Below are 576,716 nucleotides of genomic sequence, written 5' to 3'. Positions count from 1 at the left end.
GAATGCCAGACAGCTATTAAAGAATAGAATTTGATAAACAATGGTCCAGTGTTCACTTGTTAACAGGATGAATATTCCAAAATTCATTTACTTAGTTTAAATATACATATACATACAAGTACTTGCACTGTAGAAGTGTGATAATATTTGGGAAAAAATTATACACAAATTTTTACCTCACCAACAATGACGAGATTTTAAAAGACAGAACATTTAACACTTCACCATTAAAATAGTGCACAACATTATGATTAATTTAGTAAAATGAATTGCCGACACGCAATGCAAGTCAGCATTGGATGGATAACTTCCAATAACTGGAAACATCATCACCAGTATGCAAAATCAGAAAATCTTCAGGCCAGATATGCAATCACCTACATTTATGATGAAGTATCACTGCCATCCCCACATTCAAGTCAGCCACACTGAGACCTCTATGACTAGAGCACACATAGGAGCAATCTAAGAGCATCGTGCCTGACACAGTACCACTTTTAAGAAGAATTTTCAAAGTCCCCTTTCAAGCCTGTTTCTCAGCACTGAATGCTCTCTTCTAGCTACAGGTTCCAAAGCGGAAAGAGGTAGAAAAGGCAGGGTCCATACACAATCTTTAGCTACTTCTATAAATACTACATTGTAACAGTAAAAAATTTTAAGACACAAAGAAAGGGAAATGTTCAAAACAAAGTGGTAAAGTGCTTATACAAGAATGAGAACAATAAATAATAATAATAATATGATCTTAACTCTCACATGATAAGGCTATAATTACTCAAACTGCAAGAAAATTATTTTGGTACATTAAGAATTTGAGCACTCTTCCTCATCCTTTTCACTGTCAGTACTTTTTCTAGTTTTTTACTTTCTTTTACTGGCACATTTGTACTAAGAGAAATCATCCATATCTATTTTAAGACAAATTTGATGTTACTGTTTAAGTTTCTAAGTGAAGTACCAAAAGCTAACATTTGTAAAAAAAATTAATTTTACCACACTTGGGCTAAACTGGGTTTATACAAAAAACAAACAAACAAACAAAATCAACAACAAAAAAAGTAAGCAAGAAGAGTAGTGGTACAAAGCATTCTGGGAATCCTAACAAGACAAAAGCTGCCTCTGTAATTGGAAAGCACCAGCCCTACAATCCTTCAAGGTGACACGTTGTAGAGGCAAAGGGGAAGCACCATATCTGTGGCAGGTGCAGAATGTTTAATCTCGTGTTAAAAGGCCACCATTCCCAGCACATGGCAATTGGGCTAACAGGATTGACACTGGGGAACTCGCTCAGCAAGTACACCAACCTCTGAATGGTGGGGGTTTCTTCCAGCAGCTGCCTGAATGTCAATCAGTTGAAGGGGAATGTTACAGGGGTCACAGTTTGGGGCTGGTTCTCTATGCCTGACATTTCTATCCCTTAGAAAGACAATGAGAGAGACACAAAGCCCAAGCATTACCATAGTCCCATTCAGTGGTACAACAAAATTGAGCGGAGTGGGAAAGGCCTCCAGACACAAAATGATCAACAGAACAACTCAACCTACTCTCCTCAAGGAAAGAACGAGGAAAGTGCCACAGCACTGAGCAGTCCAAGCCTATGGGGACAGTGACAGCTTCACAAGGGAAGGTCAATTTCACACAAAGACATTATTTTTCAGTTGAGCACCAGAGTTTAGTACAGCTTATTTCTAAGTAAAACTGAACATCCACATTTGCCCTTGTGAGCAATGTCCTTTCAATGTGAAAAGCCCAGATTTAAAAAATTCTAATAGGAAATTGCAAGTCACGGGAACAGTGGTAGAACATTATAAATTAAGAGATTCATAATTTGGTTATAAAAATAATTAATATGATTAGAATATCTATTAACCTGTAAATCCATGAGACAGAGGCTAATCTAGGAGATAAACTCTAATACCCAGGGAATAAGTTTCTGACAAAACCATAGCTAGAGCAGCCTTACCACACAGGTCGACAGTCTTCACCATTGTACAGCAGGCAAGTTAAAAACAGTGAAATTTTGCCAAGAAATAAAATATGCAAGATATCACCATTTAGATGGGGAACTTGGTTTAATTAAGCTAAATAGAGCAAAATGACTTGAAATCTACCTTTGGCTTTGATACTTCTTCAGTGTCAAAAAATTGCTTAACTTACTTTGCCTCTATATTTTACCTTCAAGAAAGGATTTGTAATGTTTACTAAAATACGTTTAGATACAAAAAGGATGAAGCATCATGCATGGTACATGTTAGCATAAACCCCACAGTTAATAAAGGCTAACTACATATAGTTTAACTCTGCATGAAAAAACTAAGTACAAACTGACATCACAAGTTTAATAACCTACAGAGACAGGCAATCAGGGTCTAAAAAGAACGAGGATATACTCAAGAGAAACTGAACACAGTCTGGCAACATGGTTTGTCAGGAGTTGGAATTCCACTAAAAACTCCAGCCCTTCTCTTAAAGGAAGACAGATAACCATGCAGGTCAGTGCCACTAGAGAATATTCATCACTAGGTCCTCATGCATAAACAAGATGCAAAACAACAAAACTGCGCATTCACCTGAAAGAACTGAGTCTTGAGGTCCAAATCTCCTTGAAAAAAATGAATATAGCATATACTTGTGAACAACAGTTTATTTCTGTAACTATGCTTATAGGTTTTGTTCAATGCTGTCCCTCTCTTTGCATTAGAAAAGGGGACTGAAAACTCATGGAACACCAACGGGTTTTTAGCCAGTTTGGAAGCTCAGTTAAGCAAAAATGTTCATAAACCAAACACAAGAGATGCTAGAGTGTGAACATTTTGTGGGAACATTTCTCACAGAAACTAAAATTGGATTTCTTAACCTTTTAATCTAAATCAGAACAAATAGCTTACAAATCAAATAGGGGAAAGAAAAATCTCTTTCGTTTCTACATAGTTCATTGACACTAACACAAATAGCAAATTCTGCCTGAACAAACATGTGAGAAAAAAACCCAGAGCTGTTCAGTTGCTGCAAAATTATCCCTCTGAAAGATTTCTGCCTGTGCAATGGCAAACAAACCTTTAAAGGTCTGTGTGCATGGCTCAAGTGACATGCTAGAAAAGCAGTATCTTCTCAGGGTTTGAAAGGTGGAGATTATTGCTTGGTTGCATGGTCACATGCTTTTTTCAGGAAGGAATATTTTCCTAGTCTTTCAAGAAACGTAAGGAAAGTAGAGGTTTGCATACCCCCACAAGTCAGGGCTATGTACTTTGAAGGTCAAAAAAATTTCCTCAAAACTTTCAGTATTTTCTATTAGTATCCACCGTATATAAACTAATGCTGTTTTATACACAAATGAAGTTGTTAGAAGGTGTTTTTTTTATCTGTGACATAGGAGGAGACAGATCAAAGAGTTAAAATAAAACCTTGAAGTGATGGAAATAAAAATAAGTCTCATATTACATATATTTGGTGCACTACACATTTACAAGAACATATACAAGTTCCACCTGTGTACTCCTGTAGTCTTAGCCACACACTACTTAGAGACATGGTTAAAAACAAAGAGGGGAAAAAACCTAGTTATACTGTAATGACTCTCATTTGTGAATACTATAAATGTTACTCAGAACTGCTATATTAGTTATTATTAATACCTATAATTCCCAAAGTACTAGTAGGAATTTTCAAGGAGTAACTTAAAATGATGCAAGTCAAACAGTATGCAATGCAAAAGTAAGCACTATAAATGCATACCTTCCTAGTGCATGAAGTGAATAGTCTGATATGAAAGAAAGTAGGACTAGATTCTTCCTTTGCACAGTTCATTTTTTACAACTGATCTTCAGTTTGCTCAAATACATAACATCACCATAGTCTATTCATTTCCCTGTAAAAGCATATTTCTCAAAAATAAGATATTATGTCTCTAAGAAAAAGTAAATCTTCTTTAGCTAAGCACCAGGCAATGGAAAAAAAAAATTAAGAATCACTCATAAGGAATGATATCAAAGCATGAAAAAATGAATGGCTACAAACTAAAGCAAATCTACATCCAGAAACTGTGCATATAAAAATATACTGAGGAAACCAGAACTTCAGTCCTTCGGTAGCTTTTGCATACTATTGCTGTTTCCCTTACACTCTTTCACAAAATTGGCCACAGCAAATCTTCAAGCCATTTCAGAGCTACCCTATTTCACCAAAATGGCACATAGTCAACGGCAAACAGACTGTTCCACTTTCACTGCTGGCCCATTTCAGTATCCCCTGAATGTTTACAGCTACCTAGACAAAAAGATGGATGTTGTTCTTTGGGAATGGAAAGCTGTTTCACAGTTTAACCCAAAGAAACTCAAAAAAGTATATTACTTCTAAACAATCCTGTCTCTTTTTAAGATTAATATCCCATGACACATAACCTTCCACTGGAAATATTCTTTTTTTCAGATTCTGCATAACAAAAAATGTATTTTCATAATGGAATCTAGAAATTTCAGCTTCTGCTTTAATATGTGTAGAAGAAATAAACCAGACCTTTTCAGATATCATTAGTATTCAGTGTTCTTTTCCATGAGACAGAGCAAACTGTGTAACACTACAGATGGGTGAACTACAGATTCTTGAGAGAAAAATGAAAAAAAAAAACCCCAAAACAACCCCACAACAAAAAAAAGTGCATGTTTTCCTATTAACACCCACAGTTTTTGTTTAACTAAATTGGTATATTGAAAATATTATCAACATTGAGACACTGGCCAGGGTGTCAGGAGAAAGGAGTATAATTTTGGGGATTGGCACAGATTTTTCAAATAGCTGGTGTAAGAGGAATAAATTCCCTGCACCTGTTACTGCACCTCAGTGACCACTACATGTGAAATGTGTTTAATTCCTTTTTTCTTCCCTCTGAGAGTTTCTCAGAAGTGGGGCTATGCACAAGCACTGCAATGAGCAAAGTGAATTGTCCCACCTTTGCTGTAATCTCCCTAAAAATGTTAACATCATTCAGGAAAATAATTAAAACAATGTATTTGAAATAAGAATCTGATTCAGTTTCAGATTTGCTGTCATTATATCAAAACGGTCTAAGCACAGTCATTCTTCAGAGCCAGTCAGAAAGACAGACTCTAGCCAAAGAACATTTCTCTTTCATCTCAACATTTTAAAAGATTTTTCTGCAGTCAAAAATTTAAAAATCTAAACAGCCCTGCCAAAAGTTGAAGTATTTTGATTAAGAAACACTGACCACGGAAAGAGCAGGTTATCTCTTCATGGCACCATCCTAACAACAGTAGACTTTTGTCTTTACAGACTATGACCCCTGCTAGTTTCAACATCTACAGTTTGGATGCCATCCATAAAAGACAGTACCAAGCACAGCAAAGGCTTTCTAAATGTAATCCCTTGCTGGGTCTGCAGGCGTCTTAAGAGTCTGTCTGTTCATGTCACCCAGCCAACTGGCCATAGCTCTCTTAGCTCCCGTTTTGTCTCTCCAGAGCTCTGCCTTTCTTCCTGCTCCTTCCAATAGGCAATGCCAGCCACTGGGCAGCAACACCCAAAGTCACCTGAGAAGGCAGCACTGCTCTCAATGCTGATTATTTTGGTCAATCAAGGACCACACTTCTTAACTCTATTTCTGTCTGCATTGACAGGTTACAACTGCATCTGGACAGGTTGCATTAAATTCCCCCTGAAATGTAAGGATTTCTTGTTTTCCCCCACTGACCTTTCCCTAGGCTCTGCTGTTCTATGACCCTTCATTTCCTCTTTCTTCTGGTTTTATAGTGCTATTACCTGATAAAGTGAGTTCCTATCTTTTCCATCTACAAGGGATAGAAGCCATGCCCATTCATGTGTTCTCTCATGAGTGAAAAATATACTCTTTAGTTTCAAACTTCTTAAACTTGCCCTTCATTTGACAACCTAATTTTTATAACCTCTGGAGAAGCAACTTTATTCACAAACTGATTCTTTATGTCTCTTTGTATCTCACAATTGCTACAAGGTATTACATGAGGCTGTCTGCTTTCCTACTAACCTTTATGACAATGTCCTCACCATCCTTCTCTGCGAGTTCCCATTCAGCACACTGCATGTGATAGCTGGTGAAGTTTGTAAATCCCATTATTCTTGAGAGGTTCAGAGCCATGTACTGCCTTGCCATTAGCACACCACAATCAATTAATGTAACAGCTTTAACTGCCCCTCAAACAAGAGACTTCCTTTTTTTAAAGTTCTTTACTTAGAAGTAATTCTTATGTATCTTTTGGTTTTACAGAATTATTACCTATTCCTAATGAGTTCTTTACTTAGGAAGTCATTCACTAAGTCATTTCCAGAGGAAAAAACAGCAATGTACAACAAGGTACTGCAAATTAAATCACAATGCAAGTCCATATGTATGACATTTGAAGTACTATTATCTTTGAGAAATAGTCAATACATCTCCTTTTTACTATCTAATAAATTACCAGGTTAAAAGAAAACAGTAACATGAAACAGGACTTTTTCAGTGCTGTAAAACATAATCAGCATTTCCAAAGAATGAAATGCATGTGCAGCTTCCAAACACAGAAGACATAAGAAATTAACTATGATTTTACCTGGATGCACCACATCTTATATTAACGTTTATAAAATTGAAAAGTTACAATCAACCAGATAATTAAGATGCACTTACGTTTATCTACGCGCGCATGTATACACCTGCATATTTATACACACACAGAGGCACTTCAGAAAGCAACAGTTTTAAATTGAAAAACACAAACTAGAAAGAAAAAGGCTAAAAAAGAAACTACAAATGTAAAATGATCACACAATGAAAATATTAGCGCGAGAAGTAGAAATAAGGTAAAAAATACTGTTGGTTACATTTTCAATTAACCTCTCAAAGAGAAAAAAAAAGTACTTGACACATGTTATAATTTGTTAATTTCAATCACCCACATTTTCAAAATCTTATTGGATGAAACTGGCAAGAAGTCAAAGTAGCAAATACTTATTTTGATTGTCTTACAGATGATTTCATATTGGAGTTCTTGTCAAATCCTAAATAAACTCTCCAAAAAACCAAATTGATACATATAAGTAGAAGTGAGGGCTAGAAGTGAGCCCTTCATTTTCACCACAAAAACACTGAAGTATTTCTTATTTATCTGAGATGGAAGGTATTTATTTGAATAGCTCAGTCAATTGCACATACTTTTTATCTAAAGCTCCCACTACTCTCCTGTCCTGAAATGTTCCACACCTGTATGAAACTACATTTAGAAAAATAAATGAAATGTACAGAAAATCTTACAGGACAACATAGGTAGAGAAGGTCAACACATGGTATGGGATGAGGGGGGATTAATCTGAATCAAAAATAGCTGGATAGTGTTATTTTAAGATCTGTTTCAAAATGAGGCAAAACGAAATACTGATCTAACATGGTGAATATAAATACTATGAATAAAATATGAAAAATGCCAATATTAATAAAAAAACTATATTAATGACACTCTTTTGACACTGCTTATATAATCAAAGCCAGTAAATATTTGCTTCAATGTGAGGTCTTAATTAATAAATGTTATTTTAATCAGCTGTTAGAAATAACTTTTCAGTATTTGACAATAACAACATTGTATTATTAGAATGGAACTCAGAATCACTTTTTTTTATCATCAGATGGTATCAGTTGAATATCAGCACTCAGACAGTCCCAAATTCAGTATAAATATCACTGTTCACGAACCAGGGCTGTCAAGTCTGGAAAATACTGTATCTGATCTCAATCATGCGTGATGTGGAAGGTGCATATTCCACATGAGTAGTTTCTGTACTTCATGGAAAAGCCTCCTGTTATCAGCATTCAGGAACTCATTCCAGAAGACTCAATCACATTACTCCTAACGCTGGAGGAACAGTTGGGATTCAAAACACAGGCTCAGGTACCAAGGGTCAGCAGAAATTCAATCACCTGTGCACTGAAGCACCATGAACATTTTCTGCTGATACTTTTCAAATGATTTTTAGGGTAAAAAGAACCTTTACTTATTAGCTAAGTATATCTGTTCTCAAGGAAAGCTTAAAACTGCAGTCTCTTTTCAAATCTATGACAAACTTCTGGGAAGAAAACTTTACAATAAATGATAATATTCAATACCGTTACATTTCTTTGGCTTAGGCATTCAGAAGCAAAAAACAGGCTAAGACCACGGCACTATTAAGTGCAACTCTGTCTTTCACAGCTAAAAGAACAATTAAAATTAATTACTACCAAAAAAACCCCAAAACAACACACACACACACAAAAACCAAAAACAAAACCAACAACAACAAAAAAAACACACAAAAAAACTACGTTGTTTTACTTCATGTACCAGCAATTATTTACACCCAAGCCTAATTATCTGTTCTATCCTCCAAAGCAATCTGAAGTCTCACTGCCTTTGCCACAGCAGAGGTGGAGGCTGCATGCAGTACACAATAAAACAGGTTAAGCTATCACTTCCAATCTCTCCTTTTCCTAAGAGGATTAGCACTGCAATATGCTACAACAAGCGTCTCTTAGAACGCTTCCATCAGCGCTGCCTCCGTACAATCCTAAACATCCACTGGACTGACTGTGTGACCAACACATCTGTCCTTGAACAGGCAGCAGTCACGAGCACTGTGGCCATGCTGCTGAGAACACAGCTGCACTGGGCAGGGCACGTCTCCAGGATGCAGGACTACCGCCTCCCTAAGATTGTGCTCTATGGGGAACTTGCCACTGGCTGCCTCAAGAGAGCAGCCCCGAAGAGGAGATCCAAGGACTGCCTGGAACAATCCCTCAGCCTTGGCCATATTGATCACCACCATTGGTCTACCCTGGCCTCCAATCGGGAGGCCTGGAGACACACCATCTATAACGCTGCTGCAGCTTTTGAGAACACACACAGGATCACTCTCGAGGAGAAAAGACAACACAGAAAGAATCGCGTCTCGTCTGTATCACCTGGGGAGTCTTTCTGCTGTGCCTTCTGCAACCGGACTTGTCTATCTCGCATTGGCCTTTTTAGCCATCAGCGCGCTTGTAGCAAGCGTGGGTAGAGCCCTTCTCAAATCTTCATTTGCAAAGCCTAGCCATGAATGAATGAATGATGAATGCTACAACAAATGGTTGTGAATAAGCAAGTCGGTACACCTGGCCTTCCCCAAAAATAATCATCCAGCTGAATAGCCTCAAAACAGGTTTACTCCTTAAATGTCGCTGAGATGAAAGGGAACTAAATTCACAAGGCCAAAATTATAAACAAAACTTACATAAAAATCCCCTATACTTTCATATGCTTAAAAATTCTCAGTAATTTTCAGGTTTGAAAAGGTTAAATCAACATAAGGTATTAACACCATTCCATTTTTTTTCTCTAAAGAAATCACTGAAAATTGAAAAATTCCATTTTCCTAATGACATATTTCACCATATTATGCATAAACTGACTGTTTAATTCTATGCAAAAACATACATTTTTTAAAATGTAAATTCTGTGCAACTCAACTCTTCTGAAGAGGGAGCACAAAGTGAATTGTCTGGGATGGGTGATAATAAGAAAAGCAATACCATTTATTAATTTTGCGTAAGTTATCTACCACCCTACAGATTCCTTGAAGGAGAAGAACACGTCTGAATTTCACCACAGAGTGCCACAGGCACGAAGTGAGAGAAACTAAACAAGCACATCCTGAAGGGAGAGAAAATGCCTGCAGCAGCAAATGACCTACTACATACCTCACTCTCAGGTTTTTTTGATGTTATAATTTGTTAATTTCAATCACCCACAGTTTCAATTTGTTCTAACAGAATTATTAAACTTTTAAAAGTTTTTGATCAAAAGGAACATATATCATTCTAAAGATCTATGTATTTTCAAAAGGTTACCATCCTGAGCAAATCTGCATAACGAAGTCTTTGTCATATCCCTTTTCTTATTACCTGAAGCATCAATGTGCATTATTAGAACACTACTAAACTACTTAATGACGAAGCATATCAATTTTTCATTTGAATTCCTATGGATTAAAGTTAATATTTTCCAGCTCAATACACAGTAAGCAAAGCATAATTTCATTCAAATATGCATTTCATGGTATGAATAAGGAAGTGTTTATCTCCCCATTGAATTGTTAAGTAATTTAAGTACTGATTCATTTGAAAAATCAACAGGGTATTGGCAATTTAGTGTAATACTGAACACATACATATTCCATACCTATATTGACATACATGTAATACTGATTCTATGACATGTATTTTAAAGAATACAATTTACAAATTACCATGCATTAAGATTAGTTAGGCAATAATTTAACCATTGGTACATATGATAAATAAGACAAAGGCCAGTTTTAATATTTTTAAATAGGCATTAAATATTTTTAAATTATAGTGATTAAATTTCTTTAAAGAATATAAAAACCAGGCATGCATATTTTTCATTCCTGAATTAATGTGCTCCTGAATGAATAGAACAAAGGTGCTGGCCACTGAAGCCTTTCATAAGCGAAATTAAGCTAATGACTTAAGATGAATATGTCAACCAATAACAACAGGTCATTCTGTACTATATGAAAGCATTTTCATAAGTAATTATTATTCCTCTTAAAATGGCATTTCAAAAAGTTCAAGTGCACAGTGCTGTTGCATGTCCCCACAAGGGCAACAGAGCTTGGGAAGGGTCTGGAGCACAAATCTTATGAGCAACTAAGGGAGGTGGGGTTGTTTAGCCTGGAGAGAAAGGAGGCTCAGGGGACATCACGTCAATTTCTACAACTACCTGAAAGGAGGCTGTAGTCAGCTTGAGGGTCAGCCTCTTCTCCCAGGCAACAAGTGATCAGATGAGAGTAAATGGCCTCAAGTTGTGCCAGGGACAGCTTAGACTGGATATAGAGAAAAATGTCTTCATGGGAAGGGTTGTCAAAGCCTGGCACAGGCTGCCCAGGACAGCAGCGGCATCACCATCCCTGGAGGCATTTAAAGATATGGAGATGTGGCACTTAGGAACATGGTACAGCAGTGAACTTGGCAGTGCTGGGTTAACAGTTGGATTCAACGATCTTAAAGGTCTTTTCCAACCTTAATGATTCTGTGATTTGACTTGGCTTGGTGCCACTCCCAAAAATATGTATTCACACATTCATTGACGAGATCACCAAAACAGAAAATGTTGCCGGAAAGAACCATGAAAGGTATTTTAAAACCTTTATTCCATGATCACAAAAATGCACTTATATGCAAAATTTCTTATACATGAAAATAAAACCCAGCAAAGTTTCCATCCTGTGAAGGCACTCTGCATTGTTTGAGCTCAGGTACTACCTTACCACAACTTTACTGGATGATGCCACATTGAAATAACAGATACAATTCCTTTAGAAAATTAGCCAAATTAAAATGTTTTTCGTAGGTACTGTACTCAGAGATAAATAACCACAAAGCTATGACACTTCCACAGATCTGAATTCTCTGAATAATAACAATGCAGGATTACAACTTTCTTTTCTTCTAAAAAAGATTCTTGTAGAACGGCCTGTATAGAGCAAAATCCAAGCTACAAATATTTGTATTTCCAACGACAATCATGCTAGTATGTATTTACCCATTGATCTTACAAATAATACCCATATCACAAATTTAAAATAAACAATAAACTGAAGATACATAACACAACAGCAAAAGGCCCATTACAATTTCTGAGCAATTAAAAAGTCACAGTTCCACAGCCAACTTGCTGATCCACAAAATTTCACACAGAAATAGTAGTTAGGTTGCTGGACCTGAGACTACTGCATACTTTCTTGCTACAGTCTGGTAACTGTATGCAGTTATGCAGAATGCTCCTGACCAAATAAACTCAGCTATGTCAGTCATATGTGCTGGTTTAAAAGTAAACTGGTGGGAGAAATGAACCTAACTCAAGAGAGATGATAAGTCAAAGTTACAATTTACTGAAAGATTACAGTAAATACAATGATACAGAAAAGGATTGGTTTTAACCCCCCACAAACACAGATGTATAACCTAGCACCCTGGAACAAGATCAGAATAATATTTGTTAGCCCCTGTGCTGAGCACCATGATATACTGAATGTTCACATAACTCTTCAGACCTAAATTTTAAAATTTCTTAATGTATACTACCATTTAACCTTATTTAGTAAGGTTCAGTTGCAAGTGTTTTCTGTTAGCTAAAATCATTATTTGCAAAATAAATCTTTTTTAGGAAACAAGAAAGCTAGTAAATCTAAAGTTATATTTTTATGTTGAATTTAATCTCTATTCTTACAATTACTGAACTACACGGACAATAAGATCACAAAATTAAAGCACTGTCTTAAGTAAATGACATTACTTTTGAAGTAGATTGATTTTGTAATACTGCACACATTTAAACAAAAGCTAATAGTTTAAAAAACAAAAGGGAGGGAAATACAATAGAAATGTAAACCTGACCTATCTACAATATTTTCTTTTCAAACCTAGGCTACTCGAGTATCTTCAACTAATTATTCTATTTTATTGATGGTATTTTTCCCAAGAGAAGTTATTTAAAAAGTTTAACCCCTGAGCAAGTCATGGTTTCTCCTGCCTTTGAAAGTGTCAAGTGCATTGATTATAACTGCAGGAAGTGTTACCTTCTACCCAGAGAATCTCACCCTGCACAATCTTAAACACTGTCTCTCTCCCAAAATGGCTTTGATTCAGCAATTCAGACCGCTTCAGCTGATATTAAAGGCAGAAGCACCACAGAAAAGGGATCAGCAGTTAAAACGAAATACAAAGAGGAAAAAGCCCAGATCTTGGATATAGTACCACAAAGCTTGAGAGAAAAGCAGATTTGAAAAAGACATCAGAGTGACTAAAAAAAGAACAACATGACAGAAATTAAATAAGATTTTTATGTTCTCCTTCTATGCATTTAAACTCATCTCAACCTCTATTGAAATTCCGATCATACCCAAACCCCAAGGCTTTTGACATACTTTCAAAAATCCACACCCCTTCTTACTCTTTTTTAAGTCTCAAGAGTCTCTGTTGGGTATCCAACAAGTTGAAGGGGGGGGAAAGGGTGGTGGTGGTTGAAAGGGAGAATATCAATATACATATGATAAAAAGGCTATTTAAACTCATATTAAATTTTTTTCTTAAAATGACGGTGACTATTTTAAATATTCACTGTGCGTTCGTAACCCCATATTTAGCCAATTAAAAACTGCTGAAATAGTTTGGGAGGGAGAAAAAAGTTATTTTCCAGCCACATTTATTCAAATACCTGTATTTCGAACAGTGATTTTCTTAGGTCAGTGACAAAGTAAGAATAAACTAACACAAGGTGCTACAAGGCTCTAAAACATGACAGCCAGGAGAATAGAGGAAGACAAAGCAACTTGTAAGTATCTCTACATTATCAAATTATGTAGCACAGAAAACTGTAAGAATGTAATACACACAATTAATACAACAATGGTAACATATATCTTAGAAAGGATGCACTAATCCCAAAGGAATTTTCAGAACTGCATGTGGGTTTTTTTTCCAGTTCAGTCATGACAGGGCCAGAAGGTAATGATACATCTGCCATGATGCAACAAGCGAACCTGTCTTCTGTCAAGAGTTGAAATCATAAAGGAATAAGCTGTCGTTAGCAACCCTTCTCCAAACAGTAGAGCTGTCATCTCACTGTTTTCCTCTGCTGGCATGGGGGCTGGTGTGGGCTTTATACCCTGTCAGTTCAGTATTAGCCTAAGCTTTTAACCTTTTCTTGAATTTCTGACAATATTTTAACTCCCGCACATCTTATCACATATTGTTGTGTATTTTGTGATCAATTAATATTGCTGTCAACTACGTAAATTTTCCTTCTATCTGCTTGGTGATCAGTATGTGAAAAATTATCAATTCCTCAAAAAATGTTATTGAAGGAATTAAATATACTACTTTTTAAATTTTCTGTCCAGAGTATGGTGGATTTTAAGCCAATTATATGAGACAAATTATTTAATAATACACTGTGATTTGCGTTTATGTTTTTAGAAAGATCTCAAAAGGTCATCCAACCACCTATAACTTTTAGTATAATCAGCACAAAAGTAGGACAAGTTTTCTCTGCTAAGTAGGAATTTACAAGCAGTGTTAGTTCTACAGTCTAACAGAATGAATAAACCAAATACATATATCAGAATCAGAAAAGCAGTATTAGAAAATATACAATGTACAATAAAACAATATAGCAAATTACTGCCCATTTTAGTGAAAATGTAAGGTTCAGAAATATATTAGAATATCCAAATAATCTTATGATTGCTGTGGCACTGTAATTGACTACTAATAAATAAATGAGGTATTTTAACATCTTTCTGCAACAATATACTTACAAGACATAAAAGGTATATAAATAGTAGTATTCCATGGCAGAACAGTAATTGCAGTGAAATGTCAGCTGTTCTTTTTTTCCAGAAAGTGTCACTTACCCATCTTATTGAAACTATGCTAAGCATGTGTAAACTATAAGAGAGAACAAAGATGATGCTTGTCTAACAAGATATTCTATGATTAAAAGCGAGACTGAAAAGTTTTTTACCAAGAATTTTTGTTAGTGTAGTTTAAACAAAGCATAATTTCTGGGCAACAATATGTAAATATCCACTGTTGAAACTGACTGATTTTTACAAAATAGAAAGACAAAATACAGAATAGCATGTGTTACTGTACTAGATACTAACCATTAACACTCCAAAATCACACAAAAGTTATGGTGGGGAAATTTACTGCTGTTACACTGAATGACTTTGTTGTTTCATTCAACTGACTAACAAAACTAATGACATCCTACCGCATGCTGAGGAAAGTAATAACCCTCACCAACTCTTAGTAAATATTGCCAACCTGACAGTTTTGTACAAATGAATAATATTAAGTGCTTAAATCCAATATTATGATCAGAAATCTTTTTAAGAACAGAAATTGTAAAAAAAATTAAGATAAACACAACAGAAAACCGAAGCTGAAAATCGTATTTTATCAGTCATTAAAGAAATATTCCATGGTGAATATCCATCGCATGTAAATCTTTTGTTTGTTTGTTTGTTCAGGTAATGTCAGGTTTTCAGGTGCTACTGAATTCCTCCTGAAAAACCTGTCCAGGTTCTTTGAAGAACCTATTTGTCTGGTCTGTGTCAAATATTAAGTCTCCTTTAAATAATAATAAAAATATCAAAGACACCTTAACATTCTTAGAAGGTTTTTTAAATTTGATTTTTTAAAAAATCAAATAAGTGACAGTTGCTATGGTTGAATTTTTTTAGCAACCTTGGGACCACAGCTGTCTTAGGTAACAAATTTACTGTATTTACAAAGACACAGAAAACATCCAACAATTTCTTTTTACTTGTGCAGTAAGTTGATGTCTTCTTTATTCCCTAGAGGAGAAGTATCAGTGATAAAAGTACTCCACAATTCTTCACAATGTCCAAACCAAGATAATCTGGGCCCCTGTTTCCCCAAGGAACTACTTTCCTCCATAAGTTCATCAACTTATCCTTCTCCAACATAGGGAACATGGGAACCCTTCAACTGCTACTGTGAAACTAGGAACATAAACCCTTAATTCTCGACTTCCCAAGTTAATGCCCTCATCACTGAATTGAAGAATTTACCTCTGTCTCACCGTCTTCTCCTGGTGCTGCTTCAGTTATTGGATGTTTGACTAAATAATAAGTGATCTAATAAGAGCCTGATTGTACTGACAGCAGACAAACCACTTAGGTAAAATATAAAAGAGACAGACTAAAATTACTCTTCTAATCTACACTTTATTTATTTGTTTATTTCATTTACTTTTTAAATAAAAAAAAAGAAGTGGAATGTTTTCAGTGCAGAATTCTCATATCAGTGGAATATTCCCTCATTCCAGGAGGAGGAACTTGAAGTGCAGTCTCTTGTGTGTGAGACTAGTGCCTCTGTCAAAAATCAGTATTTTCCACTGCAGAAAGTTTCAGCAATTATAGGAAATTGCCAGCTTTTTAGCTTCAAAACACCTTTATAATAAGCATTTATTTTATTTTAATCAAGCTTTTGTTACAGTTTTACTGCTTTATTATCAGATTTGTCTTTTTCGTACTTGTTTTTCTAAAACAGGTTTTGTCCTACAGCATTTTAATGTATTTATACAGATCTGTTTCTCACACTGTATACACTTTTCTCCCTCCCCCATTTCCTACAATCTGTTCTCTGTCTAGTCACTTATTTGTTCTCTTCTTTCATATTTCAACATCTCTTCCACACTACCAAGTTTGAATACTCAGATTAACACAATAATGTTACCTCTTCACATAAACGGTTGTCAACTTCTCCCAAAACTTCTTACACAAAAGATCAAATCTACACAACAGAACTTGACGTAACACATGGAAGCAGAAGCATTACCCACAGGAAACACACAGATTAAAATCAGAAACACATTTCTAGCTACTTGAATTCTCACCAGGATATTTCTCTTTGAATCTTTTCTTTACAATGTTTAACATCCCCAAAATAATAGAAGCATGATAAATTTTAAGCCTGTACATTCCATACTCTATACAACCTCTAAGAGAAAAGCAAGATTTCTTAACTCTTTTCCTCAAAAGTTGTATCATAGAGAAATAGTTTCTACTCTTTCCTTAACTTCATGCTTAGAAGTATCAGTTCATCCTGCTCAATCCACTGCTCACTGATTACTTCAGCTGTTACATCTCTGTTTTCAGTTTTTCCAAGAAATGAACTGAAACGAGAAGCAAGAGAAAAGCAGCAGAGAAAATGGTATGGGTTTGGCCTTCTTAAAGTTTTTTTTTTTTTTCTCCATTTGGTTTCATTTTAAGAAAAGCAGATATTTCTGAACTAGTTACTGCACATGAGACATTTAAACAGTATTTCTGTAATTTTTAATTTTTAAACTAAAACCTAGTCTTCAGCAGATGTTTTAAGGTGCCTACAAAGCCTGCATGTATTTAAAATTCACAACAGATCAGCTGAATTTTCAAATCCTAGATACCATTATCCACTTGAAATTCACAGAAGTCTATTAAAAAAAAAATCCCATGTTCTCTTGTTATCAGCAGTGTAATCTTATGCTTTGATAAGGTCTGCTGGTTTCATTCAAGGATGAGACCTCTTCTTAGAAGAAACACAGGAAGATCAAGGAAAATAATTCCTTACTTCAAACTGGCTATGTTGCATGAAGAGTTACCACAGTTTTTATTCAGGCCATTTATCGTCTAGGCTAGCTAATTTCATTTCATCAGAGGAAGATATCAGCATGTATCTATTTGTATTCTCTTTTTAGTCATAACCTAATGATTCTAAATACCCTCAGTGGGATCCAACTTTCATATAATATTGTCTTATCTAGTCAGAAATACAACCAATTCCCACTACAGTGATTACAAGATACAAAAAGAATAGTAATGCACTTAATGATGTAATTGATCAAAACACAATTGAATACAATCTAATCTTCATTTTGCATGAAAAAAAATCATTGCAAATAATATATGTTCTAAACATGTAGTACATTTACCAGAATTTTAAGATGCACAAAAAGAGAAGAGTGTGTTTTACAACAGCTGGAATTACTGAACTAAAGAAAGCTACTAATTTAAAAACTGTATTAAGAGAAAACTCAAAGATAAGAACATAAAGTTGGATGCCCCAATGTGATCTAGTGATTACATTTTTTTAAAAATACTTTTTCATCAAATATTTGGGGGTTTTCCCAGTGTATTTTTTTAAGAAGCATTCAAAATGCAGAAATAAATAATCTAGTTTTAAGTATAATAATGATTTGAGAGAACAGAAGTCTGGTATCTGTCACACTGGCACAATCACTGCACAAAATAAATAAAAATAAAAAAACAGCAAAAGGAAGTATAACTCTGCTCTACTAGAAATACCCTTAAAAATTAGCTGTTAATTTAAGCTTAGGAGCCTAGTTTTAAATACTCAGTCTCTCGTGTTACCAAGACAGCAGAAATCTCTAGGAAAGAACAAAAATGCAAGTATGTAAGCACTGCTACAAAAATTTAAGTAGCTATAGCTACTTAGGTTTTTTGAGAAAGGTTTTGGAACCTGCACTAGAGGTCCTATACTGGACCTACCATACACTTATACTGTTCTTAGTAATCTTAAACTACTTTTTGTTCTGTCTCTGAGTATTGATTTAAAATTAATAAAAAACTTTATGTTAGAAGAAGGTAAGTCTCACTCCACAAGCATACATTTCTTTTTCACATGAAGTGTACTCTGGTACTTTGATAATGGGTAATACAAACAAAAAATAACTTATATTTATTATATAAAATATACTTATATAAAATATATAAAACAACTAATATTTTATATGTTTTCTTCCTTACCATCATTGGAAAAAATAGAAAAAAAAGAAGAAAGCCATTTCCTAGACTTTAAAGACAACTGCAAAAAATTGAAACTTCATTCAGCAAATGTGAAACAATAACAGTGACAACACTGATATTTATAGCAGCACATTAGCTTAAATTGGTAAATATAATAGAAATAATGAGTCTTAAATAGGCTCTTTATAGGCAGTTTTATTTAGGTAGGAGGGGTAAGTGATTAATTACACCTACAAAGTCCCAATGTTAAAAACATAGATTGTCCATTGCCTCTCAAACAGATGTAAATGTAACAAAATAGTGCCCATAAAATGTAAATGTTTTCTACTGTCAAGTATTGATAAGTAGTATGAATCAGAATGAATCAGTATTTAGAACAAAACTGAAAAAGACTGCCTCTAATAAATTCAGTACAAGCCTAGCAAAAAAACCTGCTGTTATCATGAAAGCTCATGTTATCATGAGATTACAACAGATGTTAAGTGAGAATATGTAGAAACTTAATGAATTATAAAGGAAAACACTTCATAACAAATTTCTGTAGTGCCTTCTATTGCATCTCATCAACTGCTAAGGGCTCTTGTCACGTTATCTGCCATATTAAACTATATGGCAGTGCCACCACTGTAAGAGAGAAATTTGGTTCCACTAGAAAACACTTCCAATAAAAGCAAACAAGAATTGCCATCAAAAATAAAATGATCAGATATTAAAATATGAAACACTGATTAAAAACTCGAAACATCACAGATTTACTGTTCTTCATATACAGTACGCAGACATATCCATAAGCACACATAACCTTTACACATACATTCACTTCTACTTACCCCAATAGCTCTCTTTATATACGGTATCTGTGTGCCACTGTCCAGATCTTCATTAATTATAAGTCTCCTAGCCCACTGACCGGCTCTGACAACACCATTACCATGAATTAGGACCAGGAGCTTGTCAGGATTTATTAGTGCATCTTCACTCATAAAGATAAAGCTCTTTGGTTCACTCTCAGTTGCATCAACCTGCAATTACAGACAACATACACTTTAATCCATTAACAAAAAATCTTTAAAAAAACATCTGCAGTTATAAAGTTATCTACCACATCGATATAAAAACATTCACAGTTTAACAACTCGCATTTGAATGCATGTTATAAGGACTAATGTCTGCCAAGTATTAAATAAAAATAAAGTAAAAGCTAGTATTTGTGCAATGTAACTTTGAAACATAAAAACATACTGCATTTTAGAAGAGTAATCCAAGAGAAATTTAAAACAGAAAAGGGGTAAAAAGCGTGCTTTAGCTTTGAAACATCAGTTGTGTACAGAAATTTACTGGAAGGATAGGAAGTCCATAAACGAACAGTTGGGAGGGGAAGGGATCAAGGAATTTCTCACCTCCAATATGCCTGAAGCAACAATGAAATTCTTACATAATAATAATAAAAAAAAAAAATCCCAGAGAGTTCCAAATCAGCCACCTCAATATATATACCAAATTAGCCACGTAGGAACCAGTATTGTAAATCTGTCTATTACAAATCTAATAGGATAGGCCTAATAAAATATAGAAACCCAATTTGGATCTAAATAATAGCTTCATTAAAAGTCCTGCACCTGGGTCAATACTTAGCTACTTTGCCATAGAAACAGACCAACAATCAGCTTCAAAATTCAGTAAATCATAACCTAATACCACATTTTGTCCATAAGAGAGTAAAGCAACACCTTTTGTTCAATAAATACTGAAGTTTTTACACTTGGTTTAGCAAGTCTCAAGACAAAAGGACTGTGTTGGTGTGAACACCACAAGGGCAAAAAAAATCTCATGTCTACTCATTCTTCCCTTTCTACATGGAGAAGGAAGAACAAAACAGGCAAATCTCTGAATCCTACTGTATTTCACACCCCTCCACCCCCACAGGCTAACTATACGGCTGCTAGGAACAGGCTCTGCAACAGTGAAGTAAGACAGATCAGGATATGACCCTCATGTTGAGAAAGAAGGAATGGCTAATTGGATTATGTTAATTTTTTCCCATACATGTGTACATAGTCATAACCACCCTTAACAGAGGAAAAAATATTTCTGCATGAATCTCCAGATTTTTTTTAATGCAAGTCCTACCAAATTTTTTTTAATGTAGTGAATGAGTCTTCTTGAACAAAAGGAATTCCCAAGTGGAAGAATGGTCATATCTCTCTTCAGTATCTGCCATACCACTGAAGATCTTATTCCTTGCTCAAAAATGAAGTAACATCTCATGTGCATCAGTTTGTACTTTCTGCACTGGGAAACAGACTCATCTTCTTTCACACTTTGTGTGAAAGTAGAAAATAAGGTAAAGAATACGTTCTGTTGAAAAAAATCTAGAATACCTAAGTACAGTAAGTGTTATACTTGGGGCTACAGTCAGATCATGCTGCTGCTTCTGAAACAGCAGTACTAATACCTTAGAAGGTAACACGGATTGAGAAGTCAACACGGTAAAAAGTCAACACTGGATCTCAGATAGTACTTGGCAAGGTGTAATTGACTTTTACACATAAACTCAATATTTGCAACATCATAATTATGAAAAACACTGTGAATTTGCATTTCAGACAAACGTATAACTAGGCTGTTTGTTTTAATGTTTATAAATAAATTCTTGTGTAGTATATAGAAAATACTAGCAACTCAGCAATCATATGCATGTGATTGCATATATAGATATATAGACATATATAGACAATAACTAGTTCACACTTCTGCAAATAAATTAATTTTTAACAGCTAAAAATATCTACTAAGCTCATAAAACAATAACTCTTCAACATTTTCCCCCAATTAATCACATGTGGAAACTTTTTGTCAAGCTAATTTATCTTCAAACAGTAATAATTTAGTAGATCCAGCTTTCACTAAAGAATGTACATAATGGTCACTTACTTTATTAACAAACCAACATAGAATACCACTTAAAGCTGGACATACTGAGACCGTGTAAAGTAATTTCTATTTTAATTTCTATTTATTAGCCACTTGCTCTTCTGGACCTACTCAAGAACACTGATTTCCAATTCTTTATTTAAATTCAAATTGAATAAATCCAATGAAATGTTTTTTAGTTTATTTTAACTATTTCATTCAATACTGTTATTCACATGTGAGAACAATATTCCAATAATCTGTAGCTGGGCATGTCAAATCGAAGTTATGCTGATAATTTACTGTTTAAAATGACTGCTTAATTTTCTTTTTCTTGGATTTTTTTCCCAGTGAACACCACCACCTTAAGGTTTACAAATGTAGTGTGAGCTCTCTATGTATATTATGACATTCTTAAAGTTTTCAAACACTGAATTTCTTTTTCCATATGACTTCTGTCTCAAATGAGTTATCACCTAATAAAGAAGTACCAGTCTAGAGACTATTTCAGAAGCATACTAGTTAGTATTTTGAAAAGCTGCTTTCAATATACAGAGTAAAATCAAACTACACTTGAAATCTGATCTTACTGACACCCATGATACCACATTGACATTGACTCAGTTTTTCAGTTCTTAGCCATTACCAACCAGAGATGTATGAGACATGATTAGGCTCTAGGAGTCTTTTATTTTGTATACTGGAATTTTTTAAGATTGAACATTAACAAGGAAAAAAAATCCCACTAATATTGTTCTTATTCCAGTTAAGAAACACAATAAAGATTATGAACCTAGAGCCTACAAAGAAGTGAAATACGTATAAACTGTAACTGGAGGAAAGAATATGGCAAATAAATGGAATAGAAACTGAAAAATATAAAAATAATATTGTGAGAATTGCGAGCAGCTGCTGGAGAAAACTGCTCATTTGTTTCACAAGATGAGAAAGTCTTCTGTTACATGTTTCTACATAAAGCTGGTTAACTCACTTACGTTACAGTCTTCACAATACTGAGAATCCTGATTTAGAATTTTTCAAAACTGTAAAACTGAGAACTGCTGATAAATGTTACAGGCAACTAATTAACACTTGCCCATTACCCACTAATTTTACAAACCCAAAATCACTGGAAATTTTATAGGCAAGTACTGACTTTACTTGGGTAACAAAATGGACAAAAGGAACATGCAGTGGAGATAACAGACCATTGTTTTTCAAAGAGAAATAGTTCTTAGCTGTCTAGTAGATGGACAGAACTACTAAATGAAGTTTTAGCTACTCAGGTGAAAGAAGGAAGCATAGAGAACTCAGAAGACTCTGCCAAGTGAGACCTTTCAGTGCCATTGTCAATAAAACACGTCCTGGTTTCAGCTATGACAGAGTTAATTTATTCTTAGTAGCTGTTACAGTACTGTGCTTTGGATTCAGAACTGAGACTGTTGTTGATAACACTGATGTTTTGTTTTTTACTAAGTCATCTTTACTCTAAGTCAAGGACTTCTTTTCTTGTCTCATGCTCTACCAAGGAGGAGGTTCTGAAAAGAAACTGGGAGGGAGAACAGCTGGGTCAAGTGACCCAAACTGCCCAGAGGGATATTCCACACCATATAAAGTCATGACCAGTATATAAATAGGGGGGGAGTTATCCAGAAGGGGAGCTGACCTGGGTTTGGGAAGTAGGGGGAGGTGTGTCAGAGGGTGGTGAGCAATGGTACTGTGCATCACTTGTTTTTTAATTTTTATTATCATTATTATAATTTACCATTATTAATGTATTTTACTTTTTTTTTTTTCAATTGTTAAACTGTTCTTACCTCAACCTACAAGTTTCACTTTGATTCTCCTCCCCATTCCACCATGATGGAAGGGAAAAAGGGAGGGTGAGAGAGGAGCTGGATGGGGCTTAATTTCTGGCTAGGCTTAAACCACAACAACATGTTAGTAATTATTTAAACTTTCATCTCAAGCTTTTCCAGAAGCCATTAGAGCTGCATTTAATTCAAAAGCACACTCTATTTGTCCTCAATAGCTAAAGAAGAGCAGAGATCAATGACTGAAGATCTCCCCATTAAAAAGATTATAAAGATTTCCCCATTAAAACTAGGGAAATACAAATACTTCATCTGGATAAAAAAACATGCAGTCTTCCTTGTATTCCTAACATAACCTTCAATGGAGCAAAACACCAAAAAATTTAAAAGTAGTAACTCAATGGTTTCTCTCTGAATATGCAACTCTTCATGAAAATTTTCAAGTCCAATGTTGAACGTTAACAGAAGTATAATATTTTACAGTAACAATAATGCAATATGCATCTCAGCCTCTCTGTGTAGGAAAAAACATTCAGAATTATGTTTTGTCAAAGATGCTGGCATAATAAAAAAAAAGGCAAGGTTTCCTGATTTGCCAAGTGGTCTTACTTTCATATCTGAACAGAATTTATTAATTTTTTGTATCCAAAACTGCAGGTGCCACCTGAGAGAGCAGAATAAAGACAGTAAGTTGGACTTTGTACACAAGGTTGAAATTTAGAAATATGAGAGAATGTGAAATGCTGTCATGCTAAATCTTTAAAGCATAGTGTTTCTACTCCCTATTAAAATCATACTGAAAAAAGTGCACTCCCTCTAAGAGAACAAGGTGGTTACAGAGTGATTCTTCCCTTGTTTTGACAACCAGTAACTCTGGAATCTTGTGAGCCAGAATTTATATAACTGGACAAGCACGTACAACAGTTCAAAGTATCTATCCCACCTTAGTATTGTCAAATGATTTTTTTTGAATGCATTATACCTTTTCCTTGGTAGTATTCAATGGCAATGAGTTCCTCAATATAAATGGGACATGCATGAAATAGTACTGTCTCTCTTTCTGCAGAAATCTCCTGCCTGATAATTTAAACTTGATGCCCCTTAGGTTCTCTATTATGAAAAAAGCAAAAACCCATTCTCTACACCTTCCATGATTTTATAGATTAGTCATCTTCTTTCCTCAGTCATCTATTTTCCAAGCTGAAGAATCTTTATTTATACCCTTTCTTTGTCTGAAAAGCATTTCATGCCTGTGAACATCCTTGCAACCCTCCTCTGTATTTTTCTTTCTAATTCTTCATATCCTTTTTGATACGGTGTCCAGATTCCATGCAGTGTTCAAGATGAGGGCCCACATAATGAGTGGAATGACTAGGTTTTTCTGTTTTGTTCTCGATACCTCATAATTCCTAACATTCCATTTACTTTGAGAGTTTTTGCCATTGACTGCCACTGAGCACTAACTGATGTGCTCAGAGAACTATTCACAATAACTCCAAGCTCTTTCCTGAGTTGTAATAGCTCATTTAGAGGCCACTGTTGTGTTTACAGAGTGAGTTATCTTCCCCATAATTTCATATTTACCAGAATTAGATCTCATGCCATTTAATCATGCAGTTATTTCGTATTATGAAATAATTTCCCAACTCATCACAATCAGCTTTAGTTTTAACTATTCCAAATAATTTTAGAAAAAAACCAGAAAGGTTTGTTAGCTTGTGTTAATTCCTCTCTTTTTTTCCCTTCTATTTACAACTATGTCAGGCCTTAACACCACTCCACCAGTAACAAATTAATTAATCTGTAAAATATGAACATTTTTTCCTCTTTTAACCAATTATTAACTCATAAGGGGACTCCCTGCATATATTCTTTTTAAGAGCATCTGTTAAGCTTGTTGAAAGTTCGCTGGAAATACATATACTCTTTTATTGACAAGATTTTTCTTCTTCATGTCACCTCCAACTCCAATAAATTTTTGTAGTTCTTTCAAAAAGAAACCTGTACTTGTTTTCCCCAATATATTATTATCATCATCATCATCATTATTATTATCTGATTTCAGCAGTAAGTTACATACATGTTGGTTGTTCTGCTGCTTTATATTTGACTTCTTATACAACCCTGGGCCAAAAAAACCCTCATTCTGGAATTTCATTATTATATGATATATTAATTTGTCCTAAGGTCTCCTCTACCAATACATCACATTTCAGACAGTTGCTCAGAACTCTTTAAAAAAATAAAAAAATAAATTTAAGTGTGGAAATGGGACACATAATATTGGAAATAATCATGTTGATTTTTCTAGTTTGAGCTGAGCTCTCATTCTACCTTCAGGTCATGAGTATTATGAGCTTATCAGCTCTCTTTTATCATTTGTCTTTACAACTGTAACAAGCTCCTCAAATTTGGTTTTTGGTGAGCTTACTGTGATTTTATATGTAACTTGCCAACACTTTTACACTCATCTATTTTCATCCTAAAAGCTGTCTTACTACTTCTATTAGTCTCCTTTATTAGTTTAAACTAGGGAATTATTTGTGAATTATTATTTGGGAATGTGTCAGATGGGACTTAAACCTAGCCTTTAAACAGTTTTAATTTTTCAGCTTCTATATACATTGTTTAATTTTTCTCATTTTTGTACAGGTCATCACAACCTCATTTTGACTGTGTTGAGGGCTCACTATGAATAACAGCCATTACTGAAAAGCGGTGCTCACACCTTGTGCTAATTTTTCCACAATGCTCAAAATTAGACACCCGAAATCTTACTTTGCTCCAAAATGCACTTATATTATGACACTTCACAGAAGTTGGAACTAATACATTTGAGAATAGCTTAAATGTACTACTGACAAGCTGCATCAATGTTTACACATAATTTATAAATATGAGTAAATTACAAATTGATTCAACAGTGGGAGCTAGACAGGGTCATTGCTCTCCCAAGAAACTCAGAGCCAGGAAGATGAGTCCCCACATGTGTGACAGAGGTAATGGAAGTATTGTAATACGTATTCCAAATTTCTTCATCTTCGTTTTCCCGAGCTAGTTGATCAGCCTTAGTACTGCATTACTTACATGCATATTCCTTATGTTCCTTTTTTAAAAATCAAGGAAAGTCCTATAGACACAAAATTTAGGCACTTTTAAGTTTATAAACTATAGCTTTCTGGTTTCACAGACAGAGTATGACATGGCTTGAGGAAGTCTTTTGATACATTACCTGTCTGGTACATGGAAGTAGCCCCTGGACCAAAACTTCCTCAACGACGACAAGCAGTTGTGCAAGGAAGCTGGCGACCATGACTACCACTGCACCAGGCAGACTGCCATGATGAACATAATGCTCTTGTCTCTCTACACAAAGAGATCCAAAGTGGGGAAATGGTTTCTCAGACAGTCTTAGGTCTTGGGACAGCCATGCAACTAGCAGGCTGGGAGTATAGAAGAGAGATGCTGCTTCCCCTTCAACTGCTCTGCAAATCTCTTAGCTCAGCTCCTTCTGCCATGACCAGAAGACACTGAAAAAGCCCTTCTGGGAAACCTTTAGTACTTTGGGCAGGTTATCAAAACATTCCCTAAACACTTAGGGAATGGAAATGGGAATGGTGAAATGTTACCAAACTGCTGAAGCAAGGACCTTTTCCTTCCTTCGCCTAAATGGGTTTTCCTTGACTGAATATGAAGGGCCGGCAGAGAACAACAGTAATACAAGAGCTTGTCAAGAGCATAAGAATCCTTTATGACGATGGAAAACCTACATAGCGTTGTCACACTACAGTCTCCCCTCTGCACTCTCCAGTATAGAATATAAAAATATCTGAACATCATAATATCGCTTCACATGTATTTACAAACACTGATATGCAGGGAACACTTCATGTCTTCAAGGGATTGATCAAATATTTTTATTAAAAAATATAATCACTTTATATTACATACTTATTACAAGTTATTGAAAAAGTGTGTTTTAAATAACAACTTTGAGTAGTTTACCGAAATGCAGTGCAAGTGTACTCCTCTGAAAAGACATGTTTGCTCTCTACATCCAGCTGTAGAGGTCTCAGAACATTCTCAAATACTTTTCAGAAAGCTTTCAAATACTTTTCAGAAAGCTTATGGCTCCCCCTATCAAAATGACAATTTGAAAATTCTGGTATCCAGTAAGGCAAGGAAGGCTCAGCTGGCGAAATCAAACACATGAGAAGTAAGGTGGAACTGCATCTCCAGATGCATGCACATGCAGAATGCAAAGGCAGTATCCTGAGACAATGCCCTGTACAGAGTCCTGGCACATCCTGTCTTTAACCGAATGTGGGGATTGCAGGCTATGCTGTGTACAGATCCAAACACACAAGGCCTTTGGAAAAATAAATTATACTTACTGGGAGGGTTACTTTCTTCAAATGGCATTCCTTCTGCAGTAGTTCATACACATATTTAGTAATGATCTGGAAGAAAAAAAAAGTGCCAACAGATACTAAATCACTTACAGTAATGACACATCCAAGGAGACAACTTAAAGGCCAGTTGGTTAAAGTTCTAAGCACTTGTATATGTTTTGCCACATTTCTGAATCCTTTATTATATAAGTAATTATAGAACTTGGAGCTTTAGACAAAAAAATTCTCTCTGTCCCTCAAAAAAGGCTGCTTGCCAGTACAATGGAATTGTAACTCTACCCGTGAGTCCATCATGGCTGTGTGAATAATTAGGTGCCTCAAAACTAAGGTTTATAACTAATTAATACCTACTCAGTAGTACAAGACAGGCTCTCTTTTGCAAAGAAATACTTTTAAAGCATATTTTTCCATAAGTGGACTCCTGAAACCCTCTCCCCTGCAGGTTCAGTTCATGAGTTACGTGGAGAGCAGATCTGTAGCCACCCTTGTAGCACAAGTTACCTTGCCATTTCTACGCACTGAACAGGGGAGGGAGGGGTCAAAGATTTCTAAACAGAAGGAAAACCCTGACTGATTCCCCACCACAGGAAAGTTTAAGCCTCTTGTCTCTATGTAGGAATAAAATTGAAATTTAACACCTGAAACATATGAAATCATTTCAAAGACCAATCACTTTAAAAAAACCAACCAACCAAACAAAAATCAACCTATTTGCAACAAACGACTTGCCGCCTCAAATATAACAAAGTTGTCCACAGTTCAGTGTATTGCCTAGAATCCAGGGAATTTTTTTTCTGTCTTTATATAGTCTAAGAAAAATGGAGTTGCAGATATAAGAACATCCCAACTATTATTTGGGAACTATAATTTGGGAATTAAAAACTGAGGAACAAGTTAAAGCACTTTGTCCATATGGGGCTGTAAAAATGGTTTGTAATTAACTGCCTGGATTTCACTGACTACAATAGTTTAAAAAAACAAAACCAAAAAACAAACGGCAAATGAAAGAAGAAAAAAACAGACTGATTGAGAGAGTCAAATGGTGCCTGCCTTCTCTTTAAAGTTTGGGAAACTGTATTTAAATTCCAGACAGGACAAGATCTAAGCCTCAAAATATTAATCCAAGAATATCTGGGTACAAACCCAAATGGTATTCTTTAGTCCAACCCCTCAAGGCCACCATTACATCCATCTGAACGCACAGTATATTAAGCACCAATAGAAACATCACTGTAGCAAAGCTCTTAAGTGATGGCATCTTAAAAATACACTATGAACTAAGCAAGTAGGAGCCAAGGTACCATAAACTTCAATTTTAATTTTCCAAGCCCACATTTACAAAAAAACCTTTCAATAAAGTCCAGAAGTTTTTATTATGTAAATGTGAGCAAACACAGTATGTAAACATTCGGAACACATTTGAACAAATCAGAGGTACTGATGAAAGCTAATTAAAAATGTTGGTATATGCCTTCACCTTCCTTTCTCTAAACTCCAAAATTGACTAGGATTATGTGAATTCTTTGCCACCCTGCTCAAATACGTTTATTGATAAAATTATGTTCAAAAAACTTTATGGTTTTAAAGAAAATCAGTCTTTCTGAACATTATTATCTAAAAGGAAACTGCATTTGGAGAAGGAATTTAGCTGTGAGCAATGAGTTGATTTAAGTCATGTTTATCCCCAAAGCAGTATGCTAGGATCATGCATACAGTGTAATTTTACCTTCAGGGGCAAATTTTTTATGGTTCACCAAAATCAACTTCAGTGTAACACCAACAAGTAAAGCAGTTAAGTTTCTGCAGTCTCAGATGCTGATGTTGTATGGACATTAAAATGAGTATAATGAAAATATGGCCTCAAACATAGAAATTTTATTTTTTACTCCTAATTCTGGCATCTACTAACTCTCTGAATCACTAAAAGAACGCTTGGAAGTGGAAAACGTTGCTATGGAGAAAACATATTTCAGACACCACTTGCCAAAATCTACCCTTTTTGCAGCTAAGTGTTTGTATCTATTTCTTCTATTCTCTCTGATCTATTTAGACTGGGTGTCTTCAGGGCATAAGTAAACCCTTACTCGTTTTTTTCCACCACCTGTCCCCTTGGGGCTGTGATCCCAACTGACTCTTTATGCACTACTCTAATATAATAAATAGTAATACCAGCCTTAAACATGTGACTGTTAAATCAGTACAGCACCCTGGTGTGGCAAAGACTTGACCTAATGAATACTTTTAGTAAAAGCAAACATGAAATAAGTAAGATACAGTAGGCTCAAATGTTAAGTGTGAGATTATAATCCTCAGGCAGCTCAGCACCTGGATGGCCTCCGTGGCCCAGAGAGATGTGAGGAAAAACTGCCATGAAAAAAAACCTCAAACAAAAAGATCCCTATGTTCAGGAGCTTAAAACAAGTGAGTCTTCTGATTTATGTTAGATATAACTAAGTAAATACAATTACCTTTTCAAAGTGCTACAGGACCAAATAAGTAATCTGCAAAGTTTAATAGCCATATGTGATCTTTCATATGGATCCTTCATATGGATCCAGAAAACAGCCTATTTTAATCACTGAGAAATTAAACTAAATTACTTGGACAGACAGCAAAAAGGATAGAGGAGACCACAGAAAGAAAAAAGCAGCACAGTTTCTTACAACAGAGCTGCAGTTTTACCCTTGCATTGCTAAATATTCTGCTCAATGGTGACAAGACTATAACGCTGCATGAAGACTGAAGAACAAAACTGAAACTCCAAGTGGAAGCCTAGTTCTGGTACACACAACTGCAGTGCACACTACACAGTGAGGTCCTGGCTTCATACAATGTGTGTTCTTTTAAGACTGTATTGTTCATATAGAGGACTTTCTTCAGGGTTGTTCTCAATTACCAAAAAGAATTGAAAAATTCTGTTAGCAGCACAATTTGTGAAATCTTTGCAATACAACATCCTGAAGCTATATGATCAAGAGATCAATAACTGCAGGGAAGTATGTGAAAAGAGAAATTAAAGACTGAGAGCCAGTGACACCAACATGTTTAAAGTTACAAAGATCACAAAGGTACTGAAGGCTAAACACGATTGCAAGTGGATACAAATGCCAAAGAGACTCTTTAATGCACAAAGTATTGGAATCTTTAAACAGAGAAAAGTCCAGAGAAGAGTGCTAAAAAAACACATATCCACAAAGCAAAAAGGCAATTCCAAAATAACTCAGCTTAAAAAAATATCCCTCCATTTTAAGTCTGTAAGAAACTGAAGGAAGCCTTGTACCATATATCACAAACATCAAGAACCAGCCTGGCACACATGAGGAAGAGTAATTGCAGCTGACCCACTGGTGAACTTTTTCATAACAGAGATAGTCAGTTACACAGACAACAGATCAGGACTTGATGACTTGATTCATAACACCTACATCTTAAACTTGATGACTTGATTCATAACACCTACATCCTAATCCACAGGAGCTGCTTCAGTATATACCACACCAAAACCCATGCTGGGACGCAGTGAAGTGCACTGAGCCTTGCACATCAAGTTCCCCTCCCCTGCTGTGCTTTACAACCCAAGTCCTCTGAATTCTCTTTTCCCCCCTTCAATGTGCTCCCACTTTCAAAACGAACCATGGATAACTCCACCCACCACCAGATTACATATACAAACAGCAAGCTGCCACAGAGGAAAAAAAAAAAAAAGAAAAAGTAAATTGCTCAAACTTGCAAAATGTTTTCTCAAGTAAATTGTCAGCTATAAACATATTGAACAAGGACATAAGCCTGTGTGATTTGTGGCCTTTCACTTCTAACCTGGCACCTATCAGGAGTCACTGGAAATCATTACCATGCAACAAACATTCATGGATCGACGACAGATGTGAGGAACCCTTAAGTCAGTGCAAACCTCAAAGTCTCTTTGAAGACAACCAAATGCCACATGTCCCTCTCTTCTCCCATATGTGCATCCCCCATGACCAAAATGCCAACAACCCTGTCAAACGGTTGGTGTATGGCTACCACATGACAAAGAATACAGCACATGTGACATGACAAAGGATAAAGTGCATGCAAGCAGTTGACATTACAACCACTCACATGATAGATGACGAATCACGAGCCCTTGGAGCAAAGGCCTAAATTGTCCACATCAATGTCTGCTCCTACACACTTGTGGCAGATTTTGGGGAAAAAAAGGAAATGGAGAAAACTACGGATTAAATGTATTCTTCTGGTGGACTAGATCCAATCACTCCTGCATCATCTTCCTCATTTACAGGTACTCAAAACACAAACAAAACTCCATCATCACCATTACTACTCTTACTACTACTTTTCCCGGCTCCAGGATTAAATATGAATGGAGATGGAACTATTCTCTTGAAGTTAAGAGAGGCTACTTCCCTTTATGAGCGAGATGTGCTGGCAATGATACACTCAGTGGATAGGAAACATTCTGCCTCCAAAGATCTCAGCTTGTGAAAAAACACTCCTTAAATACTTTATCAGATCAGTTTTCATTCATTTCTAAACACAACTCTCAAAGTATGTGAAAGTACAGAGAGTAAGAGAATCTACTGGCAATAATTTTCATTGCATGTTTTTGTTAAGTGGCCAGACACTTTACAGTAATATAGATAGTATATTTAAGTAGACTTTACCTAATAAAACATAGCTGAAATGGCATTTTCCTTCTTGATTGACTTCTTGGATTAAGTCATATCATAAAAACGGTTAGTACATTATTAATGTCATTAGCAGTTTATTATTCCTTCATTAACCTTATGAGTTAACTATATTTTAACCTCAGTTTAATCTCCTACATGAACATATATTACAGGGGAAAAAAAAAGAGAAAAAGAAAGGGAAAAAACTAGAATTGAAATTAATTAGCTCAGAATCCACTGTAGTCTGACTATATCTACCCTCTACAATAAGTCCCTCTGGCATAACTTGTCATATTTTGAGTTGAAGAGAAATGCAAGGTTTTTCATTTTTCTTTAGAGATGCAAAACCAAATCAACCTTAGGTTCACTTGTCCCATTCTGTGACAGCTTAACATTACTAGTTCACCTGAGAAATTCACACACAGATCAAAATCAACCTCATTTGCCTATACGTTCTTTTTTTTCGTAAAGTAGTATGTTTGACTTGACTTCAGAGTACAGCAAGAGATTCATGTCAGCTCCTCAGACCTCTAAAATTACTTCAACTATTAATTCAGACCTGACATAACAAGTTACAATCCCTTGAACCTAAGTTTCTCAAAAAATGGACCTTCCAAGGCAATAGATAGCATTTTCAAATTATTTATATTCAGCCTAAGAGATTAGGCTACTCAGCACTACTAATATTTCTAAGAACTTCAAGGTAGAGTGTACAGGTTGGGCGTTTTTAATCTTAAAAATAAACAAGCATAAAACACTAGTGATGTCATTACATGTAATGGATTTTTGTGTTTTATAAGATTTGTCTCCTCATTGCTAATATGCACTTCAATGAACAAAGAGAAAATAAGCACAAGAGGGAAACAATCCTTATAACATACAGTAGTCTACCGACAACATTTTCCTCTTTGCAGTGTAAGAGCAATAATGTTCAGTGAAACAAATGCAAAATGAATTCCAAATGGCTGCCCTGCAGCAAACCTCAAGTGGCGGGACTGGCTAGAGGCTTGCTACTCTGTGGCTGCCATAGCCTTGGTTGAATGAGCTTTATTTTGACCCTTAGGTGACAAACCTGCCAATATGTACCCATGAAAGATGCAAGAACTTTCTGACATACTGCTCTTGGACACAGACTTAGCTAAGAACTGAAACAAATCAAAAAAAACCCCCACCATCACCATTCTAGAACAAATAATCCTAAACGCTGAGTGAACTTTCTAAAGGCTCAATTCACTGCAAGGTTAAAAAAAAAAAAAAAGAAAAAAGGAGGGAGAGAGAGAAAAAAATAAAATATATGGCATTTTAAAAAAATTCACAAAAGACCTAACTTGGATTATACTGTGAACAACTCATTAAGATGGAATTGACATTATCTCTACAGGATTTCTTGTGTTTTCTACTGAAAGAAATTCAATTCAACCTTAATACACAGTTGTGATGTTTTGGATTTAGGGTTGACTGATCACAATTAGGTTCTTAAGATCATTTGACAGAATTAAATGATAGACAACAGGGATTTGTTATGAATGTAGCATATACTGTTGACATGATTTGACCCAACGTTTTGTTACATGGTCTTTGCTGACACCTGTTGGTTTATTTTTTGTTTTCCTTTTCTTTCCTTTTTAAGAAAAGCATCTCTAACTTTAGAAATCACTTGACAACTATGTGGCTTTAGAAATTGCTTAATTACAAAGTCCATCTTATGGAAATTCTTAATTGTTTTTAACTATACACACATATACATATATATGTATTAGTACTAAGCAGAAGAGTCAATCAAGCACCTTGCACTAGAAGCAATTAAACATCACGAGAAAGCATGACCTCCATCCCCAAGTTGAGATAAGAAACATGAGGATGAAAAGTTTGCAAAACAAAGGAAAGTAAAAAAAGCCCAAAAGATTAACAGTGGAACAAATTTAGGTGAGGCTTACAAATACATTTTAATATTCCAATTCAAGAACTATCATCCCTAAATTTCATAGTAGAGATGAGTTATGAAAAGGGATCTGGAAGTAAGAGCAGTAGCAGTTTTGATTATTCCGCTTATTGAGGAAAAAAATGTTGTTAGGTGGTGAGGTAGTGCTATTAGTTTTGAAAGGTTAAAAATCCATGTAAAACCTAACTGACATATTAGATTAACATAGTTAAAACACACCAACTTTCAGTCACATACAAAAAAGTCAGTGATGTGTCAAGCATCTAATTTTTCCACTCTGATCCTTCAGCAGAAATAACCAGATTAATATTCACAGATGGACTAAAGGTTTAATTTTATGTAAATTCCAGAGCAGAACTCAACATCTTCTTTATGTAGCAAGATGCCTTCACCCTTTTGCCACCGTGTTGCAGAAAACTAGTGGGTCCAAATAAACAGGATTTACTTAATTTTACCTGAAAAGGACCCTGGTGCTGACTAATAGCAACATTTCATTTTTTTCTTTTACTGGCACAATGTAGTTGATAACCTCCAAACACAAATTACAAAAATGTTTATAGTTTTTTTATAAAATAATACCTGCACCTCTTTTCACTTGGTCAAGTAAACCAAATAGATCATTAAGTGAGTTAATAGGTCATTAACTCACCGCACACTTAAGCAGCAAATGTGGAAGCCTTGCTTGTTTTGGGTGACTGACAAAAGCCAGCAGTTAACTTCCTGGAGAAATGGCTAGCTTGCTTCCTGCTTTTCCAGTCTACAGTTATGATACTTCATACTCTGAAAGAAACTTCCCCTTAAGGAGAGAAAAATCTGTCCTGAAGACACTGTCCCTTCCAGGGTTATCAAGCTGAAGTTAAACAAAACACCTTGGATACTGATGAACTTTTTTATTCTTCTTCCTCGTTGCTTCTCAAGAAAAGGTTTCCTTTTTCTATTCCACACGATTGAGACCACCTAACACAACCTTGTGTTCTGCTGGCAGGCAAACCCAAAGACCCTGCAAATGCTGGGAGAAGTTTTGGACCAAGAGTAAGATTGTTTCATATGTGGCAAGTAAGCTCTTGTATAAAATACAGGAAATCATTTAACCATTTTATTTAACAATGAAATAATTATTTAAAGTGTCATCATTAAATAAATTTTTGAAAGGCGAATTCATGTGGTTGTTTCTACTTTGTTTTTAAAACAATCTTATGAGAAAAGCATTCTTGGTAACAGGTTTATAAAATAAATTTCATAGCCTTCTACTTAGAGTACTGGAACAATGTGTAAGAATATTGTTAGTTGCTCAAGCATATTTATGCTGATCCTATGAAAAAATCACAGCAGATCCTTTCTTGCCATGAAACTATGACTGAAAAACTAATGTAACCAATCATGGAGCACACACATGTTCAAAGACAGTATATCAGTGCAGTAGTTCTCATTATGGTGTGTGGGCACAAACAGTAGGAGAAGAGCTAATAGTGAAGCTCTGTACACTAGAATTTACTGTATTTAAATGAATTTTACCTATATACTTTTTTGGGAAGGAATCACATTTTTCTCAGTCCAACGATACAGTCCCATTACACATACAATTACTTAACATGACAATGATTAACGAGGATCACAACAATTCATGATTATATGCAAACTTCAAATCACAGAATCAATTAGGTTGGAAAAGACCTTTGCCGTCATTGAGTTCAACCTGTGACCAAAAACCACCATGTCAACTAGACCATGGCACTAAGTGCTATGTCCAGTCTTTCCTCAAACACATCCAGGGACAGTAATTCCACCATCTCCCTGGGCAGCTCACTCCAATACCTAATCACCGTTTCAGTGAATAAATGATTCCTAATGTCTAACTTAAACTTCCCCCGGCACAGTTTAAGACACTGTCCTCTCATTCTGTCGCTAGCTGCCTGGGAGAAGAGGCCAAACTCCACCTCACTACAATCTCCTTTCAGGTAGTTAGAGAGCAATAAAGTCTCCTTGAGCCTCGTTCCCCAGGCTAAACAAAGCCAGCTCCCTCTGTCATTTCTCACAGGACATTCTGGCCCCTTCAACAGCTTCATTTACCTTCTCTGAACTGTCTCCAGTACTTCAATGTCTTTCCTGAATTGAAGGACTCAGAACTGGACACAGTACTCAAGGTGTGGCTTCACCAACATTGAGTACAGGGGAAGAATCACGGCCCTAGTCCTGATGGTCACAATATTTTTGATGCATGCCAGGATGCCACTGGCCTTCTTAGCCAATTGGGCACACTGCCGGCTCACATTCAGTTGACCAGCTTGCACCCCTAGGGTCTTTTCTGCTGGGCCACTTTCTAGCCAGTTTTCCCCCAGCCTGTAGCGCTGTTTGGTGTTACTGTGGCGAAAGTGCAGGACCCGGCACTTGGCCTTGTTGAACCTCCTACTACTGTCTCAGCCCATCTAACCAGCCTGTACAGGTCCCTCTGCCGAGCTCCCCTACTCTCCAGAAAATTGAGATTTCAACCCAAACTGGTATCATCCACAAATTTGCTAATGGTACACTCAATCCCCTCATCCAGGTCATCAGTAAAGATATTAAACAGGACTGGGCCCAACACTGATCCCTGGGGGACACCACTGGTGACCGTCTACCAGCTGGATGCAGCCCCGTTCACCAGCACTCTCTGGGCCCGGCCCTCCAGGCAGTTCTTAACCAAGCACAGAGTACATCTGGGCTGCAGCTTTTCCAGGAGTATGCTGTGGGAGATGGTGTCAAAGGCTTTGCTGAAGTCCAGGTAGACCACATCCACAGCTTCTCCCTCATCCACTAGGCAGGTCTTAAAAGGAGATCAGGCAGGATCTGCCTTTCCTAAACCCCTGCTGGCTGGGTCTGAACCATTGCCTGTCCTGTACGAGCCATGTGATCACATTCAAGATGATCTGCTCCATAACCCTGCCTGACACCAAGGTTAGGTTGACAGGACTGTAGTTCCCCAGATCCTCCTTCAGGCCCTTCTTGTGGATGGACATCACATTGTCCAACCTCCAGTCATTTGGGACCCCCCCAGTTAGCCAGGACTGATGATAAATGATGGAGAGTGTGTTGGCAAGTTCATCTGCCAACTCCCTTATCAGCTGAGGATGAATCCCATTTGGTCCCATAGACTTGTGAGCATCTAAGTTGCACACAGGTCACTAACTTCTTCCTCCTGAATTAAAGGGGGATTCATTATTCTCCCCATCCCTCTCTATCAGCTTAGGAGACCAGTTGTCCTGAGGATAACCAATCCTGAAGACTGAGGCAAAAAAGGAGTTAAAGTACGTCATCCTTTTCCTCATCTTTGGTGACTATATTTCCCCCTGCATTTGGTAAAGAATAGAGGTTTTCTTTGTCCCTCCTTTTTTATTATTTATAAAAACACTATTTATTATCCTTCACAAAAGTGGAAAGTTTAAGTTCTAACTGAGCTTCTGCCTCTCTAATTTTCTTTCTGCGTGACCTAATAATATCCTTAAACACTTCCTGAGTTGCCCACCCCTTTTTCCAAAGGTGACACACACTCTTTTTTTTCCCTGAGTTTCTACAAAAGCTCCCTGTTAAGCCAGGTGGGTCTTCTTCCCTGCCAGTTCATCTTTCAGCACACAGGGACAGCCTGCTCCTGCGCCTTCAAGATTTACTTCTTACAGTATGTCCAGCCTTTCTGGAAACCTTTGTTTTTAAGGGCTACTTCCTGTGGGATTGCCTGAATCAGTGTCCTGAATAGGCCAAAGTCAATCCTCCAGAAGTCCAGGGTAGAGGCTTTGTTGACCACTGGCCTGTTGCGACCCCCAGGTGCATCTCTAGACAGCCTGGAGTCATACCTTTCCCCAGTCAAACCCAGTTTAAAGTCTTCTCAATCAACCCTGCCAACGCTAAGGCTAGAATCCTTCTCCTCCTTTCAGACAGGTGAACCACATCTGCTGCCAGCAAGCTGGGTACTGTATAAACTGCCCCATGATCAAAAAAGCCAAAATTCTACTGATGACACTAGTCTTTTAGCTACTTAGTGATTACATGAGTTTTCACGTTCCTTTCACCATTCATCTCTGCTACAGAAGGAATCCGGACCACCACCTGTTCTCATGTCCCTTCAACCAGACAATCCAGTGCCCTGAAGTCTTTTTTTATTATCCTGGTACTTCTCTTCACAACCTCATTGCTGCCAACCTGGACAACCAGCAGTGGGTAGTAATCAGCAGGCCAAATTAGTCCAGGGAGTCTCCTGGTAATACCCCTTAGCCAGGCCCCAGGGAGGTAGCAGACTTCCCTGTGAGACGGGTGCAGCTCCCCTCAGAAGTGACTCATCCAATACAACTACCCTTCTTTTTTTAATAATACTAGAAGTTGTGATCTATCTGGTTGACTTTGTTGACTTGGAGGACCTCCCCAGAAAGACCTTCTCCACTGTCATCTGCCTCGAGATCCAGGGCCTCATACCTAAGGGCACCTGAAAAGGCAAGGGAGGCGATCCTTCTACCTCCTTGAACATGGGCCTGTTGCATCCTCCCTCACCCCTAGGTCCTCTCCTGCCTGATGGCAAGAGGGGTGGGGCTTCTTCAATTCTTGCTGAGCTTCCAAAAAGTCCGTGAAGTTATGGAAGGGCCCTAAGTCAGTGAAAGTCTATTCTGGTGCTCATTTATAATCTATGCGAACAAGACTGGTTAAAGTTGGTGTTTCTTAATTCCTCTACAGAAGTTTGCATGATGGGATCTTTTGTCCTTTTGGAGAGGTGGGATATGCAGAAAAATGGCCACATTTCATTAAATAGTTAAATACAGCAGCTGTCAATAATGAATATATCAAGTGTGAAATAAAGACAATTTCTACTGAACAAGACACCAATACATTGTCTGAAAAAGAAACTTCTTGTTTCTGCAATTTTTATATCATTTCATAGAAAAATGAAGTAGGCAATATTACCACCCAGATATAGATTAAAAAAAATTGGATATCAACAACAGTGCTCGAGCAGCATGCTTGTGTGCAATTTAAAATTATACTATAACTACTAGCCTGTAAAGTCCTGTGTTTGGTGAATGGTATTATAAAATAGAGAGACACATGAAAGACATTTCAAATCCATATCCATCATTTTTCAGAAAAAGTAAAGTGAACACAAATAACAGTCACGAGAATAAAACAAAAATGTGAGGATAGGAATCAAGACAGATTTTTGCCTACAAGCAACTTGTTCTATGACAAGAGAATTTGGTACAACGAGATGGAGAGAACCTGCATTGAGGATGGCCTGCCCTCCATCAAAGACATAACTGTATTTACTGCTCTATATGACATGCAGTGCTGTGATCACAAACTAACATGACATCTTTACCACCACTGTCAGTCAATAATCTGGGCAATGGACACAAAGGCCAACAGGTGCTCCCACTTTGCTCGGCTCAAGGCCTGATACACACAGAAGAGGCAGGAGACCAGCACATCACCACAATTTGGCAGCAAGAAGGTTGACAAATGGCAAGTTATCGCATTAACATCTATGGTTTGCCAATAACCTTGTTTTCCATGTTCCTTCTTTTCCATTTTGTTTTCCGCAAACTGAGTTGCAAACCTGGGCTACCTGTGGGTCAGTGTTCACAAGGTGATTCTATTTTGACTGAGTTCCTGCTTCACCACATACAACAGCAGGCCCTACCACATTCATGACCCAGGCTTGGGAAGATGCTCTTGTAGACTGCACCCAGGTGAAGTGGCACCTGAGAAGAAAAGCAGCTACTGCACTGGTAGTAGGACCTCCCAACAGCACCTGCAGCAACTCATGGGCAACAGCAAGGTAGCAGACAGCAACCTACAACTTGCCATGAGAATCCCATTTTTGTCCCCTAATTGATACCATAGACCATGCCTTGAGTTAACAAAACAGAAGCTTTGGATTTTTTAAATGCCAAAATGCCTCCAAGTGATACTGGGAACAACTACTGCTGCTCCTTTTCATAGTCAGCCAAATAATCTGGATTTTGCTAGGTTGAGAAGTGAACATTACGGTGTCTTCTGCCATTTGTGCTGCTGGCTAATGTGCCTTATTTTCCCAGCACAGTATTCTTAAAACTGTGAGTTGTAATGAAGAATCAAGAACATTTGCATTCCTGAATATTGCAAATTATCCCAAAGATATGTTCCTATGATCTAAGTTAGGCCTTTTTCCGTTACTGAATGTAGCCTGTCCAACAAAATCTTTATTAAAAGGTATTAAAAATGTGCATCAACCTTCACTTCCCACTTGTATTCACCTTATGATTTACTTAATTTCTGTTCATTTTACCCATATTATCTCTAGGGTTAAAGACTATTTTATGTCAGAAATTATTAGTAGGTCATTTAACACTGCAGCCAAATTAATTCTGCTTTCTCATCTATCTGGCAATATCCTCAATTGGTTTCCTGTGAAGGTGGAAAGGTAAACCCAAGAAAATTAAAAACACAAGATTATATTGAGTTTTACACCAAAGAGTCTTTCTAAAAGAGAATTGAAGAAAAATTTTTTTTGATTCTTAGGCAGACTATGAACTGAAATCAGATTTGTCTTACAGAACAATCAATGAGCACTATTTTATAGATTTACTTTGAAATTATCCAATCATACCATGCACTTGTATAAAGAAAATTTTGTTCCAGCGAGAAACATTAATGATGTATTTTATTAATTTACAGTTTTACTGCATTTTACTGATGTAGAACTGATAAAACCTGGAGCCATATACTTACAACTCAATATACATCTTTATAATCTTCACAAGCCGAATTCAACGTATTTGCTCTGAAAATAATTTGGATTTAATCTACCTAGAACCATACATATCTGGAAATATTTTTTGCATATTAGACATCATGTAGGGGTTTAACAGCAGGTCTGTTAGCTCCCTGGAAGAAGAGACTGACTTGGGAAACTTTCGAGTGTGGCCTCGAAGATAAGTAAGTTTTACACACACAGGTTAATTGGGGAGCAAAGGCAGACTATGAGTCCATAGATTTGGTATGTGAGAACCACAGCCTTGTCCCTGGGCATCTCCAGGTGTCTCACTATTGCTGCCAAGTGTACCAGTAACGATGAGCGGCCAATTAGGATGTTGTTGCTTGCTTGCTACTTGCTTGCTGCCTGCTTCCTGCTTTTTGAAAATGATATAAAAGGAGCTGGGATTTAATAAAGAAGAAGCCTTTTCTTACGTTGCCCTGAATCAGCCTTCTTGTGTGTTTTTTACTGGACCGTCACGATTTAACAGTGACAACATCACTGTGACCAAGAGCACTGGTTTTGCTGGTATTTGCAAGAACTTATCATTTGTCTCATTTTATGTTTAATCCTTGCCTAATTGTGGTAAAGTAGCATCCAGTGGTCTCTGACATTCCTAAACTACTTCAGTGAGAAGAGGTATGACACCATAAACTAAACAGCAGATCAAAATCCAAGGCAAACAAGAGCTCTGTTCCTGGTTGGCAGCTTTGGGTATACGCTTATGGTATCAAACAAGCCATTTCCTTGTCTATTATAAATTATTCTCAAGGCACACACCTTCTTAAAAATGAACTTTTGCTTAACACAACTCCTAAACAATGCTAAACTGCTAAACAATGCTAAACACAACTGCTAAACAATGAAGTTGAACAGGGGTATACATACCACAAGGTAATACCGTTTCAAGTGCATCCTGACATTTCTTGAAAAATCAGTTGGTGGAAGGCAACATGCATTCTGAAACTGAAACCTTCACAGAAACACAGAATATTCTGAGTTGGAAGGATCATCGAGTCCAACTCCTGGACCTGCACAGAACACCCCAAGGATCACACCATGTACCTGAGAGCATTGTCTAAATGCTTCTTGAATGCAGACAGGCTTAGTGATGTGACCACTTCCCTGGGGAGCCTGTTCCAATGCTCAACCACCCTCCAGGCAAAGAATCTTTTCCTGATATCCAACCTAAACCTTGCCTGATTCAGCTTGTCAATTCAGTCCTGTCATTGGTCACAAGAGCAAAGAGATCTGTACCTGCCCTTCTGCTTTCCCTTGTGAGGATGCTGAAGACTGCAATAAGGTCTCCCCTCAGGCTCCTCTTCTCCAGGCTGAACACACCAAGTGACCTCAGCCACTGCTCAAAAGGCTTCCCCTCTAGACCCTTCACCATCCTCATGGCCCTCCTTTGGATGCTCTCTAATAATTTTATGTCTTTTTTATATTGTGGTGCCCAAACCTGCCACAATATTCAAGGTGAGGCAATTCAGAGCAGAGCGGGACAATCTCCTCCCTCAACTGGCTGGGGATGCTTTGCCTGATGCTCCCCAGAACACAGCTCGCCCTCCTGGCTGCCGGGGCACTGTTGACTCAGATTCAACTGGCCATCAATCAGGACCCCCAGGTCCCCTTCCACAGTGATGCTCTCCAGTGTCTTGTTCTCCAGTCTGTAAACCCAACCAGCTTTGTCCCGTTGACCTTGAATTACAGAGGAAACTGGGAGCAGGAGGCAGGATCCATACTAACAGCAGCACCTGAAAGAACCAAGGCTTTGATTTTAAAGCCTTGGATATATACTTCTAATGAAACAAGTTCTCAATGAGGGATGAGTTTACTCTGATTTTTTAAAGATCTGTATTTTTGAATCTAAAGTATGTAGATCTTTACACATTCTTCCGGTAAAGGCATGGTACTAAGTAGCGGTGGGTTTGGTTTTCTAGCTGCTTTCTCTGGTGGGTTTACCCTCAGGTTAGAAACCACTTTTCTAATGGACACAGGTGTGGCACTTAGTGCCATAATCTAGTGACCACAGCACTAGTGGATCAAGCATTGGACTTGATGACCTCAGAGCCCTTTCCAACCCGGCTGATTCTATGATTCTACATACTGAAAGCTTGATAAGAAGACTAGTCCTACTCAAACTTACAAACTCCCTATAGAGTTTTAGAGATAGGTGTTGAGACATCCAGTTGTAATGTTTCCTTTGGTCAGAGCAGGAGCTCTCCCATAGTACAGCTAAGATTAAAAGCTGACAGAGTGCATCTGCCTTGGTCCCAAAGCTATTTGGTATCAACAATGGAAAGGAGAAGACAGCCACACATGAAGAGCTTGCAAGCTTTTCCCAGAGTCTAAATATCCTGAACGGGCACACATGTCGGCCAACACTCCACAGAGCAATTAATTTTTTTCGATTTAAGTATGTAGCAAGAGACTAAAGCACCTGTTCTTTCTTCTCTATGTCACATTTCTACTGTAACAGTTGTGACACTCAGGACAGTTTCTGAACAACTGGTTAACAGTACAATATGATTTGTAGTTCTCTTTCTGAAGTTTTCATACACAACTTTACAAAACTTCAGTGAATCATTATATCTGACCACTTTACAAAACTTGGAAACCAGCAAATTTACGCCTTCAGAAGTCAGGTTCTCAGTCATAGTATGAGCCTAGCTCCATCTACCATGGTCAGTTCTCTCACACCCCACAGAAGTAAGCTTCATCTAGGGTCTCTGGTTTACCAGGAAGCTCCACCACATGAATATGCAGATAGATCTGTAGCAATCATTCACATCTGGGATGTTCTTGCTTAAGACATTCTGCATGTTTTTAACCAACAGCCTGATGTAACTTTGAAGCTGCTGATGCTTAGAGCAAGGGAGTTGGTTTCAAAATCCCATGCAGCACCAAGGTCTTTCCTGGTCCTCAGCAGAGGAGTTTTTCTGCCCGATCAGCAAGTATGCTGGCAGTGCACAAGAAGCTGGGACGGAGCACAGTTTGGACAGTCGAATCCAACTGACTAAAACAACATTGACAGAATCACAGAACCATCAAGGTTGGAAGAGACCTTAAAGACTGAGTCCAACTGTCAACCTAGCACCACCATAATCACCCCTAAACCATATCCTCAAGTGCCACATCCAGATGCTTCTTGAACACCTCTGGACCCTGACTCCACCGCCTCCACGGGCAACTTACTCCAATGCTTAACCACTATTCCAGTGAAAAATATTTTTATAATATCTAATATAAACCTGCCCTGATGCAACTTACAGCCATTTCCTCTCATCCTCTCATTTGAGACACAGCAGAAGAGACCAACCCTCACTTGATTACAATCTCCTTTCAGAGAGCAGTGAGATCTCCCTTGAGCCTCCAGTTCCCCAGACTATAAGCAACCCCAGTTTCCTCAGCTGCTTCTAATAGGACATGTTTTCTAGACTCTTCACTAGCTTCATTGCCCTTCTTTGGACACAAGGCCAATATATATATTATAAGTATATTCTATGCCAGCAATAAAAGCTGAGCGAAGATGCAGGAAGGGGAGACACTTGGAGGTATCTTTTGACAAGGCATTTGTCTTCCAAAGTCACCATTATGTGGGATAGAGCCCTGCTTTCCTGCAGGTATATCTAACTGTCCTGAACTCTAATTTTTGACTGTTTGGGCAGACTGCATCTAAAGATGAACCAAGTAGGTTTCTCTATTCTTCACAAAATTTTCTCTTATAAAATACATCAATATATAAATGGAAAAAAAATTGTTCCTTTCCACATTAACAGGCTTAGCCACAAGGTAAATTCTTGTAGCCCTTTGTTGGGATAACAACAAGGAAGTGTTATACCCACACGGATACCTAAAACAGAAAAATATGGTCCTCAGCCATTTCTATAATAGTTTATGCCAGCATGAGCTTCATGAGTACAAGTGTGTTTCGAGTACAATGACCCACCTTGCCAGTATACTTTATGCATATGACATAGATTTGCTTCTGTCCTTCTGCACTTGATTAGAGTAGGTAACATGTGATATTTACTGTATTTATATTTTAGTCATGCATGTGACAGTTATCAGACATTCGGATGGTAGAACCCCCCAAAAGGTGCATTCACTACACTGACCGCTGTAATCCCCAATTTATCATCAAACGTAATGACAAATCACTGTAATACTGGAAAAGGATTCATGAGTTCTGCTGAGACTTGACCGTTTATTTAAATATTTTGGCCATTCACATCTTTTACATGTATTGAATTTGAAAGTAGCTGCTTTAACACAAATAGACAAAATTTGTCCACACAGGTATTTATTTATGGACAAACACATACTGAAGGAGCTCAGTTTGCACCTCTTGAGTGTTGGCTATGCTGGGTACATTATTTTCCAACGAAAAGTTTGACTTATGTGAAAAGCACATCCTTTTTGTAAAGGAAAAAAAAAAAAAAGAAAAGCCAAATCCCTCCCCTTCAATGAAAGACCTATGACATTTTAAGCGGAAGAAAAATACTAAGTGCAACTTTTACAACTATCATCATTGTGTCCTCACATCTTTGACACTTCATTCTGCCTCAACAAGAGCAATTCCTATCCTAGAGCTTCTATTTTTCTGACAGCTATTTTAGCATTCCTCCTCATCTCCCTTGCTACCTGCAGTTGCGTACAGGTTTTCACCTCGTACATGGAGCAACTTTGTTTTAGAACATGGAAGTAAAAAGCTTTGATATAAGTCAGCAGTAGCAGAAAACTACACTTAAAAAAATCTAATGTGAATTTTCAAAGTATAAAGCAAAGAAATATTAAAAAGCTGTTTCAACAAAAACTATAAAACCCCCCATATTTTGTTAAAAGTAGAAATCAGCTATATAACAATCAATCTCCTTTTATTTACTGACATAGAGGAAATTGAGTATTGAGCCCCAGATGATTAGACAGTAAGAATGCTCAGTACTTTCCAAGTATTTCCATTACAAAACTTCTTCTGGTTACCTGTCGTAATTTTTCTTCTTTTTCTTGAATCTTCTGTCTTCCCAGAATCATCATAAACTATGAGTAATTTATGTCCCTACCTTCAGATGGTGCAACCAAGTACAGTAACACTTCGTTTGTGCCTGGTGTATCAATATCATAGGAACGTAAAATATTTAGCTTCCACTTATATTTTCTTTTATTTTTCTAACCAACTTAACAGAAGTACATACAACATCCAAAAAGGTGTCTCGCCTAGAACCGTAGCTAACATGGAACAACCTGCCCCTTTTCTCATGTTTAGCATTTGCTTAAATATCAGCTTTAAGTTGTACCGTTCCTATCAGCGTGTGACGAAGGTACACGTCTAAAGCATGAAAACAGTGTTGCATCTAAAATCAACTTCAAGTTAAAAAACTTAACAAACCCACTTTCAAATATATTTCACACATTTATTTGTACTTTTATGTGAAACTCTCAAAAGAATTCTGACTGAGATAGTCAGGTTTTACCTTATAAAATTCACTTAGAGCCATATCTAGTGGAAAGGAGGACAGAAAATTAATTCATGAATCTAGAAGTTAAAAACATTTTTAAAAAACATTTTAAAAACATTTTACATACTTTTTCCATCCTATGTGTCAGATCTATAGTGAAATAAGAGAAAGTTACCATAATATCTACATAATTTATACTGCTGGAATGAAGGCAAAAACATATGCACACCTGCCTCCCACCCCAAGTTAATTTAGCAAAAAACCAAAAATTCTTTGTCTTTCTTCTCAAAGATCTTTGATATCTTATTACCAACAATATCCTTAGGGTATCAATCAAGAGAGGAAGTAAATGATCTGGCAGAGATACTGAAAAGAATTAGGAGGTGCAACTACCCAAAAAAGCACAAGAGGCAAATCTTGAAACCCTGAAGGCAAGGAACTGACACTACTTGTGGAGGAAGGAGCATGATGCTTTCCTGAATCTTTACCGACAGGACAGTGCATGAGTTAAGATAAATAATCTCAAAATCCTAAGTAGCCAACCCATCAAACTGATCTTCTTTCTTTAATAGTCATAAATGCATCTAACAGCTTTAGGCACACTAACTGGGTATTTCTGCTGTAGTGATCAACAGAAGATAACAGATACCAAAATTCAGTTGTCACTGAGTTAATGAATTGAGCAGCTGGAGCATCTTAAAGTAATTTTAGGTTGTTTGCACATACAGAAATACAATACTCTATTGATTTATAATTGAATTTGTTTCCTTTCAAATTATTCCTATAAAGGACTGACACAGCTGATACAGTTTTATTAAAAAATATCACTATTCTGCTAAATTTTAATAAAAGTATTCCCATAAACCTGAAATATATAGGTCTCTTGTTGAAAACACAGAAAATCCTTCTTAAATTCTTCTTCATGGAAAAGCTGAAAACCCTGTGAAAGAGAACAAACTCCTCTGAAGTTCTGCAACTGAGGTAAACTAAACTTATTTTAAAAGAGCTGGTTTATAAAAGGAGTAATCTATGTATCCGTTTTTCAAAAAACTCATGCTGAAATGGTAAGAAAATACTTTGCCTTTCATGGAAACTTTTAACATCACTGATGGAAACAAGATCTGAACATTCAGAAGACAAAGGCACACCAACTGGTTTCATTACATATACTGATTTGTATTCTGCCTAAGCACTACTTAAATATATCTTATTCTGGTCACCTAGTAAGCAAAAAAGGTTTTTTTTCATCACTCCTTTAATAAAAAAAAAAGTCGGCTATCTCCCATTTTATTTCCTTGCTGCAAACTCCGAGGATTTTGGAGTTCACTACTGTGTTCATTGTTTTAAATGGAAACAATTATTAAGTACAATGATAATTCAACTTTTTTTTCCTAAAAGAAAGGAATGGATACATAGAGGTAGATTAGTTCCACTTTCAATTTCAGCTACATGAAAATGGCTGGTACAAAAGTTTATTAAGAACTGAGTCTCAACTTCTGCATGTAAACCGAGCATGGCAAGAATGGTTCTAATTGAACTAAAGCTGCTGAAGGTTTTATTTTTTAAAAGCTCATGATTAACTCATTGAAACATTCCCCCTACTCCAATTTTTGTCTTCTTTTTAACAATTAGTACCATTCTTTGAATTGCAGCAACTTGCAACTGCTTTATAAACAACCATCTGCCTTATTGTATCTTCTCTGCTTTTCACTGTTTATCAATTTAAAAATGTAAACCACATTTATCAACACATTTATCAACAATGTAACAAATTCCCATCTGGGTTTATGAGATGCTCATCATTTCTTTCAAGAATTATGTTAACAATAATTATGAAACTATCTCTGAACCTTTCGAGTACTGTCACGCTACTGTGATGAACCAACCTACTGCCAATTGCTGCCTGCAAACTAGAAGAGTTCACTGAAGCACATCTGACATAATCATTCCAGTAAAAAGTCTTCACAAACACCAGATTTTGAAAGCCGATTAAGCATATGCAAATGAATATACTGCATGCAATAAAGATTCATATTTAAATTTCCTTAGGTACCATTAAATAGTCTTAAGTCCTCACTGTTTGTCCATCTACTTCACTCAGCAAAATGAAATGCAGAAAATAAACATACTGTTAAAAGTTGAAATCTTTCTAAAATTCTAAAGACAGTACACATATACATTTTTTTTTTGTGCTGCCTCCACTAGCGTTCTCTTTCTATTATCAAAGGCATTGGCTCAAAAATGAGAAAAGTAAAAGAACTAGAACTTTCTGGAAATCTACAACTTACAGCTTAGGAACTCCTATTAAAGACAAATTCAGTATCATACCCCATTTTCAGCTGCTTTTTCTATTTTGCTTAAAGTCTTGTGTGTCAGTTTAATATTCCACACTTACCTAACAAAAATTGAAAATAATCAAGCCAGTAAAAAAAATCCCTGTAACAAATAAGGGACAGATTCCTAAAGAATTGCATTTATGATTGAACTTGCTGTCCATAAAGTGGTAGGTGTCACTTAAGCTCTTTCTTCAACTGGTACACTCAAAAATCTCTATTCCACATTGATTCTTCTTTTTAATAAGAAATGAGATCACATCTTCATATATTTTAAAGATTCTGGCTAATATCTCTTCTGTGTACCTGTCTGTTGTGTCCAAATCCTGCAACTCTAAATATTTTTGTGACATTTACATCTTGGTAAAATCTTGCTAAAGCATAAAACCTTCTGCAACATTCATTAGTAGATGGATGCTCTGGTTCCAGCCAAGACAGGGTTAGTTTTTGCAGCAGCCAGGAGGGTGCATGGCTAGGACACAGAGGTTATTCTATACCACCTATCATCATTGTGGGGGCAAGGGGAAGAGTCTCTTCCAGGGAGAGGAGGTCTCTTCCAATTGGATGCTGTGGCTGCTGTGGGATTGGGTTGGGCTCTGAGGAGCATTCTGCATGTAAATCACTCTCTGTTTTGTACACTTGCGTTATCAATATTGTTGCTGTTACTGTTTGTTTTCTTATTGCTCTTATCAGTAAATTGTTCTTATCTCAAACAATGATTCTTACCCTTTGTGCCTGCAGTTCTCCTCCCCAGAACATCACAGGGGGGAGGGAAGGGGAAATGGAAGGGAGCAAAGGAATAGCACAGTGGGAGCAATAAATTGGGGAACACCATTCCTAAACCACAACACCCTTATTTTGACGCCTAGCGTCAGGTACAAATGACGTGCACAAATCTTTTATCTTGAGGTAAGAATTTGCTGTATTAGGTACAGAGCCACTGGTCACAATACTGCTTGATGTGTTCATGTAGATGTGGTACCTACCCCGATATATATTCATGTTTGTGCAGTATGTGCTGCTCATGATGATATTTTTCGGAGTAGAGAGAGGTATCAGGATAGCTTGTTGATTTCCTGTGTGGTATCAGTTTATGACATGGTAACATGAAGGGCAGTGAGGGTCATTTAGGCTGTGTATCAGTGTTGCTCTCCTGCCCCTACCTCAGGCACTATCTTTGGGAGTCCATTAATAACTATGCCCAGTCTGTGGTGGGAACAGGGGAATATTTTTCCCAGATTTTACCCAGCTTTTCATCCCCCTTTCCTCCTCAAGGTCTACTACAACAGCTTTTGAGAATTCTGAATTTCCCTTTGATGTTTAAGAATGCATGCTCTTGTTGCTAAGTTTGCCAGGTCTCCTCAGTGCGAACCACACCACGCTTAGAGTCAAGAAAGGTATTTTCTAGGATGATCTTCTAAATATTTGCCCTGAGGGTGGATAGTCATGAGTGGTATATAAGATGGGAGAAAATGCGCCAGCTTTTGAGGAAACTCTCTGCTCCAATGGTTTGGAAGTTCATGCCTGAACAACTATAGGACGCTGATAAAGTGACAGGATATTTGCAAGGAGAATGATATGGCAACTCCAGAGTGTTGGGCTCTGGCTACTCTTTACTAGATACAGTTAAATACTAGACAGCACCCTCAGTGAGAGGAGGAGGAGGAAAGCAGACGAACAGGCCAATAGGTGGCCACTCAAACTGCAGCTGAACCACAGGAACTGCTCAGTAGCAGTCGCCCCTGTACAGAAGAAGAAATCCAAGACCAAATCAGTTCACTTAGTGAGGGATGAAGACAAAGTAGGGCCCTCAAAACAGGAGGAAGAGGCAGGGCCAGAGATAATCGCCCAAACCCTGTCTCTGGGAGAACTGCAAAATATGTGAAAAGATTTCAGCCTCCAGTCCAGAGAGCCCTTGGTGACCTGGGCTGCTTCGATGCTGGGATAGTGCAGCCCACAATATGAAACTAGATGGTAGTGAAGCCAAACAACTGGGATCTCTGTCCCAGGACACAGGCACTGACAAGGGGATTGGGAAAAGGACAGAAACACTCAGTCTCCAGTCGTGTGAGGGAAAGGTACCTTTTCAAGGGTGACCTAGTAGTTTGCCCACACAGACAGAACACCATGGAGAAAGGTATCCAGTACCTGAGAGAACTAGCTGTGGTGAAGGTAACATGTAAGAATTCAAATAACAAGCAGTCAGTCCGCTGTAGATCTAAATGAGGTCCAGTCACTGTATGTAGAAATCATCTCATCCCCACTACAGGCCTGCACCTCACTTGCAAAAAGACTGTCTAAGGACGTCCTTTCTGGAAAGGGTGAGGCTCCAGAACACTTGCAATACATTGAGGACATCATCATGTGGGGCAACACAGCAGAGGAAGATTTTGAGAAACAGATTAAAACAATCCAAATCCTCCTGAAGGCTGGTTTTGCCATAAAGCAAAGCAAGGTCAAGGGACCTGCCCAGGAAATTCAGTTTTTAGGAGTAAAATGGCAAGATGGATGTTGTCAGATTCCAATGGATGTGGTCAACCAAAGAGCAGCTACATTCCAACCGACCAGCAAGAAGGACACTGGCTTTTCTAGGCATTGTATATATTTGGAGTATGAATATTCCAGATTACAGTCAGATTGTAAACCCTCTCTATCATGTGACATGGAAGAAGAGCTATTCTAAGTGGGATAGTTCCTGAACAACAACAAGCTTTTAAACAGATCAAAAGTTGTTCATGCAGTTGCTCATGGGTCAGTCAGGACAGGATAAGATGTGAAAAATGTGCTCTACACTGCAGCTGGGGAGAATGGTCCTTCCTGAAGCCTTTGGTAAAATTACCTAGGAGACTTTAGATGATCCCTGGGGTTCTGGAGGTGGGGATACAAAGGATCTGAGGCCTGTTATACTCCAACTGAAAAACAGATACTGGCATGAAGGGGTTCAAGCTGCTTCAGAAATGACTGGCAATGAAGCACAGCTCCTCCTGGCACCCCAACTGCCAGTGCTGGGCTGGAAGTCCCTTCCATACAACATGCCACTGATTCTCTGTGGAGTAAGTGGGTCATGCTGATCACACAGTAAGCTCAGACAGGAAACCTGAATTGTTCAGGGATCTTGGAAGTCACCATGAACTGGCCTGAGGATGAAAATTTTGGATTATCATCAGGAAAGGAGAAGGTGACATGTGCTGAGAAGGTCCCACCACATAATCAGCTACCAGAAAACAAAAAGTAAAATGATCTCTTTACTGATGGTTCCTGCCAATCATAGGGATACATCAAAAATGGAATTTGATGTATGGAGTACTACGAGGTAAGCTGCAGAGGGTACTGAGGGAGAAGGTAGATCAAGTCAGGTTGCAGAGCAGAAAGCCATCCAGATGGCTTCAGATATTGCTGAATGAGAGAAATGGGCAGTGCTCTACCTCTACACTGACTCATGAACAGTAGAAAATGCACCGGGAGGATGGCTGGACTGACAGAAAAAGACCAGGTTGCAGTGCAGAGGGAAACCCAGCTGGGCTGCTGAACTGTGACGAGACATCGCTGCCTGGGTAGAGATGTCTGTAAAAGTAACATCAGGTAGATGTATATGTACCCAAGAGTTGGGCTACTGAAGAACATCACAACAACAGAAAGGTGGATCGGGCTGCCAAGTTTAAAGTGTCTCAGGGCATCTGGACTGGCAAATTAAGGGTGAATTATTTCTTGCTCAGTGGGCCCAGGACACCTCAGCTCAACGGGAAAGAGATACAAGAGACAAAGGGGCTCATGATCGAGGGGAAGTCTCCCAGGTTATCCATGACTGTGAAATATGCACTGCAATCAAGTAGGACAAGCAGGTAAAGCCTCTGTGGAATGGTGGATGATGATCGAAATATAAATATGAGGAGGTCTGGCAGATTGATTACATCACACTCCTGCAAACCCGCCAAGCCAAGTACTGTGTGCTGGCAATGGGGGAAACAACCACTGGATGGCTGGAGATGTACCCTGTGCCTCACACCACTGCCCAGAACATCTTCTTGGGCCTTGGAAAGCAAGTCCTGTGGTGACATGACACCTGAGAAAGAACTGAGTTGGACAAAGGGACTCATTTCAAAGACAGCCTCATAGACACCTGGGCCAGAGAGCAATGGGATTGAGTGGGTACATCACATTCCTTACCATGCACCAGCCTCTGGGAAAATTTAATGCTACAATGGACTGTTAGGAAACATTTTGAAAGCCATGGGTGGGGAAACCTCCAAATATTGTAATCTACATTTAGCAAAGGCCATCTGCTTAGGTAACACTTGCTTGGAGGCTCTATCAGTCAAGCTGACCCTGCCCAATCAAAACTTCCACATACCGTGGAAGTTCATTAAGTCCCTGTGGTGCATAATGAGGGACCTGTTGGACACGACAGTCTGAATTAGTCCCACCTCAAGCAAAGGCAAACCCATCTGTGGAACTGCTTTTGCTCAAGGACCTGGGTGTACTTGGTAAGTAATGCAGAGGGACACTGAAACACATCGTGGGGGAATTTGATCTTTTGGTGAGAACAGTCTGTAATTTTGAATTCTATAATACTGGTTGCTGAATGACACTGTCACTGTATGCCATAACTACCATGTACAATGAAGATGGACTAATCCAGATTTACCAGCTGTAAACTCCCGATGCAGCCTGCAACCAGCCAACAGTACACCAGCTGCCCTGATGGATGGATTGAACCCATTTAGTTCTGGACTAAATGAACTCAGCAGACATCTTGGACATGACCATGGAAATGATGCCTATGCTTGTGTGTATTTCTACATATATGTGTACAGTTGGAAGGTGTAGGATTTTGCATAACAGAGAGGGTATAGAATAAGGGGTGTATAACGTTTTGGTTCAGGACAGAGTAATTTTTTTCTCAGTAGCTAGGAGGAGACAGGGCTATATACCACCTCACCTCATTTTCCTGGGAACAGGGAAAGTGCTTGCTTCCGGATCAGAGGAGCATGGCTGAGTCAAGCCATGCTCAAGCTCCACAGCAAGTACTTTCTGTGTGAATCACTCTCCCTCTTTCATACAGCTTTGTGTTGTGTTACTGTTTGTTTTATCTCACTGCTGTTTCCACTAAATTGTTCTTATCTCAACCCCTGATCTTTACATTTTTTGCCCCCAATTCTCCTGTCCATCTTGCCACAGGGGAAGGAGGAGAAGAGGGAAACAAGTGAGCAGTACATGGTTTGGAAAGTTTCAGTGGGAGCACATAAGTGGCAAGTATCATCACTAAATCCCAACCTGCCCCAAAATGGTACTATAAAAGGAGACCAACCAAAATAGCATTTAACCACTTTCAAAAGTAAGGATGGGGAGATACTTCAATTAGATGCTTTCACTTTACCTCTGAAACAGGAGTTAGGAAAAGCTTTTTAGCTTTTCAGTGAGAATTTTTGCTATCTCCATGAAATTTCACCTTTATTTGACTGTAATACAAGACACTGAAAAAATTCAATTCACACATGTACCTGTTAAGTATTTGGCATCTCATTCTCTGAACAGAACAACCTCTTCAATAGCCCAAGCAAACAGGCATTCCATGAAAACAAACGTCAGTGAATCTGCCTATACACTACAACATTATGAATTTATTTTGTCCACCCAGTAAGACAAATTCTTTTAGTCACTAAATAACTAAGAGCAAATACATTATAATAAGCCATGGTACACAAATATAATTTTGCTTAATCCATGGTATGCAGCATGGACTTTATTATATTAAAGTCTCACTAGCCAGAGAAAATCTGGAATGTTCAATGATAAACTGCAAAGAAACTGAAACTAGAGTGTAAGGATTTCAACTAATCATCTGCAAATTTTATTTGAAACTTGATCCTGCAGCCCTTATTCACAAGATCAGACCTATTGAGTTTATTCACATGAGCTTTGGCTGCAAGATTGGACCTTAAGTACTATCAGGTGCGCTTGTAGCCTATCATCAGATTTTGGGTTATTCATGCAAGAAGCTACCCTTTCAAATGCAGACTACTTAATGCTTCCTTCTTCATTAACTTACATGTCCTCTTCTGCTTCTCTATGCTTTCATTTGTGCTATGTAAATAGCCTCTCTCTCTCAGTCATCGAAACAAATAATGCTCTTTGCAACCAAGGAGGAAATTAGTAGCAGGTGAACGCTTATTTTTTAAATTATGTTGAGACCAAGCTGTTCTTTAACTTAAAGGAGATCTGGAAAAAAAAAATTGCCATTTTGCTACTTAGCCATCTTAATTATGGGTTGTCATTGTCATAATTCTACATACTTATCCCCCTCGCCCCCCTCAAATATTAAACTTGATGGTTAAACTACTTTATGATGAGCTGGACCTAACATTGTGCACATACTTTAAAGTAGTTTATTTAATGGGACTTCTCTGATGACATAAAATTAACTATATCTTATCATACATGAAACATGCAAGAAATTTCTAACTTAAGCGTTCTATTTCTTTGCTTTACATATGTGTTCTACATAAATACAAGGTATTGTGCTATGAGGTAACTGTAAAAAACAAGAACAATTCTTCTGCTACCTGCTTATAGACTTCTGCAGGTCAGATAGGCTACAATTACAAGAAGCGGCATAAACTTGAGCAGGATCACAGCAGAGACATTTATGTCATGGCCCACATTATAATCTATATATTTACAAATCCTCTTTGAATTTTGCAAGACATGGGTAGACAAGCAATCTGTCAGTGCAGGTAAAAGTCTCTTGATTAGTGATAGAGCTCAAAAATATTAATGCCAGTCTTAAATGGCCATCAATATCATCAATAAATTATAACAATATCTGCCTTCTGATGCTATGGATACTCTGGTACTATACGACTGTGGAAGAGGAAAGTCAACATACACTTTTTTGTAAAAAATTTCATTATCAGCACAACCTATGTGTATTTAAATGAAACCCCAGCAACAGATATTTTTTTTATAATTCCAGCTAATTTCAATGTAATGATCAGGCAGGGGCTGAAGCTGACTGTTGGTAATTTCAGTAGTTATGCTATCAACTGAAACTGCAGTACAAATAATAAGCACACGTATCCACTCAAAATGCAAGGAGGCATACATCATACGAGTCTAATTTGAAGCTTAACCTTGAATCCAAATCTCCATAACTTGAAGCTAGAAAAAAATTTAAAAATTCAGCCTTGAACTGGAATGGTATGTCTGCAACAACTGAACTGTTGTCACAAAATTGTTCTCAGTCATACTTCAAACTTGCCATGTAGATTAATCGGCAGTTTGAAGCAGCTGCAACACCATGTTCTATGCACTTCTGTTGCCATTTTAATTTTTAAAAAGCAAATGGAGAGGCTCTCCACAAAATTCAATGCTTCAATACCAATGACTGAACCAGAATAACAAAATTATGAACAGTTCACTAAATTGTCTATTAGCAACACATATCAAGAGGGTACAAAACAAACTGTGTGCCTGAAATAACCGATCAGTGAATAAAGAGATGTAAGCAGTAGAGATGTTGATGAACCATTTTAATTTTTGAAGAATCAATTTCCATACAGCCAGAAAAGTGGCAGAACATCACAGATAGTGTATTTACGACTTCTGACAGCAAAAAAAGCATGGAAACCAAATGGAATGCTCCAAGAAAGACAGAATTATGCTGGTAACATAAGGCCAGAAAGCACACTCACTTCTTAAAATCAGTAAAACACAGTAAAAGCAGCCCATAGTATATATATATACAGTAAAAAAAGTTTCATGGTGCAGAATGTGTATACCCTTTAAAAAATTAGAAAATCAGCATTCAATGACTGAGTTAACAATAGAAACACTGCATACATAAAACACTTTTGTCCAAATCTAGCTACTTCATCATCACACCATATGTCCAGCTACATAAATCTTGAGCCAAAAATGTACACAAAGAACTCCTAAAGCCAAAGGATGATGTTTCAAAGCAAAGGCCTAAGGCAAGATTTTGCTACATCACCTTACAAATCATATGAGTTGCTGCTTCTTAAGCTATCACAGTTTGCTAAACACATCTTTCCTCTAGACTACAAAATGGCTAATCAGAGGGTAATATAATTCTGTACTGTTCAACCGCTGCCTCACTGACCCATTAATCTATGGCACAAAAGAAAGTTTTAGATATGTGAATAAATGCCAAGGATCATTGTCCTCTGTGCTCTCAGACAACTGTGCCAGAAACAGACAATGGAGCATTTATAAATTTGTGGCTTGTTGGAACAACTGTGTAGTACCTAGAACCTAAAAGACAATGGACTGAAACACAAATGTGTTTCTTTTCTCCTAAAAACACAAAACAAACAACTTAAAACAATTCCCTCTATCAATACCTGACCTCAAGCCTTCCTACCAATATAAACAAAACAAATTTCCAAAGATTATTCAAACCTGCAAAATGCACAAGACAGATCACAGATGTAAGACACCCACTCGTGAACAAATATACCTACTGATTAACCAGAAGTCACAAAAAGTCCTTCATACTAATAAGTGTTGAAGCTGTGCACACACTATTCAGATACACAGAAACAGAAATTTGGTTAAGTTTCAAAAGTGTGTTTCCTAGTTTCACATAGGAAGGTGTGGCTGCAGAGAACAGACATGGAAACATGCTAATCTTTATAGCTGTGTCTTATCCAAATCACTTATTTGCAAAATGGGGGTATTTGAACAATGCAGATACACACAAAGGTCTGCAAACAAAAACCATGGAAGTGTGTTTCCTCTTGGAAGAAATGCGTAGACAAGGTAACAGACAATGCAACAGAACAATCCCTTCTTGGGAAAAATATACAAATTGAAAAGATGTGAGAAGCAGCTGCAGTAGCCCTGCCCAGTGTCTCCTTCCACAATCAAATGGGATTCTTGCCACAGCTCCTGCAGGAATGAGGAGGAGGTGGTGGTAAAAAGCAAGCCAGTCATTGGTAATAAAGTTCTGGCAGGACAAAACTGTGCTGAACAGCTGGGTAGCTCCAGCACATACAGCAGAGTGCCCAGGCTGACATACAAATAGAGAGGCTGAACGAGCAAGCACAGAGGACCAGATCTCCAGAGGGCTGAAACACCTCTCCTGTGAAGACAGGTTGTGAGAGCTGGGGTTTTTCATGCTGGAGAAGAGAAGACTGGGAAAACCCTAGAGCACCTTCAAGAGTAACGGGTTACAAGAGAACTGGAGAAGGACTTTCGACAAGAACATAGAGTAATAGGACAAGGGACAATAGCTTTAAACCAAAAGGGAGTAGGTTTAGAATAGATGTCAGAAAAAAAATTCTTGACTCTGAAGGAAGGGAGGCGCTGGGGATGCCCCATCCCTGAAAGTGTTCAAGGTCAGGTTGGACAAGGCTTTATGTAACCTGGTGTAATAGAAAGTGTCCCTGTCCATGGCAGGGAGTTGGAAGTACTGTAACAACCAGGTAATACAGGCATGCCAAAAATAATGTTTCACCATTGTTTCTGCATGTCAAAACTTCCTACCAAAAATTCCCTGTCAGCTTTCCTGCCAGAAGTCCTCATCAGAGTTTCTTGCTGGAGTTTTCCTGCCAAAAGATCCTTCTATTGTTTATGGTTATCAAAAATCTTCGAACATGTGAATAAGTCTATGTGCCAAGAAACCACATACAAGCTCCTTTGAACACTATAAAAGTTGAGGAAAAATTCTGGAAAATCAGGGAAAGGGAGAGAGAGAACGCATTACCCTAGCCAAGAATCTCTCACCTTTTCTCTGTCACCACATGCTGCCTGCCTGCCATTGGAGACTGAAACTCTGCTGGCCAGAGAAGAACTGACACCCATTGTGCCACATGTGTGAGGTACACCCTATCTTTCTATGCTTACTGAGGGCCGAAAGGTGCTGCTGATTGAGCATCGGGACCCTGCACAGCCTGGGACACAGTAAACATAAGCAGCAAAGCCACACATCCTGGCTGCATTTCAGAGAACTAAGCTGCTAAGACACCCCAAACGATTCTAGGATTCTACGAATAAGGCATTTTTCTTCCCAAGGCACCATTACACACGAACAAGCCTTGCTTTACTGGAGATGGCTAAATATCTGCCTATTGATGGAATGAAGTAAATTGATTTCTTATTTTGCTTATACACACAGCTTTTGCTTTACCTATTAAACTGTAACTGCTTCTGAATTTTTTCACTTTCACCCTTCGGATTCTCTCCCTCATCCCACAGTGCAGAGTGAGCAAGCAGCTGTGTGGGGCTGAACTGCCCACAGGGGTAAACTATGAAAACTAGAAAATCTAAAAGACAAAATGGTAAAACATGTATAGTCGAGTATATCTTTAAGTAGTCTGAATTACTGTAACAGAAAGAGTAAGTGGGAAATTAGTGCGTTTAATCCTTACTAAAACATTAGCACTAATGAAAGCAGACAAGCATGAGGCAAAGGCAGTTCTTGAGTGATGATTCCAGCAGAAATCAGAGGGTAATATTATATAGTCTAAGAAAAAGACCCTAGTTTGTGAACAGAACTCTGTACCTTCTTTCTCCAAAACCCACTCTGACATAAGCAGCATTATTCACTCAAGGTCAGTGTGCTGAGACTGTTCTTTCTGTAAGGTGGGGAGGTTGTGACAGTGCAAGAACGACGTAAGCACACAGTTCTGCATTCGCTGAGATTAGCTGCTTTTTTTAACAAGTCCATGCTCTTCTAAAGCAATACAAAAAGCCTGGCATTGAAACTGAATTACATTTCACATAGAAAAGTAACTATGGTCAGTTGCTTTTACACCTCCAAAAAGCCAGGAAATACTAGTAGCATCCAAATATGTAATACACCAACAAATATTTAATCAATTAATCATTAGGTATCTACTTAATCTATCTAGTGGCTCCTGGTACCTCCTAGCAACACGAGAAAATCAACAAATGCATTTATCTTCACCTACAAAGTCAAATGCCACTGTTTTGCTTTACCCTGAGGGGACTGAAGTTAAAGAAAATACTGCAATGTATAATATCCAATTTAAGTAATCTAGATGATATTCTATTCTGAAGATATACTGAAGCCAAGTAGTCTAAAACACATATTAAGCTATGTAACAAACAACAGAAATTACTGTTAAAGCATTAATATTGAATAATCCTGAAATACCTTCTGTTAAATGACTGAAGCCTCACTAAATCTTCATTACCATATATAAAAGAATCACTTCTAGAGGGGAAAAAAACCCAAGCCCACAGCATACATATGTATATACATATATATATATATATACACACACATACATACACACACCAATTACACACCTCTCCGAGAGCTTCATAGCGCTTTTGGTTCCATCTATGCAAATCTTCACGATAATTAAACACAAATGGCTCCCCAGTTTTTATGTGTCTTAATTGCCCTTCTGTAAAACAAACAAAATCATTACATTTAGAATATTTCTTCATTAAAAGTAGGACACATTTCATTGCTGAAAATTTTAAAAGAAGTCTACATCTAAAAATTGGGCTATTATGAATTTCTCCACATTTTTGGTTATAGGATTTTTGAAGGAAAACATTTGTAGCCTAAAAGCAAAATGCATTCCTCTTGTATGGTATATATTGCTAAATAAAGCTAAACAGAAATCATGACAGTGAAATTACACACAGGTATCAAATGCCAAACTGCTTTGCAAGAAATTTTTATGTCTCAACTGCTATGGATTAACAGTAAAATGTAAACATTAGCAGTTAATATTTGATCTCCAGTACTAATTAGGTGATCAAATTGTAGCTACAAATCCACCATTTCAAAACCAACTCTATTATGGAGAAATGTGAGTACAAAAGGGCTGGAAGCTCAAAGTAAAGGAAACATTTACTTTCAAGCTTAACAACTTCCAAAAGTAAACTGAAAAAAACATGTCCACAGTTAGGGTAAATATCTTAACTCCTAGGCATAGTGAAATCAAGTAAGAGTTTCTAGATTCAGGGTACTCTGAGATTACAACAGTAGAATGAAGCAGACTGCTTGATCAGAGCAAAACCCCGTGCTATTCTTACACTCCAATGTAACTTCCCATAACTGGCTTTTTTTATAGTCAAAAGTTAACAGTTCACACTAACAATGATGAAGACATGGACTGCGTTAAAAAAACAATAATAAAACGGCAACCATGAGGCAGCAAACTGAGGAAAACAGGTATCTTAGCAGTAATGTTTCAGCTTATCAGACAAAACACAGATTATGATCTAAGATCACCATAAAATTGCAGTTAATCAGAGAAATATAAAAAAACAGAAATAGGTACAAGTAAACTCCTTTAAAAGCTGAAATGTATATATGATGAAACCAAGGTTTCTCAGCAATGTTTCCTTCTGAACAGAAAACAGTTGCTTAGTTCACATCTTTTCAGAATGTTTACACTTTGATGTTTTCAGTAAAATATTTAAGATCTAATATCTATAATAGTTATGCTTATCTGCTGATCTAACTTTTTTCCCAGATCTGCCTTACCTCATGTACTAGACACCAAGTAAATATTTCTTCATAGCTGCCTGTCCCTGTGTCAGGTCCAGATATCCTTCTTCTCATATTTTCATCATAACTTTACAATCAGCTGTTCCTTCCCAGCTAGTTACTTTTCAAATATGCCATTCAATAGTACATGAATTGCCCTTCTCAGCAAGTAAAATGGAACAACTGTCTGGTATATTTTTTCTTTGGCTTTCTGGAACCTCGGTCTTCTTCAGATTTAAATAATCTGATAAAAATCTTCTGTACTTTTCCATCATAAAAAGAAGTGTGATTATGACATAAGAGTACACGACTGAATATTTGAATCAAACGTACAAAGGCAAAATGAAGACCTTTTTGCTTTGCTGACCTGTAGCATATGTAATAGGTTTTCCTCCATTCTATGGAAATCACTCAGGCTGTGAAGTTAGTGATGAAATATTCAGTAACATAATTCATTCCCCAAAATTCAAATTTCAGCTCTTTTTATCAACCACATATGAACCATTAATTCTGAAGTCAGTAAGGAAGACAGTAGACACTGTGCAGATCTAAAAATAAGGAGCTGAAAAGTGACAGAGCTGAACCCCTTCCATCAAAGAAAGAGCATCACTTTCATGACACTTTCAGTCTCTAAGTACCTTCCTGTGAAAGCCATCAGGGTATTAAAAAGCTAAGTGTTGCATAAATGACTATCACTTAAAGGAAAGCTCTTTTTTTTTTCTTTGAAAGTGGAAGATGTAAGGTAGATTTAGAAACTAAAGTTCCTCTGTTCACAGAACAGGCACTGCAAAGAAGTAGAATTGTAAACATTCCCACTTGTCCTACAGGTTTTAAACAATCTTGAAAGAGTCATTTCCCAGAGTCTGGTTTTAGTTTAGCTTTGGATTTTAAAATGCATACACTGGAAATTATAAATTTCCATTATATAATTCATTTAACATACAGATTGAGCTAGCTGGAAGTACTTGTAGTCATCACACACCTGGCTGCAACGGAAAATCATGACCCACACCAGAAGGGACTGTCTATTACACTGCTCATCTTTCCATCAATATAAATAGGTATTTTTCTATCGGTATTAATGAAACAGCCAGGACAAATTATTGTCTTAATAACAACTTCTTATGTATCCATAAAAATAAATAAAACATTTCTTAAATAAGTGACCATTCTTTAACTTTGCTTTCTAAATGCTGATGCTAAGTAAATTGCTTTCATAATTTTTGTATCAACACTTCTGTAACAGAAAACAGAAAGTTTAAGTAGGCACAGTACAAATCCACAATCCTGTATAAAATGAGGGATTTTTATGATAATTTTATGAAATAAAAATATAGTACTTAGCTAGATTTACAAGTCTATCAGCCCTAAAGTTTAAAATTTTACTCTTAACAAAAAAGTGTGAAATTCTAATAGGGACTTACTTATAAGGTATAATTCAAGTTCTGATAACCTCTCAACATTATTCTAAGTATAATCTTTACAAAGTATATATTACTTACTTTCATTAAAAATGTACTCAAATCCTTCCAGAGTATCAGGAAATTCAAGCGGTGGCTCATCTTTTTTCATCAGTTCATCCAAGTCTATTCTAGACAATAAATCTAAAAAAGAAAAAAGTTCATAATGCTTTTTTTATTTCACTACTAACACTGATAAAACGTGTTTGTTCAGATTTGTAGAAGGGTAGAAGAATATTCCAATATTACTAAACATAAGACATTGTTATGGGAAATCCTGTTCCAGATTCAGAAGCTGAACCTCCTTACAAGTATATGTCCTTATTTATTTATTTATTTACCTACCTATTTCTAATGTTGATCAAAAATGTTTAGAGACATAAAAGTCACCAAAGATATAGTGATTTGTTTCAATAATTCATTATCTCAATGTTAGAAGTCTCTGGTATGCATGATACATAAATTCAGAAAATCATATAACCACAAAATCGTACCTCATTTAAGTTTTACCCATGACTTATCTAGCTTCAATAACAAATCACTGATACAGTTCTATTTGCCTTCTTGAGGAGCTCAGATTATCTGACGTACACCATCTCATGGGCATTTACCAGCTGTGTGACCATACCAGTTCTTATCCCTTCCTCTGATACCCAAATAGACTGTTCTATCTGAATCCTTCTCTCAAACACCCTCCTTAAATAGCTCTCAAGGTAGAGAAGACTCCCATCCATGTTATTGCAAGCCACGACATAACACAGATCAGGACTGTATAACCTAGTACAGCCTGCAGTCACTAATGCAAGTACACAAAAGTAAGCATAATCTACATTCTTTACCCTAGAATTAATATAATAAATAATAATAATAATGGCCAGTCTTCGCGAGCGAAGATCCGGGGAAGGTCTTTCCACCTTCCAGCCTGCGCATTGGATTTTTTAGGTGACACACAGTGTGCGCGGAACTGAGCCCACCCTTTAATCCTAAGGTTCATCTGCCGGGGCCAAGCGAGCTTGGACGGTGGCAGTGAGGTCCTTAGGACGTAGGTGGGTTGCCTTTAAGGGCTAACGAGCCCCACCTGCCCGGGAGTGGCCCTGACCGGGAATCGAACCCGGGTCTCCGCGGTGATAGCGCGGCGCCTTTACCACTAGACCACCAGGGGCTCCTCCTAGAATTAAGGATTTTCATTTTACCAGAGGCAAGCATATTGGGACATCTTTTGCTCACATGTAGCTACCAAACTATTACTGCATGCACAAATAGTAGCGTACAATCATCCCTCCTCACTGCTTATCAGCCACACAGCCCAGTGCTACCCTTCTGACATATTTTCTGATTATTAGTCAAAAAATCATTACGAAACAATTCAGCAAGATTCCACCAAAATATAGTATCCTACTTCCTCATAGATGAATTTGAAGACCACACACGTTCTGTTCAGGAATGCTACACTGACTTTGAACCATTACTGTTTCATAAATCAAGCTACCATGTATTACCAAGGAAATACATTAAGTATTTTAAGTATACTGAGTTATTACCTTTACCATTCAAAGCTGTAGCTCAAGGAAAAGAAAACAGTTTGAAGAGGCTCATTTTCTTTAAGCTTGGTTTGGTATTAACTATGTTTCCACCCTTTCATTAATTAAAATAATTATTTTTATAGGTTAGCACCATTACTTTTACTTAGTCTTATTGCCCATAGGTTACCCACATTATCTACGCTTAATACTGATACCTTTAGCCCTTTGAAATTTCTATTGTTTAAAATGTTTGAAATGTACTGAAACAGTTCCTTGAAGTTCCTTGACCTTTTCTTTTTATAACTCTTCCAGTTCACCCGACAGTCATTCCTGTGTCCATATGACTGTCTCCAGTTCCTTCTTCTGAGAGTGATTTCAGTGGGCAAAGCTGGAGGACCAAAGGCCATCTGGTATATGGCCGCTGGAATCCAACATTTCTCAAAACAAGACTATTGTGTCTGAGCATCTCTGTGGTATCTAAGTGTCCACATAACACCAGATGTTGACCGGATGTTTTCTAAATCTGTCTTTCTCCACCATAGCTCACTTCTACATCACATCTGTTTAACAGCAAGTCCCATGAAATTCAAGTTATGTAAGCAATCATATGTTTGTTCTTGTGCATTGTCCTTTGAAGGTTTAGTGGGAATTGATTTGGTTCTCAACCAAATGATAGGAAAAAGAAAAGGACTTTGTCAAAGAAGTCTTTCACTGTATGTAAAAAAGGATGTAAAAAGCACGCCCTTTCTTCTTCTGTACTTCCACAATACCAAGGCCGCAAATAGTCTTTCTCTCCTCGATGAAGAGAATCCTGTCACACCACACCTCTAGAATTTAGTTTCACTGAAGTTTTCACGTCTTTTTACTGTGACTTATTTGGAAATGTGTTTCCACAGAAGTGTCACTTACTATATAATAAAATATCCATCTCCTAAGTAGCAAGCACAATAGTATATGAAAGCTTATGCAGTATGCACAGCTTGTCATGATTTACAGCTTCCATCACAGTCACTGAGGAAGACTGCACTTGGTCTGTCCTGCAACCACTGACACAGTCACTTTCTTCCTGTGCAACGTTTCAATTAGCTAAAGTGTTCTTACAACTTTGAGATTCTTTCAAGATCTGATCCACCACTCTCACTTAAGATCTTGGACCTTACAACTCAATTTGAGATAATTCGACAGAGCTGAAAATGGAGTGATCCACAGGAGACCTTCAACAGCCCAATGGGAAATCACAAGATCACGTCAATGATTCTAATCCTTAATGAAGATCAAATTAATGACAAGTATAAAATTGGAGTTTTACTTTTTCAAACATGAACTATAACTTCCTCAAAATATTCTAATTTGACATAATTAGTATAAAGGTTTTATAAAAGTACTACATAGGTTTTTATCAAACATTTCACAAAAACTCAGCCACTGAAGAAACATCATCTATCATCACACAGAATATAAATTTCTAATAATGCTTTAGCAAAAATCCAGGAAGTACACTGAAGTTGCAAACTATATTCTTCTTTCTCCTTTAAAAGACAATTTAGAGTCTGAATGTGTGATGCAAGCACTTTAAATCCAATGTTAGGTTAGCTTACTTGAAGGTCTTACCAACTCCATGGTACTTCCAAAATTGAAAACCAATATCTAAACTATCATTTTTGTAAGTTTTTTTCCCCTAAGTCACTTAGGACCATTTATTTTTAAAAATATAAAATACAAAAGGAAGTGTATAAAACCAATATGAAATCAATGTCCTGAAAACCTTTTCGTTGTTAATGTTCCAGTCCGAGAGACTTTTAAAAGCTGTAATATGATTGTATAACTATAAAACAAAAGCATCATACAAATTAAACGAAAACTCCCAAAACCTAAGAACACGAAAGCACCAGACAACTTTCTCAAAGGATATTTATGCAAATTAAAAAATTTAGTGGATACTGTATTCTGTTAACTCCTTACCAGAGATAATTATGTATCATCTTATGAAAATACTGATAATGGACACACCACTAGACAACAAGCATTAGCACAGCTGGACTAATAGTCTCTTCCAGTACTGTGATTCACAAGTTCTAATCCATACCAAATTATTTTCCTTTCCTCAATAACCATTTCTGAAATGTCAATACATGTAAAAAAAAGATTCATACCCTTTAATGCAGTGGTCTTCTCTTTTTCATCTGGGCCTCCTTGCTGGAGCTGAGCCATCACTACCCAAACTGTCAACAAATTTAAAATACTGACGTAAATACAGATTAATCTTCAAAGGACAATCTGAAAAAGAACAAGATTTGGATGTTAACAAATTTACTTCCTGCTCCTTTAACAGATCTCATCCTTTAATGTTCACACCACACAAAAAAACCCAGAATTTACTCTGAAAGCAAAGTTTGTCTGAGTATTATAAAACCCAGGTTTGGTCAAAGATTCAAGTTAACAAGAATGAACAATAACCTCTCCCTAATCCTAAAGGTACTTCTACCTAATCAATATGTCTTTCTTTGTGATTCTAATGTAGCATTAGTAAAGGATAAGCCTCTAGAGAAGCACAACACTTTTAAGTCCAAAGTAGAAGATGCAAGAAAAACCAAAACAATAATCAAAAGAACTTCACAATCTTTATCATCAATTAACTCCACTTTGTTGTTCTTACTGTACTATACAGTTTTGCTTTAGTAAAACTACATGAAGTGCACAGTTTTAAACCACTGTGATTTCCACAATATGGTATTGGTATTGAAAATCAGGATTGAAATGTATAGAGCTATAGAACAGAACAAACCTCAGTGTATTCGAGATGAGAATTTACATACAAAATCTGATTCTAAATTTCTCCTGTTGCACAAAGGGTAACCCAGACATTCAAATCCACAGTCTCTTTCATCTTGAAATGAACACCAAGGGAGTGAACTACCACATCACAATTACTGCTTTTTCCTTCTCAATAAAAAGACTTCTGAGCATGGAATTCTTTTTCCCTTCATCTTTTTTTTGGTTCTTTGTTTTATCTGTCAGTTTGTTTTATTCTTCTTCCTCATATTCCTTCTCATAGATGAGCTTGCATGAACTCTACCTCTGTAGCAATTTGCCAAAAAAAGAGTAACAGGATTCACCAACTCTGTTACTGGTTCCCTAATACCTGTAAGAAAGAACCCTAAAATGGTTTCTTTAAAGTAACAGCAGTTCATTGTAAGGACAGCAGAAAAACCCATAAATTTGGTATAATAAAGACTATTTTTCTACCATCTTTAAAGAAAAATCTATTACATAAAAACCTTTCTTGTAGATTAAGGAATAATATAGCAATTTAAGAGGGTGATATTTATTAACTAAGGAGAGGGTTTGAGGGGTTCTTTTGGTTTGTTTGTGGGGTTTTTTTACCTTAGGGGCCTAGGAAGTCCAATAATCAATTGATTTTACAAGTTAGAACTACGGTAGACTTTGACATTTCCGTTTGTAGAAGGTTGTTCAGACTAAGCTAATGGGAAATGGCAATACACTACTAAAACCTTTTTAAAACACAGATCTATGAGAAAAGCTCTGTTTAGATTGTGTACTTTGCAAATTATGATATAACTCAATATGATTTAGTTAAAATGTCCATCTTTTGGCTAAGGTTTAAATTATGTTAGCATTTGTAATAAAGGTAATCACAAAAATAACAGCAAAACCACTGAGATTTTATTGTACATTTTCTAACATATAATGTTGTAAATATAAATATTAAAATGACTCAGATGTTGATTCACACACGTGGATGGTATTAAACACTTTTCTCAGATGCTTCCCAACAATCCACTGACAAAAGATTACCAAACACAAAATCTTGTCCATCTTGTTTGTACATTTGTAGCACAAACCCCTGTAACGTTCCAGTAAATCATACAGAAAAGAAACTGATTGCAGTTAAAATTACTAGAAGTGCTAGAAAATGACACACAGGGTTTTCTGATAGCCTGGATTGTAGTTATTCCAGTCATAAAAATTGTGTGGCTCTCCCTTACACAACATTTGAAAATTCCTAATTTGGTGTATGTAACTTAACGCAGTTCACAAAATACATACAAGTGCTCAAAGATTTGATGTTACCCAAGGGAAGAAACATAAAATCTGAACAGAATTACCCTGGAAAATTAGACCCCATCACCTAATCAGATAAATCAACACAGAGACCAGGAATCCTTGGCATTCTTGTCTCCACCATGATACCCTTCTTCTTTTAATAGATGAAGACCCTGCCACTGAGCAGATAACTGAACAGGTTTAGTTGCCAAGCTAGAAGCACCAGAATCAGTAAATATGAATTTAGCTCTGAGAGAGAGAATTTACACTTCTTTTTGACAAAGTAAAAAACTGTTACAGCAGCCACTGGAGGGAAGACTTGGTATCATAATGAGGATGGAATTAGCATACAGTATGCTATGCATAGTTTCTGTGACCAAAGCATTTTTTTTTAATCCCTCACTGATATTTGTTTAAGTGACAAACAGAAGAAATTTGATGAGAGGGTTGGACTTTTATTCTTTGACGGAGAGGTGCCAAATCCTCTAGAGTCTGATGGTACAAAAACTAGTAGTGGGAAAATCATAAAGCTCTCTGAATGGCTGCATATAGCAAATGCAGGAACTGCAGTTTATTCTAGGCATCAATTTCTATCCCCCGTGATATTCAACTGCATATATTGACCATTCTGAGTAATTCCCAAATTCCATCATCAAGTTTCTTGTAATAAATAGTGACTTTAAATGTGTTACTCTGTACAATTACTTAGATAATTCTTTAAAAAACATTTTTCTGTGTCTTTTTTGCATTAGCTACATACAGCAAGCATACTTCTTAAAGCATAAATTACTATTTCACCTGAAGAAATACTTACACTAAATAAGTTCATGTATATTTATTTGTATGTATCTTGCTTACACAAAACATCTGATATATATTCTGTGCCTCTTTAACTCTATCCCCAGGAATATTTAAAATTATTTGACAGCAGAAATATTCTAGTTTCATGGTTTCACATGAGAGAACAAGGCTGCATTTTCATGATACCCTTATTTATGCAACTACAAAAGTGGTGGATTCAAAAATAAGCCCCTCTTCCCACCAACAACTAAACACAATACTTTTGCACGCATAAGGGAATATACACACATATTTCATATTCTTGTCTGTAAATTCTTAGTAGAAGTTTGGACCACAGAACTTTCGATGGCATAACAGGTCTATTTTTCAAATCCAACCAGACACCATATCATACACCGCACATATGGCACACATACACAGTTTTCAACACACTCCAATTATTCTTCATTGTACAAATGCAGACAGAAATGTGACAAAAAATGTAGTATATGATTTTCCTCTAACTTTGCAATACCTGAAATAGGGTCAATATTACAAATGTTCCAAATAAAGGCCATAAAAAACCGTAATGCTAACCCCACCACCAGTGCACCACAAAAAGAAAACACACAAGTATTTTCAAACAGCACAAGTCCTTCAAGCTTATCTGGATGCAATCTGAAGAGGTGTTATTAGAATCCTTCTTTGTATTGCACTACTTTATTAGAACACAGCTGAATTAGAGTCTTGCTCTTTGTAAAATGACAATCCAAGCAAGCTAGGAACAAGTATGGGTTAGATTAGTGCAATATGCCTGATGACTTAGACCCAGGTTTTCTTCAAAGAGATGTCCCTTCTCTGTATTGGTTCAACAGAGCAAAAAACCATAATTTAATCTTAGCAGTATTTTCTAATTAGATTTTATCTTTTCCTCCTTTTAGGGCACTACAGATGGCCCCAGTAACAACTGAGTCAATTAAGGTTTTCCCTCGCTTAAAAGACTGTATTTTCAAGTGCTTATAGGTTTGCCGAACTTCAGCTCTGAAAGCCAATTATTACCAGTCTGCTTTAGACTAAATTGTTTTGAAAAGGTTCAGCTAAAATGTCTGGCTCTTTTATAAAAAGATTCAGAGACAGTATCTTGTGCTCAATTCTGATGTTAATGAGCAGCTATAGCATTTCCATGTTGCAGAGATCAGAAATGCAGGATCAGACAGTCAGCTTAGCAGCGTGTGCCTCTTGCCATTACTCTTAAAGCCCACCCAGATCTGCTAAAGTTAAAATGTTTTTTCTCACACATTTAATATAAACTTACTAAGACTTATCAGAATTTCCAGAAAATTTACCTAATTGCCTAGACCATGCTCAGTACAGCTGCAAAAGGCAGAGGGAAGATGCATAGGAGGGGAGTAATAAAGGCTAGAAGAAGTGGCTGTAACCACTTACAATACATAGAAACTGGACACAATCCTAAAGTTCCCACATCTTATTAGATCTCTGCATTCTATCAAATGGTGGTGCAAGTGATGAAGTACATGACTGCAACTGACGCTCAAGGTTGATTTATTTACACAGCAACTACCTTCCAGTGTTATTTACCCCGTAGGTTCAAATAGCAGAGGAGTTATATGCATTAGCAATATGAACCACCAACTCAGTTATTTACACAAGGCAGAGTCAACACAATTCCACACAATGAAATCGTAATTGTTTCAGTTTAACTTCCTTGAAATGTTCGAAATGACCTTCATAAACATACTCATGTAAACATAAGCAAATAAAAATGTCGAAATAATAGGAAATAAGGCAGCACAACCTCACCACAGCCTCTGTGAAATTTAAAATACGACTATATATCAACCAAACACCAGGTTCAAAGTGGTCATCAAAAAGTCTTCTGCAGCAGCAACAGCTTTGAATATTCCTGCTGTTCTCCTCTAGGATAGAGTTAGTTTTCTTCATAGTAGCTTGTATGGGGCTAGGGTTTGGATTTGTGCTGAAAACAGCATCAATAACACTGTTGAACAGTGTTTACATAGCACCAAGGTTGCTTCTGTTTCACATACTGCCCTGCCAGCCAGCAGGCTGGGGAAGCACAAGAAGGTGGGAAGGAACACATCCAGGACAACTGAACCATATGACATCACACTCAGCAATAAAAACCTGGAGAAGAAGAAATGGGGGACATGCAAATTGGTGGTGTTTGTCTTCCCAAGTTGCCATTACACATGATGAAGCTGTGCTCTCATGGAGATGGCTGAATATCTGCAATTCCTTGTTTTCCTTTGCTCGTGTGCATAGCTTTTGCTTTTCTTATAAGACTATGTTTATCTCAACCCACAAGCTTTCTTACTTTTACCCTCTAGTTCTTTCCCCGATCCCACTGAGTGAGAAGAGTCAGATAAGTGGCTGGGGGAAAGACCTGGACTGCCTACTTTGGCTAATCCACAACAACACATAATACGATACTTTCTTAAATATGCAGAGTATCAGTCACTAGGTGTACAGAGGACCGAAGTTATCTAATGAATCAGGCCATGAACTCTGGCGACACAAAAAGACATCCTACAATGAAGGCAGTAGAATGTTGCCCAGAGAATTCTGTTCAGAGAAGGAATTTGCAGGTGAATATTACCCAACCCCTAAAAATAAAATGTTTTAAGATAACCTCTTTCTGTGTATTTCTCTTTTTCTGGGTATTTAGCTCAACTGATTTCCTGCAATGCTCAGAACTACGGACCACTGGACTCCTGTTTTAAGAACTCTGAAGAAATTCCCTAGCTTTCCCAATCTCAGCACCGAAGATGAATGTACACTGAAGAGTAAGACATTTATTTCAAGATGCCTTCACCTCTAAAAGGTCAAAAAGAATCCTTCATAAACAGAAGACATTAGGGAAAACACAAGGAATTAGTATTTATGGAGAACTAACACCCTGCAATTGAAGACTCAGGAAAAGCCCATGTAACATGTAATAGTGCTATATTCAGTGGACAATTTATTTTCCATTAGTGCATGATGTTATATCTCAGCTAACAAGGACAGAAGGAAATGTTGAAGCAATAAAATCATTCAGAAAACAGTTGTGTGAAATGCTCTTTAATTATAGAATCAGATTTTCCTGTCAGTGTACGTTACAAGGATAAGTCATGAGGACTTGGTACAATATTATTTCTTAACGTAAGTGAAATTTCCCTTAAATTTCATCCAAAAACTTGATTTGGATGAACTGAAGATGGTTGTAATAGACTGTTGGTTTTAATGGGATTTTGACTTGAAAGATGGAGTGGAGAAGACCTACTCTCACTAACCTCATCTCTGTACATATTAAGCAGTTACAGGACAAAGACAGAATTTTTACTCTTTTTATTAACGTCATCTTCTCTTAAGCAAATCCGTGAGTCAGTTGGGAGAGAAAAATGCCTCTAAACACAGAAAAACTCAAAGACTATTAAAAGAATCTTCTCTTAGGAGAGACACCAAAGTAATTTCCAGAGACTCACAAAAGAAGAGAGAGAGAGAGAGAGACACGAAAACTCTAGGGAAATGGTTACTGCTTAGGCTACCATCAAAAGCTGCTAAAAACCCCTCGACATATGCCTATGTGTCTAGTACTTCAAAATCCCTTTATTTCCCCTCTCCCCCTTTGCTTTTGAGTAACTGTGACTTTCAGAAGGACCGTTTGCCATTAATTGAAGACTCCTGGAAAGAACACATATAAATCAGCTGGAAAAGTCGTGAACCCAGCTCTGTAGCCCAGATCCTCACACACAGTGAGGTATTTCTGATTCTACTTCAGACTCCGTGCTGAGTAGGTGCACAAAAAGAGACTAAAGAAAGGTAAGAGGTATGCTTAGGTTTCTGCAACACACCTGTTTCCTCCAACACCTTCCAGAACGTGCACACGCAAATAAGTATCACCATCCCACCTGACTACTCCACATCTAATGCAGATAACTGCAGATGACACAAAAAAATACAAAACAGATGGGTACTATGCAGAACTGAATCACACACAACTGAAAACAGCATCCAGAGCTACTGAAGACATCAGTTCATCATCTAGATACCTTATTTCAGAATCAGACTAAAATACCCCGAATTCCCATAGCATACACACCTCTTCTTTGCAGTCATGTCTGCCTCACGAAACCCCCCTCCCAGCTCTGCCCACAGCTTTTCTTGGTGTAGAACACCTGCCTCCTCAATGTTTGTAATTCTTCATGGCTTTACTAATATAGTATCTCAAGTGGTTTTGCTCTCCCCTCTGCCTGAGAGGCAGAACCTGCTACCTGGCCAGCTGACCTAAGCACTGCTTCATTTCAGCTATCTGGCAAGCAAAGCAAATGGCCCTGTGAAACACATGTAGTCCACATGTGTTTGCTTCTGCATCATCATAAAGCAGTACAATATTATATTATATATATAAACAATGTGAATAATATACACACATTATTCATTTTAGCTCAGTATTTAAATAAACCTGATATTAGAATTCTGACTGCATCACACTAGCATTTTTAATTTTTTTTCCACATAAGTAGATACTTTCCTTTAGAAAACAATAAAAAGAACAAAGACAAAATAGTAACACAAGTAAATTTCATTTTCCTTACTGGTTCTGCTTTAAAAACTGAAAATACAATATTTATATAAAAATATAAGTGCCTGTCAGTAATTGTAATCACACTGCTTCACACAGTTTTGCTACTGCCAAATCTACAACCTTGCTATCTCTGCCCGTAGCCAACACTGCCCAGCAGCTCTAACCATAGCATCACAGAGCAGTCTGGGTTGGAAAAGAGCACTAGAAATTATTGCAAGAAATTATTGTCTCCAATCTCCCCTTGGACCCTATTTCATTAGGTTTTAATAGGGCCTTACGTCAGGTAAGCTACGGTGCTGCCAAGATGAGCCTTCAATATTTTGGTGAGGGAGATTCCACCATGCTTTTGAGGAACTTACTGCAGTGTTTAGTTCCTTTTTCTAATACTGAGATGAAGTTTCTTCTCTCACTGATAATGCATCCTTCTGAACAGAAAACAACCTCTTCACAGCTACCTTCTGGGTATTGGATGTTTAATGAAATTTCTCCAAGCCTTCTCTTCTTTGAGGTGCTGGAGCATGTCCAAAGGAAGGTAATGAAGGTGGTGAAGGGTCTGGAGCACAAGTCTTATTAGGATCAGCTGAGTGTGCAGCCTGAAGAAAAGAAGGCTTGGGGGGGATCTTACTGCCGTCTATAGCAAGGTGGGGTTTGCTCTTTTCTCCCAAATAACATGAGAAAATTACCTCAAGTTGCACAAAAGGAGGTTCAGACTGGATATTAGAAAAATTTCTTTACTGAAAGGGTTGTCAAGCATTGGAACAGGGTGCCCATGGCAGTGTTGGAATCACCATACCTGTAGGTATTTAAAGGATGTGTAGATGTGGCATTTAGGAACATGTATATGAACAGTTTATTGTAATTTAATTTTATTCATAAAACTTTCCATTAGAAACCCCTTATTTTACCCAAATTGTGACAGTCAGCTAGGCCATCTGTTATTGTTGGGATTGAATCACTCTCTAGTACTGACACATCATCAGCAATTTTCTCATTTTCTAGGACTTGCTTATCATTCCAAATATTATTTAAAATGAATAAAAAAAGGACTCCGCTTAAAGTATCTTTTATCATTTTTTGGGTGAGTATTTATAAAGAATCACTCTCAGAAATTATGATTAACTATTAAGGCTAAGGCACAGGAACGAGTGGATTCTTCAAACATCCTTCAGACTGTGATTAGATGCCCTCTAGGAGAGAACTTTGCTGCTAAAAACAACTTACTGACTTGAATATTGTGATAGCTAAGAAAGAGAAATAGCTACAACAGATAGATAAATGAACTGTAATTACAGGAAAAAGGTACACAATCCATTGAATTATTTCACCTTCACGTCACCTTATGATCAGATAGATGTCTAACCATGAAAACTCATGTAAACGATATACATATGTACTAGGGACTGTCTATCTTGAAATTCTTACTTTATGACAACCCCCACAGCAGCTGATCATATTGCTTCCCAAGAGAAAAATTAATACAAGAAAAGAAGGGATACATTATACAGTGTGCTGCATGGGAAAAATATGAACCAGCATCAGCCCCACTCAGTGTAACAGACTCCTGAAACATACCTTATAGGCAATATAAACATTTTCTCACAAAACTGACAATTTTCAACAAAATATGCACTGAATTAACACCATCTCTGAAGTATTATTGTGTATACAAGAATTATTTTTCTTTGTAATTAAATGAATGCTGTACTGAGCATTATATGGTCCCACAAGCAGTATAAACACAGGACAAAATGAATCTGCAAAGAAAAGTACTAAATCAACTACCAAAACCAGTTACAGCAAGCAAAAAAATGTTGCAAGCATCTACACAGTAATGTAGCCAGCCCTCCAATTCTTTACACTTTTAACCTACTCCCAGATAAAAGCAAAAGAAACATTTCAATTACAGCAGCTTAAAGATGTGAAATAATCTGAAGCAGCAAAAACCTTTTGTCCTAAATTCCTTGTGCTGGAGAAGGACAAAAAAGGAACAGAAGAAAAGTCTTAGATAAACCGAAACTTTCACACTGCCCATATTTTGTTACTAAATTCTACTGCACTAATGAAAAGGGTAAAGCAGATGGAAAGTAATTTTACAAAAAAACCAAAAACAAAACAAAAGAAACCCAACAACAACAAAGACACACACACACACAAAACACCACACAAAAAAACCCAACCAAACAGCAACAAAAATCCAAATCTTGTTAGTAAAAGATCAGCAATGCTAGCTAAAATATATACTTCCTTGACGTAATTGAAGTTTAGCAGATTTTGTACAAATTTGGAAGGTGGCACAAAAAATCTGACAAAGATCCAAAAAATAAAATAGTGGGAAAAGGGACAGGAGATAGAATACTGCCCTTGGAGACAACCAAAACTAAATGAACCCAAAACCTTAAACGGCATGAACTCAACATGGAAAGTTATTTGAAATTAGGGCTCGAGTGCTTTAAAACCAAGACAAGTATAGCAGAGAAATACCACTTTTAAAATTCTGGTAAAATATGTCTCAACCAGTCAGGTTGTTTAACTACTGTGGGAATAAGGTACAAACTAAATGGAAAGCAAATATCAAATTAAATTGATACCTGAAACTGCTCAGCCTCAAAATATTCCTTAATCTTGCAAGAATCAGCTGAAGCAAATACTTCCATTTCAATGAATATACCTTTTCTATCACTGTTTCTAAAACGCCACAAAATATAATTAATATTATTTCAAACTAATATAGCTTGGAAATGGAAAAATCCAAAATTTAGAACAAAGCAGGAAATATTTCCCAGACTACATATCTAATGTTGCTCTGAAGTTTAAAATGGGATCTGAAGAAACAAACAGTGAAGATTCTTTCAACTACATCCTGGGCTGCTTTAGGAAAAAGTACTGCCTGCAGATTGAGGGACATGATCCTTCTCTACTCTACACTGCTGAAACACATCTGAAATGCTGCACTAGTTCCAGACTCCCCTGTATGACACAGACACACTGGAGTGACACCAGCAAAGGGCTGCAAAGACATTTAAGGGCTTGAAGCATCTGATACCTAAGTAGAGGCTGAGAGAGCTGGGATTATTCATCATGGAGAAGACTCAGGGTGCAGTGGGAGGAGTCTTATCATTATATTAAATGCCTGAGGGAAGGAAAGACACTGAGCCAGTCTTCCCATTTCTGCCTACTAAGAAGTTAACATACAATGGGCACAAACCTGACATCTGAACATAAGGAGAAACTTCCTTGCTCCAAGGGAGGGTCAAACACTGGAACAGGCCCCAGAGAGGATTCAGTCTCTGTCCTTGGAGATACTCAAAACTTACTGAACATTGCCACAAATGTTCAGGTAATACTGAGCACTGGGTTTGGACTAGACTATTTCCAGAGGTCCCTGCCAATCTCAACCACCCCACCATTCAGTGAAGATAAACCAAAAGTACACAAGAAATGAATATGCAGAAAGTGCATGTGTATATATTTACACGTTAGTTACCTCCCACAATAGCAACGAACAGCTTGTAACATGAGATATGAGAAATCATTATGAGCTGTGTGTGGTTGAGCAAGAATTAAGAGCTCATGGTCTCATGGGTTTCAGGTTTGTGTTCTTAGGAATTCCCTTCTGATTCAATTTGCATGAAACAGCCAAAATTTATCATCATGAAACTGTCAAAACCATCAGGGCCACAGCCACGACAAATTAGTGAAGGCTGACAACACATGATATTACTCATTCTATTGACAACCATTCAAAATTTTAAGCATACTAAAACACCTTAAAGCTGGTTAAAATCACCCTGCAGATGAATAAAAACTTACGTAGTATGTTTCCATACATGATAGCATACACTTAATATGTGGGCCTTCCTTACCCAAAGACAATACTAAAACAATGCTCAATCAACACGTGTCAGAAAATATCCAAATTTAGACTGCACAAACTTATTTCAGCACTTGTGCATCAAACTCTAGTCTCATACAAAAAAAATGTGGAGAAAATAGAGAGGAAACAAGTCGCCTTACTCTCTCCTACTTCTCCAAGGTAGTATCATCTATATCTAAGTTTCTGTCCAGTATGGTCTTGGCTAAATTCTTTAAAAAAAAACCAAAACAAAACCAAAAAACCTATGATGAATACTCCACAACCTCCCTAAAGATAAATTCGCCTTACATGAAAAATTGACCCTTGAACCTTATTTAGTGTTCCAGTGGACATGTCAGAGGACTGTCAGACCTCCTGCCTTTTCCTCAGTTTTCCCCGGCTGGGGCCCAGCTGAAGGCAAGGAAGAGGAAGCCTCCCATATCAAAGTTCATGTTCTCATCTTTGTGCAAGGTGACTCATTAGCGCACAGTCTCCAGCAACTACAGAGAAACCACATCCCTCAGTATTACTGACAATTAAACAACCCTGATTGCCATTGTATGAGTATTTTGGCTGTAAACAGAAATCAAATCCAACATCAAACTACCCTTTCCAGAAGTTTTGCCACAGTACTTTACTTTCCATCACAATACAAAGTTTATGCCCTTTCACTCTGTAACATCTCTTCCCACACCTGGAGACTGTTTATTGGTCTGCTGTAGACTGAGAAAACTACTTTTTCCCTGTCCATATTGGCACATTTTCTTCCAGACTTCTGAACATTCTTCTGTTACTTTGCCCTGGGAAGATTCTCCCATGCGCTCAAACCATTTCTTACATGTAAAGCACAAAATAGATGAAGACCAAAAAAAGTAGAGTGGGATTATTATGTGACAGTTGAAATATGGCCCTTCCAACCATATATCCCAGGAGAATGACTATCCTTATTGCAACTGCACAGTGCTATTGACGCACATTCATGTTATGATTCACCTAAAAATTTCGGATTCTTTTTTCTACAATTATTGTTATTTTGTATTTACGTAGAAAATTATTTAATCTAAGCACAATCCTTTTCATTTTTTCTTCTAAATGGCATTATCCCTTTTACGTTATTTCTTTAGTTTTTCTAACCATTTTAAATTATAAATTTATTCTTCACAGAACATAATTCATTTCCCAGCCTGGTACTCCGTAAAATTAATAAATGTACTTTCTATGGCACTGGTATCATGACCTTAACAAAGCAAAGATGTGGTGAGTTGACCCTGGGCGGATGCCAGGTACCCACCACAACTACTGTATCACTCCCTTCCTGAATGGACAGAGGAGAGAAAATATAACTAAAGACTCAACACTAAAATACAGGGAGAAATCACTCAGCAATTACAGTTGGAGCAAAAGAGACTCAACTTCGGGAGATTAATTTAATATACTGCCAATCAGAGTAAGTCAGAGTAGGATATTTAGAAATAAAACAAAATCTTAAGACACCTTCCCCCCACCCTTCCCTTCTCCCCAGGTTCAACTTCTCTCCCAAATTTCCTGTCTACTCCTCCCAGGGGTCCAGGGGAATGGGGCCTGTGGTTAGTTCAAGACTCACTGTTTCTGCCACTCCTTTCTGCTCTGGGGGAGGACTCCTCACCTTCTTGTCCTAGCATGGGAGGACTCCCATGGGAGACAGTGCTTCACAAACTTCTCAAACACAGGTCCTTCCCACAGGCTGCAGTTCTTCATGAACTGCTCTAGCGTGGCTCCCTTCAATGGGATGCACTCCTTCACGAACAGACCGCTCCACTGTGGCTCCCCCACAGCGTCACAAGTCCTGCCAGCAAACCCGCTCCAGCACGGCCTTCTCTCTCCACAGGTGCTGCCAGAAGCCTCTTTCAGTGCAGGCTTCCCTTAGTATCACAGCGTCCTTTAGGCACTCTCCTGCTCCACTGCGAATCTCCGTGGGTTGTAAGGGTACAGCCTTGGCCAGCAGTAGGTCAACCTTGGAGCTGGTTGGCACTGGCTCTACTGGACATGTAGGAAGCTTCTGGCAGCTTCTCACAGAAGCCACACCTGCAGCGCCTCCACTATAAAAACCTTGACACACAAATCCAATATAGATGATACGGTCACATCTGGGTTTCTTCCACTGCACTTCTGCCTTTGTGAATGCATTGAATGAAGGTGCTCACTTAAGGAACAATTCAGTATTTTGTCTGACCTTCCTCCCTTGAGCTTTAAGTATGACTCCAATGTTTCTCCCAGCCTCAGTTCTCCTCCCCCATACTTTAGGGCCTCTCAATCATCTCTCCTATTTCCTTCACAAGCTTCCAGTTTCACTTGACCTCATTCGACCCTGAGGGCCATTCCATTCCCTCCCCAAGCTGTCCTCATTCATCCCTTCATTTCAAGAGCTTTCACAGAGATGCTGACAACTCAACTCATTGTCCCAAACCTCCTCTTGTCCACACTGCTCCAGTCCTCTGCTTTCATTCATCCTGCCATGATAGAACAATATAATAAAAACATAATAAAATTAAAAATAAAATAATAACAAAGCCCTTGAGCACATTCCTTAGACCACACTCCCTGTTGTCCACTGCCCCTGGTCACTCCAACCACAGTCGTGTGGTAGAACAAGCACAGTCAGCTGTTCTGTGGTGCTGGTAGGCATGTCCAAACAACAAAAAAAGCGCAGCACCTCTTGTACAGGTAGAATCACTTGAGATTCTTACATACTAAAACTGAAGTTGATACCTGACCCAAAGGTAGACTTTATGAACTATCTTGTTTCTTATCCAAAACACAGAGACACCGTATCACCATGTGTACAGGACAATACAGATCTATCCACACCTTTGGAGACCAAAACACCTGAAAAACGTGTTACCAGAACAAGCTGCTTCACAACTTGGCAAATTTTGAAAATATGCAACAGCAATTATTCCACAATTTCTGCAGGCTCCACTCCCACGTCTGACCAGCAAATTTTGGGTGGGAAGTATATCTACCACCATTTGACATAAAGTAAAACTTAAAATTTAGTTATCTCCTGTCCTATACTGCTATAGAATAGCAGATAAATGCACTTAAGAACAAGCAAAGAAAAAATACTATATTATCTACACCATGCTTCTTTTTTAGAAAGCTATACAGCTTTATCTGTGTAGGAATGGTGAACTTCCTTGTATTCCTGTTAGTAGCAATCTCTAAAGATCACGATTCTCTGGAATTTTCTGAACTTTGTTCTTAAAAATATTTTCTCTGGACATCACTGGGTAGGTAAAACCTCAGCTTCTCTAAAGGAATGCACTATTAGCTTTGAAAAATTCAGCGTCTGTCTCAAACAAACTAGGCAATAGTTTTATCTCTCATCACAAGAAAATGCAGGTATAAGTTGATATCCTTAAGGAACTGGACTTCCCATCTCAGCATATTTCTATTCCTCCCCTCCTCCTTCAACTAACAACCTCACATAGGTAACAATTCAAGCTTCTGGTTATTTTGGTGTAGTCCTCTCATAATTATTCCTTAGGGAGTTATCCTAATTTTTATGACTACTTAAACACTCACTAGAAAGAAAGACAAGGAAAATAGGACTAACAGAACAAAGAATGAAGAGAAAAAAATTTTAAAAAAATCTTTAATTACCCAAAGAATTATGTTGGGAAGATAATGAAGAAGAACTTACAGCTCTTCTGCAGGAATGTACATTCAACCTATTTGATATTAGTGAAGTTGGTGGGATGATTCACTTGAATGTAATGCTAGAATTCAAGAGCTATAACCTATTTAGAAATAGCAACAATGGAGAAACAATGGAGAACAAATGGCACTGTGTGCCAAAAATGTCACTGTCTGTTTCTGACTCACTGACAACAGAAAATCATGTCTTAATAAAGAAAGTACAAGTCAAGATACTAGCTGGGGTTTGCTACAGATACAAAATCTCACACAGCAAGGTGGTTAAGCATCTATTGCTTCTTTTTGGAAATAAAGGTTTCATTATCACAGTGGACAAAACACGAAGTGAAATAACCTGGAGCTTTCATGCTGCCATTATCAGAACGTGCTCAAAGTTTCTAAAAATTGAGGACAATTTCTTACACTGAGAAATGTTAAATCCAAGCCAAGGGAAAGCTATATTCGACTTCATCCAGATAGATAACAAGCACCCCACTGTTTCACAGAGAACTAACACAGAACAAATACCATTCCTGTCCCCAGGTCTTAGAATCAAAGCACATATTCCCAAATACATCTTTGCAAAACAACTTTAGCAGTCCCACCCCCTATCCATTCTGTCCCTTTAGCTAACAGAATTGTTTGTCACAATGCATGGCAAACCAGTTCAGAGAATCCTCAGTTAAACCAAAATGGGGACCTAATCTGAGTTAAAACTGCCTTCCTTTCTTTCTTTCTTTCCCCATTCCTTTTGTTTTTGTTTTGTGTGTGTGTTTGTTTTTTGTTAAGAGTATACTTTTAACTTATCAGTTCTCTATTTCATTCATTACCTGGTACAACCAAGGTGACAGAACAGTGACACATCTGCTGCCTGAAAACTTTTCAGCCTGATTTGTCAACATGGCCAAGAAAAAGCAAAGAAGGACTCAGTAAGTGATCACTGTGGTAGGAAATAGTTTATTTTTTCAAATTTCAAATTCTGCTATTCCAAAATACAAACATTTAAAATAAAGTCTCATGAAAGCTCAAAAAAAATTTTGATTTATTGATTAGCATATATCATACATCAAGTTTGCATTTATAGTAGCTTTGTTGATTTTGATGGCTGTGTTTGCTCTGAGATGTTTCTCCTTGGCTTGGAGATTGGCAGCTATGTTAATACATTGCTGTAGCACGGGAGTTATCAACATACAGACACACAACTCTCTTTTCATTCAGATTTTTTTTCACAAGATTAAATCATATGCTTCAGTGAGGAGATACTCTTTGAGTACAACGACCATTATTCAAGACAGATAAAGACTGGGTGTGTGAGCACACCTATTTATCCCTCATTTCACTAAATTTTAATAATGCCTTTATATAATGAGTCTTTCCCTACTGAGACTTCCTGTTAACATATATGTCCTTTGAAAATACTTCCAATTTTCTTTTTGATTGTGGCACCTGCTTTTATTTAAATGTAGTCACTTAATATCTTACTTTTTGAGATGGGATTGTAACAAACATGTTCTGCAAGAGGAATGACATGCCCATTTGTTGGAAAAAAACCTAGATGCTTCCAAGATTGGCTGTATATTGTGCCTAAGACAAGAAGGAAGAATGCAAAGCAAGAACACGATTTAGCATCTTCTTCATTTAAACAAGGAGACTGAGATTTGCATGTATTGTATGCTAATCATGCTGTGCAAAAATATGACAGCCACTCAAATGTGCATTTCAAGGTTTTGTAAAGCCTGGCTTGCAGAAACTTCAAAAGAAACTATAACCACTACATTATTTGTTGGGTTTGGTCTTCAACACAATATTCAAGACAACTTGAAGAGCACCTGGCACTCTGACAACATGATCAACTGGAATTACCTTGTTCGTCTTCTCAGACAAGCAGTTACTACTCCAAAAACCAAGACACAGAAGTAAAAACCAGCTCCAAAGTACAATAAACCATCTAACACTCTTCATGCACCTAAAACAAAACAAGAATGAGGTCCATTACACCTGTTCCCAAGCCAAAATATACTTCAGTTAAGGGGTGACAAGAAACCAGAGAACACATTTTTCCCACGTCCCACCAGGAGCTTTCATCACTTACCCTGCATAAAGGTGATATGGTGAAGAAAGCTCAATTGGCCAGCAGAGTTATGTACATTGCAGCTGAAATGTTCAGAGAATTCAAAATAAGCATCTTAAAATATTTAACTGCAAATATAAAATAGCAACTTTAAGAAGCTTGTAATTCAGACAAATACAGACTAGCTGTCTTGGGAAATCTTTCACAATTTCCAAAACTATCTTCCTATTAAATTTCACATTTCTTATCTACATCTTAGAGATGCCTAAGGGTGCTTAGGAGTAATCAAGAATATTTTCAATACAATCAAAAATATTTTTCAGTATATCCCTCTCAAAAAAAATATTTTAAACTTTGACTTGAAATTGATAGTAAACAGAAAACTTCCTTATTACCAACTGATAATAAACATTAAAAAATGCAAAAACTTGAACAATGGGCCTGACTTTAAATGCACATGCACCATGAAACAAACATTAACATTCATTAACATTAACATACTGGTGCTCAGGTATGAACCTGCTTCCAGTCAGCATGTGCAGTACAACTCACAATGTATAAAGCTAATTCTTCTTTTAACCATCATGTCTCTTTTTAGACATGCAATAAAGAAAATTTTCTTTCGTTTGCCTGCCCGAGTGTCCTCATTCAAGCTGGGTTAGAGTTAGTGTAGTTGGTAAAGTGCTGTGTTTTGGATTCAGAATGAGAACAATGTTGATAACACACTGATGGTTTGGCTGCTGTTAAACAGTGCTCACCCTAAACCCAGAGATTTTCTGTAGCTGACGATCTGCTAGCAAGGAGCTGCACAAAAAGGTGGAAGAGAGTATGGCCAGGAAAGCTGACTCAAACCAGCCTAAGGGACATTCTATACCACAGAACATCATGTCCAGCATATAAACTGGAGGAGCTACCCTGAAGAGGAGCCAATGATATAGAATCAGTCGGGTTGGAAAGGACCTCTGAGATCATCAAGTCCAACCCTTGATCCACTACCACTGTGGTTACTAGATCATGGCACTCAGTGCCACATCCAGTCTCATCTTAAAAACCTCCAGGGACAGAGAATCCATCACTTTCCTGCACAGCCCATTTCAATGCCTGATTACCCTCTCTGTAAAGAATGTCCTCCTAATACCTAACCTACTAAACCTCTCCTGGCAGAGCTTAAGACTATGCCCTCTTGTCTTACTGATAGTTGTCTGGGAGAAGAGATCAAAACCCACCTGGCTACAACCTCCTCTCAGGGAGTTGTAGAGATTGATGAGGTCTCTCCCCTCCTCTCCAGGTTAAACAACCCCAGCTCCCTCAGCCTCTCCTCATAGGACTTGTGCTCAAGTCCCTTCACCAGCCTGGTTGCTCTTCTCTGGACCTGCTCCAGCACCTCAATGTCCTTCCTAAATTGAGGGGCCCAGAACTGGACACAATACTCAAGGAGTGGCTACACCAGTGCTGAGTACAGGGGAAGGATCCCTTCCCTGCTCCTGCTGGCCACACTCTTCCTGATCCAGGCCAGGATGCCATTGACCTTCTTGGCCACCTGGGCACACTGCTGGCTCATGTTCAGCCTCCTGTCAATCCAAACTCCCAGGTCCCTTTCCGCTTGGCTGCTCTCCAGCCACTCTGTGCCCAGCCTGTAGCGCTGCAGGGGTTGTTGTGGCCAAAGTGCAGGAACTGACATTTGGTCTTGTTGAACTTCATCCTGTTGTAATCAGCCCAACTCTCCAGTCTGTCCAGGTCCCTCTACAGAGCCCTCCTGCCTTCCAGCTGATTGATGCTCCCCCCCCAACTTAGTGTCATGTGCAAATTTGCTAATGGTAGACTCAATACCCTCATCCAGATCATCAATATCAAAGATATTAAACAGAACTGGGCCCAGCACTGATCCCTGAGGGACACCACTGGTGACCGGCTGCCAGCTGGATGCAGCACCATTCACCAGCACCCTCTGGGCCCGGCCCTCCAGCCAGTTCTTAACCCAGCACAGAGTGCCCCTGTCCAAGCCATGGGCTTGAGTTTCATTTCTGTCTCTTCATTAAAATTATTATTATCACGAGTATTATTATATTTTGCTTTCTTTCAGTTATCAAATTGTTCTTACCTCAACCCACAAGTTGGACATCTTTTTTTCCGATTCACTCCCCATCCCACTGGGGCAAGGGCAAAGTGGAGGGGAATGAGCAATCAGGTGCATGGTACTTAGCTGCCAACTGGTGTTAAACCATGACACTGAGAATAAACTCTGTTTGCTGACAGAACAGTTTCCTAAATTAACTGCCACAACAAATATTATTCAGCTAATACTATGGTTGCTAAGACAATACTTATTTCACCTAAATATTAAAAATCAATACCTAGAATATTCAAATGTCTATACAGCAGACTTGGCACAGAATTGGTCCCCTTCAATTTCTGCTGGTCAACAGGAACCTGGCAATGTACAGAAGCTACAGTAGCAGAAACACCTAAAATTAGCCTGGTGAACTGTGCAGGGTTTGTCTTTTTCCTTTGGAAACACACTCAATAGAATACAAACTGCAGTACCAGAGAGGTTCCACCAAGCTGGAGGTAGATTCTCTCCAGGACAGTGTAACAGAAATAAAAGCAGTTACATAAAGACTTCACTAAACCACAGAGCAGGACACCACTCTCACCATCAGTATCATTACTAATTAACTCACAGCACAGACTGCTCAGGAAACTGGTAAACAGGCTTCACCACAGTCAGTTCAATACAAGGTGACTCAGATTTGCTGATGTTCATATGATACAACACTTTCAGCCCTTCTCCTAGATTCTCCACTAACCCACTCCAGTCCTAGATCATTTCTTACAGAACCATTTGGGTTTTGAGGGAGCTTAAAGTTCATCTAGTCCAATGCCCCTGCCATGGACAGCAACAACTTCCACTATACCAGTCTGCCCAAAACACCATCCAGCCTGGCCTTCCACTTACAGGGATGGAACACTCATAGCTTCTCTGACCAAACTCCTCTCATGTCTTGGCACCATCACTGTAAAAAAATTTCTTCCTAATATCTAATCTAAAGCTGCCTTCTTTCAGTTTAGAATCATTACTCTCTGTCCTATCAGTACTACTTTTGATGGCACTCATGCCAGCGAGTCTGTAGTTGGAGGGAAGTAACTTGTGGTCCCAGTCTAATTCCTAGAAACAGGCTATAAAACAAAAATCATTACCAAAATTGGTATTAAAAAGTATCTGATGGTGAGCTGAGCAGAAAGGCAAGGATGATACAAAAGTGAACACTCCGTCTTTTCACCTTCCAATAAAACTTAGTCACATTACAAGAACAGTGTAAGGAATGCTGTGAGTAGTTAAACATTAAGTTCTCAAAGTCCTCACTCCAGAGCCTTTCTTTCAAAAGCATTCCTTTCAACGCACATTCTAACTACAGCACATAACACATTGAAAAATGACCATGAAAAATAACAATTTTAAATTCATTAAATTGTACTTCAGGAATTCCACTCAGTGCAAATCTCTGAAACTGATCCACAGGCTAAGCAGATATATGCACAATCGGACTTATATAGAGAAAAAAATCCTTCTAAGGCACCAAAAAATTAATAGGGTAGCATTAAATTTTGTAAGAGGATGTTTTCATGTCCACTGTTAAGCAACTTGTTTCAGTAAGTGAGTGGAAAAAAAATTAAAAAAAAGATATCCATTCATTCTTTGTATGTATGCTTTACTTCAAAGAATTCCAGTAATCTATTGTAAATCTAAAAAACTCCTCAGTCACAACAGCACATTGTTCCCCAAAGGAACAGTGGGTCAAATTCAAAGTACCAGCAACAGAGTTGTATTCAGAACTTTTTCTATAGAGCCTGGAATGGGCAAAGCCTCCAAAGTCAGTGCTGAGTCTTCAGGGGAAAAAAAAAAAAAAAAGGTTGTGAACTTAAAAGGAGGCAGATTAAAAGGTAAATCCCCACTGAGTAATTATAAGGAGAAGCTCTCCCAAACGTTTGCTAACTAGAACATGAAAGGTAATTCAGTGAAGACCATGGTCAAGTCAACTTGCAGATTTAAATATAGCCATAATTGGCTACAATCACTGAGAAGGCCATCTCAAGAAAACAGACAAAATCCAGGCACTGGTGAGAAAACTCCAATAATTAAAGGTATCTCACTAAGGCAGAAAGCACGCTGAGTGTGTGCTGGGCTTCTGAAATGATGATGCCCTTGTCCGCCTCCAGCTGCTCTGTACTGTTGGTCTGCTGGAAGTTTTCATCTTATTCGTACGCCTACCCACATCTGCTAACCTATTTCAGACAAAAAGTCAGGTCATCTTGAACACAATAAATATTACATTTGTCTTAACCCACCATGTTTTGACAGAGGTGGCTGAGGAGTGCCCAGACTGATATCAAGGGTGGCAGGCATATCAGCTCTCCAGCAGACAGGTACGCAGTAAGTACTGGCAGTGGCTTCAGCCACACAAACAGCCATCACTTGGAGGCTCTATCTGGAGCTTCCCATCCGAAGATCAGTACTTTTGCAAGCAAAGAATCTTTTATCTTTTTTTTTTTTTTAAAGAAAGTTTAATATCTGAAACACTCAGAAGACCAAATCTGTTCAATTCCAAACCCAGAGGACCATATAAAGACATGATGTATTTAAACATCAGTAGCATTCTATGACACACCCCAAGCTGCTGAGTATCTCCAATCACTATGATTTTAGTTTTCCCTACATAGAGCTCTTTTATTTGTTCCTACATTTAACCAACATGCTGTCATAAGGCTGCTTTGTCACTGGTAGCAGTACATGCTGCCACTCTCTTTAACCCACAGTCTCAGTTAAGGATTCCAAGAAAATACTAGCAATTACTAAAAGAACACCACTTTTTTGCTGTACTACTGGTATTATGCTTCTTTGAAGGCAAATACTGTCAATACCCCACTATTTACTGTCACCAAATCACTGCACTGTTAAGATCAAAGATATCCAGTTGGCTTTATAATTGCTGTCGATATTATAATACTGCTTTTGCCAATTACGGCATTGTCCTGTGACCTACTCACTCAAGCTTACTGCCCTAGCAAAAACTTCATGCAGAAATAGTGTAAAGTGGAAGATACAATTCGTGAAGACTTGACAAGCTGGCTTGACAAGCTGTTTCTGAGCAGTTTGGGTCATGTAACACCACAGTTAAAAGTTAGCTACCTGGAAGAAAAGTGGTTCACTCTCTCTTAGAAAAAGGCAACAATTCTTTCAAAAGCAAAGTGAACCGGTTTCGAGAAGAAACTACAGAACAGCACATCCTGCTTTAGCACTACAGATTTTGAGTTATCTCATTTTGGTAAAAATGAGATAACTCAAATGTAAAAGTTTGAGTTATCTCATTTTTACCAAAAAACACGTAAAAGTAACAATCTAAAATGGAAAATTATTAGCCTATATCCGGGTAACTCAGAAATGACAAATATTTCATGCAACTTTTTAAGCTGTCAGGACAACTACAACAAACTTAAGTCCAAAAAAGAAGTTTTCAATCCCATCTGATTAGGAGAGCAAGATTTGAAATGAATTACTACTCAAGCCCAGATATATAAAGTCAGGAGTCAAGCAGTGACTTTTTCTGATTTATGACTGTACAGGAAGCTCGCGTTAGGAACCAGAGAAAACTGACAAGTCTTGTTTCACAAAAACAGCCGAAAGCACCAAAAAGTGCAGCAATGACTGTGACTATACAGTCCGAAGAACAAAAGCTTTAGACTCTTTGGAAAACTAGAAATGGTAACTGCTATTCCCTGTTTCTGGTCCATGCGACACCCGTGACACCGGGAAGCAGCTGAGAAGGTGCCAACACGTGGAGCTTCGGCGGGCAGAGTGCGGTGACGGTCGGGGCCGGTCCTGGGCGGTGACACTGCGGGCGTGCTGCCCCTGCACTGACACGGGCACACGGATACTCCTCACTCCCGGCTACTTACTGCTCGCACCCGCTCCCGCGGCGCTCCGGAGCCCGGCCTCAGGCAGCCGCCACCACCTCGCTCCGGCCCGGCCGCCGCTCCGGGCCTGACGCCGAGCACACCGGAGGCCCGCGGGCCCGGCGTCTCCATCCCGGGGCAGGGCTGCGAGGGGCGGCCGGGCGCTGCTGCCCCACCTCCCCCGCCACGGGGCCGCTGGCGGATGGCAGGCCGGGCGGCCGCCCCCTCCCTTCCTCCCTCCCTCCGCCCGTCCCGTCTCGTCCCGTCCCGTGGCCCCGCTCGTACCTGCGGGCCCCGCCCGTCCCTGGCCCGTCCCGGCGGGAGGGGCGCGCGCCCGCTCCGGGCCCAGCGCCGCGCGCGGCGCCGCCCGCCTCCTGCTGGCGCTACTTCCGGGGTCCGCGCGCGGTGACGTCTCGCCGCGGGCGCGGCGTGGGGAACCCCGGAAGCGGAGCGGTCCCTCCTGCCCCGGGCCGGGCCTCGCCCGCCGGGGCGCGCACAGCGCGGCTCTCCCGGCCAGTGTCACTTGGGCAGCTCTTGAATAAAGCCACCAGGCAAGCGCGAGCTCCGGCCCAATGCTGACACAGAGCGGGCGGGTTGCCGGGCATCAGGGCTCCGGGCCGTGATTGCTTCTCGGGTGCTGGTGGATCTCACGGGGAAAGTGGCGCTTCTACTCCGGGCTTTCCCTTTTGATCACTCAGGAATGTGGAAACAGAAAAGGCCTGCAATATAATTTTTCATGTCAGATGTTTCACTCTTCGGAAATACATAAGAACTGTGTTGCTCTGGCCCACAGTAAAACAACGACAAGCAGTGCCAACACCTTTGCGCTGTCGCAGAAAGAAGCACCTTGAGTTTCATTTCAGCCTTGCTCCCTTGAAGAGCCCTCCAGATTTCTCCTGTTTTGGTCTGCACAGGATGATTGTGAGATGTTCCTGTCCCAAGGATAACTGAAATATGCCACATACCGTGTGTGCAACTGAAATGTCTCATCCCCTCTTAGTTCCCAGTCGTGACTGATGGCCAAATGCAGTAAACTAGAGCCATGGGCAGGCCTACATGGGAGAAACATTTTTCATCAAGGTTGCTCTCAGCTGTTCTCTCCATTATGACACAAAGCAGCAACCAGGTATTTTTGCTCTCAATGGATTTCACAGAATAGTTTGGGTAGGAAGGGACCTTTAAAGGCCTGCAACAAGCAGGAACATCTTCAAACAAGATCAAGTTACTCAGCCACCCATTCAGCCTGACCTTCAATGTTTTCAGGGATGGGACATCTACCACCTCTGGGCAATTTGTTCAGTGTTTTCTGCAAAAGCTAAGGGAGGAATAAGTGAAATATTTTTATTCTTCAATGCGGAAGGTGAGAGAGTCTACAGTCTGTTTATATTTCAGAAGTTATGTTTGATTATTTTGAGCCTCTTGTATTGAGACTATTTTCCCTGTATTTCCCATGTTAGAAAAAAGTAGTGCTTAGATGTCTATCTTTTGATGAGACATTTGGGATGCCATACAACAAGCATACAACAGTGCTATGATTATGATCTAGCCTATCAGCTCTATTATCTGTAGCAGAGAAGTCAGGGTTAGGAATCATTTTATGAACATTTTTTGATACTGTATTGACATAAACAATCCTATCCTCTTATTTCAAGTTCATGCCATCTCTCTTTGCAAGTACTGTTAAATTTTAAAGTGAACCTGGTTGGGACTGACTCATGTTAAAAGCAGTCAGTGTTTTTTGTTGGGGTCTTAATTTGATTCACTATCATTCTCCATCTCTTGCAGTACCCACCAAACCCCACCACCCAAAAAAAACCCCAAACCAAACACCAAACAACAACAAAAATAAACCAGTAGAATGTAGGAGTCTGAAAAAGTTTCAGGGACAGCTTGTGTGAGCAGTACAGCTAAAGAGTACCGTGTCTGTGATCGTGATACAGCCCTTTGTAATTACAAGTCCAGAGAAGGATTCAAGGAGGGAAAGTTTATCAAAACTAGGGGTGAGGATATAGTGGTTTTGGAGGTGCTTGACCCACAGAGAATTACTGTCTATAGATTTGAAGCTCTTCATGTTACAAAGGTAGCAGTTTGAAAGGGGAAGTTCTAAGTCTGAGAACTGACCCCAAAATCCCAAATATCAGCAGTGAAGAGGAACCAGAGGTAGTGTGTGGTAAATAGCCTTTTGCTGGAAGCTAGGCTTTTATCTTCTGTTTGCATGTAGAACTGTGGAGTTCTGGTGTCTTTATAGACTTCTGTGATCTACAGTAATGCCAATAACAGGCTAATACTCCTAAAAATAGTAATATGCATGCTTGTTGAATGGCCAGGTTGGACAAGGCTTTAAGCAGCCTGGTCTAGGGGAAGGTTCCCTGCTCATGGCAGAGGGGTTGAAATGAGATCATCTTTAAGATGCCTTCCAACCCAAACCATGTTATGATTCTATGATTCTATTAATGTCCAGCAAAGTTATTGAATTCAGTTTTCAGAAATATGAAGTGTGAATAGTTTCATCTGAAATAGATGGAAACTGTCTTCACAAGGTGCTGAAGAATGTCAGGTAAATGGAGCTGCATTTCAAAAAATGTAGCAAAAAGAATGTGATATATGAAATAACAGTCCTCTGCAAAAAGAGTACATGGTCATGTAATTAAAACTGTCTTGGACTGCATGTTGTTAATGACTGCCAATGTGTCAGGGTCTGTAAGAGGCTACAAACCAAATGATAGGTGGATTCAGCATTTGTTACACTGTCCTTGAAATCTAGGTGGCTTCTGAGACTGTAAAGGAAGGGTAGGAATCTCCTAGTTTTAGGGAAATGAGGTAGGGTTTAGCATGAGGTGATTGCGACCAATTATGTATCCCATTTCCTCATTTTTGATGGCCTGTCTCTTTAAGCACAGGAGGCAGAACTGTTTTTTGCTTGCCTGAGTTGCAGAAGGGAATCAAAGATCACAGGCTGGAAAAGACCTCTGAGATCATTGAGTCCAACCTATGACACAACACCACCTTGTCAATTAGACCATGGTAATAAGTACCACATCCAGTCTTTTCTTAAACACCTTCAGTGACAGTCACTTCACTACCTCCCTGGGAAGCCCATTCCAATACTCAATCACTCTTTCTGTGTAGAACTTCTTCCTAATTCCGATCTAAAGCCCCCCTAGCACAGCATAAGACTGCACCCTCTCATCCTGTCACTAGTTGCGTAGGAGAAAAGTCTGACACTCACCTCCCTACACCCTTCTTTCAGGTAGTTCTAAAGAGTGATAAGGTCTCCCCTGAGCATCCTCTTCTCCAGGCTAAACAACCCCAGCTCCCTCAGCCATTGTTCATAGGGTGTGTGCTCCACATCCTTCAACAGCCTCATTGTGCTTTTTTGGACCCATTCTGGCACCTCAATGTCCTTCCTAAACTGAGGGGCCCAGAACTGGACACAGCACTCCAGGTGTGGCCTCACCAGCGCTGAGTACAGGGGAAGGATCACTTCCCTGCTCCTGCTGGCCACACTGTTCCTGATCCAGGCCAGGATGCCATTGGCCTTCTTGGCCACTTGGGCACACTGCTGGCTCATGTTCAGCCACTGTCAACCAGTACCACCACCACCCCCCGCCCCGGTCCCTTTCCGCCTGGGTGCTCTCCAGGCACTCAGTGCCCAGCCTGCAGCGCTGCAGGGGTTGTTGTGGCCGAGGTGCAGGACTAGAATGGATGGGCCCCCTTCCCGAAGCCGCAGGGCGGAAGTGCCGCCATTGCCGTGTGTCCGTGCCTCGGCAGGCGTGGCTGTGTCCCGGACTGCACCTTGTCCCGGGAGGCGGCAGGGACAGCCGCCACCGCCACCGCCGCCGCCACGGCAGGCAAGGCCCTGCCGGGGACCCCCAGCCTTAGCCGCTGTCAGGGGCAGGGGCGGCAGTCGCTGCTCGACCATCACTAGTCACTGCCACTGTGAGTGTCACTGCCTCTGCTGCTGCTGCCGACCAGGAGGGTGCAGGAGCCGCCCCAGCCGCAGCCATTTCAGGGGGTTCGCAATCGCCCCCCCCCGACTCCTACCTCACCCCCGCCCCCCGTTCCTCCCCCGCCACAAGCCGATTTGAAGTGTTTTTTATTGCTAAACACTTTTTGCCAGCCGCTGTCGTGGGTCGGCACCGTTACTATTCGCCCTTTGCTGCCCGAGCGAGAGCCTGTAATGTGGTACCGGTTTGCTGTTCTTAGGACAACCGTTCGCTACATTGTTTTTGTTTGGTATTGTCGTGACCACGTGGTCGGGGGGGGAGGGGGAGTGGAGAAGTTTCTCTGCCATTTTGTCTTTGTCCTAGGTAGGGGGGGACCAGGTAACACTTTTTGCCTTTTTTTTTTTGTTTAAACCGTTTTCCTCTGTATCTTTGCAGTTATGGCTATTTGCTTCAGTAAATTGTTAGTTTTAGTTTTATTTCTCCGTATTGCCCCTTCATTATTGGAGGAGTCGGAGGAAAAATCAAAAGGGAGTTCTAGTTCTCTGGTGGTTGTCCAAACCACCACAAGGAAATAGGACAAGTTTAAATTCGATAAAACATCCTTTTTGTATAAATTCTTCCTGTGTTTTGCATGTAATAGGAGAATAGTGTGGGTAACACACTGGTGTTTTAGTTATTGCTCAGTAGTGCTCACCCTAAGTCTGGGACTTTGGAGTTTCTTATGCTCTACCAGCAAGGAGGTGCACAAGAAACCAGGAGGGAGCTTGGCCAGGGCATAATTTTCTCGTATCAACAGACATCTATCATTTGTTCACCTGGTCTTGTTCCCTAAAGTCCTTTCTGTTACCATGCCTTTTTTAATTCCCAAAATATAAATACTAAAACAAAGACCAGAGACTGTGTTCCTTTCCCACAATTAGAAAATTGAATTTGAAAGAGAGTTTCAAACAGAAAAATTGTCAATTGCCAGTCATGTGAAATAGTGGCAACACTGCACTGAAATCAGCACGGAGGAAAAAAAAAATCAAACTCAGAAACAAGACCCAGACATTGTCAAGAAAGCCACTAAACTAGTAATACCTTGAAAGAAGGGTCGTGGGATGCACTGGAAAAGTAAGATAGGCTAGCAAGCCAACTGATGAAGGAGGCACTGACCTGGCTGAGGGTTCTGCCAGCATCTGTCTGCATCTTGGAGATGAGAATAGCTGAGGGTTGCAGTCTGTGTGACACAGCGTGCACTTTTCTGTGCTGTCAGTATTAAAATATTTTTTTGTAGTTTAAAGGAAAAAAATTAAAATTCAAATTATATCAAAGATGGGAGAAGTTGTTTTAAGACTTAATCATCATATCTAAAGAAAAGCACACCAAGGGCGCCAAATACTAGTTGTGGAAATGACAAGTGATCATGGTCTGTAGACAGTCCTTCTTACAGTAACAAATAGTGCTTTAACAAGGATTATTTCAAATGGCTGAAAAAAAGTCTCAGCAACTCAAAAAAATGAACAGAAGAGCTAAATGAAAATATTATGAATGAAACAGTTTTGAAACCCAAAATATGAGCTTCTGATGTGTAATACTACAGTTTAGTGGAAACAGGGAAAACGTTTTTAAGGTCATAAATATATGCAGGATAAACAGAAAAACAGGGAATTTGGTAATGGACACTAAGAAAACTAGGAATTATTTGAAACTTATGTGAGTTTAAGAGTCAAAGCATAAAAGGGAAAAAGCTGAAATATGCAGTATTTTTTATTCCCCTTCTGCAATGCACTTTATGGTGTGCACTTTCTTGTCCTAGATTTTATTTGTTTCAATTGATATTATTTATATTTTTTTGTCTTCTTAAAAACTACCTGAAGAACCTCAAGTGGCACAAAAACACTGAAACAGAAAGCAAGATAGAATGAAAAATTTGGAATGACAGAAGGTGTCTTGTCTTTCCTTTTTTTTTTTCTCTTACACCACCTGCTCACAATTAAAACTTTATTTCCTCCAGATGACACAGAAAAGGTAGGCAGGATCTTAAAAGCAGCTAGTAGATGATTGTAGCAAGTAGGATGTCTGAATTTAGCTGCTATCCTGCAATGCAACTTTCATAAACAATTGTTAAATCATCCTGTAGTTTCAGTACTGGTAGAACACCACGGTCCTTTGCTCAGAAGTACCGATGTTTCCGCTTTCAGCACCTGGCACTGTTAGTTATTAATTTCTTCAGTTCTCAGTCAGATTTCTGCTGGTAAAGGACACACTAACCCTGGAAACAGTTCACAACAGGGCTATTGGAGTGTACTGAAACTGGTCAGTTTTGGTTTCCATGGGTTGGATTTAAATTTGCAATAAATGTGGTCTGTTTATTCCACTTGACCTTTGCTCTGCATCCTAAAATTGAAGGATGGGATCCAGTTTAGGAATACTTTTCTGTGACAAAAGGATGCAAAGGGTATCAGGCTAGAGCAGAATCATATCAATCATATGAAAAACTGCATTGTCCTTTTGATGACCATCTTATATCACCTACTTCATGAAAATCACAAGATACTATTTAAAGCTTAGCAATGTGTTTGCACAATACAGGTCTCCCTACTTAGCAATTTCAACACAGCTCTTGTCAAACCCAGATCTGGAAAACAAATAAATTTGTTTTAGTCTTAATTTTGTTGTTGTTGTTGTTGTTAGTGACAGCTATTTCCAGAGATTAATTTTAAAAATCCCAAAAATGAAAGAAAGAACAACAAAAGGCATAGTTTTGTCATCAACCAGTTGCAACTACAATAGTAATCTTTAGGATGTGTGATTCTTGGGAAAAGCTATCCTCTGTCTTTTGGGACAAAAAAGTTAAGCCCAAAAGAAAAGAAAATGGGAAAAAAACCCAATCCTCTTTAGAATTTCCTTTGCAGTTTCTTTTCATTTGCTCTTTTGGCTTGACCCCAATGGAACAGGCTTTTTGTTTACCATTTATAGTAGATAAAATACAGAGAATGTATTTAATGAAAAATACAAATAGGTTAGCTTTCCTGACAAAGATGATGTATTAAATTTTGAGAAACGCTTTTCCTTAAATTAGATACTTTAAAAAAATAAGTGAAATACTGAAAACTCTTGAAAAAAACAACACTGTTTTTAAGTGCTCTTGCAGGGCTGAAAAACTTCTCTTTTGGCTTGAAAGCTTTTTCTTTCATTCAGAATTCTTATTTGGCTTGTTATTTACCCCCTGAATCTGTTTCTTATGTCTCATTCCTGTATAATTTATTTTGGTTCCTATTGTGCCAAAAGTACGATACACAAATATTCTCAAATTTGTCTTCACCAGTTTTTGCTGAAACTCGAACATACATAAATCTGTCGTGACATTCACTCTTATGCTTCATTGTATGTTCTCAAGAGTTCTTACAGTCTTTTATGTCTTTGTTTTTTCACTTACTGCTTTTGCATTTGTTGTAAAGATTAAATATATATGATCTATATTTCAATTTCCCACTCCTAATTCTTTGGTCCCGTATACAGTTGTTCAACAAATGCCAGACTGGTATGAAAAGTTTTGGTGGAATGAAACAAAAATTGAAAGCAACAGTACTGACAGAACTTCATAGTCCGTGTTCTGCTATTTACTCTGTAGATATATGGGTTTACAACATAAACCTTGCAAAGTTATTTCCCTGCTGTTACATGGGCAAAGAATTTAACTGTACTTTGAATTCTGAAATACTGCATCTTAATATATGATTACATGATTCATTTTTGCAAGAATGTACTTAGCATACCTACAGTTTTTCCATTCAAAACTATCAATCCCTCAACTCACAAATGATTTTTTAATAAATTATGCATGTTAGAGCAGATGACTATTCAGGGTATTATATAACTTTCAAAAAAAAACCCCTAAACAATTCGTACCTTTTCCTTTATGTAGTTAAGTGCACCTTTTGGTGAGATACCTGTGTGCTCATGCCAAAGTGTGGTGGAGGTACAGTCATTAATGATAAGGACCCTACATAGCTTTTGGAAATAAAGAACAGCCTGCTATGTTCTGGTTAATTATTTATCTGGAGAGGAGGCCAGATGATTAACATTACACATTTGCATTGCATTAAGACAACCACCTCTATCAGTCTGTTCATTTATAAAGTGGAAGGGCATATGTGAAATCAGAGAGCCTTAACTAGAATAGAAATTGTTGCTGTTTGAGGAGGCCTAATCCACTTGTCCCTGAAAAAATTCTTCATAGCACTTGTTCAGCCACCAATTTCCGGAATTTAATCCATCCCTGCAGGTAGGATTCCTGCCAGCATAATTTCCTTCCCAAAACCACATTACTTACCATAGAAAGTAATCTGTTTGCTAGTCATATGCCAGAATAAAACCCACTGGCCATTTCAACCTCTTACCTCCACAATGTTTGTTCCATTATCTAGAGGGGAAGCATAACCTTAATCTAGGGAATAAAATCCACTTAAGACATGTTTATTATATAGAATATATATATTTACATACCAATAAAGTGTCCTGTACATTAGCAAACAACTCCTTAAACATGATATTTCAGAGAGGATTTTACAGAGAGGTGAAAATCTAAGTGAAAAGAACTACTGCACTTCTTGAATGACAATCTTGCAAGTGGTTGGTTTCAATTTTACATTTATTGAATTCTTGGTTCTCTAAGACTCTGTATCAGGTTGGAGAAGGATTAGACAGTACTCGTGTTTGTAGGTTGTCAAAATAGATGTGCTATAGATTTCCAAGTGTAAATTAAAAGTTGAGAGAAATCAAAGAAAATAAAACCTGCGGCAAAATACATCAGTTTATGTAAAAAAACATAACTCGCAACATAGCTCCTACTGTGCCAGGTAACAAAGGTAACTTAAAACAGTGGAAGAACATAGATACTACACAATTCATGTGGAACATTAGGAGCGGAAGTGTTCAGATCCTAAACCTGAAATTATTGCCCATGTAGGACCTACACTGCTTTAAGTCCGTGTAATAGTTACTCTAGAAGAATAATTATTTTCCCATGTATAACTGAGTGGCAACAGTAACATTCTAAATTACAGCAAATATTAATAAAACAATAAGTTTGTCAAGGATGCCTGATAGGCATTCCTGAGGTGGAAAATATATCAGTCACCTGTCCCATGAAGAACTATTTGACCCTACTTCTTTATGGACACCAAATACTCAAAAGTTATCAGACTTTTTACATCAAAACAACAAATTGCAGGAAAAGAAGGATAAAATAATTGAATATCAGGCAATTACAAATTTACCAAAGTTGCTTATATAACCACATTACCATCCTCTAGCATATTACCATTACCTCCACCATTACCCATGAATTAAATTTGGGAAGAATATACATAACAGCGTCACAGTTATTGATTGTAAGGAACACTCATGGGTGCATTGCTAATTATTCTTCAGGCTTTTTAATGATTGTTTGTTTTACGGAATTAATTTTAATCACTGTATTAATTTATTGGTAGAACTGAGAAGATATTACTTTCCTAGAAGGTCATAAAAAGTTATGTGCTATAGCAGCAAAGCTCCACCATCAATGAAGTTTGAAACCTGAGTTTGTCAAGACATAGCATTCTCTTTGGCCTAGTAACTGGAAAAGATCAAACCCGTTGAATATGATCCCGATTATATGGTTCTTTGCCTCACTTCTAGATAGAGTATGGATGTGACTCAGGACAGCGCAGACACTTTGGCTGTTGTCTCTTGGAGCTTGGACCTATTTACTGCAGAAACTGTATAAAGGTGGTGGAGTCACCATCCCTGGAGGGATTGAAAATATGCCTTCCTCCTATTTAAGTAGTCTTAGTTATATCCATAATAGCAGCTGTGTGAAAATGTGCTGGTAACAGGAATAGCTGCTGCACAGGTTGCAGCCTTAGCAAGATCTTCTGAGGGTCCTTTATCAAGCAGAGAAAATAGTTCCATTTAACTTCCAGTTCAAGAAACAAACTGAAAAATTATAAATTATTTCTTTAGAGATAAAGAAATACTAACCACACCTTCTGTATAAAAAATATTGTCATGCTGATAGTTTTAACAAGTAAGAAAAATATTTAATATTCAGGAAAAAAATTAATATCAAACCATGATTATTTTGAAAAAAAAATTACTGTATTTATCAGAAATAGATATTATTTATAATTTTCTCAGTTCACTGCTAAGATAATCCTCTGAGCATTGCCTGTGAATAATTCTTTTAAATAAAAAGATGCTTCTCAAAACTTCCAGTTGCTCTGTATATACCTTTTAAGACATAACATACACTGGATGTTAAGTTAGGATCTGTGAGGGTAATAAAGCTGATGCATTTTTGATTGGGAATAATGGCCAAGTGTACTCATCCTGTAGCAACTCACAAAGGACTGCAGATTTATGGTCTATACCTGTCCCTTTTCATGTATTTTAGGTGATCTAATTAACAAGCACCAAACGGGAGAAAAGGTCCTTGAGCAACACCAACTGGAGACAAGCTGACTCCAGTTCCAAAGGGGTGGATGGAAGCCAGGAGTATTTGCTTAGCATGTGTCTAAAGTTGCATCATTTTCAGAGAGAGTTTTATACTTTTAAAACAATTCTTGGTTTGTCATTCGGGTTTATGTCTCCACAGTGTTGAGATACACAGTACTGAGATACAAAAAAACAAGGGTTTTGTGACATTGACATTTTCGTATATTGTTGCTCGCCTTACGCTTGTATGAACAATTGCTGCCTGGATGGGGTGACTAGACAATCACAGGGGAACACTCTTTAGTTTAAAACTCCTACTTTCTCCTACAGGAGATACATATTCCTGAGCTTTCTAGCCCTGTCAGTTATAACTAAGCCATTATGTTAATCATGTTGAATTCAGAAAAAAGATGCTACCCAAAATCTGTCAAGGTAATTGTTCTTCTTTATTCTCTGAGACAGGAATGCTTGGTGTCAAATAAACATTTTTTAAGTGTTCCACCATAACTTTCTCCTCATCTTCAAGATCCGCATCTTCTTTCATCTCCCACCTGAAATAAAAATAACTTTTTATTAATTTTGTATGTGTTTTAAACCAGTCTTTAGAATAACCAAATAAATACAGAACTTGTTATTATCAATTCACTGCCTTCCCTAACAGTGGGTTACACCAGCTGAGATTACTGAATCATTCAAAATACAACCCCCAGAAATCTTGCTACACAAACCTTGGCATGGCCACGAGGATATTGACACAAATTGTCAAAGCTACCACATAATCTTACTTGTATTTATTGCAATAGTGCTCTTTTTTTTTTCTGTTTTATATCACACACACACAGGTAGAGCAGGAGGCCTAGGAAGGAAAAAGCAGAAAAGCTAACACATGCTTTGGAAGTTAAACATATGCTCTCAATACTCTCTAAGTTTGCAATGATGTCCAACTAAATATTTAATGTGATTGTCATAATTCTCTGGCAGTGACGGTACCATATTACAAAATACCACAAAACTGGTAGGCTCTTTGTTTTTTAAACCATCAGGTATACATATCACAACCAGAAATAAATTACATCAGATTCTTCTTTCCCCATGTGAATACTCATTTCTAGTTTAGGATTGAGTCCTAATACCATTACAACTGAAAAAATGAAAGAATATGAAAATTTTTTTCTTTTCAGTAATTAAATATAGAACCTTAAAAGTAATGCAGTATTCCCTTAAAGAAAATCAGTATAATAAACTCAGAATTAGTGCTGATACATAGTGAACTAAACTTTGTAACACTCAAATTATGCCTACACAATGCTCAGTTATGTGGCTCCATCTCTTCTACAAGTTTTGTGGATATTTAAGAATTTGACATCCCTTTAATATTTATCTTTCTGTTCAAAGTAGACAATGAAGTGTAGCCTCACAGTGCTGACCAGCTGAAGACAAAAGATAAAGCATGAATACTAAATACATAAATCAGATTTTCAAGTATTAAATCCAGTAGGTTATAAATGAGCCATAAGATGCTGCTGAGAAGTAGGAGACATGGAGAGAAGCAGCAGAACAAAGACTGCTTTTAGGAAACTAATGTCAAAAGCAATACTTTAATCCTGTCCTCACACTTCTTAGGTCCTCATTCAGACTGCAAAAACCAGAACCTACACTATACAAGTTTGTAATGGTGAATAAATGAAATATAATACAAAATGGCAGGAAAACAGCATTCCTCATATTTGCAAGAGAAGAACAGTCATTATTGGCAATAGAGCACTTTGCACATTTTTTGTAACTATTTAAAATATTACTAAAGCCAGAAAGAGAATGAGTGCTCTGTAGTACAATCTCATTGTTTAAAAACAGCTGGGAAAAAATATGTTCAATGAACATGTATAAATTAGCATATATCCATCACACCTTTACCTTAAAAATTGAATGACAGCCCATATTACTGCCTGAAGTGAAGAAGTATCAGAACAAGCAAAGCACACTATGAATAAAATTGAAAGCAATTAATGCCTATCATCAGAGTTTTGCAATAAGTAACTTCCTATTACTCCAATCCTATCGTATTTAACCTTATGTGAATATTAACATTAGGTACAATTAATTTCTATCTGTTTCATTCTCCAGTTTATGATATATTTATAGAATGAATGAACCTTCAGTTCTTGAGCCAAAGTTCAGTTACTTTTGCAAGCATCCCCAGTGCTGCATAAAGGGTGATTAGTTTACCTTTTTCCTTTTGCTTATGTACCTTGTCTTCAAACCTAGGAAGAAGTTCTGCAAGCCTTAATTTGAATTTACGGTCCTCAGAGTCATTCAAACACCACTATACCAATAGAATTGATTAATTTTAATTTATTTGATTTGTTGCATATTTCTAAGTAGAGGAGCTATTTGCTTAGAAGGAGAATAACTGAAAATGCTAGATGGAAGAAATTCCAAACAGTTAATGCTGGAGGTACAACACAGAAATCTAGAAGTTTTGGCTAATGAAAGCTTAACAATAAATCAGCAGATTACTTTTAAAGATCGTGACTTTATACCTGTCATTACATTTAATTGAACCCTAAACATTAGTGGTGGTAAAAATCTTCAATGTCATTCAGTTTGGCCTTTCTTTAGTGTTAACTTTATAGCAAGTTATTCTAATATGTTACATTATCAATTTGTCCAAAAATAGTCTATTTTTAAAGCATTTAAGCAGGTCCAATGAGGATAAGACTGTCTTCTATGCATTTGCTTAACAGTATCCAGGAATTAAAGAACTATGAAATCAGCTTGACAAACACCTGGTCCCTCATAATTTAGAAACTTTTCGACTTTCATGCTTAAAGTCTGGGGACAGTATATTTTTTTAAAAGACTAGCAGCAAGGAAGAAGGCCACAACACACCTTTATTGTTCTAAACAGGATGAGAAATTAGCTGTTAGTTTTGTGTTTAAGTGGAAAAAGTCAACATTTACTAGTCAAAAATTTCCAAAATAGATGTTTTTACTAGCATATCAAAAATGTGTCACAATTGTTTTGGCAACAGTAATTGGCACAAATCCAACTAGCCAGTTCAAGTAATGTGAATATGAACAAAATTACCATCATGAATTACTTCCAAAATGCAAGATTCATCAGTTGAACAGCCAACCTGCAAACTTCTGCTGTTTCAAATCATTAGCTCATTTCAAAACATAGCTCTTAGAAAAAAAATCCAAATTCATAGGTGACATGTTTTATTTCAGTCTGGCTATATCTTGGAAGATTATAATAAAATCAGCATTTGCAAAAGATAATGGAGTTATTTGAACCTATCCATCCTATTTCTTAGATTTCACATAACCATAAAAAGATGAGTTCAAGTGTCCAGAAAACCCTACTTTCAGTATATTCTTCATATTTTAAAGAAAGCATATGTTAAGAAGAAAATGCCATCATCTTTGTAATCTTTAGGGTACCACCAAAAGTTTTCAATCCAATAATACTTGTGTACTTAGGAGAATTAAAAATTTTAAATGTTTTCAAAATATGCTGAAATATCAAATAATATAGATGACATACTGTGTGCACCTGATATGAATCTCTGAAACGCTTTGTTGTTCTTTTCTGTGTTGCCCGTGGCTAATCAAGGGGAGGCAGAGGGGTAAGTAGTATATTTTTTCAGACAGATACAGCAAAACACATCAGCACAGATAAATACAGCAATTACTGAAGTTTTCTGCTGGTCAGCTTAGACCTTAGATCACAAGGTCAAAGAGCATGACTAGCACTGGGAGGGCTTTTGTTTCTCCTCATAAATAAGAACCAAGAGAGGAAGAAGTCTTGACTGGCACATCCATAAGCTAACAAAAAAAAGTGCAAGAGGGAACTAACTATTCAGTGACCCAGGAAGATCCAGTGATCCCTGCTCAGGTTTCCTTAGCGATGTATCCATGTGCTATCCTTGCATATAAATGCCATCAAGTATCTGTTTATATAAATGGCTATCCAGGACTAGGTTTTGTGATACTTTTGTTTTCCACTTAATGAATTACAGGAAGTAAAGAAACAGTAAATACGTTTGCAGAGATGCAGAGGAAAATCTGTGCACCTGTTAAACATGCTGGACATTGCAGTAGAGCTGGACACATGGTGATACATTTGCTGCTTTGATTTTCTGTTGCAATTTTGCATATATTTTGTAAATTGTAGATATATTCCTATGAAGGCACTTTCTAACAGGGACTTCATATTACATTTAGGTGCTTGTTACAGATCAAGACTAAGTACATGCAGTTGATACCAAAGCAGCAGTATATGAAATAAAACATGAAGTAGTATGCAAATATAAATATATACCAAAAGTGACAGAGATTTTACCCGCAGCAGATTGCCACATTTGAAGAGGCTTTGCTATGAATTTTACATTAATAAATACTCTTTGATAGTTCCTAGGTTTTGTTTATAATAGCTGATTAGTTATAACAAATGTGTAAATATTAGATGGAAAATATGTAGAATGTTAAAAGCAAGAATAAACATGAACAAAATTTAAATGAAATGTAAGAATACTTTCAACATAGATGTATTTCCAACTTTGAAAAATGTCCTTATTTGTATCAGAGTAAAGAACCATGTCATTTTCTTATACAAGCCAATGGCTAAGAAGTGAACAATTTATAGAATGGGTCACACTAATATAAATTTATAGTGGCATTTTATGCATTGCTAACAATACTTATCTAGTATTTTGCTATCTACTGCATTTCTTAATGTCTTGGAAAATGTTACATCACATAATTCTACAGAAGGAATTAAAAAAAAAAAAAAGAACACAATGATACCACTGTTATTTCCTATGCAAAACCTAGTATCTCCTCATGCAGGGAACTGCTGGCAAATGTAGAAACATTAACTTTACAGTTGCCCTGAAGTAGCTGAAAATATGGGTCTCTATATTAAATAATAGCTATGCCTAATAATCATTATGTATCAAAAAAGAGAAATGAGCTAAAAAGATTACGTAATTGACATCTAATCTAAATCAGGCACAGACAGTGCCACTCAAGCATCCTAACATAGGTAAATATTCAGACTTCAAGCAGCACAAGCTTTTAAGCTTATCTTTTGTTAATGTAGTGGATTACAAATAGAAACAGTGAGTACAAGTAGAGAAGGTCTTTTTGTGCCAAATACCATGTAAGAAAGCAAGAGTGGAGAGGAAAAAAAAACAAACTAAAAAAGATGCTTAAAGTTAACTTACATTCCCTTTTTTGTTTGTGATATAAGAGTAATTCTGTGTGATCCACGTGAAAATATTTTCCACATATTTACCTTCAAATTTCTCCAACAAGCTGTTTTGCTGTAATTTTCAGACTTTTGTGTAAATGCATTTATTTACAAATAACACTATAAATGGAAGGAGGCAAAAGAAAGCAATAGTTTGCCCATAAACATCTAATTGATGCAATTTTGTGAAATTGATATGAAGCTCTTCTTATTGTTTAATAGGTGCAGATTTTCTGCAAGTGACTTAGCCTTATGATGTGCTGCCAGCTGTGGCAGATTCTCTTACATCATGTGCATGCAGCTGTGGAGCCCTCCCAGTTCAGTTGGTCCTCTGGTCCTTTTCTGTTTAAAGAGTATTTTTCATGTGCTAGTACTCCTGTAGCCTTTTAAACTTGAACAGATGTGAAATGATTAATTGTATTTTCTCCAAAAGGGATTTTCATAATTGTCCTTACACTTATTCTTTATAAAATATAATTATGATAGATGTTATTAGCAGTTTGCTGAAGATGATACTGACCATTTTTTTTTTGTCAGCTGTTGACAAAGAAAGAGGAAAGTGACAAAGCAGGCATGAAGCAGAGACAGGTGTTTTGGTGCTTTGTTTCGCTGTTTGCAATTTCCACACTACTTATAAGCCATCACCACATATCCTACTCTTATAGCTATGCAGGACCTTTACTGAATTCAATCACCTTTGGTTGAAACAACCATTTATCCCTTTGTACCTTATTATACTGGTGTATTCATACCTGACATGGAAAGTATGTGGCATTTTTTTATCATTCTTGAGATTTTGTATGATAAATCAACACATTGAAATTTAAATGTACATGTAATTGTTTATTTTGATCCAAAATAAAACTATACATTTAAATTTATTAGAATACTGCCAATAAATTCAGTAGTGTTGTCTACACTGAGCTGTAATGGGTAGAAAAATCATGAACTTAGTTAAAATATAAAGACTTGATACCAGCTCATGGAGCATTTTAATGAATCACCTTTTTACTTCCTGAGGTTTGTTAAGAGACACAGCTGTGGATTAAGCTTTTGCAGGCTGTGAAACAATTGTTTTATCAATCTCTAGTATGCTATACTTCACCACAAGATAAGGAATCTTAGCAGATGGTATCTTGTTTGCCATTTTTAAGTAATAGAATAATATAAATCTCTATAAGTTTCACTTCAATATTTCAGCTGTAAATACCCTTTTTGTAACAGGAGAAAACATAGATCATGAAATACATTTTACATCGATGTTACGCAGCCAGCTAAATCCAGTGACTGTTCATAATCCCAAGTCCTGAAAAGTCTTTTAGTTTCCATGTGGTTCAATGTTTTATTTTTCTAATGGTAGTATTAAATTAAAAGGGAAACCTCTGGATTGCATTTATTTAAAATAATTTATTTAGGACTGTTACTAATATTTAAATTCCTAAACATTAACCATTCAAAAAATAACTGCTTTGTTTCAGCCATTTTTGTAGTACTTTTCTCATATTTCTTAATATCTGTTTCATCCACATCCTAAACACATGCTCCCCTGGGGGACACAAAAAACCCAGGGAAGTGAACAGCCATTAAATACACAGAGGAACAATGCAATGTGTACACAGGTTTTGGTGGTGTTATTCATTCTGAAATCAGACCAACTGGGACAACATTTCTATGTCTATCTAACACAAAGTAGTTCACTTTTCTTTCTTCATTGAAAATAAACAATAGCCCCCTGTAGTGGAAAGTTATATTGCTTTCAGGCCAATCTGTGTGAAAATCAGTGTCCTCCATCATATTCAGAAATAAATGAAACCTGAAAATCTTAATACAGTTTTGCCAAATTCCTCTGATACATATATATAAACATCATGAAAAATGTCCTTCCAGAATCTTTCTGATCAATAAAATAAATTCATTTATTTCTAGAAGATACAAAGGAAGACACCATAAGAATTTTTGTTTATGGTTTTAATTATCTATACACCACAAGAATGGTAACAAGAAGAAAAAAATTGTAGGAAGTCACAGCTATAAGGGATCAACAGAGTTATGTTCCTACTTCCAAAGCACAAATGAAAAGAAGAGACAGTATTTCAAAGTACTGAAGAAAGCAGTACATGTAGAACATTGTAGAAAGTATGTCATGAGAAGAGAATAGAGCTCTGACTCACAGGTTAACCTGTCCCAGCTATGAAGTTAAGACATTAGAAGGATATTTAAGAAGTTTTGAACTGAAATAGAAATTTCACAAGTGTTGAAATAAAATGATGAAAGACTCTTTCCCAGGGCAAGAACACGCTATGAAGGATGTTGTTAAGGGCAGTGGAAGGCACACAGCAAAGATTTGAGAAGCTTTCCAGCTGAAATAAAAAAGGAAAGGTAGTATTTATCCACCACCCTATTACTGGTGTTTGCTAGCCCATATCTTTGATACATGGTGAATAAAGCCATGAGTTGCACTGGGAACATAGTGCAACAGGATGAAAAGTTTTTTGGTTTTTGTTATTTGGGTTTTTTTTAAATTTGACCTTTTCCATTCACATTTCTAACAGAGAAGAAAAATGGAAAGATCTATATCCTCAACATTTCAGTTGTTTTTTAAAAAATCATTAAGTCTCCACTTTTCAGCGCATTCTTACAACTCTTTTTCAACTGCGTATCTTTAACTATAGGACATTTGAGAGAACTGGGATCATACTGCCCCAGCTTTGCTGAAGCTGTCACCATTTTATTCTGAAGATACATATTCTGTTTGTTAAATTTCTGTGGGATCAGAATGTCTTTTTCATTTTATTTTCTTTTTTATACACAATGTTTTAGAAATAAATTATTTAAAGTTTTATTTAAAAACAATATTTCAATATGGTTTGGGGGGTTTGGGGTTTTAATTTCTCTTTTTTTTTTTTTTTTTTTTAGCCCAAACTGTTATTTTCAGCTTTTCAGGTAACCAGGTATAGAATCACAGAATCATAGGATGGTTTGGGTTGGAAGGGACCTTGAAGATCATCTTGTTCTAAGCCCTCTGCCATGGGCACTTTCCACTAAACCAGGCTGTTAAAAGCCCCATCCAGCCTGGCCTTGAAATACTTGTAAAGTACTTTATATTTAAAACAAAGCACTTTGGGTTTTTTGCTGTTTTTTTTTTAAATAAGTTTGATTAAAAGAAAACAAAACAATGAAACAACTCTAATAATAGCAATTTATTCAGCTTCAGTTTGCTGGACTTGTGCCTTACTCAGGCTTGGACCAAAACACATTCTCTCACTGCTTAGAATCTTAAGCAAAATTTATTCACCAAGGGTAATTTCTTATAATGACATTACAGAAATAACTGGGCTAGGATCACATGTGCTTATTACTTGCAGGTTGTATCATGTCCCCATTATTTTATTTCTTCTATAGACTATTCCCAATACTTCTAGTGGATGCATGAAGTTGCTTATCTGACTCTTGAAACTAAGAACACTGTGTGCTTGTGTAAATGCATAATAATATAATAATAATGGCCAGTCTTCGCGAGCGAAGATCCGGGGAAGGTCTTTACACCTTCCAGCCTGCGCATTGGATTTTTTTAGGTGAGACACAGTGTGCGCGGAACTGAGCCCACCCTTTAATCCTAAGGTTCATCTGCCGGGGCCAAGCGAGCTTGGACGGTGGCAGCGAGGTCCTTAGGACATAGGTGGGTTGCCTTTAAGGCTAACGAGCCCCACCTGCCCGGGAGTGGCCCTGACCGGGAATCGAACCCAGCGCCGTGCCCTTATATATGCATAGAGCCTACCTTTGTAAACATACACACTGGTATGCCTGCAAGTAACAGAGTAATGATAGAAGCATTCAAGAGGGCCAGTATTATGGAAGAATGGGATCAATAACACTACGTCTAAGCTAAGTGCTTGGAGGTAACTATTCAAAAGATTATATATTTTAAATAATTTAAAATAACTTGGGAATCATCACATGAAATGAATTCAATTATTTTGAGCATTGCTATAAATTTTCAAGAAAATCAAGAGGCCCAAGGAAGTATGTTATGATCACAGTGCTAGCAATATTTTCATTCAGCAAATGCATATGATTTACCTGCATATGATTACATGATAGAAATGCATCTAGTAAAATTATCTTGCTCTTCACATCATGTTCTGCTTGTTCCCTCTCTTTACCCCTCCCCTTTTTATTTCAATTTAAAAAGGCTTTCCGTAATGAATGCTGAAAACCCAATGTAAATACTTTAAAGGATCAAAATTTCAAATGTGGTTACTGTGGCATATGTGTGTTCTGTAAATACAAACACAAGATATATCTGCTGAGAAATTATATTTGATAATTTGACAGCTTTGTGCCTTAAGAGTATAAAAAATTCATATTTTGTCAACAAGAAACTTCTTCCATTTGGTAAGAAGGGGCTACTATGATAGCATAAAAATGATTAATGTTTTGAAACATAAGATTATTATGGCAGTGGCATAATCCCCTTCTTAATGCATTGAAATTTTAAAAAAATACTCTTTTTTTTTCTTTTAGAAGAATTCCACTCAGTTCATAACTTGCATTATAAAGCTAGGGGAGCCGGAAAGCTGACTTTTATTGGCAGGTTTTATTCAAATTTGAGCAAACAATGGGCTGCTAAAAAATCTTGTCGATTCATGTTCATAACAAAGGAAAACCACTGCGGTCTGGCCTGTAGCCAGAATATCCCAGTCGCCTGTGAGGACCAAAGGAAAAGTGAATTCAACAATCCCAGAAGTCTAGCAGCTTCCTATTCTGTTTTCAAAAGTTGGTACCTGGTTGTTTAACCTGGTCTCACTCTCCCTGAGGACTACCAGGAGCAGACTGAAAATGCAAGAACCAATTGGAGCAGAGATACCATCTGAAAGAAGAACAAAATAATCTGTAGATAAAAATTTACATGGCCCAACAAATCAATTTCAGACTAGCAAAGAGGTAAATGAAAAAACAGAGAGGGGATAAAGATACATGTACAGGATCTCTGTTCATAGTATGCCTCATTGTTAGTCATACAAGTCCTTCACTGCTGTATTGCAACTCTGTATGGAAAAGTTAATGTGAAATAAATAGAGAAAGAATTTGTTTATGCTTGGAACTGAGAAACTAGTAATTGAGGACTGAGAATACTGGAAATCAGTCATGCAGCCCAACATCTTGCAACCAAGGTAAAAGATAAAAGAAATTCCCTGATAGCACTCCTGAATAAATTGGCAAAGAGCTTTACTTTCTCTGCTTTGCTCAAATTCACTCTTTAAAATGTTACCTGAAAGAAGATAATAAACAAAGGCAAATTTCATCTGGTTTTGGCCCACTGCAAAGACTGATGGCTTTACAGAATAGCTTGCTGAGCTCTGGAATGTAAAACTGACCTTGAGAAAAGCATCTATAAAAAGTTAACTTCAAAAAGCCGTGCATTAAATAAATTTTTAAATCATGCTGATTAATTTACTCAACATGCATACACACCGAAAACTGCAAATAGTTTTTACTGTATTTCAAGATACACTATTAGAGTAGTTTCTAAATACGGGGGTTGATTAAGCAGAAATATGACATGACGAAATGTCTTAATATACCTATTATTTAATCTAATTTTTTTCTACTCCTTTTTGCTTTGGGAAGTTAAATACTACAGTGCAAATAATTTGTTTTTAAACTATGAGGCTCTAGTTTTCAAATTAACCCAGTAGAATAATTTAAATTGTAATATTTGCTTTACTAATGCAAGAAAGAATTGAGGAATTTTCTTCTACCTAGTGTAATTACAAAAAGAATTGGCCTATTACATTCCTTTTCGTTAATCTGTTAGTCTTGCAATAAGCAAAAGCTTGTGGTATAGGAAGAAAAAAACAGACACAGAAGCTGTGTGAACAAACTTACGTGATCTGAGCATAATCTATCTATTATCAATGTTTTGGATCCTCCAATGAAGATTTAGTCAAATGCTTAGCAGGCTAGTGAAACTAATATTTGGCAAATTATTTGCCCAGCTTATGTTTTGCAGGGTACATAAGCTAAGGATGGCATTATTCAAGAGATAAAGCAAAAAGACTACTACAAAGCTTGTTGTGTAAGATACACATGATGTCTGAAGTGGAAGTAACAAAGCAGGGAGGATATGGATGCAAAAAAAAGATGTAAGAAAACAGTAACACCATGAAAATACTTGGTAGATTCACCTGAACTGCACAGGTTTGTTGCTGCTAGAATCTAAACAGTATTTATTCTCGCTGGGAACTTCCTTGGGATTATGTGCATGTATATCTGCAACCAGGAAATTCACGAAGACATGTGTTCACAACTTTTACTGGCATAGAAAACACCAATTTCATGAACATTTTTTATGAATGCATACCTGTTCTTACATAATTTTCAAAAGCAAAACACACTTCAAAGCTAAAAATCAAGAAAATGCCTTCAGAAATTTTAACAGATTGGTCTTTGCCAACAGTCATGAACAAGTCCTACATTGTAGCTTTGGTCAGAGATGTGAGGAGAACAAGGGAATATGTACAGCACTCTGTCATGGTGCAATACAGTGATTCAGGGAGGATTTGATTAATTCCTTAAGACAGGAGAAAGAAAGTGTCACTGTAGGATGGCCTGTTCCAATGCCTGACCACCCTTTCAGTGAAGAAATTCCTCCTTATGTCCAACCTGAACTTACCCTGGTGCAACTTGAGGCTCTTTCCTCTTGTTCTGTCCCCAGCTGCCTTAGAGAAGAGAACCCTATCTTGCTACAACCTCCTTTCAGGTAGTTACAGAGAGCAATGGGGTCTCCCTTGAGCCTCCTTTTCTCCAGGCTAAACAGTTCCAGCTCCCTCAGCTGCTCCTCAGAGGACATACACTCCAGGCCCTTCCCCAGTTCCACTGCCCGTCTCTGGACTTGCTCTGGCACCTCAATGTCTTTCTTGAAGTGAAGGGCCCAGAACTGGACACAGGATTTGAGGTGCAGCCAGTGTTGAGTACATGGGGATGATCACTGTCCTGGTCCTGCCCATACTATTTTAATGCAGGCCAAGATGCCACTGGCCTTCTTGGTCACCTGCTCATACTGCTGGCTCATGTTCAGCCAGCTGTCAACCACCACACCCAGGTCCTCTTCTTCTGGGCTGCTTTCCAGCCACTCTTCCTCCAGCCTGTAGCACTGCAATGGGATTGATGGGATCCAAGTGCAGGAACCAGCACTTTGTCTTACTGAATCTCATACAGCTGACCTCGGCCCACTGATCCAACCTGAGCAGATGCCTCTACAGAGCCTTCCTATCCTCCAGCAGATCAACACTCTGCCCAATTTAGTGTTGTCTGCCAACTTACAGAGGGTAGACTTGATCCTCTCGTCCACACCATCACTAAAGATATTAAACAGGACTGGGCCCACAACTCAGCCTTGGGGAATCAATCCCACTAGCGACCAGCTGGCAACTGGATGCAGCACATTTGCCACCACTCTCTGGGCCTGGCCATCCAGCCAGTTTTTAATCCAGTGGAGAGTACACCTGTCCAAGCTGGGGGCTGACGGCTTCTCCAGCAGAATGTCACGGGAGACAGTGTCAAAGGCTTTACTGAAGTACAGGCAGACACATCCACAACCTTTCCCTCATTTACCAGGCAGGTCACCTGGTCATAAAAGGCGATCAGGTTGGTCAAGCAGGACCTGCCTTTCTTAAATCCATGCTGGCTGGACCTGATTCCTTGGTTGTCCTGTATGTGCTGCATGATGACACTCAAGATGAACTGTTCCATAACCTTGCCAGACACTGAGGTCAGGCTGACAGGACTGTAGTTCCACAGATCCTCCCACCACCTCTTCTTGGGGCCCCACTTCTCTGGGAGATCCCCAGTTAGCCAGGACAAATGATAAACGATGGAGAATGGCTTGGAGTCTACTCTCTGCAAGTCCAAAGTAGAGGTTTTGCTGACCATCCAAATACCACATAAGAAATTTTGGAAGATGCCCCCAAAAAACCCAGATGCAGGTGGAGCCTGCAGTATCTGGAAAATTACTGCTACTTAATGCCATTTTCAGCATTTGAAACAGGAATCTGTAGCCTATTAACTTCTTTGCAACTGCTTGCACATTTCAGAGAACATGCTGCTATGAAATAGCATTAGATCAGTGCTGTTCAGGACAGATCTGAGGTAGCAAAGAGATAAGAAATGTAAAAATTCATTGCCATATTTGAACTCCTGATAACGCACTTTGTATTTCTAAAGATCAGAAATCAGCATAAAGTTCAGTGCTTTTAGAAAAAGAATAATTCCTTCACAAACAGCTACCAAATAAATAAATAAATAAATAAATAAATAAGACCATGAAGCTACAGTTAGTGCAGTTTCTCACCTTTTTTTGAAATTCTATTTTTCTCTATATTTCTGCTCAAGGCAAACAGCATTCTTACTGTATAATTGTGGAGCACCATGTGCATTTTATTCTGGGATAAAAATATTAAAAGAATAAACTGTCAAAAATGTATAGAAATTGTTTTAATTGTTCAGAATTTTTAACAAGCATGACAGATTCAGAACTGACAAAGAGCCTTAGAATCATAAAACTACTGTATCTGCTGCAACTGGCACTTGCAATGTCTATTTCATCATAAACATCAGTTTTTCTGATTCAGAAGTATCTGAAACAGCCACAGATATGGCTGAAACCATGAAGATAGAACTGGGCACTGTGTAAAAGTACTATTTTTTTGTATACTTACACCATTTTTTAGTGACTGAGTCACTTCACAGGAAGAGATGAAGTACTTATAATGGGTACATAGAGATTCTTATGAGCATAAGAACCTTTGACAGATGGTAAAATCCCAGAAGATAAGGGGCTCAAGTACTAATAGCCGGATGGCTGTGGAGCCAACCAAGGATTGTTGGTCATAACATGCCATGAGAAAGAACAAGATATGGCTGGAGATGGGTCCATGCAAAGAGTCTTCATCTTGAAGGAATATATTAAATACAGGGAAATATAAGTAAATTGAAAAAATAAGTTATGCATTTATTTCAAAGATAAAGATATTTTTAAGAGTAAAAGCATTTTGCTTCACGAAACCAGATGAAATAAAAAAAAAAAAGAAGGCATGAGGATAAAAGGAACAAGACCTATGTGCGTAGAAAGTTGGATGAAACAAAAACATAAAAAGAGTAAAGGAGTTCCCAGGAAAGTTTACGAAGGTGTTAAGGCTGTTTAAAATATTGTTTTATCAATAATAAAAAACCCCCTCAAACATATGAAAGAAAATAAAGGATGAAATTATCAGTTTCTGATAATCTAATTTTAAGTATATTCATAGAAACTTTGTAGCAATGATATTAATCAGCACAGATTTATTTGTTTATGACAAAAGAAAATTATGTACTGCTTCTATATTAGTATTCTCAATATCCGTAAATGGTATTGCAGATCATAAAGCTGTTAAGCATGCAAAAATCAGTGTTTACTAGACAGACATATCAACTATGGAAATTATTAAACTCAACATTCTTTCACAAATGGACAACTAAGTCAAAGAGACCCACAATTAAAAAGGTTTGTGGAAAAATCATGTTAAATTTTTAAGTGTGCTTCAATGTAAAGAAAAAGCAAAAAAAAAACCACCAGAAAAAGTTGTAGGAACACAGCTAGAACTCTATTTGCTACTGCTAAGTTACACATCAGTGCATGGCAAAGTGGAATCGACACCTGCTGGAAAGTTGTGTAAAAATCTGAGGCTACTTGACTTTGTAATAAATTATGTTCAAAATAAGAGGTTAAATATTTAGAAGAAAAGTCTAATAAACATATTCTGTGACAGAAATTAAATAACTTAAGCCTTCCCATATGACAGTACACATGTAAGATATGAAGATGACAGTACATACATGCTATTATACAAGTATCTACTTGCAAAGCACGTAGATACACTTAAAAGGTGCACAGTGAATGACATAAAAGTAATTTAATAGAACAGAATAGATTTTCATATTCTTTTGCAAAAGGAGGAGGGAAATTTCTGAACCTAGCACTGCTGATACAAAAGAGGGTTTGTATTAACTGCTGGTGAATGCTGCAAGGTGGAAATACCTGCACAGATCCATACAAAGCTTGGAAGTATGACCTCAATTTGCTGAATGTAGGCCAGTATTTTAAGCAAGCATCATTATATTTTTACTCTTCTTTTATATTCTTTCCTGGGTAACATTTTGCTGATCGGGAATGGCTACCTCATGGCCAGCAATTTACATGCCAAATGAGATCAAATCAGAATTTGGGAATTGTTGACACATCCTGTGTTATAATCAAGTATTTTTTACCTGAAGCACTCATTCACTAAGCATGGGGAAAGGCGAACCTCCTGGAGCACTTCAGGAAAAGACATTTGACACTGGTCCTGAGAAACAATATTCTTGTTCACTGCTTTTTTTTAGGGTCATTGTACTAATATTAGTTTATCTATTTCATATTAAAGACTCAACTTACTATGAACGCAGTTTTCATTAAGAAAAAACTAATTTTTTTCTTTTTTTGGTGTGTTTAGCTAAAAGTAACAATTAATTAGGAGCCAATGTGTACTGCTTTGGAACAACTAAATGTAAGGCTCAGCATGGGACAGTTAATGGTCCTTCATGTAGGTTGTGTGATACAGCATACAATACAATGACAAGCCCATTATTTCCCTTTTAACTGCTATTTCTATAACATACTTATTTTCCTAAATTTGCTGAGCCTCTCTCTTTTTTTATGTTGTGGTAGTGAAGCAGATTGCTGATAGCGTAGTACCTAGTGCAACATGTCTTCTGCAGAAATTTTGCAGGTAATTTCCTCAAGCACAACAGAGACAACACATACAGGACAGAGCTAGTCTGTAATTTACTTCTGGATAACAAATCATCAATTTGTAACAAAATCAAAATAATTTTCATCTCCTGGATTGATTTTTAACTGTGCTATTACAATATTATCCAATACTACTAGTATCATGCATATTTAATTTTATTTCAGAGATAAAACATTTTCTGGAAGGAAGAGGAGGATAAACTGACACAAAATGAAACAATTCTTCATGTTAAAAATACCCAGCATGAAAACTCAGTTGCGAGGAAGGTAAATTAAAACGTATGCATTTATCCAATCATTTTAAATACCATAATTACACTGACTGCTCATCAAAAGACTTTTAAGACTCATTAAAATTATAAAACATTTCTCATTAAATATATATTTAAATGAAGATTCTGTAACGTATCTACATGGTACTTTAAATCATACAAAAAAAATTCTGGTGAAAAATCTAGCTGAAATTTAGGTAAGAATTACAGCTTAATGATGAGGGCACAGTGGTTGCCTTTTAGTTAAAATTGAATATTACTGTGATGTATCCATCTTTAACCAAACTTGCACGTCAAATAGTCAATCTTAATGAAATTGCATATACCAAGTATTATTTTAGTATATAGTTTTCTTCCAGAGGTGTTTAGGAAGAGATGGAGGTGACACTTAGTGCCATGGTCTAGTAACTGTGGTGGTAGTGGATCAAGGGTTGGACTTGATGATCTCAGAGGTCCTTTCCAACCCATCTGATTCTATGATTCTATGATTCTACAACTGCATATCATTGCTAACTAAATATAGATTTGTTAACTATTTTTTTCAGATTGTGGGTCTAGTTCTAGCAAACTAGGCAATATGAAGCTATGGAAGAGCTTTCTATGAGTAAAAAAGGAAGACATATCAAAGTTTAGCTTTTTCTCCATATGTTTTCCATGAACATGAGCAATTAAATCTATAGCTTTGTTTAAGGATGCAGAAATCCAATGTTGAAGTCCTTATTGGCACTTGGTGATACTCAAGAGTATGAAGACTCCCTCCTGTGATCTGATGAAACAAGGAAAAACCCGAGAAGAAAATATAAACAAGGAGAAGCTTCCTTGCTGTGTCTCACTTTCAGGAAGGTAAGGAAACACTACCTGCAGGACAGGTAAGGATATCCTTTCACAAAAAGAACCTTTTCAAAAGAGGCTGAAACTTATAGAGCTCCAGGGGTATAGGAATAAAGCACATAGATATGATGGTAAAAGAAGACGGACATGCCAACATGGAAAAGGAAGAAAGTTTGTAAGTAGGTAAGGGCAACACTACATTGTTATATGACAGTGGGATGAGGAAACATGTCTTTCTGTCTTTGACGTGCTCAGGAGATACTGTCAAAGGACTTCTAACTGCCTCCTTATAAGAGAATTGGCAATGCAGTTCTTCAGCTTTCTGTATGGAGATTTCCAGTGGCACAATAAATGCATGCATTTGGGTTTTTAATATATTCTTCTCAAAACAGCAACACAGAGAAATGTATCTCTATCTAACAGACTGCAAAAACAAGACACAGAAAGATTACTGTGGCCCAGAGTTCAGAGTCTTCTTAACTGGTGCACTCTGGTTTTCACTGAAGAAGCAAAGGACAAAACAATCCTTCAGCTCAGTTTTTCCCTTGTGCTCTACCTGTTCTCTCTGTTGTGCGTGATTTCATTAGAAATACAAAGACATTAAATTAATAAAGATCACTTTGGATAGTTTTACTAGTTTTAAAAGGGGTGACTAATGAGATGTTTCCTCTGGCTTCCCCATCCCTCCTGGTCATAGTGTCAGGTGAGCTTCTCTAAAACTTAAAAATACTTCAGTGAAGGAGAAGCTAGTGTGGCAAAGATTCATTTCCAGAACTCAATTTCGAAAGAAGAATTTTTAATAAGGAGTATCAGCACATGGTATTTTGAGAGGTCAGAAGTTTTCTGCAACTTTCATGGCTCTTGAGTGCCTGTATTCCAGCAGCAAGTGCTCTCCATGCAGCCTGAACTAAAGGAGGGATACCACCAAGCATATCTCATTAAATGGGCACTGTTAGCAGCTTCTGACATATCTGACAAAATAAGATAGCATACAAGGTAAATCTTGAACTATTTTGTAGGATTTTCACTCCATGTTGTTTGCCAACTATTTAATTGTCGATTTCACATGGGGCATTTGTTATTTTCCTATCCTCAATGATCCATGTTTGAAATTCACAGACTCATAGAATGGTTTGGGTTGGAAGGGACTTTAAAGATCATCTCATTGCAACCTCCCATCATGGGCAGGGACACCTGCCACTAGACTAGGTTGCTCAAAGCCCCAGCCATCAAACTGCTGCCCTTGACATTCATTTTTTAATCCTTTTCCCTCTCTTTCTCAACAGTCTTTTCTCCAAATGCTCAAGGAGCAGACAGGAAACAAGTTAGACCTGTCTCCCTCTATATAGACCTTCTCTGTGTCCTTCCAAACAGAAGGGTAAAAACTGTACAGTTTAGCACAAAAAGAGCTACCTATCTGAAGAAACAAAACTGAACTGCAGTTTTAGCAATCGCACTTGTAATAGACTACATAAATTCTAATATTCACAAAAATAACAAAACCTTTTTGAACACGACCAATGATTAATTAGAAAGTCTGTCTTACAGATTTTTCTCTCAGGTTTAGTAATCTTGTGGACCTTATCATTAAGGCCTAGTTAAGCTCAAACTGGTTGATAGGAACTGAAAAAGAGTGATGATCTTGGGTTTTACAAAGACAGTTATCCTGTCATGTTACCTTAGAGTACAAAACAATGCCAAATAAAAGTAAATTTCTCAAGTGCCGGTATAATTTATAAATTATTTATAAAAATTCATTATTATATTTCCACATTAGTACAACTTCCAGGAAGTATAGAGCTGCATACAGAGTACACTGTTTTCACACTATTTTTGGATTAGCTGCACTAAAAATCTGAAACAAAACCAGGAAATCTACAAAAACTATTACCTAATGTAAATAAAACACATATATTTTGTCATAATATGTCTGCATATTGAAAGATAATGTTACTTTTTTACCTTTCAACCACTGTATTTTCAGTGTGCTTCTAAGGATCACTGTGTGATACCATAAAGAAGTAGGTAAGGCATATGTCCCTTTAGAGGAAGCTCAACAAAATATAAAATTTACTGAGACAATTACTGCTTCTCACAGATTCCCTGGCACATTAAATGTTATATACTTGCCTCTGTATTGTACACAATATGATAATAAACCATCATAAAACTTAACTTTTTGTACACAAACCTCCTGATGTAATACACAGAGAAGTCAATATTACCTAAAAGACATAATAACTCTAGTTCTGCTCCCTTTGTTTTATATTTTCTCAAATAATTTATAATTTAACATGATTAGAAGACAAATACAATGTGTAGATAGTTACACTGTAACTTTAAATTTAATTTAAAATTGTTTTCATTGTTATTTTCTCAGACATGTAAATATGTGTGAATGAACATAACTGCAAAACTGTTCAAATGGCAGCTTATTTAGAATTTTTCTGCTGAATTTTAACAAGAAGGTGTAGCTGACCTCTTTGAATGAAGATTGTAGCAATACATCAGCTTTTAAAAATCATTTTGTTTTCCTCAGGCCACAGAAAAGAGAATTAAATAGCTTAAACAGATGGTATTATTTGGATTTTGAAATGCAAAGACATTGTAGGTCACAAGGTAACTGCTCTAGGATGTAGGCAACAGCATAGATAGCATGCTCTCCACAATGGATACATCTGGATCACAATGGCAAGAAGCCCAAAATTATCTGTTCTAATCTGTAGTACATAAATAATGGGCTTGAGACCATACCCAGTATTATTTTACATTTGGAATATTTTTTGTAAAAGATTGACTGGTAGCAGTATGAAGAAAAGCAGGAAAATTTTCTCCAGTTCATCTTAATAAAAAAGACACTCAATTGCGTTCAATAAAGATGAATTAAACAAAATAAGAAAGATTCTTAAAAAAATTGTAAGTGTATTTTCCGCAATGAGCACCTAAACTGTAGCTTAAAAAAGGGTGAGCATTCAAAGGTCAGTTAAGGGATGAAGATTTGCTAATCGAGAATTCGGAATTGTTAAGGGGAAATCATTGTGTAAATGATGCACTTGTTACTTGGGATATTTAAAAAAATGGATGGGGTTTTGTTTCTTCTAAAGGAAGGTCATTCAGGTGAATGTTATCTCTTACAATACAATCACAAAATACTTACTGTTTTTGTTAAAGCAGTGGTGCCAGCCTACAACACATCAGCCAACAAATACCACAGAAGTAGAGCACAGAGCGGATGCGAGGCTGGTCAAATGACTTGATCCATAACAAGGTATATGTGCCTCCCTGGCTCTTGCAACGTCTGAGACATACTGGATCGGAGTCAGGGCTCTCATCCACAACAAACCACATTAACTACCTGTTGTGGCTTAGGAATGGCATTCCCCATTTTATTGTTCCCACTGAAATACTCCAAACCAAACACCAGTTGCTCGCTTCCCTGTTCTCCTCCCCTTCCCACTGCAGTAGGACGGAGAGGAAAATTGGAGGCATTAAAGATAAAGATTACATGTTGAAATAAAAACAATTAAATGGAAGCTACAATGAAATAAGAAGATGAACAGTGACAGCAACAATATTAATAACATGGTGTACAAGAGAAGCGAATGATTCACACGTGAGTGCTCACCACACAGAACAGACACTACTCGACCACTCACTCTGCTGCGCTACCCAACCAGAAGGAGCCCCTTCCCTCCAACTCCTGAGCATGATTTGAGGTAGTATAGAATACTCTCTGTGTCCTAGCCATGCCCCCTCCTGGCTACTGCAAAAATGAACCCTGTCCTGGCTGGAAGCAGAATACTGCCCCAGCAGACAAAGTGTGAGTTGCTCATGGAATTGTGCTTCTTGGAGTGATGAGATTCTTACACTTTGCAGAAAAGGCTGAATCTGTGCAGGCTAAAGACTCAACAATAAGAAAACAAGGCAAAAGAAACTAAAATGAATTATTTCTTTAAATCTCAGTGTACTCAACTCTGCTTGGAATTTTAAGTGGATTGGATGAAAAAAGGATATATAAAACCATTACAAAAAAAGTAATTATTCTGTGTATCTGTTAAGACTGTACAGATCCATAATCTGCTGCAGAACTGGGCAATAGAACTGAGCCATGTCAAAGAATGAGACAAATATTACACAGATAGGTATTTTCAAATACATATAACTCAGCAATATAATTTTTCTACCTCCCTGTCTTTTTGGGGCACACAATAGAGATAAACCTCTTATTTCAATATTTTATCTACTAATGGATGACCTTATATCTAACTTATGACACACTTCAAAGCTTGTATTATTGCTTCACAAACATAAGGACAATATTTTAAAAATATTTAAAACAATATTTAAACCCCTTTAAATACTTAAAACATTTTAGAAAATATTTAGCTAACATACTTTGATGCATAGCTACTACCCTATTTAATTGGGACAGGCATTAAAACCAAATTTGAGTTCCCAGTTTTAGATGCCTTTAATACACTATGGCAGAATACCTGGCACCACACAGTCATTTCCTTTCTGAAGGAACCTCTCCCAGTGATTAATTTTACTGATGAATGCTCATGTATGAATGCTCATGTCTACTCCAAGTAATATGTCATATTCTCCACTTTCAGTAACATAATCTGCACCCTGCACAAACTCCATTCAAGAGCAGAAGAATTCAGCACAGCACCCAAGTTCTAGAATCCCATGTCGCTCTGCAGCAGCCTACCCCGTCGCACATTCCAACCCCAGTAGTAAGAAAGCAGAGATAATTCGTATAGCACCTCTGTTCATCGTACAGTTACAGTCCAGCATAACCCAAGCTCTTCACAGAGTGAGGGTGTAGTTATATGAAAATAAGGAGAAAGTACTGAACCTTGTAATTACAGCTTTCCTCTTCTGTTACTAGAAAATGCTCATGTGTCAGAGTAACAGCTTTGCAATACTCTGGACAGATGTATGCATCTGAGGATAACACATTTTTCTTACAAGTGTATCAAGGATATACCAAATATCTAATTGTATATTCAGGGGAGCATTTAACTTTAAAAGGTAATCAGATGAAGCTGAATTGGAAATTTATGGCTTCATATAGTAGAAATTTGTAAAACTTATACAATAGTTCTTACGTCTCTTGACATAACAAAACGTTAGATATTCTCTTCCCATTATAGTTTCTTAATACCTGCTATTGTCATCAGAAGCATAATAGAAAGACTTTACTGTGCATACATTATTTTCTTTTGATTAAACAGGTGCACTGGAATTTAAATCATTTTAAATCATAATTAAATGCCCCATTTTTTCATTGCCTTTTTTTTATAAACACATTTTCGCAATTAAATTCTGAAAGGAGACTTTTTTCCTCCTTCTTTTTTAAAGTTAGATTTCTAAACAATGAGAATAGACAGACTTATTCATTCTGGAAAGTTGGAAGACCTTACTCAGAGTGATCTGGTTGCATTGTTCCTAAAGGGAATGATTCTTCCACATTATCCTTAGTTTTACTTTACTCCTTCACAATACTTTTGAATTGCTTAAAGTTACTCATAACTTCTAGTCTTCTAGATCAAATAAGAATGAAAGTTCTAAAACAATGAGGTGAAATGACAACAGATTAATATCATACTAATTAATATTAACATTATAAGGAAAGGTTTTTTATGACAATAATGTGAGGAAAAAATCAGTAAAGCACAGCTAAACCTATTCGGGTAAGAAGTTGCTACAGTAGTTTAAAACTGTTTAATATGAAAACAACCAAACATCCTGTATATTTGGAATTCTAAATGTTCTTCTAGAAGGTCTGCATTCTGTGGTAAGATGCTCTAGAAGTCAAACCTTTTAGAAACATCCAGAAGGTAACACTAAAACATCAGCAGAAAGTATTATTCACATTTAAAGGATAGGCCAACACAACAGCAGTTTAACCACAAACAAAAGATGGGAGCACTCTCACATTTTGCATTAAGATAATACACATTGTCTCTAGAGTGAGTTAATGCAACTAACGCTCAGATACTGTGTTCATAAGGTTGCAGAGTTTAAACACTTGAACAGTCTCTGGCTCATTTTTTAGTGCTCTGACCTGTGCTATAAAAAGATAAGAAGTTAAAAATGTAATAGACACCACTGAAGAAGTACGTATCATAGTCTTATTGCAATTATTTCAATTAATGATAAATACCTTATATTTTTATCACAAAACTCATGATCCACCTCCACCAAGAAATAGTTTTGGCTTTAAGCTTTAGAGGAAGGCCATCATCTTAGCTTCTCTGACAGCAAGTGTTACTATTTTTGTATGCCTGACTGACTAGACATCACAAGTTTCATTCACCTGCCTTTGGGTAGAAGTCACTACTACCTTTTTCTAAAGCCCACTAGTTAGGCAAAAAATGAAAGCAAAGATTGAACTGGAAAAAACTGAATTACTTGTACTGGTAAAAAACCAAAACATCAGGAAGTTTTGTAGAACTGGCATGACAATTATAATAGGAATAAATACTCAAGCGAACTTTTGCTCCCATAACCAGCCTTCATCAACACATTATAGGCTAATAATGTACATAAGCAATATCATATGATGAATACATGCCAGTAAAATTAATTAGAAAGAAAGTAAAGCAGGTTATTTAGGCATGAAAAAATCACCTTGAGAATGGCATTTAGAGAGGCACTAAAAATCATCAATTCACTGTAACATTTAAGTCTTTTGTTGAAAATTTCAAGTTACAAAAGGTGCAAGCATGTGTTTATGCAATAAAAACCTAAATTATGAGTAAGCAGTTAAAAAAATTAAATTACAAGGATTTCTTCTTGCAGTATTCAGGTGCTTTTCAAATAAATGAGTCCTTGAAAAACAGTACACAATCTTAGACTATTCAACATATCTGTGTTTCCCTAAGTATGATTTTAAAAAGAAACTGCTAAACTATTCTTTTCAATTTAATCCCCTATACCTCAAACTGAAGACAGCTATGTTGCTTAGGTATATATCTCTTTACATGTAATACAAACATATGTTTGAAATTATGTTATATAACATTTACTTGTGAAAATACCTTAGGCAAGCAAGATCAACGTTTTTATGATTTGAAAAGGTATGTATAGTGTTCTCAGTAGTTCTGAGCAAAAGCTCAGATATTAAGACAAGACTTAATCACAAGTTTCTTTTAAAAGATAAAACTGCCTTCTTTAATTATTACACTGAGGAATTCATAATTCAACAATATAGTCCCACTAATTCTGTCTAGAAGAAATTTGCATGTTTGAAATTGGAGACATTTTAAAACACCACTGTTAAATCTTGACTGTAAGAGAAATTTCTTTTTTAGATTTATTTCAGCTTCTATCAGATGGCATTATTTTTTCAATAGTCACTAACTCCATATATCTCATTTGGAGCAGCTATGTCCAACCTATAATTATTTTCTTCCTAGTAGAGTAATTCATGGTTAATTATTTGAAATGATTCTTCTTCAAAATCAAAGCCATTTCTTGCCATGGCAATTTTAAAATGCATATTACAAAGGAAATATTCCTCAATGCAAATTTTTGCAATAAGGAGTGTCTATTTTGCCTTCTTAAAATAGAATTAAGATCTTTGTACAGAAGTAAGGACTCTGAGAACACCAAAATCATAGACAAAATTATTTGCTCCTGCATGAAAACATATATTCCATGCATACAGGGTCCTGCAGAGGATCCTGGAGCAACCAGGACAGAGTGTTTTTCTGTGCATAAGACAGCTCCAACAGCGGAAAGGAGTATCCTGAGACCTCAAAAGCACTGCAAGAACCCAGACTTTCTATAGTGTTATGTGAGATTTAATCAAATCCCATTTAACTATAGCTTTTCTTATTCATAGTTAGTGTAAAGTTAATTCTATGTAATACAGCCACACCTTACATGTTTCAGGCTCCAGAGAGACCTTACTGAGCACTAATGAAATACTGAAAGAGGACTTATAAGAATGATGGAGAGTTTTTACCACCCTCTATAGGAATAGGACAAGGAGTAATGGCTTCAAACTCAAAAAAATAGATTTAGATTAGATACTAGGAAGAAATTCTTCACTGTGAGGATGGTGAGGCGCTGGAACAAGTTGCCCAGAGAAGCTGTGGATGCCTCATCCCTGGAAGTGTTTAAGGCCAGGCTGGATGGGGCTCTGAAGAACCTTGTCTAGTGGAGGTGCCCCTTCCTATGGCAGGGGATTGGAACAAGATGAACCTTAACATTCCTTCCAATACAGGCTGTTCTATGAATCTGATTCTGTGCACTTTGAAGTGTTACTGGAATATCCGAATAGTTATTCACTGTCTTTATAAGGATTCTCTTCTGACCACTCTTAAGAATGAATTGGTGGATGCACTGGTGAGCACACTGAAATTATTCCTTCATTTGTCTGTCCCAGTTGGTGAATGCTGCTTGTCCTCCTCACTTGATGTGCAGTATGAATACTCCTGTTTTTCATGGCTAAGTCCACCAGATATATTTGATTAAAACTAGCCAAGAGCTTTGGGAGCTCTGTCCTGCAGGTTTTAGTAATTAAATTTTCGGCTCAAATTTTTTACTGTACCCCAGTGCATAGTCATATCTAAATTTACAAGGATTTCACCACTTATATCAAAAGATAAAATTAAGCACTGATTTAATAATCATGCTTTGAAAACCAATTCCATGCTACATTTCTGCAAATTATTTTTGGACTGCGTGTTGCAAATCAGTGTAATCTGCATGACTAAGGCTAAATTTGTTGAACAGAGTTTAAAAAATGGATACATGTAGCAGAAAATAAAAACTGCAAAACTGCATCATGTTGCATTTAGTAAAATAACTTTTCTAACTGATTTTTTTTCTCAGACTGAATGTTTTATCACCAGTTCCAAAATCCAGAAGCCACATGCTCTGAGGCCCTTTTTGTATTGCATTTCTGCTTGTTTTACATTTCATTTCAGCTACATTTCTCAAAGGAGACCAAATTAGTCATCAAGATCGAATATCCAATTTTCAGTAACATATGGAACAGCATTATTACATGAATATATTTCTACAGGAACTCAGTAATTTAGATAGAAAATAAGATTATTTTTATCTTTTCAGCTTTTCCTCTGTAAAGAGAACGCTACAGGAAAACTACTTGTAGTAACTTGTTAGTGCAGTGACAACTGAGTTCAAGGAGCCATGGCTTGGTTTTATGAAAATGTTAATGGTGTTTATAGTCTCAGTGACTAAATCTAATATAATTACATAAAACTCCACACTCACAAGCACATACAACAAACCAAAGTACTACATTAGCAAAAGATATGTAAGAAAAACAGTGTGTATTATTATCTAGTTAGAAAGCTCCTGAATTTTTACAATTTATTTAAGGCTGCACAATAAAGCACTGGGAAAAAGCAGTTCCACAGATTTTCAAGCAAAACAGTCAATTTCTTGTCCCAGAATTCAACTAAATCTGTGCTGGTTTTTTGTTTGTTTGTTTGTTTAACGTGCAAGTGAGTTATCTAGCATATAGAAATATTACTAAGTCCTATAAGAACCTGCTGCAAAACAGAGTTAACTGTATCTTTTTTTGATGGAGAAAACAGTCATATTAATACTCTTAGTGGCAAAAATACAGTTAATTTCATTTTGAGACACCAGACACACTGCAGGCACACCGTTTTAAACTTCACCTTGACCCAAGAAAATATTTCTTGGCCCATTTGAGAACCTACCCAAAAATAAGAGCAAAACATACAGAAAGCTACCAGAAATTACCATAATAATTACACTGGTAATGAGTATAAGGTTTTCCTCACAATGATGAAGCACAGATAAAAACAGGGTTTGTAAGTCCCATATCCTATCTTAGAAATATTTCTTCTTAATGGTGCACATACAAATGATGCATACACCTGCCTTCAAATCTGGCCCTAAATCCCTAGAAAAACTAGTATACCTTTAGAAGATGTTGCAGAGTAGCTATTTAGTATACCCAAGTAAGAGGACTTGCTAGTTTCTGCCACTTCCTTCTGTGAGTTGCAGAGCCTCATAGTTTTTTTCCAACCCCCAAAATGCTTGTCTTAGGCTTTTTTTAGTGAAAGATTGACAGTAACATAGCTTTTCCACAAAGATGGCCTTACATAAGCAGCATATTTTATATGAAGTTGTTTGACTTTTTGTTACTACAGATCAACTACTGTGGGAAAATAAAAATCACTTCTTTGTAGAGTTTGCTTTCATCTCATGGCCTAATTCTTATCTGTGTAGCATCTGAAATCCTTTCACTACTATGCTGTATATGTCATAGTTTCACATTTAGACTCCCTGAGTAACACCTGTGGCCCCCACCCAGCTGGCTGGACCCCTTCAGGAGCTCTAGAGTGGTCCAGCCTCTAGAAATGTCTATGATCCTTATTGGAATCACATACTATGATACTAAAATGAAGGAAATTACCTGTGTCACTGATGAATCAAAATAAAGCAAACCAGGTATTTCCAAGGACAAGACATTGAGAGAAAATCTCTCAGAACTGTTACTTTCAGATCTTATTAAATCCTGCCTGGAAAGAAAGCTCTGCAACCAAACACCTGGCCATGTTCAGTATCGCTGGAGACTAGGCAGTCCTTTTGATTAGTGGGCTAACAAAACCCAGGAATAAAAGAGTTGATTATTTTCTGGTACTCATCATGGCATCAGGTTGAAGTAGCATTTCTGTTTAACAAAATGTCCTTTTACTTGCACTGATCCACCCAAAGTTCTGTCCTAGCCAATCTTTCTCCAGTCCTGAAATCCTTTTATCCAACTGTAGCACATATGACCAGGATATCTTGCTTTACACTGGCCTCTCTTAAAGTTTTCAATCTTATCTTTCTGTTTAATATGCTTCTGCAACGTCCTAATTTTTGACTTTCATATTGCCACTGCAGTGGTGGTCTCCTTAGTGAAAGAAATATCAGCAGAATCATATGTTCAGAGCTGCGATGTATCATTATATGTGTTTAGTAATATCCACACTAAGTCAGTATCACAAGAGTGCTTTCAGCCCTGATTTGTGCTGCTAATTGTCAAGAGCACTGATGTTACAGGTTTGATAGTCAAAGGTGGTCAGGAAGATAACCCACATGATTTCTTGACCAGTCTTTCTTTGCTATCAGTTAATCATTACTTCTCACACTCTCTTTCACATCCACAGGTAGAAACATTATTCACAATTTTCAGCTACATGAAAATATCTCCCAAAAAATATTTTGTAAGGCTTAGACTAGTCATTTGAAAAGAGGCAAACTCACACTGATGAAATAGAATCACAGGATTGTTATGATTGGAAGAGATCTCTAAGATCATCAAGTCCAACTGCCACCCAGCTCCACTGTGTTCAGCACTAAACCATGTCTCCAAGTGCTACATCCCCATGCCTTTTGAACACTTTCAGGGATAATGATTCCACTGTTTCCCTGTGCGACATGTTCCATTGCTTTTATTCCATATTAGAGAGCTTGGTAAATGAGTTTATCAGCAAAATGGAAAAATCAAGGTGAAAGGTTTTGGTTTCAAACCAAAAAAAACCACAGATACCTGGAAGGGAGAAAGTTCAAATTTGTTCCTTGCAGAATATAACAAACCATACTTCATATTTAGAGATTGTTGACCACAAAGGCAGTTTAAAGACAGCTGGAGTTTAAAATTGGACCTTCAATATTTAAATATTAACATAACACAACACAGGCATATATATCACAAAACATATGTTTTATAAGTATACTGAATATTTTCTAGGACCTTCTAATTTAAGATTATATTGCTGGATATAAAATTTCAGTTCTTCTCAAACCACAACCACTTCATATTTGCTACAAAAATCCTGGATGGCATGTCCAAATTTTGCAACCAACCAAACATCATCACTAGATTTATATTTAAATCTAACAAATCAGTTGGCTGCTAGTAGTCAGGGTAGAAAGTTTCCACTAGAAAAGTTGACAAATAAGGAAATACACACTGACTTTGCAACACAGCAGCTCCCGGAAAATCACACATTTCAGTAACATGGTCTTAATCTACCTCATAGTCCATTGGCATGGGTAATCCCACTAGTCCTGAATTATTGCTTGTCTTTGCTTAGCTGAACAAACCCAGAAGCTGTGGTTCATCAAGTAAATTTACTCCACACTTCGTCTCCCTCTGACTTAGTCACAAAGGTGAAGGAAACATAGAGCCAAACCCATCTGTCTGTCTGCCATCCTAAGGCACATCCATGACTGCTGCATTCCTCAATGAGACCAATAACACCTCCCAGAACATCTGTAGGGTTTGGTAAGTATCTTTCAGTGCATCATGGGAAAAAATCACAGGCAATACTGTTAAGGAAAGGAATGTTGCAGCAGGAACTCTCTGCTCTATATAATACTAAATGGTTAATAATGCAACTGCTCACCTGATGGATCCAACGATTAATTGATACAATGATGAGTTTTGCTTATACAATAAAGTGGAATGGAAACGGTTCTCTTTGAAATGCAGCATTTTAAGCAAAAAAAAAAAATCCCAACAGATGAATGATAACATGAGTTTAGTTCTATGTAGGTACAAATGGTGGTCTCTTATGTATTTGAGATTTTGTCCAGTCATAAATCTAAAACAAAGCTTTACTTGATTCTGAAAGATGAATAGGAATCAATGAAATCTGCATAAAATTCTCAGTATCTTATTTTCACTGTCTGTGTACCCAAATTGATGGACTATGACTTTTAGTAATACTTGAAATCCTTGTATTATTCCATTGCAATTCCTACACCAGTAAAGTTAGATGGTACATAACCCATCTGGAAGAAAGAAATATATGAGTCTAAACAAAGATACCCTTCTGTTTTCACAGCACCTGGTAATGCCATACTGTGGTCATTAGGAGCAGAGAGGCTCTGCACTCTCCATTCAGAGTGGTTTTCAGGACCAGACTGGATAAAGCCCTGGTCTGACCCCACAATTAACCTCTAGAGCTCCCTTCCATCCTGAATTATTCCACCAGTCTATGAGCATTCCAAGTGCGTCATTAATTATTGATGGCTTATACTAAATATATAGTTTGCTATTTGACATTGCTTATTTTTCCTCTTCCCAGAAGTCTATATTTCACTCATTCTTGCCTTGATAAGTACTTTTACCAAACAGAAGGCGTGTCTTTCTATGTTAGCAACACTCATTGTCAAGTATTTGACAATGATCTTTAAATTTCTTCTATGCTAATTATCCCACATAATTCAGATCCCAGTTCCATGTGGTGGGTGTTGGAGATAATGGAATCACCACTAAAGGTTAAGACTATTTTCTCAGATAATTTGGCTTGCTCCTTTTGAAAGAAAGTTAATGCAGAACTAAAAATCGTTAGCGTTTCATAAGAAATATAAATAAGGAATAAATAATGTAATCTCAAAATTGAATTTTAGGCTAGCAATGAAGAAAAATATGTTCAATAGAGTGTTGTGTCCAAAAATTTATTGCTTTTTCATGTCATGGTCCATGTTCAACTATTGCTTACTGGAACAGATTATGTCCAGCAATAGGTAATTCTAGAGATTGTATTTTGCTGAATTCATACGTCAGTCACCTTTTAAATTTATCAAATAAAATAGATAACCAGTCAATTTACACCTTTAGTTTCTTTATTAAAAATAATGTGTATCTCTGAGGTGGTATCTACTGTAAGTTCAATTTTATATTTAAACAAAATTAAAGCATCAACAGGCTGTATTATAAGTCACTTTTCAAACACTATGGTATTTTAGCTATTTCAGCAATATTAGAATAAGGTTCTCAAATTTGTAAAGGTATGCTATTGTAACATGTATTTTGACCATTATGACCAAAAAGACTATTAGTGTTTCAAATGCAGTTCCAAATTCTGCAAAATTTTAGAAGGTTACTGCAATTTCTGTTTCTTACTGAAAATCACTCTGTATGAACTAATTTCACAATATTTGACATTTTGGTTTAGAGAAAGAAAACAAAGGAGGCAGACACAGCTCTCTTCCTTTTTATGAAAGGTAATAATATAGACACTGTTACAATTTCTATGACTTTCTAATCAACAGAATCAGTATACCTATTTCTTAAGAATATAACTTAAATTGCTCTTTATATTTACCACTGCGTAATTATTTCACTTTGCTAAGAATAAAGGTCATAAAAATCATCTTGAATCTTGAATTTCATGACTAACCTGCAAGTTGTAAAACCTTTAACTGTGTTCCATTTAATGCACTTAATAGATATAAAAGCTCAAAAGTGGTGATATGAAGGATAATTTATGCTTGCAATGCATTTTTGTCCAATTAATAGATTGCCTGTGTGTTGCACACTTTGCATGACAAAAGAGCAGAATATTAAACTGCCATTTATGAATGCATGAAAATGCACTTTGCAAATTAGAAGTGCCGAAACAGAAATTTTTCACCCTGTTTAGGAAATAAACAGTCCTTAACCAATTAAACTGCATTGTAATAATTCTATGATTTATTGCAAGTTGTTTAACTTTCAAAACTCAGCTAACCCATATTAAGGTCACAATCCATCATGTCTTGCTTGGAAAGTCAGCAAATAATGGCTGTTGTATTAGCTGCTTTTGATGACAGTATGAAAGAAGTATTAGCACTTGTCAACAAAACTGCTTACAACTTAACATTAGCATGCATGGGCTGCTGTACCTATTTATTATTCTGGCAGCTTCACACATATTGTTACAAGCTTATAAAACATTTTGTCGGGTGGAAACTGAATGTACACTGTTTGGTTTTCTGAGAGCCTGGCAGCATAAATGTCTGGGCTGACTTAGTTTAGTTTAAGTGTAAATAGAGACAAAATTCTTCAGCCTGCTCTCTTATTGATACTGAAAAGTACTGAATTATTCAGCATCCAACTCTTCTGTTTGTGTCTATCACAGTTATCAATTACCCATCAGTCTTCTTGTCAAAACAGAATGGATTAATCTGGCTGAAAACAAGACAAATAAGTGGATACTATAACAGGGGTGCAGGGTTGCCAAACTGTCACAGGAAAATCCAGGCAGTGCCATTTACCATCAAAAGTCAGATATCTGGCCTAACTGAGGAAATTATTTTCCTTTACGAGCAAAGAATGCACTTAGCTTAGTATAAGTAAAATAATTTGCCTATTTTGCCTACTAATGCATTATCAACAGTGATAATCACAGTGTTTTTCTACTTACTGCTCAGATGCCTTTACAGCCCAATTCTTTGTGCACAAGTTGATAATTGAATATGAATATACACAAAATATTTTTTTTATAAATTAAAAGAGAATTACTTGAATATGTGAACTTTTTAGTGTTAGTGTTAATTTGATCCATTGTACACATCAGTCTTTAAAAGATCAAGTTAATCTTCAAACAGTAAGCCTGTGGAATACACTCCTATTAAGTCTAGCCTTTCAATTTTCTCCCAAGCTTTAAACTTTGATATCTTGCTTGGCAAACTCTTTAGGTCCATCTATTACTCTTGAAAAAGTATGCAGATGCATGTGTTTTCATTTGCACTATTAAGATAAAATGTTAGTAATACAGCATCCGATTTGGAACAAAGGTTTGGCACCCAATGAGTCATGTCTGGAATTCCTAGCAGAGGTTTTTGGTTTGTTTGCCCATTCCCCCGCCCCCCCCCCCTGCTTTAATACTGTCAGAAAAGACTCTTCTAACCTATTTTAGTAATCATCATTCATGTCTGGAGCCTTGCAGTCATGGCAGCAGACAGCAAGAACTTTTTGTAAGCCAAATTTTTCTACTATATACTGCATTAAAAGCTTTTTATTTAATATATTTTACACTTATTTTGGAGACTTATCTGCTACCCAGTTTTAATTCTTACACAGACATGTATCTTTAAATATTATGTTCTGGGTTTTTAAATGCATGTTATAAGTTGCCAGAATTTCCCTGTATGTACATAATAATACTAAGAAAGCAGACTATTCATAAACTCTTGGGACAAAACTTGCACTGTTAAACAGTTTGACAGACAAAAAAATTTACATCCACACAATCCACACATTTCTACATCAATCACTGTAATTCCTTAAAAGTCAAAATACGGTGAAGACTACTGTAAGGTTAATAAATTTGCAAAAAAAAACACCAAACCAAACCAAAACCAAAACCAAAAAAAAAACCACAACCCAAACCAACAATAAAACCACCAATAAAACTCCATACAAATAAACAAAGCAAAACCAAACCACAAAACACCCCAAAAACCCAAAAAGCAACACCAAACAAACACAAACAAACACACAACAACAACAAACCTATAAAAAACCCCAACACAATAAACCCACAGAAATTAGCAAGGGTATGTGGTAATCATTTCTCCAACAGACTTGACCCACTGTGGATCTCTCTTGAGTATTCACTTAAAATACAATTAAAACCAATATATGACACATTATTTCAGTAAAGCAGTGAAATTTAGTTGTTATATGTTAATCTTCCAATTTTTTTTTTCATTTCTATTAAGCATGAACAGTACACAGCTGGCTCTTTTAATCACTAGATATTAAGCATAAGGATTTACTGACAGACATTTAACAGTCAAAAAAAGATTGCACTGGATCTGCTAGTTATTCAGACTGTATAATTCAGCACTGCTAGACATCTGCTCAGTTCTCTTGACTTTTAATAACTCTACGACTGTACTGTCAGAATTGATAAATAATATATGTATTCTAATATTTCTTGTTCTTCTTTCAGAGTTGTGCTCATTGTGATCTGTGAAATATTTTGTGAAATTAGTGTCTGGTCCACATCTGATTTAACTTTTAATCAGTTCCAATTGAAACAGTCTGAACAGATCTCAGTGCATCTTTTAGAAAAACCTAACCAGTTCCAAAAAGGAAACAATACAAACTTATCTGTTACTTAATTCTTGACAAAACTTCTGTTCTCTAGCAAATTAAGAAATTGTTTTTCTGCTGTAACTGGTATTATTATTATAAAAGATACAAAATAATTTAAATAGAAGAAATTGTTGCTTCATGTCAGAGGTTTTAAAAACTAGTGACAGAGATCAATCACTACAATGGAAAGAAAATTGCATCAGAAACACCGTTTCTCCACTTTGGATATGTCAGAGAATAATTTTCATTTTAATATAAGTTTCTCTGCCTTGATTTTAAGATCCAGTGTATTTATTTGTTTGCCCAAAAAGCTATTAATTACGGCTACTAGATCTATCTGAATCCTTGAAACGTGCCTAATTTTTTTCACACAGTGCCCACTGGACTTCCAGCAAAAAGAACACAAAAGTTTCGTTACCATCTGTCATATGAGAAAAAAAGGAGAACACTAATGCTGACATTATCAATCTATTGAAACACCAGCCAAGATTTAAAATTCTTTTAAGGCAAAATTGCACTAGTTGACATTGCTCCAATATCTTCCAAAGATTGTTTCCTATGGTAAACATCTTTCAATTCTAATCTCAATCCGTTTTTCCCCAAAGAAAGGCACATATCTGATGACTAAAAGGGTTAATTTTTTCTTTTAATATCTAATTATATGACGATTGCTGCTCATGAGGCATTATCTAGCTGTGAGGATGAGACAACAAAATGGCTGCATCTGTTTAGCTTTTATTCAGAAAAAATATTTTAAATAAAAGCAAGGGCTGAATGTCTGCCACTACCGTGCTTCTGCTATGGAAGCAGAAAATGCAGAATCAAGAGTTCCCTTCAGTGGCAGGGACTTGTGGACAACAAGGCTGTTGGAATTTCCTTTGAGACAGTCAATAAACATGGCCTTAGCATCTAAACTGAGGATGAAGAGACCTGACCTTCTCTCAATACCACCATGAAAGCATGCAAGCGGTAAATACGTATCAGAGCAGTTGATGGTATATTAACATGCAATAATGCACATCTCACTTGATGGTTTCTTCCATGGATTGTCAAAATGTAAGGTGAATTAAAGCACACTTCATACTAGCTACAAAAGTAAAATCTAGCTTATGTGTTATCAAGCAGCATTTGAGATCATCAAACTTTTTATACAGACATTGCAAAATCATATTTTGACAGTTTAAGTAAGATTATGCAAAAATAAAGAAGAGCATTTGTACTGTTTATCATGAGGTTTCAGAGGAATTTTCTGAGCATGAAAGACAAAACAAAACAGAAAACTGAGGTAATCCCAAAACTACCCACACAACTAAAAAGGCTAGAATGCTGCTAAAGGATATTTTGAGAACACTTAGGAACTATTTTTATCCCATTTTCAAAAACCAGGCAAAATGCAATTTTGGCAAATTGTATTGAAGTTTCAGTTAAGAGCTAGCATTTCCAAAGGATTAAATTAATTAAATAGTGGTTGTAATGTTAAAAAAAATTCTACAGTTATGATAACTCCCCAATATGAGAGATGTCACAGTTTATAGTCTTTATGCTATTGCTTGATATTATTGCTATTTTATTACAGACGTAGTGGGTTAAGAAAGTGTTGGATTTACTCAACTGCCCATCATACCCAGTCCTGTTACTAACCTGCTTGATTCAATATGGTAGAATCTGTCTTTAAAGCATTATGCCAAACAGAGTTAGTACCAACTAGTTGGCATTTGACAATATTTGTGGACTCACAAGGCCAGAACTTTAAAAAAAAATTTTAAGTACTTTACAGTTGTCTAATGTGTCACTTCAAGTGATGCATTTATATGCAATGACATGCATTTTCTGAGGAAAAAAAATCAGTAAGTTAAAGAAAACAGAAAATAAATTATTGTGGATTGGTACATTTCAATGGTGCTTTATTGAATGTAGTCTGTGTACTTCAGCCAAACCTTCAGACAGGTGATTTCCATTCTGAACCATCCATAAAAAGAGGACAAGGATGGAAATTCCCTAAGACGGCTTATTCTGATTTTCATCCCAAAACACTCATCTCACACTCTTCAAAGTTTGTATGGAAAGATAATCACAAGGGTGGTCTAAAGAACCCCTTCCCAGACATACAACCTGTTCTAAATGACAAAAACAAGATCCTGGCTAAGAAAATTACATTCATAATTGCAGTAATAATGATATACGTGAACTAAAATAACTTTTGAAAAATCAAACTGATAAACTGATCACAGCACTTTTATTTCAAGTCAAGGTATGGTTTAAGGAAATGGTGGTAAGGAAAATTTCTCCTTCAACCCATAACAATATCTACTCAAAGAATGAATCTTCTGCTGGGTATTGGAACTTTTGATTTCTTTTCATCAGGAGTCCACATGGCTATTAATAGTGTGGGTTGCACTGAGTCAGTCACAAGTCTCTGGAACCACATCTTTCTCAAACTCAATAGGAAGGTCTGCTTTCTCCTACTCATTCTTTTGACTTTAAATGTTTTATTTTGAGATGTTTTCTTGGCCAAGAGGGGAAACAAATACCAGTCTTTCTAATTAGCTCTAACTCTTTGAGACTGAGATAACATCACTTACAGAACACATGTATGGGTATTCAGTAGTACAAGATGTCTACTTTTGATAACATAGTTACTATGAGTAAACATTCCATTTACTCACAGAAACATTACAGAATTTTCTCAAAATGTCACAAAGAGCTGCTTAGAAAAATATCACTGAAATTAATAACAAGCTAAAAATTACAATCATTTATCAAAATGAAAAACACTGATAAAATTAACCATAATTAATGAGTAGAGCTGACATGGATCTTCGTATATTAATGGAAAATGTTGTTTAAGCAAAGCGAAGTCCTCTACAGAAAATGTTTTTTCACTGAAATTTCTTATTTTTAAAGCGAAGAACAGAACCAAAAAAAAGTCCAACCTATTTCTGTCCATAATTTTGATTAAATTGAACCTTCATCTTACATCAGCTCAGCAATAATGTAAACTTATTTGAACTGCTCCTACACCTTAGACGGACTGTGTATTTATTGAATGCCTCCTATCTCTCATGATTTCTTATGGGAAGATTTAATGCTGAATGTGAATCTTTGGGTTAGTGAGAAGGAGACTGAAATGCAGCTGAAATATAGCTAAAATGAACCAAACTAAATATTTCAATTTAATTCAAAATGGAACAGGAGCCATGCAAAGGTCAGCTCAGAGATGTTCCATACGAAATTGTGTTGAAAATGCTTCAAAATATTTGGGTTTAGAAAAACAAGTTTTATTTCTTATTGTTGATAAAAATTGTCTAAATATAGACTATCACAGATCAGAAAGATTAAGCAGGCACTTAAACAAATATATAAAAACTCAGATTTTTTTTGCCCTATGTGAACTAAACTTTTTTCTCAATAGCTCATAGGCTGATAAAAAGCAATCACATTGAATTTAGTAGTATTATTACATCTATGACTATTTATATATTAAAATTTTAAAGTAGAATTGAGCTTTTTATTTGCTTTATTTACACACCATTGAACAATTGTTTTTTCTTATCTTAAATTTGTTCTTATCAAGGAAAGGCTAGCAGGCAGCAGCTAAAACCTGTTAGTTAGATAAACTAGGGTAGGGTTATTCTGAGTTGAAGTAGTATCATGATAAATTAGTCATAGCTGAACTAGATTTCAAATAGATAGCCTAAGTATCATCAAACAGAGTTATATCATTCTGGTCTTAGCAAGAAAGAAAAAACCATTGTTAAGGAGAACCTCAACAAGGACAGCAACCCTGGTCACAGTCTGCTGCTAGTTTAAAATGGCTTAGAATATGGATGGTATGCAAAATATTTTGGGAGTAAAAAGTAAAATTAACAAATTACATGTATGAAATATATATGATAGTTTGCATAAAAAAACAAATGCTTTTCAGTTTTAGAGAGGAGAAGAAAACAGATAGCAAGAGGTATGGAGAGAGCACTGGAGGAACCAGCCACAGGCAACAGGCATGGTGCGAAGTTCTGCTCGGCAGGAACTTATTTTAGAAGTTGCAAGACAGGAGTTTCTTTTGCAAAATGTTTTTTGGAAACATTTTAAGAAGAAAAATTTAGAAGGTGGGCACATAAAACTAAATGTAGGATGTTGTCATCCCTTTCCACAAAATACTTTTCCCAGTCATTCCTATGTAGAGAATGGTGCAAGGCTACTTTTTATCTGCCCAGTTTGTCACTTCCTTAACAGTACCTATTAAAATGACAGTTCTGATAAAGAAACTTTCTCTACTTACTAACTTGCTTACTGGAAGCATTCTGTGGAAATTACCTTCAGGCTACTTATATGTTGTATGAAAATATATTTTATACCTTTTAGGAATTTGCTATCTTTCCATTTACCTTGTGTTCTTTTCTACAAGGAAAACAGAAGTACTGTGTATGACCTATACATTAGCTGCACACACATTTCAGTGTTTTCAGGTACAATATAAACTTTCTAACTTTGCACTACTCTTTCTGAGCTCTGCCCAGCCTGCCACATCCTTCATGAGAGGGGTATCCAACCACAGGAAATATCATTCAAAATGAGACAGCTTCTGTAATGATATTTCTGCATTATTCTCTAGTCTATTCTTTTTACATACTTCAATTTCTTTTCGACAGTAACCTCACTTTAAACAGAAAATTCCATTCTTCTTCTAAATTAATACTGCTAATACAGTAAGAATTAAGGAAAGTATATAAACGCTTCAAATTTTTCTCCTCCTTTACTCTGCACTTCATTTGGTACTGTTCCTACCATTCATTTAACTTGGTCATGATTCTTCTTTAGACTTGATTAACTTGGAAAAAAACCCAAAAAACCTTCCATAAGACTAGTTCCTCACAAACAAAACAAGACAAAAGCAAGCGCGTCAATATCAGGTTTAAAACTTATCATCCAAGATCTGAATAACAGGTTTATTTGAAGGTGTCAGCAAAACCATTTTGTGATCACTCAAAATGTTCTACAGTTGGAGATGCACAATATAGGAAACAGATGTTAATATCTAGTCTAGGAGTAAACTGCAATATTGAACCACTTCAGTAGTACATAACTCATACATAGGCACAACAGGACTAATCCTGCTCTTGTGATAGCATCACTGGAACTGGGCTGAGCCCACCATCAGTGCCAAATCATTAGAATAGCTGCTCAAACTTTAAGATATGATTTAGGCAACAATCCTGTTGAATTATCTCTTTCTCAGGTCCCCTGCTCAACAAGTAGCCCCCTCTACTGAACATGACAGAAAAGCCTGAAATCTCATTCTTAACTTAAAAACAAGACCCTCTTCTTTATTCCTAAAGGCAGTACAGTACAAACACACACACACACACACACACACACACACATATATATACTTAAAAAGCAACAGGATCTAGTGCCAAGACCACTTCATCTGCTGGGAATTGGCACTAGATATCTTTAAATACTTAATTTTAAAATAATGAAAAATCATACAGCTGGATATTTCCTGCCATTATTTCACACAGTATAATTCAAGTTATAATCTTCCTCACCATGCTAGAATTAACACTAATGTAGAATCTGATTCATAATTGTTGCTCTATATGAATTATGAAATGTAACTGATAAAAGAAAAATTGCAAGTTTTATTTGAGAACACACAATGCTCTTCGTAGTGTAATAATCTGCTTAAGTGTACTGTGAGATACGATGCACATCAGCTTTGACTAATTAAATAACACAAAATTAAAATAAGCATATAATGGCAGAAAAGGTAAGAGATGTGCTTTCCCACTGCCTCTACAAAGATAATTGTGTTTAATTGTGAATTAACTTATGAATCATTTCAAGACATAAAATCCTTTTCAATTCAAAAAGTACCAGTTTAAGAAAACATCTTCCCTTCAGTTCTTTCAAACTCTCATATTCTGACTGTTTCAATAGTTTATTTATACCAACTGAAAGCCCATGAGTTCCCAGGTCCATTTAATAACTGGAATTAACAAAATAAACATAAACACCAACTGCATGAAGAAAGTGAAGTATCAAATATGACATTCTATGTGAACTAAACAGGAATGTATTTGCAATTTAAAATATAACTCATCATAATGAAAATGTAAAGCAGTAGTTCTACTTTATTTGGTATGGCAGGCTAGGGATCCCTGTGAAGCTACATTGAAGCAAAGAGTAGATTAATAATTTAATTTGGTTCAGAACTGTGCAAGTGGGGCACTGCAAGCTATTATTCTCTAACCAGCTGCTGACCTTAATATGGATCAACCAATTAGACATCTCTATTTAATTGTTGGGTGACCCATCTAAAACTGACTAGGAATTTTTATTATAAACAAAACTCAGTGGCTTAAAAGTATCTCAGCTACACCCCTGGTGGAGACAGTGGGCTTGACAGAGGCACACAAAGGAGCACAGCAAATGGAAAAAATTGCTAGATCATTTTAGGCTGTGTTCTGTGAAATAACATCTTAATATAATGAACCTTGGTGAAGCAACCTATCCCTTGGCGAAGTAACAGCCCTCTCAGATAACCCCACACAAAGCAAATACCATTCATCTAAAGTTACATTTGCTCCTTGTTATCACAACTTATGCCACTTAATTCATTATTCAATGAATTCACTTTCTTGTTTATTAGATGCAAGGTAGTCACTCATCCCTAAAGGCCGTGTATGCAAAAGACTGCTTGTAATGCTGTCACTTCAAACCTCTCCAGGCTTTCACATTGCTTCAAGAATTAGGAATAAAGGAGCAAACAATTTAGATTTATTCATGATGATATTAAATCTGTATATGGTAAAGGAAAGGAAAGAAATGTTACACAGCTAACTTAAAATCTATTGATACAGATCAACAGAATATGTTATTCCCTGTATTTGTGAAAGCTGGCACATTGAATCCTGCAGTATAAAACCCCTTAGACTGTATCTTATGTCTTTAAAAGATCTGATTAAAAAATAAAAAGTAATTGTTTGTCACATTCCTCCCTCCGATTGAAAGGCATCTCAGTCTCTTTCTTCAAGTGCATTTGATATATTCAGTCCACCATCACTACAGAATCATCTACTCAAATGCATAATCCCTGTAGTGAACACACTAAAATCAGAAATCAAATGCCATAGGTATCAAAATCCCAAACACTTAAAATATCCTTTTGTTATATAATGGACTTTAAGATATATAGCAGTTCATTTTCATAACTTACAAATGTGTGTTCTCCAATGTTTTTAAATGTGAATTTTGCTAATTACATATTTAATAGATTTTAAGAGCACAAAATAAGAGCTTCAACTCTATTCACATTGCAGTCAATGAGATGTTTCAATTTTACTCTGTAACCTTATGCTGTTAGAATCATTAAAATGCAAATGAATTACTGAATTAAACAGACTTTCAGTACACTCTTAGCATAATTAATATTGTATAAAATTATCTGCGTAATTATACATACCAACATTTATATAAGGCATTGTAAAAAGTCACAAATTAGAAACTGGATGTAAAACTGGTAAGCACTGGAGAACAGGCTTCTACATATGAAAATGTAATTGGTATTTTACAGTTATTACTCTATGTGACTGCGATTAGACAGTACATTTCACATTTCAGTCATTGAATCATTTTAAAAATAATTATTTTTGTTACAGAATTGATCTAATGATGCACAGTAACACACTACTTACCAAAGTTCAGAGCAATTAATTTCCTGATACTAACTTTATTTTTAAAATTGTAATTAGTGACCTGTTAAACAGCTAAAACCAGAAGAAAAAAAAAAAACACCACAAAAAAGTTATTGCAGGTATACACCACAAGAAGTGATTGAACGACTCACAATAAAATAAGGTTTTAATTATACTAATTTACAGCAAAAGTAGCTACAATAAAAATTGCTTTTTAAGACACTATTTTATACTTTTTAAAATGTGATTTATACGGATTGTGCCTTTAAATAAATATGTAAGATTCTTAGTAATCCTGCTCTTATAATAGCAGTTACACTTTGACTATCACAGTTCAGGAATGAACTCATCTGAATAATTAACCTTTTACTCCTGCAATATGCAAGTACAAGATGTATGCCTTTCACTGAATTCAAGGCAAGTTGACTAAGGCAAGCATAGAAATTTTCATAAAATATAATGCAAAACCCAATTGTTTTCTCTATGTCACATAACAGTGTCAGTGGCTGGGTTGTGTGGAGATCTGTACTCACATTCATCTGATGTTCTAAAATAATTCTGAAAAATTAGTAGGGAATAATAATGAATGAAAACTTTTCTGTTAATATACTGAGAGTCCTAACTTCATCCTTTATTTGCGATGTTTGCATTTTTGCACGTGGGAGATTTTAAAAGTCACACAGTGATTTTTATAGTGCAACCGTATGCTAGATAAAGACATTTAAACTGTCAGTATAAACTGCTTCTGTTTTCATTTTGCATTTAATTTCAATGCCAGACTCAAGGCATAAATTTTTCATTACCTGCAATGCTATGAATAAAAGATTAAAAAAAGAACTGAGAAGAAATTCTAACACATGCAGTGCATGCAGCACATTGTGCAGACACAGTGTGCATAACTAGATGTTTAATTTCCACTACTTTTTCCTATGTAAGAAACACTATTATTTAGTTCATACATCATGCAGCTAATTTCCAGCATTTCAGCTCTGCAGAATTCAAATTTATCTAGCTCTGGACAATAATCCATTCCACACTCTCAAAATCTGAAGACGATACACATATTGGTAAATTCACGTGGTACTTTCTTAACATTAAATAGAGTATGTCTCTTGCCATCTAGTGTTGGTAAGTTAGGTAATATTAAAGTATTTCAACAGCATATATTTTTGCCTCACTTCCTGAACTAGCAAATGAGTAACTTTTTTTCTAGGTTCAAAGAAGTAAGAATTACTAAAAATTTCCAAGCTAATTTCAATTTCTCATTAAGCCTCACTTCATATTTTAAGCCGAAGGATGTTATCAATCCCATGAGGAGAAATCATGGGCTTACTCTGATAGAATTTTTTATTTAGCTCTTAAGAGTGTTTCCAGTAGCACTATACATCTTTAGTTTTACCATATTAACATTCAGAGGGCCTTGGATGAAATTCTCTTTATCTCTCTTCAATAGCCTCTGCTGGACAAAGAAAAGTTCTGTGGAATGCATCTTGTTTAGCACTAATAGTAATTTATCAGAAACTATCTCAGACTCCTAGTTTGAGTTCTGCCTAGCAGCAAGCTCTCAGGCACACGATGTATTCAGTCCAGTCTAAAGTAAAAATATTTTTTACTTTCACAGTATGTCTAACAACGTACATCTGTACAGTAATCTCCATACACTGAAACTAATTTAAGGGGGGAAAATGACACTGCACAATACTTAATTTTAGTACAATAGTGTGTCATTTTTTTCCTAAAAACATTGGAAAATAACTTCAAACTGTGGTTTGTAATGGTTTACCACCGAGAAGGACTGAAATATCTGTGCAAAGGCAGTATGGTACTACTCCAGTCCCTGGTCTTTTCAGTCTGGGATGAAAATTTTTAATTGGAAAAATATACTTAATGGAAGGTGGCTGGATTAATGTGATTGTGGCTGCCAGAACAGGTAGGGGTGTAGCATTTTACTAGTTGCTTCTTTGACTTGTAGCAAAGCAAGTCACCACAACTGATGAACTTCTAGAAGGATTGTGTATAAGTTGTCATAAACTATTTGTAATGCTTCTACTAAGAGTTCAAGCAGATAAAAGGAGGTAGAATGTGAAAAATGGACTATTTTCACATCTATTGCAAAGTTGTCCATTTGTAATGGACAGTGGTACGCTGCTGGAGCAGCATGACCACCAGCACCTGCACTCACTGTGCTCATTTGCACTCGCTCTCTACTTCCTCTAAACAAACAAAATTACTTTCAGCATTTCAAACTGTCAAGGTCCAAAAGCAAAATTATGTATTTATTTTTAATGGAGGAACACCAATGGCAGCAATGTACTTACTGCCAAATTGCCTGTCAATTCCTGGCATCAGTTCTGCAAGGTGATAAGTACTTTAGTGTTGATCCAGCACAGACCTTTACTTCACATCACACTGGATGAGAGGCCATTTCCTTCGAGGATCTGAGATCTCTTTTAAACAAATTTAAAAAATTATAGTCTGCAGTGACCTTACCACACAAGCAAAGGCCAAATGCGAAAATTTGGTCACTGGCAATAGCTGTTTGAGTTTGGAGAGTGCCATACGTTTTACCTGTTTTGATTTAATTTGTGATGATGACAAGATACACAGTTATGTGAAAATCTCATTATAACTCTGTCAAAGTGTATGTGTAACCTGGGCATCTGGGCATGGTAATTGTGAGCTTATATACAGCCATACATACAAATATATATATATACAGCATTGAAAAAAATGCAAACACAGAAGTGATGAACTTTAAAGATCCTTAGGAGTGTAGGTTTCAAGGAATTAAAGTGAGAGTGGAAACAAGAATAATGAAATAGCCAGTACAGAATATCTAAAACTAGGTCTTTACACCAATGTTTTAAATCAAGAGTGAAAATTAAAAATTAATTGGCCAATAGAAGTTAATGAGTTTTCCATGCTACATTCATAGAAAAAACAACTTCAACATACACTTTTGGACTGTAGGTTCATTCATAAATTCACAGAAAATAGTGCAATTCCAAAATGGGAGGGAGAAGATAAAGGCATTATGAAATGTTTAGGAAGAGGGATGTGAGCATTAGATTCAAGGTACTTTCTGTTTCTTGTAATTTTTTCCACCAACAAGACATTATTTTTCCCAAACCAAGACAGTGTGGTGTAATTTTTATAGCTGTATCTATGGATAAGTCACTACAGGTAGTGCTGCACAAGATGAGAGTGATGTAAAAGTTTGTCTTATTCTCTTTTTTGGCTGGGGAGATTATTTTAATGTTGCTTAAACTGTATTCAATTCTGGATTTTCTAAATATGGAATTGGGGAAGTTCAAAACTTTAGCCATCTTCTGAGTCATACTGTGTAAGGATTCATTTTAGATTTAGATATTACACATTTATCTGACTATAACTTTGGAATGATACTGAATTTTGGTGTGCATATAATTACGTTATCATTTAATTATAGCATAAGATCTTAATTCTAGAACTGCAAAACATAGAAAACTACAGAAAGCACTTTGCTGAATTTATGTTACCTTAGCTGGGTACTCACTTTAAAATATCTGTCTGTAATATCTGTCTTAAAGTTTCTAGGGCAATTGGGATGAATTTAGGAGCTAATTGGTAATTTCATTATGAAGTAAAGCCACACAACTTTGTGGCTTTTGCCATTTTGAAATGAATGTTTAGTCAGTTTCCTTTAGTTTATATTTCTTTTTATTATTTTATTTATTCTTGTCACAAGTTTAGGAGACTTCCAAGCTTTGAGTCTACTTGTAATTTCAGAAGAAAAATTTCATTTCTAAAGCTCCACCCTATCTCATTGTTAAGTTTTACTTAAAACCACTGTATAGTGATAGTTTATCATACATTTTAATATATAATACAAATTTAATTTGATAACATAAAAATGCAACATGAAGTGCTAAGAAGTTGATAAAAATCATTTTACAGTATTCTAAATCTGCTTACCTACCTACAACCCAAGGATTTTCTTCTTTTCATAATACACCATAATATGGTTACAAGTGCATTGAAATTCGTCTTGTTAGAATAGTAGTAATATATCCCACCAGGACTACTGCTCCTAGTAGCAATTTAAAATAATTATTGTGAGACTTGATGCTAGACATCAGGTTTGCAATAGAATTACAATGAGGGAAGTGTATTAGAGACAAAACATTGCTGGAAGAAAACTTCATAATGGTGCAATTTGGAACTAAGCCTCAATTTTACAGTAATAGATTCTCTTTATGATGGCACAAAGGAGTAAATGCACTTAGCAAATTTAAATCTATTATTAATCACACTTTGTGGATTGCAGTGCAGAAAGGAGAAAAGAAATTAGCTAAAAAGCTAGGTATATTTCTTATATAAAACAAGTTCTGCAATGAAGAAAACTTTACAAAAATCTCCTTGTTATAGCTCAGAAATACAGCAAGTCTTCATAACTGCAGATAATTAGAGAGGTTAAAAATCTTTCTGAAATAGTTTTGCGTGTCTTCATTTCAGGTTAGAGTTACTCAAGACGGTGTACTCTATGTCATCAAAACACTTTCACTTCTGGAAACAAAATATCCAAAAAGAATGTTGAATTAAATCTCATATTCACACTTCTTTTCTCTAGGCACTCTTCTTAAATGGAGGGAGGTTTGCACTATTGCTTTAATTATGTCACAGTTATAGGAAAATAAAAAAACTCATTTAAGTATGTATACACTGATTCCCCCTTTAACAGACCACTGTATGCTTTTAAAAAGATATTTCAAAGAAAATAACAGAAAGTGACTCAATATGGATTTTAAGAAGTTGTCACACAGCAGTGCAAAACAACATTCCTTGTGCCATGATTGTGAAAAACTCCAGTTTTTATAGCCTACATTGTAATTTTATGTCTAACATTAAAATAACACATAGATTTGGTGCCTCTTTTATTTAAGGAATCACATTAATAAAAACTGATATATCAATATATTAGATTGGCAGATGCAGAGTTGTCTGTGCTTTGGGTTTTCTCTTTTTTTTCCTATCACTGATCGTTTCAATAAACAGAAGTCTGGCATAGACAGTTCAGATGAAAATAAAACTTCTATTTCCAGCACAAACCACCAGCATATGAAAACAAATAGTTAATGTAAATGCATGTTTTAAACAATATATTACAAATTAATTGGACATTTATGTGATGGTTACTAAATAAACATGTAAATATCTCTTATCTTTGAGAGGAAGATTACATTTTATCTTGGCCGTTTAAACCGTGTCTAAAATTACTGACAGGCAGAGGTTAAAGATCTTCTGATCTTTAACTGTTCCAGTTCCATGCATGCCCCAGCCACCACCAGACAATACATGTATGCCCACACTGCAGTTTGCAAAGAGTAGAAAATTTCCAAACCTATTCTTAGATGAACAAACTTGGATACCAGAAGCCCTCTAAGCAGCACAAGCCCATGTGGGCTAATTTACTATGTTTCAGCAAAGAAAATTAGCCTGTGAGGAGCTCCAGACTGCTAAGGTTTTTGGTACCTAAAGTACCTCATGTATAATATCCCTGTACTATTTTTGCTATCTTGCAGTCTTGCAAGGCTGGAGGAATACACTCAGTGGGTCTGAGACAAAAATCAAGAAATGGTTCCATGTCAATGGCTTAATGTGAATGAACATGCATAACCCCATACATCATTTTCTTAGTGATGCTGCACATTTATGGAACCAGATGATGATAGTAAGGTCTGCAGAATATCACATGCTATAACATCAGAAACCAAAAGTTCAATCATTCAAAACAGTTTTCTAAAAGAGAAGAGCTGAAGACAAGCAAGCCTATTCTCTTTCTACTTCCTTCTGAAGAAGACATCACTTAAAGGAAAAATGGGACAGATGGAACTACCCAATCTTTATGTAACACCTAGAAGACATGGTATAGCATTACTTTCTTCAATAACTACTTGTCAAGACTCCAGATACTTCATTCTAACAAAGTGAAGAAGAGCAACTTTCATTTTTCTTAAAAATAAAATTCTAAACTAACAGGAAAATGTGACTCATGCACATTCACACAGTTAGAAGTAATCATACAAACAAAGGGAGGAAAAAACCTCCATACATTAACATTTTCTTTAGATAAATACAGGACTTTATGGGGTCTGACTCAGACTGTGAATGCTTTTTATTGTACTTACAACTTTTCAGAGCACAACTTAGTTTAAAACAAATTATACAGCCAAAACTTTGGGGGTGTGTTAGAACCTCTAAGTTGTATCTTCACTGTCTTCCTTTTTTATGCAAGCATGTCAATGTCAAATGATCATTTTCTTAACAGAACACTTCTCAAAAGTAACTGTTTAGTATTCCTAAAAAAACCCAAAACCAAAAATCAACAAAACACAAAACAAAACAAAAACAAACAAACAAAAACCAAACTGAAAGTTTCCTAAAACCTCACAAATGGCCTGAACTATACACACAAAATCTTCACAATAGTGAGATAACATGCATCTGATACAGCTTGCTCAATAAGACTCATAGTACTCTAAAAGTAAATAAAATGAGTTTCAGGTGTCTATTTTCAGTGATTCCATAAGAATACTGCTATTACCATATAATAATAATTCATTTTCTTTGACTGGTCAATATACAGTCATTAGTACAGTTTACAGCACAGGTGATGATAATGCATGTGTGTTTATTATAAAGCCATGCTTTAAGAAGGTCTGCATCTTGCAATAGTCTTTACATCATTAAAAAGTCTAGCCCCAAAGCACCCCTTTAAAATGCAGGGTTGACCACAGGTGAATCATGATATTTTCAAGTCAGCCTGAAGTCAAGGATTAAATCCATACTGTGTGTCATACTGACTGCATGAAGCATCCCTTCATCACAGACATCAGAGAATGGCATTTTTCCCAGACTTTGTCATCTCCTCTGAAACATGCTGCCTAGTGATCAGAGGACACCAAACTAAAATACTTGTTAGAGAGAAAACAAAAGCATGTCAATTTCTCAGAATAGTTTATAAATTACAGAATGCTATGCTAAAGAAAAGAAAAATAAAAAGAGAAACAAAAAATAAAATATACTGCAGTAACAGTTCTCAAAATTGATGAAAACAATTCTGATAGCATGCCATGCTTTTAAAGCCCAACAGCACAATCTTGAATAACACAACAGAAGAATGCTCCAATAGCGTTCACCTGATGGAACCTATTAAAACCTGGTTTATTCTTAGAAGACCATCTTACACAAGCTTAAGTGTACTGGTGCAATCATATTTAGGAGGTGGTTCTGAAATTCTATTTTCTCTCTTTTGAACTTGTATTATTTTCAAAACAAGTAAATAAAAATTATTTCTATTTATACAATAGCTACTCCAGAATAGGAGCAGTTGCTCTATGTTCTAGACTACACATGTGGTCATCCACAATAGCTAAAAGGAAAAATTTAGGTTAAATCTGATTTAATAATTTATGCAAACTTAGCAATTGTTGGTTTCACTTGAAACCTACAGTCTTAGTTGAATGACAGCACAAATTTCTTTTCCATAATTAAATAATCTCGGGGCAAGGCTAAATTATGTGAAGCAGAGAACCCCACAGAGCAATTTCTGCAGCAAATGTCAGCGGTATTAGACCCTATATCACTTAGACAAAGGGATATAATACATAGCAATTATTAGTTTCTAATTGGGCTAAGAGTAAGACATTTTTTGTCTCACGTTATCATAGTTTTCTGTTCTTAATGTGAAAGTGCATCTGTATATTTCCTGAAGCACCATGAACCAAGGTATAAGACAGGGCAAGGACATTCTGTCACACTGAGTAATGCTTTTATATATATATATATATATATATATAAAAATATATCTATAAACACATAAAATATTCCTATAAATACACATATGCATATACACATACAAATACACATACACACACATATATATATGGAAGTTGCAAGCATCAAAAACCACAGTATAATGACTGTTTAAACAAACTTCATATTTGCAAGGTTGCAATGAGAGTTTTGCTCCTAAATGAACAAGACTGAAGAATGGATCAATGAAGAATTACTGGCTACCTATTCAATATTAGCAGACAACTCTATTTCTTATAATTCAAAAATATGGACATTGCAAAATAAGTAATCCCAAACTTTGCAAGCCTGTAATAGAGTAATAGTTGTAAATGCTGATTATTTTACTATCGTGAATAGATGAATGAAAAGGTACACAATGACTCCAACTGGCAATCACTTTAAAACTTTAAAAGGAAAATCACTGAGTAGTTACCTTGAAGCTCAAGATCATAAGATAACTGACAGTAATAGATCAGTAAAACTTAAAAACAATAGACATTGCATGAATAAAACACCTGTAATTTAAAATTGAAAATATTCTACACAGGGCTATTGTGCTGTGGGTCTAAATGAACCACTCTCTTTATACACAGAAAGATGCTTCCCATAAAATCAGATTGTCTTTCAATATCTACCTTCAAAGAGGTAGAAACGCACATCACACTTGCTTTTGCTAAACACAGGCTCTTTGCCATGGTGGATCACTAGCCGCTACCCTTTGCACTGTTAAAAAAGTGTCTAAAATATTCCCATTATGTGTTCCTGCATCTCTTAAGCAATATAACTTGTACATAACAACACCCCTAAATATATCCACTGTATTCCTCCTACTCTCATCTTCAGTACTGTGATCTGCTTATTCTTCTTCAGCATCTTTCCCACCTCTGCTGCCATGATTATCTCACTCCTTCTACTACTGAATGCTCTTATCTGGTGTCTGTATCTGTAACCTCTTGTCTCTTCGTGTCTTCTACTTATTTCTTTCACAGTTGCACCTCTAATTTAGAACTTTATTACTCTTTATTACTTTAATACTCAGTATCATTCCTCTGTTCCTCCTCTCAGTCCTTTGCTCACTGCCTCAAAAAATCCCAACCCATCCCTATTTTGTTTTGTGTCTCTCCTCCATTTGCCCCTTTACTACATTCTCCCAAATGTCATCTTATTATCTTAATATTTAGGTTAAAAGTCTTTCTGATCCCTGTAAAAAATCACTGTTTTCAAACCCACCATTCTGTCCGCTGAGGGACTGCCCCAACATACCCTAAATGATACTTAGTATTTTGCTGTTTTTCATCCAGTTACCTGTTTCTGACATAAACCATTGAATAATCACAAAAAAAATCTTTCTTTTTCATGGCTGCAACTGAAAAAAAGCAGCGATTTTAATGCACAACTCACTGGAAGATGACATGAAGCGATGTGTCCACAGACTGCTTTCTTGCAGACAGGGATGAACCTTTTTCACTCCAATGGCCCCTTTCAAATTTGTGTGTTGCTTATTCTCTCAGCCCAAAAGGCCACTCTTTCAGCTTTGAGTCCAAAAAATTGTGTCTCCTTCCATCCAGCTACCTTTGTTTGATCCTTACTCATGCGCTATGAAGATGCATCTCAACATAATAATAGCACCAGTAGTACATTAATTCCTTGGCTAATCCCTTTCTTACCATGTTCATAAGAAGTCACATTTAACCTTTTTAATGCATTTTTAAATGCATTTTAAAACACAGTTATTTGTAAGGCATTTACTGAATTCCACTGAAAGTCTATTCTTGTCTTGTAAAGTGCCATGTACTCTGTAAATAAGCAATAAGATAGAAATAGGAACAGCAAAAGAAGTCAAACTTCAGGTGATTACAACTGAGAAGAGGAAAGAAATATTACAAGGCATGAATATTCAGAATACATCTACTTTTATGGTTACTACAGGTAAAGTGTTTTGGAGGGATACTAAGAATCCAGTTCAGCTAGGACCAAACACATTTGGCCTTGACTGCAGCTGTCTTCGAGAGTCAAATGGAAACAACTTCATACTGGAATGATGTTGCTGACTGCCTGACCAGAACTGGTGACGCTACCTGTGATATGCCAAGGGAGAGCAGACGCTGTGAGGATGCAGACACGGCTCATTATCTCACATGTGGATTGGAAAAATATCATTTTGTGACCTGGTATGACTACATTTATAGACTTTGTCAGTAACTGACTGATGGAGCACAGACTTTTTAGCAGTCTGTGAGAGACCTTTGCTTTGGTTTTGAGCAGAACAACAGACTTAATTCAAAATGTCAAAAATGCTCTTTGTAACAGCACCTACAGTGCACTGGATTTTAATTCTTCTTGGGCAGACCCCCAAAATACCACACAACTGTGCCTTCCCTCAAAAAACTGTACTCAATTTCAGCAAAACTGTAGCTCTCTACCTATGAAGATGGAAAACTTTATATACTGAAGAGAGGCAACATTAAATCCTTAGGGGCAGTGTAAAGACAAGAGGCATCTTTAGGAGGCAGAAAGCAAATTGTTATTTCAGGGAACAGATATGCCAAGAAGAACTCAAAGTAAAACAACAGGAGGGGAAAGAAAGTTACTAAAAGCAAGAAGGTAGCATTCTGAAAGTTGAAAGTAGTATCATAAACTGTGGCAAGTTAGCTATAAAACCACAGCAAGGCAGTCCAGAAGAGAGTTTGAGTAAAAACCTATGCTGGCATTAAAAGTTTACAACAGAATAATGTGTTTTCGAACATATCAGGGAATCTGTTTGAATGTTCAGCTGGCTAGGAGATCATTACTGTGCCAGTGTCACAAGCTTTTTGCTGGGTTTTATGGTGGTTTTTCTTTCTTCTTCTGAATAAGTTGTGGAAAACATGAGAAAGTTCCTACACTTGAAGCTTTCTTAATAAAGCTCTATTAAGAAAGGTCTCAGCAGAAAAATCTACATCAAAATGAATGTCAGTAGAAAACATTATGTGAGAAATAGAGAGGAAAAAAAGATGAATTGCAAATTGCCAGGACCAAACAATATCTGTGTTTCAAAGGAATGTAATAGCTGAACCACTAATTGTAGTGTGCAACCTACTACTTAAACCCACTTAATTAAGGACTGAAGAGTGGTAAATGTACCATCCATCTTTGAAATGTGTTCCAGGGAGTACCTGGAAACAGGTAAGCCTCAAGAGTGTACCAGGTCAGTTAGTGGATACTATAACAAAGAACAGAACTTGTAAACAGGTTGATAAATTGCTTATACCAGTAAGAGTCAGTCCACCTCTGCTAAAGGGAAGTAATTTGGGAAAAACTTATCAACAATTCAGTTTGTAAAGGAGATCTGCTCCACATAGTCTGCTCAGATTCTGACAAAGTCTTTCACCAAGGCCTTGGAAAGAAACTAAGCAGTCATGGTGGAAAAGAAGGGGTCATGACATGGATAAATCTGGATAAAGCACAGGAGTCAGCTAGCATGGTGCATGCCAGAGAAATTCCTCAAGGACCTGCACTGTTTAACTTTTTAATAAATGATGAGAAAAAGGTGACTCAAATGCAAAATGTCTGACAAAGTTTGCTGATCATACAACAATTGGTAAAGCCAAGAACTGATGATGCAAACTTCATGAAAGGCCTCATGAGTGACCTCTTGGGTGTTGTGATGGTAAGTGAAATTGAAAAAACAGATGTGAAGTTATGTACACAGGAATCTCAGTCCTATCTGTACTGGTAAAATGATGGGCTCTGAGCTCATTATTGCCAATCATACATGAAATCTTAAGGCATTAAAAAGTTCTAGGAAACGAAAGTTCAATGAGGAGCAGAAATGGAGAAAAAAAGAAAACCAAACCCAAAGCAAAACAAAAACCTAATCTTGGCATTTAAGGATTTGTATTTAGTAGGAAAATAAGAGTAACATACTAAGCAATGGATATAAATTCATGGCTTGTCCACACGTTGAATAATGCATTTCTTGTTTCACCATTCCTCCAGCTTAAGGAAAAAAATAATAATAATAATGGCCACTCTTCACGAGTGAAGATCCGGGGAAGGTCTTTACACCTTCCAGCCTGCGCATTGGATTTTTTAGGTGAGACACAGTGTGCGCGGAACTGAGCCCACCCTTTAATCCTAAGGTTCATCTGCCGGGGCCAAGCGAGCTTGGACGGTGGCAGCGAGGTCCTTAGGACGTAGGTGGGTTGCCTTTAAGGGCTAACGAGCTCCACCTGCCCGGGAGTGACCCTGACCGGGAATCGAACCCGGGTCTCGGCGGTGATAGCGCGGCGCCTTTACCACTAGACCACCAGGGGCTCCTAGGAAAAAAAAAAAAAAAGATATAATAAAACTGAACAAGGTACAAAAAAAAAAAAAAAAAAAGGTGGGATTAGCAAAGGCTGGGACATGGCAGAGCAGGATATAAAAGAAGTCCACAAAACCCAAAGCAGCATGGAATTAGAGACAAGGAACCCACTTTACACCACCTCTTCCAACTTAGGGGTTGGTGTGCTTCAGGCACAGAAAACAGCATCATATTACAACCAAAAAAATTGCTTCATGCAATGTTATGCATTGCAGGAGATGGTTAGAGTTTATGGGGATTCAGGCAGAGAATGGACAAGTTCATGTTCACGGAAGAGAAATCCTTCATTATCTATTAAATATAAGGACACTCCCTCTGTTTAAAGGAAGCGTGAGCCAAAAGTTGTTGGAAACTGAGTGAATATCCAGGAATATTTTGATATTTCAATTGGCTTTTGTAAAGCATCCTATACCTGAACATTTTTCATTGTAGTAATCAAGGACAAAGTTGAATAAACAGACTCAGTTTTTAAAAAGTTTGTTTCATTCAGTAAACTAGAAATGAGATACTTTATGTAGTCAGACTTCACAGTAGAAATGTATCACTGAAGTTTATTATGCAATATTCAGGATGGCATCTATGAAGGTCTTCATTGTGTTAATACATGGAGAGGTATTAGTATCATCTACTTTGTCTGCTTGAGGCATCTAATTGAGATTGAGTCACAATACCTAAAATTAGTGCTACATACATATAAAGGAGCAGAAGTGTTTCCAGATGGACCTAAATTAAACGCATGAAGACAAAATCCATAAATATTCCCTCCAGTGTTACTTCTACTTTACCTAGTATTTGCCAGATACAATCATGGTAACAGAGAAGAAAAAAGATTTGACTGCTTCCCACATATACACCTACTCAATTACTACTAAGAAAAAATCTTAGGATCAAGTATTGGCATTTTTTAATGCTTTATGTTGACATTTCCATTACAGATCTATCTCAAGGCTAAATGGATTCTGACAATGGCATTTTATGAGGAAAAATAAATTGCACTCCTGTAATGCTTTGAATTCCAATATATTTTCTCATAAGCGAACTAAATTATCAGAGTACTTAAAACATCAGCTTAAACAAAATCTTTACTTCAAAAATAAAAAAAAAATCCCCTCATTTTACATAGTCTTTTTCAATAATTTCACAAATAGAATAATCTACACCCTTCAAATTGTTCTAAGGCATATCAATGGCATTGTTTACATGGGAGGTAGTACATGAAATTACAGGAATGATGCTCTACTTGGCATCTCCCATAATTTCAGTGTAAAATACAGTGCAGCTTCTCCCACATAGCACCCTGATTAAACAAATTAACTATGGCACTGACTGCAAATGTACACACCAGAGTGTAAAAAATTAACAGATACAATGGCCAAGTCTGTATTTAATTTTAATTAAATTTCATTCTGTAGCGCAATTAATCCACAACTCCAAATGTCAGCAGGACTTAGGCAAATGGAATGACATCTGCTGCACTGCACACTGACTATAAAACCTTCACTGCATGCTAGAGCTCTGGAAATGTACCAGGACAAAAAAAAAAAAAAATCTCATTAAACATATATCAATTTATAGAAGTCTAATTTCAAAGAACATAGGAGAGGTATTTGATAGAAAACTTGAAAACTTGGGAAAATTTCTTTATTTCACAACTCTGCCTAACAATAATGCCTATCGAAAACTAAATACAGTGGTGTGCATTAGTAACAATATATTTAAAATGAGATTGTGCTATTTCTAAGTAATCTGTTAAGGGATAACTTGTGGCATACTGTGTAACTAAAAAAAAAATCACATTGTAAACACTCTACATTATTATTAATATAACTATGTATCTACATAGAAGTATTATCCAGAAGTTTCTGCTTATGCTTGAAAGCTGTAGGAAGACATTATTCTGTCACAGAGAAACTCATCCACACTTTTAACAGCATTAAGGTATTTCAGTGGTAATCTGACATCTAAATATGTTTACAGTGCCAGCCACATGACAGGTGGATAAGAAGAGGAGCTGAGGAATTTGAGGAAGGGGAATAAAAAGACACTAACAGTGAAAGTAAGTTTACAGATTTTCTGAGTCACATTGCCATACTGATATCTGTGTTACTCCTTAATTTCTTTAATCTTTTTTATTCTAAAAGAATGGTCCCATCTTAGCTGTTATTTTTTATTGACTTTTTTGACAAATGACAGACAAAGCAGGTACAGCTAAGGGAGCTGGGAATGAGGCCTGTGCATCTGAGATTAGGGATGCAGTTTCTGTAATAATGGTTGTGAGGTAGACAACTGATTTTTTAAATAAAATATTAATACCCATTTCAAATGGTTATTACCCTATTTAAAATACACAAACAAGGCAAACAACAAAACTGAAAGGAAAAGCCGGTATGCATTTCACAGTCCTTTTTGCACAAAAGTGTACTAAGATGTCTCAGTTTTCCAAATGCTGCCTGTAGCTTTGATCAAAAAGTATAAAATAATGTTGAACTGAAGGATAATGGATGCTCTGTCATAAAATCTTGATTTTCCAAATACTTGAGTCAGTCAGATACTGTGTTTACAGGACAGAGGCTGTCATTTATCTTTCAATTTAATGATCTTTATAATTATTTCCTTCCCATATTGGTAACCAAGTCACTGAACACACAAAAAGTGAAATAGAAGCTTCCATATTTTTCCAAATTACCACTGTAAGTTCTTCCAGCACTACTAACTGTGTTTTGTGCAGCTCTTGCATATTTTGGATGGTTGAAAAATTGTCAGTTGAATGAAGGAATATTTAAAATGATGTATTGAAAACTGAACTCCATTCTTCAAACACCTATTTTTTATTCAGGTGGATAGATTATATTTAATAAAAAGTATTTAATAAAAGTGCTTACTTATAATAAGAATAAAAATTAAACCAGAAGATACAGTTTCCAGGACTACATTTCTATCAAGGATAAAATTATTTCTATTCCTCCCCCACCCCCCTTAATTTGGAGCTTATTTTATGCCACATACATTCAAAATTGATTTTAAATTATATTTAAATTTCAATCATTAAACTAAGTAAATCTAAATATGATTATATTTAATTATGATTATCACAATTATATAATTAACTAAAGTATTGTTTAAAGTTCCTTAATTTATTTTTCCTTTCCTTTATCATTGCTTTCTCAAAGGGTGCTCTCATGTTTAGAGAAAGCATTTCACTGCACTGCACTATGCATAAATAAACATGTTCAGTTATTCAGCCTCCTCCATGACAGTCAGCACAGATTGCTGATTAGTACTACACACCAAGTACAACTTTCAGATGTGTGCCTAGTTGTTCTCTTAGTTATAAAGATTGTAAGCTCTCTGAATGATGGAAAAACCTGGATGATACCACCCACACTGATACAGCCATCAGCAGTCAAGAAGGAAGAACCTATTAAGGCTACAAGAACTGCAGTATCTATTCAAGTGAATACTCCCAGAGCTTCTACTTTTGGTATCCAAAAAGCTGCTCCACCACGTCCCCTGCTGTTGGTGTCACTGTAAAATTTCAGGTGAGGTAAGGGGCACACTTGGGTTCTTTATATGCCAAGATGAGGAAAATTAATTTTAATGCTAAAAGGATGGGAGTAGTGGTACAGATGGTCACTAAACATTTCCAGGTGCTCTACTGTACTGGAATCCTGTCATAAACACCACAAGTACAGAGAAGTTTCTTATATTCCATTGGTGCAAAAGGGGGATGGGGTACAGCATAAAGATAAGGTAGAGGAACAATAAAATACAAATGAAAACAAGATACTTCTCTGTAATAGCTGCAACAAATAAAATGGCTTGGGGGGTGAAAAGTGAAATAAAAATGTTTCTGGAAAGAAGTGTGGTAGGTTCATCATCATCATCATTATGATATACTGTGCTATCAAGGTCAAACCCTCGGAGTTTTCTGGGTTTACAGTATAATTCTGCTTCCTAGTTGACAGTTAATCAGAGATGATTTAATTTGTGAACAAATACCAATGCTTAATTGTTCTTTCTGTTTATCCATTGACTAGTATGTGTGGACAATGGAGCTCACTTAAAACTGGACAATAAAAACTATTTCAAAACTATTGAGCCCATTAAAAAAAACTTCAGAAAGGCTGGGATATATATATAAATAAATTCAAGCTTTAATAATTGTAATAATGAAAATGTAAAGATCTTTTCGGAACCATGCTGCTATTAAGTTTTATAATGTTGGAAGGTAATTATTAAAAGAAAGTCTTAGACCACACTTCTCTAGATTTGTTCATGTGAAAAACAACTGATCTGTAAAACAAAAGTAAAACAAATATATTTTTCAATTACTAATACTAACATATCTGGATTGCTTAAAAGCCACCACATCTACAGTCTAAAAACTACACACTGTTATTTGCCTTTTCTCCAGTTCCATCCTTACTAGTAGTAAAATTATTAATATAATTGTAGCATCTAAAATTTAGGAGGAAAGATACAAATCTTTACAGAATGTAAAAAACCAAAAAAGGTGTAAATCTAAGTAAATTTGGATTTTTGTTGTTTAGATATAATTTTCTTCAAAGTTCAAGGGAGAGAGGAGTGGTTTGGATTTTACTCTATGAGTCATGTTCTAACTCAACGAGCTGTGCATATTTCTAGAAAGACAATAGCACTTCTACTGATCTGCCTGCCATTGACTGTCAAGCTTCTGCCACTCTCAATGTGAAACTCACAAGGAATATCACAAACTGATGCGCAGACAGATAAAATAAACACCTAATTTCAGTTTCAAACTCACCATGTAGTTGCCATTATGCATTTTCTCAAACAAATTTTTACACTAAATGTACATAATAAAAAAAAAAAAAAGGAAAAATGATTTCAATGCACTATGTGAAAACTGGACTAGGCTATTCATAATAGGACAAAAATATACAACTCTCATTTTGACTCCTCAAGTCATCAACTCTTAACTCAGGATACTATTTTATTATAGTAAGACCTCTAAAAGGCAAAGACACTGGGAAAGGCAAAAAAAAAAAAAAAAAAAGGAAAAGGGAAAGTTTGAAAGGGTCTGTGCTCTGGAGACACTAAAGTTTATTGCTGTTTCAAGGCCAAACTTTACCCTTCATTTGTCAGATCTCCATATCTTGCAGACTCTACTAATTTTACTCTACTAATTTTACTCTTTTCTCCCCATCCAAAATTAATGTTTCTTTTTGATTTTCAAAAAGAACATCAGATTCAAGTGAATTTTCACAGTGGAATCATGTAAAGACATGCAGTTCTAAAGCAGCACATTTGGTCTTTGAATAACAGATAACCTTTACAACAGCTGTCCTTCTTCAAACATATACGTGTGTATTCATACACATGTAGTTTGAAGTCAGTAGAAAGGTATTCAGTCTAAAGATGCTAGTAAAATGAGACTGCAAAGCACACTCCTGCAATAAGATCATCATTCTGAAGGAAACTGAAACACCGACAGAACTCAGGGCACAGTGAACTGATGCCAAAAAAGGCTCCATATTCTGTTTGCCTCTATGACTTCTATGACTGTCTTAGCTTTCATTGCTACTGTCCACTTTCATCTTTCTGCTCTGATTTTAAGCAAGCTCCTTATCATTAAAAAAATCTGCTTAATTTTATAGCCTGGATGTGCACTGGAACAGAGTTACTTATTTTTACTCATGGTAGATCATTATGCAGTTTATCCCAATAACTGAATGTTAAGATGTTAAATGTTGTTGTGTCATAACTGTTTTACTCACAAGAAATTCTTATTCCCACCTAAGAGAGTGTAACAACATTAATGGAAATGGTATCTACAGACTATTAGGAGAAGTTAGTTATACAGAGCTCAGACTGAGGTAGAATTGCACATGTTTTGAGGACAAAGAACTTGCCAAAACCACTGTGACCCAAAATTTGCTATTAAAACTAAGCAGTCAGACCTGTCTTGTCCTCACATGGAATTTGTTGGGTTATGATGATGCTCTACATGCAGGAAATGGTCAGTATGCATCTGGCTAACAGACAAAGGGTTGTCTCCAGTACTAAGACACATACACTGGATTATTATGCCTTTTTTTTTACCTGTTTCTTCTGAATAGGTGTTAATAACACTTATTTTAAGCTTGAAACTGTTGGATAACTAAGTAGAGGAAGCACAAGAGATTGCACTCCTGTGCAACTTCTGTGCAATGTCATTGCACTTCTGTGTAACTAGAGTGACCTCAGAAGAAAATACTTTATATGGAACAGGGATCTTGCTTTACAGATGCCATCATTTGTCTTTACCCTAGTTGTGATAATAAAAAATTATTCTGTCTTCAGAGGTGAATTGTCTGAAGAATCTTTCAAACAAAACCAGATCCAAACAAAAGGCTGGATACAATTAAATGCAAATGTATGAGTTTTGTAATACAGTCCTTGAGTAGGGCATGCTAAGTAGCATTCACATGCTCTTTCATATTAGAAAGCAAGACCTGCTTAAAAACTTACTATGGTCTTCTTAGAACTACTTCAAATTCTTCCTATTGAGGATCAGCTATGTATCATACACCATCAATACCTCACTTCTTGCTGGGCAATAAATGAAAAGTAAAAAACTAATGTTTCTTGAAATACATTTTTTTAACTATACTAAAAGCAAAATATACAGAAATACAGACTCCCCAAGGGCTCTTTTAGAGATTTAGTTCTTTGTGGCATTGCAGATAAGGACATTATCAAAACAAATTCCCCTCAAAATTAATAAATAACCATAAAACTATAATCTTAGCCTATGAAGGTGAACCTTAAATTCAAGAACAAAAATTCATAAAAATTAGGCAAGGAAAAATTAGTTCTGTTATAATTGTATGCTCAATGTGACAAAGAATGTCTCAACTGTAAATAAGCAGGTTTTATTAAAACAATGAAGACTAAATAAATTTTAAAGTACTTTCAAACCTTGCTTATATTATTTGATAGTAGCACGAAAATAATACCATTAAACACCACATTTTCTAAAACACATTTAAATGTCTGAGGTATAAAAGTTATTCCACATTTATACCTTATTAGATGCTTCCTTTTCTCCATGACACTGTTCATCTGGCTTACGCTTCATGCTCAAGTCATGCAGATTGGAGCTGACTCTCAATTACACAAAGTCTTTCTCCAAAAATGACAGACCAAATACAGTAGAGATAAAATACATCAAGGTTTAAAATAGGTCCGTTCAGCCCCACTGCCACTTCATCATGAAGTGATATAATTCACTGATGCTTCTGCCCAGCCTAACATATGTTCTAGTCACAGCCTGCGTCACTCTTCATTTGTAATTATTTCCCTTTTTTTCCCCTCATCTTGTAATACTTTGCTTGGTTGAAGACAAATACTGAAAGGAAAAAGGAGTATTATCATATGATGACCTGTTCCAGGGTGTTAAGTCCCTGTCAAGGTTTGATTTTAACATGGGGTATTGATGACAGTAGATCAAATCAGGCATCATGTTCAGAATTAGACTATATTAATTACCACTTGAGTGCAGTATGCATGAAAGTGCTGTTTCACTGACTAAAAGGATTTGACGGAATAAAAATCCATTTCTCATCTGATTGCTTATGGATAAAGACATTTTTCTCTTTGCTGTGGATGTTTCTTTATTAAATATGATATTTATAAGATTGAAGAGACTTTCTCATTCAGCAACAGATACTAATATTTTTAAACAAAAATATTGTTTTGATGACATGATCTCATGCTTAACAATGTTTCAAAGTTTACTGCTTAGTCATTATATAGAAAAATATAAAATGTATATTCAAGATGTATATGTATGTAATATTATTTTAAAACACAAAGTTATGAAAAATTACTATTTTATGAAAAAATATTTTTATAATGGCATGTAAGTGAAAAATATCCTATCATTTCATTTTCACTTAGTAAGAAAGTGTATTTTTATGCTGAGAATTGATTCTTGTTTTTCATGTAACAAAAAACTGAAGTTTAAATCACTGAAAAAAACTGTCATTGTAACCTATTTGCACAGAAAAATTCTACTTTATAGCCCTTAATATGTAAACTATGACTTAGCTGCAGAACAACTGAAAGGAAATCTGAACTTTCAACTGAAAATATCCACAGAGATAGTTAAAACAGCAGAGGGTAATATAATTACTGTAAAAAAGTCTACCATTGTAATTTTTTAAAATTTATCATTTTCAATTACTACACAGAAATATGAGTTTCTCACTTTATGTTAGGTGTTAGATGTCTCATACATTTGCATTGATATAGTGAAGTGCCAGAAAACATCACCACATTAGGGCTATTGCACAGATGTTGCTCATGGTATACGAATTTTATGTAGCGTACCAGAGGTTCTTCCATGCACTTTTTACAATCCAGCTGTTCTAGGAAATGATGTTGGGACAAACAGAAGCTAAAAGAGTTGGACTTATTGGTGAACATTGTACTTACCTGCTACCACCAGCTATGGATATGTAACATAAGTAGAACTATGAATATTTTTATTAGTTATATTTAATTAGTCATACACCTTGTATCTGTCTACTGATCTTTCTATATCTCTATTTAGAGTTTTCCTTAGAAACTCTTAACAGAAGAGAATCATATCATGCTGTTAATTTGTAAACCCCATGCTATGCAATTAGAGATCTGAGGAAGTGGAAGAAACTAATTCTTAGATTAGTAGGTACCACTGAAGTATGGGTAGACCCACCAACTGACAGCATAATAAACACCTTGAAAGTAAACAACATACATTCCCAACATTTTAAATCTTGCTTAATCACAGTACTCAACTACAATCAGAGATCAGCTTTAGCTAGTTCTAAAGGATCATAAGGATTAAAAATTATAGACCATTGAAAGAAGTACACTAAATTATACCTTATCAGATGTTTCTATGAACAGTAAGTTGATGACTTTCAGTAAAAGGGTAAGTTAGAAGATGATGCTGATCATTAAGGTGGCATCAGAAAACACATTGATGAATCACAAAGATTTTCCCATCAGATAAGAGATAATATCTTGTACTGCCATAGCAGAAGGTGGAAGGTTTTTGCTTGTAATTTAGGTAAATTTTATGGACAATATTAAAACTTCAAACAAAAGACCCTGTGGGATCAACAGTTAGTGTTATTTTGTGTTTGGCAGGAAGGAGGAACCAGCCCATTTTACACTCTTCTCCTTTCTAGTACTTAATTCCTCTTCCCTTTCCAGGCCATGAATACCAGCATGCAGAAATTGTTTGCTTAATCTTCACTAATAATAATGGCCAGTCTTCGCGAGCGAAGATCCGGGGAAGGTCTTTCCACCTTCCAGCCTGCGCATTGGATTTTTTAGGTGAGACACAGTGTGCGCGGAACTGAGCCCACCCTTTAATCCTAAGGTTCATCTGCCGGGGCCAAGCGAGCTTGGACGGTGGCAGCGAGGTCCTTAGGACGTAGGTGGGTTGCCTTTAAGGGCTAACGAGCCCCACCTGCCCGGAATCTTCACTAGTGGTTTGTGATTAGTCCCTCTGTTCCCACAGTCCTTTCCTAGAAGCCCTGGTCCTCTTCACTCTTATTTCCTTGGCCTGAGGATCTCATTCTGCCTTGCCCTAAAGGACTTCTAGACTGTGACTGTACCTGAGCATGGCATATGTGTGATAACAGGTATAGCAAGGATAACTGTATCCAAGAATTTAAAAAAAATATTAGAGGTAAAAACTTAAATCTTGGTCTCTTTCAGAAGAACGCAAAAAAAAATGAAACATGTAAATGTTGAAGGCAATATTTTTGTAACTTCTGAATACCTGAAAGACAAAAAAGTCGAGATTGTTTTCCCTGCTGGAGGAGCATGACATGACAAGTAGCAGATTAGTATGATTACACTTGCTTTGATTTCTCCATTGCATACCCCTGACTAAAAATTTTATTGTCCCCTCCCTTCTCCTCCACTTACTTGGCCTGCATGCATACCAAATTGTTTGTCTTACAGTTCTTGCACATGAAAAGCCAACTCCTTGATCCTTGCTTTAGAACAGTATCCACATAAAAGTATGATGTGAATGAATGGCACTATTCACTAAAGTAAAAGGAAAGCTGGAGAGTGTGCTGTGCAAAATGGAGGTTGATTGACAACAGAATGCTGCATAGGTTATGCAAAATCAGGGAGGCTACAAAGTGGGAACAAATAAATGGGAGCTGCATGCTGAATGGGTGATTCACCAAAACTACACCCTGAAGTGAGGTGCTTGCAAATATCTTAAGAACAGCCTCAGTTAAACATCATTATGCCAATGATTAAGCTCCATCAAACTCTAGAAAACTACAGAGATTATTTTAATACTTTAAAGTGTTATTATTAGCATTATTTTTAAAAAACTTTTCCTTAAATACCATCTGCAATGTGCTACCTCAGAAAAACAGCCAATAGAGCTCCATGCTTATTGGGATGACTCAGTGATCAAATTAAATGACATTATCTTTGTTCTTTTTTTTACAGTGATATAAATAAAAAGCTTATGACTTGAGAACCACATCTTTTAGCTTGCAGCTGTCTTCTATGAATATTGGCTACATATCCATCTTTGTATGGATAATAGAGATATTGCTTCCTGACCAGAAGTAACACATTTTTATATCATGCATGGTGTAAAAGACACATGGTATTCCAACAGTTCTACAGAGGCTTGGTTTGGGGTAAGAAACAAAAGTAAACATCTGTCAAGGCTAAGAGAAAACCTACTCTGCTTAAAAATGCCAGACCCCTGCACCATTACAGTTGTAGAAATATTGGAGAAAAAAAAGAAACATCAAACCAGGAATAAACAAGACAGCTCACAATTCCTCCTCACAGGACCTACCCTGACATAGAAATAAATCTGCATATGATATGTAAACATATCAGAACTTCAGGGCTCACACAAGATCATGCACTTGAGATGTTAATAACCTAGATGGTATTAAATATACTGATGTCGTTATTAAAATTGCTATTAAATAAACAATATAAAACCAAAGGACTGCTTACCATATATATAATGAAAGGAAAAACATGCCACCACTGTCACACCTGCAGCACAGACCATAGGACACTTCTATTTGCAAGGAAAAGCATAGCAGAGAGAGTCCACAGAATCAAATTTTTTTCTGGTTTGTTCTCCTTGATTCAAAAGATATTGACGCTTGTGATCCAACATTTTACACTAAATGTAAACATTTGAAATTAATGAATCTATAACTGTGTAGAAAGGTTTGTGGGAGGGTCACCACAGACCAATTTAAGACACTGACTACCCCACTCAAAACAAAAACTGCTGTGTATACAGGTCTTTTGTCCACAGTACATTACACATTTCATGTGTTGTATGCAAGATAGAGAAGTGTTATGTTTTTATGAAATTCAGGTTCATGACATGTTGCTCTCTCATGCTAAAATTACACTTATTTAAAGCTGCTGATTTCTGTAGAGGCTGTTTGAACTTCTTATTATGATTCAAGACAGTCTCATCCATTCAAAAATATTTCTGCACTGTGCAGGCAGGTGCATAATGGCAGTTTGCAGGCAACTGTTCCTCTAATACTTCTGACTTGATTAGTATAGTCTAACAATATAAAACTTGACAAAAAATTAAATTATCTGAAACCTACTCCATAAGGCATTAGGACACCATTAATTACTTTACTGGCTAATGACAGGAAGGTGGGGATTATTCTTAAAACAAAATTGATTGGTAACATTATGCGTAGAAAAAGATTATTATTTCTGGACCTGACATACTTACGTCTGTAATGAAGAAGCAACATCACAAGTCTTAACAGAAACCTGGACAAGTATGAAGCCTACATTAGGAATGTTTCAAATTCCAAAACATAATCTGAGATTTTATGAAACATATGTGCTAACCATTTCACCATCCAAACCAAAATATTTGTCCTAATTTAAATTTCTATCACAAAATTATTTGCAAGTTGATACAATCACTCTAACTTTTCCTTAGGATTTTCTAACAAAAATACACTATTTTACTGCTTCACTGTTAAGACCTTCAAAGTTTCTTCAGTTAATGTGAAAAAAAATGGCTGAAACCACAACGATTCTTCAGTAAGTGTGAAGACACAACAACTGCATAGGAAAAGCAAGAAGAAAAATTGGTCTGGTTATTCAAGTACTTATTGCATGCCTTACAAACCTGGGAAATAACTGATCTCACACTGAGGTAACCAAGGTAAAATTGCTACGTCAAGATCAGGTTGAGACATCAGTTACTTTTACCTAAGCTATTCTTATGAAGGGTTTGAAAACAAATATACAAACAAAAACAGAGGGATTTCTAACATCCTCTATACAGTTCAAATACTTCCACACTTTGTTATTTACATGACAGCACGCATTCTACATATTCAAATTCTTAATATTAAATCATTGATCAAATCACATATACCTTTAGTTTATGCTAATAAGCTATCTGATTTTGCAAACAAACAGAAGTTTATGCATCTGCCTTCTTAGTTCCATTCCTGGCACCTTACAATTTAAACTAACTTCTGACTCAAAGCAAGCAGACAGATGAATCTACATAAAATGCTGATCAGGATTCAGAAAAGTCCAGTTCATCCAATCTTTTATAGAGATTATTGTCATATTAAAATAAAGGCCAAAGATTATTCTCCATGACAGGAAAATCAACTAGTGATTCAGGCTTGACCAGAAATCTCTGGTTCTAACACATTAATTTCCTTGCTAGGGATAAATAACATTAAGCACATAAACTAAGGAGCAAAAACCTACTGAACTCTTGTACACTGGCCTCAACCATTACCCTAATAGTCACTTTGTAAACACTCTGTATACTGTGGCATTTCATAAGCAGATTTTTTTTTTTACTGCTATTCTATATTGAAGAGAAATTGTGACAAATTTGTGCATAAACAGGAGAACGTTAAAGCAAGGATTTTCTCAAAGGCTACACCGAAACTTTATTATAGGCCAAGATTACTCTTTATCAGCCTACATTGCATCTGGGAAGGTCTACATCAAGGAGTTATTAGTAATTTTTTTTTAATCAATCCTGACAAGTTTCAACTTATACCAGGGCAAACTTTCATCCTTATGAGAAACTGTGATTCTGTTCTAAGTAAAAGAGCATTAAGAAAATTGAAATTGTGTATTCTCACTAACATTTGCACAGTTCTTTACGTTCCCTCCTCAGGTAGTATTGTGCTATTGTGCAACAAAACAGTTTCAGTCCAATATTTGCCTCTCTGACTAGTGTCTTTCTGCTTTACATCTGGTAATAAGTAATAATTGTAAGTACTAAATGGAATAATGAACATATTACTTCAGGGAAAAAAGCGTTCCTTTCTCTTTGAAAAATGAAGGAATGCCAGAATGAAAGTTCGGCAAAAATGTACTGGGAATATACTATTTCAAGTGAACTGTGACTCACCATTAATCTTCCCTTTTTCAAACAAACTCCTGAAAAGCTTACTGAAAAGCCAAAAGAAAGGGATCTAATGAATAATGTTACAGGCTCAGTGCAAATGGGACAGGCCAGTAGCACTGCCGTGTAATTTTCTCTACCTGTGGAGAGAGGTTGACATTCATATTAATTGTTGTATGTTTCCACAGAATTGGTGCTATTGTCATAATCCATAATTGACTATACTATTGACTATAAGTAATAGCTATCCTTCTTAAGAGAGATGCATGAATTTCCATTTAACTTACTAAAATAGAGTAAGTAATTTCTCAATGTGCCTCCTCCATTACCAGACAATATAGTAAGTCCCAGAACTTTCTATGTCTTCTCATTTCTGCATGCACCCACTGAATGCTTTGGGACAAATATCACAGCAGGAAGGATCAGTAGTATATTGATGATGCTGCAGTGCTACCTATCCTTCACCATCTACTTCTATGTCAATAAGACCTACCAGTCAACGGATGAAATCAGATCAGAAACAAAGAGAAAGCAATCTGCATGAAGGGAAATGAAAAGCCTGACAGATGTGCAGAGAAAAAGTATTCCAAAGGATTCACACTGAATGTACAGTTTCCTTTGCTTCAAGGGAGACATACATAATATTGGTCAAATCAATTCACAGATTAGAACTCTTGAATTTTTCCCTGATACTAAGTTTCATCCATTACCGATGCCTTCAGTTTCTTGTTGCTAAGAAACTTCTTCCAATTCTGGTGGACAATCATAAGATCACAGGAAAATTCAGGCTGGAAGGGACTTTAGGAGGTCTTTAGCTCAACCTCCTGCTTAAAGCAGGATCAGCCACGAGGTCAGACCAGGGTTATCCAAAAATGGCTGAATGAGTGATGTCCTAGCCTCATTACATCCACTTCTTGGCTAGGCTATATGCAGTAATTGGACACATTTTCATTCTAAAAACTGGCTAGTATAGTGCATTTTTTCCTTAACAAGATATGCATTCTTATCATTAGGGTTCTTAGCTGGTGTATTCTTAAATCTGAGCATCTCCATGGGCCACAGGGGTTTCCCCCAGAGTTTAAGTGATGTTCAAAGTCTGTTAAATATTAAAACTAAGTAATCCGCTTACCTAAAAGACTGACTAAAGCAAGACAGTAGTCCTCTGACCAAAAGAAATTCTCAAAAAGGGGAAAGAAGGCTTTCCTGCGGTTAATCTGAGACTGCAAAATGTCTTCCCACAGGAGCTACAGATCATCAGAAACCTCATCCCTCCAAGTATAAAGTTCTATTCTGTGATACCATATTGTTTAATTAATATGTATACTTATATTTATTTCTATATGTAACCAACAGTATCTATATCTACTGATACGTACATCTTGCTCCATAAATCTGCAGCATTTATAATCTTTTTAAACAAAAAATCCCAGGAACATTAATTTAGGTATTGTACTGAATACACATTTCCATTTGTAAAAGAGTGAGTGAAGAAGTATCCTTACTAGCTTCATAGACTAATACAGTACTAAAATGCTTTGTTTTGGGCTTCAAAGCCAATGCTCATCGTATAACTTGACTCTAACTTACAGATGAAAGCCTGCATTTATCAGGAAACAAAGATTTCATAACAAACTTAGAAATACCTTGGCAGAAACGAGGCAGATTTCCAAAGATAAGCATCAGATAATAAGAATATTTAAAAATAGCATAACTGAAACAGAAATGCTTACTTAAATACTAGCTTTGTCCAACACTAGAATCACTCAGAAAAAGAAAAAACTGTTACTGTGAGGAACCAAACTGCAGTGGCTTAACTTTTCTTTACATATTTCATTTCTGCAGTCATGTGTTCCAGATAAGGAGTAAAATAATTTGAAAAATTAATTTAATCCTCAAGTACTGACAACACATGTAGTATGAAACTGAGAGCCAAATTAACCCAAATGTTATCTGTACAACTGGTTTATTCACATATTGAATGAAACTATCAGTAAAACATCTTTGATGCAACTAGCTGTCAAACTCAATACTCAGTGAGGGTGAATTTTTGTTCATACTTAATTTTTTTTGTATTTTCATGTGTCTAATAATGATAGACTCTTGCAAAAATAACCACAGAGACTGGGTAATAAGTAAATTCACTTCCACTACTATTAAACATTTCTGTTATCTCCTTGTGAGTTTCTTCATTCAAGAAAACTTTAATTTATTTCAACATCCACAATTTATTACTAAAGATTCTCCTCACATATTAAATTCATTGAGTAGTACCATTCCATTGTAACAGACATATTGCCTACTCAAATAATTTTTACTTCCAATTATGACAATTAATCACAAAGGAAAGTTTAATTTAATTTGTGGATTATAAAGACTGAAAATAACACAAATATTTGCAAAGGGCTTTTCATATTAGCATGCAGGGAGAACTCAGAATAAATTAAATGGATTTGATGTCATCCATGGCTTTTTTTATGTGCTTTGTATCATAATAGGACAAGTAACATAAAAAACATGTAACACATTCCTTAAATTTTCATTTCTCCTTGTTATCATAAAGACCCAAAACTGATGTTGATCTAATTATGAGATTTTGATTATTTTCCAGGGATGCAATGATTCTTATTTATAAAGATATGATGAGCATCTCAGAAGTTTTGCAGGATAAGAGATCATACTGTCATAGGCTATAAAGATTCTGTATGCTTTTTCTGGAAATCTACAATGATTAAACTCTGAATTGTTTTCAAATACTATGATTACACCACTGGTTCTTCCACCTGTCTAATTTTTATCAATTGTTTATATCTGTTGTCTCTTCTGAGTGAGAATACAGATGGACTGTATGTCAGTTTATTTAACTTTTTACAGATTTCACTTTGATTTTAGGTTTGACATCACAGTGTTGCTAATAATGATGTTGTTTTAAAGAAATTATGGATTGAACATTTTACTACTGGATTATTTAAATTCATATATTTCTAGAGAACTCATGAATTCTCATTTTAAGGAAGCATTCCATTATGGAACTTTTGTGTGTGTTTAACTGAAAAAAAAAAAATCTCAACAGAACTCTTGGGAAGAAACAGTTTGAACTGTGAATACCTATGCTGGGTCACTACTTGGTTTTGCAAAGGAAATGGACTGGACTGCTTTAATTGGTAGCTAGAAAGCATGATGCTAGAATATTAAAAAAAGTCCTTGTTTGGGGAACTGGTGGGGAAAACTGCACTCTTGTTTCTCAGTTAATAAACAATTCTCCTTTTATCTTCCACCTCTTCGTTATCAGTTTGGGTAAAGCTACTGGAAAGGCATCTTCTACTAACTGATGATACTAATATTACACAATATTTACAGGCCTCTTTCAGAATTATGACTTCATTGTTCCAACAGAATAAATTCCTACTAAAATTTTACCTTGTTAGTATAGCTATGTTTACAGTAGCATATCAGCTAGCAATTGGGATCAATTTTATCCTTGTCTAAAAAAATCATATTTTACTGAAGACTAACTGAATTATGGTGACTTAGCAGAATGGAGAAAAAAAACAACAACATTTTCCTTATACTTCTTGCATACTGACAGTTAGAGGTTATGGATTACAAGTCTTAACTAAAGTCATTTTGTTGTATGCTTGAGGTCCCTGCTACAGCTCCAGGTTTCTTCTACTTTCTAGCTCCTAAGTGTGTTGACAGGGGCTAGGCACATTTTTTTCCTGAGTTACTTCAGACTATTCTGTCCCTGTCATTCTGTACAGCAGTAATGTTTTTTCCTCCTGGATACTGGTGGCTCCAGGATTCCAGGTGTGTATGTGAGACTTGAAGCTCACTTCTTTGGAAGGATTCAGATTTGCTATTCAGGAAAGTGGTTCAGTGAGCATTCCTAAAGTTACCTAGAAGATGTGAGGGACATGGTTTAGTGGTGGACTTGGCCATGCTGGTTTAAGGGTTGGGCACAATAATCTTAAATATCTTTTCTGACCTGAACAATTCTGTGATTCCATGACTCTTAATACATAACCTAGATCTTTAGAGTTTCACACTGCTACCCATAAGCAACAAGATTAAATAAGTAGTAAAATACTACTTTAACTTGTCAAAGAAAAGTGCTGTGATGAGACAACAAATTTCAAACATTTAAATAATTGTTTCAGAAACTGTAAGAAACAGGACAAAACAACAGAAATTGCACTTTGGCACGTGATGTAAGAAATACAGTTTGAAATACACAGTAGAGGGTAATGGATATCAGAAAGGTCTTTACTGTTACAGTAATTACCCAATATATGGGGAAATTCAGGTTCTGCAGTCCTCTTAGATTTTCAGGCAGCACAGTTTAAAGTAATGGCTTCAACTCTTGCAAATAAAGAGCAAATCAATATTTTAGGTCTACTTTGATCCCTTGGCATGTTTTTCTCCATATGGCCTTCAAAGTGATGATCCCATTTAGGATTCACCCAGTAGTAAGAGCACAGAAGTGGGATAGTCATCTCCTAGACACATCCCTTCATGCAGACTCTATTGCAAAGTGGAAGGATCATGTGGAGCAGCATGAAAAGTCTGGATGACAGGTACTAAGTAACTAAACATCTCTGCCTAGAAAGTCCACAGGATCCTGAGCTAGCATATGGTAGAAAAGGCAAAAGACTGATTTTATTGCAGAGTAATTTATAAGACAAACTTCGTTTGCACTAGAAGTTCTTTGTGGATCAGTGTTTTTTTCAAATTTGGATTGCAGTCCAGAGAGTACTAACTGTTGGTATTGATACAATGCTAGTTTTCTGTTGTTTCTGGGAAACAGGAGAAAAGATCTTTTAGAGGTTTGGATGTAAGAAAGGAACGGTGAATATTTTGTTAACCCTCCCAGAAACCCAGGACGAGTCTGTAGAGACTATAATCTGTTCTCTCTGAGACTTAAAAACCCTGGAGAGGAATGGTGCTACACAGCACTCATAGAAGCCACCACATTATAGGCATTGGGGGAGCTTCTAAATAGCTAGGATAGGAAAGAGCATCTAATTCTTTAAATGCATCCAATTAAATCTGATATTTTGGGGGAGGCAAGGCAACTTAGTGTCTCTGCTTTCTAACAAAGAAACCAGAAGTTAGATGATTAAATTTAAAAATCACAAGACTTTCCTGTAAAGTTTATTTACCAGTATTAACTAGCGATACATTTGCAAAATATCTTAAGTTATGACAAACATTTTTCCCTGAAAAATTAATTCTAGGTATCAAAAAGAACTTGGAGAACCTGTTCCTGAACATGAACAGGCCAGTAACCTTCAAAACCTGCATCATAATCTTGAACATCACAACAGTTAAATCACAATTAGCTTATTAGAAAATCTATCACAGCTTCTTCTGAGGTCACTGGAATGAGCTTTTGTTAGAGACAAGATACTGGTACCAAGAAGTCAAATTCTGATTAGTAAATCAGCTGCTATGTTGTATGGCCAGATAGGTTTCCCATCTTGTACAATATATTTACTTTCAGCTAACAGAAAAGTCAGATTGTAGAGGAACGTGACTACGTCTTAGCCCAAATTTGGGCGTCTCTCCTTCTAAAATGCCACATAATACTGAATATTTTCACAGAGTGTTATGGGATTACGTCAATTAGTATTTGTTAAGTGTTGTATCCCCTCGAATGGAACACACTGCTCAATGCTTTAGTAGGAAATATTTGTATTAGATTTGTTAGAAATGAGTAAGCTGGACTTCCAATAATTTTAGATTTTTCTCTGAGTGAGAAACCTGTCTCTCATATGACTGAAAAAGAGAATATTCTGACTTTTTTTTTTTTTTTTTTTTTAAACTTCTGTAGAATGTAGATTCTTAGCTTAAGACCTTGCCTTTCTGCAGCATGAAGAACATGCTGATTGCATCCTGATCTATCAGAAGGATTTCTGACCTGGAAAAGACTGAAAATATAAGGACAGACTTCATTTTAAACTTCTCATTTGAGATTCCTATGGCTACAGTACACAGATTTTCACAAGTCCTTTCAGCTCTGTTTTTAAGCTAATCAACAGTAAAACTTGCACTGCTGCTCATCAGCTGAATAGTACACTTAATTGTACCTATCTAAGGCCATAACAATTATTTTGATGGTAATTTAATACTTCTATACAGCTGTGGATGGGTCCTCAAGGTAATCTAGCAAAGTAATCACAATTTAGGTAGCTGTGCTAGAACCAGCTTCTAAATAAACTCTAAACTAACTTTACTGGAGAGTGGTAAAAGCAGTTGCCTGTAGCAGAGGTTGCAACACAGACTACAGAATCGTCACAAGACTTTATGCAAACACACACCCCAAAAAGTTTTTCCAAAGATCTATACATGTACTACCTGCTGCTTAAACCATTAAAGAGCTAACACAATGATCAATGTGTACCTGGTTTATTGCTTTTATTGCTGGAAGTATTTTTAAAAGCTGAGTATGCATATTAAAAGATACCCACACTGCTTACTTTTGTTGTTGTTGTTGTTGTTAGAAAAATATTTAAAAATTTGGAGTAGCAAGGGTGACCTCCAGTGTGCAATTAAGTTTTTGTCATAACATCTTACATATAACAACATATTTTCTCCTACTACTACAAATTTCAGTCATCCTACAGCAACTTTACTTCTTGTGCACAACACAGAAATTCAAAACACTGCTTTCTTCTTTGCACTGTGATTTTCTGAAAACATTCTGAGCTTCTCCAAATTATAGGGAACAGTATAAAAAATAAGCGGCTAAACAGAAAAACCAGAAAATTTGTTTCTTGCTTCTGTCCAAATGCAGATTATCACAGTCTAAATTTTTCTTCTAGAATAAGAGTAATAATTAATAATCAATGTATTACAGAAGTTTTTGTATTTTAAGAATACAAGAGCATTACAGACTAATAGTGCTACAATGTGTACCAACTACTTCAGCTCACAGTTCAACATACATGCACTTCATTGCAAACCTGAGCAAATCTGAAAATATTCAGAACTTCTAACAAGCCAAAACTTTATGAGAACTTATGAAAAATATATTTTCATGTCTCCTAGTAAGCTAACCATTTGGTACAGTGTCTAATAAACTCCACAAATACCTATACTGAGTACCACTTATTCAAGAAAAAAGTAAAGCTCATGTTCCAAAAGGTATATTCATTGTATTGATGAGTTAATGGATTTCTTTTGAATGATATCTTTGAATGTATTAATGGATATCTTTGAATGAAATCTTTATCAATAGTGTGTCTTTAAATGGAAATCTAACAGACATCACCATAATGAATTCAAAACTAAGAACATTATTACATTTTTATTTCCATTATCAGTACACATCTTACCTTTTGGTGATTAATTTTGAAATAGTTTTTCTAAGGAGCATTTTTAGATAACTGTAACCATACAAAAGATGTAATAATGAGGCTACTGTGTCAACATAAGTGTCATTAAGGGTGTGTCAGTGTTCCAATTATACGTGACTACTTTTGGAGGGTTATAATGTGAAAGTTAAAATTTGTTTCAGGCTGATTCCCAACCTATTGTGCAAGGTATTAGGCTAGATCTGTTTTTTTTTTCATATTAAATACCTCCATACATCACCAGGAGTATGTAAATACTTCATACCTCCGTACTGTAGAGCCTACACTTCACAATGTTTATAAAGTAGATTATTATAAAGTCAGAAACTGACTTTCTCTCTACTAGAAAGCAGTGTGTCATAAACTCACATGTAAACTCGGTAATAGCACAGAAACTGTCTCACACTAACATCAAATATGCACATTATCCACAGTGCATGCTAAATGCAAGATGGCTAGAGCACACAGCAAACTCCCTGGTTGCGTAAGGAGCTAGTGCACACTGGCTTTATTGCACATGAACATGTAAAAACCTTAGATCTCAGTAAGAGTAAATGGAACATTGATTCAATATATTGTATCAAGATCAGGATAGACTTAAACAACAGTATGTGAACAAACCTTTTCTTTCTTTCCAAGATCGGCAGATCTACTAGACTTTTCATTATGACATTATGAAGTCATAATTTAAATTTTTGTTCAAAGTAATGTTTTTCTGAGCCCAGTTAGAGCTAAAACATGTTAATGCAACTTAAGATGTCTCTAAAAGAGCATAGTTCATACCTGTTTCATATAATACCTATTTATAACAGGAACCATCATGTCTTTTGAGGCAAGGAACCTGCTTTTTATCTTTCACAAAACTAGGCTTTGAACTTGATGGAGTCTTAAACAGCAAAATAGTCAAAAAAATGCAAGTATTTGTATTTCTATTTTGGCCTGACATCTGAATATTATTTCTTAGATAATAGGGTTGAGAACCCAAGAAAACATGTTTTTCTAGTGTCTTTAAAAACTACAAATTGTTGTTTGGCCTTCAGTTTCTCAAAGTGTTTGGAACCAAAAAAAAAGCTATAAACCAAAGGCACAGGATCATAATATCCTATTATGAACTTAGATACTCGTTAATGTATTTTCATTTTACTAGTTTCTTTACTTTAATAGTGGTCGTACACATACATATGTTCTCAAGCTGAAAAAGAAAAGAACTGCATTCAATATGTCACATAATACTAAGATAATATATAATACAGAAATAATACAGAAATAATACGTAACACAGATAAAATCAAGGATTGGTTCAAGTCATGAATTGGGTTAAAGTAATAGTTATAAGATCAGGGAGTTTAATTACATTATAATTACAGCTACATTGGAAAATGCAGATTTCTTACTGGATTATAATTAACATATGCAAAAATTAATGAAAGTCATAAGGTTGCTCAAAAAATTTAGTTGGAGTAGTAGAAAAAAAATAGTCCTATCAACTTTAAATTATCACATTAAATGTAGCCATATTAAGTAATCATGTTACTGGTATACAAATACACACAGCAATTTTTGTGCATCCACTTTTCAGACACAAAATATTTTTTTTTCTGAAGTCAGTTTATGTCTACCCATTGACTTTAACACAAGGTTTTAGCAATCTGCAGTTTTTTGTAAGTGAAGACCTTCTCCCATCCTCTATCTGTGTATCAGGAGACCATTTTAATTCACTCACCAAGAAATTCTCAAAGGGGCTGATATATATGGTAACATAGGAGCCAATACTGCAGCTATCACTTTTCATACAGACTGGCTAGACCTTTACATTACTGCTGCCCCACATTTATTGTTCTTTCATTGCAGCTGTCAGCATTGCATGACAGCGTATTATGGAGTACATGGCTACAAAGTCAGTATCAATCAGGCCATGATCATGCAGATAAAAGTAGCAGACTATTGATAATAGACCTTAAATCAAATCTTCATGGTTTAAGTATGAGATTCTTAAAAGCAGTAGCCTTGTGGGACTTCCTACTTACTTCAATCTGCTATAAAACTAACTTACGTAACACCTAAAAACTTTATAGGAATGTGTAAATAGCAACACTAAAAATAAGTAACAAAGCTCTATTACTTTCTGCAAGTCAAGATGAGAATTAGCAGAGATTTTCTTTAACTGTCTTTTAAATTATGTATGGCAGAAATAGTACACAATACCTGCCATTACACTAATGCTCTTTTACTCTCTGCTGGAAACAGCAGTTTTGTTGTGCTTTGAAACTCACTCACTACAAAAGCACTTCAACTTGATATGGCCATTTAACAAGGAGAATTGGAGAATGTGTATAGTTTAGCAGCACTCTTCACCAAACTGAAAGCACCCTGTTAAAAACAAAAGCATCTAATTTGTCCTAGACATAAATAATAAAACAAAACACGAGTTGCATGCAAATTCAGTAACAAAATTCTAGGTGATAAACAAAATGAAGCTTAGCTTCTTGTTTAGTGTTCCTTAGTTATCACCATAATTGCTGCATGTCTGTCATCACCAGGAAAAGAAAAAAGTGTCTCTCTCAGCTGCTCCCCTGCTTGTTTTGTTCACTACATTCTTGTAAAGTGGGAGAAAATAAGTGTCATTTAATGAATAGTGCTATTCTTTGTCTGACAGCTTCGTATCTGTTAGGTGTAGGAGGCCTAGTACTTTCCTTTCTGGTAATGTTTTTGACAGTGTGCTAAATTCCTCCCCCAAAAGGCCAGTGTATATATTCTGCTAAAAGAGGCTTCATCTATCCTGAATGACTGCCCTCTTTTAACCCCCTTCAGCTTCTGTTCTTACATTAATTGAGCTGATCAGATTGAGCATATGAATTTGTCTTTGATGTATTCATATGTTTAGTTGACGCTGCTCGCGCTCCCATTGGCAATCGGGCAGAGCTCTCAGACAAATAGGGCCGTTTCCATAGTAACAAGCGATAGCTAGGGATCTCTTGAAAAATATTTTTATTTTAAAATTCAAACTGGAAAATTCTCACTGGATATGGTTCTCGGTTCTAAACGTGTCATATCTAATGATGGATGCAATTAGGAATCCCACCAGTGTTTTAAATAATAAATTAGGCTAATTTTCTAGGCCTTGTATGATGACATACAAATACTAAAAAGGAATCTCTCTTTTTTTATCCATGACAAAAGATTTACTAATGACTTTTGTTTTTAGGATTTCAAAACTAATTGAATGGCGAAATAGTGATAAAGCTGTCTATCTGCTGGAGATGAGAAGCCTAGAGATGAACTTTTTTTAAAAAATACTTCAAGCTGCTCCAGTATTTGGTTATTCCACCAAAAGCAGGTGAAGAAATCATTCTACAAATCCTATAGCAGTTGGTAAACCTCAAAGGGTGAAAAATGCCCATAGCCATTTTTAATTACTGAGCACGAAAAAAGGAGAGATGTTGAACATAAGTTTTCTAGGCCCTTACAATCTGAGAATGCCAGGATTTTAGCTCTAACTAAAATCTCATTTGAAATATGGGGAAACAAAAAAAAAATCCCAGTGGGGGAAAAAAAAAAAAAAAGAGAAAGAAAGGGAAAAAATGGGGGGTTGACGGTTAGACTGTGATGGATTGTAATTAAAATACATATTTTGTATTAATCTGTCTACTATTATTTTCCCTGGAAATTAGCTTCCTGACTTTGGCTTTTACAATTCTGCCTGTCAATGTGCAGTAATAGAGTTCCAGGGTTCTGCTTCAACATATAATTATACTACATTGAAATCCATTGATATTATCATCTTTTATGCTACTTCCAATTAGACATGTTCCATCTTGGGGGGTCAGTCCTTTTTATCTCAGTGTTCAGGAAAATTCAGTTAAATGTTAGAATCTGACAATTCCCTGAAAAACAGGATTATGTTCTAACACTTCACTTAAAATCTACAGTTGTCATAAAGGGAAGATAGTTTTTAAGGAGTCTAAGGGTTATAATCACATAGAACTAGTCACAATGTGGTGAAAAAAACTTAAAATCCTCTTGCACTATATTAATTCTGTGAGTCTTGTGTATGGATTTGCATTTTAAGATGCTGCTTATGAGAAAGAGAAAGAAGCAAAAAACCCATTTCCAGTATTTTCTGAATTGTCACTCTTCTCTCTGCTAATTTATAGGTAAGGAATTTTGTACATTTAAATTTAAGCGTGTACTACATTTTCAAATACAATTTTTACACTACTTTAAATGTTAAAAGAAAAAAACCCACCTTAGTCATACTTAGTCACACAAGAGCAAATTAGAGCCTTACTGAAATTTGATCATTGTCTTCATTAGACTCACACTTTCAGTCTAGCAATGTCTGTTATTAAGTCAAGGCAAAATAAAGTCCAAGGCCATTGTGAAAGTCCATTTAAGAGCAAAGCGTACTGCTTTAACAGTTTGTTGCCTTCTAATGGTGAGATTACAAAATTGGGCTCTGGATTTACTTCAGATAATGCACTTTCAGTTCTTAAGACAGATTTCTAATGTAGCTATTTTTTATTTTATTGCCTTAAAAAGAGACACAAATGACATGATAAATCATTTTGTTCAATTTAATAAAGTGGTGCCTGTGTTAGAAATTCCTAGCATTATACTTTCGAGCAGGGTCAATTTAATCTTTTTAACTTTTATACATAGGAATACCTAGTCTGGTGATAGTTTTCAACTATAGATTCTACATTTTTTATAAAGTAGGGGTTGCTGTATCTCAGCAAAAAAATGTTTTGCCCAAGATCGTGCAGTGTGAGGCAATAGCTGATGAGCTTGTGATCTTTCCAAGCATCACTTATCAGAGATAATCCAGTAAGACAACTAATTTTTGGTCAACGTAAACATTAATAATAGTTAATAAAATGGAAGAGGAAATGTAATTTTTTTATCATTAATACCGTTCATCAAATTGCAGGGTATAGTCACCTGACTGGATAACAATCAGAGCCAGCCTTGACGTTGACTATAGAAATGTGCAGACCCGTGTGTTAATGGGACTGGGGCACATATCCCACCAGGTAAACCCAAGGGGTCCACATTCCCCCAAGCCTTGTTGTGGTTAAGGAATGGTACTCCCCAATTCAGTGTCCCCACCCAGACTCTCCAAACCACACTGGTCTCCTGTTTTCGCCTTCTCATGTCTGTTTTGCCAGGATGGAGAGAAGAATTGGAGGCACATTAGGTAAAGATCACGGGTTTAGATAAGAACAATTTACTGGAAACAGCAATGAGATAACAAAACAAACAGTAACAGCAACAGTACTAATGATAGAGCGTACAAGAAAAGAAATTATTCACACTGAAAAAAACCCTTCTCGGTAATAGATAATAGCCACGTTTTCTCCACCAGAAGGAACCCCTGCAATGAAGTGAGGTGGTATAGAATAGCGCCTGTGTCCTAGCCATGCTGCCTCCCAGCTATTGCAAAAATTAACCAGGACATCATAGCATCAACTGTCCTTAACAATCTTAGTTTGAAATCAGGTAAATTTATCTTGTCATGTTAAAAAACAGTAACACTGCTAGCATATGAGATTGGATCTGAAAAGGCACACAAAGCCATAATTTATTTCATTAATACAGGACTGCATTTGTATTTTGTAAGTCTGAATCAGATACTCCTCAGTTAGAAGAAAATGCATCTCTCAGTAGGGGAAGAGATAACTTATAACAGTCAAAAAGAACTGCTCAAAAATAATAGTTATGCTAACTATTAACAGTAATAGTTTATTATAATCAAAACATATTTTAAATAGGATAGAAAATTAGGGATTGATTCTGTATCAATGAAATCAACGTGTATCCTACAAAAAATATGAGGATGCTAAATTAAATAAGGCTATTTAAAACCCAAAAACATTTGGTTTAATTTAGCAGATAGAGATATTTAAATCATAATAAAAGTCAAAATAAAGTCAGTATGTACACAACACAGCATCAGATGTTTTGAAAAAAATGTCAGGCACCAGATAGATGGAGAAATTTAGATTTATAGATAGTAAATGATTATGAGACATGTGGCGATGATTCTGTTTTCTGGATTTAATTTCTCAAGTTTTATATTGGTTCTGTTTTAAATCAGTTCCTTCTTGAACTTTCCAACCAAAAAAATCCATAACTATTAAAAATGGTAGAATATATTGATGTAACTATTCATTGTGAAATCCAACTACATAATTAAGATAAAAGCACTGCAATTTATTTATTTCCAAAATGATTTTTTGAAGATTAGAATGTGTTTTAAAAGCTGCTGTAACTTTTGCCTTAAACATGACCTTGTACTAACACTACATAGCCTATCCTATTTCCAGAAAAATCATCTAATCCAAAGATAAATGGCTTTAGTGAGAGGGACTTGGACTAGAGAAGGGGTGATAATCTTGTTACAATGGAATAAAAGATCCATTCACTATTAAAATGAATTTAAATCAATATTCAGTACTATAATCAAAACGAATTGAAAGAATTACCCTTCACAAGGAGTGATCAGTGGAGAACTTAAATCCATAACTTAATTTCACTTAAACAACTTTCCAGAATTCGCACAATTAGGAAAGAAATAAAATGACACTGAGTGCAGATTGCTGACAATACAGTCTGTTTAAGGCCCTTTTAAACAAAATAGATTTTAAAAAGTAAAAATTAAAGTTCATGGTTCCAATAAATATTGCAAGACCACAAAAGTACAGGAGATACCATACTTAGATGATGACTCCGTAAACTGCTAATCTGGGTAGAATACCAATAAGGATTTTTCAGGACACATTTACACTCAATTACTACATTTCAAAATAGGAAAAAGTACTCAGAAGTGTATTCCAACTCTTCTTAACCCACATTTAAACTTGGACATCACTGCTTATTCCAAGCATAGTTAAAATTTGTCGGAATGAAGAAATAAAAGTGATGGGCGGGCATCACAGAAAATTCTTGGAATTAAAAATATACTTTGTTGCATAGTATTTTCAGTTCAGTGCAAGTACACTTTCCCACAATATACATAAAAGTTACTTTACCTTTTTATGATAATCTTTATAATTTTCTTGGGGTAAAAAGTTGGTGTAAGCCAGTCAGTTAGCTCTAGATATATCTCTTAAATCATGACATAGGGTTAAACACACTGAAGTCACATGCCTGAACTCTAATCCAGAAAATATATCAACATAATTAAATACATATTTTAGGCTAACTATCTCTTACAGGATTTTGGAATTGTCTTCCTTAAGCCCTCAGCACAGGGGTCACTAAGTTTTTCCTTACTATTTCTTGAACTTTCATCCATTTTATGACGTACATTCATATAAATTACAATGTAATATTTTAAAATTTTAGCCTATAAATAGGTCAAGATGTCCTCAATATTTTAAAAATACACCATGTAGTAAATGAATGTTTTTATCTTTACATCAAACATTTAATTTCTTGAAAGTATTTAAAGACAATGGTAATTTTCATCCAAGTACACTATGCAATAACTTGTATAGTGTATAGGCACACTTTGCACTACAGCTGTAGAAGTAAAATTACTGAAACTATTATTGTCTTAATATTTAAGTAATACATTAAAATTTAATTTTCAGCACCTGGAAGAATCTGCTTGTATGCCAGCAATTGAGGTAGTCGGGCCTGGAGCTGCTATACATATGGGACTCAAAAACAACCTATCACAAGTAATTACTAAGAGCAGCTGTACTCACCACACTACTCATTTAAAAACCAGGTCAAAGTTGCCTCAATTCCATTTTCAGGGATTTCTGCAAATCAATTCTATGACTTTTATATTTTTTCCTTTTTTTTTTTTTTTTTTAATACGTTAAAATTATTTCAGTTGTTGATTAATCCTAGGGAAATATCAGAGAGTTTTAGCTTTCTTGATATTCCAGACATTAAACAGTTATAGGTTTTATGACAGATACTAAAAATGCAATGTTCATTTTCAATAAATCTTTCAAAATGTTAATAGGACTAAAACCAAATACTTTAATATGAAAATGCATTTGCTGATTTATAACATGCATGCATTACATGCATATGCACATGGTACTACAGTACAATTCAGCACACACAGAGAAAATACATATATATATATATATTTTTTAAGAACAAGGTACGTCATGTGGCTTGCACAGCTTTCTTTATTTTTAAGTTGGCAGTTTTCTCTTTTAAACGCATTTTCTAAATTATCTGCATTCAGACACACTTTCTTTTCAATGGATTTCCAGAAGTTGCTTTCTAGCAACCACTATCAACTTTATGATCATTTGTGAAGAAAAAGCCTATGTACCATCTTTTATATCTTATATATTTTCAAAATTTATTTAGAATAACATAATATGGGATCACATTTTTCACCACTTACATAGAATTCATAATGTTTGCACTGAATCTTAAAATAGAAGTTCAAAAAGATTCAGCTAGAAGTCTTTATTTTATAATTTTTAAATATTCTATCCTGCATTCCTATACATAGAAATAAAAAGACTCATAATGAAAACCATGTATTTTATAATGACATACATAGAAATAAAACACATTAAACTCCAGGGGGAGAGAACCAAGCATTTATACACTACTACCTTCAATCACTTGAATGCAAGTCATTCATACCACCACTATTGCTAACAAGGCATCCAATTTACAAAACAATGAATATTGAAATTACGTTTAAAAGGTACAAATGACTGTCCAAAGAATGACACTGAAAAATATTAAGTAACAGCTCTACCTCAAGATAAGCCTCACAATTAAAGAGTTTTAATGAAGAGAGCCTTCAAAGGCTAAATCAGGAGGCATTGATTAGATTGCCTCTAACTTTGTGTTTTGACACCTTCGTCTTTCATGGCATTATATTGTCTCTGTGCATCTTACAAAGAAAGCATTTTACTAAGCCCACACATGAACAGGAGACAGCAGTGCTTATAATAGAGACTGTCAAGGGTGTGAGCCAAAATGGGTCTCATTTGGATTTCAAGTGAAGAAAACTCCTAATGCATTTCATTACAATGTATGTGAACCTCTGAAAAGAAGGATGGATTGGTATTCTCATCCCTATTAATTTATTGAAATGGATTCAGTTTTTTCTTGTATATCAAGAGAGACCATGTGTTTCAAGTAAGGTAACAATATTACAGTGCCAAATAACCAAATATGCCATGATGCAGTATACTCTTCTGCAAGATAAAATGGATGCGGTTTTCTTGATAATTAGGATCTAAATCCAGGAATAAACCCTACAATAGCTTGGCAACAAATAAACATTCCTTGTTACTATCAGGTTTAAAGATATAATCAGAAAGCTACGCAACATAGGGATGGATTCCATCTTTCTTACCACTTCAGGTTTTTACCATTTGAAATTCCATACACTTAGTTCCCCCCACCAAACAGTCATTCAAGTATTTACTTTTTATTTCATTGAGAAATGGTGTGTGTGATTTAATTAGGATAACACCCACATAAGTCATATTTTACTAAAAGATACCATAACACGATGCAGCAAAGTAAAAAATTTCTGAAAAATTCTAGTACATTCCAGATCAACTGAGCTTTAGAAAGATGCCACAGCTACCACACAATCAATTATCTTAGTCATGGTAAAAAAAAGTATATAAATACTTATTTGTCTTTTTACCCCTTCAGCTTTGACAACAAAACCTATAAACTGCTATTTGAAAACTGTAAATACTGGTTTAATACAGAGAGCAGGGTACAAATTCCTTATCTATGCTAAATAATTTTACTAATATAACTATTAAAAATAAGACATATGTTCTCATTGGTTTTAACTCCATAAACCTTAGAAGGTTTATGGGGTTAAAATGATCGATTGAGCTCCAGCAGCAACCCTCAGTGAGTTCAAAGCTCATCTACTTTTTATGGAAATCTTACAACTTGCTAGTTAAATTAAAGGTTAAATATACATAAACTCTTAAAAAAGGCACAAAGTATTCCATATGTATGTAGCTCATAAGCAGGATACACAAACACACACATACATAAATCTGTTCATGTTTAAAAGCCCAGGACCTTAAGAAACCCTCTATTGTCATACAAAGACTTCAAAGGTAAAGAGTTTGATATCTATGGAATATTAAGCAACTATGCCTATTAAGTAAGGAATTGCCTTAAGTAAGTTCAGAACTCCACTGGCATCAAAATTATAAAAGAAAAATGTCATAAAAATCATAATCAGAAATAAAGATCTGCTTGCTTCCATACATCAGTTCTCAACAAGCATTTTATTTAAAGGAATAGCCCATTGAAGTTGGAGTTTAACTCAAGTTTATTTGAGGAAAGTTCAGGGCCTAAATTTAACTTGTTTAATAAAAATTTGGGAAATGCATATATGCATAACTATATCACTAATTCATCTTTTTATGCATAACATGTAAAAGCAAAAATGTATGTTAAGTATACATATATGCACTCAGTATAAATTAAATTGACATTTTGAACAATCTTCAACATTTGAATCAACACAATTTTTATACTTTTATGTTATGTTTATGTAGTGTAGCACATATGCCCAAGCAACAGAGAAATCAGCAAAAATCATACAAGACAAAATCAAATTCAATCTTAGCTATAAAGATGGCACATTTGCACATACAATGCAACACCTCATGGACACACATTTATTTTATTTTTTAAGAATAATCATAATTAAATTAGAATGATGCATGTTCTATATTTTCTCTTGACAGTTTCTCTACACTCAGGCAGAGCCCATTAAACACAAGCATACAGCAGCTTACTTGTTGAATAATGTATTTCAAGTACTTAAAATTACTAGGGATTTGACTAAGATCTGCACATGAATACATATTTTGGACCTAATTTTCTGCACTGGCATTTCTTCTGCTGAAAATAATTTAAATTCTACAATGAACTCAGTTAACATTAGGCTTTTCCAGGACATAACAAAGGTAATAACACTATCCTTTAAATATAAACTTTATGACATTATGAATAAAACTGACAAGTGTAAAATTTGATCTATAAACTAAGTGATATACTTATGTTAATTTACCTTTTAAAAGACATTATGTGTTGCTCATTTTTTTTGACAGGGCTTCCATTCATACTGAAGACATGTTGAAAAACGCTATATTTTCTCTCAATAAGGAAAATAGCTTTATCCACTATCATTCTCATTCTGTCTCAATAAAAAATCAATCATCAAATACTTGTTTCCAAGTTCAACTTGTTTTACTGCCAATTTATGCATGTTGTTCAACGCAGATCAAATTCTTTCAATTCTACTTGTTATTCTTGGTAATATTTTTAATGGTATTTGACATTTTAAAAGAACAAGCAGAAAATAAAACTATATCTATTATAATAATTTTACACTTAGAAGTTTGTGATCTCATGATATTCAGAACCTTAATTTTTTACAAGAAAAAAACCCACCAAAATTAATTCTGTCATGGGTTTGAAAGTAATAAAGATCTGATTGAGCCCACCAACTAAGGCAATTGCATTGGTTATCTAAACGGTAGCAATGACTATGTCAGATATGTGTCTATCTTTTCATCTTGGCCTATTCTTAAATGTAAAAATCAAATGATTGAAGGACATTTCACTGACCTGTTATGGCCTCTGCAACTCTCCAACACAATACTTCTGTTTCTCATATAAGTGCCACATTTTGGATAAAAAAACACTTCATCAATGATGCCTTTGCGACATCTGGCGGTCCTTATTATACATAAACTTTGGGTTTGTTTCTTTGTTGAGTGTTTTCAGTTGCTCTTCAGTACTTTTATTATATTAATTTTATTCTATTTATTTATTTATTTGCCAACCTACCAGTACATAAAACTTTAGTCCAAAAGGCTTCGATACTCCCTAGTAGGGGACAAAAGCGATCTAGTTTGCAAAAATACAAGGTCTACCATGAATCCATATGGAGCAAAAGGTCACAGATGTAGTGACATCATGACAATAAGACACTTTTGAGACAGAAGCTAATTTTGAATATAAAAAGGACGCTGCTCAAATTCTCCCATGCATTTAAAACTATGGAGAAGAATAAGCATGCAAAGACCCTGATGTAGATGCGTAACTAAGGAGAGTTAAAGTACACCCTTTAGTTTTCACAATTATAAGAATGCCACTGAGAATCTGACATGTCTGTTTCGGAAGATTTAAAATTATTATTTTTATGTCATTATCAGATGCTGAGAAAATGTCATTAAAGAAAAAAACACTCAGTTCATAAGGTGTGCACTCCCTGTAATAATTTAGCTCTTTTAAAATTAATTCAGTTACACCAAAGCTTTTTCTACATCTTTCAGTCTTATTATTTATCATTTCAATAAACTATGAAAAAAGTATTATAAGAAACAGAAAAATTATCTTTCTTTCTTCATCCTTCTTCCTAAGCTATTTCATCGCAGTAGGAAAAACTCATTCTAATTTCTTTATTACATTAACTGCAGGAATATTTGACATCAACTTTGTGAAACCACGACTTTGCCATTTTTTAGCCCAGCAGGAGGAACTAGTATGTTGTTTATACTATTTTTCACTTGTTCTAACAATTATCATTCCAAATCAATAGATGATATAATAACAAAAGATTAACTGCATATTGCTTGAGATATAAGGCTTCTCTTCTTTAAATTCTACTTTGCTGCATCATGCTAAATATTCACTTAAACATTTGATTGTTTTGAAATGCATAACACAGTATATTGTTTGGACATTGGTTTGTCCTCATATAGACAGATACTTACATGTGTTACTGACCTTCAAGAAATATTGCTAATAAATCATAACTGAAATAAGTTGAAAAAAAATCTCTCCAAACAGCTCTCGACACAGAATAGATTTAATGGAAAATTTAATGGTGTAGTTGACTATTGTCTTGTTTTACAGAACGAAAGATTTCTGCATCCTCCAAATACCTAGAAGGCCCCCATAACAGCTACCTTTCAAATTTTTATTAGAATTTCAATGTCATGTTATTTTTAATGTATTTACATGGACAAGATACAAACACTGTACTGTGGGGCAAGGACATCATTCTTTGCAGACCACAGATATGTAATCAAACATATGACAAACAGATTGCCAAAGAAACACTGCTATTTCTAAGTAGGCTTCTCCTTACACCCCAGAACTGCAAACATTCAATCTAGTCTAACATACTGAATTCATGTTATTGTACTGAATTCACACAGAGAAGTGCTTAGAATAAGGATATGAATAAGCAGATTCAGGATTATGTTTTAGGACAGGATAAAAATATTAATTTCCATGAGGGAAAATTCAGCATGTGACAGCACAAATAGATTAAAACGAGAAAACAAAATTTAAGAAAGTTAAGAAAACACATTAGAAAATGTCATGAATTGGTAGAAGAATTAAAAAATCATGGTATAAGGCACATAGTTTCTGCAAAGGAAACTCAGTCCTCACTGATCTAAATACCAGTAAGGAAACAACAAACTCACAGAACATACTTCTGAAAGTATTAGAGCAACTCCTTTATGTTGCTGTAAAGGAAACAAAAACATGGTCTTTTAAGACCTCAGACTGTTAACTTCTTACCAAAAATGTTCACCAATGGTGAATATACTATGAAAGCCTCATCACACAAACCTTCCACCTTTCCTGATGGAAAAGTAATAGAGCAAAGCAGTACCTTTCGCCAGATGAGCATCTCCAAATCTTTCTTGCTCAGGAAGTTATAGACTGAACAATAACTAAGAGCAGTTAGCATACAAACATTCTGGTTTGGGCATGATGGTGGAGAATGGTCTGTGAACCTAACTTCATATCTGAATGCATAGGTCCCTTTGATCTATGACAATTTTGTGTTGAAGTTTAGACAGACAGAGATCAATGATCTTTTTACAACACACAGAACTGTTCAGAGAACAACTCCGAGACATTTGTTAGGTTGTTTGGCAAAAATGAATAGAACTGTTCTCTATAAGACTAACACATTCAATTTGAGAGTATGTTTAATATTTCACTGTCTGATAGCAATTGTAATTACTTCTTTTTCTGGAAAGGTCTCATGTTTGGAATCCCATAAAATGCCATTCTGTCACTGCTACTTTTCAAGGCACACATGGAATTTTTTATGAGGTTATTAGAAAGATGACAGAGATGTTTGTTCTTGGCACTGGTTGTTTATATTTGAAACACATATGATCACATATCTTTTGCTTGCCTTTGCTTAATATAGGTCGATGCTTCAACTAATCTTGAGTAGAGTTAGGGCTGGATCTAAAAAAATGAGCCTGGCCTTAGCCTGAGTCATCTGTATGATTTATTCTGAACAGAGAGCTTCTGCTTGTTTCTCTGAGACCACATTCAAGAGCTGTGGTAAAAGGTGGCAAACAGATTTCAGTTGGGGAAACTTGTGTCTATAATATAAAACAACAAAAAATCACACTTGCAGCAAGCTTCAATTCACTTAATGAAAAGAGAATATGCTTATCAGATGTTCCCTGATAATCATCAAAGCCCATTGGTCTCTGGATGAGTTTAAGGTGCTTATTATGACCTAATAAAGGTAATAAACAACCTGGCCTGGCCTACTGGAGAACTATATTTCCCTCTGTGAGTTGCAATTGCATCAGTGCAGCACTGACACGTCAGAGAAGAATCACTTTCCCCACAAAAAAGGAAAAAAGAATAAAAAAAAAATATCAAGGACCATCTCCCAGATTAGACTGATTTCTGTATACATAAGGCAAACACAGCATCTGATTGGCAGCATGCAGAGTCAACAAGGTACCACAGACCTGCAATACCATAAAACCATATTAATGGAAAGTCAGCTCACATTTGAAATTGTGGCTTACTACTTTCGAAACAGAATGCCTATAAGGTCACTGTTACATATTTCTTCTCCAAATCCATGTATTTACAATTCAAACACCATTCATTTTTATTGCTAAAACTCTGAAACTATGGTATCAAAATTTCTTACTCAACAACCATTTCTCCACTGAACTATACAAGAGAATACCCAATTGTCTATGTATTCATTTTGAGACTAGTAAGTCCATTAGCTATTTCTATAGCATGATCTGACAGTGACTCCTATTTCACATGTGAAATAATAAATAATGCAGTGTTGAAAATAAGAGAGAAATTAAAGATAAATTTACTTTTAAAGAGCTACTGCTTCACATTTTTAATAAGAAAACCTTTTATTTTCTACATACCATTTACAGAGGTTTAACTATATATCACATAAATGCTCTCAGATTTTATCCAAATGTGCTGCTAAATTACCCATGTAATTATCCCAAGTGAAATCATTATACTTACTTTATTGATAATTTCATTAACACTTTTATGGGAAGAGTTTGGTGGTATTTAAATTCAGCTGTCACAGTCTTTATTAGTACAATTAAAGGGATCATTTATGTATTATTCTAGAGGGTGGGTCTTTTTGCAGAGGTGTTTAATTACTGAGTTAAAGCAACAACAGAAACTGAACAAGAAAAAAATATAGGCAATAATCTATGGTCAAACTTGAAACAAGAATAAAAATTCTCCCTGATCCTAATAGTGAAATCTATTTAAAATACAAATAACTGTTGATAAAGTGAAATTACAACAGTTCTTTCTAGGATCAGTGATACAACATGACAGTTGTATATGCCTCAAAAAAACCTCCAATAACAAGTAGTAGCACTACCCTGACTAAACGGATAAAATCGCTTCCAAATATATCTTAAAGATAGGTATATTCAAATATCTGCTTGCAGAGCTTTGCAAAGACAAAGCAGGTATCACTTTTCATATACCACTGTTATAAGACCTTATTACTGCAATAAATGCAGCACCATTGCTTCCTTCTCTTTCATGTGCATTACAGTGTTGCTGAGCCAGCAGGCATTGTAATTACATACAATTTGATTGACTTAAATTGAATAAGACCAAAATAACTTTGCAACTGGCAATCCAGACAGAAAAAGTGAAAATATGGATTGCAAATTAAAATTAATTTCTAGATATGAAGATCAAACCTGATACAGATGTTCTAAAGAGGGAAACATAAAATGAGACTATGGCTATTAAGAAATTTCTCACTCCAGTTGAAGGTGGGAGACTATTCTCATCTGCCTAAGATTTTAAAGAAGAATTTTTATTATATTGACCATCCATATTCAGAAAAATATGAGAATTAGGGAGACCAAGGAATTAGCAAATACAAAAATTCTAGGAAATTCACACTCTTTGCTCTTTGACAGAGCAAAATTAATTTTTATCTACAGGGAGTATATCAATTTAAGGATAATCTGGGGGAAAAAAATTAGTGGGAAGGTATAAGACCCCTGATTAGACTCTCCCTCATTCCAGGGGATCCACAGAGTTTAAGGGAGAATGATGTGGAAAAATTGTATGGAGATTTCATTTGGCTTCTTATTACGAGTTTCTCCCATCAGTGCAGGTGAAAAATTCAGTGCAGGTTGATTAAATAATAAAATCTTCTAAGTCATTTCACTTTAAACATTTTATGACTGTCTACATTGTAGCACAACAACATAATTGAATCTTTGATCCAGGTAATTTTTGTACTAAGGGAAAGTACTGGAAAATCATGAAAAAAATAGCCAGTCATTTATATGCAGAAAATCCTTGTATTAATTTTTTTCTGTCAAAGCTTCTGTGCACATTTTCTGTGCACAAAAATGTATAATATTGAAACTATTTACACTGATAATTGCAATCGAAACTGTGTGTCCATTCACGTGAATCTGTTAAGATATTAAAATGGACAAAAGGTGAAAACAGTATCTGCTTTTTCATTTCCTGAACTGAATAGTATTCCTTGGAAAACAAACAAACACTTTTTTTTTTAAAAGAAAGAAGTCAACAATGAAACTATGCAAGGGTTATGTTTTTCAACTAAAATGGAAACACAAAAGTTTCAGAATGTTTATAGATGTGCCTTGTTTAACAGTTTAGCATGTTGGATATGACTTTCACAGTCTGTTGGCAGTTTGCAGGAATCCATCACACCTGTGACTTGGCTGTTGATTAATGAGTCCTTCAATTCATGGCTACCATGTGAAGAAGGGCTGTGGCCTTTCTAAGCTTCACTGGTTTATTCGCCTTCAGCTGTAGTCCTACCAAAGTATCCTCCATAAAGAAAATCACACCTGGTTAAGGCTTGTGAAAACCTCAATATGTCATTTTCTAGACAAGTCAAAAAGCATGTAAAACTAGACAAAAGATGTATTCAAGCAACATGAATGCAGTTTTGTCATAACCTGTCAATCTAAAGACTAACATAAAAAAGCTTTCTTCAATGACATTTTACAGTGTCAACTGTTAGAATGACAATTCTGAATTTCCTTTTTGCTATATGAGGTAGGATGCATAATGGTTTCCTGCTCTTCACAAAGACTAAGTTTTGTTGTTAGACCCTAGAAAGAAGTTTACAGAGGGAAAAAAAAAAAAAAAAAAAACAAAAACAAACCAACAATCAAATGGTTTTCCTGGCTCAAATTATCAGTCAGCATCAGAAACCTCCAAATCACAGTGTCTAGGTAGATTTTAAACTTACTACTCACTTCATAATACTTTAAAGAACTAATGAGAAACTGACCAAATCTGCTGTATCTGCATCATGATTTTAAGACTTTGAAGGTCAGTTTCACCCTAACAACTGGACTCAGAGAAGAAGCAAAAAGATCTTTGGGACTTTTCTTTCTGAAGCAATCAGCAGTTGAATCAGGGTGAGCCTGGCAGGACAGAAGTAGTTCATTCAGGAAAGACATGTGAGAATCCAATAACTTTCAGAAAGATATAGTTCTGAGAGACAGAAGTTACAGCTGTGAAAGTCTGGGAGTTCTGGAGGGTCTGTAGCAACCACCCATCCTTAAGATTTGTTTTGTTGTGGCAACAGTAAATGTTTCAAATTCAGTTCTTCCCCACCTCATTCTAAGAAAACTAATGGGACTACCAGCTCCTAAGAAGAATGCAAGGTAATTCAAATTAACTACTCAATTAAGTGACACTAACCCTTCCTTGCCACTTCAGAATGTGCAAATCAACAGCTACCAGAGATCAGCTACATGGTAGCTTTGTATCTTAAATTTAGTCAAAAGAGCTAGGTTCTGCTCTTTGATTTGCTAAAGACTAATTTTGCATTGAAGAAGAAACCTCAAAGATGACTTGCATGACCAGACTTTCCATCTGTTTAACTTTAATATTAATATTTCCCTCTTTACCTTACAGGGGCTTAGCATATCTCACCTCATTACTGCTCGTAAAGAAATTGAGATCCCTGCATGGAAATTGAATTACTGTACATTATTTCAGCCCTTTGCTGAAAAATCCGTTATCTAAAAGAAGCACAAGGAAGAAACAACATGTAAATGGACAAACCAGACCTTTAGCTTGTTGCCTTGTGTCCTATAGCACCTTCCTTTGCAGGTGTAGCAAGAAAGACTATAGATGAGATGAGTAGCTAAGCCAGTGTGTACAGTTAGGGTAGTCAGTACTTTGAATGCACCAATACACATTTACACATTTAACAATTACATATTTGTATACAATTACAATCACTATATATATATACCTATTAAAAATGAAAAGTTGAATCATAAAGGTTCTGAAAGAGGAAAAAAAAAGAAAGATAAGAAAACAAACATGACTATCTCCAATTAAAATCCTTAGTGAGATCAGGACGTAAGACATGTGTGAAAGGAGGGCAAATTATTTGCAGATGAAAGGAAATATCTGCTTTAAGGAAAGTCAGTCAAGCAATAGGATGCCAATCAAAAGGTTAATTAGACAGTAACACAAAATATCAAAGTGCCAGATTTCCAAATAATAATTTGTGGTTGCAATATACAAAAATATCTAGTTATGAAGAAACAAACAAAATTTGAATGCTAACAATAAACACATGCATATGTTACTAACAGAACACATAATGCATACTTTGCAGTATTCTCATCACAGCTGTCCTGGTTCTGGCCAGGACATAGTTAATTCTTGGATACCCAAGAGGGGGCATGGTTGAAACATGGAGGTTTTTCTCTATCACCCTATAGTTAGTTTCCATGGATGGGGAAAGGGCTCTATTCTGGCATAATATGGTGGAGGGAGCAGTTGGGATTTTCTTCTGTCAGGGGGTTTCCACAGGAATTGTTCACCTCTTTCTTGTACCCTCTGTCATTAGTATTGCTGCTCTTACTGTTAGTTTTCTTATCTCACTACTGTTTCCAGTAAATTGTTCTTATCTTTACCTGAGATCTTTACCTTTCATGCCCCCAGTTCTCTCCATCCCACCACAGGGGGAGGGGAGGAGAGAGCGACCCAGAGCACTTGCTTTGTAGAGTCTCAGAGGGAGCCCTGCATTGGGGAGTACCATTGCCAAACCATGACCGCCTTATTTGGGGCACAAACACTTGATACAACAGAGGATCTGACCAGAGAGGGTTGGAAACAATTTTGATCTAAGCATTTTTTGTATTAGGCATGGAGCCATTGGTCACAATGTGGCTTGGTTGGTTCACGTGTGTGTGGTATCTAACACTGTGTATCTTCAAGTATATGCAATGCGTGCTCCTCATGGTGCTATTTTTAAGAGCTGGGAGAGGGATCAGAAATACTTTTTTGCTGTACTATGTGAAAGCAGTTTGCTTATGACATGATAACATAAAGGGCAAGGGGTGCCTTTTGTGATGTGTGTTCAGTATTGTTCTCCTGTCCTGGCTCTGGGTGCAACCTCTGGGAGACCATTAATAATCATACCCAGCCTGAGGTGGAGGATGATTTTCCCTAGCTTTTCATTCCCCTCTTCCTCCTCCAGGCCTCAACAGCTTCTGAGAATTTTGAATTTCCTTTGCATGCTAAGTTCAAATTTACAGAAAGTATTATCCAGTTCATATTTACAGAAAGTGAGCAACAAGTACCATGACCAGAATTAGACAGGCCCTGCCTTCAGCAGCAAAGGGGTAAATCGGATCTACTGGACTGTGTGGATACAGTGGCCTGGCACATCAGACCCACGAGAGTATAAAGCTTTAGTTGACACCATGTCCCCTGATGCCACCAAGATATGCAGCGGGCTAAATCCATCTCTATTTCTGGGGTGAGAGGGGTATCCCAACAACTGATTGCAGTGGAAGCTGAAATGAGCCTGACCATGAACAAATTGCAAAAACACCCCACTTCGTGGCCCAAAGGAAGTCACACCATCACCGAGTGCTGCTGTGCAGGGCATGGTGGGACTTCAGTAAGAACTGGACTCCAAGGCAGCAAAGTGGTACCACCGTCAACATTGCTGATGCATTTTTCTCCATTCCTTTAGCAGCAGTGTAGGCCACAGTTTGCCTTCACCTGGAGAGGTGTTCAGTACGCTGGAAATAACTGCCCCAGGACTGCAAACACAGACCCACCTAGATCGATCTGCCATAGATTGATCCAGACTGCACTGGAAAATGGTGAGGCTTCAGAACACTTGCAGCAAATTGAGGACATCATCGTGTGGGGCAACACAGCAGAGGAAGATTTTGAGAAAGCAGATAAAATAATCCAAATCCTCCTAAAGGCTGGTTTTGCCATAAAAGCAAAGTAAGGTTAAGGGACCTGCCCAGGAAATTCAGCAAGAAGGAAACACAGGCTTTCCTAGGCACTGTGGGTTTTGGAGGATGCATATTTGAGATTACAGTCAAATTGTAAACACTTCTGAATGTAAAAGATGTATTACCAATACTTCCTTTCTTTTTTTGGTTTTATTTTCACTTTTTCTAGAGGCCAGGTTTGAGCAATGAGAAAAGTATCAAATTAGCATGAAACCTTATTTAAGCAATTTTATATTTTCAATAAAAGAGAGGTGGTAACTGTATACTTTCTATCCTGTGCTGGCAAAGGCCTCATAATAAAGGAATTCCAAGTATCAAATTTAATATGAACTTATTAACTAATATTAATTTAATATTAACTAAGGTTAACTGGGATATTGCAATCCTTTTGTTTTTAGCAATTTGGTTGGAGATTGTCATTGGAGAGTATTGTTTTATTCATAGGATTCATCAACATGTCTGCAGGAAAGAGAGACTGCTAACAATCAGAAAAGCCTCAAGTGTACTGCATATGGGAAGCCTCACCTTTAGCCTCACTTACTTGTGAAATGCTATGACTGTATACATAATAGTGGCTCAAGTGGCAGTCAAACAGTATGTAATACTCATCCCTTTTACTTAGCGATCTACATTCTGCTACCAATGCTTCAAAAGTGCCAGGCAGGGAACTAAGCCTACTTCTGACAGATTCTTTTAGGTTAGAGTACAGTTTCATTAGCTACATCAGAAGAGGATAAGCAGACAAAAGATAATCCTTATGGTGACAGATGTGACATATACCTTGTTACTGACCAACTCGTTTATAGAAAAGGATCGCTGCTTATCCAGAAAGGTCGAAGTCAGATTTTCCTCAAAATCTCAATGGCTTTTTTTTGGTACTAGGGTCTATACCTGACTTTGTGATCAACCAAGAGATGTGAAATAATGGATTAATACCTTTCACCTGCTTCTTTTCATACAAGAACAATGAGATACTGCCTTTCATAGTCCCCCATGCATTTTAGAAAGCCTGTTCTCATATGCATTATAAGGGATCAATTATAATCTCACCAAGCAGGTGGTGATTACTGTAGTATTAATGGCATCCTAGTTCTTCATCAACCCATCATTAATAGTTGACTTGTAGTCGCAACAACAATATGAATTTCCAATATCCAGCAATTTGGATACAAAAGGTCTAGGAGCATCTGCAGTTTAGAAGAACAACTAACACATCCAAAAGTACACTAGACCTAATACTGACATCCTCTGCCATGCAGATAAGCTCTCTTCTTGGCATCATGTCAAGAACTGCTCTTCCACCATTTGTTTCTTCTACCAAAAAAAATTGTTAGAGAACTTCCTACCATTTAATACCCTGAGGGTTTTTTCACTCATTTCTCAGATTCAGGCTTTTGTAAAGTTGTATAAAAAGTCTTTCATAGACAACAAACACACACAGTTTGCTGGCGCTCTTTTCAATTTCAAAACCACATAATAAATTTTTCCATGTGTTGATACACTGGATTTTAAAAGAGCATTTTCTGGATATCTAGATAATCAACAATACAATTAATATAAACATTTCCTATAAATAGTTCACCATATGGCTACCACTCTCAACAGATGGTGTCTGTGTATTCACTAGAATATACAAGAGCCATGCAAATTTTGCCCTGCAATCATTCAGAATTCAAAACAAGAATTTTTTACTTAATTTCAGTTCTATTAAGTTTAATCAATGGTAAAACATATAGTTTTATCACCTAGTTCTAACGAGGGGACAAATGCCACAACTATATTAACAAATACATTTGCAAAATGCTATACCATGAAAAGGATTTCAAAACAGAGACATTAGATACAAGATTGTCTTAATCTTAGAGCAAAATCTTTCTGTAACAATAGTTTTTCCCTCCGTAAAAAGCCATTTGACTTTTAAACAGCCCACCAGTTCATCAGAGACTGCAGTCTGGACTATATTAAGAAAAAATCTGGAGTCCAAGGGATGTGAGAGTTTTTGTATACTTTGCAGCAAATTTTACTAGAAAGCACAGTTACATATTTTACCCAGTTTCAGTAGAAAATAAACTTATTAATTTTTTATAATTTCCTAAAGCCAATATATAAACAACTCCAGGTTTTCTACTTGCTTTCAGAAGCTGCTGGGCATTTCAGAATATCTATCAAAGGAACGCATGACTGAAACCTGACTAGACTCTATTTCAACCTAAAACTCTTTAAGGTCAATTCACTGTGTAAACACTTTCTGGAAAACTCTTCTTGAGCTACACTGGTATATTTGTTGAAAATCATATCCTACTTTTCAGTCTAAACATTTTTCATGGCATTTCTTATCCACTTGAACAAATTTTAATTTCTATAGTTTTTCTAACTTGGTACTGTTTCTTACTTGATGCACTTATGGTAAAAATAACACATTCCTTTCTCAGTTATTAAGTTGTTACATTTTCTGTTCTGAAGAACTTGTACCTGACTGTCGTTGGCTTTGCCAGTCATGAGTTCTCTGTCCCTATTTTCCTCAGAGTTCTCCTGTAGCAGGTTCCACATCATTCCAATCAAATCACTACTTATTTTCCTGTACTGGCACCAGCGCTCTGTGAAACTTGCCTAAGTGCAGCCACTGCTCTTCAGAACAGAAAATTACTGCAAAATTGGATAATGGTTTCACATGTTACAAAAATGCCTAATGTTTTTCTCATCATTATAGTTCAGTGGAATGTAGTTATTCTTTATAGTAAAGTATTCAGTGCATCTGAAAGTTCTCTAGAACTGCAGAAGGAAGGTGAAGGTCACATCTCAAAGCCCAGCAAAATAATAATATCTTATAATCATATACAAGTTGCTGAGATACTTCTTTTAAAAAAATGATCACAATTTAACTCATATATGAGTATAAAGGAGAGTACATAAACAAGAAGGGTAATGTATGGTACTGTGCTCTGGATTTGTGGCTCAGTGTAGACAACACACCAGCATTTTGCTTGTTGCTGAGTATGGCTGCACAGTACTAAGACCATTTCTTTGTCCCACTTTTCCCTACCAGCTTATGGGCTGGATGTGTGCAGGAGGGGCCACAGTTGATCCAAAATGACCAAGGGGATATTCCATGCCATACAAATGTGCTCAGCAATAAAAGCTGGGGAAAGGAGGAGGAATGGGGGATGTTTGGGGCTATGGCATTTCCCTAGCCCTGTAACCATTAAGTGTGTGGTGCCTGGCTTTCCAGGAAGTGGCTGGACACCTGTCTGTGCATGGGAAGCACTGAATGAATGAATTCCGTGTTTTGCTTTGCTTACATATGTTGTTCCACTTTATTAAAGTGTCTTTAGCTGAACCTAGGAGTTTTCTCACGTTGCTCTTCCAGTTCTCTCCCCATCCACACTAAAGGCAGAGCAAGCCACCAGCTATACAGACCTTGGCCAGGAACAACTCACCACAGTCACTAACATAATAATAGGCAGAGAGACAGTAGCCAGACAGTTAAAAAGAAGAGATCTCTAACTAAGAGTTGCAGAAACAGTTTCAACATGCTGATTTAGCCAGACAATAACAATTTTTACTTTATGAGCAGATCAATAATTAAAAGTTGAGATACAGGTGAATTAAATAATAATTGCTCTTCTCACTTTAATACATGTATTAGAGCTAAAGAACTCCCATTTGGTATTGAAATGTCTCAGAATGTATAGGTGAGTTCCAAGATCCAACAAAGCAGCATTTGTCTGTCTAAGTATCCAGGTTATTTTCTAAAATTTGGGGAAAACAAGTTCATAAGTTAGTTGAATATCAATAGACTTAATATTAAAAGATATTATTTCAAGTATAATTGAAAAGTATGTTTTAATTTTTATTCTTGCAGTTCAAATGACATATTTATGTTTGTAAAAAAAAAAATCAGAAAAGGAAAGGAATCCCTTATATTTCCCTTTTCTTCCTGTAAGGAAAAGTTTCTTACATATTCTAAAGGTCTTAATTGTGAATACGGATGAGCATTAAGTTTTCTATGTTACTCTTTACTGCTTCTAATAGTGTTCTATATTTTATAGCCTTGAAATAAAATAATATCATTAACCATTCAAATCTTTAATCTCAAAAATTTACCTGAACACTTTATTTCAAGGATTATAGGAATGTGTGGATTAGATTCACACAGTAGTGTGGAGCCAGTAATGAGTAGTAGACAACACTTTATTCCCTTTTTAACCAGTCCTAAAAACCTTTTACTTTTCCCTAACCACCAACCAATTAACTTGCTGCTCTGGGACAATGATCTCATAACCCCCTCTCACCTAACTCAGTCATTAACTAGGTTAGGGGAGCATTTCCCCTGTAACTTAGCCCCCTAAGCATTTTTATTTTTTTAATGCCAGAGTAGACCGTATTTATTTTATTTCATATGCAACTGACAGTATTTTCTCTTTAATATGAAAAGGAAATATATCTCTCCAGTATCACTGTGAACTGATAAAAATATTTTTGCCTGCACAGAAGTAACTAATCAGGGAAAGCTTTAGCATGTGCCAAAGAAAGGAAACTTTTAGCATATGACAAAGAAGGAGTAATTAAAATATTACGGCACTTCACTTTACAAACTTATGGTTCTGACACAGTTCAAGAACTGCCCTTGGTTTTGTTTAATTCATCTCAGGAGGCAAATAGTAGAAACAAAATGGGTCCATCATAAGTGGGAGGTCAAAATAATCACACACTCATTCAGTTTGAACCTTAACTCCTGAGCACAACATGGGTGAAATTTATGCAGTTCTAGGAAGGATCATAGAGCATCACCTAAAGATAGTGGTCACCTGAGTCTCACCGCAAAAGCTTCCTTGAGTAGTCACAAGATCAGCTAGAATTGTCCTAGTCAGCAGGAAAATACGTGCAGACATACATTAACTCTGCTAAAAATTGGGTCACATTAAGACAAGCTGTGTTGGAGATACTGGTCACTATGGCAGATACTGGATCAGCGATTCTACTTAATGATCACAATGGGTTTAAACAATCTGTTCATCTGTAAAGTAGAGTGGTTAAAATAATAAATCCATGAGCTAATCATTAATGGCTTGCATAATGTCACTTCTAGATGAGAATTTCCATATCATGCAGAAGGGCAATGAATGGAGACATTTTTGAATTAGAAAGGATGACAACAATTAGGGCACTTATTAAATAAAAAAAAAAAAGCAACAGTAGATGATATGACAAAAGCGTGAAATACAGAGAAGGACAGAGAAGGCATATACATGACTTCTTTCTAAACCCTATAAAGAAACCAAAAGAAAAAGAAAATATGTTTCAAGAGAACAGAGCAGATGAAATGTTCATATATAATGTGCCCTCCACAAATCACGGCAATCCTCTGCTCCATTTGGCTCATACAGATGACATCAACATGAAGAGAAGTTCAAGAACCAGTCTGATTCTAGGGTTTTTTATGACAATGTCACTTTTAATGAAGAAACAGCAATCAGGAGGAGAATCATCAAAGAAAAAAAATTAGTACTGAATTGTCTCTGCCATTTAACATAAAAATGAGACTACTGGGTACAGATCAAAAAGTCTGTGAAGTCTCACATTCTGCCTGGTAGTGGGTAACAGAGGACACTGAGAGGAGAACTGAATAGCAAATTTCTGCCAGCATGATTTTTTTGTGCAATTGCACTAAAGTTTTAGAAAGAACAATTTGTGTGGGGAAAAAAATTAAACTTAACAAAATTAAGAAAGAAGATTAGAAATAGATGGTACAAATCTTTTATATATGAAATGAAGGAAAAAGTAAATGTTTAAGCCTAACTGCTGCTGATAAATTGAAAAATTATATAAAAAAACTAAAACATTTTTGACATTCAAATTGACACACTTTTGAAATTGTCACTCTAGTTTCTAGGTAGAGAAACCATTTTAAAAGATGATAGGACCATGTTAGGTATCATCAGGAGGATTCAGAATTAAGAAGGGAATGTCTAGTTTGCAACATGAAAGTTCTCTAGTTTTTGTAAGTGGGAAATGTTTTAGAAGAAAACCCAGTTTTTCCCCCTAAAATTTTCTGAATTTAATAAGTTGCTGTTTCTGAATTTAACAAGTAGCAATTCTGCAATAAATATATCTGCCTAAAAAGAGGTTTAAAAAGTGATAAAATATTAAAATAATTTTCATTAATTAAAAACTATTAAGGAAACACTTTCTATTTCTAGCTACATTTGTCATGCCCCCAAATGAATTTAAGATAACTTGCAACTTGAGTAAACATCCCCTAAATTTTGTGCTGAAATGTCCCTGAGCAGAACAGATTTGCAAAAGTTACTAACTTCTTTTCAGCATTATTTAATATCAACACATACTCATATCTTCTGTCTCAGACAGGAAGAACGTATTAGATTCCTGAAAATAGGAATCAAAAACCATCTGAGTACAGATTAAATACACTAGAAAAAAGTAGCTACATTTTAATATTGCATATTTCAAAAGAAGTGCAAAATATATTTTACAAATTTCACCAGTAAAATCCCTGTGTATTGACTGCTATAAAGTCAAAAACATAACAGGAATGCATGATTATTTGCCAAAATCCCATTACCTGTGTGCCAGCAGCACCCTGAAGGTCATCTGATTCAATCTCAAGTAACCTGGCAGCAAGTTTGACCAATCCCGGTTCCATTCAGCACTGGTTGACTGTTGATACATAGAAAGAAGCTAGTTAGTTATTAATCAGCATTAATGTGATCAGTACATTAAAGCTCCAGCTGTGATATACTAACCAAGAAGGAGGGGGTGTCTAGAACAAGGACTTAGAAAGATAACATCAATCATGTCCACAGAAGAAGGTTTTTATTTCAGTAAGACAGCATTAGTGTATAAATCATTTAGGGATGTAGACATTATTTATAAAAAGATAAATCTTTTTTTTTTGATCTGTTATTCTTTCAACTATTAATGGAATTATGCCCAACCACTTTGTCTGAGAGCTGACTCTTTGTCCGAAAAGCAAAATAATTCACAACTCTTGCATTTTCTGCTGTCAGCGAAGAGTTTGTCATGGAAAACTCAGTATAGCTGGAATTCAAGATGTAACCTGTATCAAAATTATAGTGAAGGTTTAGTTGCTTATTGTTTTGTAAGGCACTCCAGTCACCAGATGGTTCTTATAAACAGCAGTACACCTACATAATATGAACAAATATAACTCCATATTGTTTATTTAATAATAAAAGCAATCTACAATAATAGTGGGCAGCCTAAAGGCCACACATAACATTCTTTTGTTTACAAAACAGGAAGTCCTGTTGAATAATATTACTTTTCACTGTCAGCAATAGTTAAGTAGTGACTAGAATTCAACATTCTTGGGAAGAAATAATTAAAAAATTACTGTCGTGATGTTGCAAATGATATTCCTAAACTGCAATTAACGGTAGCAAGAGGCTACGTTTCTTTTTATGGACTCTTGATGGTTTGGTCTTGAAATCAGCAGAGATTTGAGTTTCTCTGGACTAGCTCTGATAAGCTCCAATAAACAAAGCTGAAGGGAACTGAGGACTGGACATCCGGGATATTAAATTTATGGTCCTTCAAAGACATGTCAGAGTAACCAGAAGATACAGAGGAGATTAACAAAAGACATTACAGCCTGAAAGTTGGAGACTCTCTGTCTAAGGAAGAATGGTAAGAGGACCAAAGAATGCAGGCCAAATTAGCCAATAAAGGATAGAATACTAATTAAGTGAAGAGAATTGTGTAACTTAGAACCAAGGAACGTAATTTCTTTGTTTCCTAAAATGTATAAATGCGTGAAAAGTCTTGAAAGGGCAGATATGTAGCTGGAATGATTTGCTACATATCTCTGGCCAGAATAAAGTAATGTCTGGCTCACTAACACTTAAAAGGTAGTGTTAGTGAGTTTCATCTCTTCACGACAATTTTTCAAAAAAGTGAAAATAAACCTAAATAACGGTAAAGTACAACTTGAAGTGCATCTTTGCCTTCTTACAGAGAGCACTTGGATCTTCCGGGAGAGCAGAATCAGGGCAATCCTCCCTATTCCTTCCATTTATTACTTTCCTTCTCATTACTTTACTTCCTAACTCTCATCTTTGACACGCACTTTAAAGTAAAGTAGAAAAACAAAGGTGAAATACAAAGCACAAACAGAAAACAAGGGTACCTAAAGAAAGAACAAGAGAGTGTGAAAGTGGAAAGTGAATGAAGACGAAATGGTGAACATCTGATAAACAAGAAATAAGGGTAAAAGAGTCCACTAAGAGAACAGTACAAGAAGAAGAAGACAGGAGAAAACAGGACACTGTTCTACACTCTACACTGAATTAAACACAGACAAATAAACATGGGGGAAATACATCTGAAATCAAGAGGGATAAAAGGAGTACACCCTGTAGAAACGATCATGGAAACGACGACAAAAATTTATAAGTAAACCAGATATCAGTTTTGTGGAAAAAATAAAGGATAGTTTTTTAAAAAGTCACTTCAAGAAAGAAAAATAATTTCTTTGTAGCATTTGTTGATACTGTTGAGGAGTTGCATATCCTAACTTATCAGACAATAGAGGAGCAGCAGCACTGACAGAGATTAAGGTGTCAGGACAAATAAATAAAACCAAGAGCAACAAGTTACTAGAGCCAGATGGTGGTTATTCAAGATTTCTACAGAAATGTAAGAATGAAGTGGTTAAACTGTTAACAGAAATTACTCATTTCATAGAATCTGCTACTGAACTAGAGTTTTGGAAGGTAAGAAATTTACTTATTATTAACAAAAATGCTAGAGTTGATCTCAAAATAGTGGTTCAGTGGTCCTTGTTTCAGGAGCAGTAAAATTCATAGGAACTATGATAAATACCTTGCTAAATTTGACACAATTGGGACAATTTCACAAAACTTTAGAAGAAAGTTAAGGAAACTTTCCTTTATGACCATTCAGGGCCACTCTGGCAGTTACTCTACCACCACCAGAGACTTTGACAGCTGGGACCAAGATCACTTTGCAGTAGGCAAATTCAGTGAGTCAATGGGTTCCCCACTTGACCTCCCACACACCCCACGCTCACACAGTCAAAGTTTTCCATAGCTGTCTCAGACATCTGGCTCCTCAAAATAATTTTATCACAGTGCAAAACCAAAGTAACAGGTTGAGCTGGGTTCCTCCAAGGAGGGACTCTGAATAAAGGACTACACAGGATTTTATACTTTCACAGTCTAAGTGCTGGATAGCCCAGTGTATTCCAGCCAAATGGAATGGCTCTTGCTGTCTCTGGGTGTCCAGTCACCTGGCTGGTGCCACAGGTTCCCATGCCCTTTGTTATGCAAAGATACTGGGCCAGTTCATGACCTCTTGACTCGGGCTCCCACCATATCCCTTACCCAGATCTCAATCTGCAGCTCCCACTGCAGCTCTACACTGAGTTACCTCCACTAAATGTATTCCTCATCCAAAAAAGTCAACCACCCTGCTTTACAGTGATTTTGACATATACTAACAAACAATACATAGAATGTTTAGTAACAATTTTTGGAAAGCTTTTGAATTATTTTAAGAAACCATTTATTGAGGAAGCTGAGAGTATATCTACACTGCACAGTATAGACATGCTTCTATATAGTTATGTAATATATTTTATGCAATACATTTTACATATTATGATAGGCCGTATACATAGTGTAACATACATTCCCTGTTTAGAGCTGAAGCACTAGGCAGTATTGCCATGTCTATTCCAATTGGCCCTTCTAAGAGAAAAGTTTTAAAAAGCAATACATAATTAATTAATTGACAAAATATGTTGTGAAACTAGTGGCTTGTTCTGCTCTAGAATTTATAAAAGGATATAATGTAGACTGATGTATTAAAAACATATCTACTTACAAAAGACAAAGAAGATAAAAAGTAATCATGGATTATAAACTCCTGAGCTTCATGGCAGTTGCCAACCAGTAACAAATGAATTTAAGAATAAACACATCCTTTGAGAAGAATAATTGTTCCTTGCCTGTACTCTGGCATCTTCTGAAGGCACTGGTAACAGTCGTCACAGGAAATCAGATTCTCAGCTATACTGACCACTGCTATAAAAATGGGCATTCCTACAACACTAAATAAATCCACAATTTTATGGTAAAGAGAATTAAACTATGTAATAATATTATTAAGCTTGGGAGATAGAATTATAGAATAGAATCATAGAATGGTTGGGGCTGGAAGGGACCTAAAGATCATCTTGCTACAGTCCCCTACCATAGACAGGGATACCTTTCACTGGACCAGGCTCCATTCAGCATGGCCCTGAACACTTCCAGGATGGGACATCCACAACCTCTCTGAGCAACCTGTTCCAGTGTCTCATCACCCTGACAGTTAAGAATTTCCTCCTAACATCCTCCTAACTCTCTTTCAGTTTGAAGCCATTCCACCTTCTCCTGTCACTACGTGCCCTTGTAAAAAGTCTCTCTTCATCATCAGCCTTCTTGTAGGCTCCCTTCAGATACTGGAAGGTTGCAATTAGGTCATCCTGAAGCCTTCTCTATTCCAATTCTCTCAGCCTTTCTTTGTAGGAGAGGTGTTCCATCCCTCTAACAATTTTGGAGGTCCTCCTCTGGATTCGCTCCAAGGTCAGTGTCCTTACTATGCTGAGGACTCCAGAGCTGGATGCAACACTTCAGGTGGGATCTCACTAGAGGAGAGTAGAGGGGCAGAATTACCTCCATTGACCTGCTGGCCACACTTCTTTTGATGCAGCCCAGGATACAGTTGGCTTTCTACGTTGCATATGAGGAAGAAATTCTTTACTGTGTGAGTAACCACACACTGGAGCATATTGCCCAGAGAGGTTGTAGACTCTCCCTCAATGGAGATATTCAAGAACTGTCTGGATGCAATCCTGTGCAATGTGCTCTAGGATGACCCTGCTTGAGCAGGGAGGTGGGACCAGAAGACCCACCGTGGTCCCTTCCAACCTTACCCATTCTGCGTTTCATTCTGGTCCCTTCCAGCTCAAGCCTTTGTGCGATTCTATTGATTCTATGAGTCTATAAAGCATGTTTCTCTGGAGTGAGAAGCCTTGTGGAATTAGTATTCATCTTCTTTTTCAGGATATTAACACTTTTATTGGAACATGACAACAATTAAGCATTCATTAAACAAGTAAGAGAAAAAAGTATATTTTACCACAATATAACTGGTGAAATAGTCCAAAATAGTCAAAATTGGGAAAGATTACACCATGTATAAGCATACCTGTGCTGAAAAAAGCATGCCTTTCTACCACAGATCTGTAAAGTGAATTTCACTCCACTGTAATATCATCTCTTTTCAAATATTTGAATTGAGGGCCAGAATCAAAATGGCAGATGATGTATTAGGAACATATGAGAATTAACAGTATAAGATTTTTTAAGTGCTACCAGAAACTATATACCATTTTGTGTAATGAATTGGTCATGAGGTACTCCAGCAGAGATTTAGGCAAACAGATCTCTTTTCTGTTACATTGTCAGGAAACTAAATTCTACAAAGAAATTATAATTCTTTACATTACAACCATGTTTTAAGAAAAAATTGAGAAATTGATGCTTTCATGTTTTTGTGTTTTACTGTTTTGTAAAATCTTCGTATTTCTAAAACATCCTTTACTTAACTGACAATCCTGTGAGAGACTCATCAGGAAAATTCTAAATGTGCATGTGGAGTTTTGCCATGACTTTTCAAAGGACGAAGACTAACCCTGTGTACCATTGCACACATGTAATAAAATGTCATTGCTACTTATGGGCTTTCCTTCACTATACTGGACGCAGAAGGTATAAGTAAACGCAAATTGCTCCTTCATGCAATAATTCTGATAAAAGAAAAGAACAATAATGGCTTTTTGAAGATCACGCTATTGTAGAGGGTACCCTCATTAGATTCCCAAGCAATAATATTCCTTTGCACTTCACCACATGTAATTAATTCCATTTTCACAAATTCAGTATCTGTCATTATCATAATCATAAGACTGACAAGTAAAAATTATGCTATAACCAAGGTTTCAGATTTTCACAAACCTGATTGAATATTTTTGCACAAGATTGTCTGTACACCTGGAAAGGGTTGAAGACAGGTTGCTCTTCTCTGCCCTTCAGCATCAAAGGCAGGCATTGACTGGACGTAACACCATCTTCAGAAGAATTCTCACAAGACAGCTGCTCTTTCAAATACTCCTTTTGGAACAAAAAGCAACCACAGAACAGTATAGGCAATGTAGCTTTCTATGTGAAATTACCTTTCAAGTATAACTTTACAGTATGCTTGACGAAAGTTCCTTTTAATACAGTAGGGAACAGGCAATCTCTTACAAATAGAAACCTATTGAAGAGTATCACTATTTTATAGCAAACAAGAAATAACCTCCAAGAACATCCAACTGAAGCAAATCAGAATAATCTAAGCAGTTGTTTGGAAATTGTCATCAAATTCTGTGTATAAGTTCACACTTTATATATATATATATATGTTAGTTGAAGTGAACAACAAATGTTTTTTATTACTTTCTATTAAACTTTTTGGACAATATTCAATAGTTACTACATGACTGTGAATCAATTGTTTCATGAACATGTTTTAACCAGTTACTTAAACACAGGAAATAAATACTCTCCCACTTCACTACTCAAAGGTATTTTTAACTATTTAAGCATTCAAATACTAGAAGTAATTTATTATTTACATGGCAATTTTAGAAACTACAGTGTAACAGATGCACGATTATTTTGGAAACAATCTTTTCTGTTTTCTCTTCTTCGACTACTACGTAAATAAATCATCATTGCATGCCAATAAAGTGTTTTGATTAAATAGAACCATTTTATGAAGAGCTAGATAATGAAACATTTACACATCTATGTGCTGGAAGAACTACAGTGATTTAACAGTTTATTGTTATTAAAATGAAGTCCATAATGATAGGATTGCCATAACACTGAGCATATACTCCAGGTGAGTCTTCATTAAGATGGGAACAAATGCTCCTCTTCTTTGCAGTGCTACTGAGATGAAGGAACATGTAACTACCTGCCAAGGCACCCTATGCTCCTCAGTGGGTCTTTCTAAATGAAGAATTTCATCATTCTTTTACACTTATCATGCTGTGACCTGGCCTGAAAGGCACAAGTTCCTTTTATTACACTCAGACTGTTTCTGTCTTGTGTTGGCACTAGGATATGTTGTGAAACTAGCCAGAAAAAAAGAAAGGTTTCATTCAGATAAACAAGCCCCACAATTTCTAATATGAATACAATGGGGACCTAGGACTGGAAAAGCTCAAAGGCCAGAGAAAGAGAATTGCCTCTCTCTGCTGATTGCAGTCAAATTTCAGGACTTACCAAGACAATCACAAAATCGTCTTAGTGTATTTTAAACAAACAAAACCCCAAACAAACAAAAAACCCCAAACAAACAATAAAAGAAAAAAAAAAATCCCCTTTTTTTTGCCTAAAACACCACCACAAAACAGCTATGAAAACACACCCTAAATCTCTTACTTATATTTTTTTAAGCCTTTAAAAATATCTGAGTTTTCCCCATTTATTCACAACTTGATGCCATTAAAAAAGATTTTAGAGCCAAGGTGAAGGATGTTATTTAAAAGCTATTTCTAAAAATTCATCATCTTTTCATAAACATACTGGCTTCCACATACATATTTTCACAAAATCTGTAGACAGTACTAAAGCAACCCAGCCCTCCGGGTGTCACAGAGCCAGCAGAAGCAAATTGTGTCAGTTTTTCAGAGACGATACTGAAAATATCTGTCCATGCTTGCTAGGGTTCAAACAATTCAAGTGGTATATAGTTCACCTCCCACTACACGTTTTTTCTGTCTTTGGGATACTACAGATTTACGTTTTCAGGAAGAGACTTATTCAATAATGGTAAATATATTATTTTAAGATCTCCTTAGTATAGTACATATTGTATGCTCTGAAAGTGTCATATTTCAAAAATGCAAAAACATTAAATCATATCTGTAAACATGTGAACTAAAGCCTCACTGCACTGACTGGGCATGAAACAAAAAGGACAGAATGTTATTGAGCTTGACAGCTCAAAATAGTTTTCTTTTTGGCTGCCATTAGTAAAAAATGCTTTAAAAAATTATTATTATTTTTAATAAATACATGAAGGACTGTAGGCTGTTTTGAGTAGCATAGTATTTATTACAAATCATATAACATCATATCTCTATTTTAAAATACAGTTTTCAAGATTCCATATCCCTTTTTACCTGCTTTTCCAAGGATTATTATTAAGAAGACAATTTTCTCTCATCATTTTGTTCTCATACACAATTACTAAACAGTGGAGCATAAAGATCACTAAACTAATTTTGGAAACACAATCCCTTTACAGCTCAAGGAGTCTCTAAACAAAAGGGTGGACCTTTGAACAGATAATCAAGGCTGTTTCTTGGTAGTCAGACATATTAAACATAAATTAAGTTTTGAAAAATAATATTGAAAACTGCGTTATCATAATACCGTGTTAAGCATGAAAATGTTTTGTAATAGTTTCAAAGGCAATTCAAAGTAATACAGTTAAGTCTTTCTGCAAGTCACTCTGGTCAGGATCTCTTCCTTTTTTTTTTTTTTTCCCCAAAATACAGTTTTTTCCACTAAGAAGTGTTCTATAATTAACAAAGCTCTTGCTGCAGAAATTCAAGGAGAGACACCTGGGATGTGGAAAGTCAGGCTGAAGTCCCTCTTCCACCAAATTCTCTCAGCTTCTTACCTCCTATTAGAGCTGCTCCACTTTGTATAAATAACCGAATACTCACAGGAGTCGGATCTTGGATCAGGTCTCCAAAACCCAGTATGTGCATCCTATTCCTTCAACTAGAGTATGATTCTATTTTAGACCCTAAAAGTTACAGAATGCATTTTTACAGCAATTTCTACATGGTGAAACAACTCCAACAGGGGAAAAGTAAGGAGTTCCATGCTGGTAGCTAATGGTCTAGAGGTTTGGGGAGTTAGTTTGGATGTGGGAGACGCAGATTGAATTCCCCAGTCTAAACCAGGAAGAAAAAAGATCTGAGCCTGCATATCCTGTCTCTAGGTGACTGCCCTAACTACTGGACTATATACTATTTTTAGAGGTCTTGCTCATCATCTTTTCCTCACTCTGTTATACCTAAGAGTAATCCTGAATGTGCTCCAGGTGAAAAGGTTTTGTTTATTACAGTAATCATTTTCACTTCACTTCCCAAACCAGTTGTTTGAGATGAAATTTGAAAATATTCTGTACTGTATTAATGTTAGGCTGCCATGTCTACATACATGCTTACATTGCTTCTAATGCTTCCAGATGAAGATGCATAAAGATTGGTTTTAAGCCTATATTTAGGAACTAAACAGTTGATCTCAATTTTCAGCAGCACAGTGCCAGTACTAAGATGTTCTGTATGGCATTCATACAGACATAATTGTCTAATTGGGTTTTTATACTATCATTTATTTAAAAAAAGAAAAATCCTTGTCTCGCCTATATTTGCATTATTTTGCATTTTATTACAAACACTTTTGTACACCTGCAGTGGTCTTAACAGTACCTGCTTATGCATTCAAGGAATTCTAATTTTGTAATTAAAGCTAATAAACAGAACTTTCTTAATTAAGCTATGTAGATCTGTGTTATCATACAATTTAAGCAAACCTGTGTTTATTTCAGTGAATAAAATCAGAATATTTTTGGTAACTTGGGGCAATTTAGTACAGCCTTATAAATAACGAAATAATTCTTTTGTGCTGCTAAAATTCCATGTGCAGAAAACAAACATGAATTTCTTGACTGTGACTTCAAAAACACTTCAGCTGAACCGAGTTATCTAGATAAAGTAAGATTTCATGTGGATGCGTTTACTTCCTCAGCAGAGTTCGTTTGTTTTTTAAATTAAAAGACTTAATTTATTATATTTAATTTTACCTTTTGTAACAGTCAATTTTTTAACAATTGCTTCATTTTTTATTTTTTTTTAATTTTTCTTTTTTTTTTTACTGTGCTCAAACTCCTAAAATGTATCCGTGGTCTACAATACGAAACTGAAGGAAGTTTATGAGCCATACTACTGTGTAAGTACCTAAATAAAATCTATAGTGTTTCCTATAAAGTAATCTTCCCAGTAGAAATGCAGAAAAGTCTAAACTGAATGGATTCTATTACAATACAATACAGGATTTCATATTGACTTTAAGAACCATTATCACCTCCTTGACTAACCCTTAACTGCCAGCAGACGCTGCCCCAGGCCAGTACACACCTAATTGCTCAGTGAAAAGGCCATTTCCCTACCTCATTGAGCTGGATGATGTGATAAATTTGCCTCAGGTACTCGCTGCCACCTGGTTTGTGGCAGATATCCAGGACCATCATGTTTATTTTCTGCTCAGTGAATCCAAGTGCAATACCTCCTTCCTCTAACGTTGCACCTTCTACTGTGTTTGAGGCACTAGAATATTGAAAAGATACGAACAGTCCTAAGTTAAATTTCTAAAAATCAAAATACTAATACAAACCCAGTTAAAACTACACGTTTAGAAAAACTTAGATATATTTGGCTTGCAGAAATATTGCTGCACATATATCCAATACACATACACAGTACATGCTAAGTAACGTTATTCTAATTTTAATCACTTTAATTGGAAAAATGAACACATAAAACATTCTTTACCCTAAAGATATACAAGCAGCAAATATTTTTTAGTTTTCTTTTCCACTAGAGAAGTATCTTTGCTACTAGAAATGGCATTTGCATTCGATCTTTTGTGCATTTTTCTTTGCCTGTCGCTGCACATATTAAAGCCTAATTAACATGTCAGAAAGGTAGCCATTACCTTAAATATAGGTTGGAAGTTTTAAAGTGAAGTCTTTTTCTTCCCACTGGTATGTTGTTAACCATTTAAAAGGTACCTATTTGCCACTTGTTGAACTTTTTGCCCTATACTGGTCCTGATTTTTCTTGTATTTGTGTGAAACTGACACTAAATAAAATCTGAAGGTGACATGCCCAAATACCTTCAAAATCGTACATTCAAATCTCTGATCATTCCCAGACTGCGCTCTCTGCATAAAAGCATAAGATACCACCACAGGATTGTTATTGACCAAGTCTATGAAAGAAGAAGTATGAAAACTATTTTTCCTCAAATACTAGAACTGCAACACAGCTATTTGTTTGCACCTTGACACATAGGTGTCAAGAACTCGAAAGACCAACTGGAATATATTGTTCTTTCTATAGTCGTTATTAGAATAACTTAAAATATACCAAAGAATCATTTTGAATTAAAAAAAAAATTAGTATTTTACTGCTTTAGAAGTAAAACAAAACAAAAAAAAAAACCCAAATCCTGAAACACTGCAGTTGCAGTTTACTATTGAAAGTGTGCCATAATTACAAAGTCAGTTCTGCTGAAAGTTGCTGTTTGACCTGAAGGGTCTCTGAAATGCTGCACAGCTGCTGGGCATTAAAGCTGATATTGTTTCCACATGCAGTTTCAGAATGTCCTACAGAGCAAATAGTCTCAAAATACAAACTATAATTTTGTTCTTTGCTGAATGGAAGTAAGCAATACTCTGTTATTATGGTGTATTTTACAGAAAAGCTTAAAAGAAATTGATCTTTAAAATTAAAGCACACTTAAGGCTTTTATTTGATGCCATGTACAGATACAACCTGAATTTCATGCGACTGACATTGAAAAAGCTGACAAAGGAGTGTATCAGTGCTAGCACCCAAATTGTATCCTTTACTGCCCATCACTGTGCAGGTGAAGCAGATGATTGGATTCAGTCAGCACTATGATTAATGACTTCCTCTCTGGATTTGGGACTGCCTATCAATCATGTCATTAGGAAGAATGTGCCCTGAAAGAGGCAGATCTCAGCCAAGGAATAACTACATTCATCTTAATCTGTATATGCACCCAGCCAGCAAGGTCAGGGTCATCATGATGAAAAACAATAATCTTCAATTCAACAAATTACTTTGCAAAGACAGACATTTCTTCTCAGGACATGTGTTCCTCAGAATCTAACATGACTGTTTACAGCTTTGGTGCTACCATAAAATGAAGGTTATCTTAATAAATAGTAATGCTTTCAGGCAGTACACAAAACAGGACATGCGTGCAACTACCACTTTCTGAACCTTTTAACTAAGACTATTATTTTTGAAATTTTCTTAAAAATTAAGTTAAATTTGTACTCCACAATGGAAGAATCTATACAAATTTAGACTTTTTCTGTAAGTAGCATAACAATAACGTAAGATAAAATTAAGCAAGGATTTTCCTTATAAAAACCCAGTGCACTTTAAAGACGTTTCCACATCTGTGTAGGTGAATCTCAAATAAATTTTTAAAATTTATAGGTTTTGGTTTTTTTCACACACTGTATCTATTAGAAGTCTATAAGCATTTAAAAACACAAATGTATATACGCATGTGCATACACCCACCCCCAAAAATCCTTCAATTAAAAGGTTACAAAACACCAACTTAGATTTTCCAATATAGTCATTCTGTTCCAAAGAAATCACATGAACATCATAAGTCTGCCCTTGAAAGATTGTTTTTAGTTTAATGATTATGTGATCATTACTCACTTTAATTGACTATTTGAATTTCAGGTTCACTATGAAATAAGCATTCATAATAATATTTATCTATACATTGCATATCTCATCTTTTTATAAACTGGATCCTTTTTTTTCCCCAAATATTGACCAATAATATTTGAATAAAAAAATGGAAAAATAACAGTCATGTCAGATTACTATTGCAGAATTGCAACTGAACTTGGGGGACTAAATTTCATAACTGCATCGAATAACTACTCATTTAAAGAGCAGATAATGCATTCTTCATTATCTTAACCTTAAAATTAGCAGCCCTAGTCACAAACTAGTTCTCTCTTTGGTTGACACTGTACACATATAGAAAACATTTTCCCACGTTTATTTTCCACAGTGTGATACCTAATGTACAACACAACATTTCTGCAGTCTGTCAGAAAAGAAAATAAAGTAGTATATTAACTTAAAATTCTCAGCTTCGGAAGAAGTGCTATATATTAAAGTTCTAGTTTTTAAATGTTATCCACAATATTGTCTTATCCTTTGTATTTTTTAAGAACTACCTATTGTCTCAGTGACATTAGAAATTGTGTTATGGAACCTTTCTGTTAACTATCATTTTACACATTATCATTATGGGGTTTTTATTGTACAGTTCTTTCAGTCACTGGCATCTGGTTTCAATCTTAATTGCTGGATTAGAGCATGTAAATTAGAATTAAAGGGAAAAGTAAATATAACAAAGGTCAATGTCAATGAGCATTTGTGTGACACTGTTACTGGTTAGTGCAACTCAACTGACTACTCAGAGAAATAGGATACTGCCCTTTAAAGCACTGAATGAAAGCCTGCCATCACTGTATCTTTTGTTTGTAAGCATAACAAATCCAAAAGTTACTGTCAGGATAGCAGTGACCACAACCTTTAAGAATATTCACTGAGAAAAGCAGCAATCTTACTTTCAGTAGCTACAAATTAATTCAGTAAGTCATGTAACTGCAATAAATCTCATATTGGAATGCTGATGAATGGTATTTTTACAGAATGATACATGACTACAACATTAAAGCAGACTGGACTAGGAACACACTGACATGTACGCAACTCCTTGAAAAATCCCTGTAAGGATTAAAACCACTCAGACCTTAATGTCAACCCAGAAGGAAAGATCAGTATTTTCTCAGAAAGCCACAGCAGGGTATTCTCCTTGTTCTGTTTTGATATAAACTATTTGCCCTCAGGGCTTGATATGATTTTGAATGAAGTATGCTTACTTTTTTCCTCACAAATGAACACTGAAAGCTTTTCATAGTCACTCTTAATTTATTCATCATAGCAAAACTGAATTACAAATATATTTAGCACCTCTTCACATTCTGAAAGATACAAAACTGGTATCTTTCCATACAAGAATTGTCCAGATTTCTCGATCATCGTGAAAATATGAACTTTTGCAATACTATGAAAACTGTTCTGGTGAAATAACCATGGTTTACTGTTTCAACAATACGATTAAGTCACAAACACATGGTATAAAGACATCAATATTAAGAACTAATCTGCTTCATATAAGATCACTGCTCATCTTTTTTTTTTTTTTTTTAAATTAAACAATAGCCATAAATGTGCCAATAATCCAGTAAAATAAAGAGCAAACAGTATTTGTTAAGTCCTATGTTCTTACCAGTCTGTGCTCAATTTTCTTGCCTTCAGCAACTGGCTTTCAATCCAGTTTGGTCTTTGCTGTTCAATGTTTTGTATAATCTTCTGGGTCACTTGCTTAGGACCACTTTTCTGTTTTCCCATAATACTTTCTAAGCACACACGAACTAAACTGAGTTTTTCTTTGCTCCATCTGTCAAGTGTTGCACCTGTTAAAAGTTCTGCAGTATTTCCATCCTCAAATATCCGACATATAATTAGAATCAAGTTCCAGACGAGCAGACCAGCTTTCTTCAATTCAGCAAAGTTTCTTGACATTTTTCTCTCAGCCAGAAAAAAGAAGTACTTAATTGGGGGAGGCAAACATGCAATCACTGTAGGTAACTTGCTGATTACAATAGATACTGCCTGAGCTGCAAGCCTTGTGAAGCCTTAAAAATAGAAAAGATATGATTAACATTAACATTATAGTTCTATCACAGCATGCTTCTGAATGTTGTATGATAATTTCTAACTTTCTTTTGTACTGAAAATGGGTAAAAAGATTAAGTACTCAAGAGTGTAGCTTGACTTCTATTACAGTATCTGCACGTAAATCCCACAAAACCTAAACAATTACATGAATTACGAGCAGAGAACCTAGAAAGTTTAGAATTCAGACTGACTCTCTTTAACAATTAGTCTTGTTCTACAGACTCATTGTAGTATAAATGAGAAAGACAACACCCAGATATTCTGAATGGCAAAAAGTTGTCTTCAGAACTGTAATACTTTTGCAACTTCATGACTGGAACACTGCACTCAGTGTTATATCAGGATATTTCTTACACTTATAATCTTTTGTTTTCTATCAATCTTTCCTATGTTCAGACCTAAAAAACTTCAGTTTATCAGTTTTCAAATAAGCACATACACTAGACAGCACTACATTTTAAAGATTCCAGATATTAAAAGTAGCTATAGAAACAACTACAGAAAATATGCTGCTCAAAACCCAAGACAAATCCAAAATGAAAAAATACAGTAAAAGGTGACCCACAACATGGAGTTAAGTAAAAAAAAAAACCCACCAAAACAAAACCCAAACAATTCAAGAAAACCCCAACTCATTGCACCTGCATTATAAACATTTTTTAATTAAAAAAAACCCATATCAGTTCTTCATATCACACAGAAAAATTATTTTGTCTTTAAGCCTGAGTCTTATGTCTCAATTTGTATATCCATTCATGCTTAGCAATAACCTAAAATAGCCATACAAGTTGTAAACTAAAGTGAGAGTGCAGTGAAAAGAACATGTATGGAGAGAAGGAATGCACTGATGCCCTGGCTTGGCTACAATCTACATATTCAAAAAATCATGCTAGGATATACTACAGTGATGCTACAGTACTGAAAATAATCAGGTAATATTTTGGTGGCAATAATTTATGATTACATGTTTCCAGAAGTTAACCTTCTGAAATGACAGATGCTTTAGGCACTCAAGACTATAAAAATATACACCAGAAATCAGCTGTACATCTAATCACCTTCCAAATATCTCCTCTTCAGTATATTATTTCTTTTTTCACTAACTGTTTCAACAACCAAGCAGTAGCATATTCTATAAAAGTTTCAGTGCTTTTCTTAGTCAAACATAAATTGTTGTGTTCTGTAGTTGGGATGAATAACAATCCTGACTGAGAAGATGATAATGAAAAGGTAAACTGGTTACAGCCATTGAGACCCAAGCACAGACATTATTTTTACCCTGCCTTGAATCTCACCCTATTACTGCCAAATGCTAAAAACATGTTCAGTACTATTATTATCACTACTGCAATACTGATTATTTTCAAAACCTTGTTTGTGTGTGTATGGTGTAAGCCTCAAGAAAAATAACTGAATTTTAACACAAAGTACTAAAAAAAAAACCAACCACCACAGGATGTTTGGAAATTGTTTTGTTCATTGTCAAACTACAACACTCAAGAAATCTAACTGTCCAGTTCAAGCATTAAAGGGCTAAAAAGTTCTTATGACAAACTTATAAAACAGCATAAATTTCACCTACATTTCCCAGATTCTTTTCTCTTCATTTCCCGGGGAGTGTAATTCCATTCCTTTGGAACTGTTTTCAGTAAACTTTCAGGAACTATTTGCTTGTGCTGGTAAGTTCCATAGTTTTCTGTTGCCTCCCATGAATGCATCAAAGAAATAATCTGTTTCACTACACCCTTGACTGAATTAATCAAAGTCAACTTCAAGCATCTGATAACTTCCGGCTCTGACTCACCACAACTGGAAACTTCAGAAGAAATAATTATTAAATATTCAGTAAGTGTAGTCATTTGTGTAAATGTGTTTCAGAAAGAAGTGTTTCAGAATTCTTATGGAAAGAAAAATAACAACATCATGATTCATAATAAATTAGACCTTTTGGTGTATTACAAATTTAAGAAAAAAAAAAAGCAAAATAATATAGCCATCTTGCACCATCTAAACACAGTACCGACAAAAAGTATTTCAGTTTATTTCCTTCCTCCCCATTTCTCCATTGATAGGTTTAGAAAAATTCAATTTAAACTGATTAATGTCTTCCCTTTTCTATGGAAAACATTTAATTACTTGTTAGGCATCAATGAGGAGAACAGATATACCTTTTTTTTCCTACTTCCTTGTTTTGAAGTATTAATGAAGTTGCATTTATTAGATACCCAAACTGTTACACTAGAGTACTGCAAAAAAAGAAAAGGTATTTTGGAAACAAAAATACATACAAATAACAGTCATCAACAGAAACACAGCATGTCATCAGTGATTGCACGTTGAAAACAGACCATCCTAAATACAGCTATTGACATTACAAGTATCAATCTTCTCCACATTCTTAATATCATAGCAAACTGCAGTTTCTCCATTGCTATGGAGCTGCAGTTGTCAGGAACAGTGCTGCAGAGCATATGAGAGATGTGTTTTGACATGTTAAATCCTTTACTCTTACTTTTGTTTCTCTGTACTTTTTCCTGATCTAATCATGGCCTTTCCGGAAGCTCCCATGCAACATTTCTATTTTCCTTCAACTTACACCTCAAACTTCTATGTTTTGCAGTCCTGTTTTGCTCTGAGGAATACCTGAGTACTTTTACGACCATTGTTTTCTATTTTGTGATACTCATAATACTATTTCTCCTCTTGCATTTTCCCATTTTTTTCCTTTCTTTTCCTGTGAGCGTTCTTATTTCTAATGCATAATTTGCAATATCACCCTTCCAAATCTCACCTCTTTTTTCTGGTCGAATACTACTTTTCTTTAGGGACAGTTTTAGTTGCTCTAATTGTTAGGGCAGCTCTCTCTCTTCATTGAAAATCCAGATGCTCTCTGCCTGTTGACAACAGAGTCTATATGCCCACCAGAATATTTCTCCCTCAATGGGAGAAGGAGTGCTTCCTTCTCATTTTCTGCTCTCCTTCAATGCTGTCCTATTTTTAAATCATGGCAAAGGTCTGGAGTCCTTAAATGCACAGAGACAAAGAACCTTTACTGGTAGAGATCTACAGAAATGTTCTGCAGACAGCCTCCTGGTAAGACAGACACTTAAGGTAATCAGACTCCTGATTGACCACACTTCTCCTAAACCTGTGTGTTCTTCAAAATTTTCACCACTCCTAGCACAGCCTGATTGCATAGAACACTTCAATTACACTATAATTTTGAAATACCATCATTTTACCTGATTTATAAAGGTAAAAAAAAAAATATTCATTATATGTCTGAAAACCAATAGGGTTAAACATCAGATTTTAAGTGCTTATTAACAAATTAAATACCTGTCATACTGTACAAGCAATTCCACAAATGCTCTTTTTCCATGTAGGTCTCAAAAGCAATGCCAAGAGATTTGGGCGATAAAGTGCAGTAAGACAATACTGTGAAGATTGTTTCAATCAGAGTAGGCTCTTTGTTATTTATCTGTTCTTGTTCGAAGAGAGAACTTTGTTCATCACGATTCAATGCTTCATGTCCTTCAAAATAAACAAAAACATGGTTCCAATAATTTCCAAATAATTCAAGTTCTCAGTAATAGATAGCATTAATTAAAACAAACTGCAAACTAAATCTGAATAATGTTTTAAACAACAATAACATTACAGGTATTAAAATCTTGTCTTCCTCCGGATAATGACAGTTGACTGTCTTCCTGAATTATGTGTAGCCATTAAAAAAACTCTAAGGCATGTTTTCAAACTATGGAATATGCCTATTTAATTCAAATAAACTCAGTATATAATCAGAAATTATTTACTAAATATTAATCAGAATTAAACTGTACTACTACTACTCTAAAATCACAGTCCAAAAGCTATTACTGCTTAACTCCTCTTACTGGCATGTTGGTCATAGGAAACAACAGAACTCTATTGAGTTATATAACATTTTAAAAAAGCAGCAGCTGCATAGTCCTCCAAATGTGTTGGTTTTGTTTCTCTGAATAAAACAGTTTGGCAAAACAAAATCTCAGCCCTGCTAAGAGAGATTTTAAAGACAACTAGTGATATTCATAGAGTTGAGTGTAATGGCTTATAAAACATGTATTTTCTAATGTTTCTGATAATCACTACAAAGTAATCTCCTATCTGAAAGATAATTATGTGTTTAAAGCTCTTGGAGACAATGCGACTCAATGGCTTGGACTTGCGCTAATGTCACAGACCTCAGCTTCCTACATATTTGTGGAGTATCATTCGGATGTTAACAATCGTAACAAATGACAAAGACAGAACCCATTAAGTACTTTTAATTTAAGTTTCTAGTTTGCAAAACTGGAGGTTTCTGTAAAAATTATTTAAATGAAATACTTCAAAATGTCATTGCTTTCTGCCAGTCTGGCTGTCCTTACCTGTAGCAACCTGTGCAGGAGAAAGATAGGAGAGACTGAATTTCTAGACTGTGTTTTTTCTAGCATTCAAACAGCCTTCAAAATCTACCACAGTGGGGAATTGTTACTTTCCACCTATCTTCAAGTGAATGACTTGAGAACGTCATAAAATTGAAAAATCTCATTTTACTCTTCTTTGAATTCCTACAACCTAATTCACACATTATTGTAAAGCATTCAATTTGGATAGTGTGCAACCTCAATGGAAATAGCCCAGAGCATGTAGAAATCTAAAAAAGGGATCAGTGATTTCATAACCAATAAGCTATGGTTTGGTTTTTTGTTTTCTTTTTCTGTTTTCTTTTTTGTTTGTTTGCTTGCTTGTTTGTTTCCCAAGAGAGCAGACAGATCAGCAATAAGATTCTTTTAATCAGGTGGGTTTTTTCCCTATGAGTTGAATGAGCTGGCATGTACTGCTTCCAGTGCCTGATGCCTCTGAGTGAAGAAACAAATGGATTCCTCACAATTCACTCACAACCAGGTGGTGTAGTTTCAGTTAAATCGTAAGAATTTTCAGTGATGAATATTTCATACGACCAGGTAACTTGGAACACGGGAGACACCTCCCCATCCTAGCTGCCCCTGGTGTCTCGGAACCCACCAGAAAGTTGGGTCCATGCAGTGGAGCATCCTGGGAACTTGGGAGACAGGAGATAAAACCTATAGGAGATAACACCTACTTTGCCTCAGTATTCATCAGTAGGACAGATGGCCCTCAGGATAACTGGCCTTTGGAGCTGGTAGACAGGGACAGTAAGCCAAATAGTCCCCTGTATTCCAGGAGGAAATAGTCAGTGACTTACTTAGCCACCTGGATCCACACAAGTCTGTGGGACCAGATGGGATCAATCCTAGGGAGGATGAGGGAGCTGGCAGAAGAGCTTGCCAAGCCACTCTCCATCGTTTACCAACAGTCCTGGCTCTCTGGGGAGGTCCCAGACAATTGGAAGTTGGTGAATGTCACACCAATCTACAAAAAGGGCTGCAAGGAGGACCCGGGAAACTCCAGGCCTGTCAGCCTGACCTCAGTGCCTGGCAAGATTATGGAGCAGATCATCCTGAGTGCAATCACACAGCACCTACAGGATGGACAAGGGCTCAGACCCAGCCAGCACGGGTTTAGGAGGGGCAGGTCCTGTCTGACCAACCTGATCTCCTTTTATGATCAGGTGACCCGCCTGGTGGATGAGGGGAAGGCTGTGGATGTGTCTATCTGGACTTCAGCAAAGCCTTTGACACTGTCTCCCATAATATACTCCTGGAAAAGCTGCAGCCCAGGGCTTGGACAGGGGCACTCTGTGCTGGGTTAAGAACTGGCTGGAGGGCCGGGCCCAGAGAGTGCTGGTGAACGGGGCTGCATCCAGCTGGGGGCCGGTCACCAGTGGTGTCCCCCAAGGATCAGTGCTAGGCCCAGTTCTGTTTAATATCTTTATCGATGATTTAGATGAGGGAACTGAGTCCATGATTAGCAAATTTGCAGACGACACCAAGTTGGGAGGGAGTGTCGATCAGCTGGAAGGTAGGAGAGCTCTGCAGAGGGACCTGGATAGGCTCGAGAGTTGGGCTGATTCCAATGGGATGGGGTTCAACAAGGCCAAGTGCCGGGTCCTGCACTTTGGCCACAACAACCCCTGCAGCGCTACAGGCTGGGCACAGAGTGGCTGGAGAGCAGCCAGGCAGAAAGGGACCTGGGGGTGCTGATTGACAGGAGGCTGAACATGAGCCAGCAGTGTGCCCAGGTGGCCAAGAAGGCCAATGGCATCCTGGCCTGCATTAGGAACAGTGTGGCCAGCAGGACCAGGGAAGGGATCCTTCCCCTGTACTCAGCACTGGTGAGGCCACACCTGGAGTGCTGTGTCCAGTTCTGGGCCCCTCAGTTCAGGAAGGACATTGAGGGGCTGGAGCAAGTCCAGAGAAGAGCAACCAGGCTGTTGAAGGGACCTGAGCACAAGTGCTATGAGGAGAGGCTGAGGGAGATGTGGTTGTTTAGCCTGGAGAAGAGGAGGCTCAGGGGAGACCTCATCACTCTCTACAGCTCCCTGAGAGGAGGTTGTAGCCAGGTGGGTGTCGGTCTCTTCTCCCAGGCAACCAGCACTAGGACAAGAGGGAACATGCTTAAGCTCTGCCAGGGGAGTTTTAGGTTGGATATTAGAAAGAAGTTCTTTTCCGAGAGAGTGATCAGGCATTGGAATGGCCTGCCCAGAGAGGTGGTGGATTCACCGTCCCTGGAGGTTTTTAAGATGAGACTGGATGTGGCACTGGGTGCTGCCATGATCTAGTAATCACCGTGGGGTTGGATCAAGGGTTGGACTTGATGATCTCAGAGATCTCTTCCAACCCAGTTAATTCTATGATTCTATGAAAAGGGGTGCAGGGGCCAAAAATGCCTTCTCTTTGTACCTCGTTTTTGCCCACTAGAGCACAGCGGACTCAGAGTCTTTCCTGAGGGCCACCCTGCCTCAGCTGTGGCTGCTTTTTGCCTCAGGTCAGAGCTGGTTTTGCATCAGACCCGGGACACGTTGGCCCCAGCTGAGCCGTCCCAGTGTGCCAAGCCTCATACAGACTCGCTGCCGCCTCAGCAGCTATCTCCCCTCCAGGGAGTTGCCCCTGTCTCAGCTGCAGCTGTTTTGCTCTCTTGCCCACACAGAGCACTGCCGCCCTGCTTCCCAAGCCTGACTGGCCCCAGTGGGCCGCAGCACAACGCCGGATTAGCCCCAGCCCCACCACTGACACACACGTGGTTTGCTACACCACAGCCCACACCGCCACCTCAGCAGCACAGGACCTTCTTTGGGCAAAATATCCTTTCAGGTTTTGTTCTAACCTAGGGGGAAGGTAGATAGCCATATAATATTTTCTATTATTTTATTTGTTTGTTTGTTTTGTTTCTTTCCCTTTTTGGTAAAATTGTTATTTTCCCTTCTTCATTCAGACTCCTCCTAAGTTTTACCTTCTCTATATTGGGAGGGGGGAAACAAAGAAAAAAAACAAAGGGCTCATCTCATTAGAGGTCTAACCTCCTGAATAGATTGTCATTAAACCAAGACACCAGGGATATGTCTTCTAATATGAATATGACAAAGAAATAAGCAACAAAGCAGAAAAAGTTGTTCAAAAAAGAAAACCCAGATGTATTCAAACTGTGAGATGAAATTTGAATTGAACTGCAATTATATTACCATCAGTACTTATTTTTAAAATTAATTTAACTGAATTCTAGGGAGGAGGGCTAGCTGAGATTTTAAATATTATGTAAACTGTTTTTGTAGAACATGATGGGGAATTGCTGTGTTTAAAGGGGCTTATGACTTGAAATTAAGCCTAAATTTGTTCTATGACCATGCCATACAGAAAGTTTGAGTCACAATTTATTAATAAGTTTTCTAATCAACTTAGTGCTACTAAGAGATTTAGATAAAGGGAAATGAGTATAAAAGAATTCTGTAGAGGGTGTTATACATACATCTTGAATAACTATTGTATAATACAAGTCTTATGCTTTTAAGCAAAGATCTTCATTAATCCACTGGTAAACTATTCTGTGGCTAAACATAATGCAACCATTCACCAGATTTTCCTGTTCCACACTGAAGTAAAGGCTGCCCTTGTAAGAATAGCTGACCCTTGAAAGCTAAGGTTAAAATGAGTTTTCTGACTGATAAACAGACATGGATCATAGAATCACAGAATCATAGAATCCCTTGGGTTAGAAAGGATCTGTCGGTTGAAGACTTCAGCTGGCTGATCAGTATAGCTGGTTAAATATCATGAATAAGGAGTCTAGAGAAAGATATATAGAAATATATATTCTCTTGCCTTAGATTTTTTCTTTTACGTTTATTAGCTCACCTGTCATAACATTAAATATTCATCTTCATTTGAACTCCAAAGCATCCTCCTTGTTAATTATCACATAATCATACTTACTGCCCACTGATGGCATTTATCTTTTTTTCACTGACTACATTTGTATAGCCAAAGCTAGTCTGTGAAGGGAATCTAGAGCTCCTTTAGGTAGCTCAAAGGAGATGCTTCTTTATCATTTTATCAGGACTTAACATCCATATATATGTGGTATACATTTTTCTAGATAACTGCTAAATCTGTTCTTTGTTTTTTCCATATAGCATAATGTTCCATATGCACAGACAATATCAAAATTTTTTTTACTTCGTAAGAAATATATCTATTGCATAACAGCTATACCATTCACAGTGAATCACTCTTCCTATGACAAAATAATGGACTAAACCTCTTGGGATACTACCACCTATTTTAAAAACCTATCTTCAGAAAGGTGGAGTTACAAGTGCTATTTCTCCATATTTCTTTCTTAGTGTTAGAAATACCTCCCAGTAACTTGCTGACATTATCACTCATCCAGCGCTTACCTGCTACTACTTTGTCAAGAAAAGGTATGTGACTTGCAGCAGGGCTCTCCTATAGTCCAAGTAATAATTCCTATTCAAATTTTCAGAAACTCCATAAAATCTGTTTACTGTTTTCTTTAGCTTATCACTGGAAAGTCATCAAACAGCAAGATATTTGATTAAGGTTCCTTTTTTACCTATCTTCCAGCTAGAAGTACATCACTTCAGTAAACACTTCATTGGTTATGGAGGTACAGAATCCAGTAAGATTACTGGTCAGAGGGACATTTTAAGGAGATGCCACATTTAAAGTGATCTTCTAATCATTTGTTAGGCTACTGGGACACAGATTGCTATCATGAAGAGGCTAAGAAAGCTTTCAGATGAACTCATAAGTTTCTCACTGGATGATCCACAAATAGCTGGAGGAGAGACCTATCTCTCCACAAGCATATAAATTCCTGTAAGAGATTTACTTCTGCTCTTCTAATGAGGACAGGGTTGTGGATTAACACTGAAGTTTTGTGAAAAATCTGCAAGACTGTATTTCCCCAAAATAGTGTGTGGTTGAACCATAGGACTAGCACAGTTGCCAGTTTTTTCACTTGCCTGATAAACCATGACTCAAGATTATTAAATCCAGTAAGTCATTAGAAAAAAGTAGAAAACTAATGACCTACAAGTACTTGAAATAAAAATGTCAAATTGTTACAGATTTAGCCAATGCCAGAATTTTAATGGAGTTTGTGATTTATGCAAGGTATGTGCGTTTTCTTTTGTAATAACTCACTACTGTCACTAATAGTTCAGTTTGATTTCTAAGTGAGGTCAACTGGTAAAGTTACCACCTTTCACTATTCTTTTAGAGTAACTGACAAAAAAACCAATGCTATTTATGCATAAGTGTCTAAAATCTAATTAATTAAATTTTATTTAAATTTTATTAGTACTTACAATTTACCTTAAGATGGCACATCATGGCAGTTAGAGAACTGTTTCACAGAGGGCAAAGAATTAAAGTGGGGAAAAAAAATCTTTCACGTTTTCAAGTAATTCCTCTTTTCAGAAATTGATTAATAAAAGCACAGTCTCAGAAACCTCTATATTTTTAGTGTCTAGGGAATTGGCTGATAGTACACCACACAATGTTAGTTTTTCAGTAGAAATCCTATCTTCCCCAATTTGTTTATGTGTGCAAGGTAAATGATCTCTTCTTGAAGCAATTCACATTTCTTTGGGTTCAACTTCAGACTTGCAACTTTAAACTTACCACAGAATACTTGAAAACATTACTATCAGTTCTCATTTCAAAGTTTTAGTGGGACCAGAATGTCATTAATGTACAGACTACACAATACCCTCTTCTGTTAGTCTCACAAATACGTATTGTGCAAGACAAAAACATTAAATGAAACTGCCAGTGGTCTGGTCCTGTTGTGAAAGCAGTTTTCTTCCCGTTTATCTCCACATGCCAGCATTCACTTTAAAGTTGTGTGTAGAAAGTGAAATTAAATCTTTGTAACAACTGGAGTCTCATGTATTCATGGTGATGAATAGGGTTATTTATAAAACTAAAAAGGAATGCATTGCATTTACTATTGTTCATCATATCCTTGAGACTACCATCTCATCTTAAACAAAAGTATGTATGAGGCCCAAGGACTGACTGAAGGCCTTGATGATTGCTCAGCGATTTCTTCTATTCGTATGTGGCCAGGCATCTGTTGACTGATAAGGTCCCCTCTGGTAATAATCCTGTGTTGGGCCAACGTAATTCAACAAAGCTATTGCTTTTCACTTCATCATGCCAAGAATACCTCCCGGTACCTGGAAATAACAACTCTATTTCTCTCCACAAAGCCACAGCAAAGACCTTAAACCCTTCACTCACTCAACAACATGTCTTAAAAAGAAATTTTCTGAATGTTTGGCCTACAGAAAACAACTCTAGGATTATATGACTGTAATTAACTGTACTTCAACCCATCTGGGTTATTTAGATTCGTACCCTAAATTATAGAGGTCAAATATGCAAATCTAATTTTTCAACTATTTTTTTCAAAGTTGCCTTTAGACCCAGTGGACATACTCAGTGGAGACAAGTAAGCAGTTTGGTTTGGCATAACCTGATTTATTGCCTTAGTATGTTTGATGCAATAACTTCTTATTTTCATATTTTACTTTTTATGTACATTTCAGATATCATAATAATAATGGCCAGTCTTCGCGAGCGAAGATCCGGGGAAGGTCTTTCCACCTTCCAGCCTGCGCATTGGATTTTTTTTTTTAGGTGAGACACAGTGTGCGCGGAACTGAGCCCACCCTTTAATCCTAAGGTTCATCTGCCGGGGCCAAGCGAGCCTGGACGGTGGCAGCGAGGTCCTTAGGACGTAGGTGGGTTGCCTTTAAGGACTAACGAGCCCCACCTGCCCGGGAGTGGCCCTGACCGGGAATCGAACCCGGGTCTCCGCGGTGATAGCGCGGCGCCTTTACCCCCTAGACCACCAGGGGCTCCTTCAGATATCATATTGCACAAAAAAAAAAAAAAAAAAAAAGACAAAAGTCAAAATCTGTCATCTTTCTATCCAGATAGCATATAGTTACATTCATGGAGTTTCAATCGCTTCAGCAAATATAATAAACTTCTGAAAATATTTAGCAACACTTCATCATGCATACATGCTTTTGGGGTTTACATTATCTTATTGAATTTTTCCATGTCACCATGCAGTTTGGGGAAGGGTGGGCAGGGGGGTAGATGGGATCCTTGAAGTCAAAGTACTGCAGGAACTCATGTGGGATCCCTGGAACAAAGATACCGTGGGAACGGGGCGGGGGCGGGAGGGAATAAAAGCAAAAGCAGTTTTGGTTTACTCTCTCTCGCTCCTGGGACAGAACGCAGGAGGCTCCTAACCGCGCTTTCGCTGCCTGCTGGCCACCCAACCCACAGCCCCTGGAGCCCCTCTGTGCTTTCACTGCTGGCCTCCTGACCCACGGCACCTGGGGTTGCTGCTCCCACGCCTTCATCGCTGGCCCATGAGCCAAGGCACCCTAGCACCGACAATGCTCCCCTGCCAGCGCAGCTGCCGCCTTCCGACCACCAGTGCGGCCACTGCTCCTGCCCACCGCCCGACCGCAGCTGCCTTTTGGACCAACTGCTCAGCTACTTTTTGACCCAGGCCAGCTCCCTGCTAGTCCGACCAGCGCCACCGCAGCCTTTCGACCTCTGCCGCCTGGCTCCAGCGTGGCACTGGCTGGACCCGCCGTCTGTGCTGTGCTCACCGCCAGCCCCAGAGGTGACAAGCCCTGCAGCAGCTGCACCAGCCTGACAGCTCACACCGCCACCGCCCCCGCACCACAAGCTGCTGCCGCTTGGAGGGGAGCCCTGCGTCGGACACAGCTCCCCATCGGAGCCAAAGTCACACAACCAGCAGGAACAAAATAACTACCCAGGTTTTGTTTTATTTTAGTCGTGTGGAATCAGCGGGGGAAAAAGCTCTCCACAAAACTCCCCATATTCCCTTTGTTTGCCTGGGGGAAATCCATGCAGCCAGGTGGTCTCCAGTCTCTTCAGAGAAGGAGGTGAAGAGACGGACCATTTTCTCCCTGTACCCCCGGTGGTTATTGTGTTTTGTTCTCCATTTTTAATAAAAACTATTATTCATTTCTACACTTTACTCAAACATCTCATAATTTTAAATTCTCGTAATTTGGAGGAAGCAGTTTCTATTCCATTGGAGGACCTGCCTCCTGGCACACATTGTCTATAAAATAAGACACATGCATTCTCCCAAAATACTCTTTCTACGGAAAAGACGTTGCCAATCCCAACAATACTCCCTACTATGATGGGGAATACACATTATTTTTGAACCTCACCATAGTACAACCATGTGAACAATGGGACTGCAATTAAATTAAATGTGTTTCAAAGGTTTCTGCTTTGAGTATCTTGAAGTATTAGTAACATACAGAAAAAAATTAACAATACTTTAAACCATCTACAAATAAGCACCTCTTTATAGAGAATTTTTGCCTTCTGGACTGGTTTCTGAGCGTTTAAAATGTCAGAAGGCTTTTCCTATTAAAAAATTCTTATGTAGTTTTAAATACCAGGCAGTTTTGTTATCACCAGAGCAAATCACTGAAAAACTATGGTATACTTAGCTGTATAGGAGAAGGAATAAAGAATACCAACATTTTGTAATTAGACAATTAACCCTGTTGAAATTAATTTAGACGATATGGATCATCACAGATATCAACTTGATCTAAATTAAAGTTTATTCATATCAATATTGTAGTTATATTAATAAAGCCTGTGTAAATAGCACATTTTGTAATTCAAAGTAACAGATTTCCCTAAAGCTTAAGAGGTTGGTCAGTCAACAGATTAATACATTATGTCACTTATTACCTGTAATAATTTAAACAGATAGTAAAATTCAATAATGGTTAGCATTATTGTAAGAATATGACCCTGATCAAACATTTGCCAGTCTTTGTAAAAACAGACAGGTGTTTGAGTAGGCAAATGTATGCACTGCAGCTCTCACTAAGATGCATGACAGCAGTGAAAGCTGTGTTGTACCCCTGACAAATAATAGATGAGTTTAAAAGAACAGAACTAAATTACATTATATCTAATACTATGTAGATACAATAGGATTTTTTATAAGTAGGAAGAATTCCTTTGCCAAGAAATACAGAAACCAAGACTCTCATTCACTATTCCTGCTAAATGATGTCAAACAGGTGATTATACCATTAGTTTTTCAACAATATATGAAAGATATTAAAGGAAAGATGTGATAAAGTTTGTTGCTTCAAACACAACACCAACAGAATACAGAAAAAACTTGTAGAACCATTCTTTTATTTGTTCTACTTTCAAAATGGTATTAACGGATTAACAAGAGGAAGCAGGTAAGTGCAATTCTAAAACGCCTACAATGACAAAAACATAATAAGTTTAACAAAATATCTAAGAAGCTTTTCACTATCAAAATAGAATTTTGAAAGTGATTTTTAGACTACTAATCCACACTTTTAAAAATCTGTGTAAAGTAGTTGTGGTATCATAGCTCTGTTAAGCTCAAACTCATTTTGACTCCTTTGCATTTATGATAGCAGCCTATTTTATTAAACTGTCGTCTGCTTTTAAACTATTAATATACATATTGAGCACAAAACATTCTCATTTTTAAAAAATGACTTCTATCTTTTAACGCATTCAAGAAGTACTATTGATATTAATAAGGCTGCCTAAACCCTTCCAGAATGGTTGACAGCTTTCCTTCAGCACTTAAGTACTTAAAAACAAATTTGTGTTTTTCACTGATATTCTTATATGGATTGACAGTGTAAATACTTACTTGTGCTTCTCAGCAAAATTTTCACTAAAAGACAATCATGATGTAGCAATGTTTCCAAAAGCAAGTTCAAATTACAATACGGCTGGGATAAGAGCAGTTTCAGCTGACCCTGGGCTGCCATTTCTCTGGTTGATGGAATCCTTTCAAAATGTAAGATAAAGAATAATGTAGTTAATTTATCTATGAAATTAATAACCTTAAGTTGCAGATGTAATGCTAACTCCCTTAAATGTCAATTCCTCCCAGATTACTCTGAAAATGCTTTCATGCTTGCTTACTTTAAGGCAGCTCAGGGAAGGAATTACATTTAATCTCAACTAGCTAAAAGCAAATTAACATTTGGTAGTCTGCCAAAGTTATAACTGATACAAAGCCATTTCTCTTATCTCTCTCATGGAACCATGTTTGTCTTGTTCTACTAAGTAAGTAAAAAGGAGATTTTTTTTCTATGCTTGAATAAATTTAAGGCTATTACTTTTTAGTTCAGCATTACATTAATTGTTTAATAAGAAACTGTCTTAATGAAGTATACGAAGCTCTTAACTAAAAAACAGAAAATGCTCAAAAGGATTGCAAAATTCCAGATTAGGTTGACCAATTCTTATAGGTCCTGAAAAATCCACATAAAATATTAGACTGGTTGAGTTACTTCTTCACCAGCAGGGAGAAGTGAGAAAGTGTAGTACAAACTTACTAGCATTTGAAGAGATTGCAGAGTATCTTCTGGTTTTGGTTTCCATGTTTGAGGTTTCCAATTAAAAATATTCCAGGGTTTCCTCTGAACTCAGCCAGCAACACAACACCAATCACTAAATTGGTGTTGTGTTAAAAAAAAAAAATCTGTTCTGCAAGATGTTTATTACCTACTGTATTTAGTATTGTCTTCTCCTTGAAACATTTTTAAAAAGAAGTTTTCAAAATAGGATTGTATATTTTCTTCTTGCAAGTTTATTTTTTAATTAAGCTGAAGGTTTTTAAATTAAATTTCAACTGATATTTAGCCACTGTATTTATTTATTTTTGCTACAAGTTTATACAACAATAGCTGCTAACACTGAAACTTTATGCACTTCATATGTAAGCTTTTATGCACACAAATTTTACATGCACCAATGTAAAAACTACATATGAACCAGTGTATTAACTGTGCAGGCATAAATATTATTTGCCAGTATGCACACAACACCTTCAGCATCAGCTAAAACCTTCATCAGGAGGTTTTCAGTATAATACTTTCCTGTCAGACTAGAGAAGGATTTACATGCTTCTGCTCAAACACTTTATGTGCCATTTACACATTGGGACAGAATTAAAGTGTGTTCATGTGGTTGTTCTAATAGAGGGGAATCTCTCCATTACCTTGCATACTTCTACAGCCACCTGACTCAGCCAAGTGTGTCACCACCCAACTCTGCTTGAATGTACACACGAAAAAAACCAGAGATGACTGCACAAACACTCTGCTGTTCAGTCAAGGTTACTGCATATATAATATACTCAGTACAAACCTACAACACCTGGAAATGAAAATGTCAGCCGATACTCTCCTCTAATTTAGTTCCCCCTCATGTCTCTTATGTTTCCATTACCAAAAAAGCAGAAATACACGTCTTGCAGGGCAGTCTTGAAGTAACCTAAGGAAACCAAGCTTCCATAACACCATTTCCCACCAGGATCCTTACATCACACTGTTATGTCAAAACTTCACTGTAATAATAATTTTAGTAAAGCAAGATTTTATACATGCCAGCCTTTGCAATTTTAACAGTACAGCAAATACCTCTGAGTTGATAAGCAATGTATAGGCCAGGAAAACTTACGTACAGCTTTTTTGATTTTCAGTTGGTACTTTATGTGTAATTTCTGACAATGTAGCACTGGCTCTATAATTATATTTACATAGTAGTACATACGTCATTCTAATAATATTTACCAAAAATATATACACATATACATTTTAATATTGATAGAACTTGTAGTCAAGATAACTTTTCCATATGAAAACCTATGTTGCATTCAAACTGTCAACCTTAGAGCTTTGCAATCTTAATATTATTATCTTAATTTCTGTATGTTCAACATTAGTTATATATCAATATAACCTAATGCATGTTAAAAACTAATTAGCAGTTAGTAATTGAAGTTACAATTACAACAATTACTATATTCTCACTAGAGTTAATGCTGTGGCTGACAGCAAACTCAACACTTGACTAATTCAGTTAAAATATATGGGCCAGTTTAATATGTTTTTTCTCCCTTGAATGTCATGTTATCATATCTAATAAGATCACTCATTGCCTTCAAACTACAAAATAAGGGACAAGTTTGGTCAATTAGATTTATGAAGCATATTATTTCAAATTACAATAGAAATAAATTAAATTTTTAGAGTATTTGAAATGAATAAAAATTTGTCTGTCATTGACCAGATGGGAAATTATCATGTTGTAATATACACCAGTTCTTGGCTCTTTAAGCATCTTGCAAATTGAAGTGTACAGTGGTGTGATTCACTTGGAGGAAAAATAAAATATAGCAGACATTCCCTACAGCCATGAAGCTAGCACCAACAAATGCACTGAGAAGTTCTGTAACGTGCATATGGAGAGGCATATGTTCTCCCATCCTCGTAGCTCAGTACTAGTGAAAATAAGACTAGCCTCATAAAAAGTGACAAAAGGTGAAGTACATATAAATATCACACATATAAATGTTCAGTTTTGTACACTAATAGAAAAAAAAACAACTTTGATTTGCAAATGGTATGCTTATAAACCCCAAATAAGAAAAAAAGATGGATCACAATTACCACTAAGAGAATCATAATTACTTCTAAAGGAACAGTAATATATATGATCATATAATTATTTAGTTTGATAATCAACTACATTATTCTGATTAGTATCCAACACAGAAAGAAAGAAAACCTCAAGTGGAAAGTGCAAGATTTTATAAGGCATAATTCATGGTAATAACCTTGACAAAATGTTGGAGTCAAATTGATAAAATAAACCAGACTGTAGTAATTTTCAGTTATGAAAAATAATGTAGTAAATCAGGCTATATAGTAAACAAGATAATTTCAGGAAATAGTGAAACTTTCTTTTGAATTATCAAGCTTAGGAAGAGTAAATACTTAATAGTATGACAGGTTTTAGAGTATTTAGTTAAAGGTTATGTGGCTACAGTTGAGAGGTGTACAATGGCCTATGCTCCAAATTTTGTTATGAACAGTGAATATGTATTTTTATTAGAAGTAAGATGTAAAACCATAAAACAATCCATGAATAGTTAGCATGCTCTAAAATACAGTTTACTGAAATACTTAAACATATCTTGTTAATGCTCAAAATACAATTATTTCAAGAAAAAAAAAGTTTCATTGATGTAGAATGTAAATCCAATGAAAAAACTAGAACACCTTAGAATATGTCCCACAAATTACTTCATTACATATAGAGTCCTTCACTGTTCCTTTTTCTGAGCAGCTGAAAAGTGTGTTGTTAAAAGAAAATATTAAATATTTTACCAACACAGTTCACTCATTATCACCAGGACAGTACACAAGGCTCTCTATATATGTACTCTCCTCACACAGGTACACCAGCTGTATCTTCTCAGATATGTGCTTTCTTTTGAACTCCTCATTTTTCCATTTGGTGATCAAGCAGATGTATATTTTACCACCTGTCCTCTATGGGAAAAAAGTGCATACTGCATAGCTCTGGAATAGTTTCCTGCTATTTATTCAAGACAAATTTATCCCAATTCCACCTCAGAAAAGATAATTATATCAGACTGAAATGGTACCAGCATTTCCTTTCCATATGTTTACACTGCATAGGGTACTCACTTTTGAAGTCATCTTCCAAAACTCATAATTCACAGTATAATTTAAATTTTGAGTACTGGCCTTGGATGAGGGTATCAAAAAGTTTACTGTCTTTTCTACAATGAATACTTAATGAAGCATAAATTTTCCCAGAAATGGAGTAGATCCCTTTCTAATGGATCATGCAGTCATTCCCTTTCCTATATCCACCTTCTCTCTCCTTTCTCTCCAACCACGCATAACTTAAAAAGCCACCCAACAAATTTCCTTGAAGTTTGATAAAGGTAAATTCATGTGATGCTTCAAGCTTTTAAAGAACTTAAATTACTGTTTCTAGCAGGGAAAAGGACACATTCTGAATTCACCAGTTACTCAACTCTGTTTGGCTCTTACTTAGCCAACCCCATGACTTTGATGCAGTCAAAACATATATTGCCTCTGTTCAGCAGCTATCAGAGGCAGCTGGGAAGGAGATAACAGTACTGATGACATGTAGTTAGGAGTGAAGGCTATGGAGAGAAATCAGCAAGTTTTGTGTAGTATGCAGCAAAATTACAGGGAAAATATTTTTATGTACATGGTACAAGACACTGTGTGTACAAGGTAAGAGATAATAAATCCATAGCACATAGGTCACAAATAAGTCACCACAGGTCACCAAACATATGATACTGTATTTCTGCAAAATATAAAAATACCTTCTCAGAAAACACAGAGTAAGAACTCAAAAAAACAGCCTTTCATGAAAATTGAGAGTGAAAATCTCTCAGGAAATAACTTTGAAGAGGAGGAAGAGGAGGTGAAGGGGTTAGCAGAGGATCTACACTGGTGTGGGAGTGCTTCAGCTTCAAAACTAGAAATGGAATGACAGCACAGCTGGTAGCATATATCTCATATGTAACTTGTCATGATATGCAGTGACACAGAAAAAGAAATTAAGCTTTTGCCTTTAATCATTCAATAAGCTCCAAAAAAATTAACTATGATCAAGCAGTATTATTTTTCAAGGAGTCATGTGTACATCAAATCACTTTTTTAACCACTAGTCATACACAGAAAGACATATATTCTTTATCTCCCCTTTAATTATAAGTCCTACAAAACAGCAACTGTGGTGAACTACATTATTGTCAAAAGCCATATACCCTTTAATTAAAGCCAGAAAACCTTGGAGACAATTCAAATATCGAACATAATGACTGCAACAGCAAAACACAGTGCACTGCTTTCAGTGTGACCTTTCTTATAGGCTCTAAAAGATTAGAGAAATCTGTAATGAATTAAAAAATGCTTCCATGCCTTTTTAAAATCAGAATATTAGTTAAACATTTATTCAGATACACTCTTTTCAAAATGTTGTCACAGTATTTGACTAATACTGACAATCCAGTGAAGCCTTTACAACCATCAACTTATGATACTCACTTCAGTAGGAAAAAACAGGAAGATGGTATGCAAAATAACCAATGTGATGGATGATAAAAGCCTTCTGGAAACTGTTGAGGAAGATCTTCACCACAACTATTCAGTAATGTCCTGAAAGAAACCAGATATTTTTGAATTACACAAGAGACTGAAAATCCCTTTGGACCACTAGTGCCAAATGATAAATAGTACTAATATACATAATATAAAATAGTACTAATATACATACACATACACATAATTGCAAATCTATTTATGTACTGTTAAAAGTATCATTCTATATTTTATATATTTCCATTCTTTGAAACTTGGCATCTAATATTGTTAAAGAAGTTTTCTTCATATTTTTACTCCTATATAGCAGGTTTTCAAATTCCACTTGAAAATGCATTCAATAAGCAAATTGCTCTTGTCATTCATTTCTGCTGCTCTTTTCTTTCTGCATAACAAATGCATTGTATTATAAATACTTTTATAACAATCATAAAAAGAATATATTTTGAAGTGCTAATAATTGACATGCAAGTACCTATAGACTTTAGATTAAACTGGACAAAAATTTGTACCAGAAGCTTTAGACCTCCACTAGCTTATGAGAAATGGAATACTGGTTGCTTTCAAATACAAGAATCTGGTAAGGAACTAGATAAGCTAGTTTGCTGTCACTTTTGCAGTACTTCACTTACTCAAAGGATGTAAGTGGCAAAAATCAAGACGTGTCCAATCCACTGACACTAAAAATTAACTATTTTTATTCATTATATGATAGGATTATAAATATATGTAAAAACAGGATTCCATAATTTAGTATTTGCTTTTAATTACTGCTTAGCAATAAATTAATAGTATTGGTACAATTCTGTAGCAACCACTAGGATGCAATAATGTGTCATAGGAATAGACGCCCCTTGGCTTATTCCCTTTTTACTCTCATTTACACTGAATATAATTCCAGCAGAGAGGATATAGTTTGTCCATCCTCTGTTAACTATAAACAATTGTCACTTCCCAAGCACCCTACTTTTTACCTTACTTGCCTGTGAATTTTTCATCTTAATAACTTGCCTTCTCTGAAGTTTGTTTCTTCATGTATCATGGCTGTGATATTCTAAGTTATATAAAGAAGGTATAAAAATTCCAGTGTATATTTCCTTTATTTTCTGAAATGAATCAATGTAATTCCCACTTTCAAGTCAGCATTATTTCTATTGTACTGAGAGAAGAACCTCAGGAAAAGATGTGAGGACTTTCTCAGGACAAGAGAACGTTTTTATATGACCAAAGAAAGCCACCACCATGAAATGGAAGCAGTGAGAGTGAATCTAAACACTTAAAACAGGAGGTAGGCTGGAAATCCTTTGGAATACAGCCTTCAGGAACTCCTAACCTAAAAGCTAGAATCTCCCTTTCTTATAGGGTGTTTTGTCACCATGGCATTAATAGCACTTGTGTTTTGTCATTTACTTATTATAAGTTACTTTTTAGCTTTTTTTCACACCTCCATATAAGTAATTTAGAACTGCAGCTACATGTCTGCCTAAAAGACCCCAGATCAAAGAAGAGAGAGAATTACACTTGTTCAACAAGAAAGGCAGGTCTAAAAGTTTCTGAACTTCTCCAAAAGACAGGGTATTTGGAAATTATTTTACTAATAAAAAATTAGCAGAAAGAATTTACTACAGACATCTAAATGATCTTAAGTAAGCAATATTCGAGCAGAAGGACTAGCACAGTGCTCTTTGTGATTTGTGAAAATGTGAGGATTAAAAATAAAGCTGAGATTCTAGATAATTATAGATAAAGGTAGAACTTAAAGAGGAAAAATAATTTTTTAAAGACAGTAATCTCAATTTTATGAGGAAGTTAAAACAAAAAGAAATCCAGTTGATTCTCATCCACTGAAATATTCTTCTGAATATAGCAAAGCATAGAGCAAAAATCCTAAAAGAAAGCATGATAAATACATTTTGAGTAGCAATCTAACACAGAAAGACCACATCTTGTTTACTGATTGTGTAGGAACTATTTGAGAGAATTCTGGAATTAGCTGTATCCTAAGAAGGAGCACACAACAGACTTTTGTGTTCTGAGGCCTATAACAAAATCTCAACAGAAATTTTTAAAGTGAGACGGAGATAATCTGAGGCTTTAAAGATTGTTTAAATATTAGAACAATTTCAAATACTTCTAACAAAAATCAAGTGTCTAATAATAATACAGCAATTCTCATGCCAGCATTTCTTAATGTCCACTGTTGGCTATGTTACTCTGAGCCAGAATGTTTAATTCAACTACTTTTCTGACAGAAGTAATAATAATAGCTAGTAGGAAATTTGTTTTTGCTTCAAGATATCTTAATGCAGCTGCCTATAGTTTCAAAGCAGTAGGTAGCATCTGTGAAAGCATTTCATACCAGAGCAAGACTTCAAGTTACAGTAGTTTTATTCTTCAGTAGAGTGTAACAAGTGAGAATTGATCCTGTAAGCCTAAGTATAGGTGTGAAGAATTGAGATGCCAACAAGATGCATCTTGACAGTATTTCTTGGTAGTCTTTGAAGGATTTAACTCTGTATAAGGAATACACAGGACTAAAAAGCAATTTCATGAGTTATATATTAAAGAGAAATATTTTCAGTCTTTCAAATTGAATGGCAGATATTTTTACCCAGTAGAGATCAATTTTGCCAATAGACTATCTAAATTCTTCTCTAAGCATTCAAACCATTTACCTGACTTCTTGTTCATAAAGTAAGATATAATAATTCATAGTATCACAAAAAACTGCATTTACTTTACTCTTCATGTTCTTCCTTAACAGAAAGATTGTGTTCTCCTACTCAGTACAAGAGACTAAAGAATACAGGAAACATCACAAGAACAGATCTGCTCCAAACTGAGCGACCCTTAACCCAATGCAGAACACAGTCTCTACTTTGAGGCCTGGTTAATTTAATTCTGTACAAAATAATGAATTAAGAAGAGCACTGGATTCTCTTATGTAACTCACAGGCAGCACTGAAACTTTTTGATCCACTGCACAAAGCCCCAGCTACTAGAACTGACTAACTGAAAACAAGGTTGTCAGTAATAAGACTATGGTGACTGGAAATTCTGTGGTATGAAAATTCTCTTCTTTCAGAGGTTTGAGTAAGCAGCAAGAAAATAGTGACACTTTGTACATTTGGGAAACATATTCTGGAGACTTCTTTTGTTCAACAGGTCCTCAACAATCTGGACAAAAGCGGACAGAGAACACGTTTAAAACAGGTGACACTAAATTAAGGGAAGCGGACACAGCAGTTAAGAGAGTGACAAGCCATGGATGACTGGATCAACAGACACACAAAAAATTGACTGAGGTAAAGTTGCTGTTTACTCCAGCAACAGAATAACTTAGGCTGGGAACTGATTTATCTGAGTACAAACCCAAGCCTGGGATTTATGGCCCGTAGGGTGTTGAAAACAAAGCAACAGTGTATTGTCACTAAAAAAAAAATGCAAACCACTCACTGGACTGCACTAGGAAGAGGATGGCAAGCAAAATCAAGATATTGATTTGCTTCATCTACTTGGCAACAATTAAGCCTCACCTAGAATATTTTGTGCAGCTGTTGGGCCTACAGCTCAAGGAGGATATGAGGAAACTGGAAAAGTCTACACTGAATCATCTTTAAGAAATGTTTAAGGGATCTGGGCTCCTTTACTCTGGTGAAAAAGTGGCTAAAGGATCACTTAACCTAATGGCAGTCTACAAATAGCCAAAGAGTAGTTACAAAGACAACACTGACAAACTTTTCTCAGTGTGGGCTGATGTGATTCAGCAACTCGTAGCCAGCAGCTTTGAAGGTTTACACTAGATATTAGGCAATACTTTGCAGTAATGCAGTGCAGCTGTGGAACACATTTCATGGAGAGGTTGTAAAACACTTCCTGGAGGCAGACATGGGGCAGCTAACACAGTCAGCATGTCTGACTTCTCTTAGTGACTGTTCTGCTTTAAGCAGGAGGCTGGACTAGATGATCTCCAGCAGTCCTTTCCAACCAACATTTCCATTTTACTAAAGGTACTTCAGGAAGGCCACAGAAGGCTGGAGGAAAATAAAGCACAGAAAAATGAGCATTAAAAATCCAGATACACAGGTGAATTTTGGACCAGGTCTAAGTAACCTTGTCATATAGAAAAGAAACTCTAAGTGATAGCTGAACACATACTTGATTGCAAAATTAAGAATGAGAAAGCATATGTCAGAATCACCTTATTTGAGGTTAAGGATATTATTAATTTTTCAGCACAATTATTTTGCTACATCTCAACAATATAATAAAGAAATTTGAGTAATTTTAGGTCCCTGGAAGCAATATTTATTACAGCAACTCTAGTAAGTTATAAATAAGTCAGTCCTATTACTAGACAACTCCTGGAAAACAATGTCCTGTTATTGCCACCTTTATGATTACAGAAAACTTTCCTGAGAAGTCTAAAGATTAATTGACATCTAGTGTCTGCAGGGTACTTTTTAATACCAAAAGAGAGCATTATACAGTTAAAAGAAAAAGCTTTATTTGAATTCCTGTTAACTTTACCAAAGTTTTGAAATACATAAAGCCAAGCTAGCAAAATAACAATAAACTGTGATCATAGAACTATAATTGAACAGAGAACTGATGAAAGATAAGTATTCCTTTAAGATCAGGCATAACTTCTAAATTTGTTATTGACAGATTCTTAATGTGATGAACTATGTACACCTCAGTAAACAATGGACCTAGATATTCAACATAAAATTCAGTGTTTGCAACTTTGATTCAGTGCTTCCAATTGGATATAGTAATTCAAGAAGCTGATTTGCTAAACCTCTTTTTTCTTTGTGTTCTGGACACTGGATTAGGTTAACTGACAAATACCAGCTGTAATGAAATACACAATATAAAAAGACTTCTTTTGATAATGTAGACTCACAGATTTCGAAAACACAAGTTGTGAATACAAGTTCACAAAAAAATCCTTTTTTACTTACACCAAAACATGCATCATCTATATAGCAATGTTCTTCAGTGTTAATATTATTTTTGTAACTATATAAGAAAATATGCCAATTTTTTTTATTCTTTCTAAAAAAAGCTGCCAGATTTTGCTTGTGATTTGCGAAGTACTTTGCAGTAAATTAAATGAGCTGCTACAGCAAATTAGGATACTGAAATTCATATGCCTAAATATGAACACTATACGACCAAGTCGTTTATCTGTAGCATTTTACATAAAATGCAAGACGGGCTACCTCTTCATTGGCACTTCATTCTGAAACTCAGTGACTGCTCAAGTTAGCAAATATTTTTATCATTACAGGTATAGATAAATTTGTAAACAACTTTGCTTAGTGGAGGAGACTAGAATAGCTAAAGAAACAAATTATACTACATATTTAGTTTGTACCATCATTCTGTCTTTCATAAAAGAAAGATGAAATGTAAAAATTGACAGTAGAAGCAGTTACAGGTACCACATTGTCCATTTCTCCTCTGTTACTACTGCCACAGTCACACCTAATCAGTCACCTTTTTAATTGCTATTTTTTCATATGCCTGCATAGTATAAGATCAAACATCCAGTTACAACCTACTTTTGCCATGTTCCTTAGAGCTCACAAATACTAAGAAGAGCCCACACATGACAAAAAATTTTTAGCTGAAGAAGCTTAAATTCAGGTCTCCACCCTACCTAAAATATTCCTACTTAGAATAATAAGACAGTTGAATAGGATGTGGCTTTGTTACTTTGCAGTTTTGTTGTCCTTGTTTTTTTAACTTGTGATCTCACTTTGTATTGTCTCATACACCAAATTTACAGCAGAATTTTAGCAGAGAGACTCAGACACAATTTCAGTGCAAGTAATGTGTCCTTTTCTTTATAGCTGTTACTTGTGAAGACAGGATTTCATAAATATGGCAATTCCATACTCTTTCTCTTTTAAACTATATTAATATTTGTTGAAGCACAGTGATTATGTAACCAGATGATCATCCCAGTAAATTATCTTTACATTTCAGTACTTGCAAAAAATATTATGGGATGAAAGCAGAACATTCTAATTTACTTGGAAGCTGAAGGTAGATGTATTTTAACTAGTAAGATGATTTTTTTTCAATTGATGAATGACTAAGTCCTTGAAAACCTTACCAAAGTCTTTGATACCATATTTAGATGGACAAGACTGAATTTCAAAAAAAAAAAAAAGCTAACTGAAAAGCAAATTGCAAATCTGGGACAGTAATTATTAAAAATTCTACTGTTTGTGTTACAGAGGAAATCAATCCAGACAATCACTGTGGTCTATGTTATCAACAGAAAAAAAAACGGTACAGCATAGGGGTTTGATCCAAGGCTAATAAAATACCAGCAGATATTATTAGGCTTTAGGGAAGATCATACAGGTAATTTCACGACGAAATTGAGAAATAGTCAAAGATTACAAAAAGGCATCACTGCTATGCATTTCATTTGATTTCAACACAAATATTCACCCTCTAGACCCATCTGTGTAAGGTCAAGAAACAGTTTTCTCAAATGGAATGTTTATTTCATACTCACTCATATAAATTCTTCAGTGGTGAAGTTAAAATAGCCAGCACAGAGATCAGACTATTGCAGTGGCTATGTATTTTATAGATCTTGAGATCTCTGTCTTCATGTGGATTCAGAAACTCCCGTACAGAACTACAAACTGACCAGAGCATATCTTCAGTGGACATCAAAATTGCTGCAATATCAATTCTTTAAGAAAAGGAAAAAAAAAAAAAAAAGGAAGAATAAGATTATTTAGGACATCTGGATAGTAGTAAATTTCAATTAAATAGACTTTTCCTCTGACAAGTATAAATCACAGTATGGATTTGAAATTTCCTCTTCAGTGGTGTAGGAAGCCTGAATCCACTACTCTGTAAAAATTCAACACTTCCATAGAAAAGTCATTACTGAAACTACTCAAAAGAAGAAGTTAAAAAGCTTGGAAATGTTGTTTTCCAAAGGACAGTATCACTAAGCAAGAACAATTTACTTTCTAAACTACAAGTCAATAAACTTTTTTTTTCCTTTATGATAATATATAATTAGAATGTACTTACTATTTTAAATCTGCTAAAAAACTTCTTTTGCAAAAAAGTAATGACAAAGGAATTTCAATCTGCAAACTACCATTCAACATATTGCAGCGTAGAACATTTCTGAGTCAATGATCTGTTGCCTCTTGGTATTGGCTGGCAGAGTATCATGGGTCATTGGCCTGAACAACAGCAAGAACCCAAACTACAAGAAGATAATCTCACAAGACTATGCTGACATAAAACACACAGAAAATAGGTGGATAACACAAAATATATGGGAGGCATGAGGATGAACAGAATAAATTACCTAAAGTACCTAAAAGACAACAGATGCACATGTGATCAACTGGATTTTTAAGAATCCCTTATTTTTAAAAAATCTAGGCAAACACATACAAATGCACATTTGCCTGTATTACTTATCAGTTCTCTAACATTTCAAGAACAATTGGGAGAAAAGTTATCCCCACAAACTACAGCATTATAAATAAAATATGCAAAACCCTGATTTGATAAAGATACTATAACTAAATCAGTGATAAAGATATTATATCACTAACTTTGTGATAAAGATACTAAAATTTATATTGAGTAAATTTTTTCCATTTGTTCATGACAAGATAGTTCAATTTAGTTAGTGAAAAACTCAAGAATCACCTTATTGAATGAAACCGCTTTTCTATAAACCTACAATGTAAAAAGTTCTTTCTGGTTTAGAATTTTGAAGCAAATTCATACAGAATTGACTAATACTACATTTAAGAAATACTGTGTTTTTCATATTTCAGGGTATTTTTTTCCCCAGAAAATTTCCACAAAAGTTTCCAGGAAACATCTTAGTACCAAAAGATAAAGGAGAGCCAGATCACAGTAAATTAATGCAGGAACAGGGCATAAACCCAGGTATTTTTATATGTAGAATAAAACTTTGTTTTTTCCTACCCATTCCAAGAACATGATCTCGTGCAAGTTACTTGAGCTTTCACAGAATCACAAAATATCCTGAGTTGGAAGGGACCCATAATGATCATCAAGTACAACTCCTAGCCTTGTGCCATTCCCAAGAGTCACAGCATGTGCCTGGGAGTATCAGCCAAATGCATCTTGAACTCTGGCAAGCTTGATCGTGCAACCACTGCCCTAGGGAGTTTATTCCAGCATCCAATCAACCTCTGAATGAAGAACTTCTGTCTAATATCTACACCTCCCCTGACACAACTTCAGGCCATTCCCTCAGGTCCTGTCACTGGTCCCCACAGAGAAGAGATCTCTCCTCTTTTCCACCTCACAAGGAAGTTGTAACTGCAATGGGGTCTACCCTCAGTTTCCTCTTCTCTAGGCTGAACACACCAAGTGACTCAGCCACTCCTGATAAGGCTTCCCCTCAGGGCCCTTCACCATCTTTGTCGTTCTCCTTTGGACACTCTCTAATGGCTTAATATCTTTCCTATATTGTGGTGCTCAAAACTGCCACAATATTCAAGGTGAGGTCACACCAGTGCAGAGCAGAGCAGGACAATCCCCTCCCTCAACTGGCTGGGGATGCTGTGCCTGATGCCCCACAGGACATGGTTGGTCCTCCTGGCTGCCAGGGCACGTCTGACTCATATTCAACTGGCCATTGACCAGGACTCACAGGTCCCTTTCCTTGGCACTGCTTTTCAGTAGCTCATCCCCCAGTCTGTATGTTCATCCAGGGTTGCCCCATCCCAGGTGCAGAGTCTGCCACTTTCCCTTGCTGAACTTCATATGGTTGGTGATTGCCCAGTCCTCTCATTTGTCGAGGTCTCTCTGCAGGGCCTCCTCACCTTGGAGGGAGGCAACAGCTCTGCCAAGTTTTGTGTCATCTGCAAACTTACTTGGTATCCCCTCCAAGTAATTTATAAAGATGCTGAAGAGCACAGGGCCTAAGATGGAGCTCTGTGGAATCCCACTAGTGACAGGTCACCAGTGTGATGTTACCTTTCATGACAATACTCCTTTTCATAATAAAACATCAGATGACAGCATGTAACTCAGCTCACACATATATCTTGTGAGTCTCTCACCCACTTAGAAATTACAAACTCTTAAACTCTTCTCAGTGGACAACAGGCAACAGGGAGAAACTCATGCACAGGAAGTTCCACCTGAATATGAGAAAAAACTTCTTACTGTGTGGGTGACCACACAATGAAAGAGATTGCTCGGAGAGGTCATGGAGTCTCCCTCACTAGAGATATTCAAGAACCACCTGGACACAATCCAGTTCACACGGTGCTCTAGGAGGACCTTGCTTGAGCAGTGAGGCAGGACCAAATGACTCGCTGTGGTCCCTTCCAACCTTATACATTCTGTGATTCTGTGTGATTCTGTTATGAGAAATACACTAATTCATGCAGTAAAACACTGGATGGAAAGGACAATGGTAGAGTAAGTTTCCACCTGGAGACACCTGGTTTAGTATTTCTCAAAAAGACTCTCCTCTCTGGCAAAACCTAAGAATCCCAATCAGAAGAACTTCAGCTTCTTATTTCCTAAAATGACAGAAGAAGGAATAGCCTCTATCCTCTCTCTTTCTGCACCACTGGTGTCATTCTGGTAAATCTTTTGATGTGACCTTGTAACTCTTTTACTTGAAAAGCCCTATGAAAATATGAATACTACTAGAACACATGAAGTCTTCTTGATGAATTAACAGCTGCCAATTCTGCCCCCATTTTTGGTTGCATCACCATTTTTCAATGCACTTTCACTGTGAGGCTTTCAAACCAATCAAGCAGTTTATGGAACAATTTCACCAAAAGTTGAAAGGTCTTTGATTTTGCCCAGTTCATGGTATGATTACCAATATATTTAGAATACATATATTACAGAATATATTGAATTAAAATGAATATCAAAATGCACAAATTTGGTTTACCCCCTCTGCTATGTTCATGAACATTTAAATCTGAATCAAAGCAGTGCATAACAGAAAACTAATATTTATTTATTTATCCATTAAGACTGTGCATTAAATACACCATTACCTGATTTGAGGTGTTCTCTTGTAACTGGGACACACCTGAAAATATCTGGAGGACAGAATATCCAAAGATTGCTCTAGTATATCTGTAAGAATCTCCTGGGCTGTCTTTGGAGGTAGAATAGTCCATAGATCATGATGAATAGCACAGCAGAAGTAATGCCACATCTGGACAGAGAATGAGCATCTTTCCCCCTAGCAAAATCACCACACATTAAATAATAAAAACACACCTTCAAAAATGTCAGTGTAATTCCTATAAGTCTAATTTAATCCATCTGAAGGGAAATAGCTGAAGATCTTCAGGAATATGATGATCAACAAATGGTCCTTGACAAGATGTGAAACATCTTCATTTGCAAGGCAACACATGCTGCATTTCAGTCACCAAATTACAGGTCTGCCACAAGACCAAACCACATCATTTGACCTCTTATATCCTCAGTTAACCTATTCTGCTGACCCATACTGTTGCAAGTTTAATTTTAAAACATATACAGTATACTCACTACAACAGTCATAAAAATTTAATGTAACAGTTTGTCTGCAAAGAAAATAATTATTTAAATTACTTAAGCATATGTATTTATCCAGATTCATAAGTGCTATGCATAACCATGATTATGAAACTCTGGTTATGTATAACAGATATGCAATAAGAGAGAAAAAAAAGAAAAAAGGAACTATTAAACTGACAATAAGGGATGTCCAGAATTTTTTTAGTAAGTTATTTTTTTATCTTATAACGTTAATTCACTGAAACCAAACATTTTCTGTGAAGGAATCAGCACTGGCACTAATATTTCATTGTCTATGCAGAACTACCCCATTAAGATATAGAAATAAATACAGAGGAGTCAAAATTTAACATCAGTTAATCCACAAAATCTCTAAAAAGTAGATAGCATAACTTACATTTAAATATTTCAACTTATACCTAGTCAGAAAATAGCATTATGATGAAACTGTATGAGAACAGAGACTGAAATCTCCACTTCCCATGTTCCAAAGGAACAGAGAAATATTTTAAGCATTTGTTGATATTTTAGCATTATCAGAAATATAAAATAACCTCACAATTTTCAAAACACTTTCAGAGTTTATTAGGCATTCTTTAACAATAAAAGTACCAAATTTATGACCACCATTCTGGTCATTAAGATTATGAGTGGTGTAAGCATCTCTGAAATTTAATTTAGGAAAAAAAAAAAAAAAGAAAAGAAAACCAAATCATTGGGGCATCCAATTTTTAGGTTTCACTAATGCCAAAGAGAAAAATGATGTACAGCTGAGTTACAAAAGCAAATCATATGACTACTTTTCTTTCTACATACAACCATAAATACCTTATTTCAATAGGAAAACAAACAAAAAAACCCACTAGTATTTTGAATAACCAAGCATTTGACAGGTGTTTCCATACTGATAAAACAGGATTGTCTTACATTGACCAAAAGTTTATGTAATAAAATAATGGACATTTTAAAATAATTTTCCTATATGAAATGCAATTACAATATTATTGCACAACACATGGAAATATAATAAGAAAGCACAAGTTTACTTCGTAACACAACTTACAGCTTCATAAGTTTGTATAACTTCAATGTTAATACATTTCTGCGTGCCTGGGCTTTTAGATATATTATTGTGATTACTCTTGAGGTACATTTAAGTAGAACCTATGCAGAAATAAGACTGTAACCCTACTTTACATTTTACTGAGACTTCCCTGTCTTTGCAAAAACATTTCAACTGTTACAGAATAAACTTAACAGTTAAAAAATAATTAGTTTGAATGCCAGATGGAAGCAAAATTATTTTGGTCCTATATTTAACTTCAAAAACAAATTAAAAAATTTTCCAAACACATGCAGATTTAACAAACAAATATATAATTCTAAATTCACTTTTTGACACAGGACATTTACTTTTTAAAGTAACTGAATGTTGGAAAGTTTTACTTTTCAACTATGTAACTATAAACACAAATTGTTTCACTTTCTCTGCTCTAATTTAATACCCTTTCCCCCCTTTCTTAGCATTGTACCTCCACTGCAGAAGCAACAGTTTCACTGAAGATTTAAATGAGATGCATTCCCCTTTTCTGACCTGTTTTTCTATTTGCTGCCATTTCTAGACAATTCTACTGATAAACATCTGCTATTTTTGCAAGCTCCATATAATACAAACAGATGTGAGCTTTTATTTAGCTTATATATCAGGAAACAACCAGCTGTGCTTTATTATATAAACCACTCAATATTATCTCTGAACAGACAATTCTATATTTTTTGACTATTAGAAAACAGAAGTTCCCACAGCTACAGCAGATGTCTGCTACATTAACTGCTAGAGTTTCAGCAGGATGTTGCCTCTGTAACAAGCAATAGGTCTTAATCCAATCTCTTTCATTTGGGATGCCTACAAGAGGCCAATGGAAGTAACATCTGCTCAGCATTGTGGCTCGCAAAGGCACTCTCAACAGACCATGGTCCACCTTGTGCCATCTCCCATGACCCAGTAAAAAGAGCAGAGTGATGATGTAAAATTACATATTTCCCACCTCAAGTCCTGCAAACTTTAAGAGCTGAGACACTGGTTTTCCTCATCCCTTCCTACACATGTCAGTTCAGCTCAGTAAAAAAAAAAAAAAAAACAGATAAAACAGATAAAACTGTTTAGCTACTCCATATTCTTTCATCTTCAGATAACTATTTCTCACAATTAGGTTTCCTCCATGGTGAAGCTACTGGGTCACTAGCAAACAGCACACAGCACCATATGGGATATGGATAGTCAAGACTGCATCATGATTTATTGGTTGCCAAAAGCTACGACATTTCTTACCTTATCATCTGGGCCAACATTCAAACAAAAGTAAAATATTTATTTACTTTACTTCGAGGGACAGACATTTCAATAGATTACTCATATTAAGGTTTGTATGCCCTGTCCAGTACACATTTTTGTCACTGCTTAGCAGTTTTTCATAGTACATCTGTAGAATACATGTATCATAGGGAATTTTCTTTCATGTAATTCTAGAAAATGCATAAAAAACACACACTAACTGACTTAGACAAAAAGTGATAAAAGGAAGAACAGGATTTTGTCTCCAGGAAACCTCAGTTCTAATTGATAAAAAACATATAATACATCATCCCACAATCAAGTGAAAATAATTTCAAATGGTACATGTCAAGCTGTGTTTGCACTTAACTGCAATGAAGGAAAAAACTCAATAAACAAAAATAAATTGCTTTTTTTTTTCATAGAATCAATAGGATTATAGCTATAGCTCAGGCCTGTGATTTCAAAATGCAGGTGAAATGGCACTGTTTACTTCAGAAATCTACTGCTGAATGCTTAAGGTAACTATCTTGACCATCTTTCTTTGTTATGTTCTTCACTCCTGAAAACTAAAATAGGGAACCACTTGAAAACAAAAACTAAATAATGAGATGAAAAATTTCCCAGAAAAAGATTTTCAAATGTTACATTTTCTATAAGAAGTGTAAAGTTCTTAGAGATTTAGATGAGGGTGTTTTCTTTACCGAGTTCTATATAAATGTTTTAACACACAATATTTTATGAAGCAAATGACACAAACACTTCATGCTAACAATATATCTCATTTTTAAATGATTATGTTTTTCTACGTCATTTCTAGAGAGGCATTTGCCTGCAAGAATAGATATTTCAAAAAAGTAAATTGCAACAATTGTTATTTTAAAAAGAATGCTGATCATATGCTTCTAATTAGTCAGAGAGTTGGCAATCAGCAGTAAAACACATTTTGTAAAAGTGAGGCATAGTAAACTTAACCTCATACCTCATAAAAAGCTTTGGAGTCATCCCAGTGGTGGCTCTCAGCATCTTGTAATATGCTTGTAGCACAAACTCTGATGCAGTAGTTCGTAAGTTGAAGCTGGAGAACATTGATGAATTCCTGGTACTGTTGGACAAGCACTAGGAACAGGGGGCTGTTCAGAGAGAATGATGAGAGAGACAGTGATTGAAAGGCTGTGCAGTAGGAGGTAACAAGCCCTAGTACTCCAAATAGTCTTGATTAGTAGATATCAATCATTCATTTCCTCTTGATTCTGAAGTCTGAACCTAGCACTCACTTTTGAAACCCTTTGTTACAAAAGTTCTTTAAATATGTCTCCTTGTCTATAAATTCTCATTTACCTAAGTCACTAAGAAATAAATTACTTAATCCTATTTTCTGAGTATAAGTACATTTGTCATTCCTTTTTTTTAAGATTCTGTGTTGCAGCATACTTGCATCAGCACTGAGTGTGATAAAGAAAACAAGCACAGAGTACAGATTGCTTTTGGTAGGTATGTACTAAAACTCTTTGACAATACACCTGAATAGAATTACTGAGCAGTATTTTGGCTCAGACTTCCCATTCACAAAGATATACTTCATGCAGAAGAGAGTAAAATGTTAGAGGGAAAGTAGCTCAACAGCACACAAAACCACTCAGAAATCATACATTCCTTGAAAATCGTGTTAATTCCGCATCCCTTCCAAAAGGTATATATAGTTTCTACCTTTCATTTACATATGGTCAGAAAGATATGGATCAATGAATACATTCCTAGTATCTTAAGTCAAATATCTCAAAAGCACAGCAAATGAAATTATACTGGCCCCTCAGGCTAAATACTGTCTCTGACTTTACACTCCTACTTCATATCTCCCCTAATTTTTATTCTGCATGCAAAAAAAAAAGTTCTAAAACTACACTGGATATATTAGTTTACATGTCTGAATACAGACGGAGTAAGGAAAACACACAGGAATGTATTTGTATGTTGTCCTTTAAGATTTGCTAAGAGCTAAATTAGATTTTATGAAAATTCAGCTATTACAAAGGTGAGAAAAAGAAATTAAGGCCTTAGCCCTTTATTTAAATGACAGCAGAGTACACTCAGTTTGCTGGACAATCCTATTTTCTCAAGCTTAATAAATAAAAAATATTGATCTGCAAATAGAATGTAGATCTTGAACATAATTAATTTGTTTTGTAAAGGCGGCTTTAGACTATCAATAACTTTGATTCAGGTCATTCCATAAATGAATGTACAGTGTACACGCACTGAGAGTGCTAAAAATATAATGCAATTTGGAAAACTACCACCATACTGTATCACCAAAATGGAATGAAGTCACATATTTTTGAATTAAATATTATAAAGAACCTACTTTTTGCTTGTTTCTCTCATTAAATTGCTATACATTGTAAAATGCTGAAAGACATATATTGCTGTGGAAAGGGCAGCACACAAGTCTTGCAGGGGAGCCTTGGAGGGAACGTCTTTGCTCTTCTCCTCCAGTCTTGCCAGCACAGCTGTTGCCACTTTGCTGCAGGCCTCTACAAAGCTTGCTCTAATTTCATGAAGAGAATCATCTCTGCATGCCAGAGCCAATGGAAGCAATGTGTCCAGTTCTTCCATGATGTCAAAACAAAACTGAGAAAATAAACAAACAGGGCATCAAATTATTTGTATTCTGACAGCATCGTTTAATTTATATACATTAGAGTCAGATTCTTGAATAATAAAATTGGCACAAAACATAAATATATTGAGTCAGCTTTACAAATATTTCAATCTATTAAACAGGAGAAACATTTGTCTACTGAAAATTAATTATTCTTTCATTCCTTCTTGCTTTAAAGCTGCACAGTGTATATTGGGGGAAAGAATTAAAACCATTTTATGCTAGTAATGCCTTCATTTTGGTTTTCATTTCATTAAATGTACATTCAAAGCAAAGCTAATTCCTTGTAAACAAAGATGACTTCCTAAAATAATTTATTTTGAAAAATATACAAACAAATGTCTTAACACTGAATTTGGAAACAAACTTGTCATCTCTTAATAAATTCATACATTGGACTCCCTAAAATTATCTCCCACAAGCTTATTTTAAACAAACATTCATTAACAGCATTCCAAATTTGCCAGAATAGTTGCAAAGCTTACTTAAAAAACCCACAACTTTTAAATATATATTCCCTGAGAAAAACAATTTAATTAACAAGTGACCTTTCAGCCAAATCAAAGAACTCTCAATTGGCCATATTACAGGTTCTGATTAGTTGAATGGCATGTCTAATGATATGAATACAAGAAATTCCTTTATAGCCATATTTCAAAGCTTTCAACATTTTCCCAATGAAACACTTGGTAACAGAAGAGAATGTTAGAATGAATGTTAGAATAAATCAGAAAGTTTTAGAACTTTTTGGCTGAAAGAAATAATGCCAGTGAAGTTTAAAAGTCAATTCTTTCAAGTACACACTACAGGCTATTGTATAAAGCTCTCTTCAGCTTCACATTGTAATGCCTCTCACTTTCTTTTTAATTCCATTTATATCAGATATAGAATATTAATACTACTGTAAGTACTTCAAAGTGTAGATGGCAAACAGCCTTGGCATTCTGTCTCCCCTCAAACTTCAGATCTTTTGATACCTGCCTTAGCAATTCGTTTTGGTTGCTCCTCCTGTTGGACTGCTCTGCAGGATTCCCTCATTTGCTGGTTGTTTACAAGACTCATTGCACAGCCTGAAGCTGAAAACTCTTCTTTCTGCTCATGTTGAAGAATTTTAGATGAAAAATCCTCGATTGCTATTGTTATACAGTGAGCCACAGAAGAAGACAGGTCTTTAAATGCATTTCTCCAGCCAAAATTCAGTAAAATAGGCTGAAATACATATTAGTACTAAATCAATCCAAAGTCATTATTGAGTGTTATTGTCTGAAAACTAAATGCACATCCATAATTAAATCAGAGGACACCAAGAACTTAAAATATAGTCTGCTGACCTTGAAATTGTGTTAAAAGCAGTATTTACACTTAGGAAAAATTAACATGCATAATGATTTTAAATTTGTCATCAAATTTTAAAGAAAAAATTAATTCCATTTAAACAAGACAGCTTTTAAAAAACATGGTTCATCTTTACTTGATTTATAACCTTTAACAGAATCTATTTAACAAAGTCAAAAGAGTTTACAACCATTTTCAATAATATAACAAGTAATCTAGCAATGTATACCTTGTAATAATTCTCACTGCAAGATAGCAACTGGTAGTTACTAATCATGAATCTTAATGGAAAACTCTTTGGAGAAGTTGGTTTTACCACAGCCATACTGTATTTCTCTTCTCTAGAGCTGGATTTCGCAAAGGGTAAAATATTTAAGTAGAGATTTGTAGTTTTTAGCCAATTCTGACTTTTATTATGGCTTACATCAGTTCCCTGCTTTCTTTAAACAGAGACTTCTGAAGTCATCTGAAGCGTAACAGTTATCAGAAGCAGACACAGAAGGACATCATCACTTCTTGACTTAGATCTGACTTTGCATTGCTCTTATGACATACATCAGACTTAAACCTTAACAGAAGTGGTCAACTGGGAATTGCATCACTGTAAGAGACATATTTTAATTACATAAGATGACGTTCAGTAAATACTGGATCTCCACATGAGGGCATAATGGGAGGAGAGAAAAGAAGGATTCCCAATGAGCTGCATATATAATACTAAACCAAAAGACAGTGAAGGGCTACAAAGTGAAAGCCTTCCACCTTACTTCAATTGAAAAGTTGTATTCCTTCCTTTTCCTTTTTCCACTTCAAGCATTCAACTCTAGTCAGCACAGAAACATCCCCCATGGACACACACTTTTGAACTCACCCTTTTTGGGTGAGGAAGGGGAGGGGTGGAAATTATTGCACCCTGGTCCAGAAGCTCCACACTTTTACCACTTCAATTTTAGACTTCAAGAGATTTAGCCCACATAAACCCTTGCAAAGTCTTTTATTCTTTGATATCTTGAGTTCACATCCAAAGAAAAACTACACATTATTCTGTAAGAGATTTCCTTTTCTGGTGAGAAAACAGGCGTTTTGGCAAAACCAGAAATAACATGCAACTTCCCAAAAGCAGATTCCCAACAGATTACTGAGACTAGAAAGTAAGGGAACCTGTGTTACACCCAGAAAACACAAGCTCCATACAGCTTAAACGAAATACCCACAAATTAAGTGAAACACAGAAAAAAGGTGTTTAAGTTGCCCACAAGAGGAAAGGATGGGATACTAAAAGAAGAAAGAATAGAAGAGGAGAGGGACATATTTACCACTCTGGAGGTCACATGTTGATGGGTCAGGAGGGCAGAGTCCAAGGCAAGATGGAGACCATGTGTGTGTCTGTTTATAGACTCTGGCTATTGTGGCCACTCCCTCTAGGTGGGACCTTTAGCTCACTGCCACTCACTGTCCCCCTAGCCAAAGTGAGGGGTGCCACACTACTTAGAGGCTCTGGGGGCATGGTGTGGGCAGGCCACCAGATGGATCTTACTGATTGACAGCCCAGCCAAATTGCCTTCCTTGCCATGTCCTCTGCATGGGCACAGCAGTGCTGGTTGCAGGCCTAGGCTTAGCCCTTCCCCCACCTTCACACAAACAGATAACATGCTTTATTTGACCCATCAGTCCAAGAATCCGGTGAGATACGAATCTGGCCTCTTACAGGGATCAGTATACTCAAAATATTCTTCTTTGTAATCTGTAAGAACATTAGTCTTGCAAACTGATTCAAAGCACATTTAAAAAGTTTTCCACCATTAAAATTGAGCCATTAAAAAATTAAATTCCACTATCACAAAGTATCAGACTTCTTAGAGCATTTAGGTCCCATAAAATCAACAACACAAATGTGTTTAGTAGTAAATTGGAGCCAGACAAAAACCTAATCTCGTACGAACATTCTACAAAACGTCGTGCTTACTACACAGTAGTTTGTTGGCATCAAAGAAACTACACATTGTGTGAGTACCCATCCCTATAGCAAGAATTATTATTATCAAATTCTAAAAATTTCATAGATTTTTTTAAGATTCTGATGTATTTGATAATATATATAATACTAAGAAAGCTATCATATTTTAGCAATTTTTGTTTTGAGGTTTCCTATGTTAAATTCTTTCTGTTATTAAATATTAAATACCAACCACTTCTTCATGAATGCCAGAAGATTTTATTCCATCTTAACTGAGACTTTGCACCTAAAATAAATCAAAGCAGCCAAAGTAATGAAACTATGGCAATATGTGTTTATAATGAACATGATGACAGACTACACTGTAGACACACACAAAAGAAAATCCCATAAAAAGTGTAAGACTCTTTTCATACTCACCTCTTCTACCTGAAGTAACTGTTCAGGAAGCACGCTGGTTTCATTTACTCTAGTTTCTCCTATTAAAAGCTCCCCACTAGCTCTCTTCAGAACTCCTGCACAGTATGGTAAAAGAGATCAAAGTTAAGATTAATTCTGTAGAAAAGTCAGCAGCCTACAACACCTTCTGATATATCAATACGAAGCATAAAAAAGCCCTCAACAAGATGTAGGGGAATACTAATGATATGATAAAGTCAAATTCAAGTAATACACAGTTCCTTTTATATAACATGATGAAATCTACATCCCATTGTAATCATATTTTATACAAACACACACATAATGTATAAAATATGGTTTCTTTTGTCATTAATTCATTTTTATACTGATTGTGCAGTCACCTATTCTTAGGGAGAACAGATAACATTAAATCAGCTGTACAGACATTAATTTCTATTCTTTGTTCAATAAATTATATGAATTGAACACTAATGTATTTTTACAGTTTTTACTATTTGGATATGCCAATATCATAAGAATAAAAAGGTAGTTAATCAGTACAGTTATTATAAGCAAAATAATGGCAACAGGAACAAGTGAAGCTGCTTAAGAAGGGCTGGTACAAGGCTTGCTCATAAATCTTGGAGCAATGGAAATATTGCCCCAGTTTTTAAAAGGACAAACCAGTATCTGGGGTAGATATCACTTTCACCAGTTTTTGCAAGTAGTCCAGGTTCCTGAAGTGCATTGATAATAACTTTTTCTTCCAAGTGACACAGTTACAAATGGAGGGGCTTGTTGGGGATGTGAAAGGCAAAGGCAGCCTGGGCTGCAGGGACTATGAGGTAGCAGAGTTCCAGATCCTGAGGGCAGGGATGAGTGTAAAAAGCAAGCTCACAACCCTGGCTTTCAGAAGAGGAGACTCTGGCCTCTGTTTGGAAGAGTCCCATGGGATTAGGCCCTAAGTAATGGGACGCAAGAAAGCTGGTTAATATTTAAGGATCACCTCTGCCAAGCTCAAAAGAGTTAAAAAAAAAAATGCCTGGAGGCCTGTATGGATGAACATGAAGATCCTAGCTAAACTCAAACACCAAATGAAGCATACAGAGGCTGGAAATAAGGATAGGTAAACTGGGAGAGATGCACAAACAGTATTTAAGCATGGACAGTCAGGGAAGCTAAAGCCCAAATGGAACTAAATTTGGCCAAGGATGTCAAAGACCAGAAGGGCTTCTATAAGCACACAGGGGACAACTGGAAGACTAGGGAAAACGTTAGCCCATTGCTCAACGAGATGGGGGACCTGGTTACACAGACATGGAAAAGGTTGAGGTACTGAATGTCTTCTTTGGCTCAGTATTTACTAGCTAGATCAGCCTTCAGGAATCCCAGGCCCCAGAGACCACAAGACAAGGCTGGAACAAAGAAGATGAACCCTTGGTAAAAGAGGATCAGGTCTGAGGAAACCTGATAACTTAAGCAAACAAGACATACGGATGTCTTGGGCCCTCAGGGATACCCACAAGTGCCAAGGGAGCTGGCAGATGTCATTGCAAGGCCACTCTTAATTATTTTTGATCAATCAGGTCAATTGGGAGAATATCCCAAAGGATATTCAGAGATATTCAGAGAACCAGAGTTTTGTCAACCTCACCTCAATCCCTGGGAAGGTGATGGGGGAATTTCCAGGAACATTATGGACCAAAAAAATCATCAGGAGTACTCAGCATGGCTTCAGTAAAGGGAAGACATGCTTGACCAACTTGATAAACATTTATGAAGAAATAATTAGCATGGTAGATGAGGAGAGAGCAGTGCATACTGTCTACCTGGACTTCAGTAAAGCGTTTGACACTGTCTACCATAAGATCCTGTTATAAAACAAGCTGTAGATAAGCTCTTGATATGTGGGCTGGATAAAGAGTCAGTGAGGTGAGTTGAAAACTGGCTCAATAGCTAGGCCACCAAACATGGTGATCTGTGGCATAAACTCTAGTTTGCAGCTAGGAATTAGCAGTGTATCTCAGGAATCAATACTAGGTCCAATCCTGTTTAAAGCCTTCATTAAAGATCTGGATGATAGGCCAGAGTGTACCCTCAGCAAGTTTGCAGCCGACATCAAACTGGCTGGCAGAGGGTCATGGAGCCATCCAGAGAGACCTCAACAGGCTGGGAATGGACACACTAAAACCTCATAAAGTTCAAGAAAGCTGTGTGCAAATCACGCACCTGGGAAGGAGCAAATCAGGCATCAATATATGCTGGAGGCCTCCCAGCTGGAGAGAATCACACAATAGTTTGAAGGAGCATAAGGATCATCAGGTCCAACTTTTAGCCCTGCCAGAACCATACCCAAGAGTCATACCATGTGCCTGAGAGTATCAGCCAAATGCTTCTTGAACTCTGGCAAGCTTGGTCCTGTGACCACTGCCCTAGAGAGCTTATTCCAGCATCCAACCTCTGAATGAAGAACTTCTGTCTAATATCTACACCTCCCCTGACACAACTTCAGGCCATTCCCTCAGGTCCTGTCACTGGTCCCCACAGAGAAGAGATCTCTCCTCTTTTCCACCTCACAAGGAAGTTGTAACTGCAATGGGGTCTACCCTCAGTTTCCTCTTCTCCAGGCTGAACACACCAAGTGACTCAGCCACTCCTGATAAGGCTTCCTCTCAGGGCCCTTCACCATCTTTGTCATTCTCCTTTGGACACTCTCTAATGGTTTAATGTCTTTCCTATATTGTGGTGCTCAAAACTGCCACAATATTCAAGGTGAGGTCACACCAGTGCAGAGCAGAGCAGGACAATCCCCTCCCTCAACTGGCTGGGGATGCTGTGCCTGATGCCCCACAGGACATGGTTGGTCCTCCTGACTGCCAGGGCACTGCTGACTCATATTCAACTGGCCATTGACCAGGACTCACAGGTCCCTTTCCTTGGCACTGCTTTTCAGTAGCTCATCCCCCAGTCTGTATGTCCATCCAGGGTTGCCCCATCCCAGGTGCAGAGTCTGCCACTTTCCCTTGCTGAACTTCATATGGTTGGCGATTGCCCAGTCCTCTCATTTGTTGAGGTCTCTCTGCAGGGCCTCCTCACCTTGGAGGGAGTCAACAGCTCTGCCAAGTTTTGTGTCATTTGCAAACTTACTTGGTATCCCCTCCAGTTTGGCCTCCAAGTAATTTATAGAGATGTTGAAGACCACAGGTCCTGAGATGGAGCCCCACAGAACCCCACTAGTGACAGGTCACCAGCCTGATGGTCCCCCGTTCACTATTACCCTCTGTGCCCGACCTGTGAGCCAACTGCTTACCCACCACATGATGTGTTTATCCAGCTGTGGGCTGGACTGTTTGTCCAGAAGGATCCTGTGAGAGACAGTATGAAAACCTTTACCAAAATTCAAAAACTTTGCATAAAGGGACCTGAGGGTCCAGAAGGACACAATGCTGAACATGAGTCAGCAATGTGCCCTTACTGCAAAGAAAGCTGATGATGTCTGGGCTGCATCAGGCAAAACATTGCCAGGAGGTCAAGGGAAATGGTTCTTCCTGTCTGCTCAACACTGGTGAGGCCACATCTGGAGTGGCGTGTATGGTTCTGGGCTACTCAGTACAAGACAGACATGAACATACTGTAGGGTGTCTAACAAAGGGCCATGAATACAACAAAAGGCAATGGAGCATCTCTCCCATGAGGTCAGGCTGAGAGCACTGGGACTATTATTCAAGACAAGATAAGGCTCGGAGTGGCATATCATTAACGTATATAAATATCTGAAAGGAGAGGGCAATGAGGACAGAACCAGACGGTTCCCAGTGGTGCCTAGTGACAGGGTCAGGGGCCAAAGGCGCAGACACAAACACAGGAGGTTGCCTCTGGACATCAGGAAATAGTTTTTTTACTGTGAAGGTGACCAAGTATTGTAAGAGGTTGTCCTGAGAGACTACAGAATCTCCATCCTTGGAGATACTCAAAAGCTGTATGGACATGATGGTGAGCAATTGCCTGTAAGGGCCCCCAACAGGGACGTCCATACATCCCTTCCAACCTCAATTATTTTGCAATTCTCTGAGTCCGTATTCCAAAAGAAATATAAGAATTATAGCAAATTATATGTTATTTATCAAATCTGTCTTGTAGCATATGGTAAACAACAGTGGTCCAGATATTTCTAATGTAATGTACTTCATGTGAAATTAAAACATGGTTTTTAATAACCAGAAGCTGCCAAAGCATTGTTAAAGATTATCTTCTAAGCATAAATTTATGGATCTTCAGTGATCTGAAGCTACTGATAGTACATGGCAAAATTTTAAGGAGACTTTTTCTTTCTATAAAATTTCCAGTATTTGTATATACATAGGATCACTCTAGAATTAAAGAAAGTTAAGTGACTGGATATTTTCCCTCTTTTCTGTTCTCTGTTTTCTACCTTATATTCACCTTTCTTTTTCACTTTCAATTCCCCTTTTTATATATATATATATATCTCATCATCATATTCTAACTATAAGCACAAATATTTATATATTCACATTCTACTATTATTGTAGCTACTTAGAACAGCTATTTATAACTTTTTATATAAAGAATTTAAAGAAAATCTTTAACATTTAACCTAAAGTCCTTGTGTATTCATGACACTGCTGCCTTACTTGTTAAGAAGTCACAGCTGAGATAAATAAGTATCTAGCTGATGGTAGATTTGTGACTCCAGGACCAGAGTCAAAGAGCCAAATGATGCTTCTATCGGCATTGGTCATTTCAAAGGCTCCTTCTTTATTAAATTAGCATGTTCTACTAGATTGCCCTACTACCTTTTCTAACCAACAACCTGGTCACTCCTGCTTTATACTCATATATAACTATGTGCATCTAGGCTCACAGACATATAAAAAATTTTCTGGTCTTCTCAGAGAAGCCCCAAGTTCAAGTCTCTCGAGTCTCTCAAGTCTCTCTATTTTACTGAGTTGCTTTGGTTTCTCAAATTTTTGCTTTTCCCAAATCTCCTCTGGGTAAAGGCGGCCTTAATCTTCTTCAATTTAACCACCAGCTAGCAAGGACTCCCTTTACGCTTTTCATTGATCATTGTACACTTAGCCAGACTCCCCATAAAGACTCTGCACTTCAGATGCTACTAAACCTTTCTCTCAAACATTGTTTCCAAGAGACATATATCAAATTATACCCTTCCTGTCCTGTAATTTCACTTGTTTTCTGACTGTCCTGCCCTAACTGGCAAACCCTCCTGGTGAACAGAAGTGCAGCTTTATTCAAGGTACAGCTGCTACTCAGCCCAAATTAGCCTGCCATTGCAGATGGGAAGACAGGCAATGGGACGGGGGAAGCATCCCTATCCAGGCAGCCAGTTTTGTACACAAATTCTTTGACTCCTCTCTTCTCCCACATTCCAGACATCAAACTTCATTTGCACAGATAGACAGAAATTTATGTGATCCTTCTCATATAGTTGCTTAGAGGAGAGAACTTGCAGAAAGAAAGCAGAAAAATGGAACGTTGTGAAAGAAGATGGGGGCTGAAGGAAAACTTCTCATTCTTTCAGATTTGTTCCCTTTCCAAAGCATATTCTACACCTCCACCTCTCTTGATTATTATGGAAGACTGAATTAACTACAAACTCTTGCTACATTTTCTTGAAACTTATGTTCTACAAACTTGATAGACTGCTCACACTTTGTGTAATTCCTGGAGTTTACCAGCCAGGGAGCTTGTAAATAACAAGATTATATTGAAATCTTGAAATCAAAGATCAAATCAAAAACTCTTCAGCCAACTTTTCTTATGTGTATTAAAATTTGTCTGGAATTATTCTTCTCTTCAAAACAAATCTGGTTGCAAAGGTCCCCTTTGCCTACAATGTATTTAATTCTTTCTCCAGTTCATTATTTTGCTGTTTTTGTAATGATGATTACAAAGACGAGTTACAGTGACACCTTTTATACTGTTAATATAATTTTTTTTATTTCTTATATGAAGCTCTATTAAATTATTTTTTCTACAGAATTGCACAGCTTTCCTATTTTTATAGCATTTAGGGTCATAAGAAGAGTCACTGTGATGCCATCTTGCATGCAGCATAGAATAGCAAAATATCAAGGAAAGCTTTTGTTTGACACCTCACTGCCTGCGCATAAGCTAAGTATCAGTGCCATCAAAGTGGCTTACTTTAGCCAGCTCAGACAGAACTTTTATTCAGACTGTACTGGAAATAATATGTCTTGCAGAAGTTGGAAATACTAGTCCCCCAGAAATATAAATAAACAGAAGAAAAAAACTGACTAGCTATAGATCAAAAACCCATTCTGCTTTCTATCTGCAATAACAGACTTTTTATTTGTTGTACTATACTGAGCAAACTGCCATAACACAAACACAGAAAATGTATTCTAGTGTAAATGCCATCTTCACTTTGGATTGATCTGCTGCAGCTGTGTATTTCCTAAAGAAGCTACTTGAACATCTTGCTTTGAGACTAAAGCAAAAAATAACAACTTTCTTCGATGTTTGCAACTTTTGCAATATTGCAACTTGGCAATAAAAGTCTATTAAGAGGATGCATCTTATAAATTTAATTTCACACTGCTTTTATTACACTATCCAGAAATGAATATAGAATTAAGGATGAATATAGAATTAAGGATTTCTTCTAATGATGTGAAGGAAAGATCTTTGCAAACCTTCCAGTCCTGTGAGGCAAAGCTTGTAAATCTAAGGGCTTGACAACTTTGCCTACAGTATTTTCAAAGTGCTCCATCAGAAAAAGCCAAAAAGCCTTTCTTGATACTTGTTATCTGATCTGTCCAAAGTTCACCTTTCGGACTGGAATGGAAAAAAAGTGAGATAGATGAAAGTACATTAGTAATTCAGATTTTTTAAAAGTCTCAACAAGACGTTCTGAAAACCCAGAGGAAAGACAAATCTACCTTAAAGATAGGAAGAGAATGCAATTTGGCAGGATTCTAAACTAAAATCTCCTTCTTAGCCCTTGTCTGAAGCTGAACATGTTCCAGATTACCTCAAAGAGAACAACCCCTGTGATGCTGCAAGTACTAGGTATGTCAGAACAACTCAGGAATTCAATTGAACGTAAATAGAGAAGTTGACTATCTCATCACAGTAGGCATGACAAGGTACCTGCAGAAGAAAGGGTTAAATGTCTAGTCAAGAAAAAACAGACGGTGGTTAGTTCTTTAATTTTATGAAATCTAGTGCTTGTAGAGGAACAAAGTTATGCAACACCAAGAATAAATGTTAGAAAAATACAGATACCTTTCCTCTGAAAGGCAGAGTAGCAGTCTTGTCCAGATGCCAAGCTAAAGTTCAGGGATGGAGCAAAATGATATCATCATTTGTTTGTCCAAGAACTTTTCATTATTTTCTCCTTTTGTATGATTTAAGGCATAACTTGAACAATACACTGGCAGTAAATAAAATGCGTGTTTACACTACATTTCTTTAAAACTGTGCTTAAATAATGCAAATGCAATTTGAAATCAAGCTCAAAACTTGGCATGTACATACTGCTCGTTGAGGGATACAAGCCAAGATAGCTCTAGTAAAGACAAGTCAAAAAAATAAAATCAGGAAGAATTGGATGGAGAACAGTGAAAAGAAGAGTAGAAAATGCAATTCAAAGAATTTTTTTGCAATCTCTGAAAAACAATTTGTGAAAATGAGGATTCTGAATATATTCCAGAAGATGCCAGATACAGAACTCTCAAACTGAACTCAGAGACCTATCCGTATCACCTAAAAAAACTCTCTACATCCATCTCCCTACAGAGTTCACTCTGGTTCACTGCTTCCTTTGGTGCTATTGTCTGCCATGGGGTTACCATCAGAGAACACTGGTAGGCAGTACTTCCCTCTAATATCTATTTTCAACCGCCTAAATTGGTCTTCATAGGATTCCATTGTGCACACTGCAAAGAAACTTGTCTTGTTGCCAGCTAGAACTCTGAACTACATGTCTTTCTTTTCTTCACTGTTCTTTTTTTGGTTCACAAGCAACCTCCTACCAAAAGCAGAATCTGCAGAAGAGACTACATCCAAGCGATAATGCAATGAAAAAGTATGAAGAGAAGCCCAGGTGGCCACCTTGCAAATTTCCAATGTGGAAGCCTTCGACCTCTCCGCCCAAGAAGCAGCTATAGTCCTAGTGTAATGAGCTTTACAAACCCTGGGAGTCTCTTTACCCTTAACTACATACGCCTCCCTAATACAATCCCTTAACCATCTAGCTAAGCAACTCTTAGAAGCCATTTGACCCCTCTTAAGACCCCCTAAGAGTACAAACAATCTGTCAGAAGATATGAAATCTTTGATTCTTCTGTGATAAACCCTAAGTGTTCTTCTTACATCCAATTTATGCAGCCATTGCTCTTTGTCATTGCTGGGTTTAGGGAAAAATGAGGGCCAAGAAACTGTCTAGTTTAGATAAAACTCAGATGCCATCTTTGGGACAAAAAAAAAATTTAAAAAGAGGAACCATCCAAAGAACTACTTTGTTTCTGATGGAACTTGACACATGTTCTAAATATCAAGATTGAAGTACTATGGGATATAAAGCAAAAAAACCCAATTAAAACTGCCAATGAAACAGCTATAGACATAAATGCAACACTTGACACAAGCACATGAAAAAAACACACTATTTTTGTTCAATTTCTGCGTGAGTTACATAGACAAAAAGACTCCTCTGAATACTAAAACCAACCAAAAAGAAAAGAAAGCAGGTGCAAAGTTCCAATCTATGTGATGTCTAGGGAAACTTTAGTTCACTTGGACATTAGCCTACCTTTTATGAATTGGCCAGTTTCCCCTAATTTGCCAGCAGTACTACTTGCAGAGGACTGACACTTCAGATATCCCTCACTGCAGTGACTGAGGCGTAGACTGGATACACCCAACCTAGCTTTAACCCACTGAGAGTACAGATAACTGTCTAGCACCAGCAGCGCATGGTTGCATCTGGGTTAATTTGCTCTGCTTCTTAGGCTGGTTCTGAAGTCTGTGCTGCACTGTAAACTTGACACTGGTACTTCAGTTAATTTAAAGCTGGTTTGGACATATCTACACTCTAGATTTTGTTAAATTAAACAAGATTTCTAATAATAAGGCTTCTAAATAAGTACAGAAGATGGTGATTATATTTCCTAGTCATATATTATAATGTGTTCTGATGAAAATAAAATAAGGATTCTAATCCATCCTTCTTATCAAAACTCAGTCTTCATCAGTGACAAAAATAAGATTATCAGTCTAATAAAGGACATTAACAGAGAAAGTCTTAAATCCCTTTTAGTACTTAACAGAACCTGTAACTACTGGAAATATAGCTCTCATTCTCCCACATTAAATAATTTTTCATTTCATCACTACAACTGAGATTTCTGACAATATGAAGTGAAAATAACACAAATAAACCCTTCTTCTACTCAGGCATCTTATTAAAAATTTCTCTGGACGTGTCTTCTATTCACATACTACCTGTAAACATAAAATTTAGCAAAGTTCTGTGAATAGAACCACCTGATCAGCAACACTAAAAACAAAAGCTATGTCTGAAGACTTCATTAGAAGCACCTGCAAAATATTTACCTTCAATTGTTTTTCAGGGTAAAAGTAATTTTATGTTTCCTTTATAGAATGGACCTTCTACCCAAAGACTCCCTCCCCCAATAAGATTTAATAATATTTTCCATTCAGATTTTATTAAGTAGAGGTACCAATTAAGAACCAACTTGTCATAGGCAGAATTACCCTTAAAGAATATTCCTCAAAGAAGGAGGCTTAACACACTTTAAAGAAACAGTTCTGAATGCAATTAAGCTTGGAAAAATGCCTGCAGGATAAGGTCCTAAATACACTTCCTGGAAAGTAAAATATTTCTTATTAATGTTGAAATCTTTAAGTTCTCTGAATTACTGGAGATCATGTCTTAGAGTGTAGTTATTTAAATGTCAAATAAATTTCCCACTCAAGAGTTTTTCAATTTCTTTACACTTTATCACAAAATATACTAATAAAAAGACTTATAATCACCCTTACTGAATGTATACCATGTCCCTCACATAAGGACTCCAAAACATGCGAAGTTTACTCTAACACCTCTTTGTAGGATCAAGGCCATAAAACATAAATTGTAATGTATAACAGCTTAACATTTCTTGAGAATTACTAAAACTGAGAGATTAAAGGAGGCAGAAATACATTGAAACCAATAGCAAAAATGGAACTTGAATGCAAATTTTATTAGAGCTTTGATGTATAGTACACAGATTAAGCTGTATTTCTTTATTTCAGAATGTCAGGATTAGAGATGCAGAATCATTCTACAAAATGTGTGCCTCTGAACTCTTCTTATTTAATATTTTTATTTTCATCAATTAAGTATTCTCAGACTACATTCCCAAAACACCCTTCTCCTCCGCTTGCAGCTTGACTATGCAGAGAGTAAATATTTGACTCCACCTATCCTCTCTCCCTGAGCAGCCTGGACTCATTTCCGGTCTGATCTTTTCCTGCAATAAAATCAAAGCTCTTGAAACCACTTGGTCTCTGGTGACTTGGAGTTTTTTCTACTGGCAGAAGCAGAAGAGTAGAAGAACATTTATGAGCCTACTATGACCTGAAAGGTGTTATTCACCTGCATTTTCATGATATCAAGTTCTCCTGAATAAAATTAAATGAAAAAGAGAGTGAACTTGGAATCTATAGCAAATGCAAACTTGAGGCTTGATCATTTCACTGATGTAGAGCCTACCTCTATAAAACACTCACTGAAGCCAGTGGGATAAGCATGTTAGTAAACCTAGAACATAATAGTGTTTGTGAGAACTACAGGTTAAATCAGGACTATATCCTTAAATATTTAGTTGCATGTATACTAAAATCAACTAAACTGATGTTCAAGTCCATGCTTTTCTCTCTTGAAAAAGGCATCTTTCAAGGATAAGTTCAGAAACAACTCCATATGTTGTTGTGTCCTATAGGAAGCACAGGATTTTACAGATAATTCAATAGGAGATATCATGTTATAGTGTTTGATAGTCTTTCATTATGATTCATTATCTACATTCAGTACATCACATCTTTACACAAAGCTATGAGTTCTTTTCCTCAAGTCATTGTGCTCAAATATAAATCTGCATATTGCAAAGACTTTTTCAGCAGATATGTTAACAAACATATTTTCAAAATATGATGACATAATTTAGGTAGTGTTGAAAATCATATAAAATTATATTTTGCACAAAGTAAATCAATAAATTATTTGATTCATTACCTTGAACATTCTTATTCCGCTCCATAAATGAAGGCAGTAACAGAATTTCTGCAGAGAGCTCTTCAATTTTTTCCTCCATTAATAAGAAGAGTTTGATAAGTTGAGAAAGACATTTGAGTTGATACAATGTTAAGCAGAAGTTCCTTCCTTTTTTGTGGTATTCTTGGGAGGCTGTTCAAGTAAAATAATAAAATAACATTTATTATAGCTTAAAAAATGATCCTGCAAAGTGATTATTTAAGACAGTATAATATATCACATAATTTCATTTTTATTATAGGATAATGTATCTTTTTCTCATTATAAAATACTGTTACATTAGTTCTTCCTATGTCTTCAGCATTTCTTAATTATCTTGGAAGTTACAACTGAATTCCAAGTTTTGTTATTCATTAACTAGGGTATTTTTCCAAGCAGTGGATCTACTCAAACTTCCTCACCTGTATTTTACAGAAAACCCACTGTGTTGTAAAAGCCAAAAAGGAAAAAAACACTTCATTACTGTATTCTAATGGTTTGGGACATCACATCAGTTGTCACTCTGCAAGTCACCTTGTCTGTTTAACAATCTGCTAGCACAATACAGTTGATGAATATGACATTTGAGTGAAAAGAAACATCAATCTAACACTCCACAACTTTAAATATGTGGGGTTTGAAAACAAGTGAGACTGTCAGTGAGCAAATATCAGCAAGTATTATAACTATAAGCATTTGGTATTTAAAAGAAGAAACTGAACATTTTATTTTGAAAGGTTAACACATGTAATCATAACATATAATCATGTCACATCAACCAGGGAACTCTGATTTGAGCAGTCAGACTATAAACGACTGTGAGATGTTTCCAATTCAGTATTACCTAACCACTCGGGTTTAAGTATTCTAATTTTATAATTTCTTTAAATGCAACAGATTTGCACTTCTGTGCAAATTGTGGCAAGCTGATACCACATTCCTATGCAGTTCTGTTGCAGATGTAACATCAGTAGAACGGTTTATCTAGAAAGTGTCAGAGCGAGAGCCAGAGTAGTTTGAAAGGGAAGCTCTGAAAGACGAAAACAAATAGAAATTGATTGAGATGTATTTTCATGTGTCAAATCTCTCTTACCTTTGCAAATTTGAAATACTCTGTACCGTCCTTTTTCCTCCAAGTTTCTAGATATTTTTTTAAGCATTCACAAATCACTTTTAAATAGACATAGATCTAAGAAGCAGAGCTGAGCTCTGAATACTAATTCCCTAATTTACTATTCCAGTTTTGCAGCCTTAGAGATTAAAATGCGGGTTTTGCATCCACATCTGAATTTCCTCGAAATTCCAAACAGATGTATTCATGCTAGTCCCTTGCATTTCAAAGAATGGGAAAAGAGTTATGCATAATTGCCTCTGTTAGTGCCTTTTATCTCTGAGTAACAAGTAAATAATATCTTTATTGCTGGATTTCTTATTTTAAGTCCCAAACTTACAAAAAACCACATTCTGCTATTCAGAGCTCTTGACTGCTTTCCTGAAAACTAGAGAATATAATCTGATTTTAACTGACATGAAATGACTGCATGAGTCTGTGATGTAAGAACACAAAACATATCATAAAAATGAATGAAACATTAATTCTGTCTCCTATAATTTGAAAACCTTGTGATGCTCTTGCCTCCTCTCTTGAGGAACACAGAAACCTTCCAATTGTTTGATTGCCACAAATGATATTAGACTGAAAGGAAGTGGATCTAGAAGACAGAGGTATACCACAGTAATACTATTTTTAGAATATATTATTAAAATCAGAAAAAAGTAAAAACTTACTTTCAATAATCATTCAAAGTACATTTCAGTTTTATTGTTTCTCAGAACTGACAACTCATTTATTCAGTGCTTCATGATCAAATAGCGTGCACACACCTAGGTATCCAACGTTTAACTGAAAGGTCTTGTATATGTCCAGACTGTTAGGTTTGAAATAATGATGGCAGCATTTAACTTTGAAGACCACTGACCAGGCTGCTTGAACAAGCATATCATAATCCATTTTTCAGCAGAGGAAAAGGCACTTCTTTTCTGACATTGTTCTGATTGGACAACTTACAGGATAGAAACTTTTACAAACTGTGTAACAGCCAGGAGCTAAGCAGACAATGCTATAAAATGGAGAAAATCTCAAAACAGGTTTGTAAACCTTGCAGGAAATTGTCATGAAGAGAACATGTCTCCACGTGGACAGATGTGAACTATACATGGGGACTGACTGTGATATATGTTCAATCAAACCTTAGTGCCATCAACCTGTTAGGAGGAAAATCAGCCATATTCACAGAGTGGAATATGGTTACTCTGAAAAAGTTATGAAATGGCTCATGACTAATGGTGTTAGGTCAGAGAACTAATTAACCCATTTACTCAGGTGACACTGCATGGCAAGAGAAGTAGCCCTCTGTGATGAAAACAGTCTGAAGTTGTCATTAGCGCCCTATTCAATACACAGAGGACTGCACACAGGGTGACTGAAAGCACATGAAGCTTATCTCACCCAGCCACGAATCAGTTAAGCAGTGGCATTCCAGTCTACTTGTAGAATAGAAAGGAGCATAGAGAAAGTCTTCTTCAAGCTGACTTCCAGTCCAAACAGCTCAGCAGCCTCTGCAAAGCAGGATGTTAAACGCTGCAGAGCTACTTCTGTGTGGGCGACGAGGGCGGCATCATCAGCGTAAAGCAGCTCACGGATAAGATAATTTAAGGTCTTAGTGTGGGCCTTCAGTCGCCTTAGGTTGAACAGGCTCCCGTCCGTACGATATCGAATGTAGACACCGTTTTCATCATCGAGGTCTGCCGTGGCCCTTTGGAGCATCATGCTGAAGAAGACTGAATAAAGTTGGTGCAAGATCGCAGCCTTGCTTCACACCATTGGCTATTGGAAACGGCTCAGAAAGTGCGTCACCATAGGAAGTCTCCCATCATCCCCATATCACCATAGGTGAAACAGAACTCAAATCAGTCCAGCAGTTTAGTTACCTGGGTAGCATCATCTCCTCAGATGGTAAGATTGATGCAGAAATAGACAACAGGTTAGCAAAGGCATACAGAGCTTTCGGCAAACTCCATAAAAGAGTGTGGCAAAACAAACACCTGAAGAAAAGTACAAAGATCAGCGTTTACAGAGCTGTTGTACTGTCTACTCTTTTGTATGGGTCCGAATCATGGGTCATTTACCGGCACCACTTGCGTCTCTTAGAATGCTTCCATCAGCGCTGCCTCCGTACAATCCTAAACATCCACTGGACTGACTGTGTGACCAACACGTCTGTCCTTGAACAGGCAGCAGTCACGAGCATTGAGGCCATGCTGCTGAGAACACAGCTGCGCTGGGCAGGGCACGTCTCCAGGATGCAGGACTACCGCCTCCCTAAGATCGTGCTCTATGGGGAACTTGCCACTGGCTGCCGCAAGAGAGGAGCCCCGAAGAGGAGATCCAAGGACTGCCTGAAACAATCCCTCAGCCTTGGCCATATTGATCATCACCATTGGTCTACCCTGGCCTCCAATCGGGAGGCCTGGAGACACACCATCTATAACGCTGCTGCTGCTTTTGAGAACACACGCAGGATCACTCTCGAGGAGAAAAGACAACGCAGAGAGAATCGCGTCTTGTCTGTATCACCTGGGGAGTCTTTCTGCTGTGCCTTCTGCAACCGGACTTGTCTATCTCGCATTGGCCTTTTTAGCCATCAGCGCGCTTGTAGCAAGCATGGGTAGAGCCCTTCTCAAATCTTCGTTCGCGAAGCCTAGCCATGAGAGAAAGTTGCATGATATAAACCAACTTCCTTTCTGAACCACTTGCAGTTTGCTATCATTCGTCTAAATTTGATTTTTTTCTGCATGTCTGACTTCAATTCACGTAGTCCTTGTACAAGAAAATAGCTGCAGCAGGATCTTTGGGTACTGGCAAACATCAACAGAACCTCCATAGTGTCTCCCAACAACATGCTGACCTCCTGTTAAAGAACTACCTTGTGAGAAGAATTTCTGAAAAGAAACAGAAAGGCAGATACAGAGGCTACAGAGAGGTAAAGTGGACCATACAACCTTTGTCTATGTGCCAATGGGCCAATTTTGAAAACCTTCTTTAAACAGAGGTGAAATTGGGACCTAAACAAACACAGAGGAGTAAAAAAAGGTTCTGAGCTTCTGAACACAGGGTCAGGCTTCCACTTCTACAGAACAAGAATCACAAAAATACTGCTGTATGAAACCATTCCTTATACTGATGATTTGCTCTGGAGGCTGAATCTGCCCACAGATACAGCCTAAGTCAGTACAACGAGGTATGCTGCAGTGTAGGCCTCTGAAGAGGCTGCTCAGGGCCATTAAGGCCCACTAGTGCATGGAGGGCTTTTCTTGCATAGCCCTTAAGGAATTGCAGTTTTCAGACTAAAACAGTAGAGCAACAAGTAATTTTTGGAAAACTGTCTTTCTGCTTGACCAAGGACAGCACAATTATTTTGCTAACAGGAAAGAAAAGAAAGCACTTGAGATTTCTGCTAAATAGACCCCCCTTTCTAGGGGGTAGGAGGGAGAAGAAGTGGTAAAGACAAAAAAGTTACTTGAATTAACTTGAATGTACCTTGCATTTATTTGTAGCAAGTAAAAAAAAATCTTCATGAGTCACTACACAAAACTGGAAGGAAGCAAAGGAATAAGCTCAAAACTTTCACGCAATTAACAACTCTACATTTGAGATAATCCTAATGTCACAGAGAGACAAAGGGGACCTAAAGGACATTTAATTTCTTCAGACACACTGATTTGCTACCACAACGATGAAATGAGAGGCAGCAGAAGTCATCCCAAATGATGTTACTCTTAGAAAGCTTTTCTTATAGAAGAAGGTAGCCCAAGTAAAACTAATATTGAATATCTATCAATTCGTTTGTGTGCTGGTGCCAAAGCAGCCGATGCAGTCATACAGCATTAGAGAAACTAAAGGCATTCATTTTTATGTTTGGCCTTTCATTTTAGCAGAACAGATTGAAGCTGAAGAAATTTTCCTAAGATCTAAAGCACATGCTGTTGAGTTCTACTAAGTATTATTCTAACAAAAAATTAGCATGTCATTCAAACAGCAAGGTGAAATTCAGTCTGGATAGCCTATGTCTTAAACACCGAATCTCAGTTTTTCTATATTTGCATATAAAGTTATTTTCTGAAAACCAATATGACCACTTCAGAGATCTTAGGAATTAAAAAGATGGTATTAAAGAATTTCACTTAGACAGTGATGAAGTTCAGAGGTGTCCATATGAATTCTAAGACAACTCGTAAGTTAATTAAAGCATTTTTCAAGCAACACAGAGTGAAAAGACACACGTTCTATAAGCACTTGATCATAGTACCTGAGCTTCTCCTAAGTACTTAGGAGTCAGATACCCAGTACAGGTATCCGACTTTATCTTACCACTTTTAGAGATCTTCCGTCACCTGTAAAAATGAAGAAACACAAGAAAATAGGCTGAACTAGATCTAGATGACTGTGTATACCTGCTAACTTGCGATTTTATAGCAAGTTTCAAGTGATACTTTCCTCAAAGCCCTAGCTTCTAAAACCATTAAAAAAGTGTTCTAACTTCCTTGGTTGTAGCCTGGAGGCATTTAAGATCTCAAAAGGCACTAGAAAATGTGTATGAATGAGTGCCATAAGTTTAATGTAACTTTTTTTTTTTTTTTTTTTTTTTAATGAGCATGGCACCTTAAATATTTTAAACAATTTTGAATTCACAACATCTCAAAAACTGAATGGCTAATTCCGATTATTTCAAGTCATCCAAGCATGTGACACAGTAAAGTGTGATGCAGAAATCCCTGCAACAGAGCTGAGCTGGATATGAATGTTCAAGAATAGCTACACCATGACAGCACTGCTCTCAGATTAATTAGCCTTTACTACTCACTGTACAGAGCCACACAGTTAAACTGCTTCTGAGAGTCATGATGGAATCCTTGGAAAGCAACCTGATGACTGTTTTCTTCAGTGATTACAGTGGGGATTTCTTCCTCAGCAGGAACTAAGGGTCTAAAACCCTTTAAATCAATTATACTATAAATTACCTTCCCAATACATTAAATATCATTCCCCTGCCCCATTTATAAGGTTCAATTTCAAATAAGATAGATCTACAATATTGTTCTACAAAGGACACAAGAAGGCAATGTCAGGGATTTCATCCAATAAAGCTATATGAGGAAGAAAATAAAACATAAAAAGTTCAATATTAAACTTAAAATCTAACTACAGACTGCACACATAATAAATGGAACTATCACATTCCTAAAATGAAAAGAAATAGCCTAATAAAGCAACAAAAACACAGCTGCTGATAATCACTTTGTATAGGGGTATTTCAAGGGGTAAATTTTCAAAGCAGTGCACAGGGAGTTACGTACATAAATTCCATTAACAATAATGTGTTCCTCAGCTCTCAATGATATTAACTTTTAAGTGACACTATAACTATTGTAACAATTTTGCACTTAAGACTGCATTAGTCTGCACACTATCTCCTAAACAGAGCTTCTATGTAAGCTGTACTATTCTTTTGTTTGTATTTAGTAATGATATCTTCAGTTTCTATGGACATCTGCTCACAGTTTTCTCAAACTGCATGTTGGTGTACCTTATTTAATGCAACCGCTAGGTTTAAATAATTAGTATGGTCGGATACTATCACTAATTTCCTCATACTGTAAGAAGCAAGCAACTTAGTATTTCAGCAAAACAGATGTAATACATGGTATTACACAGAACTAAATCATTACAAACAGTGCCAGCAGTTTTCTATACACAGTACTTAAGATAATTGTAAAAAATCATCTTCATTACTGCATGCTAGCATTTTTTAACATTTTAATTTGGATAGGTTACAAGATACATTCAAGTCACACAGATACAATTACTACAAACCCAAGAAGCTACAAAATGTTCCTAAACAAATATCTTTGACCCTGTTAATGTATGTTTCTTATTAATAGAAGGCTACACTGTAGCATGAATTTTTTATGAAATTTGAAAAAAAAAAAAAAAGAAAGGAAATCCCTTAACAGTTGTTATTGATTCCATCACTTACTGAATGAAAGATAAGAGTCATTTACAATGCAGAACAGATGCAGATGCTGACAGAAATGTAAACAATTGTTGCTTGGCTTACTGCCAGATTCTAAGCCGATACATTAAATTCCAAGTAAGCACATTTCCCCTATAGATTGCATTTACTGCCCCTTCATTTCCTATGTGCTCTGTCTCTCTGTTGCTGCGCCTGGCACTAAGCTATTTTCAGTTCTTTGGTGACCCCTGAGGCCTACTGCTACCTCACATAGCCATTAGAGAAGGGAATTGCATGTGTCTGACATGGCCTGAAACCAATTATTTGATATTTTCCTCAGAATGATGCCCAACTCTATTGGGAATGAGCAATCATGAAATAATTTACCTCCTGATTTAATTTTTTTCTGCACAAATTAGTTGTAGCCTGAGCTAGCTATACACAGCTGCCTGCGACATATCTCTGTCTTATCAAGATTCTACTTGAAATGATGAAAAAGGAAAGGAGGGAGTAGAATTGAATAGAATAGGCTGGGGAATCCTGCTTTTAAAAGGCATTGACAAGTTTATCAGATATACTGTATACTGATCACATGTGCTCTCTGCTGATTGAAACTGACAGACTCAGAAAGAACTATTAGTGCAGCAAAGGAAACCACATGGATGCAAACTGTTACCCCAGTGCTTAAGGTTTTTTTAACACCTGTCTTGCTTTGCAGCTCACTGTTCCAGTGAAACCCAGGAGTTCCAGCATAATCTGATAAAGCAGTGAAGTAAGGGATCTCAACTTAAGTATAAACATGATAAGCATGTATAAATTTGCATATATTTAATCAAGAGAGTAAGTCTGTCATAGAAAGAGGTATGTCACTGCCAGCTATTAAACAAGACTACAAGTCAGTGAAAGACTACGTTAATCTTTTGAAAGAGATTCACTATACATAAAATTTTAATCAAATTTGCTCCATAAAATGACATCAGTTTCCACCTTATAGCGAAGGTTGATTCCATGTCAGGTTGCTAGATGTTTGCTATGAAATGCTAAGGTCCTCTGTTAAAGTTATGTGTATTGGTTTGCCAAAATTAAACACTTACTTGCAAATCATGTTCACTGATCAACTGACGAAAGAAAGGATAGACCAGTGCTAGAAACACAGGCTGGAGAACATCTAATCACACTCCGACATCAAATTCATGTTGTAATCTCAAGCACATCATCTCACCCATCTGACTCCAAGAGAGCATACAGCTACAACTCTGATGAAGAAATTACAGACTTCCTCAAGTGCTCTGAGGATGAAGTGGCCTGTAATCATGTTTAATAAAATTACTTTATACACAGATACCTATCTCAGTTTGCCCTGAAACCAGAGACTCAACCTGCTCCTTAATTATCAAAAACACACCTATCCTCTAATAAATTACAAGACATTCTGATTATGCAATTCCTGATAGACAATGAGATTTTAAACAATTCAAGTGTAAACAAACCAATGAGTGCCCAAATTAAAATTAATTAATTGTGGGTCCATTTAAGGAATTTAGCGGTTGGTATCCAATAATTTTCTAATAAATATCATAATATTGAAATAGAAGACATTCTTTAAACTTCCCTTTAATTAAAATTATTTTAAAACTTATAGAAAGACTATATTTGCAGTTGCTTATAGCAGTTATAGGTGGTTTTTTAGGTAATATTCTGAAATTGGCAAGTTGTTCTGAAGTAGCAACTATAAGCAAACAGTTCTCTGGAAAACTGCAAGAACTAACCTATAACAAAATGCTACTTTTGGTAACATTTCTCAATAGAACTGAAACCATATTCTGGCCTTACCAATGACGTAAACTGGTTACAAATGCAATTTTTTTATTTTTCTTGTCCACACTGTGGGCTGAGGGAGTCACTGCATTTCCTGAAATCTTCACACTCACACACAGAAAACACCAAAATAGTGTTTGAATAGAGTACACTGAAAGCCTGCAGCAAACTGTAAATAGACCTATATTGAAACAGGAGTCTTTGAAGAACTCTAAAAATTGATCTTCCTCAGTCTTCCTCAGCTGAAAGAGAAATTAAGCACTGCCAGGTCTGTCAAACTTTCTCATGAACTGTAACTTTGAGAGGACTTGCCTGTATTTCTCTGTGAACCATTTAAAAATACTTGGCTGATAAAAGACAATTCTAATTTTTATTTGAAAACACAATAATTAACATATTTATTTTAATCTGATTTAAATTTCTTTAATGTTTGCAAATATAAAAATGTCTCCTAGCTTAATTACTATCCTTCTGTATCTACACTCACAGAGGAATTGTGGCATCTCTCACAGATTGGTTCATTACATCACCCTATTCAAATTAGATTGCTAGGAACTTTCAACCAATCAGGAATTTCTACCAAGTGTTCATCATTCCTTTGTGTAGTCTATGTACGATATTGTGTATTTCTTTAAATAATAGATTAAAGTGCCTATGTTACTTTTGTTTCTTTCACACCTTGGAATTTCTAAGATACAAGAGAGCCTGTTCAACTCTGTTCTAATAAGAGAAAAAAACCAAACCAAACCAAAACAAAAACACTACTTACAAAGCTGGAGTCAATATTCATATTTCTGCTTCCTACCTCTTTATATTTAAAAACCCTAGTTAGACTAAGTCACCACAGAGTTCTAATAATTACTTTTACAAGGAATATAAACATCAAAAATAAATCTAGGCATACAGAAAAAAGGGCAGACACTGCCATTTAAAAACTTCTAGAGAAATATTTGGAAATTCATAATCTTTTAACAAATATTTTGTAGACAGACTAATATACAAAAGAAGGATTAATCACATCTGTCAGCACAGACCAAAGTTCCCAATCACTGAGCTGAGACTACAGAATTAAAATACCTCTTTATAGATGAGCTGCTAGTATGTGTGTGACAGAACACCTAATAATGGCACAGAAAGTGCTGGACTTTTCTAGCACATGATCAAAAAATCAGTGCAGATTCTTAGCCAGAGGATGATCAGTGCCTGAATCTACTGAGGAAAACAAAGCTCTTCTTGAAAGTCTGAGACCAGTAACTGACCTAATTTCAGACAGTCCCCAACATTTATGGGCACTGGGACTGGGTTATAACCACACTTATTTCTCTCAACATTAGACAGACAGGAATATCCTCATTGCCTTACTTTATTAAGTAAATGTAGTGAAAAGTACTATAAAATGATTGAAAGCTTTGCTTTTCAAAAACTCAGTAGATACAGCAGCCCATTGATTGAAGATGAGGGGGTTTAAAAAATTCTAAGCCTAAGCCACAGTGAAAAGAACATTCATATTCTAATTTACCATGTAACATCCATCTTGTGGATATGACCCCCACCAATTTTCCCACTTTTTTTCCAAAAAAACTATTGTGACTAATTTTGAATTTTTACCACACAATTTTGTGACAGAAGAGGTTCTCAGTCATGACAAAAATCAGTCAAGACCACTAACAAACTTGTGATTAAATGATGGCAGATGCACATATTGAAAGCTCTTGTAACAACTTTCTTTGAATCAATACTGCAGGAGACTCTTTTAAAGACATTTTTGAAGTATTCTCTTATCTACTGTAGTTCTACACACTCGTCTTCACAAAGGCCCATGTTCTGAAGTAAAAGAGAGACTACTATCATAATTCTCTCTAAGATTGTGTCACTTTTTATTATTAAACAGAAAACTACAGTACATAAATCTCAAAATGAACCTGACCACTCTCCAAGTATCAGACTAGAGAGTCAATCAGTTTCATCTTTTAAACTTGGGAGCAGAGTGGAACAATTAGAGAGCATAGTGAGTTAAAGGCTTTTTTCATGTTGCGGAAGAAAATGCAGGTATGCTGTGAAAGCACAAAGGAAGATAATTAGTTGGTGTTTGCTAATTGTGGACATTTTGAAAGAAAAAAACCCAAACCAACAAACCAAGAATGAAATTAGGCCTCTTTCAACCTCTACAGAATTCTGAAAACAGATTCGAATTCTGGTTGGAAAAGATAAAATGGAAAAATATCATTAGAACGCAACAGTTTAAGAAACATAAACCAAAATATACTAAAAAAATTAATGTTTAAAAATATTTAAATTATTTCAAAACTAAAGTTAGTGTTTATCTATTTTATTAAGTAAACTAGATAATAAAATTGCAGAATAGGCATATTTTTAATATGACAAAAAATCAATAATGAGATATCGCTGGTCATCTTCATATTATGGGCTTAATAAGCAATTTGAAGCAACTGCTCTGAAAAGATGGAAGGCACAGTAGCAGCTTTGAAATTCTGTCAGTTCCACTGACATTTCAGTAACTGAGATACTGTTATCTTACCCCCTACTATATGCTTAAAAAGTAACAAGCTTAATGCTTTTATAATCTTCAAGAAAATGTCATTCTCCCACTAGAAACACATTTGTGGTCCTAGGATATTGTGTTCATATGGCCTTTAAAAGAGTATCTCTTTTTTATTAAAACTTCAACTACGCATGTTCAAACAGATGGTTTTATTTTCTTCTCAGTACTAAAGATATTTCTGTTTAATAGAATTGTGTAGAAAAATCAAATACAATATTTGCAAGGATAAGAAATAATATGTGACAAACAAGCTATAAAACACATTATTTCCTATATTATATTCAAGGATGTTTATTCTGGTTCCCCTGAGTAAGATCTTGCTATGGCTGTCAAAGTTTTATAGGCTTCCCAAGGAACAAAGACAATTTCAGAAATCTGCATCGTATCTGTATGTCCACTGGTTTTCAATTCTAACTTCTTACTATAAATTCCCACTAACACTATTTGCTCCATTATTTGAAATCAGTAACAATTAAATCTATTGAATATCTCAATGTTGATTGGCTCATAAAAAAAATTAGCAATCTGTGGTGATTATATCTGCATTTTTACTCAATCCCAATGTAATAACCATATAATTTTTGCTTTTGTCCTCATGTTTTCTGTGAAGTTTATATACACACAACAGAAAAGTGCTATAGTTTTACTTGATACCTGATACTCTCTCATTTTTCATGGATGGAAACCACAGTTTTTCACTCCACCTATGTAAGATATGGGGAAGATTGTGCCATAGATCACCATGTATGAAGACAGGCTGGGAGAGTTGGGGTTATAAGCAAGGAGAAGAGAAAGCTCTGTGGAGACCTTAGGGCCTGTTCCAGTACTTAAGGGGCTACAGGAAAGTTGGAGAGGCACTTTTGACAAGGCCATTGAGTGACAGAACAAGCAGGAATGGCTTCCAACTGAAAGAGGATAGCTGGAATTCCATGCTGGAAATATTTTTGTCTTTATAATGTCTAAAAGTCACTAAAATATTTATGTGGGTCTTGAAACACTTTAAAGTTCAAATTAATTAAAAAAACCCCACATTTCAAATAGTTTCCATAGTTAAATTTTAAAATTTTGTATTTCTAAACATTTGGTCCTTAACCACACATTATAGATATAAATAACTGAAAACTTGCTTGTACTAATCCAAGGACCTGGACAATAGAATTAATTTGATCTGCAGAAGCAGGAAGTGATACTGGATATTATCACTGATAATCCATCCATGGTCAACTTTATAATAGTATGCCTTACCAGCATTTCAGGAAGATACAACAGGACTTTCCAGGATAGACCAGTAGTAAGTTAAGTGACTGAGACACTTTTTCCCTTCATTCTCATGCTTCTAAAAAACCAGATTTCAACAGTGGACTTTTGAAATGAGAAAACATGATGGAAAACCAATTGTAACTAAAACATAAATATTGTAAATTATCTGCCATAATTTGTAATCTGTACAGAAGTATCAAAAAAGGTGCAAAAATACATGTATTAATGACATGAATCCAAACTTGGAACTCTTTAATTTCCAGATATTAATGGGAGGAAAATGATATTGAAATTATTGAGTCCTAATTATTTCCAGACATGAATAACCAGGTTTTTTCAGCACACGGTCACTAAACCAGAAGGTATCAACATTACTGTAAGCATATTTTTGACAGATAAGATGAATATCATAGAAGACTGGTTGTAGGCCATAATGATGGTTTAAGAGATCACAAACCATCTGAATTTAAATAAAATGGAAGGATAAAAGCAAGTCTGAAACTGAAGTTCTGTATTTCAAAGGGAGGAAATTATAAACTAGGGGAAATAAAGCCATATGTACATGAATATAGTGGAGAAATCAAATATAAGTTAAATACGTGTCCTGGTTACAGAGAGAGGGGTGGAGTTTAGCATGATGTGGCTGTGACCAAGTTATTTTATACACCCACCTCATCGTTGCGGGGCATGGTTTCAGCAGGAAAACACCAGGTGCCCTTACCAGAAGTTGGCCATTTTGTTGCCGTCTGAGAAGGTGTCGGCATCAAACCCTTTGGACTCAGGACCACTCTGCTGGTGCCCCCTTCCATTTTCTCCAGAGCACAGCTATGGACCTTTGGTGCTGAAAGTGACAGCGGCAAAACCACAATCGACTGTAGTGTCGCCACTATCAATGATGCCAGTGGGGAAGCTGCCAGCAAGGAACACACCAGCAGCAGGGGCCAACCCCAACTGGTTGAGCTCATTGAAATGAGAGGAAGGGTGCCCTGCCAAACCAAGCCAAACCAAGCTGGAAGCAGTGTAGCTAAGTGGTAGGAAAAAAAAGCAGCAGTGGCCTGCGGGATTGACCTATGGCACAGTGAAGCATTAGAAATGGCAGTGCAGGTACCTGTGGAGAGGCTGAGCAACCACTACTCAGACAAGCCAGCTTCTGGGTGGTTGTCCTTTTCCTTTGTTTTCGGGTGAGGGGGAGGACACATTAGCTGTGGGAGCTTCCCTGTCATATTGCCTTTGTTTTTTAACACCACATGGTGCTGAGAGCAGGAATGGTCACCATATTGCCCTTGTCTGGGGAAACCATGTTTGTTTCGTTCCTGGTAGCACTGTTCTGTGGATAAAACACCTTCTCTTTTTTGTATACTTTTGTTATTAATATTGCTGTTGTTATTGTCTGTGTCTTATTCCACTGCTGTATGCTTTTAATGAATTATTATCTAACCAATAATCTCTCCTTTTTTGTCCCTCCCTTACCGGAAAATGGTAGGGGAAGGAGAGTGGCTTATTTAAAGTTCAATTTCCTAATGGTGTTAAAAGCAGCCCAATATGCAAAACCTAAAACTTGCATTTCAAGTTAGCTCAACAAACTGCTAGGAATATGTAAGGTTAAATGAGCTGATCTTGCTAACCAAGTACTTAAATTTAACATCCCAAAGTTGTCTTCATTACAGCACATTACTCCAAAATCTGTTTCTCTTCTTGCTTTCAACTCCACTGCACAAATGCAGCTAAACAACACTGAGTCCTTCAATCAAATCATAGAATCATAGAATTAACTGGGTTGGAAGAGACCTCTGAGATCATCAAGTCCAACCCTTGATCCAACCCCACTGTGATTACTAGATCATGGCACTCAGTGCCACATGTTAAAAACCTCCAGGGATGGTGAATCCACCACCTCTCTGGGCAGCCCATTCCAATGCCTGATCACTCTCTTGGAAAAGAACTTCTAATATCCAACCTAAACCTCCCCTGGCAGAGCTTAAGCCTGCGCCCTCTTCTCCTACTGCTAATTGCCTGGGAGAAGAGACCGACCCCCACCTGGCTACAGCCTCCTCTCAGGGAGCTGTAGAGAATGATGAGGTCACCCCTGAGCCTCATCTTCTCCAGACTAAACAACTCCAGCTCCCTCAGCCTCCCCTCATACCACTTGTGCTCAAGTCCCTTCACCAGCCTGGTTGCTCTTCTCTGGACCTGCTCCAGCACCTCAATATCCTTCCTGAACTGAGGGGCCCAGAACTGGACACAGCACTCCAGGTGTGGCCTCACCAGCGCTGAGTACAGGGGGAAAATCACTTCCCTGGTCCTGCTGGCCACACTGTTCCTGATCCAGGCCAGGATGCCATTGGCCTTCTTGGCCACCTGGGCACACTGCTGGCTCATGTTCAACCTCCTGTCAATCAGCACCCCCAGGTCCCTTTCCATTTGGCTGCTCTCCAGTCACTCTGTGCCCAGCCTGTAGCGCTGCAGGGGGTTGTGTTGAACCTCATCCCATTGGAGTCAGTCCAACTCTCCAGCCTATCCAGGTCCCTCTGCCAAGCCCTCCTGCCTTCCATCATTAGCAAACTTGCTAATGATGGACTCAATCCCCTCATCTAAATCGTCAATAAAGATATTAAACAGAACTGGGCCCAACATTGAACCCTGGGGGACAACACTAGTGATTGATCACCAGCTGGATGCAGCCCCGTTCACCAGCACTCTCTGGGCCCGGCCCTCCAGCCAGTTCTTAACCCAATACAGAGTGCCCCTGTCCAAGCCGTGGGCTGCAGCTTTTCCAGGAGCATGTTATGGGAGACAGTGTCAAAGGCTTTACTGAAGTTTAGATATACGCCATATTCATATTAGGTTCCACAACCACAGTATTTTCTGTAGGCACTCAGGAATAGTTAAAGATAATAAATTTATAATATCATAATTTAAATTACAGTTTGCATTTGAATATATCTTTAGAATACAAAGGAAGTTGGTTATATTCTGGAATAGGAAAAGAGAAAGGAGGCCTGCTGGACACATAAGTAACAGGATGATATACTGCAGTAAAAGTGTAAAATATGAATATTAAAATATATCTCTGAAGGTGGTTTAATGACATCGTAGCTAAAAATATACCTCTACTTTGCAATAATATTTCCTTAAAAATAATGAACTAGTGATATTTAAGAGCACACTCTGTATTGCCTCAGATTTCAAAACCAAGTTTCATTTGGGATTTTAAATGTTTAAGCATCTCTGGAAAGTTTGTGAAAATATTAAGCCAATGATTTTGAATATGTCAGAAAAGACGAAACTCAGAGCTCTAATCTCTTCTTAGTTTTAACCACAGGAAATTAAAAATAATTTAAAAAAGAGCTAAGTAGTCTACATATGTATTTACACTCTCTGTTTATATATAAAATTATGTAAATAAACAAAAGAAAACCTTCCACATAAATTGTGCATAATTTCATAGGGTTCAAGTTTCTTTAGCAGATGTCTTATCACTTGTAAGAGTAGCTGTTTCTTCATCTAACAGATGAAGAATTAAGATAGGTTAGTAATACCTGATTAAACTAGCTTAACATTTTGGTAAACAGAGGAGCACAAAAAAGGTTCAAAATGTAAAAGTACAATACACATTTAATAGACTTACTGCAAATAATGTCTAAGAAATATCACATTGGAAATTAAAGCAAAAAACCATAAGAGATAAGCTGAAAACCAACTGTGATTCTTTCCATGCTAAATATGCTAACAGATGTTTTTAGTGTATTTTTAAATACCGTAACATTACATAAACTTCTGAAAGACATATGATTAAAATGATAGGAAGTCTGAAACAACAAAATCCCCTAAAAGCTCAAAAATATTTTTAGGGGGTGTTGAGAAACGTTCCTTGAAAATTAGTTTAGTACGTTGGAAACACTGATTATGTGCTGAGAATATATATAGAAATTATAATTCATGTTATATAAAAACCTCCTACAATAATTTAGCTCAAATACTTATGGCTGAATCGTGCAATGTTAAAGGTAATAAGAGTCGCAGATATAACAGGGAACAGGAGCAAGTTACAACATAAAAACACCTGCCTCCAGTATAGTTGGCAATTGAAGATGCCAAATTCCAAAAAATTTGCCTGTTTTCACATGCCATTTTGACAGCTTCTCTCCCAAACCATGCTTTTCCTCAGTCCTGATAAATGCATACAATCTTTTTACAGTACTTGACAAATAACTGTTCTAATGCAATATGAAGAAACCCCCATCATTTCCTTACTTCACAAATAGATTGTTATATATGAAATATTTTAAAGATTCACAACTCTGTTAAAGCTTTTTATAGACTACTTGCATTTTCCCAACAAAATGTATACAAAGTTTTCCGAGGTTCTGGTACTGTTTCATTACTTTCTGTTATTTTTGTTCTCTGCTACATAGTAAGACTCATTACAGCAAGTCTTAACGAAAAAAAACCACAACAAAAAACAATCAACCAAAAACCACATTACCCTGAGGGTGGACTGAGCAAACACAAGCCTTTTTATCACCTCTGGGATAACAGTCCCAATTGAATGCACTAGATTAAATTATTTTGCTGTTCTGAAATGTGCTGGTTTGGTGGTTCCCAGAGGGCAGAGACCTCTAATCAAAAAATAAGAAACACATTGGTATAACTGTCTATCAGCTAAGAAAAAAACCTCCTTTCTTTTTCTCTGTCCCTCCATACTACAGCATGAGGTTTTTTTCATACTTGGTAAAACTGGATATCACTGTCAAGGCAATCTATTAAAGCTGTCTTTTAACTTGAACTACTAAAAAATACAGACTTCCACTCTCATTTCTGTGAGGGTAGAAAAGGTATCAGAATTTAATATGACTTCCAAGCAGGAAAAGCTACTTGACATTAAGAACTTGTCTACCATTACAAAACTCCTAAAACAGTTAGTCTGTAGAATTTTTTTTTCCCCAAAGACTTATTTCAGTGTGAACTGCCTTGTGAACACCATAATTCTAAAGGAAAAAATGCCCTTTTCTGAAGTAGCATGGTATAAAAATAGGATATTCAAACACATAATCTCTTTCCAGAAAAGACTCTTCACATATGAGCTCATATAGAATAAACTATTCAATAATAATTGTATTAGCAATGATACAAAGAAAATTTTTTGCCTTAGTTGATTAATAATAGGCTATGACATGTCCATAAAATGAAAAAAACAAACCATACCCAAACCTACATAACTCCAACTCCCTATTTTGCTCTAGCCTGCTGACTTCACTACTGGTGCCTTATAGTTTGGCTGCCTGCAGTCTATAGCCATAGATCATCTAGAGCAGTCCGATTCTGCAGAAAACTAGTAAGACTGTAGGCAAATCTATGCCTGTCTCCCATGGAAACTTCTTGAAGTAAAATAATATGAAGACATGAGCACAACAGGCCCTGAAGAAAGTAACTCTGAGTATTAAATATTAATGAACAGCACTTCAAAACACACCCTATGGGTGCTAAGAGGACAGCTTTTGCACGTGCAAATCTGACATTTACTGCATTTTCAATAAAAATTAAAATCTGCTCTAATACCTATGAAACACTGAGGGTTTTTTAATTCAAATTAATTGCAGAAAATATTTTAAAGTTGTAAGCATGTTCCTAAGATTTACTATATTTTCACCTTCCTCTGCTTTTATGAATATACAAAAGAAATGTGCAATGGAAATCTGTACTGACAGATGTGCTGGCACAGCAATATGCCAAAGCACATCTTTTGGCAAAAAAAAAAATAAGCAGATAAAGTACTGTATTAATAGATTTGAAGGACTTTTCCTTCTTGTAATACAGAAGGAGTTAATGTGTGGGTGTTTTAGACACACCCTTAGTGTCACTTTAAACTCCATGTTTTACATGTAAAATGTAGATACCTGAACTTACCCGTCTTTGAGAGGTCTTTTGAGACTGAAATTAAAATTTACTTACAGAATTCCCATTCCCAATAGGTCTTTTTTATTTTTTTTTTGTCAGTGAGTTCTTTCATTGACTCCCATCTCGCTATGTAATTCAAAAATACATTTCTTCTTATTTATTCCATACTTCAACAGTATTCTGACACTACACTCCATCCCACTAATTTGTCAACTTTACGGTGAAATTCTTGTCCTTTCAACTTATATGTCTGCATGCTTTTTTCCTTACCTTGTCCTTCACATGTTCCACATACTCCTCCATATTTCATCTCTTGTTGAAAAATTAACTCTGCATTTCTTCCACTATAATTTCTATTTGACTTACACTAACACATATGATGATTTTAAAACTCACAAGAGTGCAATTTTCTTCTGCATCAACCTGACAAATCATCACCTCATTTATCCTTTTTGTATGTTGTACAACCCAAAGATCTTCTGTTTCTATATTTTTCATGTGATTCTAAGCTTTTAGTATTTTCTGTCTGCAAATCACCTTTATGGAAAGCTATGCTTTAAACAAACAGCTTCTGCACAGAAGAGTGATCAAAACTCTGCATTGAAAAAGCAATTACATACAATCACGCGATTATGTTATGAAAGTTTCCATTTTGTACGATTTTTTCTAAAGTGCTGATTCTTCCCCTTGGAAATTAGCACATCAGATTTACAAACTGAAAAAAAAAAAAAAAGTACAAAACATACTACATCAGTAACAGATTCCTTTCCTGCTTTTTATTCCTTGGAACAAGGAGAAGTTACCAGGTGGTATTAACTTCAACTTACTGTACTTTCATACAATTAGAAAGCATAAATATTTGTTTGTTTTAGAATTAAAATCTGCATAGTAATCTTTTGGGTTAGCCCTGATGTATGAATCTGTGTCTGTTTCATGGACACATTATTGGACAGTTTTCCAAATAATCTCCATTACGTGTCTGACAATTTGAAATAAGTAGGGGTAAAAGACTGAGGAGTTTGCGTATATTTAAACCTGGAGTAAATAGTTGTTATTCAATTATATATTTCAGCAGTTGGAATAAGTTAGGCTAAAAAATAAAATAGTATGACATGACAGTGTTATCCAATGAATTATAATGGGGTTTTTGTAAGTTACATAAGTTACTTTCTCATACTTTAAAACCTTTTTCATCACAATTCTGACATAGGCCAGAATTTGACTGCAGAAGCATGGTTAAAACATAAAGCTGTAATTAATATTTTCAAGTCTCTCTCTCCCTAGAAAATAATAAAGTATATTGGGGAAAAAAAAGGTAACATAATTAAAGAACATAAAATAAAACTACTAACCCACAGCGTGAACTGTTCCTCTACGCTTCTTTGAAATCTTGTTTGCTTTAACTATATGTAGAGCATTTTCTTTGAACTGCAGCTCACAAAGTCTTTCAAGAAGAACTGTCATTTCTTCTGTGATGGTATCCAGATAAGTTTCATTAATAAACTTCAATGATGAAGAAGGATCAATAGTTCCACTTAGTATATACAAATCCTCTTTTATCATTGTGCACAATGTGGGTATGGAACTTTGGTAACCATGAACCACCTTATCAAAATTTGTTTCACCACAACTAGACAAAATACAATTCTGTAGTAGATTGCTAACCAGCTTATTCTGCATATTTTGATATTTTGTTAAGACTTCTGATTCAGGATAAAGAAACAAAAGTTGCTGTATGCACTGAGTTTTAAACTCCATTTGTTGTTGCGAAGCAGTAGCATTTGTTTCTTCTTGACTTTGAAGTCTATTTACTAAAAATTGTCGAAGATGCAATCTCACATCATCCCAAAGAGATTTCACATTCATAGATGAATCATCCTCAATGGTATGAAGAGAAGATGTTAACTCAAAAGATGTCCCACTTGGAGTGCAGGGAAATGAGACACCACACTGACTAGAGAGATCCAGAAGGAAGTGAAGGACCATTTCTTCCTGATTTTGCTCATTCTTCAGCAAGTTTTGCTAAAAAAGGTAAATCAGACAGCATTTTAATCATGTTTTATTAATTCTGGTTCATTAAATGAACAGCTTCGTGCTAGAGCAAAAACTGTTTCTAATACTAATTGCCTTAACAGCAAATAAGATAAATTGCTATATAAACAACAGAAGTTACAAAACCTGTGGAAAACAGGATTTATGTGCCAATTAATTTCATTGTCTACCTCTACCAATAACTCATATTCCTCTTTCTATCTTTCTTATATCCCCAACCTCTTCTCTCAATGACATTTTAGACCACAATTCAAGGGAAACCCATGGCAGCCTGTTTATCCTGGTCACACACACATATTTGAAGGAAAATTTTATGAAAAATTATTTAGGATTTACACAGATAATGACAGGTCCCTTTCTACAGCTCAGCAGGCAACTGTCAAAAAGGCCATTCTAAGGATAAAATAATCTTCCCAGGATCCCCTTAAAGAACTAAAACTGAAACTTGTTAAGAATTAAAGAAGCTTAGATCACACAGAAGAATAAGAAGCTGTGTATCCCATCAAACCAAGATGCAGACTGATACATAAACAATATAGCGATCTCCATATACATCTGCATTATATGGGGCGGAGAAGGAAATCAGTTAACAAAGCAGGTGAAATCACATGGATGTATATGCTGTTCCTACTTCATTCAAGTCTGAAGAGCTCTCTCTTGGTCCAGGACCAAAATCTCTGACCTTAGAGCTGCTTCAAACTCAAGAAGTTGTGCAGCAAATAGCAGGTCCTCTTGTCACAACACACAGTGTTGCTGTCACAGTAACAGGAAAAGTGAGTGAAATTGCTGCTGCTCCTAATTTTCAGTTGGCAAGCCCTGAGTGAATAAGGATCTAGAAGCCCTCTTACTTGCTCCCTCACCTTCCATTGCTTCTCTCCAACAGAGAAAAGCACTGTGACAAACCACTCCAGGGGAATATTTCCATTCATATCCTTTATCTGGGTCCCCTAGCTGTAGTCCATCCTATAAAGTAAGGTTGGTAAAGAAACTGTTGGCAATCTTCCACCTTCAGAATTACTGGTTTATTTAACTCGCAGTATTTGAGGAAATTATTAGTTTTATTTCTGTTCTCATTTTGAGAGAGAGATTATTCAAATTTGAACATTATATTGAATAAATACAACAATTTCCAAATAAAAATCTTCAAGTTTTCCACCATAGCAAACCTTTCTCCATAGATAATTATGCTTTTGAGTCACAAAAATTTTCAAAATCAGAACTCATATTCTTTGTTTTGGATGTTACAAAACTGTTACACTCTTATGCAGGAAAAAAAGACTTTAATCTTTCTACTGCCCTCTATTCTGAAGTGTTTCATGACAAAAATTAAAAAATAAGACATTTCCACCACAGTACCTAATTCTGAACATTAGACAGGAAGCATGATTCCTCTTATAAAGTAAAGTCTTAAAATTAATAGACGACCTGTTTTACTTCCATTTTAGATCGTTATTTCAGAATGAAACCTACAAATTTTTTTACTTGAAAGCAGAAAAGACATGTGGAAAACAGAATAGTCAAATGTCATCCTATAAAAGAATGGGCACGTAATAGAAATATGTGTAACTAGTTAAAATTTTAAATCATACATATCAATAGGCATATACATAACACTGATCTGATTCTCTTTTATTATCTACTGAAATACTCTCTAAAGTTTTGTGGCCCCAAAGAAAACATGTCTCAGAGTGTAAAACAAAACCCCAATCACTAACCACTGTGTTGAAGAGTTAAGTCTTCACAGGTAGACTTCTGGAGTTTAAATAGTACTTTTTTTTAATTAATCATGCTCAAATACTATATTGCGAAATGTACAAAACAAGAGAAGCTGTGAAAAAAGTGAATGTAACTGATATTGTTGGATGATGAATCCAAATATCTTCTAAGTAAATCCCTACTGCTGTTTCTTAAGGCAGAAATATTTTTGTATATCTAAGGATTGTTCCAAGGTCTTTGCAATTTAAACTAAGGCATTAAAATAGGGAGCTTGCAGATGCCATTTTAGATGTAGTGTTACTCAGAAAAAGAGTCCCTGAAGTGAACTTTGAAGCTCTGAAAACAGTGTCATAAGTCTCTTAAACCATTGTTTATATTGATATAAGCTTTTCTATTTAAAAATTAACCTGTAAAAATACTTCAACAGATAATGCAAAACTGTTTCAGAGAAAAAGATCCAAATTAGTATCCAATGGCTTGGAGAAAAATGAAAAGTTCCCTTGTAAGCACATAAAGTTAGTGACAATAATATACAAAAACCAGTTACAGTCTACCAACTGGACTACTGCCTACTATAGAACCTACCATATCAATATACAAATACAATAAGATTAAGACTTCGTTAAAAAAAGAATTTGTCATTATTTTAGCAGGAACAGACTTTAATAAAGATGTGCTTGTGCACATATTTAGCTTTTAAATATTTAGCATTACAAGCCAGTACACAGAAGGACAAAATTTCACACAATTAACATTTTCAGCCTTCACGAAGAAACTCAGTATTTTCCTAAGAGTTCACAAATGCATGCGAATAACAACAAACCTAAATACAGCACCCCAGACAAAGCACAGAGAGAACTTTGCACTGTTCCAGCAGCTTAAAAGATAAACAAAATTCTTAACAAACAAAACACACATAATAAGGGATAACAACGAGTAGGGATATTATCCTGAAGTAGAAGGAAGGTTGCTGTTATTGAAGATGCATTAAATATACTTAATTAAAAGCATGCAAGAAGAAATTAAAGGAGTAATTAGTTCAGTGTGTGGAGAGATACATTTAAGAAAGGTTAGATAATAATAATTTCATTAATGCTGAATATTATTGACAATAATTTACTGCAGACCTGCTTTAGGAACTAAAGATTATCTACTGTGAATATAACTTCTTACAGATGGACTGCCTATGATAATACAGATACACTTTTCATCTGTAGTCTCATCTACACAACAGCCTGGATTATCTAAGAAGCCATGAGTCTGGAAGTAGTGATGTCCAAGTTCCTGAGCTCCAAAAATGTTTTCCTGATAAACTGTGCAGAATCGAGACTTTCAGGCTTCTCACACTTTGCTGTCTGTTTAGCAGCCTGCTACAGATCCATTCTCAAGGCTTAACTGGATTCTACAGCTCACAATAAGACTGTCATGCAGTTAGTAAGCTCCTGGGCAGGTGAAGAACTAGAAAGCATGTTTTGTGCAAGATATTTCAGAGATGGGGACATTTCAGTGTTTCCCAAACAAATGCCGCCATCTGGTGTTCAGGTATATGGCTTGAATAGACCCTGGAGAAGGAAGAAAGCAGGGAATGGACACAAGTAAGTCATCATTGCCATGCCACCTGCTGAGGGAATTAAGTAAGGATCTAACTGGACTAAGAGGAGCAACAAAAGACTTTCTAAGTCAAAAACTTAATGGGTCAGCATTTTCTGGGATTCTCTAATTTCATCTAGATCAAGTAGGATATGTCGCAGTCTCTGAAACCTTTGAGTGGGGTGGTTAATTAACAGCAACATTCCTTTGATCAGCTGTGTCAGAAAGCAACAAAATCACTTCTTCACCACATGAACATTGAAGATCTGGCATTTATAGAGATTACTTCCTCATTTGACACAGCTCAATATCCAGTAGATTCAAAGGCTACTGAAAGAGCAACCACCATTTCTAAGTGTTAAAAAAACAGGAGGTGATTTGATGAAGCTTGTGCTCTAGACAGAGAAAACACTCCTCTACAGCAATTTTCCTCTGCCATTACAGCTAATCTTAGCCTAAAGGTGTTCATGGTCTAAATCACGACACAGAAGTGACAAAGAATAATCCACTGGATACTGTTTACTTGTTTTGACACTTCTATATATGTACAGCATATCACATATGCACATATATATATATATAATATACAAACTTGCAGGCTTTCATATACTGAGGTATCATCCTTCACTTAACTAGCCAAGTCAATTTTCCAGACCTTCAGTCCACTCATATATTCAGATGTAAATTTTTAATAAAAATTTCAGAAAAAAATACTCTCTAAAATAATGGAATTTTTTATTGAAGTGAAATCTGATTTCTGGTTACATCCAGTTGTACAACCTGCCAGGACAACGGGTGCAGCTCCAACATTTCTAATTAAAAAGAGTAGAATCATAAAATCATTTTGATTGGAAGTGACTTTTTAAAGGTCATCTAGTACAATCCTGCTGCAATGAGCAGCAACATCTTCAAACTGATCAGGTTGATCCAGTACAACCTGGCTTTGAACGTCTCCAGGGATGGGGCATCTATACCCCCTATGCCTCTGGCCAGATACAAGGTAGGAAGTTTATGCTTAAATAATGCATAAAGGATAATAATGCACACCAGATGAGTTAAACTTATACTGAAACAAGTGAAGAAATAACACGAACAGCCTCAGTACAGACAGTAACTTCCAGTGTTTATTTACCAATGTGTTTTATGAAACAATCCTAGCAGAGCTAACATACGGCAGCATCTGTGAAAAGATTTTGTCCTAAGTTTGTCTAATTAAGGCATGATCGAAAGGTAACATAACACCCTGTTGAAGACACGAAAACAAAACTAAGCCTTATAATACAATTTCTGAACTATCATCACCACAGTGAAGACCAAAATGAGAAAACTAATTGAACCATCCACACTCCCACCTCCAATCATATAACCAACTTTCCAAACATAGAAGCCTTTAATAAAAAATTTTTACCACGGTCCTAAGGAACTCCATCAGCTCTCCATGGTCTGTAGAAGAAGGTCTGAGTGAACTAAAATTGCAGTTATTTAGCCACTGAATGCAGTCAGCTGTGCTTTGTAGAATTTCATCAGTACATATTTCATTTACTTCTTTTTGCAGGTCTTTAAGACACTTTTCTATGCTAAAAAACACAAACAAAACAAGAACAGGATTTTTCTTCATTGTTTGGAGATAAAAGCATTTTATATATTCTGTATTTAAAGAATAAAAACTACGTAAAAGAAATGTAACACTAGCCTTTCTTATTTATAATTAAATTACTCTCACAAAATAAGGCCTGAATTTGCAGGGTAAACATTTAAGTACAGTTGAGCTAGAGCTAAAATAAATTTCCTTCCAGCATGACTGTACTGTTCTCAGCAAGACTAAGTACAGCCTCCCTTCTCAAAAAATCTTATTCTTTTTAATAAGGTTGTTAATGAATAAGACACCATCCAACCTAAGATCTGGTCCTTGGTGTTTTATTAGCTAAAACAGAGACTATAAACTGAATTTTGCTCCTTTAGCAATCAGCAGTTGTTTTATAAAACCTAACATATATTAAAAACTTTCTAAAGACCCACTGAGACTCACAGAAAACGTTGAAAAGAATTTTAGAGTCAGTTGTGCTGAGAAAGCAGGTCTTTTCTTTCCTGTTTTGTCATTAGAATATTTGAAAGAGAACAGCGTTTGTTTTCAAGGAGTTGATCCACTCCTTAACATTCATCTAGAATCATAAGCCTGTTTATGAAACCAGATGTGTTTGGTAGGTTATTACAGCAACTTCAGTTGCAAAGATCACAAGAACAATTGAATATCCAGAATTATTTTATTTCTGTTTGTGTGGACACTTAGGTGAAAACCAAACCAAACAAAAAAATCCAGAAACAATCTAACTCTCTATATTTTCTACAAAAACAACTTTTCACTAGTTCATAACTACATTCTTTTTCAAAAGCAATACTTAATATAGTTTAAGTTAGCAAAATAGTATTGACTAGATCTATGCAGAACTAGGTTTGATTACCTAGCCATGAATATCAATTCTAAACTTGACAAAAGGTTGGCAAAGTATCTTTTTAACTTGTGAAGCCGGTTCTCAGGACTTTGAAACTAAACGCCTTCTTCATACACCTTGACTCCTGGGAAACTATCAAAGCCTTTTACTGTGGTGTGCTGATGTGTCTCATTTAAACATATCCAAATAGATTGCAACATTGCATAATGTAAAGGTCACTAGTGTTGGTGAATCTGTGCCAATCTGCTACAACTACAAGCCAATTTTTACACTCATCTTTGACATACGAATCTGTGTGCAAGCTAATAAATGACAAGCTATGAATAGGCTACAGCCTCCTCAAGACCAGACATTTTGGTTATTTGCCCCAGTAATGATAAGGGGATTAAATGGATAGATTTCAGTGCCTCATCTCCACTTCACCACCCCATCCCCCAAAAAAAACCCCACATAAATCATGTTAAGTGTGTTCATTTTATTTAATCCTTTTATCCCCAAAATTTAAACATTTAATTAGGACTAAAACTGGTTTTGACTGAATAAAATATTTTCATCCTGTTTACTTACAGCATATGGCATAGTGTAGGTAAACAAGATCTCAAAGCCACTGTTACATCTTTTTAAGATTTTTGTCAACACTTAGTAATACAAGAACATGGTTAACTATACATACTTACTGCTTCACATGAATCACACAAATTAAATATTCAGGAATTTGTTACTTCTCAAAAAATAAAAATAATGTGTATTATTTGGGTTTACAAGGTGAGCATTTTAAGTAAAAGACTTCTGCTAAATCCAATTAAAATTATTCTCACTGGGTTAGTATTTAAAACTTTATAATTTCATATCAATGTAGAGAGAACAAGACTGATTTCTTTGGTTTAGAAAAGAAATTTGCTGAAGTTTTAGTAATTGTGAAAAAATATGTAATTTTGATGTGAAAAAATATGCTTAATGTATTTCATTAATTTTAGTTTTAAAAGTTTTAAAAAAGCCATGTAAATTGCTGAAGTCCTTTTTTCTCCAATAATACTTTTTCATTAATTGCAATTTTTTTTTTAAAGTTCAGTGCAGTTAAGTACTTCTTTTTTTTTAACAAACTGAGGCATCAAAATAGATGATGTCAACTGATACTATATATATACAAAGGGAGTGCAAATTTAACAGCTCTCTGTTTTTTTCTTCCACTGATGATTCAACCTTTTTTTTTGAACTTGCAGAACTGTTCAGACACAAACAGGAAAAAAAAGCAGTCACCAAACTACTAAGCAAGGGATAGAATATAAAACCTCAAAGAAAAAAAACCAAAAAAACTTTCTCTGTAGTAAAGAAATCTGATTGCTATGCTTATATGGATCTTTTTTAGATTTAATGATTTTTTTAAGAATTAAGTTTTTAGTCACATTGTGGTGGTTCTCCCCCAGCTGGTCTGGGGGATTTGGGAAGAGTTAAAGCTAAGTAGGAACCTTTGTTCAGGGGAGAGTTACGCACGGACCCGGAAATTGTAACAATATGGTTTTCTGGTAAAATGTGCTGAGCACAGCAAAATGTGTTTCGTGACATGTGCAGTAAGCAGAGTTATATAACACCGTTAGTGGCCAATGGAAGAATATTTATGTATGTGGGAACCAGTGGAGAGTTGACGTGTGTAGCCTAAAAAGTGTATAAAAGTAGCAGACATCGTGCAATAAAGTGTTCCAGCCTCTGGATCCATAAGGGTTTCGTGTCATGTCCTGCCTCGACCCGCGACATCACACACCAGGAGTACCTTGACCACACCATTATTCGTGGCTAGTACTACTAGCACATCACTGTGCAAGTGGAAGTGGTATCACTTAAATACCTTCTTTTTTCAGTTGAGGGTCTTAGGTGGGTTTTTTTTACAAACTAAAGCAAAGTTCTTTTATGTTGTCTGCCTCCACAATGAAAGTGTTTTTCTGAAGTAGCATTTGATAAGGACTCGCACTGCAGAGAGACAGTCTCAATGTGAGAACGCCATAGGAACTCTTAACTATTAAGTTATGACAGTTTTACAAATAACTTAATCATGTGGAGGGACTGCTTTTTAATTGGCTGCATCTATGGACAAACAGTTACAACTCAAGAACTATAATGTAATTTATAGTGTAAGCACTGTCATATGGATACATTTTTTGAAAAGTACAGTATCAAAATGAGGGTTGCTCTCTCCAGGTATCATCTTCCATTGCCTAAGATTACTACATGAATAAGCTAAAGTATGATCTCCTAACTGCTTTCAATTTCTAACAAGCCATTTCAATTTACTTCATATAGCATATGGAGCCGCTATAAAATGACAATGACATTGGTTAAATTAAACTGCGAAGCTATAAAGTGAAATTATCTTTAAACATCATGTTCCTTATGCTTCAGATCCTCATATTCATGGGTATCTAGCTTTAGAATCAGTTTACATGTCTTTTAAGTCTTTTACAGACTATTTTAAAATAAATGAAACAATTGTTTCCATTGGTTTTGAAGATATAAGCCCTACCATAATACTACTTCATACTACTCATTAAAAAGCTTGACTGCTAAAGGTACAGGACATTTGGTATACAAAACCAGTCATATCATTTGGAAACCTGTGCCTCTGAGGACCTGCAATACACTTTGAGTAGTAAAAAAATTCGAGAAAGACATTTACCAGTATAATTCCAACAGGTACTTTCATTGTTACACTTTCTCCCATGATGAAACAAATATTTTGCTTTATTTCTTAAAAACTTACCTATCAAAAGGTAAATATTAAGGAAATTTCCCAGGAGGTCATTGCTGATGTCTCAGCACTACTGTGTGTTAATAAAAGCAACTTATCAAAATATATAACTAACTTATTTTCTAGCAAAAACTGTTAGATACAATTTAACTCAAAATAATATCATAGAGTCATACAAAACATGGTTTGTTCACCGGATCTTGAAGAGAAAAAAGAGGTTTTTCAAGAAATGGCTATTTACCATGTTGGATGTTCCTGCAATGCTTACAACAATCTAAAGTAACAGTGATGGTATGATGTGTATCTTTAGATTCATAAAATTCTGAAAAAAAAAATTATTATAGTTCCAAGCCTATAATGTTTATGCTGTTTCATTTTACTCTATCTCACCAACAGATTATTCTTTCTGGTATGTCCGTTTTCTTACTCATATTAAACCAATTGCATAAATAGATGCAATTACTTTTCATGGTTTATGTTCTTTACAATAGTAACCTCAACAGCAGAGGAGGAAGCAAGAAAGTAAAGCTCCTATTGCTAATAATATAGGCTGCGCTATCACCTCATATTTGTTAACTTTTTTTTTCATAGTTTGACTACAACTCTTACTCATATTTTATCTCAGAGTTCTATTCCAAATAAGACCAGTAAGAATGAATGACGTTAAACATCTGTAAGCAGCAATAAAAAAACTGATGACAACACTGACTACAAACACAGTATCTCTTCAGAAAAATTCTGTTAAGACAAGTATGTCTTGATGCTTGTTTTTAAAACCAGTAATTCTTTAAAATATGAGTTACAGGCTAAAAGCCTTGAAAAAATTTACTTTCTCAAATTCTTCTTATTTTAGTCTTGGACCTTAGAATATAAACCAAAGACACAGAACATGGTTAAAGGACTTTGCAAACGACTTGATATCTCTGATTTAGCTACTTACAAAACTGAACCGTAAAGTAAGTATTAAGAAATAGAGTGGTGATGACTTTGCTGCACCTTAGAAAGAGAAATGTACTCAACAACTTAACCATATAAGAACAGCTAGTTCTAACCAAACCACTGCTTTGTTTTAAAGGCTTGAGATATTTCAGTTCACAAGATGTAAGCTTAGCCTTGATAAGTTATTTCAGAAGACTGGCAGTAAAATGTGTGTCTTTTAGCTCCATTGACCAAAACATGATAGTGACAAATAATGGTTAAAAAGCCATCACCTTATATATGCTCATACTAAATGAAATGAAATGGGATACTTTATAGTCCAAAGATCTGCTTCTGCAGATGCATGTGGTAGCTAACTAACCTAAGATACTGACACAGTTATAATCATTGAATATTGGAGTAAAGAAACTGCATGTCAATAAAATAGCCAATTTCTGGGAAATTCTAAGGTGTCCAACTAGCAAGTTAGTAAGGAACAACTATCCTAAGCTCAGTGATTATGCACAAAGACAACATAGCCTGCACAGGAAAAAAATTACATTCCTTTCTCAGTTTAATTACTTATTCCTAGCAATTAGTCCAGTGAAGTGATCAGACAGCTACTATTTTTTGAAAAATTTTAGTAATTTTACGCTAATACCTTCATAAGCACTAAATTCTCAGGTGTCATAGGTTTGAAAAGAAATGTCGGAATTTTTTCCCCGGTGTCCCACCCCTTCTCCCCCCACGGTGTCTTCCGGGATGGAGGGAGTCAGGAGCGGGGGGGATGGAGCGAAGCTGCACGCACTGTGCAGCGCGGCAGCGCTGGGAGGGAGAGGTGCCCTCGAAAGAGCGGGCCGGGGCCACGCCTCGGGAGTCCTTTGTCCGGAGGATTCGTTTTTCCACCGACGGACAGAGCGGGAGCTACTTTCGGTTGTTTTTTTTGTTGGGTGGGATTTTTTTGTGGTTTGCTGATGTTTTTTTCCAGCCCTCTCCTTTTTCCTGAGGGAAGGTTTTTTCCCCGCCGGACACCTCGTGGAGGACGCCTGAGAGAGTGAGAGCACGAAGCATCTCCCAGCGATGTATTCTGCACTACGGGCGAGGCTGCATTATCAGAGCTGCCTGACCTGAAACTGTGCCTGTGGAAAAAAAGGAGTCTTTCATTGCTGGCTGCAAAGCCACCAGCCGCTCACATGGCCTCGAGCAACTGCTGAGCTGCCGGGAACAGTTCTGCTTTCAGCCCTTCTCTCCCACACGCACACATGGGGAATTGGGACTTTGTTTTGTTTCTTTTTGGAAAGTTTTGATTGCACCATTTGTTGTTTACTCGGATTGTGTTAATAAAGAGCTGTCCTTTTCCTTTTCCACACTTTCACCTGAGGTTTCTTAAATTCAAAGTTGTAACCTTGTTAAACTGAGACATCAGGTAAACACCAGAGTAATATATTTGTACAGCATGCAGGTTACATTCACTCAAAAGAATAAAATTCTTTTCAAGAGCTGTGATAAATAGTAGGTCTGAGTAAAACTGATAAAATCAAAATTTTTATTCCTCTACAATTACTTCTAGTTAGAAATTCTCAACCACTCTTGGGATTTTCGTTGGAGGTTTCAAGGCTTTGCTAAATTTCTTGAATAACAGGAATGTGACGTAAGCTGCTTCCTGAAAACTACAGAGGAGACCAAGCCAAGAATTTCTTCAAAATAAAAAAAAAGGTAACCCTTGCAGCACACCTCAGTTTAAAAACACATAAGCCCACACACACTCCAGTTCTGATACAGGAAAATGGAATGAGATGGCTTGACTTATCCTGTTTGAAACTCCTCCATTTTTGTAATGTAAGTGGGAAGCATTTCTTGGCAAATCAGCATTGTTATGATCAACAGCTGGAGCATGTCATACTAACATCCTTACTAAGGTACTTTCCAGACAGTCTAAGATTCAGAAGGTAAAGGTCTTGTTAGTTATCAAATAATTACTACAATTTATATTGAACAGTTATGGAAAAAGATGCAATGCAGTGCAGTCAAAGATCTGATTCTGCAGATGTATGTGGCAGCTAACTAACCTGTAAGCACTTATTAATATTGACCTCACTGAAGCCCTTCAAAAAAGACCTTCTTCAAAACCCCTGATGACTAAATTACTGCTAATTAGACATAGGGTCAGATGAAAGTTTAATAGATTGAAGTTAAGTCTTTGTGAAGAGCCTCACAAAGTTATAATCTCCAGTGTATAGTGGAGATACAATTATTAGTAAATAATTTTGTTGAATTCTGAGCAATTGTTCTGTTGATGAAGACCTAGAATACCTCCCACTGTCCTACAGCCTCATAAAATCTGTTCCTGCTTTATCACCACTAAAAGGCAGCCAATCATTCACTGAAGAAAAAACTGAATACAAAAAAATCAACAACTGAAGAGATTTCATGCTTACAATCACTTAAATTACTTATAAGCTTAGTTTCAAGCTCTGTACCGTATTTCCTGCTTAGATGTATTAAATATCAGCTGAAAGTTTAGTTCTGTGGATTGTTCAAAAACTAACTCTTAGCAATTCTTAAACCACCAATTAGGAGAAATTATCCAAATACTCAGTTTTGATAAACAGTAAAAGTCAAAGCAACTGTGAATGGGAAAGAATGAAGACAAAAGGCTATCCTGATGAATACAATTTCATGCTTGAGAATAACCTGAGACTATCACTTTACATAAAACTGGACAGCAATGACAGTAGTTTTGAGAGTTCATATTTACCTGCTTCTGTAAACTGCTATAAAAATAAAGTTAGCATTCAAGTGTAGTAAGGGTTCTGTTATGTAATAGTGAGTGAATGAACCACTTACTACCTCCAAATTTACAAATAAAACAATTTCACACAGACGGCCTTTGTTTTGTTACAGCACCAAATAGAATTGGTACAATGGAAAACATGGAAGGTAATTCAACAGCTGAAAAGCATATCTGATTTGCCCTATCACACAATTTAATAAAACCTATTCAGTAGGAAGGCAATAAATGACCATTCAAGTGATTTACAAACTTTTGCCTGACAATTTTTTACACAGTGTTTCATTTTTAAAAATATATATATGCTGTATACTATTGTATTCATTCTCTGTGGTCTAATAAAAGCATAAATCTATCTGATGAAAAATGGGTTGTATTCCAACTGTATCACCACAGCACACAGATCTGCTCTTATCATTACCACTCACAAAGATCAATGATAACTTGAAAAGTATTTAATTCCATGATATTTCTACAATATTAGCAATAAAAGGACTCTTTTTAATTTAAAAGTCACATCAGCTGCTCTCACCATCTTCTCTTAAACTTTTCTCCATTTCTGAAACTGATATATTAGAGCAGCAAAATATCAGCTGGTATCTACAGAGCTACTTTTTGTTTTTCCTTGTGAAAATTAGATTAAAAACTAGTTTAGGTGTCAATTCAGCAGAAATACAGAACTCTTCTTGACCATTCAGTTTCATGCTCTCCTTTGATAAAATATCATTAGGATCTTACAAAACTTACAATGAAAGGTCCTTCTAATTTGTAGGACTAGGTACAAGTGACAATCAGCCTTCTTCAGAACAGTTACACTGTGATGATGTTAATGTAAAATGTAACATAAAATGGTAAGTGATATAAAGTACCATTAAAAGGAATGGACAACTGGTTTGCTTTCCCACAGCCAAAAGTTTTCTCCACAAGCAGCATACATTTTACACACACTAAAATCAAAAACAGTAGTAAAGCATTAATTCTAAAGGTTCATCTTGCTAATCATCTTCCTAACTCTCAGGCTGCATAATGACAACAAAATCACTTTTATTTGGTAGGTGAAGAGGTGACAACTGTTCTGCAAAAAATGCTGATGCTGATTTTTCCAGATACACAAGACCATAGACACTCAAAACTTAATTACCTGTGTAATTAACTGCATTATGACATCAACTAAACTCTAAGTAAGTATCTACATTTCACTCATGTCAATTGCTGAAAAACTGTAATGTGAAATTGTACTATGCAATGGTCCACAACAGCATAATTCCCAGATCTTCAATATCCTTATTACCCTGGGATTATTAATATTGCAAGTACTTTAGAAAACACTAAGTTTTTAAATAAAATACGAGATGAGAGTAATATAAATAACTGCCCTCCCAGAAAATCTCCCAGCCTGGCATAACCAATATAACAATTGATCAGAGATGATCTAAATCAGTTTTCAGCAAGATAAGGCAATGGTTTACTTCCATCCTTCAGGAAGCTGCTTGGGAACAGCAAAGACCTCTCACAAATGTGGGCTACATTAAAATTATACATTCTTTATGTTATAAGTTAGTATAAGAATTTAGACAACTTAATTCCAATTAAACATTGATAAATTTATTAAGCAAGCAATAATAAAACAAAACAGCACTGGGTGGCCTGGAGGGCAAGTGTCCTGCCGAGGCACACACCACCATGTAGTAAATGTCCCCTTTTTATACATTTTCAAGTCCCAGATTTTGAATGCAATTGCTTTGAGGCTTGAGTTCGTGGTTCGTTGTTAAGTGGTCATCTGGCATTTGTCAGAGATGAAAGGTGCAGTTCTTATCAGTTGTAAATTTTACTGATACTGATACTTGTTTGTTTAGCAAGATATCTGCAATTATTTTTACTGACACTTGCTTGATTAACAGGATGTCCATGAAACTTATCTTGTTGAATTATAACAAAAGTTCCTTATTTCCTCATACACATAAGATTTTATGAACAAAGTTAACCCTTCTATTACACTTTAAACAAATATCATGAAGGGAGTTCTTTGAAATCATAAAACTACGTAAGATGCACTGTTATCCAAGGGCAAGCATTTTCAAAATACAGTACTAAATTATGTCATATTGTATCTTTAAATGTACATTTATTTCTTTTAATGGACAGTAAGTCCATTTTCTTAAGAGCATCCTTCACAATCAAAATATTAAGAAGGTACTAAAGAATTAAGCCACAAATAAGGCACAGAACCTTGAGATGATTATTTTGTAGTCATGCAAAAAAATCTACATCAACAATGAATTGTTTCAGAAGTCCACTGTTTCTATAGCATTGATTATTGGAAATCAGTATGTTACAAAGAATTGGGAAAGAAATATATTTCAAATTCTAGTTAGAAAACTTTCTATTGTTTCTATTTTAACTGAAATAGGTAAAACAACAGATTACATAAGAAATTCTATGTATATTAACTAACTTTCTTGTTCTACTTCCATTACACATGCTTAAAGAACATACTGAGTTCAAATGCTGCTTTTTGTCAAATTCTGTAGCTCTCTTATAGAATAAAAATTCTATCTCATACTTGCAGGAAACACAACTGTCATGTGAATTCACATTTTCTTCCTTCACTATCACACCTACTGCAATAAAACCTAAGATTAAGATGATTCAACTGTTAAAAGTACCATAAAGACTATAGCACAATAATTATATGGCATTAAGAATCTGTTAAATGCTCAAGTGGTTTAGATAAAATTACTGTTGAAATGTTTATCAGAATTTTAATCTACAACCAGAAAAGATAAGTCACATTTCTTCCTAATGAGTTACATTATTATTTTGGATACAAATAAAATACTCTTTACCTGGAAGAGTTCTTCTTTATTTTCTCATCAACATCACTCAGGATTTGTTGGAATTCCAATTCTCCAGGAAGGACATTTAACAAACAATCTAAATTCGAAGAATCAAGTGAATACTCTCCTCCCCATTCCATTTTTAGAATCTGTAAAACAGATACAGCAAAATGGTTAAATAATGAAAAAATGCAGACTAGAAGTACCAAAATGTACAACTTTTTTTTCCTTGGAAATATTAGATTAACAAGGGAAGCATTTACATATGGAACTATAAAATTAGTGTTGAATAGTACACCTTATGCATGCTTCTGAGTAGAGTGCTACAGAGGGAAACCAGTAAAATACATGCTGAGATAAATTTCATAATATCTTGCATTTCTTCAGTTTAAAAAAATCAGCTATTTTACCTTAATCACAGTAGTAGCTTTCTTATTTTTTTTTTAATTTAGAAAGAAAATTCTCACTATTATAAATAGAAACTAAAAATACATACATTAGAGGGTAAAATTATTTTCTGTGTTTTTATAATTTTCGTCCATAACTACTTTTTGGAAATTCAGCACATCATTGCAAATATCTAGAACATCAAAATCCAGAGTAAAACACTATAATGTACCATAAATCCAGTGTCATCTTGCTTCGTACTCATTTCACTCAACAAATGTCTTGCTAAAATACAGGTTAAATCCACTGGCCTATTCAAACTAATACACTAAATCCCATGAGTCTTTATATAGGAAGCAAAGCATTAGTTGAGTTATTTTTACATGCTTTCGGGTTTTTTTCTGCATCATCTTTTTTGAGAAATAATGAGGCCACTTTTACAACCAGTCACAACTTATTACCAACATTAAAGAAAAAAATTACATAAAAAGTGAAAACCTCTTATTAACCAGTATATCCAATGTCTACTATTTAGTATTTAATAATACTATTCATATTGCAGTAACTACATGTGGAACAAACATAATATTCAGATGCACAAAATGTTTGGGCAAAAAAATAAATCAGTAAATCTATTACTTTTCTTGCAAGCAATATTTTTCTATAAAGCAACTACAGTGTTCATTGGTAATTTATCAAGAGGTAAATAATAAATATAAATATAATATAATGGCCAGTCTTCGCGAGCGAAGATCCAGGGAAGGTCTTTCCACCTTCCAGCCTGCGCATTGGATTTTTTAGGTGAGACACAGTGTGCGCGGAACTGAGCCCACCCTTTAATCCTAAGGTTCATCTACCGGGGCCAAGCGAGCTTGGACGGTGGCAGCGAGGTCCTTAGGACGTAGGTGGATTGCCTTTTAAGGGTTAACGAGCTCCACCTGCCCGGGTTATCAAGAGGTACTACTAGAAAAACAGACTGAGTTTTTCTGATAGTTTTTGGTCATATAGGAGTGTAGACCTACAAGTAGCAGAACTGCACATTTCTGGTTTTACTCTTTCAAAACAAACAGGAAGCTCCTTTAAAGTCTAATATCTTGCACTTCTCAATTAACAGCACAACACTATGAAATATTTCATGGATATATTGTTTTCTTAAATTCTCAGAAGCTACAGAATACCCCTTTGCAAAAAACAATTCAAAGACTTTTGACATTTTGGGATGTAGATGAAACTCAGTCATCTTGCTGGTGAAAAAGCTTGGATGTAAACCAAATACATCTTATAAAATATCAAAGAAAGATCAGCCTTTGAATATAAGACTTAACAGATGTTTACTGCAGTAAAAGACACCGTAATTAAAAGTAGAAGTTAAATGGAAAACATTAAACCGTGCTTTAGAGAATGGAGATAAAAGGAATACTGAAAATAAAGCTCTTTCTCCATGTACGATACTACTTATCATAGACATGGTAACACATCCCTTTTCTCTTCAGAAAGATCTCGAAGAGTTTCCACAGAATGTGATGCTAACTCCATTCAATACCTGTAGTTCAAATCCATCCTTTATTCAACTATTCTTGCAGAAGAGTATGGCTGGTGTAAAATGAACTGTATAACATATATATGTTAATGCAAAAATAGTAACAGTTTGGAACAACTTAGAGTTTTTATAAAATAGCTGCACAATCAAAATTGTGTATTTATATTAATTCCTAGCCCTTTTCCTTAAAGGATAGCCAAAAGAAATTTGTGTTACTCAGAAAAATATCAGTATAGTTTACTGTTTGAAAAATTCACCATACGAAAAAGATCATTTTGTAAACATGACAGCCTTATTTTCATGCATGCATTCCTGTAAGACTTCTATGTCATACTTCTTTGGTTCACTTGTCAAAATAGAGCAATTACTACTTTCAGTCTTGGTTTATGGAAAAAAAAGCAACATTTGATTATTCAGTCTTTAAATACTGTTTTAGATGGTTAATAGTAATTTCTTCTTAAAAAATCTAAGAATTTATCTAATACAAGACTTTCCCTAATCATAAGAAGAAGTAAAATATAAAAATGTTTCAGAAGAAAAAAGAACATCATGATAAAAATTAGCACAATTGAGCAGAAATTTTGCTGGCTCTTAGTGGAACCAGTGTCAGGGCCTTCAATGCACTAATAGACTCTAACAGTCTGATGACCTGGACTGTAAGCGGCTGGTGCCTACCCCACTTGCCTCCCTTGGAGGCAGCAGGATGGACATCAGCAAGGTCCCTTCCCTGCCATTTGGCTTTTCCCCCTTCGCTCCCAGTGCTCTGAAGAGCTGACAGTCATTGCTGCTCTCTGAGAGCTAGTATGACACAATGCTCCTTTGATGGCAAAAAAGCAAAGAAAGTAATCAATTTCTAAGAATTTTTATTATTAGGAATAATATGGGAAAAGAATTCTGTCAAAGTATTTTAGATACTAATAACCCATTTTTTTCTGTAAAGAACATAAACCACTTGTTATTAAGCTGCATCATATTTCTATTTATTATTACAGTGAAATATTGTATATTTTGAGACAAATGGTCCTAGAGAACCTGCTTCAGGCGCAAGTCAATAAATCCGTATCTTAATAGGCCCAGTTCTTTTCAAATGTAGCTGTCAATCTCAAGAAATTTAACCTATGTACAATTTAGCTTATAAAAAAATATTTTTCAGGTCTTTTATTTTAACCCATGGTATCACTGTAACAATTTCCCACTTTTAGTAAGTGTAATGTTAAAAAACAATTTTTACCAAAAAACATACGGCCTATTAGAAAAAATATTATGGAACAGTCGAGTTGATACAACAGATACTTCTTGCTTTTCTGATTCATATAATGTTTACAGTTGAAGAGCACTTTTGCGTGTACGTTTTCTTTTTCAGTGTCAATCAAAAGGAAGAAATCTACTCACAGAAGTTCTATATAAAATTATATTTAGTTCCAATTGGGTATTTTTTCATTCTCATAAAACAATTCAATAAACGTTATTATGAAAAACTTCCAGTACAAACATACATCAGAAACTCCATGGGATTTCTAAGATTGTTTTGTAATGTTTATACTTACTATAATAAGTATTTGTTCGCAGACCTACAGTTTGTAAAAGCAGTGTGAACCTAAATATTGAATAGACTTTTTTATGAGCACTTTGGTTGAATATGCACATTTACACTATACCTCTATGTATGCATAAATCACGATGTTTAACTGTAGATTCACAAACTAACATACTGTAGAGATCCAGCTAATAGACATATCCCACTCTTTGACACACACACTATTTTTTTTAAATACAAACTACAAGTCTTTTATTAGACTGCGTAAAACATTAATAGGTCATATTCGTAGCATACAAACTCATTGCAGCTTTTTTAGAATCATTGTGTTGACAGAGTCAGTTACTGGTAAATACTCATCACTGTTACTCCTTTATTTTCATACGCACTTCAGTCAGTTAAGATTCTTGCTATGACTTCAGTGGGTTTCAAATACGACAGGACAGCATCACTCATAGAGAATGTCAGGCAAATTTTGTATTATAGTTTCACAGAACACCTTGGGGAGCAAAAAAAAAAATCAAAATACAGTTTTAAACTTCAGTTTATCTGGAGTTTGCTCTGAATCAATTCCTTAACTCTAGAGGAAAATTAATCAGCTGGGCTGTTGGGCCCTTTGAAAAAAATCATAGTACTTATGTGTTCAAGAAAATCATAGCACTAAAGCAGTAAGTGTAAAGTTAGACATGGTTTCTCATAATGACTGATAGCACTTTGGTAACCTTAAAACTAAACGTTAAACTTTCATGTGTTTCCAAATGCCCTGTATACATTTATGCAAATGCTAAGTAAAATGTGAAGTGTTAGGCAGTATAACACTTCATACGATACAGATCTGAGGAGATCTGTCTTTGAGCACTATAGCACCTACTTGAACAAAATACACAGTAGGTTTTCAGGAAAGAAAACACAAAAGAAACCATTAACGTTTCAATAAAATCCAGAGGTATACTTTTATACCCACATTACTGTGTATGAAATAATCTGAAGAAATTATCTAATCCTAAACAGAACCTACTTCTTATGCTCTGGTAGATATTTAATGGAACCCACAACCTATGACATGTAACATTAAGTGAACAAGTGGATATCCTCTTTAGTGGATAAAAAACTAGTAGACTGATATTTTTTTATTCAAATCACTGATTTCCAAATGAAGATTTGTAAAAACTAATCTCTTTATTTTACAACTTCACAATTCAGTCTTTAAAGTCATTCTAAAGAACTCATGACTTATTATTAATTTCAGTTAATGCCAATGTACTATTTTAATTCTTGTATGAGACCCTTATTTTCAAATGCTTCAAATATTACCTTTAGCATGTTTCTAGATACCTTTTAAATAGAAGTTAAACAGTAACTTGCACATATAAAATATATTTAGGAACTATAAACTAATAAATTTCTCAATTTAACAACAGAACAAAATGCTTTGACTAGGTAAAATTAAAGCACCATGGCAATCAAATTTTCTGGATTATTTTACAGTCAATCTAAATATTTGAGAATGTCCTCTAACATTATACGAGTTTTACTTCTAAAGCTCCCATTCCACCCATATCCAGGACAATAAAATAAAATTGTTGCCACTAGGCATTGCTTTAAAAAAGGGATGTCAATGTATCCATAATTTGAAAACAGGAATACGTCAAACTGCAGCACCATAAGTACAGAAAATTAGCCAAATAACTGAAGCTTTTTTCTGATACTGCTTCTTATCTTACAGAATATATCTCTTTGTTGCCCTAGTAAAGCTAAAAGGGGACGAGAGAATTGGTAAGATCTTTCATAACTCAGCTTACACTTTCAAACCATCACCTTAACAGTGATTTCCTTTATCTATCTTTAGTTGCATAACTGTTTCCAGCTGCTTTACAGCACAGAAGATGTCATCTGTAATCACACAGCAGGCAGCAGCAGTGATGGCAATGGCCTGAGATGCTACTATTCAATCTGAAATTCCTACTGTTTTGAATGTACAAGTAGTCTGAATATTTAATTTTTTTTGAAAACCACATAGAGCTTACACAAGAAATCCATTTAAAAACTATAATTTCTTGAGCTCTACTCTACTTTGACACAGTAAAAGCCTTTTTGCCCAATTTTCTGTGGTGAAAATCCTTTAAAAATGTATTACTGTTTAAAATAAAGAATTGTAAAAGAAAAGGAAGAAATTAAAAATTCTCTCTATAAAAGAACATAACCCATATTTCTTTCTTTTAATATGTATTCAAGACCTCTATTTAAATTTTCCAAGTTACCTACTTCCCACACTTTGCTGAAGCATACACCGCATTTACAAAAAGAGTATCCTATTCTTCCAGTGAAAAAGACATTTATTGCATACAAAAAAAACCCCAAAACCAAAACAGTCTTCATGATGGTTTTACTAAATATTTTGAATGCCACAAAGAACTTTGAAAAAAGTTTTAATCAAATCATCTTGCATTGTTCCCCCTGCAGACTTTCCACATTTGCTGTTGTCATAAACTAACATTTAAAAGTTACTTTTATAGTTATCAATTATTATCCACCACACACTTAAGATATGTTTATGTTTTTCAAAGAGAGATTCTAAGTATCTCTAATTAAATTTGTAACCCTAATGAAAACAGTTTTTCTCTCAAATTCTGCCATTATAACAGTCACCAAATAAGAGAGTGGGAATTAAATGGATCTGAAGAAACACAGTCCTCACTGCGGATGAAAGAGAAAGTTGTGCCTTCCATCTAAAGCTGTAATATCAGAATGCAGTGCTCTAAGGCAGCTATAACAGCCATTGAATCATAATACTGTCAAAAGCCTTGAAAAAGGACTGTGAAAATGCACATTTTTGACAAATTATATATAGTACTATTTTTAATATCTGTGCGTTTTTCAAACTGTGTAGCTTACTCCTGTTTTCTAGGCATTTCTAGGCACAAGAACTTAAAACTAATATCATGAGTTTTCCCTGTTGTCTCTCCCCAATTGTTTGAGTCACAGAAAGTGAAATGTTGAGAATAGAAAGCAAAGGAATCAGCACTGCTTTTTTGAATTTGCTGGTATTTGGGACTGGTAAGAGATGTTCAAAGACAAGGAGAGAATTCTCATTTACATAAACTTAATCAAACACTATTGGTCAAAGGCAGTGACTTCAAAAGAGGAACACGCCATCTGGAGTTGCAATGAAACTCCTAAGTATTATGGTAGAAGAAAGGAGTAACAGATAATGTGATTTCATAACCTTCAGTAAAGAAGAAATGGCCATTTCCTGAGTAGCTCTTGAATGAAGCAGTCCTATATCATCTTTGTCTCTCAGTTAGTTATCTTGGCGCAGGAATCCTAAAGTGATCCCAACATCTAAGATTCGACATTTATAAACAAACCACTCTCAGACAAGAAGTCCACAAACATTCGGAATCCATCTGCTAAACCTAGTGGCTCTCCCTACCTCCTTATCAGTCTTACAGTTACTAAACACAGAAGTGTGACAAGTGTCCATATACAAGTGCAAGGTTTTTTTTTCCTTTTCTGGTTTTCAAGATTCAAGACGCCTCTTCTCAGAATCTTTTTTGTGCCTGTAGTTCTACTATATTTTAAAAAAAAAAGGATAAACCTGGCACAATTGTCTTCTTAAGGTATGGTTCAAGGCCTTACCAAAAAAAATTCATCAATCAACTTTTCTGGCATCGCCATACACAAACACAGGAGAAAATTAGTCTGGCATTGTCCCCAGTTAAGACTACATCAATCAATATAATTGTTAAATGAATATGTTTTATGAATGATGGATGTTTTAAAAATGCTTTTCAATTACAACAATAATTACCAATCAGTAGACTAAAGTAATTGCTAAAGCATAGAAAAGAGATTCTTAGAAGCCTAACTAAAAATACCTACTGTATGTTTTCTTAGAATCTTCTTAGCCAAGAAAATATAAAATATATATAAATTATAAAATAAACAGAATAATTTCAAAACAGACTATAGTATCTAATTTATTTTCAACTGCTCTAGAAGAGGATTGTATGTATTGAGTCAAATTTGCCTAGTGGTATGAGAAAATGTGTGAGAACAACAATTAGTTTCCCAGGAAGGACTGCATGGCATTATGTTTTTTTTCCTCAAGAACAGGAACATAAGGTATGTATAGTGTATCCTCTGCAAAGCTGCCTTTTTAATTGTGAAAATAAGAAGTGATATTTAGGCATAATATTTGAGCTTTCTCATTTTGAGTCTTTTCACTTTAGAAACTCAGAAAGAAGAGATTGCTACAAAACTCCTATCTTACTTGACATTAATGTCTAAAACTGCACAGATTTGTAAGAACTGTGCTGAAAGAACTTATCTTTTAACACACTGGTAAAGAACCAAGAGTATATAATTTTCAACTAAAAACCTTACAAATCCATGCTAGGTACTTCTATACTAGACCATAAAAGCCTTTTCTTTTCTTGTTTATTGGAAAAATCCTCCGTCCTGAGACAATGCTCTCTAAGGACTATGGTATTTAAAAGAGAGAAATATCAAGACCTTTAAAGTCTTGTAGCTCAGTACATCGGATACAGAGTTGTTAGAATTTGAACAGGAAATAGCCTTCCAATGAAACTATTATATTTAAAAAGAAATACAAAAAAAGTATGTGACCACAGCTTTTAAAAGGTAGGCTGCATCAGTCCCTTCACTGCCACACATTATATTTTCTTTCATTACTACTCAATTTAAAGCTGAGAGCTTCAAAAATGTCCATTGTAAAAAAATGAAATACAAAAGCCCTCCACAGAGATGCCTCTTAAGCTGGTCCATGCTTATAGTCACAGTCGTAAAGGCTTGTTTAGTACTATAAATGTAATGGATTTCGGTTTTTTTCCCAAATACTATTATTATATTATTACTAAATTCTACATAGGGTCATATGAAACATTTCATTGATAACTGAAAATGTCTGTTAAATATAATTCTTTTTTTCATTTTTTGTTTCTTAAATGAAATGTTTAGGTTTTTTTATTTTTTTTTTGCTGGCATAACTCACCTTGTAAATGTCACCTTATGCAACATTACCTATGGCCCAACATTACCTATAGCCAGTCATACTCTAAAGCATAATACAGTCATATAATGCTTCTTCTTCAGTTTCTCACCTTCAAAAGGACTGTTAAGCTTCTGTTTCTCTCTCCTTGAAAAAAACCCACCCCATACATAAAATTATAACACTGAATGCTTTTACCATGTTGTCATGGTTTAGGAATGGTGTTCCCAATTTAGTGTTTCCACTGAAACCACTCCAAATCATGAAACACAGGATCACTCCCTGCAGCAGGGTGGAGAGGAGAACTGGACGTACAAAAGGTAAAGATTATGTTTTCAGATAAAAAAAAATTACTGGAAAAAGCAATGAGGTAAGAAAAATGAACAGTAATAGGAACAATAGTAATAAAAAGGTGTACAAGAAAGGCAAACAATTCACACATGAGAAAGCTCACCACACTGGAACTTGCAAACCACCACCACAATACACCTGACCAGAAGACTCCCTTTGCTCCACCCCTGGCATTGAGGTGAGGCGGTATAGAATAACATCTGGGCCTTAGTCTGACCCCCTCCCAGCTACTGTAAAATATTAATCCTGTCCCAGCCAGAACCAGGACACAGCTGTAGAGCCTTCTGATTTGTTTGTGTAGTTTTCATTTTTTTCCCCTTTTAGTTAACAAAATTCTTAAAGCCTAGTTTAAAATCATAGCATAAAGGCTACATTTCGTCACCTTCAATTACACTGAATGCAGTATTAATTATACTGGGAATATTTAATCTAGTACTTTACATATCAAATTTTTTAAATATTCAAATTTTTTTCTCTATCAATTTTTTCTGAGTTTTCACTTCTTCCAGAAAGGATAAAGTGAGGCACTAAGAGTAATTCTTCACATAAGGGATTTTTTTTCTTCACAACTCCTATATTACATAAGAAATAGTTCACTTCTATAAAAAAAATTCACTGTAATAAAAATTTTGCAAATAAACATTTTGTACATGTTTATTAACTTTTTTTAAAAAAAATAAACTTTTTAGAAATAAAATGTCATTGCTTTCTCTCTTCATAACCAAATGCTGTCACACTGACATAAGTATCCAATTACACCAGTTGTCAACACTCCCCAGGGTTACAGAGTCTTTTAAATTATACCATGTTTTTCACTGGCCGTGTTCCTCACATCCAGCTGCTAGTCTGTTGAATACAGCAGAGTAAATGGGCAAGCAAATCCTCAAATACACAGTTTTCTGGCCTAGCATTTTATTCTCAACTACGACAAAACATGACTGCCTAGGCCTATGTGTTAGCTGAAGTTTAGACAGTATGACACAGATTACAATTCCTACGGTATAAAATATGGCAAGTTTTATAGATCATGAGACCTAAGGACAGATGTTTCTGTGCAGGACTTCCAAATATCGAAAGTTCAATCAGACAGAATCTGGGTACAATACTTATTAAGAAAGAAGTAAGAATAAAGAAAAATTAGATAAATTATAACTTTAAAGAACCATTACATCGTTTTTAGGTAGGCAACAGAGCAAACATTAATAGTTTATAAATACACACTTCCTTAACTTAACACACACTTTCTTAAACTGGGTAAGTTATAGATCCAAAGAAATGAAATTTTGCAGCACTGATTTGGTTTAAATTATTTTATAAAAGCATCACTGTCATGTTCATGTTCTTGTCCATGTTCTTGTCAGATTATTTCAAATAGATGACTAAAAGAAAATAGACCATGAGTTCTTGGCAAACCTGTGGATTTATTAGCTCTCAAAACATCCAGGTGGTATTGCAGTAGCTGCTTTATGACTGAGTCTCAAGATTTTTCATAGACAATCACATACTTTTATACTCAATCAAAAATAACTAGAATAATTGTTCAACAAAAGGAAGACAACGCTATTCCTCATGGAACTTATCTTTGATGCTGTCATAGTTCGTATTTTTAGCAAAGAATTTTTCTTTCCTTTCCTCCTGCCTGTGTGTGTGCTCTGTGATGGGCCATTTTAGTTGAACAAAAGAATCACCCGGAGCCCTTAACGATGGAGATTTGTCTCCCTGACAACGAAGGGGAGTTGGCTGTGTGTGACTGGAAGGGTGGAGGCTGGGGGAGGAGACTCGCTCTCTGCGCTGCCGGGGTGAGAGGCTGCTGTGGGCGGCAGACACTGCCGGGCTCCTTTGTTTTTTTCCCTGTCGGAGGGGAGTTTCTGGCTGCGGCTCTTGGCTCACCTCTGGCTAACTGCAAGCCCTGCTTACAACGGACCCTAATCAGCTGAAGTTTGTGAGTTTTCTTCCATTGGGAGAACTTTCTGTTTTATTGCTGTTGTTCCCCCTTCCTCCCCCCGGTGGCAGCCAAGGATCCAACAGCGCCACCTGGTGACGGGCACTGGACATTACAAGTTCTACTCCTTCAGTGATCCAACAGCGCCACCTGGTGACTATAATAGGACACTACAAGTTTTTACACCTTCAGTGACCCAACAGCGCCACCTGGTGAATGGTACAGGACATTACAAATTTTGCATCTCCAGTGACCCGACGGCGCCCCCTGCTGACTGTGGTTGGAACAGCACCAAAGGGTGCAAGAAATTGAACTATTTTCTTTTGCCGGTTTATCGGTTTTGTTCTTAAAGGGGATTATTGGTGGGTATAGGAGTATTACTTAGTTATTTTACTTGGGTTTTTTTTCGTGTTCCTGTTAATACACACATACCTTTTAATAAAGGGCTGTTATTTTCCCTTTTCCATAATTTGTTTTTCCTTCAATCGGAGCCTCTTAATTTTGGATTTATAATTGTTTGGAAAGAGAAGTTTGGGTCTTTTCCTCCTAATTCATCCTCAGCAAAAGACCCTTGTCTCATTTAAACTGGGACATCTTTTGGCGCCCAACGTGGGGCCCGAGAGAGGAAAAGTGGAAAAGGAATAACTGCCCTTGTGTGACTTTATATGTGTTTGTGAACCTATAGGCACCATGAAGTCTAAGATCGCTGCTTTTCTGTGGTATATAATTATGCCGAAATCTATGTCCCACCTGTCGATGTTTTTCAGCTCAGACACTATGACCCTCCTTGCAATAAGTATGTTTGAGATCTCGCACTGGTTTTATGACATAGTAAACTCAGTACCTGTTATTTTCCTTCGGGAAATGTTCTCAAGGATATATTACTGCTCTAACCTACACTGTCTCCTTTGGGGTTTTAAGGATAATGGCACCTATTCCTATGGAGAAACACAGGGGAGTATATTTGCCCAACCCTTCATACATTTTCCCTTTGGTTCCACTACAATAGCCTCTGAGAGATTTAAACTCTCTTTAGATGTAAGAGACATTTTACTTCTGGGGCTTCTCGTGCAAGGTGTCATATCTATTGCCACGGTGTCATATCTAATATTCGTAGTTAGGCCCAGGATTTACCAGGACCAAAAGGTGCTCGGTATGGTGCAGCCCTCACAGGGAAAAGGAAAAGATGAAAGTGAGAGGTCTGATACAAGGGTGACTCCAGATAAGGCCAGTTCCAAGGAACCAAACAAGTCAATGGAGGTTGCCCCTATCCAAAAGAGGAAATATAAGACCAAATCAGTTCGCCCAGTAGATGATGATGGGGAGGCAGGACCCTCACAGGTAGCCAACCCAGAGCCAGAAATCATCACTGAGTCCTTATCATATGACAACCTCCGGAAATTACGGTCAGATGTCCTTCGTCACTCGAATGAGCCCATACTGACCTGGATGATTCGAGTCTGGGACTCCACGGGTGATACCATAAACCTTGATGGCGGTGAAGCAAGGTTCTTGAGGTCTATTGCCCAGGATGTGGGCATTGAAGGGGCATTTGTGAGAGAATCAAAGCCCCTGTCTCTCTGGGCACGGCTGCTGGACGCTGTGAGAGAGAGGTTCGTTTACAAAGAGGCTTTGCAGGCAGACCATTTGGTGAAGAGCTGGAATACCATGGAGGAGGGGATCCGACGCCTGAGGGAAATGGCACTGTTGGAGATTCTGTTTGGAAGGGATATGCAAGCTAATCACGATCCTGACAAGGTTAGATTTACACCATACATGTGGTGGACCTTCATACGTATGGGGCCATCTGCACACGTCAGTTACTTGACATCATTGGAGGCTGGGGAAAAGAGTGAGCCAGTGGCGGTTATTGCAAATAAACTTCGGATGTACGACAGTATGGTCCAAGGATCACTACAAGCCCGCGTTTCCTCCGTAGAGACCTCGATCAATAACCTGACTAACATAGCTACAAAATTACAAGATCAACAGGAGAAAATCCTAGAAAAGATTGAGAGAAACAGCTCCCAGGTGGCACCAGTGAGAACCAGGCGCCCCCCAGCTAGAGAGGGTAGACAGACCTCACGAACTGAGCTGTGGTATTTCCTATCTGGCCATGGAGAAGACATGAGACAGTGGGACAGGAAACCTACCCATGTCTTGGCAGCCCGAGTACAAGAGTTGAAGGACCAGAGAAAAACAAAGTCCGTGAAAGTGAGTGCAGTGCCAGTATCCCGTGGGCAGGGATCTGACCCACTAGAAGGTACCTCCCGCCGGTATTTGCAGACGGAAAACTGTGACGAGCAGGATAGAGACCAGTATTAGAGGGGCCCTGCCTCTAGCCAGGTAGAGGCACGGGACAACCGTGTCTATTGGACGGTGTGGATCCGATGGCCTGGCACATCAGACCCACAAGAATATAAAGCTTTGGTTGACACTGGCGCTCAATGTACGTTAATGCCCTCAGGACATGTGGGACCAGAGGCTATTTCCATTTCTGGGGTGACAGGAGGGTCGCAGCAGTTGACCGTGCTGGAAGCTGAAGTGAGCTTGACCGGGAAGGAGTGGCAGAAACACCCCATTGTGACTGGTCCAGATGCCCCATGTATCCTGGGCATTGACTACCTTAGGAATGGGTATTTCAAAGACCCCAAGGGACATAGATGGGCTTTTGGAATAGCTGCTGTGGAGACAGAGGCTGCTAAGCAGTTGAATTCACTACCTGGCCTCTCGGAGAACCCTTCTGCTGTGGGACTGTTGAAGGTTGAGGAACAGCGAGTGCCAATTGCCACTACAATAGTGCACCGTCGGCAGTACCGAACAAACCGAGACTCTGTGATTCCCATCCATAAGATGATCCGTGAGCTGGAGAGCCAAGGAGTGATCAGCAGGATCCACTCCCCCTTCAACAGCCCCATCTGGCCTGTGCGTAAGTCCGACGGAGAATGGAGACTGACTGTGGACTATCGTGGCCTGAATGAAGCCACCCCGCCGCTGAGTGCTGCTGTTCCAGACATGTTGGAGCTCCAGTACGAGCTGGAGTCTAAGGCAGCGAGGTGGTACGCCACTATTGACATCGCGAATGCATTCTTCTCCATTCCCTTGGCAGCAGAGTGCAGGCCGCAGTTTGCTTTCACGTGGAGGGGCGTGCAGTACACGTGGAACCGACTGCCCCAGGGGTGGAAACACAGTCCCACCATCTGCCACGGATTGATCCAGGCTACACTAGAGAAAGGTGAAGCCCCAGAACACCTGCAGTACATTGATGACATCATTGTATGGGGGGACACAGCAGAAGAGGTCTCTGAGAAAGGAAAAAAGATCATACAGATTCTCCTGGAAGCTGGGTTTGCCATTAAAAAGAGTAAAGTCAAGGGACCTGCCCGAGAGATCCAGTTCCTGGGGGTAAAGTGGCAAGATGGACGTCGTCAAATCCCGACTGAAGTCATCGATAAAATCACAGCAATGGCCCCACCAACTAGCAAGAAGGAAACACAAGCTTTCCTGGGTGCCATAGGTTTTTGGAGAATGCATATCCCCGAGTACAGCCAGATCGTAAGCCCTCTCTATCTGGTAACCCGCAAGAAGAATGATTTCCAGTGGGGTCCTGAACAACAGCAAGCATTTGAACAGATTAAACAGGAGATTGCCCATGCTGTAGCCCTTGGGCCAGTTAGGACAGGACCAGATGTGAAGAATGTACTCTACTCTGCATCTGGGGATAAGGGCCTCTCCTGGAGCCTCTGGCAGAAGGTGCCTGGAGAGACCCGAGGCCGCCCACTTGGATTCTGGAGCCGATGCTACAGGGGATCGGAAGCCAATTACACTCCAACAGAAAAAGAGATCCTAGCAGCTTATGAGGGAGTACAAGCTGCCTCAGAGGTGATTGGCACAGAAGAACAGCTCCTCCTGGCACCTCGGCTGCCAGTGTTGAGTTGGATGTTCAAAGGGAAGACGCCCTCTACTCATCATGCCACTGATGCCACCTGGAGCAAATGGACTGCCCTGATCACGCAGCGCGCCCGCATTGGAAACCCAAATCGCCCTGGGATCCTAGAAATCATCACGAACTGGCCGGAAGGTGAGGATTTTAGTCTAGCAGAAGAAGAAGAAGGAGAGCAGGTAGTACGGGCAGAGGAAGCCCCAGCATACAACCAACTACCAGAAGAAGACATACGCTACGCACTCTTTACTGATGGTTCCTGCCGTATTGTAGGGATGAAACGTAAATGGAAAGCAGCTGTATGGAGTCCCACACGACAAGTTGCAGAAGCTATGGAAGGAGAGGGTGAATCAAGCCAATTCGCAGAGCTCAAAGCTGTCCAGTTGGCATTGGACATTGCTGAACGAGAGAAGTGGCCAAAACTTTACCTCTACACGGACTCATGGATGGTGGCCAATGCCCTGTGGGGGTGGTTGGACAGATGGAAGAAGACCAATTGGAAACGTAGGGGAAAACCCATCTGGGCCGCTGATATATGGCAAGACATCGCTACCCGGGTAGAGAAGCTGATTGTGAGGGTCCGCCACGTAGATGCCCACGTGCCCAAAAATCGAGCCAATGAAGAACATCGCAACAATGAACGGGCAGACCGAGCTGCACAAGTTGAGGTGTCACAGGTGGACCTAGACTGGCAGCACAAAGGTGAACTGTTCTTAGCACGATGGGCTCATGATGCCGCCGGCCATCAAGGCAGAGATGCCACCTACAAATGGGCACGAGACCGAGGGGTGGATCTAACCATGGATGCTATCTCTCAGGTTATCCATGACTGTGAGACATGCGCTGCCATTAAACAGGCTAAGAGACTGAAACCCCTATGGTATGGTGGACGGTGGAATAAATACAGGTATGGGGAGGCTTGGCAGGTTGATTATATCACACTGCCACAGACCCGTCAAGGTAAGCACTATGTGCTCACCATGGTGGAAGCCACCACTGGATGGCTGGAGACGCATCCGGTGCCCCACGCCACTGCCAGAAATACCATCCTGGGCCTCGAAAAACAGGTCCTGTGGCGGCACGGCACTCCAGAGCGGATTGAGTCAGATAATGGGACACACTTCAAAAATAGTTTAGTTACCACCTGGGCGAAAGAGCATGGCATTGAGTGGGTCTATCACATACCATACCATGCAGCAGCTGCCGGGAAAGTTGAACGGTGCAATGGACTGTTGAAGACTACCCTGAAAGCATTAGGTGGAGGGACTTTCAAACACTGGGATCAACACCTAGCAAAGGCTACATGGTTAGTCAACACTAGAGGCTCCGTCAATCGAGCCGGCCCTGCCCAATCAGAGTCCCTTCACACTGTAGACGGGGACAAGGTCCCAGTGGTTCACATGAGAGGTATGTTAGGCAAAACAGTTTGGGTGAACCATGCCTCGAGCAAAGGCAAATCCATTCGTGGAGTTGTCTTTGCCCAAGGACCTGGTTGCACATGGTGGGTGATGCAAGAAGATGGAGAAACCCGGTGCATACCCCAAGGAGATATAATCTTAGGGTAAACAGGTCATAACTCTACCCATATTTGTATCTATATGTATTTGTGAATATGTACATAGTCTAGAATGATGTATGTATATGTGGAGTTAAAAAAGGTTCCATTTGATAGATGTATGGTGGCATGAGAAAAGGAAAAAAAAATTAGGGGTGGATAATGTCATAGTTCGTATTTTTAGCAAAGAATTTTTCTTTCCTTTCCTCCTGCCTGTGTGTGTGCTCTGTGATGGGCCATTTTAGTTGAACAAAAGAATCACCCGGAGCCCTTAACGATGGAGATTTGTCTCCTTGACAACGAAGGGGGGAGTTGGCTGGTGTGTGACTGGAAGGGGGTGGAGGCTGGGGAGGGAGACTCTCGCTCTCAAGGCTGCCGTGGGTGAGAGGCTGCTGTGGGCGGCAGACACTGCCGGGCTCCTTTGCTGTTTTCCACAGTCAGAGAGGGAGTTTCTGGCTGCGGCTCTTGGCTCACCTCTCGCTAACTGCAAGCCCTGCTTACAGCGGACCCTAATCAGCTGAAGTTTGTGAGTTTTCTTCCATTGGGAGAACTTTCTGTTTTATTGCTGCTGTTCCCCCCTTTCCCCTCCCCCGGTGGTGCAGCCAAGGATCCAACAGCGCCACCTGGTGGCGGGCACTGGACATTACAAGTTCTACTCCTTCAGTGATCCAACAGCGCCACCTGGTGACTATAATAGGACACTACAAGTTTTTACACCTTCAGTGACCCAACAGCGCCACCTGGTGAATGGTACGGGACATTACAAATTTTGCATCTCCAGTGACCCGACGGCGCCCCCTGCTGACTGTGGTTGGAACAGCACCAAAGGGTGCAAGAAATTGAACTATTTTCTTTTTGCCGGTTTATCGGTTTTGTTCTTAAAGGGGATTATTGGTGGGTATAGGAGTATTACTTAGTTATTTTACTTGGGTTTTTTTTTCGTGTTCCTGTTAATACACACATACCTTTTAATAAAGGGCTGTTATTTTCCCTTTTCCATAATTTGTTTTTCCTTCAATCGGAGCCTCTTAATTTTGGATTTATAATTGTTTGGAAAGAGAAGTTTGGGTCTTTTCCTCCTAATTCATCCTCAGCAAAAGACCCTTGTCTCATTTAAACTGGGACAGATGCAGATCAATATGTCATTGGCCTTCTTGGTCACCTACTCATACTGCTGGCTCATGTTCAGCCAGCTGTCAACCACCACACCCAGGTCCTCTTCTTCTGGGCTGCTTTCCAGCCACTCTTCCTCCAGCCTGTAGCACTGCAATGGGATTGATGGGATCCAAGTGCAGGAACCAGCACTTTGTCTTACTGAATCTCATACAGCTGACCTTGGCCCACTGATCCAACCTGTCCAGATGCCTCTACAGAGCCTTCCTATCCTCCAGCAGATCAACACTCTGCCCAATTTAGTGTCGTCTGCCAACTTACAGAGGGTAGACTTGATCCTCTCGTCCACACCATCACTAAAGATATTAAACAGGACTGGACCCACAACTCAGCCTTGGGGAATCAATCCCACTAGCGACCAGCTGGCAACTGGATGCAGCACATTTGCCACCACTCTCTGGGCCTGGCCATCCAGCCAGTTTTTAATGCAGTGGAGAGTACACCTGTCCAAGCTGGGGGCTGCCAGCTTCTCCAATAGAATGTCCAGGTAGACACATACACAGCCTTTCCCTCATTTACCAGGCAGGTCACCTGGTCATAAAAGGTGATCAGGTTGGTCAAGCAGAACATGCCTTTCTTAAACCCATGCTGGCTGGACCTGATTCCTTGGTTGTTTTGCATGTGTCACGAGATAACCTCAATATGATCTGTTCCGTACTACCCAGGCACTGAGGTCATGCTGACAGGACTTTATTTGAACCAGTTTCTCCTTCCAACTCTTCTTGTAGATGTGTGTTACATTGGCCAACCTCCAGTTGTCTGGAGCCTCCCTCATTAAACAGGACTAATGGTAAATGACAGAGTGGCTTGGCAAGCTCTTCTGCCAGCTCCCTTAGTACCCCTGGGTGAATCCAATCTGGCCTCATAGACTTGTGGGTGTCTAAGTGGCACAGCCTGTTACTAACTACTGTCTCCTGAACTGCAGGGGGCCTATTCTGCTCCATATCCCTATCTACCACTTCCAGGAACTCAATGCCCTGAGGATAACAGTTCTTTCTGTTGAAGGCTGAGGTGAAGGTGGCATTAAGTACCTCAGTCTTTTCCTTGTCCAATAAAGGATGGAGATTTTCCTTGGACTGCCTTCTGTCATTAATGTATTTATAAAAATACTTTTTATTATCTTTCACAGCAGTTGCTAGATTGTGTTTTAGCTGAGCTTTTGCCTCTCCTTCTCTTTACACGACCTAATGACATCCTTGTACTCTATCCTGAGTTGCCTGCCCCTTCTTCCAAATATCATAAACTCTCTTTTTCCCCTCCAAGTTCCAGCAAAATCTCCCTGTTCATCCAGGCCAATCTTCTTCCCCAATAGCTTGGGTTTTGGCACACAGGGATGGCCTCCTGTCCCTTTAAGATGTCTATCTTTCCAGCCTTCCTGGACCCCTTTGTTATTAAGGACTCTTTCCCAAGGGACTCTCTGAACCAGTGTCCTGAACAGGCCAAACTGTCCTCCAGAAGTTCAAGATAGCGGCTTTGTTTACCCCCTTCCTTACTTCATCAATAGTCAAAAACTCTGTAATTTTGTGATTGCTATGCCAAGATGCCTTCTGACTACCACATCTCCCACCAGCCCTTCTCTGCTCATAAACAGCAGGTCTAGCAGAGCACTACCCCAGGAGGCTCTCTTACTGCTGTGTTATTTTCCACATGCTCCAGGAATCTCCTAGACGGCCTCCTCTCCGCGCTGAGTTTTCAGTAGATATCTGGCAGGCTTAAGTTTCCCACAAGAACAAGGTCTGGTGGTCAGGAAACATTAGCCAACTGCTTACAGAATACTTCATCTGTCTCTTCAACCTGGTTGGACAGTCTGTAACAGTCCCACCAGAATGCCTTGTTAGCCTTCCCCCTGATTCTTACCCATAGGGCACTCAACCTTATCACCACTATCCTTGAGCTCTGTACAGTCAAAACACTCCCTTAATGTAGAGAGCTCCTTCACTGCCTCTCCTTCCTCGCCTGTCCCTTCTGAAGAGCTCCTGACCATCCACTGCACTCCAGTTATGCAGTCATTTCACCATGTTCTGTGATGATCACTGTGTCATAGCTTTCCTGCTGCACAGTGGCTTCCAGCTCCTTCTGTTTGTTACCCCTGTTGTGTGCATTGGTAGAGATGCACTTCAGCTGGGCTATTGATTTCACCCCCAACACTGGCATACTGCCTCCAGGCTCATGTCTAGTGAGCCCTTCCCCCTTCAAACCCCTTTAAAGGCCTCTCATTCAACCCTGTCAACTCATGGGCTAGAATCCTTTTCCCTCTTTTATAAAGATCAACACCATCTGTCTCTATCAAGCTGGGTGCTGTATAAACTGCTCCATGACCAAAAAAGCCAAAATTCCACTGATGGCATTAGTCTTTAAGCAATGTGTTGATTCAGGTGGGTTCTCCTGTTCCTTTCAACATTCTTCCCTGCTACCAAAAGGATTGAGAAAAACACCACCTGAGCTCCTTTCTCTTCAACCAGTCATCTCAGTGTCTTGAAGTCCTTTTAATTGTCCTAGGACTTCTCTCCTCAACCTCTTCCTGCTGACCGGGACAACTCAAGGTGGGTAATAACCAGAGGGCTAAATAAGTCCTGGGAGTCTTCCAGTAATATTTCTTACCCAAAACCCAGGGAGGCAGCAAAATTCCATGGGATGGGTCCAGTCAGCATACAGGCCCTCAGTTCCCCTCAGAAGGGAGTAACCTACAACAACTACCCTTCTTTCCTTCTCAACAGCTGTAATTGTAATGCATCTGGTAGACTGACTTGCTCTGAGCTACCCCCAGGGTAGACCTTCTAGACCTTCACCTTCACTATCATTTGCCTGACCCTCAAGTTTCAGAACCTCACACCTATTCCGTAAGTGCAACTTGGAAAGGCAAATGAGGCTGGCAGGTCCCTGAGCAGGGACCTGCTTCAATTCCCCTCCTTCTGCCTGATGGGGAGAGCATCAGGTTTCCTCTAACTCTTGCCAAGCTTCCACTTGCAGCGTTTCTCTCAGGGATGGAAGCGTGTGACTCCACCACCATATTTCTCTCTCATGATCCCTGATACTCCTCAGCCTGTCCACTTCTCATCTTCAAGCTCTGCCACCAAGCTGAGCAGGTCATCCACCTGGACACAGTTAAGCAGACCAGGCTCAAACACTCCATGCAACTGGAGACCTGGACAGCTGCATGCTTCTGAGGGAGCTTTATCTGGGTCACCACTCTCCTTTTAGCACCAGCTTTCAACTATGTGGAACCCATTTCTGGGTGAAATGGAGGGTGACTGCGCCCTCTTAACATGCCCTGCTTATGTGAACTGTCCCATGAACTGCTGCACCTCACCTGGACTGATGTGCACATCCTCACTTGAAGTAACCGTATTTCTTAATACCACATATTCATTGTCCTTTCTTACAAATACTATAGTTGATCTATCAGTCCTTTTTGAATACCCAGAGCTGCTTGAAGAGGCTGAGAGGTGATAGAGCAATGCAGCTCAAAACCACTCTTCCATCATTGCCACATTTCCAAAAGGGACTCAACAGCCCAGTGCATGAACTCTGCGTAGGGCATTTAGGTTTTTTCCCTCTTTTATTACTAAAAAAACCCTGAGTGTACAGTATTTTTCTACATCCTACAAAATTTTAGTATGAAATCCCCTGAAGTGGCCAGCAATACACTAGAAAGAGGTTATCCTTTCTCAGGTTTAGACACTGATTTATAGGATGCATAGAGAGGGCCCCTCTGTGAACAGATTTGTCAGCACACATTACACACAAGTAGGGATCTAATAGTGTATTCCTCATTAAGGAAAAAAAATGAAGCAAATGAGAAAATAGAAAACAGAATAGAAAATAGAAAATAGTTGATCTTGACTAAATTTTCAGTCATTTATTTCTCAGATGTAACTTCAATCACCAGTAGTTCCAGGTTGCTACTTCAGAACCCATCTTAATATGCAGGTAAGTCATCAGGCTTGCATTATAATGGATACCAGAATAGGTGCCAGAAAATAACTCTATTTCTCCCTTATTTAATTTGTTAAAAAAATAAAACTAGTGAACCTGGATCGTATTCATGTTACTGAAGATGAACATAATTTAGTAACAGAATTCCTTTCTTCAAGTATTAATTTCAAGGGCTTCTCAGTGTTAAAAAAATTCTCAGTTCAAAACTACTAAGAGATCTCAGTATTTTCTCAAAACTCTTGTAACAGATATAGGAGTCCCTGCTAGATAAATAACAAGATGATCCTCTATGGTATAAAAATAATTATGATGGGACAGGAACATTTAATAGAGAAAAATACAAAATGCTGTTGTTTTTCATGTACTTTTAATTCAACTTCATTTCACATGACTTCTGAAATGTGGAAATTTATTTTACCTTGACATCCTACCAAGAAGCTTTAAAACTACTGAAAATGCTTATTTAGTGTTATGTCCTCACTTTACAATTTTTCATCTGTTTACATTATTTTACTATTCCAACAAGCTATTAACAGCTAGTATCAGATAAAGGCAGGAGACTAATATTTTACTAAAATATAGCATTAGTTTCTAACTCCAGTGGTTCTAGGAAGAAAAGCCACTACATACTACCAAAACAAATCATCCCTTTACACAAAACACTGACAGAAATGTAAAGGGGATATTATCCCTTAGAAATCAACAAGTGTTTAATCACTGTGTGGAGTAGATTTTGCTGACCATAGCCTCTGTAGAGGCTCACCAAAAGCCCTTGGTATCCTCATCTCCATTTCTCAGGAAAAGATTCCAAGCCCTTTCCCTTACATTTGCATGAATTAATCTTTGCAGGGAGGAAGAAGTGAAAAGAAAACTTCTAACTACAAATACTGGTGTACATTAAATTCTTTAAAGAAAATATTATAAAGACACACTTTCACTGCAACTGAAAGCTCTGCTCTAAAAATTAATTATAAAAGGAAAGGGGCATAAGCTGAATTACACATCTCAATAGGAACTGAAATGTTAAATTACATCTTCACAGACTACCTTGTGCCAAAGTGTAAATGTGTATTACATGTGCAGTAAAAAATAGTACATTGTATGAATTGTAAAATGCATTTCTATTGTTTATATTATGAATAAAACAGCACAACTATTACACACTAACATGGACAAGCAATGAGGAATCTGACATTAACTCTGGAAGTTTACAAAATAATTCATATTCACTGTTGCCAGGAGCATCTCCTCTGATCTGGTGTGTTTTGAATCTCTAAACAATTATCTTACTTTTCATACTTGAAAACACTGCAAATACTGAAATGGTAGGTTTTAAGTTTATTATTTCCCTCTCCTTGCCCTTTAGACTCATTCCAAAGAAAATAGACAGGAGAAAATGTAGCTTGATTCAACTAATCTCCCCTTTGACGTATACTAGACACCAGGAAACAAGAGACGGATTCCAACAGAATAGGGATATTTTCAAAATTACAGGCATTTGGCTGAGTAACATGGTAAAATCTGCATATTCAGAAAAGGCAGCTCTCCCATAACCTAATTAGCCTAAAGGAAGTTAACACCAACTGTAAACTGAATTTTAAATGCTCTTCTACTTAAGAATATTATAATTTGGGATAATTTTTTATTTCTGCACTTTGAAGTACTTGTGAACGCAAAGCATCTTAAGAATACCACCACTGAATCATAGAATCATAAAATATTCTGAGTTGGAAGGAATGCATCAGGACCATCAAGTCCAACTCCTTTCCTGTGCAGGCCACTGCAAGAATCACACCATGTGCCTGAGACAATTGCCCAAACACTTCTGGAACTCTGTCAGGCTTGCTGCCATGACCACTTCCCCAGGGAGTCTGTTCCAGTGTTCAACCACCCTCTCACTTTTTCCTGGTATCTAAACTAAACCTCCACTGACTCAGCTTCATGCCATTTCCTTGAGTCCTTTCTCTGATCTCCAGAGAGAAGAGACCAGTGCTGGTCCCTTCACTTCCCCTTGTGAGGAAGTTGTAGACTACCATGAGGTCTCCCCTCAGTCTTCTCCAGGCTGAACACACCAAGTGACCTCAGCCATTCCTCAGACAGCTTCCCCTCCTGACCCTCCACCATCTTTGTAGCCCTCCTTTGGACACTCTCTAATAGCTTTATGTCTTTCTTACATTGTGGTGCCCAAAACTGCCACAATCCCCTTCCTCGACCGGCTGGCAGTGCTGTGCCTGATGCCCCCCAGGACACAGTTGGCCCTCCTGGCTACCAGGGTGCTGCTGACTCATATTCAACTTGCCGGGGCCCTCTGGTCCCTTTCCATGGGGCTGCTCTCCAGCCCCTCACTTCCCAGTATGTACGTATATCCAGGGTTTCCCCATCCCAGGCACAGAATCTGGCACTTGTCTTTGTTGAACTTCATATGGTTGGTGATTACTCATCTCTCTAATTTGTCAAGGTCTCTCTGCAGGGCCTCCTTATCCCTAACAGAGTCGACAGACCCTCCCAATAAGTGTCATCAGCAAATTTCCTTAATATTCGAGTTTTGTGTTCAAGACGTTAATTAAGATGTTGATGAGGACAGGGCCTAAGATGGAGCCCTTTGGAACCCCACTAGCAACTGTTTGCCAGCCTGATGTCACTATAACTCTTTGTGACTGATCTGTGAGCCAGTTGCTCACCCACTGCGTAACACAGTTATCCAGCTGTACACTGGACATTTTGCCCAGAAGGATACTGTGAAAAACAGTATGAAAAGCTAAGCTGAAGTCAAAAAGATTACATCTACTGGCTTTCCTAGATCAAGCAGGTGGGTTAACATACGGTGACATGGATACAGAAGTAAATATGAAAGTATGTAGATGATATGTGCCTCCCTCTAAGATTGTCCCTTTCAAACATTTTCAATCCTCTCTTATTTTAGCATGGTTGTCTGTGTTTCATATTTCCCCATCCAGGCCACATCAGGGTCTGGCACCCTCCTGTCACATCTCAAGTTCTGTGTGCTCTGTTATCAGAGCCCCTCCTTTACCAGTGTCCCCATTGTGTTTTCAATCTCTTCTCATGACAGCCTTTATTTTGAAAGTCTGCAAGTCTATGTAACCTCTTTTCCCTCAGTCATTCTGTTCCCCTTACCCCTTTTGTTCTGCTAGATGAATCACTACAGATGCTAATATGCTTCTTTCTAATGTGAATATAGGTGTAGATGAGATGCTGGCATGGCTTAACTGTTCAAATGTTGCATGACATTGTTTGAAAGATATGAAGATATGGCTATGCTAAATAACAGCAAAGGCTTTCATGTGTCACCTCTTTGCCTTTGAGTTCCCTAATTTCATATAAAATCTACACTACACTAAAAATCTACTCTACACTAAAAACTGTCCCAAAGCACAATTTTTTGCAAAGTTTCCATACTGGAAAATAGAAAAGGAAGCCACACAGAAATGACAGTACTCTTCAAACTCCACTAATCAAATGTCTTACTTGTGCATTAACTTGCCAATTCAAAACCTGAAAGTTTACCTATACAACTGAGATTAAACAAAGGACTAAAATTAAATAATACATTGTATATTCATTAGACACAAAAAGATGCATACAGTTGGCAGTTAATGTATCTTCAGCAATTAAAAATTCAGCTATATGAATATTGCAATAATTTGAGTTTTTAAATTATTTATCTTGAAGTGGCAGAAAAGATCACTATTTAAAAATAGCATGCAAGATGCAAGTCATGAAAAATTGATGTGCAACAGCAACCTAAGACTTCAGATCACTTTAAGCAAAACTATTAATGCTAAAAAATTCCTACCAAATTCAAGTCAATGCAAAAATAAATTTTATGACCTGTTTCATCAGTTCTTAATCCTCAGTTTTATTGTCTCTGAAGTATACTAGCAAGCTGTGTGAACTAAAAAAAAAAAAAAAAAAAAGAGATAAATCTAATCACAAAGGAGAAAATTAATTTTTTTTAAACCACTCCCTTTTTCCTTCTGTTTGCCCCTCTAATATTTCATTTTCTGCTACACTTCTCCTCCCAAATTCCACAATGAAAATAAATGCTGGATGGCTTTCTGTTAAGTCAGAAAAATCATCTATAACTGCACTTTACTATATTTGCTGCTTAACACATCCCCATAGTGAACCTAACATTTAGAACCTATCATATCAACATAGTCATCATGATCCAAGCTGCAAGTAATAGAGAGTGTCACTGTCAATTTTGCTTTCTTACACTTCCTTCCCTTCACTTCATCTGATTTTAATAATCCCTGTCAAACCACAAACAGTCCAAATTATTTTCTTGACACAGATGCTTTCAAGGAAGAGACAGAATCTCAACTTTCATTTAGTGACTACAAAAGCAAGCTGTCCAACTGGACAAATATTAGTTCCACTCTTGACAATCTCTACTGTAAAGCATGCTTTCAAATTTTCACTGAAGCTGCCAAGGGTTTGAGATAAGCTTCTTGTTTAGTGTAGATTGACTCGCAGGATTAACTCACCAACAACTGTCATGTTTAAAGAAGCCAGCAGTTTCAAGTAAAAATAAAATTGCTTGCAAAAGATAACAACTGCATGTCATCAGCTAACTGAATTAAGAAAACTATTATACAAAGAATTTCAATTTAGTAGATCTCATTGGATGTTTCAAGATCATTTTACATTTCTAAGACTGACCAAATGGCTGCTGCTAACAATGTAATATAAATCAGAATTTCAAGAAGGACATCTTTATATTCAACAACATCAGCAATAAGCTAAGAAAAGTTAGCATGAGACAACAGGAAACATGTTCAAGGCTAATAAGTTCTGCAGAAGGATGTGATCTGTAATATTTTTTCTCTCTGTTGGTTTGTCTTCAAAGTAAGCTCAAGAACATAATTCTTTGCTTCACAAGTACCAGTTTAAAAGTAATTGATTTCTCTGATGAGGCACAGTATTGTATAATTAGCATTCTATTTGAAGTTTATGTGATTAATCAGAGCATATTGATTTTATTATAAAATATTTTCTTCACATAGACACACCAATCTCTGATCATCTGAAATACTATTATTTCTTAGTATTTTACTTAAATCAGGTTTGCAATCAGGTTGTGAAGTGTTACTAGCTATGAAAAATGAAAACAGAATAACCAAGATGCTTCCCATCAGAAGCCTCAAATACCTCAAATGACTGTCTCATGCACGGGCCTAATTCAAGACTAACCAAAGCCGGTTTAAAAGAGTCATTGCTAACTTAACTAGTCAGCATATACCAAAACAATCTTTGACAAATCTATAAAATCATAACAAAATGCAGAGGTATATATGCACAGATGGTGTTTAGAGTTCCACAGCAAGAGAATTATACTTTCCACTAATACAGCAGCCTTTTAGTGCTCTTTTAACAGTTTGGGCTGACAACTGGCTCTTCATGATCAGTCAATCATCTTCATGGCCAGACATCCTCCTACTTGCCTTTATTTCTGTTTCCTTCATAGTGAAGAGTAAGAGTTTTAAGAGCTTATCGTATTCCTCTCCTTTAGCATGGCTAGTTAAGGAACAATCTTGATACTCAGCAGTATATTGATTCTACCGCAGGTCTGCATCAGATTAGATCTGTATGTTCTTTTATTCCAAAAAAAAGTATCTGATCAAAAGATCACTTAAAGAAGAAAAAAAAAAGTAACACACAAACCAATGGTATTGTCAGTTTTAATTAAAAGAACATTGATTTAAGCCTCTGTAAGTGAAGTGCTTAGTCTTGACTATGTCTTGACTTCTAGTTAACCATCAGTTTTGTATTCAGAGCAGAACTCAAAACTGCTACCAGCTAGCTTTATGCATTAAAAAAGCACAGGTTATATATCATTTAGGTTTAAGCACTACCAAACAGAACAAAAATAGGATATAGGAAAGGCATTTGTAGAGCAGTATATTAAAGTACAAATATACTGATTGATATGAAAGTAGGTCTGCACCACATCTAGTTATGGTAATCAAAATAACTGTGCAAAACTAAACCTTGTGTCTAACTGGTTTGGAGTTCTGTAACTGTCAGGGAACATAAAAAAAATGAATCTTAAGATACGACCTTCTTGCTAACTCACAATTCATATATAAATGATTTTTTTATCTGGTTTCTCAGAGGTAGCCTTTATATTCCCAGAGCACCTTCTCTATATTTTGACCCAGTTTTGTCTTACCTGCAAACTTTCAAGATTTTATATCTTTATTTCTTGGCAGGAAGTGCAAGTCATCTTAACTTGATGCTACAAAAGCAAAAAAAAAAAAAAAAAAAAAAGCAAGCATAACCAAGAAGCAATTTTAAAGAATACTTATCCACCATATCTTTCCATTGCAGTTGAAGAAGAAAGAAAGGAAAATACAGGAATAGTTACCGTGAAAGGAACTTCCTTCTTCTCAAAGACATCTTGAACTATACTTTCACACTCCAGCCTTACCATAGGGCAACTAAGAGTCCTGCAGCTGTCAGCTCACAAAAGAAACATCCTGTATTAATGGCTAAGTTTGTTTACCTCTATACTACTAATCTATATATGCCATGGAAATGCCATGGGGGTACTACGCAAGAATACATTCAGCCGCCTCCTCTGGGAAGATGCTGTATCAAGAATAGTATTTCAAAACATGATAAAGGCAAGAGTGTAAAAAGGTGAGAGAATGAATCATTACTTAATGCATTCACACAGGGGAAAAGAAATCATTCTTTGGAACAAGACCAGGTCATAAATTACTGTGCAAAAAGGAAAGACAATCAGCTGATTTGTGATGCATAAAGGGGTTCCTCCTGCCTACCTTAAACAACTGCTGTAAAATTTAAATTCTCTAGTGCAGAAAGCACTTAGCCTTTGGTTTCACGATTAAGAGAGCAAGTGTTCATAAATATCTTATAAGTGAACACCATGCACTATATTATTTCTTACATAATTACAAGACTTAAATGAGTTTTGCAACCGGCCACAGAGTGCAACTGCAGTGTAAACAATGTGCACTACTTGCCTATTACTTCAGAACAAAACCTGGTTGAAAACTAAAGATTAGTTTTTGGTTGTTTTGAAGGAAGACTACATTTCAAGTTTCTAGAAAGAAAGGGGGACATCACAAAGTAAAGGAGTAAATTTTTTTTCCTAGGGTCACATTAATATTTTAGCAAATTTCTTTTCCCTTATATTAATTTCAAAGAATTTTAAAACTGTTCCTAAAAAATAAAAAATTAATAAGCCATGTAATATTCAAGTTGAAAATGTATATTACAATCCAATTTTTAAGTTTTAATCTATGTATTTTTTGGTTTAACTGCCTAAAACTGAGTATAGCAATAACTCTAGCAGAATATCCTTCAGAAGCAAATTATTTTAATATAAGAGCTCAACAGTAAACCTTACAGTCTCAATTCTATTCTAATAATCTGTAAGATAAATTATGTTTGCTGTGACCCACCCAGTAAGATTCCTGAGCCAAGATTCCTTTCACTTGTACACCTCCATGAAACAATTTGCAAACAAAAAACAAGTGCAAACAAAATATCTAATGAGAAAAGTAGTTAAAGGCACATATTCTGAATAAGGAAGGAAGTGTTCAAGGATACAAAAGGGGTGAAGCATTTATTGAAACGACATATTTTTTTCTAGATAAGCGGTAACATCACAACAGCCTTACCCTAATCTTTGGAGCTAAACATTACTCAGAAACTTTAAGTTTGTTCCAAATAAGTGAATCAGAAGTCAATAGCTTTGCAAGTGGGTATCATGTAATGGCATTGAACAAATCCTTTGATTTTTAGTAGCAAGGCAGACTGGAATGATTTTTTCACTTTCTTTCTCCATCACAGCATGCACCAGAGATAAGCTTATTACAGGAAGAGAACAAAGCAGACTGTATTCCTTCCTCATTACTCCCTATATCTGCATTACCTGACATAACTTACATGTTCCCAGTCAAATGGCATCTTTAGAATTAAAAATATTATAGAGACTATTATTCTTATTTCAAACAATCCACTTCTTTATCTGTACTGGTGGATGATATAGCTCGCTAAACCAATTCTTCTTTGAATGATCACAAATTTTTATTAAAGTTAGGGTTTTGTGTTATTATGCACTAATGGCAACACAATAAAAAGAAATTAAGAGAAACTGATTGACTGTACTAAGAAAAGAGATTCAGACTACTTGAAAGAAAGGCCAAATTTTCTGACCCTTTTCCCACAGGATCCTACCAACAATCTGTAGCAACCACTTAGCCTGTGCAAGACTATTTATTAATCCCTATTTACCAGGCAGCTGTATAAGCACTGTTGGTGGCACGGGGCAGGTGACTGAAGTGAGTGACTGGTGCAGACCTGACTACTTGGCAGCAGTGCCAGTTTATGCCAGATCAAGTTGACAAAACCATGATGAAAATAATGGATTGCCTTCATTAGACTTACAGACCTTGAGAAATTACCTCTACAGAGGGACTGAAGGGATTGTGTTTACACATGCATGCTAACTTACCTGAACAGAAAGTTCCATTACATTTAACAGCAACAAAACGAGAAATCATATGTAAGAAATAACTGTAACTGTTCACCTGCTTTTGTTCCACATTCTTTTAAGTAATTAAAATTCCTTTAGCAAGTCTTTCTACATACTCTACATATACTCTTGGTTTATTCAGTACTGTCCAGTAAAAAGAAAGTGGTTATTTATGTGGAAAAGAATTGGGAACTCTTAGTACCTTCTGGGGGTTTAGCGAAAGTAACCTAGGACTAAGGTTCTGTAACTCATAAATTCCATAAAAGTATCAGCAAAGACAAAAGCAAATGAAGTTTAAAAGAACATGTACATACTTAGGCATGTAAATTTGACAACAAGATAGCCCCTGCTCTTTAACCAGTACTCTCTCATCTGTGTTTAAAATTAAAAACAAAGTCAAAAAAGCCTGTACTGTTTCCACTGCTTTTATTATTTTTCTGAAAAAAGAATTAAAAAAAAAATCTGTAAAAAAAAAAATGACAGTGAGGTTGTAACTCGAGCCCACAAAAGGCAAGAAATTTAAAGTTAGTCTGACATTCAATCCTTAAATCATGCAATTGTGCTTATTTTTTAAAAAATGACAATGCAAGGTAATGACAAGTTGTCAGCCCTAACTTTGAATTGCCTGAAGTTTGTCATTTGGTGTTTGTGTCACAACCTTAATGCTATTTAAATGTAGTTTTTAGTATCTATTATTTAAAAAGGTCTACTTTACGACAGCAAAAAGCTTTGATGGAATAATCCTCAAAGTGCACTGTAGTGCTGGTATGCCACTTCATTAGAAGTAGTGCATAAAACATATGCTGTTGACAAATCTAATTCATTAAAGGTGAAGTAGAAGCACTTTAAAGCAACTGGATGGCATCATTAGCTACAGTTCCTTTTATAAATTATTCTTCTTTTCCCTTTTGAATGACTTTGTCAGTGTTCCCTTTCCAGACTGAATGTTTTTGCCTCAAAATTCGATACCTTCAACATGTTTGGACAAGTTAAACAAGTAGCTTATTCACTTAAACTGAAATTGTAAGCAGAAACAATCGCACTGACTATTTCGCCAGTATTAACTAATGAAAAATACATTTAAGCAATAATACAGATAAACAGAATCAGCCTGGTTAGAAAAGACCTCCAAGATCATCAAGTCCAATCCTTGATCCAACACCGCCTTGGTTACTAGACCATTGCACTAAGTACCACATCCAGTCTCTTCTTAAAAACCTCCAGGGACAGTAAATCTCTGGGCAGCCCATTCCAATATCTGATTACCATCTCTGTAAAAAATTTCTTCCGAATATCCAAACTAAATCTCCCCTGACAGAGCTTGAGACCATGCCCTCTTATCCTACTGCTAGTTGCCTGGGAGAAGAGATCGAAACCCACCTGGCTACAACCTCCTCTCAGGGAGCTGTAGAGAGTGATGAGGTCACCCCCGAGCCTCCTCTTCTCCAGACTAAACAACCCCAGCTCCCACAGCCTCTCCTCACAGGACTTGTGCTCAAGTCCCTTCACCAGCCTCGTTCCTCTTCTCTGGACCTGCTCCAGCACCTCAATGTCCTTCCTGAACTGAGGAGCCCAGAACTGAACACAATACTCAAGGTGTGGCCTCACCAGTGCTGAGTACAGGGGAAGGATCATTTCCCTGGTCCTGCTGGCCACACTGTTCTTGATGCAGGCCAGGATGCCATTGACCTTCTTGGCCACCTGGGCACTCTGCTGGCTCATGTTCACCTTCCTGTCAATCAGCACCCCCAGATCCCTTTCCACCTGGCTGCTCTCCAGCCACTCTGTGCCCAGCCTGTAGCACTGCAGGGGTTGTTGTGGCCAAAGTGCAGGACCCGGCACCTGGCCTTGTTGAACCTCATCCCATTGGAATCAGCCCAACTCTCCAGTCTGTCCAGGTCCTCTGCAGAGCCCTCCTGCCTTCCAGCTGATCGACACTCCCACCAGCTTGGTGTCATCTGCAGATTTGCTGATGGTGGACTCAATCCCCTCATCTAAATCAGTGACAAAGATGTTAAACAGGACTGGGCCCAGCACTGATCCCTGGGGGACACCACTGGTGACTGGCCGCCAGCTGGATGCAGCCCCGTTCACCAGCACTCTCTGGGCCTGGCCCTCCAGCCAGTTCTTAACCCAGCACAGAGTGCCCCTGTCCAAGCCGTGGGCTGCAGCTTTTCCAGGAGTATATTATGGGAGACAGTGTCAAAGGCTTTGCTGAAGTCCAGACGGACACATCCACAGCCATCCCCTCATCCACCAGGTGGGTCACCTGATCATAAAAGGAGATCAGGTTGGTCAGACAGGACCTGCCCCTCCTAAACCCGTGCTGGCTGGGTCTGATCCCTTGTCCATCCTGTAGGTGCTGTGTGATTGCACTCAGGATGATCTGCTCCATAATCTTGCCAGGCACTGAGGTCAGGCTGACAGGCCTGGAGTTTCCTGGGTCCTCCTTGCAACCCTTTCAGTGAATTGGTGTGACATTCACCAACTTCAAATCATCTGGGACCTCCCTAGTGAGCCAGGACTGTTGGTAAATGATGGAGAGCAGCTTCACAAGCTCTTCCGCCAGCTCCCTCATTACCCTAGGGTGGATCCCATCTGGTCCCATAGACTTGTGAGCATCCAGGTGGCTCACCAAGTTGCTGTTTCCTCCTGGATTACAGGGGACTATGCAGCTTCCTGGCTCTGCCTACCAGCTCCAGAGGCCAGTTGTCCTGAGGGCCACCTGTCCTACTGGTGAAAACTGAAGCAAAGAAGGTGTTAAGTACCTCAGCCTTTTCCTCATCTTTGGTGATATGTTCCCCACCATGTCCAACAAAGAATGGCGGTTTTCCTTGCCCCTCCTTTTGCTATTGATGTATTTGGAGAAGCACTTCTTATTATCCCTAACAGAAGTGGTTAGAATGAGTTCAAATTGTGCCTTTGTCTCTCTAATTTTCTTTCTATGTGACCTAACTGTATTCCTAAAGTGTTCATGAGTAACCAGCCCTTTTTTCCATAGTTGGTAAGCTCTCTTTTTTCCCCTAGTTTCCTTTAAAATCTCCCTGAAATCAGCCAGGCCAGCTGTCTTCCCTGCCAGCTCGCCTTTTCCGTACACTGGGACTTTCAGGTTTATCAAATATCAAATTTAAAGATGAAGAGAAAAGGAGAAGTACAACAGAGTAACATTCTGGTAGCATTTTACACTGCTATTCAGATAACTTGGATTTGATATTGCATTGAATTCTGCAAGAGAGAAGATCAAACACAGAGAGCTGAAGGCTAGCTGATATATTTATTTATAAAAGGAATTATATTACTTGGATTTTTAGGTAAAGATCAATATTTGTACAGGAAATAAAGACTATAGAATGGTCCATAAATAAAGTTAATCTTGTATTGGAAGCACAGCCCAGCAGAGCAGCCTTCCAACAGCTAAAACAGATAACTAGTCAACACCTGATCAAATGTCATCTTAGGGTATCATTGCCTGTGAGAACATTTAAATTCTTATCTTCAGATCAGAAAGAATTAAGTACTTCGGTCCTTAAAACCTAAAGCAGTGAAGAAACCGAATCACTAAAGAATAAAGTGAAAAAGGATACTTTTGAGGACTAAACATACATAAGTTATGATTAAATTCCACTAATCACGTATTCAACAAAATTCTAAACTACACTGTACACACAGAAACTGAAAAAAAAAAAAATCAAAGTTTCTTAATCAAGGATTCTTTACATAACATAATTTTCCTTTCAGTCCCTTATAAAGGGACATAAATCTACTCACTGAGAAAAAAAAACAAATAAACAACCCCTCACTCCCCCCCCAAAAAAAGAAATTTTTGCATAGAACGCATAACCATATTTCAATATAGCAATACCCTGTACAAATATTTTCTAATTAATTAGTTGGATTAGCAAAGAATTTTTTCAGAAAAGCCCGTGAATAGCAGATGATACCATCCTACATACTTCTAGACAGATACATGTACACATTTTTAACTAGATAAAGTGTCTCAGATTAATGCTTTACTGTCTCTTGCGAAGACGAAGTCATTCCAATACAACACTTACTATGAAAATTTAAGAGATGAATGTCTTACTATGAAAAAAACAGCTAATAAGTAACTTAAATATGGAAACATTTCCAAATATAATTCATCAAGACCTATTTTATGCCTCCTAATAAATAATAATAATGGCCAGTCTTCGCGAGCGAAGATCCGGGGAAGGTCTTTACACCTTCCAGCCTGCGCATTGGATTTTTTAGGTGAGACACAGTGTGCGCGGAACTGAGCCCACCCTTTAATCCTAAGGTTCATCTGCCGGGGCCAAGCAAGCTTGGACAGTGGCAGCGAGGTCCTCAGGACGTAGGTGGGTTGCCTTTAAGGGCTAACGAGCCCCACCTCCTAGAATTGCAGCAAATCAGTATCTGGAAGTAACTCTAAATGTTTAGATTAAAACTCAACAGAATAATTTACTGTAAAAGTTCTATGAGAGACAACATACTGTCAATTTCTAGTCTTCTGTGTTTGAATACGCAAATTTCCTTCTAAAGGTCCTAGCCAAACCTCAATATGCCTGATTAGAGCATCCTGTCAACTATGCCAACTTAGCAGAGTAGCAGAGAGAAGACTCTTGGTCAGGTACAAGAAATATGACACTGATTATGTGGATGACTATGACTATTGCTAATACAGTATCTAAATATTGTCAATGCAGTATTCACAATAAAGGGTTATAGTATCAGCAGGCTCAGTTAGAAACATACAGGTTTAAAGTCTTTGGTCTCACAGAATGCACAAGTACAAAGCAACTAAGTACCTCTGGACCTACTTTATGATTTTATCACCATGTGTGACTGGATCTTTGTGCTTTTATACTCACCCATCCAAAAGTGAGTGTTCCCTGCTTTTGGGGCTTGATGCACGCTGTAGGCATCCCTGCTGGGAGGTGTGGGGAGCTGTCTGGAAGTCTGACTACTCTGACCACTCTCCAGCACGACACCAAAGTCAATCACGATCATCAGAGCTCCCCTGCCTCTGGAATACATTAATTATGTGAACATCCAGACAGTTCCTCCTGCAATTTCCACCTGCTGTTCTCACCTTAGGACAATTCCCACCCAGAGTTCTTATCTTAAGACAAATCATATTGTCTATTAGAGACAATCACAAGGGTGGAAGTGTGTGTGTTGGAGGGGAGAAGGGAGGGGAAATGCACATGAAAACCTGCCTGTTTTTCATTGGCTCACATTTACCACATTTCAATCAGCACCTAACAATTACCTCAGAAAATTAACATCATATATCACCAATACGCTACCCATATAATTCTCCTAAATAGTTTACTCATTAATCCTCATCCTGCCCTTTTTTCTATTCTGTTCTCTTTCCTGCCATACAGTCTTTGCATTCCCTATTTGAAACATCTATGTCAATTTTTTTTTAAGCCTTCCACCAGCGATATATGGGAAGAGTTACCTGCAGATGGACAAACGTATTGTGGTGTCTCCCCTCCAGGAGACCCATCTCGAAGGCCACCTCTGCCCAGAATTCCTTCATGAACTGAATTTAAAATCATTCAACTTAGAACATACTTATTGCTGAAAAGATTCATATCCTATTTACTGCTGGTACTAGCTACTCTTCTTTCAAAGGCATTTCTTACGCCCTGTAAAGGGGGCTTCTGTTTACATCCAAGCAACTGGGAAGTAGGACTTTGGGCACCTAAATTCAACTGGCTAATAAATCTTTTGAAGATGCTGCTGGGAATGAGGAGGCAGGAAAAAGAGGACTGGCATCTTTAGAGAGTTTACTCTTATATAGAAGAGCCCATAATGCCTTCCCAAAGAAAACTTTCATCCTACTAACAATTCCTGAAGGATTCAGTGTTCCCAGTTAGGGATTTCAGTCCTGTCCTTACTTCAACCCTTTCTGATAATCTTTATGAGCAATAATGTTGCTAACCACACAACTCTTCTGTCAATACCGGCACTCCAGAGGGGAGAAATCACTGACCGCAAAAACCTTCCTCACTAATAAATGTCATTACTTCATTTGGGAAAATGGAAGAAAAGAGGTAGAGTCCTTATCTGTGTCATTGCTTCAAAGGAAGTTTTTTATTCTTCTGGGCATATGTGACTGCAGAAGCACCCCCTCTGCAAAAGGTCTAGCCACTTTTTCTGCAATACTCAGATTTTTGAGGTAGCTGCTATTTGGAGAAACTCCACAATTCTCAAAAAGCTGTTGGGACTACAGACCAGAAAAGGACATTGCTGTCTCTTTACAAGGGGGAACATTTTCCTCATGGCATAAAGTGGTATGGGAGGATGACTTACACGTCATATCTGCATATGCCAAAGCCAAGTTGAATCATAGAGTAATGCTCTCAAAACCCAAACTTCACTTAACTCAGTCCACAAGTGTGATGGAAAACAATCAGTCATTATGCAAACTTTCCTGTTCATCCAAATTAAACAAGGTTCAGTGAGAAAAATTAATATTACTGAGGTTCAGCTTATTTTGCGTGAAAAGCCTATCTGAAGAGAAACCCACTTTGTGGCACTAGATTACTACATTAAGAAGATCTGTTTTTTGTCATTGTCAATTTTGGATTTATTCCTTGGTAAGTGCTGTCTGCTTTTTGAGTCTAGCAGACAATGGTTTCTGATAAGATTTAAAAAAAACCCCCAAAACACACACCAATGTACACTCATCATATTAGTTCTCAACACCTCTACCGCAAAGTTCATGAGACAGTGATTGATTACACAGAGTAAGTTGCCTTTGGGGGATAGCCTGGAAATCTTAGGGATGGATGACTAAGTGGTAAGAATACAACAGTTATTTGCAAGACCTGCTGATAACAGGGGTTCTACCTTAAGGGGAAACTAAACAAGGAATCTCTATGATATTCTGTTAACTGCTCAAGCTTCTGCTCTGCTCTGCTCTGGTGAGAATTTGCCTGGAGCATTGAGTCCATTTCTGGGGCCCCCAACATAGGAAGGGCGTGGACCTGCTGGAACAATTCTAGAGGAGGGTGACAAAGATGATCACACTGTGCTACGGGTACATTGGGGCTGTTTAGCATGGAGAGGACTGTGGGGAAATCCTACCATAGCCTTTTAGAACTCAAAAGGGGGCTTACAGAGGTTGAAATTAGGTGATCTTTAAGGTCTCTCCCAACCCAATCCATTCTATGAACCTCACCTTAAGTAGAAAATCTATGTCTGACACCTATATGTCACAACTTTATATAACCCTCCAGGTGATATAGGGTAAGGTAAGGTATTGGGTACTTTCTTGCACTCATTGCACCTTCATTATCTTCCCATCACACTTTCTCCTAACTTCTTTTTAGTGATTTTTTTTCTCCTTCCACCCACAATCATTTGTATCTTTTCCCTACCCTCTGTACTGAGCTCAAGTACAGTGAACTACAGAGAAGGCAGAAAGTGTACATGCAGCATATTACCCCACTGGTTTTACTAATTTGCTTTTCTAATGTCTGTGAGCCAAGGTTCATGTGCCTTCTGGACATTAATCATGCTGTTGGCAGTTGCCTAGTCAGAAATAAAACTGCAGGGAGGGAGGTGTTTTTGGAGAGCAAAACCATTCTGGAATATTCATAGTATACATACTGCTATTTAACAACATACAATTATTACAAAAAAATTACAGTATCTGCTAGCATTACCTACATTCACCATTTTAACTGTAGTTACTCAGAGAAAAAAAAAAATAACCAAAAGACAAAGAAAATGTATTTTACAACACACTCAAAAAATAACCAATCAGCAGCAAACACAATCTGAACAAGCTTATGGGCATTCTCAAATTAAAAAAAAAAAAAAAAAAAGTGAAAGGACTTCGGTGAATGAAAAACTGCTGATCATATCAGAATGGATCTCCTATGTAGGAAAAAATACTAGAAGGTCAGTGTGGGAATTAGGTCAATTAAGTATTCCAAGCAGGTATAGAGGATTTAGGACAGGGCAGAACAGTAATAAGATTAAGAAGGTCCAAGCAGCGAGGGACTAACTAATGTCAGGCAAAGAAAAGAAGTTTGAACTTCCTGTGAACTTTATGCGGCAGGAAACTTAACTATTAAATGCAAAATTAAACCATTCCACTACCTGTATTTTAAAAGAAAGCAACAAACAAAGCCTTAGTCCAAGTCATGAGTGACTGAAAGCACACTAATAAAATACAGGTCACTATTTCATTAACAAGTGAACCAAGACACATAAAGTATATAGATTGCCCTCATGTCCAGAAGAGTTATTGAACAAGTTGCTGAACACCGTGCTCTCTTCATTTGTCCATCAACACCGATTCACTGACCCACATTAATGGAATCTGACTTGGCAGAAGGGCAGATGAATGCAAGAAGATGAGAAGACACACTGAGCTTTCATAATGATCAGAAAAATAAACATTCTTTGGAACAAAATGGTTACATGAAAGAAATATAAATTATATATCCTGAAAAAAAACCATGGAGATGTTTTTAAAAATAAGTACAAAGTTATGATGACTGAGAGTTTATACAATCAATAAGGCTTGAAAAAAACCAGGAAATTTCACAATTCTTGTTCCGCCTTTCCTATATTCATGAAATAAACTACAGGTACATTTATAGAAAGATGATTACTATTATTAAGAAGCTATTCTAGCTTCCGTGGACTTATATTTTTTTCAAATTCTTGTAATCCCTTAATACTATAGAAGAAAATTTAAATTCCTTCAGTTTCAACAAAGGCAGAGACAGTGTTTCATACTGAAGATGGACTTCCAAAGTGGACTTAAAGGGGCAAAAAGTTAAATTTTTCTCCACATGAAGGCAGTGTGGAGACACTTCATACTGTTTTAGCTTTTATGACTGATTTTTCAGTGTAGTTTCAGGTTTGTTTTTTTTTTGCAAAGCTGGGATTACTAAATATTTGAAGAAAATTTGCCTATGGCATTGTGAGATTTGTTTTGTCAAATAATTATTTTATTAAACTCTGAAATTTTAATCAGTCAACTAATAAACTTGTTTGCATGATGGAAAATACTTTAAGCAAAATATAATAATATTATATTAAAAATATAATATTATTTTATAATAATAATAATGCAAAATATCTTTCACTAGATAAAAAATCTTACAGATTATATTTCACAATGGAAGAGATGCTTATGCATGGACTATCACTATCACAATTGCTACAAGTAATTACATACAATTTTCAACACAGGAAGTCAAAAGTTTTCTGAGGGACAAAAAATACATGCACACACACAAAACAAAAAGCAAACAAACAAACAAACAAAAAAACACAAACAAAACAAAACCAAACCACCCAAACCCAAAACACTAAGTTGCAAAATTAAGGAAAAAGTGGAAGAAGTTTGCAGAAAGAGGTTGTGATATTAACAGACAAGGATCAACAATGATCCCATTAACAGCAGCAGCACCTGGAGAAAGATAACTGCACATATTATATGAAGTAAACAAGCTATCTCTGGGAACTGTAAGAAGTGAAATTTCAAGGGAAAAGACATAATGGTAATACAATGATGTGTAAAATATATAGGAATGAAAAAAATACAAGGTAGAAAGCTAGAACAGTGTAATGAAAATTAAATGTCTCTTTTGTCTCTCTAGGTAATAAAACTAAGAAAGAAAGCCTGAAAGGGATGGGCACCTGATGCACTGTAAGTAAACTCTTTTTGTGAAAGAGTAAAAGGAATATTTATTTCTCTGATTTGACTTAATGAACTGAGGCCATGAGAGATGTACAGCCATTCTTGATAGTCCTTAAAATGTAATGGGAAGTTTTATAAGTGAAATACCATTTGTGTAGCACTGAAAATCACTTCTCAATTTATATAAAAGATGTCACATGCAGAGTAGAAGAGAATGTGTATAAGTGGATGCCATCTAAAACCCAGAGACAAACTGCTTAAATACAGTGTATAATACTGAGCAACCAAACCATATTTCTGACAAAACATTAAAAGAACAAAGGAACCGAGAGGTACTATGTCAGTTTAAAGGCCTACTCTAGAACCTATGGAACATAATATTAAGAGATACTTAGCCACAATAATGAGATCACAACAAGGATGGAAAAGAAGAAAATATTTCAGGCTTTTTATGAAAAAATAATAGAATCAGAGAGTAAGTGAAATATAAACTTATCAAACATCTCTAAAATGAAGCTTAAAAAACCTTAATTTCTTAAAGCTACGCTTCAGTAACAGTGTATTTTAAAGTGAAAATAGATGTGAAATGCTTGAGGCCTCGGTTATTTTGATTCCACACTCTTGTGCCAGAGACAAGGAAAAAATACCTAATTCTTATAGGTAACAAGTGGTCATCATCACAGAATCATAAAATATCCTGAGTTTGAAGGGACCTGCAAGGATCATTGAAATCTAACTCCTGGCCTTGCACAGTACCATCCCAACAGTCACACCACGTGCCCGAGACCATTGTCCAAACACTTCTACAGCTCTGTCAGGCTTGGTGCTCCCTGGGGAGCCTGTTCCAGTGCCCAACCATCCTCTGGGGAAAGAACTTTTTCTTAATGCCTAACCTAACCTCTGACACAGCTTCACAGTTTTATGCAACTTCTTCACTAAGAGTCAGTTTAACAGTATTATATGCTGAAGACTCCTCCAGCCTCTAACACTCCAGCCCCGGAGCTGCAGGCTCACAGGCTTAGCCAGGAGTTTTACTTTTATATATATATATATATATATATATATATACAGGGTTCTTTAATACCTCAAGATAGCATCAAGAGAATAACCCACGGACTTGTTCCCAAGAGCTATCTTTAATAATTTAGGGGAGAAAATAAGAGAACTCCGCAAAAAGTTCAAAAGTGCAACACACAAGCTTGACAAAAATGTTCTACTGCAATACTGACCCAGCAAATAATATTCCACAACACAGAATCCCATCCCTCCACGTGGAATCCAATTCCTCCAGCTCCAAGCCACCCAAAACATCAAGGAAGGAGCAAAGAAAGAGAAGAAAAGGGAGCAAGAAAAGAGAAGGATAAAGAAGAAGAGACAGCTACCACTGGAACCTTGCAGAAGACCAGCTCTCACACCTCCCAATGGCAGGGCCATGACAGGAGGCAAAATCATGCATTTGGTTTTATCTGCTCTGGTCTCTACGACAACCCCTCCAGTCGGGGTCTCTGACCCACCAGCCACTCTGGGGTTCCAGGCCAGGGTGAGAGGCAGTGTTCTCACTGTCCCTGTCAACCTGAGGCTGGGTTAGGGGCTCCAGGAGGTGTGGTGTGTTATAGTCTACCCGGGCTGTTTGTGACTGACAGCTACTCCGGAGTTTCCCCAAGTGGGTTCCAGGGACCTGCCATGAGGGATACACCACCACCTCCGTAAAGTCTGACCCATCCCTTCCCCCTCCACACACACACACGCACCTCCCACAAAGTGGTTCTGACCCAATAATTGCTGACCTGGTGTCTAACAGTCCTGTGGCAAAAAACTAAGAATTATTAGTAGCTAGTCCTAGTTAGTAAGAATTAAACTGTTTAAAATAAAGTTTACAATAATTAAATTAATACCTTTACAGTCCTGACAAACCAATAGTGAAGGTATAAAGATGCAACAGGTACAAAATAGAAAATGCAACTGATCTTCATTGTCAATCAAGAAATGCAAGTAATAAATGTAGTCATTTAACTCTGAATACTTTGATTTGTTTTCAGTGTCATAGACAAATAAACTAATGATAAAGGTTGTTGATGGTTATTTCTTTATGTTTGCATACAAAAATATAACTGCAATGTTAAGGAAACAAAAGATAGGAAAAACTTCAGTAAGCATTCAGGGTACCGGAATACTTCATAAACAGTAACACAGGACTCATCTGAGGCCTGGAAAAACTGTTCTTCCATTGCAATATTTGGGAAATTCAGATTTAAATCAAGTGTCCAACCTGCTGTCAGATTTTAGATGTCTGCAGCTAGGTGGTTTTGGCTTTTCTTTCCAAAGGAGCACCTATGTACCTATGCTTTATTGCAGTGGTGAGTTCAAAGCATTGCACCTATTGATTTAAGCTGCAGTGACAAAACCACAGTAGTTGAGAAAGTTTTGCTTTCAGGAAAGTTATTTCCTGATTCCATTTGAATCAGAATGCATGTCTTCTAGTCTCAAGTTGTAGAAGAAAGGAATAAAAGTGTTCTAAAAAGCTACCTTTATTCACTACAAAGCATTGACAGATTTCTCGCGCGCTATCCATTCAGTGCATTACATGACACAGGAATAATCAAAAGTCATCTCTCAAACACAGAAAGGACCAAAATAAAGTGTGGAACACCAAAACAAAGTCTGACAAACAATCACTATCTTGCCATTTCTACATTTCTATATTCTAAACTGAGTGCTTGAGATACAAGGCGAATATTATTTTGAGCTCTTTTTATTGCTTTGTAATTTAAAAAAAATCAAACCCTGACTTTCACAATGGAGAGTCTGCACGCACTTGATCAGTGGGGCAGGAATTCCTTCACTTCACTAATGTGGCAGAAATCCCAGTATCTGGTTTGATTATCTGGTTGTAGCAGTATCTGGTCACGTGCCCTGAAGACCAACCATCCTAAGGCACAAGGCACTTTGAAAGTTTCTCTGAGACACTGAGAAAATGTTACTGAGGGTCAGAAATCCCTGGCCCCTTTCCTGACTCTCACAGCCAACCTGTTCCAGAAGAAACACTTCAGCTTGCATCTAGACAAAATTCCACCTGGTTCATCTGTCAGCTTCCCCTAGTCTGTGAGGTCTCTTCCGTCATCCAGCACACTCCTATCAGACCGCCTTCCACAATTTTAATTCTGCCGAGCAACAGACAAGGTGATTTTCAGACTCCGAGGCAGCGCCGGCGCGTTTCCGAGCTCGTCCTCCGCCACTCGCCCCCAGTCTGTCCCCGCCTCCCCCAGCCCTGGGGGGACCCTCTCCTCTCGATCTGAGGGCAGACCGCCCCTTTCCCGCTCCGCGGTGAGGTGCGAAGCCGGGCCCGCAGGGCCGCCAGGGCCGCCTCAGAGGGACTCCAGCGCCGCCTTCCCGCTGCAGGGGCGGGCACCCAGCGGCGCCTCCGCCGCCCGAGGAACCTGGGAACTGCGCAGCGCCCGGACAGGCCGCTGAGGAGAGAAGGCGGCCACGGGGAGCCCCGGAGCTCTCCGCAGCTCTGCAGCCCATCCCAGCCCTGTCCCGCCCGGGCCGCACGGTAAGGGGAGGGGAAGGGGGGCAGCCCCGCCGGAGCCACTCACCCAGCGGCTCCGCGCCGACAGCCCCGGCGACCGCGGAGCGTCCGTAACAACGTCCCGGAACGGCCGCGCCGCCACATCCGGGGGCGGGGCGGGGAAGGCGGGATCGCGCCGGGGTTTGAACGCGGGGCGCTGCGCCCAGCGGGGACCGGGGCCGGATCGAGGGGCCGTAGGGCTCCAGCACAGCGCCTGCTGTCCACGCCCGTGGTCTCTGTACGTGATCGCCGAGGGGCTCCACCAGCGCAGCCATGGGGCTCGCTCCTCAGATCTTGTCCGGAAGCGTCGCCAGCCCGCCGCACCTCGGTGGCGCTTTCGTGAGAGAGGGGGCGGCGGGTTTCCCCCTCAGCGGGCGGTGAAGAGCCTCCCTGCACCTGCGGGGCCCGCGCAGCAGCGGGGCAGGGGTTTGAGCGGCAGAGCCTGCGGGCATCCCGGTGCAGAGCCAAGATGCCAGACGCGGGGGGCTCGGCCCTCTGCAGGCCGCAGTTTGGGCGTCTCGGGCCTACCCGTTACCGCCTTTGAGATGTCTCAACGGTGGCAGGCAGTGAGGGCTTAAAATGTGGTGTACCGCCTCAGGCAGCTTTCTTTTTTCTCGGTGTGTTTTCCCATTATAATGGAAAAGAAGTAGCAAATACTAGTCAGACCTTGCAAGCAACTTTTCATGGTGTATATTTTCTGTGTTAACGTTTCCTTTTCATTCTTTTTTCTTTCAACAGATGGCAAGCAGCAGCCAGAAACGGATAATCCAAATAACTGGATTTAAAAAAAACGAGAAAAAGGCCCTGCTCAAATGTCTGTTTAAACTGAACTGTGTATTTATAGATAGTAAGGTATTGTTCACTAAAGTACAAAAAAGAGGGTTAGAGCAGAAAGCAGAAATGCAAGTCTTAAAAGAAATGACTGTTCTTTAGTTTAGTTGTGTATAAATAGCCAAGGAATTTAAACTCTTTCCAGTGATACAAGTGTGTTGTTTTGTTTTTGTTTCGTTAGAAATACAGAAATTGTACACATCTTGTAGCAAAAAAGCTGTGCAAGAGTGAAAAGGTCTTAGCTGCCTGCGCTGCTGGTGAGTAAAAGGTTTGCTGTTAAACTTCATAGCATCTGGATAGCAGCTGGGTCTTGAAAGGAGCGTTAAAAGGGTTATCTGTTTTCATTTTGTGAGTGAACTGTCTTACAAATCCGCATCCTTCTTGCATTATCGTCGATTTTTAATGTAGTATTATGTTCAAGTTATGATTTACTCTTTTTGTTTTGATTTTTTACCTAAACTGTATTCGTGCTCTCTCCGTTTGTTAGATCTGCACCTGTTACCAAACAGAAAGCATTGTTGTATATTAGATATTGCAGTCATGAGCAAATTACTTGAACACTTGAAAATGGATTGCTTAAAAGAGGATAGGGAGAGTAGGGACACGCATAGTCAGAATGGATTTTTTACACCAAATTTATATGCAACATGCAGTGGTAAAGCTCAGTCTATAATTTCCTGTTTATGCAGCAAGAAAAAATTCCAGACTTTTGCCATTCTGACACAAGCCTCTGGTATTTCCTCTTGGTTGCCCTTTAACTGAGGCCTGATGCTGCAATCCCATAAATAAGCAACTAAAATGCTTTCGGAATGAGAATTCTGTATTTTAATGTTTCATTATAGACTGATTACAGGTGAGGATTCTATGATGAGTTTAGGCTATCTTGTAGTTATGGTGGTCTAGTGGTAAAGGCACCGCGCTGTCACCGCGGAGACCCGGGTTCCATTCCCGGTCAGGGCCACTCCCGGGCAGGTGGGGCTCGTTAACCCTTAAAGGCAACCCATCTACGTCCTGAGGACCTCGCTGCCACCGTCCAAGCTCGCTTGGCCCCGGCAGATGAACCTTAGGATTAAAGGGTGGGCTCAGTTCCGCGCACACTGTGTCTCACCTAAAAAATCCAATGCGCAGGCTGGAAGGTGTAAAGACCTTCCCTGGATCTTCACTTGTGAAGACTGGCCATTATTATTAGTTATGAGATATCACAATACCGACTTTAACATGATCTTTATTTTCCCTATATTGTATTATAACAAAGTGTTAAGGCAATTTTTAGAATGGATAATCTTAAATTAAGAGATAATAGAAATAGATAGAAATAATTAAACATGTATTTGGGTTTAAAGATAATTGTAAATTTCTTGATTTCATGTTTGTATGTAGGGGTGTGTGTATATATATATATATATATGTATTTTATACATATATGGATGATTCCTTGTACTAATGTAAAATTTTCATCTCACTATTATCAAAAGGAAATGACCAAAAGTTTCCATGAGGGAAACAATATTAAAATGCCTATAGATTTCTAGCATAGCACTTAGTTTTAAAAATTCTAAACCTTTGAGTTAATGTTTTCTCACTTTTTGGAATTTAAAATGTGGAGATGTTATCTTGAACAGAGTAGATGTGGTATATGTAGTGTACCACTACCATGTAGTCCATAAAACTCTTATCATGTTTCTCTACTTACAAATCTTCCCCAATAACATCCAGCAGTTTTTAATCCTGAAGAGGTGCTATTTTTGCATAATCATTGGTCTTACTCTTGATGGCAGAGACAGTGTATTCATTCCTACTGCAAGTAATGAAGAAAGATAATGTTTATATATATTTAGAGCTCTGTAGGGTTGAAAAGTAATACTAAAGGATGCCAGTTGTGCTGACAAAAGTTTTGACTTGGAAACTTTAAGTGGAAGTGGTTTTAACATACAGGTTGTGCACAACATACCTTTTCCAGTCATAACTACTGGTACCTATGCTAGGTTTTGTAAAAGTGCCATCTGTGCTCCAGCACTGAGACATTTTGCCAGTCAACCCTGCTGTTCTGTGAAACCAATTAGGTTCACACAATTCAAGTCAATTTCTCTTACAGTGTCTTCTGTAGGTAGTGTTTCAATACAGGAGCAGGATACTAACCACTGCTCTTGACCTGAACCTGTAAGAAGAGAGAGACAGAGAAAAGGGGAAGATCATTACATACTGTATCAAAAGAATACATGCAGAAGATGAAAGAGGAGAGGCGGAGGAGGTGGAGCCAAGGGATGAGAGAAAAGGATGTGAAAAGAAGAAAGGGGAAAGAAAAAAGTCTAAAACTGTGTCCCCCGAATATTGATATTCACTACGCTAGCAGTGCAAGTAATTTTGAGAATATATAAGAAAAAGAGCTTACATGCTAAAACTTTAACTCTTCTTTTAAGTCTTTGGTAGTAAAATATTTCTTCATTTTAGTACATTTGTGTAAGTGTCAAATGGAATTAAAAATAAAGTGTTTGCCAAGGTTCTGTGGAATTCATAAGAACAAAATCTGGGAAGCTGAAAAGATGTATTTGGAGATTTTTGAGGGGATAGACAATTATTTTATCTAGCAAGGGTAAAAAACCACTTTCTCGTTAAAAGAAAACAGAATGATCATTTTCAGTGGCATTGTGAGATTTTTGATTCTAAAGTCTGAAGTGGAGAACTCTTGTAACAGGAAGAAGTTTTAAAATGGTACTTATAATTTCAGCTTTTATTTGCACAAGAAAGGTTTAAGTTAATTTTATATTAGTTCTTCAGCTGATTGCCATTTGTCTGCACAAAAAAAATCTCTTGTGGTTGACAGTTCATTTGCTTTTTAGGAAAGTGGGTACTAACTAAGGAGTACATAATTAATAGTGCTGAAAGTGGCAGATGGCTTGATGAAACAACGTACGAATGGGGATATGAAATTGAAAAAGACACCCATTATTCACCTCAAATGCAATCTGCACCTAAAAGGTGGCGCGAAGAACTGACATTCTCTAGTGCTCCAGGGGCCTTCCACAGATGGAAAGTTGTCCTCCCTGTTAAGGAAGGTGATAAACGAATGGCATCTATTAGAAGGTAGGAGTATATGTCTTAAAGCTTAAGTAATGCACAATGGAATACTTATTGTATGGTTGAACATATTTTTGTTCTTCCATCCCAGATAATTTGGCCCATAATAACCTCAGCTCTCCAAAATCTGAATTATTTTCATTAATATATTTACATATTTTTATAATTACTCTAAATCTGTAGCATCACTGCTTTTCTTGCTTTCTTTTACTATAGTGTCAAAAATAACATGCATTTGTGTATGTTTTTATCAAGTAAGCTGCTAAGAGAAACTTCTTTCATGAGGCAAGAAATAGAGACTTAAAAATTTTAGGAATGTTTATTTCATGTGGGTGTTAGATTCAAATAGTAGCTGGAATAGGATACCTTATTTCACTTGGCTGGGTGACCTGAAACTGAGTCTTATGAATCTGGGCCACAGTGTTATTGTCCTGATCGATCTTTGTGTCACATCTGTGTAACAGCTTCTTGTAGTTATGAAGATCTAATTTGTACTTATCAGATATTTATGATATATTGTAAATATATATAGTTTGTAAGGGGAGGACAAAAGTATAAATGAAAAGCAGAGGAAGGGGAAATGATTGAAGTGCAAGAATTCTGGGACTGTGTTTTTCTTTTCCATACTCTTCTTACACATTCGGATTAATTTGTTTAAACACTTCACAAAAGTACAAGTAGGGCATATATAAGTAATGTTTGCATCTGGTACAGTAAAAGAAACATCTCCTGACACTGTTGTAGAGCTTTCTGTTCAATCAAAAACTGTCCTGCTCTCTTTTAAATCCCAGTTAGTTAGGAGTGCTCAGGTCTGGGCATGCCACAGATGCACAGGCAAGAAGGGAAGTGCAGTTTGGTGAATCATAGTACAGGGCTGTGTGCTACATCAGAGGTGCGTGTCTCTTTGTAGTTCGTAGAGACGAAGTGAGGTGTAGCTAAAGTTACCATCTTTTGCTTTTACCAACTGAATGCATTCTAAGTATGCTATTTTCCTGGCTGAGTGGAAGAGTTTATTATGTCCTGCCACTCTTGTGAAAAATGCTTCTTCTTTTTCCATAAAAACTGCTTATGCTGATCGTCAGGATAACACTGTTGAAATTATGTCTTGCACAACTGTCTGTTTGCAATAGAAATAAGCTTTTACAAGAACTACATCAGCAAGAGAGGTGAAGAAGCAGTTTTGTGGAAGATGTCTTTTTTTTTTCCAGACTGTTTCCCATACACTCAACATGAGAATCCTTTTACTCAGTCAATGAAAAACTGACAAGAAGATATTTTTTGTTTTCAGCAAATACCCTTTTCAGTCATAAAAGCCACTATAGCTTTGGGGAAGGACCGATGTTTCTCTAACATTTAAAAATACTGTGTCTTTTTAACTCTCTCTATGCTCTTCCTGCCTTTAGTGACTAGCTGTTGGATGGGTAAGTGCGTGAGACCAGCAGCCTTTTCTTTTTACATACCTGGATTATGAAAAATAAAACATATATCCAGATTGTCATAAGACCTTATTTTTTCCAGCATTTTTTTGTCTGGCATCTTTTCTAAAACATAGGAGTACTTGCAGTAGTACAGCTCTTGAAATTGTCCCTAGGAAAATTCTGTGTAATGGTGTCCCAAAGGCAAACAAATCTCTTCTCTGTATATGATACTGGACAGCACCAATGCTGTAAATGTGTTATGGAAATGTGTTATTTGTATTATGAAAGCATCATATTACATTACAGAAAATAAGTGTTCCTTTTTTTGTGAACTGGTTAATTTATAGGAAGATGTAATTGAAAGACTGTCATCATTTTGGGGGAGATAATGCAATAAATTATAGCTGCTATCATCAAATTTGGTATTTGAAAAAGTGCACACGTAAAACTTTCTATCAGATAGGTAGGAGGCATATATTGATTTTAATTAATAGTACTAAATTGTGAGGAGAAAGACGTCTTGTTAAGTGGGTTCTTTAGTTTTCTAAAGGCTATTAAGTGCCCTTTTATATTTCTAATGAAGTTTGTGCGGTGCCATACATACATACATGTCTTATTCCGTTGCAGTTACATGCTTGTAGTTTGTGAATTATATTGTAGCTTTAGGCAGTATTAATATAATGCAGTAAACACATCTTTCCAAATAATGTTTATTTAGAGTTCTTCAAGCTGGAAAGGCAACCATATGTTCATCTCATAATGCAGAGCACAGTATAACTCATGTATTCATCGATAATAACGTTTTTCCTATACAAAACAAAAAATGTCTCTCGGAAGCTCGGCACTACCCTTTGCAATATCTAGGACGTTACCTCTTTGAGGTGAGTAAAATAATTTTACTGATTACTGTAAACAGTGCAGTGTTAATAATAGGTATATGATCAGCCTGAATGTTTTGTAATTTGATTAAAGGTAAGAAAACTTTCTGATTCTGGAACTGTGTATCCAAGAGGTAGGAAGGCTCATGAATACATACAAATACCTGAAGGGAGAGTGCAAAGAAGACAGAGCCTGGCTGTTGTGTGTGGTGCCCTGTGACAGGACAAGAGGCAGTGAGTACAAGCAGAAGCACCGGAGGTTCTGTCTGAAAGTCAGGAATCACTTGTTTATTTTACTGTGATGGTCCTGGAACACTGTAACAGGATACCATCTGGACATGGTCCTGGGCCAGTGCAGAATTCACTAGACTTTTTGTTACTATTTCTTTTAAGAGGGACACCCAGTAATTCATAGTTGTTTGCTCACTAAGTGCACTGTTCAGAACTTCTTAGTACTTTGATCTGGAACTACTCAAAGGCCTCAGAATATTCTTTTAGTATGGTAGTTTCTCAGACTCTGGGGTGACTTTGTTCAACTGCTAAGTGAAAATACTACCTTTGCAAGCAAGTAAGAGCTAAAACTATGTTTGTTACTATTTGAAAACCCTTTAGATTCTTCAGATCCTGTGCTCCCTGTAGTAAAGCTGTTAGAGAAGGGTGAGAAGAAGGTTTGGAGGGTCTTAATGTTTACATCCTGAACAAAACACATCAATGTGGGCTCTTACTCAAGTGCTTACTCTCTTAATGAAACTTGTTCAGGGAAACTGTTCTCATTTAAACCTTTCAGCTAAGATAGACACTTACATTAATAGATGACCGAGTGTCAAGTTTTTATGACTCCTTCACCTTTTATTGATCTCTATCAAAATCAAGTGTTTCTTGCTATGCACCCTGAATTCCTCCCATGTCTGATAACAACTTTCCTTCTTAACCAGTCCATTAACTTGCACAGAACTATTTTTCCCTGGATTTCATAAAAATAACTCACCTTAGAGGCCAAGAGAACATTGGTTTTCTATTTAAGTGAATCTGAAGAACTGAGAAAACTGCTAAGCTTCCTTGTCTCTTGAAAGGAAAAGAATAAAACATAGGCAATCAAATCGCAGCACTTGTCCAAACATATTAGGCTTTATCAAAGAATATTATGGACACGCTCTTTTCTCTTTGTCCCAGAAGTACTTGGCATATAATTCTTTTGATTGTTCCAGCTTTGTAAATTTGTATTTCTGCTATTTGACTACTACTTCTAGCAAATATAAGTCCTCTTCCTCCCCTGAACATCCATATATGTGTCCAGATGATGAATTCAGCGAAATAGCATTATTTTATTCTTCTTTTCAGGGGAACTGCACTCATGTTCAGACTATTCTCAGTGTGAAATTTTTTTAACCAAGTCCTTACTCCATGTTTATATTTCAGTATCTATTCTTATTATCTCAGCCTAGTAAGTACTGTTAAAATGCTCTCTGGACTGTCACTGGTGATTTGATTCTTCAAGGTGTCAAATTTATTGGTTTAGGATAGTAGAACACTTGCATGATTTTAGGGAGCTAGTCTCAAACAGTGACTTTAATGGATGCATGCTTTGTTGGATGCATGCTGGAGTTCATAAATTTTTGCCATGATTGTACATAAATTGTTTGAATGTAACTTTTTATGAGCATGTTGAAAATAATGTGCACAAAGTGCTGCAAGAAGTAAAGACTAGTTAATGCATCAGAGTTCAGTTATCCTTGGCTCATCAAAAGCTGTTTAGACTCTCTACCAAAAATACTTCATCTTCTAAATGTGAAACCAACTCAATGTTTGTTTAGAAATACAGTTAGGTACATGCCAAATACGTTTGTTTTGAACTATACATTTAAGGGAAAATCTGAAATAGAATGAGAGAATCCATTATGAAAACACAGCTCTTGCTTCAGCCACAGGGATTGTGACTGAGTTAAAAGTCAGTTAGGAAAAATAAATATGGGGAAGGTCACAATGATAGTTCTTATGCTACAGCTTCCTACAGCATCAGTGATTTGTTTCCAAACCCCCCACTGTTTATCTGCTACATGATGTATACCCTTAAACAATTGTAGAAACATACATAGGCACGGAAGGGTTTACAATACAACATAGACTTAGCACTTAAAAAGATGGTTAGACGATTAGCTTTGAAACATAGTTTTTTTTTTTTGCTCTGCACAGAATGAAATACAAAATACTGAAGATATCCAAATCAACTATGAAGATATCCAAATGAACTATCCAAATGAACCAGACCAAGCCGTCTCTAAAGTGCAACTTACTAGAATGAAAAATGCCATTATAAAACATATGTATTTTGCGGCGGTAAGCAACAGTTAATGCTTTCTTAGCATAAAATGTATATTATTGACTATATCTTTCATTTTAGTAGTGAGCTAATAAAGTAGGTAGTTTAAAACCTTTTGAAATAGTAATACTGCCTTTCAACCTGCAATGTTTAATAATGCTATATTTACTGTAACTACCATTAGTTAAATTATAATTTAGTAATGGTAATTGGTTGACATGGCTGTGTAGAAGACACAGTGAACTACTTGAAATCTTGGTATAATATATGAGAGAAATAATAGCAAATGTTGTTCAACAAAATTGAATTGCAGTGTTTCTGTAACTTTCCTCTTATTTTTTCAAACCAGTCATATCACAGAGCTGGTATTTTGTTGACTTATATGAATGTTTTTTATCATAAGTCAAAAACAGAGTCATGCACTCCTTTGGTTCTATATTGGCACATATCTAATCCTGATAAGAGTGCTACATTAGTAATTAAACCCACTATTTCAAAAAACAATTACTCTGAGTTAGGATATATTGTCTCAGTAGGTGACAGTGATGCCGATGATGTTGTGTAAGTACTTTTATAGGAGCTTGTTTACATGAAGTACTGAAGTTCTTAGTAGCAAAAGAATTAGAATTTTTAAGTCCTCAAAGTATGCAATTTTTAAACAGAAAATCAGCAAATAGAACACTCATGCTGCTTAAATCTGTGCAGCTTCAAATGCTACATCTTCTATTGGTGATGTTTTATCAAGGCTATACCCCCTAGACATAAAAAAAAAAAAAAAGTTGTTGACTTTTCATGTATATTACACACAGCAACTGCACTTGTTCAAATTATTAGGTAGTACATATGTACTACACATTATGTAGCAATGTGCAGATGGAGTAATGGTATTCCCAAAGATGTCTCTCCTAAAGACTGTTTTGTAACATCTTTTGGTAAGGTTGTAACACTAGGTGATAACTAAATATAGCAATAATAGTAATACACTCTTGCACCTACTGCCAAACCTTTACATTATAGGTAACCTGCAGGAGGAATCCAAAGCCTGCATGAAAATACTTAGTGTTTAATGTCTAATCTAGGAACAATGTCCTTTTATAGCAACCACGTAACAACAAATAGGCAATAACAGGAAAAAATGTAAGTAAAAATTGCCATATTTTATTCCTTTTGGGTCACTAATCCTCTATTTTAAAATTTTACCATCCAAATATTAAAAAGACAAATATAAGTAGATTGCTATGTTGAATGTTATTCTTGAACGATGTTTAATAAAAGTTGTTGTTTGGGGAGTTTTATGTAGTATTTATTGAACGAGTTGACTGGTATCCAGTGTGTAGATTGACTTTATTCTGTTTTACAGACTGTTATCCACAGGTTTGCTCAAACAGACCAGCTGAACAAATGCAATCCACAGGTAAGAATACTAACAAAGAGGGCATGTTGCATATATGGAATTTTGTAACGAAGTTAGGCAAACACACTTTCATTGTAAAATTAGCTTTCAAAGAAACATTTTAAATTTTTTTTTTGTTATCAAAATGAATAAAATTATTGAAGCGTTAAAGAGCATCATTGGATGTTGTTTGTTCTTGCAATACTTTCCATACTGTCCCTGTTACTACAAAACTCTGTAATCCTGCTAGTTAAGAGAACTTTATCTATTAAGGTAGAAAAAAAGAAACAAAGATGTACTGTGCAGTGTACTGTGATTTAGAGCATCTTAAATCATCCAAGCATGGTATTTATGCAGTGACAATAAAGTGAAAGTGTACACAACTTTTAGCAGTGCACACCTGTTTTTCTAGTAGGGACAGATTTTAGCCAAAGGTTGTCTCAATGTAGAAAGAAGCAGTAGTTGTTCTTCCAACACATGCCTGAAATATCATCGTGTGGGTTTTAGGGTCAACTGAAGCACAGATTGCAAGTAGAATATTTTGGTTTTCAATCCTATTTCATAATTACTTTGACTTAATTTCCTTTTTTGTACTATTTAATTTCTCTTTTTTATTTCCATTAAGTCAAATATATGCCATAAATCAGATACAGGTCAGCAGTAGGTTTTATTAAGTCTTTATTGTATATATTTGAAAAAAAAATTTTGGCTTTTCTCTCTCTAATACTAAGAATAAATCTTTAAACATGTTGAAACATTGCTTCTTAGTACTCAGAAAGTATTTTAGGTAGTAGTCATGAGCTAGTAGTAGTGTACTTTTTATGGTAACTACTGTTAGTTAAAAAGGGAAACACTTAAAGTATCTATTAGCTTCCGGTATTTCTTGGTAGCTGAAGATTCAGTATCTTTATAAGTGATACTACGTAAATAGTTACTGCAAATCTCTTTTTTTCTGATTTCTTTTTATTGACACAAGAAGGAAGGGAGGAGAAAAATACTTTTAAAACATGAGCACCGCAATGCTTTGTCATGGTCCAAAACCACCACTGATCAGCAAAATGCTGTGTGCATTTCTGCTCAGGAGCAGATTTGCATTGAAATTTAATCTTAGTATTTAGTTTGTTGAATAACGGGATAAAAATTTTATGTTTCTTATATGCCTAAACTGGGTTTCTGTATTCTATAGAAAAATATAATTTTTTGTTTGGAAATTTTAAAACTAATTGTAATACTTTCCCTATGCATGACCTATCACTCTCTTTTATTATTTTGTGAAATATTCATTGGTAGATTTTGCATCTGATACTGGGCTTTTATAGGCAGTATAAAAAGTTTTTATATATTTATTTTATATATTTATGGCTTTTATAAACAGCTCCAAGAAACATTTCCAATAATACTAGTGAAGTAAAATCAAACCTACAAACTAAATTCACATGTTAGAACTACCGTGTTCTACCAACTCAGTTTGCAACTGCTAGGAAGGCTTATCTAAGTCTTCTGTTATCTATCATCATCCCAAAAATATTTATATCTCTTTTGTCAGCTTTTCTTCCACATTATGCAAAATAAAACACAACTTATTGTGTGTGGACCTTAATTTTTCATTTGTCTCTGCTCAAAGTGTTAATGATTGTACCAGCAGTGCTTCACAAGGTACTGCTGATTCCTCGTTAGTCAGAATGCAAGCCAGTAGAACCTTGTGCAGCTTATTGACTATTCGGTCTCTTTGATAATAGCTGTCTCCTGATACTGAAAAAAAATTGTTGCCTCAGTTTTGTATCACCCTTCTTTACCTCTTAGAAATATGCTGACAGCCAGTTCTGCAGTACCTCATTGTCTTGAATGCAATACTAAAGACCTCACGCTATTTCCAAAACATTTTTGATTGAATGTGTTTTCAAAATAATGCATCAATGTCGCTTTTTTTTCTAGTACCAAAATTTTCAAGATAAAAAGGTTTCAGTCACAATAGAAAAAGTTTCATGCTGGTGTGATCAACCAGATGCAGGCCAGTGGTAACGTGCTTGTACTTGCACGATATACAGTCATCTTCACACATCTTAAATCCAGGCAGCAGAGAAGTTGTTCTTTGTTTTTCATTAAACAGTTTATGATTGCTCTTTAGATGTGCTGTTTGAATATAACTAACATTACAAAAGTATCTATGCAACCATTATTTCCAAAGGAAATTTTAGTGCAGATTTTAATGGTGCATATATGAATGAAAAAATTGAAGTAAATGTGAGTTGCAAACACCAGATGTACAAAACCTTGATTAAAAGAAAATTGTATAGATGAGCATCTTTATTTATTGTTCATATAATAATGCATGCATTAGGAATTATAAATGAAGCGTTTACAGAAAAACTAAGTATCTAATGCTAAGGTGGAGTTCATTCACTGAGACTTCACTGTGATAATGGTTATAATTTCGTTCTGAATCTTTTTTATGTTTGACCAGAGCCCCAAATGCTTTTAGCTTATTACTGGAGCATTTTTGGAAGCTATCTAATAGCAGTATAGTAGACTTCAAATCCACAACTGGACTCAAAGTCCATGTTAATTTAAAATTTTAACGAATTTTAAAACAATTGGCAGGATGTTTAGGTTGGATAATAGGAAAATTTCTCCTCCAAAAGCATTGTCAAGTACTGGAACAGGATGTCCAGGGCAGTAGTGGAGTCACCATCCCTGGAGGGATTTAGATGTGTAGCTGTGGCACTTAGGGACATGGTTTGCTGGTGGACTTGGTGGTCCTGGGTTAATGATTGGATTCAATGTGTTAGAGCTCCTTCCAGGTTCTATGACTCTGTCTTGAGTAACTTTATCTAATGTACATTAAAAGACAGAAGTTTTGGGAGAGATCATTAAGTCTGCAAGTTGTCAGGGACTAAAGCAACAATAAATTTATGTAACTATTTAATTCCCAGCAGTCCAGTCAGTCATTTTACTGACTCTGCTTCTTCAGTTTTGAGTCCTTAAGTGAGTTTCTTTGAATTTACAAGAGCCTCAGGCTGTGGTCAAACAAAAAAACAGGATTTCAAAAGAGAAGTTACTGGGTATTGGGAAGCTGTGCTTCAATCTCTGCAACTAATTTGTGTATCTGCTTTGGCTTGAACCTGAACTAGAGGAAAGGTATAAATAGCAATGTAGTTGAGATTTTCAATAGCATTATTTGTGGGTTTTGAAAGCTAAAAGTACAGACAGTAACAGGGAAATCGCAGAGCAGATACAGCATCTCATGAAAGCCATTAGATCTGTGTGGTTTGAAAGCCTGAAAAGTTAAGTGTTTTGCAATGTCATGAGTGGCAGAGAACAAGTGAGAAGCCCTGTGCCATTAAGATCTTTAGAGCTTTGAAATCCACTGTGGTCACTACCTGTACAATCTGTAGTGTTAGGTGCTTCTCTGACATTCTATATGGGAATAGAAGAACTAGGGAGATACAACAGTTATGTTGTTTATGGTTTTATAATGTGTACCCTTAAATTATGTATTTCATGTTTTTAAATTATATTTTTATTTTTATTTGTATTTTTATATTATATTCTATTTATATATTTTAATTATATTTTTTATTATTTTAAATATGTATTTCACTTTTCTCTGACTTTGTTAGCTGTTCCATAGTACTCACTGTCTTACTGCTTCAGCTGTATGTTGTGGGATGTACTGTGCACTTGGAAATACTAAAACTCCTTTTCATACTTTTCCAGAATAAATTGTTACAAATTACCGAGTGTGCAGACTGTAATTTGTTTTTTAAAAGCATAGATGTAATCTGATCTAAGAAGAGAAGCACATTCTGAAACCTAATATATTTTCAATGAAAGCATAGTTTGGGAAGAGGGAGGGCCTTTCTAGAACAAAATTATCTAGACTGGACCAGACAATAAGTAATTTTTCTAGTTTAGTTTGTAATCATTCCTGTTACTTTAGGAATTATATTCTCCAATTTAGTACTCCCACTAAAATCATGTGCCACTTCCTCTCCCTCCTCTTGAGCTGGAGACACAAAAGGCAAAGATCATGTGTTGAGATAAAAACAATTTACTGGAAACAGAAAATGAACGGTAAGAGCAACAATATTAATAATAAAAGGTATAAGAAAAAAGGATTCATATTGAAAGCCTACAACAGTAAACTACTGGACGGCTCCCCCTGCTGCATTTTCCTGGAACAACCTTCTCAGAAGCAGGAGTCCCTTTGCTCTGCCCCTGGCAGTAACATGAGAATAATTTCCAGAATAACCTTGGTATCTTAGCCGTGCCCGCTCCTGGCTACTGCAAAAAGGAAAGAATGGCCCTTGTCCTGACCAGAACCAGAACATGTATTACCAACATTTTACTTAGAAATTTCCTGTTGTCTTAGTTAGGTAAGGGGTGTTTTTATTTAAACTGTTATTTTATTTACGAAGATGTCTCATTTCTAGGTTAAAAGTACTAATTTGTCCAGAGGCAGTTGGTATATACTTCAAGGATTAGTGGAAGAGCATTTATTTCCTGATGTAATCACAGAACTTGCTGCTGGTCAGAAGTACCGTATACCTCCCGTGCAACTTCTTCATTCTCTTCTAGAGTATTTCGTATTGGTGAGAGCTGAAGGCTAAAGTATTTTAAAAATTAAAGCAATAAATGGAAGTATTATGGTCTTTGCTCCTGACATTCTATTTAGTAGTTTTTAGTGATGTGTTCTCTCTTTATGCTCATCAATGTGCTTGTTTTACCAAAAAAAAAAAGAAGAATTTAATACTTAAAGATTTTTTTCTGTTTTCAATTAGTATTTATTTGCAAGCCATATGAATGTAGTGCTCTCAGTATTGTGAAAGGCTTGGCCACAAATATTTTTTGTTACATTTAGAAACAGCACTGTGCTAGTAGGCCACAGGTAGAGACATCGAGAAGGTTTGTTCTAAACTGTGCATTCATCTGGAATATGACTCTAGAGTAAGTTCTTTTTTTTCCTTCTTTTTTTTTTTAAACTATGATTTTTCCTTCTTATAGTTATGCATTAAATGATGTGTAACTTCAGTGATTAAATACAGTCTTTTGGTATTGTAAAGAAAAAGGAAAATAAACTCTTATTGAATATGGATCTTTGGATGGTATGGAGCCATTATTATTTTCTCATTTTATTATAGGGAAATAATGATGCAATATTTTTTGCCAAACTTTGTCACGTTTTGTACCTTATTCTCCAACGTGATCCTCCCTGGAAGTCCCTGTCTATGTTAAAGTATTACTTGGATCTTCTTCAGTGTCCTATCTGTAAGAAAGGTACATGGTCTTTGATAGAGATGCTTGTAAGGTAAGAAAGATTTTAATGAGATACTGGATGCAATAGTTGTTATGTTACTCCAAACTCAGGGGCAGGAGAGGAGAATTGACATTCTATTGCATCAAAGTCACATTTTCAACAGAATAAGTTACCTGTACGTGAAAGTCTAGAATTGTAACAGATTTGGACATTTCACTTAATATATTTCACAAAGTGTTAGCTCACTGTCAGATGGATTTTTTTTTTTTTTTGAAAGAAAAAGATGTACATTTTCTTAACCTTCTTCCTTTTTAAAAAATGTTTTATTTTACTTTTTATGCTCTCTGCAGGTTATAATAATCTATGTATTATTGCTATTGTGGTATGTATGTGTATAGATACACACAGATATATATGTCTTCAGTTATAACAAAAATTCAAGCTTTATCTTACCAAACATGAAGTTTCATGTTGTATTTTGATTTTAATTATAACCTCCACCATCTTATTGAGAAGTCTGATTATATCTTATACCTCTACAAATGCAAGACAGTACATAGGAGTTGTTTGGGTAGTTAGTCTCTGCTTTATCTTAAGAACTCATTTTTTAAAATTTACACCAATAGAATTTAATTATTCTGTTTATTTGGAAGAGAAACTATACCTCTTTTTATTGCTATCATAAAATCTTAACATTTAAATACATTGATACAACTGTGATTATACATATATAAATGTGTGATTGTAAGCATCTCGAAGGGCGTTGAATCAATATAATTGGACATTTAATAGTTTTTATTAGGAACACGTCACATGTAGTAGAAGAGAATTTTTTTTTTGATGAAGTATGTTGTCTTTTAGTACTTACTGCAGAATGTCAATTCCCAGCAGTTGTATACCTGGTGGTGCTAGTACTCAAAATTCTAGCCAAAAAATGTGCTTGCATGTTACTTAAGAATTATCTTCATCATACTTGACAGTCTGTAGTCCTGTCAAATGGTATGTGTGAACTGTTATCTGAACTAAAGTTTGTAGGATGTTGCAAATGTTACGTCTATAGAATATTTCAAAATTATCTTGTATTTAAAGGATTTTAAAGAAGTTCTGTTAAATGTAGTAATTGTACAATAACTCAAGTACAGACAGATAAATGAAATACAGTGGAAATTATTTAGTTTACACTATTACAAAAATCTTTATCTGGAACATAGAGGCTCAGTCACAAACATGTTTTTTGTTTTGTTTTCTTTTGTTTTTCTGAAAAGAGCTTTTAAACCAGAAAATTAGGCTTTAAAATATTGAATGTTGCTGGGGAGCAAACTATTTCCTTGTCAAAACAGTCAAAACTCAAAGATGACTTTTTTGCTGCTAGATCAGACTATGATTGCTGTCATACAAATACATATTTTGGGTTTTATTTTTCAGGTCTTGCCTTTATGGCAAAACTGTTTGTCATGTGGAACCAGTTTCAGGGAGAGAAGATGAACAGAAGATAGTTCACAAAACATTATTGAAGTTTTTCTTTGATTTAGTAAATGCTGAAGTAGAGTTTCTGAAAAAAAGGTGGGTTTATAGGATAATACTTTCTTATTTTTCGCAATTTCAAATGCATTTCTTTACCTACAGCAGCTTGTATCCTGATTTTTGTATATCCTTGTTAAGATACTGTTCTACAGAGATTGCAGGTTAGCGTTTTCTTTTTATGTCTCAGTTCTAAGTTTGTTTATTGTAATTTGTATAGACGTTTTCTAATCATGTTTTAAGGCCTCTTACTTTTCCGAGCCTGTTATTTCACTATACTACAAGTTTCAGTGAGCACTTGATTTTGCTCATGTTGTATTTTTAGCTTTGCACTGCTTCAGTATTCATCCTTTGAGGTAGATATGCAGCATTTTGAACATACTGATTTTTATGTTTTGGGTTTTTTTTTAAATTCAATTAACTTATCTTCCTATTATCTTAGGGAGATAATTGTCTTTCCTTGGTTTATGAAGTATAAAAGAAGTCTCAGGTTTTCTCTACCTTTACATAGTAAAGGTGGCCTTTACTTTATGTAAATATTAGAACAATATTCCCCCAGTCTAACAGTAATAGTCATCATTATGGTACTTATTATTCAGAAACTGTGTCTGATCTTTCCATATTTAAAAATTGCCAAACCTGTATGTGTTTTGACAGAAGACAAGGTTTCTGTCTGGTAACTGTAATAAAAAAGTGGCATAAAGCTTCAGGTTTTTTCCCTTTTTTTTTTTACAGTTTGGTTGAAGGGATCAATTCACAGCATCAGCAAGTCATGCCACAGACAGTTCTTTTGAAGACATTTTGGCTGGGAAATGGAACCTCAGTGCTTTTTACCAAACACATAAATATTCTAGCAGATTGGGTCATACTTTCCTACAGAGAATTGAACAGAAAAAATGATGTGAGTATGAATTTTATACTTTAAAATAATGAAGACTGACAGTTTTTTTTTAAAGACATTCTTTGTTCATTCTTTTGTGAGGAATTATATGTAAGTATCACAGCTGCTTGTTATATCTGCCTTTTGTTGTGAAGCATGCTGGTTTTTGCTCCACTAAAGGAAATGAATTGATCCGTAAGATTCTCATATAGATGTGTAGAGAAGAAACGAGTCATGAGTAGTTTGTTGGCTACATTCAGATGTTCACATGCCCTTACCAGCAGGTATTACTGTAGTTATTAGGGACACCAGCTTAACACATCCTGTCAAACAATATGGTGTAACGAAAGAGGTGATTATCTTATTTTACGGTGGTAGGATTCAGGAAATGTTTGAAAGAGAAACCTAACAAAACTAATACCTTTTTGCTATTTTCTACAGACATACATTATTTTACTCTAATAAATGCCCTTTTTCTTCCCACTTTTTTTTTTCTTCCCAAGTCTTTTAGTTTCATTTGGTATCTTCCCTAGGACTTTTCATAAAAATGGAATTGAAGGCAACTTAATTGCTGTTCTGTGACCTGCTGACCAGCAGGACACTGACCTGAAAGATACTGAGTGTCCTCTATACCACCTCATTCTTTTCAGAGGCAAGAGGCCTTCTGAAATGTCTTTGACTTCTAGATTATAACATAAAATAAAAACTTAACTGCTGTCTCTGCATTCTCTTTTAAATTATTGTGAAAGCACAGAATAAATAGATACTTCATTCACTTTTTCAATACAATAACAGAACAATAGAAAATCAAGTATTCTGGAGAAAAAAAGCACTTTCAATATAATACCTAGTAGTTCTTCATTATGTTATGAAGGCAAAAAGATGAAACATAATGAGAGCTTCATGCATCTTACCTAGACAGACCTCCTACCTTTTTTGAGGGCTATCAAAGCAAAACATTCTTAAACAGTGCTCCTTTTTATCCTTGGTCAAGATATTTTAGAAGTGCCTAAAATTAGGCTTCTATACTCATATTTATATTTAAACAACCTACCTTTTCAAAGTTACTGAGCACCAAGCAGACTTACATGCAGTTGGTGTCAGTGGCTATTCTGTTTCTTTGGAAAATGTAACTGCTTTCATATTTTTCCTGGTGTTGAATCTGCAGTTTAGGTGTAGGCACCATTTGCTTTTTTCTGCTATTCCTTCTTTTGACAACTTCCAGTCCTGTAAGTCATACCTTTTTCATAAACCTTTCTTTGCATTGCCACAGTAATCACTTGCGTCAGACTGTATATATGAAAAATATGCTTAAAAAAAAGAACAAAACATAACATAAAACACAGAGATCTACCTCTTGTTTAGGTTGTTTGCTTTATATACATATGTAAGAATTGTGGTTTCAGCACAAAACCCAGATGCCTGTTGCTTTCTCACTTTGATCTTATGCACTGTAATGTACAGTATCCCTGCAGATATGAACTCTAGCCTTAAAAAGAAGCTTGTTACCTCATAATATCTGTAGAGTTTTTATGTTATTTCTAAGAGCCTTATTTGTATATTGCACTGCACTTTCTTTCCCACTACGTTTTTTGGCAAAGATAAACTAAACCAAAATACCATATTTTTATAATCCAACTTGTCATTATCTCTTCCTTTGCTCTCAATCTTATTAAAATGATTTTTCTATATACTCAGAGACTCCTTTTAAAATTCCATTACATAGTTTGAAAGGTCATTTGGAAAGCCAAAAGAGCAGATCCTTCCCAGCTGTGCAGGCAGAATTGTGTTTTCTCCTTTTTTATCATTTTAAAGATGTATAAATAAATCCACAATATTTCTGTGTCATTAAATGTAGCATACAGAGTGCAAAATTTTCCTTCAATTTGAGAGTGTGAGTCATTGTTACCAGTTTTGGTTTTAAAAGCTGTTCGTTTAAGAGGAAACACCTTGACTTAGGTGTTCAGAAACCTAATTAAAGGAATGACTTTCAGTATTGTTACTATCTGCATGGTCACCAAAATTAAGTGATTTGTAGCACTGTTTAAAGGGCTGACCATGTTTCCCAGTATATTAGCTTGTGAGAAGAAACAAACATGCCAATTGTGATATACCAGGCTTACGTGCAGTTCTTCAGTGAAAATGTCTGTAAATAGAAACAGATGAATAATTTAACTAAATTCTTCCTTGGGACATATCTAATGTAATCTTTTCTACGTGCTAAAAATGGGCAATTATTAATTCTTTTAGCTTTTTACAATTCTATTCTCTCTTTTTTGATTCAGAGAGATTGCAACAAATAAGCACTTGAGTGCAGGGAAAATATTTGTTTCCTCTCTTCTAGTGCTGATTTGTTGCAAAATTATGTTTTATTTACGTGTGTGTTTAAACACGCCATGTGAAAAGAGCAATCAAAAAAAAAAAGAAAACAAAGAATGAGGGAGTATAAAGACTCAAAGACATATATGAATGCGTTTGCTTTCTGGTGTTAGATAGAATTTGCAGTATCATAAAAGTACCAGAATAAAATTTGTGACAGGAAATTGGATGCTCTTATGATTGCTGGGTTAATCTGTTGGTACAACTTGGAGGAATGAAACTGAAACACTATTTTTGTAGTTAAAAATGTATTGCTGAAGAACATGGAAGTTTTTCCATCACTTGACCTTTTCAAATTAATATTGAATATAATTTTAATATACATAATGTTTATTATTTGTTATATTATTTAAACAGGCTTGATGCAGGAATTCCTGGTCGAAGTTCCTTGAATCAAATTTGTCAATTCAGTTTTAGAATTTACAAGGGAATGTGTATATTGCTTATAGCGCTTGGAGTAGCATTGCATGGCTTTTCACAATGTCACAGTTGGTATCAGAAGTGCTTTTCATCCCTGAAAATACTGGTGTTTTGTGTTTTTTTTAAGAACTGTCTTATGCAGCCTGACAAAGAAGTGAAAAAGGCATTAATTCTGGTTCTTAGTCGCATATTATGAATTTGTGTGGTGTGCATTTGCAGACGTAAATGTCCTTCTGGTTGGATCACTTCCAGTGGCTTTTTTGGAAGTATGGCATTTTTGGAGTACTGCATTTACATCACATGAAAAAGAACACAAGAGAACAGTTCTAAAATAACTCTGTAATTTAAAACAAAAAAGTTAAGATTAATTTTCCTCTAACTTAAAAGCTTTCCTATTAGCACTTTTGTGTGTACTAAAAGAAATTGTGGAGCTTCTGCCACTGTAGCACTGTACTTGACTTGGCAAACCATTAAATGGAACAGCAATGTAGTTACTGGGAAAGGCAAACACCATAACTTCGAACATGCCCTTCCTCCTCCTTTCACCAGCTTTTATTCCTGAGCACAGTGTTTAGAAGGTCTTTGATCCTTTTGGATCAGCTGTGCCAGCTGTGGCCCCTCCTAGCTTCTGGACAGAGTGGGAAGAAGGCCTTGTCACTGTCATACATGGTAGCAAATTCCATGTTTAATGGAAATGCTCTGGTTTTTTTCCTTTTTAATATTGCATGTGTTTTCATTGCTCTGTTGGTACTGTTTTGTGGTTGAAAATATTTTTAACATGTCAATATTTGAATATTTTTAGAGCATATGATCCTTTCAGTAAATTTCAGCAATTTCCCCCTCATTTGTAGGATATAGGCATAGGACCATTTATTTTAAAATATTAAGGAGAAGCTCTTGATTTGTCCTACGGTTTTTTTCACCAAAATGTCAACCAAGCCTACTCCAGTTGGCAGTATCTGGTTTGTCTCGTTAGCATGCAGAGACACTTATTTGGGCAAACATAGCTGCAAGTAGTATATCAACTACATTTTATATGCAGCTATATATCTGAGTATGAAAAATTATTAATACTTGCAGTATTAACAGACATTATTTCAGTATTCTGCCTCAAGGTCTACTTTCACCCTCACCATTTTCTTGAAAGTATTCCATAAAGGAATTAATTGTGATAAAAAGCTTGTGATTTAGAAACAAGAAAGAGAATGTAAATACTTGTGTTTTACATCTGTATCTACCTCAGATTATATGTCTGTGTCATTGATTCTGTCACTTAACCTCTGATAAAGTTGTGCTTATTTGCAGCATTTGTGAAATTTATTTCCTACAAAGAACTATTGATGGAAATAAATTATTCATCCAGTATTTTGCTTTGGGGTCCAATGATAAGAGGTCTGGATACTTAAGGAAAATTTAAATGCATTTCAGATGTTTTAAATTGTTCTTCACTTTCTGTTCATGAATCCTCAGAAGATAGAGAGTAATGTACCCTTCTAAATATTTAAATTTTAGTTGAAAAAAGCTATTTTCAGGGTTTTAACGTCAATATCATTGTTCTAAGGGATTTTTAATTGTGAGATTGCACAGTACATCTACAATAAAGTATTATGACACACTAAAGCAAGGGGCAAACCAAATCGAGCTTAGCAGAGTAAGAGGAAGTATGACTGGAAGCAATCTGGGAGATCACATTCCTAAGTGATTTTGTCTGGCCACTTCTTAAAAATCTTCAGTGATGGAGGTTATGCTGCCACCCCACACCATGTTTATTTGTACTTGTGTTTATTCCTTCTCTTTTGAATAACTGTTAACTATAGGGACACTATGTAAGTTTTTGACCAATTACTTTATAATGTTTTTCTTATAAAACTCATCTATGTCAGAGTCTCTGTTGCTCTTAGGTATGTCTGTTTGACTTGTGTTCAAACTGGTTTTGATGCTTTTCAGCTCCTATAATAGGAGGGAGTCCTATTAAATTATTTTAAACCTACCTAGAATATACTTTCTTCTCAAAAAGAACAAACCATTGATTCAGGTGTGTGTACATATTCAGTTCAATTTCCCTCTTAATCAAAATTGTCTAGTTTCAAGTACTCGTTCTCTTTCACTAGATGCCATGTATCAACTGCTGCTCTAGTGTAACACTAGCGATTTTTTTGGTAGAGCCTCAGGTTGTTGCATAAGGTATTTCTACATGGCACAGAAAAGCATTCAGTAGACAGATATGACTTCACTTTGCACAGACTAACTCAGACGCTAGAAACACTGCTTTACCTAAGCAGTACTGATAAAGTTCTCACACGGGTGAGCAAATGCTTTGTCTGTCCATAGTGTGCTATCCGTGTCTGGATAGCATGCTAAATTCCTGTATATTATCTTGATGCCTCCTGAAGAAAATATATTTAGGCTTTTTTATTTACACGTGATCATCTTGTGCCACAGAGAGGAAATGGTGAGGCTAATACCCAAAGGTATGTGTTTTTCTTGAAATTTGCACCTGATAGTCTCTTTGGAAAGAAGAGTTTCTCTCTGCAAAGTGGCTGCCAAAGATTTTTCTGTTGCAGGGCACTAACACCTTCCACCGTCAAAAAAGGAGCTTTAATTTCATGGTGAAGTCTTTAGGAAAAGAGAATCCTAATAGAGCAGGGAGAAGAAGATCCTCGTATTGTCACATACAAGGTTAACTGGAATAAGTCCAGTACCTGAAATCTTACGGTTAAACAAAACCTATCTTAGAAAGAAATCACATAATTGTACTGGTAAGCTTTGATCCCATTTTGCATATTGTTTTAGACAGGATGTTTCAAATAACTTGTTTTGCTCCAGTGTGAAATCTTAATTGCTGTGGAATCAGTGACATTAATTTTGTTGACCTGGCTGCAACAGCTAGGTTTGAAGCAGAAAAAGAAAGGCAAGTGAAGGAGTGACTTGGCAACAGAGTAGGCTTTTTTCTAAAGATATCCTCTTTATCATAGACCACGCTATTGCTGGTACATTATCAGTGTGAATTTGTTATACATTACAGGTCTATATATACTCTTTGTTTTTTTCCATTTAGGCTTTCAGATGTGAAATTGCTGGTCTATTAAATGCAATTCTTGGAACTGTAGTGGAGTATTGGATCATCTCAGGTTTTCTTATGGACAGAAACGTGTTTCATCAAATAGCTGATGATCTGGCACAGTACCTTGCCATTTCGTGTGATGGTGAGTGTTAGCAAGGTCTCTCAAAAGTCTTCTAACCAGGTACACTAAGTCCTAATAAAATCCTTGGTTTACTTTCAAGTTATTTTTTACGTCCTGTTGCAGCTGTGCACTCTGGTAGTATGGTGTGTGCGTATGCAAGAAAGTGTTTTATTGTCTGTCTGTTGGTGTCAAGCAAAGACCAAAGAGAAAAGGCTTTCGTATTAAAATCCCTCTAAATAAATCTCATTAAGTATTAATGTAAAAGCAAGACTGCACAGTGTGAGGAAGAAAAAAAATCTTTGGAGCTCTCTTGTCAGTTTAGGAAAAGCTTTAAGCATATCATAGTAAAACTTAAATACAGAGAAGCACTTGGAGACACTTTACTTAGTTCAGGCCAATTTTGTCACTCCAGAATACCAATAGTTTGCTAAAGACACTTCAACTGTAAGTACAAAAGCTACACTGAACTCATTGACTCCTACAGACTTCAAGTGAAACATTTCAATGTCTCATTCCAAATCCTTAGACTTAACAGACTTTATTTGGGAAGTGGGGGAAATCTTCATTGAGTCCCATGAATGACTGTTGTTCCCCCTCATTAAATATACTGGTTAAAAAGAAATGTCACAACTCAAATAACCACTATCATCTACCATGTAATATCAGTTGAGGTATCTGTACTTTTAGCAACTAGGAGTTGCAGAACTCAAAAGACCAAAAAAATAGTATCAAGAAAAATACTTAAATATTTTAGTTTCATTTTCAAACTTAATGCCCACCCGTGCCCCCTCTAATGCCTGCATTTAAGAAATATGGATATTGTGGTCACAGTCATCATTGGGCACTCTGTCATCATTTACCTGGGCACTTGAGAACTATCCTGAAAAAAAATTAAACTAAAATCTTAATCTTGGGACAAATATTTCTACTCCAGTCTTACAGAAAGCAGATTATCAGGACTGTTATAGCCTGCCTTGCATCTTAGAATGCCAAATCAGTTGGAACTTTGTAGTATTTAAATTATGGGAACTTTTAGTTTGTACTGCTATTGCTACCTCTTTAACAGATTTTCTAGCTGTCCTAGAATAAGGATAATTTTAATTACATGTTTCTGTAAGACTTTCTTACTTTCCTATACACAAATGGAAAACAAGAACAGCATTCACAGTCTGTTTATAAAGAATAAAGATTCTTTGCACTTGGTACAATGGGCAGCATTAAAGCAAAATTGTTGCAGAGTTTTTCTAAATTCGTTTACTCCCACAGTAGAAAACATCTGTACCCTCAAAACTTGTGTTTTGATTGAGTCTACAGATCAGTTAATTTATGAGCATTTCTTAGCAGAACACAATATTTCCTCAGTGTAGTAAAGACTTCCTTCCTCGTGGCAGATATTCATCTCCACCTGTTTCACTTGTTATTTTGACAAAATTATTTTGCTAGAATCAAAATACAAATTCATATCACTGTAAGAAAAATCAGTCATTCTGTCTCATTCTCCAAAAAAAGAGAGGTAGGCCAGACATATGCCCAATATATATTGAGAAATATATAATTTCTTCTGCCACTGAGTGGTTTTTTTAAACAGTATAAGCTATTTGATACATCTGAAAGAGGTTACAATTTGCTTACAGTCACTGCTAATGTAGAATTGTTTATTGTTTGTGTGTTACAGCTCTTATCTGAATTTGTATCACTTAGAGATTTAAAAGGTGATCACTTGCATTTCATTGTAATAAATAATTTTATTCTCAAAATAAAAGTATAACTTTTATAAGAGTATATTGAGAGCATTTTTAAAAGTTTCACTTTTTAAAAGTGATAAAAACTGATGTTTTGTCTTTTAAAACACGTTAAACATTCTCTTAGTAGTTGGTCATTATCTTAGATGATGGATAAAATGTTTTTTAATGTGATTATTTTTAGTAATTCTTCTGGAGAATAGCTTCTAAATCTGTAAGAGGTCAAAAAAAAGTCTGTAAGAGCTATCTTCTAGATAACTAGGTGTATAGATTTTTGCATTCTCACTTTAATACTCAGTTTATGTTTTTTAACACCCATTGTTTTTATCCAGATTTTTCTATATGTGAATTAAAAATGTTTATTTGTGCCATACCATCCCTCTGGCTTCAAATGTTTGTTGCGGAAGCAATTTTAAAACACATGTGTTTACAGAGGAATATAGCTGTTCCTACAGAACCTCTTTCTCTTCAGAAAATAGTGAGTAACTCTTCTACTCCATAATAACTTTTCATACTTCAGTATTTTATGGTAATTTGATTTATAAAAGTCTTGAAAAATATTTTTTTGTGGTCTAAGGTTATGCTTTTTGCATGCATTGTCTTCCACGTGTTCCATTGCATATAAATCTCTCTTTGCTTGAGATCTGGGTCTAGAACAATGGTGAGATTGCCAGAGAATTTGTCACACCTGATTAATTTGTTTACATGCAGTTAACTTGAAAGTCAAACAATGAAACAATAGTGAATACAATAAAAGCCTTCAAAAATAATCTCTAATGTAAGTAGTTTATTGCAATGCTACATTTATAATTAAGGAAAATGCCAAATAGTGTGATTTTCCTGGGCTATCTTCTAGATTTTTGAAGAGGTGACAGTCTATTATTCTGCTGTGTTCAGTCATTTGTTACATACAAGATTTTATGATTTTGAACCACAGTGTATTCCTGTGAATTTCTCCTCTTAAAAACTTTCTTCTACTTACAAACCTTTGCCTGCCCTCAAAGCACAATTTGTGATAGTTTGCAAGGACATACATGATGAAAGCTGTAAAAGAAGTCTTTAAAACTGTGACTGCTGACAGGTTGCAGGCTAATCAGAGCGATCACATGATAATGACATGTCCTAACTTAGGACGCCATTTCAGTTGTCTTAGTACCAATGTGTAAACAGAATATGGAATCCATAACCGTTTCTCTGTTTCTCTAAGTTCTAAAATTCTGCAGTTAGAGCCACAGAAAAACCAATTTACATCTTCATACATTAACCATACATAAGTTTTCTTGAATTTTACAGGGGTTTTTTGTGAACAGAGGTCATTGTTTATTAATACAGTATGTTTAAACAGAGCTCAAACAAAAGACATAGAATTTTAAAAATAAGCCAACTATATGTCTAATATTTAAGTATATTGCCCACACATATGTAACAGGATTGCTATTTTTAGTATTGCCATGACTACTGATCACTCTCTACAACTACTGAAATGTAAATTTTTATAGGGCTTGAAACAAGTTCATATGCTTTTTGTGGCTTTCCTTATTATTACTATGTCTCCTTTCTTATTCCATACAATAAAAATTACTTGTCATCCCGTTTTTGTGAGTTCTTCTCATACAGCATCTTATCAGCCGGGCTTTTCTTTGGGTTCAATGAGTGACATCCTACTCCCTGGTGGTAAATGTGCAGTGAAGGTGCAACTAAGGTGTCCCTCACCCACAGCACATTGCCTGCAGAATCTGCTGTGGTCTCAAGTAATCTAAATACTAAATACTAAAAGCCTTCCGTAATGCCTTTCTTCAAATATAGTCATTGTGTTTTCATTGAGTGAATCCCCTCTGTGGACTTTTTCCTATGTTTTTGTCAAACTGCAGAAACTTGGATGAATTTTTTAAATGAGCTATAAAAGTAAGTTTGAAGCTCTGTGTTACTGGAAAGAAGCAAACATATCTAGAACAGCCAACACTATCTAAATAATAAAGAGCACTAAGAGATCACTAGCTTATTTTCTTTAATTGCTCAAAGACTTCATCCAACCCTTCATCTTAGAAGACATGAAGGAGGGGAGTGAGTATTTCTTTATCAAATTGCTCCCTGGGTTGGGAGCAGGAAGTTTATAAATTCTTTCATTAAATACATGAAAATCAATTAATTGTACTCCAGTCTTATGTCCAGCTAAAGTGATCTGATACAAATTTTCTCAGCTACCAGAAACCAAGAGACATATCTAGAATTTCCTAATTTCTATCTCAGACACAAGCCACTCACCTCTGAGGCCAGTGTAAAGAGTGAATTACAAGAATATCAAAAAGGATTGCAAAGGACAGTTTTAAACTATGTACAATCATTTAGTGGTCAGATTTTTTAAAACTTAGATGCAGCAAGCTGTGGGTCATAGATGGCTGCTTTGCAGCAAGAACAACAAAAGAAAATTACTTCATTTTAAAAATACTACTTCTGCAACAGGTCTGTTCCTATTTGCCTGCTTTGAGAGAGATAGCATTGCATGAGACAAAGATACACAAAGCAAAGAAAAAGAAAATAGGGCAACAGCCATGCCCTGAGTCTCAAAGGGCATTACAGATGCTAAATGGCGATAAGCAGAACCAAGTCAAAGTGCTGCCTGATCTACCGTAAGTAATACCTATAACATCACCAGTTTTATTCTGCTTTGGGGGACAGCTTCTGACCTGACACATTTCTTGAACTTTATATGACCTGTTTTGTTGTCTACAAATTACTGCAACTGACAGAAAGCTCCATTGTAAACCTGTAACACCTCTGGGCTGGGGTTTCCCCCTTTCTCTTTGATCATCAGTTTCAGTGTATATGCAGACTGATGTAGCTATATTTGCCCAATATTAAATTTATAGGGTACATGGAGAAGTTGAACTGTTCATAGAATTACCTTTAAAGAAAGTTTAATTATGGACAATGGAATTTTATTACTGTTTTAAATAGTTATAATTAAAGGACATAGAAATTATGTAATTAAGACATTTTAGAAATTCAAATGGATAGATCTAAGTATGCTATATAGACAAATTTAAAAGCACTAAGTATATATACATTATCTTAAAACACGAAATAGGGATTTTAAACCTGTCCCCTTTACTCTCTTTTCAGAGACCTAACCTTTAATAAGCTTACAGCAAAACCAGAAGTTCAGACTGCACACACCAAGGAGAATTGTTATCTTTTGGCTGAAGAGGTATACAAGAGAAATATTAAAGGTATTCTATATATCTAATTTATGTTAAGAACTTTAAAATGGTTAGAATTGACAGTTTAAAAACTTATCCTGATGAATGCTGAACTAAAATGATGGCTTATACCCAATCATTATTTTCTTATAGTTCGTGTTTCTTTTTTGCAATGTCTTTTTAAAAGGTGGATATATATATATGGTGCAATAAAGTTGCCTTCTTCATTACCCTCCTCCTCCCAGATATTAAATACAATGTACAGCTTGTGTGAGCATATTCCAGTCTTGCCTGCCTTACTTTGCTAATCCACCTCAACCTGTGCTTGGTAGGATCAACGTCTTCTGATTTGAAAGTATAATTCAGTCTTCATCTCTGAGTCCTAGACATTTTGTGAACAAAGACTGAGGAGTATGCTATGTTACATAGCTGTGTTAAGCATATGGACCATTTTCTTCCAGGCATTCAGCCCAGACTATGAAAGGCATTTGGCTTTTGTCTTAGCTATACTGGAACTCAAGTACCTAAGGAATAAAACAGCATTGCAGTAATTAATTTGTTTCCTACTTATTACACAAGTTTAATAAATTGTACTTCGCATGAGCCTTTGCTTGAGCAGAATTACTTTCTGGAACTACTTTTTGTCATCTTCATCATAAGAAATTTACCTATGACTATATTAATATGATACCCAAGAGAAGGCTCAGAAAAAAAACCTGATAAAAGCAAGCTGGGATTGTTCAAAAAATAAGAACAGAATTGTAGCAAAACACTAAAGGATAAAAGAAAACCTCACCTGCTTTTGTTATTTAAGAGAGCTTCAGTAACAGAGCCAGACCATACATTTTTAAAATTGGTTCCCTTTCTCTTTATTGCTTTTGCAAGTGAAATTGGTGTGAATTATTATGTGCTGACTTCTACAAAGAGAAGTGAGCTGAAGGAGTGGGGGGGGGTGGGGAACAAACCCTGGGTTTTTTTCTGTTCTTCCTCTGCCAAAATTGTAAGTAGTGTCTTCTGTTGAAAGAGTGAGTATGGAGCTGACAGATTTACATAGTGAAGGTATTAATATAACAAAATGTTCCATCTAAATCTTATCACAAAGGCTGAGAGATTTAGCCTGAGATATTTTGAATTTCTCAGATGTTTGGTGCATCGTCTTTCACCTGGCATCAGGATTTTCTTCTGGCTCTTATTCAAACCTAATCAATTATTGAAAGCAAAAGAGCATTTAGAATGGGTCTGAAGTTTTTATTATGCAGAAACTAATGGTGTCTCTATGTATAAGCATCAGCTCTCAGTTGCTTGTTGTTTAATTTTTCACACTTATTTCAGTTTATGTCGGTACTAGTGGTAGGGATTTTTTTCCAGAGGATTTTCTTATTTTATTATTATTATTATTTCTCTCTTTTTCCCCTCCCTCGCTACTGTAGCCAAGTCAGACAGCCTATTGAGAAACAGCAAACCATCTGTTAACGGATTTGAAGTTCTGAATTATACTTGAGTGTGTAGAGGCACTCGTGCTTAGCCAGAAACATTCATTTTGAATTAAGCTATAAATGCTGTGTAAAAAGAACCATACATTTTAATGTAGGTTCATGAATAAATTTAAGGGAGGGCAACTGCACTCTAAAGTTTTATTGCTTCAAAACCTGGTATTTTTTGGTGTTCTGTGATCACTTGGTGCTTTTATAGTGTGATTGAAGCTTTAAACCTTGAACTGGAGGGGAGATAATTCTTTGTGTTAAACCGTTTGCAATACAATTTCATTGCTGGATCTCTGGTCGAACAGAAGCTCTGTGGGTTTTTTTTTCTTAAAAGATGGTTAAAAAGGATAAAGGAAAATCTTAGTTATTATTGAGTTTCCTGGTACACAGCCAGCTCTCCTAGTTCCAGGCACTTTGATTATTTTCTTTAGTTGCTATCTTGCCTAGTCTAGTGTAATCTATTAATTTTTCATGGTAGGAGAGACAGCCCTGCATAAAGCTTGCATAAGTAACAACGTGGAGAGATTGATTCAGCTTCTCTCTTTCCCTGGAACAGACATTAATGTTAAAGGTAAGTTATTCGTTTTCTCTAGAGAACTAAGAAATTAAGCCAGATAAAGAACTCTATTAATATCTGTTTGGTAATAAAGTTTGTATTTATACTACTAAAACTGTCTTTATTATTTTAAACAACACAAAATGAGGACTTTATAGCAAGCATTGAGGAAAGATGAATTTATTACTGAATTGAGTTTTACCATCATATTTTCTGCTGATTTTTAAAAATGCTATTTAATTTTTTTCAGATTTTTTTTCAGTAGAATTTCTTGTTTTGAAATTGTAAACTGCCAGTCTAGCCATAACGAACACTAAAAATTAAAGTATTTTGCTAACGAATTACATTATTAACATTTCAGTACTACTTCTGCTGTTTTAAAACTTCCCTTGATTTATAATGCAGACTATGCTGGCTGGACGCCTTTGCATGAAGCCTGTAACCATGGCAGCACAGTGTGTGTCCGTGAAATTTTGCAGCGTTGTCCAGAGGTAGACCTGCTCAGTCAAGTGGATGGGGTGACTCCTTTGCATGATGCACTGTCAAATGGACATGTAGAAATTGGCAAGCTCCTACTTCAGCATGGGGGTGAGTGCATTTATGCTAAACTGGTTTAGGGAAATTATCTACTGTTCTAAATCCATGTGAAGTTCACAGTGTTTTTCTTAATAGTTGTTTAAAATACAATGTTATTATGAAAGATTTATTTTAAAATATTTTTAAGCCAAGCTGGTTTGGTTACAATGAAAATAATACTGTTTTCACAGTTATCTTGATCAGCTGAATATGAAATTAACCAGGATTTTCACATTTTTTCCAGTATGTTGATGTTTTTATTCTACATTTTACACCATATGCATTGTAACTATGTTCTCCCTACTTATTAATGAAGGTGCAGATTACGTAGTCAGCAAGCAAGGCTAAGGATTTTCTTTTGTTTTGATTGATTTTTACCAAAATGCAAATATAATCATGTATTTCAACATAAATTTGTTCAGGATTTATGAAAATTAATGTGATGGTCTTTGAAGAACACAATTAGCTTGGCAATTCGTTTAAGAAAGGAATCTATATTGTAATCATGATAACTGCTGTTTAGGAATAATAGTGGGAGGGATACCTTAGTTTCTAAAAAAAAAAGATACACTTCCCCTTAGACAGGCACATGACAAATGTTTTAAACAATATTTTTTGTTCAGGGACAGGGTATTTGTATCTTAGTGTGAAGTGTGTATTGTATCAATATATTTAACTTACCATATTTTAAAAAAATGCCAACCAAATAAAACAACCAAAACCAAACAACTGCACAGAATGGTCTTGGGTATCAACTCTTCCTTCTTTTAATTAATTTACTAAAATGAGTATTTTTCAATATCTGTACCATTGACCTACTATGTCAGCGAAAACTGTGGTTTATATGCCTTGTCAATTTTTTCAATAAAAATCATTTTGTGTATGGTCATGAGGCAGAAGACTGCACTGTGTTGAGATGGCCTATTACTTAATTAAGGTAGAGAAACGAAATTTTATTTCATTCTTGGCATACGACCCCTTGTATTTACAGTCTTCTCCTGCCCCCTAAAGGCTATGTCTGTGTCTGTTGTGCAAGTACCGGATCATAATCAGTACATTTCTCTGCAGTTCTTCCTCTGTGTTGGAGGAGCCTTAGTTCTGTGGTTCCTAGGAATTTTATATGTTTACTGAACCATATATCTGACATGCCAAGCCAATACCTGGGTTCAGTTCAGTCAGTCTAAGTGATCCAACAACCAGTATTATAGCAAGCCCAACTCCTCAACTGGAAATGGCATTGCACTGGCAGATGTACATTATTCCTAGGCTATTGTGAAAAATTGGTAGTGGATGATCTTGTTGTCTTAGAGGAAGAGGTCTACTTGCCCTTGCAGGGTTTTCTGGCAACTATAAGGCTGCAAATACATATTATATTTGCCTTTGTCACTCTCTGAGTTATGGCCTGGCAAGTAACTGACAAGACTATGGTAGAAAGAATCTTACCCATTCAGTGTGAATTTACTCATCTTAATAATTTAGAACACATCTCTTTAAAAACATACTCCTTTTTCTCTCTCTGCAAATTTTCAGCTTGCAGAAGATTTAATGATACTAAATAATCAGTAATAATGCTAGAGCTTAAATCAGGGCAAAGTTAAAATGTCTACTATGGATATGTAACACAAGGCTTTACCTTTTCTCAATAAAATGTATTTCTGAAGTATTAAAGTGACAGCATTGCTTTACTGTAGTAACTCAAATTTATTTAAGTAAGTTTTATTTAAGATCCCTGATGTGTTCATCTTTGAAAAACACCTGTAGTGTCTTAACAGCCTTCCATTTTTCTCACTGAGACATCATTTCTTAAATTTATCAAGAGATGTGTAAGCTGTTGAAATATTGATAGGTCCACTTTACTAATGAACAGGAAATACTGAAATAATGCAGTGTAGTCTGAAAAGTAAACATGTCCCCTTTAATCATTTTAATTCTATTTATTAGAACAATTATATTTTGCATTTCAGAAGTCTGTTGAGACCAAATTTTTAAACTCAGTTGTTGGGGAAGACTTGGATTCCCACCTCAGTAGTTTATCTTGCTGCATAGCCTAAGTCAAGATTGGCCACACCATCCTGAAAAAGAAAATAAAGATCATCACAGTAACTTGTCTTTAATTTTAAGTCAATGTCATCAACTAACCTGTTCTGTAAAGTACTTAATAGAATTTTGCAACAGTAAAACCATGACATTTTTACATACTCTATAAAAGTTAAGAAAATATCTTTTAAAAAGTGTTACAAAGGGTCTCTCTCCATGTTCTAGATTGTGTTGCAAATATGTAACTCATCAGTTACATCAACATAACTTAGTATGAAAAGGAAGTTAAACAGACTCCTAGCTCCTGGCAAAAACCAATCCAAAATCTTGTTTGGCTGCCAAATCAAATGTGCTGTTGTTATTAATGTTTATATTTTCCCTGCAGGACCAATCCTTCTACAGCAGAGAAACTCCAATGGAAAACTGCCACTGGATTGTGTTGAGTCAGTAGCATTAAAGGAAGAACTTTTGAATCTTGTTCACCCAGAAGAGAGCATTGAAAGCTTTTATGAATGGATGGAACAAGAGTTTTGCAGTCAGCAGAGAGAACTGTGTTTGATTTTATTTAATAAGCTGCTGCTGAATTTTTGCTCAGTTTATAATCTCTCTTCACCCTTGACTCTAACTCTCAGAGAGGTAGCTTGTTCAAATGTACTTCCAGTAATGGCCTATGATAACTCCAAGATGAAAAACACATTTTCTGAAGATTGGTTAGTAAATACATATTTTAAAGAGCTAGAAACTTTTCAAAAGCTACCACAATTTCTTCAAGAAATATCTGCAAACATGTTTTTATTCCCTGGAGAACAGATGAAAGTCTTGTTAGCAACTCTGGAAACTATGGTAGAAGCATATCAGCTCTTAAATCTTTCTAGCAGTTAACTTCTAAACAAGACACATTGGCTGAATCTTGATTGTTAACCCTTGGTATTGGCCTAGCTTTTTTTCTGGCAACTGAAGAAGTACAAATTTAATAACCCTACACAAGATCTACATGTTGCAATCTCCCACATTGTTACTATTTTCCTTTAACAGATCCTGGAATTCAGAAACAATGCTTCTGCGCAGTTTTCTGGCAAAATATTTCCAGTACTTGCCTCACAGATCTAGATGTCTGTGATATTCTTAGGAGGGTGCTATATCGTTTGCAATAAGCTAAACTTTTCTGTCTTGAAAGTGTTTGCTACCTGTCTTGTGCCATAGATCACTTTGGTTCTCAGAAGTAGTGACCCTAAATTTAAACCTCATAGCTGATTGTTTCAATACTTGAGAAAGGCTTGTGCCTACATATTTTAATATCCTTTAATAAAGCTAATATTATAAATATCTGTCATGAAATAAAAACACGTGGAATAGCAAATTTTGCTCATCAATTTTTGTCTTATTTATCCTTGTCTTATAAAAATTAAAATTTTGTTATGTAAATTAATTGTCTTGTAAAATTCAAAACAGAAGGCATTATATCTATATTTACAGAATCAATGTACTATCGTTTCCCGTCTTTGTTTGATAGAAATGGTCACACAAAGGGGTATGGAAACTCTTCTCACTCATCAGCACTGTGTCGCTTGTGGTCACATTTATTTGTGCAGTGACCGCCTTAAGGACACTGGCCCAGACACCCAGGTGATTTACAAAACTCCAGTGGTACCACTTAGTAGAGATTTAAAACAATCAAGTCATGTTGCTGCTTCCCAGGACAATGATAGTTTGAAGGGCCAAATCCACACTCAGCAAAACTTAAAGATATCCTTGGCTCTGCTCTAACTCATGTTGCCTTAAAGGGATTTGATAAATCTATTACAATGGTAGTGTATAAAACGATCTGGTAACACTCCTTGGATTCCCTCAACTGAAGATGCTGGTGGAAGCAATGGCACAAATCTAGTTATGTTGGCAGGTGAATTTACAGAGGATTAGACAAGGCAGTTTAAGTAGGCACTGGACATCAGATTCTGACACTAAGTATGGATCTCCTTAAAAATTACCCCCCATTTAATATGAAACTTTTGGTCTCCATTCTGTGAATACATGCAAACTACACATGATAAATCCTCTAAATTAATCTTCTAGCCTAATTTAGGATGGTGTGCTACATATTCGATCATATGATCCCTTTAACTAATTAAGAAAAAAAGAAATTCCCATGCTGTTCTTTAAAGATATTGAGGCTTGAAAGGGAGCTGAGTTACCTAATTGTGCTTATGGTGTTGGGAATGCAGAAGAATTGCATGTTTTGGAAAACCCTTATTGCTCATTTATACAGCAACAGCTACTCTTTCTGCCTTGCCTCTTTGTACAGATCCAAAGTAATTCCACACTAGGATCTGGGAGGAAAGACAAAGGGAAGTCTATCCCTTTCCCTTCCAAGGTGTACTGAGTCTGGCTGAGCTGGAGTTCACTTCAGTGTTTTTTCCTAATATCCAACCTAAACCTCCCCTGGTGCAACTTGAGGTCATTTCTTCTTGTCCTGTCTCCTGGGAGAAGAGATTGACCCCTAGCTGACTACAGCTTCCTTTCAGTACTGAGTACAGCACCAACACTGTAACAATTCCTTCCTCAGTTGAGGGCAAGATCTTGGGAGGAGACCCAAGTAGGCCAGCTGACCCAAACTGACCAAAGGGATATTCTGTACCATAGGATGTCAGCTGAGGCAAGGAGCAGGAAGGTGGGCATTCCTTGTCTCCAATGACTACCTGCTAAGGAACCATTACCCATGCTGAAGCACTGCTTCTCGGGAGTGGCCAGACATCACTGCTGATGGGAAGTAGAGAATAAACCTTGTTATCTTTCACTTCACTTTTGCTCGCACAAGCTTTTGCTTTGCTGCTGCTTTAATAAACTGCCTTGTCCCAACCCATGAATTGTTTTCCTCTTACTCTCTCCCCTGTCCAGCTGGGAAGGGGAGAGATAGAGCCACTGGGTGAACAAGTGGTGTCCAGCCCAGGTCAACCCACAACAGTCCTTTTTGGCACCCAACGTGAGGTGAGATAAAGGCAGTTTTATATATAAATATATATATCCCACACGATGGGTTGTCAAAAGCTGCTGAAGGAGAGGGCGAGTCAAGCCAGTTTGCAGAAGTGAAAGCCATCGAACTAGCCCTACAGATTGCTGAACGAGAAAAGTGGCCTGTGCTATATGTCTGTGCTGACTCCTGGATGGTGGCTAATGCCCTAAGGGGGTGGCAATGGAAGAAGGCCAATTGGCAACGCAGGGCAAACCCATCTGGGCTGCTACATTGTGGCAGGACATTACTGCACGGGTGGAAAACATGACTCTGAAAGTGCATCACATCAATGCTCAACACATGCCCAAAGGCCTTGCCGCTGAAGAAAATCAGAACAATGAGCAGGTGGATAAGGCTGCCAAGATTGGAATAGCCCAGGTAGATTTGGACTGGGAGAGGAAGGGTGAGCTATTTATAGCCCAAGGGGCCCATGAAACATCAGAACATCTAGGAAGAGATGCAACCTACAGATAAGCTCGTGAATGAGGGGTGGACCATAGCATGGAGGATGTCACACAGGTTATTCATGAATGTGAAACATGTGCGGCAAATAAGCGAGCCATGCGAGTAAAACACTTCCAATTCCCATTCTTCTGTAAAAGCTCTTTTATAATATTTTTGAAAAAGAACCCTAAAAGAAAGGGTGTAGATTAATAGCTGCTTCTGAAATTGATGTTCCTTGCCTATAGGAAAGAATTCCATTGATGCATCTGGCTTGCGGCACATTAAAATTTACATTTAGCCTTTCTGCAGTTACAATATATGATCTTATAGCAATCCATGGAAGATGTGCAGACTGAGTTGATCTTGGAACCAGAACTTCATTACAAATGTCCTGTGTTTATTAATGACTGGCCAGGGGATTTATTTCTGTCTTGTGTATTTTTAATTTTTCTCTAGTAAGAAAGCAACACCAAAAAACCTTTGTTGTATATGAGATAAACTAATAAATGTCAGTATTTCCTGTTGGAGGATGCAATGAAAGAAAAGCTCCAAGTATACTTTGTAAAGAACGCAAAATATACATTTAAGTTGGCAATACTGACATTTTCTTTAGTCAAGAATTAAGAATTTAAAATAATTGGGACTCAGAGAACCACCAAAAAAAATTCTGGTGGATCTGGTAAAGCAAACGCTTCAGAATATTCATGTATACTCAAACTCCTAACATAATACACGAGTGACTGAAATAAAAGCAGGAAAAGCATTATTTTGGTCCGATAAAGATAGTGATTTTGTTTATATAGCCAAGATATTCCCACAATTTTTATCATGTATGTTATTTAGAAAAGGAAAAAAGCACATTGATCATTTATAAGTCCTACTTACCCATTTAAACTAATTTCAAGTGCCTCTTTCCAAGATATTGTAAAGAAAAGTAGATAACATACTCTAAATGAACATTATTAACATTGCAAGATGAAACAGTCAAAAGTTAGCAAATATGTGAATTAATATTCCACATGTAGTCCCAATTTAAATATTGTCTGTGTGCATCATCAGTCTTTAATTATATGGTGACACAGTTCTCTTCTCTATAATGTTCTCTTAGTTTAAAGATCAAATACTGAAAATTTTCCTGTTATTTCCCAGTTATCACCATTTTATACTTGATTTTATACAAGAGTTTTATAATTACTCAGTTTTATATATGTTTGCAAACCCAAACCCTTAAAAAGTCTTAAGTATATCTCAGTCATTTAACATAAAATTATGTGTTTCATCCAATTTATTAGAGAGTACCTGTTCTCTTTCAGTATAGCACAACTTCCCTTTTAAATCACGATTGCAATAAAGCGAGATTATTAATAAATGATTAATCCGTTTGCTTTTTAAAAATCCCTCATAGCATGTAGGACATTTCCCACTTCCTGGCTTAGTTAAAAGAACAAAAAAATCAGGCTGCCAGGCCCCCTCCCCTTTTCATAGAATCATAGAATCAGACGGGTTGGAAAGGACCTCTGAGATCAAGTCCAACCCTTGATCCGCTACCACAACAGTTATTAGACCATGGCACTCAGTGCCACATCCAGTCTCTTCTTAAAAATCTCTAGGGTCGGAGAATGCACCACCTCCCTGGGCAGCCCATTTCAATGTATGATTACCCTCTCTGTAAAGAATTTCTTCCGAATATCCAACCTAAACCTCCCCTGGCAGAGCTTGAGACCATGCCCTCTTGTCTTACTGATAGTTGCCTGGGAAAAGAGACCAACCCCCACCTGGCTACAACCTTCTTTCAGGGAGCTGTAGAGAGTAGTGAGGTCTCCCCTGAGCCTCCTCTTCTCCAGGCTAAACAACCCCAGCTCCCTCAGCCTCTCCTCATAGGACTTGTGCGCCAGTCCCTTCACCAGCCTCGTTCCTCTTCTCTGGGCCTGCTCCAGCACCTCAATATCCTTCCTGAACTGAGGGGCCCAGAATTGGACACAGCACTCCAGGTGTGGCCTCACCAGTGCTGAGTACAATGGAAGGATCACTTCCCTGCTCCTGCTGGTCACACTGTTCCTGATCCAGGCCAGGATGCCATTGGCCTTCTTGGCCACCTGGGCACTCTGCTGGCTCATGTTCACCTTCCTGTCAATCCAAACTCCCAGATCCCTTTCCAACTGGCTGCTCTCCAGCCACTCTGTGCCTGGAGCACTGCAGGGGTTGTTGTGGCCAAAGTGCAGGACCCAGTACTTGACCTTATTGAACCTCATCCCATTGGAATTAGACCAACTCTCCAGTCTATCCACGTTGCAGGTTGGCACTCCCCCCCAGCTTGGTGTCATCTGCAAATTTGCTAATGATGGGCTCAATCCCCTCATCTAAATCATCGATAAAGATGTGAAACAGGACTGGGCCCAGCACTGATCCCTGGGGGACACCACTGGTGACCGGCCACCAGCTGGAGGCAGCCCCGTTCACCAGCACTCTCTGGGCCCGGCCCTCCAGCCAGTTCTTAACCCAGCACAGAGTGCCCCTGTCCAAGCCGTGGGCTGCAGCTTTTCCAGGAGTATATTATGGGAGACAGTGTCAAAGGCTTTGCTGAAGTCCAGACAGACACATCCACAGCCTTCCCCTCATTCACTAGGTGGTTCACCTGATCATAAAAGGAGATCAGGTTGGTCAGACAGGACCTGCCCTTTTTCTCTCTATGCAGATGTTTCCCACACTGACATGCTTCACAAGGACAAAGGTATACCTTCATCCTCAATCCTTTTGCACATGTACCAGATGACACTGCTGCATTGGTGTTTCCCAGTCAGGTGAATAATAGTGGTCAGCAGCACAAGAATTGAAAGCAGTAAAATAGAAGGTAAAGCACACTGGGATACCCAGTCAGGAATTTTAGTACCATACAAAGATGTCAATACAAAAAAGTTGCATTAAGCCAAATTTATTTGGCAAATAAATCACTACCGAGTCTGGGCTCAGAAGTTTTGCTGCTGAATTGTTTTATTTTTATTTAGGAGCAAAATTTAGCATAAAACATTTAAATATCATTGTAGCTTCAATAACCATATGAGGAGCAGCTGAGGGAGCTGTGGGTGTTTAGGCTGAAGAAAAGGAGGCTTATCACTTTCTACAACTACCTGGAAGGAAGCTGTAGTCAGGTAGGGGTCAATCTCTTCTCCCAGGAGACAGGACAAGAAAAAATGACCTCAAGTTGCACCAGGGGAGGTTTAGGTTGGATATTAGGAGAAATTTCCTCACAGAAAGGGTTGTCAAGCCCTGGCACAAGAGGCCCAGGGTAGTGGTAGAGTCACCATTCCTGGAGGGATTTAAAAGATTTGTAGATGTTGCACTTACAACATGGTTTTGTGGTGGGCTTGATAGTGCTGGGTTCAGGGTTGGACTTGATGTAATTAAAGATTTTTTCCAGCCTAAACTATTCTATGACAGATAGCCTATTTGTTCATACATTTGAAGACCACACAGAGCCTTTTTGCTTTAGCACTGTACCATGCTCCCATGTGGTCAAGAGTGCTCAGTAACTCAAAGATATCCATCTCCAATTTATTTTCCAGTAAGTACAGCCTTCATTGTGAGGTCTTACTTTTCATGCTCAGTGATTATTCCCAAATGAATACAATTTAAAATCTGTTAAATAGCGCCTTTTTATTCTGTAAAATGTACATAAAGTAATTACAATCATCAAACTATAATATATAAAGATCCTTACAAATGCACAAATTTATCATCGTATTTACCAGGACATGAAATTACGCTTTTTCAGGAAAACACCTCTGAAATTAACTTTGGAAAATATTCATCTCTGTGGTCATATTCAGATAAAGGCAGGGAAATGCACATAATTTATCAACCAAACTTGTAATCTTGGAGATAAAAAAAAAGAAAAAAAAGGATTCTGATTTGCCTAAGAAGTTGGTTTAAGTCAGGATATCAATAAATACTACTATAATTGCACACTTTAGGTATCTGTGTAAATGAAAAATGCCCTCTTTTAAAAAAGGATAAGCTGAGCAGACTGTCCATGAGGAAGGCACTGAACCCCAAGTAGAAGAGATGAAACAGTAAAGCTGCAGAGCTCCAGTAACTCTATCTACACAGACATCTGTGAAACAGGTGTTTGGAGACAAGTAATAATTAAATAAATGCTCAAAAATAATTAGAAGTATTAAGAAACAATACTTTTATCTCCCTATAGCAGATGACAATATATATTAGAAAACGAGAAATTAGACTATTTTGATGGTTTTCAACAACATCAGGAAGTATTGCTACCACCCATATTCAAAGAGACTGCTGGCTGGAGAGGGAAGGAAAGAAGAAAGAGCAGTGCAAAAAATACTGTGCTCAAGTCCGGTTAAGAAACTGAGATCCAGTTTCGAAGTTCTTTCAATGGAAATTTCATTAGTCTTTTAGAAGACCTATCTTATTGATGCTGGAAATTTTTCATTAGCCTTGAATGTAGCAGAAGTGAAAATAAAACATTCAAAGAGTGAACATTCAGTTTATACCAATTGCTAATAGTGCTAACACAGAGAAGTTTACCTCTTTCGGTTTGTCACTTGCACACAGCTGCAGTTTAACTAATCTAATTCTTGTCTTACCTAAATGAGCTTGTACACATTTGCTACATGTCACAGTTTTTCCAGAGAGTCATGCAAAGAGATTCTCATTCTTGTTTAACTCCCAATGCACATAAATCACCTTGCTCTTTTAATTAAAACTGGTGGATATTTTGCCAAGATATATAACTGTGATTCTTTGGAAAATTTAGGGAAGGCAAAGCTAAGTTTAAAAAAAGTAAACCAAACTAGAGAGATCTATATTAAAAATCACAGAACTGTAGTGACAATAACTCAGCATGTTCGTTTGCTTTTTGCCTTGCTTACCCATTTAGTCTTACAATTTCACATTTGCTTCTTCTCAATAATGCTACAACTCTGATTATCGTTAATGATATCTGCATACCTGCTGAAATTTTGCTCTGAAAACATATACAATCTGGCAATTTGGGGTGGTCAACCAGCCACCACTTTTAGCTGTTCAAAGCACACCCTCCCTGTGTAGGGTACATGCTATTTATAGTGGCTCTTGAACTACCAAAGACTGAACTTCATATGGATACCATGTGGACTGATGATAACAGATCTTCTCTGTTGTAACACTCCTTCTCATTTCAGGAATGTTCATAGAATTTGTTCCCTGATGGGCCTTTGCAAACTCCATACAAAAAAGCAGTGAGGGAAATTATATCATTAAATGATGGCTACAATAATCAAAGGCTCTAGCATAGCTGTATTTATAGGGATTTCACCACCATTATTAAACTAATATTTAGGTTGGGGTGTGCTGTGGTTTAGGAATGGTATTCTCCCATTCAATACCCCCTCCAAGACTCTTCAAAACCATGTGCCACTTCACTTCCCCACTTTTCCCCCCTCATCCTCCCCGCTGCAGTGCAATGGAGACCCGAATTGGAGGTACTAAAGGCAAAGATTATGGGCTGAGATAAGAATAGTTTATTGGGAACAACAAGGAGATAAGAAAAAATAAACAGTAGCACCAACAATATTAAGGACAGAGGGTACAAGAAAAAATTATTCACAAGGAAACTCCCTCAATAACAGACAATACCCTCCACCATGTTTTCTCAATCGTAAGGAACCCTCTGACCCTGGAAGAAAGTCCCTTTCCCCTGCCCCAAGCAATGATGTGAGGTGCCCAACCACGCCCCTTACTGGCTACTGCAAAAATTAACCCTGTCCAGGATGGAACTAGGACATTATTCACCCCTTTTTCTATACCATCAACATCACGCCAAGATCCTACACCTTCCAACTATATACACATATATATGTGTGTGCGTGTGTGTTTAAGTATACACACACACACACATATATAGATATACAAAAGCACAGGTCTCACTTCCACAGTCAAAGGCTGTCGCTCCAAGATGTTTGATGCATTCATTTAGTCCATGAGCAGGGGTTCTATCCATCCCAGATGTCTTCCAGGGTGGGAGGGCTGGTGTGCTGTTGACTGGTTACAAGCTGCATCAGGAGCTCACAACTGTGGAGCCTGGAGCAGTCCATCCTCACTGGTAGTTATGGCATACAGTGGCAGCATCATGCAGCAACCAGTATTATAGAATTGAACATTACAGACTGTTCTTACCCAGCAAAAACCAAATTCCCTTGAGGAAAACATCATGTTTCCCAGCCCCTCTGCATTGCCTACCAAGCGTACCCTGATCCTTGAGCAAAAACAATGCCACAGATGGGTTTCCTTGTCTTGAGGCAGGACTAATCCAAACTGCCTTCCCTGACATATTCCTCACAGTCATCATGGGGACTTTATCCCCTTCCACAGTACATGGAGGTTTTGATTCTACAAGGCCAGCTTGACTGGTAGAGCCTCCAGTGTTACCAAATCAGGTGGCCTTTGCTAAATGTAGATTCTAATGTTTGAAGGTTTCACAACCCTTTGCTTTCAGCGGTGTTTTTAACAGTCCATTGTACCATTAAATTTTCCCATAGGCTGGTGCATGGTAGGTGATATGTTATACCCACTCAGTCCCATTGCTCTCTGGCCCAGGTGTCTATGAGGCTGTTTTTTGAAATTAGTCCCATTGTCCGACTCAGTTCTTTCTGAGGTGTCATGTCACCACAGGACTTGCTTTCCAAGGCCCAAGAGCAGTTTAATACTATAACTTTGTGTGGACAAGTGGCTTTTCCTAGGTTTTTCTTTGCCCCCCCCTCGCCGCGGTTTTTGTCTGGCTGGGAAGGGTGTTAAACTGCAGAAACTTGTCTGCCACAGTACTTTTATTTTGTTCTCCCAGGAGGAGAGGGGGGAGAGCGTGTGTTGCCACCATGTTGTCAGTACACCAATGGGGAAGAAACTAAAGATGATCTCTGTCCCTTATTGGCTTAAACTGTTTTGTTTGTATTTTTACAGTTGTTATATATTTTCAGTAAACTGTGGTTTTTACCACTTATATCTCCTCACATTTTTTCTCTCTTTATTGGTGCAAAGGGGAGAGGTTTTAAATAAAAAGGAGAGACCTTATTTGCTGGATTCTCTCCCCCAGTATCTGTCTGAAACCCAGACATGTTGTGAGGTCCCTAATTCCTCTTCATCCCTCACTAAGCGAACTGTTCTGGTCCTGGACTTCTTCTGTACAGGGGCAGTTGCTACCTGCATGGATTGTTCTTGTGGTTCATCTGCAGTCTGAGTGGCCTACTGGTCTGCTTTCCTCCTCCTCCCCCTGAGGGTGCTGTCTGGGATCAAGAAGTGTCCAACAAATAGTAGCCAGGGCCCAGAACACTGCATAACTTTGCGCCTTCCTGGAGCTGCCACAGCATTTTTCCTTTCACATATTTTAGCACTTTAAGAGTGTTGTTCAGGGCTGAATATCCAAACTATTGAAGAAATCTCTGAAAAGCCTTCCTAAAAATTTCTTTTGTAACTTTTAAACACGGTGTGGACTGCACTGAAGAGACCTGGCAGACCTAGCAATGAGAACGTGCTTTCCTGAACTTCCAAAGGGAAATTCAAAATTCTCGAAAGCTATTTTAGCAATCCTGAAGTTGAGAAGGTGAAGAGCTAGAGAAAATCATTCTCCCCTGTTTCCCCTACAGATTTGATTTATTCTCAAAGGTAACACCTGAGGGAAGGGTAGGAGAGCAACACTGAATATACACATCTCAAATGAGCCTCATTGCCCTTTGTTATCATGTCATAAACTGATATCCCACCATAGAGCAACAAGGCAATCCTGACCCCTCCACCTGCTCTGAAAGAGAGCACTGGAAGAAGCAAATAAGGGCATCTATACAGGGTTAGGTACCACACCCATGAGAATAGACCAAGCAACATTGTGACCAGTGGGTCCACACCTAATACAACAAATGCTTAGATCAAATTTGTTCCAACCCACTGTGGTCAGATCTGTTATCTCAATTTTCCATGTGCCACACTGGGCTCCAAATAAGACTGTCCTGGTTTAGGAATGGTGCTCCCCAGTTCAGTGCCCCCACCAAGATTCTCCAAACCATGTGCCATTGCCTCTTTTCCCCACTTTTTCCCCCTCCCTTTCCCCTCTGTGGTGTGATGGAGAGCAGACTTGGAGGCACAAAAGGCAAAGATTACAGGTTGAGATAAGAACAATTTACTGGAAACAGCAAGGAGATAAGAAAAAATGAACAGCAGCAGCAACAACAGTAATGACAGAGGGTACAAAAAAAAATATTCACACGGAACTCATCCTGATGATAGACAATACCATACAGCTCCCTCCACCACATTTTCTTGATGGTAAGGAACTCCTGCTCCCTGGAGAAGTCCCTTTCCCATGCCACCAGCAGTGGGACATGAGTTGCTATAGAATAACTCTATGTCCTAGCAACACCCTCTCCTGGTTACTGCAAAAATTACTCTGTCCTAGCTGAAACCAGGACAGGGTGTTTTTTGCTTTGATTTTGTTTCTCCACAAATCCAAAAAAAGCCTCTCACATGTATGTTGCGTCACAGCAGTATCAGGTTTAGGACACAGAGGATTCATATGATATTATTTCATTTACCTATAGTGACTGCTAGCCATCAACGAAACAACATTCAGTGGGTCTGCTGGAAGAGGCCATCACAGTCTGTTGGAAGGGAAAGAACAAAAACACTTACTTTGCATGACAGACTACAAATAGGCAAGTAGGTTCTGTTTCAAATATTTCCCGTTTAAAAATTTAAGCACAAATTTTGGGTTTTTTACACTGTGCATCATTGTGAAGTAAAGGCTTCTAAATAACAGGCAAATAACATGAGTTGTTAGCAACTGTCAGATCCAAGGAAAAACTTTTAGGTCCCCTCTAGACTTCTGTCTAGTGACTCAGGGGGAGATAGGTCCCTACAAAGCAGGATGAGGATTATGCTTATCTTTCAAAACTGTATCCATTCCCAGAAACCTCTACAGGCCAGGGTATCTTCAAAGTGGGGAGGAGACATTTCTTTTATCCTGCAGGGAAGTACATACACACTCTTGTTTCTATGATACCTTCCTGAAAATTGCATACATTTTTGCTAGTTTTATTTCTAACTTTTTCTGTTGCCCGCTGCCTCTTCTGTATCTTGTATGTCAGTCCTGAATCCTCTTCTGCATTGAGCTCCAGCTCCAAGAGGATCAATACTCTAATTAATTAGAGTAGCTATCCCTTTCCCTTCATCTGAATAACCTCATATCTACTATGGCATCCTTCTAAAAACTATGTGTCATGGGTTTGGGTCCACTCAGGATAAACAGAAAGTGAAACTGCAGGCTCCTGTCTAGGGCAAGTGCCATACTCACTACACTGAAATTAAGACGCTGCAGCTGGGTCAGCTTCATGTCATCCGAGCTGTGGTTGTCATCATTACAGTTCTGCATGTCTGAACCTGCCCTCTAGCAGCCTTACTGAAGCTGACCTCTACATCCTGCTGGTAGAGATTAACTGTTGTGGAGTGTTCAAGGCTTTAGCAATGCACCTCTCAGCTATTATTAGCTCTATTATTACTACCTCTCTATTAGCAGAGTAAAACTTTTTTTTCTGAGGTAGGAAGATGACCCCAAAACACTTCTACAGTTTATGAGAAATTTAAGGTATTTTATTAGTGCTTAGGGAAACACAGTCTCCATTTTAGAAAAGCTACAACACAAGATGGGCTTTCCCATCTGTTTCCTTTGATGAGTGCAAACTACAGAAGCTTTCATGACACCTTCGTGTTCTCCTGACTCCTTGTAATGCTTTAGGTGTGTGTTTGGGTGGTAGGATGCTTTCAGTTCTACTCTGAATATAAACCATGCAAGTTTTTAAGCCTTCTCCTGTAAGTCAAAGACACTTGATTTTTGAAGACCTGATACACATCCCTTCCCTACAGCAAATCAACTGTGCCACTCAGCTTGGTGTCATTCGTGATACTGAGAGTACACTTTATGTCACTATGTCATTGATGTCAATATTAAATAGTATTGGTCCCAAGACAATGAATTCACACCACCTATTACTGATCTCCATTTCAACACTGAGCTGTTTGCTGACTGCAACACTTTGGATGCCTAGTCCAGCCAATTCCTTATCCATCAAATAGCTCATGCATCAAACTCTCTCTATTTTAGCATCACAGGCCTTGCAAAACTACTTGTACACCTGAACTGTGTCCTCTTGTTCTGGGTTAAGATTGCAAATTTATTTTCTCATATAATAGCAGTCTATTGTATGAAGTGCACACATAGTTGATGCCTGTAGTTCTTCATTCTATGGTTGAACCTCTGCCCTTGGTAGCAGGCTGAACAGGACAGAAATTAAGAGAAAAGCTGTCAACTGCACTTCATTCTCTAAATGTAGGGACTGAGAAATTAGATTTAAAACACATTATTTGTAAATGACATCACATTTTACATGTTTCTGATCATTGAGGAGATTAGAGAATCTGAGATACATGGACTTATCCTGTTGCATGCGTTATGTAAGGGGAGTGGCTACTGTTCAGCATTAGCCCTGGAAGCACACTCTGTGCAAATGAACTGAACTCTCAGTATAGGAACTAGGGTTTCTTAAAGCTCAGGACTTCTCAGTTAGCTGCAGTGATGTCACATTTCCTCAACTGTGTATTGAGACCAGAAAGAGGATTTTAACATTCAGTTGAGATGGACAAAACCCAAGAAACTCCCTCCTTCCCTTGCACCATTATTAATTTTTCTATTGTACCCTGGTCATTTAAATTAGCACTCACAAAAATATTGAACTAATGAACCTGCTTGAGACATGGCAGCTGGGCAGAAGCTCTATAAAGCTCTTCACGGAAAATGTATTGCATGCGTCCTCTGCTACAAGCATGATTGTCTCAGTTACTGTCAGCAATGCATTGTTGGTGGCTCCAGGACAGCACACTCTCTGCATCTGCAACTGTTTGTTACTCTCCCTTTGCTTTATCACAATTTAAATCAAAAGATAAATGCAAACCCTGGCTTTAAACTTCCTGACATTTGGCATCTTCACCAAGTGATGTTAATTGTCAACTATTTCAAAAATGCATTTCTTTTTCAGATGCCACTCTTTGTTGTGAAAATGTCTGCTCAAAGTGCAGCCTACACATTATCCTGTAGAGAAAAAAGCCAAACTGCAAAAATCATAGTGCTGTATTTAATTATGAAGCATAGGATTTTACAAAGAACAGTAAATTGCACAGTGAAAACCCATTTTCTATGATGGAGAATTCATTAGAGTAATCCCCCTTGGTCCCAAGCAACCCAAGCTTGTTACATTTGCCAATTTTAAACACATACTTAATAAATTACAGGTTTTCTGTTTTGGTGTGCCTTTATGTTAATTGGTTTCCCCCCAGATCAAATGCCCTTTATGATTTGATGCAAATCACACAGAGATCCAAATCCTTTAACTGGAGCAGAGTAAATCTATAAGCTCAGTTATTTCAGAAGCCAGTAGCCAAAGCAAGATGCACATATATTGCAGAAACAGTTACACATCGTTATATATATCTTTCAGAAGATATTTCCTTCTGTTAAAATTAGATTTTAATTTCTTTACTTTTCTTTTCTGCACTGTCACAGGGAATAACTTCAAAATATGTCACCACCAGGGAGGGAGGATCCAACAAAGTCTGAACGTGGAGTACCATGACGAGGTTGGTCTAGATGGGACGCACTGCAGATGAGAAAAGCAGAGCTAATGAAAGACAGGTATGTATGACTGCTTAATGCAGCAGTGAGAAACCAAATATTGAACTGCAGAGGTAGGAAGCAAGTGAGGGAAACTGAAATGATGACATAAAACCAGCAGCTGAAGCTTTGTGACCATACTGTCAAGGAGTTACATCTGTAAGAAGATGAATTACTCAAAGAATGTGGATAAGGAAAAGAAGCCCATCAAAAATAAAAGTAGGGAGAAAATGCAGAATAGGATGACAAAGCCAACAGTTTCCAATTAAGGTTTAATTGATAGTATCAGTGGTGACCAGGAAATGAAGGAGACAAGTTTGGTCACCTAGAGAATGCAGGCCAAAGTGGAGAAAAGGTAGGAGGGGCCAGCAGCTCTTCCTCTTGTCAGTAGAGCTTATGCTCTCAGAGACCACATTAGCTGATAAGAGTATATGCAGGTTGCTTAACCGCTTTTTCATTATTCCATCGTTGGTTTAATTGCAACAGAAAAACATCTCGGAGGTTATTGCACTTGGATTTAAAATACTAAGTTACAGTACATAGCTCTCTCAGTTAAAGCTCTTTGCTATTATGAAAAACACTTAGGCGTTCTTTACTACAAAGAGAAACAGCTGTAAAAACAGGGTAAGCAACCTCTGTACTGTGAATTACCAGCAGAAATGTAACTAAAGCCTCTCAGACAATCAGTCTTAGTGGATCCTGAAAGCTCTGACACCTACTGTATGTGTGGACCCCAACTAACTAATAATTTTCAATGGACCCAAATAAAGGCACTAAATTTTATTTTCTGAGAGCAGAAAGAGTTTCATGATTGTGATGCCTTATTAATTCATGATTGTTTATGAACAAGTAACTTTCAGAATAAAGCCTGGTAAATCTAACAGGTTAGAAATGGACTTTAGAACCAATCTGGAAAAGGAAGGTATGTTGAAATATTTATGGCATAAAGCAGGACTGGTTCTCTACAGAGGCCACTCACACAAAGCAGAGTAGAGAAACTACAAATAGTGAAAACATGTTCATTCACAAACTATTTTAAATTGTGATTTTAAGTTGTCTTGCCATGGCACGAGAATTGTATTTAATACACATGCATTCTTAGCCTTGCCTCTGTGCATTATATTTTCAGTGAGATCAATTTTGAGTGACTGAGGCATTTAAAAGGAATTGACCGATTTTCAACAAACAGATGTTTTTCTCTCCCTGCCCCCTCCACCTGCATGTTATGGAGCTTAAAATACCGAAATGCTGCACACAGAAATATGATGCTTTCCTTGACACTTGCACGTCATACCACTCAGGGAAAAACGACAGCATAGGATTTCACAGACAGAGGCTTCGTAATAGAAAAGAGTGATGTTAAAGGTGTGTTTAATGCAGGAAACGTGCATAGCTAACTCAGACACTACCATCAAAGTAGACATTTGAAATTGGGTACAGGAAAAAAAAGACAACAGGAAATCACACACAGACTGGTGGGCAACATTAAGAAGGTACAAGGCCTGCAGTGTATTAAAGAACTGCACAAAACTGACAACAGGAAACAAACATTCACATAATTGTTGAGTCAAAAATTTGGCTTTTTTAAAAAGCTATTCAGTGATTCTCATGTCATCAATAGTATGTTGGTCTTCAGGCATCATACAGCCAAAACTCTTTTAAAGTCATGATGTAACAAGGACAAGACTTTCTGCAGAACAGAATTGGCATTCTTTCAAATATACAAACAGAAAGAACAAAATTACTGTCACATCAGAACTTGGCTATCATCTTATCTGCAAAATAAACAAATCCAGGATGATCTTTCATGAGCAATGCAGCTAACATATAATTCTTTAGACAAATATATATAAACATGTGCTTGCAAAGTATTTCTAAATAGTCCTTTCAAAAAGTATTATTAGAGTAGTGCAATATAACTTCATCTGCAATTGCAACCAATGAGAGGTAACCCAGAGAGGACCACAGCTCTCCTCGAGGATGCAGTCCTGCCACTCTCCGCAGGGCAAAAATCCCTTTAATGTCACTGGGAGCTATGATGAGGAGCTGTGTACAGGTGGTCCCTCAGGAATGAGTCTCTGCTCACTATGTCGTCTGCATGCAGCTACCAGAATATATCCCCAAGTACTCATTATGCAGTGGCCACTAAAACAGTTGAAATGTAAACGTTTCTCATCTATGTTCCATGTAATTTATAAGATAATGCAGTTTCCATGCAGTAGATAACGATTGTATCAGAAGAAGTGACATCAATAGCTAAGAAAATAAAACAGTTTTACCACAACTGCATTTTTTTCCTCTAGACTATATTTCAGCTTGGTAAAGCATATGATCTTGTGATTTGAAAGAAAAACATTTTCTGCAAGATTTCCGTATTAAAATAGTTATGTGCACAAAAAGTGTTCATAGCATGACACCGAAAGCAATATGGAGTTAGTTTGATACTATTTCCATTACAGCAAAACTATGAACTTTATTCACTAAACGATGTAGTACAAATGAAGACTACTGGTACATATAGAAAAATCAGACAGGCAATCAGTTATAAACCTGGCAGTATTTTGAGAGAGATGGAGATTTTTAGATCTTACAATGGAATGATAAAGACATCAGGAACTGCTTTTGGGAGCTCCAGAAAGAGATTTGCACTTGGTGTTTCTCATTATCTTATAAGCAGACCACCTGCACAGGAAAATGTTGCACCAGAAGTTAACATCAAGGTCTGAGAACTAAAAAATCTGCTAAAACTTAAGTGCAGTAGGCTCTACCACATTGTGTTTCTCATGAAATGTATAAAACACAGTAATGTTACCATTGTAATGGTGACTTACTTGATGATACTGACAAATTTTTGAGTAAGATTTAAATTCACACCTTTTGGAGGTTTAGTCAGATGATTGAGTATTAATGTATCTTTGACTACCAAGCAGCTGTGCATATTTACCACTTTAGATTGACTCCTTTATAGTGCATTATATAGTGCATTATGCTGTTCCTGACAAGGCTTTCAAAAGCCAAAAATGTTACTTGAAACAAATGTCTTTACAGTGAGAAAGAGATCTTCAATGAGAAACACCTTTTTACGCTATTTACAAAATCTCCTCACAAGATAAAAAGGCAAAATAAATAAAAAGCTTAGGGAAAGGAAATGCTGCCTAGGCTTGCTCTTTTGTTCTCCCCTGGTGGATGCTAGTCTCCTCAACACATGAAGTTGGCTAGGCAGGGTTGTTTTTCTTCCTCTTGCTTGGGCTGTGACTGGGATCTTGTTTCAGTTCATGATATTGCATCTGTTTAAACACAAAGTTCAGAAAGAAAGAGGTCAGGTGGTGCTTCCTAGGAAAAAGGAAAACCACTTTTTCTTTTCCCCCAGGGTTAAAAAAGATAAAGAAAACTTTCCCCCTAAAAACTATACCAGATTTGCAGATGTGATTCAACAACAACAGAATGACAAATTCTGTTGAGTAAGAAGGAAAATCAACATTAGGAAAATCCTGCCAGGAAATAACACTGTGCACTGATGTAAGCTTTGAAAAGGTTATTACTCTTTATTTTTTTTTCTCCATGAGCTCTTACAGACAATAAACAGTATCCTCTTGGCTGAACTGGATGCATATTCTTTGTAATGTTTCTTAAAAACTTGCTGATTTCCAAATGCCTGCCACAGAGGGTATCAGATTCAGAGAAGGTATGTGTACCCATACCTCCTACTTATACCAGCTCTGAATTGAAACTAGAAATATGTGAAGTCTATAATCTTTGTGATACTGGAGGTGATTTATGTGCCTGATGTTATCTTAAAGCTCACATCCTTCCAGGAGATTGTGTAGTGCATCACAAAAGCCTGTAATTCACAACCAGTTTTTTTTTTTTTTTAAGGAGTTTATGAGCACAATTGAACTGTGGCCACAACAAAAGCTTTCACCTCAGAAAAGTAAAGGCCAAAGTGCTCTCAGAGTGCTGTCACAAGATAGTGGGCAACACTGTCTGGTGCTGCCTCTTCCATTATTTGACCTTCCTATTCCTTCTCTGCATGTCCTGACAGCCTCAGCTCCAGTATTTCCTACATAGTGTCCTATCCCAGTCAGATTCACATGATGCTGGAGGCTGTTTAAAACAAGCTCTAGCATCTGCTACCATCTAACAAATACTTACTGTCCTAAGGATCCTCAGAGGCACAACCAAGGTAGTACCTACTTTCTCCCCAGAAAAAGGTCTATCAACCTCCTAACAGTTCATGAACTATCCCCAGCTTGACTTTGCAATTTCTTTGTGCCAGAGAGTATAATATTAAATCAAAACAACTGCTTTAAGAATTTGTTTTAAAACAAACAAAACCAGAAAGGACTCTTAAAAAATACATTCATACCACTTGAACATCTGAAGGAACTCTGGATAGAAAGTCGAGTAGCTCGTTGTTATCAATTGCATATGGATTTCGAATCTTCTTTGTAAATTTATTGATGCCTGCAAAAGTGAAAGTTCAAATGTTACTATAATCATTTAGAAAAACTCACGTATTTTTGGCAAAGTTTTATAAAAGATTTTAGACCCACTTTAATTCTGACATTAACACTGAATGAAAGAATGAATGAATGAATGAAGGAAGGAATGAATGAATGCATGAATGAATTAATAAACTGCAAATACAGGCTCCAAATGTTGAAATCTGCTGCTGTGGTTCCCTGTTTCAAAGTGCAAAAGTTTGAGGGGTATTTTCAAATTCCTTCAATACATTTTTTTGGAAAGTAACAGAAACTGTGATTATTATGAGGAGTTTGAAAAAAGAGAGCAATAAAGAGTACTTCATTTCTGTACTGGAGAGGAAGAGCAGAAATGGGCTTAATTGCAGGACAGAACATTCATGAAAGATTCTGGAGATTGAAGTATGGGAAGTAGTGAAGTCTGTATCATGTGAAGGCTTCAGAGGAGTTTGCACAAACCTCTGTTTGGGAGTGAAAAATACAGATGAGCTGAAGGCAGTGCAGAGAAGAGAAGAGAGATGTCTCTATTGGATATCATGGTCTTATAATGCCTACTGACAATTTGTGTTCAGAAGCACCAAGAAAAATCCTCCACAGACTAAGCAGAAAGAAGGTTTTTAGATTAGACTTATTTTCTTATCATAACTCAAAGACTCATACACTTTTTGAGAACCCAGTTTGTGGGCTCTGGGAACACACGTCTAAAACAGGAGCAGAAACAGTACAAACTACATAGACTTTCAGGAGCAGGAGATAGCCAAGACAGCATTAAAAATGGGCCTTTCTGTATAATTTATCCAGGCTGTATCAGATATAAGATAATATAGTCTCTGGCACCCAGACCTTTCAGAAAGCTTTAGCAAGGACTTATGGGCTATGGATGGGGCATGTAAGCTTCAGTCTTGTTAAAACCAGCTTTCCACTGCATGAATTCCCAGTTCTGTGGTGTAGATAGGAGGTGCTGCCATTCCTTTATCTGGTGATTGAACAGTGAGTGTTCAGAAGGAACATCTGAGGGTCAACACCTTTAAGAAGATGCTTTGCATAGCAAGCGACTGAGAAATTCAAGGTCAACCCTACTGTTCATTGCATGTGGCCACTGGACCACCCCTGGCTGAATTCAGGAGCTGATATGGTTTCACTTTGTCACATCTGATAAAGAAAAATACCAGTCATCCCGTGAAAATAAATGCATGAATAAATCATGGTCAAGGCTTGAGAAAGGAAAAGCACTGCACAGAGGAGATGAGAAACTACAGGGGAAGCAGAATACAACAAGGGGATTAATTTTGCTTGAAAATGTTCAGAATAACATAATAATCTTTATACTTTTTCCACATAAACAGCTGTAGCTGTTACCAGGACTCTGCACATCACTGAAAAGGATTAGGATGGAGAGGTGAGTCCTGTTTCACCACACCTAACACACCACATCTTCAAAGACCAGTAGTCTCCTGGGGAGGGAGATGGCTAGGAGGGAAAGCATGGAGAATCTCTTGCCAGGGCATGCTGACAGAGGCAATCCCTACAGATGCAAAGAAGAAAGACAGCTACAGAAAGGATGTGTCATAACATGGAGGAATTTTCATTTAAAACCTCTGATTTTTCAAAGAACAAAATAGGCAAATGCTGCTACAGACCAGCTCAAACATTCCTATGGAGAAAGGTCAGAAAACAGAAGCTTCCAAGGCTTCCAAGTGCAGGATGGATGAATGGGATGAAGGAATGTATATACACGGGAGAGGCTAGAAACACACCATGATGGAGGAAACAGGAACGTGTTTGGAATACTGTTTTTGAAGGGACAGATGCACAGAGCTATGCTCAGCACGACATGGCTCCGTGCGAATGCATTTCACCCTGAGAAGGTCTGGACTGTGGGAGCTGTAGCTATGCAGTACTTGTCTGGCCTCCTGGCATAATGCAAGAGAAACAGATCCCTAAAGAAGAGCTCCACACACACTTGCTGAGTAAGAAGGCACCTAAACCGAAATGCAGGAGAAAAACGTGGTGCTGAAACCTCTAGTAAACAAATGGCCTTGAAGTCATACGTAGGTAGACCATATAACTTGGGGGCAATGAGGGAAGAGATGGAAAGAATGCAAGGTGCATTTATAATAATTTGCGCTTATAATATACACCCGTGGTTTGGGAGGCTTGGGAGTTAAGGCTCTGCTTTACCTGAAACAAAGACATTTCTGTGGGAGTGTGACCCTTCCTGGGGTATCAGTCATGAGCTTTTCAAAGAACAGTTCTCACTCTATAGTTTTGTGGGTCTTGGAGGAGTATTATAATCTCATGTTCTTGCATCAAACAAAGGGGATATAAGAAAGCAAGATCTCAGAACTGTCTGAAAAATGGAAGAAAAAGGACACACAGACCAGCTACTTCAATGTTCATGTGTATGGGCTAGGAAGAATGAAATTTTGGGAACAAACCAAGAGTTTGGGTTACACTTAAGTGAGATAGGGTATGTGGCGGAGAACTAAACTCCAAAGACAGGAAAAGAAAGGAAGCCCCCATGCTAATTTCTGTTAGTTCTGTAGAAACACTTTTGTTCATATCCTCTTTATTGCTTCTTCTCCATTTTATATATTCTACTATGATTATTTGTGAAAACACTAAGAAATTAGTAATACTGAGTGATAAATTAGAAATTAATTCTTTAAAGTCAGCTCGATGATTTTGTGTTGTCTCCTGAATGCAAAAGTTTTTTATAAAAATGTGATTGTTATTCTTTCTTCAGAAAGAAAATCTAGCCACAGATTTAACTGAGACTATGCTGTTCACAAATCTGTGGTATTGAGTAAGGGTACAGCTGCCAGTGGTATATAAGATGTATGAAAAGATGTAGAAATGAAAACCTGGAGCATTATTTACAACAGTTGGAGTAATGGTAACTTTTTAAAATCAGTATAAAGAATTGATATAAGGACAATTGATATGGTACTGAGAGCATAGATCAATCATAATTCCACCTCCCTACCCACCCATACTTTCTGTTCCTTATCAACCAGCCAAATACCACCCATCCCTTTCTGTCCAACCAAAGGTGACCCCTTAAACAGGTTTGTTGTTGCTATGTTTACATACACTTTCGTAAGATGAAGTACTGCAGTTAAAAAGGCATATTGTCCTAAATGGACTATATAGATTGAAATGCCCCTGTTTGTGTATAAGTAGTGAAAATAAATCAGAGTAATATCTAGGCAAAGCTACACTTTGATATATGAAAAATCCTCATGGCTACATGTTCATAGCATGATTAAGTCTACAATGCCAGCCAAGAAAAATGCATTTTGCAGATGGGCCTACATCTTTACACAGTTGCAATTTTTAGCTAACCTGCTTGTTTCCATCATGGGACAGCTTCATGACCATAAATACCAAAAAGTACTGACAATGTAAGCCATCTCTTAAAAAGCAGGGGGTTTTAAGTGGTACAGACAATTTAAAAAGGCTTTACTTACCCCAGACAAGAACAATGTATCTCAGTGGAATGAAATACAGGATGACAGTGAACACAGAGAGGGCAACAATCGCCAGCCAGCTAAGGAATGGGACAGTCCAGTTGAATGTACTGAAAGAAAAATTACCAGAAGTCAGAACTGAGGCCAGCCAACAAAGCCAATAAAACAGCAAATAATGGGTGGGACAGTGGGAGAAGTGCCAGTTTCTGTCAGGGTGCACAAACTGAGTCTACAAATGAATGCATTGATGTTGGACATGAGGGAGAGACTGAACTTGGACCCACTGTTAGTGGAAATGAAAGGAAGTCCTGCCTTCAACCACTTGCCTGCTGAAAGGCACCTCTCCCTGCCCAAGAGCAGACATCTGCCAGGAGAACTACTGCTCTGCTTTTTGGAAATCTCAGTGCCTGTCTTCAGTTTTAGCATCAGGCAAGATACACAGAGCTCTTTATTCACCAAACGTACTCGCACAGGCAACTCAGACTCCTTTCTTCAATACTAGCGTAGAGGTAGGAGACAATAGTTGGAAGAGTACTGCTAAGGCTTTCTGTTTTATCACCTCACTGTTCCACTGTAAGGGCAGCACCAGCAGTTAAAGACTGAGCAGGGACATTCCCTTCTGTCTCTATAGGTGCACTCCTCAACCAGGTGCCCTTCTGTCTTGGGAGAAAAGGAAAAGGTAAGTGTATGGGTATGCAAAGCTGGAAACTCATCCAATGAGCTTAAGGAGGAGAGAGTTAAGGGGAAAAAAAAAAGGAGGGTGTACAACAGTCAGTCCTGAAGGCAGAACTACATGAAGGAAGGAAATAAAATCCCATTGGGACCAAAAAAAAAAAAAAAAAAAAAAAAGAGAGAAAGAAAGAAAGGACAAGGACAGAAGAAAGAAAAAAGGAGGGAGTGGCATAACGTAAAGTATCTTGCAGAGAAAGCAAAGGAAAGCTCATCTACCTGATAAAATAAAATATAAAATAAAATGAAATAAGTAAAGTTTATTTATCTATGGATAAAGGAAAAAAATTCTGGGATCCCATCACAGTTTCAGGACATTCAGGACATTCACTACCTTTTCCAAAAGTTACAGATTAAAACATCCTTACTAACAGTCCCAAATGCTGTGACAAAACACTGCTGGTCACCTAACTTTGCAGAGATCAAGGGGTGAGGAAGGGAAAGTAAATGAGTCTTGAAACAGTGTGCTGTGGGTCTCCAGCCTCCATGTGCAGGGAAGAGAGAAAGGCCAGATGATAAATTTACATGTATGTCCCACAGGAATGCTGGTTAAGGGGAGCTTGGCTCAGTGGGTTTGTTCCATGAAGGCACCACCATATCAAAATCGTTGCATGACATTTATCCAGAAGGAAAATGTGGCTTTGGCTCTAAATAGCCTCATGATACTCTTTGAAGTATTCCTACTAACTACATCCCCGATCAATGTGATTACATCATTTTGGCTTCTCTAGCAGAATAATTGCAATTATTTGAATTGCTAGCCATATTTTTCATAATGAGCTCTGGCTTCCTGTGTTTATTTGTCTTATTTTTTTGCTGGCAATTTTGACATGTCTCCAGAATGAACATTATGTTAGCATCACTTAGTGTCGGATTCCTCCTTTTATCCTCAAGGGACACCTGCTCTTTTCCCCTCTTCTGTATGCCTTTGGGATGAACAGAAGGTCTGCTCATGTTCCTGTGACTCGGCTGTATGCAATGGATCACAGAGACACCATGTGTGGGAGCACTGGCTCCTCACTTAGCAAACCTCCTTATGTGCTGTGTTAGCACAGCATTCAGTACAGGTTTCCCATTATAGTTTTAGAAGCAAATTAGGAGCAAAGAATTATAGTCTCACTCAGTTTAGAAAACTCTGTTACTCTCATCTGGTATATAACAGAACAAACCCTACTTCCAAAATGCACAATTAAAAATACTAAATCATCAAGACAACTTCCACAAATAGCCTTTTGATAAAAGACTTTTTTCAGAGACAGGCTCATTTTTTTAACTGGAAGACTTGTGTGATACAACATGCTTGCACCTGCCTCTGCTGCTGTGAACACAGCCTGCCTGGAAGTGTCCCTATGGGACTATTTCCCAGGCTTTCCTATTAGGGACTTTGCTCTTAAACACAAAAATGGCAACTTCCTCTTCATCAAGACAGAACAGAACAGATCAGAGATGATCCTCAGGATTTCTGCAGACTGACCTCCACCCAAGGCACCAGTTTCCTAAAATTCACAACCGAAATGAATCAGATGGGGGTGTGATGCGCCTGGCTTTTGAGGTGCAGAAAAATGAAGTCAATCCTGTCTCTGCTCTGCAACTGACAGCTGGAAGGCATCTTTCTGTCTCATCTCAAATAAATCTTGTGCTGCTGTTCACTGACCATGCCAGAAATACACCAAATTTCCTTCAGTAAATATCAGATCCTCTCTTTCTTAATGCCTGGATTTGTTGACAATCCTTATATATCATGTATTAAGTATTACAAATTACAAATACTCTAGAAGGAAAGGTTTTGCTAAGGTGCATAAATACAACTTCCAGCAAGTGAACATATGCACGTCGTTAAAATACTATTGAGCTCTGCCTATTTCCCTTCATCAAAGCTGCATTTTTTATTATTACTTTTAAATAACTACTGCTGTTAGACCTCTCAACACGATTCTCTTTCTGGTTTACTTAAAAACTTTAGTTCTGATTTCTTTCCCAATTAATATAATCCTAAATTCCAGAATTAATACGGCAAGATTTTCATTGACTGAGGGCCTCTACATGCAAAGTAAATACAAATGAGTTTGAACGATGGATCATCCAAAACTGAAGTCCCCTGAAATAAATAAATAAAGGTCTAATATTTCATATCTCTGCATGAAAAAAGTATGAACAATATTGGAGCAATCCAGCACCTGTGTCAGCACTTACTTCTTGATCCTTTCGCCAAATGAAGCGATTTCATCAAGGATATTCTGAACAGTGACACACACCTCCTGGATGGCATAAAGTCTATTCATAAATCCTTTTTTTTCACCTTCCTAAAGAAAAGAACAGGAATAGTTGAGTAAAAGAATTTCTGACAGTATGAGAAGGATTGTGTATCTATCACTTAAGTTTCAAAAGTGCCCATGTTACGGATTCGTGTAAAAGGAACTGTTAAAACGTGGCAACTGGAAAATGTTTTCTTGTCTTTTAAGCAGTGCTTACTTGCAATACATATGGTTTAGTATATATGCGGAGCTCCACCGAATTTTGTTTGTCACTGCATTAGTTTCTAAATATGTACTGCAATAAGCCAGGTCTCTAGGTTTTAAACACGCTGAAGGTGCCAACCTTGTATGTTGTGTGCTCTTTCAAGTGATAAGATGTTGAAATGCTGTTTCTTGCACTGATGTAGGCACCAGGAAAACACACATTCCTGATGGGAGGCACTGAGTGAGAAACCAGAAGGACCTCAGCTACAGGGACAATTCCCTCTGACTCCAATCTGTGTTTAAGGTGTCACATATACCTGTGCCACCCATCATCATCTACTCTAGCTTGGCTGGTGAGCACACGCTCCTTGTCTCTCTCACTTTTCCTTACTAAGTGCTGCAATACATGAAATACGCAGATGTAACTCCACCTGCCTTTACAATACAGATTAGTGAAACCCAAAAGCATATAAAATGCCAGCCATTGACAAAATGGGAAATGCAGGGGAGGTATCATTTTAGGAATTAATGTAATTATCTCCTTACTTGTTCAGATTTCACTATTAGGACTTTTATTCACAAAGTCATCAATTTATAGTAATGTAAAAGTCTAAAAGTACTTTCATTCTCACTAAATTTGTCAAGACTATTTGTGCCCTTAAAAATGTGGGAGCTCTTTCATGAACAGAGTGACCATTTGTACCTCAAAACCAGGAGCCCCCCTCAGTAAGACATTTTCTAGGGCCATTGATAGATTTGCCTTCAGTGGATGTTGTCCTTCTTTCTGTCAACCCAAGCAGACTTTGCCTCCTAGAAGAACACAAGGCGCTGCCCAGATACATCAATACACTCCATGGACAATACACTCAAACAGGCTTCCTCCAGTTCTGACAATCTCTTCATTTTTTCCCAATTGTCCTTCTATCTCTAAACCCAGACAGGCTGCAGCATCAAATCCCCTCAGATGCAACAGCACTTTCAAAACAATGCTGTGTTAGATGAGATTAAAATGAAGCATCACCATGGAAAAAAAATTAGTTTATCTTCATTTTTTTTCCTGACTATAGATAAGCCAAATGGTTATGTTCAACATTACCAATCAGTTGATGCCATATTACCCCATATAGTTTGAATAAGATTGCTGAAAATAAGAAATGGAAAGAAAAATTTTCACTATTAGAAAAATATTTCCTTTAAAAAGTTCAACCTTTTGTTTTGATTGAACGTAATCATCGCAAACCAGGATACAAAAGTCTCTGTCACTGACTCCAAAGTTCAACATGTAAGAAATTAGCATATGTTGCATTTAATTTTTCTTTTCTTCTCCTGATGCTTAACTAGCAGGCAGTATATTGGTTCACTTATTTTGTTGACATTTTTGCTGTCTTAAACCAGATTGGAAGAAAACATCATTTAACATTTAATCATCTGAAATCACTTCAACAACACTGGTTCTGCTTGTCAAGATTACTTGTGAAGATGTTGAAAGTATTTAGTTACAGAACACAGATTGCCTAAAAATAAACAATCGTGAGAGAGAAGACAGACAGAGATGGCAAAACTACTTTCAGTGACTGAGTTTAATTTATAAACCAAACACTTCAGACAAAACAAAACCACTACTTTCTCAGGCAATGTGAAGAGCTTATGTTCTCGTTTAAGATCAATAATTATAATATCACAAAGAAAAGTTTTTGTTTTCTGAGGATGACCATAAGCACACCAGTGATATCAACCACATCTACTGCTGCACAGTAAAATAGAGTCATTTATATAAGTTATTTCCTGAATGTTTTCTGCATTCTTGAAGCCTTGACAATGACATCATTATTGTCCTCGGGTACACAGCTTCTGGGGAAGTGGAGCATATATCCAGTATGCTTCATTTATCCTCAGAAAATAGATACCTGCTCTATTCCTGTAAAACACATACTTCCAGTACTAGAGAAATAAGAAGGTAATGTTTTCTTGTATACCAGAAGTAAATAGGCCATACAGAAATCACAGGTATTTTCCTGCTTTTCAATATGCATACACTTTGCTTCTTCAGATTTGTTTAATAGGTTCTGTGCTCTCTGTCAAGTTATTTTGATTTATAATTAACTTGTGTGAGAAAAGAATTATGTATCTGTAACAAAAGCAGGGCTCTGTGAGATATCTCCAGAACTCAGCTGGAGCTACCCAGCTGCTCCCTCCAGCTCAGAACCAGCATCACCGCTCACTCCAGCTCAAGACTGGCCCTGCGCTTACTCAGCTGGAAGAAATCCTTTCTCCCTGGAAAAGAGTACCTTCTGCCCACCCCCAACAATGCCATGGTGGTAGAGAATAACCTCCAGGTCCTGGCCATGACCACTCTTGGCTACTGCAAAAAATTAACCTTGTTCTGGCCAGAACAAGGACAGTTTGAAAATATATCAGTTTTAAATCATTCCCCACAAAAACACCGAAGACAGAAAGAGACAGAGAAAGAATCACTGTTTCTACTGCCCTGCACTTTCTGAGCTTAGAAGAGATTTGTTGACGTACTCAAAGGCAGGATTAGAAAAAACAGCACAGGAAAGAGAAGGCAGTCAGAAGGATCATGGTTCAGCTTTGCTTAAATGAATTCCACACATCCACAACTATTAGCTGTTTTTTATTTCCTGCTCCAGAGATTTGTGGAAAAAATAATCTGGGCCAGGGAAAAGCTGCACTTATTTTCTTCCAGCAAAATGCTGTGTTAGCAAATACAACACATGAGCCACCTTGAGTAAACCAAGGTTCTTAATAATCCATTTTTAAAACACTACCAGTATTTCCTTGCTTTAGAAGGATGGGCTGTGATCGGAATCAATTTCATTGTTTGCATGACTACAGTTGCCAAGTTTCTGGAAATAATTGTCATTTAAATAATAGATAAAATTTGTTATACAAAGCTAACAGTAGCTTTATTACTATTTCATTTGCATTATTTGTTTGCAGGAGGCTTAAGGTATCTGAAAGGGGACGGCTTTCAGCACAAACTGTGAAAGCAAAGTCAAATTGATGTTGATAGGCTGACTTGAATTTAAAAAAGGGAATGACCCCAAAGTACAGACAGACTATGCCTTCCTCCTCTTTTGTAGGAAATTGTAGTTTAAAGATTAATATGCTGTTTTTCCAATAATAGTACTTAACACTTGCACACTGATTTTCAGCCATAACCGTATTTTACATTTGGTGAAATCAATGCAAAACAAAGTAAATGACTCACTCTAGACTATGTGGAGCTAATTCACATGAAACCTGAATACAACCCATATTGTGAGAGTCTCTTTACTCAGCAGACTGTTCTTCCAATCCCAAAACCAAAAAAGACTAATTTAAGTAAGGATTATATCTCTAAACCCAAACCTCTCTTGTCTCCAAGTGAAAATGCATATACATTTCAAAAGACTGGGAAAACAGGAGAAATAAATAAGCCATACTCAAAAGTAAACTCTGATAAAGGTAATGGATTTAAGCCAGAGGGAAAAGCAAAGCTTTAAATACTAAAACTCAGAACATTTTATGGTGGATAACTGTCTTATTAATAACCGCTTGTTTGGAGAGAAAGGCACAGATCATAAAAACAAAGTAATAGGAGAATTCCAAGAATAGAAGTAAATGATGAAATGTTTCAAAAGGCTGTATGGGAAAGACTCCAGATGGACCTCCCAAGATGGCCCAAGCTGGTATGATAGAGCCCCTCTGCAATGCAAAGCCAGACTAACTTGGGATAGGTAGAGACAGAGGATACAAAGTCACCACTGAGAGTAAGCACACTACTTTGGTAGCCTGTAAGTGCAATGCCCTGTCACTTGGCCACCAGAAGACACATGAACTTAGCTTATGTCATACTGGACTACCTGTAGACACAAAAGCATAGCCCTGATGTTATCACTGAGGAACCCCTCTAATCACTCCTTGACTTTTAGTAACAAGCCTATAAATCTCTATTGCTTGAAGAGAAGAATACTATTTCCATGAGGAAACTCTTCAGATTTTTTCATCTAATAACTGGTGTCCAAAGCAGAGCCCACAAAAAGGCACCCATGTCATTCTCCAGTATGAGACTCAGCTATGTAGAAAGCTGCAGTACCCTGGCAGACCTCTCTTTGGAGACTGACAAAATAGTTCCAGAAGTGTCAGTAGGAAATGCATTAGTCCCTTACTGGCAGGAGTCATTAATACGTCCCAAGAAGAGCATGTAGACAGAGACTATGGAATACTGGCCTATGGTCTGGTCACTGCTCAAAACCCCACCTCGGCAATTACCTCTTAAGACTCTAACAACTGCTTTCTGGCAAGCTCACTAACAAGAAGGTAGTAAATTGTGGTGGTTTAAAACAAGCTGGGAATTAAACTCCAAACAAACTGCTCCCCTTCATTCCACCCCCTCGAGCAAGAGAGGGACAAAGGCAGAGACTATGGGTTGAGATAACAATTTACTGAAAACAAACAGCAATGATATGAGGAATGAACAGTAACAGCAATGATATGAATAATAAAAGTACACAAAACAGAGGGTGATTTACACACCAAAAGGTACTCAGCACCTCAACTCAGCTTTGTTGCTGTCAAGGCAAGGAAAAGCTGGCAGATGTTTCCACATCTGATGTTCCCTGTCCCTGAGCCCAAGCCAACAAAAAATAATGACAGACAAACCCCAAAAAGGTGGATTGTCCACACCATGCCACACCTCCCTGACTGGCCTGGCTTGACTCCACTCAGCTCCACCCTGCTCCATAATGCTCCTGTCAGCACAGTGCCTGTGGCTTGGCTCAGCTCCTTTCCGCTTGGGTTGGACTCAGCTGGGCTTGGGCTTGCCTCCATGCTCCATTCCCCACAACTGCTTCCTCCACCGGTGCCTTGGCATGGGTGCACTCCACTGGGCTCAGCTGTGTTTGCTGCTTGGAATTGTGTTCTTCCCAATGCATGGGAAGCAATGGGTGGTGGCAGGAGAAGAACAAAGTCCACAGGGCTGGTCCCAGCAACCTCCCCGAGGAAGAGACGGAACAAAATGGCACACTTCAGGTGTGTACTCACCTTTTTCTACCCCCCTTCAGGACCCCCAGCAATGACATAGGTGGTATATGGAATACCAACCATGCATGATGGCTCAAAACTCTGCCTCCTCTCTGCAACTAAGACATAAGCCAACACTATTCCAGTTCTGGAGACATTTGATCTCCTTTAAGTTTTCTGAATCTCTATCAAAAGGATTCTGTGATGGATACACAGAAAAGTTATTATTTTACCATATTCTCAGGTAAATAGAATGAGGACAGACACCATAATGATATTCTTATCTTAAAACTGACTGTGGAAGTGACATCATGAGGTAAAGCTTGCATAATCTGTAGGATCTGGAAAGGTGCATGGGGTCACCTGAAAGCAGTCTCCTCTGTTACATCCTATAATGAACTGAGAGGGTTGTTTCTACTGCCCTTCCCTCTTGCAGGCTGTCACCATTATTCCTGCCATTTCTTAAACTGAAAAGTATGGAAAGACTCTTGGAGACTTTAAAACCTTTCAGTGGGACCTTAAAGACTTAGAAGTTTCCATTCTTCCAGTAAGCCAGCTGCTAAGCCTTGAGACTTTAATTTTTTTAAAATAGTGACAGATGGCATGCCAGGCAGACAGGTACCAGTATATGTTCTCTCCTCAGCATCAACAAAACAGATGACCTGTTTGGTACTCCTTCCACCCTGAAAAGGAACAACAGGAGCAGGCTTCCAAAAAGCACTGGCATCATTTCACATTGGATGTTGAAGCCTGGGTTACACAGATAACCAGAACTGAGCTTGTGAACTTTGGTGTTCAACTTTGTCCATATTACGTGGCACCGCACCTTCAGCGGCCACATTTTTCACACACTATCAGCTGTCATCTCTAAAGTCTACTTGCTAACACAGGTCTTTATGTGTGCATGGTGATGAGGTCTGAAACTAATTGCTCATGTCTAAATGGAAATCTGGCTGAGGATTTTAAAATGTGGAGAAAACCACATAGTAATTAAAAGAGTAGGGTTTTACAGACAGAAATCCTCTTTGTGGTCATGATTATTAAAGAAAGAAATAATAAATTGTTACTGCCTGGTAAGCATTCCATATTTAAAACAGTAAAAAGTAGGCAAAATAAAAACTATATAAACATGTGGGTGAAAACACTGAAGACTCACTGTTTATGAGAACATCACACCTGTAAGCATGAATAGCCTGCTCTAGGTGACCCTGCCTTAGCAGGGGTATTGGAGTACATATCTCCAGCGGTCCCTTCCAACCCTAACAATTCTGTGACTCTGTGTGAATATTACAACAAACTGTTATTCCTCAAACATATACTGAGAGTTGATAAAAAATAATTTCGAACCTTCTATGACTTTTTGTCACTACCACCTATGTAATGAATTAGAATTTTTCACATGTAATGAACTCCTGCAGTGCTAGAGCAGAAATATAAAATCGGGGGGGGCGGGGAAGTCAAGAGCTATGGCAATAATTCCAGGGGAAAAGATGATGTTGCAAACTCCCCAAAAGAGTAGGGAAAGAACACCCTAATGGCAATTTTTAAAGTTAGGGTTTTTTCTGCTAATGATTTTTATTTTCTCTCCCTCCCTATCACACTCCATATATTTTTAAATACGCTGCATCCTGATCTCTCCTTCACTGCACATTTTAATTCTGTAATGACAGGACTCCATATAAAAGACAGAAACATGAAGGCAAATAGAGCCAGCTTATGGAGCAATGTGCCATTTCACTGAAGAGCTATTTAGTGGGGGGAGAACAAAAATTTTAATTTTCCTTGCATGATACTTTTTTTGACTAATGCTAAATGTTTATGAAATGTTCATTTCATGCATACTGTAAGCAGATATATTACTTGAAAAGGGTGGAAGCTTGTTTGTTCATGGTGATAGATTCAGGGGCAGAAAGTTAACTGCCAAATTTTGTGATGCCCTTCTTGGCCTTATTTTGGAAGGAAACTTATAGAAGTAAAGCGCTGTGGGGTTAAGCATTGGTATGATGAGAATACACCCAATTTCAGATGTCTTTTTTACCCCTTCAACCTGTTCAACTATATTTAAAGCAGGAAAGAGAGTATGTCTTACTTTACTTGAGACAGAACAACACTGGAGTTTGACAGTGATCTCGTTAATGCTCCTTTTGCATCCAGCCACACAAACGTTATCTGACACATATTGGTTTATTGTGAATCAGTTGTTTGCAATACCTAATTTAGTTAGAATATGGTCCTGACATTTTACTAAGGAACAAACTTTGGATATGATTTTACAATTGAATTTGTAAATTCCAGTAGTTCAAACAGTGTTTACCTCACACTGAATGGAAAACTGCAATTAAAAAGTGCTCATTAATGCAGTTCTTCATGTTCTGTTACACAAATGTGAGGGATGATAGAAAAGTTAAATCTCAAAGGTCTAATAATCCTAAAAATACAAGGAAAGAGCCTGCTAGTTCTACTGGAAAGAATTATTTAAATAAGAACAATCTTACTATGCAAGAGCCTGAAAAGACAGTGGAGTAAAAACAAGGCATACCAGCTAGCTTAAAAATTCTGCATGCAGGTGGGAGTGAAAGAAAAAGACAGAGAAACCAGAATGGGAATGCTGAGAGACTGTGGTTAGCAAAACACCTGAATGGTTGAGATGCTTATCTAAGTTGTACACACATATTTTGTTGTTCACTTTTTATCAAAAAGAGCTTCATCAAAATAATATAGTGCTCTGTTTTGAAAGTTTAAAGTAGCCTGGAAATTTATCTCTCAATATATGCCTATACAGTTGTCACTAATTGATTTGCAAGGAAGATTATGAAGCACTCCTGGAGTTACAGTCCTTTAAAAACTCAGTTATGTTTTAAATTTTCTTGAACATAGCAGATGTTTTAGTGTACATAGAATGTAATTTTCCTTTTCTCCTTGTAAGGAATATGAAAATGATAAATGTGCTTTTGGGCAGACGACAAGACTGACTTGATTCAAGATCACCTCCACACTGGGCTAGGACACTATCTTTGTATAAAACTCTGCATTTAGATTTAGATTTACTGTCTCTGGAAGTTTCCCAGTCCAGTGTTGATAGGACATCGTGATCTTAGAACTCTTATGTAAGTCATGCACCTGAACAAACAGAGATAATGATTTTACACGTACTTATTGACCAGACCTGACAAGCCTAAGGAATAGATACTTCTTCTCCTGCCAAAAGACCTGCATCTCCAGGGTAGGACTACCTCAAAGGAAGTGTAACCTCATTGTCACCATCACTACATGAACTGCCATCATGGGAGACAGCAAAAGCAGTAAAATACTGATCTAAATGTTGATCCAGCATTCCAGCCTTAAATTCTATTTTGGAGTTAATATGAATTATTGTCTCAGAAGGAGGAATGTGGTTTTTCTCTAGGCACCAAAGCTGCCTAGATTGGTGACAGGAGTCTTAACTCCCTTCCTTCTTCAGTGTGCAGGCAAAAATACCCATCTCCAAAAGCCTATTGGTCCAGTGTTTCTCTCACAGACTCCCTGCCATTAACAACATCCTTAGATCAAACACAGAAAAAAAGTAATTTTGTATTTCAAAATTCATGTGATCACCTTAGATTGCTAATGTTTTTGGCTTACAGAAATCAAGAGATTCCTTACACTAAAATTTCCTTACTCATACAGGTGCATATAGCTTTGGGATGAAATTGCATGGCCCTGGTCAAGCAGACTGCTGAGCAGAAGACTATAGAAATACCTTTACTATTGGTATTTGCTGCCCAAACAGAGTTCCTTTGGAATAACTAACCCAAAATTTTTATTGTCTGCTTTGGATTCCAGTGATTCAACTCAATGGCAAGTTGCTATGAGAAAAGGCAAACAAAATAATTTTCTTGGGGACACTATTTCTAAAGAGCAATTGTTCACAGAGACTTATATCCTGAGGTCAACAGAGCCCAGAGAGTTTACACCAGCTGACAAACAAACCCTAAAATCTGAAATACTTGACTGCTATCAGGTGATCAATCACTAGTCAAAACTCCTCTCTTAAAGAATATGATCTAGAAAAGAAAAACATTACACCTTACACTCAGCTAAACTGGTAAGTGTAGATAATTTGGAATAGTTCACTTTAAACACAAACCTATAGCAATGAAGATAAGTAACACATGAGGTCTGAGTGGCATTCTTTGTATGAGCTGAATGTTTAAAGAAAGTAATCTTGGAAGCAGTTTGGGACTGAAAAGGAAAGACTAAGTGATGTTCCAAAGACAATGCATATATAACTACACATTTCAAATAGCAGCCACAACTATCCAAGGAATCTATCAAATATTAATTAAAGGAAGGAAGGAAGGAAAGAAGAAAGGAAGGAAGGGAGAGAGGGAGGGAGGAAAAAACGAAGACATAGCAATTATTTTTTTACATAATTCCCCTAGATAAATGTTCAAACTGCACTTTTTGAAAATGTAGTAAAAATAGCGTAGAAAATAATTTGGCATTTGAGCCAAAGCAAAATAAAAAGGAAGAAAAGAGCAGCACATAGAAAATGAACCTGCAAGTATTCTGGGGATACTGTGGGCGAGGAGTGATGAGTAAACCAAGAATTCTAGGATCTCTTTTGAGAAAATCTTGAGAAAAGCCTGGAAAGGCTCCACTGCCTACTTTCTCTGTATGCTTACTTTACTATAATCAGGAAAAAAAAAAAACCAAGCCTTTTCATTTATTAGGAAGCACTGAAATTCTGGTGAACATCTAAAGCTGAGCCATCTAGTGAAGATAGGGTGGTATCTTGAATATACAAAAATCACAGAAAACGGCAATCTGCAACAATGTTATTTTAATGTCTACCCACTGCAATAGTCTATTCTACATTAATTTTAAATATGTTTCAGAAAGCTAATTTTTGAGAAGGAAAAAAGGACGTATTTATGCTTGACCACAGTGTATCATACTCTGACTGAAAACTGCAAGAGGTGCTCACATTCTGGTGATGCACTGAAGACTACAACACCAGAAAGAATAGTAGCTCAAAGACATTTATTTCCTCAAATGCCTTTTTTTAACCAGAAAAACAGATATTTGCAGCTTAGGCAAAGGCTTTGAATGTATATATCTGTTACTTTACAATAAAAGATGTTAACAGGAAAAACTATCAGCTTGTGTCCTATCACTTTGGGTGAATTTACTTTTAGAATTGAATAATAAGACTAGTTTAGTTAAACTAATAATGAATTGGGAAGCTTTAGAAAGAAAAGGAAAGCAAAGTTTTGTTAAAAAGTAATATGAAATCTAGATGATTACTGTGATGCTGGGATGACAGCTGAAAAAATAAAAGGCAGGAAACACAAAAATTTGCTGTTTTTTGGGCAATATCAACTTGGCCACTGAGCACTCATGACATAGGGAGCATATTGGATCACAGATGATACTGTTTATACTAAGTCCTGCAACCAAAGAAGTAAAAAACCCAGCTGAGATAAACCTAGTATACATGAGTTTAAAAAAAAAAAAAAAAAAAAGAAAGCATTGAATGAAATTTAGCTGCTTTCCTGAAGAAACAAATAAACGAAGTACTTCAACATCACCACATGACATGCACTTCCTTAATTTACATCTTTCCCATCATCTCCTAACTTCTATATTGCTTACAGATTTTAAAGCACTAAGATCAACAGATGCCAGAGGAGGAGGGTTGGGAAACTTGCAGCTGACAGTAAGATAACAAATTGCTGCTGTTTCACAATTCGGAGTGGATATTGGGCATTAAGCAAATGAGTGAATAAGACAGACTCTAGAATGGGCAAAAAGGGGCACCCAACAGCACTTAGCTTGAAAACCTGCAAAAGAGTTGGCGTTCAACCCACAGTGCACCCCTGCTGGAAGGGGACACTTCTGAACACAGAATGAGTTTTAAGAGAGGAAATACGAAATAGCAAAGAGGATTGGAGACCATCTCTCCCTTCCTAAATTCCTGCTCCTTTTCCATCATTTTCACAAATGCCAGGGATCCATGTAGAAGGACATCAGCTTCAAAGGTTTGCTGGGACCAGTAGTCCACAGATGCAGGAGCACTGTGCCATCTCCTCCTTCTCCAACTCCACCACTGCTGTCTGATGGAGGGTCTTATATAGTGCATCATCCCTAACAAGGTGAAGTCTGTTTAGGATAATCTATTTTATTCACATAGGCCTTTTTAGCAGAGAAGACAAATTAGGCCACCACACTTAAAAAGGCTTCCTTCTTCCAAAACTTTAAACTCATTGTTTGTTTTTGTGACACTCAGAAAAGCAACAACCACCAGCCACACTGCAAGAATTCAATGACAGTTCTCTTCTTCAAATTTCAGCAAACAGTCTTTGTATTATTTATTGTCTAGTAAATAAAGTTGAAATGCTTTTCAGCCTTGGTTGCAAACTCAGTACCCAGCTGCAGTCCAACAACAGCAGGGAATAAAGCTGCCATTGTAAAATGTCTTTTTTCTCCTGTGTGCCTGCTTTCCATAGATTTCATTATTTCTCCTGGATCTGCACATTGTCATATCTAGGGCACAGTGATACTAAGTAAATAGGGAGAAGGGATGTGAAATTTTTATCATCAGGAAACAACTGGCTGGGAGGTGATATCATATTCAACCTTTTCCCCAAAAAATCATGTGAGAGAGCATGTGTCATTCCTCTAGAAGACCTGTGCTATTCTTGCCTGACACTTTGGGACTACACACACAAACACCTGAGGTATTTAGACTTTGTGACAGAGCAGTTAGCTGAGAGGCTGCAATAAGCAACTCTACTGGACTAAAACAGTTTTTGGCAAAGGGACAGCTTTGTGTGATATTTAGAAATACCCCAATTGTACTACAGTTCTTTGATATTAAACACATCAAAGGACAGCTCATGCACAGCACTGGGTGAACATACACCTGTAGAGAAACACAGTGGTCAAGAGCAGAAATCAGCAAGCTAATGTCAAACAGGTAAATCAACTTCTCAAAATATTTCATAATCTTTCAGAGAATTGTGGTTCAGGAGTTTCCACAGCTGCTTGTTCCAAACAAATCTCAATGGCTTTTTCTTCCATGAGTTCAACCACTCTCATGTTGGATCTACATAAGCTTAAAGAACCAACACCACTGTTTAGTGGTTCAACTATTTCCCTCCAGGTTCCTTGAGAGTTTTTAGGCAAAGGTCATCCAGTCCAGATAATTTGTTATTATTCATTTAGTTGATTTTTTTTACAACTTCTTTTATCAACACTTGATTTGAAGCAGACAAACCTGGTGGAAACCTCTCTAGGTTCCTCCATAACAAATACACATGCAAGAAATTAGGAGTAGGGTTTAAATTCAAGGCCCTTGAGTAGGTTATTTTTAAAAGTTCTTAGTACCATACACAGAACTTTTAAAATTATTTTTCACAAATTTCTTTAAACTTTTTAGAATTTTAAAGCAGTCAAATCAACAATGAGAAGGCAAATGATAATTTACATTGTGCTTAAAAGAAATCTTTCAGACTGTTCCTAAAAGAAAAAGGATATCAAAGTAACTATGCAAGGAGAAAGAAGTAAAATAGTATATATATATATATATATATTTATACACCAAAAGATTAATTGTACACTATTATAAAATTTGACACTAGAGATGGTGTTTAATATATTTATTATCTAGATCAAAAAGAAGGAAGGTTGAGATGCCAAGTTTATAGATGACAGAATTACTTAAGGAGGTGATATCAAATTTCTGAGGAATATAGTGAAGTTAAATTAATTACTAACACTAGTAATTTAACTTTACCTAGTGCCATTATATAAATGTGATAATTTCAGCTAAAGTACTGAATCCAAACTAAAAAATATAAATGCAGATTCAGAAAAGCAGACACGAGGTTATGAAACAATAAAAATTATGTGAGGAAAATTAAGACAAGGAGCAAAAAATAGTATGAGGACATATTTTAATGTAAATGTAATGTAAATTTTAATTTACACAGAAGAATGAACATAACAAAGATACTCAAAATAATGAATAGAGAAAGAACATTGAGACTTTTAATTACTCTTATAAGACTGTAGAGAGAAATGTTCCATGAACTTGAGAAGCAGCAGAGGTAAAGCTGATAAAAGTAAATTCTTTTTTTCCACACAATGCAAAACTCACTGGTGGAACTTGCTGCCAAAACAGCATTAATATGAAGAACTTAATAAAAATAATAGCAGAATTAAATACTACACCCTGTGGAGTTATCAAAATAGTAGGTAGGACAACTATCCATCATTTCACACAAAAATATGACAATAAAAAACTTTAAAATGTTTTGTGGAACACAAAGAGCAGTTTGAGTCAGAACAGAGAGCAAAAGATAATATGAAAATTAAGCATATACAATGCACACATGATGATCTTTAAGGTACCTTCTAGCCCAAACTATTTTACAAGATGAAACCTTTCCTGTTTATTACTTAACACACTTGCACTTGTGTTGAAATGTTTCCAAGGAGTAGTAGGAGAACAAGAAATCAATATTCATGGAACTGCCGATCTTGTCACCTAGAGAAAAAGTACTGAGAAGTACAGACCACTGCTTGCTAAAAAGGATTGCATAGATATGAAAAACAACCTCAACTATATAGTGAAAATAAACTTCAAATAAAGTTTCGGAACAAACAGGGTCACATAAGTATTTTCCACCTACAGCAACAATTTCTTTTAGATGGAAAAAAAGATGGAAAAAACCTTGCAAATTCCACTTTTGGATTCCCATTCCAGATGAATAAGTGGGTAATTTAACTGTGTTTTTTTCTGGTTATGGACACTAGGACCAAGAGAAGCCATGGCATGGCCATGGTTGTAACACTAATCACTTGCACCAATACTGATTTCATAACACATATTTTATGTTTTCTTTGGTTGAACTCTGCCAATTCACACTTTGAAATTTTTATTACTCAGTTGTACAATGATATGTACAAAAACAAACATCTAAGAATAGCTCCAGTGTTCTTGGGGAAGAGAGGAAATCTGAATACTTTGAACTGGATCTCAAACTGAAAATCACATGAGAACCTCCGTTTTACATATCAAAACACAACAGCATGGTTGTTTTTATTTTGGTGTTGTTTGTTTGTTTGTTGTTGGGTCTTGTGTGGCTTTTTGTTTGGGTGGGATTTTTGAGTTTGCTTACTTTTTATTTATATGATGGAAGAGTGTAGAAATCAGCTACTGCCAGTCAGTGCCCCTAAACTTTGCAGGAATTTCTTCCTCCTCCTGAGGTACTAAGCTTCACTCTCACACAAACTCCAAGCTCTGTCAAAGCCAGCACTCCTGAGCACAAACCTCCCACATGGCATCTTACTGCACCTCCTTGGCCCTGAAATACCACTCCCTTTGTATTGACTTTAGTGCTTTTGATTTCTGTGCAGCTGAAAATATTAATGTAGTGGAAAATATTAATACAGTGCTACAGGGGAGACAAAGAGAGGGAATAACCTAACAAACCTTATTTAAAAACAGGGGAGCACAGACAAGTGTAATGTGCAAAGCACTTTCCTCCAGTACCTGGGAGATACCCCTGTTGTGTTAAAATAATACAAAGAGGATGTAGGGAAGATTCCATGGCTCCTGTAAATAGCACATCCTGACTAGGTGCCCTTCCAGGATGTGTTTGAGATTGCTCCCCACCACAGAGAGATGGCTCAAGTTCTTTATTAGTAGCAGTATTAACATTAATAAGTAATATTATTAATATTAATAATTAATGATCATCATTAAGACTTTTTTGTTGTTTGCCCTAGGAAGGGAGTGGGACTCCTGCCTGAGCAGAGTCTAGTGGGTCCCAGCATCCCCAGAGGATGAGTCTACCTTGAAACAAGGGGCAAAAAAAAAAATTAGCTGCACCCAAGAAGGTGGGTGAAGAAAGCAAAAAAGCATTAAATGCGAAGTTATCAATTACCTCAGAGGATGCACAGTAACAATGAGAACCCAGTTACAGCAAAGTAAAATGGGTACCACTTCTCAGAAAAGTATAAAAAAAATTAGCCACCTTCTTCACAGATGGGAATCATAGTTTTGGTTTTTTTTTTTTTTTTTTAATTTCACTCAGAGGTTCTATTTACCCTCCCCAGCTATTGCCATGTTGTTTCCCTAGCCGCATTTTGTGAGTGCCTAAAAGGCTCGTTGAAGTATGAGGGTAGTGCTGTGTTATCACATGTAGTCCCAGAGTCAGAAGGGTTGAGATCAGCTCAGTGGCAAGAGGCTATTACTTATTACACCCTTCTGTGTGGTCATTTGTTTCAAACGTTTTTATATTCCATTTACATCGCAGAATCCTTCAGCCAATCCAGTGATAAGAGTTGCACTGAACCCTCCCCTCCCCACCTTGTCTAATCTTATGCAGTAAAATAGAAGGTTGGGGGTTTTTTGCAGCACTATGTTTTAAACTCATCTATACCACATTTAATTTTCCCTACTGTTACTAATTTGAACAAACATTTTAAAAACCTCAGCCACCACTGAAGTGCCTTAAATAGACACCTAAACCTGAAAAACAACAGCAATAACCAAATGCTGCAAATTATATATAGTCTATGGCAGAGAGAATTTAACGTATCTAATCAGAATATCCATTTTCTCCTAGAGCATAAGAGTAGGACAAATTATACATGGAAAAGAGGAGGGAGAAGGAAGAAAATAAAGCTTTCCTAAGCACAAAAACTTGTCAGTGTCCTAACAGGAAGTAACCTGTCTAGTATTTCATACATTTTAAACCCGTGTCAGGGCTCTGGATGTGCTCCTGCCTAGTGTCCTTACCCGCTTTGTTACAATACGACTTTAAATAGAGATATTGATAGTGCCCTGAAGAAACGTATAGTGTCTGGATATTGACAGCTCCAAAGGGAAGAACAACACAGGTAGGTCAAGGTAGTGTAGCAGTGCTGGAGTTCTCTCTGTCTTTGTGTCCACCAGATATGGTGGAAAAATTACAGCAGAATATTACTTCGAGCATGATTGTAGCAATGTTTCTTCTATTTAGTTTCACCCTTGATGAAATATATACTTTTTGACTCCCTGGAAGCCATTACAAGGCATCATCCTTGTAAATTACCTTATTCAAAATGCTAAGGAATATTGAAATAAGAATATGGGGTAAGTTCCCACTGACTGTAGATTCTTTTATTTTACTTATAGTCTTTTTAAAAGTTAATACTTTTTTTCCTGAATGTTTTCCTTATTCAGTTTATGAAAACTAATTCCTCCAAGCCTCACAATAAGCCTCTCTAAGTTTTATAACTACTCTGATTGGGTAATCTGTAAAAAAGTCTTGCTTTGTTCTACATACTTCATCAAATCTTGTATATTGTTCTTCTTTTGCTTGCTGATTTGCTTTCAAAAGCAAATGGTATTTCTACAAACTCTGTCTGCAGTGACACCTGAACCTCTCATCACAACACTAATTACAAAATTTGCTGAACTTTCCCTATATTACTCTCCCAGACTCTCAAGGAGGCATTTTTTGAATCTGTTTCTTTGACCAGATTCAAAGATGCATTGTTAATTCTCTCCATTACTAAGGGGTTTCTCACCAAATTCTTTTGCGGAGCTTCAACAGTGTGAGGTGCTGCTTTTCAATCTGCTGGTTTTTGATTGGGCCTTTTTGGCACTAGGGCAGTCACAAAAAGTCTGACTGGCATCAGAGGAAGACACAACTCCAGACCAAACTGTTATGCCTTCCTTTCAAAGGCAGACAGCCTCAAGAACAAAGAATCTCCAGTGTTCTCAATAAACAGATAATATTTCAACAGGAAAAAAAACAACCTTCAGCACTTTTGAGGAATGAAATTTCTGTATTTATGCACTAAGACTTCAAAATTCAGCATAAAGTTCTTCTTTTTAAAAATATCATGGTGTTAAAACACATTTTCTTATAATTCTATATATATTCTGAGGTAGATGGGTGAAAACAAACACACAGTGTAAGAGCTGCATGAAACAAATATTTAGTAACAAATGGACTCTTGTTCAATAATACTATATAATGTAATCTCTGATAATGCAGCTTAAAATATTCCCTGAACAGACTATAAAGTCTTAATTTTTAATAGACAGTCCAGAAACTACAACCATTACTATGTAAACCATTCTTTTATTAAAATGCAGGGGTGTGTATTAAACTTCAGAAAAATAGCTGAGTAAACTGTTTCTTGATCTTCACTATATGCTGTGTATTGATCTAAAACATTTAGGCAGCATTTGTTCTTTGAGATTGGGAAGGAAAACAGTCCTGGGAGTACAGAAAATACACAAGATGCTTTGGTGCACATGAACATACTCATGAATTTCAAGTTCCCTCCAAGTTTGAAAAAACAACAATACAGCTACAAAGTAGCCTCCTACTCAGCAGCAGAGAAGACATTCCAAAGAGCTTTTATCTACTCTTTCCCTATTGGTATTTAAAATTTTAATCAAACAGTGATTAAAGGTCAACAAACGGCTTTTTATATTAATCTTAAATTACAGCTAATACTATACATTAGAGGCATAGCAACACATAGTTGTTTTATATGCTGAGGGTAGGAGAAATCATATCTTTTTTTGTGTAAAATACTGAAAAGCATATCTGTTGAGCAGTTGCATTTTAAATTACTATTTTTGATTGCAAGAAAGCTTCAGATTAGCAATGCTGCTCTGAGTTTCTCACACTGTTAAAGAAAAACAGAAAGCAACACTTTTTCAGTGGAATACTTCTCTCTGAGAGCTCTCTGTTACCTAGGTGGAATTAAATATCTATAACATTACATAAAGGGGAGTTGCCCATTTTGCTTTTCCAAAGTGGCTAGCCTTCAGAACAAAAAGTTTGCTAAGATAAAATCTCTTTTTCCCATCCTGAACTTTGTTACTTTAGCACTTGAGCACACCAAGAAAATATAAAAAAAGAAAGGAAATAGGAGAAAGAGAAAGAAACAACACTTAAATATTTACTAGTCATTTTTCTTACATGTTTTTTGAGATGTATTAAAATAATCCATATATATTTCTCAGCTCAGTTAATTACAAATAACTTATTTGCAGAATCCCATAAATCTGTCAGTTGTGCAAGTTTATTTTTCCATGTGCTATCTTTAGATAAGCAGGTCTGTAATGTTATATTTCCACTGACATAATTGTGCATGAATTCTGATCTGATTTAGTATTACATGGCGCAAAAGGGGACACATTTTCTTTAATATAACCCATTAGAAAAGGAAAGAAATTGCCAGTGTACGGAATCTGAGGAGTTTGATTGAAAAACTCTGGGACTTTGGGGTCAACTCAGTGGAAAAGTAACTTGCTCAGCTACCACAGGCACTAAGCAGTGTGACAAGCAAACCTAATATGCTGGTGCAATTACTCAGTTAGACAATCAATAAAAACAGTGCACTATCAGACGGCTACAGCTCTACATTAAGCTATCATATTACTTCACCTGCTCCCAAACTAGTCAAACATACATTTGATGATCATGAAAATAACACAGATACCTCCCCATTTTGCTAGTCACACTGAATACTAAGTCGGAGTGCTAAAACAATCAGTTATAGCTTTTCCACATGCCATAAATTCTAATTTTCAAGTTTATCTACACTGTACACCAAAGATTACATTCAAAGAACTACTGAGATGGCAAAACCAACTGGTCTGAAATTAATGTATGAGAGATTTAAGGTAAACTCTGCACATTCCTAACTGAATGATAAATCCATGCCTGTTACCACAGCACACCTCCACCTGGGGTTTTGTGGCCTCTCCCTGCCTCTTTGCCTTCTCCTGACATAGGTCTCAGCAACCTTTCTCACAAGGACTTCCTGCCCAAGGATTGTCCATCCCTGTTCCCTAAGTCATATGTGTGCAACTTTTTCTGCTTGTTCCAGCTCTAGCTTCTGCAGCCTCCTCAACTCAGAGCTGGTCCCACAGAACTCATGGGTGGGCATCTGTAGTCTTCACATGCAACTCAACAGAAAAGTCAGTAAATCTACACAAAAAACATTGTTCTATCAGGGACTTGGTTCCAGTGCTTGACTTACAAGTGCACCCAGGAGCAGCTTGGGTAAGATCCCTACCTTTGGAGCTTTTTTAGAAATCAGAAAATGCAGAACGAAAAGGGGGCAGAGCAAAGTAGTTGTATGCAGTATTTGTCCACAAGCTTTATATGCCAAACTTACCTCTTAATCTGCCAGCATCTACCTAAGTAGAGGCAGACTCTGCTCTTTACCATGCCGTGATATGTTCTGGGTGCTGCTGCACAACAGCAACTTTTTAACACTGCTCTAGGAGGAGCTTTGTACTCAAACTCTTTGGGGCAGGGGTACCTCTTTCATTTTGTCAGGATTGTATTTTCCCTAGATGATATGTCTAGCAACTTCACCAGTGACCCACATATCAACCTAAAATAAACAATATAAAATTTTGTACGCACTGCAAACAAAATACATGCATATTGTTTGCAAAAGCTTTTTTCCAATATTCCTTTATTTTCCTATATTCCTCTATTTTCCCAATAAAGTACAGAAAAGTCTGATCAACTATCCTGGCAAATTTTTGTAGTTGATATTGCAATTTTTCTTACAAGCATATAAGTGAAGTGAAAGTCAAACACTCAGCTTTAGATGTAGATTTTCAGCTGTGCTGAGCTTCAAGCCTCAGCATCAAACCTCAGATGAAAACCCAGACTACAATGCACCATCCATATTGCTGCAACAGCCACATTGCTGATCCTGCTCTTCTCTCACGGCATCATCTCTGCCACTCCTTCATTCTGATTCAAATACACTGTGTCAACCACATGCTGCCACTGAGGACTTGGGTCCATGTAGCACTTCCGTTAGCACATCTCAACCATCACTTCTCTTCTACAAGTTGTATCTTACTGTAAGTGTGACCAGGTCTTGGTAGTGGGGGCTGCTACCTGTGAGAAGGTGGCTTCTGTGAGAAGCTGCTAAAAGCAACGGCCAAGCCATTAGGAAATTATAGTAAATGCCTCTGTGATAACATATACAAGAAGGAAATAAAAAAAAGTTATTGCACAGCTGAAATTGCAGGGAAGAGTGAAGTGAGAATATGGGAGAGAAACAACTATGCAGACATCAAGATCAGTGGAGAAGGAGACGCTCCAGGTGCCAGAGCAGAGATTCTCCCAGAGTCCGTGGCGAAGACCCATGGTGAAGCAGGCTGTCTTCCTGCAGCCCATGGAGGACCACAGGGGTGCAGAGATCCACCTGCAGCCCTTGGAGGATATCCATGCTGGAATAGCTGGATGCCCAAAAGAGAGAAACCCATGCTAGAGCAGGGTCCTGGTAGGAACTTGCAGACCCATGGAGAGAGCAGCCCATGCTGGAACAGGTTTCCCGGTAGGATGTGTGACCCTGTGGGGGACCCACATTGTGACAGCCTATGCCTGAAGGACTGTACCTTGTAGAAGAATGACCCATATTAGAGCAGTTTGTGGAGAATTGCTGCCCGTGGGATGGACTCATGTTGAGAAGTTTGAGAAGTTCATGGAGGACTGGCCCCTCAGGGGGGACCCTAAGCAGGACAAGGGGAAGGACTCCTTTTCCTGAGTAGTGGCAGGAGCAATGTGTGATGAACTGAACACCCATTCTGTGTCTCCCTGCACCAACGGGGGGCAGGACACAGAGTCTGGGAAGGAGGGAGGGGTGGGCAGGAAAGTGTTTTTAAGATTTATTTTACTTCTCACTATCCTGCTCTGGTTTTTTAGTAATAAATTCAGTTAATATCCCCAATTTGAGTCTGTTTTGCCTGTGATGGTAACTGGTGAGTGATCTGTCCCTGTCCTTATTTCAACTCATGAAACCTCTGTCATATTTTCTCTCCCCTGTCCAGTTGTGGAGAGGAGTGATAAGAGTGGCTTCTGTGTGTGCTTGGCATCCAGCCACAGTCACTTACTTTTACCCAGTACATTTACCCATTACTGTCGCTGGGACTTAGATGAAGACTTGTTTTCTATTGCTCTACACTTTGCTGTAGAAAAAGTTCAAAAGGTATCTCTCCAAAACAGGTCTTTGGGGCTGTTCTTTGGAAGGTTAAAATAGGGAGTTGTGAATAAACCTGAAGAAACATTCAGGGAGCTGCCAAATACTCATGTATCAGTGACTACATGGCTTGCTTAAAGATGCGAGTGGTTCATGGCAGTAGTTTAAATGGAACTCAATTCTCATAATTCCGTATGAAACCAGTTTAAAGAAATTGTTTTAGAGAATGAGGAATAGTCCATACTCACTCATGTAGGAATCTCACTCACTTCTCTCATGTAGGAAGGTTTCAAAGAAAACCCAGAAGTAAAATGTTTTGGTTGTTTTCTTTAACACTCATCATTTCTCTCCCAAGTTAGAGAGAAGACCGTACAGATGTTTTCTGACTACACTTTAAAGTTACTTTTTGCGGAGCTGTGAAAACAGCCCTTTTCTTTGCCTCAAAGAATTTAAATCGGCTTAGTTACATTAAGAAATAATATTAAGGGTAGAGGGAAAATGTAGGGCAAAACTATGTCACATTCTTAAACATCTACCATAACTAAAGCATATTATTCATTTTATAAAATAATTTATTGAATTACACTTGGATTGCTTCATAAATGAGAAACATCTCCCACACTACTTGGTCACAGCTGAAAAACACCACGTACATGGATAAGCATATTTCATTTATGGCCCCCCAGGGACTATCTCTGATATGCACACACCTCCTGAAGTGCAAAACTTCAGATATAAATATCAGATTCTGATCTCATTAATACTTATTTTACCTCAGTAATTTTGGAAGTATTTCAGGACTGTACCAGGACAAAGAAACCTGATCTCATTAAAATTAAACCTCTCAAAGGCTGTCCAAATTACCTGTTTCCAAAGGTACATCTTACACTGATGATGAAGCCCTTATGATGTCCTAGTACAGGGCAGGAAGAAAACTGCTTTTTGTGGAAGTTGCTGTGCAAAGGCTCCACATGATCCAAGGTATATCCAAGTGAAAGTAACTCCATGGCTGTGATTTGGGCGTGATCCAATGATTAAACCAAGCATCAGCTAGTATTCCAGAGTATGGGCTGAAGCATTCTACACCACCAGTTCTCCTATTAAGTAAAATTTTTATAAAAAATACACACCTCTTACGACTATCTCTACATGAGTAACTAAACTGAGCTGAAACAAAACTGCATTGAGAAGTTTGACTCCATTCACTCTCTATTTCTTAATATAATTTTTCAACCACATATTTTATAGGAAATAACTACCACTACAATAGATCACCATCTTCTCTTTTATGGAATACAAAAAATGTAGGCTACATCAGGGTTATCCTTCCTCCTCTTCATGATCTACTCTCAGTAAAAATACAGGGCATGCTTCTGAGACAGGTTGCAAACTTGTCTTGGCTTGAGAACAATATAATACCTCTCAGAAGCAATGATTAAAAGCTTTAAAACATATTTTAATTTGACTCAACTATCATTCATTACAAAAGCTTATATTTATCTTGAAGTACAATAACACTGACTGAGAACTGCAAAGAATTTTTCAAAGAATGAAAGCCTAGAGAGAGAGTAGTCAAAGGTGCAAATGATTTGAATATTTTTTATTAATAAAATATGGCTATTGTTAATAAAAAGGCAAAATAAAATAGTGTTCATATCATGCATCTTTCTCCACTTAAGTCTGCAATAGTAGCAGTTACCACTGGCCTGATTCTGTGGCACACTGAGGGCTTCCTGCAAAATGCTGAGCTTAAATTCTTTGTGATTATCTGATATCTTACCTGGAGCTTGTTCAAAGAATAAAGCTATGTGAAAAGCACATGTGAACTTCTAAAATGACAAACTAAAATCTTAGATACATAGATTACGTATATTGACCACTATGTTATTATAACATAACTGTGCAAAAATCTTTCTGATAGCTTATTGATTTAACGTAATGTAACTGAGCCCTATTTGCTAAGATACTGTATAAACCAGTGTTTGGAAAGGAGCCAAAAGAAAAAAAGAAGAAAGAGAGAGAAATCAGATTAAACTGTAAATCTGGGGTTGGCATAGGCTTAGCAAGCATTACAGAACATACAGAATGCGATACTATTTCTTGGAAAAACTAGTATTAAATAATAGACAAATGCCTGAGCCAAACAAACTACATCTCTTTCAATTCCTAAATATTCTCTCAGCGGCCACATGACAAAGGAGTAATATTAGGAAAAAAGGGTTCCACTGCTAAGCACCACTTTGTAACTGATACAAGAAACATACCTGTCATTTTAGTTTACTATTGATATTGCAAGTGAAGATGAAAGTTCAGATTCTCCAGAAAAAAACCCACATCCTCTGACCTTAAATTGACAACCTTGTCCACCCTACCTTAATTGCAGCAGAGGGTAAAAGAAGTTACTAAAATCCAGAACATTAGAATGAGACTAAGTAACATGGTAAGTGCAAATCTACCTTGTCAAACTCCTCTCAGTATTCCACATTATTACTAATAAAATACATTACATTAACTAATTACATTCACTTAAACAGTCATCATCCTTAGTTTATTACTTCTGTAACTCTGCAGTTTTGGGATGTTGAGCAATGCCCCTCCATTACACATAGCCTACATCAGCGCATGCCCATGCTGACCTCATCAAGTAGCTAGAGTTACCCTTTCACTGTGAGCAACTCACTGCTATCCAAGTCAGGTCTAAAGAAAGACACTTTTCATAATCCTACAGCAATCTGCAAAGTGAAACATATGGACAGGTTTAGGTAAAGCCTGCAAGGAGTCCTTACTAAAGGGAAAACAGGTGCTCCTGTTCTCTGTAATGTCCCGTTTATTGTTAAGTCCAATGGTTACAGGACTAACAAGTGCCTTGTGGTAATCAGGGAGTGAAGACACTGGCCATGGTCAAACAGCTGGGACATATTTTACATATTTGCATCATACGCTTCAGTTTCAATTAAAGTGAGGTTCTGGCATATTTATTATTCTTGTAACTTTCTTTGCATTAGAAGACCCATTTTCCTGAGTCTGCTATTATGCCATATGAAAACAAAACAAGAGAAATGATAAAAGCCGGAGGCCATGATCAGGTGGTGTTACAAAATTTGCATTTGTTTTCCCAAGAAACTTCATTTTGCACATAGCTTTAAAAAAACGCATACATGAACTAAAATAACACAAATGTGCACCCTTCCATTTAGCCAAAAATATGTAACAGGAAGAGTAGTATATGTCTAGGACATCAAAAAGGAAAAACCAGTCCTGTACTAGCTTTGAATGACAAACAATTCAGTCCTAACCATGTGCTTATAATTTACAACCCTAGTGCAAAATAACTCACACTGCAAACATACTGAATATATGCAGTAGTCCACATACACTTATTTTAAAAAGTGTAAGGTTTTTTTCCATTCAAACAGCATATTCAATCTTGAGAGCTCAAAACATTTGCAGTAACGAAGACAGCTTTGAATTTATAAAAATCAACCTTAACACCTTCTGTATAGAAAGACAGCTCTTAAATATTCAATAAAAGGGCTCACTGAACACACACGGTAATGTCAGTACTCACTTTTATTCAACCTTGGTAACTAGATCTAGAAGAATGTTTGAACTCTAGTGTCAATTTGAGAAAGCTGAATATTAGATCACAACACTGAAACCTAGAGTGATATTTCTAATTAGGTATGTTTTGCCTGGCGTTTGCTAATCACCAGAGAATTGGGGGGAGTGAGGGCTGACCCACGCCCTCACCTTCCCCTTTAAAGGAGTTTGTTTAGCAATTTCCAAAATCCACTAAGCACTAACTACATAGGCTGGCTTAAACTACAAGCAGTCAAGCACTGTTCTTTCTGAACTAATCGCAGTGATCAAAATATACAGGAATACACACACTACTAGTATAATACATTTACATCTGCTCTAATAATAAGGCAGGAAGAAACAGGAGAAAATGGTCTCAAATGGATGGCAGATCAGTGTTGATCTGAAAACAAATGATGATTCAAAGCCAGTATGTTGAGATAAAATAGAAGCTCTTCACAGCTACATGATGGACCCTTGCAATAAATCATGTATTTTATTGCCAGAAGTGGATGCTCATATCATTTAATGTTAAAAACCGTCACATATGTGTTTTGTAAAAGAAGGTTTTGTTATTACAATGTTTGCTCATTCTGAAATTATGTAGCTAACAATTTAAGTGGCGCATAGAAGAATTTCACAAAATAGCTTTCTGTCAATTTTAAAATGTTTGACCTGGCAATGGAACAAGCAAAATAATCTTTTTTAAAATAATTTCTCACATTTTAGGTGTTAGCTAACAGAAAAATAATCATTCAGGGTATTAACTAATCATGGTGAATTTTCTGACATTTCAAATGCTGCTGCCAGCATATGAATTCTTATATTTTTCATATAAATGTATATCTCAGCCAGAAAAAAAGGTCAAGAACATAAATACACTGTTTTTCTCCTCTCAGAAAAAAAAAAATTGCTTTACTACAAGAGAAGTGGGGGAAACATCTGTGAAGGTCAAAATAATCTGAATTTTAATACAAAGTTGTCGTAAAACTATCTTTTTCGTTTCTTCCACAAATACCACCTTTCTGATATGAAAATACCAGCAACAAAGGGGCTGTCTTCCCTGCGCTTGTCTCACCAGAAAGCCATCCTGCCAGTACTAGCCATTGCTTCAGTGGTGCAAGGTCATTCTAATTTCTTTTCTCTGTTTTTTCCCCCTCCCTGGGGGACAACCAATCCAAGCAGTCTGATAGCTGGGCTAAATGTGGAAATCAGCTGTTATTCACTGTGGTTGTAATCCTCAACCCAATCATCAGCCTTTAAACTGAACCGCGTCCACTCAAATAGCTGAATGATCCGCCACAGTTTTCCACCTTGCAGGGCCACAATGCAAACTTCAAATCAAGTGGATATCTAGGAGAATTGTGATTATTTGAATGTCATATGGAGTGCAAAACATTTAAGGCATTCTCCAACCAAGTAATTCTTTTAAAATCTTAGATGTCAATATTCCAACTTTAACCAGTATGGAGTTGCTATTTCCACACCATTTTTCACCTGAAGTGCAGCCCTATTTGTAATATTCAAGACAGGAGGAATTTTTGTCCTTCAAAAACAGTCGTTACTGCAGTTATCTTCACAAGAGCTATCAAGTTCCAGACATGCTGAATTATTTTTGTTCCTGGCAGAAAAAATATTTGACCCAGCTCTGGACTGGGAAAAAAAAAAAAAAAGAAAAAAAGAAAGAAAGAAAAAAAAAAGGCAGGATTTATAGATCTCTATCCTTTCCTGCAACACACAGTAGCATTATTAGGATGATAAACAGATCTGTCCAATTTTCTGGACTAAAACACTTCAGCTCCTTTTTTAACTGTCGGTAAAAACAGTGTCATGTCTAAATTCTCCCATCCCCAGATACCCAAGTGCTAGGAAACATAATTACCTTGTCATCTCTGTCATCCTCTTCTTCCTCGTCCTCTAGCATGTCCTCCACTACCTGCAGACAGAAACAGTAGTAGTTGTCATGATTTAAAAAGGAAGAGTTTTGTTCTGTCAATTCTAAGCCTTTTGTAGATGAAAACTTTATTAACACTTGAAATAAATGCAGAGGGAAAATGTACAACTAGGAAAAAACACTTGATCTAGAGATTCAAATTTAGGAAAGCATTATAGCTTTAATTGACCTACATTAGGGAATTATATACTGAAAATCCTTCCTGCACAAAATGCTTGCTTGACAATTTAAGTATTTAAAAGGTAGTTCAAAATTCAGTATATGCTTGCTTTAATTAAAGGAATCCTTTGTCAGCTCCACTGGTGCCTATGCAGCACACACATATGCAAACCTCAAATTTACTGTTACCTACATAAAAGTGCAACATTTTTAATAGAATTTACAGTATTCACCAAGAGATTTTTGAAGAATACAAAGCTGGGAATAAATTCGTAGTAGCTTATCTCCTCATAATCTTCAACAATGATATATGCCATATGCTCTATCAGCATTAGCACTGTGTTTCTTAATAGTAATTTTATACAATCTGTGCATTTAACTTTATGCACATTCATTGCTAGCTGCAGCTGCCATTTATCTGTGTCTGTGTAATTTTCCACAATAAGTTTTTCAGTCTAGCACTGGGAAATATACATATACACACTCAATTCATTCTACAAATATTATAATTATTCATCACACCATGAGCACGAAATGAACCACTAAATCTAGTTTACAGAGATTAAATGACTTTCCAAAGATGGGCAGTAGCAGATTCAGACTTAAAACTCAAAAATCCCTCCCTCATGACACTGTGATCGATGACCTTAAGAGGAAAATTCTCTGTTGGTGGAATGAAAAAAAGCTGTACCTCCTTATAACCAGAAAATAATGTGCCTCTTCAGATCTTTATTTAATCTAAGTACGTATTAGAATATAAGAAGAGCCATAACAAAGGTCAACAAAGATCCATCTAGCCAAGTGTCCTATTATGAATGCAAAAATTGTATACATATTATAAAACATGCACACAGAGGAAAAGAGAAGGAAAAACTCACTGATATGAAACAATAATAATTTGGCCTATTTTACAGACTTGCTGCCAACTAAAATGGTAGTTTACTATGTGATATAGGGGATGCTATAAACAATTTTAGTGTACTTGTCATTTAAGACAACATATTAAAATTACAATTTCACAATCAGCCCCCAAACACAGCTGTAAGGATATTCCCAAATCCATGTCCAAGAACTTAAGGGACTTTTACATTATCTAAGAGTCAAATTCGGGGAAGAGAAGACTGGAAAAATAAAAGTGTGTGTATCGGTTTCCTGTCTCAGTTAGCTCAAACATTAGGAAAGTCGCAGTTAGTCACGTTATGTGGGCCCAGGCAAAACATTAAACACGCACGGTTTGATGTAATGTGCACATCTAGTAGAGCACTGTGCATACAGGCAAGTCAACTGCACAGTTCAAAACATTTCCAGTTTCAACTGCTCCTCCTTGTTTGAACTCTGTTCCAAAACACCTCTAACAACAAAGGAGTATCTAGTTCTGTCTACCGCCTGCTCTGTCCTGGAGTTTACAATCAAAGATAAAACCAGAAGCACAAAGCAACCATAGAAAGTGATGACATCGAAAAGTACGAGGAGGAAGCATGACCTGAGCAATTAAGGAAATACTCTTGAATTCCTTCCTGCCCAGGACAAAAATTTTAGCAGGAGGAGCCTGACTGACTAAACTTTCTGTAGCCTCTGACCTGACGCCAGACAGGCAGGTGTACTTCTGAGTCCCCTCAGGCTGAAGAAGAATCCAGGCTGTGCTCTTGCCACTATCCATAAAGAAGTTTCCCTCTTGTTCTTTGTTGGCATTTTAGGCCAGGTCTGCTCCATCGCTCAAAAAAAGGGGATCAGAAACAGTGACAAGAGAGTTTTGGTCACAGGGAAATGTTGAGAGCACATTGCTGAAATGAGTGTCGGCACCTGCTTAGATCAGTACACTGTTTCGCATGCGCCTACATCACCTTCTTGTCCCTTTCCTGGTAGCTCACTGTCATCTTCCCTGGCCTGTTCCAAGCCTCTGGGGAGCTGAGCCATAAACTGCATCACTGGGCAGAATTCTTCAAAAAACTGCATCTCAAACTTTTAATGCAGTGACCCAGTTTACTAAGCAGCTCCAGAAACACTCCACCAGCTCTACCAGTAAAATGGTGAACTGAATAGAGAGGATGAAAACAAACTGTTGAAGGCTGCAGCAAGATGGAAAACCTCTTAAGTCAGTTTTACCACATGCAAAAAACCCACTTAACTCCATCAGTATTTGACTAAAGTCCAAGGTATAAAACTACTCCCTACTGCCTGGAGCTGACTAAACTCACTAAGTCTCTTACTTTTCAACTTTTCAATATTCCCCAAACACTTAAAGATCTCTTTTATGTACATCCAGAAATTCCTTGTCTTGACAGGGTTGAATAGCCAAATGCCTATCTCCCATTAGCATTAAAGTTAGCAATAAGACAATCAGTTGAATTGGAAATCTTTAAAATTATTTCAAATGATGTCAGAGAAATCACTTGCATGACAATACCTACTCTAAATTATCTGGATAATACTACTTTAGACTCAGTTGTTTTTTTTCTTCCACACCTAATGATCTCAAACTACTTTACAAGCTTCTATAGGGTGGCAAAATGTTAACGTATTCAAACAGCATAAAAATTCCTTTGAAATTACTTGAAGTATAAGACTAAGCCCAGATTTCTAGCTCTTCAATTCAATTTTTTAATTCAAAAGTCACTACCAAGTTTATAGTCTTGTTCTAGGTTAGTCATATCATCAATTACATTGAGATCTGGAGTACTGTACTATTTGGAAAGAAAAACAGAATTTAGTTATTGTAGCAAAATAAAATGTAGTGAAAGTGCACCCATGCCCAAGATTTATAAATAATTTTTTGAAGTGTATGAAACATCATATATAGCCCATGCTTTCATGTGTCTTGAAATTCAGAAGGAAGAGTAGAAAGTGCAAAACCCAATACACATGAACATGGAGACAATACAGACACAGTACTACAATTCATTAAACCACCAAAACAAGTGTTTTCAGAACTTTGCCACAAATTAAAAAAGGTAAGTAGATTCTTACATAAGGTGAGGTGAGTCTTACGACATAGGAAGAAACACCCCGAAGCCTTACAAAACCTGTATACTGAAGTACAGCCTACCTCTGCAGAACGAAGCGAGGATGTTGAAGAGAGGTACGGTGGATCTGAACACAGATTTCACTTTAACATTATAGTAAGAATGCAGTAGGAAAAAAACCCAAAATGGAATTTTTTCTGCCTTGATTCTGCTTCTATTCTATTCAAATAAAGTGCACATGTGCCCCTCTGTTTTAAAGGAACACAGTAGTTACTTGGATGTCTGTGTCAACCACTGTAGGTGGAGGAGGTATAATGGAGGGAGGGAGGAGATGGGGAAGGAGTGAGAGGAGAGAGAGGGGGAACAAGAAAAAGCATATGAAGACAAAACAAAATGCTAGATTTATTTGAATAAAAGTTCTATGGTAAAAATCTTAGATTGCCCTGAGAATATTCAATCTAAATTATGCCTTCTGATACCTTGCTTGAAATCAAGTAATATTAATCAAACAAAGGAAGGGCACCGGGGAAATCAGAAAGACCTAATGCAACCAGTTAAAACTGACATGACCTTCTGCAATACCACTTGTCACAGACTTATATGCCACATACTGGTAGAAGGTCTTGAAAGAAACTGTTTCTTGGTACTTGAATGTAATATGAATACAGATGACATTTTAAAAAACACACATAGATGGCCTCAAATATGGCATGTAAGCTACTTCACAACCAAACAGTAACCAGATGATATTTAAATGTTGCAAAGTAAGATCCTTCCCCTACAAAACAACCCTTACAAGCTTATTAATCAGAAGTAGTGTGTAGTTTAATTCCTATATACTTCCATTATTACTGATCTATTCCCACCTTCTTCGAGAAACACAGGCCAAAAATACTGTATGACTCATGATCCACAACAGATTGCAGGAGTCACAGCAGACACCTTACACTAGGTCCCCAGAAGGAAGCAAAACCACCACACTTGCACACTAAAGAAAACCTCTGCATCTGTGGGGTAGAATGCAGTCTTCTTAGGAAGCTGACATTAAATACAACTTTATCCTAAGGAATTTATTCTAAAGATCTACTGACTAACACGATAGAATTTCTGAGGAAATAATTCATTTTGACTTCTAACCTCAACACCTGCAAAGCAGGGTTGGAGTCTAGTTATTTACAAGTGTGATGAATCAAAATCCACAAATTTAGAGAACTTAGAAATACCTCCTGAATCTAAAGAATCAATGGAAAAGTGACCCACTGAAACTTAACACCCTTTTTAATGAATGGTCCTTCTCTCTTAGCATCAGCCCACTGTTTCTCACAAGAAGTGTGCCAACCACAAACCACTCCATTGTCTTCATTCTACATTTTTCGGCTGTTCCAACAGAAACACCTGCATAGAAGATACTATATTGTCTTTACATGTTAATAACACCAGGTATACGCTCGACACTAAGATGTAAAATAAAGAAAAAAAAAAAGGGGCACTACCTCTGCAAATAACCCTGATGACTGTTACCTTAATATTTTAATATGAAGCAATGCCCCCTCATTAGAACTTCTCTAGATCTGCTTATATCTTACTTAATGTAAGATATACGTGCACTCGAAAAACAATACACTTTTTATGCCACGTACGTTAGGACATAAAAATATCCACAGGTGTTTGTATTTTCATATATAAGCATTAAAATTCGTAAGAAAAAACAAAAGATAGGACAAGATTTGGTTCCAAACTAAATGCATTTTAGGTATGCAATGAACATGTTCAGAATTGCATTGTTCAGAACTGCTTGGATTTAACGATAGTTCATATTGTCCTGACATAAAATTTACTGTAAATTTGTGAACCATGGAACTCAGTGTTTATGTGTAAATATAATATAAACTTCTGCAACGTGTATGGATTAAGAAGGATGCATAAAACCACTTGGACTCTCTCAGGTAATTTCCAGGTATTTTATGTGGAAGCAAAGATATCCATTGTTCACAAGCCCACTACAGTAGCATTGTGCTCATTTTCACAACATGAAGTCTGCTTCTTTCATGGAATTGCCAAGGAGAAACTTTACAGGAGATATATACTAATTAAAATACCCACCTTTTTATATCCCCTTATTATAAGGAAATTAAAAATCGAATTAACAGATTCTTTTTTAAGAGTGTAGTATACTTGGAATACATTAGATCCTGATTTATAACGTTACAGTTTGACTTTGGGGTATTCATCTGCAGTAATCATCAAAATAACTGAATGACTAGACGTAATAATAATTAGTGCGATAAGCTTGCCAGTAGGGTTGAATATATTGCAGTACGGATGACAGCAGACAAAAATGAAAAGCATTACTTCTTTACTGCCAAAATACTTTCTCTTTTTTACATAGGCACTCAAATACAATTATTTTCTCTTACAGAATGCATTTTGTTAGTTTATTCTGGGAAATGCTCATATTGTGATTTAGTCTGATTATTAATAGGAAATGAGACTTTAGTACAGCTATCAGAGGCCTTTTGATGCATGCTGCTGATTACATGAAGTTCTGTAATGTCAATAACAGAATTTTTATTTACAGTATAATACATTTCTAAGGAACATGCATCAGCAGTAAATACAAGTATTCACACAAGAACATGTAACCTTTTTTCTGTTGTCAGCTTTATTTGCCCTCAATATTCAGTTGCCAATTTAATTAAGAGTAAGTAATTTTTACCATTATGTGCACAAGTAGTATGCCTCTTTCTCTGTATTTCTTTCAATATTCGGTTCTCATTTATTTTAGCTTTTTATTCTATTTACACAATACACTGTGAACTGAATATTAAGTGTTTATTTGAAGTATGTCTCCATCTAAAGGCTTCAGTGTGTACTGTACACTCGAAATCTCAGATCTATCATAAGGCTTAATTTTTAGTTCAGTAAGATTATTATACAGGAATATTAAAAAATAACACCTTCACAAAATTTTGTGAGCTAGAATTCTTGGGCAAAAACTCATGATAAACTATCTTATAAACAACACAATGCTTCATTGTAGGTTTTCACTGTTATTGTTGCTCCTCTTCAAATAGTTCTCAGATTCTAGTAGGACCAGATACACTTTTCATATAAATCAGCATTTATCCAAGTTATTTTAAGTTTGTGGGTGTGATCCAGTCTATTATACTCCAGTTTGAAGTTGTCAAACTTTCTAGCAGAGAAAATGTATGTTACCATATTTTAGGTGAAAATTTATGTAATGTACATATTATTGTCATTTCACTAGCATTTTTTTCCCCCAGGTATTTATTAGTTTCTGTAAATACAATACAATCCCAAAATTCCTTAAGTCTTGGCTGCATTAAAATATGCTAAAGTAAAAGAAAACCAAACTGAAAATGAATAAATATCATTACTACAATTTTTACTACTATGACTATGTAGTCATTTTTACTACTGTGGGAATTTTCATTAGAAAAACAAACAAAAAAAAATTATTAGAAAAATTCTCATGACTGATGGAATTTTTACTAGAAACTAAAGGGATATGATGTTATATAATATTGACTATTTATAATAACCACTTCACCTGTCTAGTGAATCTTGTTGCCATGTAAATCTTGATGCAAAGGAAAAAAATAATCATTGAAACAGTCTCATACAAAAAAGATGTCTGCTCTGTGCAGTGAACTTCAATTTTATTTTAAATGCCAGCAATATTGAAAGACTACGTGAAAAAAAAGTGGCAAAATTTAAATTAAAAAACCACGTATTCGGACATATTTCAGGTGGGATTTTGGTTTTGACGTTTTGTCTTAAGGAGATCAAAACAAGCCAATATGTTCCAATCCTGTAGTGCATTTGGGTTCTCTAACTGTTACGGGGATGAGAACAGCCATGAAAAATTTTACCAAGTGGTTACTACATACTCTGATATTCCATGTAAACCTTTGACAAAGGAATTATGATCGCAGCATGGACAGACTCTTTTAACTTAGCCCAGACAGCCACTTGCAGCAAAACATTCTATTATGCTGCAGGAGAGCAATGCTTACTGCCCAATTCATATCTTTACATAGTGTACTGTATGACTGTTAAATCAGTGTATAATGCATTTAAAATATTTATGGTACCAATATTTAGTTAAACAACCTTTATGTAAGATTTATGTTGTTTTGTTCAATTCTCATTTAATGGCAAATTATGAAGAGCATGTTTCATAAAGATAATTCTCCATTTAAATTCAGCAGGCCATCAAATATTAAAATTATAATTCTGATGCAATCTAGAACAAATTTGTCCAGCTTCAGTGATTATTTGCACTCATAAAAATTAGACTTGATTAATAAAATTTAAATGCTTAATTAAGCTGACATTTTCATGTTTCTTTTCTGATAAAACTCCAACCCTGTCCCTTAGTGGGACACTTTAGTATATTTTTATTTCCCACCTGTATGAATCATACAGAAAGAACAAACAGCAGCACGAAGACAACAATGATTCTCAGCAGACTATTTAATATTCAGACACATGTTGCCAGTGGTCTTTGTTCTTCAACAGCATATAGACAGATGATGACCTGTTTGCAAAAGGCTTTCTAACTTATTTTATTATGATAACAAATGGAAACAAAGTTTGTGATTAGCTAGGGGCCAGAAAATTTAAGGTAAAATCAGTTCTGCATAACATTGAAAATAATTTTATAGAAAAAGCTGTACTTCCCTTCTTTTTCTGTATTTTTCCTTTACTTTCACACACATATTATTCTGTGGCTAACTGTGCTCTCCCATTAGCTCTTATGTTTTGGGGTTTTTGTGACTTCTGCTATTGCTATCATACTCGAGGCAAAATTTCTCATGAAAGTACTGTCAGAAAGAAGTCAAGATGTAGTTTCCAACCTGACAATATCCGTTTGTATCAATTTGTGCAAATGACATATTCTGGACACTGTCTTGCTAGAATATGGGTATAATGATATTTATTTTTGCCACAAATTCATAGCAAAAATTTACTCCTCACTTAGAAACCATAGCAGACTCCCTGGTAGAAGAGAACCTCTGGACTTGAAGCTCAAAACCCCAGAGTACCACACAGGCAAGGGTTCTAAAACACTTGGTTTGTCCTGTATTAATCTGCAGATGAAATCCTTTGAATGTAAGAATTGTAAGGACTCAGTATTTAAGACCAAAATTTGAAGAAACAAAAAATAAAGTTACTGATTTGTTTATTTACTTGGTAACTTAGTTTTTAATTTCTATGAAAACAGTTTGTTAAAGTCGGGCACTTTCCTGGTGGGTTTAGTTTCTGCATTGAATGTACAGCAAAGTGTCACTTTTCTGTCCCAAACAGGAGCAGCAATAAATACACCAAAAGTTCTGACAGGTACTGTTGCCTGACCCCAAGGAGAAAGTGGTAAGATTCTAATCAGAAAAGGTCTCCTAGGTGCAAGTGAGCTGGGATTGTATGATCAACTCATGCTCATTGTGCTTAGCACCTTTTTTTGAGTGAAGGAAGAATCCAGTGAGATGGGTATATTCATAAGCATCATTTTTCCTATTCCATCTTCTGTTTTTCTTCAATATTTTTTGTTTTTCTTTCTGGCAATATCCAGAGACGCATAAAGATCTGAGTATACATATCATATTGGAGGACTACACAGAAAGTACTCAGAGAAAACTGCTTAAAATCTCAAAACGAAAGGCTGTCTTTAGCAAAATTATTTTTCTTCTGTTCTCAAAATTTTATCCTGAACATATCCCTTTCTAACTTTTAATACAAATATATACATATACATGATCAAAGCCTGTGTAGTAAAAAATCTACAACGAAATTAAAGGATGCCTTCTGTCATTTTATATAATTCTTACAAGATAAATAATATATATATAATCGATTATACAAATTCATAAAAATTTGTGTATGGCACATTAACTCCCAGCTGTTCAGTGTCATTTTGTATGCAATGGCATGTGCATCTCAAAACTTAAGAGGAAATTACCTATTTAATATTTCTTTAAAAGCTCTAAGTATTAACTGTCAATGCAGGATGTGAAGTGATTAAACTTCTTCACAGGGGTATATATGGTAGAAGAATATTCACAGGTAACTCCATTACCTATGCATGTGCATTGTTCTTCTATTAAATTTTTAATTGCTTGGAAAAATAGTAGACTAAAAGGAGAGAAAGATTAATATCTTCAGTCAGAGAATATCTGAGTGGCAGAGGTTAGCAGGAACATCCTCACTCAAGCAGACCATCATCAAGCCCAACCTTCCTACTCAAGAAAGGTCACTTCTGAGTAGGTTGCCCAAGCCCATGTCCTGAAAGGTCTTGAGTAGCTTCATGAATGGAGGCTCCACAACCTCTCAGGGCAACCTGGTCCTGACTGTTACCACACTCAAGACAAAAGTGATTTCTTGTGCTCAGATGGAATTTCAGATGTTTTCATTTGTGGCCATTGATACCATCCTGTCACTGAGCACCTCTGAGAAAAGCACCTCTCTCTTCATCTGCTCCCTTCAGCTATTTATATACATCCTCAAGAACCCCCTGAGTCTTCTGCTCTATACAGAGCAGTACCAGCTTGCTCAGCCTCTCCTTGTATGGCAGATGCTCCAATCCCTTCGTAATCTTAGCTTAGCTGGATTGAAGAGCAACTCCCTCTCCCCACTTTCCCAGCCTGTCTTGACTAAAAAGCTAGCACACATCCATAGCGTGATGGATGTGAGAGCAATTTCACCACATCTCTGTGATCGTGCCTGAATGTAGCTGCACTTGGACCTCTGAACTCCTACTGGTTCCTATGCTGTGCACACTGATGTACAGGCATTCCAGGGAGAGACCACTAGCATATTGGGTTCTCAGGGAGGGCATGAGAGACTCTTCCAGAAGCGTTTGTGTGCCTGCACTTGCTGTGGAGCCCCTCTGCCCTGTTGGGTTGGTTTTGAGGGCTCTCCTGTCCATTCATCCTGCACCCTTTGCTTGCCAACTCAGACTACCACTTTCTTGATAGTACAAGGGATAATAGCTTCAAACTGACTGAAGGCAAATTAGATATTGGAAAGAATTTCTTCACTGTGAGGGTGGTAAGGCACTGGCACAGGTTGACCAGAAAAGCCGTGAATGCCCCAACTCTGGCAGAGTTCAAGTCCAGGTTGGACAAGGTTTTGAACAACCTGGTCTAGTTGAAGGTGTCCCTCTGAAGGTCCTTTCCAAATCAACCTATTCTGTGATTCCTCACTTGACTGTAGGTCATCATCACCCTCTCCCTTTATTTTTAGTTTAATGCCCTACTCATTAGGTTGGACAACCTTCTGAGAATGATTGGGCCGCAAGTGGTGAGGTGGATCTTTTCCTAGAAGTTCTCAGTCTTCAAGGAGGATCCCAGAGTTGTAAAAACCAAGTCCCTGCTGTCAGTAAAAGCTTTGCAAGTGGTTGTTGTCTTCCCAGATCTGTCCAGTCCCCTTCCAGCCCTTCTTCCTCAGTGGCAGTATGGAGGAGAAGATGATCTGGGGTTCCTGTCTGCTACCTATCTGGTCATGGAAGAACAAGAATTTGCAGTGTTATCAGAGGAGATCTAGTGTGCCTGTTACAGTTGTTAAGCATTATAGCCTAACAGCTCAGAGATTGTCACAGTTTGTCCTAATTGTAGTAGTCAGGCCTACATACACAGAGTAAAAATGATCCATAGCCATGAAGAGCTGGAGAGTGGGACCATTCTGAGGGATTATCTGACTATTCCTTAAGTTAGGTAGCACCAGCAGGCAGTCAGAACACACAAGACACAGCCTTAAGTAGCACTGAAGAAGTAAAGAACAAAGAAGATTCCGCCCTCTCCCCCATTAACTTCACACAGTTCTGACTGTGAATTTTGCTTAAAAACAGAAAAAGACTCCAGATACCAGACAGCAGCACTGGTGTTTTCTCCAAGCTACAAAGGTGAGGGAGCTTTTTTGTATGAGATATTTGAAATCATCAAAATATTAAGAAGATTTTTAAAAATAGTGAAAATAAGCTTTAAAGCCCAGCATATTTTCCATTAGTTTGCAGTCTGTCACCATGTCATGCTCTGTACCCTGCACCTTCCATAGGCTGGCAGTGTGTAAGGGTAGTACTTCCATGCTGCTCCCCACAGCACAGATCCAGAGCAGATGACAAGAAGCAGCAGGCAGCGGGGACAGAAGCATGGCAATGGTTGATAATTCTCACACAAAAGATGTGAAAAAGATGATGGAAAAAAGGCAGGGGAAGAAAATAAAACCAGACAAGTAGAATTCACTCACTTCCAGTCTTGTGTGTTTAGGTGATCATGGTTTAATAGGGAAACAGCGGTTGTGCTAAAAATAAATTATTTTGTGAGGTCAGATATTCAGGAGTACGATTACAAGGTAGAGCAAGGATCCTTAGAGAAAGTAGTTGGGTATACTTCAGGTAAAAATGCAAAATTCAGAGGAAGGCACTAGGAATTCCATTCTAGTGATAGTTTTCCCTCACTTAATACAGGTAGGAAATATTTATAATTTGATTTTTTATACCTGCCACATGACTTAATGCCAGAAGCTCACTCTTTTAGTTCAGTTTTGAATTCTCACAGATTCATTTAGAGAACCATCCATTAAATCTATATCTATCTACAGTTGCTTACACCAAAGTTTAATGCAAGAGTTCCTATTTCATGAAAGCGTATCCTTCAGAAACACAGCTCATCTTGATCTAAATGTATGAAAGATAGGGAAACCAATACTTATTTTGGAAGTTGGTGTCAGTGTTGGACTAAAACCACAATGATCACCAATCCTACAGAGAGTCCACCTGAATCCATGAAGGCAATAATACCTAATACGCTGTTTCACCTCTCTGTTGGGCATTCCAATACAGTTATCTCCTACCAGTAAATACACTCAGGATTCCCTCTTGGCCCAATCTCAGTACACCCTGAATTCAAGAAACAACTTGCACATATAACTTACTAGGAGTCAGAGTAAATGACAAAATAATCATACTTGCACTCAAACAGGAAGCTCACAGTATGACAAAGTATGAACCATATCCTTGTTTGCCAGGTAAATTATTCCACAAGGAAATAAGTTCCAAACTGCTTCAGAAAAACTGACGCCCAAGAGGAGATAGCAAATGATACCTTGTCTATAGAGATGGTCAAACAAGCATAAGTTAAAGCTGGTCTACTGCCATATCCAGACAGAAACTCTGATAACAAATCATTGACCTGCAGAAGAGTGTGATCCCTAGAGCCGGAATTGAAGAGACAATTGACAGTTGTTTTCTCATGGGATATTGCAATGGAAATCAACTTTTCCAAGTTACTTTTCATGGTCCCAAATTTAAGTATGTTCCATAGACATTAAAAAACTACAAAGTATACACAATTTTTAACTATGCTTGTCTAATGTTAATTAAGTGAAGTTCACAAATACATTTATCTTTAATTAGCTTTAGGATTTCAAAGTAACTTCTAGAGACAGATGATATTTCTAAGAAAGTAGTCGGTGATTTCACTGAGGCCCAAAAGGAATCTCTGGAGACTTGGGAACAGAAGCCAAATCATGTGAATGCTGAAGCATTCTCTAACCACTAGGAAACACCTCTTAATTAATTTAGTTAATATTTACACTCTGCATAGGAAACCAGAAATATTTAAATTACCATTATTCTAACGACACTGTGCTAATGACCTGAGTTAAGGACTTATGATATTACCAAAGACTCGTGAGTTAATTAGAAAGGTCCAATAAGTCTGAGGAAAACTTCATAAAAGCCAGATGCTCAACATGAGGATAACCAAACTCAAATCACTAAAACTGAGGTCCCAACTTACTTGAGATAAACATAAAGAAAAAACAGTCATTAATGGCACAGATATCAGAGACTTGGGATCAACATGGTTGCTTAATATATAGCTTGGTTAGAAATGTTCCTCAGCAAGAGGAACATTTTTCGAGCATCATTTGGTGTTCTCAGCAGAGAGTCCATCACTATCTTCATTAGAAAAGTTACATAACCCAATTAATCCTCACAGGCAGGTGGTATTTCAGATAGAAATTAGGTGTATTACAGTTCACAAATGAAATCTCTCCTTTCTCATTTTGGTTACTAAAAAATTTTCAGGTTGAAAAGCCTTAAGTATTTCAGGCAACAGGAGACTAGCAGCTGTGTTTTAGATCTTTTAAATCTTGATCTTATGCTTTTATCCATACAGGTAACAACGTTTGGGATTAGGGAATACCTCTATCAACCCCATCCTTAATTTTAGATGACTGTTGAAAGCACAACAGTCTCAGTGATGTAGACAGGTAATGGTATCATGGCTGTGTGGGTTCCTCTGGTCACTAATAACTGAAGTTGCTAGACATTAGGGGATCACTTGGGCTGGCAGGGATCTCCAATACCCTGCTTAAAGCAGGCTCAGCCATGAGGTCAAATCAGGTTCCTCAGAGCTCTACCCAGCCAGGCCCTGAAAACTTCCAACAGCTACTGCACTTTCCTGGGCTACCTCTTCCATTGCTCAACAATTCCTAAGGCAAAAAAGTTTTCTAGAAAAGTTGCATACATTCCAGTCTGAAATTGTCTTGTTTCAAATGATCCTCAAAAAGATGTAATATTTAAATTCTGTTTAAAAATTTTGCCCAGCTAAAAAAAGAAAAGGACACGTATGCCCTTGAAGTAGAGAAGACTTACTGTATCATGTTGCCTGTTATCTTTCCCTGATATGATCAAGAAGTAGTTCCATGCCAGCAGCAACAACAAAGCCAGTGGTATCATGTAGAGCTCAAAGTTCCAGACCACAAAAAGAAAAAGCTAGAAGACAGAACAGGGAAAAAAGTTATTCAAATCAGCATTACATTAGTAAACTCTTGTGCACAGTTAAAACAATAAATTAAAACAATTCTAAAAAAACTCCACCTCTCCTCAGACAGGAAAGTTGTTTAACCACTTTGCTGACTTGACACTTACCTGCATGAAACAACTGATACACTTCCCAATGCTTCCTACCTTAATTCTTGGAAAAGAAAAAATTATGCAGTGTGGTCTAAGAGGATTATTAATTGTTCTCTCATAAAATAATGTTTTTGTGGACAAAAAAATGCAAAAAGGCATAAATATAAGATTACATCCTTAGAAAGGTTAGTTATTTTCACAGAACCACAGTATAACTTGGGTTGAAAGAGTTCTTAAAGATCATCTAGATCCAAACTCCCTGACATAGGTGGGGACAGGCTCCACTATACCAGGCTGGTCAGGACCTCATCCTACCTGGCCTTTAACACTTCCAGGGATAGGAAAACCACAACTTCTCTGGGTAACTTGTTCCAGTGTTTCACCACCCTTACAGTAAAAAATGTCTTCCTAATAACTAATTTAAACCCACCCTCTTTCAGTATAAAGCCATTACCCCTTGTTCTATTACTACATACCCTTGTAAAATATCCCTCTCCATCTTTCTTATAGGTCACAGGAATGTGATTAATTTAAAGACCTCAACATGTCAGTGAATCTGGTTTTAGTTTTGAAACAATCCTGTAGCAGTGGAAGTTGGCAGAGGAGTGAATAAAGATTAATTTGCTGTTTAGAAGAAACAATATGGTCATGGCATAGTAATGCCACACAAACAAGCAAAAGTATCAATCTGAAAAAATCTTTTGCATGAGAAACTAGCAAAAAAAATCACAGTAAAAGCTACAAGTGTATGGCCATTTTAATGAAAGCATAGCAAATTTGAAATTACCACACACTCATTAAAAATTGGGATTAAAAAAAAGTGCTGAGAACCCACCTAAATCCACCGCTCCGAGAGCTTTAATTTGTTGCAGTTTGTTTCCCAAAACAGCTCAAGTGCTCCATGACTGGGAGTTACCAGAAGCTTGGTCGTGTTATATCTCTCAGAGATGTGCATGGGCTGCTGTCTAGTATAGGGCCCAAACAGAGACTGCACACAAGGAGAAACCTATCTGCACTACCAGCTCTGTACACCAAGGTCTAGATACCATTCCCTACTGACGCTGCTAAAAAATTAATGGTTTGCAGGAAAGAACTAAGAATAATTTCACTTGGATGGGGTCAAACTAAAACAATTTTTATTTCCAATTTTCCCTACAAACAACCCCCCCTTAAAACAGCTTAAAATCCATCTGTAGACATTACTAAGGTTTGTTTTCTTCTCATAAAAACTTATTCACAAAAAAACAAATGTGAGAGTAAATCACACTATGTACCACAGTTGGATAAATATCCTTAAATCTTGATAAGCCTTCTCCATCCAAATAGTTAAGCTTTTGAATATTTGTATTTTTAATACCTACTAAAATGAAGGAGGATGTATTGCCACAAAACTTGCACACCTAATGCACTACCCCTTTTTTTCAGATTAACTAAAACGGGGCTTATTTTCCCAAATCAATCATAGGATGTATATAAAGCGGAGTAAGAATAAAATTGGGATTTCAGTAGTCTTCTGCTGGCTTTTTGTTTGGACTTAAAGCACAAAATGCTCTTATCAAATTTAAGCTGCCACATAGGAGAAAAAAAAAATTATATTTTAGGTAATCTTCTCTCTCAGATCAGCTAACTTACCTCAGCCCTGTACTTTCTACCACTGAGTGCTATCTATATGGAAGTCCTATGAAACTGCAAGACAAACATGATAAATACTGAAAAGAACTGAAAAAGCAGTGTGTATGACTCACAAGAGTATATTGGCACTCCTAACTGTATTTCATTTGAAAGAGAAATGCATTTTTTGGGTTGTTTAGTTTAAAAGGAAATCTGCTAGAACTGGTAATGAAAAAGCGAACGAGCTCATGGAATTCAAGAGCTCTTCTATGAGCTTGTTATCTACAGAAAAGTGGTAAATTTGATGTAGCCAACTTATAACAGATTTCATGTCTCAAAAGAAAAGCAAAAAATTGTTGCATGCCTTAACCCAGAAATGCCCTGAGTTAATGTATACACGCTGAAGGGTGCTCTGGAAGTCAGCAAATAACACCAAGTATTAGAGAAGCAAATACAAGAGACTACCTGTTGATAAATGGCAATGCATAGTCTTTCTTAGGGTCTGAGATGAACTTTGGTTAGAAAGATGGAAAGAAAATGAAGTACTATTCAATCCCTGTCCCCAGAGAGAAAAGAAGCTAACAACCTACACAGTCTCAGGAAATACAGACCTGACAGGAGAATGAGGAACACGGTCATCATGTCCCCTGTACTCCAGAATATCAATGAATTCTCATCCAAGCACTTCTCAGTTGAAGTATCTAAGTGCCAAATGATCTTTAATGGTATTAATTCCTTATAGTACCAAACTCTGAGGGCCAGTAAAAAATTGTATTAAGATATTACCACTTTACAACTTGTATGGATATAGCTTTCAAAAGTGTGGATATTACACCTGCCATCTCTCGAAGATGATTTTCCTGACCTGCCACTTTCATTTCTATCTAGTCCAGCTGAATTTTTACCGATTCCTCGTTTTAGGCACCGGTCTCGGCCAGGCACTAGCGAAACAGTGCAACACAAATGAGATGTGTGCTGTGTGAGACCAGCACAGTGATGGCATTGCAAATCAAATGGCCTCGCTATCCTTCCCAGACAAGAAATGCACTCATGAAATGCAAATGGGAGAAAACAAGTAGATTCCCAGTATCAGACAAAACTTTTAAATAAACATGAGCAAACTCAAAATCTGGTGCAGAACACCAGGAAAACTCAGGGACTTAGTTCTTACACATAAAGGGTCTGATAGCTAGGGTGAAAGAGAAGAAGGGAAGTGGTATGTAGGAACCTTCATGCATGATGGAGAAGTAATGTATCCATCCCTTACACAAGTACAGGCCAGAAACAAACAAACCACCCGAAACCAACCAACCCAAAAAAACAAACAAAACAAACAACCAAAAAAAAAACCCAAACCAGAAAAGCTATGGAATAAGTAAAAACTGACAGTTCTGTGAGTTGCCCATGCCTATAAAGCATCTAGTGGAACATGGACTGTATCTGGCATGATATCTTCTAAAGAAATAATGGTTCTAACTCTGTCTAAAAAAAGGATCCCCATCACTACTGAAGCAAGCTAACTATTTTAAGAGAGGAGTGGGAGTCTCAAAGGTTACAGTTTAATATAGTTGCCATTTCCTACATAGAAGAATATAAGAAAGGACTTTTTCTTCTCCCCCATGAGATCAAGATTTTCAGAGTCATAGGCATGAACTGGCCATTTACAACATCACATCAGCTGATACTCTTAGTGAGCGACACTTGCATTAAATGATCATTCAGGGAGACACACGACACAATCCCTGGTGTACAACACTTCAAAAAATAATTTAAGTTAGGATATTGAATATCCTATTCTTTTGAAAACTACAGTATATTTTAAAAGGAAATCTCATCCAAAATGATTAACGCTTCCTACTGTTCAGAAAAAAAGCCTGCCCTTTCAGACTAGCAGCTGTGAATCATTAGCTTTCCAGTGATGAGATGTGTTTGATGAGTATTTTTCTTTCTAATTAAGAGATGAGATTCTCTTTTTGACTATCTTCAGACTGAAGTGAAGAGAAAGATTTCTGCCTGTGTGGAAAGGCCATACTCTACAGAACAATTATTTCAGATTTCTTTTTATCTACCTCCACCCAATCTCATTTCACTTTTAACAAAATCCTGTTTGCACCCACAGACTTCACAGCATTAACCCCTATGTTTCCCAGTTCTTTTCCGTTTTTTCTTTTGTTTCTGTTTGGATTGCTAGCAGGAAAGTGCACGTAAAAAAAGAAGAATTATTCCTCACAGGAGACACTGATCCCATCCTCAGGTACAGAAGAGAGCAGAGGATGTGACAGGGGAGGGCTGCAAGAACTCCTGTTGAGAAGTTTCTGACAAAAGTAGAATTGCCTGAGTTTGGTGTACCAGAGACCGGCAGTGGCAGCACCCAGAGCCATGAGCTGTAATGTGCTGGGCAGTGTGGCAAGACACAGTCATCCCCACTGCCATCGTCTCACATGGGGCACACCAGTCATGCTGCAGTCTCCTCTTCAAGTTGTAGCTTTCTCTGATCATTTTCACAGAACATCCTCACATATGTATTATCTATATCCTTGCCTTTATATTCGTGACCAATCTCTTGATTACCCTGGAAACACAAAGGCTGGCTGTACAGCATTTTGGCACAACCACAAACAGACAATGTCTGCAGCTCCAAATACTGCACTTTAATATCAAGATCATCCAATTACTCTTTAAACTTAAAAGGACAATTGTATTACCTGAGGCTTTATCCCTTGGATGTATTCTCACGAGACTAGAAAGAATGAGAGATAACCCACATATCTGCATGGTACAGACTGTCTACCAAGTACTGCAGGTTTTAAGGACTTCAGTAAAATCCAGCGAGGTGCTTTATACCACAAAACACTTGGAAACATTCTGTATTATATACAAATAATAGTACTTTGTATTATACTTCGGAGAGACAGTAGCTTCTTCCATTACAAAAGTAGTCAGTTACATCTAGCAATCACAGTTCCTCTGATCTTGTATGACACTTCTAATAAAAAAAAATTAAAAGGGAAGCATTTCTTTTAGCTATATCAGATCTCAAACACACTAGCATTAATATAAACACTTATGGGAATTCATTCCAAATTCAGTGCCTTCATTCAGGTAAATCTGGAAGAAATATGCTTTTTAAACATGCTCTAAAGCATCCTCCACAATTTTTCTCATAAATCTTGCAATTTTACTTACAATAACCTGACTGCCAGGAGAAGGTGGAGTCAGAAAGATTTGAATCTCAAACACATTATCTGTTACTCCATTTTTCTGTACACAGGCAAAAGTCAAATTGAAAATAGCAAAAGCATTAATTGGGGAAAAAAAAAAAAGCAGGAAAAAAATCATATCATTCCCACTAGCTTTATTTTGACAGATTTCCAGTTCAACCTTGGATTAGTGTTGGTTATCTTTTTAAAATGCCTAAGGTCTTGGTAATTTGAAAAGAAAAAGAATAATTAGTATTTTTTACACTCTAGAACTTTTCCTTTAACTCAGAAACAAACTTATGGGATTTCCTAATTTGCCCTCTCTTTGCTGGAATTAGGAGAATCGAGTTCACTGCAATTTACATGTTTATTATCATTCTTTCTATTTATTTCATGTAGAAAGAGAAATGGAGATACTTCCATGACAAGTAAAACAAGATCTTAACAGAATAGATGAAGTATTAATTTAATGCCAGGCCCAGTGGGGCTTTTGATGTATTTTGATGTATTGGAAGACCCACAGTAGCACTCATCAGAGCACTTGGGTCCCATATGTAGAAGAACACACCAAAAAAAAACTTTCTTACCAGCTAGGACATTTTTGGTCATGGTTTTTCCATGTTGATAATTTGTACAACAAACTCAAGGTTCTATTTCATTTCACTCCTTTCATCTAAACATGATGTACCAGTAGTTACTACAGAAACCATTCTGATATGATCAACCCACTCAGTTTGTTTGTGAAACACCCCTACAGCCAGAACAACCTTAATGATGATACTGTTTTCCATCCACATCATAATCTACATTGCTCCTCTATAAGACTGTCAGCAGCAACAAAATGTTCCTGTTAAAAGACTGAAAATTGTAATTTAATTTTTTACTTTTTTTTACTACTTTTAACAGATGTTTCACAACCATTTTCTAGAAGTACCATGACCTTTGAGAATGCCAACAACTTCAAGAATGCAAACCTCAGAGTATGAATGCAGTGCCACTTTAAACAGCACATGGATTAAGGACCTAAAATTTGTATTGCTGTAACCAGTTGCTATTGTAATCAATGGCAAAAGTTGGGTGGAAATAAAAATTACACTCTCCAAAAATATTTACAAAATGTGGAATCTCTTGGGTCATTTATTTCCCCTTCCCTTGAGAGCTTCTGAGCTGTCTAGTTAGTATCCAGGATAAAATTAGAAGGGCAAAATATGGTTAATTGAGGTAATTCCCATACACGCAGCCTCTTGCCATTCACAGGGCTCTTAAAGATGGATTTTTTCTGTTAGACTGCTAAAATGCTGACAAACTAAGAGGAATTGATAGTATTTTTCCTATGAGCAATAATACCTGGCATCAAATGACAAATGACAAACTAGGACACATTACATCAAAGGCATGTCTGAGAATGGGGCTACTAGGTTCACTGAACCTCCATACCATCTTTAAACCATATTTTCTGAGCAATACCTAACTGTTTACTGAATAACATGTCTTTGTGCAAGCGACATGACCTCGAAGACTGTTCTACAGTCTTGGTCTCCAACTAAAAAAGTACTTTTAATGCCTGTCCCGAGATTAATTTCACAGAATCACAGAATGGGTAAGGTTTGAAGGGACCACAGTGGGTCATCTGGTTCAAACTCCCTGCTCAAGCAGGGTCTTCCTTAAGCACATTGCACAGGATTGTGTCCAGATGGTTCTTGAATATCTCCAATGGGGGAAACTCTACAACCTCTTTGCGCAATCTGCTCCAGTACACGGTCACTAACACAGTAAAGAAATTCCCTCTCATGTTCAGGTGGAACTTACTGCGTGTCGTTTTCTGCCAGTTGCCTGTTATCCTATTGCCTGGCACTGCAGAGAAGAGCCTGGATCCATTCTCTTGACGCTCTTCCTTCGAGTACTTAGAGACATTGATGAGGTCCTCTCTCAGTCATCTCTTCTCAAGGGAAATAAGGCCCAATTCTCTCAGCTTTTCCTTGTAAGAGAGATACTCCAGTCCCTTAACCATCTTTGCTGCCCTTTGCTGGACCCAACCCAGGAGTTCCATGCTTCTCTTGTACTGAGGAGCCCAGAACTGGACACAGCACTCCAGATGTGCCTTCACTATTGCTGAGTAGAAGGTCAGGATCACCTTCCTTGAACCTGCTGGCAATTCTCTTCCTAATGCTTCACAGGATTCCACTGTCCCTCTAAGCCACAGGGGCACACTGCTGGCTGATGGACAGCTTGTTGTTCACCAGGGCCCCCAGATCCTCTTCTACAGAGCTACTTTGCAGGTTAGCCCTTAACCTGTATTGGTGCATTCCCTGCATTTGTCTTTGTTGAACTTCAGACCGTTCTTCTCAGCCCATCTCTCCAGCTTGTTGAGGTGCCTCTGAAGGGTTGCAAGGACTGTGGGGTACTGGCCACTCCTCCCAGCTTTGTGCCCTCAGCAAATTTGCTGAGGAGGACTCTACTCCTTAATCCAAGTCACCAATGAATAAGTTAAACAATAGTGGGCCCAGTATTTAATCTTGGGGGACACCACTAGTGACAGGCCTCCAAGTGGATCCTGTGGACTCTCGGGAATCTGCCTATCAGTCAGTTCTCAATCCATTTCACTGTCCACTCATCCAGTCCACACTTTCTGAATTTGTCTATGAGGAAATTGCGAGAGACAGTGTCAAAAGCCTTACTGAAGTTGAGGTGGACAAAATCCACTGCTCTCCACCATCATCTACAAGATGGTGCTCCATCACCTTCCCAAGGACTGAGGTGAGGTTAACTGGACAATATTTCCCTGGGTCCTCCTTCTTGCCCTTAAGACTAGGTAGACATTTGCTTTCTTCCAATCCTCAGGCAGCTCTCCTGATTGCCATAACTTTTCAAAGAAGATTGTGAGTGGCCTCGCTATGGTGTCTGCCAGGTCTCTCAGCACTCGTGGGCTTGTGGATATCAAGTTTGCCTAGATTCTGCTTTGGTTTAATATATAACACTTAGATTGACCTATTCTTTTTAGTTCAGTTTTGTGGAGAAGGGTAGTCAGCAGCAGTAAGATTCCAGGCTGTTTGTAATTCTAAGTGTCCTATTTTACTCTGGGTTTTTTAAATTAGATTCACTCTGGTCCTCTCCCCACTGAAGATACCTCTTCCCATTTTGGAATTCAATCTCATCCTTTCCAATTTCAAAACTCCTTAACATTGGCTGTTTCAGAACCACACATGCCATTTCTGTTGGAGGTGTCATACTATGAAAGATATTTCTAAAAACTGTATTTCATATAATATCATTTAAATTATTTTTTTTTACATACACATATCTATGTCATGAATTTATATTTATGTTCTTTTTACACAAAAATTTGGAATCTGGCAGATTTCTCCTCTTACAATTTCACTGCTATGAGGGTGGGACTGTTGAAAGTGTAAATGTACATGTCACTTTAGAAGAAAAATCCAAAGTGTTGGTATTGGGAGAAGTGCAAGATCACAACATGGATCATGCTAGATAACTGCAGCTATTTATGCGTAATGGAATGGTGAGCTAAAGAGTTCTATACAATTTTAAACTGTGTTGTGCTGAAAAAGATCATATGCAACCAGGGATCTACATATTCACATTTATTTTTATTTTGCAGGCATTTTGAAAAATGTAAATTTTTTAGATAATCCAAGAATGAAATTACATTATTTCCCCTTTCCTTTCTTACAACTCAAGAGACTGATGGGCTTTGAACTTGCCTCCTATTCCTCCCATATTCCTGAAGATTGTAAATTGTCCATCAAAAGTTATTAAACCGGGTATATGGGAAAAAATATTTGGTTCTTCAGCTTAATTAGAAAGGCTTCACTGTACATCCACTGTAGTCCAAGCAACATACTTGGTCCCCAGACATCTATATGGAAGTTGTTCCAAATCTTATGCTTTCTTTACATTGCATACTGCATCAGATTAAATTTTTTTTAATCTGCTCTCTCCCTTATCTTCCATCCACTTTTGCAAATGAGGGAAAACCACCTAATATTTTATGAAAACACTATAAAAACTTTAATAGGGTAGAAATAGTCACCATTACCCAAATACTGGAAAATACAAGACTCGCAGACTTGCTTTTTTGAATGCAAAATAGAAAACAGTAACTTTTTTTCAAAGAAAAGTAAGTCACTTACTTCAAAAATCCTGAATGTCAACTACTTACAGCTCCCAAACGTTTAAACTGTGCTCATCATCGTCAATATGACAGGAAAACAAAACCATCAAAATAAAAGGACCATTAGGATATTAGGAAATTCAACCTTTGATAAAGTAAGTTGTTTGGCTGTAGGAAAACCAACACTACCAACCGTCAGAGTTAAAGAGACAGAAATAAAATCTAAATTGTAGCCAGGAAGTTATTTTCCACACATTCCAGTACTGCCTCCTCTCTGTTGTGTTGAGTTCTCAGCAAACATCCAGCAACCTAATGTCTTCCACAAGAAAAAGGGCTGGCGATTATGAAACGTCAGTCAGCCACTTACAGAATACTTCATCTGCCTCTTCATCCTGGTTGGATGGTCTACAATAGACTCCCACCAGAATGTCATTCTAGTTGAGTGGTCTGTAACAGACTCCCACCAGAATGTCCACCTTCTTAGCCTTCCCCCTGATTCTTATGTGTCGGTACTCAACATTGACTTCACTATCCTTCCTTCCCAAAAAAGCTCTAGCTTCAAATCAGGATGCCTATTCCTTTTATTTGCCTGGAAAGGAGAACAAAAACATGGAATTTTCTAGTTACCATTTTCTGCATGTGGATCTCCCCCACAAGGGACCATTTGCAGTCCTTGGTGCTTCAGAATAGAGCATCAAGGCTGCTGGTAGGAGAAAAGAGTCTACAGAAGAAGATGGCAGACAGATGAACATATTGTACTGGTTTCATGTGGCAAGGTTTTGGTTGTAGGGAGGCTGCAGGTGTGGCTTCTGTGAGAAGCTGCCAGAAGTTTCACTCACATACAATAGCACCAATGCCAGCTGGCTTCAAGACGGACCTGCTGGCCAAAACTGAGCCCATCAGTGGGGTGGTAGCACCCCTGGGATATTTAAGAAGGGGAAAAAGAAAACTGTACAACTACAGTTGGAGAAAAGAGTGAGAATATGTGAGAGAAGCAACTCTGCAAACACCCAGGTCAGTGAAAAACGATGGGGAGGAAATGGAGCAGAAATTCCTCTGCATGCCACTGTAAGGCAGGTTGTCCCCATGAATACCATGGGGGTCCACAGTGGAGCAGATATCCACCAGCAGCCTATGGAGGACCCCACACCAGAGCAGCTGGATACCTGAGGAAGGCTAAGACCCTGTGGGAAGCCTGCTACAGGTCCTGGTAGGATCTGTAGCCACATGGACACATCTGTAGCTCACATTGAAGCATGTTTAGTGGCAGGACATGTGACCTCAAAGGGAAGCCACACTGGAGCAAGTCTGTTCCTGAAGGACAGCATTGGGAAGGGACCCATGCTGGAGCAGTTTGTGAACAATTGCAGCCCATATGGAAAGGACTCACCGTAGTGACTCTGGCTGGATGCCAAGCACCCACCAAAGCCACTCTATCGCTCCCCACCACAGCTGGACAGGGGAGAGAAAACATAATGAAGAAAACATAGGTTGAGATAAGGTCTGGGAGAGATCACTCACTGAATATGGGCAAAACAGACTCAAATTGGGGATATTAACTGAATTTATTACTAAAAAAATCAGAGCAGAATAATGAGAAGTAAAAAAAACCACCTTCCTGAGCTCTAATTTCGCCCCCCTCCCCCTCCCGCCCGTGGCTAGGTAGACAGGGAATGAGGGTTATGGAGGTTCATCACAGGTTGTTTCTGCCACTTCTCAGGGAGTAGAATCTTCCCCTCCTGCTCCAGCATGGGCTCCCTCCCATGGGAGACAGTCCTCCATTAAATTCTCCAACATGAGTCCATTCCATGGGCAACAGCTCTCCACAAATAGCTCCAACGTAGATCATTCTTCCACAGGGTACAGTCCTTCAGGCACAGCCTGTCACAGTGTGGGTTCCCCACAGGGTCACAAGTCCTACCAGGAAACCTGCTCCAGCATGGGTTCCTCTCTCCATGGGTCTGCAGCTTCCTACCAGGACCCTAATCCAGCATGGGTATCCTCCAAGGGCTGCAGGTGGATCTCTGCACCTCCATGGTCCTCCATGGGCTGCAGGAAGACAGCCTGCTTCACTGTGGGTCTTCACCACAGACTGTGGGAGAATCTCTGCTCTGGCACCTGGAGCACCTTCTCCCCCTCCTTCTCCACTGATCTCGGTGTCTTCATAGTTGTTCCTCTCACATATTCTCACTTCATTGTTCCCTAGCCACGATTACATCTGCACAATAACTTCTTTTTCTCCTTCATAAATACGTTATTATAGAGGTCTTACTATGATTTCTGAGTGGCTTGGCTTTGGACAGTGGCAGATCCATCCTGTAGCTGGCAGGCATTGGCACTGCCAGACACGGGAGAGGTTCCTAGCAGCTTCTCACAGAAGTTGCCCCTATAGTCCCCCCTGCCCATCAAAACCTGGCCATGCAAACCCAATACACTCACATTGGAGAACTTTGTGGAGGACTGTCTTTTGCAGGAGGCATCCCATGCTGGAGCAGGGGAAGACTGCAAAGAGTTCTCCCCCTGAGGAGGAAGCAGTGGCAGAGACATGTGATGAACTGACCACAGTCCCCATGGTCCTTGTGCATCACTGGGGAGAAGGAGGAATGTGGGAGTGCAGTTGAGCCCATGGAGAAAGCAGGGGTGGAGGAAGGTGTTTTAAGATTTGGGCTTATTTCTCATTATCCTACTCTGATTTAATTGTCAATAAGTTAAACCAATTTCCCTAACCTGAGTCTTTTTTGCTTATGACAGTCAGTGCCCAGTGATCTTAAACCCTGAGCTTTTTGTTACATTTTTTCTCCTGTGTCCAGCTGTAATGGGTAGTGATGGAATGGTGTTGGTGGGCACCTTGTGTCCTCCCAGGGTGAAACTAGCACAATACACAGACAGGAAAGGTTTCAGGAGCTGGTCAATATAAAATCACTTAATCATTTAGGTTAAAAATGACCTTTAAGATCATCATGTTTAACTGTTAACCCACTGTGGCCAAGTGCACCATTAAACCCTGTACCTAGGTGCTATATCTACGTCTTTTAAATACCTCCAGGGATGGTGATTCCACCACTGCCCTGGGCAGCCTGTTCCAATGCTTGACATCCCTTTCCTTGAAGAAATTTTTCTAACATCCAATGTAAACTTCTGCTGGTGTAAGCTGGGGCCATTTCCATATGTGCACAGGCAGAAAACAATAGGCAAAACACCAACATCAGAAACTGACCTCTTTTTATGAAGTCCTGATAAATTTGAAAATACAGGAATACAGTGTCAAAATGGTTGCAAGTATTTTAAGGTAAGGATATATCTTTGGTGAATCAGAAACAACTATACCACACGACTAAACTGAATATAGCTCAGTGAAGTTTCAGCCCCAGAAAGCTATTACTGACAAAGTCAAAGGTAATTGAAAAAATTACAGACAGACCTTAACTGTAGACAGCACTTCAGAAATAACCGATGATAAATATAAGTCAGAAAGAAGGAATTTGGGTGTATAACCAGAACAGGGTCCGAGTTACTGGAAAAAGTCTCTGTGGAGATCTAAGACAATTGCAAAAGCTGTCTTCCTCATTAAAGGGCTGTATGATTAGAAGAAAAGTAAAACAACTATCAGGAGTCCCTTCCCAAAGCTTCTCTTCACGTTTTAAAAGCATGAAGCTTCTTCCTGGGTCTTTGAAAACCCTTTGGGCAATTTAACCAGTGAAGACATATTGGTGTCTTATTCCACAGTTCCTTTTTTTTTAAAATACTAGTGACATGTAAATCACCACAGCTGAAAGATAATTGCCATAGCACCAAAAATAACACATAACACCTGAAACAGAAATGAATGAGCTCCAAAGAAAGAGATGAATACACATTATGTGCATAAATAATTTTATATATATATATACACACTCAGAAATAACTATATGTTTATATAGCACAGTAATCTTTTCTCCATACATTTTTTAATTACATTTTTACACCCTTTACGTAGGTCCTTTGGGACACATATATTATTTAGTAATATTACTAATAGAATGAAGTTTCATTCCTTAGTACCTCATTTGACATTTACATCTTTGCACAATTATGAAATGAGACAAAGTAGAGGATCTGTCTCCTAGTTTGTACTTGTTTTGCCTGGGTAAAAATGATACACAACATTTACTGTTATTGAAAGGAAAAAACCTCTTAATTTTACAGACAGGGCTGGAAAATTCTCTACTGGTCTCCTTTTGCTTTATCAGAGTATCCTTCCTTCCTACATGATTTCAGAATGTTTAAGACAATATTAAGAAGTCAGAGGGGTTTGTTTTGATGATGTATCTACAGCTAACTAGCCAGTAGTTGAACTTAGAAACTTGCATGAAAACTTCATGAGACAGCACGCCATGAGTTATACACCTTACCTTCCAATTACACGAGATAGGGCTACACCTCTGTGTCTGTACCGCCTAGAGGACTGCTTCTCCAGCTCTTGAAATCACAGGCCATTTTAAGTTATCACATTTTGTTCTACACGACCACACATCTTTATCATCAAACTTTTAAATACCTGCTGTTTAATGTGGATTTATAACTGGGAAGGACTCACTATGGAAAGCGACTACAAATCACAGTATGAGAAATAAAGGTGTAAGGATTTATTATATAGCACTATGAAAGATAAAATAACCAACAGAAGAAATACAATCTGAAACAAAGGAGGGCATATAATGCAGTAAAAAAGAGAACTAACACTAGTAAGTATAAAACCATGATGAAACAACAGACATTTTTGAAAGTTGTACGTACTGCTTATGTTTTAAAACTGTGCAGTTACAAAAACAATGGCAGTGCTAAAATCTCACCATATAATTATATCACTTCTTTCATTCCTGGCACTTTATTACATACTATGCAATAAAGTTGTGTTCATTATTTGTGAAATAACATTAAAATTGATGAGGTTCAACATCTTATATTGAATAAACCTCAATTATGAGTTACTTTCTTTAATTTTCTTTAATATAACTCCAAAGTAGATAGTGTCAGAAGGAAGAGAAAAATAAAATTTTTCTATTATATATATATGTATAGTTTGCCACTACATATACGCATAGGTTTAGTTATATCTCTCCTTAGTAATAGCAATTTCATTTCTAAGAATGAAAAGACAGGCAATTGGTTGAATTACTGCTACAGTATATTTTTATATTTGAACATATTACTATTAGTTTTCAAGAACTTCTTCTTGACTGCGATGGTAATCTTTGAATACCTAAGTTTCGTTGTTTTTCTTCTGCACATCACCACCATCAAATTGTCATTTGCACCTCAAGCACAAGAAAAAGAGTAGAATCAGATTTTTAGCAGTGCACTTAAGTAAAAAAACAGTATGCCAATAAAGATGGCTTTTTAAGCCCCCAAATGCAGTGTGAATGATGACTACTAAAGGAGAAGAAAAGATTTCTGTATGGAAAGGAAACATACATTTGGCATACAGGTAGACTATGAAATACAGCGAAAAAGAATACTTATCAAAATAAAAAACAGTAAAATAATGTTTACTGTTTGTATAAATTCCCTGCATTAAAATATCTTTAAAACATCTTCCCATATTTCTGGAATTTCTACTTCAAAGTTCTTCTGAAGAATGACTATTGTACAACCTGAATTTAAACACATAAACCAGCATAAATGATTAAACACATAAACCAGCATAAATGAAAGCAGGTTCTGCAGAGATTGGGGAAAAAGTACATTTCCTATGTTCCATTTGGGCTAAGGATGCAATCCTTTCCTCACATAATTCCTTCCAGGGAGAAGCATGCCTGCACACACAAAATCACATACACAGGAATAAGGGAGGAAATGTGGATACACTGTGCAGCACCCTTGCCAGCCACGTTACTTTTTATTTCAGTACCTATATACAAATGTTGGTGTCCAAGCACCCCCACTGTGGTTATTGCCTTTAAAAAGTAGAAAATAGTTAGTAGCTCTTCAGCTTCTCCCAGCTCTTCCAAAACCTGTTGCACCTGGGAGAACTCATTTCAGTCATGAAGGTTGTGACACATCTGGAGAAAGCTCTATTTGCAATTGCTGGAGTATCATTTACTCTGACTGTACGTGCTTCAATCATCAGAAACCAAAAGCTTATTTCCTATGCTCTTGCTTCTTGCTACCCTATGAAGCCATGAAACCCCAAATGCTGTAGAATTATTTTCAATGTCAATTTCTTGTTTATCACATTTTCCACCCTATCTATTTTTTAGCATCTGATAAGTCTCTCTGGGATCTAGCTACATCTCTGATAAAGAGCTGTTTGACGACTGTATTCTTGTCACAAGCTTTCTCACATAATTTTATCTATATCACAAAAAGGGCTAAAACATGTTTACAAGTATAGGTGTTCCCAGTATCATATTCAAACACATACACATAGTAAATGCACATATGCACTCATACATATACAGTAATACAATGGAATTTCCATGGGGAAATGCAAAAGTTATTGTTAAAATGTCTGTCATCCGTGTAAGAGAAACAGAAATGAGTTGGGCATTAAATTTGCATACAGCCCCAAGCACAGAGGTTCCTGCATATGTAGTGTTCTACTGTTCTTAAAGATGGGCATATCTGGCAGGGAGAGTCTGTCAGGATTAGCTCTGAAAAAACACCCGCAAGGAGATAATTTGAAGACATACTGAGAATTTGCCTCAGTATGTGAAAACAAACATTAAATCCACTGCAAACTATGCACACTGAAAGTTACTACAAACACTATGCCACACACCGGGGATAATCTATTTCAGCTAATTAACACACAAGCACATGAAACACTGTGACAAGTGGTTGCCACTTCGGATTGATTTAGGTTTTCCATCGCTTAGACTTGGACAGAAAAGGTCTTTTTAAATATTCAGACAGATAGGAAAGAAAAATAGAAAGGTACAATTAAAGTAGTTGTGATATAAACAGGCTCAGATTCCCTTGATGGATTAGCTTTCTAGTGAACAGACAGCATAAAGACATTACTGCTTCTTTTATAAAAAATAACCAAAAGGTACAGTCCCTTTCTTGATTTTAAAACTGCTTTTGACGAAGTCTAAATTAATAGCTTCTGCTTCAAGTTACAATCAAGATTTTTCTTCCTTACTTAACAAGTAAACCTGTGTAAATAGAGTGTGTCTTTTACCAACAAGACTAGCTGCTGAGGTAGAAGTTATTGTGACTTAAAATCCTGGTAGAAACTAGACAGGTATTACACTGCAAGTGATTTTAATTTTAAAAAATTATATAATCAATATGTGAAAACAACTTGGCTTGAAATCACCTAGCATAAGACAACAAAGTATTTCTTTTTCTTCTCCTTTTCTTCTCTTTTTCCCCAACTCAATTATTTTTTTCCTTTCAATCTTTCTTATTATGAGAGAAAGCATGATGCCATTTCATAACTTCTACTTTCTTAACACACACACTCAAATAGAAAGAAAATAACCCATCATGTCAAAAGCAGGACATCTGAGCACATCTCCAAATGTTCATAGCTACACATCTCTACTACTCTCAAACATTAATTGAAATTATTCCAAAGATTTCATGCATTTCTGGCCTGCTAACTTGAATCTAGTTATTTTATGAACAGTTCACAGATATTACTGAGGAGTAATAAAAGAGATAGGAAAGAAAAATAGCTGAAGACGGCTCGCACACCTACAACAGGTTTAAGCAAGATTTCAAAGTAAAAAGATTAAGTAGGGGTCACAGAAGTGTCCATGGAAAACTAAGGTGGTATCTGCAGCACTTCTGGGGTGTGTTCAGCTGGTGTTGACTTCCACACTTTGCATTGCTCAGAAAAGAATGGCTACAGAGGCATGGCTAGACTCTGAGCCAGTGACAGCCATGTCTCCAGGCATCTCCATTTTGTTGAGTAACATTGCATTCAGGATCTGACACAGTCTGCTGTCTTGCCAACAGCACGGATGGGGAGCCTAGGGTTGACTTCAGGCTTGAGAACCCAGCAAATATGAAAGTATCATGTGTATTTGTGGTAGAGGCAGAGGGAAACAAACCTACCTACTGAATGAGAGTGTGAAACAAATATAAATACTGCCAACCTTCCTTAAATAAAAAGGGTGTCTTCCAACACAGACATGCAACTCTGAAACAGAACACTGATTCCTTACGCCCAAAATGTCAAATTTCAGCATCCAGTAAGATGAAGCACTAAAATATACAACCAGACCTGTAACTTTTGGAAAGCACTGGATAAATTATAAGGTCTTTATCACAGTTAACCACCAAGGTTATGAGGCTCTGTTCTTAAGACCAGTCACCACATAGGGTGCAGGCCCTTAGCTGTGCAACTTCTGGTTTGGAAATGGGATGATTTCCAGATGGTCATGAACAACCAGCAACCAGCTAAAACCCAACTGAGATAAGAGAGTTTGTGTTTGGGTGATGCCTGAGGAATGTGTATTCCCTACTGCATTTGCCCTGTTTTCCAAAAACGTTATCACAGCAAGCAGGCACCTTTTCTGACAGTGAGTTGACTGTCATTTTCTAAGGGCTAAGTACCTCCGAAGATCTAACAGCAAACAGTGGGAAACTAGATTCCCTAAGATTTGGTCCAGCAAATTCAGTCCATCAGAATTCAACCCAGAGTTGATTGATCAAGGTCAGGCAGGGACCAAACTCTGATCTCATGTTCTCAAATCTGGGATCATTACTAGACAGCCACTTGGCTTTGCCATTGGCTGTATTTCACTTCATGTCCTCCTTTATGTAATTCCTAACAACTATGGCCATTTTCTCTTGTCAGAAAAGCTGACATATTCCTTCATCATAAACAGTCTGAGAAAGGAACATGGGCAACAGAATGGGTGTTTTGCCATTGGGGCAGCTACTGTTAACAATGTGGGGACAAGAGGAGATTCTGTGGTGGGTACCAGGATGAAAGAGAACAATTCATCCCAGTAGGAGAAAAAAACCTAAACTTTTTAGTGGCAGGACCATTTGATCTTCCCAGTAAAAGAGAAGTAAGAGGAGCATGTTTCACAATATATATAAGGAGAAGGAAGGTTTAAAACTATAAAAAGCAGTTTTGGAGAGGCTCTTTCTGCAAATGACTTTAACTATGATTATCCTTAAGCTACCTAAAGGGTAGGGTTATTTCTGCAGCTATAGGTAGATGTTTTACTTGTACAGATGAAAAAGTTGAGTAGCAAAGTCACTGATTGTTGGCAGAAGTTAATACACTGCAGAGTAGAATGATTCTGCTCTGGTCTGTGAGCAGAACAAGTTCTAACACGGTAGTACTGCTGACTGGCTTTCTTTTGAAGACTTCAGATTAGTTAAAAAGTTCATTAAATATGTGGTGAAAGATTCTAAAAGCAGGGACACAAGATTTATCATTTATATTCACACAGGAAAAAAAAAAGAGATAATTTTAAGATGTCTTTGGTAGCATTGCATCTTTGCACCCCGAAGATGGATGATAACTTCTGCACAGACACCATGGATCAAGAAAAAACTGGATAGCAGTAGTATAAGAAAAGGCTTTTACATATCAAGTTGTAGTACCTATGAGATCTGTGATGTTTCCAAACCAACGTGTTTGCTGTTTTTCAAATAGTTGAATATTTTACAGCAGGGGCTCTTAGATAATAGACTTCTCAAAATAGATGGGTTAAAAAAAATCTGGTGACCTTCCTTTTACAAAGTCAAAATTAACTGGATAGGGTCCAGTTATTTCAGAGAGCAGAAAGCCAAAAACAGAGCTGTGTTTACATCCCACTCTAAAACCAGCACACCAAGATCAAAGATTTCAGATCACAAAGAACTGGCTCTAAGCTTCTTCAGTTCTCTTTTCTTGCATCTTTATTTCATTACACTACAACTTCAGGCAACAGCATCCCAATAGTCGGAAATGGAAACTCCTTTCTTAGCTGGGACAATAGACATAAATGACAGAAATGCATGTGGTAGTAGAAACCCAGACACAGGCTTCCCAATGTCAGGAATCCAGAATACAGTGACTTCTGGAACCTGCTAGACCCTGCCTAACTGCATCAAAGTGCCATTGCTAAAACATGTCATTTTTTCTTCCCTATAAGAATGATGTCACTGGCAGTCTGCCCCAGCAAACTAGCCTTATCAACAAAATAACTAAACTCAATAAAAAAGGGTGTAAGCAAGTGGAGAATCTAACACAGGTGAAAATCCTGGTGTAAAAGTAGCCATAAGAGAGCAGAATTCAGCTGTGGGTGTTTCATATGATATAACAAATAATACCAGTAATCCCCTAAAACACTACTTCAATAATGTTTATCCATGTCAGATTTCAAAATGAAAAATACATTAAAAGTAGAACTACAACGCTTCACGAAAACTCGTGATTTTTTCCGTTGAAAATTTGATGCTGTGCCTTGACAGTGACAAATCACATGTTCTTTGCTTAGTGGACCTTCCTGATAATAGAAGATATTCTTCCCCAAGAGAAAGAATATTTCAGGTAAACACTTTCACATGTACTAAGTCAGCCCTTCACTGAAAAAGATTGCCAGAATGTCATCATAAAACAGAACATCTTAAAATAGATTACCAGTTAAATTTTGAATTAGTTCAAACATTGAAAATGCCTATTTTTCTTAAGATACCATTTCCAGGATATTGATATCTGTGAAATACAAATTCTGCACTGCTGCCATACAACATGCCCGGTGACAGCTATATAGTATTCATCTTCTGAATAACTCTTAAAAACCATCAGTTCACTTTAAAAAAAAAAGCAGAAAGAGAAAACAGGGTACAAAAAAACCAAATTGCACTATAGCAGTTTTAGCATAAGTTTATCGTGAGGTAATGTTTTATACTCTCACTTGAGATTTTCTTTAAAGTTTAGAGGAATCTACCATATAGGCATATGTGTATTTCTCCGTAATCTTTCTGTCACAGAACCCAACAGATTTCTAGCTACTGTTATCTAACAAGGAAAAAGTTAAAAAGGATAACTTACAGCTTATCCTCCAGACAAACAGTTAAACAGTTTCCTATCATGTTTTGTGTATCCTCATTTTTCAACACACTGAGAACAGAAATAAAGAGAATGTAATATGCAGAAAACAACCTACGAGCCATGCCTGTACACAAATTGATACCTATGTATGATCTACATGTAATATACCTGACACAGAGATGTGCATTACCGTGAGGATGTAACAGGAGAGCAAAAATAAAAACTATTAATAAAACAAAATTTTTTTTTTAATGTGTAGATGGAATAGCCTCCTTTCCTCATGCTAACATTTTTCCTTCTCTGGTCTATACAAGTATATGCTTTGCTTTGACAAGAGTCAGTCACAATGGGGTCCTCCTCTTGGGCATCCTGCTCCCCGAGCTGGAAAATTACTCTCTTGTCTAATGAGTCATGATATGAGCATTTGCTATGGACAGAAGTGCCTTCCTAACTTGGACACTGACACAACAAATTGAAGCAGGGCCTGCAGAAACAAGTCAGTTTTCCTTGCTAACTACATAGCATTTGCCAAGGCAAAACAACCAATAAAGAATACTCTCTTCTCAGGTTTTGGGGGTTTTGATTTTTTTTTAATGCCTGGGTTCCTGTAACAATTTGAAAGCTGAGGAGGTTTGCTTTAAAAAAAAAAAAAAAAAAACAAACACAAAAACCAAAAAACCCAAACCAAAACAAAACCCAACACAGACAAAGAGTAGCTCGGTGCATGTGGGAATTCAATCTGTGCCTCTCTCATCCACAAAAAATGCCCTCTATTCTAGCGAGAAATGGAAAGGCTGGAAACTCCCATGCTGATAGTCTGGATCTTTTTCTGCTGCCACAGTGAGTCAAAGGTTAGTTCCCTCCCACCTGCATCACACTTTGCATCTTCTAAGCATTCAGACAATACGACTAAAAACCAGCTTGCTCATGGGAGGCTCTCTCAGACATTCAGTGTTCCCTTCTCAAATATCTCAGTCCAGCACACAGACAAAATCATTAACAAGAGTGTCATTAGACTTTTTTCTTTTTATACCCTACTTACTGACTCTCACTAAAATTAAACACAATCTTATTAAAATCAAATAAATGTCAACAGTTTTACTGAGCACACTGTGAACATGGATGAGAATGATAACCACACCTTCTTTGGTACGACCTCCTAAGCAAAAAATAATAAACCCAGAGACATTCTGCATTATGTGACTCTGAAGAGTAACTGTGAAGGAAAACAAACTGCCATTTTAAGAGACGGTATGATATCACTGGGTTCAGGAAATGTAAGCAATGATATTATGAGGCACACACTGAGAAGGGAAAAAAATTATTTACAGAACAATTTTCTACCTGAACTGCCTCAGATTTAAAAGTAATGCCTACATTAAAATTTTTTGACATTGCATATCGAAGTTGAAAAAGCAAGTGATAGCAGCATTGGTAACGGGTCACCTTCCCAGCACTAACAGCAGGGTTGGTATTCTCCTGGAGTGGCCTGATCCTGTACTGCAGTGGTTTCAGTGACACTCCACCACCACCAAGTCAGTAGCCAGCAACTCTAGGGTGAGTTGCTGGTTGGTATAAGTTATAGATCAAGCCCACAGTGAGAAGTATGAACAGAGTTTGGTTAAATTAATAGGGTTTACCTTACCCAGCTGATAAAAGAGACTACTAGTTTCATGTATTTTGCAGAACAGAGAAGAAAAACGGAAACAGAAATGAAGAATTATGTGGACAGTACATTAAAACAAATAATTAAGCAAGAACACTGTATCTCTGAGGTTCCTCATGAGAGTGATCTACTGTTTTAAGATCACATATTGTCATCAAAGTCTGGAAATTATGCAAATAATACTAGCTACATTTAGAGGTCTGCAGCAGTAAAGACTTCACCACCTAAATAGTAATTGTCTCTCAGGAAAGATAATGATTTTTGTGCAATGCAAGGGTGCTACCTACAGGCTTAAGAGGAGAATGACATCCAGAGAAACAGGAAAAAGGATCCTATTTTTATGAGGAAATAGGACAGAACTAGCATTATCACTAAACTCAGTATCTCTTAATTTTAGGCTAAAGAACACATGTTTAACCAAAAATTTTTAAAATCCATAATATCAAAGATGTTTATTCTAATAGTTTAATTCCAAATCTTACAATGGTGTCTGTATTTTTTTTTTTAATAATTTAAAGGATCATGAAAAATAGGCTTTTTTAATCAAGAAACATTAAATAAGTTCTATGCTTCTCTAACACACATATTTCAGTCATATTTTTGTTGACAAACTTGGCCATAACTATCTAAAGATCACATTCAAAGATCACAACTGGTCTTGCAAATACAGAAAGTTGTAAGACAGGAAGTATTTGTACCATATTAAATATGTATCTCTCCTATATATTTTGTATAAAAAAATACTTTATTCAATGCAGTGCAATTGTACAGAGAATTACTTAGCCTAAAGCTAAGTTTATCCAATATTTTTGAGATAATGAAGAGATGCTTGGGAAGTTGCATTAATCTAAGGGCAAGTTTTTTCTTCCCTGCATCTTTTACACATTTTTCTCTCTCCCAGGCAGGTCAAATATGGCAAATACTTATGCATATGTGCAAATTTACTCTTGTGGACAGCCCCAGTGATCTGAATTGAAATTAATGACATGGATTTAGAAGCATAGGCTCAGTTTATTAATTTTTAGGAACAAAGGTGTGCCCACCACACGGTAGGCACCACTGCAGTACACATCCAGCAGATAATGATAACAGCAGCAGCAGAAGCGTTCTCCTGTATGTGTCTTCAGCTAAGACTCGGGCAAGCCATGCAATTCAAAAGCAATACATTTTGCCTTTCAAAAAAATTCTGACATCCTTTCTTTCTTTTCCTTTTTTGAGTGGAATAGTTTCAAAAGTAGTATAAAAACAGAAAAAAAAAGGTAAATATTATTAAATGCATTTTACATTATAAAACAGAGTAATAATTCAAAATATTTTCCTTTCAGATGTATGATTCAGCAGTTCCATATTTAAAGGCTGTATTTTTTTATATCTGTAGTGAAAAAAGGACAGAACCCTTTCAAAGTATAATTATGTAAGTTTTTAAATCACTGCCGTGCTATGAAAGGGAGAATTTAAAAACAAGACTTTTTTTGTGTTCATTTGTCCAAATCCTAAATATCTCTTAGGGAGTAAATGTCCACATAAATTTTTATTTATATAAAATAATTATGACATTTAAAATTAATTATCTGATGAGCTGAAAAAGTGTCTTATTCTACTGCCTCAGTTGAACAGATAACCTACATTAAAGTACTGTTCTTAAATAATAAGAATACATTAGTAGCTAATTGCAGCTTGGCTAGAAATACTATCACAAAGGAAAAAACCCACAACATAAGCTTTGGTCAAAACTAAAAAAAAAAACAAACATAAAGAACCAATGGTATTGATTTATGCCATAGAATGAAATAAAAAGTGTTCAGCAACAAAACATATCTTTTGCTTTATTCTTAGTCAAGTAAAATATCTCTTAAGGACAAGATCCTACTGATATTGCTACTGATTTGAGATACAATTTTTTTTGCAAAATATTCATTTATTCATGATTTTGGGATGAAATTTTCAAGAACAGTTTTACCCAAACCTATTCTTTTTTTTTTTATTATTATTTTTAGAAATGGAGGGGCGAAGGATATATATTATTGTAATTATATTCTACATAAAATAATATACTTCCATTACAATTAAATGAGCTCAATTCTATTTTAATTATGAAGATAGTCCTTGATCATATTTTTAATAGAAATGACTCATTATAATTAAAATGTTCAGAGTACATTTAAATGACTGTTGAGGAGAGAACCACACAAGCCGTAGCAGGAAATTCATAACAACTTCAGTGTGAAATTAGTATTTAATTAATTTAAAAATATTTTATACCTCCTATGTAGTTGTCTGTGAATTATATCAAGTTGCCTTTCCCACTAATTAAACTTATTCATATTTTATTCAGTTCCCCCAATTTTTAATTGCATCAGAAAGTCTGTGAGCAGGTAGTGGTAAAATGTTCATGGGTAGCTGGAGAAATATTAGTAAACAGAAAAGTTCCTACTAGCTTTCTCATCACGATAACTAAATTTTAAATGATATGCCCAAATAATTTTATTTATTACTTCCCTGTGACAAACTAATGCATCAACACATAATCCCATTTTGGTGCCCTCTAATATTTTAAATGCAAAGATTCCCCCCCCTCCCTTGTTATATTTTCTCAACCCGTAACCAATATTAAATTTTCCAAAGAGTAGGGATAGCACATGTTTATAATTCCCCCTAGTTTCATGGTAGAAGGAAAACTACTGCAAAAGTATTTCTGATAGGGAAAAAATTAAAATGATTCAGTCACGTGCAAATACAGTTTTTAATTCAGCTACATGTATAGGCAATAAATACATTTCCAACTTTTAAAACTAACCACTATTACATAAAACTTAACTGATTTAGGTAAATATTTTTACTCTTCTATAGTACTTCATGTGTGTCCTAAAATTATTTTCTTCTTTGAATTGCTATAACAGTAATTACATGAAGTTCCTTCCATGAAAATGGCTATCACTTTTTTCTTTGTAGTTTCTCTGAGAAATTCTCTACAAAATTCTTCAGAACACCAATCAAAACTGGAAAAAAAAATTCCTTTATGAAATTTCTGTGACCTTTGCCATTATTCACTAGTTAGAAACCCATAAAAGAATAAATAACATATATGACTCACGAATTATCAATTATGAAAAATAATCTGAGGTAAAATGCTACACTAATGCAAAAAGATGGATTACTTGTCATAAACTAATAAAGCTTTTGTTTGTGAATCCAATATCTCATTTCCTTCCTTTGTGTTGAGAAACTTAAAATTATTTTTAAGCTGCATTAACTTAAAAAAATGCAACTATAGCAAAAGCGAACATTGAAAGTGCCCCAGAAATAATCTGTCATTTAAAAACTAATTCATACTTTATATTTGACTATCAGTTCTAAAAATCAAAACTCAGCAGAGGCGAGATACATCATAGAGCAAGCAGATAGTCCGCTACATCTGAGGTAAGTGGTAGTGTTGGTTCTACCTTCCAGATCTTAAAGTGGTCTCAAAGAAGTGCCATCTTTGTCATTGCAAGGCAGACAACGGAATTTAATTAGTCAATAATCACATTTTAGAACACAGATAGCCTTGTTTTAAAGCACTCCTCCTGCATTAGAATTCTTCAAGCTTTTTGTTTACTTTCCTCTCTGTAACTTGGGGGAGGGGATTAATTCAGATTTTTAATAAAAAGAATATGAGAAGAAATGGATGTCTGCAGAAAACAAAATAAATACAAGCCTCAGAGTACCACAGTGCAGTGACATCAGCTGTCGAGGGGTTATCTACGAAAAACTGTCTGGTGATGCAGTGGAGAATTCACTATGCTCCCTGACTGGATGACAGGATTTCTCAAATCGGAGATAAACCAAGATGAGCTTTATTTCCATCTAGAAATCACAAACTCCCTGCTCAGCCTTTTGTCTTCCCCGCAAACAGTGAACCCAGTGCTTGTGACAATGCTGAGAGAAAAATACCAGCAGGAATGCTACTGATGCTTATAACAGTGTCTCTCAGTTCTAGTTTAAGTCCTTACTCTTTTCACATACCCTTTTTGCTCTGCCTATGCCAGAATCCACAGTCATCTTTGGCTCACTAACTTTGACCCAATCAAGGGGAGACACCTGATTTATAACACTGCCAGCTACAGTTCTTAACTATCTTGCATGGTGAGAAACAGTGGAATGATTTAATTAAAATAATTTAATTTAAATTAGGCATATTAGATGTAAGAAAGGGAGCAGAAGGGTGAGAGCTGTGATCCAAAGGCAATGAAGCATACTAACCAGAGATTCCCAGGTTCAGATCCTAGGTCAGATACGCACTCCCTGCTCCCAGCTTCAGCTAAGAGTGCGCCTGGAGGTGGTTGCTGCTGCTTTTGGGAGAATGGAGGAGCAGGCTTGTGTGTCGGGAGGGATTAGCTACATTGTCACTCACTAATGACAGCTGCCAAATAATTAGAAACCACATTAAGTTCTTAACTCTACCTCTGCTAATCAGCAAGATCAAACTCCTACAACTGGATAGGATTTTTTTCCATTAAAAAAAAAAAAAAAGAGAGAGAGACAGCAAGAATACGTAGAAAGTAGTTTGCACATTTGCTGTCTAATCAGGATGTAAGGCAGCAAACAAGCACACAGTTGTAAAAATGAACTTTGACAGAATAAAATACTCAACCGATTTGGACCTGCCTCAACAGCATCACTTGTGAGGGCTGTTTTCCTGTGCATAAGAGACAAATGTTCTAAGCAATATTACTTCTATTAAATGCTGATCATCAGGAATCAACCAGCAAAAGGGAAACAGTATTTAAGCATTTTGACATCATATTCTTCAAGAAGGTGGAACTTGAGAACACGAAAGCTCTGCTACGTTTACTGTGAGAAAGCAAAAAAAAACCTTGCAGAAAAGAAGATCTGAGTAGCCTTTACTACAGCTATTCTCTGGCTAGGTTGTTGGTCAAGGCAAATTTTGTTCACTGACCTTCGGGAAATTTACAATTTTGCCATATTCTCCATATAGACAGAAAGCTTATTTCTTTGAAGCAAATTCAAAATAGATGGTTAATGTAATGAATGTTTTTTTGGTGGTTGTTGTTTAGGGGGGGGGGCAGTTGGGTTGGGTTTTTTCGGTTGGTTTGTTTTTTTTTACTTAACCTGTGACTTTGATAAGGCTGCTTTCGGACATATAATGGTTACCCAACCGTTTTATGGTTTTAACAAACCCTTACTTCTTCCTCATATTCTATACAATGTAGACTCTATTTGCACGCAAGCAGTACTAAATTACAGATAAAATTACAGCAAATTTGTTTTCTCAAGAAAGCAGTGAGGCCTAACATCCCTCGAGTAATAACAGCCTTGCTTTTAATTCAGAAGTAGAACTGGAATAATCTTCCCTCGGAAAATGTGACAATAGAGCTGTTCTTGCAGGGCTGAATGGGGCACGGCTCAGTTTGCAGGTGCTCCGGTGGAGAGGCAGGAGGGTGCCTGACTGGGGTCAGGAGCCCAGGCTGTGGTAGGTAACTCCAGACTGGTCCACCATTCATTGGATGGGGCTCTGAATATGTGAAGAAGTATGCCCCAGAGAATGGGTAATTTACAGAGATGTATCTTGCTCATACTGATGGAATCAAGATAGCTAATAAAAACCTGAAGCACCCTTTGAGCAAAGCTGAAGTGTCTTAAAAGGTTAAAACCCTGTAAATCACACCCAAAGTGATTCTTGAATCTGAAAAGAATACTACATTATAAAGACCTATCAGCACACTAAAGTTATTTTCCAAATGCTCCAACTAACAGATTGTCAGGAAGAAATAACTTTTTTTAATGTGTTTCACTGGAGTTATATTGAAGCAACCTAATATTCAGCATTAAAAGCACTATTAAGATTGATGTGAAGCTATGAAAACAATGAAGTAATACAGACACAAAGCTCAAGTAAGGCATTAGTTACCTCTATTGTAAACTAAATCACTCCAATACATTTCCATGTTTACCTGCTACAATATTGTGATACAATTCCCAACTGATGGAAATGAAGCACATTTAAGGAATAAGCAATAAGTGCTCTTAATGTGGTCTTATGCTGGTAATCACTGCCTTGGGAAAATTATATTGTGTTTTATATACTAATACTATAATGTTTTTATTAACTCAGAATCCCTCTACTAACAGTGGTGCTTTAAGCAAGTAACAATTAATATAGTAGTAAATATTAAAAATACCTACTTTAAAATTTAAGTCATTTAAATAAGTATCTGCTGGTATTACTTTTTCTTCAAGAGAAATGAGCAAAAAGAACATGGTATACCAAGAAAAAATTACTCAGTCTTTCTTACAGTATTGATCACTCATCTTCAGAAGAATTAGCTGGATTTAATTATTAAAAATACACTTTTCTTGGCAAATGAAGAATTTGTCAGTGGAAAACAGAGATACAAATACATACACCTGTGCCTTCTGGTCTGAGATATGGAAGAGATTTCTTCTCTACCTTGTAAATGAGCACCAGAAAGAAATAGAGCAAGAAGAGAATCATAGAAGTTGACTTTATCAAGGTGAGAGTAGTGCAGAACAGATATCATGTACCTGTGTTCTTAAAAACTGAGGACAAATGTAAGAAAATACTAAATCCTAATGCATTTGTCTCACCTGGCAGAAAATACACTGTGCATGAGCGTTAAATGAATAACGGATTTTTTTAAATGCACTCAACTTCCAAAACCAGGCTGTCATTGTCCTTGTTACTTGTTGTGGTTTAGGAATGATACTCCCCAATTTAGTGCTTCCAGTGAGACTCTCCAAATCATGCACTGTTTGATTGCTCACCCCCCTCTCCATTCTCCCTTCCGAGGAGGCGTGAAAGGTGAAGATTCGGGTTGAGATGGAAACAGCAATGAGATAAGAAAACAAACAGTAACAGCAACAATAGTAATGACAGAGGGTACAAGAAAGAGGAAACAACAATACCCAACCACTCCCCCTGCCATACTATGCCAACCCAGAAGGGACTCCTCCTCTCCAGAAGATACTCCTTTTCCCCCACTCCCAGCAATGACATGAGGCAGTACAGAATAACCTCCAGGTCATAGCTATGCCCCCTCCTGGCTACTGCAAAAATTAACCACTTCCTGGCTGGAACCAGGACACAGAGGTACAATTAAAGTAGATATTTAATGTCAGCTTATCATGTTTATCCCTCAAGTTATGATATAAAGGAGGTATACAGAGTGCAGAGAATCACCGATATGCACTGATGTCAGCTTGATTTTGTTTTAATCACAGCTTTCCCAAGTATACAGAGCCACTTCCTGGTGTGATGAATGCAAAATATGTACTCTGTACATCAAAACAGAATTAATTTTATTCATTTTTGAGCACATTCCTTTGATACCTTTTTGTTTTTCTAATGGGGTTAGGAAGTGTCTGTCTCCGTTCATTAATGAGCAGTGTCTGCTTACAGAGACCAGTCGATTAGAACTGGTATAGCTAATCACAGCTACTATATAACTGAAGGGAGAAAATCATGTCTCTTATTCAGCCAGTGTTGCACACTAATTTTCCGAGAAGTTTGAGTTACATAATACTATTTTAACAGATAACCTTGCAATGCTACTAACAGCTGTGAGAGCAGTGGTCAATCTCAGATAAAAAAGACTAAATTATGTCAGTTTTTTACTTTTGAAAATGAGTGTGCTCTTCGTAGAGTACTTGTATCTCTGGAAAGCAGTTGGAGTGTTGTAACTCCAGATGTCATTCATGGAAATGTACAAACTCAAAGATCTGCCATACAGTCGTAATTTATTCAGTATCAGCTACAGCCATTTCACTTACAGTTTTGTCTTTTTTTTTTCTCTTTAGTAACAACTGTGGTCACAATGTTAGTTAGCTCTACTGGATAAGTGTTAATACCTATTCTGGAATAAGTACAATCTACCAGTAAATCCAAAATAAACGATGGCTTTAAATTATGCCTTCTTATTAATTGCCAAGTATTAAACAGATTTGGGGATATAAATATCTACTATTTTTCTTTTGAAAAGTAAATAAGTTAAAAATAAAAGATAAGAAATACTGTTTCTATAAAATAAGTGGCTATGACTTTTTACTTCAAGGCTTTTTACCTCAGGGTCAGCTGAAACTCTCCTTTCCTGCAGAAGGTAAATCACTTATGCAACACATTTGGTAATAATTTAACATTCTGTCTGTACTCTTTCACATATTAAAACACTATCTAGACAACAATTTTTCTTACTTTGACGTTTAACTAAAAAGATCTTTGAGGTAGTTTTTGCTCCTCCTTATATTGCCATGGCCAGTAAAAGAAGTTACTGTGCAAGATAGGACATTGAAAACACGTAGGCTTTACAAGTAATGTGGCTAAGGCTATGTGAGGATGTGTTGCTTCTCATATAACTCATCACTAAAAGATGATGAAAAGGTAAGATATCTTACAATTAACCATGTGCACATTTTAAGTCATGAAAGTTTAAATGGCCCGCAATGACTATGAAAGAGCACCTCAGGGAACCCAAGGGTGATAGAGTACCCATTACCTTAGAACATCATTACTAAATAATTAACGAAAATCAGTATCGGTGATGTCTGAATTCCTTCAAGTGAAAAGTTTTTCATTCAGGACAGTTTTGCGCACTCAAGAGGAAAGTGAAATGCAAGCCCTCTCCAGAAACGTATCCATGATGGGTTCAATAGAAGTACTCTGCAACTTTTCCAATAACACCAGGCAGTGGGAGATTGCCTTGTACATGCCTTGTGTTATCAGAAACATACTCCAGAGTAAGATGGAACTCACACAAATTGGCTGCCCAGATTTCTAATCATATCACTGCCTTAACAGGAAATCTAAAATTGTTTTTAGAACTTTTTAGGTAATTCTAAATATAGGAGAGTAACTAGTATTTTTTGTCAATTTCTACAATTTTTCATCAACCACATTTTAGTGGATAATTAAATACTTTCAAAATACTCAAATACCTATTTTCTAAGGAAAAGAGGTGGGAAGAACTATGGTAGTGAAGGGAAAAGTCCAAGACTTGGGATACCATTGCCTATTTTGCTATTTCTTTTTTCAGAAATCACAAAGTAAGGAAAGTAATTCCCTGCACTGCATAAGAATTTTTGAGATTTAACACCTTCAGATTGTGAGGAAACTCAGAACAGAATCTACTTAGGTACCTAAAATACATATGCAGGTAAAATAAACACCTAAGGGAGAAATTAGAGTGCCTAAAGGTAGTGTGGATGTCATTTTAGGCATCCTCAGGTGTGCACCCCAGTCACCTGAACAGTTATGGCAGAAATAACAGAGAAACTAAGACAGACACATACTTTTCCGGAACAGCAGCTGGGTGGCACACAGGATGCTCTGGGTTACTAAAACCAGCACTAGGTGTGTGCTTGGGTAATGAATTTCACTGTTAAACTGGCTAGCAAGTATGTGTTCACTCTGCGAACAAAGTCAAATGAAAGTGACTTTTTAAAAACAATATAAAATACTAAAAGAAACTTTTATGTATATAAATATTTCCCAGTCTTTCTTTGTATCAGATTTGCAAACACACAGTGTGACAAACCCAAGATGTGGACAGATGACAGCAGTTTTTCCTCAACAGCATCATTCCTCATTTGTTAAGTAAAGAGGGTTTTTTTAATAACAGCTGGTGCTGGTAGGTTCTTTCAGTATGAGTATTTAATGGATCTCTATGGTCACATACACCAGGTTCCACTATTTACTGTTTTTCTCTCCTATCCCACCTTCTAAAACCTGGCAAACAGTATAGGTAAGTGTTGCAGAAAGCTCAAATTCCACTGTAATTCTGCAGAGGTCCAACACCAGTTCTGCTGGTCTATGGAAAATTAGGAAAGAGGAAACAGAGCTTTTCTTTTTGTTTGCTTTACTTTGAAAAAACACAAACAAATAAAAAAACCCAAACAAAACCCCATAGCAGTCTGGTTCACTTCTTACTCCTTCCTGCTGCTGAAGATGCAGCTGACAAAAAGCTGAAAGACTCTTGCACATGTGTGCAATATGCATCAGAAATTAATCTCATACCTGGCCTTGCCATTGCCATGTCACTTTACCTCTCCAAATCTCTCTTGAGAATAGGTAGTTTTGACAGCAACAAAAAATTTTGAAAAGGCTTTTTTTTGAAATGTAAGAAGCTTTTGCAACTACTTTACCAGCACTTATTCCAAATTTCAAATGCTAGACAAGAGGTGGCAAAGACAATTTGATGATATATTTCACCCAGGTTTAGTGAAAAGTAATTTTAAGGTGTTTATATGTTATATCCTCAATAACAGTATCAACAGCAGCAACACCAGCAAGTTTTTAAATATATCTGAAAATTCGGATTCTTCTACAATTACAGTGTTAAAACAAAGGAAAATATGTAATAACTAGCACAAGTAATTCCAACTCCTGATGTGTCATATCAAGTCTCTCCCAAAACATAATCTTCGTCCTTCAGCTTTGAATGAATGTTGCTTCCTAAATATGCAATAGTGATCATTTCCCTTTTTAATAAGGAAAAGCTAAGTAAGTTGACAAAACTATTTTACAGTCTCATTTCCTGCTAGGGACCAGCTCTTTTCAATCCTGTTTCCTTTTCAATGAATTAGTATGACACCTCCACAACTAAACGGTGTACATGCAAGAGAATGAACAAAGACTTGGGACACTATTATGTCATTTTCACACATGAATTCTGTAGTGTCTGAAAGAAGACAAAGCCTTGGTGAGTTATACCTGACAAATTACTTGGATGTAGGGAAAGTAATTTTACCAACATTTGAAAGGCTAAGAAAGACTTTTCTGTGTGCATGTACATACATGTAGAGAAAGAATCAGAGTAATAGAACAGGAATAAGAGAACGTCTTCATAGAAAGCTTTAATTTGAGGACATATGTGTGTGACTGGGTGAGGGTACTCTCCTTCCAAGTGAGAAAAGAAAAATGTTTATTTTATGAGCAACAGCTATATGTTCAAACAGGCAATTAAAGTACTTTATTGAGGCCATTTTGGGATACCAAACACTCTGAAGATTATATTCCCTCATATTTCATGTTTAGTGTTCCTCTAAGTAAAATACGTGGATCCATTTAGTTGCTCAGTTGTGAATTGTACTTTAAAGGTGAGGGCACATTTTTGATAATGTACGTCTTAAACTTTTCATTAAACTACCAAATTTAAATTCTACATTTTTGTGCACTTTGACATTTTTGTTTGGCATTTTCATTAATTTTGCAACATACATAAACGTAGCTGAAATGTTAACTGATCAATACTTTGTCTCTTTCACGTAGCACTAGAGTAAAGCTCCCTGAGGACCATGCAGCAGTACAGAAATTAAATGTGTATCAAATACTAACGTTAAATACAGCAGTACTTACTGTATAACAACTGAAAAGGCTAGAATTCCAAACGGACAGATGGTAGCACAAATTACCTACAATCACTACTAAAGATTGAAGTTTGTCCCATAAAATAATTCCTTGACTGACACTGAAGTGTATCCTTTTACTGATAGCTCGGTTGTCCAATTATTTTTGTAATCTACAAGAACAGAAATGTCTGGTCAAGAAGCTGATGGAAATTAGGCCCAGTTAGTAGATATTTCAGTGCCCACAGTGGATTAATCTGAAGAAAAAACACCCACTTTTGCATACTCTAATAAAGTTCTTCTGCCTCAAATATGTAATATTAATTACTGAATTAAAATAAGAAAATTAACTGCTAAATACTCTAAATGTCTATACATAAAATCATGTGAAATTATGGAAAAGGTTCCCTGTATATATTCTATTCTTTTCCATTGCATTTAGGTGCTTAAGAAGTATAAACACAAGTATGTAACACATGCTTGATCTAGATCTAACAGGACTCTGTGTGATACAATAAAACTGTTCTGGAATTGAAACATCAATTTAAAACTGTTGCTACATACCTCCTTTATTTAATAGGAAATAAATATGGAAAAGCAGGAAAGAATATAAAATTTTTTTATTGTTCTAATCCAAAGTCATATGCTAGCCAGATCAACCTATGGTTTATGAGTTATTTATGAATATCTTTGAATATCTGAAAAGTAACAGCTAGTAATATGTCACAGTTACACGAAGACATTAAAATATTATGTATTAGCAGCAATTTCTCTTCTGCTGTGAATTACTGAATCACAGTAAAAAGAACTGGAGAGGAAACCTTAAGTCATTCAGAAAAAATCCCCAGTGAAGGTGATGAGCCTATGTTAACAGGAACAGGTAAAATATTGTTTAGTTGAGGAAATGTATAATCTAGAATTTTGAAAACTTGACTTCTAAGTTTCTCTACCACTAGGCACAGCATAGGCAACACAAGTCATTGAGCTGGTGCCTTTAGACAGATTTTGGAAAGAATCATCCTAAACCTTAAATACAGCATTTCCTTATCTAAGATGTCCCAAATAACGTAAAGGTTTCAGACAGCTAAATTCTGGAATACAAATAATCAGCAAGCCCCTTCAATGAACAGTACTAGTCTTGATGACTAACACTGTGACTCTCCAAGGAGACTGACTTTAAAAAGAACTGCATTAAAGCATACAGGAGGTGTATAAAGCAGGTAACAGCAGCTTATTACAGACTCACCATACTAATCAAGCCTTTCTGTAGGTTTCCAAGAGTAGGGTTTTTTTTTTCAGATTGATCTTAGTTATTAAGTTTCTGCAAACTGATCTAGTCTGTCAGAATTTCTTCACCTATGGTCCTGCGTACCCCCATGAGAAAGTAAAGCCATTGGGTAAGGTGCTAAACAGAAGTGCCAGTAACTGTAATGCCAAGGACTTGGGGCATTGTGAGATATGAAAAATCAACCTCCACATACGTAACTTACATGGAATGGCTGTAAATCTGCATCAGAATGTTAACCATCAAGGTATGTCTTCAAATCCAACGGGATGGAAGAAATGGTTAGTTTAAAAGTCTACTTCTCGTACATTATTTATTAGTCTGCCTAAAGAGCTAGAAACCTCCAGAACAGCCTATTTCTCATCTCCTTCCTAGCAATGACATTTTACTGTGACATTCTCTAACCTCTGTGAGACAATGTCAAGAGGAGATATAATTTGTATAATAGTGAAGAGACAAAAAGTATACATACAGGTACATTTATTTTATACAGTCTATTCAATTCAAAGGTAACCTTGGTGCAAGTATAATTCAGCATTACACATGCAAACGGACCACTCTCAAGATTTCAAGAGCTTATAAAAGTCCAGAAACAACCTAAACACAAAGCTTATAATCATGATAGAAATTCACATATATTAGACTTGGCTAGCAAAAACTTTTTTTGCCAGACAGATCCTTGGAGAGAATAACATCAGGTTAAAGAGCACAGGGTCCATTTTGGATGCAGAGCAGGAATACATCTGTACAGTCAGAGCACAAATATAAACATGTCCACAACTACCACAACCACTACTTAGCAAAACAAAGACTGCAAGGAAACTAAGAAAATCAAAATTTTTACATCTCTCTCTCTCTCTCTTAGAGATATGTAAAATATGAATATATATAAAAATAAAATCAGCAATATGTTTCTACTGCAATACACTGTAACTACAATAGTGATGTATACTGATTATAGACCTACCTGCTCAAATTCCATGCTTTATGTATTTCCAAGTACTTATTACGACACTCATTTTTTTCTATGACCAGCAACAATTACATTTTAACAGCAACACAAATTCTTCCATGGCTACACCAGTGTGCCATGGGCAAAAAATAATTTCATTTGCCTCAAAGAATAGGATGTTTTTGCATTTCCCCTTCTTCCACTGGCATCCCGTGAGTGTTCCATATCCGTATTAAAATGAGAGTTAAAGAGAACAGTACTTACTAACTGGAGGAGTAATAGCAATATGAACATTAAAGTTTTATGCAGAAACCTGCACTTTCCTATGAATTGTTAATAACTTCTAACTGAAATGACAGATCGCCGTTCTACAGTAAACAGTAGCAAGTATATTTAGATCTTTGCACATAAGTGTCATTGCTACAGACATCAGTAAAAGTGTAAACCCCCTGACTCTTAGAGCAGCACACATATCTCATGTACTTCTGATGAACACTGCAACCAAGGACTGACAGCATTCTATCATTCTTGACAGGCAAAAGGTGGTTTAATAAGTAACACAGTACAACTGGAGCCCTGCTAGAAGAAACTCCCTGCAAAACATCATGACTTAATGACACACACAGCTACTCCATTTTACTACACAGTCAGCTCCAATGCCTTGTTTGATTTCTCCAAAATTGAGGCACCTGACCTCCAGGTGCATAAGTAAAGAGTACTGTCACCAGACTCGCTCTATAATCACTCAAAGTTAGATGAAAACCATTCCCTGTTCATGTTCATGGGGAAGAAACTCAAAATCTCAGTATTTCAAGCCAACTTAATAAATTCAGATGTTCCAGAAAGTGTTTCTATGTGTACATTTTTACTCCCAGTGGGACTCACTCATGAAAAAACAAATGGGGACTGTGATCTTGTTTGTAGCTGTTATGATTTTGAAAATAGAAAGATATTTGTCAGTGAAACACAATTCAATCAACATTTAAGCTTGAAATTTTCAAAATTTAACAGGAAAATAAAGGTTAACACTAATGAAGATAACATTCATTGAGAAATAGTAGTTTTGTTTAAATCACTAAAAATGAATTCACTAAAAACTGAACTATGACCAGAGCTTGCTGTCTAAAAGGTACTAAAAGGTTGTATTAATGCTTTTAAAGTTGGTTGTGTTTTAATTTGGTGGGCTTTTTTTCGTTTTGTTTTGTTTTTTATTCAGGAACACTACCTCTCAGTAGAGAAGCAAATATTTGAGTCCAGAGCACTTCTCTTTGTAATTTTGTACTTCTGAAAAAGCTACAGGTGTAACATATATGGAGGACAAAATAACACTAATTTGATCTTAATTGTATGTAAATAAATAACTAATATTCAAAACAAGTATATGCAATAAATATGCAATATACGAAGGCACCAAAGAAGATTTAATAGAAGTAATTTGTGAGAAGCTTAAGATATAATAGCAATAATTCACTCACTCCATTTTGATTTGGATCACTCATAAATTATATAAGCAATTATATCTATATTTACACTATTAGTATATGTATATATATTATTATGGCTTTCAAAAAACCCACTCTTTTTTGTGTGACATTTTAAACTTAGTTACTCTCCTAAAAAGCTAAATAAACATTATTTAGAGTATCATCATAATGCAAAGTTTTAAATAAATAAAAAAAAAAGAAACCTCTCTATCTACACTGTATTGTCCCTCAGTCTAGAACAGAAACACACTGGGGTGATTAAAAATAGTATAAAGAAGATCATACCAAAAAAGCAGCTAGACTTCTTGGGGGAGAATCCCAGTCAAAGCAACTGCTAATGTAGCAGACAGCAGTTACAAGTGCCATGACACAATGCTTCATCCGGATAAAGTTCCTCAACAGTAGCTGTTAAAAAGATGGAAGAATGAAAATATATCAAAACCCCAAAAAGTTTCAGAAGAGGCTCATGTTTACAATAATTTCATTCATTATTTCTTAACTAAGGTGAAGACTGAGAAAATAAGCTCTCTAGTTCACAAATTGAGCAAATTAGTTTAAATTCTCTGGCTTGGAAGATAGAGAATTTGTTAGTTGTGTGAACTGATATTTGCTGAATTTAATTCTAGATGGTACACAAATTGTCCAAAATTAAAAAGCCACTTGCAGATTTTCACAAATTATTTTCTTTATTAAATTTCAATTTTATTGAGCCTTTCTTAACAAATGTTGGTCTTTCTTAATACAACGATGCTGCAGCACACTATGCCAAACCCATGCAAAATTTTTGCTCTAATCTAATTAAGATCATCTGTACCCTTTAACATTTGTAACAAATTCGTCTGGTCTCACGTATTTTGAAAACCTGGTTTTAAGTATTTACCAAACTAACTTTAACTGCATTCTTCTAAACTACAGAGGCACAAGACATAACAGCTCTAGGTTTTGAGTCAGGAAAACGTATTTAAATACTCCAAAACAACTTCACCAAAAAATAAAAAAAAAAAAATTAATAATAAAAAAAGAACAAACCAGTGAATTATTTGTGCACTGATTTGCATAGAAAATGATCACTCCTCCTGCTAGTTGCAAAAGTCACAATACCATTTTCTGTTATGAAAGTGGGAAGAAGTATTAATCTTGAGTAAAAGGTCTTATTGTTTCTTTGCTGGAAAAGTAGTGCAAAAGGCAGGTTTAGCAACTGCTTACTCCCAACAGTAAAGAAGGAAATATTTTGCCTCTTGAAATGTTTTTTTATGAACTATATAAAAGAACTGATGTAAAAGTCATCTAGCAGGTAATTTAAGCTCAAGTACATAAGTTTTCAGCAAAGTAAAAATCAGTTCTGAGACCTTTGCCTTTTCTCTGAAAACAACAAAAATATTGTCCCCACAGTCCAATCGAAAGCCCAGCTCTCTCCATATAAAATACATCACTTGTGGAACAGGAAAACTGAATCAAAAGTAGTTCAAGAGGAGAAAAACATGTGTGTTTAAATATTCTTTACCAAAACATTAAAACTGTATGTAGCAAAAATATCCAGAGTAAAAACAAAGAGTCCAGACACTTCTACCCCCAGGATTCTCTGTAGTGTAAAGTGTTTTAGTTTGCTTTCACCTTTGATCCAAACCTTATTCAACTAACTTATTTAAATTTGGCTAAAATAATGCTGAAAGATTCTTTACACTGCAACAAATGGAGAACTTTCAGGTCAAAGTTAACAGCAAAAAATTTATGCAAGACTTAGTTTACATGCACCTGGGCGATAATCTGATATGTGTGGAACCTGCTGGTTTCAACTGTGTTCTTATTCATGTATTTCATGGAAATTAAGCTGCTATTTATAGAGGAGATACAATAAACCTGTGTATTTTGTTTCTGCCTTCTCCAACCTATCATATTCTTTTGTAAACATATAATGAAAATGTTATTAATTTCTCTTAGTAGATGCCAGATATTTGGACTTGATATTACAGATTTTGGAAGAGATTAGTGTTTCCTTACTCTTTACCTGTTTAGATAGTCTGTCTTCCTCTTCAATATACTTCTGTTCTTTAGGCATTAAGGTTCTTATGCTGGCTTTCACCTATGCATTAAAACGTGAGTCAGTATTTCAAACTTACTTGATCTTTACTAATAACACATCCTTTAATTTGCAAAAATTACAAAGTCTCAAAGTCATGGCTGCCAAACCCACAACACATAAGTGTACACAGAGACAAGAGTTGTTGCTCCCTACATTAGCAGCAATAGCAACGGCAGCAACAAAAAGAGTGGGTGTGCCAGGCATTGGCAGAAGAGTATTCTGTAGTATACATCAAGGTTTAGAGAAAATGAGGAATGACAGAAATTCTCTACAAATCAGGAACAAAAGCTCTCATGAAACTGAACTCTTTAGCAGTACAAAAAAGCCAAAGTTAAGACTTACAGCATTAAAAATCACATCTATTTCAAGATAGATGACCCCCTTTGTTGGCCCTGTCAGCTGCTTGTTTTTCAAGACGTAGGCTTTCTGTTCACCATTTTGAATCTGCAGGAAAAGGACATGACAGCCGTCTGTCTCGCGGTCTCCGCTGAATACACCCCCCCAGTGACCCCTGACCCCCAGCTGCTGAAACTGACACAGAACCCAAAACAACTGTGGCAAGTCTGACAAGTACCTGTTCATTACCAGGACCAAGTCTGTCAGGAAAAATTAACTATCATGGGATTCAACATGGCCGTGAATAGAGTATGTTAAAATTTTAGTGTTCTTATTACAGACCTTGGTTGAGAAATGACAGATACAGAGCTGCAAATTTATTTTTTTTTCCTTCCCCCTCCCTTCTGCAGAAAAAAATCAGTGGTATGTCAGGTGAATGAAACTTACAGACAGCAACGGTATAGCAACTTTGCCTAGAAAGTCAGCACTTCGATCGCGGTCTTCATCGTAAACTGTCACTTCAAGCACTGAGTGGATGTCTTTTATATTACTACAAAGGAAGTAGAACACACAGTGGAGAGAGGAAGTCACTTACACCCGCGAGTAGCAAGAGCAAAAGTGTGAAAGGTTAGCAAAAACAGATACCCAACTATTTTTCCAAGCCACGGAGAAGAACAGAACTTAAGTAAATGAGGCCTCCCTGTGTATAACCAAAATGTGTTCTGAGAGCTGCAATGATTGCTCTCTCTCTTTCTCTCTCTCTGCAAGGCTTTCCCAGCTGAGGTTTGCTTTAAATCTCCTACCTAGGGTTTGTGCTGCATGACCTGCAAGGAGCAGCACTGGGGGATTTACAGCCACCAGTAGCAGGACTAAGAGCTTTTAAAGGCTATCCCTTAAATACTGCTGCCATTGCTGCAATTCTTACTGCAAATACTGTGAAATATGTAGGTTTGTAAATGGAAATAATTACAAGCTACAAGAGCATATCCTTGCACTGAAAACAAGCTCTTTATTTCTGAAATCCTCACTTAATTACAAACATACAACAGTCATTATAACAAATAAAGAACAAACAATAGGAAACAATCCATTTCTCAGCTACTACTGAGGCAAAAAAGCCTGCAAGCTATTAAACATTCCACTGCCATGCATTAGAAACATCACTGTACATTGTAAACTCAAGTGAAAAATTCATATGCCTTATTTGGAGAAAAAGAATTATTTGAGAGAACTTATTTTTGATCAAATGGCTTAACCAGCAAACACAATTTCAAGCAAATCAGTTTAACTGCAGCAAAATATACGCCTCCAGATGAGGGATTGCTAGCCCAAAAATTAATTAACAAATCTGAGGATAAATATAATATTCACTGCTACTATACACAGAAAAAAGGCCTTAAAGGCCTTTGGAAGTTTTCTAATTGATTCCTGATTAGTCTTTTGTCCTCTACAAATCCAGGCAATTCCTTGAGCAGAGAACACTGCCGAGTATTAGAGGATGATTAGTTATTGGCTCTATTGGTATATAATTAAAAATAAATTAATGAAGAATTTAACATGGTTTTGCAGATACAGAAATGAGAACAACAATAATAAGCTGTTGAAGAGTACAACTGTTGCGAGATGTTTTCTTTTGTTCCGAGTTCATTCCTGAGAACTCACTACAGGTCAAGAAAACCTATGGATGCCTAATATATGACTGACAAATTTAGAGGAGGGAGAAAATTAAATTCACACTGAATTTTAAGATCAAGGGCAAAATATAGCATTTTCATTTATGATAAAGTGAAGTAAGTGTACACAAAGCTAAAGTTCCTACTGGTTTTGCAGAGGACTGTTAGCTTATTTCAGCAGCCGTGAGACCTGCAATGATCAGGTTTTTTTCTGCTCATTGGTATCACATTGCAGTCAGATAGAGAGAACAAGGGAAGAAAAAGAAGGCAACTGAGCAAGACAAATAACAATGACATTTTGTTTGTGGAAGACTTTTTTTCTACTTTGTCAAAGCTTTTTACTGTCTTCAAAATAACAGAAGGATAAAAACCCAATAGCATCACTTTATGACAAACTAAATATTTTAGACTGCATTTTACCCAACAGCTGCACTGCACTAGCACTATACTACTAGGGGGTATTGTGAGAAGGGCAGTTGTTAAATGGAAAGAAGTGGAAAGTATTTGGTCTTAATTCAGAAACACATGAATAAATTTAGAATTTCTAACTTTATATATTTGGCTAATGTTTTTTAAAGTTAACAACCCCATTTTAATAAAGGTTATAACCACAATATCTTTTTTTCCCCCCACTCAAAACTTCAGGGGTGAACCCATCACACAGGATTTGGTCCTTAAAACTCTCACTGAACCTAGCAGGAGTCTGGAATGCTTAGCATTACATACAGCTGGTTTCCAAGAAACAGACCTGACTTTTTAACCTTTAAAATTATACCACTTCTCTATTTTTTTTTTCATGTTTTTAATCTTCAAGGAAGTATTCAGACGTTTAGCTTAGAAATATCAGTATGTCATCACTATTCTTCTTCAGAACCACCAGAAGGTATTCTCTTCAACACCCTCCCCTCCAAAAAAATCCACCCAAAACCTGCTGCCCTCTTTCCCAATCTAAACACCCACTGCCCACCCCTCCCCCACAAATCCAAACACCTACAATGTGAAGATTTTGTTCCATTCTGGATTGAGGTTCTTGTAGATGGTATGTGTCAGCAGTCTGTCATTGTTCAATTCAACTACACAAAATGGGTCACTTTTACCTATAAGAGAAAATTTGGAATAAAAGTTATGAACAAAGAAAACACGTGATGAACAAAGTTTAAATAAAAACTAGTTTGTCTTTTTTTTTCCTTCTCCTCAGTTTTACTGTAATTCTCTCAAGAATTAATTCAAGGAAGTCCTACGGTCTGGATTATATTCAAGATATTCAGAAGAGGTCCTCATCTCCTTAATCTATTAATGTTCTTTGCTAAAAGAACAATTTTTTGTCTTAAAAAAAAAAAGTTTAAAAAATCACTCTACAGATTTTGCTGTATGTTTTATTTTTACGGTATGTTCCTACAAGATGCCAGGCACCCTTCTGAGACAGCTAAGACAACTTTACTTAAATGGTGCCCATCCTCCACCGACTGTAATGATAACACAGAGCATTTTGATATGAAGGAAATTTATTATTTCATATTATTTGTAATAACACAGAATCAATCAGAGCTATCCAGAAATTACTAAATTCTACATGTTTCACATTATACAAATCCTGTCCCCAAAAAAAGGAGCCTTAAGGACAGTCTCATATAAAAGCCTAACACCAGAGAAAGTGGGCAAGTACAAATAAACAACGAGATTATATCAGTTGGAATGATGAGCTGTAGTCTCAGCACAGGAGAAGGTCAAACATGATTGAGACTAATGTATACATTAAAGAACAATGAAGTAGCTTTGCATATATTTACAAAAAAGTCCCTCAGCGTGAACGCCACCAGAAGACAAAGTATGAAGCTGCTGTTTTGAAAATATAATAAGTGATAATGGAAACAGGATAATGGAAATGGCTATGCAGGTTGTTTTTTTTTTATCTAAAGAAAAAACTGGAGAAAGAAAGTGTGTGTGTGTGTGTGTGTGCGATTAAATGTGAAATAAGCAGTTTATAGCAAAAGACTGCAGGTGAGCAGTGCTTAGATACCGAGCAGAAAGCAAGACAAATCATCCTGACTACAAGTTTAGGTGGTATAACAGGAAACTTAGACTAAGTTTTTTCAAGGTTTGCATTTAGAAAGGTGTCATGGTTTAAGCCCAGACGGAAATTTGGCCCCATGCAGATGTTCCCCTCCCCCCACCACCTCAGGTGAGAGAGACAAAAGGCAGAGATTATGGGTTTAGATAATGATTTACTGGAAACAGCAATGAGATAAGAAAATGAACAGTAACAATACTACTAACAACAGTGTATAAAAGAGTGATTATACGCAAAATGCTCACTAGGTCTGATGCTCCCTCCACCATTTTTTTTTTCCCAAGCCCAAGATAATGAAAAACAATGGCAGACAAACCGTCTGTGCCTGTGTTTTTTTCCCCCAAGCCCAAGACAATCTAACAACCACAGTGCAGACAAAGCCTGCAGCTGGGACTAGCACCATCCCACTACTCTGTGTGCTATCTGCTCCCCTAAGAAAGGACAAAATGGCCATGGAGCCTCCATGTGCCCTCTTTTACCCCCACCCAAAGCCACGCCCTTTCTTCTGTGAAGTAAGAACCCCTTACTTCTACCCCCCCACCTTGGTAATGATGTGGGTGGTACAGAACAACAACCTAGACAGGCCCACATGGTTCCAGCCTCTAGCTCCCCACCACCCCCCATCCTTGGTTGAAACTAGGACAAAAGGATAAGAAGAAAAGTAGACAACTGAATCTGATGCTTAACAACAGCTTGGTTGTGTAAAAAGGAGCTCTCTGAAGAGGGAGGAAGTAAAAGTCAGCAGGATTGGTATTTCCAGAGTTTCAGGGCACTCCTGAAATTTCCTGGAAGGGCAACAAGGTGTTGTGAGGTAAACCTGAGGAACTGCTATGATGGAAAGGGCAGTAATGAAAACATCAGGGACATGGTGGGAAGACAGTTGCAAGAGGAACAAAGGGAAGAAATCACACCATGGACTAAATTATGTAACTCATATTTCAAATTATAATAGTAATGACATAGCAAAAATGCTATCCAAAACAGAAAGACACTGTCCTTCTTTCCTATTTTTATTTTCTTCAGGAAGTAAAAGGAGTAACTTCTGCCTTTGGCACAGGATACAAGTGTGTACACATAATTCTCCTGTAAGGCTACAAATATGTAAGTAGAAAGTTGAAGAACAAATTGCTGTTCCCTGGACCCAACAGAACTTTGCTGAAAATTAAAAACGGAGTTGCGTACTACTGTATGGTTTGCTCATCTATAGACTTTATTCGGGCACTAAAGTGTTTGAAAGGTACTGAATGTTGGCATTGGCCTTCCACAATCAAATCTAGGACACTAAGCATCTGTGTTTCATAATGTCTTCCATAACTCCGTATTAGTTTTTTGTGCATTATAAGAAGCCATAAATTGAGTAGCTAAATTAATGAGGCTACTTTAATGATATTAGGAGGCACATAACTTGTTTCATACTTTATACAAATGACAATGAAATCAATATTTAGACAAAGATGTCCAGGGATCACATCTCTGAATCTGCAGTATTGATTCTGACTACATCAGAGGTTAATGTGCATATTATTAACTTTAATGATAAAGAATAATTGTTTTAAATAAATTGTGAATTACAGTTAATTGATGTTTACCTTCTCTAGAAAACAATATACTGCTGAATGTTTCCCATTATCTTGAAAAATTATTCATTAGTCAGTAGAGACAGATATATCACACATCTCAATGTTCTCCTACTTCACAAGGCTAAAAGGTGGTAGGAAACTTAAACAATTCATATTATTTAGTTCTGTAGGTTTCAGTATTTGAAAAAGAAATATCCAGAAGATAGTTAAAATAACAAGGCAGTGCTGTCATGGCAGGTAAACTACTCTATCTCATTTTTTAAAGTATAATAAATCATAATTGCATATGGTGGTACAGTGTGAGTTGAGCTTATTAATCATATACAGTGTCATGGTTTTGCCCAGCCAGCCAGCCCCTGGGGCTGAGGATGGTTTTGTCCAGGTAGATTTCCGGACAAGAAGCCAATTACAACTCTCAATAACGCCTTTGCTAATTACATATTTAAGAAAACGGAAGAGAAGGTTAGTTACGCAGTTGAAATTAGGAGCAGTAGCCATGTAGGAGAGGTGGTAGTGGGCCCTGAGGTGGGCCAAGGCCTCCTCCTCTCCCGGCTTGGGCCAGGGGTAGGTGTAGCACTGAAGTCCCCCTTCTCTCTTGTAAGAGAGTGAAGGAAAAAAAAACTTAAGAGAAGGACTGACTGCTTGGACGAGAAACGGCTGCAGAAAAATTCCGGTGAAGAAATAAGGGACCTCCAAGGTCAAAGCTGGCAGCTGCAGGAGAGAGAAGAAAAGTTCGAAAGAGGGAGAGCTGTTTCTCCCCCCCTTTCACTCTCTCCCTTCAGTAGGAAAAAGACTGAAAAGTAATCCCTGTAGAAGAGTGTTGGGGTGAGGAGACCCTCATGCGGCTCACAGAGGAGTTTGTGGATGTACCAGAGAACTGAGACTTCATGAGAGGGACTGAAATGAGGCAGAGTCCTGCTGAAGATTTATGACCCTGAAGAGACAAGGCTTACGCTGGAGCAGACGGCTTGGGTAAGCCTGGGATCTCAGTGAGAGATCCATGCTGCTAGTGTTGAAGATTTGTGACTCTGAGAGAGACGAGACCTATGCTAGAGCAAATAACGGCTCGGGTAGGGATGTTGGGATCCGAGTGAAGGATCCATACTAGACCCATGTCAGAGAGGTCTATCAAGGACTGTTTTCCCGTGGGGAGGGACCTCCACAGGAAAACAGGGGTGGACTCATAAGCCATTATCCCTTGTAACCCTGTGGTGAAGATCCATGGTAAGCAAGTGTCCCCTTGCAAGTCCATGGAAGAGAAAACCTTCAGGGCCTGGATAACCCCCAGTCTCCAGTCTTAGCCCAGGAGGGGGGTAAGCCCAGCCCTGGAGGCCAACACAGAGAAGGAGAAAGAATTCCAGCTGCGACAAGAGTACTGCAGAGTTATTGAAGAAACCTGGAGCTCCGAGAATGGAGATAGAGACTGCTTCTCCTCCTTGGACTGATAAAAAGGGGGGAGAAGTATTTTCTGTAAATACATAGCACTTTTACTTAAGCAGAATTGTTATAGATGTAGTTCTTTAGTAGTTTTTATTTTGCTAGTAATAAATGTTCATACTATTTTCCCCAAATCCAGTCTCTTTTGTCTGCATAAACCTTCTCTCAACTAATAGTAATTGTGTGGGGGGTGTGAAAGTAAATTGACCCAGAGCAAAACCACGACATTTTTTGGTGGAGAATGCAGGCAGAGACTGCCTGGAGAGGCAGTGGCCGAGTCAAACCCCAACAACAGACACAAGAAAATGCACTGCAGCATATACAGGCCATCTTCAACAAACAAAGAGAAGGTATTTACTACATTTATTTATTTTCTGCACCTGCTGGCATGTGTATCTGAAAGGAAACACTCTTCACTGACATGTTCAGCATATGGAATGTACATTATTAGGATACTAACTAAAATAAGTGAACACAATCCAGAAATGTACAAAGACTTGGTGAAACTCATATCCATCTGTTATCTTTCAAGTTCTCATTATGAGAAAGAATAAGAATAATAATAATAATAATGGCCAGTCTTCGCGAGCAAAGATCCGGGGAAGGTCTTTACACCTTCCAGCCTGTGCATTGGATTTTTTAGGTGAGACACAGTGTGCGCGGAACTGAGCCCACCCTTTAATCCTAAGGTTCATCTGCCAGGGCCAAGAGAGCTTGGACGGTGGCAGTGAGGTCCTTAGGACGTAGATGGGTTGCCTTTTTAAGTGCTAACGAGCTCCACCTGCCCGGGAGTGGCCCTGACCGGGAATCGAACCCGGGCCTCGGGGATGAGAGTGCCGCGCCCTTAACCACTAGACCACCAGGGGCTCCTATGAGAAAGAATAACCTCTCACTGACAGCCTTGGACACCCGCTGCACTACAAGAGTGTTCAAAATAATGGGATTGTTCCCAATGAAAGCCTTAAGAGAGCACTAAAATATTAAAATATGTAGTTAGGTCTCCTTGGTTCCTACGATGACCAAAAAGATCCAGCATCACTATATTATTCAAACCCAGTACCTTAAGCACAACACAAACTCTAACCAAGGTAGCCTCAGACAACTTCTGTTAGTTAACGTGATTAGCAATTTCAAACAAGAGATACGGAAATGGTTTTCCTCATTTCTATACAAAAGAAACACACATGTTTAGAAAAGCATATGCTCTCCATTTAGCCTATCTAAAAGTACATTTAAAACCCCGATTAGACTCGTGCTGCCTATGCTGAATTACCTCACTCTATATTACGTTGTCATCACAAGTATGCCTTTCACTACAGACTAAATCACCATTGTCATATGTAAGTGTATATAACCTGGCACATGTCAAGAAAGTCTACCCAAATCTCTGTGGCTACTGAGGATCTTCCAACTAGCAGTCCCCTCCCCATGTCTTAAATAGGCCTCCAGCTACTATTCCAGTGACTTTAGAGGCACTTAGCTATTGATCAGGTGGACATCTACAAAAGCTCCTGTGCTCGGCACTGTGCATGGGTATGATGACCACCACCTGCATATGGCACACATTAAAATCATATATTCCCAGAAGCATCAACACCAGCACTTCAAATTTTGAGTAATCCCATGGCCTCAGTGGGACTAACTGCTAGTAAGGCCACCAACATTTGAAGGAAATCATAAAAGTAGATAGTAAAAAACAAAGTACATCTTCCCATTTACTGAAATCGAACCTGCAGAAAACCTCAATACGAAGCAAAATAAATCTCATTAATCCATTCTGTTGCTCTAATGTCTCATGCTTTTTGGACTCTACTTGTACAGTCCTAGGGGCTCCTGAAATTAGAGAAATAAACTGCTAATTTACGTACTATTCATAATTTGAAGGGAAAGCAATATCTCTTTTGACAAATCTCCCTCACCCTTTTCCCTCTTCACCCATTATAGAAGTGGACTATCTGAGAATGTCCTCTAGAAGGAGTTTTACTTTGTAATGTATGCTGATACTGAAAAGAAGAACTACTTATCTTTTGAAGCTTCCCATTTTAAGCCACACATTGCATCCAGTTCAACAGATTGTTGTGTTTGTCCTGTATTGCATATAATTGCATATAATGTTTAGACAGTTGCAAGACCAGAGCACAAATTGAGATTATCTTACTTAGATCTTAGACAGCACTGTGTTCCTCACATTGCACATGATGCTCACATTAAAATTATAGTCATTTACTTGTCACCTTATGTCTCAGAACTACTACATGCCCCTGGATGAACACCTATAATATGAAATCAGACCAACACTGCAACAGAGGACAACGAGGAACTATAGGTGTCTTATATGTTGTTTGCTTCAAAAAGGAAAGTCCTCCATAGCCCAGGAAGTCCTTCACAAATGAATCAAAGTCAGTTGAGAGATCAGATTCATTTTCTTCTCAGAAGTTTGACCACTAAAACATTTTTCTCCTGCAAGTATATAAAATTCACCTTTTCATCATGGAAAAGATAATTAAGTAGGGATTTAGAGAAGCACCTTTTAGTTGCTTCTCAAAATATTTAGAAAATCAAAACAACAAAACCATACTTTCCACTCAATTTTAGATTCTGAATTTTTTTCTCAGGTAGCTACAGAACCATATTGCCTGTATTTTTCCACTTGGAAAAGTTTGGGAAAGGCACTTTCCATCAGTTCAAACACCACAGGACTCCCACACTTGTAGATGAGATGGCTCTTTGGGCTGGAACTCATCAGCAAGCACCAAACACACTATGTGACTTGTGAACCCTTGTGAAATGATGGTCATGTGCTGGTGGACTGGTCTCTGACACATGCCACTGCAGCCTCAGACTATCTCCAGGCTGGAGGTGAGCTGTACTCTGTCCAGTCTAGAGAGCACCTACAAGAACAAACTGTTTGGTGTCATCTGAAATTGAACTACAGAGGTACTGCTTTATCACAAGAGATGGTAAAGACATGACAAATTCAGATGCAAGGATCTTTTGTTTGTAAAATTATGAACTTTATCTGAATGTTACAGCTGTCAAACTGCAATATGATATAATTCAGTGGTCCCTGAGGGGGAAATTGTCCAATAGAAATCGTGGTAAACTGTTTTCCCAGAAAAAATTCATTTTGGGGCATAGCATTTCTTCCAAACAGAGGCTTCAATTCAAAACAACTGCACTTTCACACTCACTTCCGAGCTCCACTTGTACACAAAGCAGAGTTTTTCCTTGTGGAAAACCTATCAAAGCTTAAATTTGCATTTCTTGCTTACCATGTCTTGTACAAGTTCAACTGTGATGTCCTTTTATTATAAAATTCTATTAAATGTATGCATTTGTCTCCAGAAAACCACATGCCATTTGCATATTATTCACTTAATACTGACTTTAGTAAACAAAAATATGGAAACATCCATAGTTTACGCAGTAAGATGATCCTCTGCCTTGCAGAGGAAGAAAACACTTGTGTACAGGAGTAAACATCATGCCTTTCTGTTTTCAGTCACAGAAATTCAAGCCTTTAGGAAAGAAAATGAAAAATTAGAAACACATCAGTCACTGTATTTCTTAGTTAGGGCTGCCATGGAACTACGATGGATGTAATTGCTCTTCAGAGTAGATGCAAGCAAAGAAGCACAGGGCAGACCTATCTGTTCCCTGAAAAACTTACTGCACTTCGTAAGCATTAACTCACAAGGGACAGCAGATAGCATTGGGCTAGATACCCATGAGCCCTGCAGAGGTACTTCTACCACGGCTGTAGAAAATATGCATTGCTAAAGTATATCTCCAGGGACAAAAATAATTTCCTAATTTTGCTGTTTCAAATGTATTCTCAACAAAAGGAACCAGATGTCAGGCTAAATACAGATTGGCACTTAACATCTACCTGCCACTGATCAATCCATAAAGTTACATTAACTGACAGAAATTCAACTTCAGCATTAGCTAGACCATGAAGTAACTTAAAGCAAATTTCTAATCTTATTCTAAACTAAAGATTACATGAATTTTTGCATTGTTGAAATTACATTATCAAAATGGAACTAAAAATGGTTTGGACAGTTTAAAACTCTAATAAGGGATTTAAATTCCATTCCTACTTTTAAAAGTCAAGTTCTCACATTACGACCTCATAAAATTCAACCAACTTCAACATGGTTAAGAAAGCCAAAATATTATTTGAATATTTCATAGGCTATTATGGTCCTCTCCTACCTCTGGCCACGCCTATCCACTATGGATCTAAAAAAAAAATGGAAAAAAAAGGCCTCTATTTTTTGGGAAGACAAGACAGCCAGTTCATGACTCTGGGGGGGAGTGCCACTCATGCAGACGCTAATGTCACTAATGTTGTTCCAAGCTCCCTGCCAGCCAGCTGCTTGCAACAGAGCAGTCAGTCTGACCTTTGGCCAGGAGGAGGAATGGCTCAATAGCATGAGAAGCTGCCTTATCTAATGGATTAAGTACAGGACCCAAGCCAAATGCCAGCTTTGAGAAGGATTTGCTCTGTTGGCCTTAGCCAAGTCAGTTAACCTTTCTTAGTTTTCCATCTTTAAAATGGAAATTATAATTCTACTCTATCTGTGCTGCTGCAAACATGTTGCAACAGACTGATATCATGAATGCTTGAGGTGTCTTACCAAGCAAGGTAGTATAGTGCCATAACCAAGTTAAACTCATCTCCACAGAACATTTACAGAAAATGAAAATGTAATAATCACAAGTCATCCTTTCAGTGTAAATTTAATTGTAAATGCTATGGTTAACAAAAAATATATTTTAATAAAATACTTTTTAAAAATATCTTTTAAATCCTAATTTTGCCATTACTATCCTAGAAATGGTACTTGAAAAAAAAAGTAGTTTTGCAGTATGTGATACTGGACCAAAGTCTTCAGGGGACCTATATTATAGAACCCGGTGAGATTTTATCTACCATAGATAGATAAAAGTCCTGTCCATCTACTAGATTTCCACACTTTGTGGAGATAGTTCAAGTGTATATTGAAATGTGTTTGCTACTAATTGACAGAGCAAATTACTTTTGGAACCGTATTTCCAAAGGGCCACTGAAAATTTATGTCTTCAATTTTACATGCATGGTCTTCCATACCTTTGTGAATTTAATGTTTGTGTACTCTGACATTTCCTAGCATTGAAAGAACAATTTCAAAGATGTGATGTTAGGACAGTTTAGTAGAATAGATTTTAGAAAAATCATTTACATTCTGCACAATTAACCATCTCGGTGTCTTCATCATACTTTCAAGTACTGTAATCAACGTTTTAACATGGAATTTTCTTAGAAGAGAGGCTGAATTTCAGACACAAAACTGGAAAAAAAAAAGAATAAGACAAAAATCTGACTCATTTTCTATGCTTAGTTTCTACTTTTCAGAGAAGGCAAAGCCTGAAAATTTTGACTGCAAACCTAAATATCACAGTAAAGTCCATCTGATATACCAGGTTCTGAAATTACAGTACACAGAAAAAACGCAAACAATGGATTATTAATGAGGTCAGAAATACAAATAAATTTACTTCTAATGAAGACTGGAGACACAGTAATCAAAGTGTTAAAAATTCATTTCATGCACATCTCATTTGCCTCTTAGCTGATATTTACCACATAATTCTGTGAGAAAGTGGAGGCCTAAGATGCTCCCGATAAATGTCTCAATTAATTGTACAGAGGTAGCCCTCTTTGAGCTGAACCAGAGCTGTGAGCTCTTTATTAAAAGCACTATTCGGTAGCCTGTAACCTTGTTCCTTGACTCCTCTCTAGTTTCCAATTTAAACAAGTCCCCATGCAGCCCACTCTAAAGGGCTTTGTCTCCCTGTCATTGTTATGAGAGCCGAGGCATCCTGGAAGTGTGAAATCAGACCTCATGAGCTGAACGGTTCCCCAGGGAACGTCAGACCATGCAGAAGGTCAAAGTCATGGGCTGGACCATCTGAAAGCGTCTGATCGGTGGTCTGTGACACAGCAAGAGGGGTGGGGGTAGGGGGACACGGGAGCCAGGGGCTAGAATTGAACACATCTTAATTAAAGCCCAAAGACAGCAAAATAAACTGTTTTCTAGGCAGGCCATCTTATGGAGCTTGGGTTTTGCTCTGCTGATCTGAGTTGCTAACTATTAGTCCTTTAAAACACAGCACTTTTTGCTGAAATCGATCAAACCTGTGGCACATCTTTTCCCACACTGTTTACTTCTCATAAGGCAGAGATTTTGAGTTTTATTTTGTGACACAAGGAAAAGGAGGGATGCACCTGCCCCAGTAAAGGAGATGCAGGCACTGCTGCCAGTAGCCTTTGACCACCTATACCTGACTATGCTGTGAAAGGAATATACATATCTGAATATTTCCCAAACTCAAACTATGCTACAGTAAAGGGTCCATTGCCTTCTGAAATTTTTAGGCATTATGTGAAAACCATATGTATAGTGTCAGAAGCCAACTATCATGATAAATCCATTATACTTTAGGTTTTACTGCACCATCAGAGAATTTCTTCATGTCACTCTAGGCATAGCTCCTACCCTGCCAGGGCTCCACAAGCAGCCAAATCCTTGAGAAGGTCTGCCAGAGAAACCACAAGTGAGCAAAGAAGTAGGGAAACAGGAAAATACAACTCCTCATAGTTGAAGATTTAGGGAGAAAACAGCCACCCACTGAACAGCTAAAGCACAATGGAAGATTCAATTGAAAATTTCTTCTCAGAGCAAGAAGAAAAAAGTAAAGTCCATGCTCAATGTCTTTCCATTTGTTAGATGACAGTTTCAAATAATCATACTAAAAAATACATAATTTTGAGGAAGGTGTATTTGCTGGGACAATAATTTCCAACAGAACATAATTTTGCACCAGTAGAATCCAATTGGTGAAAAATTGTGTTTTGACCATAGAAAGACGTTGTTTTCCTCTGAAAAAACATCCTCACAGATGCAGCAATTTCCCCAAAGGCCACAGTCCTGAAAGATGCCCTGTTTTCCAGCTGCCCCCCAAGTCAAGGTGAGCTTTCAAGCACCAGTGGGGAATCTCTCAACCCCTCAGTGGTCCTTCCTTTTCTTAGACCTCCTTGCAAGTGGACTGAGTGAGAAGTCTGACTTTATTTATTCTGTACTGGGATATTTTTAATACCCAGTTATAGCATGTTCCAGCAGCAACCATTTCAAAACTGGTAGTGCCCACTTGGTCCCCTGCCCACAATTCAGCTGAAATTTCAGCTCACCCTGACACCTTATTCAATGAATGTGCATATGAGGGGGCTTGTAAGCTTAGGCCTGAACCACTACCCTTAATCATTCTCCTTTTAAAAAAAAACCGTACTAACTTTTAAGATTTGAAGTGCACTGTCCAACACCAGGCTATTGAAACTGGAGAAAAAAGCTGCCCTTGGCTATCAGCAGTTTATTAAGGGCTTAACTGAAGTGACCTACTGTAGTAGCATTCAGTTGAAAAAGGCTATGAGCTTTCTGACAAAAGGAGAAGAATTGAGGGTTTCATTAAAAAGTAATTTGTGTTTTTTACTCATTCATTCAACAGGAGTCTCAATTACTCTTTATTCACACAGAGTTAATACAGTATTACAATGCTGCTCAATGAATGTATAGTAACAAAAGAAAAATTTCATGTTTTGAAAGGGAAAAAAATCCTTGCAACAGCAGTAAGATTGATGACTACTTAAAAGATTACAGAAATCTTTTTCTGTCTGTGTTTATGCTTAATGATGGAATATTAAGGATTTTAAGAATCTATTCAACCCAAACTAATAAAATTTGATTTATTACTTCACATGAAAAGATTCCTGGAAGTGAAATGGGATATGTCCAGCAGGCAAGAAGCAGAGCAAACCACACAGATACTATACAGTTGTTCTAGCTACTTGTCAGACTCAGGGACAAAAGATTAACTCTGAAAACACAACACAGTAAGAAAAGTAAACTAGTCCTTAGCTTTTACTCACAGATGCAGTCCTTAGTGGTGTGACTACCAGCACTGATGGCAGCACTCCTCCTTACTGACTAGTAAGTATTGCTTAGTTGAATAAGAGTGGTGGGTAAAGTTTATACAAAATTTCTACAAACATGATTTATTGATTGTCAAATAACTACTCTGAGTTATTTCTCAATATTTCTATTCAAAGTTTAATTTTAAATGAATAATTTGTACACACCATTAAGTTATTTAAAATAACTATAAATACTACAGTAGATAATAAATCCCCTTTGCCCTCTCTTCAAAATACCAGGTACTTTTGTCCAAAATATAAAATGATTTCTGTCACATATGAAATGTGCAGCCATCTCAGTAAACATATCTGCTGTATAAATGCTTTTTATTACTAAAAACCAGAATATTTTGTCATTATAAGACACAGGAGGATATCAAGAGTTCTTCCCCTTCTTCCTGATTGTCATCCTAAACTCAATGTCTGAAAACTTTTGGTAGCTCTGTACACCTTTAATTGAATCAAATTTATTTCCAAAACAATTGTTCAACCAGCACAAATAACATGTTCATTTGAAAAAGTCGAAGACTGAACGAGATCAGGGACTGAATTATCCCATTTGCCCCTGAATAACTTAATCTCTCTCTCTGTTCAGACCACATTGGATTATAAGGTCAAAGCATATTGAGGACTCTTTAGAAGCATTCCTCCAACCTCCCCAAAAATAGAATCTGTTATTTTGTGTGCCACAAACCAGATCAGTTTCAGCAATAACATATTTCCACTGTTACCTTGTCTGAAATCCTGGCAGTCATGCTAATTATCAAAAAACTATTGAAAGTGAATAAGTTGTTATGTATCTACATCTGCTGCTGTAACAGAACATTTATGTCCTAACAGCAATGAAACCAGGTAAGTGTAGCTTAATTTTTACATTTTTTTTAAAGCAGAGATGGCTGTTTTCTGACACAGATGCAGAAAATTTTGCTCCATTCAACTTGTCCAGTACGAAGGTGATTGTACTTAGAAGAAGCAACTTTGACATTTCTGGAGAAATACGGCCAGTATGGTTGAAATACTTTTCCTTTATTTTGAAAAGCTAAATGTCATATTAACTATTTAACTCCTATCCCATAAAATAGAGAATTAAAAAAAATGGTTTCCCTTCTTAAAAAGATAAGCAGTAGTTACAGTAAACTGGATGTACTTGAAATGTCTGAAACCACCAGCAGCCTTGTTAAACATCTGACAGATATCAACTGATTCTTTTGGCAACAACTTTAAGGCAGTATCTAAGTCTAGCACCTTTCATTTGCCTTGTCCCTTGGAATTCAGCTTTAACATTGATAATTTTGTATAGTTTCATCTACTAAGAAAAAGAAGAGTTTTCTATGTAATTTTTATATTGTCTCTGATGAAGAAAAATGTGTATTTTGCCCTTATGAGAAATAACCTATGTAGGGCTATGCTAGGATTAGAATGACTTGCTACCTTGCTTACAGAAGTTCTGTTTGCTTGTGTTTAAATTTTTTCATTAATGAGCAAAAAGTGAAACTGCGCAAACAGAATATAATCTTTATATGAGCTTCTGTTTTAAGCATTTTTTTCCCTGTTTCTAAAAAGACCCAGTTTTACTATGGTATTTACTGTCACAGAAACTAAATGAATCCTTGCCTGTGACATCAGCTGCCATCAATGCCTCTGCCCTGATGACCTTCACCTGAAGAAATCCCACATCGTTGATGTTATGGAACATCATCATTGGACTCTAAAAAATAATAAAAAGAAAAATAATTCTGGATTGCAAAAAAGACAAATCAAAAGCAAGATTAATAGTCTCCTCCCTAGCCCAGACATAAGTTACTACGTAATTATGTCCATATATTCAGACTTTTAAATATTATTTTCTGAAGAAGTGCAGTTTTCAGCATTTACTTTGCTACTCTAACTTATCAATGAAAATTACAAAGGAAAAATTAGAATATGAATTATTGTATCTAACACTAATTCTAGTGAATCAATCCCCTAATAGTACATGAACAACTGTACTTCAAAATTTGAAGTGAGAGCAGTGAATTAACAAAATTAACACAAACAATGAAAGTATTCTCCCTGAATTATTTTGCAAAATCTGTGTTCACATTTTCCTTTTTATGGTTGCAATAATATCCTAACAGTGACCTAGGGCTAATATAGTTGTTTTGTAGTTGACTATTATAGACAAGCTTGTATATAACATATAGGTCTATATAACCTTGCAAATAACATGAGCAAAAGCAATCAAGAGAGGATAACAACAACTTAATAATTTTCATAATAATCACATGCAAAAAGGATAAAAAAATAATTTAAGTAGGTTTCAAATTAAATGGTAGAAAGCTTTTATCATAAATCATTGTATTTCTTTAGTACAAATGTCTTCAATATCTATGTATATTAAAAAGAGAAAGAAAAAACTTAAGAGTAGACTAACATTTGCACTTATTCATCCAACACAGATTGAGAAAGCTGACTGAAAAGTATATTCTGTTGTTGCTTTTTTTCGAAGTAACTAAAACTAACAAACTGCGAGTATTGTACTAATTAGGTGTGACAAGCTTAATTCTCAAACTCTAACTTGGAATATAATTTAAAATTTGCAGAATTTCAGATGTTAGAACATTGAATGCAACTTTGAATCTGTAATCAATTAACAACTAACCTAGCTTTACAATTCCGTTTGATAACTAAGCGGAGGAACTCCAAAAGTATAGGATAAAATAGTAAAATCATGGATTGCAAATGCATTTAAAACCACATATAAATATGGCTTAATTTTTGTTTCTTTTGCAAGTCTTGTTTATAAATTCTAGCACATATATTTATTTGAAAATCTGGACCAATGCGTTTAATGCCTGTCTTCTTTCCTAAAATTTTAATGTAGTGAAACATTTCCACTGTCTATGACAGTGTTGAAGTTTCTATAAAAAGCAAACATCAGCTAAAAGCCCAAATCAACAATTCCTTAATTTAGCACAAAGGCAAAATTGACTGTTTGGAAAACCAGAATAAATAACATCACTAGATCTAAAACCCATACACGCTGCCTAAACGAAATAATAAATGTCAGCTTGCAAAAAACCTCAGTATGTTTATCCATACACAACCTATCCATTAAGATGTTAATCATATAATATGCATCCTTGCCTATTAATAAGAGAAATCTAACAGTTAATTCATGCTGATATTAATTTTACAAGCCCCAACTGACCATTTACTGTTTACAGTGAAGATTTGACCTTGCTATATTGAACTGAGAAGTCCAGTTTACTGTAGTAGCCCATGTTACATACATACAAAAACATGTATGTTATCGTGGTATAACAGTTAATAAATTTTTACCTATTTTAAGAAGTTAATACTCATAAATACAACTTCAAAATACTGATGGTCAACTTTAATCAGCACACACTCTACCCCTTGCTTATGTGCTTACAAGCTGAGGGTGACAGAGATGGTGTTACAGATAGCACTGTTATAATTCAAAGCATTGTGGCACTGCCCCTCCTTTATTACAGTAATGATCAGGTTTGCTTTCTGAAGCTTCTTATCAGAACTGGTACTACAGGGATAATGCTGCTCTAATACCATGATGACAGTGAAAGGATTTATAAAAATATTTCCACATTCTACACAAGTTTCTCAATGACCAAAACAAACACCAAGCTGGAGAAATAAAACAAAGCAAAAACCAAACACAAAGCAAGACAAGTGACTGCCCCCACTTCTTAAGATGTCAGACAGTCCCCTTTTTCCAAATCCTGGTAAGCTCACTCCTCAAAAAGGCATCAGTGCTGTATTTTGCTTTGCCACCCTTGCTAGAATCCCACAGAATAATTATTTTTGAACTTTTAGTTCCAGTAAGTCAGCTGCCTTAGATTCATTCACATATCATAACTGCTGAAAATGTATATGATGCCACAGCAGAGGCTCTGGGAGAAGCGTCTTACTTTAATACATTACTTTAAATACATAACTTTAAGTAATAATTTATCAGATGATATTCTGTCTTCTTATTTATGATTATTGTTGAAGAGATCAAAACCCACATGGTTTCTGAAGCCTCAAATTTCCATAGTAGAGGAATCTGTGATTTGCTGGGAATCTTTTCAGCCCTCAATAGATGGGAAAAGATTGAAATGCTCTGGAGATGAGTCCTCTTTATTTTTTTAATGAAAGGCTGTATAATATATTTTCTGTATGGCTGCAGCAGCTGTCAGGGAGAGCATCTCAGTTCAGCTCTATTATGGGAGAAGCAATACTCCATCCTATGGCATCAAGATACACTAAGGGGCCAGTACTGATTGACAGCTTGTCACCATGACGTCTTATTCCATCTCTGTTATGGAGAAAATTAATGTCACACCACCAGCCTTATGACTCGCTGTCATCTTAGAACTGCTCACCTTTTATCAATGCTCTAAATAACATTTCAAGCCCATCGTCTCACAGTGGACAATCTGGTCAAGGGACATTAAATCAGATGACTGTGAAATGTCATAATAAAAATGGAATGCTAACAACTTCTCTAAACTAGCTCCTCTGGTTTTTAAACTGTGACAAGGGGGACCATGGGTTCAGCACACCAGTTCTGAAAAGGTCATACAATCTCTCTTGGTCTGTACCCATTAATGCGCTCCCCCCTTTACCCCAAAAGAAATTAATCTTTTCAGACAATTGTGGTAAAATAATGGTTCAAACAGTAATGCCTGTTTAATTTGTAAGGCTCTGATGTTCAGCTACAAATGGTTAAATGACAGTAATAGAGTAATTTTCGAAGGCTATTTGATCTGATGGCAAGGTCAGCTCATTAACTGGTTTTGGCTGCAGAAAGGGTGCAAAATAAATTTCTCTAATGGAAGCTAGATTTTTTTTTTAAGAGGACAAAAAATAAAACCAAAAATACAGCCATTCAGTGGGGAACTCTAGGTCTTGCTAATTGCACATGTTGCCCTTGTATCTGTTCTGAAGCAGAGAAATGAATACCAAAGACAAATGGAACATCACTGAAAATAAACTAGTTGAATTGTGTTAATCTTGATAATTTCTTTCTTCTGCTGGTCATTTTAATAAAAACAGTAGAATTTATCAGAAAGGTTTGTAGAAGCCACAATTTTCAGAAACACATAATGAGAAATTCACACCTTTGCAATATGAATATTGTCCTAAAATATCAATGCTTTCAAATGCATACAGCAGTGTAAGAAAAGACACATATCAATGTATATGCAAGAAACAGGAATAAACCAGATCAATATTATGACACATAATTATGCTTTACACTGTGGACAAAAAAATGAGAATTTAAGAAAACTGATTAATAGTATACAGTTGTAACATATTTCTGTACTGCTACTGAAATAATCAAAACCATCAGTATCACTTGTCTGCCATATCATCACACAGAATAATCCACAGAAATAGGGTATTGTTTCTCTTGGTAGCAAGAACTATGTCACCTGAAAAACATATCCATTAGAAATTTGTTCTACTTATAGACATCTATTCTGACAACCACAGACTGTCTTGGTTGGTTCCAAAATGTGCAATAACTCTCTTAATTGTAATTATTTTTCAAAGATGGTGAACAATACCTTAGCTTTCAGTTCACTTAGGAATATTATATTTAGCCTCTCTAAGTCACCTCTATTAAACTGCGTTTATGATAACACTATTGGTGTATGAGTTGTACAAGCATTAGCAGACAGCTGATTCAGTGGAGATAGCCAGAATAAATTTGCTGAAGCGCACATCCTGCTAATCTGTTTGAAGAATATTGTACAGCATTAGTACTAGCACTTCATGTTATCTGCACAGCCTGATAAGGTACATCTTTATTAAATTCAGTTATTGAAAGGATGTCAGTCATGGAATAGGAATATTTTAAAATCTTGGAAATAAATTAAGCAGCTCTTTGTTAGTCAGAGCTTGGTTTAATGGCTGAGTGTCTAGAGAAGCCTTTCTAAACACCTGGCAGCATTGTACAATAAAAGCTTTGTAATTGTAAGTGGAAATAGCATGGTTTTTTTCTTTCTTTCTCCATGCATAGTGAAACAGTTACTTTTAGGGATTCAGGCATTAGCAAATGCTGGAGTAAGAGCTCCCCTCTCTGTTGCTTTGATAAAATTACAAAGATACCATGTAATGTGAGGATGCTGGGAAATGGAAATAATTTGCTTCAGAATATTTTGAAATGGAAATACTATTTAAAACAATTATTTTGACTATATAAAATATTGCTTCAGCCTCAAATATGCTGACAAAAAATAAGTTTCCTTGCCTTTTAACAGATGTTCAAAAAAAAAAAAGCTGAAAACTATTGGCAACTCAAATTATTTGGCATAAAAAAATCACTAGAAATTGTACATTCACTGAGTGACCCCTTAGTTACTTTGTGCCTAGTAAAATTATGTGTAAGGCAGTAAAATTAACTTCCTTATATGACAACTTATCAAAGTTGAATTACCATGTAAAAAATACTTTACTGTATGAAGAGCATTTGTAGCCCTCTTGATGTTACCCATACCAGCTGTAACTATTTCTATACTAGTAACTATAAATGATTGTTGTTAGCGAGGTGTTATTAGAATATAAGAGATACATTTAGGTTTTTACCCTCATGATAGCTATTTTTTATATAGGTAAACATTTTGCAAACAAAGGGTGAAAGAGAACTTCATACATATCTCTTCAGTATCTCCTCTCGCTCCTTCTGGTCCTCCAGGGAGTTAACGGAGAGGTCAGAGATAGTGACTGCAGCTGAGGCTGTGAGAGTGACCAGCAACACCAGGTATCCCTCTCCCTCCTCTAGCGGTATCTCCAGCTTGTGGGTTTGTTCTTTACTCAGGGTCGACAGGTCAACTTGGCATCTAGAAACACACATTCTGCATCAGCATGTGGTTTTCCTTACATCAAACAAGAGCACATTGGCTTACCTGCATTCAAATGGACAAAAAAAACCCAAGTAAGAGTAATTCCCTCCTAGCTTCTGGAAAAAATTCTAAATTTATCTTCAGCCTTAATCCATGCTGTTTTTCTGACCTTTTTTTTTTCTTTTCCGTAAGGCTACACAACCCGTTTTGAAGTGAACAATAAATATTAAAAAGAATGTACAGATACTAGAGATAAGATTAGCTAACATGCCTTAAACACAAAGAGAATTAAAAAAAAATCAGCTTCAGATGCAAATTTTACTTTTAATTATGTCTCTTGTATAAAGAAAAAAAGTAAGTTTTGATGTGAACATTTTTGATACTGTTCATCTAACAATAGTAAAAATCTTTTCTTAAAAAAAAAAAAAAAAGAAAATCTATGTGGATTTAACTGTGATGGCATTAAGATGACTGAGCACAGAAAAATTCAACTTGAGCACTACCTGAAAGGCTCAGCTCACTTGCAGTAAGCTGTGTGTGGCTCAGGGTCAAAGCTTCATGCAGGCAGCCAGGATAAAATCTGATGCCACAACCCCCTATATAATAAGATGTCTCACTTTGTAATGAGCAGGGACTGCTTATAACTGCGCAGAGTGGCTGAAGCCAATCCGCCCTGCTTGATCCCTTTCTGAATAACTCTGGCTGTACCATACACTGAACTAATGAAGAATGACTCTATAGCTTCCAGACAGCAGAAATAGCTTTGCAACATCTTTAGAAATACAAGGCAAAGCATGGAAAGAAAAACAGTTTCACTGCTATCAAAGAGCTGACCATAACCTTTTAAATAAAACAGTAATACCTTAGGGTAAGTAATTACTGCACAGTTTAGAAGTTTCAATATTTTAATTTGTATAAAGCACAAATTGCAACTTTCCTAGACTGCCACTCTGAGTGTGTATAGAAATTCAGTGTCCATGTCAAATGTAATGCCAGTTTGCACTGCACAGAAATTTCTGTGAAAATGCACTATTTGGAATACTTATAGCATCTCAAAATGAGTTTTTCCAAAACTCATTACTCTAAAAACAGTAACAATACTGAAATAAAATAATGCATATATTCTATATTTACTTTAGTCATTGAATACTCTCCTTTCAACTGTGATTATTTAATGTGAGAAGCTGGTATGTGACATGTACTATATGCAACTAACTCACTAAACTAAACATCTAGCAAACTCTTGTAATAAAATGTCAATTGATTTTGAAGAAAAAAATAATGTGGTCACCACAGGGTCAATAAACTGAGAAAAAGGTGGCAGACGTGAATAAATAGCCATTTAAGGATGAGAAATAGTCAATTATGAGAGTAAATGCAGCCTCATAAAATGAGCATTGTGCTATTATAGGCAGATGAGATTTGCTACAGGAAAACCGTCTTTTATTATTTTAAAAACATTTACTGTCTGTTGTGCAGCTGTCTAAACTCCTGCAAAGCTCAAATGGTAATAAGGTTCAATTACCTAACAATGAAAAAATTTCTAACTGATGTAGCATTTTGAGCTTAATGTTTATCTTCTATTTTGAACCCTTCGGATGATAAGGAGTGAGAAATTAAATTCACAACAGTAAGGAAAAATAAAGCTATTGCTGTCAGTGTAGGTTGATGGCCAATACAAGTTTTGCATATGTACACAGACTGTCCAATTTTTATTTACAATGCAGTGAGAACTATAAAGCCCTCCTTAATAATAACAAATACTGTAAGCAAGCATTCAAAGCTGGAGGAGGTTAAAATACCCCTGATCTTAAATATTCTTTGATAATTTATTTCAAAACAGATACCCCTCAAAAATAGGGCTTAGCAACAATATTCAAACTTCAACCAATAATCATTTAAAGAACCAGTCTAAACTCTCCTAAAGTCAGTAAAAGAATCAGAAAGTCATTACGATACTAGTAATGCAGAAATAATCTGTCCCTCACTCAAAAATAGGCAACAAAAGCTAACCCCTCTGGAGAAAACCCACCTACATTCACCAGAAAAATGCAACGAGTGTTAAATTTCAGGGTCTACATCAGAGCAACAAGATACAATTTCTCCAATTCTTGAAGTTACAACACTTTTGCAACATTATCATGTTATTTTTTATTTAGGCTAAAAGAAGCAACTGACAATTCAATTTTATCTGTGCTCCTTTCCTACAGCTATGAAATACTCCTAATAGCAGAACAAATTACCTGAGAAGTATGGCTCTATTGACTGCTTGATAAATTTCCATGAACAGCCCATCACCAGCTTGTTATTTCCTAACACCATACAAATGGTAGGAAATGCTCTGGAAACCTTTTTTTCCAATGCAAGCCTTAATAATTTTAAACGAAAAATATCCTCTGAAGGGTCCTCAGATAATTTGATGAAAATCTAGAGTTATTCCACTAAAGAGTGTCACCACTGCACTTCATAGAAGTCCAAATTAAGAATGTCCTTGTGCCTACACAGTCAGGTGAAAGCACACTTCTCACTCTCTGCCAGGTCCTCTCACCCCTGGCCTTACAGGGGATGAAGCTTGCATGTATCTAATTCAAAGGTGCCAAGGCTCAAGGAGCATCCAGCATAAGATGAGTGCATCTACAACACATGTGCTTCAGACAAATGATAAGACTTTTCAATTTACAGACACTATAACAGAAACTGCAATTTTTTTGCTTTAGTAGCTGAATTTTTCATGATAAAAAAATCAACTTTGTTTGCTCTTATGCCAAATTTTCCTAAAAAATAAAATAATTTTTTGTTATATCTACTTTGTCCTCAATAAATCTTTGTATGGGATCAAAAAAAGTGAAGGAAGTCTGGTTTTATTAAGGCATTACCGTAACACTAACCCTATCCTAGCATAACTTTGACAGACACCAATAGGAAACCCACAAAACTCCTTTTTGTATTACATTTCCTTAGAAGGACTGAAGTTAATAAAATACTTCTAAAGATAAGTATCTGCTGGGAAAATATCTATTTTCCAAATGTAAATAACTTCGGAAAGTTCAAGTTGACAATGCTCCTTTACATTTTACTGACAGTATATACAAGTGTTCCAATCTTTAAGGCTTTAGCAACGCTGACTTACATCAGTTAAGATGTTCTCTTAAAAGACATTTGTCACCCCCAACTGTTTCCATGGAGAACAAATATGCTTTGAGGATGAAGGTGAACTTGAATGTTACCAGAAAGGGGTGCAGAATGAGTGAGAAATTTTTGTCTAGTTTTCTCAAATCAAGGACCATGAAAAATTACAGCCACTTTGAGAAGGCCGTAAGTTGCATATGACCAGCAGCTGTCACATTGAAAGCATGAGATAATAGCAACTTTGGACAATCCAGTTTCTTAAGGAATTATTATTTACATGATGCTGCTGAAAGAAAAGAGTTCTCCACCTGTAAGGAGGTCAGCCTGAAGAATTACAGCAAAAAATTTGCCATTAACTCCACAGACAGATTTCCAAGCATCGCTATAAATCACATCATAGAGAGAACTGTAGTTTTTTGGGCAATTTGAGAATTTCTGCATATTACATGATGTATGGTCCCTTGGCAGCACTGCAGGTGTTAGACTGGGACACTGGAACCGTCGCCATGGCTGGCTGACCCCTCAGAAAGAGGTAGTAGGAGTATGCCTCCCCATCAGTTCTGCATGTGAACATTCACAGACACCATGTGTATTTGGATTTTCAGGCTTGAGAGATCAGAGGGGAGAAAAAAACATACAAATGCATCAAGCTTATGTGCCATAGTTATTACAGATACAGATACAAATTGCTCAGAAACAAGGTACAGCTCCCATGGAGGAAAATTTGAAGGTTCAAGGGGAATCTATGACTTGTCTGAAACTGTGTTCAGTGTGTTAATCGTCCAAAGTTTCAGAAATATATTTCAGATTTATTTTTAATTTGAATATATCTGGCCTTTGGTTCTTTTTATGCCTTTCTTTACCCAGTTGAAAAAGCCTTTAGTGTTTCATGTTTTCTTCTAGAGAAGGTACTCATACGCTATAATCATATATCTTCTTCATCTTTCTTTTGATATGCTAAACATCTTCAGCTCCCTATACATTTCCTAGGAACATATCTCCTGCAGCCCTCAAATGACTTTTTGTAACTTTTCTGATCCAGTGAAATTCTCCTGCATCCTTTTTAAAGTGCGGAAGGCAGAACTATATGTAGTATTTTATTATCAGCATGTCTAACAGGTAAAAATCACCTCCCCTCTCTAGTTCTAACAGAACCTGGAATGTAAGACTACGTTGGCACCCTGGTGAAATATCCTTGCTAATGAATGAATTACAAAGGTAGCAACATGACATAGAAGGCCTCTTAAAAGCCAGGTGGCCAGGCAAGTGAGAGACAGCAGATAGTGAGATCATTTTCTCACATGACAAAATAAAGCATAAAAGAGGAACTGGCACAATCCTAAGTGTTAGGGACAGAAAAGCACCACTTGGCTACAAACCAGGCAACTTAATTACCATCATGACTTGTTCAGGAACACAGCCTTTTAACTCCACTGTGATCCAGGTCTATGCTGCTCCAAAGGATGCCAAGGAGAGGAAACTGTATGATTCCACAATTAGAACTGAGCTGGACACACATCAGAAGCAGCGAGGCATGAACTGCTACAATTAGTGAGACTCTATATCCTTTATGAGCAGAGTAAAATGTTCCAGTAAAACCAAGGAACAAAAGGAGAGGGAAAATTCTGCAAAGCACTGACAGAAAATGACACATCTCAGAAACACTCAGTGTTGACTGCAGTAATGTGAACTTCTTGGAAGAATCAGAGCGTGACATTTTTAACCGTAAAGATAATGAAAAAGAAATGAAATAATGGACTACACACAATGCTTGTGAGAGGTGTTCAATAAAGGTGATAGACTGAAAACCAGGAAAGCTCCCAAAGGAATTGGAAAGTGTAACTCAGCTAAGTAGGGCACTGACTAAGGACAAGAATTCCCCCAAGCAGGGGAAGCTGGAGAGGACTCCAGGGAAGCTGGAGGAGAGACCTCTGCAAGACGTGGAGAGCAATGCTCTCAGATGCCATGTAGCGACACCTGGAACGCAGGAAAGAGCCCTGCAGTTTTGGGTAAGTAAGTCACAGCAACAGAAATATACAAAATACAGGACAACCTCACTAGTTACCAAGCATACCTGAATATAGAATAAGTGTTTATTGCTTACTAAAAGAAATATAGTCCATGCCACAAAAATTTCAATTTTGAAATGACAGATTAGCTTCTTTTTAAGCATAGCTCTTCATTATAAAACTACAGATTTACTTTTGAATTTGCACAGGCAGAAAAAAGTACTTAAAATTTGTTTATGATGTGTCCTAGGTTGTCCCTATGGCACAGCTATACACTACAGACTGTTAGTGCTGTCACCAATGCAATTTCTTTGCAGCAAAATTAACACTTTCATCTGCTAAACCAGCCTATTGTTTTGATGATCATTATGTCTCCCTATATGGTTCTTACCTCACTGAGTGGTCCAAGAAATTTTACAAGACTTTTTCACAGCTACAATCTGTGCCTTTTAGAAATCCTCACAAAACCTTATTTGTACCCTTCACCACTTTCTACACACTGTCATGTTCTTCGTCTAAGCACCCATTCCATATTTCCTTCTCTCTTCCTCTTATTTTGCCACTCCTCAAATAGTACATTTCCATATGCAGGAAGACATAGGGTCAGAAGAAGGATCCATAAACAGCCCAGCTTATATGCAGCATTTTGTATTTCAGAATATGTTGGGTAATACTACCAATTTCACAATAGAATGTGACAATAACAACTGTCAGTAAGAGTTTTAAATCATAAAGTATCCAGTAGAAGAAAGTTATTGAAGATTTGTGAACCAAAACTGAAACTTTTTTGGCTTTCCAACAGAACAGAAGTGCCCCTGCATTAGTAAAGATGTGCAGAGATAGGAATAATTAAGGGGTGGAATACCTGAAGGCCAAATTTTGAGACGTAGTATTTCCATCTAGCTCCTTTTGACAACAATCAGAAATTGAGATGGTTCAGTACATCGTAGGATTTTTCAAGGGCAGGCCTGGCAGTAGCATTTTTAGATTTTAATGCTTCAATTTTAGATTTTAATGCTTTATCTTACATCAAGAAATTCAACTGCAATAATTTAATTTTAGTCATCATGTATAATCAACAAACGATTACACATTCAGGTTGTTGGTTGTATGCTTGTCTGTGTTTGCACAGAATTGCTGTGTAATTCACATACACACAGAGTTCAAATCTCAAATTACAACAGCATATTGACCATTATGTTTACATTTTTAATACAATACATTCTTCCAACATTACTTCAACGTGCAGAAATTTTCAAACTACTATGTGAAAAACATTTTTGAAAGATTGGTATAATAACGCACTCTCTATAATTCCAGGGGAAATGATCTTGTCTACACAGTTTTGCAAAATTGAGAAAACTTCCAAGATTTGGAATTTCAAAATTAATACAGACTTTCACAAACACTGTTCAAAGCCTTTCTCTTGGGCAAAAATATTTAAAAAATAAAATTGCTGATATTTTATTACAGTCTCCACAAGATCTCTAGAAAAAAATCTGGGAAGAAACCCTTGCAGTAGCATAATTAGTGTGCCCTTCACCCAGCTTTATATGCATGTTGGAGTACCCATACACAGCTTTACAGCATCACTCAGTTCTCTTTGACAATGATCACTCTCCCATAGTGAAATTACGTAAATATCTGTGGAAAAAAACCCCTCAAACCATAAATATTATAATTTTATATTTTTAAAATAAAATCTTGCTTTAGTTTAGCACTTTGGTAGCATATCCCAGTGCTTTCAGATTAATGACAGAATCATAATTGCATGTTGATTGTATTTATGTACATCCAAAAACCTGTACTATATGTACACCCACAACTCTATACCTTTGTAACTGAGAAAAGACTAAGTGGACAAGACATAGCAGATTAGGCATTGAAAACCTAAATACTTAATTTCCAATATTTTAACTTTTGTATATCATAACATCCATTATATGGAGGGTCACAAAATCAATCTGAATTTTCATGACAATGTTTAGAGAGTTTTAGTTTTAGAGATGGGAAATTTCAGTTTGCTACAGATAAAATTAATGCATAGCCTTAATGAATACACTATACACAAGGTCTTTTTTTCTTAATTTGCAAAAAATAAGAGCAAAAGTCAATGTAATTTTAAAGATAAATACATATTTTTCATACCAATAAATAATGTTATAAATCCTACTGCACTGAATCACAAATAATTTCAGCTGAATAAAACTGCATGACATGGGATCTACTTATCCTGTATGTTCACAGAAACAACTTGTTCTCTGACAGTACTCATTCTTGGCAATTTATTGCAGCTGTCAGCAGCCAATTTGTTCAGATTACTGCTACACACAAAGGTGTAACAATCATGAGGATTTATTAACTGATTATCATAAAGGTGACAGTCAGAATCGCCTTAACATAAATGATAAGAAAGTTAAATAATTACATTACAATTAAAATCACTTCACCTTCATTTTGATCTTAATGTTACCTACATAACCTTACTGCAGTGTATGTTTTTAATCACAGGAGTATATTGATGATACAGACCATAAATTACTTGTTCATAGCAAAAAGATGTGAATATTAAATGTACTCAGACTGTACAATATAAATATACACATATATATATTTCTACTTATCAGCTGAAGCAAAGAATAATGCTGCTTATGCAAGTCTACACACTTATTTGAATGCTGTGGGGCTTTAGCTCCTGGTACTTTCCATAAAAAGAACTTCTGACCTCATGTACTTGGTCCTGGAATGCTGGTTGTTTTTTAAAAAAAATAAATTCAGAAGAATGCCAGTATTTCACTTCCTGTAACATGAAGCTCAGTTCCGATCAAGACCAGTGTTTTCTCATACAAACCAGCACATGACTGGAAATATATTTTCCTCAAGGCTTTTGAATGAGGTCTTTTCCCAGGATTTTGAAATCTCGAAATAAACATTGAATTGGTTCTAGGGGTTTTGGATTTTTTAGAATATTCTAAGATGGAAGTTCGCAAGGTGCTACACTCTTTAAACTCTCATGGAGAATGCACACAACTGAAACTCAATTGAATTTTATAAACCCATAGAGCTCCAAGTTAAGAATGGAAATCAAGCAGTCAGCCTTTCATTTCAGTAACCGCCACGTTGATCGTGCGTGGGCATCAAGATGAAGGCAGAGTTTTATGCTGCCTATGCGACAGACATTCTCTTCTCCTTTTGTAAACTAGGCTGCAATGCCGTTACGCTCACTCTCTCAACATCATCCTCCCTCTTCCAAGCCACCCCTTCCACTTCTGTTCTCCTGTTATATCACCCCAAAACCAGAATCTCACTTCCACATCTTCAGGCTTCTTGAAGCCTGCATCTTTTCACCCTCAGAAATGTATAGCAGGCCCAAGCCCTTGCAATCTGAGCGCACATGCTGCTGCTACTGTGTTGCAATTCCAGCTTTCACCTGGTCCTTATCATACTCCAGCCTAACAAAACAATGATATACAAGGCCCACAGAAGTCTATGTCCCTGACTCCCTACTTCTATTTCACAAAAGTGCAGCTGAGATATGGTATCACTCCAGGAGAGTTTAAGGTATTCTGATTTGGAATAGCATTTGCAGATAACTGAGCTCAGCAGAGTGAAAACAAAGGTTTCCTGTGTAATTTTCCATGAAGATCCTGAAATTTGTGCCTTCAACCTTCCACCTGGGAAACCTTTTCTTCTGTTTTCTCCGTTTGGACTGTTCTTTCCCTCAATGAATAGGATCTATTCAATCAAGTGTGCCTCCTCCCTAATTAAACTTTGGCCAGGCAGGACATTTTCAAGAAACAATTGTTTTCATTTGCATTTAATAGAAATATTCTTATATAATACTACAGCTGCTGCATGCACATTATTCAAGCAAGCAGGTGAAAGGAATTACCCTCCATTCTTGACCACTGCTAGAATGCTACCAGGAAATCTTTGCTTCCCACAGCCTCATTATCACTTCTTCTGATAATTATGTGAATTAAAAGTGAATTAAAATATACCTGTGCCTTGAGAGCCATAGAGCCTTAGTCATGGAGCACAAGTCAGCCATGCTTTTAGAAACTGACCTACACTTATCATGACATGCACACACAAAGAGAAAGTTGTAGTGTGTGCACTAAGGTATTTCCAGTTTTTCGAGGCAGCCTTTAAAGGAGAAATTGGGAAAGAGAGGTCAATGTTAAGTGGAGCTCTCAGGTGTTGGTGATTTTTATCCACAATGACTGGAAAAGAATATCAGAGAGGAGAAATATTAAGACCTACTTTTGTATTCAGATTGAGCTTGACAAATGACAGTTTTTCAAGGAAATCTTTATGGGGAGGAATTTGTTTGCAGGTTGCATTATCCAGAGATAAGGAACCAACAGAAGGTGAAATGAGAGAGTACCTGAAAGGACAAACTGAAGAGGGATTATACATACACTGACAGAGAGGTTACAAAAATCAAGAGCAGTAAGATTTTAGCAAGTGCTGCTTGGATGATGGTGTTATAAAAAATCACGCATGAAAGCTTCACCATCTTTTGGATAAGAAGATAAAATTATGAAGAAAATGGGAGTAATTTCCCAAGGTATATGATATGCCAACATAGGACTAAATGATTACATTAGTTAAGAAAAACAGTTAGTGATACCATATATGTCATAGAGTTTCATGATATAAAATAAAATCCTACTGTGTATAATTTTGAGAAGTGTTTTTATTGATATTAAAGTTGTTTGCTTGACACAGACTCTGTGCATATTCCGAGTTTGCAGAATTTATAGTAAGAAATAAACACAGAATATTATTCAACTCACCTAATTTGACAAAGAAAGCCATTACCTTAAATGGAACAAGAGGGAGGAAAAGGTCAGTAGAAACACTGCCATATTGACAACAAAGTATATGGCTTGGTTAGTGGGATTCCCATTCCTGATTTTAACCACCAAAAAAAAAATTAATTTTGCTAGTTAACAGCATCAATGTCCTAGTTAAAGCAGTGTAGTCTTTCATTACTCTATTTTCATTCACCAAATAGATTGATACATAAATTTGGTCTTGTACATCTATTAAAAGTCAAAAGACTTATTTCTCCTCCAAACTGAATGTTGCTGCACAGAACCTCCTGCATCTTGGTAATGGCTCTAAATGGGGGATTTTTATTTTTGAAAACCTCAATCTATCAATTGGTAAAAGCTGCCATCTACTGGTCAGTAAAAATTATTTTATATCATCAAAGTAAAGAATTACATCAATGCAGCAAACTGTACTGGTACATTGCAGAAAATCCTCCCCAAAGTTTTAAAAAAAACAAACCACACAACAAAACCAAGACCAAATGGTCATAAGAAATAGTTCCAACAGCAAGGCTCATTTTAATGAGCATCAGGGAACAAGAAGGCTGGAATTGCACAAACCTGCCAATAAAATCATCCCTTTTGCCAACATCTTTGTCCCACACAGTAATATCAATAATTCCACCTCGTTCATCATAGAGATGAAAGTCAAACTGCTCCCTCCACTGCGGATTCAAAGTTTTTGGCACAATCTGAAAGGAGATCAAAAAAGAAAGTCATATTGCATAGTGTAGGCACATACTTTCTTGAATTGTAAATTTAATCTTTAGGGTTTGTTCAGGAAGTTTTTTCTATATGCAGTATCAGTATCTCAAGCAAGGAGAATTAAAAAATAGTAATTAGGAAAGACTACTGGCCAGTTTTCTCACGTCTCTCTGACCTAACAGCAACCTCCAAAATCCTTGCAACCTGTCCACATTCAAAAGCCTCCTAAACAAAGGATTCACCCTGGGAATGGAGCCATTTCTCTTTAGAATAATTATGTCCTCTCTTAAGTTACCTTTAGCTGTAAAGTTGTGTCTCTAAGCCCAAAGGAAAACAAAGCACTTGCAATGACAAGTAGATGGTGACTGTAAGTACTTAAACAAACAATTTTATCATGTCCTTTTCCCCAGCTGCAGCAATACTGGTAGAAATACGATAATATGGTTTACTTTGTATGGAATAAAATTGGTTTTTTTCCAAAACTATATTTTACTTCCTTTCATTTAAAACTCAGATGAAAGTAGCTTTCTCTGTCATCTTCAGTCCAGTTACTTCTGACTTCAATGGATTTCAGTCCATGTACTTCTGACCACATTGTGCAGAAAAGAAAGCTTACAGATTTTTCTACCAAAAAGCAAAAGCAATATTCACAGTAGTCACACCTGTCCTGAGCAAGAAACGGCCTAGTACCTTCCCTATTAAGGAAACCCTACTTCTTACACCCACGAGTTCTACTGGCTTGAAAAAATGGAAAATTCAGAGAGGATTATGAAAATTTTTAATTCACAAAAGCATGAAATTTGATTTCTTCTCATTTCAGATTAGAAGGCACTAATGCAGGCTCAGAGCTCTGCAAATACGGCAACTAAATGCTCATGCCTTCTTCTTCAATTTCTCCTTCGTCTGGCTGTGAAAACCACAGCATCCATCATTGCCACTGGAAGAGGAAGGTCACGTGCATCATTGGCAGGTCAAGCATCTTCCATAAACAGCAATTTTCAAAACAGTAGGGACCAGGGGAATAGACAAATAATAGCAAGAAAGCCAATAAAGTCCCCACATTAATTGTCTTCCCGATCAATCCTCTCTACCTGTGAAGTTCATACATAAAGAAGAGGAAAGTGAGAATATAAGCATGACATAGTTTGAGGATAAGACATGCAAAGGATCCAAGAGCTAACCAGCATCAAGTCTGTAAAGTACTTATCACAATCACTCTGCATCTCTCCCCTCCGATGAATGACCCTAACAGAGGAGAACAACCAGGCTGGTGAACGGACTTGAACACAAGTGCTATGAGGAGAGGTTGAGGGAGCTGGGGTTGTTTAGTCTTGAGAAGAGGAGGCTCAGGGGAGACCTCATCACTCTCTACAACTACCTGAAAGGAGGCTGTAGCCAGGTGGGGGTTGGTCTCTTCTCCCAGGCAACTATCAGTAAAGGGCATGGCCTCAAGCTCTGCCAGGAGAGGTTTACGTTAGGTATTAGGAAGAAATCCTTTACAGAGAACGTAATCAGGCATTGGAATGGGCTGCCCAGGAAAGTGGTGGATTCTCCACCCCTGGAGGTTTTTAAGATGAGACTGGATGTGGCCCTTAGTGCCATAGTCTAGTAACTGTGGTGGTAGTCAATCAAGGGTTGGACTTGATGATCTCAGAGGTCCTTTCCAACCTGTCTGATTCTATGATTCTATGATTCTATGAAATAAAAGCCAACACAGTCTGTATGGAACATCAGGTGTGCCCCCTGGTATACCCAAATTTTTCAGTGCTACATTTTTTCCTATCTAGTAGTACTTTTGTTTATAATGAAATTAAAAGAAACAACTAAATAAAGCTCCAGGTGCTCTGAAAACTAATTATTATACTAATGTATCTCCATCACTACTGAAAGTCATAAAAGGTGAAAAAACCCAAACAGGAACGAAGCATTTCAAAAACATTTTCGTCACAGCTAAAATTACCTTGCTTTTGTACTTCTGATGCCCCAGTCGGAACTTCACATACGGATCACTTAGCCCATTTGCATCCATTGCCTTAAGTTCACGACCTTCTATTAAGGTAACACTAACTATCCCTCTCCACAGCTGAGACTTTCTGTGCAGGTCTGAGAGACGTAAGCTCTGGGTCTGAAACTTCAGTGAAACAAAAGCATAAATTTAGTTTACACAATTCCAGAAATCTCCCCTGCTTTTCAATGTTCAATTTCACATAACTGTGAATTTAAAACAACCACTTTAAGCCATTTTGAAGTTACTGGATAACACATATGTAAACGATATTGCATAGAATAACTCTGAGAGAAATAAAACAGTGACAATTAAGCAGATAATGTCATATGATGCTTTGGAAGAAGCAAGCAGAACAAATGTTACTTAAGGAAACATGCATTAAAAAAAAAAAAAAGTGTTTTTTTTCTGCATCACTTCTCCCTCTGCTGATAGAATACAAATGAATGCTACAAAGTCTCTTCTATTAGTAGTATATGATTGAATGAACTTGAAGAAACATTAAAATAAACAGAAAAAAACCAGTGAGAATACAAAACTTCCATTAGAATAACATAAACTCCTGCATCTCAGCCTCTAAAATGACATGGTATTCTCAGAAACATTCATTAAATACCAGCACATAAGTTCAAGAGTTTCTAAACAATGTTGCAGAACCTCTGTTCAGAACTGTGCAGAAGCTTGTGGACTCCAATCCCTTGGCCACAGATTTTGTGAGTTAAAAGAAAATTCACACACAAAACAGTTGGTTATGGCTTTTGTTAATGAGCTCCACTGGAGGCTGGGAGAGCAAGAGGCTATAAACTTAAGTAATTTAAAATAATCTCTCCAGTTTGCTCTGACCTACATTGAATTAGAACTGGGGAATCACCTATGCGCTCCTAAGGAAGGTAAACGTGTCTGGGTGCATCTGAGAAGTGATGTTGCCAAAGGCTTTCCCTTCTATTCTGAAATTTTATTTGTTCAAGGTTACCTTATCTATAATCAGAACACTGGATAGACAAACAATATTTAGTCTCACAAATTATTCTTACATAGCTAGTCTATATGTATACTCTGGTGTAATATATGCATTTTCTTCATTTTGCAATGTATTTTGGGCAACAAAAGCTTTACGACCTGACAAACCACGTCTGCATGGCTGGCTTCATCATTTGCAGACCTCCAGTATCTCCGTAAGAGCTTTTCAGCGCAAATTTGGTTTAAGTCTTTCAGAAGGTAAACACAACTGGATGGTTACTGCTGTGCATGTGCCTATGCCAGAATTTTACCTTATTACCCAGAGACAATGACAAAAAGTAGACTGGCATACAATCCCTGGATTATAACCTGCACTCACCAGAGAAAAGTATTATACATGAGTACTGAGGCCACTGGGGTTTGAGCGTATCTTAACAACATGCTTTTTTCTAGTATTGTAGATATTTTATTGGCATGCATTTATGTTTTCTAATGGTTATTCATCCCAAATAGCAGGGTTACTTCCAAAATAGTTCACTATATTTATTAAAGATTTCCCTTCCTGAAGTGAAGGATTTAACTGCAGAGAAACTTCTCACAAACCTACTGTTTCTACAAAGGCAAACAAGGAACTGTGGAATAACCTTTAACTTAACATGTGACAGTAGTGGGGTACCAGAAAGCAGACACTCTATAAAAATTAGTGCACAGCTGGGAAAATCACTTTCCAGAAAATACTTCATTTACAACTTGGGAACACAAACAAAAATTTTTTCTTGGCACAAATACCCCTTTCATTGGGGGAATACAGTCAACATTGCCAAAGACTTGACTTGTGAAGAAGTGGTAGATTTTTTTAATTCTTGTTCTAGTTTCTCAGAAGGCTTAGACCAAAAGAAATACCAGATAGTAAATAATCAACATTGACTCTACCCTGAAAATAAGATGATGAGAGTACAGAAAGAAGACAAGACCAGGCATGTTTAGGAAGATATTTATATTGGGATAGATGTAGTGACTGAGACTGAAACCACACAGTTCTTGGGGTTTTCTTGAAAGCTGAGTGGGCATTCATATGATTTTGAGGATGCTATAATGGAAAATAAGCTTAAGTTTGCATTTACACCTATTTTGAAGTAGATCATAAGCACCACAGCATCGCTGTCTACTTCACTAATCACCAGTGAGACAGTGAATAATTTAGAGTATATTTGATCTGAATTCCATATTTTCAACAGCTCTTAAAATAATTTGTTGCATTAGAGCACCAGCCACCTTATAAAGCATGATGGATTTTTATGACCAGTAGGATATTTCATAAACAGTAGGGGTAATTTAAGTACAAGGTGACAAGGCAAGATCTAAATGACCAAGAGCTGGGGCTAAAATGATAGAGTGGTAAGACAGGAGTTTACAAGAGTCAGGTAGGAGCCCTGAGAACAACCGTTCACACGCTGCTGGAGTAAGCCCTCCTGAGTCAAAGACACATCTTGCAGTCAACAGCAATCAAAGCACCTTGCAGAGCCCAGTAGTGTGTTCACTGACAGTGAAGCTGCAGAGCCTACATCTCAACATGCCGGAAGAAAAACAGCCAGCTGCTAAAAGAGGCACGGGTTTGTTGGGACTGTTCCTTCTTCAAGGTAGGAAATGTAGACCATAGTAGCGTTCTTTTCTTTTTTATCAGTAACACACAGGTCCAAGGAACAGCAAAAGGGAGATGTACTGGAAGTCAGGGTACAGCTCACTGGAGCTAAAGCTATTGAGATTTCCTGGACATGAAAGGCATAGGCTATGTGGCCTTCTCCAGCAAGAATAACTTCCAGCTGGCACTTTTCTTGTTTCCAAACAAGACTGAAGAGCATCCAACATGCTTTCCTTCCAGTCAAAGTCATACATCCTCAGAAACTACATATACTAACATAACCTCTCATTTCATATAATAGTTCTTGTAGGAAGTTAAAAAAAAGAAAAAAAGAATGTTTAGACTTCAAGTCAAATTTGACAAAAAAGCTAAGAGATGAAAAAAAGGAAAAGCAAGACTGATTTCACCTTTTAGAGTTCTTCCCTTACGAATTTAATGTCACACTGTGAGACAGATACACCTCTAGGTACATTTTGGGTATCTATTACACCTGTAAAATCCAGCCCAAAGTGAGTTGACTACAAAGTCAGAAGAGAAACCATTAGAATAAAACAAAGAAATGAGCCTGTATCTTTATCAATTTCTCCTATGAAGGATGTTTCTCCAGAGTAATTCTTAGGTAACTTGTTTCCCTCAGTAAGCATGTCATGATTATTGCAGTCTGGATTTACTCTTCTGCCACAAAAAGAAAAAAAAAATCATGAAGAAACCATACAACCTTTTAATTCTCTGTAAATAGGTAGAAGTTACATATTTCATATATAATGCCAAAAGATGAAAAGTCAAAACATCAGTCCATAGTCAGCTGTCATTAATGTGGGATTATTATTCGTATTATTCACATTTTTGAACATTTATATGCAGAATAGAGGCATGACAACTCCCATCTGACATGTTCTAAACACACCAAAGAGAGGGGTGGTGGGAAAGTTGCAGCCTGCATGAAGTGAGTCTTTCACTCTCCCCAAAAGGAAATTAAAATTTTACTTCTGAAAATGAATCTTTCACATTAAAGGATGCTTAAAGCTACCTGTGAAAGAAAAACCCTCATATTTTCATATCCATACACTGTGCTTTAATGCTTCTACTATAAACAGTATGCAAACCCAGAATCTTCTGATGTGATAAACTTAGCTTTTACTTCTGTTGTACCTGTTCTGTGTAAATGTAGAGTAGTGGGTGGGCTAGGGGCATTAACAGCAGAAAATCTTTTGATACAGAACTGTATCCTCTATTAGATAGGTTTAATATAGTTAGCCAAATGTTAGAGCTGAAAGATAACCTTTCAACATGACTCTATGCTCTGCATGTGTTCAGGTATATCTGGGTAATATTACGGGGTGGGAAACCAATTAGGCTCAGCCAGAATCCAGGCATTTATCCCAGGTTCATCAAGACTACATTCTCAATGAATTAGTGTTACTTTCATAAAAAGAAGAGACACACTGAGTAGGTGGTTTTCAAAATCCCCTAAATATTTACATTTATCTTTCGCTAACTAAGTGACCATACTGAGTTGAAGAAACCCCACACATTGTCCTCTCCCAGCACGACCTCACTTCTTCATTGATCAGCTCTCATGCCCTGCCAAGCATCACCTCACTCATTGGCATGTGCTTGTGCCCATGCAAAATGGACTCCACTTTTACAAAATCTCCTCCTTGTTACACTCACCACTAGGACACACTGCTCTTCTGTGTCCTTGAACAGAACAGACAGAAATAGAACAGTGTGCCTACCACGAACTTACTAAAAAGTTTTAAAAACCAAATAAATAATGCAACTTTATGTCCTGCAATGGCATGTCTATCCAAAAAATAACTTTGGCTTGGAAGTTTAAATAAAATATCAATCAAGAAATTAGTAAAAGACTATAAAAAACAATACTTGTCTCCATCACTGAACAGAAGATAGGTGCACAAATACAGCAAAATGAATCAAAGCCAGTGTTACAAATGACTGCTGCAAATTCAAGTAAACAGAATTCTTCTCCCCCAGTTTCTAGGAAGTTTACATGACTTGGATAAAATATTTCAATAAAGATTGAGAATGTCAATGGATATAGCTGCTAGTTATATGTACCACACAATGGAAAAACCAAGGGACAGAAATACACATTTGCAACGCTTTTCCTATCTTAATAACTACACAAAGTATGACACCTTGCAGAAGTCATCAATGTACAGAAACTGAGTTACAAAAATGCCTTCGGTGGGATCATGATGATTCCTTCTTAATGTTTGCTCATTGTGATTAAACTGGTTTTGTAAATTGACTGCTACTGATAATGACTGCAATATGAAAAAATACTTCTCTTAACTTTCTATCAACTAAATTTTACATTGTAGGATATTTTAATTCTAGGTGAAGCTAACAAAATTTTTGTAGTTGTGAAATGTACACTGCCCTATGCTCTGTGTATTTTCATAATTGCCATGTTGAATCTGGTTTATAGTGTTTGCTCTAATAACTGGACACTGCTACTGTAAAGCAATGTTGTCATGACACTACAGTAACAACGGCTCATACTTTTGCACCATTTAATATATTTTTGTGGGGTTTTAAATTGAATAATTTGGCTTAAGTCCACTTGCCAGAGACAGCTCAGATGTAGTAGGAAGGAGGCTGTGGCACTCACTGTGACTTGCATTTTCTGAGAAAGAGTGGAAGTATTTATACAGGACAGCAACGTGCAGAAGGTGTTGTCAGAGAGGCTGTGCCAGTACAGCCCTAACCTTCTCCATTGTCTTTCTCCCAGCAATTCCTCTTGGAAACTGTGTCTGCAATATGTGAAAGTCAATAGGTCTCCTAATAATTCTGTTACTGCCCTGGACAAACAGTGTCACAAAGTCCCAGTGATAATGTGAATATGATACACAGAAGGACAGTGGCCACCAATACTTGATAGAAACTCCTTGTGCTTTTGGAATTTCTGGAATGAACCCAGAAACCCCCATGGCGAAGTGTGACTCTGCTGTTTTTGTTGTTAACTAGATCAGCTGTTACTACTGCATACAATTAATGCAAATATAAGCTTCACCAAATATTTGCATAATTTTTATAATCACATGTCTAGCAGACAGGCATAACTATTCTGACTTTTCTACTTCTATTCCAATATTTAGTAGCTCTCCTTCAAGCACCATTTACAGCTGATAAACTGACATCTAGAACCTCATGGCTTACAAAAACCAAGTACATTTTATCAGTCTTAAAAGATTCTTCACAAAAGAACACAAATGTAGGAATTCTACCATTTACTCTGAAATTCCATAGAATTTTGGCTGAAAGATTCTGGTTGCAAGATTGAACTGACTGTAAATTACTTCAATTAAGAAACATCATGCTTAAGAAACTCTATGCTTATGTTTGTCTCTGCAATACTTATACCATGATCTGCTATTTATGATTTTATTCTCTACTCAAGAGACATCTAATTTCAGTGGAAAAACATTTTGTTTCAATTTTAAAACAGAAAAAAATGCTTCATAAGGCTTTTGGTATTAAGAAAACGCAAATCAGGAGCCACAGAAAATAAATATTTTGAGTCAGGCATAAAATCATCACTGATTAAGGCCATAGGTTTTGGTATTTTAGTTTGCGCAACTGGAACACACATATTTTCAGAAAAGCTCTCTAAAAGAAATTTTAAAAACAGTCGGCAGTCAGGAGCTGAAAGCCATACATTTTGCAATTCATTCGTGCTTAAAATCTTCATATATTCTATTTTTCAGCTGAATTAAAGCAAATATAGTTATCTAAATGCAAATTAAAAATCAATTTCATTCACTTGTTTTAGGCAGTAACGCTTATATCCCCAGCTGTAACTAACCAGAAGTAGCTTCTCAGTTGTGACTGGGGGGGGCCCATGTGAACGTCATGAAGTTCAATAAGGCTAAGTGGAAAGTCCTGCACCCGGGTCAAGGTAAACCCAAATACAAATTCAGGCTGGGCAGAGAATAGATTGAGAGTAGCCTTGAGGAGAAGGACTTGGGGTGTTGGTAGACAAGAAGCTCAACATGACCTAGTGATGTGTTGGTGCAGCCCAGAAAGTCAACTGTGACCTGAGCTGCATCAAGAGAAGTGTGGCCGGGAGGTTGAGAGAGGTGATTCTCCCTCTTTGCTCTGCTCTTGTGAGACCCCACCTGGAGTACCAGCTCTGAGGTTCTCAAACATAAGAAGGGCATGGACCTGTTAGGGTGGGGCTTGAGGAGGTCACAAAGTTGCTGAGAGGGTTGGAGTACCCTTCCTGCGAAAACAGAGAGTTGAGGTTGTTCAGCCTGGAGAAGAGACAACAAGTATATCCATTTGTTCTCTAGGAGTGCAGGATTTGTTGAAATAAACTATATAGACAGCACCTCAAACATCCTCTAGATAAGCTAATTTTTCCTGATACAGCATCAGAAAATACAATTCTGAGAAAATCAAACCTCAATGTGGGAACATGGCAATTATATCTGAACTAAAAAAAATAAAAAAAAAAAAAAAGAGGAACACAAACAGCTTGGTCAGACAGTTATACAGTTTTAGGATAGCTATCCTCCCTGTGAATATCCATAGGATCACTAACTCATAAGTAGCTAGTGAAAAATAGAGTTACTATCCAAGTTGCTAATCAGGGAGGACAACTCTTGCCTGTGAGGCAAAATTTACAGTGACGCCTTCTCATCTTCAGTTTGGAAGACCTGAATTAATAGGTAGGCTGAGCTTGATCATTCTCATACTCCTGTCTCGTCAATTAAGTAAGCAGAAAGGGGAGACATGTTGACCCACCAATCAAACCCAAGTTAGTTTTCAAATGTCCACACTGAAAGCTTAGGACATGAAGACTCAAATGCTGCACTTTCCTCTCAATTATTTTATTAAAAATAGATACTTTGCTTACTTGAGAAGCATGCTCTATGTGCCCTATATAAACTACCAGAACTTTTCAGCAGGTGTCAGACTTTGGTGTTTTCATCTTACATGAGGTGTAATTTGTTGTCCTGAAGGTCTAGGAACAAAATGAGGCTTATGAAGGTTCTCAGACAAAAGCAAAATACAGTTATCTGTCACACTTTTTTTTTTCCCATGGGAATGTCCAGTAAATCCACTGTGTCAAGTCCCTCTATGCCTCAGCAGAAAGGGGAAGACATGCTTGACATTTGTGGCTAAACCAGTGTTGACAAAACTGGAACATGTTGGTTACTGGCGATCAATGCTCACATAGCATCAAGGCTTCATGCTGGTTGGGTTCAATCCACCAGACTTGTTAATTTCTCCCATAGTATCTCTATTCATTCTGACATATTTTCTGCACACAGTAAAACTTCATTCCAAATATCGCTGTTTTGTTTCCTCTTACATGCCCCAATCATTAGTATTTGAGCATCCAAAACTTACCTCTGAATTAAAATATAAGTATTTTTTCAGATTATTTTTTCAGACTCACTCTAAAATGTATATATAAATTGTGCCCAAATCACTGTAATAAAACATATCCATCTGTATTGTGAGAAGAGATGAGCTTAATTTGCACCATGGGAGATACTGTTAAGACACTAGGGAAACGAACAGCTTTTAATGTAAGGGATAGTTAAGCACAAGAACTGGCTCTCTGGGGAGGTTGTAAAATATCCACTGCTGTGATTTTTAAGGACAGATTAAACAAACGCCTGTTAAACACAGTTTAGCTATCACTGTTCTCATTCCATGGTAGGAAGACAACTTTTCAGGCTGTTAATCCTATTTTCTGTCTTTTTCACACCTACCCTGCACACAGGTAGATTTTTAAATATCACAGGCATCCAAAATTCTGGAGAGGTTTGCTAAGTCCAACACGACTTGCCTTGCCATCACTCTCATCTTCCAGAGACATTCCAGTTACCTTCTTGTCTCACACCTTTTGGCCTCCGTTTCTCCTGCTCAGTATAGTGAGGTCAAAACTTTCAAAGCCAGCTATGTGTGCATTACCCTGTAAGTAAACAGCACCACTTGAAGCCATTATCCCTTACCCTTTTCTAAATTAAACTCCTATAATCATTCAGAAAATTGTACAACAGTAGAAGGAACAGGTGATTTTTCATAAAATATTTACTAGTATCCACAGATTCTTCAGAGAATTCCGCCTACTTTCTATGAAATGAAATGATCTTTGAGAGAGTGTGTCCAAAGAAAGGCTTCTCATTGAGTTAATGCAAACAATTAACTGTCAAATGAAGGTAGCATAACTTGACAACTTTAAAAAAATAAAAGCTGTGGGTATTTTTTTAGTGAAGTAGAAAACAACTCTTCCCAATTAGTCTGAGATAGCTCATGCTGAAGTAGCAATGTTTTATTTCTCATTACACAGATAGTTGATACATCAAGGATTCTGTAACAGAAACTGCTTCAGCAATTAGCACTATTCATCTCACTGTCAGAAGCAGTGTTGACTATTCTGCACACCTCTTTTCCCTGAACTGCAACAACTGTTGTACCAAATTAGATCTGGAACACAGGCAGTTAAGAAAGCAAGAGAAAAGCAAGAAGTTTGATTTCCTCAATCCAAAGAATAAGAGCCATCAGGAAACTCTGCAACTTCAGCAGAGAAATTAATGCAAAAAGGAAAATCTTCCCTAAGGGAAAACGGTGGTGGAAGTGGAGAAACATACAAGTAGAACAGATCAGATGCATACACAGAAAGGAAAACCATTTTGCACAGGTCAAAATTTTTCCAATAGCTTTTTAAAAAGAAAAATGAAGCTAAGAGACACTCTATTTGGTTTAAATGAATGACTGACTATTCAGATCATACAAGCACTGCCTTTTTCTGAGGCACAGGCACATTGAGGTTATTAAGCAAACACTTGTATCATATAAAAAATATATGAAACATTGAATAATTCACTTCCACCTTTACTTGGGGTAAAGGTAATGGATCGTAGCAGAGATATCTGTAGTAGTGGTTGAAATTTCTACTACTAAAAATGGAGATGTTGTCCTCTCCCAGACCATGTACCAAACAGCCCAACCTGCCAAGTCATAATCACTAGCCTTTAGTTTGTTTAATGCAACACCAAGCTTGTGGTCCATGAAACAAAAAAAACAATTTAAAACTAAAAGCAAATTATATCTACCCAGTAGAAGTTTTTTGTTTTGGTTTGGTTTGTTTTTTTTAATAAACAGCTTTTTCCAATAGCCCACCAGAAGTCTCCTGTCACTGAAGACAGAAAGTCTGAATTTTCTTTTCAGAGACCAAGCACAGAAATGCTCTGACTTCAAAACTGTTTTAATTTAATTTTTGCTAGATTCAGAGAAAGAGGAGCACTCCCTCTGACCTAGACAGCGCTGAGCTGTCACCACTTTTGATGAAGAGTATGTCTGGTATAAAGCAAATCCAACAGGGAAAACTAAAAGACAAACTAAAAACCAACAGCAACAGAAGAAAGAAATCTACCAATGAAAGCATAAGTGTTGTTTCATTTTTGCAATGTCACTAACAAGTGTTTATAACACTAGTGTGTTTGAAAACACTGGTTTACATGTAGATAAAATGCACAGCTGCATTGACCTGAGTATTTCTTAATGCCTCAACTTCAAAGGGGTGCAGTATTTAAGCAGAGACTCAGAATTTGGCCAAAGTAACCTCCTGCAAGTAAGTGAACATGTTAACATTGTAATAGAGGTCAGTTACTGTTCTTTTTATATCCACTACACATGCTCAAGGAACTGCAGGCAAACAATGCAGTTCATGAACACAGGGAATGCCATAATGGTCTGCATTACTACACCTTAACTTCAAGCTACCTATGTTACAGAAAAGGTAGGCTTCAAGGACACAAACTTTAAAAAAGTGAAGAATAGTGTCATATCTGTAAAATCAAATTCATTCACTAGAATTGTCATTTTAAAGTCTCTAGAGACCTAAAAAATTAGGTTTAGGAAATTTTACAATGGTATCTTTAAAAAATTTTAGTATTCTGTTTTTTTCTCAGCTCTCAGGAGTGTAAGACAAACACTTCCTGAAGAAAACGGATCTCAAATAGGGCACTTTCTCAATTATTTAATATGATTGAGTACCTATTTTTAGGAATTTTTATTTTTTTAATCTGCAAATAACATCTTATTTAATATTGATTACCCTGCACCCCAGAGAAGAGCAAGTCTTTTAAAGAAATTCTTTGCAAATAAAAGATTTTTTGAATTTGTTTTTCAGACAGCAGATCAAAGATTTGGAACTCTGGAATAGACCCACAAGACAAATGAGCTTCTGTGTTCCAACTGAGATACTTCTGTATATAAATCATAAACACAGAAATGCATGTAAGATATTGTCCATGCATTACACCTCTAGGTTAAATGATTACTTCTTGTGAGACAACCATAGAAAAAGTACAATATTTAGAAAGTACATTCACTATTTGCCAAATATTTTGATATACTGATTTGCAAAAATGCCACTACTGAATGAAATGTTATCAAATGGTTGTAACAATGGAGAACAGGGATAAATAACTCACTTGAAGAGCTCTGAAGAATTCCCAATTCTCATGTTGTGCCATTCATTCAGGATTACTGAAGCTCATAGTTTTGTCAATTTGTAATTTGAAGTATGGGAACAAACATATATTTAGGACATCAAGAGCTAACACATCACTCTCATGATGCAAAACAGTTCTACCCTTCACCCTTCTCACAGCTCTTCCTTATCTCTTCAGGAGTTTGAGCACCTTAGATATTTCATGAAGTTACACGAACCATATGAGAATTAAAATACTATACATCATAATTTCACCAAATATCTTCTGAAATTTCAAAAAAGAAACAGAGATATTGTCTTGCATCACAGAAGCAAACTGTGAAAAACCCATCCATAACCCAAGAATTATGAACACTGATCTTTTAAATTATTTAAAGATTTAAAGGTGTGCAAATATTTGTCAAAAGAGCAGCATATACAACCTTGTTTGCTAACAACCTTCTATTTAAATTTGCATATCAATATGCTAAAAGAACAAATAACTTTACAAAATAAGTCAATCATTCCACATAGCTATTTCACTTTTTTTCTCATTTTAACACATATACATGGTAACATCTCAAAAAAGTCAGATCTACCACACCAACTCGAGATTTTGAGAAATTTCAATTTTATTTTTATCAATACAAACAGCAAGAAGGCTTAAAACTTTAAAACAGAATGGCAGCATTAAGTAAGACTGGCCAGAAAACTACTAAGAAACTATACACGTTTTCTTTATCTCTTTGGAGACACATACAGCAAAAAAGAAAGCCAAAAATTGGTTGTATTCCACTGTAGTCAAACTATCAGCATTTCCCCTGTGAAAAAGAGCATACACTGCTCCTTTCTTATCCCTTCCTAGGAGGGGAAAAGCCAGATACTGAATTTGCTTGAAGAGGCATCTAAAGAGCTCTATAAAGTGGAGACCAAGAATGATTCCTTAAGTATTCTGCTCTTTTAAAGCCTGGCTATGACTGTCATCTATGGATAACTAGCATCACTGTGAAAACGGCACACAAAACCTCTAATGAGTAAGTAGGAAGAAAATGAAAGTTATCCTTTGACAAGAATTCCTTGCTCATATTAACAAGGGAAATTTTTTATACATGAGAAATAAAGATTTTTGAAAAGGAATCAGGACATGTTGGCCATTTACATGAGGTTGCCAAATGACTTCAAAACAGGTTAAAATGCTGCAACAAAGTTTACAGGTTTTATGATTACATTTAAAAACTGTTTCATGGTTTTGATTTGATGAAACAAAAACCAATGTCATTAAAACACATTTTGAAGGACAATAAATCCTGAGCCAGAAGCTTACAGTCCTAGATGTCATGTTTGGTAAAACATCATAGTTGTTCTAAAAAACAAAAGACACAAAAATCCAAAAACAAACAGCCAGAAGACCACATGCTAAAAATTACAGTTACCTTACTTGATCTTTTCCAACTCTTCCTCATTAGCATAGTCTGAAAATAAAATAAAGCATTTTAAGTACCTTTCCTCTGCAATACAGAAAAGGAGGCCAACTGTCTCCAACAGGACAATTCACATTTAACCACCACTACAACTGAAACAGTGACATGTACAGTCCACCAACAGATACACAAGCCTGAAACAAATCCAGGCAAGTAGCAGCCCTGTGCAGACCCAGGCATACTTTTCTGGGTAGTCTGAAAGTCTCAGTTCTGGAGACGATGCATTATCTGAACTTGTAAGAAAGAAAGACAGAAAAACAGAATTAGATAAACAAATGGGAAAAAATGGATGTGCCGTTACTGATAGTGATTTCAATTTTGACTGATACTTGGATAGTTTTTAATATTAATGGAATTTTTTTAATAATAAAGTACTCCATTTTTTTGGAACACTACTGTTTAACTCCTAAGTGTAGCCACACAATAGAAATCCCTCATAAGACTTCTTTCATAACATGAATCTATTACAAAATCCTTAAAGTTACCACTGTTAGCTAATTTCACAGCAGTAAAAATATCTCTTTAGTTTGATAATTATGCACATGAGGGAGAAACCAAAGTTATACCTTCGCTCTTTAAAAAACCCAAATCTCAGTTGCCCTGTCCCATTACCTAAATAACCTGTAAAACCTTGGCACTGCTAGACACCATGCTCTGAAATGCTGGGAGGCAAAGTGTCCACAGACAGATTCTAAGTCATTAAATAAAGGAGACACACTGGTCAAGTAGATTGGGGACAATTTATCTGTGAACACAACTGTTGCTTAAGCAGTTCTGTGGAAATGCAGAAAAATTACTTTATAGAATTTAATAACATTTAGCAGCCTGCTATTGATACTGAGCAAGAATAAATCAAAGGCTATTAATTTCTTTCGAAACTTTGTCATGAAAAGTAAACATGATGTTTATTTTTATTAACTACCGCAAAACACTTTATTTTTCAAATAACAGAAATAAATTTTGAAATGCAAACATTTTCCTCACTATTAAATTATATCATGGGGGGAAATTAAAATAAGAAAAAATATGTAGGGTTTATATGTTTGAAATATCCAGAAATTTTTCAAATAGACACAGCTTTTTGGGAGAAGAAAAACAACAAGCTTCTGAAGAAACTTTTTAAGTTGTTATAAACAGTTAAAACCCAAGGGCTTTGCTGTCAGTTAATGGTAATTGTAGCTTTGGAAAATATACACAGATACTAAACACTTTATAAAGCTGTAGAAAGCCCTTTTTTCATTTTTACAGAAGAAGCACATAAGAATTAAGCAGCTTGAGGCCCACAGCAGGCACTGATGAAAATCTCTTGAGTTCCTGGGTCCTGTCCAGAACAGCACAGCTGCTCTCTTCCTTGTCATTTCTGAATCCTACACAGCTACAAGTCAGAGCACAAACTCAGCTTCCCTAGGCTTCAGACCAGTCTGTGAGCAAGGATGAGAATCTGGCCCAACAGCTGATACGACTATTTAGGTTTAGATTAGATACTAGGAAGAAATTCTTCACCGTGAGGGTTGTGAGGCACTGAACAGGTTGCACAGAGAAGCTGTGGCTGCCCCATCCTGGCAAGTGTTCAAGGCAAGGTTGGATGCGGTCCTGAGCAACCTGGTCTAGTGGAAGAGGTTGGAACTAGATGATCTTTAAGGTCTCTTCCAAACCAAACAACTCGATGATTCTATGATTCTTTCAACTCTGAGGAGTTCAGTTTGAGTTGTAGCTACAGAAACATATGACCATACTTGTAGAGTACATTGGCATCATTACCAGCTAGAGCAGGATAAGTTGAAGCCATAGCAACCACCCTTAGAAGCCAGTAAAATAAATATATAGCATAGGACAGATCAGGATGAATGATCTACATAGAACTTTTTAATCTGAAAATATTCCATGCCCTGAGTCCATCTGTCTTTTTTTCCCCATTAAGTTATTATCCCTCTGGCAAATAAAAACAAACAAACATATAGTAATAGTGTATTATAAGATTTAATACAGCAAGCAAACTGACTGCATATTAATGTTGTGAATATTTTCATATTAAGTAAAAAACCCACGCATCATTTGAGATAGATCATTTTAGGAAAAAAAGAATGCCTTCAACTTTCATCTCATTAAATAACATCCAAGTAACACTTGTATGTTTTCTTATTTCCATTTCCTATGCCTCTTAGGTTGCTGCCAGCGGTGAACAGTTGCTCCCAATCTCTGCTGGTCCCAAGACAACAGTTCTCATCAAGCTACCAACTTTGTCATTTCCTATAGCTGGAAATTGCCTGTAAGACCCAGATAGGAAACAGCTGTTGTAGTGAAGACCTGGGTGACATGCAGCTCTGAAGAGGTTATAGTCACTGGAAGTTCCCCAGTGGTGAAATCTGTGCACTGAATGTTGATGGAGAAAGAGACAGAAAAACTCACATGCACTGTGGCACCCACGACTACAAGATCAAACAGAATTTGCAAGAAGACTGTACACATGCATGCAGTTACAAACAGCACACCAGCATGTGCTGCACTACATGTATCCAAAAGGAATAGTAATAGAAACAAAACAAGCTTCTTTGGAGCAGGTCCAAGAAAAAAATCTGAGTAACTGCTGGTTCTGACTTCTTTTAAACTGGTAATCAAAAGGAGAAATTTGAAAAATACAGAAAGTACCTCATAAACACAATATTTTTCATAAATACAGTTAACTTAATGAATTTTTAGAGCTCACATTTTAACATTTTTATATACACATACTTTTCCCATACTTATTTTAAATCTTTTTAGTTTACAGTAGTTACTTAAGTTATCCGTCCTTTCAAGACAATAAAATTAAAATGCTGCATTAAGGTAAAGGACAAGTACTGTTAACAGCACAGAGCAAATGGAAATGAATTATTGTAACAAGTGTTAAGGTAACTTAATTGTAAGGCTGGAAATGGACTCAAATACTAAAAACATTCAAATTTTTATAGTTCTATAACAATAATTCATTAATCAAATTTGATTCACAATTCATGATTGTTCAAAAATCAGAACTAACCAGATTACCTTCATTGGTCAAAAATCAAAAGACTAGGACTTCAAATAACTTCAGAAATGCTATGTTTCTATTTATGTGCGTAGTTTGAATGAGAAGTTACAAGATTATTACTTTAAATGTTCACACTTTTATGCCTTTAAAGCATGCACCAGGTAGCAAAAGGCAAGGATATTTAGACATAAGATTTGGTAGAAATTTTGATTTTTTCACCTGCCTATACTCTTACATTATTATTCAATAACTGCAGGTTACTTCTGCATTTTCTTCACATAAATCTACCACAAAATCAAATACTGTGTTCCTACTTACAAAACTAGTAGACTGAATTTCCTTTAATTGAAACTGTGTCCAATATTATTCTACTGGAAAAACACAACAGTAAACTACTTAAGCACTGTTTTTCACAGTCCACCACATTCCAAAATAAATACTCCCCTTTCCTAGTCAGTGTAATATAATTTTACATACAGTCATATGAACATATGTATAAGTTAACATTCTTAACCGATATCTGAATCCAAAAATGTAATGTTTTGATCTGAGGAAATGGGACCTTCCAGATATAATTCTCAAGATCATCTTATCAGTCAATATGCAGAAAATCTGAATTTCATCAGAATTTTTTTCCAGAAGATAAGGAAAAAAATGCTCCTATGTGGATCAAATCTCTCTCTCATCTCTTTTCACACCTCAAGGCTTCACCCAAAACAAAATAATCTATTACTCTGTCAAACTGACTGCTTATTTTTAAAATCACTTGCAATAATCCCTCTCTCACAGACAGTAGTAATACACAAGGCCCATTTTGTCCCATTTAACTTCAAACTTCCACTTGAAATATCTTATCCTCCAGCAGCATCAATATTTCTTATGCAGTGTGACAGGATGCATCTCCCTGTAACATAATGCCACATTATTTTGAAATGCCAGTATAGTGCTTTGCTGCAGGACCTATCCTCAAGCCACACAAACACACCCTCAAAAAACTTTTCCTTTACCTGCACATCAATGCATGACCTCCGAAACAGCCTTACTGCAGTTCAGGCAATGAAAGGATCTCTTTGGAAAGTATCATCCACATCAAGTTACCAAAGGACACATCACAAACATTGTCTTGTTCAAGAGGGCTTGATTTGAAATACAGATATAGACCTGCCCAAAATACAGGATATGTGGCTTCTATGGCTACATGGGAAAGCTAATACTTCTTTTGTTGAAGGTATTCCTTTTTTTTTTCCCCCTATGGTCTTAACAAACACTCTCATTTAAAATATATGGAATTATAGTACATGCAGTATAAGTACTTGCAATTAATTTCTGAAATCTTCAGCTCTATGATTTAACCATTCGACACCATTTATGTGTGACAACATGTAAATGGTCTAAAATGGTAAAAAGTTAGCTTAAATGCTTAATAACTTGCAACTCTTAGTTGCAAGGAATTTATGAGTTATCACCTGAGCAAAATAAAACCTATTCAGAAGAAACTGTATTTTTGAAAGGTAAGCTATATAGGGATATCAAACAAACAGGTTTTAAGTAAATTTGAAATTACTTAGGAAAAAAATGTACAAGATGTGACGAGCCACCATGTCTTCCATGCAGCTGTCTTTAAAGCATATTTAAAGGTGCTCATAGGTTTTTATCTATACATTTCAACTATATTGGAATTATTACTTAAATAGAGATATCCAAGTAGAGGGGGAGCAGCAATCATCCAAACAGTATGCGAATGTAGGAAATGCTTTCGTTGCTACTTTATATGGTGCACATTTCGAGAGTGAACAAGAATTAGTCTTGATCTTTTAACATAACATTTCAAAATTTATTGATCTCAATCATACTTATTTCAATTAAAATCATCCTCGTTATTACAAAATCCTTCAATTCAAAAATAACCAAAGACAACAGTTTAACTGGAGTGATACACTTTGTAATATATCTATTCCTTAGAGAGTAAAAAAAAAATCTAATAAATAAATAAGTGCATATGGTAACTGAGTAAAAGATAATTGAGTCTTTAATTATGAAACACCTAACACATTCATATACAGCAATTCAATATTAATTTTGTAAGTCATCTTCCTCTCACTGTGATACAAATTCTCTGATTTTACTGCAACTTTGCCAGAACTTCTCTGAGATACGTATCTTGGAAAGACTGGTTTCTCACAATAAATATTAAGATTCAGATTAGGAACCAGATTATTAGTTGGAATCATGGACATTTTCAGAAGGAAGTCCCATATAACAGTTTCAATGGGAAGAAAATTTGTTCACTTGAGATAAACTAAAAAAAGCTAACAATGAAATGTGTGATAGCACAAACCCAGTTTTTCCTCCTATTACAACTAATCAGTTGGATATGTAAAAAGTTGCTATCCAGCAAGTCTGTGGTGCTCCTAATACTTTTGACATTCAGTTGCTAAATCACCAACACCCCTATGAAAGACAGGCTACACTGCAGTGTCTTAATTTCGCTTTCTCACCTGTAATTTTCTTGAGCAGTCTCTCTATAAAAGCTGACAACATGGAACAGCACAGTACTATCCTTCTCTATAATGAAAAAATAAACTAACATGCTGTTCACATAACGATGTCCCATGTAAAAATACAGTATTTCTGTGCTGCATGATGTAGGATTATGGCAGGATAGTGCCAAAGGCACTTGAAAAAACAGGGCAATTACCATCTGACTCAGAAATGCTGGTCTTACACAAATGCACCAAAAAAGAAAGAAATCAAAATGCAATAATTTTTTTTATTTAAGTAACAAACACTGTTGTGGTGCAACTCTGCAAGAAAGAATTCTGAATTGTCTGGATAAATATATTGCTTTAAAAAAAGTAAAATACACTGTTTAAATAAGCTAGATGCGCATTACTACCATATTCCATTATTTTTCCTAAGTGTTAACAAAATGTCACAAGGCAATTTAACAGAGAAGAACCCCATTTTCAAAACTCTGCATCTCTGTTATACCAAATACCAAACACCTAGTTCCAGTAATCAACTTACTAGGTTTTTTAATGTTACCTGGGAGAAAAGCAGAAAAAGAACACTATTAAAACCTCCCAGTAGTCCTCAGGTATGCAAAAGAATGATGTCTCACACTGTAGAAACATGAATATTCTTATAAAAAACATGTAGTTGACCTTATCCATGGAAAATTTCATCAGATTAATGCTTTCCTTGGCCTCTGTTGCGACCCACTTTTGAGGGAGGGCAACCAGGTTCATTGTTAACAGATTCCTGGGACGGGGGACTGAAGCAAAATGATGCTAAATAACCAATATAACAAAAAATTCCATTAAAACGTGCTTTAAAACCAAAACTGGAAAAAAAAAGGCAATGAACTGGAAAAGGGGTGTATAGCTCTTCTTGAGTGTATGATCATACTAAGAGAAGAAAATTTGAAAGAGAAAAATAGAGAAAAAGAGATAGGAGAAAAGAGAAAGATATCACCACCCATGGCTCCAGCCATGCGTGGGTGATGATGGTCTGTGGCTACAGTGCACAGTCCTGGTCCATCAGAGGTGAAGGCCCGCACAGATATAAAAAATTGGGGGTTTATCCAGTAGTGCCCCAGTCTCTCCTCCTGGACAAGTTCTGGGCATGTACAGTCTTCTTTCTGAAGATTTTGGAAGTCTGGTGGCATTAGGAGTAGGAGTGGGATTCATAGTGTGTGTCCGTATGTCCTAGTGCCTGGGCAAAGTTTCTGAACAAACTTTCTGAGTGGCTGCAGAGTGGTGGCTGCTGGTACAGCAAAGAGACTGGCATTAAAACAACCTGCCTCTACAGGATCTATTGCTTAACAGTGATTTCTTCTTTAATTTGAAAACAGCCTGTTGAAGGCAAAATTTAGCTGTGAGGTCCAAGCAATTCACTACAGCCTCTGTGAAGCCAGAGGGATCCAGAGTATTTTACAGCCTCAGTGAGATATCATCTCTTCTATTTCTGCCATAGTTATACTACCCACCCAAGTCAAAAGTCAACATACAAAAAGGTAGTAAAATATATCCAACTAGAGACAGAATTTGTCACAACTAGGACAATCTAGGAAACTGGAAAATATTTTCACTTACAACTAAGTAGGTCAGAAAACTAAGACTGATGAAGGAATTACAATAAACCTAGAAAATCACTACATTTCATAATTGACATGTAAACAGGAAACTGAAAAACATCAAATAATACTTTAATGTGAGATGTCAAAAAGCGGAAACACTTTTTACCTTTTTTTCAGCTTTATTTTCAGCATAGAATAGGATCAAATATTCTTACCTAGACATAGCAGCAGTAGGTCCAAAATTCTTAACCAGTGGTTTACTGATGTTTCTCCACATTAATCAGCATCATTCACCTGTAACTGACTTTATCTGAAATTGCTAAGCATTTATGTTCCATCTGGATTCCTCATTACTATCTCAGGAAGGATCCAACTCACATGAAGCATGCTGTACTATACCAGAAACACTGTTCAATGCTATTTTAAGAATTAGAAAAATCAAATTAATCTCAGAATCTGAGGTTTACTCTTGTGCTCTTAGTCACCCAACCACAGAACAACCACAGGAGTGATCACACTTATTAAAATATAAAATTACCGGTTCTCGCTGTTCTCCTGGAGCCAACAGAACTGACAAGAATATACTTCCCAGATCATGGTCAGGGTAATGAGGATCCTTCAGACTCAAGGTAACATCTGTCTGCCTAGGAAACAAAAAAGTACACATTTATTTTGATTTCCATTGTTTTGATATATAATGGATATATTTCACAGATAATGGAATTTCTGAATTATGAGAATTAAAGGCATCTCCATTTATAAGAAACTGCTTAAAACCAGTGTCACAGATTTGCCCTACTTCTACTTTAAAGTGTTTCTGTCTAAATGCTCATAAAAAAAATACCAAATGCTTTTACTTGTTAAGTACTTACATGTACTGAAGTAATTAAATCAGAACTGTAATATTAATGGATTAAAAACCAGAAAAAAGAAAGTCAAACAGCAGGTGGTTATGCTGTGAATGAAGATAGCATAAAAACAAGATTACAGTGGTTATAAAACTAATAGCTCCACAGACAATATAAAAATGTTGTTCGTAATCAGCTAATATATAAACATTCAGAATAAAGTACTTTCCTAACCATATGTGGTTTTCCTGGGTTAGTTTAGTACATTAATATATATAAACCCTGAGATTAGCTCAGTTGTTTAGAGCATGGTGCTAAAAACATTGAGGTTGTGTGTTCCATTCCCATATGGGCCATTCACTTAACAATTGGACTCAATGATCCTTGTGGGTCCCTTCCAACACAGAATATTCTCTGATATAATTATCTTCTAGCATAAAGTTCAATTTGTAATTCCCATAAAGTTCTATTTGCAAAAACATGATATTAGCAGATAGCCATACAGAAATATTCTGCAGGCTTGTTTGTGCCATACCTGTTTAATTCCAACGATGTCAGATCCAAAAATGCTGAGCCAATGAAGTCATCTTGAAGTCCGAAGTCATAGTCAAATACCTAAGATTCACAGGAGCATTTTTCAGTAGTAGAAATCGTTTTTCTTTTGAGCTTTTCTGACTTTATGAATGGTTCTTGAAACTCCTTTTCCAGAGTTATAGCTTCACGTTTCTCACCTGTTAAACCAGGATTACCTAAAAGCAACCTGAAACTTCCTGGCCAGAAAATCAAGCTTGAAACTGCTTGTTTAAAAGCCAGACTGCATCACGTAGAGACACTGGTGTATACTACTACTAGACTACATATGTGAACGACATCAATTTTATTAAAAAAAGAAAGCATTCTGATAAACACTGGCACTGAAAGAAGGAAGATCAAAAGAATACCTAAAGTTAAGCAGAATCACTGATTTGCTATACACTGATTTCTTTATCAATTCTGAAAAATGGAAGCAGGAGGGCAGGATATGGTTATGAAAAGTGGGTTATTACAGCACTTGCATTAGTATTAGGAATAATATAACTGTACATTTTGAAGGTTGCATAATTTTCTAGGGTAAGAAATATTACAATCTAAGATTAAAACTTAATGGATATGTGTAAAGAAATAATGACATTTAATAACCTACTATGAGAACCCTGCCTGCTAATTTCCTACTTAAAGAGAGATCATCTGGACAAATTTACTGATATCCAGACAGGAATTTGTGGCCAGTACATTGAATAGAACAAACTGAGATGGGTTACACCTTCCTAAGTCAGAAGAAAGAACAACAAATAAACTGGGGGCAGATACGCAGGGAAATAAACTAAAAAGGCAACAAAGAAAAGTTGTGACACACACACACACAAAAAGGATAAATGTCAATTATCAAAATCAACTTTCAAGGCAAATTAAATTTTTTCTTAAGCGTTGTCATGAGGATTTATGAGGACCAGAATATACTTTCAGCTAAGTAAGAGTGAGACTTGTGAACACTTTGTAAGGAAAACATTTAACTGAGATATGGCAGGACTAAGTTCAAGTTCTTCAATTTTAATGCAAATATTTCAACTATTGTATTTCAGAAACTCTTTTCAAGGAGGTAAAGAGGTTCATCTTCCACAAATACCTTAATATGGACAGTGTTAAGATAGCAGTAACAGAAATCCTGTGGCCCAAAGGCTACAACACTGCTGCAGGACTCAAAGGGTTTGAATGCAAGTATGTGAGCACAAGTCTCTCAATGCATTGATCTACCTGCTTATGCACTCACATTTTCTACATCTATTATTCATTCTAACTGGAAAAGAAAACAAACAATGAAATGTCAGTTTATGGCCCAAAGTCAAATTATTTCCTCCCTTTCTCCTTCTACAAATTACCAAGAGGGAAACCAAATAAGCCTTTTCAGCTGACTTAATAAAGTTCAGTCATGTCTTAAAGTATCTGAACAAGCTATAAAACTTGAAATACTTCACAAGCATGTTCAGAATGCAACCATGATAAACATTATACCACTTGACATAGTTTTCCTAGGGAAAAAATAATTACATACACACCTATTCCCTTGTTACCCTACTGCAGGGTTAGTACTTGGCATAGGTAAACCAAAACTGATAGTTATGTTGCAAGTGACCTTTTTTGCATCTTCCTTTCTCTTTCACTGTACTGGGCACCTGTTCATTCCTTTTGAATCACTAAGCATAATAACAGTAGGAAAATGGCATTTGAGAAGTCTAATTAAATTTCAGGCTTTTCTAGTAATGATGTACTCCATCTGATGAGAATATATGAAACACAGGACAGATTAATACTTAAAGGCTGTTTAAGTGGCATTCATCTACTAAAAAAATCTACAACTTGATTTTTCAGTTAAAAAAACTGTCACAAATTTTAGATTAAGACTGATACTGATCTAAACATCACATAATTTCATATCAATTCAAAAGGATTACACAGGTAAGACAAGTTTCCTACTTTTTCAAGTATTTGTTATGTATGCATGTTCTACTTAGAATCCTAAGACTACAGTTTCTCTAATAACATTTTTTAGAACTTAATTTTTTATTTTACACAATTATGGATCACTTTTGGATATAATAATGGCCAGTCTTTGCGAGCGAAGATCTGGGGAAGGTCTTTACACCTTCCAGCCTGCGCATTGGATTTTTTAGGTGAGACACAGTGTGCGCGGAACTGAGCCCACCCTTTAATCCTAAGGTTCATCTGCCGGGGCCAAGTGAGCTTGGACGGTGGCAGCGAGGTCCTTAGGACGTAGATGGGTTGCCTTTTTAAGGGCTAACGAGCTCCATCTGCCTGGGAGTGTCCCTGACCGGGAATCGAATCTGGGCCTCGGCGGTGACAGCGCCGCGCCCTTACCACTAGACCACCAGGGGCTCCACTTTTGGATATAGATTACTACAAACTACAAACTTTTCTGGGGCCAGGAAAGTAACTTTCTGTTCTATGCGTATAAAACAATGATCACAGCTTTTCTAGTTCCCATTCCATATGGACAGCTAAGAAGTACTAGTGGCAGTGCTGCTTATTACTCTGTTCTCTATTTGATTTAAACTCAAGCTATCTGTTTTTTCAGAATAATAAGTGCCTTTAATATCACAAAACCACCTGTGTTATCTTCAGGAGAGCTAAAATATAAAAAAACTTGAGAGAATAAAATGTTATGAAATACAGAAGCAAACCCACTGTGTTCAGTACAAACTGAAAAATTAGAAAATTTAGGAGAATCAGGCATACAACCTGACAAATTCTTAAATAGACCTCAGCAAAGAATTGTTTTTAATGCAAAAGATTGTGCTTCATATCAGAATTACGCAATACTTCCATAAATAAAAGGGATGCCATCACCATGAAAGTTTATTTTCTCTGTGCTCTGCTAATAACACACTAAAAAATACAAAATAATGATGACTTAAAATAAACAAAAATACCTGTATTTGCCACTTTTTAAAATGCTGATATCATTATTCTACAGAGATAATTTAAATAATTTTCATTCTAAATATTCTTTAGCAATGCACTATTGTACAATAAACTTTTCAGGATACAAAAATCACAAAATTAAACTCTTTCAATAACTCTTCTGTTGCAATTTGTCCAACATATGTAAGATAGTGTCCTACCTTTATATACAATGGTTCTCTTAGGTTATCTATAAGAATGTTAGCTTTTTCTTCCCACACAGGATTGAGGTTCTTGTGTACTGTTTTACTTCTAAATACTTCTTTCCCTCCAAGTTTGAACTTGACATATGGATCACTCGTTCCTGTTAAAGACATGTATACTATTAATTATATCTTTGTAATACAGTAAGGGAATGGAGACTAAATTACTTCAAACAGAACTACATATAATTTCTATAGACAGTCAAATTGAAAACACCGTCAGATGAAAGAATTTTTTATTGTCACAATCTATTATTTTCCAGGGTGTCATTACTGAGGAAATTGACTCTGTTAATATCAAATGGGTGTTTGCATCCCTTTCTGTTGCTTGCAATCCAGTCCCAAAGTCACACATGAAATACTGGCTACTGCAGTGTTGGTTTTACTTAACAGAACTATGTCTTTCTTAAGGCTAGGATATTATCTTAATGCAACCACAAAAATTAGATTATATAGTTAATATTACTCCTGTATAATATTAATCTAATTATCTTGTGTCTTTCGAAAGACACATAGTCCACAGACACGACTAGCATAACTCTTCACTGACTTTAATGTGTCCAGGCTTCATCTTCCATAAAGACTCACTTCCTACAACACTCACAATGAGAAAACTAACTCTAAAGTCAGTCCATAAAGTTCATGACATGCTTCTTGCAGCAATCACCTAGTCACCAGAGAGCACAGGTCTAAGCCCCCCAATACAACTGAGTAACAACTAAGTGTGACCAGAAAGACAACCCTGAAGGGTACTGAAAGAAAAATGTTAAGTATAGCATGAACAGAGAACGTGGGGCTGGTGTTACAAGGAATTGGTGGAAGGAGGACTCCTGGGTGGGCACCAAAAATAGCAGTCATCCAAGAGCACATCTGAGACTAATTGATCAAAGACTATCTTAAAATAAACAATAACTCTATCATGAATAACAGTTGCAACTTCATGAACAGCAGTAAAATTATAAGACAAGACTTTTTTTTTTTTTTTTTACTATTAAGGCTTTTCAAAATCCTGGTATATTTTAGAAGTTTGTATTTCCATCTACTGGAAAATACAGTCATTTGCTTTTCTTAAAACTGCAACACATTCTTCTAAACATAAATTTGGAAGGTAAGACTGGAGCTCTTTGCATTATTTCATTCAGCCAGAAGATGTCAGTATTCTTTACCTAAAGTTATATCTCCCTTTTCAAAAAGCTATAGAGGTGGAAAACCTGGGTCTCATGTGACAGCGTTAGAGTCATTTCCATCCATAATTACTTGGGCACAGCTTCAGTGGCACAAAAATGTTTTGCCTAGCATAACTAACTTGTTCCTTGGTTATTCAAGTAGTGGTGGTGATTTTGAAGGCAAAGATCAGATACTTTACTTAATTCTGTGTAACGTGAAGAATATTTTGAATATGGACACCAGGGGGTGTCCCATCCCACTGCTCCTCAGGACCACTCTACATCCTCAGGAATCCTGCTAGGCTTGGCCTTTGTGTAAACCGTTTGGCACTGAAGCATCCTTTGATTGTACCAGGAATTCTTGCACGACTAAGGTAGGGGAGGGCAAAATCAGTCATCCCCCGACAGCCTGCAACATCTAAAGAGGGAGAAAAGGATATTAGCTTGTGAATTGGAAGAGTTGAATGAGAGGGCTTTGAAGGGAGAAGGGGATAAGACAAGGCTCACTAGACATGAGCCTGGAGGCAGTATGCCAGTGTTGGGGGTGAAATCAATAGCCCAGCTGAAGTGCACCTATACCAATGCACACAACAGGGGTAACAAACAGAAGGAGCTGGAAGCCACTGTGCAGCAGGAAAGCTATGACACAGTGATCATCACAGAACATGGTGAAATGACTGCATAACTGGAGTGCAGTGGATGGTCAGGAGCTCTTCAGAAGGGACAGGCGAGGAAGGAGAGGCAGTGAAGGAGCTCTCTACATTAAGGGAGTGTTTTGACTGTACAGAGCTCAAGGATAGTGGTGATAAGGTTGAGTGCCCTATGGGTAAGAATCAGGGGGAAGGCTAACAAGGCATTCTGGTGGGACTGTTACAGACCATCCAACCAGGATGAAAAGGCAGATAATGTATTCTGTAAGTCGCTGGCTGACGTTTCATGGTCACCAGACCTTGTTCTTGTGGGAGATGTTGACGGTTGTCTGCTGAAAACACAGCAGAGAGGAAGCAGTCTGAGAGGTTCCTGGACCGTGTGGAAGATAAATTCCTGTTGCAGCTGGTAAGTGAGGCTACCAGGGTAGTGCCCTGGTAAACCTGCTGTTTATGAAGAGAGAAGGGTTGGTGGGAGATGTCGTGGTCAGAAGCCATCTTGGACATAGTGATCACGAAATTATAGAGTTTTTGACATACTTTAAGAAGGAAATCTTAAAGATGTAGGAGTAAGATGTCCTTATGTGCTGAAAGATGAGCTGTCAGGGAAGGAGACTGGCCTGGCTGAACAGAGAGTTTTGCTGGAACTCAGGGAGAAAAGAGGGGTTATGACTTTTGGAAGAAAGAGCAGGCAACTCAGGAAGAGTACCAGGATGTTGTTAGGTCATGTAGAGAGAAAATCAGAAAGGCAAAAGCTCAGCTACAACTCAGTCTAGCCAGTGATGTGAAAGATAATAAGAAGTATTTTCATAAATAGATTAGCAACAAAAGGAGGTCCAAGGAAAACCTCCATCCTTTATTGAACATGTGGGGCAACACTGTCACCAACGATGAGGAAAATTCTGAGGTACTTAATGCCTACTTCACCTCAATCTTTAACAGCAAGACCAGTTATCCTCATGCAAACCAGTCCTTGAGCTAGTAGACAGGGACAGGGAGCAGAATAAACCTCATGTAATTCAGGAGGAAGTAGTTAGTCACTTCCTGAGCCATTTGGACCAGTCTATGGGACCAGATAGGATTCATCTAGGAATACTGAGGGAGTTAGTGGAAGACCTAGCAAAGCTGCTCTCCATCATTTATCATCAGTCCTGGCTAACTGGACAGGTCCCAGATGACTGGAGATTAGCCAATGTGATGAACATCCCCAGGAAGGGTTAGAAGCAGGATGTGGGGAACTAAAGGCCTGTCAACCTGACCTTGGTGCCTGGGAAGGTTATAGAACAGATTATCTTGACTGATCACATGGTACATACAGAGCAGTCAAGGCATCAGGCCTAGGCAGCATGGGTTTAGGAAAGGCTGGTCCTGCTTGACTCACCTGATCTTCTTTTATGACCAGGTTACCCACCTAGTGAATCAGTGACAGTTGTGAATGTTGTCTACCTGGACCTCAGTAAAGCCTTTAATAATGTCTCCCACAACATTCTCCTTGGAGAAGCTGACAGCCCACAGTTTGGACACGTGAAAATCCCCCTAATCCTCAAAGCTCAACCCTCTAGCCTTTGAAATATACCAAGGCACCTAACCTGAGTATTTCACGGAACTCAAGGGGAATTTTTCGCTTGTGTACATCTTTGTGTCTATGTGCATACATGGGAGAATTGATTTAAATAGCAGAAAACCTTCTCTCCAAAAACCCAAACTGTGAGAGACTGCTCTCTTGCTGAAGCACCAACATCACCTGTGTAAAGGCAATAAGGACTCTTGGCACAGGGTTGTAGTCTCTCTGTTCCTAGGCAATACTGGCCTAACTCACCCAAAGATGTTGCCAATGTCCAGGAGAAAAAGTATCTACTATTGCAGTCACTATGATTTGGCCCCATGAAGCAAGCTCTCTCCGCAGGTCCAACTCTAGCACTAACACCAAGTTCTAACATCACTCTCTCTCTTTACAGACATCTCCTAAAATGCACATTGCAAGTTCAGGACATAGATTAGGTCTCATAAGCACACAGTAGGAAGATAAAAAATATTTTGCTGGAGAAATATTTAATATGTTTGTTGACAGGCCTACTAAACTACTTTTTGGAAGGAGCCAGAGCTGTAATAGAGTGTATATCAAAAAAAGGCAAATTTAGTGAGCAAAGTAATCCAAGTTCTACCAGAGAGAAAGAAAATGAATTCCCCACAAATTATATTTGTTTGTTTAACTGGTTCATGAGGCTTCATAACAGGCTTTTCAACATTGTTAGGCCACTTGTTGTATAGATTTTTTTCGTAATGAAATCTTATTGAATATAATGTGATAAACTGCTAGCTGAACAAAATTCAGTGGTGAACACAGGGGAGCTTAAGACTGCTCCCCCATAACTTGTGCTAGTGAGATGGAAAGGATGATGCAAAAGCCTTTATACTCCTCTACAGTATTTTTGCCCTTCACTCCATATGAACAAAGTCAAACTACTGTTGGAATTATACAGCTTTTCTGATATTTGATTTTAATATATAGTTTTAATTAAACTTTTAATTAGTTGTTTTAATTACTCATAAGTTGTGTCAGGCCTCATATCACTTTTAGCCAGTATATAGCAAAAAATTGTTATAAGCTACTTTTGTCAGAACATAGTTTGGGAAAAGTACTAAAACTGTAAGTTTTGTTAAACTTTGATATGCTTCAATGAACAAAGCCTGAGAGAGAAAGATGTATTGTTGGACATCTGGAATGAACTACCAAGGACATTTTGCAGAACCCAGCAGATAAAGAAAAGAATTAACGAGAGATTCAGTATATGTGCAGGAAGGTCCCTACCAGAGGAAAAAAAATACTAAAAAGACTTAAGATGTGGACTTAATTAGCATAGAAAGTGAGAAATTAATAACCAATAGAAGGTAGAATAGTAACTAATGAAAGAGAATCATGTAATTAAGAAGCAATGAATAATAATAATTTGTTTGTTAAAAATGTAAAAATAGGTGAAAAAGTAATGTATTGGTGTCAGCATGAAGACAGGATTTTTGTTGGCCACATACACAACCTATGCTGCAAGTAAACTAATGTCTTGCTTTCTAACACTAAAACGACAGTGTTAGAGGGTTCTATTACTCCTGACAATTCTGGGTGTATTTGGCAAGAGTTTTTGGTACTCCACTGGAACAAAGCTTTTGACTTCAAAAAGTGGGGATAACGCAGAGGAAAGTGAGGAAGAGAGAAAGAATGCATGCTCAAGGAATCCAGTAGGGGACAGTAGATAATCATATTCCATCCACTAACTTGGCAGAATCTTAAAAATTAAGTTGAAAGGAAGTTACTGATCAGTTATTAGAGATCATATATATGTGGAATGAAAGACTATTCCAAAGGTAATTATGCTATTAAAATTATATTAGATAAAGCACAAGGGGGAGGTCTCTCCAGCTGACCGCTAGACACTGAGGAATGAACGGGTGATTTTTGTGGTGGACACAGGGTAGTTTATTTTGTTCTCAATATATGTAAAAGGGCTCTGAGCCAAAATATTATAAATGCCACTGTGCAACCAGGAAAAGCAGAACTTTGCCATTTTTTCCAACCTCTAAAAATTCCACACAGGTAAACAGTGGTTAACATATCAATTTCTATATATGCCTGAATGCCCAGTAGTTTTGTTAGGAAGAGATAATATTTGAAAATGAACAAATACAAGTATCTAATTTTTTATAGTGAAATGCTGTTGGACCAGGATTTTATGTTGTTACAACAACCAAACACAACAAAGGAAATCCCAGAAGAGGTGGGAAAAGCTGTTACTCCATTGGTGTGGGCTTCTGGAATTCTGGGGAGATCAAAAGCAGCAGAGCCAGTCAGAATAGGGCTGAAACCAGATGTCAGACTGGTATGGCTGAAACAATATCCTTTGGAATTAGAAGCTAGACAGAGGTAAGAGGAATTAATTACTAAATGTGTGTAACATGGATTACTAAGGGAATGTGAGTCAAAATATAATACTCCCATCTTACTAGTAAAAGGCCTCATACTAATGAATACAGACCAGTACAAGAGCTACTAATAAAACAGTGCAATACATCTAGTATTAGCAAATCCTTATTATATTTCTAACCACAATTAAGGTATCTGATGAGTGGTTCACTGTTTTGGGTGTTAAGGGTGCTTTCCTCCACACACCCCTTGCAACTCTAAGTCAATCTCTGTTTGCTTTAAATGGGAAAGTCACCAGAGAGGATGTAAAACCCAATCAAAATGGACTGTCCTCCCACAAGAGTTCAAAAACTATTGAGAGAGTTGACTTCAGCAGGGAAGCCTTAAGGCACACTCCAATAGAAGATCCAAACTGAGGACTATTCACAGATGGGAGCAGTTTTGTGTGCAAAGGAGAGCGGAAATCCAGGTATTCAGTAGTAACTCAAATGGAAGTAATCAAAGCTAACCTGTTCCTGTTAAAACCTCCGCTCAAAGAGCTGAGCTTATCACTTTGCAGCAAGCCCTAGAATTGTCTGAAGGTAAGAACAACATATGGAGTGATTCTAAATGTACATTTGGAGTAGTACACACCCATGGAGCTATCTTAAAAGAACGAGGGCTCCTTTCAGCACAAGGATCTCCTGTGAAGTATAGAGACATCATTAAACAACCACTGGAAAGTGTTCAGTTACCAATCAAAGAGGATATTATGCACTGTAAAGGTCATCAGTTTGGAAACACACCAATAATGTTGGAAATCGACAAGCAGACAAAGCTGCTAGAAAGGAGGCACAGAAAAGCATCCTAGTAGTTACTCCATTAAAATGTGTGAACCTTTCAGATGCAACCCTGGAGTACCAGGCCCAGAAAGAAAAGCTAGCTAAAACTTTAAAATCCCACCTAAATTCTGAAGGATGGTGGGTAAGAGCAAATAGGAATATTGTAGTACCTCAAGCAGTGATGAGACAAATAGCAGAAGATAAACACACTGAAATACACTGGGAAACAGAAGCTGTTATTAATAGCTTGAATCATCAAGCACTTTGTGTAAAAATGGCAAGAGTTATCCAAAGCAAAATATCCAATAGCAAAAGGCGGGGGGCAAGGAAAATCATTTTTTGTTGGACATGGAGGGGAACATAGTCACCAAAGATGAGGAAAAGACTGAGGTATTTAACACCTTCTTTGCTTCAACCTATGTCAGGTCGTCCTCAGGACAACTGGCTTCTGGAACTGGTAGACAGAGCCAGGAAGCTGCATAGTCCCCTGTAATCGACGAGGAAACAGCAACCTGCTGAGCCACCTGGATCCTTGCAAGTCTATGGAACCAGATAGAATCCATCTTAAGGGTGATGAGGGAGTTGGCAGAAGAGCTTGCCAAGCCGCTCTCCATCTGGGGAGGTCCCAGATGATTGGAAGTTGGTGAATGTCACGCCAATCTACAAAAAGGGCTGCAAGGAGGACCCAGGAAACTCCAGGCCTGTCAGCCTGACCTCAGTGCCTGGCAAGGTTATGGAGCAGATCATTCTGAGTGCAATCACACAGCACCTACAGGATGGACAAGGGATTAGACCCAGCCAGCATGGGTTTAGGAGGGGCAGGTCCTGTCTGACCAACCTGATCTCCTTTTATGATCAGGTGACCCACCTGGTGGATGAGGGGAAGGCTGTGGATGTGTCTATCTGGACTTCAGCACAGCCTTTGACACTGTCTCCCATAATATACTCCTGAAAGAGCTGCAGCCCACGGCTTGGACAGGGGCACTCTGTGCTGGGTTAAGAACTGGCTGGAGGGCCGGGCCCAGAGAGTGCTGGTGAACGGGGCTGCATCCAGCTGGCGGCCGGTCACCAGTGGTGTCCCCCAGGGATCAGTGCTGGGCCCAGTTCTGTTTAATATCTTTACTGATGATTTAGATGAGGGGATTGAGTCCATCATTAGCAAATCTGCAGCGGACACCAAACTCGGGGGGGAGTGTCAATCAGCTGGAAGGAGGAGGGCTCCGCAGAGGGACCTGGACAGTCTGGAGAGTTGGGCTGACTCCAACAGGGTGAGGTTCAACAAGGCCAAGTGCCGGGTCCTGCACTTTGGCCACAACAACCCCTGCAGCGCTACAGGCTGGGCACAGAGTGGCTGGAGAGCAGCCAGGCAGAAAGGGATCTGTGAGTTTGGATTGACAGGAAGGTGAACATGAGCCAGCAGAGTGCCCAGGTGGCCAAGAAGGCCAATGGCATCCTGATCTGGATCAGGAACAGTGTGGCCAGCAGGACCAGGGAAGAATCACTTGATGGGAATTGAAGTGATTCTTCCCCTGTACTCAGTGCTCATGAGGCCACACCTGGAGTGCTGTGTCCAGTTCTGGGCCCCTCAGTTCAGGAAGGATATTGAGGTGCTGGAGCAGGTCCGGAGAAAAACAACCAGGCTGGTAAAGGGACTTGAACACAAGTGCTATGAGGAGAGGTAGAAGGAGCTGGGATTGTTTAGTCTGGAGAAGAGGAGGCTCAGAGGAGACCTCATCACTCTCTACAACTACCTGAAAGGAGGTTGTAGTCAGGTGGGGGTTGGTCTCTTCTCCCAGGCAACTATCAGTAAAGGGCATGGTCTTAAGCTCTGCCAGGGGAGGCTTTGGTTAGGTATTAGGAAGAAATTCTTTACAGACAGAGTAATCAGGCATTGGAATGGGCTGCCCAGGGAAGTGGCAGATTCTCCATCCCTGGAGGTTTTTAAGATGAGACTGGATGTGGCATTTCGTGCCATAGTCTAGTCACCACAGTGATAGGGGACCAAGGGTTGGACTTGATGATCTCAGAGGTCCTTTCCAACTCATCTGATGCTATGATTCTATGATTCTATGAAAATGGAATCGCAGCTACAGTTTCACAGTTTGAGAGAAAAAGAATCCAAATGATGTGGCTAAACTATTACAAGAAAGAACAAGTACAAAGCCATGCAATGTGTGCTTTGGACAAAGTACATTGGTTGATCAGCAGGCAAACAGTATGACCTCCACGCCAATAAACCCAAATGGACTGGAATAATGGCAACGCAATAGTAAACTCTACCTTGCATCATATAAGTATCTCCTGCTGCTCTTAGTGGAATAGTAGGAAACTTTCTGGCTTTTGCAAGAATTTGTGCTAGTATATAATAGACTGGCCTCACTTAAGCCCAGCTCTTCCCTCATTCTAAATCTCATGCCACATAGCTCACACCAAAGCATTCACATCATGATACTGCTATGAGAAGTAGAGCTCTTCTGTGGATGAAATGAAGTTCCTAACACTTTCTCATCTGTCTCTAACTGTGTTTTGTGCATATCTATATGCTGAGACTAAGATCACTCAGAGATGGATTGTGCCTATGATTCACTTTCCTGTGAATAATATGAATAACTATAAATTAGTAACTATACAGATATATATATGTATATATGTGCTTTATCTCACTTCAGAATAAATATACAGCAAGCCCTTTTCATAAATCTGAGCTTCTATGCAGTCCAGACAGGGCCGTAACACAGAGAAACACAGTAGTTTCCTTTTCCAGGGTTAAACTCAGATTCTGAGCACAGTCAATGCTCAAATAATTTTTAGACACAGAATAACTGTCTCTGAATTTTTACAGTCACAAAACCTCACAGAAACCAGCACACAGTCTTAAAAACTGAGCTGCTCTTGGCTAGAGGGTTCATTTTCCATGACCATCATTTTTTGTATTATAACTTAACTTACATGACCATATTTGTTCACCAAATCCTGTATGATAAGAAACTGTATCAATGACAAACAGCAATCAAAAAAGAATTACAGTAGAATAGTTAGCATCTCCTGTTGGTAAAACTCTCACATTTTTACAGTGAAAGCTACCAAGGATATGACTGTATCAAGTTAGCTAAAAATCAATACAGAAGGCAGGCACCATTAGAAGTCAAGATACAGTATTCTGATTAAAAATTATCTATTTTCACACTCCTGATATGAAGATGAGTTAATACTTTCAAACTGATTTTCATTATCAGTGAAAAATAACTACCCTGGTAAACACTTTTCCCTGTTTTATTTCCTAAATATTTTTGCAAGGATATCAATGGAGAAGTCCAAAAATACTGCAGATGGGATTAATGGACAGCATTCTTTTATTTTAAAAATTTCTTCCTGAACATAAACAAAAGGGGACACCTTGCAGTTAGAAATGCTGTTAATAAAAGTGTAGCCAGTAAGAAGAGTAACTAGGTGACAGACTGAGATAATACAAGATCTTTACTTTGTACGGTTCAGTGGATCCGCCATAAAATGACACGTACTATGGTTCAAAATACTATTTTGTATTTTGATCAGAATGATTCTGCCCTTGAAACTGGTCTTGATTTCTCTGTATTGATGTGCTAATCCAAAAGCATTCTCTACCAGTACTCAACAAGAGTGGCAATGCTGTCACGACAGCAGGAAAGTTTTACAAACAAATTTGAATAGCAAATTTACTCTTTTTATACTGGATCATGAGTTTAGCTGAATGGGCATACAGGAGCCACGATGTCTTAAAAGACGAAAAAAAAAACCTGGAAAAAGCATTTTTAGAGAGCTGGGCTCCTTTAAATATTAAGTTATATCATAGACTCATAGAATAGTTTGGGTTGGAAGGGATCTTAAAGATCACTTTGTTCCAACCACTCTGCCATGGGCAGGAACACCACATTGCTCAATTTGGTGCATCATTTCTTACTGACAGTTTATGTTACACTGATATTATCAAGTTTCATTAGAATCCCTCTTATTCTTCTAAATTGACCTGTAACCAAAATACATAGAAATGCCCCCAAGATCACTCTGAACAGCTATTTATAAGCACTTACCAGAGAGTTTCTCTAGTTTCTATTTTTAATTGTAAAATTCAACCCATTAAATGGCCTTTTCTAGAAAACATGAGAAATGTATTAACAGCACTTCTAACAAGAAATAGAAGATTATTTTATTGTTTTCTTTCTTTTGAATTTTTATAGGATTCTAATATATTTTACATACTATTTACACATGTAACTATTAAAGCTGAAAAAATTCTGGTCCACTCGCACTGATGGAGATTCCACTGTCTACTTCAATCAGATCAGAAATTAACTAAGTAATCATAAAATATAGACTGTACCTAAAGTACACAGGAAGCCTGCTGTTTAATATGTGCTGTGATTTCTGATACTACAATAAACCTACTTAGTCCACAGTCCATTTCCATGCAAACACTATCTTTGCTGCAAATGAACTTTCCTAGAGTACTGCAAACTGTCAGTTTCAATTCTGAGTACCTAAAAGCAACTAATCAAAAAATGCTTGAAAAATCTAGAAAGCTATTTTTGCATTTCATAACTAATTTTTCTGATATTGTGGGACACTGGATTATTATATTATTTGCTCGGACCAACTCAAGTGTTGGTGGGACTGGGGATGGGAAGAAGGAACAGATTGAATCTCACAAAGGTGAAGTAATGTCCTATCCCATATCCCAGCCTCTGCAAATCTCACTGGGCACCCCCAGAGAAGCTGTCAGTCAAAAACAGCCTGGAAGCATTGCCCATACCACACCAGAAGTCCTGCCTGGGGGTGGGGGGTGTGGTCACAAGGGCACCAAAGCAAATAAAAACAGCAACATGTGCTGTCTATGCTTCTGCATACCCTGCCACCTAGACACACGGAAGCTGAACTTGCATAGGACTCCAGTAGTAGCTGTGATATTCTCTTTTTCTCTCTCTTTCTTTACTCCTTCTTCTGCAGATGTATACAGAGTTACTGCCCAGATGAAAAGCAGTCTGTGTGAACGCTCTTGGACTATTACAATTCTTCATATTCTCCTGGTTTTGACAGTCATCTCTCCCAGTTATTCTCAATTTAAGCAGCTAGCTTATTACTGTTATAAATATTTCATATCAGAAATGGTAAATTTATCAAATTGAAATGCAAGCCTTTGCACTGCGTCAGAGCACTAAGTGCACTATTTCTGGCATTCCTCTTACCATTTTTGGGTACAGGTACCAGAGTCAGCCACTTAAGGATCAACCCCTCAGCTCTTTCTACAAAGAAAGGTTTTCTAGCTTTAGGAAGCATTACTGAACTGTCTCCTGCAGAGACAGACACAAGAGATCTGGCAGTATTTTCCATTTAGAGGTCAAGATCTTAGATGGCAATCAACAGCTGTTTCCAGGAACTCTTCCTGTGAGATTTCAACCAGAAAGCACACTACTTCTGGTCATCATGAAAATGCCAATAAATGTTTCTCTTATGCTCAGAACAAGTATTTCCCTATTGCTGTTTGAAGATCAGGTCAATATTTACACACTTCCGAAAAAAATAAAAATAATATAAATTTGAAAGGCAGAAGGCAACAAATTCATCATGGGATTAACCTGTGCTACTTATTTCCCAGTTTTGTCTAAAGTGGAAAAGGAAACCAACATTATACATTTCTTAAAATGGATGAAAGGGAGTGGATCACATGCTCCACCGAAGCAAGGAGACACCTGGGAGGAAAGCACACTTAAAACACTTAAAAGAATATTTTGATGTCTTTCTTTAGACCAAAGAGAATCAGAGAAAGCCAATGACTAAGAGGTAATTCCCCTTTTCACACACTGTGCTATAACATTTCAGTTTGCATCTCTCAAAATGAGCCTCTTTTAAAGCAAAAATAAATAGTGGTTTTTTTGTTTGCTTTAAAAATCCATTTAAGATACTGCAAACATCTGTAAAGATATGCTACCAAAATAAAGTAGCCACATAAACTCCACATACAAGCAGTCAGATACCAGCAACAAATCAAAAGGGACTTTTAAACCCAAAAATTTTAACTGCAGAAAAAGCTCTTAAAAATATGTATGCTGGTTTTGGCTGGGAAAGAGTTAATTTTCCTCATAGCAGGTAGTATGGGGCTACATTTTGGATTTGTGCTGAACACAGTGATGATAATACAGAGATGTTTTTGTTACTGCTGAGCGGTGCTTACACAGAACCAAGGGTTTTTCCACTTCTTGTACTGGCACACTGGTGAGGATACCAAGGGTTCATAGGAAACTGGGAGGAGACACAGCCAGGACACCTGACTCCTAACTGACCAAAGGGATATTCCATACCAAAAGGCATTATGCTCAGTATGTGAAGTGAGAGGGAAGAAGGTGGTAGGGGACACTTGTAGTGATGGCATTCGTCTTCTCAAGTAACTCTTATGCCCCGCTCTCCTGGAGATGGCTGAACACCCGACTGCCCATAGGAAGCAGTGAATTAATTCCTTGTTTTGTTTTTCTTGCACGTGGAGCTTTTGCTTTACCTATTATACTGTATCTCAACCTGTTGGGGAGCCCAGCTGGTTCTGGGCTCTCAGTAAATTGAGATACTGAAGATGGAACTTCTTACACCTGGCAGAGGGTTAACCACGGACAGTAGGACTGTGACACAGTGGGTTTCCTGTTAGAATGTCAGCCTATTGTGTTAGGACATGTGGCTGTATGTCCAATCATGAGTTGTTATGAAGTGGTAAACCAATGCTGTGTGTACATGTGTCACCCCAGAACTGTATAAAGGTAGCTGTACTGTTGCAATAAAAAAGCTGCTGGTATCCTGAAACCCATGTCGCCTCCCCGCTTCGACCGCGACGTCAACCCATGAATTTTCTTGCTTTTACTTTTCCAGTTCTCTCCCCCATCCCTGTGGTGGGGAAGGGAACAAGTGACTGCATGTACTTGGTTGCTGGATGGGGTTAAACCATGATAATATGTTATAAACATCGGAGGTTACTACAGGATTTTGCCAGAAGCTAAAATGTAAACTGTCTCATCACGTAGCTTAGGTGAAGTTATGGTACCACAGCTGCAGGGTACACGGAAGGACTGAAGACAGGATTGTAGTGAAGACGAAGAGCTAAAATGAAGCTTACATTTCCTTCTGTCATACTGCACACAACATAGCATTATTGAGCAATACATTCAGAGTGTGCAGCTGCAATGTAAGCAGGCCATGAACTGCTGACCCTTTGCATAACAAAAGGCACTGGGACCAGACACTCACAGACGCAGCAGGAGCCGATGACCCACAGGCTCTTGGACTGTAACGATATAAAAGCCCAGGGTTTCCTTGTTTGGGATCCTCCCTCCTTGCAGACACCCAGCTCAAGCTGTTATTTTGTGATTTACTTATTGCACCAAGATCAATTTACTTTAATGATCAGGATGTCTGATACTCTGCCATGGGAAATCTAGGGTCGAGCTGGTAACAAAACCTGGTCTGAGTGTGTGAGTGTGGGGTGTGTAGCTGCAAAGGGGCCTCGGTCCTAGTTCAAGTGATGCTAGTGTGACTGTCAGAGTGCCTCCTCCATGGCTGGACAAGGGAAGTTTCCTGAACATAATACTGTCTGTTATAATGAAGTATATTCAGTCCTTTGAGAAGACAACGGCAAGATACTGGTCTTCTCATGAAGAATGTTCTGTTCCTCCTTTGTTATGACTATCAGTGGTGCCATTTATCAAATAATAGCTATGATTAATGCTGGTATTTCTAGCCACATAAATAATAGCTTTAATCTAGCCCCTATTCCTCTGAGTATGTTGTGGTATCTCTTTTTATAAATTTGAGGAAGAAAAATTGTGCAGAACATTCATGACTTGAGAATTCAACTTTGAATTCCAAGATTGCAAGGTTTTTAAAATTCCAAGCAGCAGGTTTTTAAAAAAGTTATGTGAAACTGCAGTTCAAGAACTGAAGAACAGAAAGCTAAAACTGAACTGGAATTCAAGGATTATTTTAGAGTGAAATTCATTGTATTTGGAGAAAATTCAACTGTCAGTCTTGAGCGGAGGATCTGAGAAAGATTTTGGAAGAATCAGGTGTTACATTCTGTTACAGACTTACAGTATAAGACTTCTTTAAGACAGTCCTGGGGTAAATATTACAAGATGTTTTAATATATATCACATCTGTCTCAGTAGCTCCATTTAGCATTTGGATATACATTCTTACACCGTGCCTTTCATGGACTGTCCTCTAATCACTTTCTGCGTTGTAATATCTGCTATGAGCACTGCTGGAGCATGCTGACAGTGCCACAGAAACACTGATACTAGCCCAGAGCAAAGGTCCTGTGAGTGCAGTGCTTTGTCTCCATGAGGGCTGTAAGCAGATGCTAATAGACAAACAGGAGGACACATACATATACTACATCCTTCCAATGCCCTCCCAGACATCAAGAATTTGCAGCACAGACCTTCCAAGCTAGATGTGTTTCTGTGCATTTCAATGCCTTTTGTAGATTTATCTTCACTGAATCTCCTGTGCACCCACAAAAATTTCCAGTAAGAAATCAGTTTTACATGCCCAGTTTCTTAGTGAAACACCACCAGATATATTAATCATTAGTGATATATTAAACAATTAATATAAAAGGCTACTATTATAGTTTAAAAATTATTTAGACAAAACTGACTACCCAAATCAAGTCCCTTTCTGTACACTTCCTATTGAGCTGCCGTCCGAATCCACTGAGTGCCTGACTAATGTCTGTACTGTCTCCTCAGTTCAAATGCTGCAGGTGCTCCTAAAAACTCACTCCAAGTAGCTCCATAAAGGAAAACACAGTGGATGGGAGCCAGGACATTCAGTCATAAGTGTATGGGTCCTAGCTTGATGTCCTAGTACCAAGTGCAGTTTCTGTATTTTGCTCTTAAAAAACAAAAGCTCAGTTTGGAGGTCCAAACCCAGTTGAGATCTTAAACCTTCAATGCAGAAGGGAGCACATCTGTAGTATCCACCTGGTCTGAAGGAAAATCTGTACTTCACTAAAGTGCAAAGTACACTCTCCTTCCTGACAAGCTTGCAGTGGCTTGGTAAAACATTCCCTTGGTTGGTCAAGATGGGAGTGCTGAGCTTCTTCAGGGACAAGAAAAAATTCAGGAAAGGAGCAAAACATAATCCATGCATCTTGCTTTTTTGGTAAGATTTCAAGTTACAAGACTACTTTGTGGTTCCAGAGCCCAACAACCTTCTCCTGTACCTTTTCAAAAGGAGAACCAGTACTTGCACAGCCTTCTGGAATGTTATAGGTATATACCATCCAAAGCAAATTACTGGCTCTGAAACAGGGTAGGAGAAGACTGCAACCCTTGATTCTGGGCTCTGGGAATAATAAGCACTGAGAAAATACCACTCTTGCCATGTTGCCTTCCAGTTAGCTTTAAGAGGTTTCCTTGCTGCTGAAGCAGCAGTTTCCTGAAATTACCTTTTAAAGCACTTGACATTTTATACAGCACCTGGTATTTCCACCTCAGGAATCAGATCTCCTGTTCTTTATTTAGTCTAGACCTAAACTCCTCTATTGTGGGAGAAAAAAGTACATATGTCTTCCTTGCATATGAATAATGATGTTTACATTCAATTTTTTATCCATTTGTAAATAATATGAATAATGGATGTGACTTAATTTCAACACATCATTCAGAAACTGAGGAAGTCTCTCTAGCTCATGCAACAAAACATTTGAATGTCTGTATTTAACGAACGTCAAGCAAACCTTGGCAGAATATCAATATACCTAGAGGAAGAAAAGTTTATTCTTGCAATAGTGAGTGTATCAAAACTTCAGCTTCAGTGACATAAGTATCAGTGAAGTAATTTCCTATTCATGTAAACAGCTATCTAGGTTTCTGCTACCATATTTGAGATCTAAAAGCAGTCATATAACTTTATCAGGTAAGCATGGAAAGGTCCTGTGCAATACTATTTATTTTAAATATTTATTATGGCTTCTTCTATCTCACAGGAAATGTATTACAGGTAATCCATATATGCTGTTAATCGGATTTATCATATTTATATCACTGTTCAGAAAGTGGATTACTGACTTAACTAATATTAAATATGAGCTGCAGTTGTATGGACAAAGACACTAAGTTGTGTTCAACAAATACACCTCTTAGGAATCCTTTCTACATCTAAACTATGTGTGTGATACATGTTGGAGAGCAGACTCAAAAATGCTAATATGAGATTGGCAGAGTCAACAATAGGCAAAGCCTAGACACATTCAATACAGAGGTTTTACTGGTTTTGTTTTTAAACACAGCTCCAGTGTTTATCAATTAAGCAGTCAAGGAATAAAACATACATCAAGACAGCACAGGTGCAAGCAAGACAGCACAAAGCCACATGGTTAAAATAAATCTACTGACCCTTTCTCATTTTAAAATATTAAAAAAAGAGAGGAAAATTGTCTAGCACAAGTATTAAACCAATATTAGTTAAATCTTATTACTCCACCTGTGTGGGCTTAACTGGCCTTAGCTCCTTTCACTTCATGCTCTTGAGCCAAAGAACTACAAAGTTTTAAGCTGAGCTGTACTAACACACTTACAACTCACAGCTTAATTGTAATTTTAATACCCTCATATAAATTTACATCATGAACATGTAGCTTCCTAATCATTATGGCAGTGTTTAATAGCACACTTACCGCCACGGTCCCGGGCAGCTAGATTTTGTCCTCTTCTTAAAGTAACATCCAACTGGTACACTCCAGGGTCCCCAGAGTTACTTGTTCTCTGCAGAGGAGGGAAATAAAAATGCAATAGCTAATGTTACTAAAAGTTTTATGTAAGGTATCACCATCCTACTGAACTAAGATGAGGCCATATCCCATTCCCCCACCTCAGAGCTAATACCCAGCATCAAGGAATATGCCCATCTCATCAGTATGACAATTCCTGAGATTTGCTTTTTTTTTAACAGAAACAAAAAAAACACCACCAGAAAAATAAACTGCTTGACAATTCTAGTTAAATACATTATTTTAAAAATATGTTTGAAAAAAATAATTCTGTGATATAAGGGGAGTGAAACTAAGATCTTTAAGGTCCCTTCCAACCCAAGACATGTGATGATTCTATGAACCTCCACTTTTAATTACATTCACATACAGTCCTGGCCCACTAGAGCAAAATAGGTAAGAAAAAAACCTAGACCTTACAGTACTATTTGGACTAGTCATTACCAGTACCCTCAAATCCTGTGTTTATCCAATAGTGACAATCTATGCATTGAATAAATATACATGAATTAAGATTTTGTCAGCCACTGCAATACTTTGGTTTTTTTTCCACAAAGTTCTGGGGGAAGCTGTGAGGGGAAAATAATCATAAAAGACACTAAATGCAGCTGTAGCTCTGCATGCCAGGAGAACTACTCTTAGATTAGTTATTTGTATAAAATGTATCATTTAAAAAATCCACAACCAAACCAATAAAGGAAGTCAGAATGCAAGGAACGCTCTGGACTTCCAGACTGCATGAACAGTAACCACATTCCGTCCCATACAACAAAGTAGAAAAACTATATTTCTCAGTACAGTACACATAAGCTTTTGCAAAATAGTTTTTAACACACCTCTCTGTAAGTAGAATCTAATTACAGTGTGTGCTTGGAACACCACATTTTATTTTAAGACTAGAACAACTATATTGATTATACATTCACAGTACATACAGGAACTCACCACATACATATGCTCAAGCTAGGATCTAAATCTTTTAAAAGCAGTGCTGTTAATATTTTATTATGTGATTACAGGTTCTCTGCAAGGAAAAAAAAAAGCAACATGATAGAAATATCACAGGGATTATATGTGTACCAAGTGATGTACTATTTCAACAAGAAACAAGTTTTGTCTTCTTTCTTCCTACTAAACCCTTTTTTCTTGTTAAGGTAATAATGAAACTAAAGCACAAAGGAAGGCACAAAATAAAGGCATTTCAACAAATGGTTTATTCTCATTATTCCAGAGTCATAACTCTGAGCCCTAACATAGTTAACTTTTGCTGCCACACATACAGTACTGACCAAATTGCACACTGATATGCTCACTGGTTCCCCAGCAATGAATTTTTTTCAACACTATTGCATTTCAAAGAAAATGGTTAGATGAGCTTTGATTTGGTGGGAGATGTTGTTCTTGAAATCGAGCAATATTTATCTTCTAATTTTGTCCTTGTAAAATAACTGATGAAGCATGCCTGAAAATATCAGAAGACCTTGCAAGACTCTTGCAGAAGGCAGGCACCAGCTTCTTTTAAATTACTAACTCCTCACTTATCATCTCTTTTATTCATTTTTTTTTTAATGCACTGTCTGCAGGATACAAGACTGGCAACAGTGACCCCCACTCCGGCAATGCTTAGTATCTAGTCCAGTCAGAAGTAAGGAAAAAGCTGCATAATGGCCCCAGCCTTATCCATGACCGCAGCATTTATCACAGTATTATGAAATAAAGGAATGTGTTCTGCAGTAACAACAAACCCCAAAACTTTCCTTCCCCTTTCTTGCCCTTCTACAAGAATTTGTAGTTACAAAAGAAACATGATGTCTCCCAACATTTATATTCTTCCCTGCCGAGATGCCCTCTCTCCCTCCAAGGCAGAATGCAAGCTCTACATTAAAATTTCTTGGTTTAAACATGTTGCTTCCTTTTGCATTTCTCACATCTTTTTCAATGTTTTTCCTTCTTTTTCTCTTGCAACAGAGCTCCAGTTTCTTTTAGATATTTATATGAATCAGTTTTCAAGGAGACTAGAAACACTTAAGTGAGCAATGTAACAAGCCTACAGTATGTAACCATTTAAAAAAAAGCACACAGATATTAACTATCCCTAAGTATTTAGAAAGTCAAACCAGTATTTCTGCATCCCAGTAGTACCATTTGAAGTACCATTCCATTAAAACTGGAGGTTGCCATAATAAACACAACTATCAATAAATTATTTTTTCAATCACCTAATTTAATTAATGAGTTCAAACATTAAAATGGAAACAAAGAACCACTTTTGCATGGCCTGTAGTAACAAACTAAAGTTAAAATATTTAGACAAGCAACTTGGGAGCATGCATGAAAGCCTACAATCACCCTAATCATAGAACTGTTTCAAAACCAAATTTTCTGAACTTCTGCACTCTAACAGTGTCAAGAAAAAAAGCTCTCTGTACTTAGGAAAAAAACAAACAAAAATCCAAAACACAAACTCCATCACAACTAGTGATGTTGTGATGTTGCCTCAAGGCTGTTTCTTACTGACTGGTGCAGGATGACACCACACCTGACAAAGAAAGGGCATGCTTTCACTTTTTGTGTCTAAAATGTACAGAATGTGTTGAAATTACTTTCAATAAATATTTAACAAAAATATTGAGATTCCAGACAAAGAACAGAAAGGCTGAAGTATCCAGCTTCAATTTTAAGACAGGAAAATATTTTGGCCAATTACTGCTTTATTGTGTCTACCGTTAGAAGAGGAAGACACAACCTCACTGCTCATATTCCGAGATGGACAGACTGAAGGAAGAGTTGACCCCTGAACTGAAACCACCCATGACATAAGAAAAGTTAGGCAAATGAGTCACATTCACAGATACAACAGATGTCTTCCACATTCTCCACATTAGTATTACAGCAGCCAGAGTCAACTGTAAAGCATCATAATTATTTTTTAGTACCAGAAATAGTGCAGCAGCATTTATAGAAAGTAACCGACTACAGCTGTCCTACAGCAATCTGCATTACTCTGTAGACATAACAAAACTAAGTAAAAATGCATCCTATAAAGTAACTTGCAAAATATCCCCTTGATGTGTAACTAGTGATCCTGAAATGGTAATACCTCAGAGTCTGCAAACCAGATGATGTTGCTCAGAAGTTCTGGGAAAAACACAATCACATTTTGCTGAACAAACAGCCCCAATCCAGAAAGAACAGTATGAGCTAATCAGCTCCTCCAGCTGACCTGGTTCATTAAGGTAAGTATTTTGCTAGTATTAAGTGTGGTATACACACACAAAAAATGCTCATGGCCAGCTGGTATCAACTAAGATATATGCCATTATTTTCCTTTTCCACCACATGAAAAATCTGTTTAATGTCTGAAGACATGCAAAACACCCTAACCTTGAAAGGAACAAAACAACACAAACTTCTTGACTTAATAAAGAAAGGAGTATGTAGTCTAGATATAATTACTGCAATTTTTGTTATGTCTGACTAGAAGTCTAAGGCCTATTTTTATTTTTAAAAAATAACATTCCTTGCCTGCAACCTCTCTGTGGTTAAAACGTCTGCACAAAAACAGTGCAAAACAATCTTGTATCACAGGCACAAAAGAGACTGGTAGATTAAACCACATACCCTTTTCTTAGACTGCCGTAGAGCATACTAGCTGCAATATGCCTCTAAAGTATAAAAAAATTTATTTTCAAAAGCTAGGTGAAGAGACCTGAAGAAGTAGGTAGATAAATGTGAGAGTTTTGTTCTACTGCCAGTGGAATATGGCTCTGGATCTGCAAGAAGGTAGAGCAAGATACTGTAGCCCAGGAAATGCCAAATCTTGACCACTCTCCACTCGTGGACAATGCTTACCCCATCCTCATCTTCAAATGTGGAGTATTGTGTGTTGTGCTGATAAAAGGATAAAAGGATTCATGACTCCTTACTAAAATCTTTGGATAGACAGCAAGATGAGAGAAACAAATTCCTACAAAATTTTGTTGACTCTTTACAAAAACATTTACAAGATTTGGCTGACCCCTTACAAAAATGTCTAGATAGAGAACAAAATGAAAGAATGAAATTGGAATCCCTCCTTAATATGGAAAGAGGCCTTATCAGAAGAATGCACCTTGAACTTTGTAAGGCTTCAGAGTGGGAGAATATACTGAGTGACATAGGTACCCTAGCAGGGATAAGAAGCTAGTGAGGGGAGTACAAGATCTTGGACAGCATCTCAGTTAAGGAATTAGTTGAGAAATTGCAGCAGCAGTTAGCAAGTGAAAGGCTGCAAAACTTAGAGAGAGTGACTAACGAAACACTAAGCTCTCTGTCCCTGTACCCAGTAAGGAATTAGATGAGCACAGGGAGACCATGCACAGGAAACAAGTAGCAATGTGACCTCTAATTAAAATGGAAGTAGTGGAGGGTAGGGAGGATGAGAAGAAGGAAATAACTACAAACTCAGTGCTGTATTCAGCTGAGAGTTTAGCAAAACTCCAAGAGAAGTATGGCAAGCAACCACAGGAGTCAGAAACAGAATATGTTTTAACTAGTGGGGACAGTATCCTCCTATCAGAAGAGAAAACCCCGAGAGAAACTAGGGACCAGAGGTTTTCCTAATGCTAAATGATCCTGGTTCAGGGTGAACCCAGGTGCCTCACCCAGAGAGCTGCCTAATGGGCAAGGGGTTTATCTTCCCTGGAAAGGGGAGACCACATAAGAATCCCCATGTCAAGCATGGGGGCTCCAACAGAAAATACTCAGAAGATTGACTGTATCCAACTAATGCATGACTGCCAGTTAGTACAGTATTAGTATGAAATTCCTTAAAAATGTATGCAATTCAGTTGCAAGACCAATTGTAAAGATGCATTAACCCTTTGGGGAAGACCTCTGATGTAGGGAGAGATGGCCTAGGAATTGATGAATTATGGGAGGAGAAGGGGTGTTAGCCTCAATATGGAGAGACAAAAGCCTACAGTTAGACAAATTGAGCAAGAGAAAGAACAATCATCCTCCTTATATGCCTGGGTCAGGGAAGGAGTTTGAAACTTGGCAAAATATGCTATGAGCTGAAGGAAGAAAATAGGGGATCTCTTCTATGGAGTTGATGGATAGATTGCCCAATGCTGCTCTCAAAAAACTGGTACCCAAGTGGTTGGAAGGACAGAAGAACACCAAAATGTTTGGGATCTCTTCTCCTGAGTGGCAGAAGGTCCTGAGGGCCCTCAAGCTGTTCCAGCTACTCCTTCACCTCCAGCTGGAGGTCTGGTTAGCCTATAATCAGGAAACTCCTCTCGACATTCTCAAAAAGTGAACTAGAGGACAGCCAATGGAGGTATTTAAGAAGGCTCAGTGAAAACCCACAGAAAGAAAAGCCAGCTGTGAAAAAGGGAGAGGCTGTAGAAGGGCAGGCATAAACAGTCAAAGCACAGGCACCTACTGCTGTGAAGCAGAAAGCAGCTGCAGAAGAGGAAGCCCAGGGATACTGGGAACCAAGGGTTTTCCTACTGATAAATGATTCTTGTGAACCATGATCCCTCACCCTGAAGGCTGTTTATTGGTCAGGGGGTTTGGATCCCCTGGAAAGGGAAAGCAGGCTTCTGGAGAAGGAGCTGCTTCTTGTTGAGTGTGATTAGGAAAAGGAAAAGAGGCTTCAAGCAGAGGGGCTGCTTGCTGCTGAGCATTATCATATTAAGAGGCTTTAGGGATGTGTAAGAGAGAAAAAGAATCTAACTGGAGGAAATGCAGGATGTAGAATCTGGACTCCTAATTAAAATTGAAACCACATATGACGGTCATGGTCAGCAAAATGCTACCAAAACAGTGCCATATATGGGAACCGAGATATCACAGTTATTGCCAGATCAGTTAAATAAGGAGACGGGAGACCCCGTAAGTATTCTCACTTCGAATTGGTGGACTGTATCTGGACTAGCCCAAGCAGAAGCCGTTAGTCAAGACACAGGCAAAAGCACACAAAGAGTTTTAAAACAGTAGTTCAGTTATTTACCCAAGCTTGGTTTCATCCAACCAAATAATGGTAGCCACGTTACTGCTGGCAGAGGGGGAGAAGGGGGGGCCAGGCATGGGTACAGGAGTGGGCTAGGGGTGAGGGGATTAATTGGACCTTTCACAAAAGAGAACATAAAGATCCAGTTAAGCTTAAGCACCACCCAGGACAACCAATTTTAATGGATTTATCTACTATTGGAGCAGCGATTCAAGATGCCTTGGGCACTTATTCATGGGTAGCTACCAATGCCCATGATAAAGTACAGTGTATTCACACCAAATGGATAGTGCCTTCTTTTTAATCACTGGATTTACATTAAGGCATTTTCTCTTTCTCTTTTCCTACTAGGAACTATGATGGAGCAATTAAATTAACCTTGCTCTGTAGATCATGTTAATGTCAGGAACTCTGACCATGCGTTGTTGTTTGCCTAGTTGTTTTACTTATCACTACTTGGTAACGTGACCTTTATACCCTCTTCCTGTTAAATCTGAACTATTGTAATAGGACTCTAAACTTAGCTTAGGAGCCAATACAAGGACTTGTAAAAATATGGAGGTTTGATGGCCAATGCCCCAGTTTGCACAGAAAGAAGTAAGATTCTTTCCGTTGCCTATAAATTTATTTGCTGTGATGTTTCTTACTCATAACACCGTACCTGGACACCCACCAAAATATGGTTTTAGGAATTCTGTTTATATTTATCACCCTCCAATCACTTATATAGTTGATTATAGTTGACTCTTTAAGGAAAGAATAAAACACTCAGGAACTTCTAAGAATGTGAAACTACAAATTTTATTTGATCAATGATAGGACAAGGGGCAATAGCTCTAAACTGAAAGAAGGTAAATTTAGATTACTATCGCGGGTGGGGTTTGTCCCCGCGATAGACCCTCGCGCACATCTTGTATAGGAGACGAGCCCCCAGATAGGTGACTCACAAAATGGCTCTTTATTAAAACAAGGTGTCAGTTTATATAGAGAGGTACATAGAAGGGTCTCGAACAAGGGTGGGATTCTTTCCAGGGGCACGAATCCTAAGGGTCAGAGATAAGGGAAAATGGAGGGATTGGCTGCAGGGATATGTCCAGCCATATAGGGAGATTTGGGAGTTAGGGAAGGAGGGGGAGGAATGGTGAGGGGGGCACAGATAGGGGAATTCTGCAGGGGTCTGTGGAAGCGGCGTCTTATCGCTGGATCTCAGGCGCTTCCTGCAGTTGCAGCTGTCAGAGCACCTCTAGATCGATTTCTTCCTCCGAGGTTTCTTCGTAGCCTTTCTGTATCTGTCTCCATTCTCTGTAGGCCTCTGCTGGTCCACTCCCGACAGATTACTAGGATGAAGTTCTTCACTGTGAGGGTGGTGAGGCACAGCAACAGGTTCCCCATCCCTGGAAGTGCCCAAGGCCAGACTGAAGCAACCTGGTAGAAGGTGTCCCTGCCCATGGCAGCAGGGTGGAAAAAAAGATAATCCTTCAGGTCCTTCCAGCCCAACTCAACCCAACCCACTCTGTGATTCTGTTATTTGGTCAAATGACTACATAGAAAATCAAATCGGCAACATCCAAGCACAAATGAACAAAAGACTGCTCACCATTTAAAGATGAGTCAGTGATTACTTGACTTGATGAAACATAATCTTCCTCCTAACCAAAAAAATCACTCACATGAAACATGAGGTGCCTTTACTGACAAAAATCCCAGCACTGCAATACTTTTTTCCTCACGTCCCACTACTCACACCAAATCTGGACCTTTCAAAACTAGATTTTTTGACAGGGATGATATATCATAGCTCCGAAGCCTTTGAAAGATGAAACTTCTGGCTTGGTGACAAGGCATGAATCACCTACTCCACAAGACTTCAAAATATACAAAACTAGACAGATCATTTTTTGGTGCACTTGCCATGGTTTGTCATCAGTTCACCATTATAGAAATACACTGAATGGAACATACACTAAAAACAACACAAACTCTACATAAAACAAAACTCCATACTGAACTAAAGGTGATCTAATTAGCCATTTTAATAAATCAAGTCTACCACAGACAAAACCAGTGGGAATTCTGCCTTCTTTATATGGGAAGAGGAAAATATTTCTTTTCTTAAACTTAACAGCTTCAGGGCTTACATTATAGCTAACCTCTTAAAATTCCCTAGAAGGAAACACTTCTAATATCTGAGATCTAGGATGCATAACAAGATTAGAGAGGAAAAGGCAAATTCCATTTTCAGATCAATTGTGAGTTCTTAGTTACCTTGCCAAAGATCAGAAATTCATTCAAGAAGTTAAAAAAAAAAAAAAAAATATTAAGAAAGGACACTTTAGTCTATTAATTTGTTAGTACCATATCACAAAACAAATCAGCTAACTTGGAACAACCTGCACAGCTGCACACTAAATGACACACTGGCAGTTTTAAAACTTTTTAACATTTTTTTTTTAAAAACATTGGAAAGTAATTCTCCTTGCAATAATATAGAAACTGATGATAGGTCTTACTGGTATAACTAATAATTTTCTGCACCTGCCATGTCAAAAATAGAGAAAAAACATTTTTCAGCATTTTTGCAGGGGAAAAAAGTGAAATGCTATAACTACGTTTAAGTGTTTGTATTTTTAAATTTTTTAAGTTCAGCACAGGTCAATAGGTTATGAAATATACATGAAGTACACTGAAGTTATAGTTTTGACACATTCACTTGAAATCCAGATAGAACCCCTACACTGAAAGTTAAACACTTCACAGCAGAGTCACTCGATACAAAATAAGCATTTTTTTAACTTTTCAGTGCAAACACTGTTCTAATTCCTATCCATATCTGTTATTCTCTATAAAATTATTAATTAACATCTTCATATATAAGCAGTAAATGCGGGGGGGGAGAGAAAATAAAGCTTAAATGAGGTCATATAGATAAACAGTAAATCAACTGCTGCTATTAGTTCACTTTAAAACATCTAAATATTTCATATAAGGATAAATGTAAACTGGTGAATTCTGAAAAATTATGCAGCTCACTTTGAAAAGTCTGCAGATGTTCCTTAGTTAATTAAGCAGAAATTACAATTCTGTTGCACTATATCTTGGTTTCCAAGTCAGTAATATACATACAGTCTACTCACATACTGTAAGTTGACAGACTGGTCAGATGCTGACAGAGCGTAGGAAACAGATTAACATATCTCAAGCTGCTGAAAGATAAATCTTTTATTAGAAATGAATACAATGACAAAATAGGGCAATGCAGAACAGTTGTCTAATTCAACTCTTGGAGAAACAGCTTTGATCAGCTGCTACAGTTTTCTTAAAAAGAAATGAACATTAACAACAGCTTTTTACTCATGGTTGCTATTTCTATGTAATTTCATGAGCTCCACAGTCTTCTGACATTTATTTATCTACTCAATCCCTGTGGAAGCCTTCTGGTGTTGTCTCAAATATTGCCCTCCTAATTTTCAGAATTATGCTGCTCTCAAATCATACTGCAAATACCTGTGCAAATTAGCTCTCTACAACTCTTTCTATTTTGTATCGGCGTTATGACAGGAAAAGGTAACACTTTCAGTCAGCAGTTTTCAGATTTCCTCACCACTGCCATCCTTCTCAATAAAATTAGCTAAGGAAGCAATTAAGATTCTCTTGGGTGATATTATCTGTGTAACTTTTCATTGATGTTTTCAGCCTTTTGTCTTTATTTTGTTCTTTTTCCTCCACTGGCTGGATCAATTACTCAGTCGTGACCTGTGACAAATGTCAATTATAACCAACAAGCCAAAGTTTTCCCTTGTGTAACTTCGCTGACTCAAATGGCTCTAAGCCAGACATAGATTTATTTGGTAGAGGCAGAGAAATGTGCACCGTATGCCAGTCTGTTTCGCTTTGGCTCCAAATCCCCCTTCACACCAAATTCATAATTCTCTTGTCTTCAGGCTTCCTCACAGCTCAACCTCTGCTCCTTTTTCATCGCTATTCGCTTTCTCTTTCCCAGCATTCCAATACAACACCATGCACCTTACCTTGAAAGTACAACCTCTCCTCATACAACCCAGCCCATTAAATTCTCCCTTTTCCTGCAGATCCTTCCCATGTGCCCTACACACAGCCCACCTTCTTACACAAACTCTATTGACCAACAGTTATACATTATTGCAAGAATGGGAGAGATACTGTACCTGGATGTATATGTCTAGTTTTTTACTTCATCTAATCTCTCCCTTGCATCAGTCATTGTTACATAATCTAGACCATTGTTTTCCAATCTCTGGCCCTGAAGACCCACAAATGTAGGTCTGCAGGATGCTTATTAACAAAACAAATAGTCCCTGTTCACAAAACTAATGACCCTTGATTTACTATGGCTAAGAACCTAGAGGCTAAAAAGCAGCTCTAGTCAGCCCCTATTCTTCCCTCCGCAGTAACCCCTGAGCCCTGCCACATCTCCAGTTTACTTACACAATCACAAAACTTGAAACAGACATTGATGGAAGGGGTTAAGAATTTGTCCACTCTTTCAACTTAATGGCTCAACCTGAACATGCTTTAAGAAGTCACAGGATTTGTTGTTACCAGAGCATTATCTTGCAAGAAAATCCACTGGAGAAAAGTGCTCACAAGAGCTCTTACTGTGGCAGCCAGACTGAAGCCTGGATGCCCCTTAAGTCAGGGATCCTCTCCCTAAGCCCTCCTCATGTTCACTGTTGATTCAAAACAACATATGCCCATACCTATGTTCTCCGATTAAGGCTGTGAAACACTTTTAGGGTTTTTATTACTGCAAATCTTAACAGACAAGGATATTTCCAGCCTCCTAGTTTTCACTACACTACTATGACAAAATGCAAATAGCATAAAACTTTCCATGCAAAGCTATGTCTCACATTCAAGAGAAAGGCCATGTTGGTACAGGCATTGCTGGATAAATTCAAGCTCCAGCTGACAAGAAGATGCAAATTATAAGGGACCCTTGCCACACTGCCTTGGGGCATGATAGCACACTCAGACACTGGAAGCACTGTGAAGCATTGCCCCTGGAGGGTTCTTATCATCTCCTGCCCATGGGACATCCTAGGAGGCTTCCATGGTCCCCCTCCCACTCCCTCAAAGATGCAGCACACATCAGTTACATGGAGGTAATTGGATACCACATGGAGAGTTACAGAAGGTTTGGCCAAGGAGAAGCTGGGAAAAGACGATGTTTAATTGCACATGTGTGCATTTCTTTGTTCTAAAACCCCACATTTACACTCTGGTTATCCTTTAACAGGAAGCTAAGTTTTCTGACAATAAATAGCTATGATCACCTACCCAAAAATATTCATGGACAGCTCCACAGAGTATTCAGTCTTCAGTAAAGAACTAGATCAGTATTCAGTGTGGAAATATAATAGGTATTGTTTGTATAAGGCTCCACTTTTAAGTGTGCACCTCTACTTAAACCCAGGTACTAACCCTATCCACTATAACAGACACTTTACTCAATGATAAGAAAACCAGGAGTCTGCTAGATTGTCCATGCCCAATGCAATAGCACTATATCACATTTTAATGAGTTCAAATTAAACTTAAATGGTTTGATTATGCCAAAAATTACATTTCAAGATAAAATCCACAGATTATGGCACCTTACACTGTAAGTCTTCCCATCCACTGCCTAAGCTCCTTTTCACTTATAACAACTATATTATTTCAGTTTAAAAGCACAAAAAGTTGACTTATCATGGGATTTTATTATGGGACATAACCATGTCCCTTAAAATATCTAGCAGGTCTTTTTGTTTACAGATTTGCTAAAAAATTCAACAGATCCAAAAGAAGCAGTAGCATCTACTTGTGCTATAGTTCAATAAAATTTTAAATACATTTTAAAGGAAGTTGAAATCTTACATTGTTTTACATTTAGGTAATTTAATCTCATTTTTGTGATTCTGTTAGTTTATAGAATTTTTTCATCTTTGGATATGTAAGGTTGCTGGGCAATAAAAAAACAGTGCTGAAAAGTCTGTGCTGTTGTAAGTAAAGCTTGGATTTAAAAACGCAAGTTATTCCAAACTAATTTTACCAGATGTGCAATCTCAAGTCCTCAGAGAGGTGTAAATGCCATGACTAAGGTAAGGCAGTGACCTTACTGCCCTGGGGTGCAGCCTTGACTCCTGAAGTACACTGAACTCTAAGTAAGCATGCAAGACTTGGCTCCTGCAGTGCACTGAACTGGAAACTCCAGCTGCTCATAATGGAAGGTACTTGGTCTGTTAGCAGATCACTGAAGAGCACCAGTCATACCTGAAGACAGTTCAACAATGCTTTATAGTCACAATCTCATTTCCAGAACTATCCCATGGCTCAATGAAGCCTCTGAATTAAATCAAGTGAGATTACACTTCTAGAGATGAAAACAGCAGTGAATGTGCTCATTATGCAATATCAGAAGAGTTATTGTATTTCAAATTATCCCTCCAAAACAAACATGATCAGCAGCTCTGCAAACTCCACAAACACACAAACAAGCTTTATTTAATATCAAAACCAGCAGGTTTGGTATGCAGGTACAGCCCATATTAATACTAGAAACTGCTTGGAGGAACTGACTATAATCCTGCTAATTAAAGACAAGTGTTAGCCTGGGTTCCACTTTGATTTGATTTAGCAGTATTCTTTCCAAATGCTGACTGTAACTTGCTTGAAACAAGACCAGTGCTCTCACAACTAAATAGCAATTGACCTGGTTTTGTAAATAAACATGTCGTTTCTTTGCTGAACACAACAGCAGAAATCAGAGGACTGGGCAGTCACCAACCATATGAAGTTCAACAAGGAAAAGGGGCAGATTCTGCACTGGGTTGGGGCAACCCTGGATGTACATACAGACTGGGGAATGAGATGCTGGAAAGCAGCTTTGCGGAAAGGGATCTGGGAGTCCTGGTTGATGGCCAGTTGAATATGAGTCAGCAGTGCCCTGGCAGCCAAGAGGTCCAACTGTGTCCTGGGGGAGCATCAGGCAAAGCATTGCCTGCCAGGCAAGGGAGGGGATTGTCCCGGTTTGCTCTGCACTGGTGTGGCCTCACCTTGAATGTTGTGGCAGTTTTGGGTACCACGATATAAGAAAGATATTAAGCCATTAGAGAGTGTCCAAAGGAGGGCAACAAAGAGGGGGAAGGGCATTGAGGGGAAGCCATATGAGGAGTGACTGAGGTCACTTGGTCTGTTCAGCCTGGAGAAGACTGATGGGAGAGCTCATTGCAGTCTACAATTTCCTTTTGAGTGGAAGAGGAGGGGCAGGCACTGATCTCTTCTCTGTGGTGACCAGTGACAGGACCTGAGGGAATGGCCTAAAGTTGTGTCAGTGGAGGTTTAGATTGGATATAAAAAAAAGGCTCTTCACCCAGAGGGTGGTTAGGCACTGGAACAGGCTCCCCAGAGCAGTGGTCACAGCACCAAGCCTGACAGAGTTTAAGAAGTATTTGGATGATACTCTCAGGCACATGGTGTGACTCTCAGGGATGGTCCTGTGCAGTACTAAGGGATGGAACTTGATGATCCTTGTGGGTTGCTTCTAACTCAGCATATTTTGTGTAAAGACAACCCCACATTTTCATATTTGTTTATTTGTTAGATGTAGCAGTCTTTAAAGCAGAATGATATCATGTAGTCTTAAACAATAATACTAAAATGTGCATGACATTTTTGTGAGCCAGGGGTGTGGGAAGGAAGGGACTAACTACTGCAGAGAATTGCCCACTTTGCAGACACCTGTCATGATAATCCCACATCAATAAGCAATGATGTAAAACATTTACAAGCATTATACAAGGAAACCACTGTGGTTTACAGTCAGGATGATGACTATCACCAAAGTAACCCTGTAAGATTCAGACATAAAGTTAGGTCACATGTTTGTAAAGATGTATTCCTCTGAACTCTGCCACACATGAAAGTCCCACTGATATCAAGGGACACTTGCAAATCATCACAGAACTACCATCACTCTAGATCCCAAGCAGAGGTACGCAGCCAAGCACAGGTACACACACCGCTTATTTTTGACAACACACAGAGCGTACCTTTTACTTCAGCTACTAATTCTCCCTAAGTATGCCAGAAAACATTTTATAACAATAGATATTAGTCAATTATTCCTGAAGAAAAGTGGATGACTGCTTCGAATTACACAAACTCCAGAAATATCCATATGCTTTGCAGTTTTGTTGCAGGAAATTTATGGCAAGATTTAGCAGCCCTTATGAACATCTGCTTCACCACCTATTTCAAAACTAACAATCGGATGACCTCCAACTTTTTTCACCTCCTTGCCTCAATAAACAGGGAAGAACGACTGTCTCATCAGACTGAAGAGACCAGCTGCATGTGGCACTACCCAGTATGTTCTACCGTCTGTTAAATGTGTACTAATGATCATCGTTTGAGTGTCCTGCAGAAATTTAAAGACCTAATAATTCAAAGTTGGATAACCAGACAAAAGGAAAAAAGCAGAGGCTGCCTGAGGAAAAGCCGTGCTTCATGTGTCAAGAGCAGACAGCAGCAGAGAGAGCCCTCGGAGAGGTGAGAGGTGGCTCCGGGGAAAGGCGTGAGAGCGAGGGAACCCCAACTTCCCCTCCAACCAAACTTCCTCTGCGTGGTTTATAAAAAGGAATGTCTGAGGGGAGTAGCTCCTGCTCCGGTGCACAAGCACCCCCGGCAGCGCTGCGCCCGCAGCTCGGGATGGCTCCACCGCACGGCCTTTCACGGTGTGCAGAGCAGTGCAGGGCTCCGAGCCGGGCGGACCCCTGGCCGTTCCCCCTCTCAGGCGAAGGACATCCCCATTGGCAAGCGAGCGGTCGGGGGTCTGACACCCAGAGCTGGCCGTCCTCTGACCTCTCTCTCCTCAGCTCCCTTCCCTAGCAGCCGGCCGCCCTTCCCGCTTCGCCTTGCCTCGTCTCGCCTGCCCTCCCCGGGACCTTCCATCCCGCCGGCCCCTCCACCTCGGCCCAGTACGTACAGGGCCACCAGGGCAGCCCCACGAAGGGCTACGGGGCCAACACTCACCCCGCCACCATCGCCGTCCTCCGCCCGCTGCTCCTGTCTCCTGCCGACGGTGGGCGAGCCCTGCAGCAGCTGCTCCAGGCAAGCGGTGCTGGGCAACGAGGAGCTCTTCTGGTGGGACAGGTGCGCCCCAGGCCGGCGCCCCTCCTTGCCACCCGCCTGCCCCTCATCGCCGGCGGCGGGCACGACCCGGCTGGCGGACGGCGGCCCCTTGCCTTGGGGGAGCAGGTGCTCCCGCAGGCGGCGAAGGGCGGAGCCGGACTCGCCGTCCGGCTCCAGCGGCTCGGCCGCCGAGCAGCAGAGATTGGGCTGGGAGGACGAAAAGACGCGGTCCAGCACTTGCCGCCGCCGCTTGAAGCCGCTCCACTTTGCGCCGGCTGGCAGGTCCCCCTTGCCGCTGGTCGGCGGCGGCGGCGGAGCGGGGGGCTCCGCAGTGCGGCGCTCGGCTCCCGCCCGCCCGCCGCCGCTCCGGCCCTTACCCCCCAGCTGCAGGTTCTTCCACAGCCGGGCCTGGAAGGATACCGACGGCTCAGATTCGCTGGGCTTTCCTCCGGTGGCCAGCCGGGGCTCCTTGCCCGGCTCCATCCTTCTTCTGCGGCGGAGGCGGTGGCGGCAGCAGAGCACGCCGGAGCCCGGCGCCTACTCTCCGGTGCGGGGCGGGCCGGAGCGGAGCGCCCGCCGCCAGGAACGAGCGCAGGGTTCCGCCGCGCCGCCCTCCACTCAGAGTGGCGCGACCGAGGGAGGTTGGAGCTGCAGCGCTGACGTTGAAGCTAAAGGAAGGACGAAACCCTCACCTTGGCCCAGCCGGGCGGAAAGTTTGCCTCCCTAGGCCCCCCACCCTGGTTGTCCCCTCGGTGGCGGCGAGCAGCTCGAAGCGAGGTGCGAGGGGAGCGGCGGCTCTGCTATGTATACGTGCGGCAATGCACATGAGGACATAGCGGGAGGGGGCTTATCTTGCCCCCCTCCCCATCTGTTTTCTGCACTGGAGACGGTCACACCGTACGAGAGGCTTGGAGGGCAAACGGCTCCGGAGGTCGCCGCGGAGAGCGAGGGTAGGGGGTGTCTGCGCTGTGGTATTTGCGGTCTCCTTCGGGATCGGGGTACACCCAGACCCCTGTGTGAAGGTGGGAACGTGAAGTGAGTGCCCGGCCAGGCAGGCATCGTCCCCAAGCCGCGGAAACCTTGTGGAGGAAAGGTTCGGTCGGATTTGCTCCTGCAGGTACAGTAAGCGCTGCAGAAAATACCGGCCTCGTCACCGGCTCTGCCATTCGGCAGCGGTGGGCACAGAATGCGTAGCACGGCCAGGCAGACCCGCCAGATATGGGCGTTTGCCACTCTCGTATTTTTTAAATTAAAAAAAGAAAAAAAGAAATTTCCTCATCACAGCATGCTAGATTAGTAGTCCCATCACTGCATTTTTGGATGCTTAACGCTATCTAAAGTGTCTTTTTTAATTAAAATAATACCAGCAGGATGATTTCAGAACAAGGCATTACATTCCATGAAACAAACAAGCAAAAGAAATCTTTTAGGGTACAGTGAACCATACCTTTATGTAGCATACTTTTTGATTTCATTTCAAAAGACACTTCTTCACACCATTGAGAATTTGGCCACCTATATACAATTTTCCCCAAAAAGTTTGCAGCCAGGCGTTTAACAGTACAACTTCTGCTGAACAGAACAGGGAGAATACAAATTAAAAGTGGGTGCTTTCGAATGATCGGGGGTTTGGGAATTATATCTACAGTATTCAAGAAAATAGCCAAAATAACCTCTGAATCACTGGAGGTTCTTTTGATGAGTCCTGTCAGATAAATGACATTTCAGGACCAAAAAAGCCAAAGATAGTCATAGGGGGAAAAAAATAAATTTTTGAAGATAGAAAATTACAGATAAGTCATCCTGCTTTGATCCCTATAAGTGAATCTAAATAATCACGTTTCAACTACCTAAAAGCAAAACCATCAGGTAGTAAAGCTCAAATGGATCAAGGTCTAGAGGAAACT

The 576,716-nt window shown here is 37.1% G+C and overlaps 4 protein-coding genes across 19 annotated transcripts in view; 1 reads left to right on the top strand and 3 right to left on the bottom strand.

The window, feature by feature from the left end:
• The window catches only part of FAM172A (family with sequence similarity 172 member A), a 262,527-nt gene extending 172,976 nt beyond the window's left edge, over nucleotides 1–89,551 (bottom strand). For 3 of the 8 annotated variants that reach the window (XR_007630537.1, XM_050329326.1, XM_050329327.1), the window contains exons 1-7: nucleotides 83,241–83,302; nucleotides 83,012–83,114; nucleotides 66,323–66,446; nucleotides 62,689–62,790; nucleotides 59,989–60,089; nucleotides 27,521–27,586; nucleotides 19,230–19,421 (exon numbers count right to left, since the gene is read on the bottom strand). Coding sequence is in view for 7 of the 8 variants with exons in the window: in XM_050329326.1 (XP_050185283.1) it covers nucleotides 19,230–19,421; nucleotides 27,521–27,586; nucleotides 59,989–60,089; nucleotides 62,689–62,790; nucleotides 66,323–66,380 (519 nt within the window). In the remaining variant the exon portion in view is untranslated. Of the gene's footprint in view, nucleotides 1–19,229; nucleotides 19,422–26,358; nucleotides 26,493–27,520; nucleotides 27,587–59,988; nucleotides 60,090–62,688; nucleotides 62,791–66,322; nucleotides 66,447–83,011; nucleotides 83,115–83,240; nucleotides 83,303–89,174; nucleotides 89,278–89,456 lie in introns of those variants that run through there. The other 5 variants (XM_050329323.1, XM_050329324.1, XM_050329325.1 and 2 more) reach the window with 5 other exon arrangements.
• Nucleotides 89,552–97,736: 8,185 nt separating this feature from the next.
• Nucleotides 97,737–344,691, bottom strand: KIAA0825 (KIAA0825 ortholog). Of its 5 annotated transcripts, none has more exons than XM_050329299.1 (20): nucleotides 344,634–344,691; nucleotides 301,472–301,611; nucleotides 291,129–291,297; nucleotides 285,715–286,384; nucleotides 265,733–265,903; nucleotides 254,443–254,537; nucleotides 251,712–251,939; nucleotides 250,434–250,699; nucleotides 249,051–249,201; nucleotides 245,220–245,410; nucleotides 241,697–241,879; nucleotides 235,108–235,218; nucleotides 229,848–229,987; nucleotides 218,994–219,188; nucleotides 217,237–217,470; nucleotides 215,203–215,611; nucleotides 211,232–211,388; nucleotides 206,950–207,105; nucleotides 201,471–201,565; nucleotides 97,737–100,131 (listed from the first exon to the last, which is right to left on the bottom strand). In XM_050329299.1, the coding sequence occupies exons 2-20, from the start codon at nucleotides 301,600–301,602 to the stop codon at nucleotides 100,008–100,010; spliced, it is 3,876 nt and encodes a 1,291-aa protein (XP_050185256.1). In that variant the 5' UTR covers nucleotides 301,603–301,611; nucleotides 344,634–344,691; the 3' UTR covers nucleotides 97,737–100,007. The 5 variants fall into 5 exon arrangements, with proteins under 5 accessions (XP_050185256.1, XP_050185254.1, XP_050185255.1 ...); XM_050329297.1 differs by lacking the exon at nucleotides 344,634–344,691 and adding an exon at nucleotides 344,065–344,198; XM_050329298.1 differs by lacking the exon at nucleotides 344,634–344,691 and adding an exon at nucleotides 344,065–344,198 and having other exon boundaries at nucleotides 206,986–207,105.
• SLF1 (SMC5-SMC6 complex localization factor 1) lies at nucleotides 344,575–379,133 on the top strand. Of its 4 annotated transcripts, none has more exons than XM_050329304.1 (18): nucleotides 344,575–344,590; nucleotides 345,344–345,457; nucleotides 345,618–345,693; nucleotides 348,277–348,520; nucleotides 350,651–350,813; nucleotides 353,004–353,147; nucleotides 354,491–354,544; nucleotides 358,957–359,115; nucleotides 359,665–359,831; nucleotides 361,206–361,343; nucleotides 362,037–362,202; nucleotides 368,039–368,186; nucleotides 370,240–370,385; nucleotides 372,371–372,537; nucleotides 373,031–373,137; nucleotides 375,070–375,162; nucleotides 375,553–375,735; nucleotides 378,146–379,133. In XM_050329304.1, exons 2-18 carry the CDS (start codon nucleotides 345,344–345,346, stop codon nucleotides 378,640–378,642), a joined length of 2,766 nt encoding a protein of 921 aa, XP_050185261.1. In that variant the 5' UTR covers nucleotides 344,575–344,590; the 3' UTR covers nucleotides 378,643–379,133. The 4 variants fall into 4 exon arrangements, with proteins under 4 accessions (XP_050185261.1, XP_050185260.1, XP_050185262.1 ...); XM_050329303.1 differs by lacking the exon at nucleotides 344,575–344,590 and adding an exon at nucleotides 344,753–344,843; XM_050329305.1 differs by lacking the exons at nucleotides 344,575–344,590; nucleotides 358,957–359,115 and having other exon boundaries at nucleotides 345,210–345,457.
• A 7,583-nt stretch (nucleotides 379,134–386,716) lies between these two features.
• MCTP1 (multiple C2 and transmembrane domain containing 1) lies at nucleotides 386,717–575,426 on the bottom strand. Of its 2 annotated transcripts, XM_050329307.1 has the most exons (21): nucleotides 574,711–575,423; nucleotides 559,572–559,659; nucleotides 542,278–542,420; nucleotides 539,133–539,212; nucleotides 538,288–538,393; nucleotides 530,614–530,652; nucleotides 518,055–518,225; nucleotides 515,951–516,081; nucleotides 505,224–505,410; nucleotides 500,177–500,270; nucleotides 486,452–486,554; nucleotides 484,232–484,334; nucleotides 483,791–483,892; nucleotides 483,374–483,448; nucleotides 481,651–481,770; nucleotides 444,430–444,549; nucleotides 430,558–430,611; nucleotides 403,801–403,910; nucleotides 400,879–400,988; nucleotides 397,294–397,391; nucleotides 386,717–396,214 (listed from the first exon to the last, which is right to left on the bottom strand). In XM_050329307.1, the coding sequence occupies exons 1-21, from the start codon at nucleotides 575,290–575,292 to the stop codon at nucleotides 396,143–396,145; spliced, it is 2,688 nt and encodes an 895-aa protein (XP_050185264.1). In that variant the 5' UTR covers nucleotides 575,293–575,423; the 3' UTR covers nucleotides 386,717–396,142. The 2 variants fall into 2 exon arrangements, with proteins under 2 accessions (XP_050185264.1, XP_050185265.1); XM_050329308.1 differs by lacking the exon at nucleotides 530,614–530,652 and having other exon boundaries at nucleotides 574,711–575,426.
• Between the last annotated feature and the right edge of the window lie 1,290 nt (nucleotides 575,427–576,716).

Source organism: Myiozetetes cayanensis, unplaced genomic scaffold (assembly GCF_022539395.1).
Source record: "Myiozetetes cayanensis isolate MyiCay16 unplaced genomic scaffold, myiCay2020 scf4, whole genome shotgun sequence".
Taxonomy (NCBI): Eukaryota; Metazoa; Chordata; class Aves; order Passeriformes; family Tyrannidae; genus Myiozetetes; species Myiozetetes cayanensis.
This window is presented reverse-complemented; position numbering and strand designations above follow the sequence as displayed.

Excerpts from the sequence above, each read along its gene's own strand:
- KIAA0825 (XM_050329297.1), bottom strand. The coding sequence starts at position 344,094 with ATGCAAGCTGAAGTGTTTCTTCTGGAACAG. Across the intron at positions 291,298-301,471 it reads ATAAAGAAGAACTCTTCCAG|CATAGAAAAGTGTCTTAAAG; the intron begins GTAAAGAGTATT and ends TGTGTTTTTTAG. Across the intron at positions 217,471-218,993 it reads TTGCTTGTACAGTATGACAG|TTTCCAGTTGTGGTGAGTCA; the intron begins GTATTTAATTTG and ends TTTCTTCTGAAG.
- SLF1 (XM_050329304.1), top strand. The coding sequence starts at position 345,344 with ATGGCAAGCAGCAGCCAGAAACGGATAATCCAAATAACTGGATTTAAA. Across the intron at positions 354,545-358,956 it reads TGAACAAATGCAATCCACAG|GTTAAAAGTACTAATTTGTC; the intron begins GTAAGAATACTA and ends TCTCATTTCTAG. Across the intron at positions 375,163-375,552 it reads AACAGACATTAATGTTAAAG|ACTATGCTGGCTGGACGCCT; the intron begins GTAAGTTATTCG and ends TTTATAATGCAG.
- MCTP1 (XM_050329307.1), bottom strand. The coding sequence starts at position 575,292 with ATGGAGCCGGGCAAGGAGCCCCGGCTGGCCACCGGAGGAAAGCCCAGC. Across the intron at positions 483,893-484,231 it reads TTGCTATACCGTTGCTGTCT|ATTCAAAATGGTGAACAGAA; the intron begins GTAAGTTTCATT and ends CTTTTCCTGCAG. Across the intron at positions 400,989-403,800 it reads TTTGGCGAAAGGATCAAGAA|TACATTCAACTGGACTGTCC; the intron begins GTAAGTGCTGAC and ends TTTTTCTTTCAG.